General features: G+C 40.4%; 24 protein-coding genes and 2 pseudogenes across 38 annotated transcripts in view; 13 read left to right on the forward strand and 13 right to left on the reverse strand.

The window, feature by feature from the left end:
* The window catches only part of nhsl3 (NHS like 3), a 42,207-nt gene extending 23,165 nt beyond the window's left edge, over positions 1–19,042 (reverse strand). For 2 of the 3 annotated variants that reach the window (XM_020643194.3, XM_020643193.3), the window contains exons 1-2: positions 18,906–19,042; positions 17,857–18,254 (exon numbers count right to left, since the gene is read on the reverse strand). In XM_020643194.3, coding sequence (XP_020498850.2) covers positions 17,857–18,088 — 232 coding nt within the window. In that variant the 5' untranslated portion in view covers positions 18,089–18,254; positions 18,906–19,042. Of the gene's footprint in view, positions 1–7,718; positions 8,238–17,856; positions 18,255–18,905 lie in introns of those variants that run through there. The other variant, XM_020643195.3, reaches the window with a different exon arrangement.
* Positions 19,043–32,870: 13,828 nt separating this feature from the next.
* On the forward strand, positions 32,871–36,828 carry sync (syncoilin, intermediate filament protein). Its single transcript, XM_020643160.3, has 6 exons — positions 32,871–33,017; positions 34,040–35,671; positions 35,748–35,962; positions 36,084–36,291; positions 36,413–36,537; positions 36,620–36,828. The coding sequence occupies exons 2-6, from the start codon at positions 34,106–34,108 to the stop codon at positions 36,666–36,668; spliced, it is 2,163 nt and encodes a 720-aa protein (XP_020498816.2). The 5' UTR covers positions 32,871–33,017; positions 34,040–34,105; the 3' UTR covers positions 36,669–36,828.
* Positions 36,829–37,152: 324 nt separating this feature from the next.
* rbbp4 (retinoblastoma binding protein 4) lies at positions 37,153–42,523 on the reverse strand. 2 transcript variants are annotated; one of them, XM_020643161.3, is made up of 12 exons: positions 42,363–42,523; positions 41,604–41,754; positions 41,354–41,499; positions 40,642–40,815; positions 40,362–40,477; positions 40,105–40,265; positions 39,863–39,989; positions 39,607–39,684; positions 39,267–39,343; positions 38,865–38,922; positions 38,663–38,773; positions 37,153–38,015 (listed from the first exon to the last, which is right to left on the reverse strand). In XM_020643161.3, the coding sequence occupies exons 1-12, from the start codon at positions 42,376–42,378 to the stop codon at positions 37,953–37,955; spliced, it is 1,278 nt and encodes a 425-aa protein (XP_020498817.1). In that variant the 5' UTR covers positions 42,379–42,523; the 3' UTR covers positions 37,153–37,952. The 2 variants fall into 2 exon arrangements, with proteins under 2 accessions (XP_020498817.1, XP_020498818.1); XM_020643162.3 differs by having other exon boundaries at positions 41,604–41,751; positions 42,363–42,517.
* Positions 42,524–43,868: 1,345 nt separating this feature from the next.
* tert (telomerase reverse transcriptase) lies at positions 43,869–53,365 on the forward strand. Of its 3 annotated transcripts, none has more exons than XM_020643148.3 (15): positions 43,869–44,152; positions 44,561–45,875; positions 45,954–46,143; positions 46,233–46,386; positions 46,898–47,065; positions 47,258–47,419; positions 47,507–47,608; positions 47,696–47,781; positions 47,900–48,016; positions 48,153–48,224; positions 49,936–50,124; positions 50,405–50,531; positions 51,988–52,049; positions 52,231–52,355; positions 52,457–53,365. In XM_020643148.3, the coding sequence occupies exons 1-15, from the start codon at positions 43,937–43,939 to the stop codon at positions 52,600–52,602; spliced, it is 3,231 nt and encodes a 1,076-aa protein (XP_020498804.2). In that variant the 5' UTR covers positions 43,869–43,936; the 3' UTR covers positions 52,603–53,365. The 3 variants fall into 3 exon arrangements, with proteins under 3 accessions (XP_020498804.2, XP_020498805.2, XP_065804298.1); XM_020643149.3 differs by having other exon boundaries at positions 52,231–52,363; positions 52,457–52,591; XM_065948226.1 differs by lacking the exon at positions 48,153–48,224.
* slc6a18 (solute carrier family 6 member 18) lies at positions 52,651–60,184 on the reverse strand. Its single transcript, XM_020643151.3, has 12 exons — positions 59,807–60,184; positions 58,559–58,699; positions 58,336–58,473; positions 57,658–57,839; positions 57,443–57,553; positions 57,249–57,361; positions 57,024–57,152; positions 56,777–56,933; positions 56,380–56,584; positions 56,125–56,284; positions 55,860–56,022; positions 52,651–54,317 (listed from the first exon to the last, which is right to left on the reverse strand). Exons 1-12 carry the CDS (start codon positions 59,946–59,948, stop codon positions 54,123–54,125), a joined length of 1,836 nt encoding a protein of 611 aa, XP_020498807.1. The 5' UTR covers positions 59,949–60,184; the 3' UTR covers positions 52,651–54,122.
* A 5,446-nt stretch (positions 60,185–65,630) lies between these two features.
* On the reverse strand, positions 65,631–73,897 carry LOC110006259 (sodium-dependent neutral amino acid transporter B(0)AT1-like). Of its 3 annotated transcripts, XM_020661434.3 has the most exons (12): positions 73,613–73,881; positions 72,382–72,522; positions 72,050–72,187; positions 71,786–71,967; positions 71,587–71,697; positions 71,393–71,505; positions 71,135–71,263; positions 69,842–69,998; positions 69,056–69,260; positions 68,786–68,945; positions 67,344–67,506; positions 65,631–67,221 (listed from the first exon to the last, which is right to left on the reverse strand). In XM_020661434.3, exons 1-12 carry the CDS (start codon positions 73,809–73,811, stop codon positions 67,066–67,068), a joined length of 1,854 nt encoding a protein of 617 aa, XP_020517090.1. In that variant the 5' UTR covers positions 73,812–73,881; the 3' UTR covers positions 65,631–67,065. The 3 variants fall into 3 exon arrangements, with proteins under 3 accessions (XP_020517090.1, XP_065804293.1, XP_065804294.1); XM_065948221.1 differs by having other exon boundaries at positions 71,393–71,697; positions 73,613–73,888; XM_065948222.1 differs by lacking the exon at positions 67,344–67,506 and having other exon boundaries at positions 71,393–71,697; positions 73,613–73,897.
* Positions 73,898–77,336: 3,439 nt separating this feature from the next.
* On the reverse strand, positions 77,337–84,090 carry LOC109990875 (sodium-dependent neutral amino acid transporter B(0)AT1-like). The gene is made up of 12 exons (XM_020643134.3): positions 83,839–84,090; positions 82,651–82,791; positions 82,399–82,536; positions 82,127–82,308; positions 81,931–82,041; positions 81,729–81,841; positions 81,455–81,583; positions 81,032–81,188; positions 80,109–80,313; positions 79,851–80,010; positions 78,217–78,379; positions 77,337–78,050 (listed from the first exon to the last, which is right to left on the reverse strand). Exons 1-12 carry the CDS (start codon positions 84,032–84,034, stop codon positions 77,904–77,906), a joined length of 1,842 nt encoding a protein of 613 aa, XP_020498790.2. The 5' UTR covers positions 84,035–84,090; the 3' UTR covers positions 77,337–77,903.
* Positions 84,091–87,127: 3,037 nt separating this feature from the next.
* LOC109990900 (sodium-dependent neutral amino acid transporter B(0)AT1-like) lies at positions 87,128–92,852 on the reverse strand. 2 transcript variants are annotated; one of them, XM_020643171.3, is made up of 12 exons: positions 92,623–92,852; positions 91,430–91,570; positions 91,170–91,307; positions 90,906–91,087; positions 89,847–89,957; positions 89,642–89,754; positions 89,409–89,537; positions 88,434–88,590; positions 88,149–88,353; positions 87,863–88,022; positions 87,542–87,704; positions 87,128–87,382 (listed from the first exon to the last, which is right to left on the reverse strand). In XM_020643171.3, the coding sequence occupies exons 1-12, from the start codon at positions 92,828–92,830 to the stop codon at positions 87,242–87,244; spliced, it is 1,848 nt and encodes a 615-aa protein (XP_020498827.3). In that variant the 5' UTR covers positions 92,831–92,852; the 3' UTR covers positions 87,128–87,241. The 2 variants fall into 2 exon arrangements, with proteins under 2 accessions (XP_020498827.3, XP_065804571.1); XM_065948499.1 differs by lacking the exon at positions 92,623–92,852 and adding an exon at positions 91,832–92,597.
* Positions 92,853–95,725: 2,873 nt separating this feature from the next.
* LOC109990883 (sodium-dependent neutral amino acid transporter B(0)AT1) lies at positions 95,726–101,787 on the reverse strand. Its single transcript, XM_020643146.3, has 12 exons — positions 101,392–101,787; positions 100,514–100,654; positions 99,756–99,893; positions 99,441–99,622; positions 99,216–99,326; positions 98,298–98,410; positions 98,088–98,216; positions 97,842–97,998; positions 97,465–97,669; positions 97,219–97,378; positions 96,539–96,701; positions 95,726–96,369 (listed from the first exon to the last, which is right to left on the reverse strand). Exons 1-12 carry the CDS (start codon positions 101,588–101,590, stop codon positions 96,163–96,165), a joined length of 1,905 nt encoding a protein of 634 aa, XP_020498802.1. The 5' UTR covers positions 101,591–101,787; the 3' UTR covers positions 95,726–96,162.
* Positions 101,788–103,832: 2,045 nt separating this feature from the next.
* LOC109990885 (sodium-dependent neutral amino acid transporter B(0)AT1) lies at positions 103,833–112,172 on the reverse strand. Its single transcript, XM_020643147.3, has 13 exons — positions 112,140–112,172; positions 111,426–111,715; positions 108,366–108,506; positions 108,009–108,146; positions 107,711–107,892; positions 106,583–106,693; positions 106,364–106,476; positions 105,997–106,125; positions 105,758–105,920; positions 105,474–105,678; positions 105,210–105,369; positions 104,923–105,085; positions 103,833–104,832 (listed from the first exon to the last, which is right to left on the reverse strand). The coding sequence occupies exons 2-13, from the start codon at positions 111,622–111,624 to the stop codon at positions 104,674–104,676; spliced, it is 1,863 nt and encodes a 620-aa protein (XP_020498803.1). The 5' UTR covers positions 111,625–111,715; positions 112,140–112,172; the 3' UTR covers positions 103,833–104,673.
* A 2,228-nt stretch (positions 112,173–114,400) lies between these two features.
* On the forward strand, positions 114,401–169,855 carry fhod3a (formin homology 2 domain containing 3a). Of its 4 annotated transcripts, XM_065948010.1 has the most exons (28): positions 114,401–114,960; positions 120,206–120,315; positions 124,465–124,532; positions 144,864–144,931; positions 145,742–145,847; positions 147,604–147,698; positions 148,258–148,369; positions 148,494–148,588; positions 148,784–148,927; positions 149,122–149,357; positions 151,705–152,109; positions 153,652–153,711; positions 154,221–154,355; positions 155,177–155,227; positions 157,726–157,937; positions 159,011–159,373; positions 160,261–160,973; positions 161,409–161,549; positions 163,074–163,232; positions 163,577–163,759; positions 164,610–164,729; positions 164,996–165,157; positions 166,441–166,631; positions 166,890–167,094; positions 167,232–167,255; positions 167,522–167,732; positions 167,838–168,002; positions 168,588–169,855. In XM_065948010.1, exons 1-28 carry the CDS (start codon positions 114,796–114,798, stop codon positions 168,662–168,664), a joined length of 4,776 nt encoding a protein of 1,591 aa, XP_065804082.1. In that variant the 5' UTR covers positions 114,401–114,795; the 3' UTR covers positions 168,665–169,855. The 4 variants fall into 4 exon arrangements, with proteins under 4 accessions (XP_065804082.1, XP_065804083.1, XP_065804084.1 ...); XM_065948011.1 differs by lacking the exon at positions 167,232–167,255; XM_065948012.1 differs by lacking the exon at positions 151,705–152,109 and having other exon boundaries at positions 114,402–114,960.
* A 549-nt stretch (positions 169,856–170,404) lies between these two features.
* LOC136177148 (glutathione S-transferase A-like) lies at positions 170,405–171,292 on the forward strand (annotated as a pseudogene).
* A 266-nt stretch (positions 171,293–171,558) lies between these two features.
* LOC109990914 (glutathione S-transferase A) lies at positions 171,559–176,204 on the forward strand. The gene is made up of 6 exons (XM_020643186.3): positions 171,559–171,820; positions 173,752–173,817; positions 173,954–174,059; positions 174,281–174,399; positions 175,478–175,566; positions 175,639–176,204. The coding sequence occupies exons 1-6, from the start codon at positions 171,653–171,655 to the stop codon at positions 175,769–175,771; spliced, it is 681 nt and encodes a 226-aa protein (XP_020498842.1). The 5' UTR covers positions 171,559–171,652; the 3' UTR covers positions 175,772–176,204.
* A 2,571-nt stretch (positions 176,205–178,775) lies between these two features.
* LOC109990895 (glutathione S-transferase A) lies at positions 178,776–182,191 on the forward strand. The gene is made up of 6 exons (XM_020643164.2): positions 178,776–179,035; positions 179,192–179,257; positions 179,448–179,553; positions 180,125–180,243; positions 181,492–181,595; positions 181,681–182,191. Exons 1-6 carry the CDS (start codon positions 178,868–178,870, stop codon positions 181,808–181,810), a joined length of 693 nt encoding a protein of 230 aa, XP_020498820.1. The 5' UTR covers positions 178,776–178,867; the 3' UTR covers positions 181,811–182,191.
* Positions 182,192–182,332: 141 nt separating this feature from the next.
* On the forward strand, positions 182,333–192,114 carry LOC109990894 (coagulation factor XI-like; annotated as a pseudogene).
* Positions 192,115–194,259: 2,145 nt separating this feature from the next.
* On the forward strand, positions 194,260–199,458 carry LOC109990881 (coagulation factor XI). Its single transcript, XM_029279190.2, has 9 exons — positions 194,260–194,419; positions 194,563–194,719; positions 195,074–195,183; positions 195,282–195,444; positions 196,204–196,322; positions 196,411–196,543; positions 196,729–196,835; positions 197,884–198,043; positions 199,300–199,458. The coding sequence occupies exons 1-9, from the start codon at positions 194,359–194,361 to the stop codon at positions 199,427–199,429; spliced, it is 1,140 nt and encodes a 379-aa protein (XP_029135023.1). The 5' UTR covers positions 194,260–194,358; the 3' UTR covers positions 199,430–199,458.
* A 4,785-nt stretch (positions 199,459–204,243) lies between these two features.
* LOC109990904 (coagulation factor XI) lies at positions 204,244–209,192 on the forward strand. The gene is made up of 9 exons (XM_020643176.3): positions 204,244–204,441; positions 204,585–204,741; positions 205,098–205,207; positions 205,306–205,468; positions 206,100–206,218; positions 206,307–206,439; positions 206,620–206,726; positions 208,042–208,201; positions 209,036–209,192. The coding sequence occupies exons 1-9, from the start codon at positions 204,378–204,380 to the stop codon at positions 209,184–209,186; spliced, it is 1,164 nt and encodes a 387-aa protein (XP_020498832.2). The 5' UTR covers positions 204,244–204,377; the 3' UTR covers positions 209,187–209,192.
* Positions 209,193–216,366: 7,174 nt separating this feature from the next.
* Positions 216,367–221,251, reverse strand: heyl (hes related family bHLH transcription factor with YRPW motif like). The gene is made up of 5 exons (XM_020643182.3): positions 220,733–221,251; positions 218,800–218,866; positions 218,620–218,703; positions 218,048–218,129; positions 216,367–217,537 (listed from the first exon to the last, which is right to left on the reverse strand). The coding sequence occupies exons 1-5, from the start codon at positions 220,810–220,812 to the stop codon at positions 216,858–216,860; spliced, it is 993 nt and encodes a 330-aa protein (XP_020498838.1). The 5' UTR covers positions 220,813–221,251; the 3' UTR covers positions 216,367–216,857.
* Positions 221,252–234,810: 13,559 nt separating this feature from the next.
* Positions 234,811–239,262, forward strand: zbtb8b (zinc finger and BTB domain containing 8B). Its single transcript, XM_020643143.3, has 5 exons — positions 234,811–234,916; positions 235,458–235,650; positions 236,310–237,198; positions 237,309–237,487; positions 238,489–239,262. The coding sequence occupies exons 2-5, from the start codon at positions 235,477–235,479 to the stop codon at positions 238,801–238,803; spliced, it is 1,557 nt and encodes a 518-aa protein (XP_020498799.2). The 5' UTR covers positions 234,811–234,916; positions 235,458–235,476; the 3' UTR covers positions 238,804–239,262.
* A 222-nt stretch (positions 239,263–239,484) lies between these two features.
* Positions 239,485–243,638, forward strand: LOC109990915 (tissue alpha-L-fucosidase-like). Its single transcript, XM_065948343.1, has 7 exons — positions 239,485–240,050; positions 240,347–240,481; positions 240,648–240,891; positions 241,355–241,555; positions 241,648–241,835; positions 241,991–242,090; positions 242,184–243,638. The coding sequence occupies exons 1-7, from the start codon at positions 239,677–239,679 to the stop codon at positions 242,319–242,321; spliced, it is 1,380 nt and encodes a 459-aa protein (XP_065804415.1). The 5' UTR covers positions 239,485–239,676; the 3' UTR covers positions 242,322–243,638.
* A 918-nt stretch (positions 243,639–244,556) lies between these two features.
* Positions 244,557–251,022, forward strand: LOC109990922 (tissue alpha-L-fucosidase-like). Its single transcript, XM_020643196.3, has 8 exons — positions 244,557–245,095; positions 245,191–245,325; positions 246,872–247,009; positions 247,135–247,240; positions 248,588–248,788; positions 249,051–249,241; positions 250,225–250,324; positions 250,543–251,022. The coding sequence occupies exons 1-8, from the start codon at positions 244,755–244,757 to the stop codon at positions 250,675–250,677; spliced, it is 1,347 nt and encodes a 448-aa protein (XP_020498852.2). The 5' UTR covers positions 244,557–244,754; the 3' UTR covers positions 250,678–251,022.
* A 3,598-nt stretch (positions 251,023–254,620) lies between these two features.
* dlgap3 (discs, large (Drosophila) homolog-associated protein 3) lies at positions 254,621–387,559 on the reverse strand. 2 transcript variants are annotated; one of them, XM_065948539.1, is made up of 13 exons: positions 387,394–387,559; positions 324,952–325,026; positions 277,171–278,321; positions 271,517–271,728; positions 268,464–268,566; positions 268,160–268,376; positions 266,049–266,587; positions 264,162–264,256; positions 263,052–263,271; positions 260,523–260,817; positions 260,343–260,434; positions 259,990–260,136; positions 254,621–259,305 (listed from the first exon to the last, which is right to left on the reverse strand). In XM_065948539.1, exons 3-13 carry the CDS (start codon positions 278,245–278,247, stop codon positions 259,000–259,002), a joined length of 3,303 nt encoding a protein of 1,100 aa, XP_065804611.1. In that variant the 5' UTR covers positions 278,248–278,321; positions 324,952–325,026; positions 387,394–387,559; the 3' UTR covers positions 254,621–258,999. The 2 variants fall into 2 exon arrangements, with proteins under 2 accessions (XP_065804611.1, XP_065804610.1); XM_065948538.1 differs by having other exon boundaries at positions 324,952–325,029.
* A 9,861-nt stretch (positions 387,560–397,420) lies between these two features.
* Positions 397,421–401,697, forward strand: gja4 (gap junction protein alpha 4). Its single transcript, XM_020647213.3, has 2 exons — positions 397,421–397,731; positions 400,039–401,697. The coding sequence occupies exon 2, from the start codon at positions 400,048–400,050 to the stop codon at positions 401,152–401,154; it is 1,107 nt and encodes a 368-aa protein (XP_020502869.1). The 5' UTR covers positions 397,421–397,731; positions 400,039–400,047; the 3' UTR covers positions 401,155–401,697.
* Positions 401,698–412,614: 10,917 nt separating this feature from the next.
* On the reverse strand, positions 412,615–414,970 carry smim12 (small integral membrane protein 12). Of its 3 annotated transcripts, none has more exons than XM_020647210.3 (2): positions 414,842–414,970; positions 412,615–413,733 (listed from the first exon to the last, which is right to left on the reverse strand). In XM_020647210.3, the coding sequence occupies exon 2, from the start codon at positions 413,701–413,703 to the stop codon at positions 413,431–413,433; it is 273 nt and encodes a 90-aa protein (XP_020502866.1). In that variant the 5' UTR covers positions 413,704–413,733; positions 414,842–414,970; the 3' UTR covers positions 412,615–413,430. The 3 variants fall into 3 exon arrangements, with proteins under 3 accessions (XP_020502866.1, XP_065804612.1, XP_020502868.1); XM_065948540.1 differs by having other exon boundaries at positions 414,848–414,870; XM_020647212.3 differs by lacking the exon at positions 414,842–414,970 and adding an exon at positions 414,385–414,742.
* A 2,937-nt stretch (positions 414,971–417,907) lies between these two features.
* Positions 417,908–422,879, reverse strand: pef1 (penta-EF-hand domain containing 1). Its single transcript, XM_020647215.2, has 5 exons — positions 422,732–422,879; positions 421,645–421,870; positions 420,015–420,170; positions 419,241–419,384; positions 417,908–419,114 (listed from the first exon to the last, which is right to left on the reverse strand). Exons 1-5 carry the CDS (start codon positions 422,750–422,752, stop codon positions 418,885–418,887), a joined length of 777 nt encoding a protein of 258 aa, XP_020502871.1. The 5' UTR covers positions 422,753–422,879; the 3' UTR covers positions 417,908–418,884.
* Positions 422,880–423,231: 352 nt separating this feature from the next.
* On the reverse strand, positions 423,232–432,536 carry gjb9b (gap junction protein beta 9b). Its single transcript, XM_020647214.3, has 3 exons — positions 432,422–432,536; positions 425,985–426,466; positions 423,232–424,393 (listed from the first exon to the last, which is right to left on the reverse strand). The coding sequence occupies exons 2-3, from the start codon at positions 426,372–426,374 to the stop codon at positions 423,965–423,967; spliced, it is 819 nt and encodes a 272-aa protein (XP_020502870.1). The 5' UTR covers positions 426,375–426,466; positions 432,422–432,536; the 3' UTR covers positions 423,232–423,964.
* Positions 432,537–576,716: the final 144,180 nt, after the last annotated feature.

A 576,716-nucleotide genomic window follows, 5' to 3' on the forward strand; every position in this document is an offset into this window, starting at 1 on the left:
TCATTATACTGTTAACTTAAGTGTTGAGCATTTTATTTGGATATTCTACAGTATTGTAAAAACTACAAGTCTAACTGAAAAGCTGCTGGTAACGGGGAAAGTTCCTCAAATTTTTAGATTAGCGTGAGTAATCGGAGATAGAACATGCTTTACATACTTATTAGAGGTTAGCAAACCAGATGAATCTTTCAAGGGAAAACTCAGTGAACACTTTTGGATGACTAGTACAAGACCTTTAAATAGATGCCTAACGTGAAGTTTTTATCTTTGTTTGATGTTTCTCTCTGTTATGTCAGCAAAGCGTGACACGCTGAGTTAAGACTGTCACACAAGTTTCCTGATTACAGATTGGACACAGTGGTGTTGGAAAATGAAGCCTAACATCAGCAGTAAAAGATGACTTTATTCCTCTTTTGATAGGATAAACATAAAATCCACACCGTGACCAGAGTTGAAATAATGACCTTTGAGTGGCAAGGTCACAACACAGGTCTGTGTGTTTGTGTGTGCGCTTTTTAATGGTAATTCAATTTTGAATCACATGCAGGAAGCTACTGGACAGATTCCCATTACGGAGCAAACCACACATCAAGGCTTCTGATACTGGAGACTGTGAGGTCGCTCTAACTTACACACTGAAGCTACAAAGTTTTGGGTAGATACTTTACATGGTCATACGCAGTGTTATTCAACTTACAATAAATGCTGTCTTGACACCTATGACACAAATATCACACTTGCAGAAAACTACTGAAAACTCTGGATATTTCCAGGAGAAGCTGTATGTGTGAACGCCAACAGCCACATTTTTCACCAGGAGTTTCTCCTGCCAGACCTCTAGTATTTTTTCCCCCAGCAAGTCAGAGTGAGCTGATGTGAGAACACAGCAGGATATTCTCCGGAGAATTCACCTCGAGCCATTTGGAAGGGGGGGTTACGTTTCTATACTGAAACTGCTGCATGGTACATAGAGGCAAATATTCTCATTACAGCGTCTCTGTTCTTACCTCAGGAGACCTCGAGTAGGCAGTACTCATGGGCAGTATGAAGAGAGTTTGACTTTGGGACAAAAGCAAGAGCTGAAAGAAGCTAAAAGTCTCCATATAGTGGATATAATCTGCACTGAGATGAAGAGTCTCTGTATGTTTGCTGCTTAGACAAACCCCTTTCACATTACACAAGTCATTTGATCTGCTGTTCATGATAAACTGTAGACTAGTGAAGCCATAGTTAAGAAAAGAATGAATGTGGAACGTAGTAGGTGTTTTAATGCATTACTGCCTTCAGGTACCAATTAAAGTTTTGTTTTGAAATAAGTAATAAGCCGCACACTGCTCCTAACCACGACTGAAATAACAGGATTTCTTTTCCAGTGGCAGCTGAAGTTAAATTTGGGTCAAGTCATCACATAGAAAACATAAAACTACACTCAACATTTCTTTTGGCATGAGGGGGACTTTCAAACTGGTTGAGAATAATTTAGAAGCAATTATCCTTAATTTAAAAGTGCTATGAGGATGCCGTCCAAGAGCATAAGAATTCCTACGCTTAACTTAGGACTCTGGTATGTAAACTAACCACAATTGCATGCTCTAAAAATGTTCAAGCTGCAAACGCTCCTTCTGCTACAGGGCATCAGAGGGCAGAGGTATCGGCAGTGCATTCATTTCCAAAGAAATCGTCAGTGACATTTTACTGCAGCACGTTAAAGCGTTACATTACAGGTGAAAACAGGTGAAGCCATTTAAAACAGGCAGGATGCCTTAAAGGTTCTGTGAGCCTAATGTCACAGGAAAGAGGGAGACGGTTGATGAGTGACAGGTGCTTTCCCCTCACTCTAAACAGATTATAGGCTTCTTATTTTCCAAGCAGACAGAAATGATGAAGTTAGGGACGGAGATGAAAGGTAAACAGGGTTATATAAACAGACAGAGGTTGGTTTCAGAATAAATCTACAAGTTTTCTGTCTTATTGTTGGAAATATAGACGCAAAATGAGATTTTCCTGTGAGCATGTTTTTTTCTTACCTGCATAAAAAGTGGAGGACAGCAGCAAGATGCAAAGAGAGAAAACAGCTACAGGACGTACAAGATCAGGGCTGGATGAGGAGATGGGGCGAGGCGTAGGAGGGCGAGATAGCGGAGACAAAAAGTCATCTTCTCTTTATCCAGCTGTACGTTGCCTAAGCTCTCTGCAGGGAGTCAGCGGCACACAGTAAATGGGATCTTCAAAGGAGGACCAAGAAGAGAGCGTCTTAGCCCCGGTTACAGAAATCAAAAGGCTTAGCCGAGCTTTAGCCAGCAGGATAATGGAATATGGAATATCAGAGCCGGCACACGACAGCTGTATTGAAAAAAGGCAGGGAAATCAGCTTGCAGCCTTGTTCTCAAATTATAAACAGAATGTCCTTCTTGCTTTCTCCACCCTTTATATTCGCTATAGAGTCACCTTCTGACGTTCTCCCTCCTCAATTCTGTCCTCACTTAACGTCATCTACCGAGACTACATTGACCTTAACGTTACTAACCATAAAACATGAGCAGTTCACCTTACCATGCGCACATATTCTCCCCTTAGGAATGTCAGAAGATAGATCACCTGGAGATAATCCAAGGTCAAGGAGATAAAAGTATAAAGGAGAGGAAGCAAGGGGGAGTGTGAAGGAATGAGGTGAAGATAAAAAGGTAGAAAAGTTTTTTTTTTTAACAATAGTGTGCCCTGACATTCAAGGTTCAGATTTAAATACTTCTTCTCTAGATGGATCATACTGACAGTGCTTCCTGTGTGCAGAGACAAATTGAGTCAGACTATCCTGTGAAAGCCAGCCAGAGGTTCTCCCTACAGAGAGGACAGATATGAGACTGTGATATCTAACATCTGGAGACCAATCAGCTGCTTCACATGAGTTTCATAAAACTCCAAAAAGGGCAAAAGAAAGAAAGGATGACAGCGCGGTGTTGATCACCTGTTGATGCAGTGAAGGGAGTCAATATGTTATCTGTTGCAGCCCACTTTTCTCCTGGTCATATCACCAAATACAGAGGCATCTTTGAAATGTTGGAGCTCCTGCACATCATTTTGTGTCTTAAAGAGTTTGTGTGCACATAAAAACATCCACCAATTTTTTAACACAAGTCGTGAAGAAGCTCCCCAAGTTGGCACTTTGCTGTCCCATGTGTGTTATTTTAAGACAGCATGCCAGCCTTCTGGAACAAAAAAAGAGGCTTGACATGTAAACAGCAATGCCCTCGTCACACACACACACACACACACACACACACACACACACAGAAACACAGAAGCAGCACTGTCCCATCCTGTCACTCTCCCATTTACACAGACTTCAAAACAACTCTGTTTCTAATTTCTCTTAACGGCGTAACGACATCATAACCCCATTCCGTCTCAGCATCTTTTTTCACAAAACAGCGCGGTGGACTGACGTTGTGACTGTCCTGTCTAAAACACCACCGTGTAAACAGGGAAACTTAATCCAAACACTTGAAGTGAAGAGTTGATTATGTGACTGAACTGGGTGAGGAAAAGTTTGAAAACTTGTAGGTTCAACTAGGTTATCCCCAGAAAGACAACACTCTTATATACTCTCTAAAGTTCTTTGAAAAGGAAATCTAATGTTCTTCTCCTGGAGATGGGAATGCTTTGCAACCAGCAGAAATATCTATTTTCTAAACGTAATGCATATGCGGCTGAAAGCAGTCAGATAATACATAATGAAAAAACAGGCTGCAACAGCTGCAACAAAGTTTGTAACAATAACATGTGTGCTACAACTCCCACATAAGTGAGGAGGGCAAAACATCAACCTTATTAACTTTGATGAAGTTGATCTTCATACTACAAGTGTTGCAGGAGCTTTTAGACCTCTTTAGAAGTCTTTCACTCTTCATGCACCTTGGCAGTTGGTGAAGTTGTGCCAAAGAATCCTGCTCTGCTTCGCAAGTGAAAAGTCGACATCAGGCATAAAGCGTCATCGCACAGCTGAAAAGTCGACTAATCGACAAGTCTGTGTAACCCCTCCTACAGCTGACACAACACGTTGATGAATTGACAAGTAGTAAACTGCAACTAATTGGATATCAGTTAATTGCTTCAGTTTTGTCAAACATCCTCTGGTTCTCGCCTTCCAAATGTGACAAATTTCTCCAATTATGATGATAGTAGAAAGAAATCTTTGGGTTAAGTCTGATAGCTAGCTAGGATATCTCCATGCACTTTAGAAAACTGTAATAGCCGTTTTTACACTTTGTATAAATCTTGTGGAACCCCAATTTGTAACTCTTCTTCATTGCTTCTCGAGGTGTCTCTTAGACGATTAATGTGCAACATTTTACACATAAACACTGCAGCAATCCAGTCTACACATTGTCTCAGTGTTTGAGACTAAATGTACAGAACACATGTTAACTTATTGGTCATTTCTAGGGCTGCCAGCATTAACCAGTTCATCACAATTAATTAAGGTCTGAAATCAATGCGTTCATCTTTTTTTAGCGCGATTAATCACATGCTATTTTGTCCCCTTGGGTGACCGTTGATAAGCAGGGTCTCCCTGTAGTCACAGTGATGGAAAAGAACAACACTGCTGCATCTTTAAATGTCTCATTTCACTTTACAAAAAGACCGCTCAGCTGACGAGTTACCGTTCCTTTGAGCTGTTTTCATTTAGTTTTTTATCCGTATGTTCCTGTTTCCGTGGTCAAGGTAATGTTGTAACCTTCCATCTACCAGAAATGTATTACTGTATTTCAAAATAAAAGCGTGCTTGAATTTAAACAGCAAGCAAAGTACAGCTTAAGACAGTACAGAAATTCAAAATGAGAGCCTAACAATTTTTATTTTTAACTGCAAAATTCAAACATGAGATTAACTTTTGAAATATGTTATTTTACATTCCATTCAAAACCAGCTTGTCCATGACAGAGCAAAAGCTAATGGGAATCCTGACGTGAAGAAAGAAATACCTCCTTGGATGACCTTCACTAAAAATACCGCAAACCCAGGGATTCAATGTGTGACATCCAGTAGCTTCTCAGTCTGTTACATGCTATACGGACAAACATTAACAACCTCTCAGGTGTTGAGAAGGACACAGGCGGGGTTTCTGCTTTGAAAACTTGCCAAATGCACAGACATGACACATATTCCAGGAGCACAGAGTGAGGATCTAGTCCCCGAGTTCATCTTCTGCATGTTTCATCAGCCTGCTGTACAGAGGAGAGGAGCTGCTGTACTGCAGCACAGAGACACCATGTAATGTGTGCATGCTGCTCTTACTGAGGCTTTAATCTATTAGCTTTGGTTTACAGGTATATAAAAACGTTACATACATACATCTATACGACAGCAATGACAACTGATAATGTATTACAATGCAGTCTTTCCATGCTTCTGTTGCTGGCTTCATTTCGGGGTTTTGTGTAGTCAACAGCCTCTCTTGAACAAGATTGAGTTGATGTGTTTGGGTGCTGGATGGGTGCTCATGCATAAGGTAATCGGCCGGAATGTAGGAATGCATTCACACCCCAAGTTTCTGAATAAACTCCCCATCAATGAGGCGGCGTATGCAGGACAGCAGAGGACAACGCATCACACACACACACCCACATCTACGCGGACCACCCTGACGGAAAATGAAATCAAGATGTGTTTATATGAACACACGTTTATTATCTAGAACGACCAGAGCGCCTCTCATTTGCAGACTCGCACACACGCACAAAAGCCAACATCATGTTTTGATGAAGTAGGTTGCTCAACTGCCCAGTCTTGTTGAACAGACAGCTAATGCATATCTCCATACCATGAACTCACAAGGTTCAGGGAGGTCAGCTGTCACCATGGAAGGCAGGAGCTTCAGGGACCTATTCCGAGCCATATTGGTGGAAAACAAGATAATACTAAAGGCTGGATTGAACAAACAACAAACAATGTCAACAAAAGAAAGGCTTCAATACGAAACCTGAACGTTTGATTGCAATACAAAATGCACCCACATGGAAAAATGTTCTGTCAGCTGTCCTTCATTTTTTCATGCTGTCTAAGGACGCAAGCAGGTGGATGCATTTGGTAATATTCAAATCAGCACCATTTATAACTTATAGCCAAACAACAACATAGCTAAAGAAAAAGTCAACACTGATCTCCAGTAGGTTGGCTGTGGACACATGAATCCTTAAGCCAACAGTAGGTTCACAAACATCTAAATATGAGTTTTTGGAAAACATTAAAACATTTTTCTTTGCAGAATGGGACATATTTTCGCAGAACTTTGTCATGCTAACTCAGTCAAGTGTATTAAGTATGCTAATGTTTTCCTAAAGTACTCAGATTCAAAATATTAGATTGATTAAAGATAATAGTCTATGCCATAGTAACACAGAACAAGGCAACATGAAAAACTGAAAGAGAAAGAAACACTAAAACTGTCTTCAAAGTTATTTTCTCTTTGACTTTCTGTCAGGACAAAATCTGACAAAGTCAGTACTTTAAAAAAAAGGAAATACAAACATCATGGGGCCAATCATCCTTGACAAGAGACACAGAAATGAGAAATAGTCTGAATTTCAGAAAAGGCTGTCACCGTAATATCGAGAAAGTATGAACTTAATTTTGACATATCTGGCTTTATCAGCAAAATGCTTCACTTGTTCATCAATAGGCAATTCAAGTTAGTCTGCAAGTACAAATAGCAGTTTGTTCAGGGCTTGTTTTGCCTGAAACATCTGCATACTGCAACTGGATATAAGATTGCAAGTCCAAAAATAAAAAATGAAAAATACATTTATCGTGCTCAAGTTTAGCAAGGCTGAATCAAAACAGAATTCCCCGTGTGGATATGGATGTTTGCAGCTTTAACACCAAGAGTTGATATACAAGTTTTCAGGAATTTAAAGTTCAACACTTCAAAGGTAGATGAATGACGGTCTGGAATTTCATGATAAACACTAGTAGTATAAAAATAGTCCACAATGTGAACAGAAAACATGGAACACAAAAGGCAACGTGTGAGAAAAAGAAAATGTCAACAGCAACAAATCTCAGAGGCAGAGCATTATCTGACAATCAGTCTGAGTCAGTGTGAGCTTGAGTTAAACCTGTATGTCTGGTGCTTTTAGTTGCTTCGGGGGCTGTTAACTGAGACAATGATCATTGTGCAACGCTCTGTTTTCCACTGCAGGTATAGTGGTCCCTTTCAAAAACACCTTAAAGCAACATAAAACAATTACCACCCTTTCTGCAAGATCCCACACAGACATACACACGTTAAATCAGAGCCCTCTGTCATCCTACTGACCTGTCAGCAGGAGAAACAAATCACCAGAACAAAAACACGCTTGCCCACACACAGCCCTCTTCTGCACACTTGTGCAATAAGCAGGAAGCCTTGAAGCTGACTACGCTAAAGTCAGCATGGGAATGTTGTCACCCTGCATCTGAAAAAGCTTACTGAAGGAACTCATTTACACAGATGACCACCCGACCAAAGGCAAACGCAGCAAACTTCAGAAGCTTGCTCCAAACTCAATGCTTTTAAAAATGTGCTTTGTGCACATCTACAGTAAAACAGGATGTTGAAAATGCAAAAAAAAAAAACAACATGCTGCATTTTCAACAGTCAGTCCTTTAAGAACACAACAAACACAAAACAATTACAACTCCTGATACCTACGCATCAACGCATCCTGTGAACTTCTTACCTGATTTCAGTTTGTCTTTTAGTCCAAACAGCCTCAAGCCTTTAGGTTTTTCCCGTTTAGGGCTCGGGTACGGGGACGCTGAGAAGTTTTTCTCTGTCTGGACCTTCTTCTTCTTCTGGACGTTGTTCCCCATTTTGGGGCAGTCCTGAATCCCCTTCTCACATCTCGTTGTTCTGTGACATTACATTTGTGTTTCTTCTAAGACCTTCCCACAGTCTCTTGCTCGCCTGCATGAAAATACACACTCCAGTCAAAGTCAATAACCTGTAATCCCTGTGGTCAAGTTATTTCCTGCTGATTCAGTGCTGCCAACACACACCAGCCACCGTGCAGTGTTTGTGTGCTGAAGACCCACTGACACAATTCCTTTCAAACAAGCTTGCTCTGACGTATACACACCGATCCAGGGTGAAAAAAAATCAAACGCAAACACTCAAATCAGTCCAATTGTCCAAGCTGACACGCTTCCAGTCCTTTACATCCAGCTGCTGAAGCAAGGGTTAGCATCCGACACTGGCAAGCTGTGTGTAACTGTGTGAATGCAAGTGCCCCTCCCACTTTCTCTCTCTGAGAGCGCAGAGCTCGAGAGCTGAGCATTCACACAGTTGAGCATTTTCAGTGTCAGAGAGAAGTAAAACAAAAAAAAAGCACAAACAGACACACACCATTATTCTTTCTCTATAAATCATGAAAATGGATTCACACACTTTTCCTACATGTCAAATGGCACTCTTTAAATGCACCATTATTTCCTTTTGAAGCAAGCAGAGTTCCTTACATTGCAAAACCATTATAATCACAGCTGACAGACATTGTCAAAACAACGTAGTGATGGAGAAAAAGACACGCTCACACAGAGAGAAAGCAGCTGACGGGAAAGCGAGCAGTGTCTCGACAGCCTTTCCGCCTGTAGAAATAAGCCACAGAAAGTGGGACGATAAAACAAAAAAAGAGGGATGCTCAATTATTCAAGTGATCTTCAAAGGTGCAGCTCTCATGATAAGCACCCACACACCCACACACATGTGAACACACACATGCACTGTGACAGAGATAAACAGCAGAGCGAGCAGGATATGTGCAAGTCAACTGGTCGGACAGATCAAACATTTTTTTTTTTCAAATGAGAATGTTCCAGCTATGCTTGGAGGAAATTACAGATGCTGAACCAGATGGGTGAGTCACAGTAACAGTGGTGATATGGGATTCGGAAGAAGCTTATATTCAACAGAGCTGTTAGTGTAATGTGAAATAATAATTACATTATCAATTATCAAACATAGGAAGGTACTGAAAGAAGAGGGCAATGCTGATCAATAGAACATTTGCCATTTCCCTGACTTTGACTGTCACGCCTCTTATCTGCTTTTTTCTTGGTTTCCCTCTGACTCCTCTTCCTACTTCAGATGAACATCATCTGAATATCATGATGTCTTGACAGGGCATATCCAACAACGACGATAGCATGACATTTGCAGAGAGGATGATAAAACTCCAATGATGGGAACACAACTGACACACTTGCAGATCGATAACAGTCATTCTGCTAAACGAGGTCAGATGGAGGAATTATCGCGTAGCATGCTGCGCATACCATGTCAAACTGAGATTCTAAGCGGGAACAAAATGGAGGAAGAGGCAGGGAGTGTGATGATGAGGGCACAAGAAAGTGAAACCACATACTTCTCATTGTGGTCACCATGATCACGTAACCCCCACCCCCCACCCCCCCGGCACACCCCAATCCCTCTGATGTGTAGCGGCCTGCTAGAAGATAAAAAAAAAATACCTCCTACAAAAAGTAGATTTACTGGGGGAGTGAGGATAACTAACATTTACAATCTCCTGTTTCTTCCTAGAACAGGAATTGATTTTTAGCTGCTGGACTTCCTGAGAAATTCCAGAAAGGACTATGAATGCATACAGTGTACAGTACACAGTGCAAATATGCGTGTCCATTAGAGGAAGAGGACTGAAGGATGATATCACTCAAGCCTCCGATCGAGGAGTGTAAAACGATCCGCAATAAAATGCTCCAAGAGAGATGCTGCCTCTTAATGCGGCACTACCAGAACCACACCCAGTCCATTTGCACTGGTAAGAGTTCTCTGAGCTCACTATCTCATTTGTCATAGAGCTATGAAAGTGCACTTTAGTGTGTCTGCGCGTTGGATGTACCCTGCCTTCACCTTTGAGCTGCATTGCAATATGCCAAACATGCCCCAGATACATTCAAATATGAGTGTGATCAAAGATGTGTGACATTGTCAGGAGGAACGTTTGGATGTGACAGCTCTAGGAATCTCAAAGGAGAGTGTGCACGAACGAGTGTGCAGAGCATGCAAACACTACAAGGACACTTGTGTGGAGGAATGCTGCTGTCAGGGTGTTGTCATCAGGGAAGGTGGTTGTCAGGGTGACTACGACCAGGGCCTCAAGGCAGCATTAAGGGAATCTACCTTCTTGGTCTGTGTGTTTTTTTATTGGTGTATAGCCGGCGGTTCTGAGCATGGAGTCTTGTTTGGAAACATTGCAGAAATAGAAAACTGGCATCCCTTACAGATTGACCTACATTCCATTGACAGCATCTATTCTTCTGAGTACACTTACAATATCTTCAGTTTATTTTTAATATCAAGTGAACCTGCAAACATCTGCCCACCACTCCCATCTTGTGGCAAGCCATGGCTATGACAATGTATGCACGGAGACTATATAGTACATGAAAGTCAAAGCACTGCCAAAGAGTACCATGAACAGGAATACACAGTGATGAGCAGGTGAACTGCTGTTTCTTCTGAGTGTTTGCATACATATATGGTCGTGCACCGGTCTTAGGGTGAAAAAGTCACCACCTGACTCAGCCACCCGACCCTGCTTGCCCCAGGGGAAATTTCCTGAGTGTATCTTGCTGCGCAACATCAGCTCAGCCTGATTTCAGACTGATAATGTACTGGGGGGGGGGGGGGGGGGGGGGGCAGCTCACCCTGAAACTGCAGGAAGTTTTCAAGAGTTTTGTGAAAGTGTGAAAGCACTTTAAATGTTACTCAGGGCCTCTGTCCTCCTGATTATACAAACAGCAATGAGTTAGGGTATTTTGCTCAAATATAGCAGCCCTATAACTTCATATGACATCTTGGTTTCCATCCCTCCTTCATTATCCAAATATTTTTTTTAACCCAGACCTTAGGTCATGTGGCCAAACAAATAACATTAAAGTCCTGTTTAGAAAAGAAGTCCAGTTGTGGAGAAATCCAAGTTACAATAGAATGTGTGCATCGGGAGCCACTGTTACTTTGTTTATGTTTCAGTGGTGTTAAAAAATTAATTGAAAAAATTCAATAACATTTCTAAACAGATATTTAGGGAGGAACTGCATCATGCTGAAGTAGATATGTAAGTTTGAGCTTGTGCGTGCAGAAAAAGCCTTTCAGATGATAAGTCAGTGTGGCACTACAGCCAAAATCAGACAGGGGACACTTTAAGATAATGTGACACTGGTCAATGCTCCAAGATGTTTCATCCAGCCTGAGCAGTCAGAACATATACAGCTCCAGATGTCTCTACATTCAAGACTGACTGAATTCCTTATTGTCCGGCCTATTCTCAGAGACAGAGGACACACAGCTGGATCAGGTACAAACTGTTCAGCAGGTGTATCTATTACAAGTTATGTAACAGGAGCCACACACAACACACACACTGTCCTGAGGGTAAATCAGTTCTGTATATCCTTGTGTATACAGACTCCCTCTCTGTCAGCACCACGCTGATGTCTTCCAGCTGCCTCCCCGCAACATCAAACACACTGAACGTCTTGTAAAACAAACCATTAGCTCTTATTCCATAAACAATACCTCTTTGAATGTTGATTTCAAGTGACTTATGAAATGGCTAGTGCTTTTATGTAATCTGATGATGACATTTATTTTTAAATATCCTGAAAATATCCTGTAATATAACACTCTGTCAGCTACAGCAGTGAAGATAAGTTCATTATCATAAAGGGCAAACTAATCTAGTCAAATTGCAGAAAAATATGTGTGTGTGTTTGGGATGAGTATTATTCTGATGAGGAAAACACTACATCTGATTCTCCCTCTCACTCCCCACACCTCTGCATACTTCTCTTCTGTGCATTGCCCTCACATTGAACTTGACTTCCAGGACGATCAATGTTTCACTCAAACATTATTTTGCCAGAGACCCTATGGTTGCCCCCACAGTACTGCAGCCACAGTGCCACCCCTCTCAGTGCCGTTGCCTGGGAGACGTTTACCTCACCTGCATGGCGGTGACCGGTGAGGGTTGGAGGTGTCTGCTTACCCAGGTAAAATGACACCACTCATCAAAGTGTGTGTGAGCAGCGAAAGACGTTTAAGCAGGGAGATTGTGTAGCTGCATTCAAACTTTCACACTCCCCCCTTTCCTGCCTGCCTGCCTCATGTCCTTTTCTTTTCCCTCCTCTTGCTGCCTTCATCCTGTCAAACTGTATTAAAGTAGCCATGAGTTGTGGCCTGTAATAAAGCTAAGGCTGTATACAATGTTCTCGATGTAATGAGATGTTTGCTCTTCAATTACCCTGCTGGCTCTGTAATCTGCGTTATATAGTACGAATCTACACACCCTGACTGTTTTTGTGATGTGGCAACAGCACACACACATGCGAAATGGAAAGCAGACAGAGAAACTTAAGGGATCTCTAACAAACAGTTCTTACACAATGAAGAGTATTCTCTTACCGACACAAGCACACACACACGACTACACACTTATCAAAAACAATGACTTCACACACTGACGCACTTGTGGAATCCCAGGGATTGTTCAAAATGAGATCACCGCTCATCAAGCCAGCAGCCAAAGATGCGCTGTGCTGAACAAAGCAGGTAGTTGCGGGAAGCTCTATACGCCCTTGTGTGTGTGTGTGTGTGTGTGTGTGTGTGTGTGTGTGTGTGTGTGTGTGTGTGTGTAGGTGATGTAATGAATGAGTGCTGGCGCTGGGGTTGGCGCCGCCGCTGCCCTGTAAGCCCAGCAATATGCTGCTGACACACAAACACAGAGACACACTCTGATACAGGGCAGCACTCGGCCACACATCCTCATCCGCACGGCTCTGCAGGTGTTCAGTCCACACACAACTTTAAACGCACACTGATTACACAATAATAAGCAACACACCCACAGCAGTCCAGGATCGAAGGTATTGAAGCAATCTGAAAAGCAAATCAAGAACAGAAATAGTCAGTAATGAGAGAGAGAGATAAAACCTGAAACTAACAGACACAGGTGTGTGTTTGTGTGTGTGTATGGGTGTGTGTGCCGAGTGGTTGCTCTAATTAAAAAAGCATTGAGAGAGTTTTCCCTAAGAGGCGTCTCAAGGCTGAATGGGGCTTTGTGATTTGTTGTAATCTCTCCCCTCCATCACATAACTCAAGGCCCAATTTGGCATCCAGGCTGCCGGGCACGCACACATGCACGCTGCAGACCTTGACACACACACACACACACACACACACACACACACACACACACACACACACACACACACACACACACACACACACACACACACACACTCACCACGGTAAGACACGACTCCCAGGAATTCAGCACATCAAAGAGTGTTTTATTATTTTTTATAGGAGAGGAATGTCTGTAAAATACAGCCGGTAGTAGTCAGAGCCGGACCGCATGAAGACTTCTGGATAACCGATGAGCAGATCTGAGCCAGAGGGATGACACAGACTACGTAAAGCCATCAACAAAGACATATTATTGAAGGAGCTACATGTCACTGCTACAGGATCAAGAAGTGCTGAGAGGAAGAAAGGAGGAGGCTCGAGGAGTAGGACAGAGTCTGATTGTTGTGTTTCGTTGTAAAGGGTGTGGATCTGTGTAGGGGGCTTGAAACGTTGCTATGAGATTTCTTTAAACTACACTAAATATGTATTCCATAAGCCAATAAAAAGAAAGACTGCTGTGCAGGAAATAATTTCCTCAATATGCATTCACTTTTTCCAATCACAACACCTTATTGGGTGAAGCAGAAAGCAATGCAATGTTGATTTAAAAGTGAAGAAATTAGGGGCGCAGATGGCCTTGCAGTTAGGTCGCACCCCATGCTATAACCTTCAAGCGGGCAGCCCACGTTCGATTCTGGCCTGTGGCTCCTTTCCCGCATGTCATTCCCCACTCTCTCTCCTGGTTTCCTACTCTAACCACTGTCCTATCCAATGAAGGCAAAATAAATAAAGTGAATAAATTAGTTTGCATCAACTGCAACTGCAACAAATGAGAAAAGGCAAAGCAGAGTTTTTTCTGTCATGAGAGAATCTTTAAGGGCTTTGGTTAGAAGTCAACATGCAGAATTTAGGCAGTACACAAGTTGAAGAAGCAGAGTTAAGTACACTAAATGACAATAAGAGAGGGATTTGGTTGAGACTGCTCTTTTACCACCTTTTTCTTACCACAGGTGCTTTTTCTAAAAGATGTTGTTGCAAGAGTTACAGGCAACTGATAAAGCAGGATAATGACACTGACATCAAGATAGAACAGCACACTACAGGTCAGGGCAAAGTCAAACTTCTGCTTTTGATTCTGAGGAAGATGCAGTGTGTCGAAACATTAGTCCTTTGCACCATAAATTTGATTTGTGTGCTCCATTATTTTCTTTGGTTCCTGTCTTAAAGGAGGTATCCACTGATTTATATTTTTGGTACGTCTCAAGTCCTTCTCTGAGAGCACCAACCTCCATCTGTGGAGTGGCTGAAGCGCAAGACTTTCCTTCTCACTTGTGTAGTTTGACCAGTCTTTTCTGGAAAATGTGGACATGTCAAATACCCCCACTAAAAACCAGGGAAAGGGAGGATATGAGTACATGCAGAGTATGAGAGCGAGTGTGTATGTGTTTCTGGTAGCGTCTGTGTGGTGAAAACGTGACAAATATCTCTGTACAGACTTCTAAAAGTACTAAAGTCACTCGGCAGGTTCAGGAACAATGACCCAAAGTCAGAGTATAACAATAATTATTTACTGGTGAGAAAACAGGCTTAACGTACTCTCTCTGTGGGAGACATCGTGCCAAAGAAAACAAGACAATCCAAACCTAAGAATGTGTTCACACACGGAGGGGAGACAAAAATAACCTCCTGTCAATAATGGTGAAGTCACAAACAAATCACTCTGTTCAATGGCGTTATGGTTTCATTTTGCATTGTTCACTGTGGAACCTGTCAGTTTTACATTTCACAGATTTCCTCTCCAAAGTAAAACTAAGAACCAATAGTACATGATTTGGAATGAACATTGGGACCTACCACTGGTCAATCACATTTATCACATTAACCCTAACTAACCCTTACCCAACTCAAACTCAACATTTAGCTCAATTGGAGCCTAAAGAAAGGTAGAGATATTAATATAACTATAAACTTTAATCCTGTAATGAATACATTGTATAGATGGCTGGAAAACAAAATTGGAAAACAGTGAAACAGCAAAAACTCCAGTCATAAATCTCAATGACACTTCTGATGTATTGGCCCCCAACGTCACGTTTCTTTGCCAAAACTGTAACCTAAACAGCGATTCCATAAGATGAAGCTGCCGTCAACAAAAAGAACGGCAAAGAAGAACTGATTTAGTGTAAATTTTCACCAACATAAACTCAAGTGTGACGCTATTGGAAAGTGTAATCAAAGCTGGTAAAATGCCAGCAATCAGTGTTTTCTAATCACACATTTTCAGGCTCTAATTTTTCAAGTTATCAAAACAGTTCAGACACAAATGTAACAGTTTGTTACTATATCATCTTAAATATCAGTGTGTTTTTTTATGTGTATGTTTTGTGTCATTTGGAGTGGTAAACACTACTTGCCTTTACTCCAGTCGCGGATATGAAATTGGTATGGGATAGAAGAAAATGGTATTGTAGCTTTTTTGGGTATGTGTTTGTGATTATTTGGATGTCTCCAAAACAAACTTCACAGTGATCCTCTATGGTCTTAAAATCTGAAAAACACTGAGACAAAATGCCAAGAAATATAGTTCCCACACATTCTTAATAGCAGCCTTTGGTCACATCCTCTGCTGGGAAAATATTAGCCCTACTACGAGAGAAACTTGGTTTCAAATGGAGTCACTGACTGTTACCCATCCAGTATTCATAGTTCTTCATAGATCTCCAAAACCACAATGCTAGGAATAATGAGGCATCATGGAAGTCCCTTTTAGGCGGAACAAGCACAAAAACCACAAAAGACCAAAAAAAAGTTTGTTGGATTGTTACTGCAGTAACACATGCAAACTTGTTCACACACAGATACACAATGACAGGAGAGAAAAGGATGGCTTTAGAGATGGAACAAAAACAGGAAGGACTGAGGGTAATCTCTGTCCTGCCGACCGAGCAAACGCATCAGTAAACAAAAAGAGGGATTAGACTCTCTTTTCAGTCTGTGTGTGTTTGTGTTTCACTTTTACCAAGTTATAAATGTGCAGACTGATGTCCTTATGATAAAAACAAAATCAGTGTAATCAAAAAGTCATCATGTTTCTACAGAGGTTGTGATCATGACAGACAAAAAAAGGCAGACAGCAGAGTTGCCAAACAAGCAAACCTTGTCTCCTCAACAACACTGTGACTAAATAAGGAATATCCATCCAGAACTTCTATGCTCCTCAGACAGCATGAGAAACATCTCTAATGTACCCATTCATTCATGTACCCATTTATTCAAAGTAAAACATAACAATAGTTAATGTACTGTACTCATGTGTCACTTCCTATTTAGGGATAGCTTGCAGTATCATGAAATATAATTTTTTCAGCTTTTTGATTTCCTTTTCTTTTAATACTGCATTAATTAACTACTTGGCTAAATATGTAACACATGCAAGAAGTAAACATAAAACTGATGTACATGTCAGTAATTTGTTATGAAAAACTCATTATACAGAACACATATCTAAAACCTGCAGACAAAGATCATGATATCTTGGGAGTGGTGAGCAGTTGGCATATTGGAGCTCATTTAGAAAACTCATGTTGGAAATATCTTGATTTAAAAATTCTCAATGTTAACAAGCTGTTGGTAACTTTGTCTGTTGTTTGACGCTGGGCATCTTGCTTGAGTTTTGTTTGGCTGGATACAGTTGTCTGCACATAAGAAGCTGATGGGGCTGAACCAGTTATGGTAACGTCTGGTTAATATTAATTAATATTAATACAAACTCTGTTCTGATTGGTTGATGTAAACATATGTATCAGTGCAGCATTGGTATGACAGATTAAATGAGATCTATTATACTCACTTTCACCATCTATTAAGTCAGTCTGGGACATCGATTAAGTAGCATTGCGAGATGTGTATTTCAAAAACCTCCTTCTTTTTCTTATACTGGCTTCATTAAATCCCTTATTTCAGCCTCTGCCTGAAACTGTTCATTTCAGCTGCTGTGTCTTTAAGGCCTCCCCCCCAGGTGGGCGTGTCCTTGAAAGAGTTGCCTGGATGGGCATGTCTTAAAACTTTCAATCAATCAATCAAATTTATTTATAAAGCACATTTAAAAACAGCAACAGCTGACCAAAGTGCTGTACATGAAACAAACATCGGCAGAACATAACGTCAGGTTTTGGCCAAGTTTTGCAAAGTTCTACTGACAGAGCAGCAGGAAACCCGACGGGGGGATTACGCCAACAACTGTATCTTTGCCGAGGTTTAGTAAGGACCTCCAACATCCTAACATTACATGTAAGTATTTAAATATGTATCAGCATAATAGATCTCCTTTAAAGAAACTGTAGTTTGGGGCGCTGGTGGCGCATTAGTTATCGCGCGTGCCTCATGTATGGAGGATTAAGTCCTCCAAGCGGTTGGCCCAGGTTTGAATCCGACCTGTGGCTCCTTTCCCGAATGTCATTCCCCACTCTCTCAATCCCTGATTTCTTATCTCAAAGACACAAAAGCCTAAAAGTAAACCTTCAGAAAAATAAACTGTAGTTTTTGTTTGATGGTCAATAAATACAGAAAATGTGCAAAAGCCTTCAACATTTGGAGTTTCATTTTGGTCATCCTTGTAGAAGATTTCGATGGAACTCAATACTTCCAGTTTGTTTGTTTCTTGAATCACTCACCTTTTGCAGGTTCATGGTTCTGTAGCCCCAGTTTGGCATCCGTCGACCCAATGACAGCACGGTTTATTCCATTACCAACACTCTTCTTCTTCTTGCTCCCTCTAAACCAGCTGAAGGCGTGTCCCAAGGAGCTTCCCGACTTCTTCTGCCCACGCTGAACCCTCGCCTCCCGGGCTAAGATCTCAGTGATCTCCTTAGGCACCAGGTCCCCTGTAGACCTCCTCCGGGACATCCTGGAGGTTGGTCCTGGGAGCTAAGGCCTGCTACCTGCACCTGGATCAGCGTGGCTTCTTTCAGGGACACGGGATTTGAAACCTCCCTGTCCTCCTGGGTTTAATGTACCCCTTTGTTCCTATTTGGCCTCGTTCAGTGTCTCTGTTTTTCCTGTCTGTCACCACCTGAGACAACAATGAGATCAGCTTGATGAGAGAGATAGAGGGCGAGATGGAAAGTCAGAAACATTGGCTCAAAATGAAAGCCAGTGAGAGGAAAAAGTGGCATGAAAAAGCCAGTAGTACAAGGAGGAATAGAAGTGATTTATTGTACTCGAGCTATTAACTGGAATTTGTCAAATTACATGGGACACTCTAAAGGATTAAAGAACCATAAATCAGAAAAGTCTAAGCAGAGATGAGTCTTACATCAACATCTTTTCAACAATCAAGAGCATTCTCAAACTGTCCAACCTTAGTTTTCCAGCCACTCATCCACTCCTGCTTTCTCTATTTCTAATGTTGTACTTTTCTGTATAGAGGAGAAGACTTGGGGAGGAGAGCTCGACTTCTGCAACATCTGTGTGTGTTTGTGTGTGTGCGTGTACATGCATGTGTGACATGTGGTTCACATCATCAGAAAAGACTGTATGGGTGAGTTAGAGAACACAACGCTCAATTCAATAAAAACATTTAGTGACAGAAAAGCATGCTTTCTATTTCGTAAGACACAGTTAAAGAGTGCAGATGAACACGTGAGCGTCTATACGTGCTGTCAAATAAGCAAATAAGGCGAAAGATTTGCTGTGAGCGAGAACATAACTACACAGAACTTACTCAGCGAGCGTGCTGTCCTCTCGTCTGCTCCCCTTTTTTCTCTCAGCCTGAGAACAGCTTTGCAGAGCATGTGTGTGCGTATGTGTGTTCAGCAGAGTGAATGAAGCTCCATGGTCTCAGAGTCCCACCCTCTGTCTGAGAGCCAACCTCTCCTCCCACCTCTCACAGTGTTGTTGGGAGTCAGCCTCACCATTCCAGCTGGAGTTTCTTCTACTTATGTTCCAGAAGGCTCACAGTAAGCATTTTTGGTTCCAGTGTTAAATCTTTAACTTGAGCTGCATCGGTCCTTCAGAGTGTCTTGTCCTGCTGCTGGCTTTGCTTTTGTCTTAGCCTCCTTTCCGGGGATCAGGTGCAGTCATCCCACTCTCCCTCAGGAGTGGAACCCCTGGGCCAGGAGACATCATTACAGTTGAAAAGAGAGAAATTCACACATTGGACCAAAGTACAAATTGAGGTGGTACAGAATGTGTGCAGCTGTAACGAAAAGAACAGTTCAATTAAACCAAATATGATAAAGGAAATATGATTAGAAGGTCTCAAAAACTACTGAGCAGTCAAGTGCTGAAAAGGTCGTCTGGCAAATGTGAAGAGGTTCAGCTGTTTTCTTTTTTTTTTTTGTTAATTTGCAAGGGGAGGGGCTTTAACCTGTCACTGTGCAGCCAGGTGGAAACCTGAAACCCCTTGTTAACAAGGCAAACACACACAATCAGACAAACAGGTAGTCACAAGGGGGTCAGTTACATTAAAGTCTCGTCCACTTGCACTCATCCTTAATGTACCAGCCGTGAAGCTTGTTTCAAGTAGAAGAGGAGGGGCGAAGACAAGGTGACATCATTGTGTGTGAGTGGGTGGGTGGGAGGTTTTTTCGGGGAGATGATGTGGGTGGAGTGAAAATGTTTCTTGTGGGACTTGCTCATCTGGTTTCATTTTGAGGAGGACCCACATGGGTAAAGAGAGGGAGGCAGGAGGACAGGAGGTGGAGGAGGGGCAGCAGCCTTGGGGGGGAACAGACAGAGACACACCTGTGACAAAAGAGTCTAAAATACAGTTTATGTATAAGCATCAAGGAGCTTCAATGAACTTAATATGCTATTCTATTCTATGCTGGGGTATTTGTATCAAATCTCCAACCAATATCTCTCACATAACATGTTTTAAATAGTAGCTTGTGCAATAAAATATAGTCGTCGATGAGGTAAGCTAAGAGATGTTCGCTATCCAAAAGCCATGTTACTTTTTTTTTAATTTTTACACTCACGCCTGGGTCTGAGCCTTTAAAGCTCAAATAAAAAGCAAAAAGAAATCCTTGCAAAGCACCTGGACGAAATAATTTGCATCCAGTTGATATTTTTAAGAAAACAGATGTAATCTTTTTCAATTTGAATGTGAAAAAGTCCTATTAACTGATCTGTTACATATCCTGTCAGTAAGCTGCAGGTCACTGTCTTCTTTTAGCTTCTGAGATGAGGCAGCTAGATTACCTGTCTGTTGGGATTCCTGGGCTAATTCCGGTGCATGTCCTCAGGATATCACTGTCAATATGGAACTCATATGCTTCACATTAAAGGGCTAAATCCATCAAGTAGATGATATAGCCTCAGTGCAAGCCAGCAGCCTCTTACAATATCTTGAGAAAAACCTAACGGAAATTTGTAAGGCTCGTCTTCAGCCAGGAGTGGATTCACATTTGTTTCTATTTCAAATCGAAGTTAGTTTCAAAAAGCCTGACCTGTTAAAAAGTTTTTTTAGTGAGTGACTATTCAGGATTTCTCGAGTGCGTCTGGCGTATTTTGAGCCCATGTGGTTGGGGAATCCATAATGAAGCATGTACTGGTGTGTTGGGAGGGGTTAAAATGAGTCATAGTTTAGTTCACTCATGCCTAACAGATTGAAATGTTTAACTGGTTTCCATGGTAATACAAAACAGCAACTCTGTATGTCTGCAAGGGAGCTGTACAGTCTGTGTGTGTGTGTGTGTGTTCAGTAAAAGGTACAAAACATTAATGACCAGAACACTCTGAGCATACTGGTGAATGTATCGCCTTTACTCTGTTTCCACTGTGTTTCTCCCTCTCTTCTTCTCGAGCTCATCTGTTGTTGCAACATTTGCATGCTAATATTTTAATGTTTCTTAAGGTGTTCAGTTTATAATTCAGAGGACTGGAACATGTAAAGTCTTTACCTTAAGATGATTCTCTATGCTAAGTAACTCAACAATGACCAAAACAACCGTAAATAAAGGGATGGAAACATTACAAAAGCCTTATTCCTAGCTGGGAGATAAAAGGCCGAAAATGCTCCATGCAATATTTGACAATTTTAAGGATGTTTACTTAATTACATTATGATATCTACACCAAAAATGCACAATGTAAATATAGAAATATAAATAGATAAAACAACATCTTAAGATCGATTCATACAAAAATAAGGGTGACAGCACCAGTTAGTACCACACAATCAAATCTTAACAGCAGCAGCACAAACTTTCAGTCAATGACCCGTGTGTATGCGTGTGTGTTGGATGTAACTGAAGGGTGGCTGCAGACAGGAAATCCATTCCACCGGCTGGGATAAGCCCAGCTCCCTCGGACCAGCATTATCATTCCCAACCTGCTTTTGTCCTGCTGCACCAGACACATTCTTTCTGCACCAACTGCTTCACTCTGTCCATTTCTCTAACAAAAGCATACAGCACTAAAACTACGCCGAAAAAAACATCAAAACAGGTCTCAGCTGTACTCCTTTCTAGTTCTGTTCAACCCTCAATACAACATGTATTTGTTTCAACGTTAATAAATGCATTTCGAAGAACCACCGAGTATCTAAAGCACTGAAAAGAACAAAACTCTCCAAACTTACATTCCACCGTCCACTATTTATAACACCAAACAACTGAGGGCATGAGAGGGGTGGCAAGGGAGGGGAGAGAAAGAGAAATGAGGACAGAGAGATTGTTTCATTTAATAAAAGTTTTATCGAGAATAAGGAGAGTTTCCAGGTTGATTCTCAGCAGTGAAACACAGAGGGGATTCCTCTGTGCAACAGAGACAGCTTTGTCTGTCAAGACTTCCACTAGAGTCAGTGTTGGCAGCGAGTTCTAGTTGAAAAAAGAGGTTACCCAAGAAGAATGAACTGCGACTGTGCAAAAAATTGACACTGCAAAGTATCAAAATATTTTTTTGTCACGATACTATGTTGATTTTCCAGACCCCGACATCGATGCATTAATGAAATGGATCAAAAATGTCCACTTATTTCCACCAAATTGCAGTAGTCATAACAGCCTGTGTGCCTCATAGATGTTGGGTAGGCCTGCTAGTGGATACTACATGCTAAAGCTGCCAAGAGCAAGAGCGATAGCAGCAGTAGTCAAATGATATAAGGATGTAGTGAAGCGAGGGAGCAGGGCTGATGCAAAAACAGTTATTAAAGAAGGAAATATGACATTATTCTATGATTGTTTCAAAGGAGTTACACTCTGAAGAGTTAATAAACTTGCCCCTTCATACCCGCTGCTAGCTTTGCAGCCACAGCTTTGGGCCCTTAGAGGACAATGTATTAAAAACAGACACAATTCTGATGTGGCCAACTCTATGCATGGGAGAAAGTACGCTTCAAGAAGCCATTGTCTTTAAGCAGAATTCATCGCTGCATTCACAGATGCAAGCTGAAAACCTACCATTCAAAGAGGAAACCGTATATAAACTAGGTCCAGAAACATTGCAGCCCTCTCTCGGTCCGGGTTCATTTAAAATGGAAATGCCGGACGTCGATCCTCTGTGCTTAAAAGTAGAGGGATCATCCGGGTTGTAATCAGTTCTCAGAATCTGAGATGGTATGGGGGTGCATTAGTGCACCTCGGGTGGCTGGGGCTCAGTGGTAGAGAGGTGATGCTACAGAGTGGTAAACATGACCCTGTCCCATTTTTTTTAACATGTTGCTTGCTTCAAATGTTTTTCTGTACATTTTACAACATCCTGACTTTATTACATTTGGGGGTGTATAACATTGGGGATGTAACAGAATGGTACAACAATTCAAATCACTCATAGTGTTGTTCTTTGATGTGGAAATAATTTTCTTCTCTGAACAATATGCTGTTGTGTAAGACTGACAATAAATGGTTAATTCCATTTTGTGATTATCTGTCTTAACAAGCTTAAAGATATAAAAACAATAATGCAATTCTAGCAATAGGAAACCCCTGAATTTGAAGAGAAGTTGTCTTCATATTACTAATGAGTGTAGTTATAGTTTCTTACATTAAATTACTCAGAACCTGCAAATCAATCACAAATCATAGAAACTAGTTGTAATACCTCATCAAGATAACATGTGACAACTCGGCTGGAAACTGAAAAGGTATGCCTAGTAGAAATATCTTGTCAAACAAAAATAAAATCATTTATTGTCTTAATTTAAGATACTTAATCTGTCTTTGTTTCAGATTGTTTTGCAGTGAGCAAAACATAAAAAGTAAAGACCCCACTCCATTCCAGTTACTCCTGTCCAGGCACGTTATTGACCCTGGTGGACAGTGATTGGCCGTCCCGTCCACATTCCTCTGACCCTCCTCTAAAGGAGACGCAAAAGACTATGCTGTAAGGGCATGAGGGAGATGTCCATTTCATTTTAAGCTCATGAGAAAAGGAAGAATGTAGAGGATACACTGTTGAGTCATGTCACTGGTAATTGTGTTAAGTGTAATGAAGCAGACAGGAAAGAGAAAAAATGGGTTGAACCTGCTGTAAATGAAGCTGTGAGAGTTGTCTGTTTTCTGCTTTATGGCGCCTCTGGGGAAGAGCCAGACGACAGAGACAATAAGGTTATGGGAGGGTCATGTTCTCACTAGCTGTTTGCTGTAGCCTAAAATAAAGACGTAATCTTGAAAAGGTGTTTGGATGTCTTAAAAACTGCTTCACTCTGCCAATACAAATATGAGGTGAGTTGCACATTTCATTAGAAATAAACAACACAACAAACGCATAATTCTAAAATAATGCAGTATACATTTTATTGTTTTCTGCTGCCTTTTTAAACAACAGCTACTTATTTGAAGCTAACTCTAGGCACATCAGCTGCTGTGTTTGAAATACAAAAACTGGAAAAACTGGAGGAAAAAATTAAGGTAATTGTTCACCGTAGGTTAGTGTTTCTGTCTATCTAATACTATCTAGAGATGAGGGAGGGATCACCATGTGTGTGTAACCCTGTCATAGAAAAGCTTGGTGACCCTCAGGCCGTCCATCAAAGTTTATTAGCCATTGGGTGTTTGCTTCTGCCTGGACAAGTTGAAGCTTGCCCGTTGAGGTTCTTGCTTTAAGTTGACATGGCCCTTTTTGGACAAACATACACAGACATACATTAAACAAAGGGTACAGTAAACATTATTCATGGTCCATGACTATGTACAGCGCAGCTTGTTTTTTTTCTCTCTAAGAGATTAAATAATCAAACAGTCAGAGCAAACACAAAGCCCTGAATGTCCAATATCTAGAGTGAGAGTGTCTCCACAGTGGATGGTAATAGAAGTATTACCCAGAATCCAGACGGTTCAGAGCCAAAACACACTGGCTGTGTACAGAGCCATCTGGCCGGGAATTCATACATGAATATGCACAGAGATTCATGAACACAGTTCACTCAAATAAAACCATGCAGAAATATTAAGGACCAGATACACGTAACTTCTGATGAGGAAAAAACTTGGTTTTGCTTTTTCTTGGACAGCAGAATTCGATTTTTTTTCCTCAACAAGCTGTTTTTTCCCTTTGACCTTTGATATAATTTCAATTTTTTTTTGCTATCCTAACTCTTAAAAAAGGTCCATATTTGGTAGTACGGTCAGTTAATTGGGAAGTCACATTTCTACAAATTTAGTAATATTTGAATTTAATTTAAATTTTCTTTAAAGCATTGGGTACTGGTGGCTATACTTTTAAATACAGTAAGTGTACATTATTACTAATATGACAACTTTGGAAAAACATTTTCTGACAAGTAAATGGATTTGAGCTTATATTGCTTTTCTAGTCTTCTGACTACTCAAAGGGCTTTACACAGCATCTCAGAACTACACATTCACACTCTTAAGCCAGAATTTGCTTTGTGTGTCTATCCCATTCATACGGATTCACACGCTGCCGCAGACGAAGCAGCAACTTGGATTTAGTGTCTTGCCCAGGGTAATATAATCATGTATGTGCACTAGCTTAGGATCAAACCCCTGACCTTTCCGTTGAGGGATGGCAGACTCTACCACTGAGCCACAAATTCTCTAGTGTTAAGCATTTGCTGAAACCAATAACCATGATGTGAAAAATGTCACAAACACAGGGCAGCTGAAGCTACATGTTAAAAGTATATTTTGTTAATTTATCCTGAAAGGTGCTTAGCATTTTCGGATCAAGACATATGGGATATGCCAACATTATTCAGGATATTTGCTAAAATGGCTTAACAGAATATTTATTGAATGTTAACTATAGTCTCACAAGGAAGGAAAAATATTGACACATTGTTGACTTCAGGGAAAGCTTTGGGATTTTACAGTTTTGCTTAACTTGTTTTTGTCATATCTATTTCGTCTCTGACCCAAACTGTGGTCATAATGTATCCAAAAGTTCAACTGCAAGCTTCCCCCAGGAGAAGCTCTGTCAGCTTAAAAGTATGCTTTTTTTTTAGATGTGTCAAAAAAATGTACTGCCAGAATTGTCGATCATGCTTTTGTGTTTTCTGTACAAAAATCTATGCTATTTTCAATCGATTTTTCTTTAACAATCCTATCACCCCTGTATACAATGTGAGACTCAATGCATCATTCATAACATTAATCACTTTGCTATTTTGCATATTCTTTATTTTAATTGATTTACTTCATAGTCATCCTTTTCATTTTTTTCAGCCCGTTATTTAGCCTACTTTTAAGATAACTATTGAACACTGTACACTTTTATTCACATATCCAAAGTTTTCTTTTCAAGAGTAAAACTTGTACATACAATATGAGGTTACAATAAGTTTCAAACACATCATTTTATGGAACATGGGGTATTTAAAAGTAAAACTGAGTGTAGTAAGTAAAGTAAAAACCAGTAGAAAACTGGTTATTGCAATGGATAACTGCTGCTATAAAAACATGAAAAGAAATATTTTTGTTGCAGGAATTCCTGAGAGGGTGTGGTTGTTTGGAACAGGACAAAAACAGGCCACAAGTTTCCATCTATCCATCCAGCCATCTCTCTTTCTTTTGCTAATTCTTTGTCTCTCCCTCTCTTTCCATTCGCAAAGGCACTATCTGCCTGTTTTAACTCTCTCCGGGGGTCTTTTAAATGAGGCACTGACGCCACAGACAGGTGACCTCTGTTGAATTTCTATTAAAAACACAGGACTGGCACTCACACAACATCTAATTAAGGGAGCTGTGAACACAGTGGTAATTTTTCGGGTGAAGCAATCTCTGAAAACAACTGGTATTACAAACAAAGTCGTCCTGTCAAAGTCCAAGGCTTTAGAGACTGTGCAATATTTTTTTTGTTAACTCATATAATCTGTTATTGTAAGAATTTGTCGTAATATTTACTGTCTCACCTCAAACTAACATTTAAACCACAACATTAACATAATACAAACAATTGCAGATCATTAAAAAAAATACGATAAAGTTCATGCGAAAGAAACATCTAAACGGACTGTATGCACACACTATCCAATGATTCAGCATAAAAAACATTTACCCCCTTGATCGATGTGTTTAGGTTTCGAGCAAGATTCAGATGGATTAAGTATCTTCATGGAGTCATTATGATACTTTTCTATATGAAGAGTAGCTCTAGGAAAAGCTTGGTGAGCCTCTACTGGATGAAGATAAATAGGATAAAGGGAATTCTACAATATATAGACGATTTTGGTTGATAAAACAGTGTTTGTGTGCTTCCCAATGATTTGACCTGACAACTACTTTAAACCATGCTCGGAGCTTTGTGAGGCTATGGGCATATTGATATTTTGAGCCAAATACTAAATGTACACAGCATGGTAATTTGTTCAAGTAAGATAGCAGTACGTTCTCCATATCCTACATTATTTGAACTGTCTGATGCCCTGCTGACTGTTATACATTTACTTTTTTGGGGCTATTTTGCCTTTATAGATAGGACAGCTGAAGAGAGGCAGGAAATGTTGGGAGGAGAGAGTGGAGGGTGACATGGAGCAAAAGGTCGGTTTGAACCTGCAACTACTAGTTGGACTATAGACTCTCTACATGGGGCGTGTGACATAACCGCTAGGCTATCCAACGCCCCTTTGTCCATATTTATCTATAGTCTATGTTTCATCTTCTGGGCACCATGGATTTTGAGGCCAAATTTTATAGTTATTCAATAGTTTAACTTGATTAAATAGAGAAAGACAAGGTCATGTTGGCGCTACAGGAATAGTGAGGGGATCACTAAGGTCACATGTATCACAGTCAAAGACAAGTATTCAACTCAGTCCAAAATTCAAAGATGTTCGGTCAAAGATTTCATTTCAACATGTAATTTCTCCTGATGTTTTCACTGTTGACACTGTTCTCTTTGTAGCTCAATTCATTCGTCACCTGCTATGACAGCATCTACACTGTAATCCTCATGGACTCTGTGTGTGATCTCGTCTTGGTTTGTCTCATCTCTCCATATCAGCTCTTTCCATCTGCCAGATCCTTTCATGGGAACTGGTCATGGTTGCTCAATAGTACACAGGTAAAAACAGTGAACAATATTGTATTTCTAAAAGGTTGATTCAACACAAGAAACTGGCGTCCGTACAACAGTTTTAAATCATGGGCTCTTTTAAAAACATTGCAAAAACTGTTTCAAAGTAAAACTACGAGAGACTAAATATACATTTTAAAGAGAAGTAGCTTATTTTAAAGACTTTCCCATGAGTCATTAAACTATAATAAAAGAGCTGTGGGAACAACCCAAAGCTAGCTGTGGCTTTTTAAAGGGTAAGCATGTCCATAATTCTAAGAAGAGGAAACATGCCTAATCCAGAACAGGAGGAAAAACACACTGAAAAAGGACATAGGGCCCCCTGCTCCATTATATTAAGTGATCCTTTAAGAACATAAATGCCAACCAGTGCAAACACTAGGTGGCTGATGACAAAAAGAAGACAGTGTCTGACAACTATGAAGCCAAGGCACACTCTTTAAAACAAACACCTGATAGGTCACCATCATTAAAAAAAGCCTTAACTATACACAATACACTTACCGGGACAATGCTCTATTATGTAAGACATGACTGATGGCAGGGAACAACAAAGTGAGAGAACATCATTTAAAGTTTTGAAAAGTTTGCGTTTGTTATCAGCCCAATCAGCTGTTTTCTTAAAGGTGCACTAGGTAGTACAATTTGAAAGTTGGAGAAGCGAAACAATTGTCTACTATATTTTCTGAACTAAATACACAAACTTTATTCAAAGGAACAAATGGGTCCCTGGAACACTGTTTGGAGCTAAAAAGCTACCAGGAGGGTTACGCTTTCACTGTTGAGGGCCCCCCAACATAACTTCTCGCGTAGCATTTTATCGTCAAACAATGTTCCTAGGACCAAATTTTCCTCTGAGGACCGTCTGTGTATACAATTATGAACATGTACAGTAAAGTCTGTAAATTTCTCTACCAAAACTCCATAGTGTTCCTTTAAATGACAACACATTCATAGACGTGAAATTTTTTCATGGTAAGTGATATTGATAAAAAAAAAAAGTTGCCCATTTTGATTAGGTTACATTTAAGAAACATGTCTGACCTTTTTTTTCCAATTAAAATATAAGTGAAGTTGTTACAGTGACTATGTTGGCTTGATAGGGTGTAAAATATTCACTTTTATTTACGGATCTACAAGGTATTGTTGCTACTATTCACCAGCTATGTCTAAACCTAAAGTTCTTTAAAGGTATAAAATGCGACTTTGAGAGTAGATGTCCAGTAGATGTCGCACTTTAGCACCGGTCTCTCAAACCAAAGCTGTCCCTTCAGCACACCACCTCCTCTCCTGCCCCACTACTCACTCGTGTTGGGACCAAGTGCAGCCATCTCTACGACTGATCTTGACGGATTCAAATATGCAGCCCCAAGTTGATTTGGTTCTTATTTGTTTTAAGTATTTTATACCAAAAAATGTCTTATCTTCGGTTTGGAAAGTCTGTTGGTTCTCCTTGAATTGTACTCTTGCAATGAAACTTCACCATAATACCTCTACGTACTCTCATCCCTCATGAGGTGACTGGGCTAACGGTGGGACAGAGAGGGGTGTACATGAATGGAGCCACATAAAAGGGTGCTTTCAGATTAAACATTATAGTGTGAAAGTCTGAAGACACACTCTTGCAACTTTCCACAAATTGCACAGTTGTCAGTAAATGCATAATAGGATGATCACAACATAGTTTTGAATAATACCTGAGCACCTTTAAGTGAAAAAATAAAATAAAGTGTAATTTTTGGGCATTTCAGTCTATTCGATAGGGCAGCTTTAGAGACAGGATATGTGGAGAGAGAGAGGGAGATGACAAGAATCAAACTGCATCAACATCAACACTCATACCTGCGACAAGTGGGATGAGGACAGTGGCCTCTGTTCATGGGGTGCCCACTATACCAACTGAGCACCCCATATGGCAGGTGATACTAGAAAATGTGTACACTATGAAATCACAAACCCTGTATAATTCACATTTCTTCTGTAAAGTCAAATAGTGACACGTACAAAAAAAACACACATTGATAAAGACACACTGACGAGACATTTTTTTTGTGAGTTTGGACAGTACTGCAAATTGGAGCAGACAGTAACAGACTAGTCCAAATGAATGTACAGCATATGGCCTATCTCTGTGGGACATTCAGCCCTTAACCACAACTCCCACAATAATATTTGGTTTCCCCCTAGACCTTCTATACACACACCCACACACCCACAAATTCAGATGACCTCACCATTCTCTATGAAGGAAAATAAAGAAAAATACAAGGAAAAGCTGAAAAGATTATATTTTTGGCAAGCTAGTGAAGAAGACTCTCAAAGTATATCTCTATTTTCAAGAGGGTGTGCAACAGTGGTGACACAGATCATCCTTGGACACAGCTCCATGTAAATTACTGTTTCCCTCCCTCAAAGCCTAAACCTGACAAAACACAGAGTCACAGCGGTCAAGATGGCTGAATAAGATAAACATTACATCTTCCCTTCAGCACAAGGGACTCATCATGGAAACACTGATTCAGAATGTCAAAGGCATGACAGTCACTATTTTACAGGGTGCTTGCTGCAAATAAGTGTACTCAGTAAAAAGGGTCGTGTAAATATTCTGAAGTGGGACTTGCAGTAAAATAACCTTTCATAGTTCTATTTTATAGCACAACAGAATCAACAGGCAATGAACATGTTCTTTTTACCTCTGTATCTAAATGTTATTAGAACAAATAAGCCTGCAGAAAAAATTTTATCTGTCTGATGTTGACACTGTACTGTAATAACAGTTTAAAAAGTTGATACAGTGGAAAAAATTATGATTTGATCCCCTACTGATTTTGTAAGTTTGACCAATTACAAAGAAGTGAGTGGTCTATAAGTTTTATGGTACCTTTACTATAACAAACAGAGACAGAATATCAAAAAAAAAGTCCAGAAAAAAAACCTTGTATAAAGTTATAAATTCATTTGCATTTGATTGAAGGAAGTAAGTATTTGATCCCCTAAAAACCAACATGAATTCTGGCTCCCACAGACCGGTTATGTGCCCGGGAGGCACTCAGATTAGTCCTGTCAATTTAAGAAAGTACTCCCAATCACTGCTCGTTATGGGTAAAAAAGACACATGTCAACAGAATCAATCTCTTCCTTTCCAACCACTCCACCACCATGGGTAAGACCAAAGAACTTTCAATGGACATCAGGGACAAAATTGTAGACCTGCACAAGGCTGGACTGGGCTACAAGACCATCAGCAAGAAGCTCAGTGAGAAGGAGACAACTGTTGGTGCAATTATAAGAAAATGGAAGAAATATAAATGACCATCAATCGCCCTCTGTCTGGAGCTCCATGCAAGATCTCGGTGAGTGATCAGCCCAGAACTACACAGGAGGAGCTTTTGAATGATCTCAAGGCAGCTAGGACCACAGTCACAAAGAAAACCATTGGTAACACACCACCATCCCCGCCGTCAAGCATGGAGGAGGAAACATTATGCTTTGGGGCTGTTTCTCTTACAAGCGTACAGGACGACTTCACCGCATTGAGGGGACGATGGATGGGGCCATGTACCGTAAGATCTTGGACAAGAACTTCCTTTCCTCAGCCAAAGCACTGAGGATGGGTCGTGGATGGGTCTACCAGCATGACAATAACCCAAAACATACGGCCAAGGCAGCAAAGGAGTGGCTGAAGAAGAAGCACATTAAGGTCATGGAGTGGCCTAGCCAGTCTCCAGACCTTAATCCTATAAAAAAAATTGTGGGGGGAGCTGAAAGTTCAAGTTGCAAAGCGACAGCCTCGAAACCTTCAGGATTTGAAGAGGATCTGTAAAGAGGAGTGGACCAAAATCCCTCCTGAGATGTGTACAAACCTGGTGACCAACTACAACAATCGTCTGACTTCTGTGCTTGCCAACAAGGGTCACTCCACCAAGTACAAAGTCATGTTTTGCATGGGGATCAAATACTTATTTCCTTCGATCAAATGCAAATGAATTTATAACTTTATGTAATGTTTTTTTCTGGACTTTTTTTTAAATATATTCTGTCTCTGTTTGTTATAATAAAAGTACCATAAGAATTATAGACCTCTCACTTATTTGAAATCGGGCAAACTTACAAAATCAGCAGGGGATCAAATAATTATTTCCTCCACTGTAGCTGAGAGTGACCCACAAACTGACTGGGTTGATAGTATGAAACTGTCTCGAAACTGGTTGTTCAATGGTAGAAAATAAACATTGTCTTTATGTCATCATAAAGACAAGAGGAGTCAAAATCAAACTCTGATGCCACCTAGTGGTGTCTGACTGTTTTACCTTTTCTTATGTATCAAGAAAAGGTCAAAAATGGGAGGTAAAAAATCAGTCAATCAAAAAATCTAAATGTGAGCCATACAATGATTCCAAATACATGTACAACTGTCACTTGGTCAAATAAATGAAGTCAATTTTAAAGGTAGTTTTTGAATAAAGAAAATACTAGACCCTGGTCACCTCGTCACTGGTCTGGTTTTTCTGATTTGTTTATCTGAACATTTCAGGAACTCCATTGTCCTCTTCCTTTATCCCAGGGACATGTTCCCTTTCTTCTAAGCCTTTCACATATATCCATGCCTTATACAATCCTGTCTCACGCCCTCTGTCCGCTCCTCAGGCTACACAAGACCACCTGTGGTCCATTGTCGAGGTCAAAAGTTTAGGTGAAAACCAATCCTCCCACGGGAAGCTGTCAGAAAATTGCATGGAGCTATTTGGAGACTACTCGATAATGAGGAGGCATGGCTGGAATTCTGGAGCCATGTTGTCTTTCATCATGAGCACACTCACCATAAACTCTCCACATACACACACGTCTCAACAGCCATACTAGGTGCATACAGCTGTAACTCCACCAGATAATAGTTGTTAGAATCAAGTGGTGTTTGTGTGCTATTGGACAATATGGATTTTTTTTTTAATATATAAAAGTATATTGATGTTGAAAAAGCAGATTGCTCTTAATATGTTTAGTTAATGTTACTTAATTCATGAAAATGCACTCATTCTGACAACAAAAAGTATTTCAATCACGTTATGTAAATGTTGCTAAACAACATATGGCACCAAGGCATTCAGTGTTCTTAGATGACCATTTTGGCCCAGTGTTTATAAATAAACCTAAACAGATTTCAGGTAGTCATGGTCACACATAGCACACTGACTGCGGGAGAGGCTGGGTCAACCGTCTTAAACCCTCCCTCCTCTCTCAGTTGGGCTGCAAACACTGCTCCCGCTCACACTTTGCCGCTTACTCTGTTTTATCTTTGAATGGCAACTCAATTCAAACGGATTCATCCAGAGAATGGAGGTTAAAGGGCACAGAAGTAAGTACAATTATATTTTATCAGGATTATACTTTTCTCTGGGCTCATTATCTTTCAAATAATTGATTATGCAGATAACACAACACCTATCACTCTAAACTTTAAAGAGTGGATTTTCATGTTTTTCATTTAAGATGAAAATGCTCATAATGAAAAGCAAATATATGCCAGTACTACCTTTGTGTGTTGGAAGTCTAAAGGAATGTGAATTGTGTCCACTCCTGCCCTGCAGTAAGACAGCTGCCATGTCTTCCCCAGAGCTTTTGTCAGCCTTGCATAGGATAGCAGAACAAAATAAAATATAACAGAGCCATAAACTACGGCGATGTTGATGCTGTTGTTTTAATTGCACTTTATTTGAATCAACTGACCTACTTTTAGAGGGAAGGTTTTGGCAAAGAAATAGCAGTTACCAATATAATGTTACACTTACATTCGTGCCCTTTCTACACTACTATTCTTTGGCAATGACAGTATTGGGTCAACTTGATAAATTTACTCTCTGGGACTCTATGCCCAGTCCATCTCAACGAGGGGAATTACAGCTAAGATACTAACCAGGGAATAGTCACAATGCTCATTTATCTGCATGATGACATGTTATGATAATTTGTTGGCTAATGTTAACAGTTAAATGCCACTTGTTGGATCTAAGGGGTAGAACTGTTTGCATGTGTTTATATTAGTAGTGCTGTGGTGTTCATGTACATACATGAGTAGGCTTGTTTTAAGTGTGTGTGTCTGAGCATTGCCAAGCACTCAGTTGGTCACTGTGGCATCTAGCCCAGCAGGACAGCTGCTGGTAGCATACCCTCTGCTAAACTGTCCCCATGCCCAGCTCTGCATTCTTGCATGTCTGGCATTAAGTAGGAATTCCAAACCTCTGCGGACATGTTATCAATGCAGGCCAAGCCCTTCATTTGTTTAGCGTACCTACAACAACAATACTGCTAACAACTTCAACTATCATGCTTACAATGCATCAGCTACTCAGTAGAACACTTTCATCTTCTTGTTCAAAGGATGACATAGCTGAAAAGAAGACTTCTAAATCTTGAGTGACCACAGTTATCACACCAGTAAAACCAATGGAGGACCTCAACGATAACATTTCGTTGACTGGGTTCGACCCTCTCTTTATTGAAGAGGAGGATGCGGATCCAGACAAAACCCTCACGGAACAAAGAGAGTGCAACAGTGAACAAGCTGGCTTCACCTTATCAGGAACACAACTGAATCAATCATCTTTGATCAAGCCGTACCTACAAGAGATGGATGACCTACTGAAAAGTTGTGAAGAGCTCACTGGTTTCTCCTTTGGCTCTCACTTCTCAGAGACAAACCCAACTGAAATAGTTCAATGCCACAGAAAAGACAAAGTCCCAATGGAGAGCAACCAAGAAACAGGTATTTCTCCCCAAGCATATCTTTCCACAAGCTACATGGACACAAACATGGATGGGGCTGGGACAGAAGACCAGCCAGCACAAGACCATGCGCAAGGCTTGGAGCAGATCATCAAAAAGAGTGTAGTGGCCACCGATGTTTCTCAACAGAGAAAAATGCCTCTCACTTCAGCAGGTAACAAACTCAGCAACTCCATGATTGAGTATGAGGGCCATCTGTTGGGGATGCTTGCAATGCTGGAAGGCTGTATGGAAGAGACAGGGATGGATTTTGAGCCCCAAGACTGGGCTACAGATGCAACTCAAGAGTATGTACACATCAGTACGAATTCTAACCTCCGTAGGGGTACAACACTTCCCATTCAGCAAGAGGGGTTAATGAAATTGGAGGCCAGCCCGCTAGAATTAGAATTATGTGCTTATTCACATGCAGGGGGGAATATACTTTCGGACATGAACAGAAATGAGCTGGCAGTAGGTTCAGCAACAGTTGAAAGCCGGACATATCCTGTGCTTAGCCTTGATAACACAAGTGGCTTCTCAATGGAAAGACTCGGGGGGCAAGGGAAAGCAAACACAGACCAGAGTGTTCTTGAAGCTCATTTAAGGTTTGCAAGGCCATCGATGACATCAGATAATACACAAAATGGTCCAACGTACTGTGAGGCAACAAGCACAGGATGTATGTCTTCTAATGAAGCCACATTAACAGAGGGAGAAATTAAAGGGATTGAAGTAGACAACAGTCATTTTCCAGCTGAAGGCACAACAGCGCTGGGGATGGACTCAATTTATCAAGGCCCTAGCATGAATGAATTAAGCGCACTAGGGTCTCAGATGGAGGAGTGGATAGAGGAAGTGCAGCAGGTACAGAAGAGGAGAAAGGAACTGCTGTTGGAGGTGCTTGAGTTGAGAGGAAATAAAGACAGAGAGGAGGTAGAGGACACAAATAAAGAGGAAGCGGAGACAGAAGAGCTAATTGATAGCAAAGTGGCGGTGTTGATGAGTGCACTGCGGAAAGAAGAAGAGGGAAGAAGAGAGGAGAGGAAGAAAGAGATCCAGTGCCTGTGGGAGGAGAGAGCGGAGGAGGAGAGAAGGGTATGGAAAGTAAACTTGGAGAGACAAGGGATTCATGAGGAGCTCAAAAAGCTGAAGAGGAGGCTGTTTGCCATTGCAAGAGACTGCGCTCACAATCAGTTTGCCCTGAACACCCAACATCGAGAGGTGGACGCGCTGAAGAGGGAAGAGGTAAGGAACTCCTTATAAAAAAATTGTACTTCAAAATAAAAAATAAAATCGCCTCATGGTGTCTTCTGTCTTCAAGGAAAAAATGAAGTCACTGGTGCTTGAGCTGACAGAAGAGAGTGCCAAGCTAAGAGCAGCCCATCAACAACAGCTCTTACACCTAAAAGCAGAGCATCATGCCCAGCGCTCCAGTCAGACTTCCAATACCCAGGATCAGCTGACCCAGTGCAAGAGGCACTCCTGTGGGGATATTCAGCAGTATCTGCAGAGTGGGCTTAAAGCACTCGAGGATAGGTACGGTCACTTCTATCCAGGCATACGTTTCAAAACGTTTTTTTATTTATACATGAAACTTATCCTCATGCCGTTTTACATAATAAAAAGATGTGTGTTTGTCAATGGTTGTCTTGGCCAGATATGAACCCATTATGCTCGCATTGCTCAAGAGGAGGGAGGTAACAGCCGAATCCCTGGTGAAATCCAAAGAGCAGAACCAGGAGCTCAGAACCAAGCTGAGACCCTTGAAGGAGGAAATCCAAAAACTGATTCTCCAGCGAACTTGTTTAGAGGAGAAACTCAAACTTACTCACATGCAGAGGAGAGAGGATGTGGTGCATTACAAGGTAAGCAGAATTTCTAATTTCAGGTTATGTGTGTAAAACAGACAAGACATTTGGTATGACAAATGAATGAAAGGTGGGGTCACCTGATACTAAAAGCACTCATAACTTGCCATGTAAACAGGAGAGAGTTTACACATTGGAGGAGAGCAGCAGAGAGCTGAAGACTGAGTTAAATCTTCAGAAGAGGAAAACCAAAGAAATAGAAGAATTGAGAGACAGTCTAACCAAACGTTTACTCCTTTACAGGTAAGATTTGTTGCTTTATTTTGTATCCTTATTTGTAATATCTATGGGAAGTCACTGGTATAAAGAAACACTTTCCTTGCAGAGCTGCCATTAAGGACCATAACTGTGATGACGAGCAGAAAAACGACTGACTGTTTTTTTGATTACTTCAAAGATATGTGATTTAATAACGCTATTTTATCACAACTATGAATGCACTTTATACAAATAAGACATGCTTTTGAAACAAATATTTTTTAGTCACCTTGTAGACCAGTTTTGCTATGAATAAAGACTTTTTGTTTGCTGTAATCTCAGTGTGACTGATGAGTTAATGTCCCTGCATGAAGTGTGGAGAGGGTTCATGTACTTATAAGGGCAAGACAATATCCAAACAATGAGAACAAGAGTAATAATAAAGTCAGAACAGGATCTCAGGGTGGGAAAGCACCAAGAACAGACACAAAATAAAGAGCAGTGAGTGTGCTGAGGTAAAACATACACCCTCACTTCAAGCATTTAGTGTTGTTTAAAAATGTTTGTAGGCTTACTAAGACTCCGTTGTAATTGTACAAATATGTAAGTAGAAAATTTATATTAAGAAATGTTGACAATAAATCAAGTGGACCCACAGACTAATGAAACACATTTTTATTAAGAATGCACTCACTGTACAAACATTGAACATATAAAAAGTTCAACCACTAATCTATAGCACGAAAAACAGTTAAATGATTATTTAATGATTCAGGTTTGGGAAGGTGGGACCACCAATGGACAATTCAAACAGATTCACTCCAAAATTCTTATTTATTTTAAAAACAGCTGGTGAGAAAATCAGTATCAAGACCTATTTAGGTTCTGACCACAATGAAGCGCAAAATATGAGACACATTTCAGATAGTCTTCTAGCCTGTGAATAAAACCATCTTCACAGTTTAAGTAACTGCCACTGCCCTTTGAATCATGTCAAAAGCTGGGCTGCAAGTTAACTTGTAACATTTTTTTTCCTGCTGTGTACACTTTGAACAGCGGGCTTTTGCCAAATTACCTTAATGTCTGTTTGTGTGTTTGATACTGTATAAACATGTTTATTTATTGTTGAAAAAGCCTCGGTTAATAGCGGACAGTGTGGAACAGAGAGCCAGTTTGGTTGCGGAAAACAATTGTTTATGCACTGTGGGAAACCTGAGATTCATCAGGCGATAAATTACTCAGTTAAAGGACAGTTCTTCAAATTGAGCATTCCAAAAGGGCCAGGGCTACACATGATTTTTAAATTTCTTGTATTTACAGTGCTTTAACCGAATAGTGTCCCACCAATAAAGTAAAGAAGGATGGGAGGAAGAAGTAGAAGTAGCTGCACGGAACTACTGAGGGGGCAGTTTGGCAGTTTATGATGAGGTTGTAGGTTAAACGCACAACAGGAAAAGATGCTATGCTGTGGCTTCAGGGTCTGTCGAACCCTCAGGGTCTTCATCGTTGTAGATGTTCTCAGCCTAAAGGCAGAAACAGAGAGTAAGGGATTTAGTCACATGCTGTCAGGGGGTTGAGACATTTACAAGTCAGTGGCATTTTTTCTTTTAGGACATTCAGTAAAAAATTAAGTCTTGGGCTTTCAAAGAACCAAACTACTACAGTCTGAACAGCCAGCTTGTTTTAACATTGTATTACTGTACATTGTAACAGGACAAGTAAGTATTAAAAAGCAATGCAAAGTTTAGGAAATAAAGACAGCTGGTTCAGAACACTTACCATGTTTACCTTTCCTTCTTCTGTCTTATTCTTTTGCCCTGACTCAATCTCACAAAAAAATGTATTTCTTTACATCAAAAGTCGATCTTCACTGAGTTTCTCTTTGCGGTCGCTAGTTCAAATGTCAGGCTCCTTCCAAGACACAACTTTCCCTGCAAATTATTCCCTGCCCTGTTTGACCCACACATCATAGTTTTGGTAAGGCACAAGGGATCTTCATGGAAGAGTTGCCTTCTGTCTGTGACCTTAACGTACTGCTTCAAATCAACTTTTCTCCAATTAAATTGCGGGAAAGTAATTCCCTTTATGACACTATAATGTAAGAATGGATATTTTTCTCTACCCTGTCCACAGCTAAATATACTGTTTAAATATACTCGCAGAGTCTTACCATTTGCCAGACTTGCATAATGTTGTCTTCAGACACGGAGCAGATGACCCAAGGCTCGTTAGGGTTCCAGGAAAAGTCTGAGATCTTGGCTGTGTGGCCTCCGTGGATAAACTAGTGAACAGGGGAAAAAGGCAAATTTTAACTTTTTCTGAAACAAGATAGCATACAACCTCCAATGTTCAGCAGGCTTTAAAATACACACCAGTAGCTCAGGTGGGCCATCCTCTGCATCTTCTGGTGACTGCTCCTCTCCGATTTTGCTACAGAAATCAGACAAAGATTTGTAAATCAGACAAACTCTGTACCAATCACTGCATACTGTGACCACTCCTGTGTTTGTGTAAAGTCTGCTTCAGGGGGCAATCATCATTGGACCTTGGTGTTTTATCTTTAATGATACTACTACAACAACTACTTCATGATAACTTATAATCTCTATTAATGAAACATGTTTGTAAACATAACACACATTGTAGTAGTCCACTCTCAAGAAGAAAAGAGATCAACAGACTGGCTAGAATGTCAGTAACTGAATCGGTCACCAGCAGGGGAATCTGAAAACATGATAGCTGCTTCCAGCGGACATTGGGTTGCAGTGTTTTACCTGAGATCCCAGACATTCAGGCGACGGTCTGTTCCACTGGATGCCAGTATGGTCTCATTATGAGGAGACCACTGAACCTGTAAAAAACAGTCAAATAAATCAAATTAGATCATCCGAAGTAAAAACACAAGAGTTAAAATCATATAAATCTCATCACAAGGAGGTTGTGTGGGGGACCAATCTACAGGGTTTCTAGGTAGGTAGTTAGGTAGTAGGTAGGTTTCTAGGTTGCATTGCTGGGATTTAATTCATTCAGTTTTCTTAAGACTTAAGACACAGTTTCAATGCTACATATATATATATATATATATATATATATATATAATTATAAAGATCTTACCTGGAAAATCTCATCCTTGTGCGACTCAAAGGAATGCAGCTTCAGTTTCAGGTTTCTCAAGTCCCAAAGAGCCACAGTCTGCGAGCACAAGAAAGAAATTAGACACAGCTGCAGATTTTTTTTAAACCCTGCAAACAACAAAGTAAAACAGCACAAATACTTTTCTCACAGAGTTTTAAAACGCAAATATCCCAGAGTTTCAACAAATTGTGGAAACTGATCTACAAAGTCAAAATGTGGTGGTTCATTACATTACCTTGTCGGCTGAGCCGGAGGCGAGGATGAACTCGCTGTAAGGGTTAAATGACAAACAGTTGACTTCTGCTGTGTGGGCGTCCACTGCATGGCTGGGTTTGGAGGTGTTGTTTGAACGTGTGTCCCAGCTGAGGTAAAAAATAAAGAAGACCAAAATTATTCCATAAACTCTACAAGACCACAATTTTGCAGGTGAACTGATGGATCCACTGGTAAGATTTGACTCATCATCAAATGTCTTACATCATGAGTTTCTGGTCATCTGCTACGGATCCAAAGAGTGACTCGTGAAGCAAGTGCCAGGACACATCCTCCACCACAGCAGTGTGACCAGTGAAGATAGTCTTTGCGTCAACTATCTTGCCCTCTTTTGGTACAGCACTTATATCCCACAGACAGACAGTCTACAGAGCAGGAAAGATGAGCAAAGAAAAAATAAATAAATAAATGTCAGATCCCATATTTGAATACTGCTTAATAAAACTTGATTTTGATCTTACATGGTCATCTGAAGCACTAAGTAAAGAGCCAGAGAGATTTGGATTCCAGGACAGACCATAGCCTTCTTTCTGGTGGCCTCTGAGACGCAGATCAGGACGACACTCTCCAGAAGCATCTATTGACAATGCAAAAAGTAAAATTTGAGTATTAACGAAGATGTGTTAAACATGATGCACTTCAGTCGTTCAAAAGGTACAACTGAGTCTGCTTTACTTTCGAAACATGTTCAACCAACAAGCAACCTCGAGCAGTGTCTTGTACTTCCTGTGATCTTCCTACCTGGCTTGGAGGGATGTTTAGTGTAGTCAAACACCAACACATCTGAAGTGGGGGTCTTGGTGGCAATTATGCAGGGGTTTTGGGGCATGTAGCGGGCTCGGTTCACCTCTCCTTCATGGCTTATCTTGATTTCAATCTCGATTTTGCCACTTACAGATCCGAAGCCTCCAAACTCTGCAGTGAAATACAAGAGGTTATTTTACAGTAGTGAAATAAATGGAGACAGCGCATGTTTTTCTGTCTTCATGCAACTGATCAGGGGCAGCAGGCAATAACACAAGGGTTTGAACTCACAATTTCAGCTAAAGGCAACAATGCTACTTGCAACTATTGAATTGTAAGGCTTACTGAGGGCTTGTAAACTTTGCTTAACAACGTTTTACCAGATAAAGTGTACAATCCACAGAATGTTCACATTTGTAAGGAATGTGACTACACAGGTGTCGAACTGTTTAATCAGACTCTTTAACAGCATCACCACCTCATGCGACACACTGTGTGTGTTTTTAATAACAATAACTCTTTTCAGTGTAGTTACTGTGTAATTTTCCATTATTGTATTTTTTTTATTTAACTGATGTAAATATGTTGATTTGCCTTTTAACTTCTATTTTTATTTTTAATAATTATATTCCTGTCCCTTGTTTTCTTGAGCTGCTGTAATGCACAAATTTCCCCCACGGGGGATCAATAACGTTTATCTTTATCTAACCTCCTTTTTCGCTGTCATAATGTGAGGCATCAAACTGGGCATCATCATTCGGCAGCTGGACACTGGCAATCACCAGGTGATTCTGCTCATCCGACGTGTGAGTGCCCAACACCAGCCGGTGCACGCTGTAATCTTTCCCTTCTGGCCTGGTAAAGACAAAATAAATAGAAAATTACAATGTGCAAGTTGTTACTTTTACATACAACTGTCCAAATGTGTAAAAAAATAGATGTGGAAAAAAAATGTGTACCTGGAGACATCAGGCAACCACTGGGCAGTAAGACTGGGCCACTCCAGAGCGTGGGTCATAACCAGATCATACAGAAAAGGAGTGTTTTTCTTCCAGATCTTGTACTCCTCATTTATGACCCTCTCCTCCACAGCATCATCAAATGCACCTGCTGAGTGGGGACAGAGATTAACGAAAAAAGGGGTTATTCACATAAATGCCAGTTTGTATTAACATGAAAACTTCAGGAAGTGTGTTTAACTCGATTGGACGGTAGGTGTCACTTTAATAATAAGGACTATACAACACATCTCTGACATTAACAGATTATTGACAACCTCCTCATAAAAAGCTGTTAAAGGCTGCCTTTGCTGAGGCAAAATGTCACATTAATGAACCGCAACCTTGCAAGCACTGCGTATTAAATCATATGAAAGCTTATTTCCTCACACATTGAACCTTTAGCTTGACATCACCTGGCTATCATAAAGCCCCTGCTAACGTTAGCATATTTATAATGACGTTTGATGGCTAAAGCTTCACATTTGACCATGTTGACTGGTGGAAAACAATGCGGAAACGATAACTGCAATCTGAAACCAAAATTGTTTCGGTTAAAAAGAAAATCCAGCTGCCCGGCTTTTGTTGTATCTGCTACAGGCCTGCTAAGGAGCTACAGCAGCTAGCCGCTACCGAAGCTAGTATTTAGCTCGCAAATATAAGACGCGTCAGATATCCGCGGTGTTTGTTCCTGGCAGTAGTACAAGCTTGCCCATTTACCTTCCTTGTCGGCCATTGCAGGTAAATGACGAAGACACCTTATCTCAGGTTTTTCCTCTGTTTTTGCTCCGTTTAAAACACAGCGCAAAGCTAACAGCGAGCAGAGCAGAAAGCCTGTGAAACACGTAGCGGTGCCTTCGCGCGCTCAGTCCAAGTGAGGGGGGCGTCTATCTACCAATCAGAGCCGAGCTCGTGGTGACCAGCAGAGGGCAGCAGCACCCACAGTGCAGAGTGTGCTGCCTTACAAAAGGCAATGAGTTTTTGTTATTTTTGGAACATTACAGATGTGCTTTATCATGTGGACAGATATCTTGAGTCTTGTGTTGTTTTTAGGAAATAGTAGGTTGTATTGGTCTTAACTTCCAAAAGCCCTCGAGAAACCAAGGCCGAGTGCTGTAACTTCACTCATAAGGGTCTTCTGCCTTTGTTTTGCTGCGGATCAAAGTGAAGTTACTGTTTCACTGCAGTGGAGTTAAGGTGTTATGCCTTTGTTTTAGTATCTGTCATCAAGCACTTCTGACACACACACAGTAGCTTGACTAAAGTGTAGCAAAGAAATAGTGTTGGTTGTGTTATTTTAACCATGCAACCAAGTGAAATACATTTTAGATTTAGATTTTACTTCTTGAAATTACAGTTTTTACACTCTGTAATCATACAACACACACATGATCCTATGATCAGGATCCTATGGACATGCACTAATGGAGAGAAGGGCTCCTGAGCTAATGGTGGGGGGTTTGGTGCCTTGCTCAAGGGCACCTTGGCAGTGCTCAGGCACTTCTCCAGCCACCAGACCAACTTCCATATTTGGTCCACACCAGGACTTGAACCAGTGACCCTCTGGTTCCCAACCCAAGTCTCTACAGACTGAGCTACTTAAGTACCTTAACTTCCAAACACAGGTCAAAGGTCAAGTTTTTTTTAAAAAGATTTTTATGAACATTAATAACCTCATTAAGAAAACAAAGAATTGCCACATTTTCAATATTCTGCCTGCAACTCATTAGGCTGGACAACAAAAAGAGTTTAAAGTCATTTTTCTGGATCTTATTACAGGCAACTGAAGAAAAGTCTAATTTTACTTTTTTTTTAATCTAACTTTTAACTCTTTTTATATTTTTACTTTATTTATTTTTTGAATTAATTTCATTTGAATTATTTTATGTTCAGATTTAATAATTAATTTTTTTAATGTTCTATTTTAATGTTTATTTTCTTTCCTCTGTCATGATGCTTTTGATGTCTTGTGTGAAGCGCTTTGAATTGCCTTGTTGTTGAAATGTGCTATATAAATAAACTTGCCTTACACATCCTTTTTTTATTTCTCTCAAGAGCCTGAATCTGTACATTTTCTCACCTACTAGTTAAAGGACAACATTACCTTTCTTCTTGTCTATTGGTCCACCGCCGGAGTAAGATGGTAACTGATTGGACACTAATAACAAACTGATCGCTCATTGGCTGAGGAGGACGCGGGACCTCAAACGCCAAATACAGCTCAACCAGCACACTGCCTAAAATATCCTTCGTGACGTGGACTGAACTGTAGCACAGCAGGTCATGCGGTCAATATGTCCACAAGCGATATGTCCCGTACGCTGGACATCCTCCGGTTGCTGTATCAGCACACACAGACACTTGAAGAGTTTGTGAAAGGCATTGTGTTCAGAGAGGGACAGAGAATAGTGCTTATTGAACAGTCCGACCAAAACCGCTTTAAGTCTTTCGTGCAGGGTATTTTTGTATGCTTTGACAAGGAACTACAGCAAGTACCAAGCTGCAACCAGGTAACTTAACCCCCCCCCCCCCCCCCCATTTAAACATCTATTCGTCCTTTGGTTCGTCAGTGTCGACCTGACATGTGGGTTACTTCTTGTGTAGCCATGGAGCAGTAGTAAGGCTGTCATGCTGGTTGTTATTCTGTCCGTGATGTTGTTAAAATAGGGGAATTCAACAGCACGCCCACAAACAAACCAATTATCCAAGGTTTCTGTAAACGCCTTTATACATTAAATGTTAAAAGTAAATTCATTGGTAATCTCTACAAAGCCATCAGAGTTAAAGGGAACTGGATGTGATGTTTCCTTCCATGCATATTGGAAAGGAACATGATGGGTCTTTTAATATATATTACTCAAATGAGAGAGATTAATGGATTTTTTTTTTTTTTTTTTTTTTTTTTACATTTCTCACAGATTTGTACTCTGCCTGAACTTCTGGCCTTCCTGCTTAACACCCTCAAAAGAAAAAGAAAGAGGAACGTCTTGGCCCATGGCTACAATCTGCTGTCCCTGGCTCAGGAGGAGCGGGATGCAGACCACTTCAAATTCCAAGGAGATATCACACAAAGCGCTGCTTACATCCATGGAAGTGACCTGTGGAGAAAAGTCTGCACGCGTCTCGGCACAGACATCACACGCTACCTGTTGGAGAGCTGTTCTGTGTTTGTGGCTGTCCCTCCGTCATGTCTTTTCCAGGTATGCGGTGGTCCTGTCTATGACAGAGTATCGATGACTACTGCGTCCACCGGGTTTAACCTTCAACCTCGGTCCAGAAGACACCACAGAGCTCATTTGAGAAGGAATGCAGGTGCAGGGATTTTGAAAAGGAGCCAGGAAATTCAGAATCCTAGTCGCGGAAAGAAAAGGAGCGATAGGGATATGAGGATAAAGAACAGGAAAAGAAAGAGAGAAATTGAGGAGCGTGATGAGGAGGGAGTTATGCCTCCTTCAGCAAAGAAGAGACAGATAGAACAGCAAGGACCCACGAATGAAAGCCAACAGGTTTGCTTTAAAACATTAGAGAAACAGCAGCCAGAGTCAGTGGAACCAACACTGTTAACGAAGCCTTCAGAAAATAGTTTGACAGGTTCCAAACAGCATGCTGAAACGCAGCCAACCACACTGCCCTTGGAAGGAGGACCCAGCTGGAGATCGGGGATTCCCCCCCCTCCTTCTCCTTCACAGTGTTTGATCCGCACTCTTGGATTCCTGTATGGGGGAAAGGGGATACGCGGCTTCCTTCTCAATAGGAAGAAGAAGAGTGCTAATGGAGGCAAAAGGCTTCAGGGGCAAGATTTGGTAAGAATAGTCTTTTTTGAAGGACTGGCTTATCTGAACGGCCTGGAAAGAAAGCCAAAGAAACTCCCCAGACGCTTTTTTAACATGGTCCCCCTGTTCAGCCAGGTGTTGCGTCAACACAGGAAATGTCCCTACAGCAGAATACTGCAGCGGATGTGCCCGGCGGTTGAGGTGACTGATGCAGGACAAGGGAAGCTAAGCTCCTTCTTGACTCAGCACTGCGCGCCTCACAGGGTCTACATGTTTGTGAGAGAATGCCTCTCCGCTGTGATCCCTCAGGAGCTGTGGGGCTCTGACCACAACCGACTTCATTTCTATAGCAGAGTCAGGAGCTTCCTGCGCAGTGGCAAGTTTGAGAGGCTCTCATTGGCTGAGCTGATGTGGAAGATGAAGGTGAATGACTGTGATTGGTTGAAGATCAGTAAAACGGGTAAGGTTTTGTTTATTTTTCTAATGCAACATGTTGGAGAATTTTTTGATGACCTAACCAAATCCCTCTTATCTGCAGGCAGGATCCCGCCCAGTGAGCTCTCATACCGCACACAGATCCTGGGCCAGTTCCTGGCATGGCTTCTGGACGGTTATGTAGTCGGCCTGGTTCGAGCCTGTTTCTATGCCACTGAGAGTGTGGGTCAGAAAAATTCCATCCGGTTTTACAGACAGGAAGCCTGGGCAAAACTGCAAGACTTGGCCTTCAGGTACACATACAGACACACAACTTGTAAATCACGTATTCTCTTACAGTCATGCTCACGCAAGCTCATAAAACCATCTTTTTGTGCTTTAGGGGTCACCTTTCCAAGGGTCAGATGGAGGAGTTGACTCCAGCTCAGGTGGCAGCCCTCCCCAAATCCACCGTCATCTCCCGCCTCCGCTTCATCCCCAAGACAGACGGCATGAGGCCTATCACACGAGTCATGGGAGCAGACGCCAAAACCAGGGTACGTTTTTATAACGATGTGAAAACTCCCCGCTACATGTTCACGAGGTTTGTGTTATTACATGTGTTGTTGTTTTTTTGCCAAGTGGAATAACAACAAAAGCTCGACTGTGGCAGTATCATAGACCAGCAGAGTCTTGATGACTTTTTTTTAAGGATATTTTCCCCAAAATAAAAAAAAAACTTTAACAGATGAATAAGTCAAAGAGTTTGTGTGTGTGTGTGTGTGTGTACAGGGTTTATAAATATGGCATGTATGCTGAAGAAAAAGATAAACAAGTGAAAAAGATAATTTATTAATATTTATAAAAGTAAATTGTTGCAATTATATAAAAATCATGAATTTATTTTGATAAATGATGTAATAAAAATGCATTGCTGTTGCAACACATATAGTATTGAAGTAATGGTATATTTTAAATGACATAACATCAGTAAGACATAATAACAACATTATTACATTTTGTGAGCATGTGCACATTTTGAGGTGATTTCTCCCCCCCCCCCCACAGCTCTACCAGGTGCGTGTTAGAGACTTGTTAGACATGCTGCATGCCTGTGTGCGCTCCACTCCTTCCCTCCTGGGCTCCACAGTGTGGGGGGTGACAGATATTCACAAGGTGATGCGCTCTGTAGCTCCGGCCCAGAAGGAGAAGCCACAACCACTTTACTTTGTTAAGGTTGGTGTTGAGCCTCATACATTGTTTGCAATGTATTTTATGCAGAATTACATCTAATTCAATTGTTGCATGTTACACTTAATCTTAATTGATCAAACATTGGGCTGACACATGTCCAGTCAAAAAAATGTTTTTAATGATTTTTTTATCCTTTTTTTCCCCCCTTTATTCCGTCATGTTTCTGCACTCAAGGTAGATGTGAGTGGAGCCTTTGAGAGTCTGCCTCATGAAAAACTCATTGAGGTGATCGGCCAGGCTCTTTCCCCCGTCCAAGATGAACTCTTCACCATCCGCCGCTATGCCAGGATCTGGGCCGATTCCCATGAGGGCTTGAAAAAGTCCTTTTCTAGACAGGTACCGTTACACACACATGCTGCACACACTATGCCTGTGTATGTATATTCAAACACAGTATCCATTTCCTTGTGTGTTTAAAAAAAGGCAGATTTTCTGGATGACAACATGGGATCTACCAACATGAAAGGCTTTGTGATGTCACTGCAGAAAAGCGGCAGAGTTCACCACGCCATACTGGTAGAGCAGGTATGAGTGACTTTCTCAGATTTGTCTTTGGATTAGGATGTTCAACATTAGTACCTTTTGAATCGTATTTCTTTTTCTTCCTTTAAGCATTTCAACTCAGATCTTCATGGCAGAGAAGCCGTGCAGTTCTTCACCCAAATGCTAACTGGCAGTGTTGTTCAGTTTGGGAAGAAGTAAGCGTCATAGACGATAAATCAACTTTCAAGTATTCAATAAGTCAAAGCTGGTTTGGAAATGTAATGACAATCAAATAGCTTTATACATGATTGGGTTTGGTCTGCTGTGTTTCAGAACATACCGACAGTGCAGAGGGATTCCTCAGGGCTCTGTCGTGTCCAGTCTGCTCTGCTGCATGTGCTATGGCCACATGGAGAACAGTCTGTTCAGAGACATCACTGGAAAGAAAGGGTACAGTAGATGTCTCCGTATTCAAGGCAATATTCATAGATGTAGTGACACATCTGTAGCAGCAGGAGGCACTCTTTCGATATGTTAGTGCTTCTATATTTCCTGGATCTGTTATTAACCTCTCTGTTTCCAGTAGATGTTTAATAAGGATGGTAGATGACTTCCTTCTGATAACACCAGACTTACATGAAGCTCAAGCCTTTCTCAGGTATGACACAGCAAGTTTTTATGACCCCATGATATCATGGCACAAGAGCTCTCAACCAACATTTCAACTTAATATTTTAATTCTTTTGAATCTACTTGATTTTCTTTTATCAGACAGAGGACAAAAACTGTTTCAAAGCTTGACTGCAGTAATGCAAGATTTGACTGGGACTTATTACCCTATATTATTTTAATTTGTTGTATGTGTGTGAGTGTGGGCATAACCTTTTCAGTGGCAGCAAAATTATTACCAGAAACCATACGCATTATTTTGTAGAAAAATAATAAAATCCAATTTATGTTATCAGTCTTCCCTTTGATGACGACATCAGGTATAATTAATTGATTTAAACACTGTAAGACTACATAAAATGTATGAGGAAATACTGATCTTAATGCATGGAAACTTTTGAAATTCAAAGGAATATTGTTCTTGACATAAAAAAAAAAAAGCAAATTAAGCTGAACGACCAGAAATTCTAAAATAGAGTCAGTAAATGATAAATATCTGTAATTGAACACATTAGACATACATGAAATAAACATAACCAATTTCAAGCTTTAAAATTAAAATGAAAAGCTTATGTAACATCAGGATTATTGCTTTATCTCCGAGGGGAATCCGAGAAAGTTTAATAACATGCAGTGAGTCAGCATTAAAGGCAGAAACTGAATTGTTCTGAATACATCTATCAGTTGTGCTGTGCTTTTCAATTCATGACAAAAGGCTAGAAATGGAAGTTTTTGTGATTGTATGTGGTTGAGAGACTTAACATGTATATAACCTGATGCTGAATTTGCATTTTATCTGTCAATACTGGCACTTGTTGTGTTTTAGGATATAGTAGGCAGGGAAACCACAGCATACACTTAGCAGTATATTTCTGGTAAACTTGCTGCAAAGTTGGCTGTAGCTGTCTCCCGCTGCCAGCTTTAACAAACTCCGTGAGCTCTGCGGCGTGCTGGTTCTTAAGATGTTTAATCAAATTACTCGTATTGAAGGAGCTAATTTTCACCCCTCCACTTGACAATTTTGCAGTGCAAAGTTTGCAGTCTGCTCTTCTTTTGTCGTAATCGTTTACGCTGAAATATCTCCACACCGCTGACATCTCGCTTCTCTCCGCCTACCCGCTCAGCTGAATAGAGGCGCACGCCCGCCGTAAAGTGGTATCGGTACCGTTGTATCCGTGTAGTTTTACGAGTACGAGTATGAGTACTCAGACCGATGCCAAATACTCATATCGGTATCGGGTCATCCCTAGTTCACACATATCCAAGTGTTCTGTTTTACCAATGGATTATTCAAAGGTTTCACATTCCAATGCTCAAATGAGTAGTGTTTCTTATCAATAAACAGGAAAGGAGTTTTTTTTTTTCCTGTGAATTTGAGTTAACTCCAGGTCAATATGTTAAAGTGTTATATGATGTGCTTGGACTCATTCTCAAGATTAGTATCGATATTCCTCTGAAATTACCATCCTCGAAACTAAATCAGATCTCATTGCTTTATCTCTTCAAGGGAAAATAATCACAGAAACATCACAGTGATAGTTAGAAAAAATAGTCACTGCCTCTCACTTTTAATTTCCATTTAGTGGTGGTGATAGTATCTATATCATGTAGAACTACACAATGTTGTTTTTTTATGGAAAAATGTTGAGAGACAGATTTGATAAACATCATGCTGTTTTTTTTTGTTTTTTTTTTCATAGGGTCTTGCTGGCCGGGGTACCACAGTATGGTCTGGTGGTCAACCCCCAGAAGGTTGCAGTCAACTTCCAGGTGTCAGGGACTGTGGACTCTTGTCCCGACATCCGTGTGCTCCCCCCTCGCTGCCTCTTCCCCTGGTGTGGACTGCTACTTGACACCCACTCACTGGATGTCTACAAAGATTATTCAAGGTGAAGCATCCTGTCACCTGTAATTACACGGTAGAATAATTGCTTTGAGTGTGCTTGTTACATGATGTGTTCTTGAGCTTTTGGCATTCTTTATCATTTCCTGTAACTTCAGTGAACTTTGCACCTACTCATAAACAGTCTTAGAGACGACTGCCTGTCTCACATGTGTGATTCATACTCTTGCAAAGGACACAGTAAAGATAACTTCTTTGCCAAACATTTTTTTTCCAAAGCAAATTCAACTTTTATGAATGATTTTCTTACTTTCTCTCTGTCTCAGCTATGCAGGTCTGTCTTTGCGCTACAGTCTTACCCTGGGCTCTGTCCACTCAGCTGGACAGCAAATGAGGAGGAAGCTGATGTCTATCCTCAGACTCAAGTTCCATGCTTTGTTCTTGGACCTGAAGGTCAGGAACATAGTGATCTAAAAGGCTTTCATGTGCCTGTAAATAACTCCCATGAACAATTCTGATACTGATGTTGTCACTGTAAAAAAACATTTTATTCTACAGGAACATTGTAGCTTTTCTCCATCTATGCTGAAGGCAGGTTTCTAACTATCATATGACACTAGTTTTAGCTTACCTTATGCCATTAGATTTGTAATGACAATCATTTTCTCCAGACTATGAATTCTATGACTTCGGTGCTGATCCTTCTACTTAAAGGAGTGCCCCACATCAGGTCTTAGTATTAATTGGTGGGAATGCTGATTCATTTGTTTTTCGTGACAACATAATTTCATCCGAGGCCCTGTGGCTTGAGTTGAACTTGTGCTTAGTGCCAAACAGCAAACGAGAACTTCATAACACACTAAACTAAGATGATTCTCATGGTAAACATAAGATAACCTGTTAAACTTGAGCATATTATTTTTGGCGGCTGTGGCTCAGTTGGTAGTATCGGTCGATGGTTCGATCCTCAGCTCCTGCTGCTAGATTTTCCAATTTGTCCTTGGGCAAGTCACGTCACCCCAAGTTGCACACGCGCCTTTGTCAGTGGTGTATGAGTGTGTATTGATGGGATAAGTTACCTCTGATGGTCACTTTACATAGAAACCTCTGCCATCAGTGTGTCAGAAGACCAGAAAGCGCTATACAAGCTCGAGTCCATTTATCATTTACCATCTATTTTTGTAATTGTAAGCATGTGAAAATGCTGACTTAAGCATTAAACTAAAGCTTTGTCCGAGCATCACCTGAGATAGTCATTAGCATGTTTGTAGACTTTTAGCCCTAATGTAGCATGCAAAGTTACTTTGAAGCAATTTACAGACAATGTAAATGAGGAAAGGGTATATGTGAGTTGGTTGTCTGAATTTTATTCTGAACTATTCCGCTTGATCCCTTTTTAAAAGATATATATAATACAACTGTTATCATGAATTTAATGATTGTTGGTTGTCTTTTGATCCATGTCAATTTAACCAACTTAAAAAAATGTCTTTATTAAAAAAGCCTTTTAATTTATGAGGTAAAGATCCTCTACAAAGGCCATGTACACGTTCAATCCGCTGGATGACAAACATAAATTAACTGTGTCCCAATTTAAGGGCGTCTTCCCCCAAAAGACGGTTGGAAACCTGACCCGGCCCTTTCTGTCCGAAAATAATGCGATCAGATGGAATTAATGAACAAGTAGAGTAAAAAAAATATCCAAGGTGACCAGCTGGAATTTACCCTCAAACAGCAACTAGTCGATTAGTAACAGTTGTAAACTTGTCCAAGTTTCACAATAACTGCTTTAATGAGTCGTGACGTTTCAAGTAATTGGGATACAATGTAGCGACATGCTTTATTGATTAAATGCTTCAGTTTTTTTTTTTTTATTATTATTTATTGATGGGTTTATTTTCCTTCTCAGACCAATTCTCTCCAGGCGGTCTACAAGAACATCTACGAGCTGGTGCTGCTTCAGGCCTGCAGGTGAAGACATGAGCCTTACTTTTTACCCTTTTTTAAAAAATGTTTTAAACCAGTTGTCACCAATTATGTTTGCACCACTTTCATTGACGCTTTTATTCCTTATTCAAATGTTTATAAATCATACGGTTCCTAAAAATAATGTGTCTTGTTTACCCACCACCCACGAACAACTCCTTTATAGGTTCCATGTGTGCGCTCTGAGTTTGCCCTTTGGTCAGACCGTTGCCAAGAACCCCATGTACTTCCTGCAGATGATATGGGACATGGCCGAGTATGCAAATCGTCTCATCAGGAGCAGCAACAAAGGCAAAATTGTACCTATGTATTGAATTTTTTTTTTTTTTTTTAAAGCACTATAAATGTTGTACCGTATTTATCATCATTTCTTTATCTCTTCCTGGATGTAGGACTAAGTTTGGGCAGTAAGGCCCAGACCGGCATTTTGCAGTATGAAGCAGTGGAGCTGCTGTTCTGTCTTTCCTTCTCCTTGGTGCTGACACCTCACCGTCCTCTATATAGGAGTCTCATCTCACACCTGCACAAACGTATGTAACCCTCATGTGTAACAACATTACACAAGAACTATCCTATGGAAGCACAATTGTAATGAAATCTTCATTTTATTAATAATAAAGTTTATATAGCATATTTTATATGAAAGAAATGCAATAGGCTGTAGAATAGAAATTGCATCATTTAAAAACACAGCAGAATATATTCTTACATGTGTATAAATACTTAAAAAAGGTCAAAGAATGTATCCAAGAAAAGGCTGCAGAAATTAGATGTATTAATCATCAGCTTTTAAACTTGCCAGGAACGCCACTGATCTTTAAAAAAGGACTTTGTGAGAGATAGTGACAACCAAACAGGTTTAGGGACGCCATGATCTTCCAGGAACACAAACACAGTTATTGCAATCACTTAATTTGAGTTTACTGGTATCAAAAACATTCAAGTGAAGAAATGTTAAAGGACAATAAATAGGAACATCTTTGAATCGGTCATCCTCTTGGCAGGGAAGCGCAGTCTGGAGCGGCGTTTGGGGGACCTGAGGCTAGCCAGGGTCCGACAGGCGACCCATCCCAGGATCCCGGAGGATTTCTTTGCCATCCTGGTGTAGATCAACAGCTTGATCCAAAAAAAAACATCTCGCAACAACACAACTGCAAAAACTCTCTTCAGCCCTGAGTTATTGGTAAGCAGTTCAGCTTTGTGCCCAGAATGTGTATGTTGTGAGATTTAATCTGTTTTTTTTCTCTCTCTCTCTCCCCAAAAAAAAAAAAAAACCTGTTTTTTTAAAATCACCTTGTTTTGACTTTTCTTCCGGTTTCGAGGGAGGGGGAAGAACAGGGTGTTAAAATCAGTCATGTGGATTTTCTGACCTGTAAGTGTGCCAATTTTTCTTTTAATTATTCTTCTGTGCCAAGAAGTCAGGCCTTAGCCAACTGATAAAAAAAAAAAAATCCTTCGTGATAAACCTGAGTCATAAACAGGCCCTATTCAACAACCGGATCAGTAAAAATGGATAACTGACAATCATCCTGCTACTGTAATACTTCCCACAGCCGTTTGACTAGCTGGACTTTGATACTGTTGTTTTCCACACAAATCCATGTGACATCACTTGGAAATTCCTTCCTGTATAAAGTTATATAATATATATATATATATATAACACTATAAACAGGCACACAACGCCCTTTACACATGTGTTGTATGAACACCTAAGTGAGTGTGTGGTTCAGATAAACGTTTCTGTGAATGTGGAATCAAAGATGGCTGTTGTGTTTTCAGCATCAATTATGTTGATTTGTATTATATCTTGTTCACTTAATAAGAGTTTCCCTGTTGAATAAATCCAGATGTGTTATTGAAAGAGCAAATTTGAGTTGTCATCTGTCAAATCAATGCCTGATAAAAATGATTGTAAATATAACAGTACACAACAATTATGAGTCAGTGCTCCAGAATTCCACAGATTCTGGCGTCCCATTAAGATCTCCTTTTTCTTTTCAGAAAACATGTTAACATGGTTGCCTGTGTTTCCTAAGTGTTCTTATTGCAAGCTTCCTATGTTTCAATCTGAAAGCCGTCGTTGGAGTAGGGGTTTAGGTCAGTGCGAGCAGAGGACTTCTTGGTGCAGCGTAAGATCAGTCTGTAGAGCGCGACCAGAGGGATGGGAAGCACAGGAACGACACAGAGAAGGATGATGATGGCAAACACCCACTCTGGGTAGTTCAGTGTATCAGTGCCAGGAAAGGGTTCCTTAAAAATAGAGCCAAAGAAACATACATTATAATGTGTAGAGAATCACAACATGTTTAGATTTAAAATGATTTCAAAGGCATTGACTCAGTTTTAACAAAGTCATTACGCTTAGCTAAACTATTCAAAGTACTGCTTTAAGTAACTCCCTGGTAAATGCTAACACATTTGATTTTTCATTTATGATATATAATATTCAACAAATTAGTAACGATTTATGAATTGGTCAAATTAAGAGGGGCATGTAGGATATATTTTTTGTCAGACCCCGGTTAGCTGTTGTTTTTGATTTCTGCTGTGTTGTGAACAAAGTGTATCAATCACCTAATCTACCTCCAAGGAGGAAGAGGATTTAATATTTCCATTACTGTGTAACCACTCCTGTACACCATCAAATTTATCGGATGAAGTCTAAAACAACATCCTCATGAAGTTGGCAAGAAAAAGGGTTACTATTGCATTTGAACACGTTGAGAACATGAAGCAATATCATCACTCATTTAGAGCGATATGAAAAAAGCTGTAAAATGTCAATCTGATATTCACTTGATTTTATTCTACAACGGCCCCTGAGGGATCATTACGATGGATATGGTCATACGGATATCTTTATTCTTTTCACTCAGCAATACTGTTGTGTTGTGTATGTAGTGAACACTGTTAAGAAATCTTTCAGTAGTATCAAAGTAGTGTCAGTATTATCAGTAGTAGGGCCAATATTCTGATGTCTTAGCTGTTAACTGCTATGTGGTCAGCTGGTGTCTCACCATTTGGTGATGGGCTAATTTAAGAGTGATGGGAATTAATCAAAAAGTAAAGGGGGAGAGCATGAAAACAAAAAATAAATGGAAATCAGTCTTTAGGGTTATGGAAAACTGCAAAGTCGGGTTGTTGTTTTTCCTCTATCAGCGTTAGTCTTTTTTCACATGTATTCTGATTTCATCAATTCTTTATAGTGCTGGGTGATATGACCTAAAAATGAAATCTCCGATTTTTTTCTCCCCAAGCTTGATTTACAATTAGTATGGGGGGGGGGGGGGGTCCTCTAAAAGACATAAATAAATGACAAAGAATTGAGGATTAATAAAGTGACCTGAATTATTCTTTTGGGGTTACAATGTAAACTGTAAACTTGTCTACTATGGAAATCTGAACTATGCAGGTTAAGGAAACAGCAAAAGTACAAATGAGGCAGAGCAGCTTCAGCAGATACTTGTTGCTGGGTGGCACATACCTGGAGCTACTCAGCCACTCTGTAGGAAGTAAACGTGGGGGGAGGATGTAAACTAGAGTAAGGAGTAAGTTAAAGAGTAAATCTTGATTTCAATGTTTGAAAATGTTGATTTATTGATAAAATGTATATATCGAGCAGCCCTAATTCTTTAAATGAAAAAGACTGGCAGCCTAAAATACTGTCCTTTGAAAATGGCCCTTTACTTCTTTATGATCCATGCACACCAGCCCCTATCATCAACTGAGTATCTTGCTGTTTAATGGATTAAAAACGGGATTAAGTCATTTATGTTATGTTATATTGCTTACCCTATCTGCATTCCATGCAGGATAGACAGGATATTCCTGTGCCTGGACAATCACGTAGGCAACCAACACAATCAGGAGTAACAGAGGACTGATCCACAGCCAGCATTGTCTCCAGAAAATGCTGGGTCTCGACCCGGTCATGAAATAAATATCTTCACTGAAACTGTCAATGGACAAGGGGACCAGAAAAACAATGTCAGGATATATACAGTATATATATTTTACAGAGATTTAATTGGACTACAGAGTTATACCAAACGCTTACTTTTTCATTCCATGGACATAAATGACTCCAATGAACTCAAAGAATGCAATGATGAGCAGAGGCACAGAGCCAACGTAGTTGTTGAACACCTCCACCCAGTAGTTTCCCGAACCGAGTGTGAAGATGAGAGCCGTTAGGAAGGATATCAAGCAGATTATCGCTGAGGAAGTGAGAAAAAAGCTCTTCAGATTCAAAGGGAAAAAAAACAAACAAATCATTTTGACTTCAGAACAACTTGAGCTGATTCGCAGGTACCTGTTACGACTTCATTAGGGATCCACTTTGGCAGTAGTTTGAGGTCATTGATGGGTGTGAGTACTCCCTCTATGTTTCCGAACATGGAGGAAAGGCCCAGGCTTAAGAGCATAATGAAGAATAACACAGCCCATACCTGTGAGCCTGGCATCTCTATGACGGCTTCAGTGAATAGAATAAAAGCTAGACCGGTACCTGATGCGGACTGGGGGAGGAAGATTCAAAAGAGGCAAGAGAGTAATGAGTAACGTTGCATGAACTGACAGTACATGTTTGACCTGCACACGATGTACTGAAATGAGAAAGTGGAGGCAAAAGCACGGAATGACCGCAAGATAAAGGGAGAGGGGAAAAAATGCGATCTACACGCTTTGATGTGTTTTTAAAATGACAATACCTGGCCAAGATATGTTTGCAGGTCACAGTGCCACAGGGGCAAGTTGGCAATCTCTTTTGGATATGTGCTATTTAAATGCTCGAACCACTGGTCGTAGGTCTCTAATGTTATGTTCTTGTCTGGAATCTCAAAGTGGTTGGTCAGAGTCAAGATGTTGCTGCAGAGGGAATACAAAAGATCAGCATTTTTGATATCAGCAAGAAAAAACAAAGTTTGAGATTTACGTAAAAAGGTTGTGCACACTTACTCCTGTTGACATGAGTTGAAGGCAGTAGTTGCTTTGAATCCAAGGATGGCAAAGATGGAAATGGAGGCATAGAGAGAGGTGGCACTATTTATTATTCCAACCAAAAGAGCATCCCTCTCACAGTTGTTTCTAACCAATAGATAAGAGGAAAAAAAAATAACTTTAAAAGTCATCACACAAATCATGTAAGTATTCCAGAGGGAGTATAGGCATCTTAGCCCCTACCTCTCTTCGTTATAGCTGGAGAAAGCGATGAGACCCCCAAAGGCTACAGAGAGAGAGAAGAAGATCTGGGTTGCAGCGTCCAGCCACACGCGGGGATTTTTGAGTATATCCCACTACAAGAAGCACAAAAATCTGGATTTGGTACAAGATGCTGTCTTATATCACCCTTAGTCCCAATAATTGACTGAACTCACATTAGGAGTGAAGAGGTACACTAGTCCATCAATAGCTCCCGGCAGAGTGAGGCCACGGATTAGGAAAATAGTAAGCACCAGGTATGGGAAAGTGGCTGTAACGTACACAGCCTGAAACATACCAACATGGCGATTTATAAAAAAAAAAAACACATTTTATTATTTTAAAATGAAGTCTACATCTTTCTTTAGCGATTTCAGAAGGTTGAACACACCTTTCCCATGGACTTTATCCCTTTGATAAGACAGATGTAGACCACGCACCAAGCACTGGCCAGACAGATGACCAGCCACCACTGAAGGGAACCACTGGTCTCGATGTTTGGTGTGATGTTCAAGGTCTCACGATACCAGAAGTAATTCACTGGACTGCTCCGCTGACATTCCACATTGTAGTCTTTATGGATGAAAACATGAGCAACACATTGTGACAACATGAGTGTAGTTCTATAAATTCTACAAAGATTCATTTGAATGCTGACTGTTAATTATTTCCATGAATTAGTTTGAAAACAAGGGGATTTTATTTGTGCTTGTCACAGATTGTGTGAGTGAATGTGTGCTTCAACACAACTTAAATGAAAGGCATGCTTATGTTAATACATTGTGTGCTGCAGTATCTCTCTCATTGAGCAATCCTGTAATTTTCCCATCAGAAATTCACCTGAGATGCCACATAGAGCTTGGTTGTAAACCACTCCTCTTTGTGACAGTTTTGCAACTTTATAGTTGTTAATTGAACACAAACTTCTCATACTTAAATTACTATACAGCACAATGGAGTTGTACATGTTGTAAACCTTGGCTCCTACCCTTGTTTTACTGCTGGTGGTTGAAATCACAGTGAGCGACAGTAAATGTATCAAGAGCGGCTGGTGTGTTTTTCTTGTTACCTGTTTGGTTATCATTGAGTGGACACTGGCTCCATGGCAAAGGGTTTTGGAAAGAATGGAAAAAGTACCAAAGCACCCACGCCAGGATGGTGTTGTAGAAAATACCCACCAGAAATGACACCAACATGGAGGCAATTCCTGCACCGAGAGGGGAAACATAGTCAAAAGAAATCTGGCGAATAAACATTTCAATAGAAATTCATTCAAATTCATGACCACACACCGACTCCACCCAGAAGTGGTGAGATGGAGTTCCAGACACCAATGCTGCCCTTGCGGAGTCGCTGTCCTATGGCCAACTCCAGGTAGAGCAATGGGAGGCCCTCAAACACCAGCGCTATCAGGTAGGGGATGAGGAATGCACCTGAAGACACAAATTAAACATTGACTGTACCTCCCAGTGAGACATAGACCAGATTAGACGGTGTTTACTCAAGTTGCAATAAGCACAAGTTCTTCCACCCATCCATCCATCTTAAAAATTAGTTAAAACAACCACTTAAAGAGTAACTAAACCCTAAAACCACTTTTTTTTAACTATAAACCTCTGTATTTGAGTATTAAGTAGTGTTATGGCTCAATCCAAGTCCCAATCTCGACATTTGAGTACAAAGTATTGAAATTTGAAATATTGTGTTAGAAATGTGCATAGTGTCTGCCCTTCAGTTTGAAACACTCTAACGGCTGTGTAGCGTACAGTATGACGTAGGAGTGCAGCCCCACGTCACCAAACCTATAAAAGCCTCGTCACCCGACTCGGCGAACTGTGGTGTGGGGAGTCAAGTGTGTGTGCGCTGATAACGGCGCGAAAGGAGTGAGTGGGGGAGTCCCCCCCCCCCCCTTTCTCCAAGTTGGTACATTGACATTCTAAATGCATTTTTTTAAATTCCAGGGTAGAGCACTACAACTGAAAATATGGGGTTTAGTTACCCTCAATTAACTCAGATAACAAAGATCCAGGACTGTAGGGAACTAAGCCGAGGTCAAACAGAGGCTATGCTGAGGGTAACAACCTGTCGGAATCAGGAATCTAGGACTTAATATGTCATGTTGACACACCGTTTGCACATTTAGAGCTTTAGCTGTTGACTTAACCCTGATCCAGGTTAGGTGTCTGTGTTTTTGTGACTTTTGGATATCTTACTGGAAACTATGAGGAAGTAAATACAAGAAGTGTGGCTGTTGAACAAAAAACGTCCATCATTGATTTCCACTGTAATCCATGAAATACAGATAAGGCTCACCATTTCCAGCACAGTGACTATGACTGGCTTAGTTCATTTGTTAATGCTTAAACTTTGACAAGTGGTTTTGCAACTACATTTCGGATAAGATTGAAGTATCTCATGACTCCATATAGAAGACAGAAAAAATAAGACTTACAGTGAAAACTACTAAACCGATCAACTTCAATTAAACTACGGGAAACATAACGCGGCTCATATAAAAGCATAATAAAATAGCATCTCACCTCCTCCATAGATTTGGCACAGGTAAGGAAAACGCCAGACATTTCCAAGTCCCACTGCAAAGCCAATACACGTCAACATGTACTGAACCTTGTTGTCCCACTTGGGTCTCTCCTCCACCTTAGAGTCTTTAGTTTTTGCCATTCCAACCAAATAAAAGGTCTTGGTTCTTTTACAAGGATGCAGCTAATGATCCTGATAAGTAGTATTATTTCAGTCTAGTCCTGAGTTCCCTAACTACCTAAGCTGAGTTTATAAATAAGAGCTGCCTTAAACGGTTTAGTCTTTGTGATGTCCAGTTCTCCTCTTTCATCCTCTTTTCCCCTTTTTTTGTGGGCTGTCCTTTAACATCCAATGGGATGCAGCTTCTAGTCAGAGATACTGATTTTATGTGTGTGTCCCCACACCCCCACCACACAAAAAAAAGAAACCAGGCCACCAAGAAGGGAGTGAAAACTTCACCCACGATAATTTAGTGATAAAACCTCCCTGCTCATTTAAAATGGGAGTGTCATATGACTTACATAATGGATAACAGTGTGATGTTTCAGTGTTACAAAGACCTAAAGAACTTTTCAGATGTTGATAGAACTACAACCATACAAGTTTATAGTTTGTTCTTTGCAATTTAACATAGAGTGTATTTGAGATAGTGAGAAGAACACACTTCAAAGAAACAGTAAATGCAGGCAGGAAAGTTTTTCTTTACATTGATTCCAGAAAGTCTAATCAGATTTTTTTTAATCTTTGTGTAAATTCAAATTACAGTAAAATGTGTGGTTGTTATTGTCAATGATTATAGAAAAATATTATGAATTAAATTGAAATCTGTTGCTGTATTTTTGTTGCTTTTGTGATAGGTGGAATTTATCACCAAAATAAAAATGATCAGTAGTAAAAAAAAATCAATAAATAAGAAAAAAGACAAAAAAAATAGTTGCAGAAACAAAAAAGCAAAGTCTTTATAAAATGTGTCATTGAAACAATTGTTAAAATGTATGAAAGGTTAAACATGTTTAAAGGGATACTTCACCCATTTGCATTAAGCTTTGTATCATTAGAAACCTGGTAGTATCTTTGAATGGTCGTGCATCCCGTCCTCATTTTCCCCTGAGATGGGAAATCTTTGTATTTCTAAGTCTGAAAAGGAGCTTCCAGTGATGCAAAATGACGATTTTGCGTCGCTGGAAGCTGTTGCGGATAGCAGGGTGAAACTACAACGTTAGTTCCTCATATTTTCGACCACTGAAGCTACAGACCAATCACAGATCAGTGGGTGGGAACTCCCAGAATCGAAACGCCATATTGCTTGGAAGCTATGCTAACAGGCTCTATGGAGAAAGCTGATAATGGCGAAAAAATATAAATATAGCGGCGAGATGGCTGCTTGCTGGGAGCCCCGCCGCAAGCCCGGCCCCCGGAAGCTCAGCCGCCGCGAGCCCGGCCGCAGGGAGCCCCGCCTCCGCAAGCCCGGAGGCCGGGCTCCGCGACACAAGACAGGCCTGTTGGCAGCAACCGTCTCGCGGCTATATTGCTATATTGCCGCCACTGGCCGCTGCTAGATCATCAGCAGAGACACAAGGCCTGCCTGTCGGTGGCGGTGAGGACGAGAAGCCGGGGCCGGCTCGAGCTGGGGCGGACTGGTAGTGTCTGTGCGCTCACTGTTTGCCTATGGACACAGACATAGAGTCTGTTTTCTGCCAGGAATTTCCAAGATCAATTCTGGAAGAAATTTTGGAATCAGTTGAGGAAACAGCCTCATGTGTTGAAGTAAATATGTCTGTAAATGTTTTTAGGACTATATTTCTACTGCTATATTGTGTATTTTGGAGAAACTGTATCAATCGAATTTCCCTCTGGGATTAATAAAGTATTTCTGATTCTGAACTAGAGGACCTTAGTGGGAGTGGCCTGTGATGCTGTGCATTCTGGGATTTGGTGTCTTTCATCAACATAAGCCAAAAAGACACTTTCTGCCTTTTCTCGGCCAAGAAGTAGGCACCAACTTCAAAATTTATTTCACATTTCTACTACATATATGACCCAATGTCAATACAGATTCATGTTTTAACAGGTGAAGTATCCCTTTAATAAATGTTCTGTTGAAGAAGTCAAAACACTTTTTCAGGTTAATCACTCTGTACATGTAAGTTTACCTTCCTGGTACAGTTGTACAGTATGATTTACAGTTGCCTACCAGGAAAGTCTTATCAGAGATGATGCTGGTAAATGACTATCATTGCTGTTGAGGCCAGAAGGGAGCGTTCTCTTGGTATTTCCTTCTTGATGAAGCTGTCTGATAGGAAGGATTGTCTGTCTTTGTTGATATTCCCCTTATTCAGGTGAAAAAAAAAGAGAATATTGAATGCATTTTTTTGTAAGTATTCTAAGATGTTCTGTTATGTTTTGTAAATATGCTGACCAAATTTGAAATGGCTTTGAAGATTTTTTGATTTTGTTAGTGCAAATTGATGCTAGTTTAGCTCCATTTGGTCTGCTACCTACATGGTAGCCTACCACGAGGTCAGTGTAAGCGCAAGTCATAGGTTGTGTCCAAAACTTCAAACTAATGTACTGCTTACTACATACTCAACTGTATAAATTGCATATTGCATGCTGCATAGCAACCTGACAGTTAGTATGACATGCATACAACATACTAAATCACATCCTGTCCTCTCAATGTCACAAGTCTCTGTCAATCAGGTAATTCGGGTCTGACCTTTGTTAAATTAGCTAGCACTAAGCTAGCTTCACCATTGTGCTGCATAATATAATTTAACAACAATAAAAACATGTTCAGTAGGTTAGACAGCTCCTTAGTTATCTGAAGATGTTTCTTTACCACAGCGGTTATTTTATTGTTAGCGGCATGTTGGCTGGCTGGCTGAAAAACTGCAATGCATTGTGGGGTGGTTTAGTATGACCAGTATGCTCCCATATGATATTTAAAAATTGAGCATTATCATAATCTTTCAAGGTTCAAGTGTTTAAGGTTGTCTTTATTATTCCTGCGAGAGGGCGATTTGTTTTGCAGTCAGCAGTAAAATACATACATAGGCCTACATACAGCCCACGATCACCATACAACATAGAATGGACAATAAATAAATACAATAGATAAGAAACTTTATCATCGATTGTAATGCCTATTTCCCAACTTCAAATGAGCTGATGAATTTGCTAGGATCCCTTAAGTATTAAAAGAGGATACATAGACTTCTGAACCCGATGAGTGCAAGAACACCAGGGTCTGCCAACACTGTGCAGTAAACATTGTGTTTTTGACTAGCAAACATAAATTGAAAATCAACCGTTCAATATTTGTACATTTCTTCAAGAATCCAGCTAATTAAATAATCAATTTCCTTGTGCAAACATTAATAAGAATAAAATGTAATTGCCTTTCATATCATATCTGGGACTCTCAAACAAAACTGTTCATAAGGAAGCAGCTGAATGTCAACATTAGCTGTGTTGTGATGGTAACTAATGATCGCGCGAAGCCGCGTTTCCACGGACTTTGAATTTTTGCACATAGATGTGCCTAAACATGCACAGGACACTTGGAAAAAACATTAAAGAGCATATAAAACCAGAAAAAGCATAATATGACCCCTTTAAGGGTTATTGAATATTTATCTTAACTTATACAATATGGCCTCTCCGTATTTTCAATATACGTACATTGTTTCTGTAGTTTCTTATCGCTCGGGAAGCTACATAAGGAAATATTTACTCAGATTTGTAACATTTACAACCTGGAATTTAACAGATGTTATAACAACATTTTAGTTTGAGCATGACGTCACTACAACATAGCTGCCTTGGGAATATGGTCTAATCCAGGGGTGGGCAACTGCCGGCCTGGGGGCCACATGAGGCCCCCATCAACCCTCAATGTGGCCCTCAGGTCAATTTTTACATATCAATTAATTGGAAACATGAAGAAAACATGACAAAATCTGCCATGAAATCATGAAAACCAGATATATGTCCATAATAATATTTGATCACTGGTACATGTTGAGTTGAATTTAAGACATATTTGACTGTTATTGTTTTTGTATCCTACAATTTGACCAAAGTTGCCCATCCCTGGTCTAATCAGTAAGTCGCACATAAATGATGAGACTGCATTCATGTATTTGTTTTTATGTTTATTATTAACCTGTAAAAGAAAAGAAAAGTAAATGAAAACTATGTTATACATTTGACCTTTGACAGAAGGTTGGCGGTTCGATCCCTAGCTTCTACAGCCACTTGTTGATGTGTTCTTGGGCAAGAAACTAAACTCCGAGTTGCTCCCGCGCTTTCGTCAGCGGCGTATGAATGTGTATGAATGGATTAGTTACTTCTGATGGACACTTTACATAGAAACCTCTACCATCAGTGTGTGAACGGATAGGTGTGAGATGCTGTTGAAAGGCGCTTCGAGTAGTCAGAAGACTAGAAAAACGCTTTATAAGCTCAAGTCCATATAAGGAAATGCACATCGATGCAAAATATTCTAACCTGAAAGACATTTTGTAAGTATGAAAACAATTGAAAGAAGAAAAATAAATTCACGATGAAGCTGTCAGGGAGGTAGCATCGTGAGCATTTTTATTGATATTCCCCTTTTTCAGAATGAACACTTTTATTTATTTCTCAATTGATCAACAAACTCTTCAGTAATGTTTTATATTGATGTTACTACAAGAAAGCCTTACAGGAATTATTTGACCCTAAAATTATGCATGGTCTAGTGGGATAAGTAAAGTGTAGCAGGATATGTTTTGTCAGGTTCTATCTGTTTGGGCCTCCTGCTACTGATTAACAATCCCACTTTGAGGCGTTTGAGAGAGAAATGATGTAGATATTTGAAAAATTAAAACATTGTAAGCGTTATGCTTATACTGAACAATGAAATTCATGCCTTTACGTTTCAGTCAGAATCATTCTTTTTAATGTTATGAATCGGATGCAATCACAGGGATGGTCGGTGGGTTTTTCCTATTGTTTCATGCCTCTGGTGTTCCCTCAGATGCTCCACTCCAAAGCCATGCAGGTAAGATGAGTGTCTAATTTTTTTTCTATACATGTAAGTGATACCTTCCAACATTTGTTGGGCCTCTGATCTATGAAATTCTATTTATTAAATGCCTGAAAAATAAACTCATTCAGTTATATCAACATTATCATTGATTCGTCTTTACTCTCAGATACTATTTCAAAACGTTGTCTGTTTCTGCCACCTACTGGTGTTGTATTGACTTGGAGTTCTCCTTTTTGAGAGAGGAGCGTTGATGAGGGTTCAGTGTTGGTGCAGGTCTAAATCTAGGATTTCTTCATCTTAAAGGTTTTATAAAATACATGATACTTCACATGCCTTGTACAGTAGGGTTTACAATTATAAGGACACTTAGGACAGCAAAGCTAAAACAGTTGCTCCAGTACTAAACGGAATCACCTTAAGACTTTTTTTTGTGGTTTTAGAAAATCTTTATTGAACAGTATCCAGATCTGATGAAGCTGCATTGGATTTTTGTTGTCTCGTTTTTTTTTTTTTATAAGCAATGTCTGCATATATTGAAAGTCACACTGATATTTCTCAAGAAATGACTAGCTGCAGTGTAAATATCTGAGTGTGTAAGCAACATTTCTGGCCTGGTAAAACCACACAGCCTCGTCTGGAGCTATAGGGTTTATTTTCAATGTAACCTCTAGTAGAGAGATGATCAACAAAAGTGAAGCTTGAGCCAGTAAGGCAGTTAGTGTGGCACAAACACTAGAAGAAGAGGAGAGAGCTGGATACGAGCAACACTTCTACACATAAGAAATCAACACGTTGCATGTTTTTTTTAATCAATACAAATTCCCATATCACTTGCATGAAATTTTTTCCACCCAATATGTTGTGCTGAAAAAACTACAAATCCCACTGTTGCATCCATCAAAGTGCTCTGTGGATGGAAAGTATAGCAGCAACTTAAGTTACGAGAACATTAAATCGACTGAAGAGACAGCACACAATGTGTACAAGTCTGTATAGCAGTCTGAGTTTCCGCTGGTTCTGGGTCAGAAAACAGTCCTAAAGCAACATTTTTTTTAAACAGACATACATATTTCCTTATCACTTGCATGAAATATTTCCCACCCAATATGTTGTGCTCTGTTAGAATTGATCTCCTGGCTTTAATGACTTTGTGCATGGTTACATACGCTCAATGAAAACAACCGAGAATCAATTTAAACAAAAACATTTAATATTAACAACCAAGCTACATTGATATAAAATATGACTTGTCAATAACTCCAGTATAGACTAAAACTAGAAAACAGTCTTGAAATACACAAAACAAATTCATCAGAGTTTAACAATGAAATTACACACAGTATCGATAAAAGGAACGTGTGCATCAATTCAATTAAACATTCCCTGAGAAGTAGTATGGACTTCAGAATAAAAAACACTCTTTTGTAGTAATTGAGGGCCCATTCAGGTTCATTTTTAAATACGCAAAAATTAATCATTCATAAAAACACATGAAAAATAAACTTTTAAAGGGGAAAATGGAGAAATAATGTCGGAATGACTGGTGAAAGATCAATGCACATCCAAGTGGGTGTGGAGAAGATTCGTCCATGCATTTTTAAAAACCTCTCAGACTATGAGTTGCATGAGGATGTATCAGAAAGAATTGGACTGTTGGTATGTATTGAGTAGCTTTGTTTCTGCTCTTTGGTAGCTTGTCACAAAGGCACAGTGGCTGACTACTATCTCATACACATACATAAGAAAATACTACCGCATACTACTCTTGATAAGTATCACCAATTTTTTTAAAAATCACAACGTTTCAGTCTCTCTGAACCGTTGTCAAGTGTGTTCAGAGGGACTGAAAAGTTGTGATTTATCTTTTCAAGTAATACATTTCATACTTTAAAAAATGTGAAAGTCAATGTCTGTCTTATATGCAAATGCAGGCAAGTAACCAGGAGCCTCCAGTATGGAGGAGAGCAGACCAGCAGAGAGCAGGGAGACGGGCTTGCATCATAAAAGTAATAGTTTGTCACTCTCCGCACCTACTTTATGAAATAGTTGGATATGCGAAAACCTTCTTGAAAAGTATAAAATGTAGCCTGCCCAGATGGACAAACAAAGCTTAAGAAGAATGGGATATATAAAAAAAACATATTTTTAAAAAGTGGAGATTTATATATCCTAGAATTTGAGTTCTTCATTAAAGATTTTTTATAATTGATTTAAGGAATTTGTCTAATTGTTCCCCTGGATTCTGTTTTTGCAGCTCACATAGACCAGCCTACAAAGTGCATACCCAGGCATTACCAGACTGGGGACTCCTGCCAAAAGAAAGATAGCAGCATTGATCCACGAAGGGTAAGGTACTGATGCCAGAGCTGGAAACTTCTCCTGTTAAACAAAAAGACCATGTTATTTATCTCCACTGTATGCTTTAATATCAACAATTACTAAAAAAAAAAAAAAAAATTTTTATATGAACACAGATTCATTCAGTGGGCTTGTGAACTCACAGATTCTGGATCCCAGACTAAGTAAGTGAACTCTTCTTGGCCTAGAGTAACCAGGTAGAAAGCTAAAATAACCACAACGATCAGAGGGCTCGTGAACCTCAGTGAAGCCTGCCAGAAGAAGGAGGGTTTATAACCAATCATGAACTCTACGTCTTCATTAAACCTGCCACACAAGAAGGTTTGATTTAGGTTAGAGTACACTCTTTGACTTTTTAGAAAAGTACCTGTCATCTATTTTACAGAGACAACTTGACACACATAGGGGACAGAAATATAGTTAATAATAAAAATACAATAAGCTTATTAAATGATACACCTTCACCTTCCTTCACAAGACAATATCAAATCCTAGGCTACAATTAAGAGATGATTCATTCAAATCTATATTGCTTCATAAAAAAACTAGGCCCCCTGTACAAACATTTGAACGTTGTGTATATAAAAGTGAAACGTTATCTTATAGGTAGATCTCACTTTATGTGCTTTGAAAGCTACTGTTTACAATTAAGACCAAAGATTTGATTCCCCAAGGAAGCGCCGATTAAAGCCATTTTAACTAACTGTACGGTGTTCTAAGTCCTTGTCTCAAGCTGCATTGTTGTGTTAGCAGCACTGATGGTAGCGTTCTTTAGTTTGCTTGTAGCTGCACATTGTATGTAAATTTACATGGAATGACCATATGTGTAAAATGTTGCAAATTTCTGCCTTTAATATTCGGTCTGCTTGTGCTGCTTATTGATAATGCTTGAGCAGCTCAGCAAAAGTTTTGCCACACCACATCACCAGCTGAGATTTGTTTGATGCTTTTGTACTTAATCTCTTTTCTACAAAGTGTACAGAAGGGCAGACTTTTAGAAAGTTGTCTTCCCCTCATTTTAGGTCCACATGACAACTGTTAATCGCCTCCCATAAGGCACTTGTTGTTTTCTGCTTGTAAGTCATCTACTACTAACTGCCAAGCGAAATGGCTAACATGGTTCTTGAGAGAAGTAAAAGGTCAATGTAAGAGTCTTGCTAGACTGAGGACTGAGCATAGTATGAATGTTACGCACACTGAATTATGACAATGTGGGGGGCACCAATGTAATAATATAACTGATAACCAATAATCACAGGCATAGTCTTAGCTATTAAAATACCCAGGGTGCCACATTAACAACAAAGCAAAACCTAAGTGGGGCACCGGTTCAACTCAGTGAATAGAGTTGAAGCAGAAGCTGTAGTCCATTCTGACCCATGACCGGTTTGTATAACATTATTACCCACCAGCTCTCTGCGGACCGTTCCAGTTAGATCTTTACATTTTTAAGAATCTAAGAATCTTTACACCAATAACATTTAATATTTATATCAATAACAGTTGACCTTGAACAAAAGTATTTAGGCAAAAAAAACACACACAAAACAACACCACATTAGACAAAAACAGTATCCTTACTCACCTGTCCATGCCGTAGATGTAAGCAACAGCTATCATCTCAAACAATCCAATAGTCAGAAGTGGAACAGATCCAGCAAAGTTGTCAAAGAGAGTTACCCAATATAGCCCTGAATGCTGAGCAAACAGGAGGGAGATGATGAAGGCGATAAAACATGTTAATCCTGAAACACAGATGAACACGAACTAGTTAAAGTACAAATTCAGAAATCTGGTAACTACTTAAGGTTGCAGAGTCACTGTGGAAAGTATTTTAACTACAATAACTTAATACCAGTTAGTGCTTCTTGTGGCCATTTTTGGGGTAACAATTTCAGGTCTTTCAGTGGGACAACAACCCCCTCAATGTTGCCGAAAAGGCTTGAGACTCCCAAGCAGAAAAGCATGATGAAGAAGAGGACAGACCAAACCGGAGAACCAGGCATCTTGGTGATGGCTTCTGTAAACACAATGAAGGCCAGACCTGTTCCCTCTACTCCCTGGAAAAGCATTTGATGAACAAAATACAGATTATCAATAAATCGATCGATCAATCAATCAACCAACCAATCAATCAATCAATCAATCAATCAATCAATCAATCAATCAATCAATCAATCAATCAATCAATCAATCAACCAATCAATCAATCAATCAATCAATCAATCAATCAATCAACCAAACAACCAATCAATCAATCAATCAATCAATCAATCAATCAATCAATCAATCAATCAAATGTTTTCTCAAGACACTTTACAAAAAGTAGGTAAAAGTTGTTATATTATAAGACCCAACATGAATCCATCATGAGCACTAAGCAACATTTAGCAAAGTTACAGTGGCAAGGAAGAACTTCCTTTTAAGAGGCAGAAACCTTGAACAGAACCAGACTCATGCAAAAACAGCAACGAATAAGATACGAATAATTACAGAGGTCGAAGTTGAGCAGCTCTATTAGATTCACTTTAATATTGAGATTAATGATAATAGATGTATATATATCAATAGTTGTAGCTCTTAGAATAAAGATTAGATGTAATAGCTTTGGAATGTGATAGATATTCATCAATTCGGTCACCTCACTGAGAAGTTTCTGCATGTCACAGGGTTTGATGTCCAATCCAAGAACAGTATCCGGATTGGAGCTGTTGTAATAAGTAAAGGCTGCCTCATAGTTGCTGGTAGTGATGCTGTCTTCAGGAAGGTCAAATGCATTTAATAATGTCAGGATGTTACTGGGGAAAAAAGTATGTCAGGATTCAGAAACATTGCTTTCATCACTCACATGACTGTACCCATTGAACATTCTATGTTCTGTTAAAAGAAAAAGTACAAGAAAGATAGTCAATCTTGGTCCTAGTGTAAGTATAGAAACCTGCCTCCACTCCCTTTTTGGTAAAGCTGGTGCATTTCTCTCTTTTATAATTGTCTCTTTCAAATTTAAGAGACTTTATTCATCCAAAAAAGTCCCTTTAAGCATTTAGTATATAGAAATAATACGGATTAGATTCAGTGAAAGTGTAATTTATAATGAACTTTATGGCGGTATTTTGATGTCAACTTTTTGAACCCCTTAAAGGCAGTGTTGGTAATTTTCTAAAGATACACTTTATAAGATTTTGGTTGAAATTGTATTTAGGTCCTGACAGGCATTAATAATTCATGAGCTCTGAAAAAGGAGGGAAGAAAATCAGTCATCTGTAGCAGTTGTAAGCCTGTAAAAACAAGGTACCGATTTGATGAACCAATCACACCTCCCTGTCTCCCTGCTCGTTCTCTACCCCATGCATGCTCAAAGCATGAGCTGAGGTGGACCAATGGCACTTGTGCATGTAAGTGAGGGGCCAAAAGTGAGGCTTTGGAGGGAGCACAGAGGGGAGGGGGTGGGTGCAGACGGAGAAATTCAGTATGCATATAACCGCTAGGTGCAGTGCAGAGTTGTATGGTGATGAGACCAGAAATGACAACTTTGGAGACACCAGAGAGCCGCTACAACAGTTGCGGAAAGTTTTAAAAGAAGTCCTCAACTACCCCGCGCTATGATGTGTCATTGCTGTTGCATAGCATCCAAAAATGCATGCTAAAATAGCTGGCAACAGATCATCTCTACTTCGTTGTTTTACGCCGTCTGAATTGTGTCGTGCTCTCTCCAGAGGAATCCCCCAGTAACACGTGTTTTACAAAGGCAAGCATATGAACATTTACGTTTATGACGCAGCAAGTTGTCTACGGTTCAAAAGCAAGTATATTTGAGCCCTTACTGTTCAAGAGGACCTGTTTTTATGAAGCATGAGGGGTAAGAAGAAAAATAAGGGGAAAAAAAAGGTTGATCAGTATTGTTGCAAAAATATAGAAACCTGCATATACTTACTTGCTGATACAGTTGTCATATCTCTCGGTGGCTCTGAAGCCAACAATGGTGTAGGTGACTGTGGCAGCATAGACTGAAGTGAAGCCAGTTACACCTGTCAGGATCATTGCGTCTTTCATACAGTTGTTGCTATGACAAGAACAAATGTAAAAGTTCAGGACACAGCATAGCTAAGAATAGTTTATATATTTCATTCAATTCAAGTGATCTAAATAAGAATTTAGCTGCTTAGTATTTTTTTTGATAAGTGTCTCTTACTGAATAGGGTTGTAACTTGAGAACGAGATGAGGCCTCCCCATGCTAAGCTGAAGGCGTAAAACACTTGGGCACCTGCGTTCAGCCAAGTTGTTGGATTTGCCAATTCATTAACCTGCATGGGGAGGTACACATTGTAATGTCTCTGTGTATAAATAGCAGATAAAACATTGTCTTTATTTTTATCATAGCATACATCAGGTGTAAAGAGGTGCTTTATTCCAGTAAAGGCGCCTTTAAGAGTCAGTCCTCGGATCAGGAAGATGGCCAGCACTATGTAAGGCAGGATGGCTGTGACGTACACCGCCTGAGGTCATGAAAGGAAAGAAGATCGCTTAATGATTTTACAGCTGTGATTCAATAATGCAAGTTGTTTGATTGACAGTTTGACAAACCTTGCCTGAGGTGCTGATCCCCCGTATGTAACAGATACAAATGACTGTCCAGGCAGCTAGCAGGCAGACTACGATGGGCCAGTGAATCCCACCAGATTCAACGATAGAGGTCGAACTATTTAGAGTTACTCTGTAAAAGTAGTAATCCGTAGTTGAGCTACGTTGACACTCTGGTACAAAGCCTGTAGGGGCAAATGTTTTCATCATGAATGAAGTTTGGATAGTATGCTGTGCGTAAGTATCCCTGTGATTAATTTCAAATACCTGTCCCATTGTCATTGAGGGGGCACTGGGACCAAGGCAGCGGGCTTTGAAAGGAATTGAAGAGATACCACATGATCCAGGCTATTAAGGTGTTGTAGTACAGTCCAATCAATAACGACACCAGCATGGAGGCTATACCTGTGTATGACAGAATAATTAACAGTTTCACAGTCAGGAGGAGGCAATTATTTATGTTAAGCTTTATGAGGTCTTAATGCTGATAACATTTGAATCTTTGGATCTTTTTTAGTCTCTTTTTACAGATTGATTTTGCTGTCAATGTTGTTTCGTCTTTGCCTTGTGTAAAATGTTCTAGATCCTATTTTGCTTACCTATACCAGTCAAATAGGGATTGATGGCCCTCCAAACTCCCACACTGCCTTTTCTGAGTCGCTGGCCAATGGCAAACTCGAGCAGGAGGAGAGGCATTCCTTCCAGCACCAGAAGGATCAAGTATGGAATCAAAAAAGCACCTGGAAAATGTATGGTTAATAGCCTAATCATACATATACATCGACTCATTATGCCATTAACCAGCCTCGTCTATTATTAAAATGCTTTGCAAGCACTCTAATCTTTAATCTAGGCAGTAAATCTGTCCCACAGGTCAACTCTACCTAATACTAATAAAACCTTGTAATGACCACTTCTTCTGTGCCTGCCTGCCCCTGCTGAATTTGCACTGTGCGCATTTTTCCTAGTAGACCATGCGTTGCAAGATGAAAATGTGTACTCACAGCATGGACATTTGTTCATGTAATATAGCAGTAAGTTCTCCACATCCTAGTTTATTTTAATTGTCTGACCCACAGCTGACCCATTACCCCTTTTAAGTTATTTATTTAAGGCCATTTTTGCCTTTATTGGACAGGACAGCAGAAGAGATACAGGAAATGTTTGGATGAGAGAGTAGGGGATAACATGCAGCAAATGGACTAGGTTGGATTGGAACCCATAGTCCAAAGAGGACTATAGGCTCTGTACATGGAGCGCACAACATAACCACTAGGCTATCGGACACCCCAGTGACTGTGAACCTTGATCTCGAAATTGAAAACAAATGCTCTTTTGGAAGCATGCTATACTTTGCTTCATCCAACACTGGCCCAGTGTCAGCTGTAAGAGGCATTAACATCCCTGTATGATCAATGCATGGTTTCATTTTCTTTTGTAGCTCATGTAGAAGGGTTTGCTTTAATTTTCAGTCTTTTTTATGTAGTAAAAACAGTTTTAAGTTAGTATAAGGTGATTGTGGCAAAAGGGCTTGAACAGTGAGTTGACAATTGTCCAGATTCAGTAGTTCGCCCTAGAACACTATCTCTCTCTGGGTGATTCAGTTTACAGTATGTTAAATGCTTATGACTCACTTGAAACAAAATTCAGGTAATTTCTTGCACAATGGGACAGGTTAGTGAGTAGGTCACTGTTTAGTTATCTAATAACAGTCATGGTCTTTTTTCTACTAATTCTGCAAGGTTCATACAAGTCCCTCCTGGTAGGGCAGTTCAATACCAAAACTACATTATCATTTCTAAAAGGCCATTCAAGAATGAACAGACTTACCTCCTCCATGACTTTGACACAGGTAAGGAAATCGCCAGACATTGCCAATTCCAACGCAAAAGCCCACACAGGTTAGGATGTACTGGGCTTTGTTGTCCCACTTGGGCCTGTCTCCTCCTTCCTCCTTGTCCATTCTCTTCAGATCTTCAAAGGAAGGGATCCTATCATCCAGACCGGGGTTAGGAAGTACAAGTCTCATTGTGCCCCAACAGAATCAGAGATCTTACTCTATTGTTCTTGGAAGTCAAAGTGAGGGCTTATGTGCAGCCGGCAACGTCTTAACAGGTTTATGGTCCTTTTCTTTATCTTGTTCCTTGAGAAGATTAGCCATCGCATACTCCATTCAGTCATTCAGTCATACAATTTATTAAACTTTCAGCATAATAAACAGTGGCTTGATAAAAAGCAACCTCCCCTGAGTGAAGACACAGGGTTTGAATCTTCTGGTCTCGGAGTAATTGACCTTTTGCCCAATTTGAAACCAACTCTTCCATGCAGTTGCCATATTATTGTTTGACCCTGAGTCTGATAATGGGGTAGATAACCACTGCAGTGTACATTGAGGTGCTGTTATTTATGGCTCCTGCTCACATTAGTTGTTAAATAAAATTATGAACAACAGTGATCACATGAAGAGAACTGCTGAATAGAAATCACAGCTGTGGTTGCTATTTGAGTAGACATGTATCTCGAGAACCAGATGAAACCTCCAAAAAGGCCATGGATTAAAAAAAACATCTGTGAACAGTCCAGGTACATCACTCTACTTGCTGTTGACACTTTGAAATTGGTTTTAAGCCTGCTGTGCTTTCTTTCTTTCCGATTTAAATGCCTGACTCTACAAGTAAAAACATTTAAAAAAATTCAAAAGTACATCTCCTTCACTTATGAAAGTCAGTCTGTCATTCAAGCAGCCTGTACAATTCTAGCTATTACTGTGCCATGCAAAGGGTTGGTAATATACTCCGTAACTTTGCCATCATCATCCTGGATCCCACCACCTCCACAGATACAAGGGGGCAACCCAAAATAATAGAATAGAGGAAAAAACAGCAATGAGCAAGCTGATATAACAAGCCACCACTAGTGAATTTTATCTTTTTGCAATATCACGCTGGCCAATAACAAACTCCATCAGCAAGAGAGGCATTCCTTCCAGGACTAGCAGGATCAAGTAGAGAATCATAAATGCACCTGAAAGTTAATTAACAGTAGCATGACATTGTGTCCAAATATGAAAATAAGGGTAAATAAAACATGGATGTTGAACACTGGTTTGAGAAACCATGGTAGTGGATCATGACACAAAGTGTTTTGGTCTATATTGAGAAGAGAAGAGGACCGACCCTTTGGGCACCTTGTGTACCTGGACACATCTCCCCGACAACATACTCTAAAGGATCTCCCTGAGAGGAAGGACATAAACTAGTAGATGGCAGGTCCTGAGATACCAAGCTCAGAGAATGTAGATAGGAGGATTTGGTGGTTCAGTGTTTCAAAGGCAGATGACAAATCTAGCAGCAATAAAGATGAGCTCTTGCCAAACTCAGTTATTCAATCACTGACATGAGTACAGTCTAAGTACTGTCCTTTATATATATATTATCATTTATAGTCCCATTTTCTGAGAATATATTTTTGTAAGACTTAAATGTCTGTAGAGTTCCGATGTTTGAATGATGAGACACTTTGAATAATTTATGTTTCCTTAAAGACCTGTCATGATTTGACTATAGTGGTATGAAAGTCATTATTCATTAATCAAGATACAGATACATCATATACCTGTCAAATGGACGGGTGTACCATGTGTTTGCTTATCAATGTTTTTGTTAATCATTAAATAATAAGTCTGGCAGTTGATCAAGTGCACCAAAGTGGCAAAGTTAAATATGGCCAGAATAAGCTTCACCTAACCTTTATGTTTTTTAAAATAGTTTAAAAATACCTTTTGGTATGACAGCACGTACTGGGCGAACCTAAGGAAGCTACAGGTGATACTCGTTATTCGCTCACAATACAATACAGTAAAGATACTTTCGGTGTGCCACAGAGTTTTGATCAATTTTTCATGGTATGTTCCTGCAACCATGCACACCTGAGAACGTATAGGCTGTACCCTGTTGGCCATTTAGATCTACCTTTTGGTATGTTATGTAGCTATCAAGTCTTAAACATTTGAGCACCTGTTCCATCAGCAAGCTATTGTGTCTGGTTATGACCTTAGTTCCATTCTGTGGTTGTTCAGTCAGTGTGAGCTCTCCCCCTCTTGGCCAATGTGCTACTTAACAGCTTCACCATGTTTAAACAAAGTGTATAGCTAGGTCACACACACACACACACACACACACACACACACACACACACACACACACTCACAAACCATTAATACGTAAAAGAGCTTGTGCAGTTAAATCAGGCCCGCCCAAAGCAAAAGTTGGGCCCCTGAAACTAAGGCCCAGTGAAAGGGCTCTTCCAGATCTGATTTGATTTATTAATGTATGCAAATTAGCACCAGCCCCCAGGCCTCTGCCTCTGCATTGGTGTGTCTGTTTAGCTTTGAAATACTCTGCCTACAAACAGTAGTTGGCATTATACGTGCTACTCATATAGCCAGATGTATGATGCTGTGTATGAGTCCCAGGCTCGGCTGCTTCAGCTCTGCAGAGTCGGACTGCCTCCGTTTTTTTTTTGCCCTTCAGTGATGAGGTCGCTATAGAATCTCACATGTTGGTTCTTGTAGAGGTTGTCTCTGGCAGGACATCATCACAATAATTTTATGTTTATATTTCAGGAATTTCATTATTAAGGTTCTCAATGAGGCTCTGTCATCTTTCCTTGGCCTGACGTGGTGAGCTCTTTCCACCACTATTGGACACAGCAGAGGATCCAGCTCTAGTACCTCCAGTATCCAATTCTCCAAAAACAATTAGGGGTCCAGCCCCTCAGCTCCCTGTGGGAGGTTCACCAACCTCAAGTTGAATCTCGTCTTCATGTAAGTTAGTTTCTCTTCAAGTGCCTTACTTCTCCTGTATGAATTTATTCTATGTAAAGTGTCCATCAGTATATTAACTAATCCCATTCATACACATTCATACGCCACAGAAGAAGCAGCGGGAGCAATTTGGGGTTAAGTTTCTTGCTCAGGGATTTATCCGACATGCAGGAGCTGGAGATCAAACCCTCGACTTTCTGGTTGAGAGGCGACCAACTCTACAACTGTACCACAACCTTATCGTCTCGTAAACTCGGACCTCAGATTATTTATTGCCCTCAGTACTATTCTTTAACCTTTGTGAGCTCCTCTCCATTTTGCACTGCTGCCTCCATGCTAGCCTTCTGCTTCTTGACGTTCAACATGCTGTGTCCCTAAATCTTTTAACTTCGATTGCTTCGTTGTTTTCCCTCTTTCTTTGCCTGTCTTGTCTTCCCAGTAGTTGGCATCTCTGCAACAAACATCATGAAAAACTTTTATTTTTTCCAAATAGGGTCTGCCAAAGTTTTCAGGATTTTTGTCAGGATTCCAATGGAGTAGGCTGAACGTGATTTTCACCTTGCGGACCGTTAGGATTACATTTTAACATTATTTTTAAAAGCAAATGAATCATATTACACAAGTATTCAAAGTATACTTTTGAGAAGTCAAAATACAGAAACATGCATGTCTAATGCACTTCAAGGAAGGATTACAAATTTTCAAAAATAATACTTTGTGCATTTAAGGTACATTTGAATCAGGATAGTTTTTTATTGCCAAGTACATTTACACATACAAGGAATTTCACTTTTTGTTTTGGTGCAAAACATTTAGCAAAGAAATGCAATTAAATGCAATTTAGTGAACTTTTGTACCTGGGAAGAACCCCTGGCATCAGAACATATTAATTTCTCTATTCGTGGTGAGTTACAAAAAGCTTTGCTCTTAATGTCATAGTGGTTTTTTGTTTTTTAGCTAAAATGCTTCAATCCTTTCTAAACGATTTAAATACAACATTAAATTGTGGCTCTGTAGCGCAGAATTATAATTGTGTGAATAACGTGAAAGTTGCCAAAAGGTTATATCTTTGATTGGTTAAGAGAATTAAATGCTTGAATAACACAATAAATATCTGATCTGAAACATGGAAATACAAACCCAATGTCATTAAGTATTTGAAAGAATTTCTAATTCTGACTGAATATAATGTCAATTTGTCAAGATGTTTGCTAGTATGTGATGCACTTAATTAAAGGCTACTATAGGTTTACAGTGAGTTTGAAAAGTTAAGAAAAGTTGGTAAACCTTTTGTATTTAATTATTAGTCTTTTTGAAGTAAACAAAGACCAATCTACATAAGGCGTATGCAGGCACTGTAAGACTTGGGATTCCTGCCAAAATGAAGATGATCAAATTTATCCATGAAGGGTACGGTACTGATGCCAGGGATGGAAACTGGTCCTGTAAAGCACAAAACATGTTAAGTGTGTTCATATGCACTCACTGTCCAACATTTGCAGAGGTAGAAAAAGAAGAACAACATATACATATGAATGTCTAGCATTCCATATTATTAGATCGGAATTCAAAATGATATGATAGCTGATCATGGAGCTTGTGTACTTACAGATTTTGGATCCCAGACTAAGTAGGTGAGCTCTTCTTGACTTTGGGTAACCAAATAGAAAACTAAAATAACCAGAACGACTAGAGGACTAGTGAATCTCCATGAAACCTGCCAGAAGATGGAGGGCTTGTATCCTATCATGAACTTCATGTCCTCATTGAACCTGCCACACAAGAGTGTTTTCATTAGAGTACATTTCATGTCTTGAGTAAAGTTTGAGTTTACCAAGATAATGTATCAGTGAATCTTTGTAGCAAATTGCCTTAGAAATTATTATCCAAGCTAAGATATCTATTTATGAAATTGGGTTATTTACTCATTAGAGAAGGTAAAAGAATGCTCTGTATTGCAAAAGACTCAGTTTATAGTTTGTGGCATGTTGATGGCATCAATGTGCAAAATATATTAGTATCACTGAGAACTCGTTCTATTACTCTGCGGTTAAAAAACATGTATTACAGTTTTTAAGAAAATCCAGTTTGAAAGGGTGATCCATAAACAGCAGAGATGTGGACTAAAGAACCAAAACAATATGTGTAAAGGCACTAAGAAGGTCCATGAAGCCTAGTGAAAAGTAGGATGATAACTGATGATCACGGCCATCCAATACTGGTTTACTACCTTGTCCCTTGTGTACATCGACTGATTGTGTACAGAGATTTCTTCAGATTTCTCTTTTTTTATTTTTTATACTTTATTTTTCGTTTTTGTTTTACAAGAAACACAGAACAAGTGAGGACTAGGGCAAGACAGTATGAATAAGATCAAATACAAGAATGTAAAAGGCACAGTACATTATGGATGTAACATTCTAATGAAAAAAGATATATTTACGAGTCTTCATCTTTGTATAAATCCCATTTTCTCCAATATTCTTCTCCCTTCTCCTTTTGAAGTCGCAGGACAAAAGTCATTTTTTCCATAAAGCTAATGGAATTCACAATGTTCCTCTAGAGTCTCATGGTAGGAGGGTTCCTCTGAAGCCAACAATTAGTCATCACTTTTTTACTTGCCACCATAAGAATCTATAAAAGTTATATGTCCTTTTTGTCCTTCAGGAAATTCTCTGAATCTTTGATGATATTTTTAATTGTAGACAATGAAATCCACTGATTCCTTCCAATTTTACATTGAGAAACACTTTTCTTCAATCGTCGCACTATTTTCCCAATTCTGTCACTAAGTGGTGTATCATTCCCATTCTTACTTAGACTCTGGGTTGTTCGTTCTATACGCAATCATGTTACTAACCAGTTAACCTAATTAATCTTGAGCTAGGTGTTTTCTTTAAGCACTTCAAAACTTTTCCAGTCTTTTGTTGCCACTTTCCAAACTTTTTTAAAAGGTGTTGCTGGCATAAATGGGCAGATGTTTTTTCCCAAGACATATCTAATATCTCAGTTTTAACATTTGATATGTTGTCTTTGTGTTTTTTTTTCTTTCAAATAAATATGAAATATATGTTTAAATGTTTAGAAAGTCACCACATTATGTTCACTATTACACAAAAACAACAACTGTTTTGGAAATGGGGTGTTTGTACAAATGATTATTTGCATCTGCTAAGATCAATCTTGAAATAGTCTGTTATATCATTCCATACAATGTTAAGAAAATACATGAGCTTTACGCACCTGTCAATGCCATAGATGTAAACAACAGCTATCATCTCAAAAAACCCAATGGTGAGAAGTGGAACAGATCCAGCAAAGTTGTCAAAGAGAGTTACCCAATAAATCCCAGAATGCTGCGCAAACAGGAGGGAGATGATGAAGGCTATAAAACATGTAACTCCTGAAACACACATGCACAAATACATGACCATTTATTTTGAAAATTGATTTACCCGGGGTTTTTATTTTCAATGTGTTGCTTGCTTTTAAAGAAAATACCTGTTATTGCTTCTTGGGGCCATTTTTTGGGCAACATTTTCAGATCTTTCAGTGGGACAACCACTCCCTCTATGTTGCCAAAAAGGGTTGAGATTCCCAAGCAAAAAAGCATGACGAAGAAGAGGACAGACCAGGCTGGGGAACCTGGCATCTCCATTATTGCTTCTGTGAACACAATGAAGGCCAGACCTGTTCCCTCCACTCCCTAAAAAACACAAACACTAGTTACAGTTAAGAGTACAGGGCTGTTTTCACATTATGCCCTCCTGACAATATCAAGACAAATTCAGGAGGACTGAAATTCTCCTGACCTGACTGTCCACATAATGCACCTCACAGCAGGAGACAATCCCTGTCAGACGGGGGCGCGTGGCGTCTCCAGAGGAAAAACGTGATGTTATAAAAAATGACGCGTAAGTGGCAAACGAAGCAACTGCTATACCACACTATAGTTAGAATATGTGCCTTCATATCAATGCTATGTGTAGTTCAACGGAATCACAATGTCAACATAAGTGCGGAGAAGAACACACTGTACTGGCAAACAGAAAACATAATGCAGCTGTTTAATTACCTGCACAGGGATTGTAGCTGTCTCGTGCATACAGTCTGCACTGTGCACCTGTCACAGGATATAAACATCACCACCCTCTCCTATTCGCTCGAAGTGAATTCCCCGGATAATATCCTGCTGCGTTCTCACATCTGCTCACTCGGACATTCGGAAAAAATACATAGGGGGCCGCTGTCAGGAGAAACTCCGGGGTTAAGTCAGAGGGAATAAATCAGCTGTTTGCGGTCACACGTACAGCTCCGAGAGTTTTTAACATGACTTTTTCTGCAAGTGTGAAAGGCTTTAAAACAGACACAATGCAGATAAGCAGTGATCATTTGGGAATTAGAAAAGATATCAACATAGCCACCTCACTGAGAAGTTTCTGCATGTCACAGGGTTTGATGCCCAATCCAAAAACAATATCAGGATTGGAGCTGTTGAGATGGTGAAAAGCTGCCTCATAGTTGCTGGTGGTGATGCTGTCTTCAGGAAGGTCAAATGCATTTAGTAATGTCAGGATGTTACTGGGGAGATAACATGTCAGTAACACGTTTTAGGAAACACACATACCTCTGAAGAATTTGAAGTTACATTAGAAAATAAAGTAAACACTTTCATTTTAAATAATATTCTTATGAGGAGCATTATCATTTTTTTGCTGTTGGACCTAACATTTTATTTATTCTTCGGTTGCAGACCTTTCATCTGAAATCCCTTCAAAATGCAAAATACTGTTGAATATGACATGTTTTTTTTTTTGCTAAATATATCAAAACAGACATCCACTTACTCACTGATACAGCTGTCATAGTTCTCTGTGGCTCTGAAGCCAATGACTGTGTAGGTGACGACCGCAGAAAAGATTGACGTGAAGCCAGTTATGGCCGTCAGGATCATAGCATCCTGCATGCAGTTGTTACTTGGGAAAAGAGATGAAAAACAGAATTTAGACAAAGCCCAGTGCTGAGAATAGCATCATAGTTTTGGCATAGAGGTGTGCTGAACAACACTTTAAGTGCTACATGGTTATTAAACACAACAGGGTTTTTAAAATGATCTCTTACTGAATAGGGTTGTAACTTGAGAACGAGATGAGGCCTCCCCATGCTAAGCTGAAGGCGTAAAACACTTGGGCACCTGCATCCAGCCAAGTTGTTGGTTTCGTCAACTCATTGATCTGAAAAGAGTGAAGCAGACATTGTGATGTGTCTTTGCATATGAGATGAATTCATGGAATGGTTTATCCCGAAGAGTTTAAAACCACACATCTGGGGTGAAAAGGTATATTATTCCACTCAGGGCTCCTTTAAGAGTCAGTCCTCGGATCAGGAAGATGGTCAGCACTATGTAAGGCAGGATGGCTGTGACGTACACCGCCTGAGGTCGTGACAAGAAAAGGAAATCATTAAAATATAATGATGGTGATTCAATAATGCAAGTTTTGATTGACAGTTTGACAAACCTTGCCTGAGGTGCTGATCCCCCGTATGTAACAGATACAAATGACTGTCCAGGCAGCTAGCAGGCAGACTACGATGGGCCAGTGAATCCCACCAGATTCAGCTATAGAGGTCGAACTATTTAGAGTTACTCTGTAAAAGTAGTAATCCATGGTTGAGCTCCTCTGACATTCTGGTACAAAGCCTGTAGGGGCAATAAAACATTTTTCTGCAAATGTTTTCATCATGAATGAAGTTTGTGTTCACACGTTTCAGTGTGATCAATTTGAAATACCTGTCCCATTGTCATTGAGGGGGCACTGGGACCAGGGCAGCGGGTTTTGAAAGGAATTGAAGAGATACCACATGATCCAGGCTATTAAGGTGTTGTAGTACAGTCCAATCAATAACGACACCAGCATAGAACCTATTCCTGAGTAAAGCAGAATCATTAACTGATTTCCCACTCAAACGTATTAAAATATATTCTTCCATTTTCATATATTCATTACTTATAAAAAAACATGTTCTAGCCTTGTATACTTACCTATACCAGTTAAATAAGGGTTGATAGACCTCCAAACTCCCACGCTTCCTTTCCTGAGACGCTGGCCGATTGCAAACTCCAGCAACAGGAGAGGCATTCCCTCCAACACCAACAGGATCAAGTATAGAATAATAAATGCGCCTGAAAAATGTACAATTGGTGGAATTAATCAGCATCCCCCAACAAAAATAGAGCATGGATTATGAATATTATGTGTGTAGTTTGGGCTGTAATGTACTCCCTGCCTGTAAACAATGCCGTTTTTATTAACCCTGTGATGACAACCCCTACTGCTCGGCCTGCGCCTGCTGTGATTCCCTCCAGCTGATAGTCTATGTGCCTAAAGGGGTGCTTCGTTTGTTCTGAAATGTATGATCCTCTTTGTTTAAAGACTACATTTCTGCTAAACTTGAATCTTTCTGCTATCCATGCATCCCATTACCTTAAACAAAATGAAAAAATAATTGTAATAGTTTTAGTCTTCTTCCTACTCAAAGCACTTTTGCACCGCATTTTCCAAAAAATCACTGATTTGAACAAATTCAACTGTTGTTTAACACCAGTCTGAACTATGGGGTGTTAAATGCACAGTATTTTATTTTATTTTTATTTTTATTTTTATTTTTATTTTTATTTTTATTTTTATTTTTATTTTTATTTTTATTTTTATTTTTATTTTTATTTTTATTTTTTTTTTTTTTTATTTAACCCGGAAAAGTCTCATCCAGTCTCACTCTTTAACAAGAGTGTCCTGGCCAAGACAGGCAGCAGCAAAATATACAGGGTTTCAGAAGGGCTTTCAAAAAGGGCAATACATCTACAGTCAGATATGCCTGCCTCCAGATCTTTAAGAATACTTTTAAAAACCTCCAAGAAAACCAGCCTCTGAGCAGCGCCATGGCCCAGCCCCGACATAAAAGTCTTTTTTGGCATTAAATTAAAAGCAAGACTTGTTTCTAAAATAACTTTTAACTTTTTTTTTCCAATTGCTGAATGTGAGGCTTAAAAAAGAGAGAATCGCCAATCTAAAATCCCAGCTATCTGTATCGAGATACAGACTCATCATATTTAACATTTTTGAAAACAAAATATAAAGGGTAGTCCTGGGTACAAAAACTTTTTTTTAACCAACATACAAGGAACACAGTTTGATCATAAGTTGTCTCTACTGTTTTCACTTGAGCTTACCTCCTCCATGACTTTGACACAAGTAAGGGAATCTCCAAACATTGCCGATCCCGATGCAGAAGCCCACACAAGTTAGGATGTACTGGGCTTTGTTGTCCCACTTGGGCCGGTCACCAGCCTCCTCCTCTGTTCTCTCTAGATCCTTATAGGAAGGGATCCTATTATCGAGTCCTGGGTTGGCAAGAACAAAACGCATGGTGCACCAAATATCTCACAGCTGTTACTTCATGAACTGAAGGGAGGGAAGTGTTGTACATGACTAGGTTAAATCAAATTTATGATCTTTTCCATTTCCTGGGGAATTCAGATTAAACATTAAACACAGTGACAGTAGGATGGTAGTTAAAACTGTCCAGTGATTACACTTTACTGTCCCCTGTATTTTTCCATCATTGAATTTAGTTAAATTAATTAAAATTATGTTAAAAAAATAGTGATCCTACAAATACATTTAACGACCCTAAAAAGTTTAGTTAAAAACTATGAAAGTAATAGCGAATAAATTGTCAAAACCACCACACATGTTAAGCTTGTTCGTGTATGTCTTTCTTGAAGACATGAACTTATCATGTGTTGGCTGCTTTTATAGCTTTTTTTTGGTGTTTTATTGACGTGTAAAAGTCTGGAAGCTCATAAAGTTCACAATATGGCCAAGAGGCAGAGTTCAGTTTGGTTAAAACATCATTTTTTGGTAGTTATTTGCATTTTTTGAACTTAATTTTAGGTCCACATGCAACCTAATTTTATCATGCATCATGTATTGAAACTACAGCCTCCTGATCATCCATCCCCAATTTCATTTGTTTATCCTCATAATGGCAAAATAGTTCAACCGAAAAATCTATTCTTCAGTAAATGGCAAACTACCACAGTATATCAATTGAACAATCATTCTTTGTTTGTATAACAATATGGCACAAGTACTTTGTTTTTATTTCAAATGTTATCTCAAGACACTTGACAAAAAGAGCAGGTCTACACTTTACTCTTTAATATATTATTTATAAAGGCCCTGCATAAATCCACAATGAGCACAGCATTTTGCAACATTTAGCAAAGTAACAGTGACAAGGAAAAACTTCATTTAAACATGCAGAAACCTCAAGAAATACCAGACTCATGTAGAACAGTCATTTAATAACGATAATAATTGCTTGACTTTATATACCGCCTTACAAGGACCCAACTATGTTTTACATTAGAAAACAAACAAAGACACCACAATTAACCAAGTCCATAACCTGAGTTGAACAGGTGGGTTTTAAAGAGTTTTTTGAAAATGTCATAGGATGTAGCATTGTGGGTATGTATCTTACTTCAAAATAAAATAAAGAAAAGGAAATACAGGCATGTTGCCTAACTCGCTAACAGAAAAACAGGAGAAAAGATTAATCAAAAGAAATGGCTCCTCTCCCCTACAACAGAATCAGGACAGAACAACATAAACAAAATCTCAACACACAAAGTTTCTCTCTTTCAAAAACCAAACAAGACTATTTTTGGAGGTGAGAAGGGCAGGGTTCAGCTTCTGCAGCCCCCTCAGTCAACGCTTTACAATCACCTGCAGCACAGCACAGATATAGATGCACAACTGAAAAAAGAGCACAATGCCCCACAAAGGCTAACTGAATAATAAAACACACTTTATGTAGCCTACATAAACAGCATTCACTGTTATAAGTGTTTCTGAACATGGTGGTGCGTTTTGTGCGCTTACTAGGCAGGGAAACAGGAACAGTAAAGTGGATGGTGTGATGGTCAGACACAGCTAGGTCCAGGCACTGCAGATTGGGAGTGGGTTGTTTCTGCGGAGGACACCAAATCCAGTGTGTGACCTTTGATGTGGCTGTGACCTTGAACATGCTGTGTAATGTTCAAACAGTCCAGTGGTAAAAGGAATTCAGTTGAAAAATTGCTACTCTTGGAGTCCATGTAAATATTGAATTCACCTAGCAGGAGTGTAGGGAGGTGGAGCAACAAAGGTGAGTAGCACAGATAGTTCTGACATTAGGGAAGCAGAGGCTTTTGGGAAACGGTTGGGACCACTTGGAGGTGTGTTGACCCAGCAAGTTTGTTTGCAACCTACTCATTATGAAGTGAAACTTGGAAGTTCTTTAACCAGGATGTCTGCTTGATGAATCATGGTCAGCCCAACACCAAGACCCTTGAAGCAATGTTGTAATAGTTGACATTTGTGTTTACCTTTTCTATGGTTGCATTGATATAAGGTTTTCATTTATGTTCTTTTTGGTACAATATTTATACATTATTGTTCATAATTTTATTTAGTACAATTTATGATGCTTTTATTTTGAAGTTGCTTTCGAACCAACGTTAGCCTGCCTTGCAAGAATTAGATTCACAACAGCAAGTGTGGACAACAGTAAGCATGGGCTCTAATGTTCCGATTAAAGTTCATGATGCATGCTGTCTTGAAGCATGCAGAACTTTATGTTTGTGTGCCACTGTTTCTCACATGTCCAGTTCCTCTCGAGTCCGACTCGAGTCCAAGTCATATGACTCGAGTCCACAAATGCATCAAAGATTCCCGGGGCAGTCCCGGTTGCAGATACATATTTATACTTTCACAGGGTGTAGGTATTTTGCATATACATGAGTGATACATCGTCATTGGTTTCAGCTTGCCCTAGTGACTACGCCTTCTGCTAGTTTGCCTGGTGATTTATCTATGCACCAACAGAAACTCCTTTGTCAGGAGGGCACTGATTAAGGGTCATGCTGTACCCAGATCCTGAGGAGTGTTCCTGTTGGAGATACAGACCAAGGCCATGCAGAGAAACAGTTTCCAATTGCTAAATGACGCACGATCATCCTAATCTTTTAAGGTCAAACGAAGGCAACAGACAGATAGTATTTTTCCACTACTCGTCCAGACTTTCTTTCAACTCCAAAGCCATTTTTTTTGTATTTGGATAGAAAGCAACCGCAACACAAGGAAAGGTAGTTGCTGTTTGGGAAGTCCCACTTGACGGAATGGATTTCACTACTAATAGCGGGATTTGTTGTTGTATCATTTGAAACCAAGACATTTTCTGTACATTTTTTTAACATGATGTGTAGAAATAGGAAAAATAATGATTCAGAGAGAAAAAAGACTTCAACAGTAAATAAAAAAATAAAAAAGGGGATTGCTGTAAACATTATTTTATCTTGTCTTTTAAACTAGAAAGGTTTCAAACAAATAAAACAATTCATATTATCAGGCTGGAGTGTTTTGAGAAATAAGTATCTAAATACAGCAGCATAAAAAAGCACAATACCAAAAATATTAAAACATAAGTACTGCATCAATCATGAAACAATTGAAACAGTATTGTGCTTTAATTTTTATTTGAATAAAAAAAATCCAAACAAGCCTGCTTTAACAGTTCAGTAGATGTGACTACTTTTTTCTCTGTAGATTATAAACCAGTCTACATAAAGCATATACAGGAACTACCAGACATGGTATTCCTGCAAGAAGAAAGATGATCGCATAGATCCATGCAGGGTATGACACCGATGCCAGTGATGGGAATTCATCCTGTGAATTAGAAAGCAATAGGATTAGTGCATTAAACTTATGTCAAAACTCTGCTGAAATGTGGCTAGTTTTAATATTAAGTTTCTTTCCCCACGTGGGAACATTTCCCACAGAGAGAAAATACATCAACATAGCTGATCACAGAGCTTGTGTACTTACAGAGTTGGGATCCCAGACTAAATAGGTGAGCTCCTTTTGGCCTTGTGTAACCAAGTAGAAAACTAAAATAACCAGAACAACAAGAGGACTGCTGATTCTCCATGAAAACTGCCAGAAGATGGAGGGCTTATAGCCAATCATGAACTCGATGTCATCGTTGAACCTGCCACACAATCAGTCATTTTTTATTAATTTTGGAATATGTCATGAAGTCATCATTCTAGTAGGGGACTTAAACATGTCTTATATTCATAATGGCGTGCTCAGTAGCAAACAAAACAGGTACAATATGTTTCTATAGTAGTTTGAATAAGCGCTAACCTGTCAATGCCGTAGACATAAACAACAGCTATCATCTCAAAGAGTCCAATAGTCAAAAGTGGAACAGATCCAGCAAAGTTGTCAAACAGAGTTACCCAATATATTCCTGAATGCTGTGCAAACAGGAGGGAGATGATGAAGGAGACAACACATGTTACCCCTGAAACAAACATGAACAACAAACAGAGTTTAAGTTTATTTTTTTAAAGACACCAAAGACAAATACTGAAGATATTTGATTGCAGACCAAATGAGTTCATTTAGTTGAGCTATAAAACCAAGTTACCTGTTAGTACTTCATGGGGCCACTTTTTAGGGAAAACGTTCAGATCTTTGAGTGGGACCACCACTCCTTCAATGTTGCCAAACAGTGTTGAGAGTCCCAAGCAGAAAAGCATTGAGAAAAAGAGGACAGACCAGATGGGAGAACCAGGCATCTTGGTGATGGCTTCTGTAAACACAATGAAGGCCAGGCCAGTTCCCTCTACTCCCTGTAGAAACACACAGAAGTCAGAATGCAGATAAGCAATAATAATTTGAAAATTAGATTTATATTCTTTAATGAAGTCACCTCACTAAGAAGTTTCTGTATGTCACAGGGTTTGATGTCCAATCCAAAAACAATATCAGGATTGGAGCTGTTAAGATGATGAAAAGCTGCCTCATAGTTGCTGGTAGTGATGCTGTCTTCAGGAAGCTCAAATGCATTTAGTAACATCATGATGTTACTAAGGAGAAAGTATGTTACTTATTAGTAAAACTGGATAACTGGAATTTACTCCAGAGTATAGGTTGGTATTTTTCAAGTAATTCTAACACATTGCTCACATCCTATCAATATTTGCAGGGAACCAATAATGAATAATTTAGCAGGGCCTGTGAAGAACCAAAGTATTCTGTAGATTAACCAAAAATATTTTTAAACTCTTGTTTTAAGTTCTCATTCAAACACTATTCAGAGTTTTTGCCCACTAAAGGCTACTTGTTCCTCAGCATGTGACCATTTTTTGTCAAACAAGCTGATGCATTAGTTTCAAATCACCTCAATTTTTTTTTACCATCATGTCCAAGTTCCTAAGCTTTCTGAGTAGCATATAAGACCTATCTCTGCACCTACTGGTGTGTTGGTCCTTCAGTGAGATGGGGTCAGGCACATTGGTCGAGAATTGATATCTTGAGGCAGCAGAAAGCAATTGCGCTAATGACGAACAAAAACCTCATCCAAAGTCACTGGTGCAGTGTTTTCCCCATGTATGGAGGCAATAGTCCTCCAAGCGGGCGGCCCATGTTCGAATCCAACCTGTGGCTCCTTTCCTGCATGTCAATCCCCACCCTTTCTCTCCCTGATTTTAATCTCTATCCACTGTCTTATCTCTCCAAAAATGGCATAAAAAGTAAAAAGTCTTAAAAGGTTCATTGTTTAGATTTTAAGACCAGTTGACAAAATACTTTCTCTCTGCCTGTCAGGCACCTATGCCAAGTAGCTTTTCCTCATTGAAATATCGTTGCATCTTCTGGACAACAGTCAAATAGAATTCACACTTACTCATTGATACAGCTGTCATATTTCTCTGTGGCCCTGAAGCCAATGATGGTGTAAGTGACTGTGGCAGCATAGATTGAAGTGAGGCCAGTTACAACCGTAAGGATTACAGCATCTCGCAAACAGTTGTTGCTTGGAAAAAAAGAAGAAAGACATAAGTTGAGCTTGAGTCTGGAAACTACTGTTTCTATTTAATGCTGAGAAGATTCAGACTTAGACTACAAATTATCTCTTACTGTACAGGGTTGTAGCTTGAAAAAGAGATAAGGCCTCCCCAGGCAAGACCAAAGGAATAAAAGACCTGGGCACCCGCATCCATCCAAGTTGTTGGTTTAATCAACTCTTGCACCTGCAAAGGTGCAAAATACATTGTGAGGTTACATTTGTAAAGAGAAAGAGAACCATTATTTTAAGAGCATATTTGAATGATTTGAAAAATACATCAGGTATGAAGAGGAACTTTAGTCCACTCAAGGCTCCTTTGAGTGTCAGTCCTCGGATCAGGAAGATGGCCAGCACGATGTAAGGCAGGATGGCTGTGACGTACACTGCCTGATGCCATGACAAGAAAAAGAAAGATAATTCATAATTATCAGATTAAAGGTTTCAGTAGTGTAGTTCTTTGCATGTTAAAGCAGAGTGCATGAGTACATTCACTTATTTCTGGAAGCTGATTTTGGGGTGTCAGGGAACACTGGTGACTCTGGCTTGCTCTATTTGACTTTGCTTGGTCAACACTTGAGATCTATGACCAAAACTTGTCAGTATGTTACTTTTATAAAGAACACTAGTATTTATCCTGAAACATACTCTACAGCTTCAACCCATTTCTTTTTAATTAAGAAGGAATCAAAAATTTGAAAATTTAGAAAAACACATCTTTGGAACCTGTGTGTTGCCTGTTAATGGGTGTAGACTATGAAGCCAAACAGGCTTATGAAAGGACAAAATAATCATGTGGTCTTTGTATAACTTGTCCTTTTCCTTTTTTTTTATAAAACTATGGCTTACTAAATCTATGAGAACATTTTGTTTTCTGATATCCATTAAAAAACTAGTTGAAAAACTTTGATCACAATGTACAGTACAAATCTGTGAGAAGAAGATCTACCGCAAAATGGTGGATTTTAATCCGTATGCATAAATTTGTAAACCATGGGAATACATTTCTAAACTGCTTTTTATTTTTTCTTACCTGCAGTTTTTGGGGACTCTGTTCTAAATAGCACATTAAGTGCATATTTAAAGTGTTGTCACAAGGTTCTTGTTTCAACCAGAAGGTTGGGGGTTTGATCCCTAGCTTCTACAGTCACATGTCCAAGTGTCCTTGGGCAAGACACTGAACCCCAAATTGTTCCTGCTGACAAATTTCAAGTAGTCTAGTGAATCTGCCCCTGTTATCAAAGCTTCTGTTCTTTGTGAGAACAGAGGGGTAGGGAGTAGACGCAGTAACAATGGAAGGCACTTCTTAGCAAATGGTCATTGACTGAAGGGACAAACCTTGCCTGAAGTGCCGATGCCCCTTATGCAACAGACAGCGATGACTGACCAGGCAGCTAGCAAGCAGACTACTATGGGCCAGTGGATTCCTCCAGAATCAGCTATAGAGACTGAGCTATTCAGAGTCACCCTATAAAAGTAGTAATCCACTGTGGAACTCTGATGACATTCTTGTACGAAACCTGCAGAGGCAAGAAATATACACAAATTAAAATGCAATATGGGTGCTATGGTATATTTATGTACCAGTGTCTAAAACAATACCTGTCCCATTGTCATTGAGGGGGCACTGGGTCCAAGGCAACGGGCTTTGAAAGGAATTAAAGAGATACCACATGATCCAGGCTATTAAGGTGTTGTAGTACAGTCCAATCAAAAATGACACCAACATGGAGCCTACACCTGTGAGACATCACATTCACAAATGCTTAGATAATCCGTATATACTATACGTGTTGCTGAGGTTCATGTAGCTTCATTCTTTTTTCTTTTTCATTTTTTACCCCAGAGGTAAGTTTGCTTACCGATGCCAGTCAAATAGGGGCTAATAGCCCTCCAAACTCCAACGCTGCCTTTCCTGAGACGCTGGCCGATGGCAAACTCCAGCAGCAGGAGAGGCATTCCTTCAAGCACCAGCAGGATCAAGTAGGGAACCAAAAATGCACCTAGAAAAAGGTATATGATAAGACATGAAATTACAAAAATGTTACCACTTTACACTAAGAATTCTGGGGGAAAGTAAGATATTATATATGACATTTTTACGCATGCTTTGATATTTTGGGTTTTATTCATGCTGTTATTATGACTTGGTTTAACTATTTTCCATGTTTAGATTTTTGCTATGATTTATTATTACTTTTGGTTTCATTGCATGCTTTCAGAATTTACTTCCTGTCTTGACGTGACTGATGGTGATAGATTACCTGCACATGTGTAGCCCTGCTCCTGATGGACAGTCTTTACGCTCATTCTGGGGCAAGTACGTCGCCATTGTCTAATCAGCTCTCCCCTTAGCCATCCAATTGGCGGCTAAGGGTCGTAAGGTCTTTTACCTGCTCTTTTGTCACACAATATATTAAAGAGTAAGGTCTTTTACCTGTTCTTTTGTATAGTGTATAGAAACAACATTTTTTATGAATTGGCACTGTACAAATAAAGATTGATTGGTTGATGATTGATGATGTTATTTTGTAAACCACTGTTTTTGCATTGGGGCTGATACGACACAGTGTAAACTGTATTGGTTGGAACCCTTAGTTATTCAGTCACATAAACAGCTGATCCAAGGACATCACCTTTATGTAAAGACAAAGGTCAGCTTTTACTTGAGAGGACCCCTTACTCTCAACATCTAGTGTTATTAATCATTCTCTAGAGTCTAGGGAATGATTTATGACACTTGATGTTGATTTGACAAAACTGTCTTGTGAATGAGTGGTACATTACAGTGTAAGCCTAAGGCAAAAAGTATCAGTCATTTTGTTAAAAATGAAATTGTCAGCTAAACAGTTGAATTATTTGGCAGTATTTGGTCGTAATTCTGTACCGTAAAACCTTCAGAGAAAAGAATAGAAAGCATAAAATTCCATTTGTATGCATTAAATTACGATTAAATTAACAACTGTGTACCTCAACCACACAAAAATCTATGAAATATACAACCACTTAACCACAGATGTCTGTTACCCTATTTATTTTGTTTCATAAATCTTACCCCCTCCATGACTCTGACACAAATAGGGGAACCGCCAAACGTTCCCAAGTCCGATGCAGAAGCCCACACAGGTTAGGATGTACTGGGCTTTGTTGTCCCACTTGGGCCTGTCGCCGGACTCCTCCTTCTCCATCCTCTCCAGATCTTCATAGTTTGGGATCCGGAGATCCGGTCCTGGGTTTGGAAGTACTGCTCTCATGGCAACCATATGTGCACTGAGGCAGTGAAATGGTGTTTACTACAGTTAAAGCAAAGGGGAAGTTTATGGATGTACACATGTGAGCACTCAGCAATATTAAAGCATGTTTATGATGTTTAACCTGCAGTCTACAGATTAGCCATAGCACCCTATGTACCTTTGTATCTAAATGCTCAATTATATGACACCAGCCATGACTGGCCTGCAGAATTGGTTTAAAAAGTGTTTCATTTTATAGGGGCTAGCTCAGTATAAATATATGTCAGTGTTCAGATCTGACAACAGGCAAGTGTTGTCTAGCAAAATTATTAAAATTGCAGAAACCTAATTTGTCATTGGTTATTGGTCATTAGCATAATATAATTTTCCTAATATTAACCATTTCGTTCTGCTCAAAAATCTGACTTGTGAGATAATTATTAACAGGGCATAAGTGCAGTGCAGGTACATTATTGTAATGTACAAAAGAACTTCAGACAGATTTGGTTGCTTTGGAAGATATATATTCTTTTAATTTCATGATAATTGAATGCCTTTATATACAGTAATGAATACCATTCAAAAAATCCTGTTACTACAGCAGTAATTTACATGTTTACAGCTTGATTCAAAAAACGAAATTGGTCTGATTAGCTTATGTCTTGATCGGCGAAAATGTAACATTTCTTGATAATTAATCTGTTTTGATTTGATTATGGATAGGCATTATTCACAATAAGGAAAATAGCTGATCTGATTGATGGGCATGCTCTTGCTTTTGTCAGGAGGCTTAAGGGGCAGCTGTGGCTCAGTTGGTAGAGTTGGTCGTCTTTTTGTCGATCCCCATCCACATATCTGATTAGTCCTTGGGCAAGACACTTAACTATGGAAGCGATTAGTGAACAAAATTCAAATGATAAAGCTAATTTGAAAATTCAAATGCATTTACAGAAATGCTTTTTAATTTTCAGAATATGAGTGTGTTATTTGACTTTAAAATAAAATGATGATTCATTTATCTAATTTGAATTTTAGTTTTCAACTTCAAAAATGCACATTCTTTGACTAAATTAAAATGAAGAAAATTACATTTGCTTTATCATTTTCAAAAAATGCCCCGTTAAATTTGTATCATAATTCAAATGAAAAAGCTAATTTTAAAATGAAAATACAGTAACAGAAACACTTTTTAATTTTCAGAACATAGAAGCATTATTTGACCTATATTTAAAATTAATATTCAGTCATCCAGTTTGCATTATACTTTAACTCTTTATGTATGCATATTGTATGACATCATTCAAAAGGTCTTTGGCTTTTCGTTTTCAAACTTTCCGTGCTAAAAAGTGATCATAATTCAAACCAACTCGAAAATGAAATGGCAAAGTGGACAGCGCAGGAACGTGACGTCAGACTCCAGCTCCCAGGCAGGCGAGCGTAATATTTACAGTCTATGAGGCGAGCGGGTAGAACGCGCACTACGATGGGTGGCGGGGTGAATCTTTAACACTATAGGGCAGACTTTAGTTCACACTGTGATGCAGGTGGCGATCAGAGTGGTTTTTTCAGTGCACACTGAACTTTCAGCAAGCATGACGCAGCACCTTTATAACCCGAGCTGCCAAGTCTCACACGTGACACCATGCCCACTATCTCTGACCCTGAGAGTCACTCAGCATCTGCACGCCGTGAAATTCACACAGACGTGTCCTAAAACCGGTTTATTGATAGATTATAGATCACTCTCTTCTCTGCTTAACTTAGTTACATTAAATCGATTATCGATTGAATTTTCTGTTTCAAATAATCTCTCCAGCTCTGTACACAAAGTGTCTCTCATCCTCTGTGCGTAATGGCACACACTCTCCCTCTCGACCGACTGTATGAGCTCTCTCTCCCTTTCAGAGATTGTTTTGTTGTTATTAAAAGAATAATCAAATACAACGCCAAAATTGAATCAAAATCAGGGCAACAACTAGTTTGGAGCTTGTACCAGCGTTAAAGATTCACCCCGCCACCCATTGTACTGCGCGTTCTGCCCGCTCGCCTCATAGACTGTAAATATTACGCTCGCCTGCCTGGGAGCTGGAGTCTGACGTCACTTTCCTGCGGCGTCCACTCTGCCATTTCGTTTTCGAGTTGGTTTGAATTATGATCACTTTTTAGCACGGCAAGTTTGAAAACGAAAAGCCAAAGACCTTTTAGTTTTCATTTGAATTATGTCCTACAATATGCATACATAAAGAGTTAAAGTATAACGCAAACTGGATGACTGAATATTAATTTTAAATATAGGTCAAATAATGCTTCTATATTCTGAAAATTAAAAAGTGTTTCTGTTACTGTATTTTCATTTTAAAATTAGCTTTTTCATTTGAATTATGATACAGATTTAGCGGGGCATTTTTTGAAAATGACAAAGCGAATGTCATTTTCTTCCTCATTTTAATTTAGTCAAAGAATGTGCATTTTTGAAGTTGAAAACTAAAATTCAAATTAGATAAATGAATCATCATTTTATTTTAGAGTCAAATAACACACTCATATTCTGAAAATTAAAAAGGATTTCTGTTAATGCATTTGAATTTTCAAATTAGCTTTATCATTTGAATTTTGATTTTTTTTATTTTGAAGTTGCTGCAGCTGCTTCATTGGCAGCGTATGAATATGTGTATATGGGATTATTTACTTCTGATGGTAACTTTACATAGACCTCTGCCGTCAGTGTGTGAATGGGTGTGAATGGATGGGTGTGACCTGCAGTGTAAAAGCACTTTGAATTTTCAGAAGACAAGAAAAACACTATACCAGCTCAAGTCCTTTTATCAAGTTCATCTAAGACCCGCCTTAACTCTAGCACTAAGCCTGGAGACCCCCATTGACAGGCTTCCAAAGCCCCCTTTAGTAACAGATGGGTGACATCACTCAGGTTTAATAATAATTTAATTATATTTACAATCTTTGGTTTTCAGTCTCTGTGCTAAGTTAAGCTGTTGTTGGCTCTAGCCTGAAACAAGTGCCAATCTTCTATTCAGGGCAAAAAAGAAAAAATAACTGTTCTTTAAGATACAACATACACTTATATAAGAAATATGACACAGCAGTATCTGAATATTACAATAATAAAGAAAAGAAAAAGAAAAATACTGTCTTCTCCAAAACATTAATTAAAAAAATTAAATTACAGTAAATAATAGAAAATGTATTTCTACATACAAGAACATTATTCCAAATTTAGTCAATTCAAAGTCAATAGTCTCTATAATGGGTATTAGGGGGAAAAAAGCCATAATGTGGCAATTATGGATTTACAACATACCGAAAAATTCATTTTGTTATTAAATATTCATTGGAAAAGGACTCTAAAACTTAATTTTGTCACTCATTTGTATTTTGGCAGAGATGGTTTCCAATTTGTCATCATAGTCGTTCTTCTTGCAGCATTTTTGCTGGATGAATTTGTAGGCGGCAAACACTGGGATGGCTAAACTTGGAATTCCAGCCAGGATGAAAATTATGACGTTGATCCAGGAGGGAAATGGTCGTGCTTCGAGAGTGGGGAAGTCCACCTATTATCAAAATTAAGAAAAATTGTACTATTTACTGTATTGTACTACTGTAACAATGGGTTTTATTGTATATTGTCACTAATACTGTAGCACCACCACGAGTAATGCAAGTATTATTAGAGTTTCTAAATAGTTCTTTAGACAATACTATTGTGATGAACACACTTACCGCCTCCTGGTCCCAAACCAAATAGGTAATGTTCTTGCTGACTTGGGTTACAAAGTAGAAAATCAAGATGACGACCATAATGAGAGGACTGACAACCCTCCATGTCACCTGCCAGAAGATATTGGGCTTATGACCAATCATAAACTCAATGTCCTCATTAAACCTGTGTGGAAGCAATAAAAGGAAGAAATGATATCAGCTGAGTGTGCCTGAGAGCTTCCACGAAAGATGCCCTTGCACTTTTATTAGATACAGTTAATAATGAAGCCTGTTTGGCATTTTTGTTTGATCAACATGTTGATGATGCACTGGACTTCAAGGAAATAAAACACCTCTCTGTTACTTAAGTCTAATACCTTATATTAAAAACATGCACCTTGATAACATAACAGCTGTCAGAATGCAATATTTCTCATATTTTATAGCTAATAAGTAACAGTTCTTTCATCATCAAAATTACACATTTTCCACATCAATATAATCTTGCTGCATCAACATGCCAACATGCTGATTGGCTCTCACTTACAACCAATGCATGAATGTTAAACTTGAGGAATTCTATTGTTCTACCATGTAGTTTAGCATGCTAGCATATTAACAGTTGTTTATTAGCATAAAATACAAGTTGTTAACAGGGCTAATAGCCTTAACTCTTAGACACTGTACTAATAATGACTTACCTATCCACCCCATAGATGTAGATAACAGAAATCATTTCACAAAGTCCAATGACCAGAAGGGGAATTGAGCCAGCAAAGCTGTCAAAAAGAGCTAGCCAATAGTTTCCAGAGCGCAGGGAAAATATGAGACCAAAAGCACACGATATTAAGCAAGTTAGACCTGAAAAAAAGAAGAGAAAAAGTAGTGACACTAATTTCTCTACGTCTAAGAGACAATATTTTATGTCAAACGGGAAAGTCAATTACCGCAGAAAACTTCTTTAGGCCAAGATCGGGGCAGCAATCTGAGGTCCTGCAAAGGAACCACAACTCCCTCGATGTTGCCAAACATAGTGGAGAGACCGAGACAGAAAAGCATGACAAAGAAGAGGACAGCCCAGAGCGGAGATACTGGCATCTTGATGATGGCTTCTGTAAACACGATGAAAGCCAGACCTGTTCCCTCAACTCCCTGGATGGATTACAAATCAATTATTTTAACCATGAACTCCATTGTCAAGCCATTGTCCATTGTCATTGTGATTGCCAAAGTTGTCTGTAACAATAATACTAGTGATTTTTTTTTACCAAAGATGTCTAAGGATTAACATAAATGATAAAACGACTAAATGCTTTTTACTGACCTGACTGAGGAAAGTGTCCATGTTACATTCCTTTATTGGCAATCCAGCGATGATGCCTGGACTTGTCGTGTTGAGGTGGTTAAAAACCTCGTTGTAGTTGCTCTCTGTAATGCTGTTTTCAGGATAGTTGAAGGCATTCAACAGCTCCAAGATGTTGCTACAACAACGGCAGATAATGACGGTATTAGTCAGCAATAATATGATGCGAATGCTTTTTACGATTTATTTGTTCACTTTGAAACTCACTTGCCCACGCAATCATCATATTTTTCTGTGGCCCTGAAGCCAATGATGGAGTAGATAACTGTTGCAGAGTACACTGAGGTGCAGCCGTTGATGATGGAAATGAGAACAGCATCCTGCTCACAGTTGTTGCTATAAGTAAAACAATCAATGACCATGTGAGAACAACTGAAGAGTTCATTGTATAAATGGGAATTTCAGGTAGTTACTCACTGAATTGAGTTGTAACTGGAAAAAGAAATGAGTCCACCAAAAGCCAAGGAAAAGGAGTAGAAAACTTGAGCACCTGCATCCAACCAAGTTGCTGGATTCATTAACTCATTTACCTGAAACAGATTTGGATTTGTCAACAGAAGAGTCCATTTGAGCTATGAAAATTACATTTGATGTTGTGGTAGTAATCATTGTCTTGTTGCTTCACAGCCTTTTTGAATTATTTACAATTGCTTGGACAGCAGGCCTGCACTGTAAACCGGGATTTTAAGGTTTCTTTATTATTCTTTCCTTTTTACTTGGGGAACAATGAAACCACGAGGAGTTACATTTATATTGTGACAGAATCATAGACTGTCACAAATTGATATATTAGTCACACAAACTAAGTGGAGCTAAAACTGTTTTTTTCATGTCTTATCTCTATTGGAAATGTGGGGACACTATGTCTTTTGCCATCAGATTGTATTAATCATGCAATAAGAATGTACAGAGGATATCTAAAAAAAAGAACAAACAAAAAAAACAGTATGATCAACTCTGCCAAATACAATGAGTTACTGTCCTACAGGGATTTATGTATGGGACTTTATTTTGCCATGGAGTAGCAACTTTTTGAAGTCAAATTCATTGACAATTTGAGACTTCAGGAAGTTATTGCCTCTGGACAAGAAAAAGGCCCCAATATGAACCCTTATAGGACAACAACTGGTTGCTGTTTTATCTTCCAATCCATATGGTAAACCTAGCTTACTGCCTGCTTTCTGCTGCCTGTTTGGACAGAATTGTCAGTGATTCAGATCTACCGATCTAAGACTAATTATAAGGAGGTATTTAATAAATTGTGGAACACTTTCTTTAAAAAATGGACCATATGTTTTTAACTACATATTGGGTGATTTGATCATCAGTGCTTACATCTGGCGTGAAGAGGTACTTAATCCCCGCTATAGATCCTTTGAGGGTCAGCCCTCTGATGAGGAAGATGGTGAGGACCAGATAAGGCAGAGTGGAGGTGATGTAGACAGCCTGAGGAAATAGAGTTTTGTTTAGATTAGCCAAAGATACAATAAATATTTTTTTACCTCTAAGGCTTGCATTACTCCCACCACATCAGTTTAGATGTAATTAGGTTTTTCAGACCTTTCCTGTGGTCTCAATTCCACGGATGCAGCAAACATAGAGCAGCGTCCAGGCAGCAACAAGGGACAGCACCATCCACCACTGTAGACCTCCAGCATCGTCAATAGCTGTCGAAGTGTTCAGGGTCTCTCTGTACCAGAAGTAGTCAACAGTGGTGCTACGAGCACACTCCTCCACAAGACCTGCAAAGGACAGATACAATCAACTAAGGATCTTATCGTTAACAACAAGATATCAGAAACCCTGGAAGGAAATGCTAAGGCAGACTGTCTTGCAATGTGCATTTTTTAGAAACTTTGATGTATGAAGGCATACCTGTCTTGTTAGCATTGAGGGGACATTGGCTCCAAGGCAGAGGGTTCTGGAAAGAGTTGAAGAGGTACCACATAATCCAGGCCATGATGGTGTTGTAGTACATGCCAACCAAAAATGAGACAAGCAAGGAGGCAATACCTGTATCAAAATGAAACAATATGGATAATGCTTTTTTTTTTTTTTTTTTCTTTTTATGAACCTGAGATCACAGTCAGGCTAGTGGATCTACTGAGCTTAATGAAGTACTTCAAGCTAAATACTTAATGCAGCATGATTTCTTTGCCAAATTGGCATTGCTTACATGCTTTTGATGAGGTTAAGATGTTATGATTTTAACTATGTTCACTATCTTAGATTAGCATGTTCATATTTGCTTATTAGCTGTTTACATGGAGCTGAGAAGGGGATGTCTCTGGATATTCATAGCATTTAATCATAGACAAGAGCCCTAGGTGACAATTTGAGGTTATTATTAAAATGATTAAAATCATTACATCATGCGGTAACAAGAATGTCTGCATCAAATTTATGGCAATTCATTAAAACGTTTTTGAGAGATTTTATGTAAAATCACAAAAGACAGGGCATCACTGTTAATCCTTTGAACAACTTGAGAGTCTTTCATTCTGAAAGTGTTGGGGCCACCAACATGCATAAAAAAGCAACAATAACGGATGGATATTATGGATATGTTTGTGTGTGTGTGTGTAGGTGTATGTGTGTGCACGTGTTTGTGTGTGTGTGTTTATTTTACACACCGACTCCTGTCAGGCATGGATTGATCGATCTCCATACTCCCACACTTCCTTTCCTCAGACGCTGACCGATGGCAAACTCAAGGTGCAGAAGTGGGATTCCCTCCAAGACCAGCAGGATAAGGAATGGGATCATAAATGCTCCTAGACATATTAAATTCACATTATTTAGAATGAGTTACAATTTAGTGACTGCTTTACTTCCATCAGCACCTTAACTAAAGTGAGCAGTAGACTTTAAATTCAAAACTATACGAAATTATTCAACAAACTTTTAAAAGCATTTTACATAAGTAAGTACTGAGTCGAGAAAAAAAAAAATCAAAATTAACCACATCAGCATGATAAGATATGGCAGGATATGATTCAGGCATAGCCAAAGAAGGTATGATAAGAAATTACAAGAGACAATACACTTTAATATTCCCTATAGGGAAATACACAGAGACAATACAGTGAAATATAGTGGTCTAGAGAGCCTTTTCTATTATTATCTCAATTTTGTGTATAAGCCGAAATATCTTAAAAGAAAACCAGTGCTGAGAAATGTTGACTGTGAATTTTGCTTCTTAGCCGTTTTAATTCAACTGAGTCAATTTTGCAATGTTCACGTCAATCATACTCTAGAGACAGATGCTTTTCTAAATTAATTCAGTCTTGATGAAATAATCCATTCATATAGCCTACATTCATGTGTAACAGTAGATTTCATTGTAATTATGGATGAAAAGTACAAGGTTTTAAATTGTTAAAAATTACTTTGTTTCTTAAAACAGGTTTTACTTAAACCCTTTTAAAATCCTCTGTCTCTGATAGCTGTTATATTTTGTGTTCCTCTTCAAGAATTCGAACAGATAACACTCAGTCTCATCCTAGCTTACCTCCTCCATGGCTCTGACACAGGTAAGGGAATCTCCAGACGTTACCAAGTCCTACACAGAAGCCCACACATGTGAGCAGATACTGGGTTTTGTTGTCCCACTTGGGCCTGTCCCCTGCTTCCTCAGTTTCCATCCTCTCGAGGTCCTTATGAGAAGGGATCCGGTCATCCAGTCCTGGGTTTGGCAACTTTAGCTTCATTGTGGCCCTTTTTGTTACTTCACTGGACTCAGAAATAGATGAAAAAGTAGCAGTTGAGACTCTCTTCAGTAACCAGTGTTATCGCGTTCCTGCAAGTCTTCTGGTGCCTGTGTTCTTTCTCAGGCAATCTCCTCTGTTGTCTGTGTGTCTCTGACTCAATTGCCTCACTGCTTGTCATTGGAATGGGCACTGAGGTATTTTACTTTGACCTATGGCACCCAAGCTTAAGTTATCTGTAGCTCATTACATTCTGTTTTGTATTTTGTAATGTCAGCATATTCAAGAGGAAAAAGACGCAGCCTTCTTGATAATGATTGATGTGTCATAATGTGCGAGTGTCATCCTGAAGACAAGTTTAATATTCATGAGTTTGTGATCGAATAGTGAAAACATGACGAGGTGTAAACAAATAAATACTTCACTTACACTTCATCAAAACACATATTTAGTATAGTTGAGAGGAGGGATGTGTTGATTGTATTGACAAGTCACAGATTGGCAACAAGTAAAGTAGAAGCGTTCACATATAAAAAGCCTTTTTTGTGTCACATTGTTTGGTTGACAGAGAAGGAAACAGTCTATTAAGGATGACAACACATTTTCCAATCTTAGCTTATCTTAACTATAAAACCATGTCCTTGAGAAATTTAGTTTTATTACAAAGGAGTGTTCACATGTTCACCCTGTTAAAGTGCATTTGTTCCATGTTTGAACAACAATTGAAAATCAATGTTGAACTATCTTATGGTTGATGTTTATGTTTAAAATTGCTGATATTGTGATTAAATGACATGTGTTTCTGCTGTCTAATAGATAAGTGTTCATCGACACCTTATCAGTATTCCTCAATACAATTATTAACTGAAGGAGATAAGTGTCGGCATTTACAAATGGGTTTACAATGCTTTGAAAATCAATAAAAGCCATATCCAAGGTTACATTGAAAATGTGGTGTAAACTTTATTGTGGTACGCACAGTAAGTGCGTCACTTCTACAATACAATACAACAGAGTACTACAACCTGTTAAGAGAAGTAAGTTCAAGCATTTGAAAACACTGGTTCAATGCTTTTTGGTGACAGAATAATAAAAGAGCTAAAAGCTTATAAAAAGACTGACAAAAATGACAAAGGGTGTTCTATATATTATTATGTTAAGATGTTCTTTCTAAAAGACAACATGTCTCTTTGTACCAGTGCCACTTCCAAAAGATCTCATTCTTCCCTGGTATTTCTCTTATGTGTTTTCTAGTTTAGTCTTTAGTGTTTCATGTGCTATTTTGTAACTTTGTATCCTAGTGTTTCTTTATGTTCTCGTATGTATTGTAACTTTCTTAAGTTATTTATGTCATTAGTGTTCCCTGATATATGTGGTAGTTGTCCTCAGTGTTTCTTGTCCTGCCTCTGTGTGTTTCCCTCCAGTCTTGATTGCCCTGATTGTCTTCACATGTGATCGTTAGTCTCACCTGTGTTTGATTACCCCATGTCTATTTAGTCTCAGTGTTCCTTCCCTTGAGTTGTCAGTTCATTGTTGTGTCGGTGTTGTAAGCTGTCAGCGCTGTTTGTCGTATGTTGGAGTGTCAGTGTTTCTCATTGCTTATCAGTTTTCGGATGTCCTCAGTTTGGACATTTTGATAGAAAGTTTTAGTTGTTGCCTTTTTGTTTACATAAATAGTTTTTCATTCTGCACTTGGGTCCAGTTCCTGATTTTCCACACCCGTGACATAAAGACTAAAAACAGATCTATAGACGTGAAAGTTCTGGATTATCATTCATCACACAGCCACAACATTTGCCATATCAAGTTAAAGGTGCAGGAGTTCAGAAGATAAATCAAGTTTTACTTTGCTGGTTGTAACTTTTAAGTATTTTTATTGGTTCAACATAGTAAGAAAATAAAATTAAAATCTTTCATGCAAAAACCTATGGGCATACATAATGTCATTCTACAACAGTTCCTCATTTCATCAAAGCATGTTTTTTAATATTCAAATAAATAAGGTAGGGGTGCCAGTAGGCTAGTGATTGGTGTGCACACCCAATGTATGGAGGCTATGGTCCTCCAGGCGGTTGGCCAGGGTTTGAATCTGAGGTGTGGCTCCTTTCCCTCATGTCATTCACCCCCCACCCTCCCTGTCTTCTGGCTCTCTGTCCTATCTCTAAATAAAGGCATGAAACGCCCAACAATAAACCTTTAAAACAATAAGGTGACCATGTAAACAGAGAAAAATAAAACACAAACAACAACTTTAGCCAATTTTATTTAACTAGGTGTAAGATTCTATACAATGCCTATGAAAACACAAGTTGCCTTACATTGTCTTTTCAAAGGGTGGTTACAGTAGATGCCACATTCTAAAATATAAAATAATCAGATTTTAGTCAGCATGTAGGGTAAACAAGAAGAGGTGTCATACACTGTAGCAGCAACAGTTTATGTAGCTTTTCATCAGAGATAAAAGAATGTTATCATGGAAAATTCATAATGATTCAACATACCTTATACAAACACAGTAGTATAATATAAAGATGCACACTCACATTTCAAAATAAAGGCACTTAGACTAAACATTATTTTGACAAAGCAATCAGAAAAATCATTCATATTTGAACTGCTTTTGTGTTTTTTAGAGACAATATATGCAACACATGCCTTATTCTCAACAATCACCTGACAACACCTCCTTTAGCTGCAAACAATTAGCTGTCTATTTTAGCTGCAAGTTTTAGGGTCTCTTCCTCTGCTCTTTCATCGCCAGCTCTGACCTGCACCAGTACTGCACTCTCAGCCCCACCACCACCCCAGCATCCACCTGTAGGCTCCGACGGGGGGGTTTAAGATATCATCCCATCACTCCTAAAATTTCTGCATGTAAATTAAAACTGTGAGGAGTGAATAGGTTGGAGCCTAGACACCAAACACAAACTATTTTCGGCTCAAATAAATATTTTAAAGAAATACAAGTTTTTTGACTGAAATGGTTTTAGGTTTTATAGATGTTTTTTTTTTTTAAATAGAAAATTGTGATTCAAAACCCATCATGCAGCATCCTCCGGCGAAATGCAGATTCCATTTTAGTACTTTTATTCCATGTTCAAAGATGTTTTTTTGCAGCAGTATCTTTGGAATAATTTATACAAAGCAATCCCCGGGATCAAAAGACTGGGAAGTCCCGCCAGGATGAAGATAATAACGTAGACCCAGCTGGGATAGGGCAAAATCTCCAACACTGGAAAGTTCACCTGTTGACACAACAAGGAATACATTTTAGATAAAAAGAAGTATTCATAGTTATTTGAAGCATATTGACTGACCACAGGTGTGTATCATACCGAGCTTGGATTCCAAGTGATGTATGTCAGTTCGGCGTTGACTTGGGTGACCAAGTAAAACACAAAGATGACCAAGACAATCAAAGGGCTGATCACTCTCCACGTGGCCTGCCAGAAGATGTTGGGTTTGTGTCCAATCATGAACTCAATATCTTTGTTAAACCTGATAAAGAAAAACAGATCTGAATCTTGAATCTGCATTAAGGTTTAAAAAAACTCATCGTCTAAACCTTGATTTTGCACACGGCTTTATCATGACAGAAGGTAGAGTTGGCTTAATGGTTTACCTGTCTATTCCATACAGGTAGACCACACCCGTCATCTCACAGAAGGCAATAATAAGCAAAGGGATGGAGCCTGCGTAGCTGTCAAAGAGTGCTAACCAGTAGTTACCAGACTGCAGAGCGAATATGAGGGCGATCAAGAAGGATACAAAGCATACAATTCCTGAAATAATATAGAACACAAAATTACATGTTTATAACCTCTTCACTTCATGTATGTTTTTACTGTCAGCACATTGGGTTCAATGGGTCTTACGCATCATTCACCTGTCAACGCTTCTTTAGGAAACTTCTTAGGAAAGATCTCCAGGTCCTGCAAAGGAACCACGACTCCCTCTATAGATCCAAACATGGTGGAGAGCCCGAGGCAGAAGAGCATGATGAAAAAGAGAACGGACCAGAGAGGAGAGAAAGGCATCTTTGTGATGGCCTCTGTGAACACAATAAAGGCCAGACCTGTTCCCTCTACCCCCTGGAAAACGAGTGAGCAATTAGCTGCAGAAGAATTTTAACCGAGAAAGGAATCATTATTACTGATGACATTAACATACTTCACTGAGAAAAGTCCTCAGCTCACAGTTACTTAGGGACAGCCTTTCAATGATCGCTGACCCTGAGACTGTGCTGTTGAGGTTTTGTAGCATTTCATCATAGTTGGTATCTGTGATGGTCCCTTCGGCTAGATCAAATCCATTCAGCAGCATCATGATGTTTCTGGAAGAGAACATTTAGGAAGATAATGAGTGAAATATATGCACAACTATGCACTAACAATATGTCATGCACATACCCGTTGATGCAGGCATCAAACTGCTCTGTTGCACGGAAGCCAATGATGGAGTATATAACAGTGGCAGCATAGATAGAAGTAAAGCCATTGATCAGGGCTATGATGACAGCATCTTGCTCACAATTGTTACTAAAAGAAAAGGGGAAATTGTACACTTTCAAAACAGTTTTAAAAACAATAATTGCACAGTGACTTATTTCATTTAGATTTTCAATAGTGATTCTTCATTCTTGATTCCTCTTACCGCTTGTATGCAGTTTACACACGATAAATCAAAGCGGACAAGTATTATGTGTTTATGCCCACTCATAGGATTACAATAGGTGTCATGTAGACTCAACATGGTGATCTCCAGTAGTGTGCTTACTGAATAGGGTTATAGCTGGAGAAAGAGATGAGACCTCCGAAGGCCAGCGAGAACGAGTAGAATACTTGAGCTCCTGCGTCTAACCATGTTGATGGGTTCACCAACTCATCCAGCTAGAACATGTAGGCAAGTGGCAGGAGAAAGAAATCAAACGACGGCTTCCTTTCATGATATTTTTCAACCGATACTTGTTGGTTGGTGTGTTACATTATTGCTTACATCTGGTGTGAAGAGGAACTTGATTCCATCTACAGATCCTTTTAGAGTCAGTCCTCTGATGAGGAAGATTGTAAGGACCACGTAAGGCAGAGTGGAGGTGATGTACACAGCCTGCAAGACAGGTAAGACCAATATGAACGCAGGAATTGTTACCGTTTTTAAATATCGGAAAATCATTTGAGTAACTGTTCCTTTTTCTGTATGGAAAAAATGTTTCTCGTTAAATGCAAATTTTTGTAGCCTACAAGTTTTAAAAAATAAAAAACGAAACTTCATGTCTACTAGCTTTACACACATTTTAATTTTTGGGGCGGGTAAGAGGAAGACATTCATTTTCTGTGTGATCTAAGAACAGAACAGCTGGAGTCAGGAAATCTTTAACAGCTAGACTTTGGACTCACTTAGCATAAAGAGCAGGGAAACCGTGGTGCTTTACACCGAAGTGAAAAACAACAGCTTCTCTTTTAGGAGGCAGGGGAAACACACGTCCAATAAACCAATAATTATGGCTGCACTCTATTTATTTCCAGCACTTCAACAACATTGATATTTTGCATGCTGCTTTAAAGCAGTGAGTCTCAAACTTTTCAGCTTTCAATGCCCAAAATAAGAGAGCTAAAGAGTGGGGACAGCGACTGTCCTTTAGAGTGGTTGTGGCATATGATGTAGCACGCATAGCCATGCAAACGCACATGTTCGGACCTGGGCCACCCACTTGGAGGACCATAGCCTCCTTATTGGGGCATGACTTAACAGCTAGGCCATGGGCAACCCACCTGGTGGGACCCAACACCCACTTTGGGAACCACTGCTTTTAGGGACCATTTTAGGTAACGCAGCCATCATTTATACTATTAGTTGCATCCATTCTTTTCTGTTAGAAGGGTAAGAATTGATTATTACTTGTTAAGCAAATGAAAAGTTATAGGTGTGTGTGAAAGGTGTACAGGTGTACAGTATGTGTACTATATTAAGTACAGTCAAGATGCAGGTGTCCTGTGGATGTAAATGGCCTTTAAAATGCAGCTTAACACTTTATAATGTTACATCTTGCCTGTTTTACTGCTGATACAAAGCATTAGGATCCTTGTTGCCACATTACACATATTATTGCAAACAATGTCCCACCTTTCCTGTGGTCTCAATCCCTCTGATGCAGCAGATGTAGAGCACACTCCAAGCAGTAACCAAACTGATCACAATCCACCACTGCAGACCTCCGCTCTCATCTATAGCCTCTGAGGTGTTCAGTGTCTTTCTGTACCAGAAGTAGTCCACTGAAGTGCTGCGTTCACATTCTGACACGAGACCTACAGAAATGGAGGACATTCAAACTGTTTGTATGGATTTGTAAGGGTTTGACCAAAAAGGGGGGGAGAAATTTGAAAAAAAAAACACAAATAAAAATAAAAAAACAGGGACATGCCTGTGAGATTTTCATTGAGAGGACACTGGCTCCATGGCAGGGGGTCCTGGAAAGAGTTGAAGAAGTACCACATCACCCATGCGATGATGGTGTTGTAGTACATCCCGACCAAGAATGACACTGACATGGATGCAATACCTGTGACAGAGGGTGACAGTGTTTGTGTGGGGTGGGTAACAGACCTTTCTTAAGATTCATTTTTCATGACTAACACAGGGAAATTATCTAGTCGTGTATTGGCTACATGGCGGATTCTAGTCATAAATGATAATATGGATGAAAGCTGTCTAAAGTTTATCAAACATCCTGATTCAGTAACAGAAACACAAGTTTAAATGGCATATACTGTACACCTACCAACTCCAGTCAAGTAAGGGTGAATTGCAGCCCAGGCCCCCACACTGCCCTTTCTAAGGCGTTGGCCGATGGCAAACTCCAAGTGCAACAGTGGAACACCCTCCAGGACGACCAGGATGATAAATGGGATGATAAAGGCGCCTGTGGACACACCAATGAAAGCTTAAATAACTGGATTTAAGATTCTATTCTTATCATAGAAACACCTTATTTAATAAAGCCATGTTTGCTCATTGAAACTATAGATCCTAAACACATTGAAACCACATATTTCTGCCACAAAGCACAACAATACTTTCCTTTCATCAAACTGCTTGTACAAATGTTTCATGTGATCTGAAGTTTTTTAATGTCTTCATTATCACGCATGATGATCCAGCTGAACATGCACTCCTTTATCAAGACATTTATAGACACCAGAGATTTAAATCAGCTGACATGAAAAAGCTGAATCACACATGCATGAATGATCCTTTTACAATAATCATTTTAATGTCATGAGATAGTGTTGTGAAATCCGGCTTTGTTGTTGTTGAAGCAATTAAATTCAATCGGAGATGATGTCACTGAAGCTCTTGCTACATGGGAAAACTGCCTAAGATAAATAAACACTAAAAGCTTATGCTTCACCTCCACTCCAGTGTCACAGAGATTGTTATTTCAACCTCTGTGATGCTTTCAGTTTATCTCAATAACGCCTGAGGGTTCAAAATAAGTTGAAGATTAAAACGAGTCTCTTCCCACAACTCTCCCTGAAGCCATTTGGTTAGACAATGGAACCTGTTGGGTGTCTATTGACTTTAGAAAAGCCAAAATGTTGCTTTCTTTTTTAGTCTGTTTGCAGCTTTACAGTGAAGCCAAAGGGAAGTGCAAAATCGTGCATTTGCAAAATCGTGCATTTCATCGAGCGTCCACTTGAGGCTGGCTCCAAGAGCACCAGAAGTCACATACACACCACAGCCAAAATAGCCGTCTTTACAGCAAAAAATGAACATGTTTATAGCCTGGAACTCAAAAATAAACAAAATAGGTCTGATTAGTTATCGTCCTCATGGGCACACACTGTTCGGGGGTGTATCTGTTTTTATATCCAATCTGTTTAGTTTTTGCAACAAAATATTTAATCTTTGCTTCAACTTAAAAGTAGAACCAAAAGAAGGCCATGATCTGAAATGTCACACTCATCTCAGCAACCCGGTGTTAAATGTATGTATTCCAAATAAAGTGTAGTAGGCTGAGCTTTTCATATCCAACACAAGGAGATTATACTGTTAAGAACAATAGGTGGAAAGTTTTTTTTAGCAATGCTAAGCTAACTGTATAATGACTTTGAATGAAAACAATGTTGTTGTCATCAGTTTTCTTAATTCCAGTCAGGGCCCGGCCCGGGGCATAGGCAGTATACTGTAGGCAAATGCTGGGGAGCTGGCCGTCCATATAGGACCGTCCTGGCACCCGAAATGAGTGAGGAAGAAAAGTTGAATAAGAAGAAACTTAACTTTCATTTAATGTTATTTTATCTAATGTAAATGTCATGCTATTATTCTGTAATAAAACAAAAGAAGCCAAGAAAACATAACTACATCACCTGTTTAAAAAGTCTCTATTTACTTGCGCCCTGCTCGTTACCTTCTCTTTGTTGGGGAGGAGGGCAGACGAGTGAGTGACACTGACCGTACTGATAAATATAAGGTTTAAAGTCAAACATAAAGCTATATATGCCAGTTTTCTTTAAGTGGATGAACATTGTGATTGGTGGTAGAATTGGTTGCAATACAAGGGGCACCAGCTAAAATCTTGACTAGGGCACCAAGTGAGTTAGGGCCAGCTCTGATTCCAGTTCCATAAAGAGTAAAGTATTTGATAATCACTTGGTTTTCTTATAGCATCATCATTAGGCTGATATCAGTTTGTAAAGGTTAATAAAGTAGATATTTCACCATAAAAACATCAACATATGAGCTTTGATAATGTAGGTATGCTCAGAGTAGACTGCTGTGCTCACTGAGTACACAACAGCTTTTACAGAATGAAACTTAACCAAATGGTTTTTTTTTTTCTCTTTGAAGCAGCTCGTAAAAAACAAAACTGAAAGTCTACTAACATGCTGAGAACTCTAAGAACACAATGTTATTTATTTGTGTTCTGAACTTGTTTCTGCTTGTGCTGCTCTGGCTGATACATTTTGGATTGTTGTGTTTGTTTCATGTCTGCTTATCTGGAGATGTGCTTGTCTGATAAGAGGCAGTGCTATCTGTGCACCTAAAAGGCAACACTTCAGCACATGGCAATGTTGGTGTTTTAAGGCTGGCTGATGACGCATGTGACCGTTAACAGAATCTGAAAAAAAAAAAAAAGAGTACGTGTACAAAACAAAACTTTATTTTCCATGAGTAATAATGTCCTCTTAAATTGGTCTTTTAGATCATCCTATCATCAAATGCTGGGAATTTAACCACAACTCTGTTGTTAAATGGAAAAACCCCAACAAAACTTTATAATCCCGGTGTGGTTGAACGCATCAGTAGTTCTTTGCTTTAAAATGGCCATTTAAGCATTAAACAGTAATGCCTGTTTAACTACAGAGGTTAATATTTAACCATAATCACCTTAAGTGTAGATGATAGGCTCAAAATGATGCTTCATGGTTTTATTGTGTGACTAATGAGTTTATTTTCTCTTAACAAATTGAAAGACAATTTTATATTTTAGATTGCACCTTTATCCTGTCGCTTATAAAATCATTCACCCAACCAATCAACTTGGAACACTTTTATTTCCATTTTTAGTCATGTAAAATATAATTGACACTCTGACATACAAACCATTAAAAATGGTTTCATCACTAAGCAAAAGCATCTTTTACCAGCATTATTCTGAGTAATTCCTTTTTATTGTTGAACTTTCAATTAAATGCATCTTAATATTTCATCAGGTCCAATATTCATTGAACTCACTGCTAAGTTTAACAGCATTTCCAAAACATTTGTTTTCAGATTTCTGCAAGAGCTGGTTGAATGTATTAGTTTCATATTTTAGCCACAGATAAGATCAGCTTACCTCCTCCATGGCTCTGACACAGGTAAGGGAACCTCCAGACGTTACCAAGTCCAACACAGAAGCCCACACAGGTGAGCAGATACTGGGTTTTGTTGTCCCACTTGGGCCTGTCTACAGCCGTCTCTTTCTCCATCCTCTCGAGGTCCTCATAAGAGGGGATCCTCTCTTCAAGGTCCCGGTTGGGAAGAACCAGCCTCATGGTGATTGTTTTTGTAAATTGAGTCTACAGACCCTGAACGTATGGCAGGCTTCCTCAGTAGTTGAGAACTTGGAGGTTTCAGTGCTGCTTGCTATTAGACAGAAAGATCACTGTGTGTGTGACTGTGTTTTATACATGCTCTTTATCTCTCCACCTCATCTGACATCTGGACGAGAGAGACAAAGGACAGAGGTGGTGTCACCACCATGTAGATCATTCCTTATGTGACAAAGTTTGTGTATGCTGGAAAATTCGACATCACACTGTTATTTTGTATCACTTCATGCAAATATGTTGGCCTCATATCATTTCTTAACCACATAACAGAGAGGAACTAAGAATGCATTGTTTGAACACAACTGTCAAATATATGAAAGTTCAATACATCAAAAATGAAAAGGTAACCACAATGCTCTTGCATTATAAGTTTACAGTTTCACTTTCAGCTGTAATCATATACAAATAACTGGGACATCACAAAGGTAAATAACCAAACCCCCAGGTGGGTGACATACCCACAGCTCTGTGTTTGTTCTGCCCTCCGAGTCTGCCTTCTCACTGTTAACAATTTGGCATGGTACAAAAAACCCAAGCCACCCAAACCCGTACAGAGCGGCGTGGTCGAACACAGTTCACTTTCATTTAAAACTATAGATGCAGAAGCAGCCTGTACTGAGCAGAGATAAAATACAGGGGTTTATAGGCATGATCAAATGCAGGATCAGAGTGGATTCAAAACAAGACCGCTGAGACTTATTTAAACTTGTTGAAAAGGAGTATATTTTTGTGACCTTTAAAGTAACATGATCATGTTTCAATGTTTTTTGGGGTAATTAATTATCTTGACATTTTTTTAATGTCTTACCAAGTGAAAACAGATTACAGCACAAGCATCCAAATCTGGTTGTACCGTGCCATTTGGTGCAAGTTGTCAGTTTGTCTGTTTCTGTTTATGAGTAATGCAATACAGTACGTCCTTCTTACCTCTGTGGCACAGCTGAATAAGTAGACTCATAAAAATGAAGAAAACGGGCACACCTTGCCCTTTCACTTAATTCTCAGGCTGACATTGGGAGTTCCACTTTGAATGAAATAGCGCATGGAAATATCTGAAGTTTCCTGTTTTGGTTCTGTGCAGAAGTGGTCATGCTGTCTGTGTTTTTGAAGATTTTTGATAACCGACAGCTATAATTTACAGTTATTGGATTTATCATATTTGTTTTACCGCTTGTTGACAACCAACAGGATCTCTTGTATAAAGTGATGGGTGGAAGGTATTAAATATCATAACTCTTCCTTATATCACTCAGCTTGTCGCTTATTTGAATCACATCAACTCATTCAGGCAGATTTATGGTTGAGGATTACCGGTCTATGTTTAGAAATAATTCCTAACCAGCAACACCACAGAAGATAAGGGAACATATAATGAGTTGTTGTCAGAATATGTGAAGATATCTTTGTACTTTAGCCCTTATTTTACAACTCTGCATTTGCTTTAGATGCGCAGTGCTATCATCACCTGCACCAGTACACGTGTCGGTGAATCTTTTTTTTACTCTTAGGGAACCAGTGTTAAAACAAGCCTCCTTTGCCCTCAAGTGGCAACAAAGAGGTGTTATCCCGTGTTTTTCCCTTAAGAGTTGGTCACATAATACGTAACAGATTTATGGATCTTGCTCACAAAGCTAGATAATGTTTACAACTGCATGGGCAAAGGGCATAATGTAAAAAATGGGCTGTGTGAAAACACAAAAATTTGCCTTTCCCCCCCCCCCCCCCCCACACGCACCATTTGCAGAAAGCTTTCAAGGGGAAGGCACGGGCCTGACCATCAGTTGGGGTTTGAAGGTGTTCCCAAAAGTACTTTCTGGGGATTAAATTAAGACCTCTTAATAAAGGGAAATGTCGAATCTCTTACTATTCCTATGTTTACCTGCACTATAACTAGGCCTACACCAAAGGGTTTTTGAACAATAAGACGTTACTAATAAGTGCAGAAAATGATATACCTTAGGCCTATATCATGATGTAGGCTGCTTTAATAATCATTTGTGGTGTAGTCGTGTGTGCCTTCCGCCTACACAAACAGAAAAATAGCAAAAATAAAAATCTGAAATAATTTGGCTGTGATAAAACAAGTTCAATTATTCTTACATGAACTGATCATGAGCCTACAGTTGGCAAAATATAATATAATTAGTAGATTTAATTTTGTCGAAGCGGTGAAACGGGTGGAACTGATATACTTTTCTAACCTGCAGTTAAACCAAATTTCCACAAGAGGGCGGCATTGGTCAAAAATCGACATTAGCTTGCTTCATAACTGAGCAGCAGACATTTCTCCCTGTAGGGCTGTATGTAAATCTGCACTTGTTGCAATCTGCAGCGAGTAAACATGAAACTTTTATATCATCTTTGTTTTAGTGACCCGAATACATCCAATAAACAATTTCAGAAAATGCCTGAGATTATAAGACCGAATAGGCTACTTTATGATCATTTTATGCAATGTTAAGTTTTGCAATGTTAAGTTTTGGATTAATTTATTTCTCCTATGTTAAAAAAATGTCATCTTTGCTTTTTTTTTTACACTTGTCCTCTGTCGGCTACTTTTTAAAGGATCAGTGAGGTACTTTTCATTTAGGAAGCCACTGCTAAGCCGGGGACACTGACGGGGGGAGGTGAGGCAGAGAGGAAAATAGATTTGGGAAGGGAGGGAGGGAGGGAGGGAGGATTTACTGGGACTCAGACAGACAGCAGACCGGCTGTCCCAAGCTGCACTGATCCTTCACTCTCAGGCTCAGAGAGCTGTGGTCCGCCTGTCGCCTCCCCTTTATCACCGGCCCACCTGCCCCCAGCGACACTAACTATCCAACAGCTCAGGGCGAGTTCATGAAAAGCAAGGAGGCGAGAGGAGAAACTAACCGGCTTTTTGTGGCATCTTTCCGGCTTCTGACAAACTCCCCCCCCCCACTCCCACCACCCCCCACCCCTCACACCTCTCCCCCTCTGTGCTGCGGGAGGACACAGTGAGCACAGGGCGCGCTTGGCGACCCGGGTTTGTTGTCGTTACCAGGAGAGGAGCCCACAACGACCACAGCCTCAGCTGGTCCGGCTCTCATTAAACCGGGCTGTCCTCTCAGAGGAGCCACTTTGCATGGATGCACCATGGCCACGTTTGTCTGCAGGGTTCAGTTTTTAGATGACACCGATCCATTCAACAGCACCAACTTCCCAGAACCGACCAGACCACCACTGTACACCTTCAGGGAGGATATCCCCTTCATCAACCAGCTAGCAGGCGTCCACCGGCTGCTCAAAGCTCCACACAAGGTAGGATTACCAGCTTGAATAACCTAGTTTTAACCCATGTTATTCAATGCTTTATGGGAAATATAAATAATATAGCCTGTTGTTGTTATATTTCACCATTATGCAATAAACATTGCTGCAAAACACAGGGACAGCTCCAGATCTGAAAAGAAACGCGTGTTTTATATAGTTGTTTTTTTTTTACATTTGCATGTATTCAAATGTTGAAATAAGGGCCACATGAGGTTGTTTTGCAACCTTAAGGACTGCTGTTCTCTACTTTAGGCATTCTGCAAATAAACTTCCATACCCACGATTCAGAGTCTATTTTGAGAACACATGCAAGCACAACTGATTGGCTCTCCAGACCCAGGACTGAAACAAGGTTGCAAATGTTGCTTTAGAGCCCACAGCAACAATAAACATGGGCTTCATGTGTTTTGGACTAAATATTCTGATTTAATCCCATGTTGGCACACTTTTGCTCCACTGAAGTACCACCGAGAAAATATTCCGGCTCTCAACCTCTGACCCCTCAGTTCAGGGGTCTAGAAATAAGAATACCGTCTCAAAGTGAATAATCCTTTCTTATTGCTAAATATATTTTGCACTTTGCGTAGCATGATACGACGACAGGTGTACAGGGGCAGTAGTGCAACTGGATATATCCTGGGTCGTCTCATTCATCTGTAAGTGACAGTCAACCGCTCTGGTGTCCACAGGGAGCCTGGATCATGGTTGATCAGATTTAGAGTGTCAGATTACAATGGGTGTGTGATAGAAAAAAAAGTGTTTGTGTACCATTCTTAATGAATTCAAGTTACCAAGATGAAAACAGCAACACATTCCTTACTGACAAGGCTGAGTCACACACACACACACACACACACACACACACACACACACACACACACAGAGGCTAAACAAGTGAAGCAGACACTATGAGACCGTGATTTCATTCTTTATTGGCAGAATTTTAATAATTCCAGGTGATTCAAAAAAAAAAAAAAGGTTGAATCAGAGTTAAACTAAAAGTGAGACACAGTGAGAAGGACAGAGTCACATTGCTGGCACACAGCCCCGACAGCAGACCAGCGTTCAACAGCAGAGTGGTTTTCCAGACCAAGTAGATCTTAAACTGCCCCATCTTTAAAAGCCACAAAACAAATGAAAAATGGCCCACAGCACAGAAATGCTTATGATTACAACCTATGCACCGACAGATGGCATGTCCCGCATTCGTGTTTGCAATTTTGTTCACATCAGTAGGACGGCTGTGTGCCATGACAACTGGATATTGAGTTTAGATTATGGGGATGAAACAAAACTGAAGCGAATTTTGCTCTTTAGAGGGGTCGGATGTAAAAGTCAGTGTTTTAAAGGCTTCAGTCCTATTATATAATTTGATAATGTCATAGTTAGCAAGAGTATAACAATTGCATGAACTTTATCTCAGTCTTTCTTTTTTAGAGCAATCTCTTTTTCTTTTTCTTTTTTTTTAAACCTTCAGTCTGTCCTCTGAGAAAAGACAACCATATTATTATGTTGTGATGCTCAGGCTCTGTGTATGGCTGGCTGGGATCGCATTTAAAGTATAGGTCACTTGTCCCAGAATTCCTGCGGCCAGGCCCTGGATCCCTGCGACACTTTGTTCTCCTCACTTTGGCTGCTGTGGTTTTCCTGACCTCTTCCTCCATCTCCTCTTCCACCTCTGTGACCATGCACGAGTTCATACTTTTTAACACAAACACACGTAAACTCACATATAAGGTTGGGCGAGCCTGCCAGGGCTAAATCGGTGCATCGCTGGGTTGTGTGCATGTGGATGTGTCACTTTATCCAAACGGCGAAGAGAAAAAAAAAAAAAAAAAAGATTCCTTTAAATTTCCCACTTTTTATCTCCTAGGTTAAGAGAAATAAAACGATAAAGGTGACAGAAACAAGTTAATAGAAGTAGAACGTTTGATTTCATATTAGGTATGAAGGTGAGGAAATACCCCTTAAATGTTAGATGTTAAGCTCAATACATGAGCTTCCCAATCAGTCATGCACCTACAAAAAAAAAAAACCCATACCCCTCGAAAAACCAAAAAGCTCCGACTTCACAGCTCAACTTGTATTTCATTACCAAAAGGGTTCCCATTAAAGCAACACTGGGAGGTTTAATAGCCGTGTAGAACACACCCTCCTCCCTGCTCTTCAAAGAGCACGATCCTTTGTGGCTCAGATTTTGACACACAAAAAAAGTTCTTTAAAAACTCATCGTCTGAGTTACGTAAGGCCATTGTTAACTGTCAACGCAGCGTGATCGCCAGCAGGCTTTGTGTTGTTTTAACGTGGAAGTAATTACTCCCAAACCCCCACTTGTTTTTTTTTTTGTTTTTTTTTTCTCTGCTTCACTCTTTTTGAAAGAATTTGATGAAATGAGTGTAAAGTATACCAAGCCACTAAGTGTTTCGCTGGCCCTTCTCGGAGCCTTGAGTGTGAGGAGCTTTGCGGTTCGCTCTGGAGCCACCTCTCTGCCGGCTCCGTCCAGAATGATGTCTGTTAATTATAATGTTATTACTGCTTGTGCCCAAACAAAGTGTTTAAGGAAAGAGACTCCATTTGGAGGGCGAGCTGTTAACAAATTTGATTACAGAGTGGTCCAGTGCTCCCTAATCACTACACAAGTAGTATCTGTATGATTAAGTAATGAGTGTAGAAAAAGCTGAGCGGGTGAGAAAAGCAGGCAGTTAAAGTTGTGGTGCAACTCAGTGTTGGGACATTTCTTTGACAGTATGGGGAATGTTTTTGGTGATAATTAAAAGTTGCTTAAAAGGTCTGAATGATGCTACCTGATTGGACACAAGAAAATGATGGATTGAACTTTACTGTCAGACAAAGACTAAAATTAGTCTTGCTTCACAGCGGCTCCATTTGGAACAATAACAATGAAAGACTAGATTCAAAGAACATTTGACAACATTCAAACAAATATTCAGAGGCCTTCAACGTGCTTCAGCCTAGTTTTCAACTTCATATTCGATTTAAGGATTGTCTGGTATAAGAGTACTTCAGTCTCACTAATGAAAACATGGGACCTGTTTTTTTCTTTGTCTTACTTCAACATGAAAACTGGGGCACTGGGACCCCCCCCCACCCCCCCCCCCCCCCACACACACACACACACACACACACACGTCTTTGTCTTCACCCCCCATGTGTTATAAAAACATCCATCTGTGATTTACCAAATCTCACATGTTATATTTGCATGAAAAAGGTCAATCATAATGACACTGAGATAATTCAATAGCAGGAGACACTGGGGTTAAATAACAAAAATGGTCCCCTTAACTATGCTAGCATCTTGGCAGGCATGCACACATTTTTGTTTGACATTCATGATCCATGATGAGATTAGCACTCCTCTAATTTTTTCTCTGGTCTCATTATGGGCTTGACACTTTGTCCATTAACTTCTAAGAATGGACACCTCATTGGACAAATTCCTTGAATACCAAACAATACAAAACTGATGATAAGCCAATCAGCATTATATGCACTTTTTCTTTGCTGCCAAAGTAGGACTTTTGCATTGTTGTTTTTCTCCCTGTTGTTTGCATTGTTGTTTTCGCGCTGCATGTGTGCATGTTAGAGTAAGAATTAACTTAGCATTGGTAAATGTCCACATAATGTCTGTTTACTATCTTTTTTTCTTAGTTTTCAACCAAATGTTTTCATCTTGGGTCTTCTTCTTTGGAAACTACACTGTAATGAATTTTTTTTATTTTTTTTATTGTTATTTCAATTAAGACTGGGTCAAATAAATGGGTGCTTAGAGCCCAGGCGGATTGAGGTCATTGTAGGGGGGGTACGGGGAAATTGGAGCAGAACCAATATTCATTCAAAGTTTAAGATTTGGATAGCTAACAGAATGGATAACATGTTTGTACATTTATCCGTCTTCAATGCACCTTAAGGGCTTCTCTTAAGAAAAGCTTTGGCCTTGGAATTGCCCCACTTTAACTCCAAGCCCATGCGGACACACCCACCCTTGAGCTCCTGTGCGCATGCTGCCTCAGAACAGAGTAAATATAGCAAGGTTATATTTATGTTGTGAGTCCATCCGACAGTCCGTCTCTGTGTTTCCAAGTGAGCTGGAGGGACAAGGCAGAGTGCAGCAGCAGGTCTTGTGAACTGCGGTCTCTGCTGGTCAGAGGGTGTCGTCATGCAACTTGACACAGACGGCCAGGGGGCGTTTGGCAGCACACCAGAGGCCAGGCTACGTTAGGTCTACCAGTGTCATTGTGGTGCTAAATGCTACCTCAACTCGTGACTCTGATCTCATTGAACTATTCATGCACAAGCAGTTTAAACAAAAAGATGTGTAGCACATCGCTGATGTATTCAATGATGTATGTAACTTTTTATGAGCTGTAGCTGTTCACACCTGCTATCAACTTGTGACTGTACTCATAAACATCAATGCCAGAGCTGTGGAGATATATTTCTGGTGCACCTGGTCTCAAACTCAGCAGGGTTTCTCATTACAAAGTGGGTTCACTCTGTCACAGGCATCTCTGCAGTTATGCACAATTTGTCATGTAGAAATGAACAGATATGTAAAATATGTGTGCTGGAGAAAGGATAATTGCTCCTTCCATAAATAAGCAGTCTCAAGTGTTCACGAGCGTCACATTTACAAAATTAAGATATCATTTGAAGTGTTATTTTTCCTGCAGCTTGCATTCAAATATATCTCTCCCTCCTTGTTTCCCTCTGGTTTTGGTTTCATGTTCTGCTGTCTTTATAGCTACGTCTCGACTAGTTAATTCCCCTAACAGATTTGTAATGTTGAAAGCGGAGACATGCCTCATATGGCTCTCCCACTTTACACAAATCCCTGTACACACACGTGTTTAAATGTTTGCCTGGTTAACTGGCTTCATTTTGCGGACTCAAATTGTTTTCCAAAGAGTGTGAAACACATGCAGGGATTTAGTGAGGGAGTATTAAAACATTTTGGACCCAGAGACCCATGTCATTCCTGCGGGTGATTCTTTTATGCATATCACAGCCAGGGCAGGGACATTTTATATCATACACATCATATTTTCCATCCTTTTTTAGGTATAAATGTCAATTTAAGCTGGTAGCAGCTTTTGATTTAGTAGTTAGCCCTTAGTTTTCTTTACTGAAGCTGAATTAAATTGTAGTTCAGGTCCATTTCATTTATTGGTACTTTTGTGTTAAAGAGTCTATTTTTCTTTCTTTTCCGTAGCTTGATGACTGCACGCTGCAGCTCTCCCACAATGGCACCTATCTGGATCTGGAGTCCTCTCTGGCTGAGCAAAGGGACGAGCTGGAGGGCTTTCAGCAGGACGACACAGGGTGAGACTGAATTACACCTAAATCCTTTATTGCCTTTGCACTTTCCGTCTTTCTCAAACACAGCACACTTTGAGTTTTTACATTCTTATAAAACAGAGGAATCACAAACTCTTTAATATGAATACCTTGGAAACACAAGTTCACGGAAAGTATGAAGTGCTTTGGAAAGCGGGACAGCATGCCCTCCCTCCCTCCCTCCCACAGCTTGTTTCACTCTTGTGCTTTTACAATAATTTAACTTTTTGTTGAAGAAAAAAATAGCGTTTACTAACCTTTCAACTCTTGAAGAAACGGAATAATAATGTTGTAACCGTTGTCATACACTGTTTTCAATTTCCCAAATGTCCCAGCAGCAGTGTTCCCTTTGTGACAGCAATAGAAATGGAAAATGTAAACCTGCTACAGGACTTCCCTCACAAAACGGTAGAACAGAGGTAAGCCATGCAGGGCCTAGATCAGTGGTTCACAACCTTTTTTGGCTTGTGACCCCTCTTTGAATTCGCAAAACTCTGGCAACCCCAGACATCCAAAACTCATATAGCTTTTTGCTGAATTTTGTTTTGTTTTTATAATGTTATGGTCTTTCTTCTGTGTTGCAGTAAACATTCATTCAAGACCACATTTAGGCTTTTTTCGTGTAAACGATTTTTGGACAGAGGAAGACCCATTTGAATTTCATGCACCCCACATGGGGTCGGCACCCCACAAGGTTGGGAAAGCCTGGCCTAGATCCTGACACACCTTTCCCAATTCCGCCTATAGGCCTACTGTAGATTGTGGCCGCAAAAGCCATGAAGCCTATTTTTAAGTGGGATTCAGTGTTGCCAGTAGCACACCAATTTCTGAATTTGTATGATCATTTAACTCTTTTTACAGTTTCAAGAACAACTGTAGGCCTAAATGTTCAATTATTAACATGACGAGGCATTTTCTACATACCGTGAGCAAAACTGACCCTGGATCTGCGATAATAATAATAATAGGCCATTAAAAACTCAATAAAACTGGATTTTGAACACCTGGAAGCATTGTACAGGTACCACGGCTACATGTGACTACTCACACAGTGAGAAAATCTGAAGCTAGCATAAGCTAACTGATTCAACAAAGGAACTGTCTGAATAGAAAATACAAGTCTGGAGGAGTTTTTTAGTAAGTTACTGAATAAAATACCAAGATTTGTTTCCAAATGTTTTGGTTCTTTGACAGCATCAGTGATTTTGTCCTTAGTGCCATGCCTAGCTTGGCAGCCATTTGTTTGTGTTATGTTGGTAATATTTACCAGCAAGCTGGCCAGTTTAGTTAGCCAACAATAAAAGAAGTGAGCAAAAGAGTCTGCTAACAATAGCTAACCTTACTAACTATATGTTGGCTAGCTAACTTTTGTGAACGATGAGTTGCTGATCTTGGCAAACGAGGTATTTTTACTTTAGCTTGTTAGCAGTTAAAAACATTAGCTGCTTCCAAAATGCTTCCAATGCTGCTGTTAATACGGCACAACATTAAAAAAGCTCTTTGTGTTTTTTGCTGTTGCCTCCAACATTAACGATGAAGCGCTGTCATTTGGGGTTTTGAGAAAAACACAGAGTAGCTTGCTGTTAACTTACCGCATGCAAGTGTGTGACAGTGTGCGTTTGTGGGTAGTTGTGGTATGTGGATGTGTTTGAGACGGGCTGCAGTATGATAAGTGATGGCAGACCCACAGAGCTGTGTTTTTCTTAGCCTGTTTCTGTTTGCTTGTTTCCATGTATATCTTTCTATTTGTCTTTGTGTGTGTGTGTGTGTGTCTGTCTGTCTTTTAAGCCTTTTGGAACATGATGGAAAGCTGTGTGTTTCAAAAGAAGTTGACATGTCAGGGAACTGGTTAGATTGGACGGGCCTGTGTTGCATCCTTTTAAACTTGGCTGTTCTTGTCGAGGTCAAACTACAAGTGAAGGAAATGAGTCACACACTGAGTTGAGTTTTCCCCTTTCTTGACCAAACATCACAAGGGTTAAGGAAGCTTAAAACTCAGTTCATCAGAAAACTATTTATTAAAAGTGTGTCAGAAATGAAAAATCTAATCACATTTAATATCCGAGCCCTGTACCTAATAATTTTATTGTGCTGAAAAGTCGGGAAGGCAAAGAATTTAAGGAAGACTAGTTGTGTATCTACATCACTTGTGAATGTATTGAGCTGTATTTTTAGTACTTACTCCCAAACCTCCGGTTACTATTTCATAATACATGAATTTTACCTCATCTGTACGTGTCCATTTAAATCTGTGATGGCCTTATGGACACTTTTCACATGTGGAAAGCATATTTTCTAATTTATAAATCCTGGGTTTAACAATGCTTCTTTTTTTTTTTTTGTATTGAAAAATGTTAAGAGGGTTGTGAAATGTAGATTGGTGTAATGTGATTCCAATCCATAATTGATGTTCCCACACATGTTAAATGTGTTTTGCTCCCAGCTGGGGCAGGACACTGCTGACCACAGTTGACAGTAAACAAGGTCCTCTGGTGACGCGGACAGCTCTAGTGCTTTCACTAAAAGTAAGAAGAGAGACAACATTTCAAAGAAATGCTGTAGATTATCACGCAAACGGTTTTTGCATAATTCAAAAATATATTTGGAATATTGATTCTAACATTGTAAATCTAAAAAGATAAGGATTACTGCATAAATGATCTTTTCTACTCCCACATTTATTGGTTGCGTAATGAGTCTGTTTTCCCTTTGACGTACACTGAATAGCTTCTTTCTCCCCGAGTCTCTGAGTTTACTTTTTCCTCTCATAATACATCATCAGACGAAGGGAAATAAAATTGCCAGAAAAACTAATTTCTATCAGCATCTCCACAGATCGTGTTAACATTTTGCTCTATTTCCGAGCAAAGCTGATAACACAGCTTAAGAGCAGGATAAGAGGCCAGCTGGTCTCTTGTTTGGGTGTGTGCTATTGCAGCGGTGTGTTTTATCAGAGCAGTGCTTTCCCTGCTTGGGTTGCATGCTATCAGCGTGTTTGTGATGGAGGTTCGGTGATTAGCTCCCACAGATGAGACGATAAAAACTAAGGTTAGCCGAGAGAGTTTGAATTGCTCTCAAAATACCATCATATTTTACCTGTATTTTTGTGTGTGCTCATTTTTGTTTTCCCACTGGAAATATGCTGCGTATGAATGTGTGATCACGATGGTATGTGGCGGTGCGCGCACGCGCGTGTGTGTGTGCTCCTGCATTTCTGCTGTCTGTCCTCAAGGCTCAGATGTGTATCAGTATGAGGGCACAAATCCAATGCAGGCCACTGTTTGTCTGCACCATTCCCATCATAACAACTACATCAGCATGAGAATTGTTCCAATGTTGATTCCATTTTCAAAAGAGAAGTATCTGATACCACCTTAAATCACATGCTGATCTTATTATAAAATGTAATAACTCTCCTTCTGTGAAAGAGCGGCGAAGTAGAACTGAGGTAAATTGTTATGTGATGGCATTGCTATCAAACATAAACGTATAATAAACTCCTGCACACAACTTGCCAATTAATGTGTGTTTGCAAGCTAGACAGTGGCTGTGTGGGAGTTTACCTTCAGCTTTTTGATGAGCGCATCTGCCGTATGAAATAGATGTAGGATGGTTTTTTCTTTATTGCTTGCAAACAGGATAGTCACTTCTGAAGATTCCTTCACCGAGGCCAAACATACAACATCCATGCAAGGATTTTATACAGCTGTTAACAATGATACATATCGGTAATATGTTTCATTTTTGGCATCAGAGGAGTGATATGTATCAGCTAACACTCATGTTCAGGTCCCAGAGTTCCTATTGGGAAGAACAAAGTGGGACCATATCATCTCTACTGTAAAAACTATCAAGATTTATTGAGACTACTCAAAGCGCTTTTACACGGCAGGTCACACCTACCCATTCACACACTGATGGCAGAGTTTTCTATGTAAAGTGACCATCAGAAGTCACTAATCCTGGGAGCGCCGGTAGCCTAGTGGTTAGTGTGTGTGCCCCATGTAATGGAGGCTGTAGTCCTTTAGGCAGGCGGCCCAGATTTGAGAAAGTGTGCAAAACTAAGGCTCGGTTGCTTTCATAAAGATATCTCTGAATAAATATTAATAAATCTGCTGCTCTCGTCTTCGACAGGTCCAGGGGGAAGAAGCACAGTGTTATTCTACGGACCCAGCTGACCGTCCGTGTACACGCCTGCATCGGTGAGTGCCGTGTGACATGTTTATGTATGTGTTAAACAGGAGTTTCCCCCCTGTACAACCACACATGTCCATTTAAACACACACACACACACACACACACAGTATATGCCTAAGGACACAATGTACAACACATTCAGATGACCATCCAGGGGGTTTACATGAGGTGCATGCTAGGGTCACTTCTGAGACCTCCCACTCTGAGGCAGTTTGACTGGTATGCTAAATTTCTGTTTTCAACATATTATTGAAATTATGTCAGTAATGGAATTAAACATGTTTGTTGGGAGATTTAACCTGGTGTAGTGACGGACAATATACAGTGTGTTTCTTTTGTGGCTCTTAGTTTACAGTGAAGTTGCTCCGCCTTTTCCCTTCTCAGTCTGGCAAAGTGTTTACAGTTTGATGTTTGTTCCTCTTAGTTTTTAAAGATGAAAAGGTGAAGGGAGGGATGTTTTATCATTCAATATCAGATGTGGTACTGAAAAATTATAAAATCAGGAAAGGGAAACAGTTTTGGGATAAGAGGAAGGAGAAGACAATCATTTGAGAGAAAGGTGGAGAAAGGTGATGGTAAGAGATGGTGGGTGACACATTGACAAGCAGCACAAAGCCTTTAATAAACAGTTGAACTGTTTCATGAATAAGACAAAATCATTCTTGCAGATCAGGCCCTGACATGCCAAAAGTCAAGATTTTTTTATGGATTAAAGATACATATTTAGTAGTAGCACATTTTTTTCAGTCAATCCATCAATCATTATTTGTATAGCGCAAGTGTTATCTGGAGACGCTTTACAAAAGAGCATATGGGATAATATGCAGGCAGGATTTCTCGTTCGTATTCCTCCCGTTCCTGTTGTCCACACTTCCTTGCCGCAGAGGTTGAGGTCGGAGCAGGACGTGCATGAATGAGGACGGCGGTGGTTGTCTGGACGACACAGTCCGCTGGTGGGGGCAGAGCGTTGGCTGGTGTAGTAAATATAAAGACGAAACATAAGCCGAACGGTCTTTAACGCACAATTTTACACATGCACGCGTCTGTCAGACGCCTCATTTTCTGTAGTCATTTCACGACAACACAACTCGGCTTTCTGTTTCTTATTCTGGCTGTCTGTCCATGCTCCTTTCTGCTGTCCTCCATGTCTGTCCACATGGTCCACATTCTCCATGCCAGTGATAGCAGTGCTAATTCTGGATCCTTGAATCAGTGCCTCGGGTTGGTTGAGAATGTGTTGAGGTCAGAGGTCACCACAATGGTGTTAAGGAGAAAGACATGCACAGTTGCACAAAATAAATCCCATAGGTGATAAATTCACGTTTTCAAAAATGCAGACATAACAAAAATAAAAACGGGTTAAGAAACAGTTGATTTAAAACTATTAAGATGACACTTTCTGTCATGCCAACAGAGATGTCTTTCACACACCCAGAAACAAACTCTTCCAAAAAAAGGCGTTTCTATTCCTCATCTGGCTTCGGAAAAAAACCTCTTAAAACTCTCCCAGCATAATTTGAAAAACAACTTATACCATGTTCCACACTTGTTAAAAATAAGAGGCTGCATCATAACCATAGGAGATGCATTTCCTTTTGATGGGCAGGAGTAAAACTTCAACTTTACCCAATGCCAAGGCTTGATGATAGAGTTCGCTCAAATACTGACTGCAATCCAGATTTGATTCAACATGGCACAGATGCTGATCAGCAACCAGATCCCGACTGGAGTTTAATGCCCTGGAGCTGCACTCTGTAATTCTGCTGCATTAAACAGATGTGTAATCAGATAACACCATGCGAGTCGGAGTGATCCATTCACTTTAGAGATCTACTGACCATTTTCCAACCCCCTCTCCTGAGATGCCTCTGTGATTCTGTTCAGCTCTCCATCCATCTACCCGTTTAACACTCTCTAATCTCCTGGGGACTTGACCTTCAAATCGCCTGAGTATAGTGGACACCACACTATCCACTGGATGAAACGTCTGTCACAATCAGGGAAACAAATTGCTTACAAAATCAAGTATCTGTAGCTCTCAATTAGTCTGCTGATATATTAAGATTGCATGTCTTGGGTTTGAAATAAATGCACTGATTGATAACTGTGTGGCATGGCAGTTAATTTGATTGTTGTGACTGAAATACAGGAAATAATCAATTTCTTAGAGATTCCCTTAATCTTGCCGTGTTCACCAGCTTTCAGTTTTGATTGAAAAGATGAGGATTTGATTGTATCCAGGTCAATCGTTTGGGAGATCTTAGGGTTTGTGACCTTCTTCAGTTTAATGAAGAACGCTTTGGAGGAGACGCTTTGGATAAAAAGCGTCTGCTAAGTGAATTGTAGAGTTGTAATGATCTTCTCAACATCACTGTGAGAAACACAGACCTCCTTTTCATTTCTTTGCACGGACGCTGACGGAAAGATCAAATTACAAATCAGGCTGGCCAGTTTGGGATTAAGGATGCTCTGTGGCTCGTGTGTGCGAGCGAGGGTGTGATAATGTGGACGAGTTAATGAGTTTCTCCGTGTACGAAAAAGAGAACACACGGGCGTGATTAAACAAAGCATTGGGTTTTTTTCTGCCGGTGTAAGCACACCTCTGCAGGCCATGTGTGTGCACTGGAGAGGCCTTCATGCCACTTTAATGATCCTGCTCTTCTCAGCACTCACTGCGTGGCTCCTCAAGGGCGATTAAGGTTAATCTAACAAGAAGTCATTTTTTTTTCATGTATGCGTGGAGGTTGTCCTGAGTGTCCTTATCTTTTAGGTTTTGCTCTGAATCATATTTTCAGATATTTTTTTGAAGCTCTCTCTTTAATTCTGTTGTTCCTTTTTTTTTTTTCTTTCATTATCTGCTCACGTGCCCTCTGTCCTTAACCTCCTCCCTGACTCTCAGTTTATCCTGCGGCCTGCCGTCCCATCAGAGTGCCAATGAGAACCCCTAGTTTAAGGGTTAATTTTAGCCATCTCAGAGTTGTTGTAGACTGTTGCTGGCGGGTGGAGAGAGGTGGCTCTGGGATGGGGGTGAAGCGGAGGTGTTATCTTTAGAAAGTGTTGACAGCACAGAAACATGTGAGAAAGGCAGCATCATGCTGAGCCTGATATATATATATATATATATATATATATACACACACACACACACACACACACACACACACACACACACACACACCTCGTTTAGCTCAGCTTTGGCCTTCACAAACAAAACAAACAAACAAACACACATACATATACGTATATAGTGTATCTGGCTATTCAGCAGCTAAACACTTTTCAGGGTTTGTTTTGTGTTAAAAAATCTTCTACCTGCATACAAAGGGGGACGTCTATGAGGCAAAAGTATCAGGACAGAAAGCCAAAACAATCACCCACCACTTGATATGAAGATCTGTAGAGCTGAGAGGAACTATAGGTCAGGTAGTTATGTTTTACTGTGCAGTCATATAAACCGTTGTTGACATATTTTATAGCTATTTGAAGCTAAGTTGGCAACAGTAGAGGAACTTGTAAAGCTATGGTACAATGAGAAAATGATCAAATATGGTCCCCATAAAAACATGAGCTGCCTCACTTGTGACACAGAACAAGTCATTGACAGAGTAACTCAAAAACATTACCTGCCTCCCAGAAATAAATACTTGACATGGCTTTTCTTTTCATGTTATGCATTTCATTAGCTGATTGCTTTCTTGCTGTAAAGACAATTACAACAAATGTACACTGCTATAAAATACAATGACCCACTCTTGAGTTCAAGGCTACATTGTTTTTATTGTTTGAGTAGGTTTAGTTATCATTGCGCTTACACTGGTTTAACTACTTTACACATAACAAAACATCATAGACAATGAACCGGTTTAATAGCCAAAGTTTGAAAGAGCTAACGCTAAATCCACAAATGAAGCTGCACGCTTTTGCTGAACACAAACTGATATTTATATTTCATTCAACTGGACATTTTGTACCAGAATGTTCTTAGAAATCTCAAATCTTCAGTTGCCCATGCGGCCTCTTTTCCAGCCTCTCCTGAAGTGAAAGTCTCTGCAGTAATTAAATACAGTTGAAGTGATCAAATATAGAGAAGGTATGCTGTATGACAGGTAAAAGCCCCCCCCCCCCCCTGTAGTGAGTGCAACAGCAGGTGAAACAAAAGAGTCGGAGTGCAGAACAAAAGACCTTGCATGTGTTTTTGGAGCCAGCTCAATCCCTTTTGGCACTTAGCTCTGGAATTTAGCCCCTTTCCTTAAAAAAATTTGGCTTCAATACTGTTGGATTTTTGCACCCCAATTATCCATCTCTAATTACCCCCCACAGTATTGTAAAGGAGAGTCGGGGGGCTGGAGGTTTTAGATGGAGTAAAGGTTGACTTGCTTTGATTTTTCTCTGGTTGTGCTGTTACATAACAAATTCACAGGCTGTCGAACACGCAGTGGAAGATTATGTTGTCTCTCTTTGCCCATTTAACCCAAATGTTTGCTTTCAGTGAAGGACTCACATTTACCAAAACACCTGAAGTCTTGTGTAATGTCCTGTGTTTGTTTGTTGTCATTATCCTACTTTCAGTGAAGTAATAGACATGGGTACAAAAACAAGGGTTTGTGGTATCTGTATTTATACACCATTGAGAGATATGTTGAGGTTTTGAAGGCATCAGAAAGAGTTAGATAAATCAAAATCTCTGTGCCGACACGGTGGTCTCTCATGATAAAGCAGTTGTCACTGTTCAGTGTTGCCTTGCCGATGGGGGTGCAGTGGTAGTGACAGCAGTTTGGCCTTGAGAGATGCTGCAGAAAGAGAGGACTACAGCTGGTCCTAACAGCAATTTACTGTGTCGGTGTCCCCCCGCTGTGGGAGATAAGGCCTGGTAATGGCATGGTGTGACAGGGAGATAATACTTGGTAATGGGTAAGCTGAAAGGGGGGAGGCGTATAGGACATCTGTGGCTGTGCAGTAGTGAAACTCCAGACACATCATATTACATTTTAACTACTTTTCAATCTGGCAGCATGTCCCCTTTATCCTTTTTTTTAAGTCTGCTTTGCTCTACTTTCGTCCACATTTCTCCCGACTTGTTTTAATAAACACTGTCCAAATCCTGGGTTTTTTAACCCCTGCATTTTTTTTTCTTTTTTTCGGCCTGCCTGCTCTGCCCTATAAATCTATTTTTACTCTGCTCGGCTTCATGACTCTTTGTTCCCGTAGACACCTGTGGCTTTAGCGGTACAAACTGTGCCTCATGATCTCTATGTGTGCACACATGTAAGTTAACAGACATGCTGGCATTGCTTAGAATCCACGCCATGATATCCTCTATGCAAATCTATTGAGGTGTATGTTTCTGCATTTTACCGACAAACTTATCATTACCACAAGTCTACAGCTCTACTACAAGAATACAAGTTACCCTTCTTTTCTCTGCATGTGTGGTTAACAGAAAGAAGGGCAGAGAAATTCTCTCAAATAGTTTCCTCTCTACCATCACCAGCAGCTGAGAGCATGATGAGCCGACTGAGAACATTGCGCCCACATGAGTCATGCCTAAGTTACTGCTGTGGGAGATGGAGAGATGGCCTGATGAGGCTTCAGGGAATGAGGTGTAGAGCAGTGGAAGTGGTGAAATAACTTTACAGCAGAAGCTGCTGCAGAAAAGCCTGAAACTTGTATCCATCCTGCAGCTGTTCTCTGTTCCTGTACTGCATGAAGACTCTTTAGATTGTCCCTGATTGTAAAAAAAAAAAAAAAAAAAAAAAACTTGCTGACTTGCTCTTTTTTTATGTCTTGTTGAAATGAAATGGCTTTTAACCCCTTTGGATCATGTCCCCCAGTGCTATTGTGCACACACTTAGCATTAAATACCCAAACAAATATTTGAGCTTCACTATCAAAATACATTTCATTTATAGATATTTGAGGCACAAAGTCTAGAAACAGATCTTTAGAGTCTGGGTTTCTGATTCACTATCTGGTATTTTGTGACGTTTGAGTGAGATCAATGGTTAGGGAAAGATCCTGGCTTAGATAAAAAGCATTATGCCTCCTTGTCGCCTTTTTGTATCATTAAAACAGAATAAAATGTGAATAATGCCACAGTCCCTTTGAGTGCATGGTGTAATGTAAGAATATTTTGGTGGAGTATAAATGAACTACATCATCAGTAAACATTTCACTTGTTCAAAATCAACTTATTATGCAACATGGCTCATAATATCATTCTAATCATCTTGTCATTGCGTTCATAAAAATCCTGATTATGCTGGCATCGGAAACACATTTCTGTCAAAATGTACGCGCACTACAGCAAAGTTTATGACCGTCATTTCAAAACATGGTGCAGGGCTGCAGTAAGCCGTAAGCAGATACAAATGACAACGGAGGATATTGCGCCGCCGGATCAAATAAAACGGCCACAACTACAATGAGATTATTTATGGATTTTCATCCAGTTGCAGAGTTGCCTCCCTCAGTTTGCTGTGGTATATTTGATCACGTCTGTATGTTACAGTGTTGTGCTTTCTGTGGATGTGGCAGGATTTTTCCCTGGACTCTAGTTTATGCTGACAGCACAACTGTTACTCTTTGGCACAACAAGCTGCTGTGTGGGGTTTGCTGTCCCAACCCTCTGTGTGCTTATTGTAAGAAAGTAAGAAATATATCACTGTGTGTGTGTGTGTGTGTGTGTGTGTGTGTGTGTGTGTGTGTGAGTGTGTATGCGTGTGTGTGTGTGTGTGTGTGTTGGCTTTGTGTGCATCTGAGTGTTACATGTGTGCCTGTTCACATACACAGCTGTATGTGCCTTCGCAAACCTCTGCCTGGTCTGTTTTAATCATTCTGAAGCTATTACATAATGCAATAAAACATTACAATTACCGCAAGCTCAACATCCAGAACACACACTGGAGAATCTGCGGACTTGGCATCTCATCCAGCCGTGGGGTTTTGGAGAGATGATGGGTTTAGGGGATGTGTGTGGAGAGAGACACAGGGAAAGGGATGGTTTCCAGGGAGATGGTAAATCACTTAGGGAAGGAAACACAGGGGAAAAACAAAGCAAGGAGGAAATGCACCTGCCAGACAGAGCAGCAGCCGTTTGGCCAGCCACTCCACGAGTTATGTCACTCTGGTCTGCCGACTCACAGGTGAGGAGGAGAGCGAAGGAAAGAAAGAAAGAAAGAAGAGAACGATTTCAAAGAAGTTTCAAGATGCTACCATTGTCTACTGATTTTTGTTGTTCCTGCTGTATTTGATATAGTTACACTTTTAAATTATTTAATTAAGAGGACATAGGAGACATGAGTTAGGCTGCATTTAGCCAATAACTTATTAAGACTTACAGAAGGTCAAACTTTACATGTATTTTTTGTGCCATTAAAAATGCAAATCATGATCCCTTATAAGTTCAACATATAGAGATGTTTTGGGTCTTGTTTGTATTTTTGTTGATTTATTCTCAATTGATCCAGTTGGAGAGAAATATTTGCATCCCTATCTACTAATCTTCATGCACCTCTCTCTTACACACGTACTGAGTTAATGAGCACTGTTACATCATTTATACAACTTTTCCTGTAAGCCAAGACCAACAGACAAAAAAAAGAAAAGTCTCAGAAAAGCTGATCCAGCGAAGTCTGGTCTCTCTCTGTAAATATACTTAACTGTGCTTTAACTCCCTCACGGTAGCTTTTGTCATGTGCCACCATGCCTGCCGCATTAGACCCACAAGCAGGAATAAGCACACACACACACACACACACACACACACACACACACACACACACACACATGCACACACAAGTAAGGAGGAAGTATAATAACAGGCAAGTGTGGTATGATTCAGGGAAGACTTCTCTCTGATAATCCTCTCAGCAAGCATGCATATATCCTCAAATATCCTCTCTGTTTACTCACTCAGGCTGCTGCTAGTCCAGTCCAGTTTCTACTCTGTTTGCCTTTCTCACTCTTTCCATGTCTGCGTTTCTCTCTCTCTCATTTATCAGACTCCCTTTCTCGATGCTCAATCCGTTATTTAGATGACAGTTTATCAAAAACACTGCCAAAGAATATTCTCAAAGCCCATAAAGAGCAGTTAAGACATTAAAACTGTCTTTAAAAGACAATTTGGCTTGTCTGGATTATTACATAGTGTTACATAATGATGACGAAAACTTCCAAAACAGAGTGAATACAGGCCGCACAAGCTTGGTTTCGTTTATTCTCTCTGATCTTTAATCATTGCATTCACCCAATGAATCCAGTCAATTAACAAAACGACATGACACAGCAGGCATGAGAAGTGAAGAGAGAGGGATAGAGAGAGAGAGAGAGAGAATGACAAAGGGTGAGGGGAGAGCGAGGGAAAACACTGGGCGCTTGTTTCACACGTGCACTCTTGTATGTTGGGATTGAACCCCACAACATTTCCCACAATCAGCTTTTCTGTCTGGCAGCACGTTGCAGAAAATCAGGTCACACTTTTAATTCAATGCGCTGTCACATATAAAACGCAATTACCGACTACCTCTGTGGCATAATACCAGCTGCACGCAACAGTAGGAGAGACATTTAATGAAATGGATCCAAAAATGTTCAACAGCCATTTTTGAAACTGAGATTGAATTGTTTTTGTTTTTTTCCTGCATTCAAAGAAAAGTTTGAGATTCTTAAAGGACAGTGGAGATGAGATTATGGAAACTTCGCTCATTTCTCTACATGAGATTAGTAAGAATCGAGCTGGTGCCTTAGAGCCACACACGCACCGGTGCAACTGTCAACAGACTTTTATTTAACTGGCTGTAGGAATGAAGATTTTTATAGAGCCAATTCATAACAAATGACATGTCAAGACACAAGACCCAACGTTAATCCATCATGAGAACAGCATGGCAAGAAAAAAACAGCTTCAGAGGCAGAAACCTCAAGCACAAAACCAGACTCGTGTTGAAGATAGAGGCGGGGTAAAAAATCGATACAGTAGAGTATCGCAATATTTTGTGTATCGATATTATATTGTCTCATGGCGGCCAAGTATCGATGTTTTTAATATGATATTTTAGATATGCTTTTTGAATTTTTAACTGCTGAAGGGGTTGCACTATTCATTTTGAACAAGTTGCATTGTTCAAGAATTCATGTTCAAGTTCAATTAGACTGAAATACAAATAAAAAGAATGAAGTGAGATGAACAGACTGAGAATTTGATCACATTTTACAAAACAGTTCTTGATTTAGTTTAGCGTAGTGGACATAATATGCAGTCAAAAAGCTTCATCGCAATATATTGTACTGCAATTCTCAGCGTATCGCAAAATGTTACAAAATCGCAATAGCATCGTGTCGTGTCTCGAGTATCGTGATAATATCGTATCGTGGGGACTCTGGTGATTCCCATCCCTGTTGAACAGCCATCTCCTGCAACTGTGTTGGACTTGAAAAGTGGGATGGAGGGAGATGCAGAACGAAAGAGACAGACAGAGCAACAACAACAATGAACAAGATAGATTCACAATGTCTGTAATAATGGTAAAAATATGGGTAGTATGAGCTAAGAATGATAATAGAGTGGTCAGTCTAATATTTTTATAGCCTTATAACTGCAAATACACAGCCCTGTTGTGAGTATGAAGTTGCCAGCTAACAGCGGTGCAGTGTTATCTGGATTTTATACTTAGTTGGCTTTTGAAGATCATATTAATGTGACCATATAACTATGTTGACATTGAAGCTGTCACCGTCCTTGTGTATTCTGTGTGTGTGTGTGTGTGTGTGTGCGTGCGTGCGTGCGTGCGTGCGTGCGTGCGTGCGTGCGTGCGTGCGTGCGTGCGTGCGTGTGTGTGTATATGTGTGTGTGTGTGTGCACGAGCATGTGTTTTTTCTTTATTTGTTTGCATTTGTTTATATGGCAGTAAGTTTCCTTCCTGAAGACATCTGTTTCTGAGCTTTCACAGCTGATGGCCTTCATGAATGTTCAAGGTTACAGTGGGGAGGCATTTGCTGTGTGTGTGTGCGTGCGTGCGTGCGTGCGTGCGTGCGTGCGTGCGTGCGTGCGTGCGTGCGTGCGTGCGTGCGTGTGTGTGTGTATTACAGTATCTATATATGTAGGTGTGCTATGGGTATTTGTGTGTTAACTATAAATCATAGCAGCACTTTGTGTCCACAGGATTGGATTTATGACATTAATATAGAAGTTTGTTTTCATTTACTCCCAAGTGTTTCCATTCTCAGTATGTTTGCATATGGGCCTCTGCTGTTGTACTTTATGCTTGAATGTAATGTATGTGTACATGCTTGTGTGAGTGCATGTCTGTCACCGCTGAGCCAAGTTTAATATCACTCTTGGTCTGTCACCATTAAATCTCATGGAACTGAGCAAAACCTTGGAGGTCTCACTTCTCCTTTCTACCTCTCTCTCTCTCTCTCTCTCACTCCTTCACAAACACACACAAGCACGCTGATGCTGAGCTCATTGGGCCTCCATCGTCATCTGTAACATCAGCAGCCACCAGAACTCATACTGTAGGCCAAGACCAACAGACAAAATATAGACAGTCAAAAAATAACCAAGTTGTCCTCTGCAGTCTGGCCTTTCATGCCTGCCAACGATTCCTTTTCATTTCACTTGACATGGGACTGAGACCATGCTTCATTGCCTTAACTGTATTCCATTATGACAGATTGATGGAGTTCATTCTTTTGACTTACAGATTGATGGACATACAGCTCCACACAAGGCAGAAATAACAGCCAATTGTATTGGTCCACATTGGCACAAATCTGAAATGCAAAAAGACCCATATAAGACATATTTTAATTTGGAATTAAATAGTCTTTTTAAAATATATATATATATATATCTTATTAATGTGGAAGAATTGACTTTAATGATCTTTTCCTCTAAAGAAAATTCCTGACACGTGAGTCTGCTTTAAAAATAAGATGAGTTTTCTCTACATTTGATTGAAGTTTTCTTGTTTAAAGCACTGCAGGCAGGGCAGTGCACGTACAGTGCACTTCATGACCTGATCAACTATTGAACCCAGTATCTAGGCTTGTTCCAGCGCCTGACACCCAACCCGCCTATATTTAGCATGGTACCAGCATAGAGGGGGAAAGACTTCCTAGGATTATATCCAGCTCCGCAGCATGCCATCACACCTCACGCCCCTCTCTATTCTTTATTTTAGATCCAAGCGAAGACCTACTTTGAAAGCCAACAGACTGATTGGCCCAGACAGCCGTGTGGAAGCTTTTTTAGGGGGATGCAAAGAAATCCTTCAGAAACACGAGTCAGCAGTTTAAACCAGGCTTAAATGCTGGACCACCAGCTGCGTCTTCCCTCTCCCTTGCCTGACCCATAGACAGCCGTACCATCCTGAAAAATATTACCAGTGTTTGACCTCACGTATAGCCCTCTGTGAAAATATCTTGTGACCCCATATCAATATGTCACACTGTAAACATTCCCTCTGATCAAATCACATACAGTATGTAGAACAGGCTCGAGTATACTGTGTGCAAACAGAGTGTTAATTGTTGGGGATTTGCCCCTTTTAATAAGTCAATTTAAATGCTTTGTGTTATTCTTTCATGGTAGCTCAACACTTAATGCTTTCATTTATTCTGAACATTTAGGCTTTGGCTTGAAAAGGGATAAGAAAGTTTTGGCAAGGATTTAGGGTTTACCATAAGGGCTTTGTCTTTGTGGTTCATTGTTCTGCATTAGGAACAACCCTTTACAATTGCAGGGTCACTAGGGAGGGGCCACAGGAGTTTTTTCACAAGTTCATTTTTTGGACTTGGCAAAAGCCTATGATCATGTCACCAGGGGGTTGATGATGTGGGGGGTATTGTTGGGAATATGGGTTATCAGAGCCTTTGTTTGTCCCCGTTTAGGGACCTCAGAATTGCATGACTGCTTTTTGCAGATGATGTGGTTGTGTAGCCATTATCATATTGTGACCTACAGCAGGCACTGGGGCTGGATTGAGTGCTTTGGATGAAAGTCAGCACCTTCACGTCTGAGACCTTTGATCACTGCAAGAAAATGGTGGACAGTTCAGTCTTGGTGAGGAATGAGCTTCTGTCTCAAGCAAAGAAGTTCAAGTCTCAGGCTCATAGTCAATGATAAAATGGTTTGTGATGTTGATGGATACTGTGATATTTGCCTTGCACAGGACTGCTGTGATGAAGAGGGAGCTGAACTGAAAGGCAAACTTAGCAGTCTACTTAGCAGTAGATCTACATTTCCAACCCTCACCTATTGTCATGACTTGGGTAGCGCCTAAAATAATGTTGTGGATAAAAGCAGCTTTGTGATGGTGTGAGAAGCTCAGACGCCTAAAGGGATCTTGGTGTAGAGTCTCTACTCCTTTGCTTCGAGATAAGGTGGTTTTGGCATGCCTCCTGGATGCCTCCAGTTGAAGGTCTGGGTAGGCCTAACTGCGAGAAAACCCTGGGGTAGACCCAGAGCTTGTTTTAGGGATTATGTTGACTCACTCAAACTGCTTTAAAAATGAATGATATTAGCCTTACATCTATCAGCAATATTCTAAATATTAAGGTGCATCTAAGAGCTACAACTATTAATATGAGTCTTACATCTATTATCATTAATATAAATATGAAAGTGAATCTTTGTTATGTTGAGCTGCTCGACTTCAGTCTCTGTAAATAACATAATCAGTCGTCCATGTTTCATCATCATTCCAGTTGCTTATTTTAATATTAGACTATCTTTTATCCTACTTAGCTGTTACTGCTAATACCACACACACTTTTGCTGTTATTACAGACATTCAAGCCATAAATCTATCATATTGATTGTTGTTGTTGCTCTATCTGTCTCTTTCGTCCTGAACTTCCCTCTATACAGCTTTTGAAGCCCAACACAGTTTTGGCAGGTGGCTGTTCAACATCAGTCTGGTGCTCGAGGTTTCTACCTCTTCAAGGAAGTTTTTCCTAACTTTGTAACTTTGCTAAATGTTGCTTAGTGCTGTGCTCATGATGGATTAATGTTGGGTCTTTGTAGATAATATAACAAAGAATAAAGTCTGTTACCCGCTCTTTTTTAAAGTGTCTTCAGATAGCATTTGTTATGAATTGGTGCTGTGCGTTGGATGGATGGATGAATGGATCGATGGATGGATGGACAGATGGATGGCAGTGTTGTTTAGCCATAGATTCCATTGTTTGGCAATTGGGTTAAGCCAAGGTGGAGATGAGATAGCATGCAGCATTTTCTATGTCACAACTCTTAATGTTCTTAAGAGTGAATCTTCTCTTCTGGAGGAACTGAATTAAACTGCTGAGAAATTCCCTGGTGGAAATACTGAGTTTGAATTTGTTTGTCCCCTTTTGTATTTGGCACTTACAAGAGAAACCGTTGTTTATTTTTCAATGGTTTCATCGTTTTACTTTATTCATTCAAAAGATATTATTAAAATGTATTGTATGTGTTACTTGCAACTTCACTTAAACCTGAAAACAATTATGTTTGTACACTTGGGAGCAGTTCAAACTGGCTTTAAGACAAAAGGGGACAAATCTTCTTTGGAAATGATCAAGATTTTAGCCAAGAGTTACAGTTGCACCTTGGCAGGTTCAGAGCAATATAAACATTTATTTTAAGTCATATCAGTGGTTGCCCGATGAATGTCAGGACAATTTTCTATCTCTTTTAGCTCCATTTGGGCTCCTTGAAGAATTTACAGTATCTGGCTCTGTAGCTGTTAACTGCTCTAAAGTGCTCCACTATGACCACTAACTAGTTTCTAACTTTGTCCCTACATTGTTCAGTGCTGGGCAGGTAGCTGCAGTGGGTTTCTTATGGTCTTTTCTAAAAAGGAAAGCTGCTGCTGTGGCTGACAACATCACAATGAGAGTGCTGTGAGTTAACCAATATTATTCAAGTTTGGGACCAGAAAACTACGACACTGAGTAAAGAGACAGAAGAGTCACCAATAGAAATTGATAATGATTATAAATTACTTCATGCCCCTTTAAGGTTTTCATATTCTAAATGCGGGAGAGATTCACATCACTTTATTGGTTTGTCTTCACAATTTTTTTATCTTGTCAGCCTTTGAAATGTTACCTCCTAATCTCTCTTTCTTTAGCTCTCCCTTAGGAAACATCTGCTGAGCTCTATGACTATTGTTAATTCTGGGGATTAAACAAAGTACAAGTAGATTGTTTGTGGGTGCCCTTTGCTTTGACCAACTGAGCAGAATTAGACTTCAGACAATTTGCGGACTCTTGGAGTTTGCGTTTGATGTGTTTCAGCAGTACAACAGAAAATAGCGTGCGGTTTGGACTATAATTGCTGTGGATTAGGCCTAGCGTCGCCCGAGCTGGCCTGTGTGTTATACTGTTTGGAGACGTTTCGATGGTGCCGTAAATGTTGAGGGATTAGTCAAAGCTGAAGGGTCACAGCACTAATCTCATTATGGCAGGAGGAGAGGGAGGGATCTGACCACTCGTGAACAGCTAAGCAGACAGCCTCAGCACTGGGGGAATCCCTGTTTCACTGCAGAGGACACTCCTACACACACACATGCTGCTTCACATATGATGCTTTCACTGTTTGCATTACTTACTATAGAACTCCCCCTATTGAGACTAGAAACATTTCTTCTGGAGGTATAATACATTTTTTCAAAGGATAAGGAAGAAGAATAGCATGATCAACCAATAGATACTAACATATTTTAGCATTCGGTCCTAACTTGTTGCATTTAGGATGTGAAAAATCCATATTTCAGAATAAAACAAACTCCAACTGAGACTAAAATCTACTGTCCAAGTCACTACTTTGATGAATCTATAAGGATTGAGGTAGGAGGGAGGTTCTGGCAGATACTCTCAAGCTTTGTAGTTTTGAATTAGAATGTATTTGTTTAATAGGCACAATGCAATTTAACATAGTTTCAATACAGAGCATCAAACTGATGTGCTGCATAGAGAGTTTATAGCTATTGCGTATTTCTAACCCTCCCAAGTTGGGCCTTTGGGTGTGTAAAAAAGTATATATCAGTATAGAAAGTAACCCATTTTTGAGATGTTTAACATCAGAAAATACTTATGGAACAAATATGTATAATATATATATATATATATATATATTGAATCTTAAAACAGAAATTAAAACATGAGTCACTGCATCACAACAAGGTTTCAATAGCTCATCCTGCTTTCACTTTTTCCCTCCTTGTCTAAGAAAATTAAGATGGAATATGGCTATGTTTCAGGCTGACACATTGCAGTGAACGTGAGGTAATGGTGAAACAGTGTCGACAAAAACTACAAAGTTCTCCAAAACAAAACAGTAAAACTCTGAAGGATCATATAAATGAAATGTTCTTTTTCTGTCTTTCCCTCCATCAGTCTGTCTGCAGTAAGCAGACAGAGACACTGGCTTACACATTGAGGCGTGCACACAATGACACGTGTGCATCACACACACACACACACACACACACACACACACACACACACACACACACACACACACACACAGAAGCCACAATGACATATCCCAGCGAGTGTTTCAGCTTTTCTTGTGACAACAATAAACTAGGGCCAGGAAAAAAAAGAGAATGGCAAGAAAAGACACACAAACATTTCATTCCTGCTCTGACTATGAGGTCAGTAAAGGCCAAATATTCAACTGTGTTATCTTCCTAATTTGTGTTTTGCTGTTATTTCTGTCTCCCCATAGAGGGATGTATCGACTAAAACAGTGGCAGAACTTTTTGTCTCAGTGGTTGAAGGGGAGAGTGATTTGTTTGACTTCATGCTTGGAAGCACCATCACTCTAAACTTGCAGTGTTAAGACAGCTGGCGCGCTCTGTGCCAATGGGAAAATGGCCTTTTGATTATTTACATGTGAAAAAGTGTTTACGTTAAAGTAAAAGGGTATGTCTTTTTTAGCAACTATAAAATAGTGTATTGTCATTACAAGTTCAACTTCACTGTGAGCTTGTTGGTGAACTGCAAATGAATAATATAATTTTTTTTGACAAATTTACATCAGAAGGTTTAAAGTTTCACATTTTTATGTCTTCCATAAAATGTGATTCACGAGCATAAAAATCTTTTATAAAGTCTTTAATATTTTAATAGTAGTTGTACTTTACAGTTTTTCATTTGCTTAGAAACTAAAATGTTGAATCATTGTTGCACTGTTAAGATTTTGCATACTGAGCTTTCAGTTGTTTTTGATGAATGTCCTCATAAGATGCTCGAGAAGCAGAGTGGGATTTTCATGCACAACTTCACCAACTAGCAAGGTGCATGAAGAGTGGAAGGCTTGAATAGGTCAAGTCTTTCTTTCCTTGCTGGAGCTTTTTGACCTCATAAGTTGCTCGGTCTAACACTTTAAATGTCCTGAAAATCTAAAATCAGATCACTCCCGGCTTCATCATAAATGATATTCAACATGTAACTGTCTAGAATAACCCGATTCTTGTAAGCTCTCTTAAAAATGTGACAAATTCCCTGTGTTTTCATATAAAGAATATGAAAACATCTGATTCAAGACTCTGAGAGAGAAGGTAGTCTTTTGAAATAAACCCATTTACATGTACCTAGCCTAACTTTGACTTAAGCATAAATACACACAATCCATATTCTTGAACATGTAGGTGTATAGTAAACAGTCTGCTTATATACGGTGTATATATATTTTTAAAGATTTATTTTTGTGCCTTTAATGGAGAGATATGACAGTGGACAGTGCCGGATATCAGAGAGAGAGAGAGAGAGAGAGCGAGAGTAGGGAATGACATGGCCACAGGTGGGACCCGAAACCGAGCCGCCCGTTTGGAGGACCACAGCCTCCACACATGGGGCGTGCACACCAACCACCGCATCACCAGCGCCCCTCTGCTTATATTTCTGAATAGCCCTGATGTTACCTCTGTTCTGTTGTAGATTTCAATGTGTCCTAACATTTATTACACAGTGTATGTCATGTATTCTCAATCCAACAAAAGTAATGGAAATAACAGGTCCTTAATGAGTCCTCTGCATCAGTGATACCTTCGACATCAGAAACATATGGGTCACTGTTAAATCTGGCAAAACTCTGTGGTTGGCTTGATTTTTGACAGAGAGGTACAAACCCAGACTCAAATTATTTTAACAAGGATAAGTGACTTATTATACTAGAGCACTACATTCCCTGAGTCCATTTAATAAAAAACAAACCAACTGCTACACAGATGGTTTCATTTCAAAGTGATGCTACACTCCAGCTAATTATAACACATTGCTCCCACCTTTCCACACCTGACTGCACCGCTAACAATACACCAGAGTGAACCAGGCAAGTTTGAGGCTTATCGCCGTTGCTGACATGTTCCTGATGGACAGCAGACATTTTTTTTTGTAAAGGTTACCCTGACAGCCCGACTCATGTCCTGATAGAGAACATAATGAAACATTGCACGTGCCGTTGAGTGCTCTCCCCCCCCCCCCCCCCCCCCCCCCGCCCCCCCGCAGCATTAAGAGACTTCCAGGGAACCCTAACGAACACAGAGGACGTAATCAGATCAAACTCGCTTGAAAAGTGGAGCGGAGCCATAGTTTAGAGTCTGTTGTGCTTTGTTTTGATGAGGTGAAGGTCATTGCACCTGCCACAGATGTGTGTGTTCACCTTCATTTTGGAAGAGTAGGGTTTAAGCATATGAAGGTCGTGTTATTCCCGTACTGATCTCAAAGGTTGTGTGTAGGTTGAACAAACTGTGTTCTCCCTTCTCTGTACAATAATTGATTGTAACCTGAAAGTAAAAACTAAATCAGCTGAGTTTGACAAAAGAATCAAAGACTCTTACTCCATACTACAACACTTTCTGCCCTGAATATCTCAGAAAATAGTTTGTTTTGGAAAGTCCCATATTTTTTTTGGATGTCTCCTCTGCCAATTTGTGGCATTTTCTCTTAAAACCATGATATTACCTCAGTGGTCGCTCTTTTTTTCCTTTCTTCCTGTTTCTTGTCCTGTCCTATCCTTGCCTTTTATCTCGGCCCTCGTGTTTTTTTTTTCTTGTCCCTTTGATTTGATTTCCTTCTTTTCCCTCTACTCAGTAAATCTCTGGCATGTGTATTCATGTTTCTCTTACCATATTCTTTGCCTTTTTTGGTGAGTCTCGGAGTCCCTTTCCCCTGAACGTCTGTGGTGCCAGTTGCCTCCTGGCACTTATGATTTGGATTATTTGATTATCTTTGCTGAAGACTATCACAGATGTTTTCATGAATGCTTCTCCTGATCTCACAGAGAGGGTCCAGCAGATGGATAGACGGGGCGTAAATCCTCGTCTGAGTGGGGAACGATAATGATTTTGACCCTGGCCTTGGCTTGGGTTAGCCTCGTCTAGCTTAGCAACAGGCACCGCAGAGGTCCAGACAGCAGGACGTTACTTTTGTGTACACTTTTAACCGACAACCCCTCCTGATGGACCTAAGGATTTGTCAACAACACGCAAACTAAGGATTTACTCCCCCAGGTCCCCAAACCCCCTGCTGACTCACAGTTGCACAACTGTTCATGAACACAAATGGACAGTGTGGACACTCATCTCAACAGACCTTAAGCTCTCTGTTGTGTATTAATACTCGTGCTCATATGTTTTATACATCTACTAATTCTGTAAAGTATGAAAATAAAACAAGTGGTCAGAAGTGGAGGGCTGATGGGATGTATTATAACATTATTAGTGATATGTATGTTGTCAAACCCTGGATTACTTTATTGAAATGTTATTATGCTATATAATAAAGATATGACATTTTTATTGGATATTTAAGATGATATATATATATATATATATATATATATATAAATATAAATATTTAACAAAGGATTGACTTAATATTGCATGAAACACATCACTGAATGTTAAATAAAGAAAAAAAGGAAACACAGATTTGAAGACGCTGCTATTCCAGATGTAGCCTATAGGGTCAAATAATCATGATAGGTAGCTTCATAAAAGTATTAAGACATTTTTTTTTTTTTCAAATGTTTATTATGAAAATCAGAAATGAATCCCGTAAACAAATCATAGAAGAAGTAAATGTCGTAAATAGCTAACTTGCATGCCTCTGGTGCTGGTCGTCAGCTGTGGTAGAAACTTTTTTTTGTTTAGTTCCAACTATTGCTGATTGTTATTCAGTGGCACAATGCCAAAAGGATTTAAGTTCTGTAATAATATGGGACTAGTTAAAGCTACAGAGCCTTATTTAGGGTAACATAGCTTTCATCATGAATCAATCATTTAATATCTTTCCAATCAGTTACTAATGGAAATGAATGACTTTCAGGTGGCCTTTATGTACTCACACTCAAACAGCTCAAACATAATTAGCTCCACAATGCTGATTATCATACGAACAGTTTATGTGTGTGGAGCCAAGGGATGTCAATCAATATCTGATAGGCCACACCCACACAGTCTTGAGAGCAAAATTTGTCTAATCAGCAAAAAATAGCTATTAATTGCATTTTTTTTTAACAACATTATAAATAGTTGCTTTTATTTGTATTCTATGGCTTAATGCAACTCTGGACTTTAATAACACATTTTCACTTTTACTTATTCAAGAGAAACTTTTAAAGGCTTTAAAAGGGAACAGATAGGAGATCGAACATACCAGATAGGCTCACGATCAACATTTAAAGGCCCGGCATTGTCATTGACTACTGTTGTTGTGTCCGTGTCGAGTGAGAGATATCTTAAGGCGACATATCTGTGTGGTGGTATAAGAGCTCATATCCGAATATTCCGAGTGCTTTCCATGTTGTGACCTGAATACCTCACCGTTGAATCTCAGCCAGCAGCTCGTTAACATTCCAATACAGCTCTAATCGCCACAGCAACTTGTGTGTGTGTGTGTGTGTGTGTGTGTGTGTGTGTGTGTGTGTCTGTGTGTGTGTGTAAGTGTAAATGGGTTTTTTTGTGTTCCAAAAAGATCATGCACGTGTGGCAAGTGATGACGCATTGAAAGTGTTTGAAGGAGTGACAACCACAGGTGATTGGAGGCGAGCGGCGTGATTGGATCCATATCCACTCCTGCTTCCTCCTGAACAGCAAACTGTTGTGCAACTTTTTCACAGCTGAGACCCATTTTACAAACTATTTTTATTGATCCCGTCATGAAACACGTGAAGAGAGGGAGAAAAGTTGTAAAAGGGAATAAACAACTTCTATCTGATTGTGTGGAAATTCTTTCATCAATACAGGTGGAAACATCATTCCCTTATGAGCACTTTAGGGTCTATAGTGACACTTATAACTCCATCTTCTTACCTCTCTCTCTCTCTCTCTGTGTCTCTCCAGAAAGACTGTATAACTCCAATGGACGGGACCTGAGGCGGGCGCTGTTCTCTCTAAAGCAAATCTTTCAGGTAACACACACACACACACACACACACACATATTTCACAAGCAATTACTGTCAGTGTGTGTTGTTGCAGAGCACAGTTGGTTATTGTGGCCACTGTGTGCTTCCATGATGACAGGGATCTCCATTTACGTGGCATTTTCTCTCCCTGTGTGTATCCGTGTGGGTGTGCGTAGGTTTCAGTGTGTGTGTGTTGGGGTTGTGTGTGTGGGTGTTTGCATTTGTGTTTGTGAGTTTATTTTAGAATGAGAGGAGTTAGCCATCTAAAATAACAAGGGCACTTTCTAAAGCGTCTGTACAAGAATACTCCTGCTGTATAATGACCATAAGCAATGACATCTGCGATGCAAATTCAATTTCTTGAGCATCATTCTTAATGTTTATGATTACATTTCAAACCGGTTTTGACCTGATGGCAGAGGCACTGAGACAATACTTTTCTTGAGAACTTTCTCCTCAATTTGACCGTGCACTTGAATGTAGCATTTGTTGTAGAAGTGATCTTCGGGAAGGACCAAACGTTTTCCTGCGAATTTCTCTTGTGATGTTGTTTTCAGAGATGATGTGTCAAAAGCAAGACATTGCTCAACACGTGGTTGCAGACATGTGGAGCATATTTGTTAGCTGGTTTGAACTTGTGGGTTGAAAGTTTATGTCATGTAAACTTGAGTCACAATCCTGACCATTACTGCCACCGTGTGGTGAAAAAAGAGAATTCTATTTAGTCGTCAGGTTTTTTTTTTTTTTTGTTGTTGTGGTTTTGAATGTAGACTGCTGGTGTATTCTGTGATCAATTTCTTTTTTTCTCTTTCAGGATGACAAAGACCTGGTGCATGAGTTTGTGATGGCTGAAGGTCTGACGTGTCTCATCAAGGTGGGAGCAGAGGCTGACCAGAACTACCAGAACTACATATTAAGAGGTATCTTACTCTCTAATGAGGACAATCAGAAAAAAAGGCTGTTTTTTTTTTGTTTCTCAGCCACAAGCACACGTAGTCATTCCTCTACAATCTTTTACAAAATGTTCACAAACATCTGTCGGGGATAATCATTTCATGACTTAAATAACTATGAAGTGTTTTTCATTCTGTTAATTGCCTAATGACCTAATGACTCACTATTTAAAGCCACATGATAATAAGGCAGCTATAAGAAGCCCTCACACTATCCATGAACAGAGCTTCCATTGTGAACTCCCCCAACAGTCCCAAACAGCCCAAAAACTTAAGAAAATACTGTATCAAAGGGCAATTACTGCTCATATTAAAGTCAGAAATATTAACATTTCTCAACGATTTCCAAGCATGTACATCATATGTGACAAAATTAGATTTTGCAAGTCTTAGCATATCTCTCTCTCTCTCAGCCCAATGTATATCTGGTGTTGAGTAGATTCCTCTTCCATACATGGAGTGCTCACCTGCACAATAGTGATTCCTGATGATGCTTTTGGCTCCCTTTAAGCTCGTTCCATGGTAGGAAACAAGCCATTCTTCAGGCACACAGAGCCTTCTCCATCCTTTGGTGCCCAGCCTCGTGTCTCCATCTGGATATTTCCCTTTGACCATTAGAGCTATGTGGCACCAGCCTTTAGGGCACTCATAAAGTTCATCACCTCTCGTACACCAAGACGAATGAGTCAGATTAGTGACGTCATAATTGTACTTTGGATCCAAAAGAATGTTCCTCATTAATGAAGAACAAAGTTAGCTTGTTTTTGGTTCAAAGTGATGCTGAAAAAAAGTCCTCAGTAGACAACTTGTCCTTTGGTTTTCCATGTCGTTGGTTAGAAAGTTGTAGGACTTGTCCAAAAAGGGAAGATAAAATAAATGTATTAAAATGGTTTAATGAAAGGCTGCTGTGAACAGGTGAGTCTTCAACCTCCATTTAAGAGTTTCAGCAGAACTCCAGTTTTCGGGAAGTTGGTTCCAGATACATGAAGCGTAAAAACTGATCGCTGCTCCTTCATGTCTGACTCTGACAGAAAGCAGATCTGTCCTTTAAGAAATCAAGAAAGAATAATAACAGTGTATTTAGGTATCCGTTCAGTCATGTATGTCCAAAAGTAGTTTTTTATTGATTAGAATATTTCTGTTTCTTATAAAGCCTGATTGTGTCTCATTCACAAATAAAGGGTCAGTTATCTTGCTAAATGTCTGTACCAGATATTACCTAAAAATACAACACTAAAATATGAGTCTAAGACTATGAATGTGATATCAGTACTTAGTATGTAACCTTGTATGTAAAATAAGCTGAGTACTAATTGATACCTAAGTCCTCAGTCATATTTACTGAAGGTGAAATATGAGCTGTACTGGGTTTTGACATACAGCGACAGATGACTGTTGCAGAGGGGGACTGCTGTGATGCTTTAAATATAACTCAATAAGAGGAACTTCTAACTTAAAGCTGAGTGGGAGATGTTTTATTCTGTCATCAAAAACTTCATGAATCTGTCATAAAGACAAAATGTAAAACAAAGAAGAACCCCTAATCACAGTAGGCCTCCCTCATCGCTATTGTTCTGCACACTTTTCTTTTTTTACAGAGTTCAATCAGCTTTCTATATGTGTTCTACCTCTCTGACTTTCTGTTTCTCTCTCTCTCTCTCTCTCTCTCTCTCTCTCTCTCTCTCTCTCTCTCTCTCTCTCTCTCTCTCTCTCTCTCTCTCAGCTTTGGGCCAGATCATGCTTTATGTAGACGGGATGAACGGCGTCATCGGGCACGTCGAGACAATCCAGTGGCTCTACACTCTTGTTGGCTCAAAGGTATAGCCCACATACCCAAAAAGACAAAAAAAAACAAAAAACAACCTCAACACACACATACACATTAAAACTGTGAGAATGCTGTCATCAGCTCTGAGCTGGCCTTTCTTTCTACGATGAGATTTATTTTTATCTGTGGCAGGCGTAAAGACAGACAAAAGCATCTGCTACACTTTGTATTCAGTGTCCTGTCCCCTAAGGGTTGGGCCTCTTGACAATTTTTTTGAATTATACTTTTACTTTGCTTGCAGATGTCCAAAATCTCAATTCAAGTCATAAAAGCAAATCACAGCAGTGAACCTATTTCTTTATGTTATATGTGAATTTGAGTCATTGCATAATTATGTACAATAAATACAGCACACTCTATCTCTACCTGTCAATCACTTCATCAAGGGCATTGTCAAGTCATTTGAACAAAAGCACACATGACACAGACTACAACATACAGGGAAAAATAGTTACAATAGATGTCTAAAGTATAATAAAATATTTACTGTTTCCAGTGTTTCTTGTCTTTGTGTGAGTCTGTAACTTTGTTCCTCTCCTTCTACTGTAGTTTCGACTGGTGGTGAAAACGGCTCTAAAGCTGCTGCTGGTGTTCGTGGAGTACTCTGAGTCCAATGCTCCTCTACTGATAGAGGCCATCGCCTCTGTGGACACCAAGACAGGTATGAGTAACCACAAGCTGCTGACAAACTCATTGACATTCACTGACTTCTACACATTGATGGGCAGTTAGGTACAGAGCAGCAACTTAATTCATGATCTTATTTGCTATGTCCTGATTCCCAGGCTGTAAGGCGTGGTCTAACACCATGGAGATCCTGCATGAAAAGGACGGAGTGGACACAGAGCTGCTGGTCTATGCCATGACCCTCATCAATAAGGTGTGATAGTATCTATAGTATCTCTGTATGATAAAGTTTGCTTTTTTTAAATTCATATTCAATTATTTTCTGTCCCAACCCAAGTTAAATTAATTTCCATTCAATGTTAAATGTAAACACAGATATTTGTTTGACAGCAAAATATTCCAAACAGGATTTTAAACACCTTGATGACTCTAACCCCGTTTATTGCAGACCCTTGCAGCGCTGCCGGACCAGGATTCATTCTATGATATGGTGGACGGTCTGGAGGAGCAGGGCATGGAGACAGTGACACAAAGACACCTGGGGAGGAAAGGCACTGATCTGGACTTGGTTGAGCAGCTCAACATTTACGAGGTTTGAGACATTCAAAGTCCGGAAATTCCAAGGAAATGCAGCAAGCAGATAATTAAAGATCAGATTTCACCAATGAAGTGCTGCACACGTGTTATGATCGTGACTCCATACAGTATTTATAGTGTGTTTGCTTGATGCTCAAATTCTACTACATCACCATTCTGATTTCACACCCAACCAACCTTTACCCTCAGATGACCCTTCGGCATGAAGACGGTGACGGCGACAGCCAGCCTCCTCCAATGGGACGCAGGGATCGCCGTCGAGTAAGCCTGGGGGCCGGGGACAAAAAACGAGGCCTGGAGAGGAGGCGGAGCCGCAGGGCCTCTCTCGGGCGATCCGGTCACGCCTCCCCCTGCAGCCCTGCATCTCCTCAGAGAGGGAACTTCCAGCCTTTCAATGGACAGAGAGCCGAGGACATGAGCGAGAGGTGAGAGAGAGGAAGGAGGAGGAAGGAGTGTGAGGAGTCAAATTTTGATTCAGAAAGTGTCACAACAGAGCTGAGAGGAGAAGTGGTTTTTATTGAACCTTTAGCTTACCAGGTTTAGGCAGGTGTAAAATGTGATTTTAGTGCCACATATTTGATCCATATGTCCTCATGTTCATATATTAAAAGATCTGACTGTCTTGTACCAACACTTTCTGCTCCAGAGCACTGTCAGGTGCCCTACCATCCATGTAAGTTCCTGAAAAGAAGGTCAGCTGACCTCTTTAGTCCCCATGCTGATGTTTCCCAGTCACTGTTACTCACTTTCTTGCTGTCGCCAGTGTGTCCTAAGTCACATAAAGCACTTTAAAGCCCTTTTTCACAAATACACTTGCAGTCCTAAAATGTTTTCCAGCTTTGTCTGGGTGATCTGCACGGGCACATTCAAACGGCCCGGCTTTATCCGGAATATTTTACTGCCAGACACCTGATAAGAATAAGAAATTATTATGAGCCAATGTGTGAACGCAGGAATATATCCTTGTGAGTAAATTGGAAACACATTCTGAGAATACCATATTCTTTTTTCTGCCTGTATGTTGTGGCAAATCTGATGTAAATTAATTGAAGAATAATTTTCTTATCTTTACTGTCCAAGACATGGAGAGCTTAGCCCTGCTAGCACATTTATATCAACCCTCCCTGCCTCTTGAAAACCCCCCACTCCCCCAATGCCTGACAGCGAAAATCTCCAGCTGTGAGAAGCATGTAAAAAAAGTAAAGTCTAATTTTCAAGAAATATTCAGGAGTGCATGTGTGAAAGAGGCATCCTCATTATTTATAACAGACCACTGGTGCAGAAATAAGCTCAAGCCTTCAGGGTGTGCTTGTAATTCTAACACAAGCGTACACATCATTAAACCAAACAGGCTTGTTCGAGTGCTGTGTGTGTGTGTGTGTGCGCGCACAAAAAATGGGGTTGGAGCCGGCTGTATCTGTTATCCTCAGGTAAATCCATCCTGTCTTTCAATTACAGCTCTTCACTCACTTAATGTGCAGTCTTCCATCATATCTTCCAATCCAATCATTGTGAAACATGATCAAACCAGAATAAGCCAACCCATCTGCCAGTGTTGTTCAAATGTTGCACACTAGCACATTGTGTATCTTGGAACAGAAGTTGAAATGTACATAGTCTTTACAAAAAAAATCCATTTAAGTATGCTTTATTGAGTTAAATGATGGGTTAATGTTGTTTAGGTCAAAGACATTCTGTTTCATATTATATACACACACACACACACACACACACACACACACACACACACACACACACACACACACACACACACACACACAGGAAAAACAAAGACAACTTTTATTTGCCTGCTCATTGGTCAGACACACATGGCTCTGGTCTTGTGGAACAACACCTGCCAGCGGACGCCGACTCCACTGCAACAAGCCTCATCTGGTTTCACTCCACAAAACAGTTTGTGACACTGATCTCCAGTCAGTTGTTCAGCCCCGGCATATTCCCCTCTTTGCTTTCCTACCCCTCTTCCCTGTCATCATTCTTTTGTCTACTTTAGTGCATGTTAAACTCTTTACCCGGAGGCATGAAGTGTTTCATGAAAAACACACTCCCTTCTCTTACTTCATTCCTGTGTTTTTGTTGGCTTGATCCTTTGGTCTTTCCCACACCTCATCTCTATCTGATAAATCTGTTGTTTTTCACACATCAATCTCTTCTAATCTCATCAATCTCTGTCTCTCCTTGCCCCGTCTCCCAAATCTTTTTTTTGTATGTTGCGTCTGTAATCTTCATGTTTGTTGTGTTCATCTTCATTTGCATGTTTTTCATACCTATCGCATTATCTTTCCCTCAATCCTTTGAAATTTCCCCTCCATCCATCCTCGCCCCCTGCCCTCAAAGAGAGGAGGAATATGAGGAGGAAGAGGAGGATGAAAAGGAGGTGGAGCTAGAGGAGGAGGAGGAGGAGCAGAATCCAGTGACTGAGTCTGATTCGGATGAGCAGCAGGGGGCTGAAACAGTGTCTAAAGAGACCACCCCCAGGTATTTTTAGGACATGGTGGTTCAATGGAAATTGCATAATAAGGTTTTATATATCTCAAGGGTCTCTATTTTGCTGTATTTTGTTGTTGGTTTCATCTCATTGTGGTCTACAGTATGTACCATGTACCTGGTATTAATCAGTATGAATGCAGCACTCCGATGCCATTAAAACAGTTTAAGGCTGCAGTGGGGTAGTGCAACACTTTTTTCGTTTGTACAGTACAGTTATGTCTTCATCCATTTATTCCTCTCAATCCATTCCTCTGTTTGTAGCCCGGCTCGACGTCTTCCGTCCATAATTCACAGAACAACTGTCCAGTCAATCACTATCACGTCCAGAAAGGAGAGTATAATCGAGGAGGAGCAGAAGAATCGAACTGATCCCGTCTCAGCACCCACCCTCCACTCACCCCCTACCCCAGCCTCCTCCCCTCTCAGCCCCCCATCCCAACCGTCACTGCTGACCTCCCTGCTGGCCAGGAAGAAGTCCATCGTCACTGTCCCGGCTACTAAAGAAGTCAGCCCGCCATCACGTGGAAGCAACCGCCCCTCTCCTGACCGCCTGCCTTACCTGCCACACTCACCCTTCCACCTCTTCTCCTACGACCTCAATGAGGAGCCATCACCCCCGGCTCCAGTCAAACCCAGTGAGGAGTCACCCAAACCGACGTCTCCCAGGTCAGATGAAAGCAGAACTCAAACTCTCTGAGTACAAGGAGCACAGGAAGCATATCCTGGACTTTTTTTTTACTTGCTTTTTCACTTTCCACTTCTGTTTCTGGCTTTAATCCCGGCATCACCTTGGATCTCTTTGCATCGCTTTTATTCTTCTTCCCCCCATTTCTACCAGTTTCCTATCACTTCTTTGACTTCTTCACAACTTTTAGTTCGTCAACTATCTTATCACCTTTTGTTTCTTCACTTGTTTTCTTTTTAGTTATGTCTTGATAGTCTACAAACGCGATCCCTACTTTGTTTCCAAGCACCACGGCTTCTCTTCTTCTTTTCAAAAACATCCCTGATGTTTTCACTGATGCCTTTTTCAACTCTTCACCTGTAGTGCCACTTCCTGCTTGTTAGCTTGATCACTGTCACTATCTCACCTTTACTTCTTTTACGTCACTGATTACTTGATATTGCAGGTTTAGTTTCAATGTGTGTTTTAAAACTGCTCTTTCTTGTGTTAAAGGGGACATATTATGAAAAGTCCACTTTTACAGTCTTTTTGAACATTTATTTGGGTAACCTGAGTGTCTACTGACCCACAAAATGTGAAATAAACCCATCCAGTCCTTTGTTTGTGGTCTGCATAAGTGTTACAACATAGAGAAAAATGCTCTGTTTTAAATCTTCTCTCCTTGTGATGTCACAGTGGGATTCTTGTAAAAAAAAACAAAAAAAAACAACCTCCCCTCCGCTGGTATTTCCACCCATAGACTCCACCTCCAGCCTAGAGCAAAAAAAAGCAAAGGTCCGCCATTTTTATTCTCGCTACAGAGGAGTGATGTCTACCGGGAAAACTCAGGGGGGGGCTCATTGCATTTAAAGAGACACACACCAAAACAGAGCGTTCTGAGAGAGCTGGTTTATACAGGGTCACAAACCTCCTCTGCTGCTTGATTCATGTTATATTTTGACCAAAGCACAGCACAAGATGTTTCCACATCCACACAGGAGACTGTGAAAAAGGGGCATAATATGTCCTCTTTAATGTATAGCTATTACATAACATCTTTGCTTGACTCATGTAACACATTGGCGGTATGATAAAAGTTCAAATCAGGTGCTATGATTTTCTGCCCTTATTTTTTTACATATACTTGTGCATATTGCAGCAGAAAGCAACCATGTGTTGAACCTCTAGTTAACAGGTATCAGATGACTCTATGCTTAAACTACGACAGCACACTTGTCCTTTGAAAACAACATTGTTCCATGCTAACACTGGCACGTCAAGGTAAGTACTTGTAAGCCCAGGGTCTTTTCAGATTCACACTGAGCTGTAAATGAGGAGAGACACCTTGTCTGGATGAACTCTACAGGAGTTACTAATAGGGGTCATCTGAGTGTTGCACCAACAGCATTGCTGTTAGGTAACAAGGTGTCACTTTCATTTCTCGCTACCAGTTTTGAACTGAGGAGTCAGTCAGTAGAGTGTCGTGAGAGGTCACTCACTTTCACCCATTTTCTCTCCCCCCCCCCCCCCCCTCTCTCACGCAGGAATGGAGGTGTCATGTCCTTCTCTTCTCTCAGCAGTTCAAGCACACCCACCAGCCCCAGGTGAAGCGAGTCAGCACTGACATGCACATCCTAAAAAACATGCACACACACATATAGTTAACATGTTCACATGCATGTTTTTATTCATGTGCAAACACTCACATGTATAACAAGTGTTGCCTGTGTGCAGCCACATTGTGCTGACATGCTGGAGTGATCTCAGCTCTTTGGGTCCTTGGTAACTGAGCGGCTCCTATTTCCTCCCTGGAGAACACGGTCATTAATACTCAATTTATGGCCTGTTACACACATACACATAACAAATTGTGTTGACGCAAGGATAACCTGTCATGTTCAGGTCCAGTTTCAGCTGTTTGAAGTATTATATTGTATCAAAATGGTGCAGTAGAAACTAGCGGATGAAAAAACAGTAATGCATCAATCGCAGAATATAATCACAAAATAATCAATTAAAAATATTGGAAGCAAGATCTCATCTGTAAAAATAATCTCTCTGACTGTGCGCTTGGTATCAAACTTTCCCTTTCTTATCTCTCTCATTCCTTAAGACCGGCTCTGGGTGGACTTCTGTCATCCTCTTACCGACAACACCAAGAATCTTTGGCGGCCGAGCGAGAGCGCCGCCGCTTGGAGAGAGAGGAGAGACTTCAGAGGATAGAGAGAGAGGAGAGGAACAAGCACAGGTGAGGCATCACTGACCCCGAAACAATTTAAGACAGTGATAAGATTACATAACAAATAGATTAACTGACGGTGGTACTACAGATAAGTGTACATGAAATCAAGGGATGCACAAGAGGTCACAAGATATTCAACAGTTTAACAAAAAATCATGTCCCTTGTAAATTTCTGTCTTCAAAGATGAAAGAACTAGTTCCATATTGCAAAACTAAAGTGTGTGTCATGGGACCCACTGCCTTCTAAAGGGATACACCTAAATATGAACTTCACAAGTTGTTTTGGGGTCCCCTAGAGTAGGCTGCTAAATGCTTACTGAGCCCCTCTTCAGAAGAGAGAAGAGAATGTTGTTCTTCTTCTTATCTACCTCTCTGCAGGAAGAGTACTGTCTCTTTAAAGGTTTTGGGTGATGGAGCCAGCAAATGCAAAGTAACAAAACAATGATGAATACAATATAAATGTAAATGAACATAGATAACAACATAGTTTGTTGAAATTATATTTAATAACATGATTACATACAACTCTTAACAACATTTGAATACAGTCAGGTAAAGGAGAATAAAATCTGCATTCATTTTTATAAACAAAAATGACATTCAATATGGGAGTAAACTAAGTGAACAAGTTTAAATTGAAAATGTCTTATGTACATGTAGTGAAATAATGATAATAACTGTATTAATAAAGGACACTTCATAAACGAATTTTTTTTTGCCTGTTTGAATGAAGTCTTATTCACACTGGCCGGTTTGAAGACATCATCGTTGTTTCTGGTATTTCTCTGTTTTTGTTTAAAATTCTCTGTTTGTGTTTTCTCCCACAGCCGCGACTTTGTGGATAAAATGGAGGAGGCGAGGCATGCTCGCGAGGAGAGGTAAGTGTGTGCACTAAATTAAAACAACACACTCAGAGAACAGTGGAACCTGCAGGGGAATACGTTTCAGACTGTGGTTTGGGAAGCTCGGTAATAGCGTAATTGTTTTCAGGTTAAAAAGTTGCCCTTTGCTGCCAAAGGCTGCAGGGAGACTGAAACCATATTCTTTGCTCCCTCCCCCTCTCTCCCTCTCTCTCTCTCTCTCTCTCTTTCTGCCTGTTTTCTCCTTCCATAAGGAGCAGTTCTTAAGATGCTGCACTCTGCCAAGGGTTTGATTGTTAGGCGGCATGCTGTGAGAAAATCAGTCCAAAGATTCTTCAAGCTTTTCTCTGTGAATGCATGTGCACATCTTGAACATTAAGATTACTTTAAACGTGAGCACATGTACTTAAAGGAGACGAATACATGTGTCTTAGTATGCAAAAGGAAATCCCAGGAAACCCCAAAACTACTTGGGAGGGTATGAGGTCACAATCAGATTTAGGACAGATTAGTTGCATTATATTGGCTCCATTAGTATCTTTATTCAGATTATTCTGAATGTAGCTCAACATATAGAGATGTATACTAATGAGGAAACTGAATTTTTAAAACACAGTTTCTGACATATGAGGATCTCAAGCTCTTTGTTCTGTGTCTTGGATCCGTCTCTGTCCCCTTCCCCCTCTTCATGTTTTCCTCCATTGTCACTTCATATGCTGTGCCAAGTCCTGTTGTTTTTCTATAGGATCCAAACTCTTTCACCCTCCATTTAAAACACTGTTGATATAATGAGAAGAGGCGTCCATGAAATAGAGAGAAAGGAAATAGAGAGAGACAGACTAAGGACAAAGATGCGTCTTTTTACTGAGACTAAGAGCGGTTCAACAAAGCCCCTATGAAGCAGCAAAAACAGAAACACACGCTTTGGAGGTTTTTTGGGCTCACCCAACTGGGAGGAGACCCGGAGTTCGCTGGGAACGCCTTGGAATCCCCCAGGAGGAGATCGTTGCTGGGGAGAGGGAAGCCTTGGTTGATTACTTAGCATGCTGCCACCGCGACCGGTCCTTAGATAAGCGGAAGAGAATGGATGGATGGACTGAGACTTCGGACATTTTGAGTCAATAACAGAAGGAGGAAAAAAAGCAGAGTACAGACATAGGTGGACAAAAAGCCAAAGAGAGAGATGAGCTGCTGAGTGAACAAGGTGGGAGATGTATCCACTCACCTCCCTAAGAGACAAATCTGTCTGTAAAGAGACACTCCTTATTACACAAACATTATTACCATAGTGACAGACAACTGAGTCCAAAATAGATTTTTAATGGGGTGACTACAAATGTTGGAGAACATGATTTTCCCAAAGCATGTCGAAAATATTTAAGATTGTCAAAGCCTGGTAACCTTCCCACCTGTAACTTTGGTTTTTGAGCAAATGACCTCAGAACTAATGACAATCAAGTCATTTGTGTTGCTAGTTGCCGATGTTACCATGCTAACATCTCAGTTTTACTAGGTAAATTCATTTCATACAAAAATATTTTCATATTTGTCTAATTTCTGGTTCAGAAATAATAAATAAATAATATAATTTCACAACCATCCATGGTATTTATCATATCACTCCACACTTAGTGTTAACAGATAACTCATGAATTGTTTTTATTATGTTAATATTTGATCATGCAGAGATGTATTGAGTACAGCATTAAAGACAGTAAACAGCCTGGTTATGCTTCACTGACATGAACAGTGCTCAGAGAAATAGTTATATTAACTCATAATATAATAGATAGTCGGGAATATGTAAATGTTTTGCAAACCATCACTCAATTCATTTCATTTCAAAGTGTGAAAGGACATAAAGGACATTCAAGGTTTTGGACCTACTTAAAAAAAAAAAAAACAATTATACACAGTCAGCTCATCTGCTCCATTTTACTCCTTAACTCATGCAAATACACACAAACACACACACGTACACATAAACACTGGTATCCAGTTTCTTGAGTTTCTTCTGAAGTGGTCTGATGCTAATGAAGTCTGAACAGAAGCTCCACACATTCATGGCACGGTGGGAAAGAGGAGGGGTCAAAGAAAGAGAGCGAGAGAAAGAGAGAGAGAGAGAGAGAGAGAGAGAGGGTTGAAACAGTGCCCTAAATCTCTTTTCCCGGCCCGACAGGTTGAGCGGTAAAGTTTATTCCTTCTCTTCTTCTTCTAACTCCCTCTGGTCTCATTTTTGGACTGCTGCTAAGGACTAAGCGTTGGGAGACAGGAGAGGAGGGCAGGATGGAAATGAAGGATGAATGCTTTGCGGGCGTTTGATATGCTGGTTTAGAGGAGTGAGGAGGGCTTGTGGTGTGAAAAAGTCTGATAGCAGCTGCGGAGGAGAAAAAACTAAAGAGAGATTTTTAGGTACATCTGAAGATCTATCATGTTGAAGTTTGTGATCGCTCATGTTTAATTTTGAGACTGATGGAAGCATTGCATAACCCCCAGTTTCTGCCTCTCTCCTTCAGGTATAAGAACGTCGAGCGTCTCGCAGCTGAAGAGTGCGAGCGCACACGGGCGTCAAGGACTCGCCCTGACCTCAACCTGAACTTTGAACCCTCGGAATCCTGGCCTTCGTCATCCCGCAGCAGCAGCCCGTCCTCTTTCGTCTCCCAGGAGGACACAGAAGCTGACCTTGATCAAGAGACCCCCGCCACAGCCTCCCCGCCCTCTGAGACTGGTAGGACCCCTGAGAATACTGAATGATCAAGTAGCTGTCACAATCCAACACGAGAAACACCAATTACGTACCGTCTCTCGTGGTCTGTGAGTTACTAACAGCATTTTTGGACGACAAGATTTAGACCGAAACGCAGTGAACTAAACATAATCGTTAAATATTAAGATCACTCCTCCAGTTGTTTCGATAATTTAATTACTGGTTAAGGTTGCATTTGAAAGAACTTTGAATTTTGTGGAAAGTATAATTAAGACCATGAGGTAACTTGGTTAAACTGCCACCGCACTCCAAAGCCATCAATATTAACCCTGAATTGTTTGCAGCCTGCAGTTTGAATTAGCATGCAGGCTGGAGTGAAAGCAGAGGTTGAGGCAAATTGTGGAAAATACTGAAGAGAGGAGGGGGCCGCCACCAGTCGAGGGGACAGAAACAAACACACACACACACACACACACACACACACACACACACACAGAGGATATGGGTTGAAAGGTCAAATGGATTTTTGAAAGACCTTTTTGAGAGACTTATTCCAAAACATCTTGCGTAAGAAAACAAGCTTGTTTTGGTGCTGAATGCATGTGCAGCCGTGAGCTGAGGTGCAGGCGTGTGTGAGGCGTCACAGTGTCGTGTTATTGTAACCCCGCCTGCATCACTGCACCGACTGTACTGGTGACCTACGTGTTAGAAGCGTGGACATTAGTATGTTTTGATGTAAACAGGAACTTAATTCTTCATTTCCTGTTCATATCCTGATTCCACAACAGCCGGCCTTTCTGTACCTGCCATATTTCTTTATTTAAGTACACATGTGTGTGTATTTGTTTTTCTTGTAAGAGTGTGTGTGTGAGTGTGTGTTGATACAGGGGTGTCCCACGTGAAGCCTAAACAGAGGGGCCTTTAAAATCAAAGACAGCCATGTTGTGTGTTTTAAACAGTATTTCTTTAGAGACAAATCCTAAACCTACGTAGTGTTTCTGTGTGAATGATTTCAGCAGTTTGAAGCGCTAAGAGCTATTCATTGTAAACCATTATTTTAAAAAAGTTAAAGAACACTCTTTACTTTGTTACAGGAGAGGTCGATGACTCTTGTGCCAGCGCAGAAATAGAGGAAAAAGAAGCCTCAGAGGCTGCAGAGGAAGAAGAACAGAAAGAGAAAGAAGAGCAGGAGGAGGAGGAGGCGGTGGCGGAAGTACGGGAGGAAGAGGAGGAGGAGGTTCAGCAAGAAGCAGTGGCAGAAAAGGAGGAGGAAAGTGAGGTGTGTGAGCAGGAAAAGGAGAAGGAGACAGAGGAGGCGGAGGAGGAGGACAGTGGCATCCTCAGCGACAAGGAGCGACAGAATGAGGAGGTGAATGAGAAAGACAACTGCTCGGCCTCCAGCATCTCCTCCGCCAGCAGCACTTTGGAGAGAGAGGAGAGGGGCAGCAACGACAATGGTGGGTGGTTTAGCACGGAATTTAAACTTTTCACGTTCATGGGTGTGTTTATTCAGCTGCCCGTGAACGTCTGAAGACACAGACGCAACACAATGCATTTCGTTGATTCATCGGCAGATGTCGAAACGCTAACTTTAGGTCAAAATCAACATCAGGTTTATGTGTGTCTCCAAATGTTGACGGTGGGTTTGAGAGAGCAAATTAGCCAAGGTCAAAAACTTGTGGCATCAACTTCAAATTAAGTTCGAGATCTCCAAGTTTTCGGCTTATAAATAACAATTAAGAAAAAGTGACAAAAATGTTGAATAAAGGAACCTTAACATAAGGGCAAAACTAGAATTTGTAGCTTATAGTAGATACAGTACACATATTTTCAGATCTACTCAGAGAGGGCTGTGATTGGTTAAAGTTGGTCTCTGTGGCTCACAGAGAAACTGACTTGCTAACCACACTGTCTTACCTGGGTATCAGGCAAGTTGATCGGTAAAATAACTTTTTATTTTATTAGGTGTGATATAGCACAGAGTAGCACATGAAGGAACAAATGAAAAAACCCTGGAGTATATTTGCATGTATGCAGCCAGGAGAAGGATCATTAAAGCTACAGTCTTGGAGGACAAGAAACGCCAATAACAGATCCTAAAGCAACAACTAAACAGCCTCTATTAGAAGACCTGCACACCAAAAAGCCCACTTCTTTTCATCTCTACATGTCCTGTTAGTGAGTTCCCCCTGTCTGATTATTCCCATTAATGATTGGTGCTTTAAATTGGCTCAGTTTTTCACAATTCACTGTATAGTAAATGTGTTTGAGCTGATACAGTGGGGTTCTTTCATTTGCATACATGAGTGTACTGTCACTTAAAATCCTCTCTGTTCCTTTTCAGGCCTTAAGGAGGCAGACGTGAATGAGCACAGTAGCAAACTCCTCAACAGCAAGCTCTTCATGCTGGACATGCTCTACTCTCAGAACAAGAAGCCCAGCGATGAGGAGGATGAGGAAGAGGATGCAGAGAAGGAGAAGGAGAAAGAGAAAGGAGAGGGGGAGGACAAAGACACCCTGGAGGATGCTGAAGGACAGCCAGGTGCTGTGCAGGAGGGCAACAACGGCGCCGACACAGCGGAGCAACGCGGGACCATCCGACACTTCGCTGAGCGGTTTGGAGACCTGATCAAGGACCTGAATTCCCCGCACTCCCCTCACTTGGATGTCCCGGCCAACGAGCCGCCGCCGCCGCCACCCCCACCCAAAAAGGAATCAGACACGATCTGGGACCAGCTCCTGGCCAGCCCTCGAGAGTTACGCATCGGGGACATCAACTTCACCGACCTGACGGAGGACGATGACAAGGACATTCTGGATGCTGTTTTGATGGGCGGATGTGGTGACCTCCCGCCCCCGCCGCCTCCTCCACCCTGCCTCCCGCGCTTCCCTCCACCCCCGCCCATGTTGGGGTGCTGCCCCCCGCCTCCCCCCATGATAGGAATTATGAGACCGCCTCCTCCGCCCTCACTTAATTCCCAAATTCCGGTGCCTCCACCCCCTGAGCCACCCCTGTTTAACAAGAAGAAGAAGACAATCAGGCTTTTCTGGAGCGAGGTGAGTGAGGATACAGCGACCATTTACATACAGTCAGGTACAACTCAGGCTTTATAGACTAAAGAAACAATCATAATTGTTTCAAATCAGTGTCACACGTCTTCTTTGAATTCTCGATCTTCATTATCAAATGACTAAATGTACTTTATAAAGCATAAGATCTTGGCTGGCAAAGCAAACAGGCTTTCACCTTTTTCTCTGTGGAGAGGAATTAAGTCACACTATTGCTTTTTTGTTTCTCAGAAATAAAGTTTAAAGAGACGGCACATTTCCAGTGGCCAGTTAACATTAAGGAGTCATGATGAGAAGCACAACTCCTAACTTGAAATGTTCTTGTAGCTGTTATTATTATTATTATTTTTTTTACATTTTGAAATGTGTTACACTGCCTCTACCAAATACAGTACATTCATGTCTCGTTCTGTGTGTTTTCAGGTGCGTCCAACAGACTCTCAGTATAGGGACTACAAGCGGAGTGGGGACTCACTTTGGTCCAAACTGGAACCAGTAAAGGTGGACACGGCGAAACTGGAACACCTGTTTGAGTCAAAATCAAAGGAAATGCCAGTCACAAAGGTAAACAGTCCAGAGGTTTCAGAGAGGTTTATGTATGAAATTCCTCATCCACCACTTAATGTTTGTAACATGTTTAAAGCAGTATGAGCTCTTTGTGTAAACTGCACAAGCTCGGCCGGAGTTGTGTACTTTCTGTTTAGTCTTTGTGACATTTGATGTACCTGATTGGCTCTTACAAAAACACAAACTACTTTAATTTTCAAGACACACAGCCCAGGGTTCAGTTATCCCTATATGCATCACTCTTAAGTTGATGTATAAGGGGTTAAGTGAGGTCACACGTGTTCTGATCCTGATCAAACATGAAAGTTACTGAAATCCCTCGCAAAGCCTCTAAATAAGAAAAGTCTGGTCAAGTAAGAAAGGGAGCTGAAACCAGGCTCCTCACGCTTTGAACTCCTGAGCCCCGGCATTCAACCACATCTTCCATTACAGACGGAAACCAGTAAGTAACTCAGCGAGGGAGGGCTTCATGGTCTGCACGTTATGTGTCAGTGTGACGGTGGTCTTCAGATAAAGCATCGCAAAAGCTCAAGCAAAGCTGTCAGGTAATGAGATAATCGGAGGTGTCGAGGACCACCTGAACACTGAAGCCAGAATGAGATTGCTTTGTTATTGCATTGGCTGACCCTTCTTTGGTCCCTCCTTTAAGTGTTAGGGAAAAATCCATCAGAATGCTAAATATGTTAAGGTGTTATAAAATAGTTTCAAAGCAATTTCACTGAAGCTTTCACCCACATGGTTGGAGCAATTTGGTATGTTGGTATCATTTCAACTCATGTTATGCAACCATTAGTCTTAACTAGTTTTTAAGGTTTTATCCGGTCAGAATCATGTATTTACCTACATTGTTCACTTCTAGACTTTAGTAAATAGAGACACAATCTTCAAGTTTGTATACATATTTAACAGAGTGGCTGTGGAAAGACTTAAATAACTACAAAACATGATTAAAAGAACACTAAAACGTTATTCTTACACATGGAACATGTTAGAGTTTATGCTGTGACATGCTCCATGGTGCTGCAAATACAAAGTGTTGCAATGTTGTGTTTGTCTTAAGCTCCATGTTGTGAGTGTCCAGTAACCAGATCTTAGCACCTATCCTCTTTCACTTTTATTTGATGACATCAGACAACCTCCTTCCTTTAATAGCCTATGCTGGCCTCAAGCGCTGATGAGGTCATTTGATCACATATAGATATAAACACATTTGGCCTGATCGTACACCCGACACCAAGCATCTTGACACACACGCTGTTGTCTTTCCCATTTTCCGCCTGACACAGTTGTAATTTTCACCCCCCCAAATCACTTTGCCAAGCGCTTAACGCCGTCCAAATAGGGCCCATAGTCTGTATAGACACTGTGATTCTTCTAACCATCTAGTTCTCACAGCTGCAGTCCATGAAACCTGAGTGATGATTCCTCTAATCCTTACAAGCACATAAAGCAGACCACACAAGAGAGAAAAGACACACAAGATGAAGCGCTGACACGTTTTGTACTTTCTTTGTCTCGCAGAAAACAGCAGCAGACGGCAAGCGCCAGGAGATCATTGTGTTGGATTCCAAGAGGAGCAACGCCATAAACATCGGCCTGACGGTGCTGCCTCCTCCTCGCACCATAAAGACGGCGATCCTTAACTTTGACGAGTATGCGCTCAACAAGGAGGGCATCGAGGTGAGGGATACAGATGACCCAGACCCATTCATTTATGTTGTATATGACAGGCTACCTGTCACTCATGTTCAGATATAATTTACCAGATCTAGAACTGAACATTGGTCCAAATGAATGTGATATCATTGCTATGATTGCTATTATTGTTGCATTGTCTGGCTCTGTCCACTTAAGAAATCCAACACAGAAACAAGATGAGCGAACTTGAGAACAGTAACTCGCTTTTCAGCCAAGAATCCCCGATGCTGTGTTTTTCCACAGTACTGAAGGCATTTTCAAGACGGGCATCATTGGCAAAACAACTCTTCGTCATCCCACCTCTTTTTTTTTAAACCCACCCTCAGAAAATCCTGACGATGATCCCCACAGAGGAGGAGAAGCAAAGGATCCAGGAGGCCCAGCTGGCAAACCCTGATCTCCCACTGGGCTCAGCAGAGCAGTTTCTCCTCACCCTGTCCTCCATCAGCGAGCTCTCTGCCAGACTTCAACTCTGGGCCTTCAAGATGGACTACGAGGCAACCGAGAAGGTGTGTAAAAATAATATGGGGCAATTCGAACAAAACAAAAAAAGAAGAGGAAGTTTCATTTTACAAGAACCATCAATCACCATTATCAAAAGCACATTTAAATCCATGCTGTGCAAGTGAACTTCATCTTATCAAAGGAGAAACAGACACAAACATATGAAGCCAAATGAACTCTGAAGGTTTGAGTAAATGTGCACAGCATATGTGGTGTGCATTTAAGTCTGAGTGTGTTATGCAGAGTATCAACATCCCTTTTAGTACAAACAACATCCGCAAAACATCAACATAGTTACATCATAACATAACCAAATATGCACCCTTATTAGCAGCACCTCGTCTCCTTTTGGCACACCGTGTTTTACTCGAGCGAAAGAATCTGCAGGAGGACAAGAACAAAGTAAAAAAAAAATGCAGAGAATTGAAAACATTCCAGCCCCTCTCTTTCTGTCCTGGGAATTTTTTACGGCTTGCCGCAGGATGTTGTTGTCTCTAATTTCTCCATGAAAGGCACAACTCCCGAACACAGGTTTGACAGAGTACTGTTCCCGGCTTGACTCTGCGGGATGGTTTGCTAGTGGGAAATGTAATACCAACATACCATGCCGGCGCATAAGAGAACCTCCAGCAAAAATAGACGCGCTCAATTTAATCAGAAGTATGTTTGAGGGAGAATGCCGACTGAGGCGAGAACATTTAAACAACCTGAGGACCTCAAACAATCGCAGATGATTTGTGGCGTGACACACCTGTGCTCCATAGACGCATCAAACACGTGTTTAGGAGTCATAGTTTACTCCACTAATGCTGTGTGTGTGTGTGTGTGTGTGTGTGTGTGTGTGTGTATACTCAGGAAGTTGCGGAGCCGCTGCAGGATCTGAAGGAAGGTATGGAGCAGCTGGAGAAGAACAAAACTCTGCGCTTCATCCTCTCCACGCTGCTCTCTATCGGGAACTTCCTCAACGGCACCAATGTGAGTCATGACCGTAACAGGGTGGCATCATTATACTGGGACTTAATGACAAGCTTCTTTTGTTTGCAGCAGTAGTTTGTCAAGATTGTAAAGACAGTAAATTATATAGAGTTTGGATTTTCTAAGCCTGTAATTTGTAGATTAAAAATGACATCACATACTGACTACTGTGATTTGGTGATGATAGATTCACCTTATGTTAGTGTATATATAGGAAAGCTTTTTCTTTCTTTTTTTTTTTATATTCTGTGTGTCCTTATGTCCAGGCAAAAGGCTTTGAGATGACATATTTGGAGAAGGTTCCAGAGGTAAAGGACACGGTCCATAAGCAGTCTCTGCTGCATCACGTCTGCTCTGTGGTGGTGGAGAACTTCCCTCAGAGCACCGACCTCTACTCCGAGATCGGAGCCATCACCCGATCGGCAAAAGTAGGCACCACACTCACCAATGGAAAACTCATTTTGTCAACACACTAGAAAACATTTCCAAGAGGGGTCAAATTAAAAGCACAATTTTTTTAAGGATAGATTCCCAAGGAACTTAGGTCACAGGTTTCCTTGCTTGTCAGGAGCTATTGGCTGCACCTGTGATGTTCCCCCTCAGCTGATGGCTGATGACGGTCAGCCGGGCTGGGAGGTTATATAGGGAGGTGGAAGGGTCCCCGCTCACTTGGTTTTGTGTCTCCAGCGAGTCAACGCCATCAGTTGGCTTTCTGTGGGGGTTTCTTTGAGTGAAAATGAAAGAATGCGGCTTGTTCGAATAACACGCCTTGTGAAGTTTGGTATTATTTACTGAGCCATCGTGCATATCACATCTGAGTTGGAGTGTCAATAACATATGGGCCTATTATGCGCGCCAACTGAACAGTAGGTCTTAAGAGTATACAGCATGGATAGAAGAGACTGTCTACTGTCAGGATTGTGTAGGCACTTTGCAATTCGGAAGCATCTTTTCTTGTTTTTTTAAACATTTGTCACTCCTTCCATTACCCCTCTTTTCATTGACTCCCACTTCTCTTTGTTTTGGCTCCAATTAATGTTCATCTGTCATGATAGAATCAGCGGTCTTCTGTCACCTTTAAGAAACCCGAGGCCCACTCATTTGGTACCCTCTTGTAACAAGTGCAGTGTTTCGTTAGTTCACCAACTCGTGATCCCTGTCAATCAGATTTGCTTTCTGGGGGGAATGTAACAAGAGATGCAGCTGAAATTTAGAAACTAAAATTGATGCCAACTTTCATTTCATTATCTTTATTATCAGAGAAAAATGAAACTTGACAAAACTTTTCATGTGTTATAAAAAGGCAACAAGTCATCATGTGCTTCTTTAACTATAAAAACATAAGGGTGTCAATTTGGCTCCCAAACAATGGATGCAGGGAAGACTTTTAATGAGCTCATCAAGCTTCTTTAGAAAAATCAGAAGTTATCTTCAAGTCTTTTTTTTTTTTTTTTTTCAAAAGAACTTTAACTGTAAGACCTTATATTGTCAAACAATGAAAGCTTTTTTTGGTTGTTGATTTAGCTTGATATTAAAATCTTTAAGTGTCTGATTTCACTGTGTTCCTGTGTACGTTGTTGTATATGTTGTATCCCCATCAGAGAGATTAAATATATTTACTTACACTACTTTCAGCATTTTTTTTTTGGATGCACTTTTTGTGTAGTACCCTCCGCTGGACCTCAATATGTTTCTATATCTCTACTCTTAGGTGGATTTCGACCAGCTTCAGGAGAATCTGTGTCAAATGGAGCGAAGGTGCAAAGCGTCATGGGACCACCTAAAGGTGATTGCAAAGCATGAGATGAAGCCCCAGCTAAAGCAGAAGATGTCTGACTTCCTCAAAGACTGTGCAGAGAGGATCATCATCCTCAAGATAGTTCACCGCAGGATCATCAACAGGTAGCATGATTAAAGTTATAATCATGCTTAAGTTTATATGTATTATGTAATACTGTATGTCATGGGAAATCATTTAAAAGATCTACTCCTTGAACTGTAAAATTCCCCCATCCCGTGAGGAATGAAGTAATTACTCACTAAAACCACAAGTGTTTATTGTCTAGTCTGTAATCTTACAATAACCCATTTGATTACATATTGTCCCTGAAGGACTTTTAGGGACACTCAGTTTTGTCATTTCTCTTTTTCCTCCCCCAGGTTCCACTCATTCCTGCTCTACATTGGTCACCCGGCATACAGCGTGAGAGAGATCAGCGTCCACAGGTTCAGTAAAATCCTCAGCGAGTTTGCGCTGGAGTACCGAACGACCCGAGACCGCGTGCTGCAGCAGAAACAGAAGCGAGCCGACCACCGCGAGCGCAACAAGACCCGAGGAAAGATGATCATGGACGTCAATGCACCTGTGAGGGCCAAGCATCAGAAACACAAACACTTTTCTTTCTTTTCTTTTTTTTGTCCACATCTAGAGCTTTTTTACTCCTTTTTCCTTTCATCTTCTCTGAACTATCTTTTAAATTTGACTCTTTCTTCCCCCTGTAGTCTGATGATGAAGAAGAGAGTGAGGTATCAACCTGTGTGCTGGTTGCCTGCATATGTGTGTGTGCGTGTGCATGAAAATACTATCCCTGACTGCATCTCTTTACCTCAAGTTTTCTTTTCACTCATTATAACCTCTAAATGGATGAGTCAATGAGGTAGAGGAGGGATTGTAATCTAAACATGTTGGTTGTTCTACTTGTGAGTTGGCATGTTCGTGTCACAAAGCATGACAAAAACACACAAGCTGAAAAACTCTTATCCTCTTTTCCTTTCTTCTTCTCTCCCTTCAGTGTGGTCCATCCTATGGCTCTAGCAGCAGCAACAGGGCCCCTAGTGGCAGCCAGGAGAGTGAGCAGCCACAGGGTCTGGGCCAGTCTGAGGATGCTGCGGAGCACGAGAACATGAAAGCAGTGCTGAGAACGAGCCTCAGTGGAGGGGACAAGGAGGCGAGCGGAGTCCCAGGACTTAGAACACGAACAAGATCCCGGCCTGGACGAGGAGGTGAGGGTGACGGAAAGTTCTTGACTAGAGTCGCGCAGACGAAGTGAATGAACATCAAAACAGTTTTGTGTAAAACCGGGTTCCATTCTGCTCTATGCGTTCAAGGTCGCACTGCGCAGGCATGGACACCGGCGGCGGAGGACCCTCAGATCTGCGGAGACGACGCTGCCGACGAAATAATGGAGCGCATAGTGAGGTCGGCCACTCAGGGCCCAGGAACTAGAGCCCAGCCCCGAGAGAGGAGGCGCTCCAGGGCAAACCGCAAGTCATGTAAGTTATGCTTCACCTGAACGCTCACTTCTGTCCCCAATCAAAAGAGCAAACTAGTTCTATGGAGGTTTCCTTCATTTTGTGTGTTGATGTACAACAAAGCCACAAAAATGCTTCTCACATAAATGCTAGAATATTTAACTGGTCCAGTTCCCCCCCGAACCTTGAGAAGTCCTCCTCATTGATGTCTGTGAAGGAGTTGTATAAATACAGCAGAGTAGGCCTCACAACCCCCTCCATCCAGTTGCATTATGGGAAATGTCAAATCCAAAGTGCTAGAGCTCTGATAAAACAAGCAAAGTCTCACACATTTTATAGATGTGCAATATTTAGACTCCCGAGTTAACCCTTAGATGATTTAAAACGCTGGACGTAGAATTAGACATTAATAGAAAGTTAGTCTTGAAAGAAGCTGCGTCAGAGTGCTCACAGATATGTTTTCCAAAAGCCAAATTGGGATTAGCATTTTAAGGTCACAGTGTTTTAATTCATGTATTTTATTATTAGTTAAATCTGTCAGTCTGGAAGTTCATAAAGCATTGGAAGTAAGCATGTCCTAACTTCTCCTTTTCTTTCTTCCTGCAGTGAGGCGGACACTTAAGAATGGTCTGACCCCAGAGGAAGCTCTTGCTTTAGGACTTACTGATTCTCCTGATTCATGAATGTGATCAGCCGACCTCCTGACTGTCCTTGTTGTCTTGGAAACATAGCCACAATCATCAAAGGGACATCTCTGACAGCCTTCTGCTTTCGCCACGGGTTGTAGAGGGGTTTTTCCACCAGTCACAACCCCCCAGTTAGAATTTTGCCAGCTGCTTATTTTGCCTGTCATGTCTGGCTGATGAAGCTGCAGCCTTGAGTGTTCTTCTTTTTTTCTTTTTTTTTTAATGCAAATCCAAGCAGACGTCAAAGAAAGAGAATCTGTGTTGAATGGGACAGAAATGAAATAAGGTGAAACATTTTCATTCATCTTAACATTTATTGGACAAAAATGTTGCATTAGTCCAAAAAACAGATTTTTCTTGTGATTTCCGGCATCTGTGACTTCACCATTTTCATTTGTTTAAAGCTGTGAATTTCAGTTATATCAACAGGCTGAAATGGAAGTTACATTTTTTGCTGACGTCCTGCTCTGATGTATCCAAGAGGTCACCTCAAACAAAGAGGCTTACTAAGAAGGATCCTTTTTGTAAAAAAGGCAAATGTTTGCTTCTGCAGCAGCATGTTTGACAAGTGACGAGTGTCGATGTTTAGTAGGAATGTGAAAGGTTTACATTCTGATGTGTGCCTTTCATTTAAAAAGGGACAACGCTGTACCTGTATCCCACCTCTCCCTCTTGCTTTATGCACCTCCTACTTCTCAGATCACTCACAAATGTCACATTTACAGCCGTCATGTATGGATATGATCGTTGAATACCATTGACTTTGTTATTTTGGCAAAATTGTTGTCAGTATTTATTTGCAAAGCTCCGACATCTTGCACCTTACTCGACATTAATCGTTTCTCAAGCTGAAACTGATTCGAATCACACACAGAAAAAAAAAAGATGTTTTAATCTCAGAGGAACTTTTTGTAAAGTGTAAAAAGACAAAGAGATGGAAACACTTTTTTTATTATTATCTATTTTGAAGGACATGCAGAGAATTCTGCATAAAATGTGTACATGCCCTTTTCAGCTGCCAGGTACTAAATACTGTAGAAGTACAGTGTGCATGTTTGGTGAGGTTCATGTGTTGTACTATTTTTGTATTTTCTGTAGAAACTTGTATTATAGTCTAAGAGAGAAGGGGTTAAAAAAAAAAGATGCTGTTCTGTGAATTGTAATAAATAATAAAAACAATTAAAAAGAGCTTAAATATGTGTTTCTCTGTGTTGAGAGAGGTGAGCGTTATCTGCATATTTTGTTTGAACTCTGTTACCATGTTGTACTTTGTATGAACTTGACAGGTTGTGGATCATTTAAAGTCCCATATGAATCATGTGCTCCCCTCTTAGGTCAACACAAACTGGTTAATATCACTGCGTAAATATTACGTGGTGAGCTGAACATGACACCGAGGTGGAGTACATTTTCACTTGAAATGCTGTGTATACACATTCTGCAATAATAAAACAAACATCGAGTGAAACCGAAGGGTGTGTGTGTGTGTGTGTGTGTGGTTGTTCTTTACTTCTTTCACTGAGCCTTTAAGTTCACAAAGGAACACAAACATGGGTGTGTGTCTATACTGACCAACCTTTAGATGAAACAGGAGCCACACTTTACCTGTGCTGTTCAGTGTTAAGTGTCTTAGTTTGATTAACAAAGCGTCTGTCCGCACCTACGTGGATGAGTCTGCTGTTGGTGTTTGATCCTCTCCAAGCTGGCATGTGATGATCACTCTGGGGGGGAAAAAAAAAACATCTTTCTTTTGTCAAATGGGAGCACAAATCCAACGAAGTCTTGGGAGTCAACCCGAGATGACAGGTTAGTATAAGATGTGCATTATGACCACAAAAAGTTACCACAAATAATAAAAAAAAACTCATTAGTGCAACCAAACTTTGAACTTCCAACTCCCTAACTTCAAACATGGAGACAACAGTACTGAGTAAGTCATGTTCTGCATGTTTATAACTAGAGGTATAAAACTGTATTTGGGATATGTTGACTATTATACAGTCTATCGTAACAAATCATAGATTATTTTCTGAAAGAATCAGTTCAAGTCGCAGAGTAACAAGCTGATCCAATGACAGCCCGGGGGAGCAAGCACTGATGTATCAACCCATGATGGAGGGTCTCCATCTCACTGAAAAACTCTGTAACACACAGCAAGCAAATGTAAAGACGCATACAACACAATCGCACCATATTAATCATTTGTCTTAGATATAGTCGTGTACTATCAATGATTTTACCCTGAAGAGGAGAGACATGATTCTGCTGTGGAGAAAAACAGACAATCTGGTCACTGAACTCAAACCCTGGGAAGACTACCATTCTCCATGGAGAAGGTACATATGAACAGTATGCTCACACTCAAATAAAGACACACAAATCCACTATTCTGAAAGCAATGAGTCGTCCATTTGATTCTAAATCAATGTGGCTGCAGGCTCAAACCTGGGCACGGGTCTTTTCTTTGGCTGATGTGGTCTTCTTTCCAAACAATGTTTATGCTTTCCGTTTTGGGTAGATCACTGCAGAGTGTATGATGGTAGAATTATCGCCCACAGTGTGCATTATTTTTTTTTGTGTGGCTAATTGACCTTGTTTTCTCAGTTTTACAGCCCCAATGGTTAAGAATCCCCTGAAGAATCCCTAAAGACGCTCCAACATTAACGGGATTGTGTAGTGGGAGGGGGGGGGGGTTGATTTGAATATAAAATTTATTGGAAAGATATTACATTTAAAAAAAAAAAATGTTTATTTAATATTTAAGGGTTCAATCGTCTATGCTTGGTTAGATGTTAAGGCATTACTTGATAAAGCTGTAATAGATACTCCCGACCAATAGATGGCAATATGCGCTTTTGATGTACTTTGATATCTCCATGAAGTTTTGCAACGAGCGACATCAAATCCATTTTATTCAGGTCGAGTCAGTCTATCTGGTGGCAGTGTCCGTGACGGTGACGTTTCAGGCTCCAAAATCCCAAAACCATGGCCCAGGACATGACTCTGCTGTGGGGCTCCGGCTCTCCTCCCTGCTGGAGGGTGATGATCGCTCTGGAGGAGAAGGACCTGCAGGGATACAACCAGAAACTGCTCTCCTTTGAGAAAAATGAGCATAAGTCCCAAGAAGTGTTAGATTTAAATCCAAGGGGACAGGTAGGAAGTAGCCCTCTTTAACCTGCTGAATATGAAACTTTAGACTAACAAACAGCCTTGACGTGAACAGCATTGTGGTAAAGTGTCGTAAATCAACCTCAACCTGCTGCAGCCCCACAGTTGAAACATTACACCCTGATCTGTGTGCTGTGGTTGTAAGAATATTCCAGAGTCGATTTTAAAAGTCAGACATTTAAAAGTGTTGCAGCTTCCTGCAAAATGTTTTGCTTCTCAGCTGTCTCTGAAGGCTGAAGACGAATCAGAGGGATGTGTCTTTTCATTCGGCTTTCATCGGGTTCACCAAGCAGCTCTTTTTTAAAGGAGACTTCACATTTCTTTTAATCCGTGATTTCCAAAAAAAAAAAAAAGTGGGGTGGGACCATAGACTGTGGGGACCCCCCCCCCTAGGGGTTGTCTGGAGTTCTGACAGGGGGAGGGGCCCGCTGACAATAAACAATGCACACTGTCTTTTTTTTTTTTTTATTGCTAGTAAAGCATGGCACATTTTGTGAGAGGACTTTTAAGATAAACAAGGCTGAAAATGAACCCGCACCAAACGTCACAAATGCAAAAGTTTCATGTTGCAGCATCACTTTTAATAGCTTATTCTTTAATATGATCTAATCACAAGTATTTATTGACAGTGTACAAAGTGCTGCGTCTGAAACAGGGTGCAAGACAATCAACAAACAAGTTAAAACAATTTTTTTTTTTTAAAACAGTTAAACACACAGCAGACACAATTCATAAAATCTGAAATGAATAGTATAAAAGTAGGCTATATCAAAAGTATAGCACATAAAATAGTGGATTGCACTTTAAAGAATAGTTAGATTAATTCAGGAATGCAAATGTATCAGCCACATGTAAACACAGTTTTTCTATCTGTTTGCGCGTGACTTTAAAAACCTGTATCTCCTACAGGCAGGAGAGAGAACAGTTTGTGACCAGGGTGGGAACAGGCTTTAATGATTGTCTTGGCTCTGCTGAGGCCACGGGAGCTCGAGATGCCCTTTTAGAGAAGGCAGAGGACAAGCCAAACATTTATCCTGCCCTGTCTATCGCTCTCTATCAGCCTTTCATTTGATTTGATTTGATTTGAAAATCTTGATTGTCCCCGAGGGGCAATTTGGTTTGCAACAGAGGTAGTCAGTACATCCATAGAAACAGCACAATGACATAAATACATACGTAAAACATAAGTACCATGGATATCACCATGATGGGCAGCAGCTGAGCAGCCAGTATACCGTGACGAAAGGGGCTTGTTAGTTGTTTTTTTGTCTTTAAAGTTTGACGTCACACACTGAATCTGCTATTCTGTACCTTTTGCAGCCAATGTTCAAGATAAATTTTGGAAAAAAAATGTTTGGGAACCAATGCCTCGAGTCATTTTAAAGCCTTTTTCATTCAAGCGCCCAGCAGAGGGCGACAATGACCAAACAACAACGACAACTTAAAGTTTATGAACTACTGGTTGACTGTCAGCATACGGAAGAAATCATAAGACTTCAAGTGCCTCCAGTTCTGTGCTCGACTGCGTAACAGGATCAAATCTAATCGACTGGATTTTTGAAAGAGTGCATGTCCATTTCTCTACAGAGTTATACAATCTGTGTTGTGGTAGCTCAAGCAAAGCATGCTAGAAATTAACTAAATTTGCAATATTGTCATTTCGTGACTGGTTTTGAAATTCTGAATACTCTGTCATTTTAACAAAGGTACCTCACGGCCTTGTTCTGTATATTAGACAGAACATGTAGTGGGCAATGTTTCCCCAAGAGTCCCTGTGTGATGCGGCTCAGCAGCTTTTCTTAATTAGCTCCCAGTAGCATTTACATTAAGACAAGTCATGATGAGAACAATAACACTAATAGCAGTTAACCCTTGAACAGCTCTCGTTGCTCATAAAACTTTTTTTTTTTTTCCAGCTTCCCACCTTCAAACATGGTGACATCATTGTGAATGAATCCTATGCAGCCTGCTTTTACCTGGAGGTGAGTGAGCCTGCGTACAATTGAGAACTATCAATTCTGCAAACATTTTACAGACAATTCTTCAATGTTTGTGTTTTTGTTTCTCTCTCTCTCTCTCTCTCTCTCTCTCTCTCTCTCTCTCTCGTGTCTCTGGCAGAGTCAGTTTAAGTCCCAGGGCAACAAGCTGATCCCAGACAGCCAGACAGAGCAAGCACTGATGTACCAACGCATGTTTGAGGGTTCCACCTTCTACGACAAACTCAGTAAGACAAAAGAAAAAGGAACATTTAATAAAGGATAAAACCATCTCTGATATAAATGTGTATAAATGTTCCCCCAACAACAGTGTTTTTTTTTTTTTTATTCCTGTTTGAATCATTGTAATTGTAAAGTAAAAAAATACTACACTGTAATGATATCATACATCCAGTGCTTCTGCTAGCCTTATCTTATCTGAATATCTCAATGTGTTTTTTTTTTATAGATACAGTCATTTACTATGAGTGGTACGTCCCTGAGGGAGAGAGACATGACTCTGCCCTGACGAGAAACAAGGAGGCTCTAACCACTGAGCTGAAGCTCTGGGAGGGTTACCTGCAGAAGGTACCGAGTGTGCAGGCGAACAAAGTCAAAACCAAAGACAGTAGAAATAATCGATGAAGTCATTGTGATGTCACTGAGAATATGAAGCCTCTAATGGGACATTCGGCTGCTGCCATGTTGGTTTTCTTGAACCAGAAGTGACCGTATTTGAACTAAAGGTGCTGGAGAGGAGTGAGGGTTTGGGAAACACCAGTGGCTAATTTATTTACTTGTGGATGAGCCCATTTTGGTGGTTTGTAACCACCAAAAAAACACATACTGGGGCATGATCAACAACAACAGTTACTCCATATTACTAAAATTCCCTCAATCAAAAAAGCTTGTGCATAGATTTCTTGGACACTCAGTAAAAGCATTAAGCCGCGAAGAAAATTTAATTTCTTTTATTTTTTAATTAAAAAAAACTCCAATAAAAGCACAGATGATATAAACAAGGCCGAGCTGACACCGAGCAGACAGCCAGATGTAACTTCACCTCAATGTGACCACCCACATGATACAGAACTTCAGGCTTAATATAATTCTAATAGGAGAGTTGTATAAAAAATAACCCCCCATACCGTTGACATGATGAGAGGATTGAGCGATAATGCTGCATTCATGTGGTACGTAGGAAAAACGCACATGAACACCTGAACAAGTCGGAGCAACAACTCGGAAAAGAACAAGGTGCCCGACTTCCCTACTTGACGTCAGAATCGTCATCACATGAGGGCCAAAATATGCTTTGTTAATGTCAACACACTTTTTATTAATTCAAGTATTGCAAATCAACGTTTTGCTAAAATGTAACTCATAACGGTTACATTTTAACATTCAGACTTTTAGAGCTGAAATCACGCGCACACTCTGGAATTGGAAGAACGACTTCTCCAACTCGGAAACTTGGACCACCCGAGCAGCACACGAATGCAGCATAAGATCCAGAACAGCTTTTGCAGCAGGCTGTAAACGTGTTAGCCTAATGAGGATTCTTTAGCTGTGGAACCAGCCTAAGTGGACACTTCAGGCTAAGGGTTACAGCTTCTCAAAACTTATTGATGTTCAAATAAACGTTGTATTTTTCACCTCTCTCTAGCTGGGCTCCAACACTTGCCTGGCTGGACCGACCTTCTCTCTGGCAGATGTGATCGTGTTTCCGACTGTGGCCACCCTTTTCAGATTTGGGTAAGCGGGAACACTTTAGCATGTTCTTTTAAGACGTAACATGTTTGTGACTTTGCAGTTTCTGCTCTGTAGGATGTCTGCGGAGCGTTACCCCAACTTGGGAGCGTATTATGCTCTGCTGAAGGAGCGGCCCAGCATCAAAGCCAGCTGGCCTCCACACTGGCTGGAGAACCCCAAGGGCCAAGACACACTCAAAGACATCTGAGGCCCCCGGAAACAGTTCGCTGTCACGTCCGCCTGTAGCGTTTTTGGTTTATGTAGCTTAACTTCACAGTTTGTAGAATGTAGAACACTAACCCTTTACTTGTCCGGCTTTAAAAAGGGAAGAAAGTGTCAAGAACGGAAATGTGTTCTCAAAGTATTACAGTTGTAAAAGAATAATTAATTTTTTGTCAGGCTAACTTTAAATCCTTTTTTTTTCTCTTTCACAGCTGCGTGTTTCTGTCCAATCTTTACATCAGAAATCAGTCGATTTACAAATTAAAATGTGCAGAGTGTAGTGTTTGCAGGGTAACAAGCATAGGCTGCAGGAAAATGTCACATTATAATACTGTAAACATTGCACCTTTTTGTTGAACAGATAAATGGCATGTGTAACGAACAAATCCCTGTTGACTAATAAATGCATTAAAACAGCAGCTTTTAGTGCGTGTGAAGTGTTCATATGAAGTCAGTTATTAAAGTCACTTTGTTTTGAAACCACTAAATTGTCCATTTCAGCAAACATGAGACAAACGATCAGCAGACACTGTATTGTTATCAGAGGCTTGTACGACACAGAAGGTCAACATACCCGGATGTTTTTTTTTAATCCGTGTTTATCTCTTATCTCAAGTGTAACCTGCTCTAGAACTGGTTAGACGAGCACCGTGGCGATTTATCCTGATATGAAGGCCACCTTCATTGTCCTTAAAACCATTGAGAGTAACCCTGAAGATAAATCTCTAACCGCAAATCCTGCTCTGTGGTTGTAGATTTAATAGCTCAATATGAAAAACTAAAGATTTTACTGCTGAAGGTAGGGACATCTGAGGTGTTCATTCTTGTGGTTAGAAGGTCCAGTAAAAAGTTAAACATGATTATATAAACACCAATTTTGAGATCAATCTAGCGAAGCGATGTCATATAAAAGAGGTGCGGGAGTCTTTCAGGACATGACCCATTTGTTTTATGGTTTGAATGATTGTGCCAGTCCGTGTTTGCTCTACACAAAGGTAATTCAAATCCTGTGTTGTCATGACTTTGCATAAATGAGACGCCTCTATAATGTCTCCCCTGCATGGTTTTGTTGAAAAGCCTTTAAAAAACAATGGAGTTACACAGCTGCTATATAGAGGAATATGACATGCTGTTGAACACGGGTTCATAAGCCTCACACACAAACAGAAGTTATACATATTTGATTAGAGCGTCAATAAAAATGTTAAGCAAAGTGGGATCCCGTGTGCTCTTTTTTATCCGATTTCTTTTTTTGGAGATAGAATAACCATCATGGAGATACCAAATCACACCAGCTGTTTGTACCACAGCAATGCAAGCACTTTAAAAAACTACAATGGAAAGGAATTCTGTCAAATAAAAATGTGTATTTGGCCAAAAGTGCTTTCTTTAAGATCCATCTCTGGCAACTAATCCTCTACTGTCCTGATATCCAATAATTAAGACATCAGACTTAAAAAAGAAAGAAAAAACTCTGCAGTTCAAGGTTAATGATACGATGATGAGATTATGTTTTCAAACCTCCCTGGGACAAGCATGAATAGCAGAAACAGGTTTTTAATCATCGCTCCTGCAGGAATACCAGTTTGACTGTAAATATTTCTTTTTGTTCTTGCTTCGGAAACTAAATGCTTAAGTCATGCTTGTCGAGCAAAAGGCTGACAAACAAACTCAAGCACACTCACAAGAACTTCTCCTCGCCAAGACAGACTGTGTTCTTTTGAACTGACATAAAAAGAAGATGTGAGCTGTTGCACTCACTTCAAAACACACTACACTTAATATGGATGAAGCTCTCTGCATAGAAAATTGGACTGAAAATCCCAGACCTTTAACTGCAATCAAGCAGCAGTAAAATGTATCCCTGGAAGGAAAATTCTTCAGCAAACCACATGCTAGTCGTGTGATTTCTGCAGAAAGCTGTTTTTCTGTATGCAAACTAAGGACCAAACCAGCACAGATAATGATATAAAATGATTAAATATATGACCGGATTGTGTTGTATTTACACTCAGTGAGTTCACTTTATTGCAGTGTCGGCGGTAAATACTCGGGTGCACATCTGGAGTTCAAACCCAAACTCGGAGAAAGAGGCACAAAGAAGAAAATAAAGTGTGAAAAGTGGTAGCTACCTTTTTACAGCTCAATCTTAAATGCAGGGCTACATGTCACAGGTGGTGAATTCTGCATGACTTTATGATTTGATTGTGAATTTGAATAGCTGTGCCAGAACTGTTTTTTCTTCTCTGTGTGTGTGTGCAGGGGTGAGCCAAAAGTGCTGAGTCACTGTGAGTTTTCAACAGTCAGATATCAGTATGACATGAGCATAAATTAGTTAACCAGTTAATGACTTTGGCAGAATGGAAACCTACTGACAGGTCTCTACTGATACAAATTATAAGAGGGTTAAAGTTCGCTGGAATGACATAGCACTAATACGGCAAATGATAGTTGCACAATCACAACAGTGACATACTGACAAGTGTAATGACAACCGATGCACACAAAGAAACTGCAGAAATTGACTCATTAACTTGACATTTTGATGTAAAGTTCTGACTTCAGGGAACAAGTAGGTTAGAAGTAAAAAAAAAAAAGCATGTTATAGGTGGTTTAATTATGTCAGTGTGACATTCCCATTTGCCATGACCCACATTTGCTTTTTACAAATAGATCAAAGAGTATTAATACAAAGCAAGAGAAGTCAATGAACCTCACATCAGACTTTGCTTATGCTAATTCAAATGCAAGCAAGTAACAAGAGAGACACTTTACAAATTTTTCAATGCAGCAACTGAAACATGCAACCTTTCATTTTGAACCCCCGCTGGTACTGAGTTTCTGAAGTTTGAGTTCATGTGCTTGGATAGTTTGTGAACTATCGGAGCTTCTTGAAGTCACAGTGCTTTGCTGCCAACAAAGAAATGGGATGGGGCTTAACTCCACCAATCCTGACACAGAGCTTGTTATAAAACCAGACACACACACACACACACACACCCACATTCCTGCTTCACCCTTCCCTTCTTCCACCATTCACAACTTCAGCTGCTGTAAGGATTAGCAGTTCACACTGACAACTATGGCCAAGGACATGACTCTGCTGTGGGGCTCCGGCTCTCCTCCCTGCTGGAGGGTGATGATCGCTCTGGAGGAGAAGAACCTGCAGGGATACAACCAGAAACTGCTCTCCTTTGAGAAAGGGGAGCACAAGTCGCAGGAAGTCATGTGCATGAATCCCAGGGGACAGGTAAGTTTACTTTCAACCCTCCATTACCTTTAAAAAAAGATTAATGTGTCAGCATTTTTTTTTTCCACAAACATGCAAAAATGTAATCTACTTTTGTTGATGTCTTTAAGTAATAAAGGAACTTTAAGTTTTGATTCCACACCTTCTTTCTTAAAGCTTCCAGCCTTCAAACATGGAGATAATGTCCTGAATGAGTCCTACGCAGCCTGCATGTACCTGGAGGTAAGAACTTGGCCCTTTTTTATTAAAGTTGTATCCGTCTGTCTGCCAACAAGGAGTTAATAATTAGGTGGGCTGCTTGTGTTCTCTGTTAAACAATGCCTCCTCTGACATCCTACACCACAGAGGAACAGCAGCCAGAGCTTCATGCAGCTACTCATTATAGTATCTCCGTTCATGTCTCAAACAACAGAGCCAGTTCAAGTCCCAGGGAACCAAGCTGATCCCTGACTGTCCTAAGGGGCAGGCCATGATGTACCAGCGCATGTTTGAGGCTTTCGCACTTACCGACAAGATGGGTATGTACACTGATGTTGCCATGCTGACGAGATACAGGCTGCTGTTCACCCTGCATGCTAATGTCGCTAAAACAGGCCTTACTCAGCTTTTTTTTTAGGCATGTGGTATTAAAGCCAATCCAGGCTGGTGAACAACTTTCACTTAAGTTGTGTTACCACTATGAGGTCATTCTTTTGGGATTATGTTGCTCTTGGCAACATCAAACAGCACACTGCCACCTTTGAACCACTGAGACTTCATGTCATCAGTCAATCTCCCTAGAAGAAACTCCACATGATCTTGCCCTCTCCTCTCCAAGACACCTGAGTTGTTTAAAACACATGCCATGCGCTATTGAGCTGTGCATTTACAAAATGGTTAACACTCTACTTGAGCCATTTGTACTGCCTTCAGTTCAAAAACTTAAGTTGCATAAGACTGACCCTCCCTCAGCTGCAAAGGAAATGAGAGCAGTTATACTGTAGTAGCAGATGTTTAAAAAAAAATAAATCTTGAAAACCTCAAGAGAGACGCTGTCCCCACTGAATGCCTGTCTGTCTACTTTTTTTTTTTTTTTTTTTTTTTTTTCAGCCAGTGTTATCTACTACAACTATAAGGTCCCAGAAGGAGAGAGACACGACAGTGCTGTGAAGAGAAACCGAGAGACTCTCAAAGCTGAGGCCCAGCTGTGGGAGGGATACCTGCAGAAGGTACACCTACATATGATTAAAATACATTACAAACATATAAGACTATAGATTTAGGGCTGCATAGGATCTGCAAGACTTAACCTTCATCACAATCTCCCTCTGTTATGATGCTCTGATTAGTTTGTATTTTCCTTGTTGTTGTTTATTTCATTTTGTCATTCACATTTTTTGACTTCCTGTGTATTTTTCTGATGATATTCTCGAGTTTAGTTTTCAGTGTTTCCTGCTTTGTTTTGTAGTTTATCTCCCTGTGTAGCATGTCTATTGTTTCCTCCAGCCTCTATGCGTTTACCTCCAGTTTTGATTGAACTGATTGTCTTCATCTGTGTCTAGTTAGTCCCAGTGTTCCTTCACTTCTGTGTCAGCTCATTCTGTCAAGTTGCGTAATTAAAGGGTGGGACCAACATGCAGAAAAGAGAACTCCAGACACAGTTGAAGGCAATCAGAACTGGAGGGAAACGCATAGAGACAGGAAGTAACAATAGACCTGCTATGCAGGGAAATAAACTGCAAACTAAAATAGGAACTACTGAAAACTAAGATCAGGATCCTCAACAGAAAACATGGCAACGAGTGCATATAAATGAAACTAAGCAACAAGAACAAAGAATAACTGATGAGAATATTGATAGGCCTAACACTCAGAACTTAGTATGGTCAAATGACGCTGCTAGCCTAGCTTAGCATAGCACAAACACTAGTAACATCCTGTAAGCAGTTAGCTTATAGCGACTGTCTGTGGGTGAAACACTTGCCTCTCAGACTGTAATTCTGTCTTATAATCACATAACATTTCCTTTAGAAATGTATAAAATCTAAAAGTTGGGGACACAAAAAAATATTGCGGCAAATGATTACAAATATTATTGACACAATAGTTATACGCCAGTTAAACAAAAACAATACAATGGCATATGAAGGCAACTCGAGCTGAGGTTTTTTGCGCCTTAGGCTACTTTAGGGCAGAGCCATGCTAGTTGCTCTAGGCTGTTTAGGTTAAGCTAGCCTTATCTTTTTTTTTTTTTTTCTAAAGCTTCACGTGTTTTGGTTAAATGATGTCACTATTCTCATTTAAATCGCTGCAAGACATTGAAAAAGTTCCCTCCAAAATGCTCAGCTATATGTTAAATTGACACAAGCACCTACTTTATAATTTATCTATCTGTACAACTAACATGTTGATATATTATTTTTGGAATAATAATTGCAGCTATTTTCATCAGCTGATACAATTATCTTGGTTTTCAGATTTGTGCATCAGGACAGGAGTCATGCTGTTTCCTGGCAGGAAAGTGCTTCTCCCTGGCTGATGTGGCTGTTTTCCCAAGCATCGCTTATCTCTTCCGCTATGGGTAAGTTATCATCATTTCCTGCATGTTACCAAGCAGCCGTATATTTGTAATGTGAACCTTCCATTCACTTTTCCTCGCGTTTTAGGTTATCCGAAGAGCGTTATCCTAAACTGGCAGCTTACTATAACTGTCTGAAGGAGCGGCCCAGCATCAAAGCCAGCTGGCCTCCTACCTGGCTCGAGACCCCTGGACAGGACCTACTGAAGGACCTCTAAGACTCCAGCACTATCTGACACACTGGACCTGCTCCTGATGTGTGATCACTCCTTGCTTTGCACTACTTTAGCTGTGTGCATTATTTGGAAAAAAATAATGTACATTTACTGTTACTGCCATTATTCTGGTAACATAATTAGTTTTCGATTTCCACTACAAGTAAGACTTTATATGCTGTAACCAAATACAATAAAAACGAAGTTTCTGCTGGTGCTTTATTAAAAACCTTGTTGTTATCATCAAAGTCTTCTTCCATTCCAGCTTTTACTGAAACATGCTCAACACAGGCTTTAAACAAAGGGAGTAATGTAATTAAAGGTTTCTATACCAACATATTTTACCAAACGGATAAATAAAGGTCTCCGAAAGTAAAGCTGAAATTCACCTTGTCCTGTTTTTTTTTTTTTCTGTCATTTTATTTAAATGTCTTCGTTCTGCTCTTTCAGACATTTGGGTATCAGGTATATATACACCTACAAAAAAGACATCAGCCCTTTGATACACATGTTGAGATCGGTTCTTTTGGGCCACACATTATCAGGCCATCATTTGGCTTTTAAGTCATTCACCCTGTGATCCAAACGTGACTAAATGGTGATTACTGACATCAAAGATGTAAGAAATGTGTTGTTTTTTTTTTTTTCTTTCTTAAATAAGCATTAAGTTAAACTTCAGGGACACATTGCCATCTGGTCGTAATACAGAAAATTAAAATGCATTTTAATTAGAGGTTAAACATAGCTCATGCTAACAAGTCCAAAGTCTTGTTGATTTAAATCTGGACTCTGAATCAACTAGTAAACAAAGGGGGGTCAAAGTTTTTATTTGACTAAGATTTAGCTTTTTGAAGTAAACACTAGAAAATCAAGTATATTTTTGATATTCTTAAAACATGTTGCCATGCTGTCTATGTCCTCACAACTGTGTTTATTGTAGGCTAGTAACTGTTACGGCCTTGGCCGCAACCTCTACTTTCCCTGTGTTTTCTTGTGTTGCATCTCTGTGCTGCCTTTATTTTGAAGTCAGTAATTTGAATTAAGTTAAAAATGTTAGTCAATAAAAGATGTCATAAAAAGTTAGATTTAAAAGATTAAAAACATTTCATTTTTACATTAGTTCATGGTTTATACTGCCATCTATGGGTCATTGTGGGTAGTTAGTTCATTAAGTCACATGCTGCAATGAAGCAGTCAGAAGGACAGAGACAGACAGAGGATGCATGTTGCTGCCATAGACTTGCTGCTGAATGGTTGTCTACTACGCTTCTGCCTTGGAGACCATTTGTCTGTACGTTTTATGTTCAGTTCATTGTAAAAATGTTGAGATATTAACACAAAATTCAAGTCAGAAACTTGTAGTTGTTTTTGTCTTTCATGTGCTCTTAGTTAATGCTAAATGTAGTAGCTAACTGTTTTCCTCATGTTCATGATAACATGTAGCTTTGTGTTGACTTTTGTTTGAGTGTTATCTGGCTGTCAAATCCTGTACTTTGGAATGTGCAGAAAGGGCAGTAAAATCCCCACTCTGACATCTTTCCATCAATGATTATCCATAGGTCCTGATTTGCATGTGCATGTATGTCGGGTCACATTTTGGACTGAAGCCAACCCAGGCATGGGGAAAAGATGAGGAAAGCCCTTTTAAAGGTTCAAGGGTTCAATTTGGGCAACTGATTATATAAATCTGTTGTGAGGAGCCAATCAGTTTGCGTGTCAACAATAGCTGTGCAAGTAGATCAGACATACAAATTCAGAGGTTGATTTTGGCCAGTCTGAAGCTCCAGAGCATCTCATCGAAAAGCTTTGTCGTCTGTGACTGTCATCAAAGCTGCGATGATGAGAACCTATCTGATTTTGTTGGGTCTGCTCTCCCTGTGCGGCCTCTGCTTCAGTTCAGGTAATGCACACACAATGTAAATATTACACTAAAAGTTGTGTGTCTTAGTGTCAATTATACCCCTTTCTGTATGTGTACTAGCATTTATTACATGTGTGTGTGTAGTTATTTTTGAGCGTTTTGTAAATGTGTGTTTTTTCTTTAGAGTGTAATGCAGAGTTTCAGGAGAATGAGGATTTCCCAGGAACAGATATACAACATCTCTACTCTCCTGATGCTGAGCACTGTCAGCACCTTTGCACCCAGCACCCCTCCTGCCAGTTTTTCACTTTTATTCGGTCAGACTGGACCAGAGATAACAGGTAGGAAATAACAAAATAAGTATTAAAAGTATGAGTATTGTGTTTTTAATAATGTAATGTAATGAGCAGAAAACATTTCAAGACCCTTCAAATACATTTTGAAGTCTTGAATTCTCAAAGTTGCAGTATCAAAGACGTCATGACAAAAAGTTAAAACTGTCGACATAAAGAAGTTACTTTTAAGTTTGAAGTTGATGCCGTCCTGCTGTTACAATAAATGTGGGAATTATGCAATCCCTCTCTGCAAACATGTAGTTCAATAACTCTGTCAGAGCTGTACATTATCTTGAGTCTTTAAGTCTTGTTGCATTTGTAGTAATATAATGTTGCTATATCAAGCGGGCAGTGTGCTGCCTTTATTTTGAAGTCAGTAATTTGAATTAAGTTAAAAATGTTAGTCAATAAAAGTTGTCATTAAAAGTTAGATTTAAAAGATTAAAAACATTTCATTTTTACATTAGTTCATGGTTTATACTGCCATCTATGGGTCATTGTGGGTAATTAGTTCATTAAGTCACATGCTGCAATGAAGCAGTCAGAAGGACAGAGACAGACAGAGGATGCATGTTGCTGCCATAGACTTGCTGCTGAATGGTTTTCTACTACGCTTCTGCCTTGGAGACCATTTGTCTGTACGTTTTATGTTCAGTTCATTGTGAAAATGTCGAGATATTAATACAAAATTCAAGTCAGAAACTTTTAGTTGTTTTTGTCTTTCATGTGCTCTTAGCTAATGCTAAATGTAGGAGCTAACTGTTTTCCTTATGTTTATGATAGCATGTAGCTTTGTGTTGACTTTTGGAATTATGCAATCCCTCTCTGCAAACATGTAGTTCAATAACTCTGTCAGAGCTGTACATTTTCTTGACACACACACACACACACACACACACACACACACACACACACACACACACACACACACACACACACACACACACACACACACACACACACACACACACACACACACACACACAAACACACAAAAGGAAAACAATTCTGCCCCTCTCTCCACAGGCACTTCTACTGTTACTTGAAGTCCACTTCCTCTGGAGTGCCAAATAAGAGGGCTCCACTGCTGGGCGTTACTTCAGGCTTCTCTCTGAAACCCTGCAACACAGTCCCATGTAAGTTCACTACAGTTTAAAATAATGACCGGACATATTGTGAATGGTGCTGCATGATCACATTCCCCTCTCCTGTTATCTCTCTGTGTGTCTGCTAGAGCCCTGTCTGTCTAAGGTTTACCAGAATGTCGACTTCTTTGGTGCAGACTACCAGACATTATTCACAGCTGACTATGAGAGCTGTCAGAGAGCCTGCACACAGGACCCATCCTGTCAGTTCTTCACTTTTGTGAATTATGTCTTCACACCAGAAACTATCAGGTACACTGGATTCACATAGTGTTACATTACAACAAACATTAAACACAATATATTGCATCATACAATGTTATGTGGGGTGGAAGTAGCTGAGTCCGTAGGGACTCAGTTTGGAAAAAGGAGGGTCAGCGGATCAAGTTCCATTGCGGACCAAGTCTGGAAATTTGTCTAGTAAAGATGTGCCAGTTCACTTCCTGAGCACTGCAGAAGTGCCCTTGAGCAAGGCACTATCCAACCCCCCTCCTGCACATGCACTAAAATAAGTGCATGTGCAGCTAAGAAAACTGAGGCAGTAATTACTTTGCTTTTGTATATGCTTGTTAACAAGGTTTTAAGGCTAGAAGTGCCACAATGATAATGTGGATATGACATACTAAATTTCCTAAATTTAATAAATGACACAAAAAACTTGAATGCCATATTTTTACAGTTTCTGCTATTAGACAGGTTCTATTTTAATCATGCTTTCTTGTTGCTCCCTCTTTGTCTAGAATGGTTTAATGGAAAAACAAAAACTATGTTCATGAACCAATACCTGATATTTATATTTTGCACAAAAGGGCTCAAAACAAACAACAGTTAGCACTTTATTTTAGTAATGTTATAGACATTTGGATAGGCATGAAATTTTAAATTTGAATGTGTTCAAGCTGATTGAGAAAATCAATGTGAATGTATTTTGCAGTTTACGGTAGTAATCGCAAGTTCTAAAATTCAATTCAACAACAGTTAACTTATTATGTTATGTCTGGTCTGTTTAAGGTACAAGTGTCACCTCAAGTTCAGCTGGACAATCCCCAGGCCACCTCTTGTTGAAGGGAAGGCCGGTGTAGTGTCTGGATTCTCCCACAAAACACAAATGGGCCTAAACTTTGACACAGGTACAGAAAAATTCACTAAAACGTATAACTAAATTATAAGATAATTGTATTCTCATTTTGTCTTATATTTTGCCCGTCTTTTGTTCAGCCTGTCAGGGCAAGCTTTTTCAAAACACTGCCATCCCAGGAAACAGCCTACAGGCTCTGCCCGCCTCCTCTGCTGAACACTGTCAGATGCTGTGCTCCGCACATCCATCCTGCACCTTTTTCGTTTTTACACGGTAGGGTTTGTTTGACAGACGTCTTTCAAGGAGGGAAATATTTTTGTAACTGTTTTTCTGTCACAGAAAAATGAGAAGTTTCGTACATGACAAAGAAGAAATAGCGTTAGTTATTTTTCGTTAAATGTGATCTGTACTTTTCTTAAAATATATTTTTTTCCAATATATCCATTTTGTTTATGTAGTGAAAGCTTCACGTGTAACCTGAAGAGTAACGTAAATGAAATGGTGACCGTGGCTAACACAGGAGTCACCTCTGGATTACCAGAACGCTTCTGTCAGCTGAATAACAGTAAGTACCACTGATCAACATTAACCCGAGGTGTTTTCAGACCAATCAGTTGTAGGTACATTTTTATGCTTCAGTGATATATAACTTCAGTCCACCAGCAGTAAGTGAAGTTCAATGAGTCCCAACCAGAAATCGGTCTATGTAAGAATAAATCCTGATATCTACTGTGTAGATAGCAACGCTCCAGCATGCAGGTGCACCTGGCTCTTAAAGGCAATGAGTGCTGACAATCCGATTGTTGATTAACATGTTGTGCCCAAAACACACCTATGTACGTTAAGTCATACCACTTACACCAAACACTTTGCACCATGCACCTCGCTTAAAGGAAGAATGTGTAACTTTTTGATCCAGTTGATGTCGCCCTTGAGTACCAGCATGAGACCATGCACCATTCTCCGCTCTCCTCCAGCGACACACCTGCAACCCCCCTTCACTCGAATTCTCACAGAGTTGTTTAGCCCAAGTGGCGGACAAAACTGGCTTTGGCTTGAGATGCAATTGCCTGTGGCCTGCATTGTTGTGTTAGCAGGCTAATGAAAGCACTCCTAGCTTGTAGCTTCACTTTAAATATAAAGTGACAGAATAACCGCGATTTAAAAACGCTCATGTGACATTCAAATAAGCAGTCAGTAGTCTATGTTATTATTCTTTTCTCTAGTCCTTGACTCGCGCTTCTCACTCATTGTCGACAGTCAGGACTCAGAGACATAACTTGATTTCTGTTATATGTAAAATGTCGCACATTCTTCCTTTAACACCAATATTGTACATTGCGTTAATAGCAAAACAGTCAGAGATGCAACACATCACTTTGCACCCACACACTTTTGACAGTGCGCTTCACGCCGTCAACTTTTTAAATATTTTCATATAAAACATGTCATTGTCAGCTATTACGATCACAAAAGATTTCTTCCTCTCTTCCACTTTCTTGGGTCAGCAAGACCCAATGAGTGTGATTCCACTCAAGGATTCTGTCTTTTTAAAGGGAGCTTTACTTTGCCATTGTACAGAGTCCTTGTTCATTGGTGGATTAAGTTAAGTCTCTGTAAATGATGGCATAAGAAGTGTGGTCTGAACCTACCGTATATGTAAACTGTGATATCTTAAGTAACTTTATAAAAATGAAAGATGATTAATTTACAGCACTCTGCCAGACCTCTAAGCCTATAAACACAAATTAACCAAAGCAGGGTTTGTCAAGTTTAATCTTTGTATTATGAACAGACAACTTTCAACTTTAAATAAAAACCAGACAATACATTTAATGATTCAATAAATCAATGATTGGTATAAGTTCTTAAGATGCTTCACTTCTCCTCTGAAGTGCACCTTCAGTTTCAGACTTTCAGAGGTAAGGTTATAAATCTCCAAGAACTTCAACCAGGACCATGGTGACTGAGAACCTTCACATACAAATCAAACCTGAACAATTTTGCATTTTTTAGGACACGAGTGTTAATTGAGATAACCTTTGAGTTTATTTTTTGATGTTGAATCCCTGTATATTCATTAGCAGGAGAAGGTTAACTCTGTTCCTCTCTCTACAAACAGGCTGGATAAAGGAAGCTCTAGAAGATGTTGATTTCCGAGGTTCTGACATTGGCTTTGAGCTGATGGATGATGCAGAAACATGTCAGAGGAAATGTTCTGAGGATGCCAACTGCCAGTTCTACACATACGTCAATGAACTCTTTCATAACCCTAACTACTGGTACAGTATTTTTTTATGCATGATGAATGAAAATGTGATTTAAAAAAACAAATCAAGTAAAATATCAACATCACATTGTATCAGGAATTTTGGCCATTAGCCCTTCTGCATCTCTTTCCTGCTTCGGTCAGTGTATGACACCCTTCCAACTCTGAGAAACCTGCACAGGTGGGAAATGAAGGAGAGGAAAAGCCACCAGATACTTTGACCTGGTCCAGCAATGCAGGGAAAAGGGTGGCAGGCCTGGCTATTCCCAGTGGAAGTTAGCTGCAGGGGTTTCTCTGTGCAGTCTGTATGGGACACACTTACAGCCCTAGGAATAGTAGGAAGGCAGCATGCTCGCAGGTTGGAGGAGGCAGCAGAGAGAGCCTCTTGCTGGCTTTGGTTCAGGCGGGAGGAGAGGAGCTGGAAACCAGGAGAAGATGGGCCGTGACTGGCCATCACTGCAGACCCACCAACTGGAGGATGTTGTGGTTCAGGGTCGAAACATCCGATGAAAGTTGGTGACCACCTGACGACATCTTCTCCTGGTTGAAAGTTGCAGTCCTAAGTGACTTATGGTGCCGGCATTTCTATGTATCATATAATGGTCAAGAGAGGCAAGTGTGCAAGAGAGTGCAAGATCTGATCTAACTTGATGTTTTCCCTGATTTAATTACTGTATCACCATTCTTTCTAAGTTTGGGAGGTGTGAAAAATGACAGGTAAAAAAAATAAAAGAGGCTCTTGAGTCTAATTTATGACATGAGGTGGTGCAGTTCAACCTCGTACAAAAGCAATTCAAAGGGATTTTTGTCTGCAAATTTCTTTTTGAACCTGACAAATACAATTGTCAGGTTTTATTCCAATAATGCTCACACACAAATTTGAAAACATCTACATTTATTGTTAATATGAATGTTGCTGTGTTTTTTCTTTTTGTTCTAGGCGCCGCTGCTATTTCAAGCGTGTCATCACAATGCCTGCTCCTCCTAAAGTTGCTCAGCTGGCAAATGTTGTGTCCGGCTTCACCCTGAAGAACTGTCGGAGTGCTTTACACACACTTACAGCTGTCTAAATCAAATAAAAATAACTGTTTGAAAGTGATATATACAAAGCCCTACTGTGTTTAAGAATGTTTTATCATTAATACTATGGTTTGATATGGGTCAGTTTATGTCATCTGAAGTATTTCAAGTGCACATACATACTGCTGAAATAATGTTGTACCTATTGTTAGTAAATTTATGATTTTTTTTTTTTCTTCAAAATTGACACTATAAACCAAGCTCAAATCTAAAACATATCCATATTTAAGGTATCACACTAACAACTGTTTATAATAAACATATCCAAATAATCCATGTTGAATAACATATGAAGGATGTTGTTGTTAATTATCTGCCGTTCAAGTGGGAGTGATGACAGCAGCAAAGCTCTTCCTTCACAGTTTGTCTTTATTCCTGCACTTGTATACTTTTGACAGCAGAGGTCAGTATCCATTATGTTGTGATAATTCTCCTTTGCCCTGGGCTAGGTTATGTGTGTGTGTGTAGCCTGTTTATAATAAGATTTGCCTGAAATGGTACATGGACTTCAGCTAATAATACATTTATCCTTTATTTATGGGTTAGGGGTTTTTGCACCACATGTCACACCTACCATTCACACACTGAAGGCGGTGGTTGCTATGTCACGTGACCATCAGAAGTAACCAATCCCATTCAGAGGGAGCAAGTCGGTGTTAAGTGTCTTGCCGAAGGACACATCGGACATGTTGCTGCAGGAGCTGGGGATCGAACCCTCGAGCTTCCAGTTGAGAAACGACTCTACCAATTGAGCCACAGCCACCCCAATGCATCTTTAAACATCCTATGTCACTGAAACAAACTTTCACAGCTCATTCTTAAATGTGTGCCTCCCCGCCTTGCTGTGGCCAGTGTGCTCATCATGGCTTTAATCAAAGTCAATTCAGCCTTCTTAAAACCTCTGCAGTCTTCTATACAGGCAACACACCAAACAGATACCATGATACATTGTCAACATGTGTGGTTACAAAATCTAGCCATAGGGTTCAGGTGCTTAAAGCAGGAATGGTCTGACAAAAACATTTAGCCACCTGATTACAAGGGACATTTTCAGGTCTATGTTTACATGATTTAGTAGAGTTAATACAAATTAAACCATAATTAAAGTTATGCCAAACCTAATAAGTATGACCTTGTTATCAGCTATAAAGAGACTATTAGAGGTTAGTTGTGTGTGGATACCTTTGATTACACTTCAAAAGTCATCGTGTGCTCCTAGAGTAACAATGCTGTCTCTTCTCATTCACAAGACTAAAAATCGTGTTTAGGTCTAACACTCAGAACTTAGTATGGTCAAATGAAGCTAATAGCAGCTAGCCTAGCTCAACATAGCACAAACATTAGTAACGTCCTAGAAGCAGCTAGCCTAGCGATTGTGGGTGAAAATCTAAAAGTTGACAGCGGGGAAACCAAGAAATATTGCAGAAAATGATTATAATAAAATGATTACAAATATTATTGACACAATAGTTTTACGCCAGTTAAACAAAAACAATACAATGGCATTTGAAGGCAACTCGAGCTGAGTTTTTTTGCGCCTTAGTTAGGCTACTTTAGGACAGAGCCATGCTAGCTGCTCTAGGCTGTTTCGGTTAAGCTAGCCTTATCTTTTTTTTCTAAAGCTTCACGTGTTTTGGTTAAATTGATGTCACTATTCTCATTTAAATCGCTGCAAGACATTGAAAAAGTTCCCTCCAAAATGCTCAGCTATATGTTAAATTGACACAAGCACCTACTTTATAATTTATCTATCTGTACAACTAACATGTTGATATATTATTTTTGGAATAATAGTTGCAGCTATTTTCATCAGCTGATACAATTATCTTGGTTTTCAGATTTGTGCATCAGGACAGGAGTCATGCTGTTTCCTGGCAGGAAAGTGCTTCACCCTGGCTGATGTGGCTGTTTTCCCAAGCATCGCTTATCTCTTCCGCTTTGGGTAAGTTATCATAATTTCCTGCATGTTACCAAGCAGCCGTATATTTGTAATGTGAACCTTCCATTCACTTTTCCTCGCGTTTTAGGTTATCCGAAGAGCGTTATCCTAAACTGGCAGCTTACTATAACTGTCTGAAGGAGTGGCCCAGCATCAAAGCCAGCTGGCCTCCTACCTGGCTCGAGACCCCTGGACAGGACCTACTGAAGGACCTCTAAGACTCCAGCACTATCTGACACACTGGACCTGCTCCTGATGTGTGATCACTCCTTGCTTTGCACTACTTTAGCTGTGTGCATTATTTGAAAAAAAAATAATGTGCATTTACTGTTACTGCCATTATTCTGGTAACATAATTAGTTTTCGATTTCCACTACAAGTAAGACTTTATATGCTGTAACCAAATACAATAAAAACGAAGTTTCTGCTGGTGCTTTATTGAAAACCTTGTTGTTATCATCAAAGTCTTCTTCCATTCCAGCTTTTACTGAAACATGCTCAACACAGGCTTTAAACAAAGGGAGCAATGTAATTAAAGGTTTCTATACCAACATATTTTACCAAACAGATAAATAAAGGTCTCTGAAAGTAAAGCTGAAATTCACCTTGTCATTTTATTTAAATGTCTTTACTGTCTTTGTTCTGCTCTTTCAGACATTTGGCCATCAGGTATATAAACACATATATATATATATATATATATATATACACCAAAAAAGAAGACATCAGCCCTTTTGATACACATGTTGGGATAGGTTCCTTTGGGCCACACGTTATCAGGACATCATTTGGCTTTTAAGTCATTCACCCTGTGATCCAAACCTGACTAAATGGTGATTACTGACATCATGTAAGAAATGTTTTTTTTTTTAAATAAGCATAAAGTTAAAATTCAGGGACACATTGCCATCTGGTTGTAATAACGAATGTATACAGAAAATTAAACTCATTTTAATTTGAGGTTAAACATAGCTCATGCTAATAAGTCCAAGGTCTTGGTGCTTGATTGTTGATTTAAATCTGGACTCTGAATCAACCAGTAAACACAGGGGGGGGTCATAGTTTTTATTTGACTAAGATTTTGATTTTGAAGTAAATACTAGAAAATCAAGTATATTTTGAAATTCTTAGAACATGGTGCCATGCTGTCTATGTCCTAACAACTGTGTTTATTGTAGGCTAGTAACTGTTACGGCCATGGTCGCAATCTCAACTTTCCCTGTGTTTTCTTGTGTTTCCCCACCCTCCTTGCGTCGGTCTGTTCCTACCTCTCTGTCTGTGTTTGTCTGTGTGGCAGGCATGGCTCATCACTATCCAGTCCAGTCTTCTGTTTACCTGGGGTGGATTGGGATTGTCCCGCCGATCTCCTTTCACTATCTTCTTTACCTTAACCCAGGGGAAAACGTCATGAGGTTAAGGAAAGATGTTAGGAGAATTCATAAAGGACTAAGGGAAAGGTGACACCATTGCTCTGAGAATCCGACCGCATTTCCACTAGGCTACGTACTTATGCGACGGCGGAGGTTAATGACGTGGGTCTGCCTTGGTAAAACTACAATGTTCCGAAAATGGACTACGAAAAGATTTCCCCTTTGCCTTCTTACCGGTTAAATAATCCTAATAACCACCAGGGTTTGAATTGAAATAAAAGGGAAATATGCTACCAGCTGGCTACGAGTAAGAGAAGTGAAACCAAATGGTTGTCACATCGAGAATGGTTGCTCACGCTCACCTTCCTGTCCTCAACATTAATCCCAATTAAGTATGATTGTGTGAAGAAAATTATTACATTTATGCAAGATATATAACTGCAAAAAGCATTCTTAAGTGAATGAACTATGTTGAATAAAACATAATCTCGCTAAAAAAATTCTTATCATGGCCGCCACTTAGATGCTTGCAGGCCATTTCAATCAGTTAGGAACCTTCCTTAGCAAAAAAAGACAATTCGAATGCACCCCTGGTCAAGCGTCTCCACCTCCTTCTGCACGCCTGTTTCCCATCCACAATCAAGGCTGCAGTGAATATAAAGCCGGTCTTTCATCCAATCAGACACAGGTCGTCTACTTACTGATAGTGGTAGTTTGAGTCAGCCCTTTTGGCTGAAGAAGTTTGTTTGGATTTTCTTGAGTTTTTTTTATTTTCATAGTTTCATACATTATCAATATCGTTTTTTGTCTAAGTGTTTTTGCCTGCCTGTCACAACCTCTTCTTTCTTTTTTGGACAACAAACCACCTTCATGTGTTTGTTGTGTTGCACCTCAGTCCATCCTTTGGTGAAATCATAACAGTAACAGAATTTCGCTCTCCAGCAGGGACAGGATAATTCTCAGCTGCCCACAAGCGTCTACCTTGGTCGACTGGGTAAAAAAGATTTTGGAGTGAAACTTGATCTCGATTGTTCAAAGGCAGGAGTGCAGATTATGCTCCAGATGCTGGTCTGTCAGACCCAAGTTGAATTAACAAAAGTGCACCCTCAGTAGTAATGTGGAGCACTCTGACATCTTTCCATTAATGCATGTCCATAGGTCTTGATTTGCATGTGCATGTATGTTGGGTCACATTTTGGACTGAAGCCAACCCAGGCATGGGGAAAAGAGGAGGAAAGCCCTTTTTAAAGGTTCGAGGGTTCAATTTGGGCAACTGATTATATAACTGATTATATAAATCTGTTGTGGGGAGCCAATCAGTTTGCGTGTCAATAGCTGTGCAAATAGATCAGACATTAAATTCAGGGGTTGATCCCAGTCCTTTGGCCAGTCTGAAGCTCCAGAGCATCTCATCGATGTGTTTGTGACTCGAAAAGCTTTGTTGTGTGTGACTGTCATCAAAGCTGCGACGATCATGAGAACCTATCTGATTTTGTTGGGTCTGCTCTCCCTGTGCGGCCTCTGCTTCAGTTCAGGTAATACACACACAATGTAAATATTACACTAAAAGTTGTGTGTCTTAGTGTCAATTATACCCCTTTCTGTATATGTACTAGCATTTATTACATGTGTGTGTAGTTATTTTTGAGCATTTTGTAAATGTGTGTTTTTTCTTTAGAGTGTAATGAAGAGTTTCAGGAGAATGAGGATTTCCCAGGAACAGATATACAACATCTCTACTCTCCTGATGCTGAGCACTGTCAGCACCTTTGCACCCAGCACCCCTCCTGCCAGTTTTTCACTTTTATTCGGTCAGACTGGACCAGAGATAACGGGTAGGAAATAACAAAATAAGTATTAAAAGGATGAGTATTGTGTTTTTAATCATGTAATGTAATGAGCAGAAAACATTTCAAGACCCTTCAAATATATTTTGAAGTCTTGAATTCTCAAAGTTGCAGTATCAAAGAGGTCATGACAAAAAGTTAAAACTGTCGACATACAGAAGTTACTTTTAAGTTTGAAGTTGATGCCGTCCTGCTGTTACAATAAATGTGGGAATTATACAATCCCTCTCTGCAAACATGTAGTTCAATAACTCTGTCAGAGCTGTACATTATCTTGACACACACACACACACACACACACACACACACAAAAGGAAAACAATTCTGCCCCTCTCTCCACAGGCACTTCTACTGTTACTTGAAGTCCACTCCCTCTGGAGTGCCAAATAAGAGGGCTCCACTGCTGGGCGTTACTTCAGGCTTCTCTCTGAAACCCTGCAACCCAGTCCCACGTAAGTTCACTACAGTTTAAAATAATGACCGGACATATTGTGAATGGTGCTGCATGATCACATTCCCCTCTCCTGTTATCTCTCTGTGTGTCTGCTAGAGCCCTGTCTGTCTAAGGTTTACCAGAATGTCGACTTCTTTGGTGCAGACTACCAGACATTATTCACAGCTGACTATGAGAGCTGTCAGAGAGCCTGCACACAGGACCCATCCTGTCAGTTCTTCACTTTTGTGAATGATGTCTTCACATCAGACTATATGAGGTACACTGGATTCACATAGTGTTACATTACAACAAACATTAATCACAATATATTGCATCATACAATGTTATGTGGGGTGGAAGTAGCTGAGTCTGTAGGGACTCGGGTTGGAAAAAGGAGGGTCAGCGGATCAAGTTCTGGTGCGGACCAAGTCTGGAAATTTGTCTAGTAAAGATGTGCCAGTTCACTTCCTGAGCACTGCAGAAGTGCCCTTGAGCAAGGCACTATCCAACCCCCCTCCTGCACATGCACTAAAATAAGTGCATGTGCAGCTAAGAAAACTGAGGCAGTAATTACTTTGCTTTTGTATATGCTTGTTAACAAGGTTTTAAGGCTAGAAGTGCCACAATGATAATATGGATATGACATACTAAATTTCCTAAATTTAATAAATGACACAAAAAACTTGAATGCCATATTTTTACAGTTTCTGCTATTAGACAGGTTCTATTTTAATCATGCTTTCTTGTTGCTCCCTCTTTGTCTAGAATGGTTTAATGGAAAAGCAAAAACTATGTTCATGAACCAATACCTGATATTTATATTTTGCACAAAAGGGCTCAAAACAAACAACAGTTAGCACTTTATTTTAGTAATGTTATAGACATTTGGATAGGCATGAAATTTTAAATTTGAATGTGTTCAAGCTGATTGAGAAAATCAATGTGAATGTATTTTGCAGTTTACGGTAGTAATCGCAAGTTCTAAAGTTCAATTCAACAACAGTTACCTTATTATGTTATGTCTGGTCTGTTTAAGGTACAAGTGTCACCTCAAGTTCAGCTGGACAATCCCCAGGCCACCTCTTGTTGAAGGGAAGGCCAGTGTAGTGTCTGGATTCTCCCACAAAACACAAATGGGCCTAAACTTTGACACAGGTACAGAAAAATTCACTAAAACGTATAACTAAATTATAAGATAATTGTATTCTCATTTTGTCTTATATTTTGCCCGTCTTTTGTTCAGCCTGTCAGGGCAAGCTTTTTCACAACACTGCCATCCCAGGAAACAGCCTACAGGCTCTGCCCGCCTCCTCTGCTGAACACTGTCAGATGCTGTGCTCCGCACATCCATCCTGCACCTTTTTCGTTTTTATACGGTAGGGTTTGTTTGACAGAAGTTTTTCAAGGAGGGAAATATTTTTGTAACTGTTTTTCTGTCACAGAAAAATGAGAAGTTTCGTACATGACAAAGAAGAAATAGCGTTAGTTATTTTTCGTTAAATGTGATCTGTACTTTTCTTAAAATATATTTTTTTCCAATATATCCATTTTGTTTATGTAGTGAAAGCTTCACGTGTAACCTGAAGAGTAACGTAAATGAAATGGTGACCGTGGCTAAAGCAGGAGTCACCTCTGGATTACCAGAACGCTTCTGTCAGCTGAATAACAGTAAGTACCAGTGATCAACATTAACCCGAGGTGTTTTCAGACCAATCAGTTGTAGGTACATTTTTATGCTTCAGTGATATATAACTTCAGTCCACCAGCAGTAAGTGAAGTTCAATGAGTCCCAACCAGAAATCGGTCTATGTAAGAATAAATCCTGATATCTACTGTGTAGATCGCAACGCTCCAGCATGCAGGTGCACCTGGCTCTTAAAGGCAATGAGTGCTGACAATCCGATTGTTGATTAACATGTTGTGCCCAAAACACACCTATGTACGTTAAGTCATACCACTTACACCAAACACTTTGCACCATGCGCCTCGCTTAAAGGAAGAATGTGTAACTTTTTGATCCAGTTGATTTTGCCCTTGAGTACCAGCATGAGACCATGCACCGTTCTCCGCTCTCCTCCAGCGACACACCTGCAACCCCCCTTCACTCGAATTCTCACAGAGTTGTTTAGCCCAAGTGGCGGACAAAACTGGCTTTGGCTTGAAATTCAATTGCCTGTGGCCTGCATTGTTGTGTTAGCAGGATTAAGTTAAGTCTCTGTAAATGATGGCATAAGAAGTGTGGTCTGAACCCACCGTATATGTAAACTGTGATATCTTAAGTAACTTTATAAAAATGAAAGATGATTGATTTACAGCACTCTGCCAGACCTCTAAGCATATAAACACAAATTAACCAAAGCAGGGTTTGTCAAGTTTAATCTTTGTATTATGAACAGACAACTTTAAATCAAAACCAGACAATACATTTAATGATTCAATAAATCAATGATTGGTATAAGTTCTTAAGATGCTTCACTTCTCCTCTGAAGTGCACCTTCAGTTTCAGACTTTCAGAGGTAAGGTTATAAATCTCCAAGAACTTCAACCAGGACCATGGTGACTGAGAACCTTCACATACAAATCAAACCTGAACAATTTTGCATTTTTTAGGACACGAGTGTTAATTGAGATAACCTTTGAGTTTATTTTTTGATGTTGAATCCCTGTATATTCATTAGCAGGAGAAGGTTAACTCTGTTCCTCTCTCTACAAACAGGCTGGATAAAGGAAGCTCTAGAAGATGTTGATTTCCGAGGTTCTGACATTGGCTTTGAGCTGATGGATGATGCAGAAACATGTCAGAGGAAATGTTCTGAGGATGCCAACTGCCAGTTCTACACATACGTCAATGAACTCTTTCATAACCCTAACAAATGGTACAGTATTTTTTTATGCATGATGAATGAAAATGTGATTTAAAAAAACAAATCAAGTAAAATATCAACATCACATTGTATCAGGAATTGGCAATTGGCCCTTCCGCATCTCTTTCCTGCTTCAGTCAGTGTATGACACCCTTCCAACTCTGAGAAACCTGCACAGGTGGGAAATGAAGGAGGACCCACTGTGCAGGTTATGTGGAGGTTGAGGGACACTAGCATACATACTGTCATAGTATATAGCCAGGGGAGATACAGGTGGAGCCTCGACAATTGGTCCTCAGGGTACTCACCGAGGTCTTAGAGCTGTAGAGACAAAGGAAACAACAAACCCATGAGAGACCAATAACATCTATAAAGTTTGTTGGGGAGGGGGAGAAGCCAGCCTCCTCCAAGAAGACCAAGAAGGAGCCTCCTGCAGACGGTCTATGAATGGCAGAGGGTGAACCTGGGAAAGAAGCTCAACATCCCTGAAGTCGTCCAAACACCCCTGAAGCCTGATGTGGTCCTATGGTCCAAGGAGGGAAAGAAGATCATCCTGATTTAACTGACGGCCCCATGGGACTATGGCTGGGAGGAGGCATCCGAGAGGAAAGCCACCAGATACTTTGACCTGGTCCAGCAGTGCAGGGAAAAAGGATGGCAGGCCTGGCTATTCCCAGTGGAAGTTAGCTGCAGGGGTTTCTCTGTGCAGTCTGTATGGGACACACTTACAGCCCTAGGAATAGTAGGAAGGGAGAGGAAGGCAGCATGCTCGCAGGTTGGAGGAGGCAGCAAAGAGAGCCTCTTGCTGGCTTTGGTTGAGGCAGGAGGAGAGGAGTTGGAAACCAGGAGAAGATGGGCTGTGACTGGCCATCACTGCAGACTGGAGGACTGGGTTGAAACATCCGGTGAAAGTTGGTGACCACCTGATGACATCTTCTCCTGGTTGAAAGTTGCAGTCATAAGTGACTTATGGTGCTTTGATGTTTTCCCTGAGTTAATTACTGTACCACCATTTTTTTTATAAGTTTGGGAGGTGTGAAAAATGACAGGTAAGATTAAAGAGGCTCTTGACTCTAATTTATGACTTGAGGTGGTGCAGTTCAACCTCTTACAAAAGCAATTCAAAGGGATTTTTGTCTGCAAATTTCTTTTTGAACCTGACAAATACAATTGTCAGGTTTTATTCCAATAATGCTCACACACAAATTTGAAAACATCTACATTTATTGTTAATACAAATGTTGCTGTGTTTTTTCTTTTTGTTCTAGGCGCCGCTGCTATTTCAAGCGTGTCATCACAATGCCTGCTCCTCCTAAAGTTGCTAAGTTGGCAAATGTTGTGTCCGGCTTCACCCTGAAGAACTGTCAGAGTGCTTTACACACACTTACAGCTGTCTAAATCAAATAAAAACAACTGTTTGAAAGTGATATATACAAAGCCCTACTGTGTTTAAGAATGTTTTATCATTAATACTATGGTTTGATATGGGTCAGTTTATGTCATCTGAAGTATTTCAAGTGCACATACATACTGCTGAAATAATGTTGTACCTATAGTTCGTAAACTTTACAGATTATTATTATTTTTTTCAAAATTGACACTATAAACCAAGCCCAAATCTAAAACATATCCATATTTAAGGTATCACACCGACACTAACAACTGTTTATAATAAACATATCCAAATAATCCATGTTGAATAACATATGAAGGATGTTGTTGTGTTGAAATATCTGCCATTCAAGAGGGAGTGATGACAGCAGCAAAGCTCTTCCTTCACAGTTTGTCTTTATTCCTGCACTTGTATACTTTTGACAGCAGAGGTCAGTATCCATTATGTTGTGATAATTCTCCTTCGCCCTGGGCTAGGTTATGTGTGTGTGTGTAGCCTGTTTATAATAAGATTTGCCTGAAATGGTAAATGGACTTGAGCTGATAATACATGTATCCTTTATTTATGGGTTAGGGGTTTTTACACCACATGTCACACCTACCATTCACACACTGAAGGCGGTGGTTGCTATGTCACGTGACCATCAGAAGTAACTAATCCCATTCAGAGGGAGCAAGTCGGGGTTAAGTGTCTTGCCGAAGGACACATCGGACATGTTGCTGCAGGAGCTGGGGATCGAACCCTCGACCTTGCAGTCGAGAAACGACTCTACCAATTGAGCCACAGCCACCCCAATGCATCTTTAAACATCCTACGTCACTGAAACAAACTTTCACAGCTCATTCCTAAATGTGTGCCTCCCCGCCTTGCTGTGGCCAGTGTGCTCATCATGGCTTTAATCAAAGTCAATTCAGCCTTCTTAAAACCTCTGCAGTCTTCTATACAGGCAACACACCAAACAGATACCATGATACATTGTCAACATGTGTGGTTACAAAATCTAGCCATAGGGTTCAGGTGCTTAAAGCAGGAATGGTCTGACAAAAACATTTAGCCCCCTGATTACAAGGGACATTTTCAGGTCTATGTTTACATGATTTAGTAGAGTTAATACAAATTAAACCATAATTAAAGTTATGCCAAACCTAATAAGTATGACCTTGTTATCAGCTATAAAGAGACTATTAGAGGTCAGTTGTGTGTGGATACCTTTGATTACACTTCAAAAGTCATCGTGTGCTCCTAGAGTAACAATGCTGTCTCTTCTCATTCACAAGACTAAAAAGCGTGTTCAGGCCTAACACTCAGAACTTAGTATGGTCAAATGAAGCTAATAGCAGCTAGCCTAGCTCAACATAGCACAAACATTAGTAACATCCTAGAAGCAGCTAGCCTAATCTGGACTCTGAATCAACCAGTAAACACAGGGGGGTCATAGTTTTTATTTGACTAAGATTTTGATTTTTTAAGTAAACGCTAGAAAATCAAGTATATTTTGATATTCTTAGAACATGTTGCCATGCTGTCTATGTCCTAGCAACTGTATTTATTGTAGGCTAGTAACTGTTACGGCCTTGGTAAAACTACAATGTTCCGAAAATGGACGACTAAAAGCGCATCTAAAAAATCTTTCCCCTTTGCCTTCTTACCGGTTAAATAATCCTAATAACCACCAGGGTTTGAATTGAAATAAAAGGGATATATGCTACCAGCTGGCTACGAGTAAGAAAAGTGAAACCAAATGGTTGTCACATCGAGAATGGTTGCTCACGCTCACCTTCCTGTCCTCAACATTAATCCCAATTAAGTATGATTGTGTGAAGAAAATTATTACATTTATGCAAGATATATAACTGCAAAAAGCATTCTTAAGTGAATGAACTATGTTGAATAAAACATAATCTCGCTAAAATTATGTTTTAGCAAGCCCCTCCCCTGCTCCTCACACCTGGTGTCACTATTTTTCTCCTTCTTCTCTGTCCTCCAATAACTGTCATACACTCTCTACTGTCACAGACCACAGCACTGAATTCACTATCCCTATACACGTCACCTGCAGACTGTCTCTCGTTGCTGTTATTCATAGAAAAGATTTTAAATGCTCTCCAATTTTCCACACTCATTTTACATCATTTGAGCATCTTGGTTTTATTGTTAACTTATAAGATCCTGTGTTAATTTTAATCATCTACAGACCACCCAGACCTAACAATGTTTTTATTGCAGAGTTTTCAGAGTTTTTATCACATTTTATTTCTAAGTATGATAAAATCCTTGTTTTAGGTGATTTTAACATACATGACTGTTGCCCCTCTCAGTCCCTCGCGGGTGATTTTATGGATATTATAGACTCTTTTAACCTTACTCAAGCAATACAGGAACCCACTCACTCTAAGGGCCACACACTAGAGCTTGTTTTATACAGTGGTCTCAGCCCTAACAACTTTGAGACAAAGGATATCTGTGTGTCAGACCACAAACTGGTTTTATTCAGAATGGTTTTATCTCAGCCACCTTTTATTAGCAAGGCACCTGTCCGCAGCAGGGTTTTGAACTCTACGTCTGCTAGCAAGTTTAAGGAGCTTTTTATTTTTGTCTCTTCAACTGCCTTTTACCAAAATTTTAACACAGAGGAGCTGGTCTCCTCTTTTAATCTCACCTGTCAAACTGTGCTGGACTCTGTTACTCCCTATAAAGACAAAATAACTAACAGAGCTCCACAGCCATGGCTAAACGAACTGACTCAGGATCTAAAAAGAGACTGCAGAAGGAAAGAACGAAAATGGAAAAAAACAGGCTTGCATGTATTTTATGAAATATGGAGAGATTCAATGAAACAATACCAAAAGGCAGTTAAAGGCGCAAGAGCAGCATTTTATTCTAATCTGATTTTAGTCAATCATTCTAACCCCAGAATTTTATTTAAGGTTTTAGAATCAATTACCCCCCCCCCCCCCCTTATTTTACTAATCCTTCTCAGGATCTGTGTGAGAAGTTTTCAACTTATTTTACTGATAAAGTCAAGGACATTAGGCAACAAATCATCCCCCCAGACCGTATTTTAGACACCAGCAGGGAACTTAACAGTTATTTTAGCAGTTTTGAGCCGGTGTCCTTGACCTTTTTATCTGAAATTTTAACCCACATGAAATCAGCTACGTGCAGCCTTGATTTTATTCCCACAACATTTCTCAAAGAGGTTTTTAACACAGTTGGACCCAGTATTTTATCCATTATTAATAGTTCCTTGGCGAAGGTGTAATTCCCTCTGCTTTTAAACATGCTGTGGTCCAACCACTTTTAAAGAAACCCAACCTTGATCCCACTGATTTTACCAATTTTAGACCAATCTCAAAACTTCCATTTTTATCAAAAGTTTTAGAAAAGGTGGTTTCAACACAACTTTTATCTTTTATGACTGAAAATAACCTCTTTGAGAAATTCCAATCCGGTTTTAGAGCTTGTCACAGCACAGAGACTGCCCTCCTCAAGGTAACCAATGACCTTCTTTTAGCAACAGATAGAGGGGAGGGCACAATTTTAATTGAAAAGATCATCCATGCTCTCATTTTCTCCCGACTTGACTACTGTAACTCCCTCTTTTCCGGAATCACAAATAAGTCACTGTCTCGCCTCCAGCCAGTCCAAAATGCAGCAGCTAGGCTTCTTACTGGTTGTAACAGACGACATCACATCACTCCAATTTTAGCTTCATTACATTGGCTTCCTGTACGTTTTAGGATCGATTTTAATATTTTACTCATTACTTTATTACTTTAAAGCTATATAACAGAGCTACTGACACCATATGAGCCAGCCCGCAGTCTTAGATCCTCAGGTGGGGCCCTCCTGGTTGTTCCGAAGTCGAGACTTAAAAGTAAAGGTGACCGGGCCTTTTCAGTCAGGGCCCCTCGACTTTGGAACGACCTCCCTGAGGAGATAAGACTCGCAGATTCCCTCAATTCTTTTAAATCCCTTCTTGAAACATACTTTTACAGACTTGCTTTTATGTGATGTCGTCTTCTTAATGTCTTTTCTTACTGGTTTTACTATTTTTATCTTCTTTTACTTCTTGCTATCCTTTTATTTATGGTTTTATCTCGTATTTATGCTCATATCTTAATCTCCTCTTGTGTTTTAACTTGGTAATTTCTTATCTTACTTACTTTGTCTATTTATGTTTTATATTTATATTTACTTTGTATTTTTATTAATATTATAGTTTTGGGTTTTTTGATCCTTTAACCACTTGTTTCTATTTCTTTTACTGCTCTTACCTTCTTATTGCTGTTATCTTTTTATTTATTTTTTTTCAGCTCTTTTAGTTTCTTACATCTTTTTAAATCTTTGGTCCTCTTGGTCTCAGCTCGTGTTGTTGGGTTCTTGTGTTTCCTGGGTTCTTATAATGGTTCTTGTGATGGTCGGGTTATATATGTCTCTTGGCTATTGTGCACTTTGGTTTCTTTTCTGTTGAATTGTATTTAATTATTCTTAGTATTTTACATTTGTTTATTCTTGCTGTTGTTTATGTTCTTCTGTGTTTGCTTTAGTTTGTTCTTGTTTTTGCTGTTTGTCAAAGCACTTTGTAAACCTGTGTTTTTAAAAGGTGCTATATAAATAAAGTTATTATTATTATATTAAAAAAATTCTTACCCGCCACTTAGATGCTTGTAGGCCATTTCAATCAGTCAGGAACCTTCCTTAGCAAAAAAAGACAATTTGAATGCACCCCTGGTCAAGCGGCTCCACCTCCTTCTGCACACCTGTTTTCCATCCACAATCAAGGCTGCAGTGGATATAAAGCCTGGGTTCAGTTTGGGCAACTAACTGATCAGACATATAAATTCAGAGGTTGAGGCCCAGTCCTTTGGCCAGTCTGAAGCTCCAGAGCATCTCATCGCTGTGTTTGTGACTGGAAAAGCTTTGTTGTCTGTGAGTGTCATCAAAACTGCGATGATGAGAACCTATCTGATTTTGTTGGGTCTGCTCTCCCTGTGCGGCCTCTGCTTCAGTTCAGGTAATACACACACAATGTAAATATTACACTAAAAGTTGTGTGTCTTAGTGTCAATTATACCCCTTTCTGTATGTGTGCTAGTGTTTATTACATGTGTGTGTAGTTATTTTTGAGCATTTTGTAAATGTGTTTTTTTTCTTTAGAGTGTAATGCAGAGTTTCAGCAGAATGTGGATTTCCCAGGAACAGATATACAACATCTCTACTCTCCTGATGCTGAGCATTGTCAGCACCTTTGCACCCAGCACCCCTCCTGCCAGTTTTTCACTTTTATTCGGTCAGACTGGACCAGAGATAACAGGTAGGAAATAACAAAATAAGTATTAAAAGTATGAGTATTGTGTTTTTAATCATGTAATGTAATGAGCAGAAAACATTTCAAGACCCTTCAAATACATTTTGAAGTCTTGAATTCTCAAAGTTGCAGTATCAAAGACGTCATGACAAAAAGTTAAAACTGTCGACATAAAGAAGTTACTTTTAAGTTTGAAGTTGATGCCGTCCTGCTGTTACAATAAATGTGGGAATTATGCAATCCCTCTCTGCAAACATGTAGTTCAATAACCCTGTCAGAGCTGTGCCACACACACACACACACACACACACACACACACACACACACACAAAAGGAAAACAATTCTGCCCCTCTCTCCACAGGCACTTCTACTGTTACCTGAAGTCCACTCCCTCTGGAGTGCCAAATAAGAGGGCTCCACTGCTGGGCGTTACTTCAGGCTTCTCTCTGAAACCCTGCAACCCAGTCCCACGTAAGTTGACTACAGTTTAAAATAATGACCGGACATATTGTGAATGGTGCTGCATGATCACATTCCCCTCTCCTGTTATCTCTCTGTGTGTCTGCTAGAGCCCTGTCTGTCTAAGGTTTACCAGAATGTCGACTTCTTTGGTGCAGACTACCAGACATTATTCACAGCTGACTATGAGAGCTGTCAGAGAGCCTGCACACAGGACCCATCCTGTCAGTTCTTCACTTTTATGAATAATGTCTTCACATCAGAAACTATCAGGTACACTGGATTCACATAGTGTTACATTACAACAAACATTAAACACAATATATTGCATCATACAATGTTATGTGGGGTGGAAGTAGCTGAGTCCGTAGGGACTCAGTTTGGAAAAAGGAGGGTCAGCGGATCAAGTTCCATTGCGGACCAAGTCTGGAAATTTGTCTAGTAAAGATGTGCCAGTTCACTTCCTGAGCACTGCAGAAGTGCCCTTGAGCAAGGCACTATCCAACCCCCCTCTTCACCACCAGCCCAGAATTGCTCGCTGTGAGCAAACCCCTTCCTCTGACATCTCTCTGTTAATGCATGTCATCCTGTTTGTGCATGTGTATAGCATGTCTCAATAATAGTGTAAAACTGAAATTCCCTTCGCGAATAAATCTTCTTCTTCATGTATGGGTAAAATAAGTGCATGTGCAGCTAAGAAAACTGAGGCAGTATATTACTTTACTTTTGTATGTGCTTGTAAACAAGGTTTTAAGGTTAGAAGTGCCACAATGATAATATGGATATGTGTTCAAGCTGATTTAAAAACGTGAGTGTATGTTGCAGTTTACGGTAGTAATCGCAAGTTCTAGGTTCTAAAATTCAATTCAACAACAGTTACCTTGTTATGTCTGGTCTGTTTAAGGTACAAGTGTCACCTCAAGTTCAGCTGGACAATCCCCAGGCCACCTCTTGTTTTAGGGCAGACTGGTGTAGTGTCTGGATTCTCCCACAAAACACAAATGGGCCTAAACTTTGACACAGGTACAGAAAAAGTCACTAAAACGTATAACTAAATTAAAAGATAATTGTATTCTCATTTTGTCTTATATTTTGCCCGTCTTTTGTTCAGCCTGTCAGGGCAAGCTTTTTCACAACACTGCCATCCCAGGAAACAGCCTACAGGCTCTGCCCGCCTCCTCTGCTGAACACTGTCAGATGCTGTGCTCCGCACATCCATCCTGCACCTTCTTTGCTTTTACACGGTAGGGTTTGTTTGACAGAAGTCTTTCAAGGAGGGAAATATTTTTGTAACTGTTTTTCTGTCACAGAAAAAGAAGTTTCGTATATGACTGAAAAATAGCCTTAGTAATTTTTCGTAAAATGTGATCTGTACTTTTTCTTAAAATATATATTTTTCCAATATATCCATTTTGTTTATGTAGTGAAAGCTTCACGTGTAACCTGAAGAGTAACGTAAATGAAATGGTGACCGTGGCTAAAGCAGGAGTCACCTCTGGATTACCAGAACGCTTCTGTCAGCTCGATAACAGTAAGTACCACTGATCAACATTAACCCGAGGTGTTTTCAGACCAATCAGTTGTAGGTACATTTTTATGCTTCAGTGATCTATAACTTCAGTTGGCTTGAAATTCAATTGCCTGTGGCCTGCATTGTTGTTAGCAGGCTAATGAAAGCACACTTGGCTTGTAGCTTCACTTTGCCTATAAAGTGACAGAATAACCGTGATTTAAAAACACTTGTGACATTCAAATAAGCAGTCAGTAGGCTATGTTATTCTTTTCTCTAGTCCTTGAACGAAACAGTTTTTATATTCAGGAAGAGTCGGGTGTCCTGTCCATGTAAACAAGGCTCCAACAACAACACAGCCGGGGGGACTCACGCTTCTCACTCATTGTCGACAGTCAGGACTCAGAGACATAACTTGATTTCTGTTGTATGTAAAATGTCGCACATTCTTCCTTTAACACCAATATTGTACATTGCGTTAATAGCAAAACAGTCAGAGATGCAACACATCACTTTGCACCCACACACTTTTGACAGTGTGCTTCACGCCGTCAACTTTTTAAATATTTTCATATAAAACATGTCAGCTATTACGATCACATAAGATTTCTTCCTCTCTCCCACTTTCTTGGGTCAGCAAGACCCAATGAGTGTGATTCCACTCAAGGATTCTGTCTTTTTAAAGGGAGCTTTACTTTGCCATTGTACAGAGTCCTTGTTCATTGGTGGATTAAGTTAAGTCTCTGTAAATGAAGGCATAAGAAGTGTGGTCTGAACCCACCATATATGTAAACTGTGATATCTTAAGTAACTTCATAAAAATGAAAGATGATTGATTTACAGCACTCTGCCAGACCTCTAAGCCTATAAACACAAATTAACCAAAGCAGGGTTTGTCATGTTTAATCTTTGTATTATGAACAGACAACTTTAAATAAAAACCAGACAATACATTTAATAATTCAATAAATCAATGATTGGTATAAGTTCTTAAGATGCTTCACTTCTCCTCTGAAGTGCACCTTCAGTTTCAGACTTTCAGAGGTAAGGTTATAAATCTCCAAGAACTTCAACCAGGACCATGGTGACTGAGAACCTTCACATACAAATCAAACCTGAACCATTTTCATCTAGTTGGCCTATTGCATGCCCAAATAAGCAAACTCTTTCATATTAAATTCTGTTGTGATGTGAACTTCCACTGCAAAGAAACAATTTTTTTTTTTTTAGGACACGAGTGTTAATTGAGATAACCTTTGAGTTTATTTTTTGATGTTGAATCCCTGTATATTCATTAGCAGGAGAAGGTTAACTCTGTTCCTCTCTCTACAAACAGGCTGGATAAAGGAAGCTCTAGAAGATGTTGATTTTCAAGGTTCTGACATTGGCTTTGAGTATATGGATGATGCAAAAACATGTCAGAGGAAATGTTCTGAGGATGCCAACTGCCAGTTCTACGCATACGCCAGTGAACGCGTTTCTAACCCTGACTACTGGTACAGTATTTTTTTTTGTTTTTTTTTATGAACGAGAATGTGATTTTCAAAAAAAAACTGAAGTAAAATATCAACGTCACATTGTATCAGGAATTTTGGCCATTAGCCCTTCTGCATCTCTTTCCTGCTTCGGTCAGTGTATGACACCCTTCCAACTCTTAGAAACCTGCACAGGTGGGAAATGAAGGAGAGGAAAAGCCACCAGATACTTTGACCTGGTCCAGCAGTGCAGGGAAAAAGGGTGGCAGGCCTGGCTATTCCCAGTGGAAGTTAGCTGCAGGGGTTTCTCTGTGCAGTCTGTATGTAATACACTTGCACCCCTAGGAATAGTAGGAAGGCAGCATGCTCGCAGGTTGGAGGAGGCAGCACCTGGAGGATGTTATGGTTCAGGGTCGAAACATCCAGTGAAAGTTGGTGACCACCTGATGACATCTTCTGGTTGAAAGTTGCAGTCATAAGTGATTTATGGTGCCGGCATTTCTATGTATCATATCGTGGTCAAGAGAGGCAAGTGTTGTTTTCAATTTTCTAGATCTGATCTAACTTGATGTTTTCCCTGAGTTAATTACTTTATCACTTTTTTTTTTTTTTTTTTTTTTTAATATAAGTTTGGGAGGTATGAAAAATGACAGGTAAAAGAGGCTCTTGACTCTAATTTATGACTTGAGGTGGTGCAGTTCAACCTCTTACAAAAGCAATTCAAAGGGATTTTTGTCTGCAAATTTCTTTTTGAACCTGACGAATACAATTGTCAGGTTTTATTACAATAATGCTCACACACAAATTTGAAAACATTTATTGTTAATGTTGCTGTGTTTATTCTATTTGTTCTAGGCGCCGCTGCTATTTCAAGCGTGTCATCACAATGCCTGCTCCTCCTAAAGTTGTTAAACTGGCAAATGTTGTGTCCGGCTTCACCCTGAAGAACTGTCGGCGTGCTTTACACACTTACAGCTGTCTAAATCAAATAAAAATAACTGTTTGAAAGTGATATATACAAAGCCCTACTGTGTTTAAGAATGTTTCATCATTAATACTATGGTTTGATATGGGTCAGTTTATGTTATCTGAAGTATTTCAAGTGCACATACATACTGCTGAAATAATGTTGTACCTATAGTTTGTAAACTTTACAGATTTTTTTTTTTTTCTCAAAATTGACACTATAAACCAAGCCCAAATCTAAAACATATCCATATTTAAGGTATCACACTAACAACTGTTTATAATAAACATATCCAAATAATCCATGTTGAATAACATATGAAGGATGTTGTTGTTAATTATCTGCCATTCAAGTGGGAGTGATGTCAGCAGCAAAGCTCTTAACAGTTTGTCTTTATTCCTGCACTTGTATACTTTTGACAGCAGAGGTCAGTATCCATTATGTTGTGATATTTCTCCTTTGCCCTGGGCTAGGTTATATGTGTGTGTGTAGCCTGTTTATAATAAGATTTGCCTGAAATGGTACATGGACTTCAGCTAATAATACATTTATCCTTTATTTATGGGTTAGGGGTTTTTGCACCACATGTCACACCTACCATTCACACACTGAAGGCGGTGGTTGCTATGTCACGTGACCATCAGAAGTAACCAATCCCATTCAGAGGGAGCAAGTCGGGGTTAAGTGTCTTGCCGAAGGACACGTCGGACATGTTGCTGCAGGAGCTGGGGATCGAACCCTCGAGCTTCCAGTTGAGAAACGACTCTACCAATTGAGCCACAGCCACCCCAATGCATCTTTAAACATCCTACGTCACTGAAACAAACTTTCACAGCTCATTCTTAAATGTGTGCCTCCCCTCCTTGCTGTGGCCAGTGTGCTCATCATGGCTTTAATCAAAGTCAATTCAGCCTTCTTAAAACCCTGCAGTCTTCTATACAGGCAACACACCAAACAGATACCATGATACATTGTCAACATGTGTGGTTACAAAGTCTAGCCATAGGGTTCAGGTGCTTAAAGCAGGAATGGTCTGACAAAAGCATTTAGCCCCCTGATTACAAGGGACATTTTCAGGTCTATGTTTACATGATTTAGTAGAGTTAATACAAATTAAACCATAATTAAAGTTATGCCAAACCTAATAAGTATGACCTTGTTATCAGCTATAAAGAGACTATTAGAGGTCAGTTGTGTGTGGATACCTTTGATTACACTTCAAAAGTCATCGTGTGCTCCTAGAGTAACAATGCTGTCTCTTCTCATTCACAAGACTAAATAGCGTGTTTAGAACTATTTCTTTTGATAAAAAAAACATTTTGATAATTCTCTAAACATTACATATTTACGACACACAGGCCGGTAACTGCTTTAAACAAAACTGGCCCCTAGTAGCCTGAAGCCTTCAGGGCTTCTCCTGGAGAGATTGTTCTCTTACACATAGGAAGTCGCATGGGAAAAATTGTAAATAGAATGAATCAGTTTCCCTAAGGCTGTTGTATAGAAAGGACAAAGTATCGTTTTAGTTCCGGTTAAGCCATACAGACGTGAAAGGAACTGCTGTGTGTTGACAGCAGGGAGTTCACAGTAGCAGCTCATAAAGCTTTTCATAGATGTGCAACGTCAACATCTTGCACCTTCCTCTAACTATTATAGTCTAATAAATTCCCTTAGCATAATTATGCCTCTCCCTTTTAAAATATAAGTTCTTCTTTGTCTCCTTTGTAAGGTGTCTTATTAAATATTTTCAACATAAGGTCATTTCTGTTCAGGACTTGATGCCAACCAGTTGCTAAATGAGTAAACAATCAGTCACCAAAACAGATCCGAAGTACATATGTGCCAACTGATAAAATAAACCTTTGGTCAGCTCTCAATACTTTCACTGACGATGTGCATTAGTCATTGAGACCCATTCAATATGTTGTTTTACATTCTGATTGTGAAATCTGATTATATTAAAACTTGACACTTGATAAAATGTATCCAAATGTGTGTATGTTCATCTGCTTTCCCGTTTATTTCCTCCCTTTGTCTTGTTTCCCTCCAGTTTTGATTGCCCTCCTTGTCCTCACCTGTGTCTTGTTAGTCTCACCTGTAGTTAATTACCTGGTCTATTTAGTCCCTGGGTGCTTCTGAATCGTGAAGTGCCTACACAGTCTGACAGTGAACAGTCCCGTCTATCCATGTTGTTTACTGTTAGGACCTACTGTTTAGTAGGTGTGCACAGTAGGCCGATATTTGTTCCTACTTCTGCTGATTCATTCAGTGTGGAAGTGGCGTCATTAGCCCACCTCATGTTATCGACACTCCAACTCAGATGTGATATGCACGATGGCTCAGTAAATAATACAAAACTTCACATTGCATGTAAACAATTTCTCAACATAACATTTGAAACACGCGTTGCCCGAGCCGGCCGCAACCATCCTGGTTTACTTTTTTTCCCCGTGATATGACGTTTTACATTAAAGTTCGCACAGCATTGTGGTTGTTAAGATATAACTTATTTCCTGAAAGGATGAATCCAAACCATACTGCACAAAATCTGGAAGTTAGCATCCATGCTGAAATGTTCAGTCTGCTGAGATGAACCCAAAAAATGCCTTCTGAATGACCACAAGGGTTCTTTCTACTGAAAAGTCCGCACTCATACTGAACTGTGGCTTTTCAGAAAGGGCCTCCGTGTTTCTTCCCTTCTGTGTCAGTTCCTCAGTCTACCTTCCTGAGTTCTTGTCGCCCATAGGATCAGAACTCAGATTAAACTAATGTGCATCACCTATGTTTTCTCTCAAAGCTTGCAACCCAATGTCTGGTAGGTATAAAACTATATCAAAGGTACTGCAACAAAGTTAGTGGTTATGACACACACCAATGTGTTTCATAGGGCTTTGTCTGTCTCAGATGTAAAGATGGTTTGGACTTAAGTGGGTCAGTTTACATCAGACTGTGAGGGGTGTCAGAGAGTCATTGAAACAACAAAATACATGTACAGTAAAGGGGGATTAAGAAAGGGATAGAAAAGAGCTGCCCAGTATCTGGTTTAATGACAATGTGGAAGCCAGAACAGTCCAATATGTTGCAGCACGAGTATTCCATTAAAACCTCAAAGGGCATATTCCCATCTTATTTTATGTTCATTTGCACACGCAAAAAAGAACATTAGACCACTCATCAATTGGGCGTTTCCTTTGGGTTTTTCAATAGATGAAAACTACTAAATGTAATTTAATTTCCGTGTCGACAGAGTGACTACAATTCTTGGCAGCAGGCTGTAAATCTTTGATGTATTTTGAACCTACAATCAATTAAAAGAACATTTGAAAAATGGAATTTACTCTTCACTCTTCTCCCACAAAGTGAAAAAGGTCTGAAATAAAAGAGCTGTCCGGGGCTTTGTGCCAGCAGAGTATTCAGTTAAAAACTGGTTTTGACAAGATACTGTCGAGGATCTTGAGGCTATCTCAGCTCCTTTCACAGCTGATTTATTTCCGTCATTTCCTGCGGTAGCCATGTTTTTATTTAATTATTTTCCCAGCAGTTAGCTTCTGCTAACAGTTCATTTCAGCGGTATAGCAGTTAGTTAGCAGTGTCCCTAAATGGATTCCCTAAGTCAGATTCCTCAAACATATTTCAGGCGATTTTCATGATGCATCCTAAAGAAACTGCAGCAACAATGAATTAGTTGAAGTAGGAAATATTCTGTAACAGGGATGAACAACTGGCGGCCAGTTGGCCTGCAGATCCCTTCTCCTGAACAATTTTTCAAATGTTTTTGCAAACATGAAAAAACAGCTGATAATGACAAGACAAGAATCAAACCAAAAAGAGTGTCAGCTCTGATTCCCTTTAAAAGCCAAGGCTGGTGCATTGACATGTACGTACGTGGCAGATTTCCGTCTTAATCTTTTTTTTTTTAGATAGACAGAACTTCAGCCGGCTCATTTTTATTATTAGATAAACTCTTCAAAAAAAGTTTGGAAACGTTATTTCGGTCACTTATTTTGCCCCTTTAATAATACTAATTGGTGTTGAATTTTATATGGTTGGAAAGCCTGATTAGTCACCAGTACAACATGTATAACTTGTAAGGATCGTGCATTCGTGGAATGAGCAACAGAGCTAAACGTGTGGGTAGCGACCAAAAAAAACGTGCCAAAATCCCCTGCCATGTTCTTCTGTTGGTATTCACTCCTGTTTTGAGCTTCAAGTGCTGCCAGGTGTGTGCCAGTTACAGATATATGACTGGCACCTGATTGACAGCACTTGAACAACACAACCACGCTGGTTGACCTTCAACAACTCCTGGTTGAGGAATGGGATGCCATCCCACAGCAAAATGTGATCAGCATGAGGAGGTGCCAAGTTGTTGTGGCTGCATATGGATCTTCCACACGCTACTGAAGTCCCTGACAGTGTAAAATTAATAAAGTGTAAAAACGGCCAGTATTGTGTTGTTTTTGGCTTATTACTGTGGGAGACTGCAATCATCAATTCCACCAAGCAACTCAAAACAAGAGTGAATACCAACAGAAGAATATTGCAGGGGACTTTGGCACTTTTTTGGGGGGTGCTACCCACATGTTTAAATTATACCTCATTATAAATGTTACTAATCAGGCTGTCCAACGATAGAAAATACAACACCAGCTAGAATTGTTAAAGGGGCAAAATAATTGACCTAAATAACGTCTCCAAACTTTTCTTGAGGAGTTTATGATGATGGTGGATTGAAGTTATATTCCACTGAAGCATTCCCACAACATCAGAAACCATAAGCGCCGTTCCAATTTAAGAGAGACATTTCCGCAGTAGGTCAACAAAAGCATATCCTTGTCAATTATTAAAATCTCCAGACACGCCGACTGGATCAGGCAGGATCTATGTTAACTACTGTTCTGTTTACTGGTAGGCTGTAAATATTGATTTACTTATTTTTTCTGCAGGAAACCAATGGCTTTATTATCCGATATGTGCCTAATGGACAGTCTGTACTGATATCTGTGGGCTGGATTGTAGGTGGCACACAGTTACGTGTAACAGCTAACTCTCTGTTGCATGAGAGTGTGTGTGTGTGTCATGTGTGATTCTGCGTGTGTTTCTTTTTGTAGACAGAAACCGCTCTGGAGTGAGCGTGGAGAGCTTGGAGTCTGTCTCAGCTGGAATTCTCCAGTGGTGTGCGGCTTGAGCAGGATTCTTACAGAGGTGTCACAGGCGAGGAAGCGTTGAGCGTTTTCCTAATATTCTGACATCAACAGATTGGCCTCATGTCAAAAGGAATGATAAGATGAGAGAAGACAAGGAAAACAACACCCGTCAGCCCTTTTTCCCATTATAAACTCAATTTGAAAGAATCAGCAAATGCAAAAATATTATTTCATTGAGTAGATGGAGTGCTACTGTGTGTCCCTGTGTGTCTGATGGGCAGAGTGGAAGTCCATAATGAACGTACTTATATTTGCATATCTTTTTATTGTGTCCTCTAAATAGCAGATGCATACTGCATCACTGACTTTGGGCCAGGTTTTCAGTGTCTAAGGCGCAGTCTTTTTCTGCATCCTCGAGATCGGAACTTTTTAAACAACATGGCCACTGGGTGTGAAAATGACATCTGTGTTAGCTGAAGGAAAGACACTGCACATAACAAATCTCTTACTTCCTGTTTTTTTGATAATTCCTCCTCCCTGTCTGTTTGGCCCTCCTCTTCCTCATTCAGCTTGAACCGCTATGTCTGCCTATTCCACACACCCGGCTTGCCCAACATAAACATACACACAAACAAACACACACTTCCACTCCTTCTTTCTCCATCGCTCCTTTCCCTCCTTCCTCTCTCCTCCCTCCAGCCTCCCCTCCCCGTGGGAAATGCAGTGCAGTGTGACTGTGGTTGTTCTTCCTGGAAGCTGTGGTGGTGACTCTGGCTCCTCGGCTCAGAAGCTAGAATAGTGCCAGCCAGTGTGTGTCTGTGTGTCTGTGTGTTTGTGTGTGTGCGTGTGTCTGTGTATGTGTGTGTGCGCAGTGTGCACACGCACCCTTCACAAACATTCCACCACCGTACCGTCCGTCCGACCGCCGTCCGGACCTTGCACGAGAGCCATGCCGCCACCGCGGTTCAGTCCTGACGCCAGCGCAGAAGACTCATATTATATGCACACACTCACACAGGACATAAACAAAACACTCACACACACACACACACACACACACACACACACAAACACACTGGGCAGCAAGCACATGAGGCTAGCCTAAGCAACACACAAGCACACTCACTCGAATAAACAATATGCACTTTGTGGAACACACACATTTTTGGACCACAGACCACAGACATTGCATCCTGAAGTAGATCAAAGTGTCCCTCGGCTGTAAACACACACAAGCTCTTCTCTGCCCTCTCATCCCCGCGTAGCTGTTTTGGTGAAACACAGCACAATTATGCTGGTCTTCTTAAGGAAAAAAAAAAAAAAACTTGTTGCAACTGTCATTCATCATTGTTCAGGAGTTTTCTTCTACGTCCTCAACGTGCTGGCCCACTCTCTGACATTCACACTCATTCTCCTGTCCTTTTAAACCTTGACAATCCCTCTCATCTCCCCTTAACCCCGTCTCCTCCCTCCCTCCCAGCCTGTTATTGAACGTCTACGCCGAATCAGTCACCCAACCACAGCCCTTCAGATCTTTTTCTCTTTGTTTTCCCCTCGCTCAGTCTCTCCATCCCTCCCTTTTGCCCTCGTCTTTAACTGGCTGTCCATTGTTGAGGAGACAGCGGCGCAGACAAACAGGGAGAGAAGATATCCGCTGGTGTACCACAAGATTGAAAAGAGAAATGGCAGAGAGACAACAGAGGAGAGGAAGATACATGGCCTGATATGAGGGTAAAGTTAATTACAGGGGACTGCCAATTAGAGGGCAAAGTGATGGGTCTGTTTGCCTCGCCGCGGCATCCCAAAAACATCACCAGCTCCCACCATGTTTATCCTCTGCAGCCACAAGACCACAGCTCCCATCAGCCATCACTGGAGACAGCTTTCATACCGCGGGGGTTATGGCTGGGGAACATGTGAGCAGTGTTTGCAGACATGACTAAAACGGATAATAAATGTAGCCTTCAAACATTCCTTTGCCATCTGAGTTGATGGAACATAGTGTGAGTGGAAGAACATTTCTCCATTTGTTTGAACAGTAAGAAACACACAGAGAAAAGATGAGAATAAAGTCAAGGCACTTCTTTGTCTTTATAGAGATACTTGTCAAACATTCTTCAAAAATTTTAAACGTAATCAAATGTATAAATGTTCTAAAATCAAAAAAACAAATATCACAGTTAAAGATCAGTAAAAACTCAACGTCTATGGGTTGATATATATATATATATATATATATATATATATATATATATATATATATGGCTCTGTTGATGTTGTTTATTTAACAAAAAAAGATCATGAATGACTTTTAGTTTCCTTTTTTCCCCCTCACATTCCATAATTCCATAAACATGATTGTTTGTGACTATCTGAGATTCCTCCCACAGTCTGATATGGCTTTTAGAGTCCCTCGAAAGCAGAGACAATCAGCAAAGTTTAAAACTTTTATCTCCAAAGGTATCTTATTCACAACATGCTGCACATGGGAGCTCCATGTCCGCTGTACAAATGTTCATTTGTAACAAACAACAACAAAAACACACAAAGAGAGAGTCGATTCTCAGAAGGCTCCGATTTCAGTCCCCCATCCCTGGGCTGACTTGGCTGATCCACTCAAGCCCCTGCGTTGGGCTGTAGGAGACCCCAGAGGTGCAAATGGTCTGAAGGACACTTGGAGAGGGGCAGAAGATGATGACGTATTAGAGGAGGACGTAGAAGAAGAGGAAGAAGAAGGAGTGGGGAGAGGAAGAGGCGAGGCCCTGGTGGCACTGTGAGGGGAGGGCTGGGTGGGTCTGGAGGGGGCCAGGGCTGTAGAAGCTGCGAGGGAGGGCATCCTGTGGACAGTGGCCAAAGCTGTATGTGCAAGAAGCGGTGGTGCGCCCTGCTGGCAGCCTGCCAGGGGAGCGAGGCGGAGAGAGGCTGGTGAGGGGTAGCTCCCCAGCAGGGCTAGATCCCTACGCCCGTGGAAAGCAGGTGAGGTGGAGGCCGGCGAGGCGGGGGAGATCTGATGGAAAGACGGCCACGGCCAAGGAGGGAAGGGCAGGGCAGAGGTCGGGGGTGACTGCAGGAGGAGAGGGTCAAGCTCACTTGCACAGTGGGAAAGGTGGGAGACCAGGCGGGCTCCTACAGGGTCTGGGGAGTCCCCGTCAAGGGAGCTGAGGTACCGCACCACCTCTCCAACACACTCCCTGAAGCCCAGTGTCCTGTAGTCGACTGCCAAGGCCCGCGCATCAAAATAACCTGAGAGAGAAAAAGAGTTGAGTCATGTACTGAAGAACAGCAGTGACATGCAGTCAGTCTGCAAAAATGATGTTCCAAATTTGAGCAGATAAAGCTAAAAAAAAGAGCAGATAAAATATTTTTGATAAATAGAAATATTACTTTCAGAAGTACAAACAAAAACCTGATTGATAAGGTCTTTAGTAAGGAAGACAGAAATGCATAGGAAGAAAAACATGACATTACTGAAAAAGGTGAAAAGCCTTGATTCAGTTTAATATTATAGTGAGATTTCTAAAAGAATGAATAATTTGTATAAGAAAAATTAAGTTGATAATTTATCAGCCAAACAGGCCTCCTTTCCCAAATGCAGATTGCTAGCTCCCTTTGAATAGAAGTATTCGTCTGTTATGGAGGGTTCAAGATCTTTTTTAAGAAGTACTTCATCATTCAACAGAAATAGAGGGCTAGAAAACAAACTTCTTTTTTTTTTGCAAAAAAAATAAAAAAATAAAAAATGAGGCATCTCACCTTTCCCTCCCATGGCATGCAGAAGTTTGAGGTGGTCCACAGTCATCTGCAGGATTTCTGCTTTCTCCAGTTTAGATGAGCCCTGCAGGGAAACATGAGCAAACATGTCACTTAAATTCACTGAGAGGAAACTTTCATTATTGGCAATTTTGGTGTCCCAAAATGATGCATCCTTTCTCCTTTTCTATCCTGTGAGCATAGAAATTTCTATAATCCTGTCTTACTTCCTCCAAATGGTCTAACTTGGCACTAGAGAAATATGAACAAAGGCTCTTTCAGCCTAAAAGCAGGTAATTACTTGTTTTGAAGTCTCCCTAGAAGCAGTGATGCCAGGAATTAAAAATAACAGAAAAGAAAAAAAAAGTTAGAAGTTTGCTTTTGTGGGATAATTTACTACATCACTTATTAATTCTGTCATAATTAATTCTGTCTTTCATAACTGAAACAGACAGAAAAACTGAAAAAAAAACCCTTCTTCACAGTATGTTGAAGTGCAGCAGATGAATGCTTGTTTGACACTTCTGTTAGTGAAATTGAATCTTTTGAATGTATCTTGATTTGTGAGCTGTTACCTGTTTCTCAAAAGCGCTGGGCACCAATCTCCTGAGCTCTGACAAGCTGTGGTTGATACGGTCTCTGCGCCTCTTCTCTATGACCTACACAACGAGAGGAGCACAGGGACAGTCAGGGCCAACAAAAAAAAACAACCACAGGACTAAAAAGATTAGGATCAAAGCCTATGATCCACTCACCCCTCTTCTCTTCTTTCGGGCAAGAATCTGTGAGGCGCTGCCAGGAGACATGGACCCGGTGACTGGGCTGCACCATGGAGACACAGGGACAGAGAGAGAGAGAGAGAGAGAGAGAGAGAGAGAAATAGAGAGATGAAACATTGGCACAGAGAGAAACATGGTAACTTTGATTCTCCTGCATATTGTTATTATTACCCTCCCTAATATGACACAGAGGCAGGATGGCACATCAGCTCCTTTCAATCTAATTTGTTTTTTGGGCACAGAACAGCAAAGAAGTGCTTTGGAGAGGAGGGGAAGATGAGATTGTTTTTGGTTTAATGCATTTCTGGACATTAGTCTCAGTAAAATGACATGCTGTTCTTCTTTCCATCTGAGTGAAAGCACTCTTAGAAAGATGATTATATAGCCTCGGGGCGATGCTTTCGCTCGCATGGGGCTCCAACATGCAGCCTGGGATCGGAGCTCCTCGGAGTACAGTCACTCAATATGGATTGTGTTTGTTTGTGAGCGCTCATCTTACAGTCTTGAAAGAGCCTGACAGCTCAGAGTTCCCTTCAAACTGCCCCACCAGAGACTTATTGACTTTCTATTAGATTTGAACATGAAGGCTGCCAGTTTAGCTGTGTGTTTTTGTTTAGGTTTATGTTTGATGAGGATGGCTTGAAAAGACGGCACTGTCTGCTGTTTGCGTGTCACACAGCAATTTGATTTATCCAAACCGTCTTTAGTGTTACTGGCTTGTTCAGTGCCTGTGATGTAACCAGTACAGCTTTGAATGTGTTTTTTTGTATACTCGGATCCACTGTTACAAATACTTTCTTATTGTTATTCCCTTTAATTCAACATTTTCCCTAATCCCGATCAGGAATGTGACTGATAAAATTGACAAGAAAAGAGTTTATGCTGTGTTCGGTATCATTTCAGTGTTTTTAAAACATTTTTTCAAACGGTGTTTCTTGCTAAGTATTTTGCCTTTTTGACACTTTACAAACTAAAGGTAATCCAACTTAAATACAATACGTTACTTTTAAAGTTAGTTTTTAAAACACTTTTTTTTATAAATAAAGCCAAATAACCAATGTTAACTTCTTTATAAGAAAGCATATTTTTACTGTTTTCTCTCACATGGTTTCTATTAAGGTTTAAAAAAAACGAAATATTTGAGCATAACTGATGTGTGATTATTCCTCTCTGACTCTGAAGTTTTCACAGTTAGTTTGACAGTTCATTTTTGTGTTTCATGCAACATCAAAGGGTTCTGAACAAGATCATTTGTAATTATACATTTCCACCCAATCTTTTTATATATATAAATGAACAGGTTCTTGACGGAAACTAATAGTTTGTTTTTCAGATTTTTTTTTTCAGAATTAAATATATCTTACAAATGATACACTGACTCCATGCATTACACACGATGATGTCATCTTTTTTTTTTTTTGTATTATAAACCGTTCTATGCACATCATGTCTGAAATTACAATTGTCAACCTCTTCATAAATTCACATTGGAAAGAATAAAAAGTGAACAATACAAAATAGAATTTAAAAAATGGATTAGAAAGGAAATGCAATGAAAGACGTTTACTATGGGAGATTTACTAATGGAGGCCTGAAGTTAAACTTCATTAAGAAAGTTCAGATTTGCTGAAAGGTGTGTCAAAACATTAAGGTTAAACTTCCTTTCTCATAAAAAATAAAAACAATATAATGTTGGAGCTCAGACACTCATTTTTCATGCAATCTTTCAAAGTGCTTGCAACTTAATGTATTGCAGCAGTTAAGTGTCAAAACGCTTGAAAGTTTACAGACAAATATGTTTGAACCATTTTAGTCTTAAGCTACATAAACCTACTTGAATACAAATGTCTACAAAAGTGGGATTGGAGTGCATGTATTACACGCTCAGGTGTGGTTAGTGGATGCTCACCAGTAGCCGTCTTCTTGCCCCACGTCAATATACTCGTCTGTGTCCGAGTCAGGGGAGCTGTAGTCGTGAGGTCTCTTCATGTCTCTGTGCCTTCCTCACCGGCTGGACTGATGGTTTGATGATGGCCTGGTGGAACACACTGAAGACCGTCTGGAGGAAGCTCTGTCCCTGCGTGCCCCTTACTCTGATTTCTCTCGCGCTGTTACTTATAAAAAGCCTTGTTGTCCTTAGTTACTTCTTGTCACTTGTTGTTTTTTTGTTGTTTCTTCATGTGCCTTCAGTTTTTTTCCTCTGTGAGTCAGCAGCGCCACTTGATTGACCCCCAAGGGTCCATGGCAACTAAGAAAATTCACAAGCTGCTTTAGTCTTTTACTCTATCACTGGCATCCAATGGTAGTCACTCACTCTCTCTCTCTCTCTCTCTCCCTCTCTCTCTCTCTCTCTCTCTCTCTCTCCCTCTCTCTCTCTCTCTCTCTCTCTGTTATTTCTCTCTTGGCTGCCTCTCTCTGTCACAGCCACCCAATGACAAAATAGGACTTTGGCAGTTAGGGCAGTGTTGCCAGTTTGGGCTCCCCCGCCTCTTCTCCCTGTCCCTCCTCCCTCCCTTTAATCTGGCCTTCCCCAGCCTGTCACCCTCCCCCCCCCCCCAGAGCCCCATCTTTCCTCCCCCCTTTGCTCAGTCATCCTCAGTCAATTAGACTCCAATCTCATCCCGCTCTCCTTCCTTCCTTCTTTCTATCCCTCTTTCATTGTCTTTCTGCTCCTTTAATTACACTGCGCTGTAGAACAATGGCAGCGGGAGGGAGCGGAGGAGAGAGGTGAGGAGTGTGGGAATGATGGAGTGTGAAAAGTGAGTGTGTGACAGTGCATAAAGCTCGACTCCCACAACATCATACAGCTGACTTAGGAGAATGGAGTTATTGAGCTAGTTTTTTTTTTTTATAAATGATTGTGAGAGACAAAAAACAGAAGGAGCGAACAAAAAAGGTGGACCTTAACGCTCCCTTTACCCAGCTGTCATTGATCAGCAATCATGACTGTTTGCATTTTCAACTGTTTACATTGCTTTAAGCTAGTAGGCTAACTGTTTATTCACTGGTGTGGCTAACAATTTTCTAACAATAGTTTTATTTATGGCTTATGCCGCCTTCACATGCTCCTCGATTTATTGTACTTCCCAGTTTTGCAGTCGTAATGACAAGCATTTTAGTGCTCTGGCTGGAAAAGAGAAAAATAATAATAAAAATAAAAAGCTGTAGTTCAAGTTTAAATTCGTTCAATAGATTGAGGGCTATAGAGTAGTTGCTTAGCTAGCTAGCCTTATTGCTAAAACTATGCTTGATAGCATACTGACAGTGTTTCCCCATTCCTGTTCCAGTTGTCGACACTGTTTCCGAGCTTTCAACATGTTTGCTGCCCTGAAATGTCACACAAACGTCACAACCATACAGTAGCTACATGAAGGCAGCATTACTACAACTTTTCCAGTAGCCTAATAAGAAGGCTACTTTTAGCAACATCAAGTAGCATTAATGAACAACTTGGCATTAACAATTATTTTGCGTATAATAGGCTACATTTCAGGCTACATTTAAGGTGAATATGTTGACAACCATCGCGATATTAGCTCACTTTGACTCTTTATGGGATGAATCCTTTTTGCTAGTTCAATAATTGAAATCGCTTAAAGCTAAAAATTTCAACTGGTTATTAACTGGTTGTAGTTCTCTGACTGATTTGGCTAACTACAACTTTAACTCTAACTTGTTGATAACTTAGATACTACCATATTCTGTTTTAAGCTGCTTTGCTGAGCAGTTATCAACTTGACTTTTTGGTTAATATTTTATGTGTTTATCTACTTTAAATGCGTATCAGTGCTCTATAAGGGAACAAGATAAACAAACTATTTGATAAGGTTTTGAATTATTTATTTTAAAAGTGACTTTTTAAAAATAAAGAACTAACCCTTAATTAAGAAAACAAAGTTGGAGCTTGGACATAAAACTCTTCCAAACTTTCTAACCTATACTCTTGCTGTGCGTCATTTTGTACAGAGATGAGGTCAGGTACTGAGGGGTCAAGAGAGGAATCAGTCCAGTGAGTGTCCGAACATCTGGGCCCTTCACTGGACAAGATAGCACACTTGTAGGCGCACACGCACACACACACACACACACACACACACACACACACACACACACACACACACACACACACACACACACACACACACACACACACACACACACACACACACACACACACACACACACACACTCAGGCACACACACGGCTCCTTGCTTAGCGCTCAGTTCCGCTGCCACCGTGGGAAGATTGCTGGTACAGATTGCCATGGAAACGCGAAGCTCAGGCGCCCGTTGTTAGGAGCGATGCCTGACTGCGAGCAGTGTGTGCATATGTTTGTGTGAAAGAAGGAGAGAGGCCAAGTGGCATGCCCCCTTCCACACAATGCCCAGCTGAGTGTGTCTCTTCCTGCCTGGCAGACTGGAAGGGCGTGTTAGTTTAAACACACTACAATGCATGAGTGCCTGATGTTTTTTGAAGTAAAGTGTCTTTTTTGCCATATTTTGGTCATGTTGTGTAGCAACAAGGTTTTTGTAAATTAAATTAAGTGCATTCTGATTCATTTCTCTTATTCCAGATGTTTCTTTTTCTTTGTATCTTTTAAGATGATAAGTTCCAACAGCCTTTGTTTTATGTTCATCTCACTTATGTTAGATGTAACCAAACCCTGCCTTCTTGCATGTTATCATATCATACGTGTAAAGTAATAGTCTAACTTAAAACATGTGCATGTGCGTGTCTTTGCAGCAACATCCAAGTGTCAGTAATCAGTGTGACCATCACCAGGGGGGATTATAGTGTGGTGGTGAGTATGAGTCAGGACGAACAGAAAACAAACCCCCCATCTACACATCCTTTCATTACCCGTCATTCCTTAATTCAGATCTGGATCTTATTTGAGCATCAGAAAGCAGAATGAGTAGAGACATTTAAGAAGACAGACTTCTTCTCTGTTGTTATTTTTATCAGCCACCCACCCTCCTCTTCAAAGGACAACTTTCTTCTCTGTATCAACATTTTTCAGAAATGAAATCACTCTGCTGTCAGTCATCGTTTCTGACACATATCCCAGTTGTTCCAGCATGAGGCAAGTCGCATGCACAAAGTGGAAAGTAATTAAGAAAATGACTGAATAAATAAATAGATTAATTATGAAAATGCTTTCATGGTGGAGATGATGGAGAGAAGCAGAAGAGTAAGAAACATAGGAAAGAGAGAAAGCTGGCACTGGTTGGTGGAATGGAATTCTGGGAGATTTCTGGCGATCTTGGTCGGCCACTTCAAGTCCTCTCCCTCCCATCCCTCCAAAACCACAACAAGGCAGCGTCCCTTATTGAAATTAACAAGCTCATGCTTTTACAATTTGCACACACACGCACACATGCGCAGCTTCAATACGAACGTGTGAACACTCAGGGACAGACGCACACACGGGACCCGAAGGGATTCATACGAGCACACACGCGATCCCTTCACATGAATGTGGACAGTGTATACCCACAATTTATAAGGAACAAACACTCAGCTGCAATTATTGTATCTGATGCATGACTATTGCTATTGTTTGAAAGTCTGTGAGATGGAACCAGCTCAGTGGGACATTTTGTTTGTGACTCTCTCTGTATTCGTGTCAAACTGAATAACTGATCAGATATGTCTCACTGTATGGTCGCCTTTGATCATTTCTACTCTGTTTTTTAGCAACAGAAAATAAAACCATGTTTCAGGAACTTTTTTTTTTTCAAGAATGAAAACACTGCAGCAAACAAAGAATCGTGTTAGATATATTTAGAGATTCATGTCCTGAATTCACATGTTGTAATTGTGAAATTAAGTTTCACATTTACACAACCATCCCCTTTTGTCACTCGTCCAGTCACAGACTAGGTGTCATATTACACAGGATTATGCTGCACAACAGTTGCTGTAGGGTTGAGATATATATATATATTTATTTATTTATTTATTTTTTACATACTTTATTAATCCCTGAGGGAAATTGAGAGTGAGGCTTCTCACACAGGCCTGCAATATGCACATGCACAAACAGGACCTGTGGACATGCATTAATGGAGAGATGTCAGAGTGGGACTGCTACTCTGCTACACCAGAGCGAATGGGTGTCCGGTGTCTTGCTCAAGGGCACTTCAGCAATACTCAGGAAGTGACCTGGCACCTCTCCAGCTACCAGACCAACTTCCATACATTGGTACGCAAAAGGACTTGAACCATCGACCCTCCGGTTCCCAACCCAAGTCCTTACGGACTTAGCTGCTTCCGCCCCAGAGCTACTGTAATTCAGTATTAAGTATAATATAGTTTGTAGCATCATTCTTTCCATATTCCCACTTAAAGCTTATTAAGACTCCAAATCAGAAGAATATCCTCCCAGCTGGGGAAATGGGACCATTAATAAATGCATATAAATGCATAAATATAAATGCAACGTTATTCTGCCAGACATGTGAAAACCTCAATCTAATTTAAACATTTTTTTTTTTTCAGTGCACAGTGTACAGTATTAATATAATATAAGATAAAAATGTATTGATCCCAGGGGGGAAATTTGTGCGTTGCAGCAGCAAGACAGAGAAGTAGATAATACAAAATTCACAGAATAGGTAATATGAATACAAATACAAATAACAATAGGAGGTATATATAGAAGAATATAAATAGTGAGGTGAACTATACAGGACTACTAAGAATTATGTGCAGTGAATGGCAAGTCAAGAACAAATAAGGAAAAAGTGAGTCGGAGCTGCTGCAACTCTCTCAGCGCCCAGAAGTAGGAATTGAGATTACACATTGGCACAAATCAGGCATAAAAACGTTTGAAAGGAGGACATGGCATTATACATAATTAAGAAAGGATAAAAAAAAAAGGAGAAGAAGTTTAAATAAAGCTTATCTAATTGAAACTGATAAATACCTTTGAACTGATCTATCACTCAAAAATGTTGAATTTTCATTAGGAATTTAAATAACAATTGTAAAAAGTTAATTTAAAAATCTGAAGGGATTACGATATGTCAAGAGGAAATACAAAAAATGCTGCTTCACACTAATGCCACATTCACCCTTTCACGCTCACATTCATCTACAGATAGAAGAGGATTCTAGTTTTGAGAACTAGTGTTACTGAGTCAATTCTTGCTTGACTTCAATTTAAATATGAATCTTGTTTCTTTTCTTGTACTTTTCTATGTTTACTGTACTGCTTTTCGTAATCCTTCTGACCAAAAATAACTCATCAGAAGTCAACAAACAGCACAAGTCAAAATCCAATGTTTGTTCACTGTCCATTACCCCTGCAGAGAGTATATAAAAGGCTGACTGTGGTCAAATGAGCCCTGCATGTTGCCAGGCTGTATGCAAGTTCTTTTGACATCCTCCCAACAAAACAAAAAAAATCAGTTGATTTCTGACTGGTATGAGTCTTTTCTGGTCATCAGCCTGTGGTTGTGGACTCAGTGGCTCGGGTCAGAATTGGATTGGCATGGGAACTGGCACTTGAGTAGCTTGGCACTGTCCAGGCTGGACCCATGAGGGAATTATCTGCCCTTCAGACGCATAAGGAATGCCTGGGACTTGTGGCACTGCCTGTCTGACCGTCTCCTCTATTTACTCGGGATAACCTGGATACACGAGGCATTCCTAAGAACGCTATGTTTGTTCCTATAGGCTGTTTCCAAAGAGCTGCTTTGTGTTTTTAATGATCTGATTGAGCTGATATGAGGTGTGAATAAACCCCAGGAGAAACAGGGTTAGACACAGTCAGTATATATGTTTGAGATATTTGCTGCTGTGATTTGAGGTGTCTGGAGGGCAGGAGGGCTGCAGTGATGGGTCATGCTCCCTGTCAGAGGGTGAGAGACATACAGAGAGAGAGAGAGAGAGAGAGAGAGAGAGGGAGCGAGGCGAGAGAGAGCGCAAGCCTCCCTCCTCATCCGGCTCCCCTACACATAGATAAATAAAGAGGCTAAAAGCCGAAGAGAAGAAGCAGAAAGGAACTTTTGTGGCTTCCGAGTGGGGTCCCTTTCATGGCCGTTCCCACAGTACTAGGCCCATGATGACATTCACCATGTTTCACACACACACATACACACGCTGATGGGCCCTGTGACTGCGGTGACTTTCGCTGGTGCCGAGCCCCAGACGGGACGGCGAGGGCCCCGAGAGCCACAAGCAGCCATTGTGCTGTCGCCGCGGAAACCAGCCTCTTTATGTCAGACATGTTTTTCTGTTTGTTTTCTTTTTTATGTCTTTAATGTGGGCAAAGGGGAATGTTTCCCCCCCTCTCATCTGCTCCCCCTCCCTCCTCACTGCTCTTCGTTATTTCCCCCCAATACCCTTCCTTCTCCTCCTCCTGCTGCCACCAATACATCCACAGTTATTCCTCCGCTTCTCCTCCCTCCTCCTCTTCCACTCCCCCTTATTCCTCCCTTATTTCGTCCCCCCCCCCCCCTTTTTCCCCCTGGAGATCGTCATTTGTAAAGCTCTTGCTTAGACAGCCCATATCTTTGTCGTGGTGTTGTGGCCTCCCTCTCACTCAGCCCCTTTTTATCTGTACTTCATGAGGTTTTGGCACAAACTGGCACTTTTTCTCTCTCTGCGCTACGAAAAAAAAAAACAATACGCACAACACTAAAACAACACAACCCATCCCCAAAAGAATTCTGCCTTTCCCACGCTGAGCCAATTTTTTTTTTTCTCCACAAACTCCTAATAAGAAAATGAAAGAAAAGAGGAGGGTGGTGATGAAGAGAGAAACAAAAAATCTGGTTATGATTGGAGTTCCAAAAAAGCCAGCAGAGGATGCCCCAAAGTCCTCCAATGAGAAAAACAAACCTGAAAAAAGCCAACTGTAACTATTTTAAGTGTGCAGGAATGTCATTCGGTGCCATGACTCAAAGGCATGCCGGCCCTCGTCCCTAATCAGTTCATTCTGACTGCACTCCACAGCCACATCACACTCGGGACGCAATCTTTTACGAGGCGCAGAGAGAGAGAGAGAGAGACTGAGAGACCAGGGAAAGTTAAAAAATGAAAGAGTTCAGGGTTAATCCGCGGTGTCCTCTCAGCCATGCATGCAACTGCGCCTGATTTGATGACCGGGGTTTTAAGACTCGGCTAATATTAGCAGCCGTAAAACTGGTTTTGCCATATAGCGTTTTGACTTGGAAGCTGACTATCACTCAACTTTATGGAGGAGACTAATTTTTATGCATCCAGTCATTTGATGCTGAATTCCTCTTTCAGCTTTCTATTTGTGTCAGACAAGTTGGTCAGTGAGGAAACTTGCAATTCTGGAAAGCAAAGGAAAGCAAACACAAAGATGTCGTATTCAAAACTGAAACCATCTGCATCGGTCATCGCTTCCGATCTGGAATGAGATCGGGATTAATTGGATGTCAGGCCGGTTCAAAAGAGCCCTCACAGTCATAAACCCATAAGATGTTGCTCCATCCTGGTTTTACACACCACAGAACCCCCCGGCTGCTGCTCTCTGACAGCCTCTCGATTTCTTAAATCCCTCTTATAACTTTACACCTCTGATTACGACCTTATCAGGGAGGCATCCGGCTGACACCTCGTCACAACAGCAGCTTGTAAGAGCCGACATAAGCCTCTAAAAACCAGCATAAAAACTTGCCGCCACCACACTGCTGGGTAATTTTTAGAGTTCTCAGAAGAGGATTACAGTGAGTGTGCATGAAAAGAAAGGGAGACTTTGATGGAGGAAGGATGAGGGTCATAATGAAAATCATTTTCATCTCCTGAGGGAGTTGCTACCTTGTTTGTTGGTCTCAACTGTGGCTTTCGTTATTCAAATGTTTTACTACAAATGGAAAAAAAAATGAATGGACTACTCTGTGGATTCATTCTGCATTCTTTCCTTTACTGGCGCCAAACTTAAGTCAACTAATTTACTGGATCAGTTCTTTTTTTTTTATACTGAATAAAAAAAAAAAAAAAAGTTATCACCATGTCAGATTATTATCTTATCGTCCAACCAAAGGGGGCAACTTATTGACAAACACAACTCTATTGGTCTTACTCAGGGTCTCTTCTCCGGAATTTTTCTTTCTTGGAAAAATTATCCCACTGAACGGTCAGAAGTGACATCTACTACAATTGGATCAAAGATCATGATGTAAACTAACAGAGATCCAAACCAGGCCTGTTATAGTTTAGCTTCAACCTCTACAGCTTGTCAAATTAAATCACTTTCTTCCTGCTGATGCGTTGGGGGTTGCATAAAAAATAAAAAGGCTTTTGTGCCTTTATTAAACAGAGAGGACAAAATACAAAACAAAATAAGACCAAATCCTGACAGTATAGAGTCATTTTGTGCCTTTATTGGAGAGACAGGACAGTGTATATGGTCGGAAATTAGGGAGAGAGAGAGAGAGAGAGTGGGCAACGACATGCGGGGTCGGATCTGAACCCAGGCCAATCGAATCGAGGACTGCAGCCTCTGTACGTGGGGTGAGAAAACTAACCACTCGGTCACCAAGGCCCTTCTACGTATATAGAATTCCAGCAAACAAACAGAACATGGCAAGCTGCCATTTCTTTGTTAGTATCTCCCTCCAAGACATGTTTGAATGTGAGCTCTCCTAAAAAAAGTTAACGTTTTTAAACTTAGCATGACTTTCTATGTAACTTTACCTTTTGCAACAACGTAAAGGACTTCAGGAAGAACATGTGGAGTTCTCAGCTGCTCTAACAGTCGGGACAAATTTTAAGTTTGAGAAAAAACGGGGAGAACACAAACTGCATGGGAGCGAAAATGTTCATACATTCACTGGCGGTGCAGAAGATTTTCTTCAGAGGTGGATTGAGACAAGAATATGATAATTATAAGTCATTTCTGCCCTCTCTTAGTCATCAATGGTATTTAGTTGTCCATCACCAGGATATTAATGAAATGATCTCGTGTAACATTCCTCTATAAGTGAGCACAAACAGGTAAGAGCTGCATGTAATTATTACAGACCAGTGGCATTTTTGCTGCCACTGCGATATGGCAGCGCCCACAAATCGGTGGTAGGAATTCGTATATACTTTTTTCTTCTTTTAAAAGTTCAACTTTACTGCTCTTATGCAAATGACAAATTGATTCTGGGTACTTTACCTCCGTCCTTTTCTGTGTTCCCTCCCCTCAACAGCTGAGGGACATTTTTCTGACCTTTAGTAGTCGACACAAGGGACTCTTGAGTTTGTTCAATGTAAGAGGCACAATGGCACAAAACAAAGTCAATGAAAAGCCATGAGATTTTTTTCCCTTCCAAATTTGGCAGGACTTAATTGCGCTCTGTATCCATTAGACCCTACCACTTAGGTTGGCAGAAGATCAACATTTTCCATAAATGTAATTTATCGTTTTATGGTTTAGTTCTTCTAACAATTACCCATAGTATGGGGAGTGAAAACAAAGGGATACCGACATTACTCAGCAAATCATATCAAAACACTACAATAAATAAAATACAAAACTAAGGAAGAACAGATCATGATACCTATCTATTTAATTCATTTAGCATACAAATGCAATTGTTTATTGATTACTTTTGACCAAATGTAACTTTAAGCTGAGATAAATCAACTTTTAAACCATTAGCAAACCATTAGCTAGCTTTAAACAGCTTAAATTATACTTTTAACTTACATTTCATTTCATTAACTAATTCCCAATTGTATGATTCTTTTCAGTTATCTTCACTGCTTATTCATCACAACTAACTTGATTATTTTCCTTTTATAGTACATTCAGCTCATTATTTAATGTTCACAGCTAATTTTGCAACTAGTCTACTAGTTCACTAGCTACTAGCTTGCTAACAAGCTAGCTGGTATTCAAACACTATGTAATTAGGTGGCACTGACCTTAGGAAGCACACTGTCCTGCTGGGGGAAAAATAGACAAGGATGTCTTTTTCCAACAGTAGACTGTTCACAGCATGACCAGCATGGCTACATGGAAAAAATGTTGTTTTATATAATGATTTTAGACAACTTTTTGATTCATTCATTTTGATTACATGAGCACAAGACAAACGTAAGACATTGCCATGACAAAGCTTGAGATACAGACTTGAGATAGACACAACATTTCTCACACATGTTAAAAAAAAGTCTACACAACAAATGTTTTTGTAAAACTGGCTTGCTTAGGGGCAAACTTGTGTAATGAACTTATTCTGTTGAATCTGCATGTGGCCCATGCATGCTGTCTTTCTCAGACATGAAAACTTGCCTGAGGTCAGTGCTTGAGGACAACTAGTTAACTGTAGCACAGGATGCTTTGAACTTTGGATTTGGCTTTGGCAGAGACAGCAGCAGCGCTGAGGCCCTGCGCTACCGGAAGCTTGTGGTCTGGGACGGCTCCATTTACTACTCTGTTCTGGTGCTAAATATACAATAATAAAAAGACTCACAGATTTATTTCAGACTGTGATACATTTCCTCTCCAGCGACAGAAGAAAGGGAAGCAACAGACAGACGTCTCCAGATCACCAAAAAACATTAAGTGATAATTACAGGGAGAGATAGACAAAAAGAGAGAGACGAGGTTCCCCCGCTCGCTTGTCTTCCTCTTCCTCTGCCACCAAAAAGGAGAGTGGCGTCTCCAAACTAAAGAGGGGCGCCCGCTGTATTAGACTCCCAATGATTGGCTATGATTGCATTATCTGATCCCATGAGGGATAAAAGGACAGCAACACACTCAAACACACACCACATGCCATTTTCATTGCTCAATGATCACTGCCTCCTCAGAAGTCCAACATGGCTTTTTTAAAGCCATCTTTAGACATGTAAAGGAAAGGAAAATGTGATTCAAATTCAAACATTGTCTTTATCTGTTTAAAGTCTTTCTGACACACACAAGCGCGCATGCACACTCACACACATTCATACCCTATGTACTCGACTTCACCACCAGTCCACCGCACTCCTCTCAAAGCTCTTTGATCTCTGGTCGAGGGTCCTCTCCGCGGTGCCTCTGTCTGAATTCCAGAGATTCTGGGATAATTCAAACGTTTCACGGCACATACTTGCTCCCCCCAGGAGACAGCGGCAGAGATGGAAAATGCCACCATGGTCTCTCTCCCTCCATTGTCCCTACTCTTTAATCAGGCCCTCTCTGTGGCTCGCGCTGCCACCGTGGTGTGTTGTCTCACCCTGGGAAAATGCCGGCCTAAGTGGCTGTTATGTGCGGAGGCGAAGACCACAGGGACCCAGAGGGGTGCTGCTGGAGCCCTCTGTGCCAGCCGTGGGTCTCTCAGTGGCTAACACACACAATGAGTGAGGTCCCAAATCTGAATGCAGCCTTACATAACAGTCATCACTCCATCTATTTACTTTTTAGCTTCCATCAGTAAATCATATGCCATCATAATCATAGGCATACGACAAAACCCGACCATAAATTATGAATAATATTCGTTGCGCAGGGTTTTCTGGGCGTAAACCAGCATTAAACTGCAACACAGATAGAGCAGTATGGTAGAAACGCTTGTGTGATTGCTTGGCTATGAAAGGTCTGTGGAGAGGGAGTTTCCGGCCCCTTTTGTCAACAAATGACCAAAACAAAGGCCTTGTGTTGCCCCTGAGTCAGAGCAAGAAGAAGGTCAGCTACCGCAGAGTTCACCAGCTTTGCTCTGGGGTTGACTCTTGTTGGGGCTGGGCTTCTGGGTCAAGCGACAGTTTGCCAGCCTTCAGCCGGACACAACGCTTCATCAGGTCAAGTTTGAAAGGCCTCAGCGAAACCCTGCTGTTTTATACTAGTTTATATTTAGTTCTTATAAGCATGAAAAGAGCTTTTATGAGGTGCCATAAATTTCATTTTCAAAAGAGAGTGAGCATGGAGGCTCATGTACGCCTACCCTGTGGTTTCCCCAGGCCACCACGTAGCCTTTGTGTTCGCTCTGTTTGCCATGGGAAAATATCTGAAACAAATAAGACGCTCGGCCGGCACCCATCAGTGTAAAAACACTTCTAAGAGCTGTGGATTGTGCTTAGAGGGTGTGCCGCAGTATTGGAGGAACTACTTATACTCCTGCTATGTCCGAAAATAAAAAAAAGGAATTACTTCTTTTCTAAACGGAAAGCATATAAACAAGTATCTTTAGCAGACAACAAGAGCAGGCACAAAGCCGCCTGCAGTCGTGCAGTGACATGCCGGACTGGTTTTGAGCAGGACCCTGACATTTTCAGGTTGTTTTAATAACTATCATCATTGTCCTCATCACCATCAATGAGTTTCTGCAAAGGAGAAAATTAAAAACAGTTCAACTTTGATTTAAAAAAAGTAGGCCTACTGTCAAAAACAAATAATAACCACCAAGGTGGGTTAAGAAATTAGCATATTGCAGTAACTAAGATGTCTTTTGGCACCAGAAGTGATCATTTTAGGACAAGATGGTGGAGCTGAGAGGAACGAGGTGTTAGCAAACACAAATTATGCACAATGCTAATTTGTTAGCATGCTTATGAGGTAGTATCATAGACTGTAAATATTAACGGACGAAGCCTGAGTGACATCAGCCATCAATCCATCATTTTACAGTTGTAACGGGACGTCTCTTGTCGAGGCGGCTGTCACGATGAGCCGCTATCGTTACAGTGGAAACACCTGATGTTACGTCAAAGACCGCTAAGGAAGCGGGAATTGCTAATGAAAGCTGCCAGACAGTTGCTGTAAGTATTGCTGTGATAAAAATGTCATTTAAATTATGATTAGATACATCGTCTGTAAACATATTATTGTCCTCAGGTCTGTTTTGCCTGTTCCTCTGTTTTTAAAGGTTGCAGCATGAAAAGTACAATACAGCGGTCCTCACAGAAGAATTATTATTTTTTGTATTGTTACCTGAGTGTTGTTATTTAGGCTAATTATTAGCCTTATTAGACATTTTTCATTTGCAAAATTGCAAAATTACCTGCACACTCGGTTTGGATAATCAGCTGAGGGTAAAAGTCAGGGTTATTAACATAAATAGTTTTCTCACCACTAATACCATGGTAAATGTAGACATGGATACCTGCTATAGTGCTAAGACATATTCCTAACAGAGTTTTCATTCACTGAAAAAGATAGAGGACAATATTCTAGTGTAGTCTGTTGGTATATTTAAATGGTCAGCAAGCCATAGATCCAATTCTTGCATGAAATATTTTACAAAAGCTGCTGAGACCATTAACACGGCTAAGTTCAGTTGAGCGGCTGTTTGACACCTGTAGCTTGCAGGCGGCTGTTTGCGTTACTCAAATAAACTTATTACACAAAACTTTAAACATTAAAATGATTGAAACAAGTGAGTCTGAGTCATGTTCAAATTTGACCCCTGGACAGTTTTCATATATGGGGAAGAGAGCAAGCTTTAGCCTAAACCAGGCTGTTAAACTGTGCACTCCAAAATATTGGCTTTAGCTCTGTAGTGAAACAGTGGTGAGGGGGACTAATGAATGCTTAATTTATCTAATTATTTTTAAAATATTTTGAGGGGCATTGCAAATTAAGGTAGGCTATAGCTACAATGCTCAACCTTTTATTGACCCTTTTTAATTGTATTCTTTTTTTTTGTGTAGCCTGCTCACACTTTCACCAACTCTTTTGGACAGAGCAGAAAAAAAACTAAATGTGAAATCTCAAAATTACAAAGGCAGGCTACCTAATTTTAATTAGACTACAGTGACATCTGCATTTCTCTTTTTGTGTCTTTTTTATTTCACAGAGGCAATCACAAATCTTTAATCATTCTTATTTTGGTAGCCGATGTTCCCTGTCTTAAAATACAAGCTCAAATATGTTTGAGAACACTTTGCGATGAAACATCTCACTTAAAAAATGTATTTTTTTTTTTAAATACTTCTGAAAAGTCATTTAACAGCTTTGTAAACAGTCGCCATAGTCCATGAAAAAGTCGACTCCTCCGTCGGCTAACTATTTGACAATGACAATACGTCACTGTATGACGAAAGCGGAAGTCGTTGGCTGATGTGGACCATAGACGATGTGGACATAGGAGAATGAACTGTTGTCATCTTTGTTATGAAAAGGAGTCTGTTAGTCGCCTAATTACACAGGTGAGCTCGTATTAAATGTACTCTTACCACTCTTTCTGTTTACATTCCTCTGAAGATCGGTTTAAAAAAAAGAAAGAAAAAAAAAGTGTTTCTCCAAAGAGCTTAAAGGCGTTAGCAATACAAGTTAGCTTGTAGGACAAATCACAAAACGAAGCTTCTTCCTGTTTCGATCAAACGCATGTTTATTTGATCTTTTGCAGTATTACATTTCTCCATGCCTTCGTGATTGTGCTGTTTTTACATATGATCAGCGCATCAAGCTCAATCATCCGTCTCACTAAAGCAGCTTTCTTTCCCACAAACCTGACTGGATATATGCATTTTATAATCACACATTTCAATTCAAACACTGGGAAATGTATCTTTGTCCCACAAGATACATTTATAGCTAGTTTATTCTCACCTGTGACCTGACATAGGGAACCAAAAAGCACACTATACACCTTCTGTCGTTTTCCTTTTTAAATGGAATAAGATTTAACTTATCTCTCTCTCTCTCTCTCTCTCTCTCTCTCTCTCTCTCTCTCTGTTTCCCTGGCAGGGCTCACTGGAGTGCAGACATGGAAGTGCCTTGCTACACGTCCAAACTGCTTTTTGAGCTCAATGAGCTGCGGAAAAGGGACTACTTCTGTGACTGCAGCATCCTGGTGGAGGGCCGTGTTTTCAAGGCCCATCGTAACGTGTTGTTCGCTGGGAGTGGCTATTTTCGGGCTCTTCTGGTTCACTATCTGCAGGTGAGCATAACCCATCATTCGTGGGGCGGCAGTAGCTCGGTCTGTAGGGACTTGGGTTGGACTTTGGGTAGCTGGAGAGGGAGAGGTGCCCTTGAGCAAGGCACCAAACCCCCCCCAAACAGCTCAGGTGCGCTCCCTGTGTTGCAGTGTGTAGCAACCCCACTCTGACATCTCTCCACTTATGCATGTCCACAGGTCCTGTTTGTGCATATGTGTGATTCGGGCCTATCTCTAAAAATAACCCAGGGTTTCCCTCAGGGATTTATAAAATATTTCAAAATCCAAAAAAAAAAAATCATTGCCTCCTCTAAACACATACACTTGTTTGGAGGTCTGATTTTGGTTTGTTTATAGCTGATTCCTCGTTGCTCTCACAATCTTAAATTGTTGACCTCGTCTGAGGAGTTCATTCAGTATACGTACATTTAGGACTTTTTGCTGGACATCTTCATCAATCTTGGAGATTTCATTTATCATTGAAGATATTTCTCCTTCTATATATCGATTCCTTGTAATTAACGTATTATAGCCAAATATATCAAAAAAAAAGAAAACTTGATTTGGCTCATAATCTCATTCTATAATCAGCAGAATTCGTATCTTCAGCTAAGTTGCAGCGTAATTGTTTTTAACGTCTTATTGCATCTCTTTCATTTTAGGATAGTGGACAGCGCTACAGTACAGCGTCATTGGACATTGTCACAGCTGATGCCTTCTCGATTATCCTGGACTTCCTTTACTCTGGCCGCTTGGCCCTGAACAGAAGCAATGTCATTGAGGTTATGTCGGCAGCCAGCTACTTGCAGATGACTGATCTGGTAAACTTTTGCAAAGGCTACATACGCTCATCTTTGGAAATATGCAACAAGGAGAAGGAGAGGAACACAGAGAAGGAGGACCAGGCTCAGGATGGAGGGAGTGGACCTGCAGACAGTGGCACTCCTGCCGCAACAATCTCCGGCGGTGCCGCAGCGGAGGAGCCGCATTCACAGGCCGCAGAGGCCGATAGAGGGTCGGGGTTAGGAACAGAATCTGTGACCTCTGTCCGCACTACAACTCCCAGCACCAGCAGAGACATGGATAACAACTACAACTCTAGAGTGGGATTTTCATCTGTGAGGGAAGGACAAAAGGTACACATGGATCAGACTAACCTCTCATCCTCTTCATCGTCTGCATTGACCCCAGAGTTAGTGCACCCCAAAATAGAATATGACCCCGATGAGGATCTCATGGAGTCCCCTGACACCAAAGAACTGGTCCCTTATCCTGGGTCCTCTCTGCATAACCCTCATCACAGCAGGCTACATCCGCCCTCTCCGTCCAATGAGCGCTCTCCCATGGGATATGGCTCCTCCTATAATGCCAGGCAGATGATGGAGATGCTGGCTAGAGGGGAAGGCTCCAGTCCTCTGGGAGACAGAGTAGGGCAGCGCTTTAACCAGGGACTAGGTAGCAGCACAGGAGGAAGTAGAATGGACGAGGGTTTAGGGTTTGTGGGGTCTTCCATCATGGAGATCCAGTCTGATTGGCTCGGAGAGGACACAGGTAATCAGCCAGGTCAATCACAGCTTGTGTAGACGTTCACTGGTGACAGATATTGCAGTGTGGCCCTGTTAAAGTTGATCTTAACAACAGGCCTGTTACTCCCCCTGCAGGTGATGGCTTGGTAGTGCCAGTGAAACTCCACAAGTGCCCGTTCTGCCCGTACACTGCCAAGCAGAAAGGGATCATGAAGAGACACATCCGTTGCCACACAGGAGAGAGGCCCTTCCCTTGTCCCATGTGTGGCAAGAGGTTCACAAGACAGGAACACCTCCGCAGCCATGCGCTCAGTGTAAGAACTCTGTGACTGCAGGATTATCAGATTAGATTTGTATTCAGTTGAGTCGTGTAACCTGTTTCTGATATGAAGGCCTTTAGGTCTAAGGTACAATAGGCGCAAAATAACATTGAAGAAAGAATTCTCCATGTTGCCTGTCCACCCACACGAACACTTTTTTGAAGTACAGTATGTGTGCTGGCGAATGACATCCTAAACATATCTTCAGTTGTTTGAAAATGTGAAGTCACATTGTTCTTACTTTTGATAAAACACTTTTTTTTTTATTCATTTCCGTTGTGTTGTGAGATTGCACATGTTGTTTACAGACTAATTATTTTTCCCACATTGCTGTGAATCGTATAATCAATGACACATGGTTGAATTATTATTAACAAAAGCAGTTAGAGCCTGTTATTTCTGGCAGTTTGTCGCAAGCAGTGATTATTTGAGGGCTGTTTAGTTCACCTGCTTTCACTGTCACTTGTGTTTTGTGAGCAGTATTAAGAGAGCAGTACATTTTTAGGCTCAGACATAGTCTATGTTATTTTTTTGGACCCGAATTATATGGTATGTTTGGGGTCGTTAGCGATATTGACGTTAAGAAAAGAAAAAAATCCGAAATCTTTGCCGATATCTTTCTCAGATCTATCTTCCATCTGTAGAGATTGATAGATATAGATATACACATATATTGCGTTGATCTGAAATGCAGTTATCAAACACTACAGGACTGTTGGAGTGATAATGATTGTTGTTATGCTTTTAGCACACTTTGCTGGTGACAGCCAGAAAGAGAAATGCTGCTGTAATACATTGATACTCAAATGAAATGCTATATGACTGGTGCATATCTGCGATAATATAAACCAATACTGATAATAACTTGATATGCTAATATCGGCTGATATTATCGGCTGGCAGATGTATCGCTCTACTTATCTTGTATTGATTTAAAGGTCGTGGGGGCTGTGCCAAATGATTCACGCTCTGCCTTCTATGTTGAACACCAACAGGTCCACAGGCACTACTGGCCCGTATCATGTAAGAGCTGCAGGCGATCCTTCACTGGATCCAGCGTTTCACCGGGACTGAGACGCTTCGGCATCTGCGATAGCTGCAACTGCGTGACCACCACTCATGAGGATACTGTCCCCATTCACCCTGCCAGCCAACCGGAGTCTATGGAGCGTCCAGACGGGGCTACGGATTGGTCCAGTTTTATGGACGACGTAGACGAGGTGGAGGTTGGCAGAGTGGAGGACTTGGTTGAGAAACAGATGCTTGAAAGGCAACTGACTGCCTGCACTGACGTTGGTCACACACTGTGAATCTTTAGCACAAAGGAAAATCAGTCCTTAAACTTTTATAATGTCCAGATTAACAGCCACACTTTTATTTATGACGATAAAATGGCTATATCTGTTTACTAATTTGTTACCAGAGAATGTTTCTTTCTCGCTGTTGGGAGATATCTGTCGTCAATGAATTGCCTTGAAGTAAATAGATTGTGTCTTTCCTTTTTATTTAATTAACCTTAAATATGGTATGACGACTATTTAATTTATGTCTTTGGACTGTCACATTAACATGTCTCCCTGTCTGCTGTACATGAAGAGAATGTGTGTGTGTCAAAGTTGCTTGTTTTATGTTTTGTTGTGTTTTGTCCAAAAAAGACCACGTTCCACAGATATGATGTGATGTGGGGTTTGAAAAAAAACAGGGCCATTTGTGGGTGTTGTTGCAATAAATGTGTTGTGTTATTCATTTGTAAACACACTCAAACCGTATGTGACTATTTATTTTCTTGATGTAGATTATAACACCTTCGAGTCTCGTGATGATTTCCCCCCTGCCTCATGGTTTTGCATCAGTTGATGATTCTGCACGGGATCATTTAAAAGCTCTTTTGAGCCCTCTAGTGGATGAGTTCATGAATAAGGAACACTACACTACATTTAACTTTCTACCACAGGAAGTATTTAAAAAAAAAAAAAAAAAAAGACATTACAAAGGGCTCAGATTAAACTTTTAACCGTATCACAAGCCATCCGTGGCACGAGCATATAATAATCTAATAGTCAAACGAGTGGGCGACTACATTTGTTTGCCCTTCCCCCCCCTCAGAATTCAGGTTTTATTTTGCAGGACGATTGTCACAGACAGGTAGATGTGCAGAAACCTGTCAGCAGAGCAGCAGGATCATGGGGCTTCATGTGCGATTTTCCTGCATTTTCCCTTTGATTTGTTTGATTCCCCTTCTCACTTCGGGACCGGGATGCTCAGCGCGCTACACAGAGGACTGGACCAGTTTGGACGCCAGGCCACTGCCACAGTGGTACGACGACGCGAAGATCGGGATTTTCGTCCACTGGGGGGTCTTCTCGGTCCCTGCCTATGGGAAGTTTAGTGAGTGGCTGTGGTCCTGGTGGAAGACAGCGAAGCGCCTGGACGTAGTTGAGTTCATGCGGAAGAACTACCCGCCGGGTTTCGAGTACGCGGACTTTGCGACTCAGTTTCACGCAGAATTCTTCAATCCGGATGACTGGGCGGACATATTCAAAGCCTCCGGAGCCGGGTAAATTCATTATTACTCCCCGTAGAGAGACAGATACTAGGAGCCACACAAACCTGTTGTATTTCTATCAGAGTTTTGTTGACATTGCAGCTTTTGTTTCCAGTGTTTGCTCAGCCACAGCCACTCCTGCAGGTGCTTTACCACATTGAGGGCATTTAAATATGAATACAGTAGCCTGCTCAATTATTAACGTTTCTCAAAAGTGATATAAGAATGCTTTCAACAGAATCCCTTGTTCACTCCCCTGAAACAGAAATGTTTTGAAGCATATTGTGTGCAATTATATTCTTTTTAAGGTATGTAGTGTTCACATCCAAGCACCATGAAGGATTCACAAACTGGCCCTCTCCTGGCTCTTGGAACTGGAACTCAGTGGATGTGGGTCCTCATCGGGACCTGGTGGGAGAGCTGGCTGCAGCTGTCAAAAAGAGGTGAGGAAAGTGTTGAAGGATGATGCATCTTGAACCTGTCTTACAATATGTTGTGAAAGTGAAATGGGTCATAAGAAATAGAGTAGAAATTGTTGATTTGCGTAGTAAGATGGATAAGAAAGAGCAAGACTGAAGTGTGCATTCAGTCATATTTGTCTTCCATCAGGTCACTACATTGGGGTCTCTACCACTCTCTGTATGAATGGTACCATCCCCTTTTCTTGGCGGACCAAGCCTCTGGATTTAAGACTCAGGATTTTGTTGCCCAAAAGACTCTTCCTGAGCTAGTGCACCTCGTGATGGAGTACCAACCAGATCTTATCTGGTCTGATGGGGACTGGGAAGCACCTGACACCTACTGGAACTCCACCCAGTTTCTGGCCTGGCTGTACAACGACAGCCCAGTGAAGGTGAAAGAGAATTCTCGACAGGTTTTTTTAAGAACCTGTTTATTTCATCACATTTGTCAAGCATGATGTAGGACTAGTCCTTCTGGTAATCAATCAGTCTCAATCAATCAATCCTTATTTGTATAGCCTCGACTCATAACAAGTTTTATCTCGAGACACTTTACAAAAAGCAGGTAAAAGAACTTACTTATTGCTATATTGCAAAGACCTGGATTAATCCATCATGAGCACTTATAAGCAAAGCAGCAAAAGTTACAGTGGTAAGAAAAAACTTTAAGAGGGAGGAAGGGATAGGGGGAGATGGGATAAGATGCAGGAAGAGGGATGGGGAACAAGGGGGGGAGGTGTTGTTCAGGCAGGCTCTAATACCCTCAAACTCTACTGTAAGTTCAATGATTAGTAATGCTTTTATCAAATACTGCATTTTAAAAATAGCATTTCTGGTGATAATCTTTTTCTTCAGGATGTGGTGGTCACAAATGACAGGTGGGGTAAGGGCTGCTACTGCAAACATGGCGGATACTACAACTGTGCAGACAGATACACGCCTGGTAAACTTCCAGATCACAAATGGGAGAAATGTCAGTCCGTTGACAAACGCTCCTGGGGTTACCGAAGGAACATGAAGCTGAGTGAAGTCATGGACCTGCCGTCCATCATAAAGGTGAAAGGACATGGTAGAACATTGCTGACTAAGGTTCTTTTGAACATTTTGGAGTTAGGTTCTTTGTATAAATCTAACACATTTTCCCTCAGGACATGGTGTATGTGGTGGCACTGGGAGGTAACTACCTGCTGAACATCGGGCCGATGTCAGATGGAATGATAGCCCCGGTGTTCGAGGAGAGGCTGAGGGGACTTGGGGCTTGGTTGGGGGTCAATGGGGAGGCCATCTATGCTACCAAACCCTGGAGAGTCCAAACAGAGAATGACACCAATGTCTGGTGAGTTATTTTTCAATTTTCTTCCATTGATCTATTTTCACATTACGGTGACAGCAGGCAAAGCAGAATGGTCCAGCTGCCCATTTTGTGATTTGGGGAAAATGATGTAATGCCTGTGTTAGTTTGACCTTAGCCGCTGTTTGCTGTTATTACAGGTACACTGCCAAAAACAACACAGTTTATGCTACAATCATCGGCTGGCCTACCAAACAACCACTTCAGCTCTTGACACCAAAGACGTCGGATGCCACCAAAGTAAGCTGCAAACCTTAATGTTTTTAAAGTTGAATTCTAGTTTACTTCGTTTGTCATTCATATAAACTCCAAAAACTACTTTGACGCTCACAGGTTACACTGTTGGACTACCCAGATGTACCACTGAAGTGGGCACCAGTGACAAAACAAGCTGGACTCGTGATTGTTTTGCCTGCAATGCCGTTTTCTCCAGGAAATGCTTGGGCTCTGAAACTAGAGGGAGTGGTCTAATGCTGCAGAGCACATAGCACAAACTAGTGCAAGAAGTATTTAGGTAAAAGGGTAGGTCTGTTATACTTTATTTTTTAGGGCTTTCACACTTGCAGAAAACTCCTGAAAAACTTTCCAGGAGGAGCTGTATGTGTGAATGCAAACAGCCACATTTTTCGCTTGGACTTCATCCGGAGTTTCTCCTGCCTGACCCCTAGTATTTTGTCCGCAGCAAGTCAGAGTGAGCTGATGTGAGAATGCCGCAGGATATTCTCCGGAGAATTCACCTCGAGCCAATAGGTGGGAGACGTTTATAAACTGTGTTCTCTGCTATTTTGTTGATAGTGTCATTCCGTTGGACTACACGTAGCATTGATATAAAGGCAAATATTCTCAGTATAGCGTCTAGGGATGTAAAGATTAATCGTAAAATCGTGTTAAATCGATTCAAAGGTGTCAAGATTCACATCGGTATTTTGAAAAAAACTGAATGGCAATAATATGGTGAGCGTCAGCAGCTGTAGAGTAGAGGCGGTTGGCAGCTGCAGAGCAAGATTTTGAAATTGAGGACGCACCACCGTCTTTTAAATCGGAGGTGTGGAAGCGTTTTGACTCCCCCAAGACTGAAAATGAAAGAGGCGAGAAGATAACAGACAAGACAAAAAATGTGTGCAAATACTGTAAGAAGACAGAGAACTACACAAATAGCACAACCAACATGATGCAGCATTTAATCGACACCACAATGAGAAGCTCCAATCCCCTCCCCTTGTAGAGAGAAAAAAAAAACATTAAAAGGCCAAACCACACTGAAAAGTGGGTTTGCAGCCCCTAAAGGAATCTTTTTCAGTAATAATTTGTCTACATTGTCATTTTGTAAAATAAATCGTGAGAGAATCGTACCGTGAGTTGAGTGAATCATTTCATCCCTAATAGCGTCGTATGTCGGACTGTTGCGTCGTCAACTACTATCGCATGTTTTTTTTTTTTTTACGTCACGTCTTACCTCAGGAGACCCCTTGCCCCCCCTCCCCTCTGACAGGGATAGTCTCCTGCTGAGAGGAGCATATGTGAGTCCACTGATGAGGTTTAATTGACAGGGTCATACATGATAATGCAGTGACATAAAAATGCTGAGACTTAGAAAGAAAAAAAAAAGCACTTTATGTAATCACTGTTTAAGTTGTCGAGGAAAATATAATTTGTGTGTCCTTGAATTTAATAAAAATATTTTACTAAGCGTTGGGGGGAGGGTGTTTGGCTTTTACAGCTATGGGAAAGCTTTTAAAGAGGAGCAATTTTGTTAACAGGGTTTCCTAAATAAAGATCAATCCTCTGAGTTATATTTCTCGTGTGATGGTGTTTTCATTTAAAATGGCGCTGGTATCTCTAACACAGCTAACACACAATGGCTGTGTCGGGAAAGAGCTGCTTTTCACTAAGGTTTTTCAATTGTTGTTTTTGATCCTAATGCACCAAAACCTATTTTACCCCCAGAAGTGCGAATGACCCTCCAAAGAAAGAAATCTTAAGAGGTCAAAACTGAAACATGGATAAGAATACATCTGGGGATTTTCCCCCCCGCAGAAGAGAAGAAACCAACACATCAACATTAAAGTTCCTGTTCTACCGGATTTATTGTCTCCCCTATTATTTAAGGATTTGATTGATCCTGTGTTTCCTTGTGTCCCCCTTTACATTGTACAATATATTTACTTGTCGATTGTTATTTTATTTAAACTTTGTTTAATCTCCTAAAGTGAGGTTTTGAGATAAGCCCTTAGGGTTTCTACCTCACCAGCTCATGTGAATTATTTTTATTTGCTCTATTCCTTTTTGACTGTTCTTTCAACAATGTGCAAATAAACTTAACTGTATATCAAGGATGGGCAACTTTGGTCACCAGCAAGGGCCACATTCATTTGATTCTCACTGCCAGAGGGCCAAATTGTAGGATACTTAAACGATTACAGTCAATTATGTCTCAAATTTAACTCAACATGTACCAGTGATCAAATATTATCATGGACATATTTCTGGTTTTCATGATTTCATGGCTGATTTTGTCATGTTTTCTTCATGTTTCCAATTAATTGACCCGAGGGCCACGTTGAGAGTTAATGGGGGGGGGGGGGGCTCATGTGGGCCCACCCCTGCTGTATATGAATCACGGTGCTGCATACTCTCTGTACACCAGATGGCGACGTGCATCAAACAGCAAACCCAAAGAGGAAGAAGCAGAAGAAGAAAACAGTAAATCACGTGACCATTCATATGACACAATTCACATGATAAATCTTTAAGGGGTGATATCAAAACGTCACGTTTCCCTCTATTTAGAGGAATACTTCTCCAGTTTTTGGTGGGCTGATGGCTTCACCAGTCTCTGAAGATTAACCTAACTTCATCCTGACTTCTGACAGAGACGTAAACAAAGAGTCTTTTGTTGTTATCATGTCAGCAGTATTTGTCTTTGTGGTTGCTTTGGCTTCTCAAACAGCAGCTCGGTACACAGCAGACTGGAAGAGTTTGGACGCCAGACCGCTGCCTGCGTGGTACGACGAGGCTAAGGTGGGCATTTTCGTCCACTGGGGTGTATTTTCTGTGCCCGGGTTTGGGAGCGAGTGGTTTTGGTGGCACTGGCAGGGCGAACAGCCCCCTGACTCCAAATGCGTCAAGTTCATGTCAAAGAACTACCCTCCGGGCTTCAGCTACCCGGAGTTTGCTCCGAACTTCAACGCCGAGTTCTTCAACCCGGGGGACTGGGCGGACATTTTCAAGGCTTCTGGTGCTAAGTAAGTGTTTCTTCACCCGAATTTTGTTACACATAACTTACACCTGACAGCATCGCTTCCCCCAGTCAGTGTGTGACATTGTAACTTCAACGCAGGTATGTCGTCCTCACCGCCAAACACCACGAAGGATTTACGACCTGGGGCTCTCCAAACTCCTGGAACTGGAATTCGGTTGACACAGGTCCTCACCGCGACCTGGTGGGAGACCTCGGGGAGGCGGTGCGCAACAGGTGAGCCATGAATGTGATGGATGAAGATAGAGGAATGGGGAAAAAAAAAAAAAAAGTGTTCACAGTTTGCTGACGTGAATTCACTCAAAAGGGCTTTCACAGTTTCAGGGAAAAAAAAAAATCCTGAAAATCTGGACAGGAGGAGCTGTAGCCCTAAGCCTTGAACACAAGTAGCTTTACCCAGGGGGGTTTCTCCAGAGTTCAGTGGATTAAAGGGAGTCGTGCAACTAGTTCTGTTCTTGTGACATTTAAATGATTGCCTAAGATACTGCTTTATACATTTTTTGAATCCAATTTAACGTCTCGCATGTATGCCAAATGGAGAAGGACAAAAACAACATCTGGTTACATTTGACATTGTGCAAGCTTTCATTCCTTTTTTGGGAGACACCATCACTGAACGACTGAGAAAGCACCGACTGATGTGTCACTTTTATCCCCTGGCTCAATCTTATGACTGCAACAAATGTATGAGCAGTGAGGGTCAGAGTTCACGGTACACTGCTGGGATCAAATAGAAAGTGTACACCTGCTGCACGCAGTGTATGCACACTATGGAAGGGGGAAAAAAAAAAAAAAAGCTTGAAGTTGATTGTTTAAGACAACTAATTGTCAACTCAAATCTCAGATGACAGTTGTTTGGTTCTGTTTTATTGGATTAGGGATTTAGCAAACCAGTATCAGCGTGAACACAGCAGCACGGGGCTGATACATTTAATTTCAAATTCAATTATGACTTTGGCTTCCCACAGTCATGAAAACAAGATAATCAGGATTAAACGATTACCGTGCTGCATGCTGTGCTGCACTCGTTTTGTACTCAGGTTTTGTCAGGCCCCGTGTCCACCTAGCGGTTTTTTTTTTTTTCCCCCCCGGTGTGAAAACAGCTGGCTGTGCATGAAGTGTTTGTGTGCTGAGAAGAAAAGTGCTGCACGTCCCTCCTGTCTCTATGACAACAGTCTGTTGACGACGGCCGCCGTATGACCGACACTGCTTCGTTACTGTTTACTGTATGTTTCATATTTGAGATTATTTATTTCCTGATCAGACAAAGAGCGAGGAGGATGTGGGTACAAGGCACAATCTGTAGGCGTCAAAACTACAGGGAATCTCATACATTTGAGAAGGAAAAGAGTGCCAAAAAGTTTAAAGACTTTCAACTTGAGTGCTCGGAGCGGCCGCACACAAAAAAGGCGGGCCTTACGTGTGTTAAATATTTCAAAGTGTTTGTTGAAGTATTTAAGTCACAAGACAACATCACCACTACTTCAAAAACATCCTTCATTTATTTGTATACATTTTTTTCAGATACAACTTATTTTTTGCTCGTTTTTCAAAGTGTTAAGTGTGTGGAGTGCATATGATCCAGATGTGGTAAAATCAATGAGTAATCCTGTTTATTAATCACGGTCTCAATATCAATCAAATGAATCGTGATTAGGATTTTGGCGATAATCGAGCAGCCCGAGAACACAGACATCATGAGGTAATGTATTTGATGATTCTAGTGTTGCATTCTTAAAAACACTTTGCTTTCCTTGTTTAGGTCACTTCACTATGGACTTTACAACTCCTTGTATGAGTGGTTCCACCCTCTGTACCTGCTTGACAAGAAGAATAGATTCAGAACCCAGGAGTTTGTGATGCACAAACTTCTCCCTGAGCTTTACAACATGGTTGTAAGGTCTGTAGTACTAAACTTACTCCATCAGTTGATTGCACCTAAAGTATTTATGTGAATTACACCTGCATATAATACATTTTATTACACACAAATATGTGTTACCGTTTTCTTTCGTTGCTTTGCAGATACAAACCTGAAGTCATCTGGTCAGATGGGGACTGGGAAGCCCCTGACACCTACTGGAACTCGACCCAGTTTCTTGCATGGCTGTACAACGACAGCCCAGTCAAGGTGAGTTTTTTTTTTTTTTTTTTTACATTACAAGGCAGTAACAGAAGTTATTGTTACAGTCAGCTCCTCTGGCCTTTTAATATCTCTAAAGGAAGAATAGAATCTCCATGTGAGACAAACTTCTCTTACTATGGTTAACTCTGCTCAAACGCAGGGGGGGGGGGCAGAGTGTTGATATATTAAAAGACTACTCAAAACTAGGTCCTGACCGATATGGGATTTTTGGGATCGATATCGACATTGAGGAGAAAAGAAATCTGATACTGATATATCAGCCAATATCTTTGTAATATCTCTGTCCGATCTGTAGAGATATATGTAATATAGATAAACACTTTTCTAACTTTGATCCCTCAATTGCAGTTATCAAACACTTGTGGAAAAGATATACTGTATAACAAGTACATATATAACCGTATATGTACTTGAGGAGGTCACTCAAGTGGAAAGTAACTGCACATGTATATACTTGCATCACTGCTGGACACTCTGGAAAGTGATAATGCTTGTTGTAATCCATATTAGAGCCTGACTGATCAATCGGCGTATCCAGTGACTATCGGTATCGGCTACATTAATGCAGATAAGTGCCGATATTAAGTAGACCTATATGTCTGTCAAATAGCATTTCATTTGACTTATCAGTGTATTACCGTAGCAGTTTCTCTGTCACCAGCAGAGGGCGCTATATGGATTACAACAAGCGTAATCACTCTCCATAGTGTCAAGCGGTGATGCACGTACATGCACAGTTACTTCCCAGTTGAGTGACCATCTCGTCTATGGCATATATCTTTGCACGAGTGTTTGATAACTGTATTTGAGGGATCAAGGCAATAAACGTTTGAATCTATAACTACAGACCAGAGACATGTCTAATAAAGATATCAGCCTTTATAACGGTAGCAGATTATCGGTCTATCACAATGACGAGATACTAGATACTAGATACTCACTTGCTATGCTAGCATGCCGATGAATCGGTCGGGCTCTACTCTAAGTTCTACTCTAAGTTTTTTTTCTTGTGGCTATTATTGAACTCGATTTTAAACCCACAAGTTAAAAACATTTTAACTTTCACTTTGTCTTTAAAGGTATTTATTTATTAATGTGACAATATATGTATTCAAGTCTGTGTATGTTCAGAATACCAAATTAGAGTGTTAGATTATTTCCCACCTTGTCTCTTGTGTTTTACTTAATGTGCATTCATGAAGTCTGTAAAAGCATTTCCTCAGTTCCTGTTCTATTTTTCTTTCCATCTATTAATACAACAGGTCTTCGTAGAGAAAGAAATGAAGTGATCATCTAGGTTTGCATGAACTTACCTGTTCCTCCCTGTTTCAGGATAGAGTTGTGACCAATGACAGATGGGGAGCTGGCTGTGCCTGTAAACATGGTGGCTACTTTAACTGTGAAGACAAATTCACTCCTGGCAAGCTGCCCAAGCACAAATGGGAGAAATGCACATCTGTGGACAAGTTTTCCTGGGGTTACCGTCGGAACATGAAGTTGCGCGAATTGATGGATTTACCCACTATCATCGAGGTTATTATTCATGCAGTATTTCTTCACTAATATGTAATGCTTGACATGCTGTGACTGCTCGTGTACGTGGCTTTCACAAAAGTATTCTGTATTCTTGTTAACATCTGTGTGTTACTTTTGGCTGTTTGTCTTGCCAACGTGCAGATCGTTCACAGAAGCCGACATTTGCACAAGGTTTAATGTGTGATTAATGTGCTGCATTTCTAATCAGCAAATATGCTGATCAATAATTCCCCTCTGTGTCCTCCTGTGTATGTTTCAGGATCTAGTACGCACTGTGGCACTGGGTGGAAACTACCTCCTGAATGTGGGTCCAACACCTGATGGGATGATCCCTGCAGTGTTTGAGGAGAGGCTCCGAGGGGTTGGAGCTTGGCTCAAGATCAACGGCGAGGCCATCTACGCCTCCAAACCCTGGAGGATCCAGATTGAGAACAGCACGGTCCCAGTGTGGTAAGAAGTGTGGACTGAAACACACAAATCAGTCTAGATATTCCTGTATTTTACAAGTCATAGCATAATTCCAAGACATCTGTGTAGAAGCTGTTTAACGTGAATCTTATGACACACTTGCTGTGTATGTGAATTTTTCACTCTGACTTCATCCAGAGTTTCTGCCAGCCCCCCAGTGTTTTTCCCGCTTAAAATCCGGATGAGCTGATGGACAGCACAGTGAGGTTCCTGAAGTTCCCTTCATTTTCTCAATAGCGGATTTGATTATTAGCCATATTGTCATAACCTTCCAAGGTAGACTTACCATGAGCTACCCGAGTGTAAAACGATGGTTTATGTAGGAGACACAAGCTCAGATGATATCAACCTCTTTATTAGAAAAACAAGTTTTTCCCCGTGATATTAAGGAAAAAAGAACTACACTACCCTTGACCAAAGAGTGTCACAGCGACATCTCTTGATCTCTTGATTGGTGGAGCTCGCTGTAACTATGGCAATGTCTCCTGCCCCTTGCGAACAGCCAGTTTTGATAGCAGGCTAGCTAGTTTGTTAGCTAACATGAACTGTACCAATAACCCTGTGATGTCGCAGTGAATGTAGTTTATATATTCAACAACACAAACTAGTACAACACTTGTATTGACAGTATAAACTATGTAAACAAAAGTTACATTTAAGAAGAAGCGATATCATTCGCAATGGATTGTGGGATAGGTAGTTCCTTGACTTCGGGGGAGAAAATGATGTACACGGTCTTGTACCTTTGCTGTTTTTGCGCCGTATCCAATGCCCGATAGTCACGAGTATCGGGTTAGCTGGTTTGTTTGGTTCCAGGCTTCGATCTCTTCATATCAGGATTTTGTGAAATGTAAACGGAGGATTTGAATAGGGAAATAAACTTCTCGAACCAAAGGTGGCAGAAAAAATGAGTGGTCACTGTTGAGCTCTATTAAACTGCTCAATTACTATCTCCATTTTTCCAGGTATACATTTCAAGGAAGCTCTGTTTTTGCCATCATGACAACTAAACCACCGAAGCCCACTGTGCAACTTATGGAACCCAAAACATCACCCACCACTACGGTAAATAAGACAATGTTGTTTTTACAAATGATAAAAACTCAACAGTAAAGCCTTGAAACAAACATAAGCAGTAGGCATGTGTAGGCTTCTTCCTGTCCACATGGTGAAGGTCTACCACCAGCCTGGAGACTTTTCATGAACAGAGGGGGGTGAAGTTTTGACTTCTCATACATGAAATGTAATGAACTTAATTTTTAGATGTTTTATCTTTTGTCCAGGTGACCTTGTTGGGGAGTCAAAAGCCATTACCCTGGTCTCCAGTCAACCCAAATGCTGGTCTGACCATCCTGCTGCCTGAACTGCCATATACCCCTGGTCAGGCGTGGATTCTTAAACTGGACGGCGTCCATTAAACATTCAACCCTGCTCAGCTTGATTATTATGAAGGAGATAAACTCAGGATTGTATCATGGCTGTAGGATAAGGTGGAGCTTATGCACTTTGATTGAAAGGCCAGCACTTTTGTAATGGATTACCATTTTTACCCAAATGAAGGAATGAATCATTCTTCTTTGATGATTCCTGTGTCGATCTGAGGCCTAAAGGTTTTAACAATGACTTTTATGTTTTAATTGCTGTTTCTAATTACAATTCCTTGTGTTTTGTTTGAAATGAACAATTAACATGCAAAACATTTTCTATTTTTTTTTACCGAATGTTCTTAATGTGAATGATTAAAGATGATCCCATTTGTCTGATCATGTGTTTTTTTTTTGTTTTTTTTTACAGTGTATAAATTATTTTACAAGATAATTTCATTCTGAAGACCCTCTTGGGGGGGGGGGGGAAGAAAAAGTTTGAAGAAAAGTGATATTTGACTTCCAGTAAACCTTAGCTCAAGGAAAGAAAAAGCTAAAGACCCAACTCTTTGATGAAGACATTCACACTTTATGATATTGATCATGATATTTAGCACAGTTTTCATGTAGATTAGAACTCTAGAACAGCTGTTGATGATGATGATATATTAATTTTAATCATAAATGAAAACTGCAAGAGGTGATTAAGGCCCCTCGCACCCCTCTGCATGTCGGGGTGTGTCGAGAAGTGCGGGGAACGCAGCCCACTACACCCATATGAAAAGTTTGACTTTCCCACTGGGATGATGTGAATAAAGTTTTCTGTGTTTACGACCACGTTAAGCCCCTCAAATAACTACTTCCTGTTTGATGGTGCTCGATGTGTCTGTATGGCAACAGCTTGGACGTGGGCCTTTGAGCTGGGAAAGGTAGTATGGTAAAGGTCTTAGGATGGTCAGAAGCAATTTTGAGGGAGATATTGCCAACTGTGTAGGAATGGCTACTTGCAATTCAGTAGCAGTAACTTCCTGTTGTCAACAGGTGGTGCTGTGACTGTAAAGGAAATTACCAGTATGAATGTGTATCTGTATCTTGCATGAGAAATTTGGTTATGATAGAACACTGCAAATCAGAGTTATAACAACTCAACAATCAAACGACATCAAACTTTGACAACGGACTTAAAACTGTTCGATTGCACTGACTGACCTTGTTTCCTCTTTGCTTGTGTTGCACTTACTCTCTGATTTAATCACTTTGGATAAAAGTGTCTGCTAAATGAATTGTAGAAGGAAACAGACATGTCTTACTGTGTGTTTATAAGTTTAAAGGTTCCTTCAGGGCTCACCACTTCTGCTGAGTTGTGTGTAGACACAATTTCCCCTTAATGTATCAAATCCTATCCAATTTTCTGTCATCTTATGTAAAAATTTGTACAAACCTCGAGGGTGCTTTTCACACCAGAGTCTTGAGTGAATAGTGAGTTGGAACAAGATGACAGAAGAGCGTCTGGATGACATGTTTTCATGTTCTGTGCAGAACTTGTTAGCACTTTTATTTTTGGCAAACCCCTATAGTGCTTCAGGATCTGATTGCTAATTCAACTCCTACCCTTTTAGATTTTACTATCTGGATGAACTTTGGCTGCAACCTGCCTCTCTTATAGCCGGAGGCTGCTGCTGCTTCATGTTTTCTCAGATCTCAGCAGGACACTTTATTTTCAGCAGCAGCAGCAGGCTACAAATGTGAACACAGTTCTGCTACCTTGTGAATACATAAAAATAACCCTTCCATGTGTCGGCTGGAGTTTAGGCCTGGCTGTGAAGCCGATAGCCCTGGGGATTCTGTATTTGACTCAGACTGACACTGCTAAATTGTTCTCTGTCCTCTCTTTTAACCTGCCTCAGATTTGCATTGCAAATTCCTCTAGGCAGAGAGAAACGGGGACGGAAATGGAAACAACAAATGTTGTTGTTCATTCCATCGAGTCAGAAAATCAACACCAAAGAAAGACACATGAGACACAGCAGCCCTTGTTTAACTCGCTAAAATAGCTTTATAATAATCATATTAATAGTAATAATATTAGCCATTAGAAAATGTTTGACAACGTTGACAGCGTTACATTCTGTGTTGGGGTAAACCACGTCACAGTGTGCCATTTCTCCAGGGCTTCAGCTCTATCAGACGTGCTCCTTTTCGACACATCTAGATCCATAAAATATACGAGATCAATAAATAAATTTGTATGTACAGAATGAGAACCACAACACAACAAACGTAAACATGATTTACACTTCACTGTGGAACACCCTCTTCTGCAGCACAGCTCCAATCTGTACCGCCGCTCCCCATCACTGCGGTGTTGTCATGCATCTTTGTGTATCCACTGGTGGCAATATGAAACAAAGTTTGTATCTAATGGCATCACTATTGCTATTTGCTCCAGTCAGTTCATCTTAAAGGAGAAAAAACAAACGCATTTCATGTTTGTATGTACAGTATACGCTGTCTTGGCACTGAATCAAATGTACAAAACAAGGGAACGAAAGAATAAAGCTGAGCTGAAAGACAGAAAAGCTCGCTGTATCAAACCCGTCTCATTCAAAAATCATGGTGTTCAGTGAGAAGTATAAGAAAGAGATGAAGGAGGAGGAGAAGTGGAAAGACAGAAGGGACCGGGGACTACATCAGTTTGCTACATTATAGAGTAGTATTAGGAGAGAGTAGAGACTGTATCCGTTTGATGTCCATGTAGATGTCCTCCTCCGACAGAACTGAGAGTTCAGAGTGTAATAAATACGTTGGAATCTTCCATTCAGTCCTTTAGTTTAATGTCTACTTTCTTCCCACTCCTCAACGTGAGTGTCCATCGTTATTCCCAGAGAAATGCGTCTTCCCAGAGTTATTGTCTGTTTCCTTTTCTTCTACTCCATCTCCTTAGTAGCAGCTATTAAAGACCTGTCGTCATTGATTCAACTATTTTTTGTTTTGTACACATGACTCGCCCTCCGATACAGAACAATGTTTACCCATAGCTATACTGACAACACTGTCTTTAACAATGAGAGTGATGGAAATAATCGATCCTTTTCATCACAATTAATCATACTAATATAATCATATTGTAGTAACAATATATGTAATATTGAGAAGAGCAATGTCCATTGGCAACGGGTATTTACACTTTTGTAAACTCCAGAATGGCAGGGTATTATTTTGCTAATTACACAGTAATTGCTCAGTTGTCTCTCACCCACATGGTTACCTGTGTGTGTACTGTAAAGCAACATTACAGTGTAAGTACACAAGCACTCAGACACAAACACACACAGACACACACATACAACACATACAAAGGCAAATATAAGAATTCCAGTGACTCATCGCTGAGGTTTGAGCTGCTCTGGAGGCAGAGGGAAGTACAACTTAAGAATTAAAAGGCATAATATTGAAGTTTCAGATTCCCTTTTTTGGGATACTTTTTATGTTTTTTCAGGAACAGCCGATCCATGTGATAGAACTCATTTTCTATACGAATGTTGTTTAAAGTGTTGGTGGTGACTCTGCTGTGGACCTGCCAGACTCCCACTGCTACCAATATTAATATCAGTACTTTTTAAACTATCATTATTATAGTTGTTACTGCTATTACTAGTTATATCTCTGCTATAATTATTACGGCCCGACCGATATGTGATTTTTGGCGCCGATAGCAAAATCGATATTAGGGAGGGAAAAAAATAGATACCGATATATCTGCCGATATCTTTCTTTGAGCTGTGTTACCTGTAGAGATAAGTAGATATAGATAGACACATTTATTGGTTGATTGCTGGAATGTGAATCAAACACTTGTGGAAAAGATTTATAATGAAGATAAGATGGTCACTCAACTAGAAAGTAACTGGGCATGTACGTGTATCACCGCTTCACACTCTGGAGAGTTATAATGCTTGTTGTAATCCATATAGCGCCCTCTGCTGGTGACATAGAACCGCTAGTGAAATACAATGAGACACGAATTAAATGACTTCTGACCGATGAATAGATCTAGTAATAACGGTGCATATCTGCAATAAAATGGCCGATAGTCACTGGATAAGCTAATATTGGCCAATATTATCGGCTGGCAGATTAATCGGTTGGGCTCTGATAATTATTGGCATTGCAAATGTAGGTCAACGTTATATGTCATTTTTGGTTATTATGTTATATCCCACCTTCTCAACCTATAACCTCTGGTGGTAGATCACTGTTTGATATAAATCTGTTTCTGTCATAGGAAGCTTTCCTTGCCAATGTTGCAAAGCGCTTGCTCGTATTGCATTGTTAAGTCTCTGCAGAAACAGACTACAAAGAGGACAGTCTAATTACTTTTGTTGTGAGATGGTGCTACGTATACAACATTTTGATTGATAACAGCAACAGGTTTCAATGAACTAACAGTGCACAGAACCTTCCCAGGAAATAATGATTCATTATTTTTTCTTTTTGCTAAAATCAGTTTCTTCGAATGATGTATCAGAGTTGTATTAAGCTTACGTTAATGTTTCTGAATACACTGGTTAACTTACAATGTTCATTGTGGAAAAGTTAGTCTATAACACAGGGTTGTTCTCTGTGTTTTTGGACTGCTCAAATGTGTCTTCATTTGCTGGGAGAAATGGAAGAAGAAGAAGAAGAAGAAGCAGCCACAGTTAATAGCTCTAGTTACTTAACCAGAGATATCAGCAGCTCCTTTACTCCTACAACTGAGTTTAAGTACCGCCAGTACGTTCCACCAGAGCAGCTCTGCCTCTCTAAAATGTTTCTATAACTCAAACTCAGATGTGCTGCTACAGCATCCCTCTGTTGCAGATACAGTATACAGCACACACACACACACACACACACATTGGCTCTTTGAGCTCCTCCACCACCGCTTCTTTCACTGCTAATCTCCAGTTTCTCAGAAAATGGCTACAAGAGAATGACGGCAAAAATTATTTCTAGTTTCATTCAGAGAGAATACAGACAACATTCCTGCTGGACTGATCCCGTCCTGTATCTCCAGGGTCTGTCGCTTGTGTAGAGTTATGAGAATCCCCTGAGGACAGAGGCCCGGTTCAGGGTTGGAGTCACTGCTTCTAGAAACTGAGGTACTCGAGAGTTGACTTGTCCGTCTGGCTGTCCATGAGGGGTTTTTGCACTTCTAGAAAGAGGTGGAAGGGTTCATAAAGTAGTTTGTCTAGTGTGGCGGTGAGTGCTCTGAATATGTTCGTACAACTGTACTGCCAGGTGCAATTATAAGCTGAAGCTCCAGTAATTAGACTATGAAAAAAATACAGATGGTTGGGTCAAATACGGACCTAATAGCATGGAACTTGTTCCACCTAAGTGTGTTTGTAATACACCTGTTTCAAGGCAAGGTGGCTGGCTAATACCTCAACTTGTGATTAAAAGTATAGAGGAGAAAGTCAGAAGAATTGGAGAAGAAGAACAAGTTGCTACGTTGGATAAAGGTCCAAGCCTCTTTGATCCGTGGAGTCCCTCAAGGCCTGGAGTTGTTAATGGAAAGAGCCTGCCATCCCTCTGCGTGTAGGTTTGAGGATTGTGAGGGTGGAGTTGAGAGGCCTTCACAGTGGAGTAACAGTATAAAAGCAGGTCTTTGTGCTTTGTTAGATGAAGGTTGTGTTACAAACCGTCAAGATGCTGTCAAGTTTGAGGGTGACACAAGAGAAGGATGAGGGGATAAAAGAGGCTGCTCTGCAGCCCACACTGCTACAAATGAATAAAACATGACGCCTGATTCTCAGCCCTTTTTTTTATCATCTTAAGGGCAGCTTGTTTCACACAGAAATGGTTAAAGTGATCAGTTGAGTTTCAAATCTAAACATTGATTGCTGTTTCAAAGTTGCCAGTATCATTGTCCTCAAAGGATAGAATCTTTGTACAAAGAAGTGACTTGTTGAAATAACTGCACTGTAAAATTTTCAATTTTTTTTTTCTCGATCACAAAAAAGTTTTGTAAGCTACAAAATGTATTTTCCTTTTTCTCAGTCAAAAACGAGATTTTGCTTAAATTTTTCAAAGGAGTTTGACATAAAACATGCAGTATTAACACCAACAAATTCCTCCAGTCATGTTTGTATTGCGAGTGTGAGTGAGCGAGTGAGACAAAGGATGGCATGTCAGTACAATTAAAACAATATTCTCTGCAGATTTTGTACTTGTCTATTTACATATCTTTCTATATGCCATAATGTGTTCGAAGAAACCCTCCACATATAGCTGGTTAGGCACATGGAGTAGGTTCTAAAGAGGAACTACAGGGAGGGGGTTACAGCAGTATATGTCAGAACCACACACAGATATACAGTAGGCCTAAGGAGGATCACACTCAGCAATCATCACTCTTGCCAGTTATTTACCCTGTGAACCTGACCCAGCACTCACTAACTGAAAATGATCATTTTTTCCACATGTATTGAGTCTGGATATGCCACACAGCTGTAGTATCACACAATGCTATAATCTATCATAATAATACTTTAGTATTTCACATTTGATATATACTTTTTTTGTACACATACTGTACTCAGTAGTCTCTACTAATCTAGAAATGTAGATTATATTATAAAATATACATCTCCCTTTAAAATAAGTGTTAGAAAAAAAACAGGTCATGCTTAAAGATTATTATATTCTTGTCTTTAAAACAGCTGATTTGGACTCTTTTTGTATTCATTGGCCTTCACTATTCGTACTTTGTGACACAAAGAATATATGCACCATCCATACAAAGACTTTGATTGGAACTATGTGCTCTGACATAAATGTGTCAATGAGACCCCTTCAAAGCTTTTAAAACATGCTACTCTCCAGTGGAGGATGATATCAAAAAATAAAGGTGTGAAAGGAAAATATGGTGCAGCAAACAAAACTGTGTCATTCCATTCACAACAAGTGTAACTCCATCTCAGTCGAATTAACAAACTCTATGAAGTTGCTTCTTTTCCATCATTTCACACCTGATGGTTTCCTCTCTTTGATGACTCTTTGGAAGGGGGGTTAGCGGGAAACTACATTGATGACTCCTTTTTTTGTTTTTCTTTCTCAGCGGTGTGTGAAATTGAGAGGATTTACTTCAAGTTAGGCAGAAGAGTTTGGCAGCTGTCCTTCCTTTGCCTTCGTGATCCACTTCTTCAAGCTTTTCAAGGCGGAAAAGTCCAATCCGAATCGAGGATTGCAAAACATTTCTATAAAATAAAGATCTTCTTTCGGGGCTGTTTCATCAGGGCATGCTGACAAAACTCTTACAAACCACTTATGTTGGTTTGGGTCTTTATCTGACCACTAGGTGCTGCTATAGTCTCACAGTGAAATAGGGGCCTTCTCAGCAAAGCCACTGAAATATATTCCTCTAATACTCCCAGAAACCCCACCCTGAACACTTGAAACTTCAGAGAGACTACATAAAAAGAAACCTCTGTGTTTTTTTGTGTGTGACTAGGATGCTCTCCTGCTGTCAAGGCTGTGATGCTTCACCAACAAAAAGCTCCTTTAAGCAAACATGAGTGTGCATACTGTACATATAGCACTTGCACATTCAAACAGCCTTGCTGCTGAATGCTGAGGGTACTCGCAGGACATGAAGAATGAAGTAAAGAGGCAGAAAGCTTGTTTGTTATTTCTTCAACTGGGTGGACAGATGGCACCTGGGTTAAAGAAGCTAGCTGTAGTCAGTGACCGTGCTCAGGGAATGTTCTTTGGGGAGTGTCGGCCATCCGACTTTAAGGGCATTTAACTTTATGGTGACCAATGACTCCATGTTTAATCATCCCTACTGCTAGCATTTTCAAAGGGTGTGAGTATATCTTGATTCGCATTCAGAAGATGGCAACAGGAGATCGAGAGGGAGATTCTGTTATCTCCTCACACAGAGGTTTTGTTCCTGTTAAGCCCTTTATTTTCAGTGATGGAGAAGTGCTAGGTGAACACGCACAGGCATGCTACTACTGCGTGAACATCCGCTGACAACTGGTATAAAAGTGGACTGTAGTTTGTTGTCAGCCCAAAAGAAACGCAGAGAATTAGTTTTAAAAAAAAAAGTCTATAGCTTGTATCTGCTAGCTACCATTTCAGGGTCTAGGCCTCAGTGTCTGTAAAATATCCAAATTTCAAGACACTAAAATGGCTGTCATTGCTTTTTGAATGAGCATGAGGAGTAAATTTGTAGTTATGTGACGAAATAGTGAGGATGGGTAGCAGATAAAACAGCAATGACCTGCAAAAATTCCAAAAGTGGGCTAAGAGAAAGACTGCGATTGTTGCCCAGGTGAGCTTCGAGGGGATGAGGATAAATGAGGAGGTGAGTGAGAGGCGTCTCAGAGTTCAAAGTCGAGTCTGGGCTTCAGGGATGTAGATCTCAATGCTGTCTGCGCTCTCTGTGGCCGAGTTCTGCCTGAAAGAAGCAGTGCGCTTTGTCTGCAGCAGCCTCCTCCTCGCTTCTGTTCTGTGACGGTCCCCGAGGTCCAGTGACTTCTCCCTGATGGGGAGGGTGTGTCCACCGATGCGAGGCACCACCAGCCCGCCTGACCCACCTCCGGCGCCCCCATCCATGCTGCTATCAGCCCTGAGGCTGCCACTCACCCCGCCTGCTGGCTTCTTTGGTAAGGGAGGAGGAAGCTTCTTATCCTCCTGGCCCAGCAAGGTGAAACATTGATAAGATGGAAACGGACGGTGGATTTATCGTGTTGGGTGGTGGAAATTAATGTTTTTTATGGTTGCACAAAAGGAATCCCATGCAAAAAAAAAAAAAAAAAAAAAAAGAGGTATAGGGAGAAACAAACAAATGGCAACCAAAAAAAATGGAAAATTCACGTAAGGAAGAAAAATGGAATCAGACATAATGACAGAAATCAACAAAAAAAAATTGGCAAAAATGTTCTCATGCGTGGGCATCGGAAGACATAAAAGGAAATGAAATGGCAAAGACAAGATAAACAAAGGTAATGCGAAAAGGAAAAGAAGAAAAGAGAAACAAATGTTAGGTTGTTATTAAGAAAAATGTAGTTGATCAGTTAGAAGCCTAATTGTTATACACAATTATTTAAGAGAAGTGTTTTCTTCTGTTTGACCAGCTGCATTTTTTTTTTTTTTTTTTTTAGCAAAGATGCTGATATGCTCTTAGATTTCTAGCAGTTTAAGACTCCACCATCTTGTTTTCCGCTCAGTTCAGTTCCTCTTGCAGCTGTGTATTTTCACAGCCTGCATAGGCTCGGAGGGCACGACCATCTGCGCTACTCTTCTGCACACTGCCAGCTTAGCTCTGGGGGAGTGCTTTGGGGAAACCAGGGTTGTGTGGACCCTGAGGCATCTCACCTTCTTTTCAGGTGGCAGCCTCCAATTAGAGTCCTTGACCCTCTGGAGGTCCTGAAACTTGACCCTGACATCCTCTATGTTGAGCTGCAGCAGATCCCAGAAGCCTGCCAGGTCCTGAGAGGTGGGCTGGGGGTACGCTGATGGGTCCTGGGCAGGCAGGGAAATATGTCATACACAGTGATCATTGAGAAAGTACTATCCAGGCATGCGTTAACAAGAAAACCATAACTCAATCTGCAGCTGTGTTTTTGCAGACAAGCTAATTTTGCCTTAAGCGATACTGAATCTCGGTTAAATCATGCACCGTATGTAATGATTTATGTCATGATTTTTCATCCATTGCACAAACTCACCACACTTTGTTGGCAGAGGCGGAAGAACTGCTGGACTTTCTGAGACATGAGCATCTGTGCACTGCCAACTGCGTTTCGAATCAACTCAAGAACTAGAGAGAAACAGCACATAAGTACTTTTAGAGATCCGAGAATTACTCTAAATCACTAAACTTTATCTGCAATCCTTCGCGAGCTCACCCTCCTCTGGCAGTTCGTTTTCCTCTGCCTCCCTCTCCATGTTCTGGCACCATCCTTCCATCCTCTCCACCTCGGTCTGCAGGAGACGTAGGAAGAACTCGCCGTCTCTCATGCAGGGCGAGGCTCGGCCTGAGTCCGGTAGGCTCCGGGGGCCCTCGAGGGACGGCGTCCCTGCCCAAGCTCGCTCAGAGGTGATGGGTAGGGGGGAGTGGGAACGTGGAGGCAAGTGTGGGTGCTGGTGGGGCCGTGGGTCTGCTGTGCAGGTGTCCGTGGTGTATCCACTCTGGATAAAGTCCTGCAGCAAACACAAAATATTGCTTGAAACACAGTAATGGTCTGTTGCCTCTCAACTGGAAGGTCAGGGGTCCAATGTGTCCTTGGAGAAGACGCTTAACTCCCAGTTGCCTCGCTACTTTGTCAATGGCATATGAATGTGTATGAATTGTATATGTTCATTCTGATGACCACTTTACACAGCAACCTCTGCCACCAGAATGTGAATGGGTGTGAATGGGTCGGCGTTACCTGGGGCGTAAAAGCACTTTGAGTAGTCAAACTGTCAAACAGACTAGAAAAACACTTTACCAGCTCAATTCAGGTCCATTAGCCATTAAATATGGCTCTAATCTTGGCTGCCCTGTGCTTACATGGGGACATTTATGGAATTATGGTTTGGTTGATGGAGAGATTCCAGGTCACTTCCAGAGTAGTGCAGATGTCCCCTTTAGGAAAGGCACCAAATCCCCAACAGCTCAGGCGCACTCCCTGTGTTAAATCCCCACTCTGATTTATCTCCATTAAAGCGGGGTACACACTACAACATAATCTGGCTGATTTTGGGCCCGATTCTCCACTTTCGACCAAAGTCAGCAAAGGCCCGACTATCTGATGGAACCAAAGCTCTTGCCTGATCTTGCCAGATTCTCCTTTGGTGTGAGGTGTGTTAAGAATGATTTTTAAACTCCCCTATCTGCTCGGAAAGGCAGTCAGGGCCGCCCAGATTTGAAATCGTAAATATTAAAATCGTAATATTCAAAATTTACGATCAGAAATCCTGTTGTCTGGGAAGAACACCAAGTACGGCTGAGCACGGACTCTCTGAATTGTCACGTGGAACAGAACAATAGCCAACAGGGAAGCAAGCTGACTGAAGCAGGAGCACAACAAATATTACCATGGCAACAACAGCAAACACAAAGCATAAAGTTAGATGGCTGTCATATATTCAGGACTGATTGATTTGTGGCACAACACAAGTGTTTTTACAACGTGTCCTGTAAGACAAATCACAATCCAACTGACAAGGAAAGGAGTTGGACCTAAATGTTTTGGATCTACCCGATTACACATTTAGTCGAGACTCTGGTTGTTGGTGAATGAATCGGTTAGTGTGTGGTGTGCTGAGTTGGTCGTCTCGTTGCACACCCCACACTGAACTGTTAAAATCTGTCGTCATGTGTGGGGTCTCTCACATTTTCAAAATCGTTTAAGATTTTAAAAATCTTCTAGTTTGTGCCAGGCCTAATGCAAGTCCAAAGATCCTGTTTGTGCATGTGTGTAATTCTCACCTACGAGGGTGAGAAGCATGTCTCTCAATAACTGAGTGTAAGCCAGAATTGAATAAAGTATGTAAAATGAGATGGTATTGTTCTTCTCATGCCAAAAAGTTGTTCATGAAAATGTCATAAAAATGTCAAACCAAAGAAACCCAAAGAGTTGTTGACCAATTATGGCTCAATGGAGCAGTTTATTCAGCCAGCTGTCTGCTCTCTTTGTATCATATGATGTGTTTTGTCACACACATTATTTTTCCAGGGTTCACGCTCATGCATTGTTTCTTAGTTTGATCAGAAACATGGTAAGACGTGTATGTGAGGGCACTCACTCTTTCTGCTCAGTGAGATTGGTGAGCGAATCAAATCACTGGAGTCAGGTGTGCGTGTGTGACTGATTGGTTTTGATTAAGCTCAGGTGTGGGGAGTTTATATAAACTCTGAGTCTCCATTGCTCTGTGCTGATTCATTATCTCACCTTCAGAGGTAGCGAGAGGGTCTCTCTCTGTTCTCTCTAGTTGTCTGTGTGTGTGTGTGTGTGTGTATATTAAAACACCAACAAATAACTTTCTGTGTATTAGTTTTCCATTGCCAGTCTCTCAGAGTATAACTGCTTGGCAGCAGTGGTTTAGTTAATTATTTTTGGTGCATTATTTTGCTCAGAAAGCATGTTTTGGCTCTCCACAATTTCTTAGTTTTTCTCCCCTCTCCAATATATCGCTTGCCATTTTTGTGTTTGTCCTTCCAGGATAACTTTGAGACACCCCTGGGCCCGCACCAGTGTCCCACTCCCACCAGAGAAAGCAAGGGCTACGAAGTTTAGAGAAAATTCACCACCAGACTGGAAAACTCATAGGGGAGAACAAAATGTACTTTACACCTTTGACTGATATTGATCACAATGCAGTTTGGTTGTCACACTGAATTTAGCTCCCAAGAATACTACCTGTAGTATACCACATCAGTGCAGACCTACCTCCCTGTAGGCCCACTGTCCTTGTGTGTGGACAGTGCGCTGACACTCTGCGTACTGGCTAGCTGACTCCGGCTCTGAAGAGTGCCTTTGGAAGGAACAGCCAAACTGCAGACTCTTGTCTTGTGTTGGCACTGCGATGCTGAGCCCTGGGAAGCCCTCTGGGTCCAGGTCGGCCTGCACGCTCGCTGTCACACTGTTGGAGCGCTTGAAACGAGCCCGTCTGCAACACAGGGTGTCACAGCAGGCCTTTAGCCATCCAGTCGCACAGAGTATCACATTTTCTTCCTTATATTTAGTACACAATCCTATTGGAGCAGGGATATTCATGCTGTCACTGCAGTCACTACTACTCACGCGGCTGTGATAAGCCCCGCTAAATCCTCTGGCATATGACGCACCAGTGTGTGCAAATGTCATGTCGATGGACACAGCGATGAGTGTTTACTCTATAACAAGTTAGTCCCCCACCTCCCCCATCTGTCTGAGCTGTCTGATGAGGTGTGAGGTGTGAGTCATTTATTTTTTTCTGTCCTCGCCCTACTGTTTTCTCCGCAGACGTTGATGATTGCAGAAGATCGGGGGGGGGGGGGACATTCTTAACAGGTGCATGTTCACACACTGCTGGTGGTTCGGTAGAATACGATTTGTGTGAATCTGACCAGTAAGCAAAGCCGGATGTAATTAGGAGAAGGGCTTTGCAGTAGCCATGGTTACAGTCGAAAAACACATTCTTGGAAAAAAAACAACAACTGTTACTGAGTTCAAGCTGTGATGTCTGATGAAATGTTAAATGAAATAATAGGATCTCGCCTAGAAATCAACTCTAGGTGGCTGCACTGTTGGATGCCCAGGAGATGAAGGCTTTTCAAAATTATATATTAATATTATTCACATAATTTTCTGTGCAAAGCCCAAAAGGTCTTGATGAAGCCACATGTTTTTGGGGCAACGATAAAGTGGCAAACAAACACGCATCTTATTTTGCAATTTTATCTCCCTAATTAAGCCGAGTTAAATGTCAGGCAAAATAACAGTTAAAGTTGGGACGACATTTCAAAGATAAATACTTTTACTTCTTCATCTTCTTCCATGACTTGTTTTTTTGTTTACCTTTTGTCATCCTCCACTTGGACTCCTATAGAGTGGACCTCTGTGAGTGCTTTGCCCTCTGCGTCTGAATCTGACAGAGTCTCTGAGCTGTCCACCTAAATAGAAGAAATCACAAAGAACCACCGTAAGAGCACAGAGGTATTCTGATACACATCCTATACACACTATACATAGCTAGAATTAAAGAAGAAGTTAGACATTTCCCCCCAAATAAATCATTTTTTGAGGGCTTAGATTTGAAGAGAGTGGAACTGCCATGAAGGTGCAAACAACAAAAGGAGCGTGGTTTACCTTTGCATAGACAGCGCCATGTCCAGTGCTCACTTATCAACATGATTAACCTTGATTATTAAACGTTATAAGTGTTGTCAGGCAGATTATTCAACTTTAAGGAGGGGCAGGTAAGCTCAACTCAACTTTATTTGTCCCTGAAGGGCGATTGGTTTTGCGGCAAGGCAGAACAAGACGGCAAAAAGACAAAAAAAAAAAAACACAAAAGTACATCCAACAAGCCAACACGGTAAAAATGCAAGATGCACTGAATAGATCAGCCTTCAAGAAATAACCGAGATCATTCGAGAATCATTTACCGATTTCCCTCTGGGATTGATAGAGTATTTCTGATTCTGATTATGAAACAACAGCGATCATTTGATTGAGGCTCTTAGCAGCTTACATTAACATAAAGTGTAAAATGGAATATTAGCAGCTCACTGTTAAATATACATCACTGGTAATAAGATCTAAAAAAAAAAAAGCACAATTCCAACACAGTCAGATACATACTGTGCAATACAAAACCACAATAAGATCAGCCTGTATACATAAGAGAGTAACTGCAGACAATGTTTCCAACAGAAACTGACCAAAGAGAGACAGCCGAGGTCAGACACAAACTGAAACACAGTAACAGCATCAGCATCACTGAGTAGCACAACTATCTCCCCCCCTGACTTGAATTAAGGAGGGAAATGGCTCTTGGGACAAAAGAGTACCCGTATCTGTTGGATTAAGAGGTGAAATCTAAAACGAGAACCAGAAGGGAGTACCTGAAACTCGGAGTGAAGGGGGTGAGCACTGATTGACAGGATGTTAATTGTAGAGGTCAGTGAGCCTGCTTTGTTGGGCACCTATGATTTTGCCACTGACCTTCACACTTTTTGAAAGTGATGTTTTGGCCTTTACACTGAGGTTTCCATACCAGCAGATCACACAAAAAACTGATTCCATATAGGATCTATGAAACATAGTCATAAGAGATCTGTCAACATTAAATTTAGCCATTTTACGGCGGCAGAAGGGATTAAAGCTCAGTTTATCATCAATCAAACTTCCCAGATACTCATGATTTGACCACTTCCATCACCGTTCTGTTAATGGTAGTGGTCTGAGGAGCAGGGGGCTTGCACCTGAAGTCCATGATCAGGTCCTTAGTCTTAGACACGTTCAATTGCAGGTACTATAAACCGTGGGAGAAGCTGTCTCTGTCAAATACTACCACCACCACTGTAAAGCTCATTTATTAACCCCTTATCGGGCTTTGGGCTTTTTTGGGCCTTTAATGGAGAGATAGGAGAGTCAGAAATTAGGGAGAGAGAGTAGGGAATGACATGCGGGAAAGGAGCCACAGATCGGATTCGAACCCGGACCACCCGCTTGAAGGACTACAGCCTCCATACATGGGGTGCACGCACCAACCACTGCGCCACCAGCGCCCCACAACTACGTAGTCATTTTAATGTTATTTGGCAACATGTAAAATGTATTTCAGAACGGAACTTTTATTTTAAGAGTCGGCTAGCTTGGCTGTGATGTCACTTTGAGTGTGAATAGAACGAAGCATGCGGTTTCAGACACAGCCCATAAAAGAGAGAAATCTTCCTGCACCTGCACGGCTATGGACGGCCTCCACTTTCTCCCACCACGCCCGTCGTCCTGCCCCCCAGCTTTACTCAGCACCATGCTGTTCTGAGGCAGAGACGTGGACTTCCCCAGGCTGCCGCCAGCCCTGCCGTCCCTCTCCCTGGCCGGCCTTGGTGGTCCCTCCAATAGACTGTCAGCCGAGCTGCTGTGCTTGGCCCTCACTCCGATCCCCTGACCCCCGGCGTAGGGTACCAGCTCCCGGGAACCCCTGACCCCGTCAAGGCTCTCTGCGGAGTTACTGTGCTGTCTTGAACGCCCAGGGCCGGTGGAGGTGTAGTATCCTCCCCTGGATGAGCGACCTGAGGGGCCGTCGGAGCTGCCCAGGTCCACTGAGTTGCTGTGCTGCTTAGGGCGCCCGGGGCCTGAACTTGAGACCAACGGCCCGCTGCTCTGGAAGTAGGCATCCTGGGTGGACTCGGTGCTACTCTGGGCTCGTACCGAGAGTGAAGACTTGGACATGCGAGGAGGGAGTGGGGGAGGAGCACCTTTACGATAAGGAAAGACTGAAGTGTCAGAAGAGCAGGAGAAAGGAAGACAGAGGCATAGTGGACTGTTAAAAGCGAAATGGTCACCACAAGAGCAGGGATCAGGGGAAGGGGATACTTACAAAAGGGACAGACTGTTAGTAGAAAGTGAAAGCAAAACAGTAAAAGAGGGAAATTTGTTGAGAGAGAAAGACAGAAAACATAAAAATCATTAAAAAATAATGCAAATGAAATATGTAACAGAAATATTCATAAACAAGACTCAATAGCACTTCTAATTTTCACAAAAAAAAATCAGCTTTTACTTTAAATTTCACTGCAACCCAGGGAGTAAAATGATGGAGTGAAGACAGACACGACAGAAGTGAAAAAAAAAAAAAAAAACTCTTCCCCTGAGCGAACTAAACTCTGCGTCTTAAGAAGATAAAGCAATTTCCTGAGAGAAATATTAAAATGAGGAGCGCAGATCCTGTCTCTTCCTTATCCCTCTGAGCTTCTTTCATCTGTACGTATATATACTCACATACACACAGTTTATTTTAGGAGAAAAAAAAAAGGATCAACTCTTAATGCATTTCTTTCCAAGCAACATCACCAGAAAGTAGCTGTCTGTCACAATGTATAACGATCCTGGTCTAGAAGTTATTAGCTCCAGTTTGGGAGAATGGATGTATGAAGGCTGATGATGTATGTTTGAGTTGTGTGTCGTTGATGCATGTGGACGCTTTACAGGATTTAGAACCATCATGGGAATATGCTGTTTTAAGCTAGGACACTGGAGTGGCTCTGCAGTGCACAGTAGTACTGCAGGTGTTTAAAAGGCTTGAGTAGTAGAGTGCAAAGACAAAGCAAACAAAAAAAGGAACAGTAAATGCAAGAACACCCCCCCCCCCCACACACACACACACAAGATTTAGGTAAAGAGGAGATTAGAGGACACAAGAGTGAGACTTAACGAGAAAATAACAAACTGTTGTCAGAGTGACAGAGGCAGCTGGAGACACTGAGCCATCGTCATAATCACGAGCACTCTGCGCCTAATACGGAGTCTCAGAAACCAGCGAGCACACAAGGGATGATGGTGGGAGAGATGAGATACAGAGGAAAGCTAGAGAACAAAGAGCATTCAAAATAACATGACGCACCAACAGCAACGGTGTAAGCTCATAGCGTACACACACACACACACACACACACACACACATATATATATACAAACACAAAGACAGAGCTGCAGAGGAGCAGAGGGCTTTGGTGGAAACAGTCAGATCACAGAGATTGAAGGGAAATGGAAGGAAAAAAAAAAGAAGAAGTTTAGAAATGAAAAATGGATGCTCTCAGTGCAATGCAGCTCTGACACTGACAAGTCGACAGGATGTGTGTGTGTGTAAGTTCATAAACATGCTTTGTCGAGGTACGCAAACAAAAGCTGTCATGAAATTCCTTTCCCCCTGCCGTCCTGCTGTGTCTCCCACCACCATGACACTGCAAATGAGAAAACCACACATTGTTTTGTCTCTCTCTCTCTCTCTCTCACGCTCACACACACACACACACACACACACACACACATAAACCGCAGACACTCACCGGCCCCGCTCTTAATGCTTCCCTGGGGGCCCGACATGGAGAAGACAGAGAGGCAGTCGTCGTCCTGGGAGCAGCCGGCCTGGATGGCGCGGACGTAGCTGTGGCTGCGAGTGCGGAACACGCCTGGAAGATCCAGAGCCTCCACGGCTTGAGACTCCACCTCCCCGAACATGGTCTCGCAGACCGCCTCAAACTGACGGTTCAGCGTGTCGCCCAACTAGAAGATCAGAGAGAAGGTGAGAGGAACACAATACCGTAGAAAGACCTAATTAATGCAACTGAACACCTTTTTTGTTTTTGTTACCTGTGAGCTGGTCAGAGAGCGGGTGTAGCTACGGGAACGGGTGTGGGTTTTTGGTGTAGTCCGGCTGTTTGGGTAGGAGTCTGTACACTGCTTACATGAGTACCTGAAGTAAGCAAATAATACATTATTGTGGTGGTTAAAACTTTTTTTTTGCCTGCTATATCAAAAGGATTATAATGTATGCTGTGGGTGTAAAATAATGGTTAATTTTTTTATTTTCTAGATTTTTTTGGGGGGGGGCTTTTTGTGCCTTTATTCGAGAGATGGGACAGTGGATAGAGTCGAAAATCAGGGAGAGAGAGCGGGGAACACTAACCACTGCGCCACTGCGCCACCAAGGCCCCAAAAAAATAATGGTTATTAATCATAAACTATGTTGTGTTACACATGACAGGTTCAACTATATACTCTGTTTTCCAATGTATGTTAAGGAAAAACTATGGATACAAAAAACCTTTTCTCTGGATATATTACAGTAGATGAGGGGGTTATATATGTTCCAGCATGGAAGGAGGAGCCAAAAAAGTGTTTGAGGCTAGAAAGAAATGGCTAAAACTGGATGAAACCAAATCTGTTATAGTTAAGTTTGCTTTTTGAGTACCAACTCACAGGACTCAATTGGAGCTTCTGCAATGTGTAGACACAACTGTCAGATGATACCGTCCAGAGATATGTGACATATCCATCCAATCACAAAACAGTTACAGTGGTTATGTTTTAAAATAAAAAGTGATGTAACAACAGTGTTTTTTGGAGGACACTAGATGTTTTTGCATAGAAGGAAACCCCTTTTTAAAAAAAAAAAAATTTCAAACCTCCCCAGAAATGTCTTTGAGTCAATACTGTCAATCAATAAAATATTGTCAATATTTATTTCTTTTCAGGTCCTTTGTTCTCGTATCAGCAGTCCAGATTCATCTTTTGGTCTGTCACAACTTAACTGCATGATCACATGGATACTTTGTCCCTCCGAATGGATCACAATCTTCAGTCGTGCTATTTTGGTCCTGTTCATAACATTCAGCAACACCCAGAACACCAACAACTATCACACGACATGTCACTGAGTCATTTTCCCTGCCAGCTGGAGTCCATTTGAATGTTGCATCCCCACTTTGAATTTTTTAAAATCCTATTTGAAATCATTATGAACATTGAAGTGAATGTGTTTTCCATGATTTCGACAAAGAATCGTAGTTAATGTGAAAACCCGGAGTCCAATAACAAACCACCAGTTCCAGTATATTCCCTGAATGTATGCACTGCTGTCTCCTTTTCTGTAATTGATATATGACTGTGCTGTGTTGGTAAATAAGTCAATATTATCTCTGGTATGATCATTTGAATGTTATTGAGGGGCACTCTAATGATGTTACATCATTTTGTTCAGCCTTTAAACACCTATATAATATCCTCCTGATGATGTCATCAGGGTTTCTCAGCATTTCTCTAATGTATGTCTGCTAATGTCAAGTGATCTAGTTATGTTGTGAGAAATAGGGATATTTTTCCCAAGATTTGTATCCATAGGGGAAAAGGGAAGAGTGAAGGAGTTTTTGCTCTTGGCGTTTCACATTTTAGCTGCCTGGAGTGCCTCGGGTTATTGCAGGTGTTTTCTGAACACGTTGAGGGGAATACAACTTTAACTCAGATGAGCACCAAACATCATTAGCACTTCTTTCCCAATTCCAAATCGGATGAATTGAGGCTTGCCTTCTGTGATGAAATTATGATTTAGAGTTGTTTGGAAATAACAATAATTGAGGAAATGCTGGTGACTATTGCTAGATTTACCCAACAATGATTTGAGTTATCATGATTTGAACAGAAAACAGGCAAATGTGCTACTTCAGATTTCAGTAAAATTGGTTAAGGCAAGGTGATTCTGTTTATGCATTACATAAGCATACATAAGTCTAACCCCAGAACCTGTATGTAGATACTGAGAACAGCAATGGCTTATTAGCCACTTCAATTAAACCTCTATATACTGTCAAATTAATGTGAGGGGACTCTCATGATAATAGCATTAGTAACCATGGGTTACACAAGCAAGTTGCCTTTTTTTACATTGTACATTGAGCAGTGCACTAAAGTATCTAATACAGATTCACATAAATGTATTGAAATGCAATGCTTAATTACAGTGTTGTCTTCAGGTACAAATAAATTGTAAATTAGTTTTTTGGGGATACATAGGCCTATAGGATTTTTTCCTAGTTATATAAAAAACATACGCAAATCGGTTAACATGTCTTTGTGTTATATTATCATATGACACTTTTTGGAATAAGTCATCAGTTTAAAGGAATAATGTGTGACTTTTTGATCCAGTAGATGTCGCCCTTGAGCACCAGCATGAAACCAAAACAAACTGCTGTTTGGCAACACCGCCGATATTCTGAAGCCTCCGCTCTCCTTCCCGTCTCCACTTGTCTATGCACGAAGGATTTATGAATTAGACCGCACCATATTTAAGTATCATTAAGTGCAAGCTGCAGAAACAGTTTCCTTTTGCTCAAGCTTAAATGGCCTGTGGCCTGCAAATGTTGTGTTAGCAGGCTAATGTTAGCACACTTTGGTTAACTCAGAGCTAATATTGCACATGAATTGACATGGAATGGCACGTGACATCCAAATAAGCAGCGAGTAGGTGAAGTTATTTTTCTTTTCTCTAGTCCTCGACAACATCTTTATAGGTGCGTGTAAACATGACGTAAACACCGCTCTGACAACAGTACAGCTGGAGGGACTCACGCTTCTCACTCATTGTAGACAGTCATGACTCAGAGAGACATTTACAGAGAATATACTTGCGTTCTGTGTAAAATGTCACACATTCTTCCTTTTAAGGCAGATATGAATAAACAGATTTGTAACTTACAGACAAAAGACTGCTTTTGAATGAAACGTGCATTTTTTTGTGTGTATATATGTATGTGTATATGAGTAATCTTGATAAAGCTATCTTTCACGGTCCAGTATTGCCCACTTGTATTTTTTTGGTCAAGTCTACCAGCATTTATATTAACACAAAATGTGTGACATTAGACCTTTGATCCATGCTGATAGACCGTCTGAAAGCGTCCCTCTGTGCTATCAGGGTTGATTTAGGAGAGGCTTTTGGACTGGTGTCTGAGTCAGCGCTGTCATCATCGCCCATGGCCTTGATGTAGCTGCCGCTCCTCATGCGACGACACGGAATCTCCCCTCCGCTACCGTCGTTACCACCGCCATATCCACCGCCCCAGTCTTCTGAGGGGACCTGAGACACAATCACAACAACATTCACAGAGTCCTGATTAGTATAGGCAGCACCACAAGTCTAACTGTGCAACTGCATCATTCAGTACAGTGAGTATTAGTGCACAACCATGTAGTACATGGTTAACTTTATTGTAGTAAGAATTGAATGGGTTAGAATGTGTTAAAAGTAAGTTTGCATTCTTCCTCTACATCTACCGTTAAGGAAAAAGAAATAACTTCCAATGTGAATGAATTAGTGTTCAGATATTGAGATGTTTCTCTCAATATCCAGGACTTCTCAAAATAGAAATATGTTCCATCTACGAAAAATATTTCAGACCACCAACAGAAGGAGAGAGGGATGAATCAGACTCACAGTCATGGCACACGTGCACCCCAAAACAAACATACCAGCGTTGATAGCTCAAGCATGCTCATGTACACTTTGAAAGCAATCACACAAACGTGCGCGCACACACACACACACACACACACACACACACACACACACACACACACACACCCGCTCACACACACACATGCACATGTTTGCATACAAGAAAGATAATGTAAAAGAAAAAGAGAAAGGGACAAAGGGACTTACAGAAAGAGAGAAACTCTGACAGCTGGAGAAACACTGACACAGAGAAGGAAAAACAGCGTAAGCTAAAAGCCAACAGACGGAGAGCAAATAAAACAACACGCACACAGGAGGCCAGGTAGAAAAGCATGGTGGATGGACTCACAAAAATGTAGGCAGACAGATGCACAGGTTGTCAAAAAAAAAAACAGTCAGACAGAAAGCAGTGAGACAGCAGAGCAGGCAAATGAGAGTCTGATGAGAAAACAATATGACATAGGAACAGAGTCGAGATAAGGGGCTAAGGAGGTGGACAGCGTGTCGATGGTTGACAAGGAGCAGCGAAATGAAAAAAAAAAAAAGATGGACACGTTCCCACTTAGGCTGTCATGTAAAATGTATGAATTTCATGATAAGGGCAGAAGGCTTTCAAAGCTTTCATATATCTAATAAAAATGCTGTTGTCAACTTGTTCAAAAAAAATGTTCCATGATTTCTCAGATTTGATCACTCTGGCTTTCCCTGCCTGAAAAAACTCTTAATTGCATTGGTTTTTTAAAAATAAATCCATAATTTGTGGGGAGCCTGACCACTGAAATAACAGCAAGCCAGATAACAGTCAACCTACTGACACAAAATGGCCTCAAAAACATTTATATTATTACTACCAAAAAGTTATAGCTGTGGTGAACATGGGAATTAGCATTTAGCATGTAGCTTATGCCACACACGGCGAGCGACATTATCGGCATGTTTTATTTCTAGCCACCTGATAAATGTTTGCCCAACTCCAACGAGTCCAACAATTTGATTTATCTAGTTCCTTATGGTGTTAAATTGTGCTTGGCAGGTAGTGCAGTGTTGGATTCTGTAATGTTTTTTTTTTGTGTGTGCTGAAAATAAGGCGATGCCTGCGAGCTTAGTCACCAGTACTGCACTCTTGCTCAGCCCCACCACCAACCCCAGCATCCACTGGTAGGCTCAGACTGGGGGGTTTAAGATATCATCCCATCACTCCTCAGATGTCTGCATGTAAATTAAAACTACGAAGATGCTTTACATTCCTGTGTAGTTAACAGAAACTGTAGTTAGTTGATTTTCATACAGACCTATAAGTTGACGCTTCTCCTTATGCATAGTCACTGAATCTGACGTACACATGAAAAATATATGAACAGCTGCAGATTAGATTTATTTGCAGGAAACGATACCAATACTTGTACAAAGAGCCGGCCATATTGTGGAGGAGCACTCTGTATAATGAGTAAATATTTGTGTTCGTGAGTGTACATCCCACCTCTTTTCCAGTGAAGATGAAAGCTTCACAGCATTTTTGCAAATCCTGTGAGGTGTGTAGTCCCACACTAGAGCGAAATCAAATGAAAACACCTACACACACACACACACCGACATACACACACATAGCCAAGGCCCCAGGGTTTAGCATCCAGTTGAGTGTGTGTTTTTAAGGTCATCACTTAAAAGATCATTCAGCCTAATCTCCCGATCCCCATTGGCCTTCCACTATCTCGCTCATTTTCTCCTACTGCTCTTTTTTCTCCCCGTCTTGCTTTGCCCCTTGGCTACCATCACCTCTTTATCTCCTTTCTATCCCTTAGCCAGCTTTGCTATCTCTGCATCCCTCTACCTTGCTCTTTAACCCCCTCGATCTTTGTCTAGGGCTCCCTCGCTTTTTCTGTCTTCATTTCACTCTCGCTATATTTCCTTTTTTTTTATCATTCCTTATCTTACAAACTCAGGCCAAGAGGGAAAGGGTAAGGGAATAGAAAGTGCTAGGTTCTGATGCAGCACATTGTGATTGCCGTTGACGCAAGGGGAGGAAACCTAGCATGTCTCTTTGCCTCTGACCATGATAGTTCAGACTTGTAAAGCTTCACCTTCACCTTGGCTAATGTTTTGGTTTTATCTTTGAGCTGCTTCCCTTTTTTTTGTGCTATATTGTTGCAAACTAATGTGACGCCACAAAGTAGACTTGCTAGTTAGCTTAGCCATACTGTTCATGTTTAATGATACAAAATGCTAATTAGTAGCTTTAAGGAAAATGCACTCTATTTCAATGGCTTCTCTTTTGTTCTTCAACAGAATCACAATGTTTACATGTGCAAAAAATACAAGATCATGACCTTGTTACTTTAAAAAAAATATCTGTGACTTTTAGGGTGGACAAAACTTTCAGAACTTTGCTCATGTCCTTGACTGAACTTAAAAAAAAACTGGCTTTCACTTGTAAGCTGTTCATGAAGATAATACTTAAGTCAGACAAGGAAAAAAAGAATGGCCTCCATCTTTCATCAGCTTGTCTTGTAGCTTACTATGAATACTATATTTGTCTTTGTTAGGTTATGTTTGTGTGAACTCTGTTGCTCTATTTGTCCTTCTCCTTCTTCCTTCTTCCTGCTTCCCCCTCAATCCCACTTTCCAAGCCAAACAGTTTTGGCACATGGCTTTTCAACATCAGTCTGGTTTTGCTCGGGGGTTTAAAAGGGGGTGTTCCGGAGACCCTTCGGTATCAGCCGCCGTGCTGGAAATTATGTCTTCTAATTACTCTCAGTCAACGTAGCGACAGCCTGAGAGCGGGAGAGTTTGGTTTTAAGCCTTACGACACACTCTTACGTCGCGTCCATGCACCTTTCAATCATGTCAGCTATGCACCGAACTATTATTGTTCCTAACACATATTGTTCCTAAAATCATGACGGGATGTTTAAAATAAATTCAGCCCCTGTACTGCGTGTGCCAGTGATGACAATAACTAATCAGAGTTATTTTGTTTTTTGGGCTGTAAACATGTTATTTTATGCAGTAAAAATAGCTTTTTTTGGCTGCGGTGTGTATGCTCTTGGGCTCCTGAAGATAGCCTCAAGCGGACACTGACTTTGTAGCTTATTTTGAGTCATTTTAGTAAGATACAGACATAACACGTGGGATTTCTTCATAATAAAGGCTGTCAACATTGTGTACCCGCGTGCTCGTGCTCGTGCTCATGCATGAACTGTACCGTGCTGAAGCACACCTCTCCGAAGCGTGCCATGGCCAAGGAAGTGTACCGTGCTTGATCACGGATTGGAGCACTCACATTATAAACGAATTGGACTTTAGGGGTGAAGCGTGCTTGGGCACGGTATGGATTGCCTAGTGTGAGTGGGCCCTTAGAGAATGTGGAGTTTGGTAATCCTCCTCTGAGGGTTCATCACCTACACCCCCTACAGACTCTGTGTTAAATAAAGTCGACATGTTAGTAAATCAAATATTTCTATCTGTTTTAAAGTCAGCTGTAGAACGTTTGATTTATTTCATGCTCTGGCTTCACTTTTTTGTCATAGAGCTTGGAGCTGTTGCTTTAATATGGCGCCTGTGCTATTGTATGCCCAAAGGTCTAGTAAAGTAGAAGAGACCTGAACAGCTCTGTATCTGCAAGCTACAGGAAGCTCCTGCTCTGAACCAAGGATCAATCTGGCCGACTGCAGCAGATCTAACCTCAGCACAAAATTCACTCGACATGCTATCTCCTCCATTCTCACAAAACTGCAAGTGACACTGGAGAACATATAACAGCTGCAATGGGCAAGGTGTCCTAAAGGTGTGAATGTGGTGGAAGCCTCAGGCACAGAGGCAATTTTTGCTGGGATTGTACTTTGAAAACACTAACACACACACACACACACACACACACACACACACACACACACACACACACACACACACACACATGCACACACAATTGTGCTCTCTCAGTCTCTTCTATCAGCAGACCTCAGCTGTGTCTAAAGGATGAGAGTTGGAAAAACACCAGGGACTCCTGTGGCTACCTGCTGTTTCCGTAGAAACATAGCCTGCGTGACAGCTCCACCTCGGCACAGCTGGAGATCTGTGCAGGTGTGTTTATGTGTGTGCGCACTTTCAGCTGATTTTCTTTTCAGTACACTGTAACAGCCTCTAGCTTTTCATTTTACGCAATTCATGTGTCCAAATGAGAGCAGGCCAAACAGAAAAATTGCAGGTGTTGCTTTTGGAGGAATACCATGGGGACAGGAACTGAGAGACGGACTGCTGAGAAAGTCATTAAATATCTCTGTGTGGTTGACCATAATCGTTTTCAATTTCAATTCAACTTAAATTCAAAGGCTTTATTTGTGTGAAAGTTACAGAAACACTATTGCAAAAACATCAAAGCAGAGAAAATGTTTTCTTGTTCAGTTAATGGGGTCCCTCAGGTGATCATTTAAATTGTTGAAGCCTGTGGTGATTTTTTTTGCTCCACGTCTTTTATTTTTTTGGCCTTTCTTAAAAAGATTTCTTAGTATCTCAAATACAGTGCGTTTGCTTTAGGGTTTCATTTTTCAAGAATGCTAAAAAAAAAGCTTTTTGTTCTTTAAATATATCTGAACCCTGAGTTTTCACTACATTAGCTGCTTGGGCTTAATGCATGCACAGTAATCATGTGATCAAATGAATATAATCCAAAACATGAAAAAATGTGGAAAATTGATGACTAATGACGGTAACCTTAAATTATAAGAAGTGTTTTAGCATGACTTCAGATCGTATTCATGGAGATGAACCCTTGCACATACCGAAAACCTGTTATCACTGGAATTGAGTCTTGACTCCTAGAAGAAATGTTTTGATAAAGAACAAGGTGAGTGAAGGGATCATCAGAATGCTCATGCACAATGTCCAGTGCAATGTAGTATTGCTCCGTTTTGCTAGAGGTCAACACTGTTCAGCAAACAAAGTCATCCACAAACTCTCCAGAAAAAAATACCTTCCCCAAAACACGCACACGCACACGCACACGCACACACACACACACACACACACACACACACACACACTGGTTTAAACAGCAGGTGTACTCACCTGGAGGTAATGGAAGGTCCTCTCCTTAAGCTTACTCTCAACGGGCACGAGGGCTTTCTCGTAGCTTGCCCCCCTGGAAGAAGGGTACACCTCTCTGGCCTGACTCACTGTCATGGCTGACCAGGTGCTCCTTTTCATAGAGTGGCCATGATGGCTATGGTGTCCCCCTCCTTCACCTCCGGCCAGAGCCATGGTGGTACAAGCCATGCACTCCCCAGGCATGGGACCACCCCCGCGGTCTTTGGGCCTCTTCATGGTGAGCTCCTGGATTGCTGCATCAAGGCTCTCGTGTCCACTGGGGTACCCGCGTCTTCCTCCACTGACCAAGTAGCTGCTGTCGCTGTCAAGGTTGTCATCAGAGCTCCACCAGCCAGCCGTCCTGCTGCGGTGGCGTCTACCTGATTCATGCCGCGAGTCTCCGCTCTTGCTACGTTCTCGAGATTTGTTCCTCCTGGTAGAGCGAGACTGGTGTCCCGAGTAGTGGCCTCCTCCGTCCTCCCCTCCACTCCTGTGGCCTCCCCCTCTCTCGCCTCGGTAGTCCCCGCCCCCTCTTGTGCCATTGTACTCGCGTTTGGATGGAGCCTCCAAGGAATGGGACTTGGCGAATAGGCGCTGCACTGAGTTGACCAGGTGGCGGATCCTTGAGGGGCTTTCGCTACGTTGCTCGGCACCCCCACTAGTGGTGCGCTGGTACTGCAGGGTGTGGAAGCCATCGGGATGAAAGGGCACCTGCTTCTCAAACTGGTCCATTATGGTGGGGGGAATGCGATGCCCCTTCCCTCCATGGCCTGAGGACAGACACTCCTCACAGGAGTCAAATGACTGTAGAGGTGGGTGCTGACTGGGGTAGGAACGGGGGAAAGTTCCCCCTCCAGAATGGCTGTGGGAGTGGGAATGGTGCCTTTCCAGCGCCAGGGCCTCAGCCGGACCTCCTGGAGGGTAAAAGTGGCCATCATGACCTTGGTAGTAGTCCCTTCCTGGGCCATCACATTCCTCAGGTGGGCAGTGGCAGGGCCCTCCTCCACCACCACCGGAGGAGTGCTGAGACATGCTACGGCTGACATGGTACCCTTTCATAGGCGCCGGGGCATGGTGGGCCGTCCGGGCCGAAAGGGGGCGCTGTGGGCGTGACAGGGCTGCACCGGTCTCACCTGGGAGGCACAAAAATAAACAGCATTCAGGTCATGTATCTTGACACCTGGTATGAATGCATTGTGTTCAAATGAATTCAAATATGAATGTTATCAAATCAATCGTCTCATTAAACAGATAACTGAGAGTTGATGAGTAAATGCTGCCGATCTCCGACAATAACTCCTCTATTTTCTTAAAGCAGCAGAGATGTCAAACTTTTTAAACAGGCAAATGTGAAAAAATGTGGGAAAGAAACTTGAATTGTACTAAGGACATTCAAAAAATAGATATAAACCTTAAAACAATATTCTGGGCATGGTACAATTGTAATGAACTGACATGATGTTTTTGCACTGTGTTCTTTCGATGTGTGAGACCAGCAGGGGATAATGGACTTGAAGGTTTAGTTGAGAAACATGAATGGGTACGACACATCAAAAAGAACAATAACTTCTAGACTGATGTCCAGATTGCTTTCTCACTTCTCACCAAGTCTTCAGCTAAAATGAAAGTGAAAGTAATATTTTTGTCTTAGTCTGATTAACATTATTTTGATTCCGTACTGCAGTTGTTACTAAACCACATACAAACAAAGCAATAATAAGCATTCATCCTGCAGGCTGCAATAAGGAGACACGCGGCTTCCTTCTCATTCATCTGAATGGCTGCTGTGCTGATATATCAGCAATATTAGCCTTTCATTCTTTCCCTCTCTCTGCGTCTCTTCAGTTTCTGCTCTGCTCTCCAGTTTAGCACCTCATACTCTTCTCTCCCTTCTATCGTTATATTCATCAGCCCAGCACTGCTTGCTGTCTTTCTCTCTTTCCTCCATCCATGCCCACAGGGAGCCTCTGAGCATTCACATGATTTACAGCAGAGGAAAACAATGTTTTTATTGATCACCTGCATCTTAATGCGGGGAAGAAAAAGCGGCGGCAAGCATCCAAGCATAATCACAAATGTCTCTGCTATCAATTACAGACACAATCCCCTGTTTTCAGTACCAGCTGTATGAAAAAAATGATTCGTAATATCCAGGTGACCAGGCAGAAACCAAAGGATAAAAGTGCAGGAGAGGATTGGATCTTCTGAACAAAACAAATGCAGGAAATGAAATCAACACACCTTTCCAAGCTGCAGCAAGAATGTAAAACAATGGAAACCTTATCTCTGTTTGTGGTAGGTAAAAGTAAACAGAATGGAAACAGGATTAAGCCTTTCTTTGTATTGCCTTTCTTTCTTTTTTAGCACTGGATAACAACCAAGATTACATTTCAAATGTGGTAATCATCTATTTTATTGGACTGGCATTAATTGCTGCTGCTGTAATCACATCCTTTAATAACTGCGCTCTACATTCACATCGCTAACTATGTAATGAATGTAACGCACAAAGCCGGTTTATATGCACTCAAGTATTTCCCTTCATTTCTAGATTTGATTATATTGAGATGAAATTACGAGATGAGAGTCGGCTTTGCTGGATATGACTCGCTGTTCCTGGGAGTGTTTTTGCACTCTTGTTCACCAGCTTTCACACAGAGATGAGAGATAGGGGGACAGATGCTGGGATAATCATTAAATAGAGCGTGGCCTGTTTGGCTTGATTGGCTGAATGAGAGCTGCCACCCAGGACGCTCACCCACAGCTAGCCGTGTCATTGGTGTAGCCGTGGCGACGGGCCTTTCCAAGTCAACGTCCCACTGTGGACAGATTTCAGACAGCCGTGGCACCTGGGTGGATGGGGGCCAAGCGTCTCATTTGCACGCTTTACGGGACTGGGATGCAGTGTGTCTCCTAGCAACAGGGGCTCTCAAATGTCAGTCAACCGCTGTCATGGGAAAAGTCAACCCGAGGCCAGAAGGTGAGAGACCATTTCTGTGAATACGCCCACAACTTCTTATTTTATTCTCTTCTGAAATATAGAAAAATGCTCAATTAAGTTTGTAGCTCTTTGCAAAGTTAAGTGAGATAATTCAAATTTCAGATCAAATAGAGCTCTAACTGAATAGATATGACATGATTAAGGAAGATATCTTAAGCAGTGTGTGGTACTTGCATGTGTGTGTCCATGTTTATGAAGATAAAGCAAAGTGAGCAGAGCTGCTCTGCCTGGAGGAGTAAATTAAAACATGTCCTGTTTATTATGAACTCTTTGGCTCTGGAGCAGGCTGCGGGCTAGGAGCTGTCAATCACACAAGCTCCTGAGCAGATGGATGTGTGCGCACACATCGAAAAGCCACCCATGTGCAGACAGACAGCAGAGAAGATAATAGAGATCCCTCCATCCATCGCTCCTGGTCTCCCACTCAGTCTCTCCTCCTGACCTACTTCTATCCATCATGCAGTCATGTCCCTCCCTCGTTACGCTCTCCTCCTTTCATTGTTTCATTTTTTTTTTTTAAAGCTGTCAGTCTACTTGTTGTGTCTGTTTTGAGTTCATTAAAATATTGTTTCCGTTCTTTATTTTTTTGCCATCCACTGATCCATCCGTCATCTCACTTTTTAGAGAGTACAATTTACAGTAATATTGTAATTAACACATTTAACACTTTAAATAACGCCATTAGAGCTCCTTGGTTTTACTCTCTACTCCACATTCTTATTTTTCTCCACTTTATATTTTCACTCCTCTTTAGAAAAAACTTCCCCGCGTCCCTTTTGTAGGAAAAAAATTCCGAAGCTGCTCAGTTGGGAGTTTGAGCGGTACAACATGCTGTCATTGCTTAACACTGCTCGGCATCAACTTGACGTTACAGAGGCTTCAGTCTGGAGCTCTTTCATTTTAAATATTCATGTGATCATGCCAGCTGCTCTGACCCACTTTGCTAACAGCTGAGTCTGCCCGCTCTCTGCCGTTTCGGTGAGCCATGGGTCAAAGTCTGTTTCACGGCAGTGGAATACTGGCAATTCAGCAGCTCGAATACAAGAAACGATATGTATGTTTTCAGCCTGCCTGGAGATAGATTTGCTTAAGAAAATATCTGAAAGAAGTTCAGCAGGAAGAGAAATACCTTGAAACCCAGGAGCATTCCCTCTGATAATATAATAAGAATCATGAATATTCATGAAAGCATTATAGGCCCAGGAGTAATGGTTTATGATTTTGTGAAATATAAGAGCATTAAAACCAATTTCATGTCTATAAAGTAAACATGAAACTTCAGCTAGCAGCCAACTAGCATAACTTTGTCTAAAAACAGTCTGCAATAACTAGCATGTCTTTATAGCCTGAAGAAAGAAAACTATAATAAAGTAAAAAAAAGAACAAAGTGTAAGAAAAGATGTTTTCGTTGCATGTATCTATCTTCTACAGTATCTCATAAAACTAAACCGCCATTTTTACTTCACCTTTAGCATTTAGCAGACTAGAGAGTGGCATCAAGTTTCGCATCAAACCCTCTAGAAAACGAGTATATACCACACACCATCCGACTATTTCTCTGAAAAGGAGAAAATGTCATGAATGATAACTGTGACAGGGGTTTTATTTAAGGAGAAAATACTGAACTATGTTTTGGGAAAGGCGGCTACAGTCCTGGCTGTTACTGAAACAGGGTAACGCTGCAAGGCAGATGGTTGTGTGACTGAACCCTGGCTTTGTTTGACAGTAGATACAATGAACGAAGCTACAGCTTGGTCAGGGTGCGATATGTTTTAAGAAAACCAGAAGGTGAACTGCATAAAGCCTTTTTAGAACTGTATAGTCAAACAATGAGAACTTTTCATTAGCCTGGGATCAGTCCATATGTGCCAGTACAGTAGACTTCAAAGATGCCATTAACTTCTGGAGCTGCACACCAATAATGGGGAACGGGACAGACAATAGTACAATATAGAAATATGAGCAAGGAAATAATAGAGGATTGGCTCAGCTGTGTGTTGGCGGGTGCTTCCTTCTTTGTAAGCCAGAAAGACGTGCATGCTGGGAAACTGGCAGAAGGACTGATTTGCTCTTCTCAGCTTTTAGCCATGAATGATCTATTTTCATTTTTCCACTGCCTTCTCTCTCACACTCACACACACACACACACACACACACACACACACACACACACACACACACACACACACACACACACACACACACACACACACACACACACACACACCATACACACTTCTCTAGCAGCCTGGTTAGCCATAGCTAAGTTGCTAGCTAGTTGTCCAGAAATATTGAGTGATGACAAAGATGGGACATTTAAACAGAACTGCACACCGAATGAGCCTACTGCTAAAGAAATGTAAAGGAATACGAATAAAAAAACAAAAGATCGTGGCATACTTTTTAAAATATATTTCAGGTGCATTTGGGCCTTGGTTTCAAATTTTTTGCAAAGACATGCATTTGCACTCCCATGCAACCTCTGGAAATAAGATAAGGTGTTTGTGAAGGAGGCTGACAAGTGCCTAAGAGGAGGAGGGAAGAGCAACAGAGGAGGACAATGTAGCAGAAATGCAGCAAGAAAGTGGTGAAGTGAGGGGCAGAGGGAGTATGAGAATGAATGTGGGAGAGAGAGTGATGATGGCTACAGCACAGGGGAAATATGCTCCCATCATAAGGGCAAAAATTGAAGAGTGCCTGGGGGGTAATTTCTCTATCTTGCTCTGTGACTTTCCTCCTCCTCTTGCCCTGTTTTCCCATCTCTCATCCTTCCCATTTTCTTCTGCACAAACTGCTACATCCACCTATCCTTCTTCTCCTCCCCCCTACCTCCATTCTTTTTTATTTCCATGGCTCTTCTTACAAAGAGTGATTACTAGATTTTCAGATGGACTTTACCTCAAGTTCAACGCATGGACTAGATGCTTTCATAATCAATTTTTTAATTGTAAATGGAATTAAGCTTTTCTAGTCTTCTGACTACTCAAAGCTATTTTTGCACGGCAGGTCACACCTAGCCATTCACACACTGATGGCAGATGCTGCTATGTAAAGTGACCATCAGAAGTAACTAATCTCATACACATTCATAACCCGCGGGCGAGAGAGATATAGAGAGATCAAAATATAAAAAAGACAATATGTTCATGGATTACAATCAAATATTTGCTCTGAATGTTTCAATGACAAACCAAAACTTCTTTGAACCTTTTAAAACTCAAATTTAAAACACATTTGTGTTTTAATTTTGCAAAACTGTTTCAAGGAAAGCTCTCTGGCCAAACAATAATATTGATTTTTTTTCAAAGATTTGCAAAAATAGTTTTATAGATTTACTGCCATCCTGACTCTCAACCTCTTTGTCAGTCGGCTGGAAAACCCCTTTTGAGCTTCTGGTAACATCCTGGTTAACATGGTTTTGAACTCCAAACCCTAACAGTGTGGACATCTAATACAGCAATCCCACTTTAAGTTTCTATAAACATTGATATAATATCTCCTGATAGCCCACAAATGGCAAAGAAACTACTTCCTGCACTACATTAAAGACTGCGAGTGTAAGACTTACAAAGGTCTTCTTTTGAGGAAGCAATGTTCGATTATTAGACTGAGAGCAGAAGTCCTAATTTTACAATCAACCACTTCATCCTGCATAAGAGGAAGAAGGTGTTGGTCTTTGCCTCTGAGACAGACTGAAACAAAATTACAGGTAATTTCACAGTAAGTGTGTCATTTGAAAATGTAGGTTTTCAGCACTTGTGCAGGTCAAACGTGCATCTCAATGTCTACTAGATGCTCAAGACAGTTTAATTTCCACTGCCGATACTATAGTGACACTTTATTTCAAAAGCAAACATTATCACAGAGGAAGCAAATCCTGTTTGACCAAAGCTGTCACAAAGAAGGATACTAAATGATGTTTTGAGAGATTTTTCCTCCTCTAAAGTAATATGATGACTTCTCTTCTTCTATCCTCCTCTCACTTGCCTTGCAGCTTTTAAGAAAATCAATATTGTTTGGTTTAACTTAAAAGAGCTTATCTGAAATCCAGCTCAGCTGAAATCCATCGCTTTGATCCGTGTGAAACATGATGAAGAAAGACATTTAGCATAAAGCTGTATGTTTATCCCACTGTGAGCAGCCTGAGAGGGCCTCTGACTGTGACTTAATGAGAAGGAAAATACCAACACCACCGCCGCTCGTTTGTAATTGGCCTAAATTTTTTCATTCTCCCTACCTCGGCTAGCCTAATAGGACATCATCGGGGGCATTAGCCGGGGGTGAACAGCGATCAGAGTAAATGAAGTAAAAGAATAGCAGGTTCATTTAAGTCATCAGATTTAAGTACTGTACTCATGCTTGGATTTCTGTCTGTAACACACAGCATGTTAAATGTCCGTCACTCCTTCTTCCTTTTGGCCTTACAGCACTTTCATTTCTTGCTTTCCTCTTTCCCTAACTTCTACACATTCTTTAAGCAGACAAGATGTGTTCCTCAATGAAAAGGTGTTTTTGAAAGGTTATTTCAGATCCTTTTAGATTTGTTAACAGTGCCAAAAGCATGGAAGTTCTCAACAATTAGACCTGTACCAAAAAAATCCAAGTGCGAGTCCTAATGATGCTTCTCTCTGTGTAAAATTATGGAGCAGTTTTCTTGTTGTCACCTGACCACCTCTCTGGCCACCCCCACATTCAACCCACATATAGAAGCAAAAGAGGCGCAGACAAGGATGTTCAAGACTTTGCCTAATACAGTCACAAAACATCCAATGAACCCTAAAGGGGTTGTTGGGCCCTTGTTGGGCTGTTATGGAAACTTGACCCTTAGATGAAGATGCGTATTTGTCCCACACAAAGGCCCTGGAGACATGGTGTCACTCAAGCCAGCTAAAAAAAAATGAATGTAGCCAAGACAAAATGATTAATTATCTGCCCTAAACTGGATCTCAAAACAGAGCTTGTTTGACTCGATGGCCCATCTTGTTGAAACTGTGGAAAACCTAAAATACGTTGTCACGGTTTTGGACGGCCAGCTTAGCTTCATAACATATTTTCCAAGAAATGCTCACAGCAATTTTATCTCCTTAGAAAACTGTGGCCTTGGTGTCAGTCAGCAAATTTCAGAACTAGAGTACAACTATTGTTGAGTCTATCTTAACTTTTTCATCTTCCTGCCTGGTACAGTCACAACAGCGGGCAAAATAGCGGGCAAACCATGAAAACCCTGTGAACAGTATGTCTCAGCTACTGATAGGACAAAGAAGAATGTGAGGAGAATCCTAGCAGATAGGGAGGCACTATAGATTCCCTATGGCAACTAAAAAACGTATTTAAGAAGTCATTTGACCCTTGTGCGATAAACATTCTTAACCTAACAAAATGACTGATGAGATCTGAACCATGACATGAGTTTTACTGTTTTTAATGTGGAAACTTAGCTGCTCTGTTTGTCTGTGTTATTGACTACCTAAATGTTTTAATGTTGCTATTTGTATCTAGAAAGCCAAAAGCAAATTTACACCTGATGGACAACGAAGATTTATATTATTCGATTCTTTTCTAACCTACTCCTCTTTTTTTTTTGGTGCATACCTTTACACTTCCCTCCTTGTTTTCTCTCTCTGTCTGCTCCTCGTTTCCCTCACTGCCACTCCCTCTAAGCTCCCCTTCTCCTCCTCTCTCCCTCTGTCTCTCGAGTCTAGCTTGTGTTGAGTTGTATTACAAACTTGCCTGACAGAAAATCAAAGGAAGATGCAAAAACTGCAACTCAAGACACACTCACAGACACACACACCACATGACAGACACACACACACACACACACACACACACACACACCAAACACGGCTCAAAGTGTCTTCCATACTGTCATAATGTTTGGTCCCCTGAAAGTGCCACCGCCTGGATTTTTACCTGACCATGCTTATTTTCTTGGGTTGACAAGTAGTACGATTCTTTACACCCACTTTACACATACAGGTGTAGATGCCAAAATGAGGAGAAACAAGTTATTTTAAAGATAATATAGCGTGAACTCCAGGGAGTAGGCTACATTTAACTTGCCTGATTTAGCAGCTACCTTGTTACCTCATTAGCTGGCTAGAGACAGAAAGAGGGGAAGGTAGATAGATGTAATATTGTTAAGTTAAATGATATAGAAATATTAATTTAGGGAGGCACATTTTCTTTTAAGTTTCTGGCTAGTTATTCAGCAGATGTCTAGTTTGCTAATAATGTAGCTTGAAATGCATAGCCATACACTGCAGTTCACATCAAATGTGTCAACATGAAATCATTACTGCTCCTTTTATTAGCTTTTAAATCTTTGTGATCTTCCTTTATCGTCTCACAACAAACTATACTTTTTTTAGTTCTTTATTCGAATATCACAGTCTTACAGGAAACACTTTTCTTTAGACTATTTGGACGAAGCTCTGCATTCTGCAGCATTTGAATGCAGTCAGGAAATGTAGCCTACATGAAGCAACACAAACAAAGATAGAGGTTTGAGAATGTGACACAGAATGGGGTTATTCAAAACTGGAGAAGGACTCTGACCAGCCAGGAGAAAACATGTTTAAGTACCTTAAAGGGGGACTCTGTCACACGAGGTTTTGGGTATGAAAAGTCGGACACACACTTACCAGATAACATAGCAGAATCATGTAGTTTTCCCCTCAATCACCACAACAGACTCTTACTTAATATGGCTAAGAATTATGAAGATCAAAGGATGATAGAGTTGCTTTGGTAACTTTCATCAAAAAAATATATATGGTCAAGCAAAATTATGTGAAATGTGAATATCAGAATTTTCTTTTGCCATACGGCACATTGTGAGCCGTGGGATTTTTAGTTATAGATGTCCTTCTGTACTGCTTTAATGGTTGATTAGAACACAGCGGCTTGTTATTGATTTCAGCCGCTACTTAAATTTCCTACAGCTGTGTTAACAGCTAACCCAACATTACACATTACAGCAAAAGCATTCAGCAGGCAAAACATGGGCTGGCTGTTTTATTTCTAGTGAGAAGAAATGCAGTGTGTTTTTCTCCAAAGTTAGCACTGACCGTGACCATTCATCAAAAGTCATGATCAATTCCTAAACGAGACACTGGCCATTTCATTTTATTTTCATCAAACACAAGAGAGCAACAACAGTGCGTGAGAGTTGCAGGCAACTGACTATCAAGTGTTTAAAAAATGATGATACAACCTTAATAAATATAGCCTATAGTGTATATTTTCATCAAGATATGACTTCCCTCGCAAAAAGTGTGTTTAAATGTAAAATTAGCAGCAATGAAGATCATGATTGGACAGCAGATTGTGCAATGGATCGCTGTTGATCTGTTGGGGCATCAGTAGATTGTTGTGTGGTACAACAACCAATACAGTAACATTGATTTCCCACCGCCTGCTGTAGTCTATAGCTGTAAACTTAGCAAAACAAACTCTGTTATGCAGCGATGTGTTTGATCCAAAACATAAAACATAATCAACAAATGCATGCTCCTTGTATGTTGTTTGTCTAGTCGCCTTACACGTGCTGAAGGAGCATCCAATGACACATGCACAGTATTCACTAAATGAACGGTGTGTGTATGTTCTGTGTTCAACATAGCCAAAGCCCACAGGAGACAAGATTGTGTGTGAAATCTTGACTTTGATTTGGCTTTTTTTTTACATTACAGACTGTGACTGAATTGTGATTCCTTTGGCTGTTCAAATGCAGAGTTCCAGCCCGATCCATGACACAAATCTGTGTTTCAATCTTCAATGATTCAAACTTGAGGTTTGTGATAGGTTGCACCACTACAAGTCTTTAAAGTCAAGAACACCAGTCTAGACTTTTCCAATATGCTTCCAAACTTGGACGGATTAGCTCTTGTAAGTTTTATGCCATGAAGGACCAATTTCAAGACAAACAGACATGCACTCACACACAATACACAATCTTTCCTTTCTGCCTAGGAAGAAATATTTTCCGCAACTTTGCCAACATGGACATGAAGTCCTTAACATGTTCATCCCAAAAAAACTGTGCTATAGTATTCCTGCTGATGACAAAATCACACATGACAAAATCAAAAATTTGACTTTTTAGATTGTTGAAACAGCTACTGTTTCCAATTTAATGATTATACTTTAAATGAAGAAGACAACCTACAGAACCTTCAGTGTTTTCTGCTGACTGGGATCACACGAAAGGAATATGAAAGCAAAGACAGAATCAGAAATAGAAATACAAACGACTCACTTCATCATCATACCATGTTGTAAATCATAACTTTACCAGATTTTTGGTGGCAGATTCTCAGCACGCAGTTCAATTCAGACTCGTCCAAACGCTACACGCACATGGACTCTAGCTGCAGCTGGGTCCACAGATGCAAATCACAAATAAGACAGACAGGGGGATGGACACACACTTACACCACTCACACAGACACACAGACACAGACACAGACACACACATGCACACACACGCTCACACATGCACTCTTCTAACCAGCTGACTCGAGTGTTGCTAGGTTACTTGGTGAACTAGGTTACTACATGTAGAACATCTTTGCATAAATCTCAATTGGGTGTTCCTACACCATGAGAGAGAGAGAGAGAGAGAGAGAGAGAGATGTCTTCTGGGATCTTTAATTGTAATCAGCCTCAGATCATCCTCGATGGGTGTAACCATGTCAGCAGTACAACAAGATTAGGACTTATCGGTGTGTGTTTTGTTGAATATGTTTAAAAAACAAATGTAAGCATGTTTGAGATGCAAATGAAGTATACATGCAAAATGTACACACTCATTTGCATGTGTGTGGTCTCCCATGGTGCTTTGATGTAGGATTGCCATGTACAGTCGCTTTGAGGACAAAGCCAACACAGAGGTTGGCCAACTCCTTTGCTCTTATTTCCTGTCATCCCTTTCCCTTTCCGCACTTACTTATCATATCATATCCTTTCTTCAGCTTTCTTCCTACTTTTACTTCCCTTTACTTTTTCCTTTCCTTCCTTCTTCTCCTTCCCTTTCTTTTACTCCTTTCTCTTTCCATCTCTGCCCTTCTCTCCCTTCCTTTCCCCCTTCAATTTCTTTCTACCCATCCATTGTCATTTCCTTTTCTCCCAATGGCTTTTTGTTTTATTTTTCTTTCCTATCCGTACCATTTCTTACTTGTTCCTTCTTACCTTCTCTCCCTTTTTCTTGCCTTTTCTCTCTCCCCTTTACACACTATTTTCTCAATGTACCATTTTCTTTACATTTCTATCCATATCAATTTAATGTATTTAAATTCTATTTTATTCAATGATATTCTATTCTATTCCCATTCCGTACATTTTGTTGAATTGTGTTCTTTCTCTTGGGGAGGTCCTCATACAAGCCCTCTGGGTTTCATACTTTTCTTGCACATATCTACACTACTTTATTGTTTTTGCAATTTTGTTTTGCAATAAATATGTAGCCTACTGTGTGTGTGCAAATTAAAAATAAATGAAAGTATTGTTTTTCCTTCTCTGTCCATTCAGTTCCTTTAATTTTCTTCATTTCTCTCCATCCCTAACATTCACTAATCCTATTTTTCAACATCTTACCTTTCCTCCCTTTTTCCTTCCTTCTCTCTTTCCTTCTCTCTCCCATTCCCTTTTCATGTCCCTTTCTCCCTGTCTATTCCATTCCCTTTGCCCCCCTTTGATTTTATTTCATTGCCTTGCCTTTACTTTCTAATCCCTTCCTCCTTCTTTTCCTTTCGTTTCACTCATTATATTTTATTCTTTTTATTATGCTCCTCACACTCTTCCCTTCCTCCAGACTCTCTTTCTGCTCCTCCATAAAACTTCATATTAGATCCAGCTAATATCAATGCTCGTAGTGCAGCATGTAGTGTAGAGAACTCTAATATTGAACAGATGGTAGAGGCCTAATAAATCTTAATTTCATTAAAGTGTAAAATAAATAGTTCTGCAGTCATCTCAAGTAAACAGGGAGTGTTAACATAGTTAAAAGGCTGGCTCAATGTCTGTGGGACAACATGCTGCATGAATCCATACCTTGAAGGATTTTTATATGCACACATACAGGTACAAACGCACACAGAGACCTCCAGGTACACACAGAAAGATTAAATCTGTGCTGCGAAGAGAGGTGTCCTGTCACAGCTGGCAAAAAGGGACACAGCTGTGCAATAGGTGAGAAGTGACAGGCATTGAAAATACTTTAGAGAATGTGTTTGGATGTGTGCTGCCTTCTCCTGACGGCTGTGCTTCTACCGGTACCAACACACATCAAACACAGTCATGCACAGGCACACTTAGACACAGAGACGCTTAGGAGAGAGCATAGATCTCTACAGGGACTATACCGGTGCTTCCTCAGGATTTTTTGTTTGTTTGTTCAATGTGATCCAAAGAAAGTTTCATGTTTTCATATTTTTCTTCTAGGATACTCACAGAAAGTCTCAAATCAGCTCTCAGGCTCATGTTGTTGCTGTGAGTCACACCTAGTATCCAGAGCTGGACTCTAGAATCTGAGTCCTGATTGCTGTGGATTGACTAACCTTTAGGACTCAAATAGAGTGGAAACCTGATAGTAGTACTCTAAGACAGCTTGTGTTGTGACCTAACTACAGTGACCATAACAAGACAAATGCTCAGATAAGACATATTGATCTTTGTCCAGCAGTTTGGGTGAAGCTTATTCAGAAATTTCACTCTTATAGAACCGCCCACCTGGCGGGCAAGAAAGGCTCTCTACCACTGTACGCTACTGTACCCTTACGTGTTTTATTAAAGCTGGTCAATTGACTGAAAGCTGTGAATAGGCCCTGGTTGTCGAACTTTCCAGGATACCCTAATGCCCAAGGTTTTTGCAGGAGCACTCTGAATGCCTTGAGAAGAAAATAAAAAACAATTTTTCAAGTGACATGTACACAAGGCAGACTTATAGGCTTTTAGATCAAAAAGATGTGCAAATGTGCAGAGAAAAAGCAAACACAACCTACCCCAAGCAAATGTTCTGCAGCTGTACTAATAGTGCACTGTAGGTTAGGTTTAGTCAGCGGCCATTTTTTCTATGCCTGTCGACTGACAGCAGACTCTCAAACTGTGCTCAACTTCTCCTACATCGATCCTTGAAATGAGCATCATCCAGTCAAAGTCTCTGATCCTGGAGGTTCTTCATTTCTCCTCTTCCTGAGATTCCCATGTACCCAAGGAGTTCAAGAAGTTGTGTGTCAAGTGTACAATTCAATAAAAATCACACACTCTCTCTCTCTCTCTCTCAGATCCAGAGCTGTAATAATTTATTCAACCAAAATATCTCCCTATTATCCTTTAATACAGGATGTCTAGTTCTGGTAACAGTTTTACAAAATTAAAGCTTCTCAGATTCCAAATACATGTTGCAATATAGTCTGCAATACTTATGGAAAGAAATGCACCGATCTAGAATCACAACAGCAAAGATAAACTCAAACTACCTCTGTTTGACTAAAGGCCAGAAAAATTCAGTGTTTTTCTCTTTTTCCCCCCTGAATAAACAAGATAATTATCTTGGAATTACAAGTTAAGTTTTTATATAAATATAATATAAATATATATAAAATATAAATATTAACTCATAAATCAAAGATTATCCAGATAATTACTGATTCAATGAAATATTTTAGAGAGATTATTCAGAGTAATAGAGCAGTTTCTATTTTTACTCCAAAACTCGTAATTCCAAGATCATTATCTTTCTTTTTAGAGCACAACTTGTACTTTTGAGATAATTATCATTTTATTCAGAAAAACAAAGCAGAACTTCCCTAGGTAAATGCAATATTCTTCCATGACTTTTTTTTTTTTTTTTGGACAATGTTAAAGTGGACCGGCATATAAATCAACAACTATGCTTGCAGCTATAGAAGGCCTAATTTGGGAACAGCATTACTTTAAACTAAATGCTATTAGCATCTTTATTATGTGCACTGTCTTAGATTAGTTGGTATAGAAGCTAGCATTTGAACATAACAGGTTCAGTTTGGGCTAAAGGAGTTCTATTAGTGTAGCAGGTATTTGGTCACATGTTCTTCTTACACATCTTCCTACATTGAAACATGATTGTAGTTTCAGGGTATCTGTTGAGGAATGCTATAATTCACAAATGTGTCGTTATGGTGGTGCGAGAGAAAAATCAGGAGATAACCAAAACCAGAAGGATCAGAGATTTCTGCCATTCAAATGTGGATCGGGGCAGCTGAGCCACATTTGAATGCTCTTTCTCGAGTTATCGAGCAAAAGGCTGATGTATTTTTTTTTTTGCATGGTGTTGTACTCCACAGGAACAATAACACTCTGAGAATATTGTTCAAGTCTGTAGTTGAAAAATCTCTGCTTCTCATTTACAAGTCTGAAAAACATTCAAGCATTACTTTGTTTTTTTTCCCCGCTCCTTTCCTTCAGATGAGCGATGTATGCTGTTTCATTATCGTGTCGCTTATTCGCTGCGCTGCTCAAAGAAAGTAATCTGTTTCACTTAGTGCTGGGTTTTTCCTGCACGGCACTGTGGTGGGCTCTTGTTACTACTGAACTCTTTTATGTCCAAGTGTGTGTCACAGAAAAAGAAAAAAAAGAAAGAGAGGGCACAGGTAGAAAAATAAAACCTTGAAGTCCGAACCTTTTCATTTCCAAAGGTTGAGACTGTGAATGTATAACTATCCGTTGGCTCAATTCGTATTCAGCACGGCACACTGCACACTCCTATTAGCCTAATAGTATTCAAATCAAATTAACTGAGGGTTATTTCATTTCTGTAATAGATACAATCTAATAGGATGAGCACACTGCTTGAATTACAACCGTCGTTCCTCAAAAAGACAGACACTCAACACTGGCTTAGCCATGTCAGTTAAATTCACCTACACACATTTGAATTGCTATAAATTAGTGTTTTGATTTAATAGACGCCCACAGACTAAACACAGTGAAAAAGCCAACAATGTTACAATTAGAAAAGGTCTCCTCATTTATTCCCGTCACCATTCAGGGTTAGGAATCAATGAACATTGCTGGCAAGAAGTGAGGAAGAGGGAGATGGAAAAAAAAAGAAAAAGAGAGAGAGTGACATTCAGGAGTCATTTATCGAGGCTGCAGACAAAAGAACAAGTGTCGCTAAGGAGGAGAAGTGAAAATGTGCTCTGCCATTGTTCCCGGTCTCAATATGAAGCATAAAATTGGCGCAATCTAACAGGCAAAACAATGAGAGCACACAAGAGTGAGAATGAAAAGCAGAAGGAAAACAGAAGATAATGAAGACTTCATTAATCAGCGCTGATACCAGCCCTCATTTATCATGCCATTGTTGGGGGAAAAAAAAACAAAAAAAAAAACTCCACCGCTGAGATGTCCTTAAAAATGCCTGATTGCGGAAAACTTTCTTGCTTGCTGTCACACTAACACAAACCGAGAAATTGCAAGTTGAAATGTGAAAACCTCTACACTCTCACACAGCGGCCTCCGGTGAGACTTACAGGTGCTAATGTCAGTTAGGTTTTCTAATCAATTCAATGGGGTAGAACAGGGAGATTTGGAGGCAGGAGTGAAGGGAACAACATGGTCTCCCCGCTGCTAGGGGCTTGCTGTGCCTTTGATTTTAATAGCGGGGAAAACTACCGGTTCAATAAAAAATGTTATTGAGATTAAATTGTCAGACACAATGGAAATGAGTCTGCAGATCTAATAAAATTGTCAAAGAAAAGATCAAGGAAAGCGAAAGGTTTTTTACTTCGGATGAATACTGCAAAAAAAACAACTCATTTTGCTTTTTGGATGGGGTGACTAAGAACGACGAGGGGAGTCTATTGCAGTAAAACAGTGATGGGCTCAAAATTAGAAATATCATCACAAACAAATAAAACTTTGAAGAGCATCTAACCATGCTCTATGCATCTTCTCCTGCTGCATTTTATACCGGCTGGGATATTAACAGTTATTTTGCACATGTATCAAACTGACATAAAGGTGCTTCAATGCAGCTTTGGTCGTGAAAAAAACAAACAAAAACAAACTGAAAAATGAACGAAAGAAAAGGGCATGTTACTTTAAGAAAGGGAAGGGCCTGCATTGATTCAACTACTTGACACCCTCTGTGCATGTGGCTTGTATCATGTCTTCACAGTGGCAGTGACATCGACAGGTTTGTGTTATCTTCAGGATGTCTGCCAGTATCCTCCAGAGTAAAGTGCTTAGAGGTAGAAACAAAAAGCTGCTGTAATCTATAGTTTCTTTAAACTACAAGCACTTAATACAAATCAACACTTTGGTGCTTTTCTTATAAACTGAGAGAGGATGGAGGATTTTATTTTATTCTATTAAATAGATATGCTATTACTTAATTATTTTTGGGATGACATGCAGCAAAGGGTCGAGGTCGGATTTGAACCCACGGCCGCTGTGATAGCCTCTGTACATGGGGCGCTGTAGGCTATCGAGGCCCCATTGCTTAATTTTCTAAATGTGTTAAATATGTTTGCTATACTTTGATCTTACATTTTCATGTTTTGGAATCTGAACTATTTATATCACAATTTAAAAATATCATTTGCAACAGTAGGACTCCAGGGTCAGGGACACCAGTGAAAAGAATTCAGTGAATTCTAAAAACTGAGGTTTATTATAACTGAATAGTTTGGGTTAAAGAGAAAGGAGACATTTACTGTTTCATTGTTCTGATCGCACAGAAAGGTTTGAAAGGAAAAACTACTGAGATGAAATAACGGAATCAAATCAGGGTTTACTATCGATACAGAGAAGTCCACAGGAACTAACAAATAAGGAGACTGGAACTCAAGGGTCTAACATCCCGTCCTAACAGCATGTGATGCGAGTGAGCGTCAGCGACAAAATCCTCTTGAATCAATCGTTTGCTTTTGGAGTGTCCTAACTGCCCCCGAGTGAGTCGTTTTTTACCCCGACGTTTCACAGGTTTTCTGCTGACTCAACAGCTTGGCCTGATACATCTGCAAGGTCAAGAGGTCAAATATTTGAATGCGGGGCGCGCTGGTGGCTCAATGGTTAGGGCGCGCGTCCCATGTATCGAGACGGTAGGCCCGGGTTCGCTTCCACCCGTGGCCCCTCTCCGCATGTCATTCCCTGCTCTCTCTCCCTGGTTTCCGACTCTATCCACTGTCCTGTCTCTGCATTAAAGGCACGAAAAGCCCAAAATAAATCTTTAAAAAAAAAAAAATATATATATATATATATATATATTTGAATGCATTGCATACTTGAGAATGATATAATGAAATCATTTGTATTATTGCTGTAAAATAGGCTTTGTTTTAGAATTAGACTTTGCTGTATGCTCACTTGATAAATTAGGTGTGTTGCTGTTTAAAAGTCCCAGTTCTTGACAAGAAAACTTAAAATCCACATACAGGGTACATCTCAGTGTCCTCCACTTGCCTCCTCCACTTGCGTCTCAGTCCCTCCCACCAGAGATGCATGGAGAGATGCGAGGAAACGAAGCAGAGGAGAGAGGAAATGAGGAAATGTGTTTTAAGAGACATGAGACGTCCTTTCCTCTGTAGCGGCACGTGAAGCGACCTCCATTTGTGATGATGTCATCAGCTGATCACGTTCAGCTGTCAGTGGGATTTAACAGCTGTTTATGTCTGCACAAATACACCCTGTATTATTTCTTACAAAATACACACAGTAACAGCTGTTTAGTCTCTCTCACGTTACCTGTTAACAAACACCTGCACATGAACAAAAACCTGCAGTCTTCTTCAAACCAAAAGGACAGTTTCTATAAGACAAAAAGATCGATATTGGATGAAGTAAAATTCTGTCAGATAAGATATTCTGTCAGTAAAAAGACTTCCATAAAGTCAGCTCTTGGGTATCCTCGGTTATCACTCCTCAGATATCCCTCCTCTCTCCTCGACCCTCTCTCCTCCTTTCTGCTATAAGAGCTTTGGGACGATCCTTAACATGGCGGGTCTAGAACTCTACTTCCTGTTCAGCCGAGGAGCGAGGAGAGAGGAGACAGCATTTAAGAGAACTGAGATGCAGGGATAATCAGGATCATGGAAGTAGTGGAGTGGAGAGGAAACGCTAATGAGAGCTAACGAGGAGAGAAGTCATGGAAACAGCAACTTGATTACCTGTCTGACACTCAGTCGTGGAAGATAATGTTCCCATGATTAGTGTGGTTCCAACAGTAAAATTGTGGTGTGTTTGTGTTTTGCATACTCTTGTGCTTTCTCCGTCTTTAGCTCTGTCTGTGTAAGCTGTTTTGTGTGCTAGGGGACTCATTTTCCAATGGCACATAGCTTCATAGGCCTGCAAATGTGTGTTTGTGTGTGTGTGTTTGCATGTGTCATTGAGCTAGCAAGTAAAGCCTGTCCATCATTCATCAATGGAGACAATAAATGACAGCATGAGCCCTCAGAGGAATATCCATAATCAGGGAGAAACACACAGTTTGGATGACTCAGAGGGACGCGCCAACCGAAAGTTTCTAAGGATTTTTGGATCTCTGGTGAGTTGGAGACTGAATGACTGACAAGCCATCTGTGGGAAACAGATGAGCTTGACTGCAGCTTTAGCTGAGAAAGCTTTCCTACACACACAGAGAGAGGAGCTATATTCAGCAAACAGAGAGCGTAACTCCAACTCAACTCAAATGTTCAAGTTTGTAGAGGAAACAGCCCATCTGCTGCAGATACCTTTATGATAAGAGTTCAGCTTATTTTCTCCTTCAGGGCAGCCTTGGTATTTTTTTTTTTTTTAAATGAAAGGATGATCTTTACTGGGGACAAAAACATTCTTGCCAATTTGCGCATTGATTGTTGAGCATTGGAATCTAAAGGTAAGACCAGGTGGCAACCGCCGGTGTTAAAAAACGAAGCCATTGTGGATTTCCAAAAAATCACAGTTCCTCGATTGTCCATTTGACGCTGGCTCCAAAAACCAAAGAATCTCCATGACAGCAACATTAAAATGCCATGTTTATAGCCTGGTACAGAGAAGGTTGTGGTCTCTCTCAGTTTATATTTGGTTAAAATTGTGCAGGGAGTGAATCCTTTTTTTTTTTCTGTTGATATTCCTTAGTTTAGTTTTCAGTGTTTACTGTTGTATTTAGTAGTTTTTCCACTGTATTCCTTTGTCTGGTTTCCCTCCATGTTGATTGCCCTGATTGTCTTCCCCTGTGTCAGACTCGTTAGTCTCACCCATGTCTATTTAGTCTCTGTGTTTCTTCCCCTCTATGTCAGTTCCTACGTCTTCCCCCTAACTGCGGTATGGTTCATTTAGGTTTATCTGCAGAACTGTGATAAGTTTGTGAGATGGCCAGGCTTCACTTAAGCAAAGTCATATTACTGACCTCAAACTGCTGTATAAACAGTTCATAAAAAGTATGGTCCACCCACAAAACAATGAATTCTGATTATTTGTAGCTGCGCCCCATCCTTGGCCAGGCACCTGACATCTCTAGAATCAGGGCATTTTCTAAGAATTTTCCCTCAAAGTTGAGACTACATCCTTGTAAAGATCAAAGTTATTCACAAAGCGTCTTAGCCCTTAAGAGAGCTCCTAAGGTGTAAAACTGTTAGGAGTAGTGAGGAAGACTTTTAAGAGGCTAAAGAGTTTCTCAAGCTGAGGAGAAACAGAGAAATGTTCTCCTAACACTACATGAATAATATTATTTTTCAGACTAAAAGATTTGTGCAGACATTTCAATCCATCTGTTGCTTTTTTCAGTACAAAGGGAGACATGCGTGTTGAGTTTCTCTACATGTGCTCACCTCCACAGATGCATTCAGTCACTGATTAAGACTCTTTACCTGCTGATACAACGATTAGCAATGAAGAGGCTGTTGCACAATTATCCGTGTTATTTCAAACACTTTGTAGGTTATATGCTTTTAAAGTAAATCTTACCAATTATCATTCAGATGCTAATTTCATAGTGTTCAGAATTACACAATTTCTGACTAGATTCTAAGATTTATTTTGTATCAACCAAATTGATTAATCCATCACAGCTTGTGAAAAAATGTGTCATATATATATATATATATATATATATATATATATATATATATATATATATTAGTAGCAATGGGTCAACCACGCCTCTTCTCCCCTCTTCCTTGCTCAGAGTTGCTCTGAGAATGTTCTTAATCACTTCTAATACTCCTTGCTAGGAATTTTTAAACTACGTTAGGAGCTCTCTGAGAGGATTCTCAGAATGTTTGTGAATACAGGCCCTGAAGTTATTGGGACAACTTATTGGGAAACACCTGACTTCATCAATATATGTACGACCACTAAACGAGCAAATAGCTCTTTATTTGTGCTCATTTGCCGTCTTCAAATGTATGTTTCCGTCAATATTCTATCCACTTGTAATTCATCTAATCCCACCGTTGAACCCCAGAGCCACAAAGCAATTTCATTTTAATATGGTGGTTCATGGAACAAGCGTTCAAACCGTGATGATTCATTTAGAGGTCCAGGTGGTCCAACTTTTATTTTTTAATAGAACTGCAAAGCACCATTTAGACTATAGGGTCACATTGTAGGGTATTGCTAAGAGATGTCAGAGCTTTTTGAACATGGAGGTAATATTTTTTTTCCTCTCTTCAACCACTTGTGTTGCTACCAACCGTCTCTCTTAACCGATAAAGCACTCTGACTGTCCTCCGCAGTGATTTTAGAGAGCTAAGAGGTGCTGCTTGGCACAAAGTGGAGTGTTGAACTGTAAAAGCACTGCCTCGTGTGGGGTTTATTAAGTATTGGAAATGACAGAATCTGTTTCATAAAAGCAAATTAGTATTCCATTCCTTTAAAGCTGCGCGACCTCTACTTTTTAAATACACATTAGCATATCATGTGTGTTTGTGCTTACAGTAACAAACCTCATGAAATTAGAACCCAACTTAATGGTTCCTCCTCAAGTCTTTGGGACATTTTTGCTTCTTTCAGCTTAGGCAGACAAATTTCCCATGAATACATAATCATAATAATTATTAGACAAGCTTTTTTCACTTGACAAATTTCAGAAAAACTCAAAAATACTGGTACTTCTTCCCTAGCGACCTAAAACAGAACATTCAATTAACCATTATCAAGATAACAGAAGTGCACCTTGTCATCTGAATAGAAAAATATTTATCTCAAAAGTTGGTGGAGAGCATAGACTGTAAATATCAATGGGCAAAGCCTGAGTGACGTCATCCATCTGTTACGGCAGGGGGCTCTGGAGGCTCATCAGCAGCAGTCGTCATGCTGGAAATGCTACCTCAGCCTAACTTTCAGTGAACCTAACTACAGGCTGAGAGCTGGAGATGAGGCAGGTTTTAAGTCTCTTGACAAACTGTTACATCGCACCCACCTGTCAATTAGACTCATGTCAGCTACTCGCCTAACTATGGATAACACCTTTCGCTGTTAAAATCAAAACGGATGCATTATTAAACAATTCACAGTGTGTGCCAATGAGAACAATAACTAATCAGACCTATTTAGTTTTTTGTACCAGGCTGTAAACACAGCTATTTTAGCTGTGGTTTATATGTGGCTTCCAGGGCTCCTGGAGCCAGCCTCAAGCAGACCCTCAATGAACTGCATGATTTTGCACTTCATTTTTCTTATCTGGAGATTGCTGCTTGATGGAGACCAAAACAAGCTACTAAAGGTCTTACAATTGGTGCGTTACATAATGTAACTTTAAGAAACGCTTAAGCTGTTCTTACATACATGATAAGAGCCAATTGTACTCTAGTATAGTTTCAGACTGTAATGCTAATGCCAGTTTACAGATCCAGGGTTAAAGTCACCAAACCAGTTCTGAAGCAGGTATGGTTGTGGCCAGAGGGGGCCTCTGCTGCACTACAAGACTGCTTTGACACCACAGACTGGGAGATGTTTAAGCAGGCAGCCACCTACAACAACCACACAGACATTGAGGAGTATTCTGACACTGTTACCTCCTACATTAGCAAATGCATGCAATGCTAACCAGAAGCCATGGCTGACAGGAGAGGTACGCGGGCTACTGAGGGCCAGGAACACCGCCTGCCTGAGAACAGCGAGGGCCAGCCTGTCCTGTGGCATCAGGGAAGCCAAACGCAGCTACACACTAAAAATAACCGGACACTTCAAGGACAGCAGAGACTGTGGCGTGGTATCCAGACCATCACGGACTACAAACCCAAGCCACAGACCTGTGACAGCAACACCTCTCTGCTGAACGACCTCAACAGCTTCTTTGCCAGGTTTGAAGAACACAACAGCACGCCCCCACAGAAGACCACCCCCCCTCCCCACGACCAGACCCTGTGCCTGACTGAAGCCAGCGTGAAGAGAACCTTCTCCAAGATCAACACCCGCAAGGCTGCAGGTCCAGACAACAATTCCTGGCCGTGTGCTGAAGGACTGTGCAGAGGAGCTCAAAGATGTCTTCACAGACATTTTCAACGCTTCTCTGAGTCAGGCTGTTGTTCCGTCGTGCTTCAAAGCCACCACCATCATACCCGTTCCAAAGAAGCCCTCACCATCCACTTTCAGTGACTATCGACCCGTTGCACTGACCCCCATCGCCATGAAGTGCTTTGAAAGGTTAGTCATGGCCCACATCAAATCCACCCTCCCCGCCACCCTGGACCCCTACCAGTTTGCATACCGAGGTAACAGATCCACTGAGGATGCCACCTGTTCTGCTCCTCACCCAGCCCTCACCCACCTTGACACCAAAAACTCATACGTCAGAATGCTGTTCATAGACTTCAGTTCAGCATTCAACACCATCATCCCTCAGCAGCTGATCGGCAAACTGGACCAGCTGGGGCTCAGCACTTCCCTGTGCAACTGGCTGCTGGACTTCCTCAGGGAGAGGCCTCAGACAGTGCAGGTCGGCGGCAGCACATCAAAAACCACCGTCATGAGCACGGGGGCCCCCCAAGGTTGTGTGCTCAGCCCCCTGCTCTTCACGCTGCTGACCCACGACTGCGCTCCATCCTTAAGCAGCAACCACATTGTGAAGTTTGCGGACGACACAACAGTGGTTGGTCTCATCTCCAACAATGATGAGACGCACTACAGGGTGGAGGTCAGCCAATTGGCCACGTGGTGCAGAGACAACAACCTCTTCCTGAACGTCGACAAGACCAAGGAGGTTGTTGTCGACTTCCGGAGAGTCCCCACTCCTAAACCCCCACTGACCATCGACGGTGCTGCTGTGGAGAGAGTGAGCAGCACCAAGTTCCTGGGGGTTCACATCAGTGAGGATCTCTCCTGGACAACCAACACCACATCACTGGCCAAGAAGTCCCAGCAGCGCCTCTACTTCCTCCGCAAGCTGAAGAGAGCACGAGCCCCCCCATCCATCATGTGCTCCTTCTACAGAGGCACCATCGAGAGCATCCTGACCAGCTGCATCACTGTGTGGCTTGGGAGCTGCACTGCTGCCAACCGCAAGACCCTGCAGCGCACAGTGAAGGCTGCTGAACGGATTATCGGTGTCCCACTCCCCTCTCTTCTGGACCTCTACGGTACCCGCCTCACCCGCAAAGCAACCAGCATTGTGCGTGACCTCACCCACCCCTCACACAGCCTCTTCAGCCTCCTGCCATCGGGGAGACGGTACTGCAGCCTGCAGGCCGGCTCCACCAGACTGGGAAACAGCTTCTTCCACCAAGCTGTCAGGAGGCTTAACTCTCTCCCCTCTCTTCCTTCCCTCCCCTCTGCCCCCACGAACACTGGACGTTGAAAGCCCCTCCCGTTTGCCACCAAGAACTCTGGACTAATAGCTCTGAAGCTAACTATTCAAAAGTACACTCAGTTTACTGCACATTGCACATATTGCACAAGTTTACTTTTTCTTTAAATTTTATTTTATTTAATTTATTTAATTTACCATTTTGTACCTTTTGCACAATTTAGAATTTATTACTGTAAATATTATTTATCTTATTTTTACCTCATTTTATTTTATCTATTTTACCTTATCTTATTTTACCTTATTTTGGTTGTATTGCACCGCGGGACGGAGACAAACGCAATTTCGATTCCACTGTATGTCTGGCATATTTTGAAATTGACAATAAAGTTGACTTTGACTTTGACTTTAGCTGGATAAACACTTAAGGTTTAAAGGCATACATCATTAGCCGATATGACTTAGAGTAAGTGGAATGGGAGCAACAAGCGGGAAACAACGGACATGTTTGTGATAAAACTAACACAGTTTTGTTTTCTGTGACTTGCTGAAACTTAGTGGCAGACAAAGTGAAGAAAGCCTTAGTGGCTTGAGAATTCAGCTGAGTCTCTTTCTTATTAACTTAACATATCATTTGTATGTAAGATGGTGTTGTTTCTTTTTTTAAGTACAGGGCAAGATGGGAGTCGTCGACTAATGAAGCTGGGAGGTTGTGACAGGAAACTAAAGCAGAACCCGGAGAGTGCAGACGCGGCGCAGATGAGTTATGAAAGCTCGGTGTGGAGGTTCATGAGCCTTGTTAGTTCTGCCTCTCACAGGAAGCTGATCTCTCTAATCAGAATAAGCAGCTTGTCAGCGCACACTTCTCATCATCTAATTAATCACAATCACACAAGAATCTACAACACATTAGCACAACCTAGACGTCTCAAAAATTCAAATACACACACTGGCTTCAGTTTGACAAGCCACATCATTTCCCCCCTTTAATATACACCTACACCTACATTGTGACCTCACAGAGCTTCAAGGGCGCCAAGAAACAAAATGATTTGTGCTCATCACATCGATACTAACCCTGAATGGCCTCAACTTCTCAGCCAGCTGTGACAAGAGGGGGGAAAAAGCAGCCAATCACACCTAAAATCACAAACGCTGCGAATGAGAGGGCGAGAGTGGTACGTGAAAGACGGGAGAATCACTCGGGTGGGGAGACGGAGCCATTTAAGGAACACTGTCAACCTCTCGTTGCCATTCTTGACTCCTTGAGGATCAGAGGAAAGCTCGGTGTCATTCGCCTGTCTGCTCTTTGATGTGCGCTGTGTGAGAGATGAGGCTTTCAGCATTTCATGTCGTGCTTTGTATTCAAGAGCTCCAAACCCTGGTGAGAATTACAGTAAGATAGTCATTTAGTTTAAGTTCATCACACAGACGATTTGCTTCTTCAGAGTATTCGACTGCGCTAACGTTAAGGCCAGGACATCAAGCTGTATTTCCCTATAGAGGTGGTAGAAGGTACCAGCGATAAGAAATTAGTTTATTCATTCCCATGCTTCTATGCCTGAACGCCACACTTAACCAGTACACATTCTAGGTTTTAAGTTGCCAATGTTTTATATGGTTGTATTCAGCATCCATTTCTGTCTTCCTGTCTCGTCCCCTTTCCGACTTTCTCGTCCTATCCAGTTCAAGCGGATGGCAACTATAGCAACCACTGAGTCTGGTTCTGCTTCAGTTTTGCGGCTTGTTAAAATACATTTTTTCTTAGCAGCTGCATCATAGTGCTTAAACACTGCTAGATTTAAGTTGGGACCATTTAGTTAATATTTCAAAGAGTACAGTCTAGACCTGTTTAAATGTCACAAGATAACTTCTATTAAAACTTGCCGTTTTATTAATTAAAATTGATCAAGTCAATTTGTTACTTTCTCTGTCTCAAGAGCACTCTTGATTTTTATTTAAAAGACTGTAGTCAAAACTCTGACTTATTGGGATATCACTAAATTGCACCTTGATAAAATCAACAGCAAAACAGCAGCAATCTAATTTGGTAAACATACCATACAATGAGAGCTGTAGATAGTGTACTTTTAAATTAAGGGAAGTTTAAGAGGACAGAACATGAAGGGACACAAAGTTGTTCCTATTTACACTTTTAATTTCTCTGTTAACAGATTCGACATATAAATGCAGAAATTGTTTACGAGGGTCTTAGTAAAGACCAAAATGGGTGGAACATGTCAGCCTTAATGCAATTCCAAAACACATCAGCTATAATTTTATGACCACTTAGCTTTAAGTAATCTCTGAAACAGAAATATTCATGTAAGAGTAACAAACAATCCTTTATCCTCAAGTTTCTAGTCATACTGTGAACCATTAGCAGCTCAATGAAATGAAGCCTTCATGATGTTTGTCAGACAATAGCCATTGGGTTCCCAATCTGCTTGTGACACTACTGGTTCAGTCTTGGTCTTGACTTGGCACTGCACTGCATCAGTCTTGGTCCTGACTCTATCCCAACCACTCAAAGCCCTGATTCTGTCAGTCTCATTACACTCTATTATTCAGGAATTGGTCTTAGTTTAGATGGACTGAACAAAACCACCAAATGAATGTTTTTTCTTACCCTACAACCCACAATGTCACATCCACTAATAATTTAACAATTTATAAAGCAAAGAACATTTCAAAGGTCAGTGCTGTGTTAAAATCCCAGTCCTCCTCTGATGGTCAAGATGTCTAGTATATAACACTTGTATGGTATTAGTGAGCTGTTTTTAGCTCAGAGAGAAAAGGTTGTTTCTGGTTGGCCTGTCCAAGTCTGTAGGAGGAACATTTCAGAGAAAACTGATATTTTTTCAATATTTTCACCTTAAAATCCTCTACAGGACGTGTCATCACTGTATTTGAGCATATTTTCCTTTTACTTAAAGTGTTTCATCATACACCATATTTTTCATTTGAAGCCTTAGGAAAAAGATAAAAATAATTTTGGGCTAATATTTTTGCCAGATCTACTATTGATTTTTTTGTGATAGGGGCTGACCCTCAGGAATACAGACAGATCCTTGGCTTACAGATGTGGAAAATACCCTGGTCAGCCAAAACATAATAACCAAGGTGAAGTGAATAATATTCATCATCTTGTTGTATCCCATCCATCTGTCAGAGGATGGGGTATTTAAGGTAGCAAGTGAACATTTTCATATTTTTAATAAGTTGATGTGTTGGAGGCAGGAACAATGTTTAAAGCTGAGGATGTTAGCAACTTTGACAAGGGTCAAATTCTGATGGCTAGTTAACTTGGTCAGCATCTCCAAAACTGCAGCTTTTGCGGGATGTTTCTGGTCAGCAGCCGCCAGTACCTACCAAAGGTGGTCCAATGAAGGAAAGCCTTGAACCAGTGACATGGTCATGGGCCCATGGCTCACTGATGTATGTGGGGATGAAAGGCTGGCCTGTGTGGTTTGATCCAGTAGAAGAATTAGTGGAGCTCAAATAGCTGAAAAAGGTCATGCAGGTACTAATAGAAAGGTGCCAGAACACAAAGACTGGTCAGGGTGACCATGATGACCCCTGTTCACCTCAGTGCCTACATTGCTATGTGAGCAGCAGAACTGGACCACAGAGCAAGGGAAGAAGGTTGCCTGGAGGAACACAGCAACGTGGTTAAGGTTCTAGACAACCAAGCCGGGTCCATGGAGGCCAAACCTCCCAACTTACATGACTCAAAGATTCCAGATACCACAGAAAAGCTTGAGGAATTTAGTCTATTTCATGTCCAGGTGAGAACCAAAACAGCTCTGACCTGGAAGAGTGCACCTACACGTTATTAGGCAGGTGTGTGTCAGAATGTTATGACTAATCGGTGTATATATTAGACCTCAATGATTAAAGGGTTTGTTGTGTACCGTGTATTTTGAAAAACAAAATGCATCACTCCTGCCAGAGAAACTTTACAATCCTAAATGTCTCTGTTTACTTGTTGTTCACATTGACTTATCCTCCTTCACTTATCAAACAGGTTAGGTGAAACAAAGGATAGACATGCTCTGACTTCTCAAAAGGCCTGTAGGGGAAATAGGTATGTAGTTTGATTGAACGAGGGTACAACTAAAACCAGAAGTACAGCTCTTATCTACTGGACAGTGGAAATACTAACATATTAATATCTGAGGGTGATATCTTCCTTGAAGATGCCAACTTGTGCACAGTAGCTTCTAAAAGAAAACACCCAGACAAAAAAACACCTAGAAGAACAACACACGTGTTGTTTTTCTGCTGATTCAGCTTATGTACTTAACTAATGAAACATTTTTTATATGAAAGAGCTCAAGTACAGGAAAGATTTTGATGGCAACAACACATGCAGCATCATCTTTCCTTTTTTGTGTTGTCAAGCTAGTCAACAATTCACAGTCAACACAGAGATGTTGAGAATGACTTTTTGGAGTCTATGAATTGTAAAGAATGAAAAAATTGTAAGAAATAAGACAACTTCAATTCTATGTAGATTGCATGTTTGAGCTTGTTAGACAATATACCTAATACTGTACAGAATAAAAAATAATGGTTTGACATTTTTGTAAAGCATGGATTCCAATGAGAAATACCAATATCATTTTTATTGAACATAAATATATTTACTGTTTTTAAGCTCTGTTCACATGACCTATTTATGTTGTGTATTTAGTGTCAGTAACATCCTATATTGAAGCAGAAATGTTTGACCTTTGATTTGGCAAACAAAATAAAGACAGAAAAAGTCTTGGTGTGTACCTGACCTGCACTTTGTAATCCAGTGGAAAGGTTAGTGGGTGGCAGACTGACTCATACTGAAAACGCACGGAAATACAAACACCCACATGCTGGCACACTAACACACCGGGCACCACAGAATGGGTGCAAAACACTGGGTGTATCTGAAAAGGTCAAGGGTTGTGGATCAATTCTGACAGGGCCACTGGGATATGGACACAGATGGTGCATAATCTCCCATCCCCGCTGAATTATGCAGCGTCTCTTTCTCCTCACCGACCAAAATGGAATTCAAAATATTTCTTTAGACCTAGTTCGAAAAAAACTTGGGGCCACATTATATATTAGCTAAACATATATTTTAGATCAGGGAAAATGTGCTATCATCTTTAATTATGTACTTGTGATTTTTCTTTTTACACTATTAAAAGTGGAACAAACATGATTAGTTACAATCTTAAAATATTAACTGGATGTGTGCTATTCACAATGAATTTGAGGTTCTTCTCTCATATTAACAGCCTTGTTAAATCCAAATGTTCAAATCCAGCAGTTGACAATGTCTTCCTAAATACTGGGTATAAAAATTTATCGATTTAATTATTTCAGTTCAAAGTAAAAAGAACAGCATGTTCCAAAACTTAATTAAAGATTGAAAGGTTACTGAGATGACAAAGGAGCTTACCATTCATACGTCTGATCCTTTCATGTGGCCAAAATGATTATTTTTTGCTGTCATACAGGTAATTCAATTATTGATTAAAGAAAAGCACTTTGACTCAAATCAAAAATGAGATCAAAACACATTTTTTGGATGGATCTGGGACAGCTTTCTGTGGTACACAAAAGCAGAGACAAATGGAAGGGGGAGCACCATGTCAGATGTTTTTATATTTTCAATGTTAAATTGTATTTTACCAATTTCATTTAAAAAAAAAAAAAAAAAACTGCACAAAGCAGTAAAAATCTGAATTACCACAGCTATGGCTGGGAAACATTATAAAGGGCAAACATATATGCAATCAAAAACACAAGAGAGATGTTCACAAAATAAATAAAAGCAGAAGAAAAGGACACAAGATGAGCTCCACTGCTTTTCAATTACTATCCCCTCTTTCCTTATGCTCCTCTAGCTTTCAGCTGAGACGGAGCTGTGAAATTGAATTGCTGAGCACATCTCGACAAACAAAGCGACTCTCCTCCATGCTGCCAACAGAGGGAAGGACCAGCGCTGTGACTGCGACAACACACCCATGCCAGCTCCTGATAACTTCAGTAACTGTTGGAAAGCGAACTGGCGGCTTAAATCGCCAGAGCAGTGGAGCAGCCGAGTGGACCAATGAGGTGGGAGGTATAATGCACTGTATGATTGGTGCTGGCTCTGTGCTCTAAGGCACTTCCCAAAATCTAGTCCAAGCAAATGGTGCTTGTTGAAAAAGGGTAAATCTGTTCACATTGTTTGATGAAGTGTTTGATTGTAGACCATCACCAACTGCCTTCTTCCTCTTCTAAAGGCAACACTTAAGACATTTTTGGGGGAAATATTGCTGCTTAAAGTTTTAATTAAAAGTTAGATTAAAAAACAAAAACAATTCAAATCTAATTTCCTGTCTGCTCAATAGGCTACTGCTTTATAGACAGCAATGATTAGCTTAGCATGAACTGGAAACAGCAAGAAACATAACTCGACTACCAGAACCTTAAAAGCTAACTTAGTTTGTTAAAGCAGTAAGGAAATTATAAAGTGAATTTAGGACAGCATTTCCCTGTTGGAGTAGGCTAAGCTAACGAGCTGCTGGAAGTATCTTCATATGTAACATACAGAAATGAAAATGCCATCCATCCATCCATCCATCCAGTCCATTTTATAGGACTTGATATAGCTATTGCAATATTGAACAATGTAATTGATCATTTCATATTTTTCAGGCCTTTTGGATTTCTGTCCTCCACTTAGATGCTAGTCCAATTTTCCATTTCTTTTGGCTCTTTTTTTTGTCTTTATCAACTTCAGAAATGTAGTGATACAGGTATATCTTGTTCTTCAGGCTCCACTATTCCCATCAGCCAACGTTCATGGTTCTGCGCATGCAGCTTATTCCCTGTGTAGTCAGTGCTAAAAAACATCTTTCCCATAAACATAGTCTGATGATCTTTTGTAAATGTATAATAATATATAAGTACATTTGAAAAATGTGAGAAATCCAAATCTCTGTCCAATATTTACTGAAATAGATGAGTCCTTATTGAAGCTGTAATGTGTATGTTTGCAAACAAACAACTCGCACAAACAAGACAACAAACTCTAAATCCATTCACATTCTAAAAGAGTAATAATTGGTTAAGTGGCAGTTTTTCTTTCCCCACTGTGTGTGCGTGTTGCCCTGAGGTGAGATATGGCACGCTGGACAGTCTGCCTGGTTCTGCTAAGCCCTCAACCCTCAACCCCCCCTCGAACAGCCCCATCCCCCAACCCTGAGGCCGTAGGGCACCCTTGGGCCTAACCAAGCTTCCTCAGGCCCACAGTTGGTGATCTAGTTTTACAAGCTGACACATATGGGATCCCTCTATTATTCATACTCCAGGGAGGTGGAGTATTTGAGTCTTGCACCGTGGTGCAACAGTGGGTGGGTGGTGGGGGGGGGGGGTGTTGTTTCAGCGTTTCCGCATCATAGCAGTGTGCGCTCATTATTTCTGGATGGAAGGGGCGTTTAGTTTTGACATAAGGGTTACGTAACATGTCATATGATCCCTACATGGGGTCAGATTGTGTAGCATAAAGCGGCACACATTAACACACACACACACGTACACACAGAAAGTGTGGTCGAGTAGCTCTGTAAGCATTTTGGACATGAATTATGTGAACATTTATGAGCATAAATGCAGCTGGGAAGAGGCAAGGAGCACACAGAGTAACAGGCAGTGTGGCTGAAAGAAATCTTCATGACCCTTTCTTAGTACACACACACACACACACACACACACACACACACACACACACACACACACACACACACACACACACACACACACACAGTGATTACTTCTCTCTGCTTGTACATGAGTGGGCCTCCTGACCAGAGGAGAAGAGCTGGGAGTGAATTATAAACCATTATCCCCTGCGTTAAAGCAGTTACAGCTGAAACCTGAGAGCCCTCACCCGAGGGATGAGCTGGAGAGAGTGTCGATGAGGGGAGAGGGAGGGGGGAGAGAGCGAGAGAGTGACTTTAGGACAAACAGTAGCGAGGAGAAAGCAGGGAGAGAAGGTGACAGAGGGATAGAATGACAGGTAAAAAACACAGTGATGGAGAGCGGTAAGAAGGAGTGGAACCACCACTTTTGACATTTCGCTGCCAGCCTGCATGAGGGGAATTTGGGTGATGGTGTACCTTTCGGGTGTTTATTATGTCACTCCTCACCCATCCTGCTCTTATCTAACCCCACCTTCTCCTGTTTTTGCCCCATCTCTGTTCCATTTTCCTTCATCACTTTTGTGACAGGTTCATGCTTTTTTTGGAAAGATGACACAGCATTAGTCACAGTGTTTAATCAAATGTCATTATCATTTCACAGAACTTGGTTTTTGCACGTGTGTGTGTGTGTGTGTGTGTGTGTGTGTGTGTGTGTGTGTGTGTGTGTGTGTGTGTGTGAGACTGTGTCACTAATGTCACTTCCACTTTTGGAAGCAACAGAAGATTTATCCCTATGGGGACTCATCTCACAGCTCGCTGTGAAAATATGAATAAATAGGAGGTGAGAAGGAGTTAGAGAAAGCCAAAGAGTGTGTTAGTGTGTATTGAAACGTTCAAAAGAGTGACAAATAAAGTTTGAAAAGAGGTTAAGGAGGAGAGCTGAGGGGAAAGAAGAGGAGGCCAACAAGCAATGAAAGAAAGGGCAAGAAAAATATTACAGGAGTTTGTGTCTGCGGGGGGGGGGGCAGGATGTGGAGGGGTATATCCTTCCAAAGCAGGTATGTAGTATTGGTGGTAGGCGTGAGCTGGGGGTAATCCTTGTATCCTGTTGATTCCTTTTTCTCAAACCAATTGTTGTCATCTGCAGCCCCATGAAAGAGAGTTAATGAGGGGGAGCAGAGCTTTGGAGTGTCAGGGCACAGTCAGGCGAACAACGATAAAAAAGAAAGAGGAGCGAGAAAATGAGGGGAAATGGGAAGAGGAACGGAGAAATGTGGTGTTGATGCAAAGATATAGACTGTAAAATAAGTGAGAGAAAAGAGCAAAAGTCAAGTGTCAGTGTAGCAGGCGGCTCAGTGATGCATTTTGTATGCCCAACACTTCTTCTGCTTGGTCACGTCCTGCCAGGAAAAAAACCCCAAAAAAAAACCTTACACCTCTTTTTTTGTCTCTTTTGTTTTTTACTTTTTTGTCCTCCCAAGAAGAAAGTGAAAAATGGTTTAAATCAATATCTTTATTTGGTCAACTAAAACAAATACACATGTCTACATATTAGATCAAATTAGGAGGAAAGACTAAGGGCGTTTGTATGTTTAAGAAAAGATACATGTATCTGTTGGGGGAAACAATGATACAGCCGCAGTTCAAGTACACTTTTTCTGTATACTCATTCTCCGGGGCTGTCAGTGGGTAATCAGCTGTATCGCCAGCTGGCCTCATCTAACCAATGCCAATTGCATGGCATCCCTCCCTCATTGCCAGCCTATCATCATTCTGCTCCTCTTTGAAATATAATTCTTTCTCTAGTTCCTTCATGCTGATGTTTCATGCGACACTCCACCTCCCCATCACCGCCTGTCTTTTCAGAAGCATCGTCCATCAATTCTTCACCCATCTGGTCTCAACAAGTCATCAGCCTTCACCACCACCAGTGTCAGGACTCCATGGGTTGTTTTTTTTTTTTTTTTTCTGTCTTCACTCAGAACTGACATTCTCCAAGCACAACAACAGCCGTATATAAAAGCGTCAAAGAGCTTCTGTCAAGACACATTTCCGCGTTATCTATTGTAATAAATAATTCTCTTTATTCACTTGTCTCTCCTGATTGAATTTTACACTGCAACATTTCATTTAGTTTTGAATCACTCGCTTCAATGTTAAGTGATGTTTTCTGACAAGCTTGTATGGGCACTAGCTACATTCAGTTTAAGTAATGTGCTGCTTTAACTTAGTTATTTCATTTTCTTTTTTAAATTGTGAAGTACTTGGGGTCAACCTGTTCTTGAATACTGCGGTAAAAATAGAGCCGCATACTCACTTGTCTACTTCACTATGAGCTGACCTCTAAGCTTCCCTTTGCACAGTTTCAATTACCTCATGTATCACTTAGTTATTCCTGAAGAGTAGCATTGGTTTTGGCAGTATTTGTCGTCTGGGCAACTTCTTTTTTTCTCACAAACCCAGCAGCTTTCTTGTAAAAAAAAAAATATATATATTCACAAAACATGAATAAAAAAATGTAAATGAAGGGCATGCAGGGCTCACACTGCAATAGGTCAGCACCAGTAACACACCAGCGTCTGCACCCTGTTTGACATTTCTCCTAGCCTGCAGATGGGTCAGATCCATTGCAGATTTTAGGTGGAAAGTCACATTTACTCACAATGACCACATAAAATGAAAAGGCAAAGACAACTTTGAGCCACCATTGTTGATTGTTAAGCCACTGTGGAAGTTACTAAACAATCATTTTCTATAAAAACAGTTATTATGTGTCTTTCACAAACAAGACGTTTCCAGATTCAGTTTTAATAGTTGAAGAGGCTTGAATGAGATTCTTAGAAAGAGCGATAGTGCTTTAAATGCTCATTTGAAACGTGTATTTCAGGTGTTTTTCCAGTTATACATGTTAAACAAACACCCCATGTGCTGAAGGACACGATCCCAAATCAATAAATTGATCAATATTTACGTTTGTTCAGCAATCATGCCTCTATCCGTCTCCATTATCGTGTCTTTGTGGATATGTCATGTTCAAAGCATGCAGTCTGTCTTTGCCCAGTATTTCCATCTTCATTATGCTCAAGGCTCTTCTCTGCGTTCACTCAACAGGTCACCTGATATTGGAAGCTTTCACCATGGCAACCATACCTGCAATATGCCATTTGTAACCTCAATCTATTCACTCACAGTGTCTCTGCATTGCTCACTCTGTATGTCACTCCTCATGTTGTCAGTAACGTCTCGCTTTAATTTATGTATTCATGTCCGATGCAAATATATCACTGACACAAGAGTTATTGGGTCAAAATACTGCATGTTGAAGACTATTTTTCTGTAAGTGTTAAAAAGAATAACAACATTGGGTCACATATAGAGTACAGTGGTTGTTTCTTATTTGCACCTTCCATTATATATTAGATTATGCTCATATTCAGATCAGTTAATATCAGGTAGAAACCAAAAATAGTCATCCTTCAATGTTTTGTAGACTAACATACTGATTCAGCGACAGCTTAAGAAATAAAAATAAAAGATCTCTAGACTTTTTTTTGGTCAGCTGTCAGCTGTGAGTGACTCACAAATTTTCCAATAAAAGCAGATTTATTTATTAGCTAAGTAAACTGTTTGTCTCCACATGCTACTGCACTTTTATCAAAGTATTCATGAGAGACTGAGGTGGGGATACTGTGTAACTGTACAAACACTTTTTGAGATCAGCACTCACTCACATTTGTAACAACAGCCACTGATTGCTCAATAGACTTAACACAAAGCATCAGGCTAACAGTTCTCAACATCGACAAATTGGGGGCAGCTGTGAATCAGTGGGAGAGTCATTCCCTCAATCAGAAGGTGGGGGGTTCGATCCCCAGCTCCTGCATGTCAAAGTGTCCTTGGGCAAGACACTGAACCCCAGATTGCAAATGAAGGTATAGCCAACAGTCAGAGAAGTCATATGTGGCATTTTCAATACTGATGGGCACTTTAGGTGGCATCCTCTGCCATAAGTAATAAGTGAACGTGAGTGCATGAATGTTTATTTAAATGGGTGAATGTGACATCTACTGAAAAAGGGCTTTGAGAGGTCAGAGGACTAAAAAAAAAAAAGTACTCAAAAAGTACATAACATTAACCACAAAACTCACAAGAAGACATTGAGTATTGTTTTTTGTAAGGATTTACCATATAGAGCCTCCATAAGAACAATATGATTTTAGGTTGAATTCGGTAGCTCATGGAAGAGAAACAATCACAGCAGAGCCTCATTACACAGAAAAAAAGTGAAACGTTCCAAAAGTATTAAAGCCACAGTTCACCATACTCTATGACAATTATACAACAACCTATTTAAGATGAATGTGGCTTGATGCCTGTGGTACATAGGGTGATTGGTCAAATTGATGCAAAAGTTGAAGAGAATGGCCGTGATTACAAGTTTGAGAAAAAAAGGTGCTATAGGATTGGTTGGATTTGCTGAATCACAACATCAAAACTTCTTGAAGTGACTGTTAAATATTAAGTCTATATAAAGTGTATTACCAGTTGATTAAAATGTGTTTTTTATGTAAAAGTTCTATTTTATTTTGGGGTAAAAGTGAGTATACTTGACATGTCAGTTATGATCCCTCTTTGTGAACGCAGACTGGAGGGGAGATATGACAGGCAGTGAGGGGGAGACAGATGGGGGATGATGTGTAGTATAGGTCAAAGTACAGGTTGGGTAACCGTTTAATTGTTCCTTTTTTATCTCTCCAAAATAAACGTTAGCCATTGGGACTGTTTTTTTTTTTTGTGTGTGATGTGGCTGTAGTGGATGGATATGAAGTGTGCTTCCAGAGAGAGAAACAGTGACAGCAGCTACATTAATGTCAATGCATATTTCAGAGAGATTGAGCACATTCTTGTATCAATGAATAAACAGCCTTAGTGGAGTCACTTATTGCTCAAATTAGTCAGCGTGCACACTCTGCACGTGTCCTGTGTGTGCGTGATTTATGTGTTTGTGTGTGTTCTCCTCTATAAGCACATGTTGTTTCAGCTGTGACAGGCAAGGCAGGTCACTGTGAGAGCATAAATGCTGCGAGTGACTAGAATTTGTAACTGTCTCCCCGTAGACACAGCACACACACAGTCACTCATGTGTGAAAAACACACAAACACACGCACACACGCACACACTGTTTTGCAAGGCTTGAATCTGTTGATTTTTTACACTTTCAGAACAGAACCTACCTCACTTTACCAGCTGCTTTTCTGTGATAAATCGGATCTATTTTCGGCTCAAACCCTCTTATTACCAGCACCAATAACTCAGTCACACAACTGAAAATGAAATGCAGCGAGAAAGATTGCAAGCTCAAGAACAGATAAGGTGATAATGACAAATGAGGATGTGATTTTTTTTATTTATTTTTTTGTGCAGGCTTTTGGGCGTGCAATTGTGTTTGTAAGAGTGTGCAAAATGGAGAGGAGGTGGGAGAGATGTCGCAGCAGTTATAAAGAAGAAAGACAGCAGTAAAAATGTGGGAAGTTTTCACCTTCCCTGGAAAATCTCAACACTGCACTCTTGTCACCTGCTTGCATGATCAATGAGAGAATGTGTGTGCAAGGGAGAGAGGACAAGATGACTTACTGCTCTTAGTAATGAGAGAGAGAGAGAGACTGTAGGCACAGTCAAAGATCATTCTTGTGTGCACTCATATGCAGTCATTAAAACATGCACACATTTATTAATCTATATTGTTTAAAAATCCTCTGAGCCCTTAGATCCACTGTACTCCCCCTCATCAAATCGATGCAAACACTAACGCACCATTAAAACAGGATCACTCCAAGCGTACGAGATGCATTGTCGCTCGAATACGCGCTTTCACAATTCAAAAAAAGACATCATGGATGGATTAGTGTTAATCTGTAATTGCAATACAAATCATCCTCTTATGTGCACGTCATTGTCAGAATAGTTTTTCAATGTCTGTTTAATATTAAGCATTCACTCAGGGGGATCAAATTGAATGTGGGGGTGGTGGGTGGTGGAACTCCTTTAGTATGGTTTGTTTAAATAAACACACTTCAGGATATATGTAGAGCATCTATGTAATTCTTACATCTCAAAGCAATCTACTAAAACAGAGTAACATGTTTTCAACCTCATTAAGGAGCTGAATCAGTAATGAAGTACATGGCCAAGAAATTAAATCACATCCAGCTTCTGACAGTCGTGCACATGAGAGTTTCAGCAACACTTAAATGAGTTTACATTTTTGTTTTATCTTATCCACATTTAAGCGCTAACCAGATTAAAGTCAAATTCTATGACATTATCAGGTAAACATCATAGACTGCATAGAACATGGACTTAGTCTCAATTACTTCACCCATTGGTTTATGAAGCCCAACGATGGCAGGCACCATTTTGGAAATGTAATCCCCACCTAACTTTCTATCAATCTAGAATCAGGTAAAGAGATGGAGTTGTTTGCTATAGCCTCAGTTTTACATCGCAACAAGCAGAAAGTTGCTCTCAAAAAACAAAAAAAGTTTTAAGTGGATTTCTCATTGTGCTTTGATTTCTCTCCCTCTTGTTCTATTCTTGCCTTTCACACAATAAAATACTTCAATGGATTTTAGGTTGTTGTATTCTTCTATAGGTCTGTGTGTTCGTCACTGTGCATTATGTTATATACCATAACCACCTCCAGGAACAGTGGGGGGTCCCCAGTCTCTGGCACCCTTATTCTTCAGGGTTGCTAGCTGAAATGATTGGGAACTAACTGGTCTATTTCAGTACTCCAGACTGTGTGCAGATTTAGTCTTCACTGACATCTTTTTGTGAATACCAAATCCTCAATGGCCAAACACACAATCAGCATAATATAGGCCCGTAAGCAGTATGACTCAGCATCAGTGAAGGATGCAGAAGAAAAAAATACATCATCGTTAGTCTCCATTGAAACAAAATCCCACAGCCAAAAACAGACAATAGTGCTTAACATCCACTAACCATGGCCCCCAATAATCACACATGAAAGACACTTATGCTGGGTGTAAATAGCCAAACATCTACCAGGGGACTATTAAGATTGTTAGCAGAATTAATTGCGCTATTGTAAAAAAAAAAAAAAAAAAAAATCCAAAGCAAATTAAAAAAAAATAGTCACTCCAACAAAATATTTCATGATAGCATTTTGAAACAAATGTCTAATGTTTTTGAGATACAATCTATTAGGTACATAAGGACCTAGATGTTTATCGGATTTGGGTTTCGAGCAGCTTTAGACGACTTGCTAACATCAGTTCTGCTAGACTAAATTAAGTCAGTTAACAACTAACTTAATCTTAGTTATTCAATCAACCTCATGTGGACAAAAGTCAAAATACATCCTCTAGGTACCATGAAGGGTTTTACCAAATTTTGTGTCAGTCCATGAGTTAGAAGTTGAGATATTTACCTGGATAAGTCAAAATAACTCTCATCGTGTTGAATGGATATTCTTAATAAATGGTAAATGGACTTGAGCCCCTTACCTTCCGGTTGAAAGACAACCAACCCTGCCAACTGAGCCACAGCCGTCCAAAATCATGGCCATCCTAAAGCTTACAAAGTATTTCTCGCTTGATCACAGTGGTAGATCAACCGCCTGAACACCCCACAGTTGCCATTGCCAGCCTTGTGAAAAGAAACTGCCATGCTCTAACTCACTTTAGACACTTAAATGACTTCTTGTTGACATTTTCTACAGCGAGGCCCTCTGCTCTGCTCATTAGCTGCCTTTGCACAGACCTCTCTCCAACTGCCAGCACTAATTCTACACATTTAATTGTCCATCAAACTCTGGAAACCCCACTAAGGGAGACCAGCTCAGGCCGAATGGCTTCCATTGCTCCTGACTGTATCGCCGACTGATAACAGCTCCGTTTTGCACAACATGTTCAAAACGTCACTGTGATGGTCCTAATAGTGCACTCACATACAGATACTGCTGAACCTAAATGTATGTTTCCTATGTCTGGCATATCTGTGAAGAAATAGAGGTGCTGGTGAATGTGTGTGTGGATGTGGTTGTGTGTGGGTTTGCGTGTGAATATATGTGTGTGGTGTGCGGGTGTGTTCTAGGCTATGAGTGCTGGTCATGAGATCCATGCTGCTGTCTAATTATCCCGATTTGATGGATTGTTTTGATTAAATCATATGAAGGCTGTCACAGTCAGTGCCTCCCTCTTCACACACACACACACACACACACACACACACACACACACACACACACACACACCCCTCTTCCTTTGTCACACCCACACACACACACACGTTGTTGGAACCCCTATACTTCAAACTCTCCTTTTTTCCTTCACTGTATGATTTGGGACTTCAGTAGTTCAGAACAGATGAGTCCTGCTTTCAACATTGATAAAGGATATTCATAAATCATGTTGAAGTGAGAGGGAGACAGAGAGATTGGGTGGAGAGAGAGAGTGAGTGACACCAAGAGAATGGGGGACAAAGGAAAGATGGGCATACAGAGAGATAGGATGCAGAGAGAAAGACATTCAGACCCTTTTCACACAAGCACTGCACTACTTAAAAATGTTGCTCCAACATTGTCTTGATTGGTTGCATTAGGAATGCAAATATCCAAAATCTGATTTCCCTACATTCTTTGCATACTTTTTCCAGCTAAGCACCCTTTTAAAATGTCTGTTAGATATCTAGGTGAGCAGAGGTGTGAACACGGCTGGTAATAGCCTGAACATTTACAGCGAAAGAATGGGCAAGGTGAAAACATTGTTCATGTTGAGCAGCATTTTGCTGCTTTAGACGCTTCACTGCGCCGCTCAGTTACCTGTATATCGTTTTTAAACTTCTGCATTTTTACTGCAGTGATGTCCGTATTCATGTTGTAGCGCTGTTCACCCCAAAGACAGTCTCCATTAGAAAAGAATCCTCCACCTGTGCTCCAACCTGGCACTACCCACCCCTCCCCCCTCCCCCTGAAGGAAACGGGCTTCAGGGAGAATAGAAAATCACAGTTGATTATAATTGAATGATATTTATTTAGGTTCTACGTATGAAGCAAACATTAACTTATTAACAGAATAACTGATTTGGTCTCGATAAATATCAGGTTCACAATGAATTTTCAGGAAGATTCTGTTTATAATTTGAGTCATTATATGATTAGTAAGTCTTTATTTCCTGACCGTAAATTTAGCAGATGACTGAGTGCAAGCTGTTTCACTTTATCTATGAACTTGACAACAACAGTATACGACTTTAAAGGACCCACAGAACCCGGTGGCACACATTCTTGGAGACTTTTTTTTTTTTTTACATGCTTTTTGGTTATCTCTTTGCTATTGTGTCTATTTTTCCTGTCAATAACACAACACAGGAGCTGCAGCCTCTGACAGTGACAGATGGCCCTCTTTATGTGCATCTTGGAGAAGAAGCAGGAGAGTAAATACAGTAAATAAAAAATCTGGGAACATTACACAGTCTTGTAGAAAAAAAAAATCTCAAAAAGTGAAGCTCATTTGGTACTGGTGACAGCAGTATAAAATGTTATCAATTGATATTATACTAAGTTGTTGAGAGAGGGGTCAGCATGCACAAAGTACTCCAGAGGAAATGATTCTCAGCCTCATTCTCTTATCTGCTGCTGATAAGCTGCACTGCAGATAATCAAGGAAAACAACTGATAACTTGTTTTTCCTGCAGGCTCGGTTCTGCCTGCAATCCTCACAGCTACACAAAGCAAACTACACAAACCCTAATGTGCTTTCTAATGAGATGCCGTCCTTCAGCGCTACAAAAAGCTTCTGTTTGAAGTTTTTTCTCCTCTCCCAGAAAGTGTTTGCTGACAGCAAGCAGGCTGGGCACAGAGCCATTATGCCATATGCACATGCAAATATGTAAGCACAGATACACACATGCATTGAATAATGTATGCGCACACCCACATGTTCAGAGGTGGAACTTGAGTGAAGAGGGGGGGAAACAGAGGTAAGTGACTCATCGGTACAAAATGCACCTCACATGGCACCACTTTAAAGCCTTTTATGGAGATCACTGTACTGTTAAATGACGCTACATCAAGCATACGGAGCTGTAACATATCTCAGCTACAAATAATAGCATTTGTATAACACTGCAGACTCTGATTTTCTCTCTCTTTATAAAAAGCTTAATCACATTATTTTTTTTTAATCAAAAGTTGGTTTGTCTGTGCTGCTGTGCAGATACACTACTTTAATTCTCTTTCTGGCTTCAGAAATGGTGACTGAAACTGAGTCGATGATGTTGGAGATGGGAAATGTAAAACGGACACTTTAACTGCAATGACTGCAACATAAAAATAGGAACACAATATGGATATAGACATTGAGAACAGCAATCAGCAATCAGGTTTAAGCTTCATATGGAAGCCGACAGCTAGCTGTGCAAAGTACTTGTGTAAAACACAGTGCCCTCCCAAGTATTGGTCAAAAGCTACAGAGTGAACCAATCACAGCAGTCACTGTTCTGCTGACAGGTGCACGTCAGGCTGAAGAGCAGGCTCCATGAGTAACAGGTTAGTAACAATGCTAAGCTGTAAAGTCAATTACAAATGATAATAATAAGGCTAAAGACAGCATTCTGCAACAATGTTTTCTTCTTCAAAAATGGTTTACATCACTACAGTAAAGCACATTCACACACATTGCACTATGATGACTTTGCAATTCTACTAAGACACTTAATTTCAGTTAAAAACTATAATTCACCCCTTGTCAGTTTAATGTGTACTTTATTCTTTGCTGAGTGTTTGGGTTTTGCTTCAGTAAGACCATATACCTCCTGTAACAAATCAAGTATTTGAAAGAAGATTCTTTATCATGTCCATAGGATTTGCTCTTTTCTGTGGCTTGTAAATGACGACTAATGGCTCTGAACATTTGTCCCTAAGTTTCTTCTCTCTCTTTTTTTTTCTAATTAGAGAGAAAGCCTTCAAGCTCGACATTAGCTGATGATTCAACACTGGACAAAAAAAAGAGCTTCTAAACATGGTTAAATGGGTTAGAAGAGCAGATAAATAAATAAAAATGGCAAATTGATGAGAAATGGATGGATATGAAACAGATAATTTGTTTAAGCCAATTACTGGCTACACATTTATTGCTTCCTCAACCTCTGCTTCAGTTGAAGTGGCCTGAAGCTACGCTGAGATTTGCATGAGATCAGCTGAGAATCTGTATCCTAGGCATGTTCACTTGGACGGCACAGATTTGTACCTATAGGCCAATATGAAATGTGTTTAGGATGTTTCATCACAGAGTTTATTTTTTTATTACCAGGCAATAAAAACACTACAGCATGACTCTCTACACTGTTTACAGTTTGTCATAGCGTTGCCAAAAATAGTCATTTTCACTACAGGCCGTTTGACTCATCGTAGCAGCAAAACACAGGCGTTAAAATAACATTGATGATGGCTGTGTTCAATTCAAAGAAGTCTGTGCAGTGCGTCATTCAGGAGCCTCAAACTAAAACACCTAAATATCATTATCCGTCCATCATTAATTTTATAACCTGTTCCTCCTGCTTCTGTGTCAAAATGCCTACAAGGAAAACGTCCCATTGATTTGTAACCTGTAATAAAAACAAAGGTATCTTATCCTTTTTCTGGGATGGAGTACCTGTTATTCTTATTTGATTAAACTTCTTTGACTTAACGTCATAAAAACAGATTAATGGACACTCTCAGGTGTATTTAACCTTAAAGGAAACTGGGAGATGTCAATCAAACACAGTACAGGCTAGCACTCACTGCAGGTCTAATCAGCATGATAAGTGAAAACACCCGTGAGGGGGGAAAAGTGGAAATGGAAAAACCAAAAACTGTCCTGATTATAACTCTGAGGAACATTTTCAGTATAAATTGTTATTACTTTAAAAATGTTACCGGTTCATTTACATTTTCTACTACTTTATACTTGTACTCAACTATACGTCAGAAGCATTATTTTTTAATTTAAATCCATTTTCAGGTCAAAATGGTGCATGCAATGAAATACTGCATTTGAAGTGAATTCCAGTGGCTTTCATTTTTTTTTTGTTGAAGCTTACTATGTCTTAAAAGTGTGGATAATGTGTAGTGAGCGGGTTGTCATGGCAGAATGGAACCCGGAAAGGATGAGCACGGCCCGGATGTGATGCGGAGGAGTCTTGTGTCACCCTGAAGACGTTCCTCTGCTTAGCAACCCTCACTATACATCAAACTGCTTATTACACAGCGACTTACTTCAGAAATCAATAATCCACCAAAGATATTGATTTTTGAATGATTATATACATGATATATGACTTCCACTAAACAAATAGTTGGAATCTACGGTTAGAGCTTGGCCATCTTCTGTTTTGTAGATGTGTCTGTCATAGTGTTCACTTTCACAAGTCTTTAAAGCTCTTTCCACAAAGTACACACACCAACATTGCCCAGGTCTACGGAGTGCAAAAGCATGCATTGCACCCTCATTTTAAATTTCTGGACCCAAAATTAAATGGATGCAAAAAACAAGTAATCAAAGATTTAAAATGTCAACAGTGACTCAGATTGTGTTTATTACATCCATGATCTGATGGTCACGACAGGTGCATGTGACCTATCTGTTCCCCCCGGGGACCACATGAAACATAAGACCAGCTATTTTTCATTGTTCTGGCGATCGCTGTACCTGCGCCCCCTTTAATCTCAAATTCACCCCAAGTAATCTTGCTCTAAAACTGGGCCTGATCCTTCTGCGGATTGATATGAATACATCTAGTCCTCAAGAGCCTGCGATTAGAGCCGCTTCTCTGGGAATTTCCTGCTCTTCATTGTAATGGTTTGCTCTTCTAAATGTGGTGTGCTATCAAGGGATAGCAGACTGTTGCTATGCTGAACTGGCTAATCAGAATCAAGTAGCTTATTTAAAAGCTGTGTGATAACATTTTTTAACACTTTTTTTTTTACCCAAAACAAAAGCACATTGTTCATGAACCCTCTTGATTTGTTTTTATGGTAATGCACATAGTAACCATAGCAACACTACTCCCATAATGAAACCATGAGTTTTACTGAAACCAATTCATGCTAAGTTGTTGTGGCTGAACACCCTTGTCAAACAGTAAATGGCCCTACACCAGGGGTGCCCAAACAGTCGATCGCTATCGACAGGTAGATCGCTGACTGATTCTCAGTCGATCGAGATGTTTAGTCAATATAAAATACAATTGTAAAATAAAAAAGTGATTTCAATTTCATCTCATTGCAGTTTTTCCCACACACGATACCTGTGTTGTGAGCCCAAGTATACTTCCGACCTGTTTGTATTTAATTTTTCATTTATTCATGAAAATGCTGCATGCATGAGAGAGCGAGCGGCGGAGATAGAGAGAGAGAGAGAGAGAGAGAGCGCGCGCAAGAGAGAGTGCAGGCATGCGCAATGACGTGCAGGTAAAACCAGGGGGGGTAAATGTTTTACCAAAAAGTCATATATAGAAACTATGCTACGAGTATTAAGCGCATTTGATGAAGCTGCAGCTACTTTTCTCTGCTCCTCTCTGCTGTCATGACTGTGAGCATGGCGGGGGACGAGACACACCAACAAACAGCGCAAACGCGCACACACACACATGCACACGCACACGCACACACACACACACACACACAGACACACACACACACACACACACTCACGCACACGCACACGCACACACTTGCACTGGAGCGCCAGCCACCATGCGAACCTTTTTACTTTTTACTTTTAGTGCTACAGCACACAGTTGATCCGTGATCCGTACGGACCGAGGTGGGAACACACGTGACCCGGTCAAACAGTCGGTTGGACTTTACTCCGTTCACTCTCACCGTGTCTGCAGCTAATTTAACAAAATCAAAATCATCTCACAGCAGCCTGCTGTAGTCTGTGAACATCTCCACACAGATTAAAGTTGTTTGTTGTAAACAAAATTAAGGGGAAAACATATGTGATATAAATACAAACTTAATACTAAAATGTAGCCTACCCTAAAATAAGAGTTAGGTAATGAGATATTGCATTATTTTTTACAGAACTCTCATTTATTATTTTCTGTTTGTTGTGTGAGTATTAAATGCGTTTGTAGGCTGTTGGTAAAGGCTATGGCTCACTATGTGGACTGGTAGATCTCGGCAGACTGGTAACTTTAAAAGTAGATCTTGGTTCAAAAAAGGTTGGGCACCCCTGCCCTACACTTACCATAAATGCAATCACAGGTTTAGCACATCACCAAAACAACAGCACAGAGCCATGGAAGGCTTCTATACAAAAGGGTTTCCTGTTCTTATGACATTTTGATGCATATGTGTGATCCCACTTGTACATCATCATCTGCAACTGTGCACTATAATCAAATCAGACAAAAAGGCCGGATACAAATGTTCAAATTCAGGGCATTTTGTCTCTAATTAGCCCTCTCTGTAGCTACAAATAAGGGGTAGTCTCAGAGCTTCATATTGTCTGCTCATCCATCTCTGGGCAAAAACAGAAGGCTTAAATATTGTTTCATCTGATGCAGTGATGGATAAATAGGTGAAGAGGGAGGATAAATAAATAAAATGCCAAATGGATGGAATGTAGTTGGATAGAAGACAGTTAAGTGGTTTTAGCCAATTAGAGAGGAGGAGTGGATAGATTCAGAGTGCTTCCAGACACCAGATGGACTGTGGAGTGCTGATGTCACAGCGGTAACGAAAGACTCAGGAGAAAGGAGGGAGAGAAAAGGGAGAGGAGAGAAAGCAAGGAAAGGAGGAGACTGAGGCTAAGAATAGTAATACAACCTCGGGCCAGCACAATCAGTCAGCCCAGCCTGCTATTTTTTACTTTACTACTGTGCCAGCCAGCACTTGTCTCACATCCTTCTTTTTGTATATCTTTCTCGACGTCAGACATCTCCCTGAAAAAAAATCTTTGGCCATCATTGTCCTGGCCACACCAGTGTTCCTCCAAAGCAGTGAGTGCATTCTTATACAAAAAGGGCATTCCTATCCCATGCATGTTTAGTCTTAATTCATGAACATGAACTGCAGCTTCAAAAGCCAAACATCTACAGAGAGCAACTCAATCAATGCTGCTTCTTCAGGTAAGATCAAACACTGTGGAGAACAGAGTGAGTGACATGCTTCTGATCCCTACTTCCTTAGAGCTGCTTCATTGACGTGGGTTAATCCTTGAAAGGTTCCACTGGGAACTCTTACGCTCTCCTCCAGGGGATGGATTTCAAGGACGCACATGACAGACACCGGATTTTCAAAGTAAGGGTACAGGTGACAAGTAGCTGCAGGAATTACAAGTGTGTGTGCATGCATACTTACCACAGTCTCATCAGGAAGTGGTGCTCCATGTCTTTAGGTAGAAATGGCCAGCTGAATGAGACGCTCTCGATCACTCTGCTGAGTAAAAAGAAATGAGTAGAACATCAGGGTAGCTCAAACTGCAAAAGGCTCACATGGACTGAGCACAAAATACCTGGCTGGAAGTATTTAGCTCAGTCTCACTTTGATTTTTCCACAGTACATCCCCCCCCCCTTCTGTCTTGGGAAAAACCTCCTCAGAAGCTTGGACCTGTAAAATAATCCCTAGCAGGGACCTGAGATTCACTGTGGTGTTAAAATGTGGTCGCTGTGCCTGTCGGTCCTGAAGCGAGAAGCTTCTCCAACTGCAAGGCTAACGCTACAGCTCCCCTGAAGCGCTATAGGCCCTGGATTCACAAATGGTTTGACAGCAGGGGGATATGAGGAGAGCCATGTTACAGTGGTGAGAACAGAATAAGCATTTGGGAATAAAACGCTAAGGGCAAGGGACTGCAAGAAAAAGAAAGGAGAGAATAAGAGGAGGGGATGACTAAAAGGCTAACAGCTTAATTGAGTGTGCGCTGCGTCCAATTACCTCCCGAAGGTAATCCTTAGACTTCAGAAAAGAAAAAAAAAACACACACAGTGGCTTACAAAGAAAAATAACAGTGTGTCACCTGATGTGAGAAAATATGCTTGTATAGCCTACTTGTGGTCATAGAAATGGAGATAATCAGACTAACACAGCATTGTGTTTGTCCTTGGCTGTGCCAGAAGTTGCCAAATAACAACATCTACTAAGCTAACTGTGGTTGCTTTGAATTATGCCACAGGCTACGCACACTTTATTACCCTTTCATTAGTATCAGCTTGAGTGTCTGCTGTTAGCTTTAAGCATTAGCTACCTGGGCTCTTCCTGTCAATTTGTGCGTCATTATAGCTAGCTTACACTCTCTGTATGTGTTACTTTGAGGCTCCATGGCAACAGCAGCCAATTTAAATTTGCAGTCACTGAAACCATGTGAGAACTCATCTTCAGTGTGACTGGATGTATTCCTACATTTCCCAAAGAGCCCAGCATGATTCAATTTTAGCAATGTATCACCTGGTTATTGTATTTTGCCAAGCTAATAGAGTTCAGTAAGGCACAGATGTATTCAGAAACTGAAGGGCGTAATCCAAAATCGGTTTAAATATGCATTGTGTGACATGAAGAGCTGCATCCTTGCAAATCCTACAGCTGAGAATCTGCCTCTGTTGCTCATCAAGTGAAGCATTGCAGATGCTACGGTCTCCCATTGATTTTTTCCCGAAAAGTGTGCATGTGTGTGTACATGCGTGAGTGTGTGTGAGTGCACGCTGGTGTGATGTGTCGCTAGCTAGCTGCAGAGATAATTAGAACACAACTCTTTTGCTGTCCCTGCAGGCCACTGATCCAGCTGCTTTCATCTAATATAGGTCAGCTGTGACAAAGCCCTCAGCATGGACACTGATGATCAGCTCTGCTAGCTCTCTCATACACTAAATATGCAGTTCAACTCATACACTCAACTCAACGCACACACATGGAGAGGCATGCCCCCTCACATGTGTCTCTATAAGGAGACATCTGCAGGTACCCAGACTTAAGGCCTCTACATTAATGATGTCTGCCACAACGGGTGGTCGAGTTCAGAAAAACGCAACCCTGCTTCCAACATCATCTGCCCACCATCTTCAAGCAACTTCTGACAAACCCATTTCACAAACGCACTAGTTAATTCTCTCAGCAAAACAAAATACTGCCAGGCGTAGTCAATGCAAATTTATCTGGATGTTCCCAAATTAATACCAGACTGCAAATAATCTTTAGTATCTGTGACGGTAAGTGTGCTTGTTTAATATTCTGTGGTGAAAGAATTACAATAAATTGAGTTTAATTTTGCAGCTGGAATGCAATGGATACATCTACCACAAATTGAAATTTGATGTAACATGGGATGTAGTTATTAAGTCCGTATAAGCTTGGTGTACTAACTTTTCAAAACAAAAGAAATTCACAAGAAGGCCTGCAGTAAAGTGAAACATTCTTCTCCCCATAATAGAGACAGCTGTTGAACTATTTTCCCAAAGATTTTTCAATCTAGTATGTGCATTTCTTACAAATATTGAAATCGCAATCATGCTGCCCTGTTGTGGATTTGAATAACTGAAATGTCTGAAAGTCAGAAAGAGCTCCTCTACATAAAGCCACCTCAAAAACCATAGAACACCAAAACACGTGTTTTTTTTAAATAGAGGGTAATTCCTCCTCAAACAGCATCATATAACACAGCTACTTAAATCGTAATAGGGAGATGAAACGACCAGCTGTTAAGATTCCAACCTGGTTTAAAATAAAAATGATGGATTTGTATAACTTTCCAGACTATTTTTTTTTTTTTTTTTCACCAGTAAATGCTTAAAAATCTCCTTCTTTTGCTGTGCTTTTCTCTTACATTTGCAGTTTATTCTCTCTCCTTTTTTCTCTCTCTCAGCATGGCTGGAAGAGCAAACTCATTTGGGCACTCCGTTCTTTGGCAACAACTGTGGAACTCAAAGTTCACATCCGCATAACCTCTAAAAATGCAGTGAGCGCTCCAGCTTAGTTAACAATAATCCTAAATACACTCATAGACACTTTCTAAAATGCAGGCGTGCAATGTTTTTGCACATCATTTGCACTCTCACATCAACTTCTTCTGTTTCAGATAGTCAACTCACCACTTGTACAAGCAGGAGGATCACTGGTCATCAGAGGTCTCCCTACTGATGGACCAGGTCTAAAACTGCAGAGTATGGAGGAAAAAGCAATTACTCTCTTTTTTTCTGTATTTACTAAACTATGTTGCCCCTCTCTTTCCATCTCTCTCAAGTGACACTGCTATGCAGAGAGCGATTTCAAGTTGACTTCTTCAACTCCACCTTCAAACCCAGTGGATTGAGGACCATCTGAACAGATATAGCATCATTATCTTGTGCCTGCTTCACTACAGTGGGCTTGTAAATGGGACAATAATTGGTGACCAAGTAGTGTCGTAGCCTTTGGGATTGCTTGATTGAGAGACCCACGCTATGTCGCATTGCGGGCCATTCATGCATTCTCTTGACTTTAATCACCACTTTTCGCCCTCATTCAGCCTCTCTTGATTTTTTTTCCGCTCCCTACGTATGCCCCAAGAATGCAAAACTAGCAAGTGGGATCATGCAGGGCTTTTAACAACTGCGGCTATTTATGCAAATACAATCAATATTTGATAGTCCCTTTCTCCACTACTTCTCTCTCTCTCTCTTCCTCTCCCCCTCGTTCACTTCCTCTCTCCATCTCCCTCTCTAACAAGAGGACTGCAGTAGGGGCATTAATTAGGGCCAGACATGCGCCAAGGATTCCCCACAGGGCTGAGCAGCACGGCCAGTTCATACCAGGCCAGGAGAGGACAGGTTTGGTCTGACCAGTGCAATCGAGTAACAATGAGAGAGCGCGGAGGGAGCATTGCAGCAAAGCAATCTACAGCAGGCCTGTTAATGGCTCTACTAAGCGTGCTACTGATGATGAAAGCACAGCGCTAATTATGCTAAACATAAAGTAAACATGTTAAAGGCTTTGTTAGTTGTTGAATTGTTGAGGGAATTGACAGTTTGCTAAGCCTTAGTAACTGTTGCTATGCCTAAACATTTTTGTTCTGGCAGGACACATAAGCAGCACAGCGATTAAAGTTGCTAATTAAACCATCTGAGGGTCTGGTTCACTAAGAATGGTATGCGACCTTAATCGCTCCCAAATATTGAGCATAATGCCCCCCCCCCCGCATTCTGTTCTGTCTCAATTTCTATTTCACAAAGTATATAACTAATAATATTTAGGTACAGAGACTCACATGAAGTTCTCCTGCTCCATGCAGTTTGCTCTTGTTTTGCATTTTAATCTAGAGGGGAGCTATCTGTACCTTAACTCTGAGGGCAGATGCACTCGCATCCTGTTGGAGCACTATTTTGTCCACCTAATGTTGATGACCTAAGAGGGGAGAGGAGAGGAGAGGAAACTTTTTTTGAGTGTATTGTGAGGCCAGAATCTAAACAGGCGGTTATTTTTTTTTTCTCTAACTGTGCATGACTATTAGTGTCGGTGTTTAGGAATTACTCATTTGTCAAACAACCTAACAGATGACACTCTGTGTTCCTCATAGGTATCAGAGCTTAAGGCCAGGTGTTGTTCATTAAGGCAATGACACATATCACAGCTGTATTTGACCATGGACTGAAGCCAGTAGTGTAGTGTGGCCTGAAGAAGTGGGTATACTTTTAATTTTCCCCCAAAAGAATTGTTTCTTCAAGAGTCCCATCCGGCAGAGGATAGACTGCCTCTGTTATGAACAGTTCAAGAATCCTCTTGCATATTTAGTGCATACTAGCCAATTAGAGTTAATGTAGGGAGGGTCATCCGTTCACCATCCAAAAAATTGGCTTGCAGCATACTACTGAATATTGTCAGCCAATGATTGGGGTGAATCAGAGGAGATTTAGAAGTGAGTTCTGTATATGGAGACTCAATAATAAGTAGGTATACCCTGCACTACACCACTGACTGAAGCTGCAGGAGTGCCCGTGTAGCCTACCGTACCTCAGCAAAGTATTTATAAAACATTTTCATTGAAAGAGACTTTGTAAAGAGCATTGTATCCCTGTATTCTCAACTTTAAGGCGTATGTTAGACCCAAAGAGTCCGGAGGCTTAGTTCCATTTGCAAACCACTGTCCTACATTTAGGACATAGCCCATAGATTCTTATTAACTTCTCAGGGATTTCCACAGGATTAAGTTCAGACAACCCGAGCAACTTCCTTAACACCAGCCATTTCCAATTATATCCTATTAACAGAACACTGACTTCAGCTCTGCAAACAGCCTATAGGGGATTTCTGTCAGCTTAAAAGACGGCGGGGGAAAGTTTGATAACAGTTGCATGTATTTCTTCCATACAGCTGTGTATACTGCTCTAATTGTATTCAGGCCAGCATACCATGGAGCTCTGTGATAACCCCTGAATCACACCGACACGCATCTTTGAGTGAGACGTACAGTTAATGCCATGCCCATCATATGCACACACTGCAGGGATCATGCTCATACCATCTCCAGTAGTAGATAATGTTTTCTGTAAAGGCCCCAGATGCACCCGGCCTGCTAAAAGGAGCTCCTATAAGCAGCAAATTAGATACCTCATAGACTGCAGAGGTGATGCGTCCTCAGAAAGGAGAATTAAAGGAGATAGGGAGAGAAGGAACAGATGAATGTTTTTTTTCCCCTCTTGTGATCGATGAGCGCAGGGCCAGATGTAACCGATGGATGAAGAAAAGCAATAAAAGAAATATGCCAAAGAAAAGGTTAGCAGAATGAAGCAGAGATTATAAAAAGAAATGTATTTTTTCTGACGCCTTTCTTTCGTGAGTTCAGTCGAAGTGCTTCAATCGATGCATCTGTCGAGTTATTGTAAAATGTGTATTTGCTACAGCGTAAAAGCTGATGGGGGGAAAAGTAGATTTGCGAATCTACTAGATGTGAATCGAGATTTGACTTAGCTGAAGTTTGAGACACATATTTCTGCTCTTAGTCTGAGTTGCAAACAATCTTGACAGTGCTGACCTTTTGAGAGAACTGCAGAAGTCCAGAATGGAAGAAGTTATCGTATTCTCTGTGTGGAACCATGCAACTTTATAAAGGCCTATAGCTGCTCTGCTAAGTATGAATTGCTCCACAAAAGAGATGCGGAATAGTTTGCGGAAAAAAGAATAGAAATACAGAAATGTCCTCCTTCATCACTTCATAACAAAATATGAGGATGCAATTTTATATTTATGTACTTAGAGAATTACTGTTGTAAAGTTGCTCTAGAGACCAAAAATGTTGTTTTTTTTTTGTACCAGGCTGTAACATTTTTATTTCCGCTGTCAAATGGACATTTTAGCATGGGACCTAATGGGGTTTCCCTCGCTTTTGCAACCAGCCTCAAGTGGACACTTGAGGAACTGCAGTTATTGGCTTCATCATTCAATCCAGGAAGCTGCTGTCTGTTCTGGCACATTTTTTTTCCCAACAAATATTAAATAAAATCATTTGTGCTCATTTTTCATGCAACTCTTACGCATAGAATAACTAGGCACTAAATGATTATGATTCCAAAAGTAATGCTTTATTTTTGGCACATGCTGTTCAGAATAGTTGTATCACACTTTTAAAATGATATTAAATTCTTAGTTCCTGAGGTACCATTAACTATGACATCAACACCAGAGAAAAAAAAATAAACACTGTTGGCCTCTTCACAACCTTTTTCTGCAACTGGGACTGTCACCTTGCCAAAGCCTCTCCACATGAGCAGCTGGACAAAGACCTTGTCAGTTGACACTTTCTCTCACACACACACACACAGAGACACAGGCCAGAAAAGGGTTAAAAAAAAAAAAAAAAACACCATCATCTCCTCTGTTAATGCTTTTTTGGAATGTACGCAAATCAAATTATTTTACCAGCTCCTAGACACACTGCACACCAGAGTGAGATGGCACTATAGGTGCTCTTAAGCTGGCACAGAACAGCATGCATAAATCAGAGGGAGCACTGCTGAGTTGAATGGATGTAAACTGCGAGGAAGGGCACAGAGTGGTTGAAGGAAGGTGAAAAGTAATAGAAGGACACAAGGGGAAATGAGATGAATCAGGGAAATGAAAAGAGGCAAAGACAGAAACAGAGGTAAAAAGTCTTCTTTATGCTCCACTGATGTTTGAAATAAGTAAATCATGTGTTCAATCAGTGCATGCGTGTACTAATGTGAGCATGTGCATATAAGATTGTGTGTGTCTATGCACACATGCAGCTGTGCATTGCTTCACGGTCATGTATTTTTGTCGTCACACACAATTTTTTTTCCCTCTGTGGTCGGAGCAAAACACTTAACCCAGCTCTTCCTCCACCTGACAGCTCGCCATTTTTCATAGCAGTTCCTCCACGCTCTCTTTCTCCCCAACTCTTACATATCCCTCGGTTCTCATTAGGTGATTCCTTGGCAGCAGCTGGGTACAGACGGACTCGGAGAGTGTTTCGTCTTTGCTCACTCTCTTTCAATCAACCTCTCGCCCTCTCCTGCTTACTCCTTTTACCCCCCCTCGCTGCCTTCAACTGGTCCACCTCAAACCCCTCTTTGCCTCCTTCCTCTTTTCTAGCAAGACATCGTTGCCGAACCTTTTCAGTAACTTCTACTCCCCTCTAGCCTTTCCTCGCTTCCCCAAATTGCTCTGCTCTTACAAAGCCACAAGGAAAAGATGACGAGGAACGGCGCCCAAAAAAAAAAATCACAAAGCTCGACAGTGCCTCCTGTAATTCTTGGAGAACGGCTACAGTTATGATTAATTCAAATGTGACTGGTGAATATCGCAGTAGCAATGATGCCCAGGAGCATGCAAATAATCAAGACTCCTTCTCATTATTCTTAGTCAGACCTGAGAAAGATTCCATGTATGTGTGGGTGTTAGAACATCACAAATGTGTGCACTTGCATGTGTGAATCTCTAAATGTGAACTTGTGTCCGTGTTCCTTCACCCGAAACTCTATCCCGTGCTTGCTATTGAGCATTATGGAACATTAGACAAATATACTGATTACAGAAATGTGTGTGTGTGTGTGTGTGTGTGTGTGTGTGTGTGTGTGTGTGTGTGTGTGTGTGTGTGTGTGTGTGCAGTTGCAATTGTGTGCATTGAGTTGCACACAGAGAGGTCATTTAACAGAGATGGTCTCAAGGCAATGAATATGATGTCCATTGGTGGGGGACTATGGGTAATATGACACAAGGGTTACAGCTGGGGTTTCTAGCACTCGGGGCACGTCATCAAGTTCCACACAAGGTCACCTGCAGTTAAACACAGAGGTCATCATTTGCACATTATTGGGAGCAATATGTTTTATAATTTCAGCAACATTCAGCTTCATCTCAATGAGATGACCGATTTTTTTTTTTTGTTGTCCTCGCAACTGGCATCTAACATTACTTGAATTAGAAAATCAACAGTCACTCCACAAGCGTGTGGCTGCCCTTGCTTGTTTTCAGAGTGCACTCTAACTTCATTCAATCACCTTCAATGAGAGTTCAACAGCCTTCATCTTTTTTTAGTTTCAACTGAGCGTTGACTTTCCATACTTCCCACTGTTTGAGAACAGATTAGTCCACTACCTTGAGCGCTCTCTCTCTCTCTCTCTCTCTCAGACTCTAAGTTATTACATTGAAAAGATTCAGGATTTGCACTTCAACAACAAAAGATGCTTCAACAATGCTTTTCACTGTTTCAACTTCAATCTACGGGGTGACTTTGGAGTGCTTCAGTTGTTTTTACCGACCTCCCTTTCACTGTCTCAGAGACAGACAGTAAAGGCAATGTGAGATGTTTTAACCTGTGGGATTTTCAGCAACAGCAGCATGCCTACATTTTGTTCAGAAACCTTAGTTTGTTCTTGTTATGTGTCCTTGAAGTGTTTTGTTTGGTTGGAATTTCTATGGAAAAATCATCAATTAAGTTTTTCTGCAGTGTTTATTTTTTTCTGTGAGATTAATTTTAGTATATTTTATTATTTTATTTACATCTGAGCACAAATAAGCAGGTATCCATGTTTCTGTCTACAGGCATGGCTTGTTAGCTTAGCTTCTTCATTATATCTAATAGGCTTGCCAATAATTTCACTTCAAAATTTTGATAGATTACCCCTCACTATTCTTTAAGCCCTTCCCTATCAGCTAAATATAATCATCTCTAGCCAGGGGCGCACTGGGATAATAATTCAGGCCGGGAGTTTGACACCATCCCAAGCCACCCTGTCCACACAAATCACTAATTGTGTACGCTAACTGTCCTTCATCGTTACTTGCAACATAATATAAACTGCAACATGACTAAGTGCAATATCGAGATGGAGGAATCAGCAATTGAATGATGATGGTAAAAGTGTCATAATACGGCATAATATCGACATATTGTGCTGCAGAGATGCTCAGGCGGACAAATGATGTTCTCCAGGTGTTACAAAATGTCACAAGTCAACATCATGATTGCACCTGTTTCAGCAGGTAGGCAGTTGCTAAGTGCGTCACGAGGCACGCTGTGACGCCAATTTTTTTGCCCAGCGCCGCTTGGACCAGTGGTGATTCTGGAGTCTGTTGGGGCCGTAGGCAAGAATTCACAGAGGGGCCCTTCAACCTTCATTCATTAACGTTGTGTCATAAAGATAAAAAAATTGCAAAATGTAAGCAGAAGTGAGAGGTTTACAACTGTCGATGAAATTATTTTGGCCCATGGCTGTGGTTTAAAGTTTGTCAGTCCTCGGGGGCCCCTTACTGACCAGGGGGCCCCAAGCAGTTGTCTGCCTTGCCTGTTGTCAAAGCAGCGCCTCTGGCCTGGACACTATGGCAACTCTCTTAGCACAATTAAAAAAACAAGAGAGACACACTTGCATAATTATGATAATGCGTGCCTTCAGAAATATCTATTCACTCATTCTTGTTGCTCACACTGACAGCAGGCCAAAATATAACCTCAGGCCATCGGGAAATGTCCCGGTGCTCCAGACCTATAATCTGCTCCTGTTTCTGACTACAATAAACAGAGTAGGTGACAGTCACCCATCAGCAGGGTTCAAAGTGGCTACCTCCAACGGTTGGTGTCATGGTGCCTTCATCACATTATTAAGAAACATCCAATCATTTAAAAGAGTGGATTTGAGGAAGACATTTTTAACATTTATTTCAATCAGTTGTTTTGTTTTTTTTACCAAATACCATCTGCTGTATCAGATTTCCTCTCGATGGTCCCACATCCAGCTAAATACGATTCCTTTGCTTGTCTCTATCTACCAAACATCTCTGATCTTATCTCTAAATTCCAATTGGCATTGAACCGACATCGCAGTTCAGAATCTCAGAAATGGCATATCTGTTACTTTTAATCACTCCATCAAGTTTTCGAAGTCATGGAGTTCAGCCAATCAGAAGTGCAGATTTCCAAGGGAAGATGAGGGAACTGAATGAATGAGATCAAAGTTGTAAGGGTCCTGTCAAGGTCACATATGATGTCACAGTGGAACGCGTCTCTTCAAGTGAAGTCATCAAAGCCTCATTAATCCTTTCACTCAGGCCCGCTACGGCAAATTAGTTTCACCACTCAGGTGATTGTGTGTGTGTGTGTGTGTGTGTGTGTGTGTGTGTGTGTGTGTGTGTGTGTGTGTGTGTGTGTGTGTATTTTAAGGTCTAATTTGTGCCACTGTCCAGTGTAAGTGCAAACTGAGCTGTTTATGTGTGTAGTTGTGTGCACAGATGCTAATTGAGTTTAAAATTCAGCTCTTCAAAGAAACACACAACACTGCTGGTCAGATGCTGGTCATAGAAAAGTGCATCATCAAACAGCCACATTACAATGACAAGTATGAAGGAGGAGGCATAAAGAGGAAGACGGGAGCAAGGAAAGCATCAAAAACAAAGAAGGATATATCTGATAACCTCTTTTACCTGCTTTTTTTTTTTTTTACTTTTGCTGCATTGCTTTCATTTAAGCGAGAGACAGAGAGGGAAGAAAAGTGCTGATAAACAAAACTGGAGAGGAGTTTATTTATCTTTAAATTGTCATCAACCTGTCGCAGTGCTCGCAGTGGAACCACTGGGCGTAACATTCGTCACGGACTGGCTGCCTCCGCGGCGATTTGCATATTCCTGTTTGCATAATGCACATAGGTTTGTGTGTCTAATTACAGAATAATGAGCATCAAAATGGATTGCCTGCGTATCTCTTCAGTTTGGGGAGTCAGGCTTCATCTGAACAGTCATTTACAGTCTTGAGTGTGTGTGTCTGTGTGTGTGTGTGTGTGTGTGTGTTAAATGCAGGTTCTGGAAAAAAACAACCGACCCTGTGACCTTTAAGTGAGAAAGGTTGGAGGAAAGTCAGGGGTACACTCAAACACACACACACACACACACACACACACACACACACACACACACACACACACACACACACACACACACTGAAGAAGCCAACACTGAATGTCATGTTGGGTTAATACATTGCTTTTGCAGATTGAAGATTCACCTTATCAGGGGAGCATGTACGACACTCCATCACATGGAGCTTTGCTAAAGGCCAGCTCTGTCACAGCTGCTTTGTGAGTCTCTAAGGTAACTGCTGCACATATTTGCCACATACATATACACACACACATAACCGGTATGGACACCTAACACAGAGGCAGCAAGGGCATGTCCAGGGGGATTTTGGGCAGCATGCCGCCCTCTGATATGTAAATGGTCACCCCGTGTAGCCATAGTGTTGTGCTGTCGTCGAACTAGTCGAGTAGTGTGAGCCAGCTCTTCGACTATGAGCTGTGAAGATGTGAGTGAGTGAGTGAGTGAGTGAGTGCACACGTACATCATGCCCCTTTTATAAGTCAGCGTGTGGGAGAGTACAGCCATTCATGTCAATGGAGTCTGGACAAGTCAAAGGGAGGAATACCTTGATTTTACATATACATACATTTAAAAAATAAAAGCAAAGTAAATGCAACAAACTGCCCTTATACCTGCATATGTTTGCTCATGTGGCGTACAACACACCGTGTGACAAAGCCCTTTTTTTGAGGCCAAATGTTATTACCCAGGAAGACTCGTCCTATTTCAATTAACAAGCAAAAAGCTGCAGGACAAGAATCACACTGTTGATGTCAACCATGCAATTCCAGCTGAGAGAGAAATGGAAAACGGAGGAAATGGGGAACAGCTAGACACTAATGAGCGAATGGGAGCAAAACAGTGAAAAGAGTTTTGACAATGAAGGATGTCGTAATTTGGAAGTCTATCCTTACAACCTCCTCTTCCTTTCTGCCCCTCTCATTTAATTGTCCGTCTCGCTTCTGAGCATCTTGATGTTATTCTAGCATGTGGGTGCGTGTGTGCGCTGATTGTCAACATCAGGCCGCGTGGGCTACAGTTTCCCCCGGCGATGAGTGGCCACATCATTAGAGAGAGGTGATTATCTTACTGTATTCTATGTGACGACACTGGACCACACACACACACACACACACACACACACACACACACACACACACACACACACACACACACACACACACACACAGACACACACAAGCGGTCTTTTTCACGCTCTTTAACAGTTTCTTTCCCTCCGTTTCATCAGTCTGTCAACATTTTTCATACCCATCACTCTCTTTTATACCCAGCGTGAAGACACACACATCGATTGGAAAGCGGCCACCCAAGTGATAAGAAAGTGAAATAATGCCAATGTCTGTGTGTTAGCTTGGTTTCCCCTATGTCTTCATTGGTCTGTTTCTGGGATTGCAAAAGTTTAGAATACAGAAAGTAACTTTAAACAGAGTCAAAAAGTAATGAAGAGAAATCAAAACGCAACGGTTTATATTTAAATATAAAATATTTAAATGAGATAACTCATTTCCTCTCCTACATAGATTCATCAAAAGGCTTGGGAAATGTGCAATGGCATCTTTACTGCTTTGGCTTGTAGCCCTAAAGCAGTAGAGGGATTAGCGTAAAATTTGTTCTGTAAGGCTCTGGCTGTACGATGTGACGGGGATCTAAATGAATCCATCTCAGTGCAATGAGACCAAAGGGGAAAGCTCTTTTAAGAATGAGGAAAAACAAACTGAAGAGGTTTAAAAAAAGAAAGAAAAAAACTGTTGCTACAGGATTCGGCCTATTAAGCCATTCTGTAAGATCTCTTTCAGCTTGTGCAGAATGTCAAAGAATCAATGGCTGAAAAAAAGGGGTTGCTGTTAGGTACATGTTGCCATGGCAACTTGGGACAGCGGCACGGTTTGTTTGAGCCATAACATTATGTTGAGTAACTTGCTGTATAATCATTTTCTGCTTATGTCCTGAGGCTGACCGGGGCTATATTGTATTTTGTGTAGCCTACAGCCCTGCTTGAAACCAGATCTGACACCAACCTTGTTTTATTAGTAACATGAACATTTTTCTGTTTGTTCCACTGAATGTGTTCATTAAGTAATTTTCTACCTATTTCCTGTGTGCAATTTTTTTGTTGTTCAAACCATTGATTACATGATGATTCGGGAATGAAACATGACACTTAAGGTAATATGAAAGATAAAAGCACTTTACTATTTTGATGCACTCTTCTTGAACAACACTCTGCACATTACACACAGAGCGTTAAGTGTCCGACCATCATTTTACCACATATTGTGCGGTATGGCCCTTCTGTTAACACCAGAAGACAAAAGCACTCTCACTACAACCTCCTCAAGTGCTCTCTTCTCCTCAGAAAGCATCAGTACACCTTGAAGGGAATGGGATATTCTACTGGGATAAGTTTAGTTTATGTTTTGTCTAAAACAAAAAAAAAACCTCAGTTTAATAAAAAGACTAAACACTTTTGTTTGTTTGTCTTCTAAGCAGCAAAAGGACTAAAATGATCATGAGTCCTAAATTACAGATAATAAAATAGTGCACTTACTGTCTACTCTATATCTGGCTGAGTTATGCAATAATTAACATGAGCAGTTCTTAAAGGTCAGATATATAAGATATTTACTGAATTAAATCATAATCAGACATTAAAGAAACATGCCAAGTTGAAGTGCTGGCTTCTCTGTCAACAATGCAGCAACAAAAATGTCTTCCTCCTGAGTTTAGATTCTGGTCCGGAATCGTCTGTATTTGTTGTGACCTAAAAAGCCTCTGCATTTTTCTAATGGCACAACCAGAATAGGGGTACTAGGATAATACTGTACTATGCTTTTAAAAAAAAATGAGAGAGGATAGAACACAGACTGATTTGAAGACCTACAGTATGCAGAGCTGATAAAATACTGAAGCCTCAGTGCAACCTGGGTGTCCATCGACTCGAGGAGGGGGCAGGGGGAGAAAATACTTCTTCAATTCCAAACTGGTAAAAATGTTTTTTCTAAAATATAAATATACCCCTTTGTACTTGATTTCAAATCTGGAAAAAACATGTGTAATATAAACTTTTGTTATAAAATGACCAGACAGGTGGTGGGGGTGAATATACATCAAGTGAATGAACAAGTTGTTTACTTTCAGCAGGCATGTGTCCAACTTCTTTGACCCTTACTCTAAACAAGATTTCCTTGGAAAGCTGAGTTGTTTGCTCCGCTCACTTCGCATACAATCCAGTGTTATTTTAAAAGGAGGTTAATGTATCTGTTGGAAGTTAAGTTTGCATCTGTTCTTTAAAGCTTCCAGCACTGCTACAGGTTACACTCAGATTGAATGTGTTAGTCTGCAGCAGATGGTAGAGAAATTGAAGGATGCTTATAATAGCAAAAAAGTATTTTTATTTTTACATTTGCTTTCTGACCATGAGAAGGTTACAGAAACACAAGTGAGTCTGACGTGCAGCAGAACAAGCAGGATGCCGAAATTTTTTTTCAACAACTGTGTTTGGCAGTCTTATTCTCTTCCTGTGATGCTGTTTCTCATTATTCTCTTAATCCTGAGATCAACTCATTAAACAGAGCAAGAACATCCACACACTGTCAGCATCTCCACAGGAACAAAGTGCCAACACACGGGAAGCAATTCACACATACACACAGACCTCACACCATAAATCTCTCTCCCCTCTCTATACGTCTCATGGAGTCATTTATGCTTCAATCACACGCTGACTCTCCTTAGATTTCCAGCATGATGACATGTGGCATTTCACTAATCAATTTTTCATATATGACAGGCTCAATGCATACACTGAAGGCTGGGATTTTCATGGCTTTTCCTGCTTGCCTCTCAAAGGCCTCAACATTTGTGTGTATGGAGCTGAATGTGAAAGTTCATGTTCTGTTTTTGTGTGGGTTGGAAGCTGTTTGGGATATGAATTATCCTTTCCCCCACAAAAAAAAACCCCAATACAATATGTATGTTTGGCAAAAGAAAACTGTCAGAGTTGATCTCTGTCCGGGCCTGCTGTGTGCATCTGTGCGTGTTGCTGCTTATTTTGCATTCATGCATTCCCTCATTTGCTATCTCCCTCAGAACAGTCCACTACAAAAATGACGTTGTATAAGTGTATACTGTAAAATCCTTTCACACGAGATACTGCCTTGCATAACATTTCTACCGTTCTGTTTCGCTGCCTATCTCCCCCCCCTACCCCCCCCCCACACACACACACACACACACACACACACACACACACACACACACACACACACACAAACAAACAAACACACTATCCTCTAGGAGCACTCAGTGACATTCATATTACATGAGTATTCCTCAGTTCTGTAGCCACACAAACATACAGAAGAGCATGCATATTTTCTCACAAAAACACATGCAGAACCATGCTTATATAGAATGTGCGCGCGCACACACACACACACACACACACACACACACACACACACACACACATATTCTGACAACTCAATGGTATATATATATATATATATATATATATATATTGTTTTTTTTACAATACATTCATCACAACATTCTTCATAGCAGCTTGTTGGCTAGGAGTAGGTAATTATTTATAAAATATATCAATATGAAACAGATTGTATCAACAATTAAAACATCTGCTTTCTATAATATATATTAAAATATAAAGCTATAAAATTGCAAGTTTTTCTTATCATTTTGATTATTTTCTCTTCACACACCTCTAGGGTGCCTTGGTGGCTTTGTGGGTGATAGTAGAGTGAATTCAAAATAACCCAAGTTTTATAAGACAGAAGTCTTTAGCTAAACATGACATACTGTACTCTGATGATTGTGGTCCTTACTTTTAAAATCACAGACTTTTAAACACATAACCTTTTTTTCCTTTTTTGATTTTCACATTTTGTGTTTAAGTGTGTATATCTCAAAGAATGTCAATGGTATTGTTGAAATAAAAGTTGCTTAATTGTGATTAATAACTGTCTGTGAACATCCAGTCCAAATTTGGTGACATTCTGATCTTGATTTCCAGTGATACATGAGATAAGGCTAGAGCTGTTCCTTTTTGGAAAAGCGTTAAATTTCACTACTTCTGGTTTTTGGTAAGAGCCAAAAAAACTACCCAAAAAGTAATTTTGCTGTAAACTGTTTTTACCGCTATCAATTTCACAAACCTGACAAGTTATTATTTCAAAAAGAAAAACATGGTTGTGCTTTGTTCTATCTTGACCAACTGCCTCCTCTGATTACAGTTCATGAGTTCAGGCTGTACATGCAGGTATTAGATGAGTTGCTTTAGATCAAATGGAGAAGGAGATAAATGCTTCAGAAAGTCATGGAGGGAAAATACAACTCTTCTGATATTTATCAGCTACAGAAAAGATCGAGGTTTAAAGACGGAATTGAAAATCATTGCAAGCTGCAGGACAGGAAAAAACAAGACAAACAAGCATGAAAATACAACACAATTTCTCAGAGGTTTTAAATACTAACTTTTCTGATTCTCTGCCTGCCATACTTTGAGTTAACCTTCTTTCGCTTCTTGCTTCTCTGCTGATTTTCTCTCCTCTCCTGCCTTGAGGTTATGGGCAGTGTGCCAGCAGAGAGAAAGAGTGTGTGTTTGTGGGTGCCCGTAGAGAGTGTGTAAACTCGACCTCTTACCCACCCTCAAGAGATACAGACCATCAAATATGCATATGGCAGCCAGAGCAGCTATATGTGCTTTTGTACAGTACGCTCTCAGTCAGAAATATTTCTGCTTTAAAATGCATTTATAGAAATCATTTGCATCATCCCTTCAATTACTGCCCTCCTTTCATATTTACAATCTCATTTCTCCCACTTGTTGTAGACAGGCCAGATTGTGACCCCTCCTCTGCTCTTGCACGCCTGCCCTTTTATCTTGCCTTTTCTTTTTTAAGCTTAGCATCAGCAATTGCTGCTTTTCCACCAGGGAAACTTTCAAGATGAGGCAAGGTTGCTCCTGATGAGACGGGTTCAGAGGAGAAGTTCAGAGAGGCTCTCACAAAGAACACAAGCATGCAGAAAGTGGAATCTGCTGTGCATTTTTTGTGACATGCTGAAGTTACAGTCTGTTCACCTGGAAAAGTATGAGACACAGGGAGAGAGTCTGAAACCTAAAATGCCATCCAAAGTCCACACTCGGGGTGCGGCTTCACACTGATTCAAAAAAAGGAATTGTTCTCGTTCAGCCAGGGTCTCTTTTTGGCAGCTGTGAATGCTGTCAGAAACTATGAACTGTAATCCAATGAGAAAGATTTCATTTTAAAGTGGCCTGGCTGCCACTTGAAGCTATTTCGATATAAGCCTGGACACAATCCCATAATAATGGGCCAAACCGGGTCCTCTCTTAAAGAGAAATCCTCCCAAACGGTGATAGACTTTTCCCTGCAGGGCTTTCTGTGATGTTGAGTGTTGTTCGGCACAAACTCTATCCCTCCAAAGAGTTTCCAGAGTATAAAAGCTGTGACACCAAAAGACAAAAGAATGTGGATGCCACCTCAATATAAAAGCACTCAATGTTGTGGCCACATGATATTCTATGTTTTGTTTTGGGTTTTTTTTTACAGTCGAGAGAGTCTCACTCTGATTTTTTTCTTCACTGTTCTCCCATCAATCCATGAAACTAAGGTTGAAAAAGACAAGAAACAAGTAAATAAGAACACTCTGAATGGGCTAAATATAAGTTAGCGTAAGAGTGTGCTTGGCAAGGTTGCTTTCTGCTTTAAAGTGCAGTGCATTAGTGCTTTCATCTGCACACCCTTGACTTAAACTGGTAATGGATACAGGGCTCCTGATATACACAGTGTGACTTTCAAGTGATGAATATGTAAATCAGAGAAGCCCACCTTCACACCAATATCAGCCTCTACATATAACAACATACTAAATACAAATACAAAAAAATCCTGACCAGTTAGCTGTGCCCAGGATAGTAATGCAGAATCTGTCGGTCAACCCACTCCTTTATTCTAAACTGGAACTTTTGTATCGCCCTGACATTTTGTACTTGCATGTCTCCCAAAGGATGAATCCCACTGACTCTGCTGATCCTATGACTTTTCTTGTACCCGTACCATGAGGATGACATTTTGGATTTCACTGTAAACTCTGGAAACTATGTGATGGATTTTCTGGAAATGTGTTTCACACATCCATGCAAGCAAGAAGATGAACTCTAGCGATGGTTATACGCTGATGTTTCTGTGTTCCAGAAACCACGTTGAACATCTCAATCACTATTGGGTGGATGACCAGAAAATATGGAATAAACAACCTCACTGTGAGGATTTTTTTATTAAATCTTTAGCAATTCTTTAATTTTAATTGTTGGTCAAACATCAGACCAACAGTTTTATTATTTCATTTACTGTTGGTTAAATAGCAAAATACTTTGATTTGATGCCTTCTAGCATATGTTAGCATGCTAAGATGCTAACCAAGCTGGCCGTCGTTAACATCATATTTGCTAAGCATCTGCATATCAACATTGCCATTCTGAGCATGTAAGCATGCCAAAATTAACATATGCAGCACAACCGAATAGAGCTGTTAGCAAGGCTATAAGTCTTGATAATTTGCAAAAAAAAAAAAAAAAAAAAAGATCACAGCCAATTTCTCATTTATACAGTATTTTATTCACACAAAAAAACAAGGATTTTATATTATCTTATTGGTCACTGTGGAGTCTTAAAAAGGACTACAGTAAATTGGCATTCCAGTCATGTACAGAGACAAAGTGGGAGAGCATACAGGACGAGGTATTCTTGATAAATATTTAAATAAAAATCCCCCTGCAAGATGAATAAGTGACATTTCCAGGCCACGTGTATCCACCCAGAGATGTGGCCGCATAACATTGAAGCTCAACCCCCAAAAGTCCTATTGAAATGATAAGTGGAAACAAGCAATCATCTGTGTTTGAATGTAAGAGGCTGGTACAACCATGCATGGATGGTCACAGTGACACACATACACACACACACGCACGCACGCACGCACGCACGCACGCACGCACGCACGCACGCACGCACACACACACACACACCCAAACCCACACGAACAAACACACATATACACACTTAAGTCCAGTGACATACTCATAGTCTCTAATTAGCACCAATACTTTGTCGTAAAGGGCAAAGCTGTCTGCTGGCTTTCGGGCATGACACTCCTAAGATAACCTTCCAGTCATCAGGAGGAGGAAGTGAGAAAAAGAGAGAAATAAATGACATCACACATAGGTTACATACAATAAAACAGCAAACAAAATACTCACCATAGAACTGTTTTGTGCTGTATGTGACTTTCAAACCAGCTTTTGTCAGTGTTTTTGATGAGGTTAGACAAAACATCCATGTGGTAATACTGTATATTGTCTTTCTTAGTGATTTGAGTGATCCCCCTTAAGGGACATGGGTGGAAAACATTTTCAGGTTAATCCTGAGAAACTCCTGTCTGCTGGAGACTGATTCCAGGAACCCCGGAAGTCAAATACACACCATAGCCAAAAAAATCAAATTTTTACAGCATAAATTAAAATTTTTACAGCCTGGTACAAAAACGAAATAGGTCTGATTAGTTATTGTCATCACAGGCACACACAATACAGTCTCCGTTTTGATTTTATAAACGATATGTGTTATCCATAGATAAGCATGTAGCTGACATGATTGACTGGTGGGCCCGATGTAACAATTCGTAAAGAGGCTTAAAACCCGCCTAACCTCCAGCTCTCAGCCTGTCTTTAGGTTGACTGAAAGTTGGGCTACAACAGGATTTCCAGCATGGCGGCTGCTGATGAGCCCCCAGAGCCCCCTGCCGTAACAGATGGCTGACGTCACTCAGGCTTCATCCATTTACAGTCTATGGTTGTAGCTAACTGTTTACCTTACTATGATTGAAAAAAAGGTGGTAGTTTGTAAAAGCAATAGCAACAGTGCTTACTGAGCAGAGAAGGCTGCAAAACCCACTTCCCAAAAATGATCCTCCATGTCCCTTAAACAGCTCAGTAGATTTCCCTACAATATGACTCACTGACTCATCAACACTTCTTCAAACCTCACCTTGGCGCTTATGACATCCATGAGGGTAATGTGAACTGAAGTAATTGGCCAAAGAAGTTGACAGGGGGATAAAAGGAAATAAAGGAAACTGAATAATGATGGACAGCAGTAAAAAAAAGATAAGAGATGAACTGTGATGTGATATGAAACTGTGGTAGTGAATGAATACATTAATCCCGCACTTTATCTTTTAAGGGGCCTTTATTTTTTTCAGTTAATTAGATTTTGTGATGTAACTATTATTGTCTTGCAATATATAAATTTATGGTATGGTACTGTATGGGATGGTATGGTATGCTACTGTATGAGATGGTATGGTATGGTAATGGTTGGGATGGTACTGTATGAGATGGTATGGTACTGTATGTTATGGTATGGTATTGTACTGTATGAGATGGTATGGTACTGTATGGTATGGTACTGTATGAGATGGTATGGTACTGTATGGTATGGTATGGTATTGTACTGTATGAGATGGTATGGTACTGTATGGTATGGTACTGTATGAGATGGTATGGTACTGTATGGTATGGTATGGTACTGTATGAGATGGTATGGTATGGTATGATACTGTATGAGATGGCATGGTACTGAATGTTATGGTATGGTACTGTTTGGGATGGTAGGGTACTGTATGAGATGGTATGGTATGAGATGGTATGGTACTGTATGAGATGGTATGGTATGATACTGTATGAGATGGCATGGTACTGAATGTTATGGTATGGTACTGTTTGGGATGGTATGGTACTGTATGGTATGGTATGGTATGGTACTGTATGAGATGGTATGGTATGGTATGGTATGGTATGGTATGGTACTGTATGAGATGGTATGGTATGGTATGGTATGGTATGATATGATACTGTATGAGATGGCATGGTACTGAATGTTATGGTATGGTACTGTTTGGGATGGTAGGGTACAGTATGGTATGGTGTGGTATTGATGGGATGATATGGTATGGTATTGTGAGTCACCCTGCAATTCCCACCAATAATGTTTATTGTATTGGATAGTTTGCTAATAGGGAGGCCTCTCACGCTTTATAATGCGAGTCATTTCTGCTGGAAATTCAAACAGATTAACTCTTCAATGCTCTTCTCATCATTCTTTTCTCTCCATACCAATCGCTCTAATTCACCAATTCTCTATCTCAGGTTGTGTATTAGAATCTTGACCACAAATCCATTCCTCTAACCTGAGCTGAACCTCGCAGAAAGAGACAAATACGGAAAAATGAAGAAATCGATGGCAGTTGTGTTTTGAGTGGCCATCGTGCTGTAAACAAAGAATGGCAGAGCAGGTAATAGAGACGGAGCGAGGCAGTCAGGGGGCATATGTGCTGGAGAATGTTCAGACAGGCGAATCAGAGAAAATTGACTGTGTGGCAGTACGACGCTGAAGGACTTTCAATGAGGAAAAGAAACACTAAATTGATTTTAGATGAACTTCTGAGTCGGAAACCACTATGCTGTCAGATATTACCATACTTGAAAAGATGATCATTCCTGCTTAAGTAGTGTGAGTGGTATAGGTCGAGAGGTCCTCTTTCTTATAAAGTAGAGACTTTTTCAAACACCTAAATCCATCTAGGTGTCAGTGGAGTGTATACGCTAGGTGAGCTGAACACAGTGAAGCTCAATCAACCGCGAGGCCTCCACTCTCTCTGTCTCATGTCAGAACAGATGGCAACACTGCCGAACCCCACGCTCATCCATCACCCGCCATTTATTCAGCAGGGCAGTACGTAGTTGTCTGTGTAGGCTTGTGTGTGTGTGTGTGTTTTGTAGTCTAAAATGTACCTTCAGGTGAAGTGACACTGAGGAGATTGGCTGTTGAGTGGTCCGGCAGGCTAAACTCAGCTGCAGGATTTAAGGTCAGCGCCCCTATGGACGCTGAAATACATTTTCTAAAAATCAAGTGTGCCTCAAAGCCGCATGACAGGAAAAGGAGAATATCCAATCCAAGCTCAGAGAAAAGTTCAAAAGAAAGCGTATTGGTCAGACATATGATGACTTGATGGATGCCATGTGTCAGCTGTGATTGCTCTGAACACTGAGGCTACTGAACGTGGTGCAGTGTTACTGATGCCTGTCAAATCTCCCTCAGTGTCCTCTCTCTCTCTCTCTCTCACTATCCCCCCTTCTAAGGCACTGGAGGAGAGGAAGTGCAGATGTGTAGTTAGCGTTTCAACTCATCATCACTCTCCATCTCTCTCCCTCCCTCTCAGTCCTTGTAGTGATTTCTGTGAGTATGGAGTGCCTCAGGCAAAAACGCTGAAACCATCTGTTCTGCTAAGCCTGCCCCTCCATCCCACTTTGACTTCAAGTTTCTCCAGCTTTTTCTTTCCTCCTCACTCCCTTTTTTTTCTCCTTCCCCCCCTTCAGAAAGCTGTGTGATTTTCAGCCCTGATTGTTATTTGTGCTTTGTTGAGCTTGTCCAGAGTAAATTAACCTTGAATTTTGACCGAACCCTAATTTTTTACGCTTATGTTGTCTCAACAACCTTGAAAGACAGTGTTTAAGCCCCATATGAAAAATGATCTCATGTAACAAATGCCTTGTATCTTTGAAGCAAAACTGCTCTGTTTGATCAAGGAGATGTAAAGACTTTTCAGACATTCACAATGTCTGAAAATTTTAATTTCAGACATTTTCAGCTATCTATGCTTTTCAACCATCTGCACACTAGCTTAAAATAACATCTGGCTTATACAAGAGGCTAACTCTCTTTAGTTAGCTTAAATGTTAGCGTGTAAATGACACTAAATGTTACAGATTTTTTGTCTCAGATACCCTTTGTTAACCTCAAAACAGCTAAGTTAGTGGTAACAGGTCTGAACAACAGGAGTATTCACACCTGCCTCACCTTTTAACCAATGCGACTTCAGTGTCTGACAACTTCCTGAGGAAGGTGTTGTAGATCGAAACGTTGCCCTATTTACATAAATTGCCCATTGGAAGTGGAACAGTGTGCTGACTTTTTAACTATTTTCTGACAACTCCTGCCAAACCAAATCACAACACACCCTCTTCTGTCTGTTTTACAGCTCATGACAGCCATAACCATGTGTAATGGCTATTGATGTTCTGAGCATTATAGTAGTTGATACAGATTAAGGTGAGAGGTGATAAATACAATAGCCCCAAAGGTAAAGAGTTGTTTTTTTTTTATCAGCAGACAAGCATTAAGCGATCAGCTGTTGCAAACTGATTTTATACGTTGTAGCTGGCGAGCAAATAAAGCTATTGTAAAATGTGCCTTGAAATTCATATCCAGACATACGATGATGAAAAAATCATGCTATTCTTGACCGTTTTGATTTGACTCAGATGGATAATCTTCTATGAGAAGAAACCATGCTTTGAGTCTGGGAACTCCTCGAGGCGAGATGTTAAATGTCTGAAAACTTCACTGTTGTGCTCTTTGTCTTACATCTTTTTAAATTTAGCATTTTATCCGTCAATCAACCATATTTACTTTGTATCGCTTGAGAAATTAAAAGCAGCAGCGTGCACCGTTTGATTCATTGCATCAGGGGAACTGTTGCCGCTTTCTCAATGTGATCTTCTTCAACTACCCTGCGTCTATCCCATTCAACCAGTCTACTCATTAACTGATTAAAATAAATGGCCACTTAACAAAATCAATTCTAAGACGACTGCCGCACCGACAAGAGTCCAGCTCTCTGCTAAAGGATTGAGGCCTTGTGAGGCTGAACGGCTAACAAATAGCTGATTGTACTCATAGAGACAAAGCTGTTTTTGGGAGGAAACAGTTGGATCTTCTAATTTTAAATCCTTGATCTTTATAGAGATTGGTGCTTGTAAATAATCAGAGCTCTAAAGTTTGAATGGCCATGTGCAGGTTGGATGCACTCACACACATATTGCATGCTGGACAGTGAACGGTATCACAGGCTTCTGTCAACAATCCGACAACAAGCAGCTCTTTGACAATGCTTCAGCAGATGAATGATTCTCTCTAAATTAGACTTTAATTATGCCGTTGGAAGGTAGACATCCAGGGATGTAGGTGTGTGTGTTAAATCACAATTGGTTCCATGCATTAAAAAATTAAGTTGATGTCCATGACATTTTATATATTCTTTTAGCATCAACAATGACATGTGCACATTTACACTTGTCAAAATGCAAAACATATGATGTCAAGTGAGATTAAATAAACTGAAAAAAATCCTCTAAAATGAACAGTCTGGTATCACCTGTAAACCTCTGTGAATGACATCGGAACTGTCAAAGGGTGATTAAGGCATTTGCTTAGTTAGACAAGGAATCTTCAATATGAGTCTTTTTAGGGTGCATTCACACCTTAGCTGTTTGGTCCGCTTGAAACAAACCGGTACGCTTTGTTGAATCGTTGGTTTGGTTTGGGGTGGTGTTAATGCTAAAAACGAACTCTGGTGCGGACCAAAGAACTGAACTCTGGTCTGCTTAAGGTGGGGGGGGGGGACTTCAGTTCACCGTAGGCTTGACAAAGTGCAGTGTGAAACCAAACCAAACCAAATGAAACATCCAACAAAGGTACAACTTCACCTCATTGAGTCCACCGGACATCAGATGTGAGAGTCGACTTATTTATCCTGCCCTGTTCAGTATAGTTTCATACGATTCTGGAGCAATTGAATCACATATTCAGTGTAGAGTTGTAAAGGAAAACCAGGGAGAGAGATTGAATAATGATATGTGGAAAAGGAGCCTCTGGCCAAAACCGAGTCAGGTCCGCCTGCTTGGAGGACTATGGCCTCCGTACATGGGGCACGACCTACCCACTAGGCCCCAAGTGTTAAGTGTTTAAAGAAGTCATAACGCGATACAGGCCTGGACTTTGATAAAAAAAATCTCAGCACAATGCAAACGAACATAACTTGAAATATCTAGATTTAACTGTATATAGATTAATACGTTCTCACACATTTTCCATCTGAAAGATTTTCAGAAAGCTTGAGTTTTCCTGCTATTGACTTTCTGCATGAAGACACAATATGTGGACATGCTTTTAAAAAGCAAAGCAACACCAGATTCTTCATTGCATCCTGTAAGTTGAGTGTCCATCTTTTCAACCTCTAGGGATTGATGAACTCCACTGTGACATCAGTCTGTCTGACACCCTCTCTGTCCAGTCACATTAACACTGTACAATTGGTGGTCTCCTTCTGTCTCTAACTGTCCCTCTCCATCAGTCACACCTTTTTTGTTTCTTCATCTTAGCAGTCTTTTTTTTTTTTTTCTCTCTCTCTCTCTCTCTCACAACCACAGACAAAAAAGCAAAATGTCATAGTCAGACGAGAGGGAAACTTCAAGTCTGGTGAATCTACAACAGATGGATCATGATGACTGAGGGACTTTACTGTACCACCAAGGTTTAGAGACGGATCTCGAGGGGATTCTGTGTGATCGGTGGTAGGATGAGCAGAGCTATTATAAATGAGAACTCCTTCTACAAGCTGATCTCAGCCGTATTACGACAAACAACAACTGTGTTAGTGGAGGGAGTTTTATTGACAGAGCTTCCTTTCTTTTCATTCCTGGGAATATATATGGATAATTCATGTTAATCATTACCTAAAATATACATAATGTGACATTGGGTGGTCTTAAATCAAATGTAATGATTTCAGAGATGTAAAGGACATGCAGGTAGCGACAGACATGATTAGAATTTCATCATGGGTTTTTTGCAAGGTAGGCTCTATGAATACTATATTAAAGCTAACAATGTCAAAGGCTGATACATTTGATTCAGACCAGTTTGGTTCTCTCTCACTGCACGACTCTGTCCTGATAGAGTGCAATCTGTTTTCCCAACTGAGCAAACAGACCAATCCATTGCACACAACTGCAGATGCATTCTAATACAACACCTCAGTGTGCACAAATGTGCACCAACCTTACACACAGATAAATAAGAGAGGCATAAACACATATATGCATGCATAAGCACATCAAGCACGTATTAGATAAACAAGGCTGAGCGCATTCAAACTCCTCTCACATGCTTCCAAACATTAGCAAGGGAGCTGTACGAGGCAGAGATTGGTAATAAAACTTTCCCTTAGTCAATGGAGTTGGAGAGTGAGTGTGTGTGTGTGTGTGTGTGTGTGTGTGTGTGTGTGTGTGTGTGTGTGTGTGTGTGTGTGTGTGTGCTGTGTACTATTTGCTGCTCTCAGCGGTGTGGGAGGTCTGATTTGTAGCAGTAATATCGACAGGAAGGGCCTCGGAATGAGGTCTTTCCTTCAGGGAGTCCTCTTACCTTTTCGTGCCTGCACAGAAATATTCGCACAAAGAAGCCCATGCACACAAACACAAGATAGGTAGAGTTAGTACACACGGTTCTACTGACCCCCCCATTTTGGACCTAATATAATGGGTTGAAATTGGACAAGTTTTTAGTGGGGGTCCCACAATCTAATGAGTAACATTTGACAAAACCAGGTTAGTCAACTCTATGCCCTGAATACTGACATGCTGATCAAAGTCAGTTGGCAGAACTACAGCTGATGACAGACACATCTGGCAAAGCAGGATCAGTGTGGATGTCTGAATGGTTTAAGCTTTTTCCTTGCTAACAACATTATTTAAATCAGATAAGAATGGAGTTGCTTTATAAACTGAAATGATACAACATCCATGTTCCTGTTATTGCTGAAAAAGAGCTTAGCCTGTGTTGGTTAAACGGCCATTTTTCTTTCCAGAACACAAAAGTAAAAAGTAATTTAAGTCCAAAGACAAATAGGGCCCTATTTTGAAGGCATTAAAAAACATGCTTCTTAAAAGAAGTGCTCATCGCGATGGGGAGATGCGAGTGTGTGTTTCTGTGTGTATTAGACAGACTACGCATTATGGTTGTGCATCCTGTGTGTGTGTGGATTAAGCTCAGTGGACGTGCATTGTGAACTCGTATGTCCATCTTTCTAAAGCGGTTTCTTAATATCAAGAACAAACTGCGCCACACTGCGACTCTAGACAAGGTTTTAGGTGGTCGAAGGTGCAGTCGTTTTTTGCGTCCTCAAAGGAACAAGCCTGCTTTTCTCCTGACCACACCCAATTTTTTAAAACAAACACACCCCTTGGCGTTAATGGGAGGGCAAGTTAATTTGCTATTCAAACAACGTGAACGCTGGGCGTTAAATGACAACTGCATCAGGAGGAAAATAGGAAAGTCACCTGCAATGCCCGGAGGCGCTTTGTACAATAGGGCCCATAGGGTTCTTATACCAATGAGCTGTGCCTAACACAAGGAAACATTGATGTACAGATACACACCTGTCTCACTTGCAACATGAACAGCAGTGACATAAGGGAAACAATAAGACAGGAACACACCTTTTTTTTCTAAATCAGAAATCGTAATACCTCTATACTCACCCAGTGGCTTATTAAACTTCTAAACCCTGAAACACAGGCTTCCTGCACTTTGGAGTATCTGGGGTAACTATTGGTGTGTGTAAGTGTGGACAGTTCTGTCAGGCAATGGATGGATTTCTGTTCAGCTGTGAAACTGCAGAACTTTTTAAAAGGTATGAGACTGCAGAAAACCACCACACTGCCCTTCCCCTCCCTCTCTATCACTGTGCAGTACGACATTAACAGAGACCTAAAAGAGGGCTTTTCATATCCTCTGTCTTTGCCTTCAATTCTTTCTGGAGTCACTTTCAAACATATTAAGCTGCGTGTGTTCTCCTAAAACCAACTCTTATCCTTGAAGCTTAGCCAAACCTCGGAACAAAAATTAAACATTTCTTGTGATGCCAAATGGCTCGTCCTAAACCACAATTACTCTGGGTGTGGCAAGAAAAAGTCACCTTCAGATAAAAAGGGAGAACAAGCCCAAGACACTTTAGTGAGGCTGATATTTAAATTCACTTGAGAGAAGATTTTTGGGACACTTTGTGGGACTACATGTTTTGTCCTTCAACATTTTTGAAAATTGGAGCTTGACCGATATAACTGGCAACAATTTTATGGGGTCAATTAAATGGGACTGTCACAGACGTCCATATCAGTGTATGTTTTTGTAATGTTGCAGATATTACTTTTTAACACAAAAAATCTGTAAATTATTCACAAGCAAGAACGCCCTTGTCCCCAAAAGTCACCATTCTCTAAGCCCTACCTGAAACACATATCGCACAGCACCACAGCTGATGAGAAGGTGGATCACACTAGCATGGGTGGACAAGTCATGTTAAATACTTTGGATGGCACCCGTAGCCTTGAGGCCCATGAACAGAGGCTATAGTGCTCCAAGGGTTAGGGTTAAATCAGGTTCAAATCCAACCAGGGGCTCCTTTCCCTCATGCCATCCCCCACTCTTGGCATATGACCATGCATGCAGGTGAAAATGTTTCATCAGTAGATGTTGATGATGTCACTCCTCCTCTCCTTCTTCAAAGTCTAAAAGCCATCAATGCTCGGGTCCAAGTCTAAGACTTAATTGCTGCAGTCCAAAGCAATCAAGAGTCCTGAAAATCAGGACTGGGTTCAAATTACAGTCCCAGTCCTGGCCTCAACAGTCCAGTATTTATGTAATGTTTTCTATCCTAACTTGTTCTTTAAAAAAACATATTGATCTGTCTGTACTGAAGTTTAACTTCAAAATCATGTTTCTTTGTGATTTTTATAAAAGCGCTTTGCACATGGGCCACAGGCTCAATCAAGACTTCAATCACTCATTCCACACCACAAAGTGACAGCATAGAAAGTAGTTCAGACATAATCATATGATTTCCAGGTGGCTAAGGCTGAGTGACAAGCCTATTCATTTTCTTTTCAGATGAGAAGAAGCTGTAAGAGATGAAAAGGCCAGAAGATCTCTGAGTATTTCAAAAGCGTGGAGACCATCAAAGATTCCGTTCACATGCGGTAAATCCCGCTCAGTGCAGAGCCATTAAGATCGCAATAAAGACGGTAAATGATTGTCACACACTTGCAGCGGCTTCTGCAGGGTTATCAGAAGCACGGTGAACACCTGCAGCAAGGTATACGCCCCTTTTATATGAGTGTCTGCTCCTGTACAGAAATGAATTATATAAGTGCTCGTCAGTGTATGTGTGTGTGGAAGTGACCGCCTGAGTGCATACATCCATGCAGGATTATGGAAACACTGGATTATTTCCTCCGCGCCTCCAAGAAGCTCCTTTAAATCCTTAAATGAGCAGTGAAGGACAGGACAGCAGCTTGGATATGAAAGAGTTTCTTCTGAGTCATTCAAAGTGTCACAACTAAAAATGACCTCGACTCTTCAGACAAGAGAGATGTGAAATAAGTCAGCCGTTGAAAATTCACAAATCTGAAGTGTGTGTCAATATTTGTTTTGGGTGACATGCGCTTTTTCGGTTGAATGAAATGTCAGTTTTCCCTTATTTCTTTGAGAATGTCTCTGCTTGCAAATTGAAGCATGAAAGAAATATGTGTGTGTGTGTGTGTGTGTGTGTGTGTGTGTGTGTGTGTGTGTGTGTGTGTGTGTGTGTGTGTGTGTGTGTGTGTGTGTGTGTGTGTGTGTGTGTGTGTGTTGGGGGGGGGGGACCAAATAGTAAACAGTGTCAGAAGGAGCAGAATGACTGAGCATGGCAGCCTGTCAGACTGTTGATAAAGGAGAGACCTTCCTTTTAACACACAAGAGCAACAAAACATAACACTTCTTCTCCTCTCTTTTTCTTAATACCTCCTTCTGTCCTTCTTCCTCCACACCTTCTGCCCAGCATCTGTCACTTATTGGAAGAAAAAAAAAACAATAATAAAAATATATAAGCAAAAAACATGACGGAGGAGATGGAGCCAGAAGAGGGGTATCAGGGTGAGGAAAAGGAGGAAGCAGGGGCTACATGTTGCTTTCAGAGTTCAGCCAAGAACAAAGAGTTCTTGAGAAAAATAGATGGAGCTGCCAGAAAGCAGATCTACATAAAGACAGGCAAAATGAAAGGAGGTGGAATTATTGGTAGAAATGCATGTGTGAGTGTGCCTGAAAGTGAGAGTGTGTGATCTGGCAAGCATTACTTTTTGGCCTCCGTTGGGGAGCTGATAAATCCACGGCTGTTTGACTCCTGCCAGACGCCGCTCCACGCACAAACACACACACACATACACACACATTTCGTGCTCACTACATCTCCATCTGTTTGACTTGTGCCAGTTGCCCCCTTTCAATTACCCAGCATGCATTGCTCCTTCAGAGAAAACTAGCCTTTTCAGTGAGGGCTGTGAAAGAGAGACAGATGGACAAACATAAAACACAGTGAAAGAGTTTGAGAATAGATGACAGAGGCTAAAATTATACTCTTAGTCACCTGAGTTTCATACTCGGTCTAACTAGCATGTAACTGCTGTTGGGCTCCAACCTGATATGTGGAGGTAACCGCATCAGGAGCCTTTTTATTACAGGAAGAACGCTTAGGTTGTGCAAGCCAGTAATGAGAATAACTGAAAATATGAAACGTTATATAGGCTGTTTCCTGAATGTGTTTCCAAATTATCCAGCACATTCAAAGCAAAATATTTATTTTTGATGGTGGAGTAATTTTTTTTATATTGGCTATCGAATGGGAGACTGGGAATATTTTTGTATTTGCCTGGGTCGAGAGTCAAATTGTAGATTGCTTCCAACTCCTGCACTAAAATTTGGGAGCTGGCATGCTAACCCCCTGCCCTGCAAAGTTATGCAACAGTACAGAAGCACAGAATCAATTCATTTATCATCATGACTAAAGGGCAGAGTATTGAATTTTGGTTCCAATGTAAAAACAATGCTCTCTTCAATCAGGCATTTTATTGCGACGCATTAAGCCAAAGTTCCCCCGTCGTCTAAATACCAAGAGACCAAAAAAAGCTGAATAAAAAAAAAAAGGAAAGGTTAATTAACACCAGAGATTGACGCAGCAAAGTTCATACTAGCTTAATAAATGATGACACAATCTCAGTGAAGCCATGGTCACAGTCAGGGTAGCTAAAGGCTAACAGAAACATGGCATTGCTTGGCAGTTATGATAGCGCTCTACTGGCTCTGTTATCGGTCTTAGCACAGTAACAAAATGTCCATGTGGGGGTTAACCTACTTTGCATTCCAAGAGACTAATTAGCATGAATTTACTCTAATAAGCAACAAAGAAAAGGATGCATTTCGTGTACCCCAAGTAGTCCTGAGCCTCAATGAACCAAAGTCTGTGGTTCAGAGAGCTGCTTTAAGCAGTGGACTACCATGGAACCAAAGCCTGTTACAGCTCGAGGCTTCAAATGTTCGCATGTTTGTCCATCACAATGACATGTCCTCATTAGGTTTAATCCTGCATGCCAACATGTTCAATTTGTGTGAGAGCTTTGTATAGGCTGAACCAATTTGTCACCTGAGGCTCAAGGCATTTCTCCTTCTCTTTAATATGTTAACTACTAGCATGCATTACATTGAATCCGCAGCTCGATTACGCATATGCTATTAGAAGACATAATGAAATGGATTCGTGAGGTCACCTCCTCGGTATAGCAGGCATTGGATTGACAAGGCTGCCTTGTCAATCCAATGGGAAAGCTGTCACTCCTGTAGATCTGGATGGGAACTCAAAATAAGAAAAGCAGGTGGGGGGTGATGAAGAGATCTAAACAGTTAGTGTCTGATTTACATGCTACTGACTTGCCTGCCTTAGGCAAACCTTCAATTCTTTCCACATCAAACATCAATTCATACCCACCTAACAAGCATGCGGAGGAGAGTTAAACACTGTTTGCTCGCTTCCTGTAATAGTTATCTCAGCCCTCAGGTGAGTCATGGACACTACATTGCATGAGGCCGGCTGCTGAGCAAAGCATAAATGTAAAGACTCAATGGCCAGTGTAGCCTGCAATTTAACCTCCATAAATCCTTTTTGGTCATTAAGTTATTCCTTGGAGTAAAACAGGCTAAAGCGACACAGCTCCTTAGTTGTTGTTGTGTGAAGTTGGGGAGCTTTGATTAACGTGCACTGGTTTCCATTCTGCTGACTCATTCAGGGACGCGCTCCTCTCCCCACCTTATTTAAATAGCAGGGCAGATAAAGGGCTCCACTTGGTCAAACAGTGGTGAAGAGCGTGAGATGGGCTAATGAGAGCTGCGTGGCCCAGTCCTCCAGAGTGGTGTGTGTGGGAAAGAAAGAAAGTATAGATTTTTGGCTAAGTTTACGACTAAGCCTGTAAAATTAATAGGGGCAAAAGCAGCAAGGAACCCCTAGTTTGAAAACACATCACACACACACACACACACACACACACACACACACACACACACAAACAGATGTTAAAAAAAACAGAGCAACAAAGCTGCGCTGCATGTTGGCTTAACATGAAGCTAAACAAGTAACAGGCACACACCCATACCCAGGAACAAATGGACGTGATGTAATGCACAAAAGAAGGAGAAACACATCATGCTTTGCTCGCTTCCAAAATCTAATATCATGCTCCCACCCTCCCATTTCTGTCTCTGCTCAGCTGCTGTAAGTAGGGCACATCAATTTTTCACACTGCCTCTGTCTTTCACTCAGTCTGCGGCTGTGATCATAGCACCTGTCTGGGCCACATATGTCATACCCCTCTCTATACGTCCCATCATGCACCACCCCGCCCGCCCCCTTCGAAGAATTCCTCACATCTTCACTCCCCCCTGCGCCGCCGAGGTCCCTTCAGTGTGCTTCTCCATCCATCTACCTCTCTTTTTATTCAAAGCCTGTTCCATCAGCTGTGAATCACCCGCAGCAACACGGTATCCAGACTTTAATGAATGCAATATGTAATAATCAAAAAACCCGGGGAAAAACCCACTCACACAAACACTCACAGGTGCAGACGCACACCTGCCAGGCAGGGATGGCTCGATAATGACATGGAGATTAAATGGTCGAGAGAAAGCAGAGACGTACTGATGCTGCACTTTAGAGGAATTTGTTTCTTTACACACACGAATACAAGCACACACACACACACACGCGCGCGCGCGCACACACTTGCATCTCACCTCTTTTTAGACCCCAGCATTAAAATTCCACATAGGACATCAACTTTTTTTTAAACTTTTTTTTCAATGACAATACACGTATAGCGTCTTCAGCTAAATGGGAGAACACATTTGATTCTTTTCCCTTTTCATCCTTCAGAGCTTTTTGCAGTCGCTGATAATGAGCACATTTCCCCATTCATGAACACTATGACCTTAGTAACCAACGACCAAGAACTATTGGAATTATCATTGGTGGGTACTACTTACATTTCTTATGTGTTGACAGTGTGTAAGTAGGTATTAACCTAGCTGCTAATATGAATTGGGTGGTGGGTTGGTGTCAAATGTAAATATAATTGCTAGAGAAAGCTAATGCAATATCAGTCTTTAAATTAGTAAACAGGGGTCAAATATTTCTTTACGTGCAAGGGGAATGTGTTGAGTGACTCAAAGTAGGTATTTGATTTGAAAAAGTGCCAAGTTAGCTGGAGAGGCATTTACCATACACACACTAAACTTCTTCATTGAATTGGAAAGCTCAATTCATTTTAAATGCATTGTTTTTAGTTTATGGAATTGATAAAAAACGAATTTGTCCGACAGAATGCTGACAAATTACTTTGGGAAATCAAATGACATTATGCCTAAAACAAATTTTTTAAAACTTGTTTTTAAGAACATAGACCACTCCTCAAACACAACCCATTTCTGTTTTATACCTATTTAAGCATGCCTTAATCGCTTCAATTCTTCTGACGCTAATTTCATCCCAAATCCCAAATCCCTTGTCCCCTACCCTAATACTTCTATACCTCTACCCTTACCCCCATCCAACATCCCTCAACCCTCGTCCCTCCATCTCTCATCTCGACCCTTACCTTCATCCCCTTCATCCATCAACCCTCAATCTTCCATTATCCAACCTCACTCATCATTTCCTTCCCCGCCATGCATATAACAAATAAACTATTCTCAATCGATATCTTTCTTGGCATGGTCTGTTAGTGAACCTTTAATAATGATCATGTCAATGAAGTAAAACCTCTTACGAATGTTGTCAATATGGCCAGAGACATGAATATTGTTTCTGCATGTCATTAATCTTTAAATAAAGTCAAACATCCTCTTCTGCCATTTACACTGTGTTATTCAGGCTATAACCTGGCTTTGTTAAATATCTGATGCTAATTGGCCAATTGCGCAAAGTGATGGTTTCCTGTATCTCAATAGCACACCATTGTTAAGATAAACAAACTGTTCCTATAGCAGGGGGTCGCTGGGGATAGGGCTCTAATGACAGACTCTGGAGGACAAATTGTTACCATATCAGTCAGCAGAAAGAAGTCCGGTTAATTTGATAATGGTGTGTTTACCGTGGGGAATAGAGAAAAGAGAAAACTGCATTGAAAAGAGGTTAAAAGACACAAAAGGTGAATGCTTGAGCAGAGGAAACTGCAAAACTGTAGATGGAGCATCCATGTAATGGAACGTGATATGGGATACAACGTCAGCGTTTATATAGATGGGTAAATAGAAAAGAGAAAGTCAACAGACTCAGGCAGTGACGACATAACGAAATCATTGTGGTGCTGGGCTGATTCATGCAAACCTGTTCATCTTGTCTTACTTAACCATCAGTGGAAATGTGCAGATTAATGTGGGCAGCAAGGTTTACCCATTTAGAGAAAGATACAGCTGTTAATGTTGATATGGACCAAGTTCTACCCATGGATTTCATTTTTTTGTTTTAGAAATATATCATTTTTTGGATACAGAAGAATTATTATTTTTTGGCCTACAAATGTTGCTTTTTCATTTAGATCATTAAATGTGTTCAATTACAAAACCCTACTGTTAATGTGACAAAAGAAATGAATAAAAGATCATTAGAAGGACAAAGGTCAGATCTCTAATATCATTACCTCTTAGACTTGTCTTTAATGTACTTTCCAATGCCGTTTGAGAAATGTCAGGTCAATTGGTGCCAGGGTTAAAGTGCACAGACTCACAGTCGATGCAACTTTTTTCCCCCGACAGTAATATTCCCCGAGTGTGATGGGCCTGAGCCTTTGCGTGAGATTTCCTCTGTGAAAATGCTAAATAATTCACACGAAAGGGCAATTTTGAAAAGCCCTAACCACCTGAACTGACCTATCCAATATTACAAAGGAGGCGAGTCACAGATCACATTGAATAATATGCTGCTTCAGAGCTAATATATCTCTAATACCACAGCCCCCCTCCCCATTGGAATCTCCTGCATATTAATACACAATAATATGGCCTCAGTGAAGACCTGAGCGAGAGATTGAGATTGCAGTCACTCCAATCATTTCAATGATGACTGAGCAAAGCATCAAACACATTTGTTTTCTTTAAACCGTTTGAAAGGGACCATTAGGACGAGCTCATGTACTAATTTGTCATTTGACTTTCTTCTCTTTTAAGGCTGAATTTAAAAAAAAATAGATGACTTTCTTGTTTCAATTTTGAACTCAGCTTGACCTAACAGGAAGATCAACCGTTAGTCACAGTTAAAATGTAGTGAATGATGAGAAGAAGAAAAAAAACTTGACAAGACTGAACATTTCAGCAAAACCGTTGCATAAGTGTGTTTGTCAGGTGGTGATGCCTTGCCAGTAGGAATCTGCAAACATCACAGCTTTAAAATAGCTGTAGCTGGATACATAAAGAGGTCTGGAGATGGTTTTATATGGTGTCTTAGGAGAGTTAATCCATTTGTCAACCAATCTGTTGGCTGAGACAGACGGAGAAGAGGAGGAAGGGATAACACTCAGTGACAGAGGCACAAACAGAGGGGAGGGGTAGGCAATACGAAAAAGAGGAAGAGAGATAAAGACAAACACAGAAAAGGAGACGATCAAGTGATAAGACAGATGGAGGTGGTAAACACAGGCGAGAGGGAACAAGGAAGGAAGTGGAAAAGAAGAAGGAGTGACAGTGGAGAAAGGATGTAAGTGCGTAGGAACCAAGGAGGAGAGAAGACTAGCTGGGGGCTTGGAGATACTGTATAAAGCAATAAAACAAGCAAGCATGACAAGAGAGCCAGAGGGAGTGAGGAGGGCAAAAGAGCGAACCAAATGAAGGACGGAGAAAGATGAAGACGGTGCAGAATTGTAAAGACACTGGTGTGCAAGTACAAAGAGTCGAAGAAGCAGAAGGGAAGACAAGATGAGGAAAAAAAAGAGGATGAGAGAACGAGAGAGAAATGGAATACAACTGGTGTAGATAGAGACGTGAAAGGGCAGCAGAGCAGCAGAAATCAATTCCCTTTGGGGGTCGCAGGATCAGGGCACTGGAGTGCAAATGCTACATCATAAACACTCAGTGGGCTATGGCCGCAAAACACAGGCCGTCAATTTGCCCTGAATGTGTAATGAAAAGTACCCTGATTGCTCTCCTTCTGAGCGTTTTCCCATACAAGTAGAGAACATGTTGACTCACTGCATGTACAGGAAGCAGAGCCAACATCTCATAAGGTTGACATGCAGAGTATTTTACACCAACCTTTATTGCAACGAAGGCATGACCTGTGCGTTACCGTGTTTCATGTTGTGTGTTAATTTCAAGTCCTGTCTCCTAGTATTATGCGCTAAAATACAAGTTTTTCTAATTTATTGGCCAATATAGTCAATCTTGCTAGACACTATCCATGTGAAACAGCACGTTAATGGTTATACAGAAACCGTGCAGTGACTTAAAACATTACATTCTGTATTAATATCTAAACACTCACGCTGTAGCACTCTATCTCTCTTTAGAATCAAGAATATGACGTCAGTTTTTGTTCAGAGAAAAAAAAAACAATATTCTTGGACATGTGTCAGGCAGCAATTAAGTTGTCCCTATGAAGTTATTTATAGAAGATGTGGATGACACTTTGTGGGGGATGGTGGATTTGTGAATGGCAAGATTCATGTCATTGGTTGAGCCATTGAAGAGTTAAGGTTTTGGTGTGGTTTAGATGAAGTAACTCTTACAACATGATATCAGGCAAAACAAGAAATACATAATGGGATATATCAAACACATTTGGACAATTAAGGCTCTGACACACCAAGCAGACGGCAAAGAACTAGTGGCGACGAAGGCTGCCTGTGTTGTCGGCGCACAACGCCTTTTGTCTTGGCCAAAAAGTTGCACTAGAACACACCGCAAAGACTACAGCCGACCACAACATACATTCTGCATGCGTGAGGGGCAATAACTCTCCATGCAAGCAGGTGGCGGTAGTCTGTAATCGTCATTATAAAAAGGGGAAACCGGAAAAGGACGAGGAAGAACGTGGATAAATAAACCGTTGTTGTGATACAAGGAGACTATTTCCTCACCGCTGTCGCTCAACACTTGTAATATAGGTGCTTCTTATAGAAAATAATGTCTGATAAAAAGCTGAAAATGGCGTTGTCAGCCCTTGGTCTTTTATTTGTGGAACAAGAATAGAAGAGGCGCTTCCATATTTCTTCCTGTGCACTGACTCTCCTGTTTCGCTTAGCTGAACAGCCAATCAGAGAGCTTCCTATCCCCAACAGCGACAGCTCACGGCGATTCAACGTGTGGAATCAGCCAAAAAAAGGCTAACTGGGGCCAACAGGTAGCGACGGAGCTGGACGCACTGCAGTAACTAGGGCGACAACCGCTCACAGATGGACCGACTGTCTCCTTGGTGTGTCAGGGCCTTTATACATTGTGTTACATGTGAAAAGTGTCAGATGTATTTGTATGAAGTAGTTAGTTTGATGCATACTGACACCTTAAAGTCATTGGTGTAACTTTTAGAATTCTGTATTAAAAATGATCTGACAGAGTTTACAATTGCATTCTTTGCTTATTGAGATGCAATTTAATGTATTGTTATTATCACATAATTATAGTTACAACAATCTCCTTTGGACATAATGCAAACCAACTTTGCTACCGATTGCTCTCCATATTTCATGCTCCACATAGCATAATGCCATCAGTGAACACACAGCATAATGGCATTGAACGCCCTGGATATATAAATTGTATTTTAAATCTTAATAGGAGTACAGTAGATGGTACTTAAACATCACAAGCGTGTAATGATAAAGATGATGACGTAGGAATTCCCAGTCTTTGTGCTTAATAACAGTTGATCCACAGCGTGAAGCTCAACCAATCGATCTAATTCTCAGGGGATGCACGGCCAGGGTCCTATTGACACAAATCTGAATATTTAGCTTAGTGCTTTTAGGATATACAGAAGATGTTCGATTAAGCAGATACGCTGGTTTGAGCAATTAAACCAGATGTTATATCCACTTGAGGAAATGGTTCTCATTGAATCTGGATATGTTGTGCTCCTTTGTGCTTAATGGGCTTAGACAGGACTGGTGAGGATTGCAAGCAATAATACTACCAGGTTCTGAGGTTTAATTTCATTGATATTATCACCTTGGCGGCCTGAGCTTAAGCCTTTATCCTGCGGTGCTGCTATGTATCAAAGCTCAGCCTCCTCTCTCTCTGTTCCCTTTGGCTTGTCTTGTTGAAGTATTGCTAACGTGTGTAAGTTTGCTTTTGCCTTCAGAGTCTGCAGCCAAAGGTATCAATAAATCTCCTGCAGGTTTTCTTTTTTTCTTTTTACACTGTCTACTTTGCTCCTCTCTCACACAAACAGTTAAACTTACAGTAACCTGTGCATACATAAGCTTGCAGTGCAAAACCAATGAAGTTGCCTTGCCAGAGGCATTATTAAAATCCCCACAACCGGTGTAGAAGAATGGTCGCCTCCTCACAATTACCCCAAACAATTACTGACATACTCGGCAGCATAATAGCTTTCATTCATTCAGCTCTGCTGGGTCGTTTCCTTTAAGTCTGCCTGTTCTTTCTTGCCATTATTTTTCATACTCTCTGCCCTGAGACCGACTGCCTCAAAGCTACTCTAATTGCATTGGGGATCGGCCTTTAAAGGGTTGCCATGGTGACCGGTAGAACCTCCACAGTGGCACATGCCTTGCTCGCTTTCCTTACTTTAGCTAAATCTCAATCGCTCGCTCGCTTTCTCTCTGTTTCTCTTTCATGTGTCTCGGTACTTACTACCTCATCTCTACTTTCCCACTTGTCTCCTTTCACTATTTAATTATTTCCACTTTTGCATGCATGCGCTCAATGAAAGCAAGGGGATGCCTGCAGATGTGGGAGGAACATGCCTCGCCAATAACCAGTTTACATGTATGCAGGCACAGGCATGCACACACACACACTCACATCCCCCGATCAAATGGCCAAACAAGACCTGGAAAGCCACACTGATGTGTTTTCCAAGGATGAAGCAGCAGCAGGAATTGAACGACAGCTCAGATAAAGTGTGTGAGTGTGACACCCAGTAGTAAATACATGCTGGCCGACAAGGTCCACAAGAAAAAGGCAACATTGTCAGCCAATGGGAAATACCCTGTCGGAAAGTTTCATACCCTTCAACTTTTATAGATGAGGCAAAGGTGGATACACAGAACTGAAAATAAAATAAAAATATAATGAATGATGAATAATAAAAAGGTAGATAAACAAAGACTTCATGCTGATGATGTTTGCACAAGATCTATTGTCAGCTTTTTTGTTGTGTTTTAGTGCCTGTCAGTCAAAACAACTTAATCTAAGATTCATTAAACCCTATTGATATATTTAAAACAATTAATGTAAAATTCACTTTGGGCAAGATATGGTTTGGGTTTGGGGAAGATTGAAATGTTGGTTCAATCTTGTAGGGAGGGTAAAGATAAGGAAAGATTTTTAAAACAAATTTTGATATGCAGAACTTTGAAGTTAAAGTAACAAACTAGTTTGCTAATATTCAAATCAGAGGATACTCATTGTTGGTATCGTAACAACCAGCACGGCAGGTAAAAAGCTGTCAGTCATTTGGGAAAATAAAGTCAGAATTAAATAGTACAACTATTGTCAACATCACATAGCAGGTTGGGATAAGAAGACTGCTTTATTGCACAATACAACACCCAACCGTGATGCCAACCTAAACTTTATAAAACATGGACACAATCTCAGTGATGTCACCTTTTGTTTTATGAGAAGGTTAAACAATGGCGGTGCAATGCTCCTACCTAAATCGCACACCAAATGATGCCTAATTATGCATAACTCTTAGCCTTAATATAACTGAAACAGACAAGTTATTTGACAATTCACTCCCTGTACAGTTTTAACCTAACAACCATTAAATAAATTAACAATGGTGACCAAATTGCTTTTTGTTCAATGCTGCTGTTTATTCCTGCTGTAAAAATGGGCACTTTATAATTCAAAGAATATTACTGCCGATATTAAAAGAAAATGATATCAGTGCTACTCTGCAAACAAATGACGATAATTACAGCTGGGGTAAGTAAGTTGCTGTAAGTCATTAAAACAAACTTAAAATAAGGCATGTTTATGGAGATGACAGACAAGTAGACCCAAACAAATTATGAAGTAAATTATGAAGAAATAGAAGGACGAAAGGAAGAAGACATACTTTAGTAATCCCGTGATGGAAAATTCAATTTTACACTCATCGAGACATGCATCACTCACATATGAACAAACAGGATCCTATGGACATGCACTAACGGAGAGAGTGTGTGGGATCGGTGCCTTGCTCAAGGGCACCTCGGCAGTGCGAAGCAAGTGAACTGGCACCTCTCCAGCTACCAGAGCATGGTCCGCACCAGGACTTTATCTGGCGACCCCTCTGGTTCCCAACCCAAGTCCCTACGGACTGAGCTACTGCCGCCCAGAAAGGAAGGAAGGAAGGAAAACTAAAAAATAGATGAAAATAAACTCTTTGGGTATCACATTCAGTTGTCCAAATGGCTGCGGATTAAGTGGCTGTTATCTGTGCCACCTGCTGTCTAAACTGTAAACAAGTCCAAATGTGTGTGTGTGTGTGTGTGTGTGTGTTGGAGATGACATTGATCGGGCGCCATGTTCAGCTGGGTGCTGATACAAAGCCAGCACCAGGAGAAGTAAAAAACCCTTCAATTGTGTCATTTTACAGCACGCATACACATATACTGGTACAACCCTGTCTACACGCACACACGCAAACACACGCACAAAAAAAGTTTACCGCAAAAAAGCGTGACAGTCTCTGCAGCTCCATTGAGCAATGTAACTTGAGTATGAAGATGACATCATACAGCACTGTGTGTGTTTTTTCCCTACATATACTTCAGTCCTGGGGGACATGGACTTCATGTGTGTGTGTGTGTGTGTGTCATGTATTTCTACAACTAGTGAAACCGGGTGTATGTAAAAGCCCCCTGCTGATGTTGCTATTTCCTCTTTACATCAGCAGGCATACAAGCCACAAGCAAAACAACACAATCTACTTACATCTACCTCCCTTTCCCCCCCCCCTGTATCTTCCTCCCTCTGCCCTTTTCCTTCCCTTTCCTTCCTCCTTCCTTCTCCCTCTCTCCCCCTCCATTTCTCTCGAAACTCTTCCTTCTCTATCCTTCATGCACAAGTTCCCTGTTTGCTCTCCATCGCTCTTATGCCTTCAATAATTCAGGCAGCTTTTCTCTCAGTGTACAGTAGTATATGAGGTAGGGTCCCTTCGGAGACACAGACAGCCAGCTTGAGAGCTTAAGAATCAGTGATGGAAGAGTGTGTGCGTGTGTTTGCCAATATGTTTCCTGCATGCTTAAAAAAAAGGAAGAAATGGATGTGCAGTGCCTAAGGTGCATGTGTTGAACGAAATGTGTGGTCAGTGTGTGTGTCGAGAGGTAGCAGTAAGGTTAGGGAGTTTGTGGGAATGAGGTGAGTGTGTTCAATATAGACATCTACTGAGGTTCCGCTAAAATTGTATCTTCATTTTCCTTGGGACCATGTATTATAGGTCGATTTGAAAGGAACACACTTAAATTGTTTGTGTTTTTTCTTGTGAGTAAAAGTTTGAAAGGTTGCTTGCTAGCTACTTAGCAACTAGATAATTAGCTCATCAGCTAGTGAGATAGATAGATAGATAGATATGGTTGCCTGCTACCTAGTTTGCACTCAGCTAGTTAGGTAATTTGCTGGCTACAGACAGCTAGGAATTAAAATACAAATTTGTTAATTTGTTTCTCTGGGACACAGGCCGAAATTAAGTTTTTATTGATTCATTTAAAGAAATATGCTTTAAGATAAGATTGTGAACGATGACATAAGGTTGCTTGCTAGCTACTTAGCAACTAGTTAGAGAGCTCGTTAGCTCATTAACTAGCTGAAGATAGACAGCACGCAGAAAAAGTAGGCAGGTTAAGTCTGGCTACGTATTAATAAAACAAGTAAATCCCTCAAATCTTCCAAAGTCTCGAGGCTTCAGTGCAAGAGAAAGAGGGGGCATTCAAAAGGGAATGATGCAAAAAGATGAAGCCGAAGAACAAGGAAGTCAAGCATAATTTTCTTTTCATTTTAGAGAGGGAATTTTAGGTCAAGTAGGAAAGCAGCTACAGAGTGTGTCTGTACCAGCCTCCACATAATTCAAATGGGAAACCATACGCCTTGACAAGGACATTAAAATCCAATATTTTCACATTACGAGGCCGAGTGTTTCTAGGGGTTATTTTGGACAGCTCTTCTCCATGCAGCACGCTCTCTCTGACACACACACACACACACACACACACACACACACGATCACACATCACACTCAAGACAGCTCTTGAGTGTCATCAGTAATATTATTCAGGATTTGTCACTTTGGGCACTTCACTGCGATCTCAGTGGCAGTTTAAGCCCGATCACTCTTCATGACTGCTCGGGACATGCCAATGTTTATAAACGCAGACTGACCTGAGTGCTGGGAATGAATGGATGACACACACACACAAACACAATTTAGTGTAGGTGTGGAATAGTGCATCATGCACGCTCTGACACAAACACAATCATTACAATGAAGTGGTCAATGACCATTGTTTACTGCTGGCTTAGGGAGCCTTATGCCTGTAATGAATGGCATTAAGGTGCATGTTGGAGTCTCCATAATAATGGGTGGGTGAGTCTGACATTTCCCAAGTCTGAGTATTACTCCTTCAATTACCTCTTGACATTTCTGCATCAGACTCATATTTAGGCCTCTTTCCCTGTGTATGTCTCCCTGTGTGTGGCCAAAGTGGACGATTAATCCTCTTATTCACCGCCACTGCGAACATTTACAGCAGTCATTTCCATCCCTATCTTTGACAAAGAGTGGGCCGCCAGTGTATCTGCACGGACCCAGGCTCCAAATCCCCACCAAGGCCACAAACACAACTCAGACAGACCTTAATCGAGTTATCAACTTGCTTTTATTTAAATGAGGGATGAGAATTGTTTTTTTTTTAGGGGTGTTTTTCTGTGCTGAAGGCAAGAGAATGTTAAAGTGTAGTGAGGGATCACATAACGGCAGTCTGAGCAGCATTGATATTCCCTCACTTTACTAGGCTATAAGGAAAGGGGCTGCTGTGCGTGTGCGTGTGTGTACGTGTGTAGCTGCTGCTTCTTTTACATTGCCCAACTTCAAAAGCAGCGTCTCCACTTTAATCTTCTCTTCTCCTGCACTGCGGACCCAAGCAAAGACAGAAGAGAGAAACCCGGGCTCTTTCTGCCACTCCCAGCCCTCCTTCGCTTCCTAAAGATTCCTCCTTTTTTTCTTTCTGCTTTACCCCTAAATTCTTCTCTATGACACTCTGATGCACTCAGCACCTCACCTCACCCGCATACATGTACACACCTCCTCACTGTTGAAAACACACAGATCTCACAGGCCGGACTCTCCGGGACTTAAAGTAATAGCCTCATATTTCTCTCTCTGGCTCACACAAACACACACAGTCACACTGCATTGCAAAAGTGTTGGCGCAGTGAGGTGAATGTATCAGGCATATTAAGTCATACTAGGCGGACACTCAGCGGCGGGGTGCGGTTGGGAGAAAAGCTGGCACTGGCTCCTTGTGATTTCCACCACTGCAGCGTCAAAAATTGAAAAGCCAATTCCAATTGCACCCCAGTAATTAGAAGTGACCTGAATGGCTGCACTGAATAGGGAATGAGATAGAGAGAGAGAGAGAGAGAGAGAGAGAGAGAGAGAGAGGGGAAAGAGAGAGAGAAGGAGAGAGAGAAGGGCATAGTGGAAACAAGGACAGAGGACCTACTCCCTGAAAAGTATTGTTGCAATGGCTGCTTTGAATGAAACCTCATGGAGGCTAACTGCTGTTATAATGATAACACATGATTATGTTTGACAGTCATATTGCTTACAAGACTAACGCCAGTCTTTAAGGGCTACGGCAACATTTAGAAGAAAAATGCTTTATTTCAAAGAGTGAGAGAGACAATTGAAATATAAATCAAACTGTGTGTTGACAAATGCTATGCTAAGTATTTGGCCTCCTTTGCACAACACAACAGGAAACACCTAACCTGGCTCTGTGGTGAGTGAATGTCTCTCTCAACATTTGGTGTCTCCTTTTGAATTTGTAATTGCCAAGTAAAAAAAATAAAAAATAACATAATGACAGGATGAATATGCTTTCCCAATTTTATTTTATTTTTCTATAAAACAAATAAATTTTTATTTTTTTCTGTAAATGAGACATTCTGGTAATCTCATTCCTGTAAGTATTATTCCCATTATAGCTGCTTGACAGATAATGATATATAAGGGCACACTCACACTAGGCCCAGTTGCCCTGTACCATGCTTAAGCACTCTCCATTCCCCCGCTGGCCTGCACTCACACTCCAGGACCAACTGACCTGAGCACGGTTACCTCTTGTACATGATGTTGTAAAATAAAAAAAAGTGCCGACGATCAAGTCTGTGTCCACACATGGGAGAACAAAACAAGTGAACATGACAGCAACTTAACTGAGTTTGTCGCTTGTTTTGAGTCATTTTAGTCAAATGCAGCCATGACACTTAACACTTTTATCGATAATGGAGGCTGGGATCGATTATACTACATATTTTGTACCCATGCTTGTGCATGAGCAACTGTACCGTTCTGAAGCACACCTTTTTCCAACCATGCCAGGGCCACGGAAGTGTGCCGTGCTTGAACACAAAGCCCCCCCCCCCGTGCTTGGTCAAATGAACTGGACTTTGAGGGTGAAGTGTGCTCAGGCACGGTGTGGATTTCCTAGTGTAAGCGTGCCCTAAAAGCAACACAGTGCATAAGTGTTTGCGCCATAGACTGAAAGATGGACAACATGACAGCTCATCTAAAGTGAAATCTAATCATTTGGAGCTCGCGCTTCCGCGGAATGGGTGATAATACTCCGCCTCCTCCATTTGAATAGGTATGACATGAGGTAAACTATGAAACCAAAATACACATTTTCCTCGGTTCATTCTTTAAAGTTTCATCTTCTATTGATGATTTATGTCTAAGTGTTAATTTTTCTCCCTCTTTTATAATTTCAGCCTTTAAACATATCCCTTCTTCCCTCTTTTCTTTTTCATTCTCCTCTATCCATGATTCATTCCTTTTCCACCACATGACTTCGTCCTTCATCTCCCGGGTTCTCCATCACCGCTGACCCCTCACATCTTCTTTCGTTCTCCCTCTCATAAACTCCTCGATGACTTTACCTTGACCCTCACCTTGTTCATATAGCACCAAACCCTCAAAGACTGATGAACTGAAGCAGTGACCCTGAAAACAGAAGCTGGAAATTGTAAGAGAGAGAGAGAGAGAGAGAGAGAGAGAGAGAGAGAGAGAGAGAGAGAGAGAGAGGAATCAGAAGAAAGCTACTGTAAGAGGTATAGAAAATGTCAACTGTGAGTGACAAGAGAAATCATATGGGTTGGAAGGGCATTTATAAAGAGATGTGAGTCGTGGAATTTATTTTTGAAGTGCACACGTTCACACACCTATAGATTCACATAGACACACACAATTCCATCTGTCACAGGAAGTGGTTACACTTTGTTGACCAGAGCAAAGTTCAGAGGACGCACACGTATACTATACACACAAACACAATAAATAATATTGTGGGTTTTTTTAAGTTTCTAACAACTACACTGATATCTAAATCCAACAAAACAATAAACACAATTTAACTTTTGCTCATCTAACAATTCTGAGATTTTCATACACATTGCCTCTTTGACTGAGATCTGTGTGATTAAACAGGAGTTTGTGGCTCAAAACCTTCCAATGTAATCTGTGCATAAGCCACATCTGTCAACCGATATGAAGTCGTGACAGAGAGCACACTCAGAGTAATCCAACCAATTTGTTTTAATTGGCTCAAGTAGATTGCTGCTTTATACAAATGATTCTACAGCAAAATATTATTAGAATTACATCAGAAGATGTTTATTTCAATGATTGACAAAGTGTCATCTTCGAACAGCCTGTTTCATCCAACCAACAGTCTAAGTCTGCCTGTGTTCACTTACTGTGTTCACTAACAATCTAAAAGCTAAAGGTAATTAATGTATTTTTATTACTAGCCACAGCTGTGGATCGGTGGTAGAGTCGGTCATCTCTCAGTTGGAAGGTCGGGTGATTGATGCCCACCTCCTGCAGTCACATGTTGAAATGTCCTTGGGCAAGACACTGAAACCCAAAATTGCTCTCGGTACTGCATGTATGAATTTGATTTGTTAAAGGTCACATATTGTTCAAAATCCAAATACACTTTGGCCTATCTCCAAACACTCACATTTTAATGAAAGTCCATCCTCTCTGTCTTTTTTCCTACTCCCCTCCTGCAACCACATGTTTGTTCTGCCTTCTGAGGCTGCCTTGCCACCGTAAACAATAGGGCATGGTTCAAGAAAGTCCGAAGCCACATCCCACAGACACAGCTCACCTGCATTCAAACTATAGACGGAGAAACCGCCTGTTCAGAAAGAGCTAAAAAAAAAGGGGGGGGGGGCTTTAAAGGCGTGATCAAAATACAGGATCTGAGTTGATTTTTAGCAAGAAACTTGAAGAAATTTAAACTGGTTGAAAACTAGTACAATATGTGACCTTTAACACTTTACATAACAGCCATTGCAATCAGTGTGTGAATGTGGTGTGAATGGATAGGTTTGACCTGCAGAGAAAAAGGTGCTTTGAATTGTAAGAAGACTAGAAAAGCCCTATACAAGCTCAAGTTTTACCAAATGCCATTTACTATCTTGTGCCATGCATATTGGCAGAGCCAGACTCTTTGACTGGGGTGGCCCACCTGGGGTACTAACTTATGGATGATGACTTATGTGTGAGCAAACGCAGGAATTAATAGCATTTATTTACACTTTCACTAATCATATCTACCTCCTCTACTAGCTTTTTATATCTGAAACATGTTATATACACAACAGAGTGGCAACGTGAGTGAGTTTAATTCACACAAAGATGTGTCCAAAGTCACAGTTTAAAGTCAAATTAAAACAGTTATGTACCACAAATGCAAAGAAAGCTACAGCCTGTTGCAACACAGCCACAAAAGTTGATTTAAACACAGGTGCCACCTCTGATCAGGTAAATAGCCAATCAAAATTTGGAGTTGCCACTCTGATGGCCAACTGAGCCCAATGCTCACAGTCACTATAAAAGCTGCCTCCATAGTCTGCTCAGAGAGACTTTCTGCATGAATCCCTGTGTGGTCATGTCATCTCTCTTTTCACTCCAACACAGAAAAATAACTTCTTTACTCTTTTAACAAAAATCTGCCAACAGTTACATCCCTCAAACTCCAGTCAAGTGTTTAATACTCATCCTGTCAGAAGAATTAAAAAACAGACATGTTACGGGAAAAAAGTGAAGCTATCAAGTCAACATGCAATATGCAACCAATTTATCCTCAATCTCGACAAATTAAATAAGTTTACAAGTTTGTTTCCCCATGCAGGGAGATGAGTAATCCTGCTTGATTTTTCAAGCAATTTGTGGAGTAACTGTGCCAACAGATTTCTTTGATTTTTGATTGAAAATATTTTGACCATAATTTCTTCTTCTAAGTTTTTTGTCCATCAGAAAATTTGTCCCAATTTCAGTTTGTACCAAGTATCAACAGACCATATTCCAGAAACAAATTGTGTTGCACATTATAACCACTACTCAGTACACAGTTTAAAGTTGAAAACAAAATCAATCATTCAAAATAACGATTTAATCTCTCCAATTTTGGGACTTCCTTACAGGTTGTTTCAATGTGATAAATGTTTCTAATGAGTTACCAGCTGTTCTGGCATAGTTATAATCCGTTCCAAAGTCAAATCATCTCCCATTTATGTCCTCCACAAATCCACTGATGGCAAAAAAAAAAAAAAAAAAAATTGGAAACTCTGAAAACTATTAATTGCTCTGCAATGGTCTGTGTTACAATTCAGATGTTCAAATGTGAGTAGAAAAACACAGCTTTACAAAGTTGTGTATGAAGGCGTCATCTCAGATTCCAAAAAGCAGCAAAGCCCCTCATTGGAGAAGCTTTAAAAAGCCAATTTTGGCAATTTGTTCATGATAAATCACTTTAATGATCCATCTCTTATCAAAATCAATTAGTGGTCTGGCCAATGGTTTTTGGCACCAATCCTCTACTCAAAATGCCTACAGGCAATCATCTCCACCACTATACGCACATTCCTGCAGTGATCATTTACAGTGTGTGCATAATTTCCCAGTACAGTGAATGGATGAGGAGTGCAGCCAACATGGAGGATGAACTGGAAAGCAGAAGCATGATAGGAAGGAGGGAATACATGCATTCATCCATTAACAGGCAGGGGTTTATCATTTACCGCACACACATACACTGAATGTGTTTCTATGTGGTGTCTTCACATTAATGACGACACACACTCACAGAGGTGCTGATGTATTCCATTAGCTGGTGCTGTATCGGGACCTGAACTCTGGCTGTGCTTGCTCTCTAATGGTCTTGGTCCTGCAGCCCCTCAGGTGATCCAACCAGTGCAACCAAGTGTCACACAGAGGCAGGAGGGTGTGGGTGTGTGTGTGTGTGTGTGTATAATAATATATGTGTAACAATGTACCCACCCTCCCCCTACCCACTGTGATGCTTGTCTCTGGCCTGTTTTTTCACATGCTGGTGTCACTGCATTTGCAACTAATTTGAAACACTTAAAGGTCAGATAGTGCCATAACCTGACAACCACATATATTATACACATTTTTGTAACACAGTCAAATAATACCACTCTTACTGCAGAAGAAATCAGGTAATCACTGCATTCAATTCTGTTCCCCTTCTCATTGAATCATTATTCATATTTGAGTGTTTCCTCATTAGCTTTAGACGTCACATGGCAGACAGAGGTCAGGGTCCTGCAGTATCATGTTGGGCTGCTGGACCTCTGCTCCCCTGTGTGCAGGCAGGTCAGAGCTGTGTGACAGCTGTGGGCCCCTCCTGCCCCCCTTCTGGCAGCAGCAGCCACCTCTGGCCCTCCTCCAGATGAGCGACGTTTATTCCTAACTGGCCCATACTGGAAATAAGCATCTCTGTTATAATGGCAAATTTACAATTTCATCGATGCTATGCAACTTTTTTTTAATCACCTGGTCAAATTATTGTTTAAAGTAAATGAATCTCATCAGCTAGGACATACATAAGCAGGCTTAAGAAAGGGTATGTGTCCACTAACACAGTTATTCATTTTTGTTGCACTGCACCAACCATTCTCAATTCAAAACTAATGCAGTTAAATGTTTTTTAAGCCAATAAAATGAAAATAGTTCAACTTTTCATATACCGCCGTGCTCATCAATGGCACTTCTCCCTCAACCAATCAAAATCGGGATTTCTAATTTCAACCTTGTCAATGAACAATGATACAGTTTTCAGCATGAGTGCAGTGAACCGACTTTCGTAACCTAGCAACAGTAAGCGCCAGTGAAGCAACGCGCTCCGAACCAGATTGTGAAACTGCCAACGCAGAAAAGCCGTTATGGAGTGAGCCCTAACGGCACTGTGGGCTTACTATATTATGATGGATTAGCTAATGAAAAGGTATCCTGGTATGAGGTCGCTTGTGATATTTTGTGCTCCTTTACTGTGAAAAATTCTTTTTTAAATTAACTCGGCTACATTATAGAGAAAGTAATGCTCAAATTTTTGGTCCAACCCCTAAAAGTTCACAAGTCAAGAAGACCCCAAGTAGCTTACATTGTTATACTCAGATGAGTGAAGAACCTATACTGTCATGATCTGGTTTAGTAATTTGTTTCTTTCAAAGTTTAGGTTTCCTTGTTATTTATCCTAGTGTTGCTTGTTTCCCTTGTGTGTTTCCTTGTTTAATCCTAGTGTTTCCTGTTTTATTTTGTAATGTTATCCTTGTGTTTCTTTATGTTCTAGTGTGTCTTGATGTTACATTCTTCAGTCTCAGTGTCTTCAGTGTTTCATGATTTATTTTGCAGTTGTCCTCAGTGTTTCTTGTCTTGTGTTTTCTCCCTGCCGCTGTGTGTTTCCCTCCAGTCTTGATTGCCCTCATTGTCTTGTTGGTCTTACCCCATGTCTATTTAGTCTCTGTGTTTCTATCCTTCTGTGTCAGATCATTGTTGCATGTTGCTGTTAGTTGTCGAATTTCAGTCTATGTCGTTTGTCAGTTCTCCCTGTGATCTTTTTTTCTGTTGGACATTTTGAAAGTAAGCCTAGTTTCCTTAATTAAATCATTTTTTAGTTCTGCACCTGGGTCCTCCTCTTTGTTGTACTCGTTCCGTGACATATACAGCTTTTAGGATATCAAAATGACATTATGGATGGCATTTTAGTTACTTGAAATATAAAAAAGCGGTAAAGATAATGGATGGATTTAAAGTATGACCAGTAACATTTGAGACTTTGTCCTGGGAGAATTCTAAATATCCATCGCAGATATTATTCACTACACTAACAAATTGTGGCTAGTAAGCATATTATAGTGAACATCTTTTGCATTGCAAGTCTTACTAGTGAGTACACAGTTTTGACTAGGAGAAATGCTATTAATGCTACCTGTATATGTGACACAGTAATGGATCCTACTTCAACACTTAAACAACATCGTCCAAGAGGACCTGCGGCATTGTTAAAGGTGTAAACAACAGCTTTCAGGGGCCCGTATTTGTCAGCTCAAGAGAGAACACTGCTGTCACCCAATGCTCTTACACACACTGTAACACACCTCAGATGGATGGCAAAATATGACAGGATTTTTGCTTCATCTAACGCACAGATTACTCTTAGACTAAGAGACAGACCCCCATAGAGTCAGGGAGGAGTAAAAGACATGCAGGATTGTGCATATGTTTCTGCACGTGTTTTTTCTTTTTTCCTGTCAAAGACATCTTGAAGGAGGAAGATAAGGAGGAAAACTCTCATTTAGTCTGTCTCTTTGTCGTCCTCTCTCCGTTCCCTCTCCTCTTTGACAAAGCACCAATCTCTCCATCACATCCCTCAGCACCCTGCTGATCAAACAGCGTCTTGTCCTTCCTCTCCTCCATCTCATCTACCTCTCTTCTCTTTTCCGTTTCTCTCTGAAAAGACAGTGGGAGGATGCCACACGCAAACAGCTCCCTAAAATGACCCCCTGAGGGACCAGCCCTGTATTCTTGAAAAGTAATAAGTACCCTCCAGGAGAGGGCTGAAAAAGAAAAAAAAAAGTAGTGAATAACCAGCGAGAGAGAAAATAACAAGATAAGATCACAGTAAGAACTCTTTCTTTTCTTTTTTTTCTCTCTTGTTCTTTCTCAAGCACCAGTGCACAGCTGGCAGCAAGAATACCACAAGACAATGAGCCATATTCCACTTATTTCTCCTTTTATGATATTTTCCTGAAACTTTGTCCACAACACTGTCCCTAAAATGTTTTACAGACAGAAGAGCACCAAAAGTCACATTAAAGCTTATACATCTACATTCAAAAATGGTTTAATATTTCCTTGATTTACTTTTCTTACTGGAGGTGTTACAAACCTCAACTGGCTATTCTGACCAATCTCAAATGAGCTATACAATCCAGAAAAAATAACATTGGTGGTTAATAGTGCAGTGGATTGACAGAAAACAAAACCATCACTCCCCCGATTGTATCTCACAGGAGCATGACGTGAGAGTGGATCAGGTGACATATCAGAAGACAAAGAAGGTTGTGTTGGTTAGTTTATCTCCATGATCAGTTTTAAGGACTAAATATGGAAAATCTTAAAGCCACTTAGAAGATCATCAATTTGCTCCCGACCTAATCTGGGAAAATGCTCACATTTAAAACGGCAGTTTAAGTACCTTAGAAGCTAAGTGATACCTCACTAACTTTAAATCTTCACTATAAGTACTGTTCATAATCTGTTTAAAAGTGCAGTCTAATTTTTAATCAAGCAAAGCTCTACAGTAACACAGCCTATATTTCTCTCTTAGTAATAGTTTCAAGGTTTATTAAATGGTAAATGGAAAATAGACTAGAGCTTGTAAATAGCTTTTCTATAGTCTTCTGACTACTCAAAGCACTTTTGACGCCGGGGGGTTACCCATTAACACAATGACTACAGAGGCTGCTATATAAAGCATCCATCAGAATTACCTAATCTATCATACACATTAACGGACTGAGTAACTTTTAACTCGGTATGAATTGGGTGTTTATTCCATTTGCTGTGGGATGGAGTGATTGATGTCAGATTTGACTTAGATTTATGGCACGCTTCGCCATTTTTATCCATTTCTGTTGCCAGGAGGGTAGGAGGATAGGTTTATATTACAATGGGTTTAACACCATGTGTGTCCCATGCAGAAGCTAAAGGTACATGTGTATTTATTTATTAAAGAATAAACTTCTCCGCTTAACAGTCAACTTTGACTCTAAAGAACAAAGCTGACGTATATGGAGGGGGAGGGGAGGGGGGGAATAAAAATAACTACCACGAAGTCCCTTCCTTTCTTGATATCAATATTGCAGGCTGGGGAGCTGGCATATGCATGTCACCATCAGTGAGGCCTGGCAACAATGCCTCCAGGATCTCTTGCATTATTCAGAAAGCCCAACAAGCGCTCAGGCTCTGCCATTATCTATTTAAATCTGAGCGCAGGCATGTCCCACTGAAAGCATGTACTTGCACCGCCACCTGCCCCGCTTACACGAGACCGAGAGAGGGTTGAAGATAGGCAAGTTTGATGTAGAAGAGGAGAGAGTACAGTGCCGAGGGAGAGAGGCGAGGAGGCCGAAATGTTATTGTTTGGAGGAGGGGTTGACATCGCGGTATTGAGATAGAGGTCGCGCGGAGATGAGGAAAGAGGAGGGCGGAGAAATTACGCATGACAGCTATTAGAGTAAGGCAGAGAGGTTAGACAAACGTAGCGGAATAAAGATCGGAGGCATGGCTGAGAAAATGGAGGAAGGGTAAGCAAGCCATGGAGGCAGATATTAAGAAGGCATTAGGGAAAAGACAGAAGATGAGATGGGGGAGGAGATGAGAGATTGAGGTGATGAATGGAGGGGTAAGAGGGGAAAAGGAAGGAAGGAAGAAGGAAGCATGAAAGAGGAGGAAGGCAAAGTGAGAAATAAAAGCTTAACGATAGGGATGGCAGGACGGGAGCCAGGAAAGAAAGAAAGAGGAGAGGAAGTAAATGTTCAAAAAAAGAAGAAAAGGCAGCAAGAAATGAAAAAAATGATGCACCTTGAGGAGAGAAAGGGGGTAAATGAAATGAATTGCTACCACATGATGTAGCATTTAAAGACTAGTCCTCTCTATCATATCACATCTATCTCCCTCCCAGCTCGCTCCCCTCCGTCATCCATTCATCAAATGAGTGCCATCCCTTCATCCTGAGTCATCCACGCAATTGCTCATACACTCCATTAGGCCATCATCCGGCCCTCCTTTATTCCCGCTCCCCCTCTTCTTCCTCTCCATCCTCTGATCATCTTCAGGTAGAAAACGTCTCTCTTATGAGGGGACATCCATGCCTTGATCATAAAATCATTGCCTTTAACAAGTCATTTAATCTAGTATTAACTCTTCTGATGTCATTCTCATTTATTGCCTCTAGGGAGAGATCATTTCATATCCAATCAATCTTCTTGTTTCAATGATTTTCCATAAATCAGGCTACAAGCTCATGAGTGAGTAGTATATCTTATTCAGCCATGTTTAACTGTAGACAGTTAGTTTCTTTGTTATTACGGCTAGAAAAACAGGAACCTTAAAGGTCCAACGTTAGCCGCAAATAATAGCATTTATGGCTAACTAGGTAAACAGTTGTGGACTAGAGGTACTACTAAAGCTTAGGGGCATTACACTACTGCTAAATATATCACGTTTTGGAAACTATGAGAAACCCACCCTTTTAGGATTGGAACACTCACTTTGTGTAAGCGAGGCCTGGTTAACATTAACGTTATCGTTTTTCTTTTATAGGACTGCTCTGCCCTTAAAGGCCCTGAACAATGCTGCACCTTTTTGCCTTGATTTTAGGGGTGACCAAACATCCTCCTGATTTGACCTGGACGGTCCCGTTTTCAAGCTCTTTGTTCCAAGTCCCCATAAATGTTCATAAAACTGTTTAACCAACCCCAACAATACACCGTTCTTGCTAAACTGATTTGTCTGCAAATATGTCAATCAATGTCGTTGCCAAGGCTGTTGCTTTTTGCACATTTTGTTGAGCACATAACACAGAAGGAAGCATGTAAGCTGTATAAGCTATTATGGTTTTCTCTACACAGACACACACACACACACACACACACAGAAACACACGTAGACACACGAGAAAGGAGACATATTTTTAATCTTATATGACTATTTGAACTTTAATTTATGGAATGGCTACAACTCAAGGTCATCAATCAAGAAATGTGTTGTATCATTAACCAAAGCAAAATTGAAAACACACACACACACACACACACAAACACACACACACACACACACACACACACACACACACACACACACACACACAAACACACTCTCCTCTATCAATATATGAATGAACATATGCTAATGCGATTCATTTCCAGTAGCACTTGAGTTGCACTCCTCAAATCAGCTTCTCATACTGTTTTGTCTCTCTCTCTCTGCTTTTAGTGTGAAATGCTCTGTGATCTTCTACCTCGGCTCTCCATGCAGCCCATAATCATTGCAGCGTTGCTTGCTTATTCTGTCAGTCAGAGAGAAATGGAGAGGGCCAGCTGACACCCAATACCCATCCTCCACTCTCCCTGCAAAACACACTAACACACGCACATGAAAACAAAAACACATTCAAATAAACACTCGCACATTGCAAAGTGAACAGACAGCCCTAGTGTACAAAGACACACACATGCGGAAAAGGGCAACTCGTCCGGCTGGGGATAGGCAATGGACTTGGGCTTGGGGGCTTGCTAGGGTGGAAAGGGGAACAATTTCATGCCTAAGTGCATCGGAGTACTGAGTACACGAGTACACTGGGAACACGAGCAAACATTTTTCCACCCAGATAGGTTACAGCAATTACCCTCGCCTGTTTAACCCCACCGCTCGCCTGTAAGCTCTGTTTCAGGTCCCATTCTCAAGAAGATTGCAAATACAATATTTCCTATATGAGGGGGGGGGGGGGGGGTTGATGGGTGCCTTTCTCTCTGTTGCATCATTTTCAGCATGACAAGTGGTCCTTAGATGTGTTAGGAGCGTGTGTACAGTACGGATAGTGAGTTTGGGTTGACCCTGCAGAAACAGCTGTGATTAAATACTCGTCATTTGAGAGGAAGGTGTCAAAACAAGGTGCCAGGAAGAATAACTTGATTACAGCAACAATGGGGGCTTGCATGAATATGAGGGGAGAGTGCTAATTATGATTTAAAAAAAAACAGAAGTGTGAAAAATATTAAAAAGCAGCCTTATGAGTGTGTGCATGTGTGTGATGCCCTGATTCAAACAAACGTGGATTAACAATATGGGCCGGGCTTTTTTTTAAATGTTTGTCTTGTCACCAATACTCTGAGCCTGCCAACAGAGATGAGGGAATAGAAAACCCATTTTGAGAGAAGGAAATATTGGCATTGCCTTCTGACAAACACCCTTATAGATGTCAGGGTGGTCTCTGTGAACAATTTGAACAGGATTAACCTTTTTTAAAGGCCGATAGAGATTATATACTAACCATAGTGACATACATATTTTTTTCTTAAGAACGATGTATGTACTTGCATTGGATCTTCCAACAGCGTGCATAATCTACTCTAAGTGTTTTTATCATATGAAGACCTGAGAAATGTTTGACTCACTTGCAATTTGCCATAATTGGGATGATTCATTCCACTTCTGTTCCTGAGATATCAGTAAAGCACCTGCTTCAGATTACCTCCGCATGTGCATTGTTGTCATGACAAAACGTTTCTCTCCGCCAAGCTCGAGAAAAGCGGATTTTTCATTCTCTGTCCTTCAGACAGAACTGAGTCCAATCTGTATCCAACACGTGTGAATGTACCTGGTTATTTAGCTTCCGAAATGTCTGCAGCAACAAATCATCTCATCGTGACAACAGTAATCTCTCTTGTTCTCCGCTTGGCTCTGCGAGGAGGATGCAGCTGCAGGACAGACGACATTTGAAATGACGATGTTGTTACATCTAGTGATTGACTCAAAGGTATGCATTCTAATGTTAATCACTACAAGGACATTAGCTAAATAAGTCAAATTAGGCCATGAAGAAACTAAGCTGAATATGACACTCTGCACTCTAGTCATGCTAATAAAAAATCAAGCCCATGCAGCCACATGTCCATATTTGTTCTGCAAAAATGAATTCCAACTGCTAATTGCAATATTTAACCTGAGATCCGTCCTTGAAATTGTTCTTTAATATGTTTCCAATCTAGTAGCCCATTAATGGGTTTAATGACATTCTGCTCTTGTATTCATAAAAAGTTGACTGGTTGAAGTCTTAATCAAGCAGACGACATGTTTAAACCTCACCACCACAAAGCACACTTATGACAAACCATGGCGTGCTTATATTGTGCATGAATGCCCGTCAATCTACTGGTTGTCGGCACAAGCCCAATAAAACCACCAGCTCAAGCGCTGAATGCTTTTTATTGATATGCAATATGCAAAATGGCCTCTTTACGGCATAACACACAGTATGGTTTAGAGTCGGGGTAGAGAGATGTAGAGTGATGGGAAGCAGGGAGGAAAATATTTTTTTTTTTGCACATTTGCAGAGCCCCTACTACACAACAACTGTTCTGCATGCAGCACCCGCTCATCTAGATTTCATATCATTTAAAGACATAAGCAAGTCTTTTCTTTCAAATAGCACCATCTCCTCTACCCTGCATTTTCATGCAGCATGTTGGCTTGATGTTGACTTACAAAAAAACCCCATAAGCCCTTCACCTTGTCATCCACACAACTACTTCTTTCCTACTGTAGTATTTCAACTCAGGGCTTTGATTTACTGTACAGATGAAGACAAAGTGCTCTGTTGCAAAGGGATAGCCGATCAGTGCCAGCTTGTATTCACAGGAATGATGTAATGGGGAATCTGACAAATGATCATGGCAGGGAAATCTGATTTTTAATATTATAAAATGGTCCACAAGCCATTATTTATCTTAATAATGCTCAGAATATTACATTAAGCAAGAGCTACATCTTGAATCAAGTCCAATTTAAGTTTTCCTTTAAAGTCTGGAATTATTGAAAATTATAGGAGTCATGAAAAACTATCTTGGCACTCTATTTTCTTGGCATCACTTGGCTTTTCAATGGCTTATCTTTGTTTATGTGTCAATTTTAAGTCATGCTAGTAGCATGGCTAAAACAATAAGACCAGAGTAAGCGAGTGCTGTGAATATTTGCGGGACATTCATTGCCCCCTGAGGATGAGTCACACTGACTTTGGTTAATCCCTGATTTATCCAGTAACTTTGATTCGCATGAAAAATATATCAACATTTAGGTTAGCACTGTGTAGCACATAACTTGGTACACACACGCATTGTTCTCAGATGAGGAATCCTGCTGATTTAAAGGAAGAAAATGCAATTTTTCCACTTAAATATAGCAGAAATCAAATATATCCTCTGAAAAAAACTCTGTGAGTCATGACTGTCTACAATGAGTGTAACACTCGAATCCCGCCATCTGTGATGCTTTCCAAGCCATATCTACACTTTGTTTTGCCGGAGCAGCCGGCCGGCTCATCCCCTCACATTTAAAAGTTGTTTAATTGAGGGACTAGAGAAAAGAAGAATAACAAACTGTACTCATTGCTTATTTGAATGTCACGTAATCGTTTCTAGATCACGGTCATTTCAGGTAAATTTACATGCAGTGTGAAGATACAAGGAAACTAAAGATCGCTAGCATCAGCATGCTAACACAACAATGCAGCGCAAGTTGTTTTGGTTTCATGCTGGTGCTCAAGGGCGACATCTGCTGGATCAAAAAATCACATATTCTTCCTTTAACATCTAGCACCAAAGTGGGGTTCATTCTTGTGGTTCTGAGTGAATTGATGGACACCTTCTTGATGGATTTCTGTGACAAATACCACCATTTTATATTGGACAATTAATCTAGACCCATCATCATGCTCCTTCAGGACAAATTTAGATACATACAAGCATACTAAATTAAGATAGGGATTTAAAAAAAAAATATATATATATATATAAGCCTATATTTAGCCCGAAGTTGCTTAACATCAACATCATCATTGTGAGCATGTTGTTATATTTGCATGAGCATTTAGAATGGATACAAAGTCAAATTGGCATGTCCCCAAAATATCAATATTAGATAAATATTTCTGCCAATAACACTGACCAATAAGATGAGGCTTTACTTATGGCCATGTGATACGATCAATCGGCTTCTTAAATGTATTAATGCCAATAAATCGACACTTATAGTGCAGAAGATTCCTGCTCAAATGTACATCTTCCATTTCACCTTTAGCATCCAATTGCAATTGTTTGTGTGAAGCAATATATACCGTCGTTGGAGTTCACAACCTGCAAAAATGAGTTGAAAAATATTGGCATGTCAGGAAAAATTCCAATATTCTGCCTCTTTACAATCAGCTTTATATCAGCCTCAGGGTGCCACAAGCAGGGCTGTAGACTCGTGTTATCAGGAACATAATATGAGCCATAATCAAATAATTATGGAACACAATCAGTCAATGTTTGAAGGCGTTTGACACTTACAAAATCTAATTATTCTGTCAGATAGAGCGGTGGTTCTCAAGCTTTTTTCTTTGGAGCCTACCTACTTTATTTTTAGTATTTAGTATTTATCTTTAGTATTTAGGAAAAGCTTGGACTTCTAAGGACCCAATCGGAAAAAAAAAAGATATGTCGTGGTGGACAAAAATCCACATCAATTTTAATAGTTGATCATTGATAAAATACCATAGAGAAGAGGTCTACACACACTTGCTCTTACCAAAAGACTTTTGTATAAACTATCCAGTAATATGGCTTTTTGCTTCAGCAGCTGTATGTGTGAACGTCTTCACCCGGAGTTTCTCCTGCTAGACCCCTAGTATTTTTACCGCAGCAAGTCCAAGTGAGCTGATGTGAGAACGCAGCAGGATATTCTCCGGAGAATTCACCTCGAGCAAGTGGGAGGGGGGATGACGTTTATATACTGTGCTGCACAATCCCTAGAGTTGTATACATGCGAGCACTACGATCACCGTGCACTACGTTTTCTTATTGCCAGTATTTTGTTCTCCGCTCTTTTGTTGACAGTGTCAGTCCGTTGGACTATGTGTAGTATTGATATAAAGGCAAATATTCTCACTACAGGGTCATATAGCGGACTCTGTTGCTTCGTCAGCTACTTCTGCGTCGTTTTTCTTACGTCACGTCCTACCTCAGGAGACCCCCGTCACCGTCCCCCCTCTCATCTGACAGGGATAGTCTCCCGCTGTGAGGAGCATATGTGAACAGCCAGGTCGGGAGAATCTCCGGAGCAGTCTTCCTGAAATGATCTGGATAATTTTAGGAGTGTATATGTGAAAATGGCTTGAGTGTTTTATCAGGATTTTAGTTAACATGTGCAAATCTCATTTTGACAACCTCCGATCATACAAACCCTCACAACCCCCTGAGATCTTGAGCCCTCCCTGGGGAAGGCCAGGATTACAGGTTTGGGAATCAGTGAGATAGAGGACATTGTGTTGCTTTTTTGCAAAATCATTTTTGAGTCTTATTTCATTATAGAGAATACTGAACTGAAACAGAGTGCTTGTCATCTTATGTACTTGTCAGAGATCTACAAGGTGTTACTTTTCCCACTCCCCACTTCTTCTTTTTCCTCTAAGGGGCAGAGCTGGACAGAAACCAACAACATAATCATTATACACCAATATAATGGTGGAAAGACAAAACTGGATTCATGGTGCAGAAAAACTAGCTCAGGCAACTTTAACCCTATACACTGCAATACATGCCCATCCCATTTACAATTGCTTCTGTTCAGGGAGGGTAAATCAATGTCAAATATGAAACTTGATAAGTATCAGTGAACCTGCACATTGATGTGATCCTTTTTTTTTTGTATTTTCCATCAAGTGAAGAGGAGACATTATGATTAGCCAGAGAAGAAATGGGATTTGTGTTTTAAGACCTTTGCAGTTTTTAGAGATTTGTTCATGCATTAAGAGTTTTAATTTACATCCAGAGCACATGGGCGGCAAAATTAAAATGGAAATATGATATTAAAAAACTGTTTGTTTTTTTTCTCTAGCGATAATGGCATATCATGTATCACTTTTTTTTTTTCATGTAATTGACACAATGGAAACATTTCTGCTTCATACTGCTGTATTATCTGCAGTATTGTATTTCGACCGATTCCAACAGAAACCTGGAACTGATAGATGGTGCCTCCATCGATATCATAGGGAAAGCCTCAAGAGGATGAAGAATGGACTAAGCTGGATAACACACATTTACACAGTGTATAATAAATATGTATATATATGTCTTGTGGTTTTGAAGGTTTAGTTGAACATGGGTCTGTCTGAGTATTCGGGGCCTGTATGCTCTACTTACAAGGATGAAATCAACACTTCACTTTCTTTCCAATCTTATTTAATTAAGTTTTAAATGTATTGGATGTAAGGATATTTGATAAATGTACATCACACACAACATCAGAACTCCACAGGCATCACCACGCCTACAGTACACACGTATGCACTGGATTCCCAGTAATCAGGCAAATCAGGCTCATAATGAACTTAATATGCATTAGGTAACCTCAACTGAAGTGTATACAATCTGTGGTTAACACGTAATTTCACCCAATCATCCTTTTTAATCTAATTTCCATATCACACAGAATAGAAAAGAAGCATCAAACCACACCTGACTGGTGTGGATGAGCCATGTTCTGTGTCTGATCCCTGTTATCTTTCACACATTATCCAAATAATCCCACCAAAGCAGGAGATATAGTGAGGCGGTGCCAAAAGAGGCACAGGATAACAGCAGCATGGATGTATCATGCGGGGAAGGGGCGGTGACTAACTGAGGTAATTCATACGAGACCAGATGTTAGGAGAACGGTCAGCATCTTTCAAAGCAGCGCCAAATGCAGTAAAAGCTCGCCGCCCTTAAAGACCCCTGGTTGAGTAATAAATGTGCAGCATCCTAAACGACCCCTACCGCGCCATCAGCAGCACCCCCCACCCCCCGCCCCCAGGAGGTTTCTTGCATTGGACCGGGGTGGTCCTGTTTGAAGAATCATCTCCCTCCTGTCCCGAGCGCCATGCTCGCTGTACGCGACTCTTGTGTGATTAATCAGGCTGCTGTGTGCACCTCTGCTGCACAGTGTGAACGCGATACTTCTGCATTCAGTGCGAATTCCTCTCCGGGACATACATACTTGCACATATAACACACACACACACACACACACACACACACACACACAAAACACGCAGGAGAGCGCTTTCACGGTCAGCGAACATTTACGCACGGATGAAACGCGGCGATCGCGAACATCTTCGCGTCATATGTGTGTTTACGATTTGTCAGCCAAAGACAAATGAGCTCTTGTGTGTTTGCTGCCTGTGTGAGTGTGTGTGTGTGTGTGTGTGTGTGTGTGTGTGTGTGTGTGTGTGTGTATGAGGGGGGTCGTCCTGCAATCGCAAATGGCGCAACTTCTCGTGTTTTTCCTGTCAAGTTGACACAGCTGGGAGCCCCGCTGACAGCAAAGCGACTAGCCTGGTGTCTAATTCCACAATGCACCAGGACAAACCCATACCAAGTCGTTCTCGTTGCCTCATAGGACAAAAAGACACATGACAGCATGCCCGGGCAGCATGCACAGATAGTCAGCGTTCAAAGAAAGCGATTTGACTGTACCACCTGCATTTTTTCTAAGCTTATTAACCACATCCGCTTCATTAATATTCTTACCTTAAAGTTGAGGTTTATCTGTGTTGTCTTTCCTGGACGGAAATCTTGTTTGGAGTAACAGAAACAGACACGCACGCCTATTCCGCGGCTCCGCGATCGCTGTGTGCAGGAGAACGGAGGCTGGAGAAACAGCAGCGAAACCCAGCGGTGCTTCATCCGCTCTCTGTCTCTCTCTCTCGCTCTCTCTCTCTCGATTTCTCTCTCCCTCTCTCTCTATCTGGTTTACAGGCAGTGCTCCCCACTGAAATATTAGCGGCAACCGATTGGTCCACGCGATGTTCGGCGGGCGCTCTCCGCTGTGAGGACGGGCCAATTAAAACCAGGGGGGTCCGAGGTGACCATCAGCGCAATTGAGTCAATGTAACAAGCCCAGTCAGCTGTAAACGATTTTTTTCCCCTTTCAAATAAAAACGTAATGATAACGAATGACATGCGTTTCCAATACGGGTTTCTAGACATCAGTGCAATGCGAAGCAAAAAAAAAAAAAAAAACATCTTGATATCACTTATTCGTTGGTTGACAGTCAAACTCATAAACTAGTTGTAAAAACTTTATTTTATCGTTGCAGTTGTCAAAACATGTGACGTGACCTAACAAATTCAATACGGTTTTTTTTTTTTTTTTCAGCTTTGAGCTCAAAGGTGATCTCAAATAAAAATCAAATGTATTCAAAACGTGAATGACTTCCTCGCATTGACAAACATCACTGACTACAGCAGGCTAAGTGTGAGGTAGCCTTAAGATTGTATCAGGCGTGGACGCTTATTGTGAATATGGCATCACGTCAACCACAGTTTAGATCCCAAGTGTTAATGCTGTGCGTCGTGCATGCCTGCCATCACATCATGGGGGGGGGGGGGGGGGCAGTGTACATACTGTATGCACACGTGGAAAGAAAGGCACTGGAGCTTTAGTGTGTTTTTGTCAGTCTCTGTCGGGATCCGAGGTTTTTCACACGCGCTGCGCTGCACCTTTGGTGTTAATTTCTCATGAATAAATTAAACGCTGCTGCTTCAGAACTACACGCTGTTCAGTGGTCTGAGCAGCTGGAAAAAAAACCTTCTGAGATCCCAAATATCGAATACATTGACGGTTTTTCAACCATTATGTACACGTTTTAACAGGTAGTACAGTTGAACACATTACAGTGCAGTAATCTCTATGTCAGTCTCTCAACCCTCTTAATCCAAATAACTGTATAGTGAGGGTTGTGCACGTAGTAACACTGATAGTTGGTTCGCCCGCCTTCTCCTTTTATGGGCAAATAGTCATATGTGCGACCTTGAATAGCCTAACATCTAGGCCTACTTAACGAGTTATCTTATTCTGAAAAGTCATTGTTTGTTCAACTGTACAGGCCTGTAGATTCATCTCATTCTGATTTTCACTCCTGGCTGTCAGTGGTCTTACATGATCCACACTTTATTTGACTGCTGCAGCATTTCTGATGGAGATTTGCCACCTTCAGCTAAGTAAAGAAGAAAAGAGAAAAAAAACCCATCATTTTTATTTACAAAGTCATCTTAAAGTTATGATGTTATTCAGGAGGCAGGGTGCTCTGCTCTTGGCTTTAGCTTCAGCACCATGGTCAGTGACACTACAAGCCAATGTGGGTGCAGTGTGTGGTTGTGTATGTGCTTACCAATGTGTTGACTCTTGAGATGGAATATTTGATGCTTTTTTATGTGCACGTGTGCAGGGTATATTTTTCATTAATCTACCAACTACATGTGCATTACTGTATTGCTGCTACTAGACTACTGTTTGATCATGTGTGCACCATGTGCTATTTTTGTCTTATCCTTTGTCATTTCCTTGCTCTTTGCTGCAGCTTAACACTGAACATTTTATATCGATCTAAAGATCAGAGTTTAGAGATAGAGGAATATCTTCTTGCTTTGAGTCAGCATTTGATTATCTAGTGACATGACACTATCTGCGAAAACGATTGAATCAATTAATCCCTAAATCAAACATTTCATATTTATCTACAAAGTACCACATCTTAACAAACGTTATCTCAGGAACAATTACAAAGAGAACCAGCCTAAATGTTACTCTTCCTTTTTAGAGACACTCAACATTAATCCAACATGAGCAAACAATTGACAACAGTGGCAGGAAAGTGTTTCTTTTTTACAGGCAAACACTGCGAGCAGAACCAGTCTCATTGGTGAACCTTCTGCAGCATGTTGAAGTTGGTTCCATTACGTCTGCCTTTGAGTTCCGCATATTTTTCAGATAATGACAACTGCTGGGAACTGCCTACATGGGAAAATGTGGATCTGTGTGTAAGAAGTGCTTAAAGATATGTATAAAATGCATATTAAATGTCCCAATACTGACACTGACATTTAGAACATCAACATGTAACTCAGGGGTCTAAGCTTTGCCACAGGCAGCAAATTCTAATCACTCAGCATGCATTTAAACTCAAGCAAACTATAGTAGAGAAAGTCCTGCTTAAGTTTATTAGCCTCATTATGTTTGTGCTGTCTTTTTATTTCCCAGTCATGTACAGAGTTCAGCCATGGCACAGCATTTTCCTACATAACAAGGCCACTGAGATGTAACTGTGCACTCTCTCTGCCTCGGAGGAAAGCAGCCTAATGAATATTTATGGGTTCACTGGGTCAAGGTGTAATATCCGCATTTTCACCTGACAGAAAACGAGCCCTCACCCCTCATGTATGTGGCAGGGCATTCATCAACCGGCCACATTCGTTTACAGCTTGGCCTTGCAACACCTGCTTCACAGCCTGCCAGCAGATCTGTTTGTATCTTCATTAGCCCAGGTCCAAGCTACTCTAACACCAAATGTCAGAAGGCCCTGACCTGTCTATCTTTGAATAAAGTCAACACCTTTGTTGTCATAATTCCATTGTTGATTTTTTTTCTCTCTGTTTTGATTCACTATAGTCGGAGATCAATTGGAGCTTTTTTTATGCTCTGGAAGTCTTGACTGGATTGTTATTTTGAAACCTCAAAACTGTTTTTAGTGTGTAGTCCGAGTGTTAGCAAAGCAAACATTTCCCATTAGAGGAACCTCCTGCAAACACAAGTCAATGGACTTGACAAGTACTAATATGCAACAAAAAAAAAAGCATTCCAATGTAAAAAAAAAACCAACAAAAAAAAAAAGAAATTCATCTGCTTTATTTTTATTTTTTTATTTAACCTGTATTTAACTAGGAAAAAGTCTCTTTGAGATTAAAAATCTCTTTTACAAGAGCGTCCTGGCCAAGACAGGCAGCAGCATAATTACAGGGTTTCAGAGATAAAACACTTAACAACAATTTACATAGGCTAGATAAAGGAATCACAAAATAAAATAAAAAAAATCTGTGTTATGTGTGGTGATTCCATTTATTTCCTGTCAAGTGGATGTTTTCTGCCATCACCTGCACCAAGTTACAAGGACTGACAGTGCTGCGCACAGCGCATATTCTTTTATTTTGTTAAAAAAAAACACGTTCTTAATAGAGAAGAAGGGGAAACCTTAACATTAAGAAACTGTGTCTGAGAATAAAAATGAAGAGTAAATTCAGAACAATCTGTCGGGATGGATTTTTTGGAACAGTTTGAAAGTCCAACTCCAAGCTGAAACTTACTTCAGTTCAAGAGATTGTGCAAAAAAAGTACTTTTAATAGGTATAGGGGAGGGGAGTGATTGGGATAGCGGGAACATGAGGAGGATATTTGTGTTAAAGCTGTTGAACAGTAGAAGATTGGAATAGTCATCAAACCCCCCCTTTCTCGAACGTGTAGCTTACTGTTTTCTTCGTGTTGGAAAAGCTCGCAGAAGTTTTTGTTTCGGTTTTCTTTTTTTTTGTTCCCCTATAATTGATTTATTTACAGTATATACTTTGTTTCATGTATCAATCAATAACAACAAAGAAAAAGCAGGCAACTAGTGTTTTAATTTATGTTCAAATGCATGAGAGGATTTGACATATTTGACAGAAACCAGGAACAGCTGATGCTTAAATAATGTTATATTGTATTTCTTTTATTCACATTTAAAGGCAACGTTAATTGATAATTTTTCAAAAATAAGTTCCAAGACACATTTTAATGATTCCTACCAATTACAGAACAACATGACTGTCCAATGGAGGGGTTTCCTTCAGTGATGGCTCATGGCTATACCTCGTGACTGGAGAACATAATCTCCTCCAATTGATCACCTTGGAATCACTCGCCGCTCAATTGATCCTCAAACAAATGTGATGAGCTCTATCCATTGGTTCATCCCCTTTGGGCCTTTTGATGTAGGGGAAACTTGCTGATCCATTATGTCCTCCTTTTTCTAATAAAGCTGTCATCAGCTGCCAATGTGCACTTTCATGGCATCGCTCCAAGTTGGCTGAGATCAATAGTGGCTGTCAGGGGGGCACTCCCTTGGCGTAATAATGCTGGGAGACACATGGTAAGTAGACCACAGGGGGGATCAAGGCAACGCTGTGACTGGATAGGGGCACTGATTTCAACAGGAAGCCATGACACTCCGTTTACACATGGGATGGAAGGAAAAGAAGCTAATTGGAATTGTACAACAGATTAAGAGCATGTGGGGACACTGAATTGCCCACTAATGCAGAGAAACCTGCTGAAGAATGTATGAGATGAACAGACAGCTTTATTTAGTGTAACATGTAACTCAGGGGTCTAAGCTGATGTCACAAACCTTGTTACCGTAGTGCGATATCACACTTCCTACACCAGCCAGCTAGGCTTCAACACATACTCTCTCTCTCTCTCTCTCTCTCTCTCTCTCTCTCTCTCTCTCTCTCTCTCTCTCTCTCTCTCTATATATATATATATATATATATATATATATATATATATATATATATATATGTATCAAGCACTTCAGAAGATGTACAGCTCTGCCACTGTCATGCATATTTCATCAAACAACATGCAAGGCTGTGGAGCCCATAGCTCATGCTGCTTTGACATCTTTGCTAACCAGGCAGCACTGATAGACACACCGCAGTCTGTGCTGGACATTTACAGCAAATGTGACGGACTGACACAAAGAGCCATTCTTCTGCTGTCCCTTGCAAAAACACACACAAAACACAGCAACAGTAGATAGCACGCAGTATGATATCACATGATGCATCCCCAGAATAACTTGGGATATTTATTCTTAGTCTTGCAGATTAATTTTGCATGATATAACATGTCACAAGAACTCTAGTGTTCCTCAAGGTCCTCTTTGTGTGCACAGTGTGCAACATAGCGGTGTTCAGAGATACACAGCCGAAGCTATGCTTTGAGTCAAAATAAGGACAAAATTACCTTAAATGAGAAAGAACAGCATTGCAGTACCGAGCTCTTTCTTTTTCATTGCTAAATTCTTCATGTATAAGAGAAAGGCTGCTGATTATCTAGGGAGATTATAAAGTGAAGATAAACAAGACTAAGAGCCAAGGTTAGCATCTCTGTGGTGTTAGGCTTTTGCACAGTGTTGCCTTGAGCAAAAATGTTCTCATTAGCATGTTAATGTGATTACATTGTCAATAAGATGCTGATGTTTAGCAGATATAAAGTTTACCAGGTGAATCATCTTTAGTTTGTCTACTAGCATACTTACATTTGCTACATAACCAACAGTCTTTTGAATGTCATTAGTTTGGCAGATATTTGGTCACAAACCAAAGTACTACACAACTGGGGCGGTTGCAGCTCATTTGGTCTTTCAACCTGATGGTCAGGAGGTGCTGGGGGTCAGGGTTCAATCCCCAGCACCTCCCGCAGCTACAAGTCCGACGCGTCCTTGTACAAGACATTTAACCCCAAGTTGCTCCCCCTGCTATGTTGCCGTGTGAAATTGCATGAATGGGATAATTAATACTGATAGACACTTTACATAGCAGCCATAAGTGTGTGAATGTGTAGGTGTATCCTGTGGTGTAAAAGCACTTTGAGTAGTCAGAAGACTACTAATAAAAGCGCTATAAAAACTCCAGTTCATTTACCATTTACAATTCACAAATGACTTGATGATGACATTAGTGGAAATGGCTTCAGGGCATCAACAAAAAAAGGCTAACAGTTCATCCTCCATGAAGGATTTTACTAAATCTAATGGCAACCTATCCAGAACCTTAACACATGTTTAGATCATTTCATCAAACCACAAATGTGTGCCGTATATTTTAAAGTCAGTTGGACTCATTATCTAAAAACAGGAAACAGTTGTTGGGATTATTCTGTTGATAAATGAACATTTTGAGCGGTCTGAAGCATTTGGCAGGAGAGTCAGGGGATCACCGAAGTCATCAGGATTCATCCTCTTGGAAATATGAATGTCACAGGATAAACTCCATGGTTATCCATCCAATAACTTGACATGTTTAAAAAAAGAAAACTCACAAATGTCAGTCTCAAGATGTTGCTGAATGAAAGTCATTTGATGTTTAAAGTCATAAAGTCACAAGGATGAATCCTATGGGAACAATGAATGACTGAGAAAAAAAAAAATCATGGCAATCCATCCAGTGGGTGTCAACTCTTCACAAAACAACTTCAAGCTATCCAGGAAGCCACTCTTCAAAGCTCAAAATAGCAATGGATTTGGCAAAGTATGTTCTAAAATGAACTTCCTGTGTAAGTAAATAAAAGGCTGCTTTGTACAAGAACTTCTTCTTTTTTTTTTTTTTTTTTTTTACAGGTGATGGTTGCGGTTAATCATTTAGCAAAGCTGAGAAAGGTTGATTTAAAATTCCCCCCATTACTTATTCATGTAAAAAAAAAGAAGAAAAAAACAATCACAAACATGGGCATGATTTGTAGGCTGTCAGTATTTTTTTTTTCCAAAGGGGCCCCATGCTGTCAAGTTAATAAATTGAGTATCTGGTTACGTTTAAACCCGCAATTATAAACTGGCCTGTATGTTCATGAAATGAGGGTGTTAACAGATAAAAACTGACATCAATCCAAATATTTTTCATTCTTAACCTCAGAGTCTGGTGTCCCGACCCATCTCTGAATAAATGTTCTCATTCAACATTCATATCTGCAATATTGAGATCACTGATGTGCACCGACGACTGAATCAGTCCCATAATACAATGGTGCATGTTCCAATGTGTCCACCAGTGAGGGATTGATTGAAGTTGAAACTGGCAATTAGTTACATTGATAACAGTACGGGCTGGCAGGAACACATCGAGCACAGGAAGACGTACCACATCTCCTGAATGGAAACAGTCCCATTACTCTCTGTCTGCTGTCCCCACATCCCTCCTCACCTTTCATCTGCTGATATAATGACCGAAGAAAGAGCATGACGCTGATCTGTCAGGATTATTCACCGTCAATTTAGCAGCCTTTTTTTTTTTCTTTTTTTTTTTACAAAGGTCCACTCTGTACAGCAGCTGGGCGGATGAACCCAGCCTCCTAACTTCTCTCATAATCTACATATTAACACATGGGATGGTGCAGCGCTGATCGGGAACGACTTAGAGGAAATGACTTCTGGGAAAAGACTTTAATTTGACAGAGTGTCAATGGGATAGGAATGGGATCTCAGACTGTGTTATGTTGTTAAACAGAATTATGACAAAGGCGGATTTGTGTACATCCAGATATCATGCAGCAAATGTATTTGAATAAAACTATTGTTTAGTTTAGTTAAGTCACTGTTTCATGAAAAAAACTGGCAAACTCAATGGCAAAATGTGTTTGCATCTTACAAAGGAGAAGGCTTCGTTTGAAAAGATGCATTTCTGCTAACATGTACAGAGGCACAGCTTGTCAATAGGCAAGGCAGGCAACAGCTTGGGTCCCCAGACCAGTAGGGGGCCCCAGAGGGCTGACAAACTTTAAAACACAGCAGCGGCCCAAAATGTGCAAATTTAGCAATGACAGTAGGAAACCTCTCGAAGGGTGCCCCATCTGACAGCAGTCACTCTTGTAGCTCAGTGAAAACCAAAGTTTTTCAGTGAAAGCCAACCAAGAAAAATAAAGAGGAATTCTCGGTCTATCGGAGAGAAATCAGAAACAGGAAATAAAGAGGAAGAGGAGTAAGCAGTGGGACGGTGGCAGACATGATGGTGATAAATGCAGGCCCCAAATTATTTCTTGCCTGGTGCCCCAGTAGACTCTAGAATCGTCACTGGACATGTGGTTGAAAGTTTGAAATGATCTCAAAATGGATTTCTACAGAGCAGTGTGTAAGCTCATGTGAGTTATAGCAGCATCAGGGTGTGGCTGGCCTGTACACAGAATGACATCAAGGCAATTAGTTAAAAAAATAAAAAAAAATAAAAAAAAGACAGACTGTGACGAACCATAAGAGAGACCTTCCTTCATTTGAAAGTGAACTATATGGAAGAGGGAAAGCTAAATACCAAAAACAAATAGTTTTTAGATTTTAATATATAAAACTTAAACTATAAAAAGCCTATCTGTGCTGCAAGTATTAGTCTTAAATAACTTTAAATCTTTTGTGAGTCTTCAGCCTACAGAAAGACAAACACAGGGCTTTAATATTTATTCTCCCCTCTCTTAATTCTCACTTAACTCTTTTATAATTATGATTATAATATGCAGTGCATTAATGGGAGGTAGATTTAACTCTCAACAATACTTTGGTTTTTATCAAGCAGCTACTAATTTCCACTCATTTTTCTGTCGTAACTATGATTTACTAATATTAATGAATACAAAGCCATTAATTACAATCAACAATTAACTGAAGTGGGGCGCTGGTGGCCTGTTGGTTGGTGTGTGCGGCCCGTTTGCGGAGGCTGGGGTCCTCTGAGTTGGCGGCCAGGGCTTCAAATCCCACCTGTGGCTCCTTTCTTGCATGTTGTTCCCCACTCTCCAATCTCTAGATAAGACCCAAAATAACCCTTTTAAAAAAAAGGTAAAAACAATAACAAAATAAACCTTCAGTTCCCAAACTAATATTGCATTTCTGGTATTTGCATCAATCCATATGCGCCCGATGGGGCAGGAGTATATCAGCACCCTTTTCAGTGACCAATGGGGTCCGACAAGGTCACCACTTCTTTTCAATATGTATATGGCACGATCTCTCTGAACAGCTTAAAGCTTGTAAGACTGGATGTATGGTGGGAGATAGAATTGTTAACAATTTGATGTATGCTGATGACTTAGTAATCTTGTCACCTTATAGTGCTGACCTACAGCAACTTTTAAGAATCTGCTCGAGTTATGGAGTGCAGCGTGACATAAAGTATAATAGTAAGAAGACCGTTGTCATGATAGTAAACGCAAAGGACGATCGAAAACATAATTTCCTTCGTTCTTTATTTCTGATCAAGCCCTGAGTGTGGTAGATAAAGTCAAATATCTGGGACATATTATCAGGAATGACTTGAGTGATGATGATGATGATGATGATGAGCAGCATCAGTGCTGCAAACTGTATGCTCAAGCTAATAAAAACACAACTCCATCACAGATCAGTCACTGCACAGTGTGTGTAACAGTCTGGTTCTCTATGGTTGTTACAAAGTCAACCACAAACTTTAGTGGTTTTAGAGGAAGCAGTCATCCGACCGTCATGTGCTTCCTGGAAATAAGGTGACTAGCGCCATTGCGTGGCGTAATGGAAAATTACAGGAGTCTGCATCATGGTATCAGGCTACATTAGTCCGCCATCTGATGTGTGTTGTCCAAAAAAAGTTATTATATATAAAAAAAGGAAAAATCTTACAAGAAATTAAACAGGATTAAAACGTAATTCTTTAAATGATGACACGAAGCTGATCATTTCTTTAAAGAAAATAGCCTCCTTCTTAAAGTTGTTGCAAAGTGAGTGAGTGTCTTTTAAAATGACTTGTGTATTTTAATGATCTGCGCCGACAGTAAATGAAGGTAGTCTAGATGTGGGTTTTTTTTCCCCCCACACTTTTAAACATGACACCTAAGACCTCTCTCCAAAGCCTATTGTCCAATCTTTCCCCCATTTCTTAAGCCTCTCCACCTCTAACCTTTAAATAACTGAAGTCATGCGATATTCCCGTGTGATTGATGCAAATTGGTGTTCTTTTGGGTAAAGTAAAACCCGGGCCAGAGCGCATTAAACCAGAGGTAGAGACTTTGAGTTCATCCATCCCATTTCCTGGACACCCGTTCCTGAGGGAGGGACACTACACTACAAGAAGCCATGGGAAAGTTCTCCCCACTTTTTCCGATTACATCGATTCTTTTTAAAGAAGGCAGACACAAACCGAGTGGAGCGGCAGAGTTTAGCGCTATAGTACGAGGAGCGCAGGGTGACACTTTAAAAGTACACGGACTGCTGAGGCCGGTAAACCAATAAGGAGAAGAAGAACGCTTCACGAGAGAGAAAGGTAAGAACCAACTCAAATTAAGAAGAAAAAAACTGCGTTTTTCTCATGAGGAGAAAAACAACCAACAAACAAAATGATGGATGTGAGTCACTGCGTGTAGGATAAGGTAATGACACTTTTTCATTGACTTGTGGCACTTGTACTTTGTTTTATTTATTTAATTGACCTCCTTTATAAGTGACTAACGAGGTGTCTGATCTTTTTAAAGTCACATTATTAAATGTCTTTCCATCCCAATTAATTAATCGTCCTTTATGGTAAATCGATTTTTATGATTAAGCTATTTCTTTATTGACCTATACTTTTATTTTATTTATATGGTTTTATTTAGACAGAACAAATACTTAAAATTAGAATAATTATAAATTAAAAAGGTGACTTGTGAATAGTTCTGGCAAAAGCCCACTCAACTTGTAATGTGGTTTGTTAGTTATAAAATTGTATTTTTCTGTTCTCTCATATAGCATACTTAGTATGGAATATTTTACACATATACTTAGTAATCTGTGGGTATGCCATTTGGTGGATATCATTTTGTTCCTCAGAACAATAGTCCCAGAAATGGATCAGTCCAGTTGTCTTGAAAGCCAATTCAGGTCTCAGAATCCAGCTGACAGTCCATTGTTCTGTCTCATCCTGTCAGATACGAGTTTGTACTTTCACAATCACAGTTTATTTTATTCACAGAGGGGAAGAAATAACAGAAAAACATATAAACAGTCTAAACAAAAAGACAAGTGTCACAGCAGTGTCTCAACTCCCCCACACAGGATGTTTATTCAGATGTATGTGTTTGTGTGTGTGTGTGTGCGTGTGTGTGTGTGTGCATGCCTGTGTGCGTGCACAAGCTCATGTGTATGTATGTGAATTTCCCGATAAGCCTCTGACTGTCATTTCTTATCAACTTCCATCAACTCCCCTTCAACTTTTTCATTCAGTCAGTCCCAGTGGGATTTGACTCAGCTTTTGTTGATTCATAAATCCAGTTGTAAAAATAAGTGTAAAGATGATAATGCTTTATAATAAAGGATATGTCACAGCTGCAGGAAGGTGCTTTTTATGTATATGAGGAATTGTTACATGTTTTCTTTGATCCCTATTTATGTATTTTTAATTCTCTTGTTAGTACAGGACAGAGTCCGAGAAAAAATTCCCTTTGGGGACGATAAATAATATCTATCTCATCTCATAAAGATCGAGAGGCCTCTTTAGGACTTCATTACTCCAGTTTCACAGGGAAAGCGAACACATTTTCCATTCATGTTAAATATCAACTTTAGTAGCATGTGGTTTTGCTTTAGTTGGTTTTAGTGTATGGGGGCCTTGTTTTTCACATTTTGATGTTGAGGAGTTGGTCCAACCTTACAACACTTTGAGCTCATGGAAGAACTAATAAGGGGGCTCCAGTTAGACACAGGTTCCCCCGGTATGAAAAGACACCATTGTTCTGTAAAGGTTGGAAAAACTTAGCTCATTTGTTTGCGAATAGAAATCATTAAACACATGTGCATTAGCTGTGCGTTCGTAGAAAAACCCTTGAGAATGCTGAAGTGGACATAAAACATAGCAGTGAGGTGTTAAGTGGTACATTCAAGCCAATATGTTCAGCAATGTAGCAGTAAATGGAAAGTTAACTGTATGACCTGCGTTACAATTACATTTAGACATGCATGCAGCGTGTGATAAAAAGTAAGGAGGGTGTTTACCAGCCTGTTTACCTTATACAGGTCAGTTTTTATGTGTGCATTTCCATGTTAAAAACACTCATTTTGGTATGTCCCACAGGAGCTCTAAGCAGACATGCATCCATACGTTTCACTTCAGTTTTCCCACTAAAACAAAGTGACGTTTTCTCGAGATCTTGGCATATTCATTTCTTATCCCCAGAGTTGGGTTAGGGTTAGGGTTCCAAAAGCTCAAAAATAAACAAAGAAATGGGTTTAATTGCCTCATTAGTGTTGGCAGTGGCAGCCTGGTGTGTCCCGGCCTAACACAGCGACCAGCCTATTGTTGTCCTTTCCAGATCGCCAGAAAATGATCAAGGCATCACAAGAAAACAGCATTGAAATCTGTGCCTTATAATGGGAAAACCAATGTTGTTATCCCAAGATAACAAGAAAAACAAGGTCGAGATCTTGAGAAAACAATCAATAGTAACCCACTATGACAGGAAAATAGAGAAAATAAACTACAGAATATGGATGCATGCTTGCTGACGGCTTCTGTTAAATGTGTTGTTTTTCAAAAGATCTATGAAACAAAAGGTGTATTCTTCATAAAATCTCTGACTGCCACCTGTCTTTGTAGGAGCAGAGGATGTCCAGAGCTGACTGGTCCTTCCTGGAGCACCTGCTGGAGGAGGGCCAGGAGTATTCGACAGGCATTGGGCGCATCTGGCTTACCATTCTCTTCCTGTTTCGCATGCTCACGTTGGGAGTCGCCGCTGAGTCCGCCTGGGATGACGAGCAAGCGAAATTTGTGTGCAACACAGATCAACCTGGCTGCACTGCTGTGTGCTACGACAGAGCCTTTCCCATCTCCCACTTCCGCTACTTCGTCCTCCAAGTCATCTTCGTCTCCACGCCAACAATATTCTACTTTGGATATGTGGCTATAAGGGTGGGGAATAAGCAGAGAAAAGAGGAGGAGAAGCAGGCAGGAGAAGGTAACAGAGGAGGTATTGTGATAGAACGGGAGAATGACAATGAGGATGCAGGGGAGAAGGAGAAGAAAGAGGAGGGTCGAGGAGGCAGAAAATCTCAAAAGACTCCTTTTGAGGTTCCTAAACTGAAAGGAAGGCTACTGTGCGTGTATGCATTCAGCATCTTTTTAAAAGTCCTCCTAGAAATCGGCTTCATGGTCGGATTGTGGATTCTCTATAATGGCTTCTTCATCGCAGCAAGGTTTGAGTGCAAAGGGTTTCCTTGCCCACATACGGTGGACTGCTTCGTCTCTCGTCCTACAGAGAAGACCATCTTCACTATCTACACTCAGGTGATCGCCGCCATCTCCCTGCTGCTCAACCTCGTCGAGCTCCTCCACCTTCTCCAGCTCGCCATCACGCAACGCTTGGAGAAACGCTGCCGTGCCCAGCAGCACTGTTACTTTCCAATGTCAGAGCGGGTGATCACACGAGAGGTGACTCCTGAACTTCCATCGGAGGCGCCACAGACTTACAGAGCTGGGAGCCACGTTGACCTGCCGAGTCATAACCCCTGTGAGAGCTACGGGGATCAGGGGATCGAGGCGAACTGGGGAGCTGCGCCAGCGGAGAGCGACCTGCTGCCCAGTTATGTGAACTGCATGGGGGCTATGAGGAAGACGCAGTCGCCTAGAGTACATTATAAAAAACCGACACAACACACGCCAAAAAACACTAAGGGTGCCCATAAGGGACGCTCAAATCAGAAGCATTATGTATGACGGAGTCAAAGAGAGTGGCCTGTTGTTTGTGACTATGAAAGCTCTATTTAATGTTTTTTTAATGTTTTTTTTTATAAAAACTGTCCTGCACACGACACTTGACTATCAGGAGTGTCTGAGGAAGAAAAAAAAACAAGTGATGCACTGTGATCAATGTCTCAGCGCGAGGCGGAAATTTAAGCGGAGATCACCAGATAAATGAAGCTTTTGAAAAATATGAAAATCTTTAAGAACAGTCCCCATGGCAACACAATTTAGGCGCCACAGTGATTACAGTCATAAGACGTCTCCATGTAACGTTTATGGCTGTCGGTGCTGAAAGTAAGAGTGGAAAAAAACACTGACACTTGGGGCGCTGGTGGGGCAGTGGTTAGTGCGCGCGCCACACGTATGGAGGCTGTAGTCTTCCAAGCGGGTTTCCGTATGTCATCCCCCACTCTCTCTCTCTCTCTCTCTCCCTGATTTCCGACTCTATCCACTGTGCTATCTCTACATTAAAGGCACAAAAAGCCCAAAAATAAATCTAAAAAAAAAAAAAAAAAACACTGACATTTAAAGCTTACAAGGCTGACTGCGGATGTGGGTGCTCTTAAGCATATTCCTCTGAGGTTTGCACTGTAACCCCTGGAGCTCTTTGAAGCCCCCCCTCCCTCTCTCTCTCCATGGCTGTGGTCATTTGTGTTCACACAGTGGAATGTTCGGGTCTCTGGATCTCTGCTCTGCTCCCATGAGGATAATGGCTGCGTGGTTGCTTGCATGCATGCACACACACAAAGTATTTTTCCTCTCACGCACACCATGGTTTGGTCACTTTGAGTTGGGTTGTGGACTGAGATGAAGAAGTGGAAGCCAAACCAATTTGAATTCTGGGATTGTACATGGCTTCTCATTGCCCATGACCATAGTATTTTAGCTATGGATGAAGAGGGAGGGAGAGGACTGACAGCTGAATAATGGAGCAAAGAAAAGAGTCCAGTTAGCACATTGAATGGACTGAAAGTGGTACAGAAATGTGATAACTTAATGAAAGGAAATTATTACGTGAAAACAGTATTTAATGTTGAAAATATGTGAAGAAATACCAGTATTTATATGTATTATTTTGTTGGAAATAAAGTCTAAATACCATAAATTAGTCATTATTGTCAATTTGTGACATCATCATCATAGGATAAGTAAGCAAAAAAAAAAGTTTTTCATTAATTAACTTCCCTATGTTCATGTTATACACAATATACTGTAAATGCTGTACAGAAACTACCACCCATACAAGTTTGTCTCCTGTGGGTGCACTTTGTTTTATTCTCTTCCTTTTGGATATAAGGGAGGAGATTTCTGTGGGTAAAATGTCTCCGAAGTGTGTATTCCCTCTGTCTCCAACCGTACCCTTTCTGCCATCCAAATACTGTCACAATACAGAGGCACTGAATCACTCAAGAGAAAGCACTCTGGGAATAACAGAACGACGAAGGTGTGGGAAGTGGATGAGTCTTCTGGGGTACCGTGAGCCGAGCGTAACCTCCAGGGGGGGAAGAAAAATGGAGAGAATAACTTTGATTTAATGGCTGTTTTTTTTCTTTTTTTTTAAATCCATAGCTTTGGCTGTACAGGGAAATAAATGCATCAATTATTTGCCAGTAAGAGTTCATACAAGGGGGAGCAAGCACTTTAAGCTGGCTCTATTTAATATCCCCCGGGGAGCACTGATGGTTAACACTGTTTTCTTAGAAAGTAATTGATAAAATCCAGAACTCAGCACCTTCCACAAAGGTGCTCGCCCAGGCTCTCGATGGATGTAGCAATATGTCTTTTCAGGATGGCAGCTGCGGCGCTCGGCTATACGGATACTCATTTCCAGCGATTTACTGAGCTGTCTTCATGATGATCAGCAGTTATCTAGAGAAGGGAAAGGGGGTTTATGAGAATTTGAAGAGGAGAGAGAGGAACGTTGTCATAAAAACAAACAGTTTGAACTGCACGAGGGTGAACAAGAAGGCTGCGACAAGACGTTCAAAGACAGCAGCAGAAAAACAATAATGACTCTTTTGCTGCAGTTTTATGTTGTTGTTTTTTTATGATTGAATAATGAAAAGTAATTATTTCTCATTCTCTAGAGTGGAATGTTTTCTCATTGTGGGCAGCTCCTCCCTCTGCCCGGGATAAATTGGCACATGCTGTACAGAAAACAAACTAAATAGAGACCGCTGAAGCTGCCCAGTTCAATGTCTGTTCACAAGAACTTGGCTGGCATTCCAGTGCACGCTTGTTATCTCAGTCCAAGTAGGTGGGTGCATGTGTGTGATTTTGCTCGGTAGTGTCAATGTGATTGTTCACGTGTGGTTTTTTTTCTCTAAAAAAGCCAGAGGGTCAGGGAACAGATTGCACGGGGCAACTCATATCTGCCCACTGCTGCTATCCAAAAGCCAGCAGTGGAACAACAGAGCTTCCATCTTTCTCATATCCGATGAAGCCGGAGAGGCCTGACGCTCTGCTCCATTCTTTCCGCAGAGTGAACTCTCACCTCCTGTTCAGTGGAGCAAATACAAACCTTGAGGAGGAAATCTACTGTGCAGGTTATCAGCTTCTCCAACACATTTTTTTCTAGAGCAAATATCTTTCTGCTTGGAAAAAAAAAAACCTTTCTTTCAAGCAGCGTAGATAAGTAATTTTTTTTCGACTTCACATTCCTCTGTCTCGGCAGAAGTGCCTCAGGAAAATGTTCCCCCATTCATGTGGGTGATTAACTATTATTCACTTCCAGACTATTTCCAAAAGACAAGGCAATTGCAATAGACGCACACTGCTTTCAGAGGCTGCAACAATTAAAGCTTAACAATAGACGTTTGTTTGTTTAAAGCTGTGCAAATATAATCAGTGGGAGTCACATGCTGGGGAGACCCAATCTGTGTGATGGGTCATTCTTAACGGTCATACATGCAGGCCTGTGGGATCAGCTGCCATTCAGAACGCACTTCCTGACATTGTTGGAACCACTGCTGATGCATTTCCTCACGCTGTTTGTGAAGCTGCATGCGGCTGGTCAACACACAAAGACAGATACATTCGGTGAATGGAGCTTACAAGCACAACAGTACACCCAAGCTTTCCAACTGAAGAGGAAAATCAAAGTGTGGTCAAGTAGCCTTTGGGCGCCTGTAAGGTGTCATGAAAAAGCAAACAGTCATGCCCACAGGCAACTCTCCTTTAACTTAGTCCGACAGCTGAGCCCTGCACTGTGCTGGAGGGTCCACTTTTTATGCCAGCTTTTGTGCCAGATCTGTCCAGAATAGGTTTCTCTGTTGTCATACTTCCTGCCAGCTGTGCATCAGAAAAAAAGAAAAAAAAACAGCATCATTTGGAAGCATTTTGAACAGGCAAAGGAGGCAATCTCACACAAACACACTCAAGAAGTGAAAATCATGACCTCGCATTATTAAAATCAGACTTTCACAACCACATAATTATAAACATACAGGATCAACAAGGCTTAAAATAGAAAGTATATGGGTGAATGTGGTTATCAAAGTCATGTAACATGTATTTATTTGGACATAATTACTCTTATTAGCCTCTGGGAGCAACAACCGCTTTCAGGGTTGAGTGTTTATGTTAGAAAGTGTGTACATGTGAGAGGCATACAAGCTTGTGTTTGCTGGCTTCCTTTGTTTTCTCTCCATGTACATATCCACAATGCCGACACACGACTTTCTCTGTATCCATAACAATGTCACGTCTATGCACCCACTCCTTAATTTGGCCGTTTGTGTTACTGAACAAAAAAAAAAAAGGTTTAAGCAGTTGCTAAATTTAAACCCTGGTCAGGAAGTGGGTCGGTGTCTGTTTCCTGGTCCAGTATTGTTTCTCCCCAGAGATTGGGATTGTTCACCCTGACAATGGGGCTGCAGTGGGCATTGTTGCATTGTCTGGTTTCAGTCCCCTGTGATAGTTGACCTTATGTCATGGCCGCTCCATCAAAGCCCAGTGAAGGATGGGGGAAATGGGCAGAGTGCCGACTGTGTGGCTGGAGTCAATAAGGAGGGCTGGTACCACTTATAGCTTCAGGAGTTTGTGTTTGTGTGTGCGTGTGTTTTGAACAATATGAAAGTGGTTTCGATCTTCTGATTTCCTGAAGAATTTCCCAAAAATGTTAAACTATTTCTTTAATGTGCTCTGGATAAAGTTTACGACAACAACAGATTAGTGTTTGTGTTTCAGATCGTTATCCTGAAAATGTGTTCAAACAGCTAACTTATGGTGTTCTTAGGTGAGGTGAATAATGAGGAGAGCAGTCATTTCATTGCAAGACTTTCACTTTTTACTACCAGGCAGGTGGATGTTTCGTCACTTCTCCAACCTTTGTGGAAAAAAAAGGAGGGAAGAGTACAAAGGAGGACAAACAATAATTTGGATCATGAGGAAAGAAAATAAACCCTTCCCCCCTCAGACACAGCCCATAGTGGCTGCCTCTTGTTAAGCACAATTCCGTCTGACCCCCAAGCAGCAGCCATGCTATCTGCTGCTCCTGCTGAATAAGAGCCTCATGGAAGATCTGGAGCTTAACTCTGAGTGTGATGCTATAAATGCCGTGGCCTTTCTCATCAATCATGTAGCCTAGTGGAACGAAAACAAGCTAACCCTATTAGTCGCGCGCGCTTGTGTGCATTTTTATTTGGCTATTTGTGGTCAAGATGAATTAAAGGGGATTGTATGAGTTGTTGAACCACTTTGTGATCAAATCGACTTGGTTTATGGTTGTGTTTGGTTTAAATGTGTCCTCATTATTAGCTTTCTCAGAACATTACTTCAAATGAACACTTGAAGTAACACAGTAGAGTAGCAAAATAAACATTTTCTCAGCTTGATTCTTCTAGGGCTCGAAGATATCAATTGAAGGCACTAACAGAAGGAAAAGTGCTTTATTGAAATGCAAAGAAAGACACTAGCAGCCTCCAACCTTTTTTTTTTTTTTTTTTAAACTTTAAGTCCTGCCTCTGACAACCTGGCCACCCCCTGCACCTTCCCTGCTCTCGTTATTTCCTAACATGTTCAGGTGAAATGCTTTGCAAATCATGTTGCATGCTCTCTGACAAGAGAGGACATATTATACCCCTATTCCAACTTTTAAAATAGTCTCCTGTGGTCTAAATAAAACATCTGTGCTGTGCTTTGGTCAAAATATAACATGAATCAAGCACCAGAGGAGGTTTGTGACCCTGTATAAACCAGCTCTCTCAGAACGCTCAGTTTTGGTGTGTGTGTCTCTTTAAATGGAATGAGCCCCCCCTGAGTTTTCCCAGTAGACATCACTCCTCTGTAGTGAGAATAAAAATGGTGGACCTGTGCAAAAGTTTTGCTCTAGGCTGGGAGTGGAGTCCATGGGTGGAGATACGAGCGGAGGGGAGGGTATTTTTTTTTTTTTTTACCAGAATCCCACTGTGATGTCACAAGGAAAGCAAATTTGAATCAGAATTTTTTTTTCTCTGTGTTGTAAGACTTATTCAGACCACAAACAAAGGACTGGATGGGCTTATTTCACATTTTGTGGGTCAGTAGACACTCAGGTTACCCAAATAAATGTTAAAAAATGATGCAAAAGTGGATTTCTTTAAATTCATCATGCATCCACAAATAACCTCAATATTAATAAGAATGCTGCCTAGTGTCTTCTGGGTGGATAAATAGGTAAATGTTTGTAGCTGCTTCCAAGGGGCTGAAGAAACTAATCTAGGCAGCATTACATTTTAATAGATGATGAATGCAGTGCTGTGTATAAAAGAGGGACAATGACTTGAATTGACTTCGAAATGTTGCTCTTAGAGGAAAAAAGTTTGGATCCAGGAAACAAAAATCTACTTAAATTGGTTAGTGAGTTTTTCTTCAGTCAATGAACACCTTTCAGGTTTGATGGTGGATCATTTTTATATTTGAACTACCCACCTTAAATGACAGAATATTAGAATACCATTATTCTCTTGAGTAGCTTCTGATGTTAGGATGTCCAGCAACAAACCACACAGCAGCCATTTTCCAGTGACATCACCATCAGAGCAGGAAGTGTAAACAGTGTCTCGGGAAGTCTGTGTGAAAATGGCTAAATTGATGAGAAACTTTACTTTCGTAGCGACACTCTTCTTTAAACAATTGAAATAAATCAACAAATAATTTGATGAATACGTCAGTATCTCAAAACAATTGAAAGCATACAGAAACTTGACTGAGGATTTTATCCATGATGATGAATGTTAGACCACTGACGTTTGCATTGCACTCTACAGGAAACATGACTTTGTTGGATAGATAACAATAGTAAAAAGTCAAAATTAACCTAAACGTCAGTGATACTTAAGACGTAAACTAAATCGATTTGCTTGGGCAAAAATGATGAAGAATCTCAAGCTATAGTTTCACTTGTGTCTGCATCAATGATACGATAACATTAAAATAAGCATGGAGCTTGAAAAGAGAGATAGTGTTCCATTGCAGGCTAAAAATATGTACATCCAGCAAGTTTCACCTCAGGTTAATCTAAATGTGTTCATCCATCCATCCATTATCTGTACCGCTTTTCCCACTCGGGGTCACTGATCCCAGCTGTCATTGTGCGATAGGTGGGGTACACCCTTATGCCAATTGTTCGCTGTTTGTCAATCACAGGGCTGAAATATCTTTATATACAGACACGCAGCCACACTCATATTCACACCTACGGGCAATTTAGAGTCACCTATTGACCTATCGATGAGTCTTTGGACTGTGGGAGGAAGCCGTAGTAACCGGAGGGAACCTACACATGCACAGGCAGATAAATGTGTTCATGATGAGCATTCATATTGAGAATATTATTTCTTGTCGATGATGGTCTTTACTTTTCTGGCTCATATAGAATTACCAGCATTACATTCAGCCCATTTCATAACCAGCTGAAAAAAACACAAAACCTTATCGAAACTTTCTTTGTTCCTGAATTAAATTTGACTTCCCCTACACATCTGAAGCTCTTTCTAAATGTATGTTTTGGCTCTTTGTCCTATTGGTTTGATCAACAGCAGTACCGGTTTTCCTGGATTGTGTGTATGTGTGTGTGTGACTGTGTGTGTGTTTTTGAGTGGGTGGTGGTTTAACAGGGGATGTGGTGCCCTTCCAGCAGGCAGACGGCTCTATTGTTCCTGCAACAGAGAGAACATCGTCTCCAGCCTGTCCACTCAGGATGTCGGATTGAACCTCCTTTAAAAAAAAAAAAGGAAAAAGAAGGAACTGCCAGCATCACCGCCACCCATTATCCCTATCATCCAGCGAGAACAATGGAGCACCTCTAAACATCCCTTCCCAGGAACCTCGGCGCTTGGTTCCCACAGTACTGTCCAGTTCTTGCAAAGCTGAACCATTGTTAGACGTCCGACCTGTCCTCTGATTGTTCCCAGGAGGTCGCATTCACTTTTCACACACCTTTCCCACACTGCACTTCTTGTTACCTCTCTCTCGCTCTCTCTTACAGTTTAATTTAGCTGCAGTATCACATCCACCTCTCCATCCTCTCTGGGTTCAGATGGAAACGTCCAAGCAGCTTGAACCAATTGAAACTCTGAACATGCACAACATGGAAGGGCCATTCCATAGATACCAAACTAAAGAGAAGACTTCAAGCTGATGACTGCCGATACAGGCTACACTCCATTGCCAATGTAAATCTGGGCCTCATAATACGACCCCATTTCCCGAGCAGGCCGACTAATTTAGCGGAACTCATCCTGGCACACTCGTAAGGTTATCATCCATTAAGTAAGAAAGCTCCCGGGGCATTGGGTGAGGTGAGACCTTTCGGTTTCATTATTTGACACAGCCAGGAACAGCTGCAGGACTGGAGTGAAAGAACGGAGATATTACTGAAAAGTGCTGGTGACTGCTTCAAAGAGCTTCATAAAGTTTTCTCATTTTGGAGCCTTTTATGACACCAATAACTTCTCCGTCTTTAATCAATGACGGATTCTTATTGAAGTGTTTGTTCCCTGACCACATCACTGCTGGCGTTTTTTTTTTTTTACAATGAGGGTAATAAAGATTTTACTGATTGAATATGTGGAAACTTTTCCGTCTTTATGCCTTCAAATGACATGTTGGGTAATTCAACATCTTCCAACATCAGTTAAACACTGTTAATACCAAATTATAATAGCACCATTTTAAGGCAAGACAAGCTTACAGTATTGAAAGAGCAACATTCATGTTAGGAACACTCCTGCTTAGACCTACAGTCTTTCTCTCTCAAGGGTCGCTTTCTAACACTAACAATAAGTCAAATCATGAGTCGGGCTTATTTGAACTTGTACAGTGTATACAGAAAGTATTCACAGCGCTTCACTTTTTCCACATTTTGATATGTTACAGCAAAAATAGATTAAATTATTTTTTCACTCAAAATTCTACACACAATACCCCATAATGACAAAGTGAAAAAAAATTGTTTGAAATATTTGCAACTTTACTAAAAATAAAGAAGGAAAATATAACATGTACATGAGTATTCACAACCTTTGCCATGACACTCAAAATTGAGTTTGCCAAAAGGCACCTGAAGGACTCTCAGACCATGGGAAACAAAATTCACTGGTCTGATGAAACAAAGTTTGAACTCTTTGGCCTCAATGCCAAGTGTCATGTCTGGAGGAAACCGGGTATCGCTCATCACCTGGCCAATACCATCGCTACGGTGAAGCATGGTGGTGGCAGCATCATGCTGTGGGGATGTTTTTCAGTGGCAGGAAGGGTTGAGCAAATTCTGTGAATACTTATGTACATGTTTATATTTTTGTAGTATTTTTAATAAAGTTGCAAAAAAATTTAAAAAAATGTCTTTCACTTTGTCATATTACGGTATTGTGTGTAGAATTTTTAGGGAAAAAATGAATGTAATCCATTTTGGAATAAGGCTGTAACATAACAAAATGAGGAAAAGGTGAATTGTGTGAATACTTTCCAGATGAGTCAGATGCACCGTAGGTCTTCAAACCCTTTAGGTTGTCATCAGGTGTGATGCAGACTGCTGGAATCCTTGGATCCAGAAAGATCCTGAAGAACTGTTTTTTTTACCAAGAAGCTACCATGTGTGCGACCTCTCTGCATCTTACATAAGCAGTTAAACAAAACTAATGTTTGTGTGATGCAGCATACCTATCCTCTGAAAGTGTCCCTGTATTTACCATGAAGCTTGCTGAGGGCAAAGAAAAGCACTGAAAAAAATTGTAAATATAGAAGACATGGATTTTTGTGGATTTTTATTTATTTCAGTTTTCTTAGAATTAGCTAAATTATGTGGTACTAATGGCCCAGTCTGCAGATGATGATTAAGCATGTACCTTGAAATAGAGTGTAAAGCCAGAATTTCCCCCTTTGGGATTAATAACGTATGTAAAGTAAAAATATGTATAGCCTATGTATGACTTCAACTCGGTCAGTTTCTCAACAAAGGAACCACGCTGACCAGCATCTCCTGTAACTAATACACTTGTTATGTCATGTAACCCAAGTTCTAAAAATACAAACTATCCCTTTAAATCAGTATGAATATTTCCGAGGTTTAACTATAAAAAAAAAAAGAAATAGGACTTATTTTTCGATACACTACATCCTTTATCGAATCTTAGATAAAGAGTGGAGGGGAAAGCTGCCCTTAAAAGGACACGGTTCATTTTAGCTCTGTGTTGTTCTTCTGATGCGTGTTTCAGAAGGAATGTTGTTTTCTCAAAGCTAGTATGTTGTTGTATGTGCAACTCTTTTCCGATGAAATGCATTTCAAAGTTAACAGTATGACTAAATGTAATCTGTTTCCAAATCCATAAATAAATGTAGGCTCTATACACATTCTGCATCAACCACCACAGCGATCCTAGCGAGCACTTCACTGTGCACACCCAATGAAGGCTGAATCCAAACGGAGCACAGGTGTAGATTTCATTTAAACAGGACTTCAACATAATTTAGCTAATCCAGGTTTTAATACTGCAGTAAAGATAAGATTGTCTTTAATCAGCCATGTGGGTAGTTACAGGGTTGACTTTTTTTTTTTTAAATCTCAGATCAGGGTGATCTTATTTTGAAAGCCAACATCAGCAGGAAATCAGGAGTGCTTCTGGTGTCATTGCAATTGTGAATATTGGCCTATATGAGTTATTTTAAGTGAGTGCTTTTATACAGTGGTGGAATTTAGTACAGTATTATGTTTTAAAATGACCCTCATGAACCAATTATACTGGTCAGACAACTCACGTTTGTATCGTTTAAAAGAGTGGTTCTCAACCGGTGGGTCGGGACCCACAAGTGGGTCACAGGGCTGTTTTCAGTGGGTCGTGAATAAAGTCCATGAAGTGCCTTTTAAACATGTTTTCTTGATCTGTACATTTGTTTTGTCACATTTTTTGAAACGGCTGAGGTCGAGACGGCACCATCTTTCATTAAATGAATGTGACTGGTTGAAAAATGTGTAGGTTGTGATTTTTCATGGAGGAGTTGGTGGTGGGTCCTGAGGGTAAACCACTGGTTTAAAAATATTTATTGCAGCAGAACATCATTTGTGTTTACCGTCTAGGCTCCAACTTTAGCACTCTTCACAGTTTTAATTTACATGCAGAAATCTGAGGAGTGATAGGATGATATCTGAAGACCCAGCAGTCGGAGCCTACAGGTGGATGCTGGGGTGGTGGTGGGGCTGAGAGTACAGTACTGCTGGACAGTGAAAGAGCAGAGGAAGAGACCCTAAATCTTGCAGCTTAAATCGGCGGCTAACTGTAAGGTGTTGTCAGGTGATTGTTGAGAATGAGGCATGTCAAGGGTGAAATCAGTGCAGAGCGAGTTGACTGCCTGAACAAGCTCGCAGGCGGCGCCTCATTTAAGAAAATCAGGTGTCATGTATTGTGGTCCATTCTGCATTTTAAAGTCAAAGTTGTTGTTTCTTTTTAGGTTTGGTTCAATTTCTGTGCGAGCTCTATACCTTCCCCAGCTAGGACGGTTTTTATTACCAAATGTAAATTATATTTATTGTCCTGACAGACTGTGACGTTTCTAAGACCACAAAACACCAAGGAATCTTTTGTGTGTGAAGCTCACCCTGAATACACCCTGGATTTATAGCTCAGAGGTCAGATACATATATACATTTGAAAACAGCTTCGAGGTTCCAGCTTTCTCTACAGGTCACATTCCAAAAAGGTGAATGAGTTCACAGTTTCCTTTATTCATCATCGCTTTGTCTATACCTGTTGTCTGGAAAACAGTTTCCTTCTTGAAGAGAACAAGCGGAGTCATTACTTCCTTCCTCTGACTTTGATGTTCCTCTGTCCTTGGCAGCAGTGTTGTTTCATAATCAAGTGGGACCTTAATGTGAAAGGAATCAGCTGAAACACAAGTGAAACAAATCTGAAACTTAACTATGATGGGAAAAAAAAAAATCAGCTGGAAGAACTGGTGTCATGTCTATTTCTTTATTATTCTTGAAAAATGCCCACATTAACTGATGAGTTTACAGCGAGAGGCGTGAAAACACGTTCCTTTATTTATCACACTTTTCAAAACACAACCACACAAACTGTGGACCCTTTAAAATACAAATGTGTGGATGTTTCAGGCTATAGGACTAAGCAGCTTAAACTTCCTGAGAGACCTCCCACACTACTGTTGGCTTATTGTCACATACCATCGCAGGATAGCCGAGATAAAAAGAACTAACACAACACACACACACACACACACGCCTTGCTTTCTTTGCTTTCATGTTGACAATCTGACGTCCTTCCTCGACGTTCACAGAACATTAAAAAGGAGAAACACAATGTGACAAAGGGAAAGTGACAAAACAAGTAGCCTAACATTTGTGAGATTTACCTGCAAAGACACAACATGTTTGTGCCATAGTAGCAACAATACGCCAGGAAATGACTTAATCATCCAGAGGTTCCACGTTTTAAAGTTTGTTGTTGCAGTGTCTTGCTTTTGTTTTACATCCATGCACAAACAGGCAAGAGCAACGTGAGAGGGATGGTTAAAAAAAAACACATTAACAGACTGAGAATGCCTTCTTTATTCTTATCAGCTGTCTAACTTAAAAGTGTCTGATATTTACACACGTATGCTAATGCCTCTTGGTGGCAGGAGTGACATTGTGTTGGTAAAGTAAATGGCAAGAGCGAGTGTTTTGTCACTCTGGTTCAACCCCTTTTCTCCCCCCCCTACACCACCGCTCTCCATTGGTACTAAACAAACCAGTCTCCATACCGCCCACTCGGGTTAGCTCTTTTCAGGGCGGTTTCTGTTCAGAGCCGCTTTGGGTGCAAACTCCAGTCTGTCCTTTAGGCTGAGCACCTGGGTGCTGTCCATGCCCATTTGTTCCTGCAGCTTCCTCTCCTCCCTCAGCTCCAGGATGCTCCTGTCCTCTCGAGGTTTCGGGGTCCCCCTGACAAACCACTCCAGGTGGTAGCCCACGGCTCCCACAACAAAGGCCACGGGGAAAGTGACGTAAGGAGCGTAGGTGCGCATCGCCGTCCAGACCAAAGGCCACATGACTGCACGCTGATTTGTCTCCTAGAGATGCTGAAACAGGAAACCCAATCGCTGTTTATTAGATTGTATGGCTTAAAAGTGTCATTTTAATTTAAGAGTAGGACAGAGAGGTGAACAGGCATACAATGTCATCCCGTATACACATATCACCACACCTCACTGATTTCAAATGTTTCCACTTATCTGGTTCCCCCTTGTGGTTTAAGGCTGTATCAAATGTGTTAACACATTTGTGACTACTACAATGAATGACTTGCATGTTTCTTTTCCTCAGCCTTCAAACCACAGGCATGCATAATATACCTAATCATTAAAACAAAACTATTTCATTCGACTTCACGACAGGAATACATCCGGCTATTTCTTTTACTGTGGTGATAAAACATTATAGAAAATAACTTTTTCTAACAGCTTAATTTGTTGCATGTAATGCCAAACAGAAGATGCATGAAGTAACATTTTGACTGTCCTTCTCATGACCTTTAACCCCCTCCTAAAACTGCGTATAATAACAACACGATTTCAAATGTTATGGCAGAATCAATAAGTCCAAAAATAAAGGGAGAAAAAAAAAAAAACAAGTTCACATAACAATAACGTTCTTCCGATGAAATACAAGATTTTCGCTTCACATTTAAGTCTAATTGTAGTGCTCATTTGTGTGTGATCGTTTTTACTTACCAAGCCGAATTGAAGAGTGGTTTCCCACAATACGGAAACCACCTTTGAGTGCACCCGACAGCGTTTTGTTTACTTTTTACACAAGCAAGAAACAACAAATGGTCCATTTTGCTATGGAGTTTGGCGTTAAGATGACACATCGCTAACTCAACCAGACGGTCGCGATGAGCACTGTTCGAGCAATTAAATACAACTTCTATAAACACTGAATATAACTTATTTCTTCGTGATTTTCGTCTGGTTTTGAATTATATAAGCAGGCTAATCCAAACGTCTAGAAGTCATGTATTGAAACTCTTTGGCAACTTCTACCTCTGTGCGATGTAATAATGCAGGCGGTGCCGTGCTAATACAACAAATGCACGCGTACCGTTTTCTAGCATTTAAAGGCCTTTTGGCTTTTATTGATCAAGTCGTTTGATATTTATATACGTTTATTTCATAAGTCTTCACTCACCTTTACCGTTAGCACGTTGGTACAGCAGTGACTTTACGTAATTTCCGTGTGACTCTGTGTTTCCTTCCTGCTAAAAGCTTATTGGCTGAGGCTTCACCTACCTTCATTCTCGGGGATTTAGCGCCACCCAGTGGTAAGAATGTTGCATTGCTTTTAAATTGGGTTGGTAAAAATTTGAAATTAAATTTCGACAATTGTTGAGGAAAATACAAGGAAAAAAATGTCTTTGGTACTGAATGGGGTTGGTAAAAGATGTATTGTGTCACAGGCAGTAATAATAAAACAAAACAAAACATTGATTTTAGGATCATTTTCAAAAGTTGCAGGTTTTTTTCCAACAACAAAATGCATTTTTCATTGTTTTTGTGTATGCTCTGCAGCTTGAACAACAGTTTCCCCAAGGCATACATTCAGTTTTAATCAAAAGTATCTTAGGTTGTAGAATCCAGTGCTCCGTGGTGGTTGACACCCTTGCTAGGTCTGTAACATTTTTTCCAGAAGCTGTGATTGGTTGATCAAAAAAAAAAAAAAAACTGAGGAAAAAAAAGTGCTCTCTTAGTGATAATGGGCATAGATGGACAGTGAAATATATTGGGCCCCATCATAGAATCCAGTTAGATATTATGTAATTATGCAATATATCCATGTGATAAATTGTAAGGTGCACTTTAAAAGTATTTTCAAGATGTTTGAAGTCACATGCTCACTTGTGTAGCAGGTGCTGCTTAATCAGTGATTGGATGCACCTGTGGAGGTGACCACATGTAGAGAAACTCAATGTGCATGTCTCACTTTGATCTGAAAAAAAAGTCACAGATGGATTGAAATGTCTGCATAAATAATTTGTGTCTGTTCGGCCCGACTATGAGTCAATAAGAATATACTTAGTGAAGGGTTTGAAGAACACTCCTTTTTCTCATCAGCTTGAGAAACTCTTAAGCCTGTTAGAAGTCCTCCTTCACAGTTTTACACCTGAGGAGCTCTCTGAAGGGGTAAGAAGCTTCATGAATCATTTTCAGTTTCACAAGGATCTAGTCTTAACTTTGAGGGGAAACGCTAAGAAAATGTCATGATTCGAAGAATTTTCTCAGAATTTTGTCACTAGGAGCGACTCTTAGTATTTAGGAGGCTTCATGAATTCGGCCCAAGGTGCTTTGTGACGAAGGGAAGTGTTTGTATAACAAACAAAACTCAGATGGTTGTCCATTCAGTGACTTTCATGACACACTCCGTCTGAGTTCACACCACTTGAAATGTTGCGCAAATCTCGCCTTTTGTTTTTCACACTGACAAGGCATCAGCCAACAGTGTTCAGAGACCTAAAGTGGTGGATCATTTCTCCTTTTTTAAAAGAATACTTTGGTACAGAAATACAGGGACACTTTCAGAGGACAGGTATGCTGCATCACACAAACATGTGCATTATGTAAGATGCAGAGAGGTCGCACACATTTCAAAACACCCAGCAGGAAACCAAAGATTGTGGGTTTGACTACAGGGGGGAGGATCTATAACTCCATGCTGCTGTAGTCTCTTGGTAGTGGATCAGTAAGAGGTGTTTGCAGACAAAGTTTTCCATATACTACACCAATCACAGAGACTGAATCAAAGCCTTTTCATGGAAAGATGACCAGTTTTGACTCAGTTGCTATTTGCAAAGCAGCAGACAGTTAAAAAAAACGGAAACAGATCTAAAGTCCCATATTTAATTGTATCATTACTTCAAACGACTGCTTAAAGTAATCGTGATTAAAAGGATTCTGTGTGGGCGATGATGATGCCTCATGCTTCAAAACTATTCGTCTAAGCAGCCCCCCCCCCCTCCTCTCTGCTGTCCATCCTGTATAGTTGCCAGAACACGGCATTTAATCAGTCCTGTCAGATAAAGTGAAATGTGCTCATCCCCCCCCCCCGCAGGAAAACAACATTACTAGTGCCCATTCTGCTTAACCCGCTACCCCTAGCAGTGCCAGGATTATTTCATCAGCTCCGTTTTTATTTGTAAATGAGATCTGAAGCTGCATATGCCAAGAGTTGTGCTTAAAAATAAAGCCATTTAATCAATCCGAATCACAAACTGTGGCTGACAAAGAGTGCAGCGTCACATCCTCACCAACTGAAACCCCAACGAGCGGCTCTATTTGCCCAATTTAAATACACGTCAGGCATGGTCAGTGGTGGGAAATGTCCTCGTGACACAGGAAATGACTGTCATCTCTTTGGTTAGATCACTAGCAGAAAACATAAACCAGGAAATGACTATTGCCATATGACCTCATTTTAAGGCCCCATAATTCATGTTTTGAAACCAGGTAACTGTTCAGGTGATTTGTCAACAGAACACAACGTGTGCGCACAAATGCTAAGACAGCTAAGTTGAGCCGTGCATCAGGACCGAGGGAGAAGGATGAGAAGGAGATGCAGCTGTGATATGAGCACTCTAAAGATCCAGAAGATAATGAATGGCTTTCCTCTGATTTTGAAAGTGATTGAGAGAAGCAGGAGGACTCTTGACACAGACTGTGATCAGGCAGAGTTACAGATGGTGAAGGACATGAGTGGCAGATCTGGAAGGGGAAGACAAGCTTCTTTTTTTTTGTTGTTGCTCTTTTTGTTCAGTGAGTTTGTTTACAAAGAGGAAAAAAAATGAGCAACTGTTTGTCAGCATTTAGAGGTCAGATTAAATTAGTTGAAGTTGGCCATGACTGTCGCAGTAAGCATTTGTGCGAAGACACTTAAACTAAAAGTCAAGAGGTGTTTATGTAACGTTTGTCTTTTTGACACAGACTACTCAATCAAATAACAAACAACTAACAAAACTAACTATTTGAAAAGTCTTCAAAGCAGGGAACTCGGACATATAGTATGTGGACTGAGACAGTGTGGATTATTTACCACATGGAAGGAATAACATACACTCTGAGTGAGACTACAAAAAGAAAAAAAATTGTTCAAAGATGGAGCCCTGCCTTTAAGCTAATGCAACCACACAAAAACATACACACGTTTTTTGCACATTTCTTATTTGTATTTTCTTGCTTTATCCCCAAGTACTTTGAGATAGAGTGAAGAGATATCAGTCTTCTTTATTATAGTTATCCTTGTATACAACTTTGAATACTTTTGTATAAGTTGAAAAATATTGAAAAAAAAAAATTAAGTAAAAAACAAAAAAAAGAAGCAGAGAACTGTATTTGTTGGCATTGAAAAGTCAAACAAGATTATTTATACATTATAACATGAGATAAAAAAAAAAAGAAAAATTTGGCATCAGGAACCGTTTTGGCAAGCTTATCGAATTCAGACCATAAACATTGTTGGAGAGTTTTACTGTTAATGTTCCGGGCTTCACTGTCTCTAAGGATTTCACCGAGATGAAAGTGACAAACATAACAGGGAGGCTGGAAGTGCGTCTGTGTCCCCGGTCTTTTGGCCACACACTACTATATTTTAATATTTTACTGGCTTACAAAAAGTGAAATTTAGCAAACCCTATGATACATTTCTTTTTTTTTTTCTATACATATTTGACACTTTATAACCATTTCAATAGGTAAAGCAATGTTTAATATAATGGCCAACCATTGCCTGGAGATATCCTGTGGAGACACACATCTTCAGTCCTGCAGTTGATTGTAGAGAAAACATCTCTACTTGGTATCTAATATGGCTTCCAAAGTTACCACCAAAATCTTTGAACGTATTCAGTTGGGAAAGATAATAAATCACTTTGGTTGTCAGGGCAACGTGTGTTAAAATGTTCTCTTGTATCAGAGTTTAGCTCTTTATAATCTTACTCAAGTACTGGTTAACTCTCCCTAAGGCATCTATAAGAAGTTTAGAAGGACCTGCAGTATGATGATGATGACTGAACCCACAGTCACAGGTGTGTGTGGTGACGCTTTATCTACTCACAGCAACAAGCCGTGGAATGATGTGTGCTGGCTCCTATACTGTTGACATAAATCAACACGCTGAGACAGCATTAGAAAGCCGAGCCTAAGAGGACCTGATCATGGAATGACACTGTGAACCCCCGAAGCTCACATGAGCCGGGTGACGGTCCCAGAGAGAAAGTCCTCATAGCTGAGGCGTACGTTGCCCGTCATGCTGGTGTCTCTCTCCCTGAAGACCTGGGTCATGGTCTGGAGCTGGGTGCACACCTGAATGAAGCGGTCCAGCTGGATGCCGGGGCGTACGCCTCGCACGGCGAAGCGCTGCACCAGTGTCTCCGAAAACTGGGGGCTGAGGTTGTAGCCCATCTGAGCGAGGGCTGAGGAGAAGAGAGAGGGAGAGAGGAGACAACCATCCTGCCTTTTATCTCAGTCGTTATTTCGTTCTAATGCCTGATTGTCTTGTGTCTTTTAAGAGCTGTAGCAGCCTTTAACAAACATGTTACCTTGGTGCAGCTCCATGCTGCTGATACAGCCTGAGCGGTCTCTGTCATACTGCTGGAAGAGAGCTCTCCACCGCTGCATGAAGTCCCACAGTGCAGAGAAGCCAAACATGTCTATTCGCCCAGACCGCGTCTTGTCAAACATGTCTGACAGGAAATACAGGAAATTACAAGTTTAACCAAAAGTCACTCAGACAGGGTTTTATGGTAAACGTTCCATGTTCTTGTAACACACACACACACACACACACACACACACACACACACACACACACACACACACACACACACACACACACACACACACACACACACACACACACACACACACACACACACACACACACACACACACACACACACACACACACACACACACACACACGAAATGCATTTCAACTTGTTTCCAGTCAGCCGACTCCCATCATCTTGAATGATCTCCTTGTGTTATCTAAAGGTAGCTCACAGGAGTCACACATCTCTCATTACGGTAAATGGAAGACATTAGTCACCGCCTGGCAAACACTGCTGCTAAAAAAAAAAATTAGGCCACTTATAAAACCATCCCACTCGTTTTATCCCACACCCCTTAATTAATTTATTGTTCCTAAAAAAAACTTCCTCCTCCCCTTTGCTGTACCCATTTATGTCTCTGAATACTTCTGGGTCTTTTTTTTTTTTTTGCTGCAGCATACACTCTGAAAACATTTTTAACAAATTCCTGAACACAGAGGTCCCTCAGTCTCAGTATAGATATTATGCAGCTAGATGACGTACTGATCATCATGAGGCACGTCTCGTCATTAAATGCAGACCAGTTGGAGTTGACAAGTGCCTGCTTCAGCTCCTTGAGGTTGATGAAGCCGCTGCGGTCTGTGTCGACTGTCTGGAACCACTGGTGCGCCTCTGGGTTAACACCATGAGGGATGTTACCTACAGAGAGGAGAAATAGAGTCATAATGGGATATTGAAGAAGGGCTGAGATAGACTCACTTTGGAGAAGCCCATCACTGCAGGATTGTTTTCTCAAGTCACTGTTTTCCTCTTCTTCTTCTTCTACTTCTATCTGTCGGAGACGGCTTGTTCGATTCATGCTCTTTCCATCCTTATATTATTAATCAATCATTGTTTCAGTAAGGCTCATAGACTTTGAGGTGAAACTTGATATGTGTCGAGGGAAAAAGAAAGCAAAAGAGAAAAGAACAGGACAGTGAAGATTCCTGAAAATGAAGCAGCAGCCCCGTTCGGATGCAAAATAATGACTTATTTATTTGGGAGAAAAAAGAAAGACAATTGTACCGTCTGGTAGTTGAAACTGTGCTGACTCTTTCTAGCAGAAACTTCATAAATAAAACATTGGTGCCTTTCTTGGCTTTGGTGTTTAGAAGAATCTGATTTGAAAAAAGAAAAAAAAAAGAAAGTTTCAATCAAGCAGTCAGCCAATCTTTATTTGTGTGGTACCAATTCATGACACGTTATCTCGAGACCCTTTACAAAAAGAGCAGGTCTAGACCGTACACTGTGTCTTATAGTTAAGGATGACTTTATCCTTCAACTAATCACATCTATATGGCTTCAACTCGGTACATACAATGTTGACCTGTTACTTTCTGGAAGAATGTGGGAATGAGAATAAAAATCATTACAGTTAAGATAGCAGGTAAAGGGGCATTTCAGTGTTACGTGTTTCTTATTTTGTACCAGTGTGCATTTTGTTAAAGAATACCTCCCTAACCTGAGTTATACATGCCTTGTGTTACCTAAGGCACAGATTGTGTAAAAACAACTGAGTGCAGGGTCGAAGGTTGAGGAAAAGTCCTCTCAGCTAGAGGGAGATTGTGTCAGGACAAGAGGCCATAACCTGGATACACCGAGGAAGAGGCACTGAGTGTTGGAAACTATGGTGGAGGAAGAGGAGAGGAGTGGAGGGAGGGCTGGTTGTCAGAGAAATGAATGGTTAGAGAAGGACAGGTGACACTTCAGGCTCTGATGGATTCTGTCCCAGTGGGGGCGTAATAGCTACATACACTATATGGTTCTAAGCAAAGCTGCTATACAGGAAACAGTGTGATCACACATATACATGTATATACACAAGAACACACACACACTCTTTACCTATCCGCCTCTCAGTCTGTTTAGCTCTCACTCTGTATTACAAGAGTCATCACTCCAACCGTGTAATCCTGCTGAGGGGCGCAAACTGAACCCTGTCTCTACATGACTGTCTGGGAACACAAGTCATTTTCTATCCATCATCTCTCCAGAGAGAGAGAGAGAGAGGCAGGCAGGGAGAAAAGAGGTAAAGGCAATGGAGAAGGGGAATGAGAGCCTACATCTGCAGCCTGAATAAGGAATATTTCCAGTTCACAAGCAAACATACAGCAGGAGCTCAGCTTAAAGTTACCTGCAGGGGCATGATGTCCATAATGCCCTCCATGGGGTTGTGCACCATAACCCCCATATGGTGCACCAGGGGCGACCCCTTGTCCATGCCCATACTGCCCTCCATGGCCCTGGGCTCCATAAGCCCCTGGCGCACCTCCATATGGCGCAGAGGGTTGATGGCCATAGTGAGCACCTCCTCCCCTGTATGGAGCACCGGGTGGTTGGTTACCTCCTCCTGGATATCCCTACGGTTAAACAAGAGTTGGCTGTATCTGAACAGAAGGCTTCTGTAATAACATCTCATATAAAATTAAAAAATAAGCGCAGTAGTGGGACAACGACAATTTCATTACAGCACATATACAAACGTGTAGACCAGTAAAGAGAATAAGTGCTGAAGTACTCCCTACTAGGAAGTAAACACTTGATTGAGTACACTTTCTGAAATAGGCTACAGTACTAATTTGACTTTTAAGTTAAGCCTACTTTTACCACAAGAAACGAGCAAGTTGCTGTGCTTGTTATCATTTTATTAAAGTTCATTATGAAGCTTCATAAGACTGTAATAACACACTTGTTTCAATGCAGTGTAGGCCTACAATTATCACATGTAATAAACAAAATGTAACACAAAAAGGCTGCTTTAGAAGAGAGCCACATTTACCTTTTTAAAACTTGCTGAGAAAACTGGTAAAACTAATCTTACAAGGGAAATCTTTCAACATCACTAGAGTACGACTAGCCTTCTCTACAACGAGCTTCAGTGATGATGACAAATAAGCGTCACTAGTTGCTTTATAATGCAGACTTTAACAAAGATTTCCGCAGAGACGAGGGGGAATTAAAGCAAGCTATGGTTAAATAACAGACGAGTATACAACACTACAGCTGAATATGTAGGTAAACATTTAGCTACACAGGCTTCACGGTATTATTGTAACAACCATGTTTCCGCTAACGTTATCATGTTGCTACACATTAAAGGCTAACATGACACAACTATTGGTTACGTTATGTGGAGGCAATAACACCGACAGTATGCTTACTCAACATTATAAATAGGCTACTTCAACATAGATAAAACGTAAAATGCAGTATTTCAATACCTGGCCGTAGTGGAAACTCATGTTTGACAGACTTTACTTCCTCCAGCAAGGACGACGTGAAGGCGGCCGTCCCAGGACAACTATTGGTTTATTTCCGGGTCTGTCAAAACCGCACCCGCGTCTCTCGCTCCTGATTGGACAGATGAGTGGAAAAGTCATGACGACAAAACCAAACGGAGTGAATCACTTTTGCCCGTCACTCCCATGAATATAACCGAATATTTTCAGAGTTAGTCACTCTCTGTGTAATCCTTTGAGAAAGCAGGGATTACTGAGAGTCTGAGTTTTGAACTTATTGTTTAGAGGTCCGTATTTCCACGATGCATTGCTGTGTTACACGATCTTTGCTCATTCTTATCTAGGCCTATTTTTTTTATTTTTTTTTATTTATTTTACACATTTTTTTCCATAATGGGTCAGGCATGACCGCTTAACAGAGCTATTGACAATGAACAATATGAGAGTTTGTTTAAAGAACAAATGAGACACACACTCAAATAAATTGTCAAAAACCTTTATACATCACAACAATAAATACAAAATGTAGAACAAAATATATCATCTGGATTTTACTTCATATTATTTAAAATCTTTTAAAAGTAGACTATTTTTTTTTTTAGTGCTATGGGTTTCTTTAAGTGTAACTTCATGAAGATATTTTGATGTAGGCTATTACATTACAATGCAAAATGTCAACAGACGCCAAAGTAATTCCTTAATAAAAGAGAGCATTTTCTTCATATTATATATCTGATGACCACTTAGGTACTTTATGATGATGGCTTTGTACGAAGCGCTCTCTGTGCTTTGTCTTGTTTTATTCATTAGGGTGCAGCGTTTACGCAGGGAGATAGTTTACTCTTGCTCCACTGTCTTTACTTCAGCTTAGATCTTTCAACTAACAGTTATATTTATGAAAGCTTAAACATACTCCTGGCGAACAATGTACACAAACACAAACACAGGCACAAACATTTCCACTAACTCACAAAACAGACCAATAAAAAAATATGCTTTACCCTTAAACTCCCTCTGCGTGATCTCTCTATTTGAGGGGTTCATTTTCATGCATAAGGTGTGCGTTCCTGCAGAAAATCATTATTTACAAAAAGCTGATCCCTGGATTGATGAAAAACTTTGCCGTTCAGCAGCAGATCTGTGGCAGATAAATGCATTTGGTTTGCAGTGGTGCCTTGAGTACTTTTTTCACCACGGCTACTGCTGTTTCGCCTGTTATTTCTTCCTTGACTTTTTCTCCTCAGACTTCTTGTTACTGAGGTTTTGGACGGACGCTGTGGGATCCACTCTGATTGATGTTTTGGACATGAACTCTGACCTGGGTGCTGCCAGCGGTGCCAGCTCATGACTCTCGGTAAACATCCTCCTGTCTGCCTCGGCCTTCCTCTTAATGAGTTTCTGGATGCGTTTGCAGATGAGGTAAATCATTTCACAGAGACACATTAAAATGCAGAAGGCGGAGGAGACCACCATGAAGATGGTGAAGATCTTCTTTTCTGTTGGACGGGATATGTAGCAGTCCACCGTGTTGGGGCAGGGGTCCAGGGAGCACTTGGACAGGCGGGGCATGTCATAGCCTTCATAGACGTGATACAGGATGTAAAGGAAGCCAGCGTCAAAGCCCGCCTTGAAGATCAGACTCACCTGCAATGAAAATAAATGAAGGTTAATCTTTGCAATACAGATAGTGTATAATATACAATCTGTTCAATTGATCTCCAGATATTTCCCAGTTTGGAATAACTAAAACTTGATTTTGATTGGATCAAAAGGTGCAAAAGATGCTTTAAAAATTGTTTTCAAGTGTATCAGTGAAAAAAAAGAATGTTTACAATTTCATACAGGCTTCTCCATTCTTTGGTACATTGCCACTCATACATTTATACAATTATGTTTGACTTTTGGACAAACTTGAAATGAGATTCACTGCTTTGTCTGCCATGTGTATTTGACCATGGACTGTAAAAGAAGGAGCCTTTGTGACATGGCAAATTTATTGTTGAACCTCCCCCTTGAGGCCTCACATGTGGCCTTTTGGCCATCACCACCGTGCTTTTTTAAACCACAAGTGACCATTTTGAACGATGGGATGGAGACGCATTGCTCCACCTCAATCTAGGTTGACAGTAAACAACATCCCAATCCTTCTTTGTTGTCTAGTTTCCTCTAAACATGCCGTAATCTATGAAATGACCATCAAGCTGAGTTGAAATATACTTTCATATATATATAATATAGCCTAGTCATTTTCACACATGCACTCCTTTACATTATAGATAGCCTGCACCTGAAATCTTCTTGAGTTGCTCTTTCTTTTTTTCAACTTTTTTTCACCAATACGTGCATGCATACATAAAAAGAAGAGGCAAGCGCATACAAACAAACAAAAAGCAAAACACACACACACACACACACACACACACACACACACACACACACACAAAAGTAAGAGCAAACAGGACAAAGAAAAACATGAGAGCAGTGTAGCAACAAAATAATGTGAAATAAAACTGGTTGGTTAAGTTGTACGCATGGTGGCGATTTTTGGTGTTATTTGTTTGTTTTGTTTTTTCCTTTGTGTGGGTGCAAACATGATGATTACCAAGTACATATTATTTGTTAATTATATGAAAATTGTTGTTATGTCACAGAGGTAGATTTTACTTGTCGGAAAGGGTGAGTAATTGGAATTATACACACTAGACAGGAAAGAGTGGAAAATAACAGAAAAGTGTATGAAGCAGCTTCATTATGGTATTCAAACCAGTTGTGCAGTGATCATGAGATAAACGTCACCCCACATGCCCACTTGCTGAAAGTTAATTTTCGGAAATATGACATGCTGCGTTCATACATCAAACCGACTTGTTGCGTACATTTTACTTGGGCCTTGCTGAAAAAAGTCAGGATAAAGTATAGTTAAAAGCTTTTACTGTGTGGTTTCCATGCAGTTCACCCTTAAATTTATAGGAAACTTTCAGGAGTTTTAAGCATGTGTGAAAATACTTTCTCTTATTAAGACCATAAACCTAATAAGGAGATGTTTATTTTGTTAATACATCAAGTGTTAAGATGGTTATTATCCCATCTGATTTCATACGATTGGACATTTTCAACAAGTTGAGTTGCCCCTGCTGGTCACAGAAAAGATGAAGGTCCACTTCTTATAAAACATATCTTTGTATGACATGTATATTAAGGGCTAAAGTAAACATTCCTTCCCCTCTTTGCTTACCAGATATGTCCACCACAGCCCTCCACGTTTCTTCCCAGGGTGGGCATACAGATGGGCGCCCATGTGCGACTGCGTGTACTGCAGGTCCTTCTTCTCCCTATACTTGACGTGTCCCACCACCAACAGCGACGGACAGGTGACGAAGATGAGCTGCAGGGACCACAGGCGGATGTGGGAGATTGGGAAGATGTGGTCGTAGCACACGTTGACGCACCCAGGCTGGGCCGTGTTACAGACAAAGTCCTTGCTCTCATCGCCCCACACTCGCTGCGCTGCCACCACAAACACCATCACCCGGAAGACAAAGACCATGGAGAGCCAGACCCGGCCGAACACAGTGGAGTACTTGTTGACCCCACTGATGAGCGACTGCAGAGCAGACCAGTTCATGACTGCTGCCGAAGAGGTGGAGGAGGGGACAGAGGAGGATGAAGATGAGAGAACTCCTGACCAGATAGGATGAAGTTCTTGATGATCTCACCCTGAGCAATAAAAGAATGACAGAGAATATTAGAAAAAATAAGAGTAGTTATTGCATTTAAAGGCAGAATATGCAATATTTCACACTTAAATATAGCAGAAATCAAGTATATTCTCTGAAAATAACTCTGTGAGTCATGACTGTCTACAATGAGTGTGACACCCGAGTCCCACTGTCTGTGATGCTTTCCGAGACGTGGCTACACTTTGTTTACATCGCCCGGCCAGCCGGCTGGCTCATCTCCTTGCATATAAAATTTGTTTAATTGAGGGATTAGAGAAAAGAAGAACAACGTACTGCACTCACTGCTTAATTGAATGTCACGTAAGCGTTTCTAGATCACGGTCTTTTCGTGTAAATTTAAATGCAGTGTGAAGATACGAGCATAATAAAGATTGCTAGCATTAGCATGCTAACACAACAATGCAGCGCGAGTTGTTTTGGTTTCATGCTGGTGCTCAAGTGCGACATCTGCTGGATCAAAAAATTACATAATCTTCCTTTAAATGTGACTTTGTTAGATATGATAAAAGTGTGGTGACCTGTGATTGGCAAGTTGCTACTGCATGCTGCCTGACACTAAGGGTAGAGATGTGTACCTACTGAAAGGGGACGGACATGTTTGAAAAAAATCACCCTAATTATGTACGAGTTAATGGTTTTTTACTCTTCTATCGCCACCCTTCCCACCAACCCACCCTGCTCATTGCCTTGACCATCAGAAAGTCATTCAAAATACCCTCTTGACACACGCTCAAGCATCATACCAACATATTACATAATACACTGACACTGATTTGTTTCAAAATTATTTCATTTTGAAACCAACTGTACTTAGGTCCACGCAGACTGCAGCGGCCTTATCAACCTCAGCTGACCTGTACTCATAACTGTCTTACAAGTGTTGTTTTGTCATTTGTTTGGTATGTGGTCTCGTGAAACCTAGTGTCTTAAAGGTGCTTGTTTGTTGTCTTAAAAATTCATGTGTCTTATAGGTGCATTATTCTTTTGTCTCGCAATTTAAAAACAAGAAAATGTGCCCCATTCATTGTGTAATGCAACTGTACGATTTTTCTGCTCAAAGCATACTGTGATACTTAACCATGCAATCTGGGGTTGGTCGTAAATGTTTGAACAGCAGTTCTCCCTTATTATGTCTGAAATCATCCATACAAAGAATATGTTATTGTTGAGAAAATAAACCTAATGGGGGTCTGGCTCGTTTGGGAAAAGACAACAATCAATCCATTCACTCATAACATCACCAGGCTTGATTCTCAGACTCAACAACAGCTTCCGAATTGAATAATTGAAATTTATTGTCATTGTATAACAGGATACAAGGAGATTAAGAGCACCACTTCTGGTTGGTGTATAGAAGAACACACCTTCTTACAGTGTTAAAAACATTTGCACTATCAGATGTGGATCACCAGGAGATATTGTCAACTGTTTTCATAGACTATCTTTGCTCAAATCGGTACACAAGGTAAAGGAGAAGCTCTTTATTGGTTTGCATTTCCTGCTTCCACATTTTAAACATTTTTACTAACACATACTGTAGGTGTTACCATTTGGAGGTAGTGGTGCTGAGGGTGCTGTAGCCATCTAAAATCAGGCACAGTTAAAACCCCCATTCACATTTTTGTTTACTTCTTTTTTTAGGGGATACGTAGTTTTAAAATCAGAGATGTGTGTGATCGTTTTCTGTCCATTTACTTTAAAGGAAAATTGATCATCTATAGTTTGATATATAGATAGAATGATACAGCTTGCAGCAGATTGGGCTTCTTCATCAAAGACATCTAATTTTGGCGTCTTTTGATTATTTGATTTGATTATTCTTTTGACAACATTTTTCATTCAAACTAATTCTATATGAAAAAAAGCCATGATGCTAGTACACCCTGGTGTTTTTCCAAAGCCCCACAAAGAATACAAACTGTGACAAACAAAAAGCAATTTTGAAGCAATCATCTGCTGTGAGGAAACGTAACAACCAAACCTTTTCACAATCATAGCCTCTGTCGTTGCTGATCTGTGTTTACACACAGGGCCACCTTTTCAATACAGACTCATTATGCATCAATGAGGGGAGTCATCAATGGAGCCTCCCTGTTGCTGAAAGGACAAACCAATACTGTGCACTCTATTAGTCAGCTATTTGAACAGTGTGGGCGCTCGCTGTAATCCCAAATGTCTAATGCAGTCTTTTATCTTCAAAGGACTGTTAAGGGATTCTGTTGTGAATGTTAAGCATGCCATGATCGCTCCATGGCACCCCCGTGCCATGGAGCCATCAGAGAGAAAGGGAGTTCTAGCTGAAATATTACCTTGTGGATTTAATGGCCTAATCGTGTGCAGACTTTAAAAATGGAGCTCTTGTGGATCACCAGCACAGTTGGTTGGCTCTGTTTTGTGTGTGTGTGTGTGTGTGTGTGTGTGTGTGTGTGTGTAGAGGTCAATGCAGATCTCTTTGGCTGCTTGTGTATCCTTTTATTCAATTTTTTTCTATCGATGTGGAGTATTTTGATGCTTAACAGAAGTGCATGTAAAATGTGTTTAATGAATGAATTGCAGTCCAATCTAGGACATACCGTATTTTCCGCACTATAAGGCGCACTTAAAAGCCTTTAATTTTCTCAAAAAACGACAGTGCGCCTTATAATCCGGAGCGCCTTATATATGGATCAATTGGTTAATTGGTTGATCCATACTGGTTGTACACGGCGCTCAGCGACACTGACTCGGATAATGACGAGAGGGAGCCGGGCATGTTGGATGCCGTACTCGCCCAACTGTTCAATTCGGACACTGAAGAAGAAGAATTCGAGGGATTCGTGGACGGGGAATGAACTGAAAAAGTGAGCTTTACGTGTTATACGTAACTGAACAATGTTGAGTTATGCACTAACGTTTGAATTAGCGGTATCAGACTGTGTTTCTTTTACGTGTTTACAACTGAACTAGGCTGGGAGATATTGTGAATATGCACATTAACGTTTGAACAACGTTGAGTTATTGTGAATGCACTACGTTTTATACGTATTTATATTGATATATTCACAATATCTCCCAGCCTTGTTCAGTTGTAAACACGTTCTATTCTATGCGCCTTATAATCCGGTGCGACCTATATATGAAAACAGTTCTAAAATAGGCCATTCATTGAAGGTGCGCCTTATAGTGCGGAAAATACGGTAGTTAGGGCTGGGATGTCTGGTTTGACGGGTGTGACTGATCTGTAAGGGAAGGAGGCACTATTGAAATATTTCTCTGATTGTTATGTCAGTTCAAACATAAGGAGAGTCTCCTGTGCTGCTTAAGGACAAAGATCTCTTCAGGATTTCTTCCCAGCAGCAGGATGAAAAAAAGAAAAACCCTGTCCTCTTATGCATTTACATCTCATTCTTGTGAACACTCAGCCTGACACAGAGCGCGCTGGATAACAGCCGCGCTGTTCACTGTTCCATTTCAGCTCTGTCTCGCCTAATCCGCAGCATTTTGAATTCAGAAACACTTTCCATCAGCATTTCGGCATCACTGTAGACAAATTGAGCTGTCAAATCAGTTGCTATTTTTCTCTCTCATCCAGCTTTTCTGAGTATTAAATTACATGGCATAAAACAGACTTGACTCAATGAATGGCTTTGAAATCCAAATATAGAGAATTGAGAGCCTGACAGGTTCAATCACTGCTGCTGTTACCTGCGTTTTACCTTGTTTTTCTAAGCGGATGATAAAAGTGGCTTTTATTAATCTTTAAGTGCTTTACGTTCTTTTTGGACAATAACTTTCCTTAGCTGTATTTGCATGTTCAGACAAAGCATGTGCACTACTAGCCGACAAAAAGTTCAAAAGCTTTGTCACCCTTACTAGTTTACATCATTATTACTAGCCAGTTAAACAACTTGTTAACATTTTCATATGTTTGTCATCAACACTGGTCAACTATTGTGTCTCGGCTGTAAAGCAGCCACCTCTCAACACTGTAGCCGTAAACTGGCTGTTGTCTTGGTGATTGGGCCTTCTCTCTTCACTCTACTACTCTGATGTAAACCAGCACAGTGAACGGGTAGCATCTTGCAGAAAAAGCACAGTTTGGCAGTATTTGGATCTACAAAAATGTAGATTAAGTTGATTATAGCCTGTGTCAAGTTATGGTGCGTTCCATTTATCCAAAGATAAATGGAACGGATCTTGGAGCCAGTAATAACCCACCTGAGTTTGCTGTGTTCCAGTTTTACAGGTGGAAAAAAGTTGAACAAGCAATCCCGGAGTACCTTTGTTTTTTTCCGCTTATACCAGGTGATAACAACACATAAAGTGATAGTTTGTGCGCAAAAATAAAATGATAGCATGTCCACAGATAGAACCTGCACAATACTATCGCTGTGATTGATTTAATTACACACAAAGAGGACTACGTTGCTAATAAACACAAAAGTTTCAGCTTAAACATTACTGTTGATGCACTCAGCAGCCATGTTGGATTTTAACTCGTGCTACTGAAGGTTCTCTGAGTGTCCAAGTTGGAATTCCAACTTCCTGGTGACGTATGAGACCGGCAAATTGATAAAATTGATGATAAAATGGAACGCACCTTTAAACTAGCACAATCACTCAACCTGAGCAACGAGATACCATCGTTAGCGCAGGCAAGTGGGCATAAAGCGGGACGACCAAAGGCTGGCGGTGCTAGCACTGCTTATGTCACAGTCAGCATACCAATTTGACATCATTCATCTGCAGAGGCTGTGATTGGCTTATTTAAATTGTGCTGAATTGTAGCTGTTTTCTAAGATTGTTTTGTTTCCTAGGAACATCCCTAGTTTAGACCCCAAACACAAAAGAGAGAATGCTGTTTATCAAAGTGATCTCTCTCTCTCTCAATTTCATACAAAATGTACGTTCACACAGACTTTGAGGTGACATTGAGCATCGCATAGGGAAAAAAACTTAAATCAGAGACAAGAGTATATCTTGTCTCTGGGAGATGGCAGAGCTGGACCACAATTTGTTTTCCTATTTGCTCTAGATTGCAATGTTGCCTTCCCAGCCGACAGCAGCCGGCGTCGGCTATCTCTTTACAGCGTGTTTGTCTCTCTTGTTTGTGATGTGAAAGATGGAAAATATTGTGTTTTCTTTAATGAGAAACCCCGGTTATGTGATGATCTGATTCAGATATCTGTATTTTCCTGCGTCTTATTAGCTGTTGGATAAAATGTCCAAGGGTTTGATTTGGATTCGATTGGAATCAATGTCAATAAACTTTTTTTCAGCATCAAGAAAACAGGTGGAGTCTTAGGAAGGGATTACCAAATGTGCCGGCATAATTTCCAGTTAAAAAAAGCCCCTTTTATTTGTTTAAATTCTGCCAATCCTCAGTACAGATCTTCATTCTGTGTGCACCTTGTGTACTAAACCACCACAACTTGTTAGAGTGATAACTCCTAGACTCTGACTTGCTCTACAGGTTGAGCTGGTTGCAAAAATGTGCAATACTTAATACTCGTTCCGTGGCTTCTTTCCCTTCTTCTTTTTACCAGCTCATTCTTTTTCTGTCGTTTGCACATCTCCCCGCCTTACCTTCAACCTGACTTTATTTCATTTTTCAAGAGAACATGAATCAGCCGGAGGAGTAGAGTACAGGCAATCCTTGTATAGTTTTGTTCGCAAGCGCTTCAAGTTATCTGTCTTTACAAATCTCATTTTTTGTTCGCTCCGAGGTTGAGCTCTTTCCTTGACACGCAAGAACTTCCCTCACTGTATGATAAAAAAAAAGGAACAGATGACTAATATTCTTGCCCTTTTACCATGCCATTTTCCTACTCTGTCTTCTGTCTTCTTGAATCACTTCCACTACCCATCTAAAAATCAGACTGAAACTCCAAAATCTGTCTACATTAAAACTATTTTCTTGAACATAATTTTAAATACAGTTAAAACACCTTACCTTAGAAAGAGGCACAGTATAACTGAGGTGTTTGCTGACTCGAGAGGGAGTGTGTCCCAGCTGTCCTTTTGTCTATGCAAACTGGCTTTAGTCTCACCTGGATACTTTGATGGGGGCTGGCTCTGAGGTGTGGACAAACTGGAAGAGTTCAGGAAAGGGTGGAGCATCACATGCAGATACTCATACACTAGCAATTCCAATCTGTGCTTGTTTTGCATGAGCAGACCTGCCATGGGGTATTTTGAAGAAGGACAAGTGAGAGATATCAAGAGAGAGAGAAAAAGGAAACAGTATAACAGTAGAGGGAATGGGGAAGTATTTGATAGTAGGATCAGAAAGCAAGGTAAGCAACAGGTCTGATATGAAACCGATGCAAATTAGAATGCAAACTCTGAAGGATGGCTTGGATCTGCACTGCTTTCAGGGGTTTACCTTCTGAACCTCGTCTGTCTTATGAAGGTGCATTTACTGCCTTATTACTTTGCACAGACAAAAAAAAATAAATTAAATATAGCTTGGGATGTTATGCTTTCTGATATTGCTCAAAATGATAATAAATAATGGCACACTCAGAATAAAAAGTGAAAGAAAACACTTGGGAAATCTGGAACTGCTGATGTCATCAGACAAACAATCAACTGAAAACAAACCCAAAAATCCCCTATGGTGTTCAATTCAAATCCAGGTTTCACTTCTATATCCCATTCAAGGAAACTGCAAAACCATCACATGACGGCTGAAAACATTGTAATAGAAGTGTCATCAGAATCCCATACATTCCACAGGAGGGCTGGGTTACCTCCATTACTCCAAGACCTGTTTTTCTTTTTTTAATCATTGTTTGTTTAACTTCTTTTTCACTTTCTTTTCAGTCTCCAAGTGACATGCTGACACAGCCTTGTGTTGCCTTAGGTTACCAAGAATGCTAAGAATTCAGTATATCGTCTCACATTGACAAATCTGCACTTAAGAGGAGATATGATTGTTACCTAGATTGTATTTTTTTTATGTTACATAAAGAGAGAGTCAAAGGCCAAGATTGCCAGACCTCAGGATAATTACTACGTTCAGTTAGGGAGTGGTGAAGTAATGGCAGCCAACCTAATTTGTGACTTCCGTATAAGCCAAAAAGCAGGTTCTATTATTTGGATCCTGTTTTGACAATAAACCAGTCAGCTTACAAAAAATAAATAAATGACATTGTTCCCTCCTCAAATTCTGGATTCTGGGATGATTATCATGCTGTCTGCATTGGAAGGACTCAGACAAGAGAAGGATCAGACAGAGGGAGATTTGAATGCCTTTTTTTTTTGTACAAAGAATATGTTATGCCCTGAACTGGCCTCTAGAGAATGCTGATGCTCCATCGTTTCATTACAGCCCTTTTTTTCCCCAGCCTGAGTTAGGGAGGAAAAATGTTAAATAGACAGAGAGAGACAGAGGATCTCATCTCTCCTATTAAAACTAACCAGCCGCATCATCTGTGATAAAGAAAGAGGCAGCAGCCATTGCACTGCTTCACAGTTGGTTGTCAAAAGTGTTGTGAAAGTCTAAAAAGCAAAAGGTAGGTAGCAAACATCATCTCCCACACACGGTCAGCACTGGGGTCAGGCAACTTTCTTGGAGGCCTTATTTATTCTACAGTGTATCTGTCTGCAAACAGATGTGCATGTACAACTTTTTCTGAATGAAGTGAAAAAAAATAAAAGTTACGGAGATGTGCAGATCTTCCCTGACAGCTCAATGATTCACAGCCTTTTTTTGGGCGCTGAATCATAGAGCTCTCACAGGTCACTCATTCTTGTGCGTCTGCAGGGCAGAGTGAGTGTGAACTATTTATGAGATGCCTGTCACAAAAGGTACGTTTTAGTGTTCTAGAGTGTTCTTGTTGTCCCCTGATTATCTGTGCATTTCCTCCCTGTGTGTCCCCCCTCAAGTTCTGTGTTTTCCCCTTAGCGTAACCTCGTCCCAGCACTTTTCCCCAGTGAGTTCTTTGTGTATGACTTCTGCCTGCCTTTTTGACCCTCTCTTTTGCCTGCTCTTTAGATGTGTTTGCACGTGATATTTTGACTACCTGTGTTAAGAACTGGACTGAATAAAACCTGCCTTGCTTTTTAATCCTTTTGAGTGTGCCATTGCGTAATTATGAAGCTCAAGCTACTCGGCTCAGTGTGCAAGTGAATATGATTGTAATGCATCTTAAAGAATGGCAAATATGGACATCGATGTGGTGGAAAAACAGACATTATACTGTAAACATAAAGTTGTATGCATATAACATGATAATGAATCAAGTAAGACTTGTACTTCTTTTTAGACTGATTAAGATTTAGAAAAGCAAGTCACAAAAAGTAATGTTTGAGGATGGGGTTCGACGAAGGGGACATACCTTATTGCATTTTTCGCTGAGGATTCTAGCATTGTTGATGATTCAGGCAGTCATCCCCGTGAGGTCCCACGGAGTGTTTTAACAAAACCTTTTTGAGGAACATCAGCGGAGACTGCCCCCGACCCATTCCCTGTGGGACTGTTGGAGATCAACACCAAAAGAACAAGGGCCCCGGACAGCGAAAGAAATCATAGATTCCTTCAACCTACAACACCTAAACTATATTGAATTAAACTAAACTGATTGAGGCACACATTCTGGATTCTTTTAGGCTATTCTGAGTGTTGCTCATTTATTCAATCAATAGTCCTCGCCGCAGCGGCCCTGGCTTCAAATCCAGCCTCGGTCCTTTGCTGCATGTCATCCCCCACTCTCTCCATGTCATCCCCCTCTTTCTCCTGCCGACAAAACAGAAACAGAAATAATTTTCAAATGTCGTGAACAGGTGTTATGCATGCTAGCGTGTGCGTTGGCGCGTCCGTGTGCATGTACTGTAGGTGTGTATACAGTCTGTTGTATCAATGTAACTTTAGAAATATGTAAAACAGAAATCATCTGCAAGTGGAATAAAAGAAAATGCCTTTTTTTTATTAGAAAATATTGGCAAGAAGGTTCCATCCAGGAAATACAGAGATGAAGAGAAAGGTAGAGGTCAAAAAAGGTTATTATGAAATAACTTTTTGAACAAGTTCATGCGCAGTAAAGAAATCCATAGAAGCTGAAAGTTGTCTTGCTTATGTTTGGACAAAGCTATCATGATTCATTTGACTATGATGCACTGATGTTTTCAAAATGCTACACACAGCTTTTCACTTGTCAGGTCTCAACTGTTTAACTCTAATATCCAAACTGCTGCTTCCATCCGTGCTGACACAGTCATCCTGTCTGGTCTTATGCCTTGTCTCTCTGATCATCCTCAACAAACCTCCCCCTGACAATTCACCCCTTCACCTTCTCCCTCCCCTTTTCCTGCCCCTCCCCCCCCCCCCATCCCCCTCCAGAGACCTGTCCCATTACTGTCACAGTCATTGCTCCAGCTTAGGTCATTCCCCAGCGTGTCAGAGCTGGTGACACTGAGCCAGCCCCCCTTCGCCTTGTGTTGTGACAGCACCGTGTCTGCACAGCCACTGTGGATGATGTCCGGATGCCCCCTCTAGCAGGTCACCATCTTCTTTCTATTTCCCTCTGTATTGTCTGTACATTACCCTGACTCCACGGGATGCTCATCAGTGCGAGGAAATGTTTCTCAAAATGTCTGGATTTTTCTAAAAAGAAAACTGTCTGTGAGCTGATTTATGCTGGGAGCCACTGATTACATTCAATCAAATCACTGTTAATCATACTTAATGTGCTCAGGATTAAACGCACAAAACAATGTGGCTTGACTCCATATGCTCCTGACTTACCACTGGGATAATAATCACTTGTGCTTTTGACAAAGATTAACTTCTATTTTTCTCTGTTTGAGCCAAGAAAAATTAGAAAAAGACCATCCATTTACCTTCTTACATTTCTTTTTAACAATTACTATTTTCAACAAACACAGATTTTAGAGGGGTAGCAGGGGTACTAGATTGTAAATGAATATTGATCGTAAGCCACACATTGGCCACAGCCCCCGAGATGCCACTGTCACGAGAGAGGGGTTTGCAAAACACCAATCTATCAAACCTCAGTCTTTGCCAGTGGTTTTTATTCATTAGCTGGCTAATGAACTAGCTAACTATCAACTTAAAGAGCCCATATTATGCCCTTTTTGGGGTTCGTATATTTAATCTACGTACCTACTTTTGTACATTCACAATAGCTAAAGTTCGAAAAAAGTGTCTGTTTTCATGTACTGCTCCTCCTTGCTCCCTCTCCGCTCTGAGTCCGTCAGCTGCACTCTGTTGAGCCCCCACTGTTAGACCCCACGTGGGCCAAGTCTGCTCTGATTGGTCTGCCAATCTGCTCTGTCGTTATTAGTCAGTTGCTCAGCACGCGTCTCGGAAGTTTCAACATGAGCTGCTGGGCTTGCCACAACGAGCCAATGGACTTAGATCAGAGTTATGGGGCGGCTGGGGAACACTGGCAGAGTGGGTCATCTCTCAAATGGAATGCTGGGGGTTCGATCCCCAGCTCCTGCAGCCACATGTCCGATGTGTGTTCGATCAAGACACTTAACCCCAAGTTGCTCCTGCTGCTTAATAAGTGGTGTGTGCATGTGTGTTAATGGTGTTAGTTAATACTAATGGATACTTTACATAGCAGCCATCAGTGTGTCAATGGGTAGGTGTGACCTGCAGTGGGAAGTGCTTTGAGTAGTCAGAAGATTAGAAAAGCGCTATACAAGCTCAAGTCCAATTTACCAATTACTTCAATGCATGAGCCACCACAAATACATTTATGCGAGACAAAAACAAATGGATCTTACTCACATCTGGTCAACCTACCTACTTATACATGCCAACATAACAACACTAGAATTGAACTTGAATTATACACAGACTCCTCTGGTGCATTTTTAGTACAACTAACTTCACATAAAACAGATCAAGTTCAAACTAGCTTGGCAGTCAAATCAACCATGCATTTAAAAATGCAGAACTTGAGCCTTTCATTTCAACAGCTGAGTTATGAAGACTTGACCCCATCCAGTTATCATGAATAGAGAAACGACCTGACCCAATATAGCAACCAAAGACTTTTTTTTTTTTTTTTAACCAAGCTGCGCACATGTTTAATTCTGCAGGAAGGTTGGAGTTTTTAATGTGTTGCCAAATAGAGATTTACTTGCTTTTAGAGCCAGCCTCAGGCACCATTTGAAGAAGTTCCATTTTTGGCACTTCCACGCTAACAGTACTTAATATCTCAGAGGTTGCTGCTAGATTTTAGTACCATTTAGACGTAGTTCAAGAAAAAAATAATGCATCTGCCAACCTGACCTTGAAATTATCATTGGCTGGCTTTGACAGTTGATGTAACAGCTCACACACCAATGTTTGTACCAATATAAAAAAAAAGATTGGCACAGATTATGGAACGAATGTGTTGAGACATGCTCTCTTCTCTGGAGCGTCAATACCTTTGCACATTAAAAAAAAAAGAATAGTTTCCTCCCTAAAGTTTGCTCAACCTGATCTTGGAAATCATAAATGATATGTATAATTTAAATCGACAGGTCTGTGAACCTCATACTGCAACAGCAACAGTCCAGTTACAGCTTAGCAACTGTTACTAGGCACGACAAGCCCGTTGAGCTTTAATTTCTTTGTGTGGGAGTTTGCCTGGGGCTCATGAGTGATACTGTGTCTCAAGAGTTTTTGCAGTTGGTGTCTTTTTTTTAAATTTTATTTTTAAATTTTTATAATTTAAAATTCCAAAAACTCAAGGGCACAAGTGTGAAGGGAGGATTAAAGTTTAGATGTATCTTTTCAACAGCTTCTTACTTTAACTTGTTTAAAACTTGAAGTGAATAATGTAAGGCATGTAAAATGTTGATACTTTAGAAATAAGGTTGTGGGCAGGTTTAAATATTCAGTCATGATAGTTAAGCAGCATGTACAGAATACAGCCTTACATTTTATTTTTGACTGTATGCAGTATTAACTATGAATATAGATGTTGTCTTTTGGTCTCACATGGTGGAACCTAATTGACCTGAATTCACAATATCCTCTGTGGTGTCTCAGTTACTTATACACAACATATGAAACCACCCCATGATGCAGCTCGCGGTCCTGACGCTGTTAGGTGTATGTTAACCCTCGCTCTCTCTCTCCTCACGTTTCCTGTTCTGTCTAAAAAAGGCATAAAAGTCACAAAGTAAAATAATCTCATCGGTCACATATTATTCAAAATGCACTTATCAAGGTTTTCTAACACCAATAAGTGTCCCTAGTCTATCGTCAAACCCCTCAATTATGAAATAAGTCCATCACCTCTGTCTTCTGCCTGCTCCCCTTTTCAGAAAATGTGTGCTCAAACAGGCCGTTTGGATGTTTCTCCTTCATGACATCACAAAGGGCAGTAACCCCTCCCCCAGGTTGGTGACACTGCCATACCTAGGTGTTTGTTCTGCCCTCTGAGTCTGCCTTCTCACCGTAAACAATAGGGTAAGGAGCGAGAGGCCCAAGGCACATCCCCTACGTGGTCAAACACAGCTCATTTACATTTAATGCTACAGACACAGAAACAGCCTTTTGGGGTTTATAGGCATGATCAATTAAAGGATCAAAATGATTTTAAGCAAGAAACTTCAAATACATCTTTTGGGGAAGCTCTGGGACTTATTCAGACATATGACTTTAACTTGAGACCTTTAACTCTAAAAAGTTGAGTCAAACTTGACTTTTGATAGCTTGGTCCAATGAATGGAACACTGACTCTGAATGAGCTTTTTTTTTCTCTTTTGTGAGGAAAATCAGAACATACTCTGATTGGTGAATCACCCAGAAGAATGACCCTGAGAGTGCACTGACCATTTAGTATTCAGTGTTTGTGGGAGACATTGTCTGTACAACAACAATAACAAACTGGACAGGCTTTTTAAACTAGGTAGCAAGACGAGTGGGAAACTAAAGTGCCATATTTTTACGACAGACCAGTACACATTGAATTTGTCACACACGATCTTAACAGACCATCTGCACCCTTTTCAGTTGAATATATACTTTAAACTTCTTCATGCAGGTACAGGATGCTCACTATGGAATATATACTTTAAACTTCATCATGCAGGTACAGGATGCTCACTATGGAATATATACTTTTAACTTCCCTACGCAGGTACGGGAAGCTCAGGATGTTTGCTAGAAAAGGCATTACATTCTTTAATAGAGCAGCAATCAGCTGCTCAACAAGTTCTGATAATGCAGTCTGAACTTGTCACTCTGCACTTATTGAAGTAAGCACTTAACATCCCTCAGATGTAACCATGCAATGCTTCAATGATGTATCTTTTAGGGATATTATTTCATTTGAATTATGTGCTGTCTTGTATAGTTTGAAACCTTTAGCAAGGCAAATACCCCAGTGGCAATTAAGGTTTCATTCATTTATTTGTAATCTAGTTTGAATTATTGCTGCTGAATGATCCCTTCTTAAAGTCACACTTAAATACATGTGATAGACCTTCAGGAAAGTTCTGTGCTGCTGTTTAAGAACGTGTTATTTATTGTCTTCTCTGCCACTTTGAGTAGGTCAGGATTTGCTATTCCAGAGAGCGAATGTTCCTGTTTGTATGTGGGTCCGGCGCTGATGGTGGTGTTTGAGCGAGCAGTGAGCTGCATGTCAAACAACGTTGTTTTGTTGTCTGCTAGAGCAGGAAATTTGGCTTTTTGTGATTAAGTAGTGAATGAATTGATGCCTTTTGTCTGTGAATAATTGGAGGACTATCATCTGGAGGTTTACAACTTAATTGCTGATCCTGTTAATTAAGTTTGTTCAAACTTTAATTGTTTTTGTGATGAATGATCTTTGAAAACTCACGGACATTTTTTTTTCTTTACAAAACAAGAATTACTTAATCTATCATTAATTAATAATACACAATTGATTTAATGAATAATCAAATATCTGGGGATTGGTGGTGAACCGTAACCATTAGGGCTGGGCCTTCACCACAGCCAAAACATAGCCAAAAGCCCTCCCAACACACACACACACACACACACACACACACACACACACACACACACTTCCCCTGGATAGTGATGCCTTAAGCCTCTGCATGCTTAACAATACAGTGTAGGATGGTGCTAATGGGGGATCTGGTGCAGATAGCTGTGTCTCCTTCTAATTTGTGAACCAATTCACCAGAAAGGAAGTTTTCATTACCGACCCAGAAACATCAGTATTTGACTACAACTTATAAGAGGCTAAAACCCTTTAGTTTTGACCAGGCAAGAAAACAAATGCAAAATAACTAAGTGCATTCAGTGTTTTTTATTCAGATACAATTGTGGCAGTAGCTGGTGAAGGTGTTTTGGGCACCAGAGACTGAGCACCTCCCTCGCATGCAGAGTCTCCAGTGTTCACAGCCAGACAACGATGTTAAATCAGCCAGACCCCTGGAGTGTCTCAAGTGCAAACAGCTTGACCATGAGGTTCGATCAACCAGGCAGTCTCCAGGAGCATCCCCAGGGAAGCATGTGAAAGTGTCAACAGGGTGTTACTGTATCCCTGTCTAAAAAACATTGTATGACCTGTTTGTTTTTTCTGCAAGGATGCATTAAAATACACACCTTTTTCCAGAATTTACCTGTTTATGTATTCTTTTAAAAAAACAATTTTTCACATACTTGTGCCGCCCAGGTATATTAACAGCCGTTCAAGTATATTTCTGCCCATACGATAGGCATTTAAAACTATTGAATTAGTAGGTGATCAAAGATTATAAATCCCGGCACAGCTTGTATAAATGGGCTTGCAGGGCTAAGCTCTCCCTCATATAGTTACATGAAAACAAAACATATCTCTAAGTGGGCATTTCTTTTTTTTGTTCGTTTTTACAGCCCAAGCATTTTGGCATAGTCTTTCATTCCTTTCTGTAATGTAAATGAGTGACATGTGTAATACCCCCATCCAGCCCTGCTAAATTAAATTAATTGAGCCGAAAGGCCACGACTTTTGACTAATGACATAATTGTATTGTTACTGTTCAGAAACTTACAGAGTTTTTCTTATCTATTGTCTATTTTACATTGTTAAGGAAAATAGATTGTTTCTTAATTTGAAATTAAAACGATTGCGGTGCTAATTTCGTTAGCCCACTAAAGGACAATTTCTATTATATTGTGACATCACGCTTAATAACTAAGATGTACTTCCCATATGTGAGAGATTTTGCCGCCCACCTGGAAAATAATACACCAGCTGCCACAGGTGGTCACAATTTCATAAACGGTGAGGATTTGATTGGAAACTGAGAGTACAGTTTACAAACCTGTGCAAATCAGCTTTCTCTCTTTCTTTTCTCTCGCACCATGATCAAATAAAACTGGTCTGAAGTTATCAGGATTCCCACTCCCACCCGCTCCCGCTGACTTTTTTTTCCTGTCCTGTTCCAATCCCTGTGATTAGCAGTTAAATCCATTCGTGTCCCGGGAAATGTCAGATGTAGTACAGACAGAACTCAAGTCTTGTCCAAACAATACCAAGTTGGTTGCCATTCCTTTAAGTGGTAACAGAAGTTTTGGACATGTATACATAGGACTAGGTTATCCCTGAACTTAAAAAGCTTATAGATTCATTCAGCCAACTTAGAAAGATTCTGAGCAGGATGGACTGATGTACGAACGTGGCTTTGGTTATATCTGATCAGAATGCTTTCCAAAATAAGAAGAAAGGGAATTCATAAAAAAAGCCAACTGGGAAGAGCTTATTAAAACTGAAATTAACATTTCAACTGCACATATTTTACAGGGTTAGCAAATAGATTCAAATGTTGGCGTTTGCATCTTTACAGCATAAAATACATCCACTCATTCCCTAAAGTCAGAATTCTAACTGTGATGAAAATAAGGACAAAAGGAAGAAACTTACAAGGACAAGCATCTCTGACTGCAGAAAAAGCTTGATGATTCACTCTAAAATTCAAGGACTGAACTACCAGGAGGACCACTGCATTCACAGAAAATCATTCAGTATAATTAGAAAATTTACATACATTTTCCAACCGCAATTCTGCTTTCCCGCCATGATTCAAACTAAGTGTCTATACCTGATCTGAACAGCTCCTCGTTAATGCAGAGAGTAAAGCCGGACATTGTGCATTTTAAAATGGGATTTACAGGGTTCTCTTCAGGAGAACATTAATTACAAATTGGTGAGTAAAAAAGTGAAAAGAGAGGGAAGGGAGTGCATTTACTGAAAATCCAACACTTAAAACAACACAGTCAAACTCGTGGTATTCAAAATACAAAGGTCTGTGCATCATGAAGGATTCATCCCCTGGAGACAATATGAATATCTTTGCAAAGTTTCACATCAATCCGCGCAACAGATATTTAAATATTTTAGTTTGTACCAAAAAACAGCCAGCTTTTTGACTGTTCTCACTTTTACTTTTGCCTTTGAATAAAAAAAGGATTACATAATCTCTATTCTGCTGGCTTGTGTACAACACATACTGTCACATTGCAGTTTGTCCTCCAAAAAAACTAAAACAGAGGGTGATGCAGGCAAATAAAATCCTTTAAATGGCTGTAATTTGAAATTAAATGAGAGCTTTTATGAGTAATATTATAAATATTCCTTTGTGCATTTAACTTCTGAGGGATTCTATTTATATGAATTCATCTTTTTGCTTTTTGGATCGTGTACTAATCAGCCACTGAGGCTTAAGCCAAGTTTGTATCTCAGTAGATTCCTGTGTAGGATCTAATGCAGCCAAAAGTATTGTTTTCATAGCCAACGTGTGAGGTAGCATCACTTACTCACTCAACAATCAGGGGAAGAATCCTTTATTTAACATATTCGGTTGTTGTTTGTGTAATAAGTTCTTATCAGCTTATGTGGTTGGTGGTGAATACATGTGCTTCACTAATCAATTAAGTAGTTGTTTTCTTGTTTCTTATTGCTTTCATCGTTAATCATTATTCTCTCTGAGGTCAACTTTGAAGATGGTTCTCTAATGAACATGCTCACTTGAATGCACCATGCTTCACCAGGTGTTTTCAATCCTGAACGTACCAAGTTGGACTTTGGGATGGGGGAAGTTGTAATGGTTTTTGTGCTTTGTTTTAAACTAGCCCAAAGTAGATTAACTTAAGCATGATGCATGTGTAATGTACAATTATGTACATTTAAAAAGACCAAATGGAAGAGTGATGTTTGTAATCTTTTGAATAACTTAATAGACTTAGTGATTTCACCCCTGCTAGTAGCAATGTGGGTTTCACCAAGAAGCAGTCCCCATGAAAGGACCTTTGAGAGTATTGCTGTAGTGATGGGAAAAGCTGTTCTTTTCAGTGTACTGAATCAGTAGAATCAGTTCAGTAAAGTGATTCGTTCAAAAGATTCGTTCACCGAATCGTTCAGTACTTCTCTGCAGCTCTGTCTGTGAATCAGAATTTAATAAGTTGAAACGCGGCCGAACGTTTAGTTCTGCGAGAACAGCCGGTGGTGAATAGCTGCTAAAACAATCACATTTATTTTCCCCGACCGTTCTGTTCAGTACGTTCAGTACACAAATCACTGACTGACTGACTGACTGAGAGGAAGAGAGTGACTCGGGGGCGGAGCTCTCGTTCAGTAAGTTCAGTGAACGAATCACTCACTGAGCATCAGTCAGGGCGCGGTCTCACTGGTCATCTGCACCGTGCTGTACCCAAGCACAATTTAAGCCATTTTAATCAGACACAGCCATAAATAAATAAAAAAAATAGTCAATGACTGTACAGTGAATGACGTACTAGTACAATGAACAAGAGCCCTGGGTCTCAATTCTCTCGAAGTTGAGGAAGCATGGCACTAAATATTTTAATAACAATTAGGCTGGGTGTCGCGAAAAAGTAGCTTTCAGTTTGCAAACATTATCATGAATGACAATTAATTTAACTTAATATAGGCTACATGTCAGCAGAAAATATGCATGGCAACGAATATATTCTATGCCAGAACAGTTATATTTTAAATTATATACGCAGGGCAAAAAAAATGATTTCAAAAATAATAATATTTAAAAAAAAAAAAAATGGGTTTAGGCTACTTTATGAGTCTCTCTTCCTCTCAGTCAGTCATTCATTCACTGAACGTACTGATTGAAGCTCCGACACGTATCACTCACTGAACGTACTGAGAGGGAGAGAAAGTCTCGGAGCTCTCGTTCAGTACGTTCAGTGATTTGTTCACTGAAAGTACTGAACGAGAGCTCCGCCTCCGAGTCACTCTCTTCCTCTCGGTCAGTCAGTCAGTCAGTCAGTGATTTGTTCACTGAACGAACTAAACGAGAACTCCGAGACGCTCTCTCCCTCTCAGTACGTTCAGTGAGTGATTCGTGTCGGCGCTTCAGTCAGTTCGTTCAGTGAACGAAACACTGACTGAACGTGAACGAGCGAGACTGCGAGTCACCAGCCTCAGTCACACACACACTGTACTGACTGAAACACGATCGTTAGTGGATGTTAAAACAGTCAGCTGAGTGAAATTAAGTTGGATATAAAAGCCGGGCTTTAGTGACACAGAGCTCTCGACCGACTCCGTCCTGTTGGTTCAGTCAATACCAGTAGCGGAGCGAGTGTGGGGGCAGAAGGTGCGGGCCCACTGTTATTTCAAGGGGCCCACTTTGAGCCAAATTTAACATGCATTTTGTTATTTAGTTTAATTATCGAAGTTAGTTTGACTAGGTCTGAGTCTCTCTTTTCTTTTGCCGCAATCAAGACACACAATGTATTTTGTAGAGCAGAGAGGGGCCCCCCCTCCACTGCCAAGGGGGTTCTCAACTTCGGCAGCAAACAGCACCAGCAGGGTGCTGTGGCCTGTTTCTAATGTCATTGATTCCATCTCTTAGCACCCCCTTTGCTGGGCCCCCGCTGCTGTCTGGAGTTTTAAAAACCTAGTCGTCTGTCTGCTTTATTTCTGTTTACCTCGCAGTTTTTCGTAACATTAAAAGTGTAAAAAAACTAAAGAAAAAATGTTTTCTCATTGACAACTCAACCCTCAACTACTCAACCTGGCAAGTCTCCTCCCGTTGCTAGCTCCACTAACGTAAACGCTACTTGCCAAGCAAATAAACATGTTAGCGAGGAGCACCCAGCTAGCTCCGTGCAGGAAAGCAACAGTGCTGATGAAAACTTAATTGGTAAGTTGTTTGATCATTATTTGTGATTACGCTTAGATGCTGGTCTTTCATTTGTGGGTGCATGTGTTGTAGACCGCCGTGTCTGCTTGGTTATCGTACTGTATGAACGTCAGGCCATTGCTTGCACACTGTTTACAAAGTTTGTTGTCGTGCGTGGGTTGATAATAGGATAGGATAGGATAGGATAGTGCTTTATTGATCCCCAGAGGGGAAATTCGGGCATTACAGCAGCACAGACAAGAAAGCTCAAATACACATTAAACAGAATAGATAAGATAAATAAAAATAAAAATAAAAACAGGGGGTATATACAAGAACAAAATGAATGATGAAGTTAACTGGGGGGAATTGAGAATTGAAACAGTATTTGAAGAGAATGACAAGTTAAAGTGACAAGTGATGATTAAAGTGACTTATGATAAATAAATAGCAGCAAGTAATGTAAAACAGCAGAGAAGAGAGGCAGTGTTGTACCACAGTAATGCAGGGTGCAGTTATATAATATAATGTAGTATAATATAATATAATATAATATAATGTAGTATAATATAATGTAGTATAATACAATATAATATAATATAATGTAGTATAATATGATATAATGTAGTATAATATAATATAATATAGTGGTTATATTATACATTACACATATTATTATTACTTATTACACATGGTGGTTTTATTGTATTGTCTGTGTGGCTGGATGAGCGTCCAACTTCACTGAATGTCAAACTGTAGTTGCCTTCTGTCTTTGGTTTCCCGTCCGGCTAATTAAGTTTGCTTTACTTGTTTAATCGGTGGAATATGCGCACAGACATATCAACACTTGTTCTGCTTAAACATCAGCAGGTCACTCACTGATAAGTCCCTGTCACTGTAATAGCACCCTTTGTAATCTGCAGCGGCATTTCTTTTCGTCCCACCCCGTCTTGTATCTCCATACAGCCGATACTATACCATAAATGCTATACTATATTACTATATAGGCTACAGCATATGCTATATAGACTATAGACAGTTTAAGGGCCCACTATTTGTCCCCGCCCCCTCTGCAATGAGCCATAGGCCCCGCGCCTGGTCAATACGTATCACTGACATGAAAGGGAGAGGGAGGGCGGGCTTTGAGTGACTCTTACGGTTTAGAGAGAGAGACATGAGACGGGAGAGAGAAGTGAACGACTCTTTTCAGTAAGTGATTCAGTTCAGTTCGTTCACCCAGATGATTCGTTCGTTCATGACCGACACATCACTATATTGCTGCATTCGTGTGCTCCTCAGATGGTTCCAGATTCTAAATTGGGAAATCGTTCCGTGTGTTCTCATACTTTCAGTTCGTATAGTTGGAGTGTTGTAACAAAATGGACAACATGCATGCTATGACGATGTGTGGCAAGTCACTGTTTCAAGTTAAATTTGAGGTAAAACTTGATGTGCAATATGTGAATTAATATAAAGTATCTAAACTTTAACAAAACATCTTTTACCGCCCTACCTTGATGACAAATATGACTTCAAGTCGGGCGCCTCATTTTGTGTCGTGGTGTATTTCCTACTGAATCTCTGAACCAATTCCAAGATAGAAGGCTGGACATTAAATTGGGCTAAATTTGACTGGAGGCTCATCGGCATCGGCCGCCGCCATGCTGGAAATCCTGTTTCACCCTAACTTTCAGTCAACTAACAACAGGCTGAGGCTGGTTTTAAGGCTTCTTACAAACCATTATTTGGCGACCACCTGTCAATCATGTCAGCTACAGATATCTATGGACAACACGTACTGTTCATAAAATCAAAGCGAATTGGTCAAAAAATAAATCACCCCTCTGTACAGTGTGTGTCAGTGATGACAATAACTAATCAGGCCTATTTTGTTATTTGCTCCAGGCTGTAAACATGTTGATTTATGCTGTAAAAACACACTTTTTTGAATGTGGTGTGTATGTGACTTTGGGGAGTTCCAGGAGCCAGCCTGAAGCGGACACTCGACGATCTGCAGGATTTTCTACTTCCGCATTGGCTTCATTGCCAAGCTTTGTCAAAGCTTTTGAATTTGTGGAAAATGAGTAAACACCCCTGAGTGCAGAATGAATCATCAGACATTAGAAATGTTTTACAGGAAGAGACAATACAGTTATTGTGATGTATATTCAGATAATGCTTCATTAAAAAAATATTTGTCAGAAATTGGCACATAAATGAACATTTTAAGACAGTAACACCGGATTAAAACCAGGAACATGTATTTTTCATAGCATAAGAACTTTAAAGCTGCCGTTTAGTCCTCACAATCTCATTGACAGTTGGCTGGGGATTTTCTTTTGTTGTGTAGATCTGCCATTTTTGCATGTGTTTACTTTGATGACAAAAAGTAATGCTCTCTAAGATAACTTCCTGGACTGTTTTTTTGTTGTTCTCCTAATCTCCCAGAGCTGCTGATTACAAAATATTGTTGAAATCTATACCCTAACACAATGCCTCTTAAAAAAACTGAACTGCCTTGAATAAATGGTTATACTATAATTGACACTGAAAGAGCATCGCTATATTAATCTTTAATTTAGCTTCAGTTCTCAGCGGCACAAATACATGCACACAAGCACATGTGATGTAAGTCAGGTCCTGCAGAACTGTGCCTTCTAATAAGCATGACATTTAGAAAGACATGTTCCATCCAATGGGATGTTTATGCGCCTGATGATAAGTATTGATAAGTATTCTTGAGTTAGTGAGAACCTGGTGAAAAAACACCGATGTGTAAAGGTTGAGAAGTTTTGGTGAAGCAGTGGAGATACATAAACTTTAGACAACAGAATGACTTAGTTCACATAGTGATTTTTTTTTCCAGCACTGGGAAATTAAAGTTGATCTGTGATCCACACAGGTTGAATTTGGGGTAAAAAAAAAACTGTATGAGTCATGGAAGCTTATTCACAGGACTATTAAACATGTCATAGGTTGAGTAATGAAATTGACCTTTACACTGATGGATAATGGCCTAGCAAAAAATAAGAGAAATGTCCATTAAAGGACATCTTTCTAGATCCTTGCTTGTCTTGTACTTACTCTCTGATGTACTTTGCTTTGGACAAAAGCGTCTGCCAAGTAAATTGCATGGCTTTATATCCAATTTTCTAGGCAGATTTTCAGATCAAAACAATGCTCTCTTTCATCCCTCAGCTCCCCCCTCCTCTCCTGTCTCCACACTTCCCCTGCATCTCCCATTCTGTTTCACCGTCAGGGTTCTGTAAGGCAGAGACAGCAGCAGACTAGTGCTAATAGATATCTTAAAACAAGATTCTGTGATCAATTTCAAGTCATGATGTGCATCTCAGAGTTGATTCAGTTGATATAGTTGTCTTTTAGGCCACACAGAGTCTTTTCTTTGGTTTGGAAAGTCTGTTGGTTCTCGTTCAGGTGTCTTCTCACAATACTCTGTTTTTAGACTCATCTTCCCTGAGTGGGCAGAGCCGTCTCTCTTCCCCGACATAGGGTATCTTTGTTATTTGCTCTCGACCAGTTGGTGCAACCAGCCTCTGAAGGTCGCATACATGTATTACGCCGTTAATCAAGCAGTGATGTTTAAAAGTACATTTTGCTTCTTGTGTGGAAGTGGATGCTTTCTGGACAGTAAATATTCTACAGATCTTGGACAGCGATGTACTTCTGAACATTTTGGCTCCACACAATGCTTCTATAACCACAGATGTGAGCGGGCATAATGAAAAATCTTTAAGCTTTAATTTGAGTGAATTGTGGCCACATAGGAGTCTGAATAAATTAAGAATGGACGACATTTAACTTTTTTTGTGCTAAAACTTTGCAATGACTTTTAAAACTTTGCTTCTAATAAACACTGCCACTCTCTTCATATCTCCTATCAGTTTCTCTTTTTTTTTCCCCATTCTTTTTTAATGACTTTTCAGCTGTGATTCAGCTCCAAATGACTCAGCACGATGCCGTACATGCAAAGAAGAAACAATGAGGGAACTTTCAACTCACCTTGACAGCAACAAGCTACATAACTCAATGATGGATGAGTACTGTGGAACTCTTTCCAGTAAAAAGAAAAAGCAAGAACAAAACATGGTTACACATGCCAAAAGGGCCTCTATGTTTGGCAATGTTAACTCCCAGTTCCCAGTCCTCTAACCTTACCAAAGCATCAACTTGGAAATGATTTACACTTACAAAATGTGTTTTACAACATTACCTATGCTAAGTTTAAGAAACCCTAAATACTTAATTTAATCTGCTGCATGTTTTAATCACTAAATATATGGACAAGGCTGCTCATTGGTGTCTGGTATCCATAGCTAAGAGAGTTTTTATCCCAATTTGGGACTCCACATATAACCACCTCATAGTTGGAAACAAGCAAGGCTGAACTCTGAAGACAATGTTGAACGCTTTAGTTTTACTGTTTAACCTTGATAGAAGACGGCTATGGACTAAAAACAAAGAAATGTCAGGGGACTGATGTCCTCCATCTGTTTAAGAATGAACCCTATTAAACGCTAAGTTTGGCTTTTGCAATCTTTTCCTTTTATTTAGAACCAAAGGGGACTTATTTGGGATCACAAGGTGGATACATATAACTGCATTTCTATCCTTTCTGACGGACTGCCTGCCATGCTAGTAAGGCAATGTAATTTCCTGGTGGGGTTGCAGTCGATCAAATTACCTTTGACACCCAGGACAATGCAGGTTTAAGGAATAACTGCATTGGCTTTAGGCATACTTGTAAAGTAAGTGGCCATGCCCACTTCTTATTGTTTGCCTTTGCAATGTTTCTTTAATTCTTTTTCATTGATTCATTTCGAAATGACAAACTTTCAGGTTTAAGTTTTGTTTGTTATATTCTTCACTCTTCACTCTTAATTCTTCATTCTTCGTTATATTCTATATTATTGATCTTCTTGTCTTTCACAAAAGGAGCAAACTCTTCTGTCTTTTTAGACCAGCTTACTTTACTACCTATGTAGCAAATATTATACATTATGTGGGGAATAGATGCAATTATTTTTTTTCTACATGTTCTCTTTTAAATTAAATATATTATATGGGGCAGTTTTTTTTTTTTTTACCACCAGATTTTTGCTATATTTTAGTAATGGTGACTACCATTTTCTCATCCCAACTGATCCCATACCCATTATCCAACTTTAGATGATTAGGCTTCAGTAACCAACATAAATTGCCCCTACTGGAAACCCTAAATTCTCAGATGTTCTTCCAACCCAGGTATTATATTTAAAGATTTTAAAATAAGCAGTCGGCTGGAAGGAAATCTGGGAATTGGGTTGTGTTGGTTTGCACTACTGTATAAAAAAGTCAAATTGAAGTCAAATTGAGCTCCTTGAGGACAAAAAACCACTTAAAATCTTATCCCGAAGTGAAGATGAACTGTTGAAAGCTGTAATATGATACACAAAGTAACTCAAGGATTTAGTCAAAGGGTGTGTTTCAGACTGGTTTTCCCTCAACAGGTCAAATAAAAGAATGCATCAATCAAACAAGATGCCAAAAATGCAAAAACACATGCACCAATGACCGACACAAGCAGTTTTCTCAACCTTGATGACAAGTGTCTTGGCACACTCATTTTATCCCAGAGAGTGCTCCATAAGGACTGCGCTGCCCTGCCTTGTTTCAGGAATGAACTCAATGAGGTAAACAAGGTTACCTTGTCTAATGGATAACATGTACCAAGAGTTTTTATTTTCTGCCATGTGTGCTCATGTCTAAGCATACATTAGAATTTATTATTTCTTATCTAACCTAAGATGAACTTAAGTGCTAAGAATACTGACTCATACATTAAGCGGTTTGAAGAATGTCCTCAGGTCATACTTGACCTCTTCATGTTTCTGTAGTACAACATGGGGATACGATTTATGAACTAGAAAAGTACCTTTGAAAATTGAGCACATTTATAAAAATGTTATCAATCAACCTCCTGCCGATCCGGACTATTTATTTTGTGTTTAATCACTGAGGACCAGCAGCACACAACAGTTACCTGAACCTGTATGACTTTTGAAACAGTGCCTTGCAAATTAGAATGACACATGAAAGACATACAGTTGATCTTCTCACTACTGATTGACTCTGAAGTTTATGTATCGTTTAAATGGTGTACTCCCTAGTTTTATATTCTCTATATCCTGGTCGTCTTTGCCTATTCTGACAGAATCAGGCTGTCAGAGTCTCCATCACGCCTGCTGGCTTTCTGAGACATGGCACCGATAATTGCTACTATTTTGTCATCTATGGATGAAGTGGTACTCTGCCCCCCTTCTGTGGCGATGACATCTCTTTTATTTTCTGCAATCCTGACTTTTGCAATTGTCTATATAATTGTTTTTCCTATATAATGCTACACCCGAAATCGAAGCATTAGACACCCAGATACCCTTACATTCAGTCTCATGTGTAGGTAGAGCTAACAGTCACTAACATGTTTCTCAGTGTAACCCTCATAACATCTGCGGGTGAAGCTGCAGTCCACTTACAACAGCTCCTAAACCCAAAACTCCCAGTGGCATGTCCAGACTTTTACAACTGGGGCATTGACTTGTGCAGGGGTGGCCTGAAGTGTGATGTGTGCACACACACACAAACCCACTCACCAATATATATAATTTATTTACCCTGTCTAACTTCACCAATTATACGTTCTTTAAAACACAGGATAACAAACATTCATATATTCATAAAATATTTCAAAAATTGCATGCAAAGTTTCACTGCCATTTTTTCAAATGTTGCCAGTTCATGTATTTTTGCAAGTTAGACGGTGTGTTTTACTTTCCTATGCACCTATCTTATGAAATAAATGTGCATGATTGATATATCGGTCGGGCCCTACTAATTACACATACCTGTATAACAAGACCTTTGGACATGCAAGGGTAAGGGCACCTCAGGAGTGCCAAGGAAGCGAACTGGCATCTCTCCATCAACCAGTCCTAATTCCATAATAAATCCATAGCGGCAACACTCTTGTGAAGTCTGTACAGATTGAATTACCCTAGTGTTTAAGAACAATGGGAACATGGTTATGGACACTTGTGCATTCAAAGAGTGTTCTGTGTTTTACGTGATATTGTATCCCCTTCTTAATTGCCTGCACTTCATTAGTGCTTTGTGTGCATGTACAGATGGAAGCTTCTTCATCCAAAGGTGCAAACACACAATCCATCCATCCTAAAAGTGATTACAGAGGGTGGAAGAGGTGGAGGAAATAAGTGTCTCCTGTCTCTCTTCCAACTTCTTTCCTGGCAAACAATCAATGATGACCCGGCAACAATTGAGTTACAATCATTTAGTCTTTTCCGGCTCTGCTTTGATTCCGTCTCCTTCCAGACAAAGCTTGACGGGACAGGGGGTGGGGGAGAATTAAATTAAGTGAAGTCACAGGGGGAGAATGGCACCTGAGAGCTTTGGTTATTCAATAAACCACCTTTCATTCACTTGCTCTCTCCCCTTGCTTTTCTTCTTTTTGTGTTTTAACTCGCTTTCCCATGCGTGCATTAAATGCCTGGCTTCTTGGAGACAAGGTGAGGCGAGGAACACACAAGCAACGCATTAACAAAGTCTCTAATCCACGGTGTGTTCAGCAGCTGTTTGGACTTGTTAACTTTTGTTGACTGTATATTGTCCTGGACTGTTAGTGTTTAAAAATCTTTAAAGGATTACACGGGTATTTCAAGCAATTTCCCTGGCTTAAAACAGCTTTTCCTTTCTGTTTTGTTATTGCCATTGTGAAGGGCGTTCAGTTCAATAATTGAATTGAATAAAATGATTATACTACTCCCTCAAATAGACTAAACCTCCAGCTTAATTGAAAGTTGGAGCCTGAAATTAAGGCCTGGAATGTGTTTTCATCCAATTGTGTTATAGCTGTTTGTGGAAATAATAAAGCACAAAGGATGCTCACTTGGGATGTTCTGTAAATGGAAACAGATACACATATTATTTGGACATGAACAAATAATGCTCCAAAAATATCTTTGTTTTAAGGCCCGAGACTCCCAAGAGATATTTCTGCAAACTAGAAACCCTGTTGTCCCACATAAAAAAATAGCTTTTTGTAAAAAATAACATTGCTTAATTAACTGTGTCTAAAACTATGATCACTTTACTTTTCCCAGAAAAAAATAGCAGATGTGTCGGGTTCAGTAATTTGTGATTTATTGAATTAGTTCCACTGAATAATTCCATGTTGCTTGCAAATATTGCTTTTTACTTTATTGTTTTCATATTAACCTGCAGGTTTGAATATGTTTCATTATTTATTCATTCTGTTCAATACTGTCAAACACTGCAGTTTGGGTTGGGGACATTTTTCTATGAATCGGGTTGCCCCGCTGGAGCACTGAGATGGAGCTCAGCGTAAGTTCAAGCAAGAAGACTGAAGTTATATTCTCTCACACAGTCATTCAATTTTCTTCACTCAACTTAGCCACTCCCTCTCTACCAGTTCCACCATCTCCCTGCTCTGGTGATCATATGATTTTGTTTACTCTTTGAGTAATAAACCAACCAGATTCTGCCACAACCTCTCTCAACCAATCATCCTTCTGCTGTTAAAATTGGTTCTCTCCCTTCCGCATTCAGTTTGTCATTTCAGTGCGATCGCTGCGACCCTCCTCCGCCTCAGTCACCTCCATTCCAGCTCAGCAGAGTTCAGATACAGCCTCAGAAACCCACTCCTCATCACATCCTGCATTGATCTATCATCACCACCACCAGTGTCTAGAATGCATAGGGGGGGGTATCCTATCTTGTTGTCGGCATCACTACCCCTCTGAGTGCATGAAGTCATCATGATGGAGTCTTCATCTCTAGAGACATTGGATATTTATCTTATCTTATCTTTTTCTAAACTGTTAAATAAATAATTCTAAACTCTTAAGTATTTTCTGATTCAATTATACAGGGGTGACATGAAGTTTGTGTGCACACACTGTAAAATGTTATTTATTTACCCATTCTTACTCCACTTATACTATCTAAAGTATAGATGTTCTAATGTTCTGATTTATTAATGATTTTTTAAAAAATGTCCAAATTCCTGATAAAAAGTATTGTCTCTATTCCAAACCACATTATTGTCTATATATTTTGGAATCCAAACATTTGTTAGTTAATTTTAAGTTAGACAGTTTGCTTGAATCTTTATAGACTTATTCCTTTCCTACACACCTGTCTCATATGGTAGATGTGCAAAGTATTCATTTGCAATTTAAAGTACCCAAAAAAGAATATGTGCCTCATTGACATGTAAAGAAAACTACAAGAAGCTTGTTGCAACAAAGCCTGAATAGTTGATTTTTTTTTGAGAAGGCAAATAGCCAATCATGGTTTAAGATTTTGGGGTGGTACCTGGGGGTGGCCATCAGATTTCAATGGGGGGTGGGGTCCCATGCCTCCACTCGACACCCCTCCTGACACGCCCCTGCCAACATGTAAAGGATTGTTCCAAAGTTCTTACTGCTTCTCAGAGAGAGGAGAGGAAAGAGGGGAATCTAAGGAGTGATGAACAAGTATGTAAGAGAGCCGACTTTACAAAAGCCATTTCGTTGTTGGTAACCACTCATTGATTGCTGCAGCAAATCCAACTTCACAACATCAGCAGGGTTAGGGTTATATTGAGCACAACTTTCATCAAATCTGTAATAGAGTTGTAATAGAGTTAGTGGCTCCTGAGTTATTTATCTTTTTGGTTTTGTGAGTCTGATACATTTAGGTCTTAAAATCAAAAAGGATCTCAAACTATTCTTCATTTTTATATTAGAAATATATTCTTCATATTGTCAGTTGTTTCCCTTTTTGTTTTTATGATGAAGAGAAATAGTCTTAGAGATTGGTAGTCTGTCATTCCGAAAAAAAATCTTCATAACTTTTTCCCAGTAATATACATACCAATACATTTCCATAAAAAGTGGATCATTAATGAGCATCAGGTTTGATTGTTGTTCATTGATTTCTATTTTTCCTAAAACTTAGAACCAAAATAAATAATTAGCAGTGTATATGAGGCATCATGGAAGGGTTTGTGTTCACAAAATACAGAGTTCATAAGCAGATATCAGTCAATACAAATTCATACATCCAATAAATGGTTTATAAAACATGGTGCTGGTTGAAATGGTCCATATGGAGTACACAGGACACAGAATAAAGTGACTGCACGTTGTTATTTTCAGAATGTGCCACTGGCTTCCTCTAAACATTAATTGTCATTTACAGGAGTCCTTGTACAAAGCAAACCTTGCTTCCCCACTTCATCATCAATTGATGAAATAAAGTATATAGTAGAGATTAACACTATTTGTGGTTCTCTGGGAAATAAATACTGTGTACTTCATATTTAGCTTTTGTCCACAAACTTAAGTAATGAAAGGTTTCATTAAAGGTTCAATATGTGAGACATCATCAGACAGCAAGTAAAAATATGCTATGTTGAAGTGCTGGCTTCTCTGTCACCAACACAGTAGCCAGAATGTGCTTCTCCTAAGTTTAGATTCCAGTCTGGAATGGGATGCTGTTTTGAGGCATCCCCACGGCTGTTGGACGCCCCTTGGTTTACCAAGCAAACGGCAAACCAACAGGTGTTGCAGCGATGGAAGTGGGCAAGCGAATTGGTACAGAGATAGATTATTCTACCTGACCTCAAGAGCCTCTGCATTTTTCTTAAGCTTGACGACGTAGGAACATGGTAAAAACTAGGATGTTACTGGAGAGGCTTTTGATAGCTGGTTTATGATGAAGCTAAAGTGTCTGCGACATTAGCAACCTGCATGCACATCGACTCTAGGGAGGGCTTCAATGTTTTGAATTTGGACTGCAGTACCCATTTTAAGCGGTAGATGTGCTAAAGTTACATATTACTCCTGTAAGACACATTGTCAGAAAACCTCTGCTGCACTCATTCTGGGCGTTGCATTCTTGACATTGAAAACAGGAAAGTAAAGTTATTCCCCCACAGCAAACTGGACATAGTGAACTCAGGGTCAAGGTCACTCTGATTTATAACTGGAAAGCACTAGAGTAAAGATCAGGGAGCTACAGCTTTCCCAACAAAGATGTCCTTACCTGCTCCATGTATCAGCGAACAGGCTAAGCAATATGTCTGTTGTGTGAAAAACAAATCACACCCTGATTTCTTTTCTGAAAAGTACTTGCATGTCATTTCCAGAGATAAAACTCACCATCAATGCCAGAGTTTGTTCTGTCCATTTCTCTGTCCTCTGTTGGCCATACAAACCTGCTTGTTGTTTGTTAAGAGGTGAAACACAGCTGTTCTGGACCCTTTTTTTTTTTTACCCTCGTCACATGACCTTTGAGACAAGGTTGAGTTTGCTTAATCTCTATGAAAAAGGAAATGCTCAAACTTTTCATGATTCTGATCACGGCTACAACGTCTCACTCACGTAGACCCAGGAGTGCTTGACATTTATTCAGAAGCTGATCCAGGGGATGGTCTCAAGTGATGAAGACAACTCTTATTCAGAGTTCAGAGTCATTAGCTGTATGATTATTTATATATCACCATTAAGATGGTTATGTGAGATGAACTTGAAACTTCATACTGCTCTCTCTCTGTGAAATGATTAATAAGGACATGTGATGTTTGAGGTTAGCATTTCATAAATGTGTGTTCTTAACTTTATGTGTAAAAATACAGCTTTAGATTGCATACTCACCATTTTTGGTTAATGTCTTGTGTTGTGTTGTTAAATGGCATTCATGTAAAATGTCCATTATATTTTAAGGGCACGTAAGGACGAGTGCTTTTGCTTTTGCCTCAGTTCACTTCAGGTCCCTGCAAAGTCAGAAGGATTACTCTGACTGTTTGTGAACGCATACCGTCTGTATGTGCACGTGTATGTGTGTGTGTGCACCTTTTGTTGGAGTGTGTAGAGAATGTGTTTATGTGTTTGTGCCGCTGCGTTCAGCTTCTTCTAGCTGGAGCTCCAGTCTGTGGTGGTAATGAAGATCAATGAGAGGAACGTTGGAGGCCGGCTCAGATCCAGGTACTGTCTCCCTGTTTCAGGCCAAAGCTCTATCGATCCCTCTGTGCTCCACTCTGCCAGCATCTGATAAAGGGCTTCTGCACATACACACACACGCACACACTAACACAAAATAGACACACGCACAAAAACTCACTCGTGCGCTACCAAAGACACACACTAAGTTGCTGGGCTAAGTCCCTAATGCTGGGGAAGGAGTTAAGCCTCCATCACCCCTTTACAGTTTTTCTGCACTGTCTCAAACACCTGAAGGAAAATGTAGAGCTCACATTTCATCATTGTCAAATAATGCCGGCTGAGTAGAGCTATTTTTCACACTGCAAATTGCCTTGTGGTGGTGCTGCTTTCAAGTACACTTTTCTTTGCTCCTACTTCAGAATTTGAGACGATGAAAATGCGAGAATATCATGCATTCAAGGGCTGTTTTTGTGTCTGCAATAATGAGAGAGTGACTCATGCAATATCAGGAGTCCCTTTTTTAATGGCTGTTATATGACTGCAGAGATCAGTAGCGCCTGCAGCATTATGTGTTTGTAGAGGTTTGCAAAAGGATGATAGCACAAACATTTTGAGTTCTGAACTGATGAACATGTATATACAGAATACAGGTAAAATACACATATTTAGATACTCTTTTTGTATATAATTTTAGGGAAAGGTTGCATTTTGGTGGTACTGAAACTCTAAAGACAGATTCTGGAAAGCCCACCTTTTTTATTTTGGTATCCAAATGTTTTGGTCATCTTTGTCGTACAAAGAGTAATGTCCACTATTTACTTCAATCCCAGAACCAAATGGTAGTAATATTACAACGATTTAGCTTGAATATATATCGGCATGAGAGTGCAGCTATCAAATGTCAAACCAACTCCATTCTTGCTTTTCAAGCTGCTGGACGGACTGTGAACAATGGCAACTCATGGGAACAGACGTCTTGGCCAGAAGTTCCCACAAATCTCAGAAAAGTCGGCTGTTGCTTCCAGAGACATACTGTATATTGTCATTAGAAGACAACTGGTGGATGTAAGATTGGGATCTATCTAAGCTTAAAAATAGGAATGTTTTAGGAGTGCTGATTTAACGCGAATCAAAATACAGACTAACCAATTAGATTACAGGTAAGAAAACATTCGAAACTGCACAAAATTTATTTAAGAAGACTAAACATGAGATTCTACAATTCACTTAGCAGACAATTTTATCCAATGCGATGTACATCAGAGAGTAAGAACAACACAAGCAAGGATCTGGAAAAGAGGACACAATGTCAGTAAGTGCAAATGTCCGATTGGACACACAAGTGCTGACAGTCATTGCGCAGAGGTAAAGCACAACATTGACGGCAGTTCTTGAGAGCTCTAATCAGTATAGAAACTATCTTAAAAATTGTCAATATCAAACAAGACCATCATCATAATCACCATCAATAATATCACACCCATTGTTTCATCAAATGTGCTAGCACCACAGGCCTTCGGTCCTCCTTAGAGGTTAACGTTCACATGCGTGTGCTAGATGTGGTTATACATTGCTTTGTTAGAAATGCCAGTTTAACCTGACACAGCCTTCATGCAGTGTTATCTCAATTCTTCAGATCAAAATACTGCCAAACTATTTTAATTTATTCACTGTGCCTGTGAACATTGGGGCAGAAGAGTGAGTAGATGAGTCCCAATAACTAAGGCCTGTCTATGGCTAATTGTCCCAGCTAGTGGCAGGTGGCTGCATTACAACCTGGACACAAAATGTCCCATCGATTTGGGGCCAACATAAAAAATTGTTAATAATTTGTTTAACTGGCTCGTAATCCTCGTGTTGACTAGTGAAAGTGCAACGTTTGAACATTTCGTCATCTTGTTGCCGTCTTAGTTTTTTGAAACATGAACTGACCATATTGTTACATCGTTATCTTTCAACGGCTCAACGGCTGCCTCGGTAAAGACTTGTCAAACGCAGAAGCATAGTCTGCTTATTGGTCAGTTTTAATCTTAATACTACCATTTCCACAAAACAACAATCATGCTGTTTATAAGAAGATTAAAAAAGAACCATGAAGTCATTAAAGTAATGTTTACTAAAGTTAAATATCATTCATTCTTTCAATCCAACTTCTGAGCAGCTGTGGTCATTTGTTCCACTTTCATAAAATGTACAATTTTGTTGAGTTACATTTCAACATATAGGGGGCGAAATACTGTGTACTTCCATCAGCTCTGAAAGAAGTGTAGCCCTCATATCACATGATGAAGAATTAGAGATGGTTGAGAAACCTTTTAAAAGTTCAATTCAAAGGCCGACATCTACAGATTATTGCGGCCGTGATATATATAGCTCTTGCAGCTCATATGGGAGCTTCTTATCACTTACTGTATATGTAAGTGTATATGGTGTATAGTATGTTTAGCCATGTGCATGTTCAATGCTTTGAATATTTGAATATTTGAGCTTCAAGCGCTACCACAAGGCCTCTAAAAAAGATATATAATGACATTCAGACAAGAGTGAAAGCTGCAGTGCCTAAATGAAAGGATGCCCTCATTGTAATCTCCTCCTTCAGATGTTGGGAAGTTTTTCACTATCTTTAACAGCTGTGCCAAGTTCCGACTGAAAATCCTCAAATGATCACATCATCCCCAAACGGCTTTCTGAAATTTGCCCAAGATCCATCTGAAAATGTTCTAAAAGGTGCTAATTGTCTCAGCTTCCCCAGAGCTCCATTTCCAAGCGAAATAGTTCAAGAGAGATTAGATAAGTGCACTTTCCAGACAAATAGCTCTTTTTCCTGCTTTATAGTGTTTCAGGCAATTAAAAGAGTGTGTGAATGCCGGAGCCATGGCTCACTACGGCTATTTCATTTTAAATGAATGAGCTTAAAGAAACCTTTTCCTCAAATAGCTCTTGGCTGGTCCGGGTTAAGTTCTGCATGTTTTCCCTGTGATGAGAAAGGTAAAGCCGTGCATGTAACAAAGCTCATCCGGAAAATTGGTGTGTGAGCAGAAATGCGCTACAGACTCATAGTTAGCATGTTAGCGTTGTTGTTTATGCTCCGTGAACTGCACCAACTGCTGCATGATGCCAAACATGGATTAAATTAATTGAGCTAATTAGCTTAGCTAAGAGGAAAAATAGGGCAGGCTTTTTTTTTTTTTTTTTTCATGGTGGTCTGATACTTCTTATTCACAATGCTTTTAGGTGATGTGTTTCTGTGTGGATTAGGGACGGACAAAAGGAGAAAGAGAGATTCGTTATATGCAAAGAGTTCAATCAAGAAGGCATTAGCTTTGGGCACATGTTAGCCTTAGCGACCCTGTGTTTGCATCTCCCTTTGTGGAGCTGTCACAGCAGACTTTTCCCTTTTCTTTTCTGCCACGTCTTTGTGAGTGAATGAGACATTAAACTAGACGACTTGTGGGCATTTCTTGGCATGAAGCTGAGGCATCTTGTCTTTTTTCCCCCTTTTTTCTGCTTCTTTTTTTTGCCCTCTCAGGTCAATGTCATCATCTTATCATCTCCACTTCCACGTCTCCGTGGGCTAAGCTAAGCTGAATGTATGAGGGGTGTTGGGTGGACAGACAGGATACCCTTGTCCCCCATTACGATATGGAAGAACCACGTTATGTGATTTTCATGGCATTTTGTTTCCCGAGGGATCCTGATATGCCCATCACACAGCTCGATCCACTTACAAATGATGAGGTATACCTGTCACATGGCAACCAGGGGTGCTTTGAGTGTTCTGATGCATGCACACACCCACACACCCACTCACCTCTTATCTGCTGCTCTTCAAGGTTATGAACAATGCATTTTCAATTAACCCTTCATGTGTAAATGCAAAGCCAAATTGCAGCAGGAAGCACGACATTCCTGAAGTGCAGTCTTTTTACATGCCCCAATTGACTTTATCTGCTCAGCTGCATATTGAAGTTTAACACGCTTCTGTTGCATTTTGATAAAGCACACACACACAGCGAGCCTGGCCCCGCTGTCATACACTGCCTCTCAGCAGGGTGATGGTGTTATGCATTTTTATGTTGGGCCGAGGCCCTTCTCTAAATAGGGGTGTCACGGGTGCGAGGTTCGGTAACCTTGTGCTTTATTGTCCCGGGGCTGGAAAATGGGTTTTATTCCAGGCTGAAGATGAGATAAGGCTCTGTCAGGAATCTTGGCCTCTCTGCCTCTCAGCCTCACCGCTGGAGGCTTATTGCAGCAGAGAGGACTAACATTCCATCTCTCCCTCTCTCTGTCTTGTATAGATTTCCCCCCTACTGCCATTTTCATTACATCTGGGGCTTTCTTTTCTACTTTGACTTTCATGTTCTTTTACTCTTCCCCCCGCACCCTCGATTTCACCCGTCTTCATTATGCTGTCATTAAACCAGTTCTGATTTCGCTGCAATCCTTTATCATTCCCTTGCATGGATTCATTACGGAGATGTTTTAATGCTGTCTCTTCTCCACTTTTACTCTTTCTCAGCTTGACCCTGCAGTGAGATGGCCCCGGTGCATTGAGATTGTATTGCACTGTGAGTGTGTGTCTGTCTCTGCTTGTGTGGGTGGTGAGGAAGCCAGGAAAGACTGAGACATTCTCACAATCCATATATGTGTCCTCTTCTCCTTTTAAGCAGAGTGATACTGTGACCACTACTTTCTCTGTTACCCCGTGTCCTCCCTTTACTGTCTTCCCCAGCTGAGGCCATGTCCCTTGGGGTCACATCTTGTGACAGGCACCATCCCTATAAATTGCAGCGACTAGGTAAATATGTGTGCAGCTGCTAGCTAGTGCTGACACTTTACCTCTAAGTGCCCCCTCTTGTTCAGGGTTGCTGGTCATAAATTTCCCAGGCTGAGAGGAGGGAGGCTGCAGCGAGTGTGTGATGCTTCCTGAAGGTAAAAAAGACCCTCTTCTCGATTATACACAGTCGCGAAAGAAGCTCTTGATTTCTTTTTTAACATCAGAAAAAATATACAGTACAAATTCATTATTTTGATTCTATTTTAAGGTCATACATACCCATGTTATACAAAAAGCTTGATGCCACACATGCACAGCTTTGCCCAACGTTAAAGAACTTAAAACACACTTTTGTGGTGTCATAGCACTCATGCAGAACAGTGAACTTCATTAAGTAGCTTTGCATTACAACAACAGGTCGTAATATGCTTTGACATGAAGCATTCTATTTGTGGTGATATACTGTATATGACGGCTGGGCCTTTAAAACTTTATGTTCCACTCAGCTTTAGTTTTTCTGAATACCGCTAATAAAAGTTATGACAAACTGCCTTTGTCAAGATCAACTAATCACTCAGGCCATCTCAGACAACTGTCAAAACATTTATTACGAATGGAAGCATTCATAAACTAGCTGCATGGTGCGTGAGAAACGTAGATATACTGGTACACAAAGTATCAAGTGCGCAGACAAATGATTGTGTTCAAGAGTCAAAAGTGTAGTTTCTGAGAAGTTACAAACTAGATGTGTTGGCGGGGTAAATTAATAATGTAAATATTTCTGTATATCACTTAAAGAGGACATATTATCCCCTTTTCCACCTTTCCAAACAGTCTCCTGTGGTCTAAATGAAACATCTGTGCTGTGCTTTGATCAAAATATAACATGAATCAAGCACCAGAGGAGGTTTGTGACCCTGTATAAACCAGCTCTCTCAGAACGCTCAGTTTTGGTGTGTGTGTCTCTTTAAATGCAATGAGCCACCCCTAAGTTTGCCCGGTAGACATCACTCCTCTGTTGCGAGAATAAAAAGGGCAGACCTGCACTAAAGTTTTGTCTAGGTGAGGGGAGAATCCCACTTGTGATGTCACAAAGAGAGCAAATTTGAAACGGAGCACTTTGCTTTGTGTTGTAAGACTTATGCAGACCACAAACAAAGGACCATGTTTTATGTTGAACTGTTGAATCAAATCTATTTAAAACATGTACTGATAGGACTATGGACCTTTTTTGTGTAACAATGTTTAACTTTTAGATGCTGTAAACTCAGACAGAGCCCTTGTGTTTGTCTGTTTCTTTTGGGTTTTTGTACATTTATGTAAATTGTCTTTATCATTTTTTAGTTATTGTAGATATGATATACGTTGTGGAATGTTTGTGTAGTGTGAAAAGAATATATATAATATGAATGTGTAAAATGTATTGTCACATTGTAAACCCAGGAATAATAGCTTCTCACTATGCTGAAGCTAAAGGGGATCCAAAGAAACAAAGAAACAACTTGTAGGGCTGTAAAGAATATTTGTGATTGTGATTAGCTGTGATTGTCAAACATAGCCTGATGCCTGGTGCTCTTGTGACTTAATGCTACTCATCACTCCTACAGGTATTACTCAGTAGTATTGTTTTTCAAGGGTTCTTATCATGTATTTTAGTATCTTTGTGGTTTTATGTGCAAGGGGTAGTATTTGAAGCATTTCAACTTTTTCATTTTTTTGAGGTGTTAGTCATTTTAGAGGCTACAGTTAGTTGTGCTGTTAAACTATATTGCATTAACTGATTTATTTTAAACTGTTCACTCCTTTCATCTCAAAGAAGGCAGGCTAGATATCAGTTTTTGGCTTACTGAAAAGTCATAAACACAATATCATGTTTTGTGATTGATTTAGCCAAACGTTGCCTTGTTAGCATGATACTAGATTAAAAGTGCTTGATGCTAGCCAGTTGGCATTAGGTTGGCTAGTTTTTAGCATTGAATATGCCTAACTCATGTTTATTCAATTAACCTTTACATTATCCTTCACTGCCTCTTTAAACGCATTTTTTTTGTTGCTACTACACCAGAGATGTCCTGTGACCTAGCAACACCTCCCCCAAGTCCTACTCTCTAGGTTTTTGAACATTCAGAATATAATGTTCCCTGTGCAGGGATGTTAAGACTGTAAACAAGTGTCCCTGGGACTCTGTTTAGACCCACACCTACACATACTGGAGAGGCAATGAGATCTTCCAAAGTCTACTCTCCCTGAGGAGAGTATATGGTAGAAACATAGCTTGAGATAAACTGAGGAATCTGAGCTTTTGAAAATCAGACTACTGAGGGGTGCCCTTGGGTACTTTGGCTTCATCACCTCAGATTTGGTGTCTAACCTTCAAACTATTTAGAATTCGCTATCACCGACTGAAAGAAAGAATACCAATAAAAAGAGGTTTAAACAAAGCCAGTAGTTCAGCTTTAGAGGCTAATTAATGACAACACTAGCAAAATAAAGTAATGCCAAACAAAAAAAGAATGAGCCATATAGCAGTATAAAAATCATAAGCAGAGAAAACTGATGTTAATAGCTGCATACTAAAATTATACTTGTATTTCTTGGCTCTAATTACCACCACTAGTGTGGGGCCATAAAAACAATCAGCACCACTAAAAAAGGTGGTCCCTATAACAATAAAATCCAGCACAGTATGCTCGACAAATTATTAGAAAGATTGAAAAAAAAACATAGAGTAAAAAAGTGTGAATGTGCCTGCTGAGTGATAATTTTAATGACATACTGTACCTGTTACACCAACCACTATCAGCTCCTACAAGGACCAAAATGAGAGAATAAAAAGCGAGCACAGGCCATCAGGTGCTAGCTTGAAGCTTCATCCATAAACACATTTCACTAATTCTAAGAAGTAAATGGGCTGTTTCCTGTCATTCCAGTTGGTGGCAGTAATGGATCTCTCAGCTGGTTTGATTTTCCAAAAGCCATTTAACAGGAAGGAGAAGAAGAATATTCACCTGGACCCTTTCCGAATTGTCACAGTTCAGTATGCAGTACGTACTATTCAGTATGGAGTTTCAGTATGCTGAACTTTCGTGGTCATTCAGTATGAATTTTTTTGGCCCGCGCAGTATACTGAACATTTCAGTATGGATACTAACTTCCAGGTTTTATGCAGTATGGATCGGAATGCGTGCTTTCAGGAAATGAATTGTGTTTTACCACCCACGATGCTGTGCGAAATTAAACGTAAATCGTCACGTCACGTCCGCCTCCAAATCAAAACAAACGAGCGTGGATTAATTTAATAAATTTTTTATCTTAATTTAAAGTCCCGACTGAAATCACTACTTTTAATTAACAACAGAAAATATAACAAATATCTGCATTATTATAAAACCTTTCCCCCTCTATTTAAATAATGAATTCACTATTTAAATGCGTCTTTATTGGTTTATTTTACTTTATATTCTGTATATTACTGTCTTTCATTTTTTACTTTTCTTTATGTACTGTATGTTATTTAGTTATTTAATATTTTACTTGATTTACATTGTGATATTGTTTTTTGTTTACCTGACTGTATATGCGCATTACTCTTCTTGAATAAAGCTAAACAAAAAACAAAAAACAAAAAAACTGGTGGATGCGGCCGGTTCGAGAAACGTAAATGACGTCACTTCCATACTGAATGAATCAGAAGAAGTAGGCACAAATATCTGCCTACTGTGTGTGCATACTGAATAGTAGGTACTGACAGTATACAGCACGGATAGTACGTACTGCATACTGCCTAATGCATACTGAAAGATTGAGTATGTACTTGGCAATTCGGATACGGCCCCGCACCAGGGGAGTAATTCCCACCACAGTCAGGTTATGGCCACAAGAACATGGTTAGTTTCAGCCACATAAATGTACTCGGTGAAATAAGTCACAAAAATGACTGGTGTTGTGTCAGAAAAGACAAATAATTGGGCCAAAACAAGTGCTAGCTGGCTTGCAGGTACTAACTACTATCTACTCCTGTTTGTTCTCCTGTAGCAATTTTACTAGCATGGTAGCCTGTTCACAGTGCACTGCCATTGCTTCTTACGGGCAGTAGGAGGTAAAATCATGTTTTTTTGCTCACCAAAGACTTTAGGAGAAAGCTTTGTCTGAAATTCTTCATAATAGCTGGACTTGACCAAGCATTTTAACTTGAAAATGGGGTTTTCCTGTCTTGTTTAGCTCTCTTCACCTCAGGACCCTGATGGCTGTTTTTACAGGGATATCTTTCTGCTCTGGAGTGCCTGTTTACTTCACCAAGGTAAGTGTTTGCTGTTGTCTGTGTAAATGTTTTGGCTCTTTTCAGTTAGTGTATGTGTGTTTAGTGATATGCTACAAGGTTGCTGAAGTTTTTGGTGGTTTGTTTGCTCTCCCAGGTCTTTTCCTTGGCCATGTAATGGTGTCTCATAGCTACTAACTTTTGCTGTGATGTTACCGGCTGCTATCTGCTTTTGTGACTCCTGCTCTGGCTCTGCTTATTTAACTGTGCTTGTACTTGTTTGGCTTGTACTTTCAAGTTGTTAATTTATTGTGCTTTATAAATATTCATTTTGGAGTATTAACGAGCACATATTTCCAAATTGAGTTGTGACTTTAAGGGTTCGGCTATCTGTAATATTAATGCATACTCCAGCTTTAGGGTTGTAGCATTACAACTTTAATCTTGTGCAGAGCTCAGCCACAGTTCCATTTTTCATTAGTTGTATCGAACCTTAGTATTTTGTGGCACATAGGGCAGTCACACCTCTATTTCTAATGGAATGGGCGTCAAAAAGCGTGCTTAAGTATTTGTCATATCATAATTACATCTAAACTGCTGAGCTCCTTTTCAACGCTTTTTGTTGCCACTACACTCAGCTGCACTCCTTGCGAACCTTAAGCTTATAACCATGTACTGATGCTTATCGCTGCAGCAGAAGGTTCCATAAGGAGAGGCTGTCTGCTTGCCTCAAGCAATAAAATGCTGTTTAATATGCTTAAGTTAATTATTGCATGCTGCATAACTGATGTACCTTTGCCTGCTGCTGCATACCAGGTGGACTGCTTGGTTTATTTATCTTAATTTACTAAAAATGAAGGCCTTTTTACATTCCTTACAGTAGTTGAAGGATGTTTATTTTTCAAATGGCTCTGTGGTGTCAGATACTGTGCCAACACATAGTATATAATAGTAATAGTGAACTAATACTGTTGTTGAAATCTGTATGGTGTTTTGGGGACTCTCAAGTCTAGTCTTTGCTGTTTTCATACTGGTTTACGTCCCAATATCAGACAAACATCGAGACTGCCTAAATTGGTAATGGCGAGTATTCCAGAACAGATATGATACTGTGATGACTTGTCATGCCAACCCCGGTACAAAATGATGAAGTTGGTGATTTTCATAATTATAGGTTTATCTTTATTACTCTTGAAGAATTATATCTGATCCTCATCAAATACAGCAGCACACATTTGATAATGAAGAAATTTGGTCAGAGCATAAAGAGGACCATACAAAAAATGTTTTGTTGAGTTCACTTTTTTTTTTGTTTTGTTCCATACAGCCACACACTCTTTGTATTCCTCTGGAGATCTAATTTGGGTTGTTGCCTCTTTTGCTTGAAATAAATTAGTTCCACTAATACTACACCCAAACTATTCATTACTTGGATTTGCTTAGGTATTTTATCTCCCACAGGAGTTGGGTATTTAGGGACCACAATAGGGAGAAGATTGCCTTCGCTGGTAAACAGTTCACTTGGTCTTTTATCAAAGCAGGTAGTTGGGAGAGTATTGCAGTGTTATTTGCTATTGACTTTTCAGATAAAAGCTCCTTTGTGTTGAAGTGTCACACAGTCTTGAATGTTTTTTAAAGCAGCGATAAATGGAATTCATTTGACCGGTGCTTTTTACCATCTCCTGTTTCCTCATTTTATTGGAGTATTTTTGAGAGTGAAAAGACTCTCTGCATTGCCAACCATATGGCTAAGGAAAACATCTGTCTGTATTAATGGTTTTCATGAAGGTTGTCAAGCAAACAGTTTAATCCTAGTTTCAATGATAGTATTAAGGATATTGCGGTAACTAACTGAAGGGTAATTAATTCAGCCAGTTTAAATCACAGCTTTCCAATAAATGACCTTGAAGTATTTGCAGTCTTGAAGGTGAAACCACATATTTTTGCTAACAAGGGAACTTGTCAGTTCTTAATCATTACCTTTAATTGAAGTGTTTACAATTCATTGCATCATTGCAAAAATTCGATTGCTATGACTGATCAAATGGCCCTTCCCTGGAAGACATCAGCTGGTAACAGTCTCCGGCTAGAAATCAATTTTTATACATTACCTTCTGTAAATCCACATTGTGTCATAAACACTTATGTGACTGAACTGTTACGATACTGATTACAATGTAATAGTTTGAGGCAGGTATTGCAACATTGTTTCCCAGAGCCAGGATAGCATTTTCCCTCTATTTCCAAGTGTTTATGCTCAACTAAACTGTGCAAATTGCGGGAGGCAAATGGGGGCGGCAGTAGCTCAGTCTGTGGGGACTATGGTTGGGTCGCCTGTTCAAGTCCCTCTGCGGATAAAATCTGGAAATTGGTCTGTTCGCTGGAGAGGTGCCAGTTCACTTCCTGAACACGGCCGAGGTGCCCTTGAGCAAGTCACTGAGCCCACACCAGCTCAGGAATGCTCTCCGTTGGCAGCCCCCACACTCTGACATCTCTCCCTTAGTGCATGTCCATAGAATCCTGTTTGTGCATGTGTGTGTACTATGTGTGTGCAGCATGTTCAACAACACAGTGTAAAATTGAATTTCCCCTCGTCAAAATTATCTTCTTCTTCTTCTTAAATCAGCCTACGACTGTGAATACAAATTTACAGTTAAGATATGAGAATTGAATGCACTGTGTTTAATTTAAGTCTGTGATAGCTAATACACATATTTTCCAAAAAGTGAAGTTTTGTGAACTTGTTTCTTGTATCTACTTTTTAATGTGCCTTTGCTTTATAATTTGCTTTACTATAAGGACCAGTCATGTGAAGTTATTTTAAGATGAGTCCCACCATCTGATATTGACAGAGTTTCTGAAAGATTTGTCTCTGTTTATGTTTGAAGAACTCAGATGTAATCTTTGTTTTCTTGAAAATGATCAACTGCCATACAATGGGAAAGATAATGTAGATGGTGACCACGCGTAATTAATTTTGCATGGATATTAAGTGTGACAAATGTCTGGTCTTCGATCAGCTAAATAAAACAAAACCAGTTCAGAGCTGCTGGTTGAAGGTTACCTCTTGACCTTTTCATCAGCTCTGTTTTATGAATATAATGCAAAACTGTCTGGAGCCAAAGGAAGACAATGACCCTGCATTTCATTAGTGTCACCACCTTTCACAAAAAGCATAAATCATATTCAGCTGTTTTTATTAAACGGCCAACTTCATTAAAATAAAAGTGAACGTTTCCTGTTGGGGAGCTGTGTAAGTTAGGGTTTTAATTACAGTGATGCACATTGCAGCAGAGCACACAAACAAAGCATTGTGTGCAAAGAGTGAGAGATGTTATCTATGAGACATGTCAAAGGCTATTATCTCTTAGTTTCTAACTCAGTGTTTGGGCCATTCTTTGTGCTTGGGGATATCACTGGCAGCTTGGCTGAAGGGAGCATAAGAAAGCAGGGTGGTGCAATACATCAACAAACTTGCCACAAACCAAACATAACCAGAACGCCAACTTTCATCCCATGGCGGGAATAGAGGATGTTAATTGGTTGGACAGAGCTGCAGTTTAGCCTGACTGTTTGATTTTCAGAAGAACAAAAGTTTTTAGATGCCCCGGGGGAGCCAAGAAGTTAAAACTAGGATAGTTTTTGCATCTTACATCAGCTAAAAAAAAAAAGAAGAAGATATATTCATGTGGTGGTTCCTCTCTTGCACATAAACTCTGACATATTCTCAACAGCAGTTGAAGGCAATAAGTCTGTCTGAAGGAGGCTGTCCACTCATTTAGTGGTACCTTACAAAGCCACAATGACTCTTCTTTTCATATAAGGTACCAGCACGTGAGTCTCTTGACATTCTCACGAGTGCATGAGTCAGTCAGAATCTGTTGCACGCTGTTGGCTCCGACTCCTTAGTCTGATTTGATGCTCTTTGAGATAGAAAATCCACCTGAGCCCCCGCGTGACACATTATTCCCTGTCTGAATAGAAAGTCAGGGGTCATTATCAGGCGGTGATGTGCTGCATGCAGGATGCTTAGAGGACTAAGCACTTATCTTTGTTATGCACAGTTGGAGGCCCGTAATTAAAGAAAGTTAATTTGACTCTTCATGTGGAGTAAAGGATCTTTTCACTGCTAAGACAATATGCTTGCTTCCTGCCTGATTGATGTAGTAGTATAATGTGTGCTGAAGTGTATTTTGTGAGGGTGTGTGACTAATCTATTGTGCAGTTTGAATGGCCGTCCTATATGGCACCCCTCTCCTCCATCTGCCTCAGTTGCCATGACACATCACAGATGTGCTCCCTTGTTGCCTCACCTCCCTTATCTCTTGACTGTATTTTTCAGCAAGGTACAGGCTCAATTATGATTCTGAAAATACCAACTGCAGTCTGGTAGAGGGTTATGAAAATGTTAAGCATCTTCAGCCGGTACCCTTTGTCAGCCACAGCCGCATAAGTAAGGGTTTCTTATTGAATTATGACGCTACATGGACAGCCTATTTAAACCAGGTGTAAGGGGAAGATACGATTTCTAAATGCTGATCAAATGTACTGAATATTATAGTAGCTTGAATCAGAATGAGTTGAAAGATATGCATAATCATGCTTGAGTTGCTGCTGAGTTTTTTTTGTTGATGCAGCATACACAAGAAGTCTTCAAAATATTCAAACATTGCTTCTCCAAGAGGGGTTGAGTTGACTTTTGATTGGTGCATATCCTCATCCCGGAGCAGCGGCGTTCCACAGCACCACTTTGGTTAGCGGGGGGTTGACGGTGCCACTGACAGAGTGAGACTGCCGCCTCACTCAGTGAAGCAGAGCGCTAGCGCTTGGATTCCCCCTCGTTCTGTCACCGAGCGGAGTCTCAGCTCTCTGTCTCGGTGCTTTTCTAGGTCAGCACTATCACAGCACTGCAGCAGCAGCACACACACACACACACACACACACACACACACACACACACACACACACACACACACACACACAAGTGTATGCACACGGACCAACACAGACTGTTTACAGTACAGTATGATCACATGAAGTGTTGATGTTTATATCATGCACAGTCACATGTATTAATAAATGAGAAAAAGTTTTAAATGCTTTTTGTGTATGATGTTGAAGCTTTGTCAACTTCTGTATGGCTTTTTTTTACAGAGACAGTACAGCTCTTTTGTAATGCTTCAAACAGGTTTTTTATTAAGGCATTTTGATTCATCATTTCACTCTATTACTCATACAATACCCCTGAAACACTTTCAGGTCAGGTGAATATGCAGCCTTGCAAAAGGGCCACATGAAAATGGGCGTAATGATGTGAAGATGAAAAAACCTGATTACAACCTAATACAGCACCATTCATTAGATGTCGATATTTACATTCAGCATGCAACTGCATAGTTGTCCAGAGCCCCAACATCGACATCAAATTTGCTGATGACACGACTGTCTTGGTCCTATCATCACACCATTTGTGCTGCCACATCCTCCATTATGACTGTCTACACTTGCATTCCTCCGGGATCCATGCTCAGCATTCTCAATACTGCAGGTGCAACATTGTTTGGCCATCAACAGGCCCCTGGCTGTCCGCGGGGTTCGCTGAAGGTGTCCCCTTGAAATCTGATTGGCTATCCCTGGTGCCACCCCAAAATCCTTAACTCTGATTGTTTTTGTTGCCTTGTCAGAGGTCGCACTTATATGGAAATTCATTATTTGAGATGTATTGCAACAGGCTGCTAGTAGCTGTCGATGCATTTTAATTTAGCATATACTGTACTGTACAGTACAGTACTTATGTCAGTACTTATACACAGGAATAGAACATCTGTATGATACTTAAACAGGATAAAAAACACTTCTATCTATTCATGTGTACAAACCGTCCCCTGTTGACCACCCTGGTCAAAACAGTCTGGACGAGCCCCTGTCCACACGTTCAACAACATCAAGTTTGCTGATGAAATACCAATCATTGGAATGATTACCTGAGACAATGAGATGATATACAGGGACTCAGTCAGAAGACTCAGAACCCTAACACTTTGATGCCAGATCAAAAACCTCAATGTCAGTGACAGTGAAACAAAGGATCTGCTTATGGACTATAGGTAACGGGGAGAATGACCTTATCGTAATCCATGGAACTATATTGGTGATAGTTTGCACCCTCGGGTTCCCCTGGGTTTACATTGGTAAGGACCTGAACTGGATTTACCACATAAACCCCATCACAAGAATAGTGAAATCACAGTCCTGCATCTGCAGGCTGGGGAGGCCTAACATGGTATTAAGGACACTCTTGTACAGATTGTTTTCTGGCTGCTTTACCACCAGTTGTAGCAATTTCACTGCTCTCAACTGTAGGCCATGAAACAAGCTAGTGAAGAGTGCACATTCCATGACCGAAGTCATACTTCCATCAGTGCAGTAGTTATTAACCATGTGTTGTAAAAAATCAATTTTGTCTGTTTGTTGTGACCACAAAAATAAAGAAGCAATCGATACTAACATCAAGCAACTATTCAACTGTTTCAAGGTTTCAACTGAAAGTAGTTTAGCAACATTGACATCAAGTGGCCTCCTTGTTGTATGTTGGATAATCCTGTTTGACGCAGGCATGAAGAATTTTCTGCGGTTGTAGCAAACCGTGAAACTGGAGATGTGCAGGAGTAGGACAGAAGTGAAAATAGCACGGAAAGGTTTGTTTTTTAGGTGGGTAAGGATAATAGCAGCAGGAAAAGTTTGTGTGCAATGCAGACCAATAGTTAGTATATACAGTATTATCATCTATAAACAGTGGAGATAGTTAGTGACCTCGTGCTCCCACTGTGTGTGTGTGTGTGTGTGTGTGTGTGTGTGTGTGTGTTTGTGTGTGTGTGTGTGTGTGGGGGGGGGGGGGGTTGACCACAGATTCCATGACTTTGAGGGATTCTATAGACAACAAATATCTTATAAAGTTATATCTATAATATAATATCTAATAAATACAACATATTTATTTATCAATTGTCATGTTCACCCACATCACTGTTGATATCAGTAAATATAAGACACAGACATTCCTCTTTTTGTCAGAACAGTAACATGACCTGCATGCATTGTAATATTGATTTCTCCTGGATGTCTCATATTGATTTACAGTCTATGGTCTAACAGTAGTTTTATCAACAACAACGAAAAGAGAAAAGACGCCAAAGCTCTCGTCTTTCTTAGATACGTCTTTTAAAACAGACTTCTTATCCATAAACATGTAATTACACCCAAGTGATGATTTGTAACACAATGTGAGAACATTTTATGATAATACTTTGCTAATGTATTGCTCTGCTAACCCGGACAAAGTCTAACTGCTCTGACAAATAACTCATAACCATAATTGTATATTTAAAAAAGTGTAGTTTTAAGACTTACATATTTGGGTTGAATATAATTTGTTTTAACTGTGTTGTAGAAAAGTTAAATGTTAACTTACTGTTTGTAGAGTTTTCTCAGGACGAGCAGGAAAGCCGTAGGGGATGCTAGCAGCCGTAGCCGTTAGCTATGCTGTCAAGTGGACTGCTGACGTCGAACTGAATGGGCGGAGTTAAGTCCCGCCTTACTGCTGTTGCTAGGTTGATCCGAAGTTAGGTTGAGACTGCAAATCCAATATGGATGCGGCCGTAGATTGGACTCATTTGCTGCTTATGTAACAGACGGGTCAGGGTTTGTCCAGTAATATTTACAGTCTATGGCTGAAATTGATATCAATGTGGGTAACTTGAGTGCACAAGTCCAAACAGACATTGCACCAGTTTTAAAATTACCAGATACAAGTGAGGCCACAAAAAGCAAAACCTTCAGGGCACTAAAACAAAACAAAACACCACATGGACCCCATAACTGAATTAAAAAATATACCTGCAAAATAAAGTGAGCCATCTAAACATACTCTATTGCCTCTTAAGCTTCTAAAAACCATAAGACAAAGCATTTTTTGGAGCACTTTGTATTGGACTTTAAAATGCCTGAGACTTGATGTCGTTCAACAAGCTCTCAGGCAGTTGAGGCAAATGAAAAACTACATGGCATCAACAATGTCCCAGTCTTGAATGTGCAGCCTTCATCGTATCTCTTTTGAAAGCCAATTAGCACAAAAGGACTTTAATGATTTAATCAATGCTTTTTGCTACTAAGAAGACCCCTCTGTGGGCTTTGAGTGAAGAATAAACTCAAAACATTAAGTTTGTCTGCCTCAGTATACATTATCGTCATCATGTGCACTTCACTGGACATTAAAATACAAAAGCCACCATCAAAGTACATTTTCAAGGCCCAGTCATCATACCGCCACATAAACTTTTATCCCTTTTACCTGTATCTTTTTAAACTTCATTAATGTAAAGCACCTTGAGTTTCCTCTGTGTATAAAATGAGCCGTATAAATTAACTTGACTTGTCTGCCATGACAGCACAGCCCAGAGACGTTGTATAAGGGATGGACGGACACAGCAAGATTGAGAAACACAAGAGCACCTCTTTTTTTGAAGAGGCAAGGAGGTTTGTTTAGAGAACGAACATGCTGTCATTATCCCAGATTAGAGAGCAAAGTAGTCAAAGAGCTCCACCTGATTAATAAAAATTGGCTCGTCAGCCTAATAGACAGTGCCAGGCACAAATTAACCATCAGTTCTTGAGACGCTAATTATACATTCCCTGTGAACAATTACATTATAAGGATCACTTTTCTATTGATGCCTGTTTCTTTCCAACCACTCTCCAAAATGCCTTTACTTCACTTGCCATTGAGACACCCTCACAAGAGGTAGCTTCAGTCAAAGCAGTCTGGTAAATCGAAGAAGGGACGGATCCACAGTGGTTTGAACTGTCACTGATAAGTTGCCATGTCAGTCTTGGCTGTGAAACGAACATTTTGAACCAGCTCGAAGGGTATGCATATCAAATGAAATGGAGTCTGAGAGACGAGGAGCTCTCAAATGGAAAAAAAAAAACAACGACACAGTTTGCCATTGAGAGATACACAGGAAAAAAATGATGAAAAAGAGATAAACAAACAAACCAAAAATGCACAATAATGAGCATTCCCCTGGCTGATTTGATTGCATAACTCATTGGCTTTCACTACCACACTGTCTTTTTAGCATCCTCCCAGGAGTTCCTGCTGTGCAAAGTTTGCAAGTAGAAGTTGGTTGTTCTGTGGGCTGTTTTCTCAATACTGGATTTTTTGAGGAAACAAAAATAGAGCTTGCAGGTCTTTCATGTCTGAATGTGTCTCGACAAGAGTGACACAGAGGGGTTTACTAAGCGGCAAAGTTATAGAGCCACATTTAATCAAAGCTGTGGGTGAAGGGTCACTTTAAGACACAGTTGCCGACACAATTCTACCAAACAAATGTTTTCCAGCAGACAGTTTTTATAGCAGTTTGATCATGTGTTGACTTTGCAGGAAATGTGGAATGCATTGATTTAGAAATGTTCAATCATTTTCTTTTGTTCAGAAATCCCTTGACAAATGATTATGTAAAAACTTATGCTGGCGACACCCACTTATATGTCCCATTACATTCCACTTATTAAAGCAGTCCCGAGCAAATACCACTTCCTTTTTTTGGATAAGAAACTTGTAGACTTTTAAAACTTCTTCAAACTTAGCAAATTCAAAACAGAAACTATCTTTTGTGCCACAACCATTTATTTCAGAAAGTCCACAATCGTGGACCCCTATCATGTACAGCCAACTGTAATAATCTTATATCTGACTCCTGCTTTTATTGTGATGAGAGTTATCCATTAATGTGTCCTCCATAAAATGTTATATTTTTTATTCACCAGTATTCTCTGAATTTCAAAAGATAAATTGCATTATATCACAGTTTTAAGCACAAGCTTGAATTTCTATAATTTTGCATTTTGTACTGTCTTAAGCTAAGGGTACTATCTGTTTTGATAAAAAACTTTTATTTTTGAAAGAAAATAAGAAACTTCCCATAGATCGAGTGTTACAACATGAACCTAACCATGGAATCAGGAAAGTTGCTACGGATCCAAAAGTGACCTTAAATAGCATAAGGTAATGGTAAAAAATATTTCAGGTTTCATGTCACAAGATGGTTATTATTTTTGACTTGTCAACTGATTGGGTGTTTGAGATCAAGTGAAAAGAGCCATTTAAAGGTACAGTGGGTTGTTTTTTCCACCACTGTAAGAACAGAAAGCGCAGAAACAGACAAGTGGCAGGCAATTAATGTGATTCAAAAAATGTATACATTATATTGGACCACGCTGAAAGCCCTAAATATAATAATATCAAGAATAGCAGTCAATCAATGTTCTTCCTGGTGCCATTTTCTATTCGTCTACCTGCAACAGAAAAGGTTTATGAGGTTGTCAAGATCCGTGTTTCTGGTCTTGTCCCACCCCAGAAAGCCGCAGAGACCTACCACTAATGTGGCAATGTTGCTCAACATGGCGTGAAATGACTTTATTGCATTTTTACATTAAAAGCACTGATAGAATACATTTCAAGTAAAAGGGCCACAGTGCCCCAGGGAGCAGGCATGGGGTCTGCCAGTCATGCAAGGTGTCGCACGAGTGTGTATTTTTGTGTGTGTGTATGAAAGAAGGTAAGTGAGTTTGGAAAAAGAACACAGCAACGATGTAATGGAAATGGAGCAGAGACCAAAAGAAACATGTCAAATTTGGACCGTGGCATTCGCACACATACACACATTCTTTATGTCTCACAGTAAGAACCATACTCAGTCTGTCTTTAAATGATTTGTTATATTTCTAACATAACTGAATTTTAGCTGACTGATATATCCAAGTATCCTAGGAAAGATAACATATATGATCAAAAGGCCCAGGGAACATGGCTTCATGAGAATCCTTGATTGATTTTTTAAATAATGTTGACAACATTAAAGGCAGGTCTTACTGCAGGCTCAAAACTGCAGTTCAAAACACTACATCAGCAATCATAGGAAGGAAGGTCAAGCTAACTTTTTGGGGTTTTAATGGCCAGTGATTAATTGATGAACAGTAACACCAAGTACAGTTGCTGAAGAGCCAAGACTACTTTGGTTGTTTTTTGATAGCTTGTTCCAGTTTGTATTTGGTTCCAAGTCAAATCAATAAGTATGTTACGCTTACATCATTACAAATCTTAAATCAAAGATTTTGTTATTGGAAATCCAAAGATATTGTGTCTATAAAACAATTTTTTTTCACTCAAATGTTTTGCAAAGGGTGGCAAACTTTTTTTTAATTTAATTTTCCTAAACTTACACTGGGCATATCCCAATATTGCACCCTGTAGCTATAGGTTTGTTTGTCTTAAGATTCATGGCACTCAAGAGCCGTAGCAAAAACCATTGTTTATCTTTTTGGCTCCCCAGCCAACAGATTCAATCCTAAACTCATCAGTTCTTTCAAAAATCAAATGTTCAATCTTTTTTTTAATATTATTTGGTACATGACTCAAGCTGCCATTGCAGGATGTTTTTGCTGTATTTTTCCTCTCAATAACACTAAAAAGGAGCCTCCGGATTCATTGCTGGACCATCACTTCTGCCAGCTGTCTAATGTTTGTGATCAACACATGAAGGCTCCTGGCTCATATGACTGCAGCAATCATCCAAACAATTAAAAAAGCCAGGATGTATCTTACAACAAAAGCCAAAAAAATCCAAAAAGCAGAGATATAAAGATACAGAAGACATTTGTTTTGTCGGACACTGTTGGCTACTTGATTTAAGCAATACACAATAATATATAAGGGAAAATATATAATAATACAATGATAACAAACCCACCACACATGATAAAACCTTTGCACAAAATCAATGCAGCACGGAGCACAGTCATTGTTTAATCTTGATTATCTCCTTTTCATGACCGTGGAAAGACAACATTATTGAAATTGAAACTCGATTAATGGCCCAGCCCTACGTGAGGGGTCTTGTTCGAAAACTCTCCGAGACATTTTGGTCCTCTACCCTGTTGTTCGTATAATAGCAAAAGAAAGAAGCGAAAGGTTGGGGAGGTAGCACAAACCCCATTTTGCCTCGGTCCTGCAGCAAGCTCCCATTCTTTCCCATCCCCTCGCCTGACGTCTGATGTGATAATGCTGCCAGCCCTTGCCAGAAAGCCCAATGTCAGACAAGCGCTTAATTGCCTGGCAACATGTGTAAATAGCCCATCCTCTGTCCGGGAACAAGACTAATTCGAGCTGAACCCTGTGGCCGGAGGGACTCTTTACACATAACGCGAAAAACAACAGCATCACAGAATGGCCTTACCTTCCTAATGTGTGAGAGTGTGTGATGGAGAGTGAGACAGAAATGGAGGGAGAAAGGAAAAGGGAAACAGATTTTGGTTATTATCATTATAAGGCTAATCACTAACATCTGCAGTGCACTATCACATGGGAGAATGGGTTGAGGACCATTTGGTTAATGCACGTTTGTGTGTGTGTGTGTGTGTGTGTGTGTGTGTGTGTGTGTGTGTGTGTGTGTGTGTGTGTGTGTGTGTGTGTGTGTGTGTGTGTGTGGGTGGATGGTTGCACGTCAATGCTATAACTGTTATTTTGTAAAGACTATTCAGGGCCAAGGGGAGGGAAGAAGTTGTTGGCGTTATCTGGGAAATTGCCAAACAGCCAAACATCCAACAAGTGTCTATCACTCAAACAATTTCAACAGACTTCTTGGGCTGCTACAAATGGAACCAAAAATAGAATTTATTCTGTGTGTTTTCTAATTAACCATCTCTAAAAGTATTTATTGGTTTTTACAGATCAATACCAATAGAGACATGCCCGAAGAAACACTTAAAAAATAGTGGAGATGAAGAACCATTTTGTAACTTGAAGTGATTGTGCAACAGAAATGGTCTGAAAAGTTACGTACTAGTTTCTCTTGTATATTCTAGAGCTTCATAGATTGAACTGCACTTTGTTAATACATAACATTTCAAAGTCAACTTCTTCAGAACTGCTTGTAGGATGGCGATTTAGCTTTGCAAAATATGTCAATTACTCCGTTCCCATGTGAGCAGGCCCTTAAAAACTCTAAACCCAAACTGTTTAAGTTTAAAGGCTTTGACACACCAAGGAGATTGTCAGCGATTGTCGCCCTAGTTTTTGCGGTGTGTTCGGCTCCGTTGGCCCCTGTCGGCCCCCATCTGCCTTTTTTCGAATGGTTGGTGAGAGGAATCACTCTGATTGGCTGTTCGGGGGTTTCATGTAACTCCAGCCTTAGACACTGGTAAAAGACCAAGGGCTGACAACACCAGTGCCATTTTGAGCTGTTTATCAAACATTGTTCTCGATTAGAAGTAGCCTACTTACATTACAAGTGGTGACCGACAGCGGTGTGAAAATGGTCTTCTCGTACTATAACAATGGACTACCGCCACTTGCTGGCATGGGGAGTTATTTCCGCTCACATGCTCAGAAAGTATGTGGTGGTAGGCCATCGGCTGTAGTCTGCGTGTGTTCAAGTGCAACTTTTTGGCCAAAAAAAGAGGCTATGTGAGGCGATGCCACAGTTGGTCTTTGTCGCCACTAGTTCTTTGCCTACTGCTTGGTGTGTCAGGGCCTTTAGAGTCTAACACCTTGAATGCCTTTTGAATGAAAGATGTGTCCTGTTACCACCAATCAAATCAGGTTCAAACTCTTGATCCCCTGGCAACACCAAAAAACACCTCATTTAATGAACTCATTTATTTCTTTTTGTAGGCCTCTTGTTTTTTTATAGGTATTCTTTGGGGGCCTTTTGCCTTTTATTAGGAAAACTGAAAAGATTCAGGAAATGTTGTAAGGAGAGAGTGGGGGTTGACATGTAGCAAAGAGCTTAGGTTGGATTTGAACCTGCGGCCACTGCTTTGAGGAGGATAGCTTCTGTACAAGGGGTGCGCAATATAACCACTAGGCTATCCGCACCCCCAATTTTTGTAGTTCTTGTATACAAAGTCCATTCTGTTGAATTGTAACTGAAGCACTTGATTTCACAAAAAGCACACCAGACTTGGTAATGAAAGTAAAAGAACATAACATGCAACAACAGCAGAATGCTATCTTAAATGTATTTTATCCTTTGTGTGTCTGATTTATTATTGTTCTAATTAGTTTGGTTGATTGCGTAATGGCAAACGCAGGCATGAGACAGAGTTATCAATTATCCATTAGCTACAAAAACACTCATACTGAAAAGATGTGGAAAGAAAATTCACAAGAACGGCATTTGAAGGGAAACTTTTCAGAACTTTTTAGGTATAAGTTGTTTTTCTTTTTAATAACTTTTTAGATAAATGGTTTAATAAAAGCCTCTACTGTAAAATAGACTCATCAATTTTGGAATTTTGTCTTAATGGACATCACTACATCACTTCAAAGATGTTGGAAACTCTATTCCACAAGTGGAAAGGAGAGGACCCAAGAAGAGGTGATGATTGAATCCCTGATGGACTGAATGGATGGCGGTTGAAGGCTCTGTCACAGGTGCTTTCTTCTCCCTCCCTTTACCATGTTTTTGCTAGACGTAGGATCTCAAAACAAGGCCTCTCTGCCAGCTGTGCTTCCAGCAGCCGTTCAACTGTTATCAGGTCAGAGAGTGTGAAATTATCTCTCACAGTGCTGATTGTCCACTCGCTCTGTCCCATGCTCCACTGCAGCATCTAATTAGCACCTTACTGATGATCTATGCAACCACACACACAAACAAACACAGGCCAAGAAAGACTGACAGAGAGCAGACTCAATCTTTAGAAGCCTCTTCTGCACACAAGCTCACATTTACCAATACTTTTTAACATAACCATCAAAAACAACAAAGACATGCTTTAAAGCTTTTATCATCAGTCTACTGAATAAAACACAGCTGCTCTTCATTTTTGGGTGAATTTCTGCCATAAACGCAGGTTTTATATTTAAAACAAAAACGAAAACTTGAGTGTGTGAGTCATGCACCTTTAACCTTGCGCTGCTGTGGAAGTAAACATGAAGCAACAAAGTCAGCACACAAGACAAAGAATCTGTTGAACCACTTTTGGACATCACCAGATGTTCTTGCTTCTTTAAAGCAACTATAATTTCACTCTGAAATTAAAGTTAAAACAAGTGTGAAGCTATTCTTGATTAACGATTTAAGTGGGTTGGAGTTGCAAACAAAGATCAAGCGGTTCACAAAAAAAAAGAAAAACACAACAAAAAAGAATCCTTCACTTTTAATTAAAGGCAGCTGCATGTGATGATGTTATGCAGCGTACATGAGATGATCTCGCTTGAAGCACTTGCACAGACTTTCTGCCAAGCTGGTCTTTAACTCTGTCGTTTTACTGTATAATTAATTAGCATATTTTTGTAACAGAGATGTGCCCTCTGACATTTTGAAAAATTAATCAAGCTGTTATTTGTGATTCAGCGGGTAAACACATGGCCAGAATAGTAAATCACCAAACAACTGCGGCTGTAAATATGTAAGGACATTTCAGCTACATAACCTTAAAACACCTTCAGTTTGGAACTATGAATAAACATGATTCTTTAAGTTTATTACAACAGGTGTTCTGTTGAGTAATACATTGATTAATAGTTTCAAACTGTCTCCCTTGTTGCCGATGTACTAAGCATCATTATATCTACCTCAGCTGCTTTCTAGTGCTGCAACAACGAATCGATAAAAATTGATTTAAAAAAAGGGTTGGCAACGAATTTCATTATCGATTCATTGCGTCGCGCGATTAATGCGTCACTGCCTTTATCGCAGACTGTGGTGACGTACACGCCGAACTGTTTACATGCCGACAGCACAGCGTGACACAGCGGAGCCGGTATTTCGGATATTAAACATAGCAGAGCGGCGAGAACAGTTCAACCGAAATCTTCTAAAGTGCGGGAGCACTTAATGCATATAAACATGAGTTAGTTGCAAGCTTTGCAATAGGGATATGGTGTGGCACGGGAGCACCACAGTGATGATGCAGCACCTGAAAAGTAAACATGTCGGAGTCATCGCTGACTAGAAAGGGAGCTTGACAGCAGGGTAAGTTACTGCACAATCCCATGTTTGTTCTGTTTTCAAGTAAGAAAATGTAACTTTAGTCTCTCCGGTTGCTCGGCTGGTACTTGTTTACTTTTATCCAGCTTGACAAGCATGAAAAGTTCATTAAAGTAACGTTAGCGTTAGCTGGTTAATGACGGCGGTAGAGCAACTTTCTACTTTGCCAATGCCAAACAAGCTTAGACTAAAGAAAACTTTTTATTATTTTGCCTTTTAGGCCCACTTTCAATACGTTGTCAGATATATTCTTTGCTTTTTCTCATATTATTGTCTGTTGACGTTGGAATATATTTGTGTAGGTGTGTTTTACATTTTATTTTAGTTTAATGTTTTTTTAAAGCACTTGGTCAGCTTGCTGTAAATAAATAAACAATTAAAAATGAATGTCCTTACTAGAATTATTTAATAATTTAATGATTAAGCTTCCAATGTTAATTTTCTGTAATAAGGTGAGAGTTAATACACTGCACTGTATGCAAGTGCATTTAGACACTTAACTAAATTTGTGTAAATAAGTCGTTTTTAGGGTACCTGTATGAGTGTAAATAAATATATATTATAAAAACGTGTGTTGTCTCTGCAATTGCTCTTCGGGTTACTTACTTGACAAGGCATATTGATTAGATGTAAATTGTGCTGTTTTACATACTAATAATATCTTTGTCATTGCAGAAAACAATCATGTACACCACAGCAAGCATCCATTTTGACAGATAGCATCCTCAACATGCTCATCGCTGACATGAGGCCTCTGACGATGGTTGAAAATAAAGATGCAACTTCACTACAATGATCCCCACCTTAAACCCTGGCTACACTCTTCCCTCAAGGACCCATTTCACAAAGCTCATGGAGACGTCCAAGCGGTAACCTGCTGTTTTTGCACTTTTGTTTGCCCTGTCAATGAACTAATGTTCTGTTTTTGAATAAACGTGTGGAAATTCTAAATGTTTTTTTTTTTTATCCGATTCATCGATTAATTGGAAAAATAATGAACAGATTAATAAAATAATTGTTAGTTGCAGCCCTACTGCTTTCACATATTATTATTTTCAAGATTTATTTTTGGGCTTTTCATACCTTTTTTGTTCAGATAGGACAGTGGATAGAGTTGGAAATCAGGGAAAGAGTGTGGGAAAGGAACCACAGGTCGGATTCGAACCTGGACTGCTCACTTGGAGGACTATAGCCTCCATACATGGAGCACGCGCACTAGCCACTGCGCCAATGCACCAACAGTGCTGCTGCTTTTATTTAACACACATACATGTACTGTAAGCAGTGTTGCCAGATGTACGATAACTATTTGTACCATAATTCTACCCTCAGTATGATGTATGATCAATAATTGCATAAAAGGCCAAATGTACAATAATTCTACATTTTGAATGTCTTCTCAACCAAATATTATTTGTGACTTAACAGCAACAAATCACATCAGCATGACTGAGATAGCCATCACATCAGCGCCTGACCAACACGCCCTCCTCTCTGCTTACAGGCTCAATTAGACTCCTGATCTGTTGAACAATAATAACCATCGGCACTGCCTGTCAACAGGCAAGTCACATTTAACAATGTAAATGACGGCAGAAGAAATTTAAGTTAACGTCTTCAGATAGAACATTCGAAAAATAAATTGTAATGTGATCTTTTGAAATAAAATGTCCACTTTTTCCTAATTGTGTTGTTGGTGTCACTTATTTAAGACACAATGGTGATTAATGCTGGTAGGGTGGGCCCCCTGGGGAATTTTTGCCTATAGCGCCCAAGCAGAAGCTACAGCAGAATTGCTACTGATAGTGACGCTTAAACATCTCAGTCATGGGTGCTGTGATCCTGCACTCATAATATGCAGTCATTTACAACCAGATTTTGCAGAGTGGTGGCATGGTTGAAAAGCGATATTGACTTCCTTAGCTTTTATGAAGCCCAATTTCTTAAATCTGAAGGTATTTAAAACTACAACTAAAGGCGATTTAAAAAGGAAAATTAAAGATAACCATCACAATTCTGATAAAAACCAAGATCTTTTGGACTTTTGGTCTGTGGCTATTCTTTAGCTATATAAACACATGTATTCAATATCAGACATAAACACATGTATTCAATATAAGAAACACATTCGATTTTTTTCTCTTGAAAGAGTCAATTTACATTGACAGATTGTTTGTCATGTTTTCATCCTCTTCAAGACAAACAAACAAAGGGCCTCAACCACATTGACATCAGAAGCCTACAATCCTTACAGATATGAAATAATTAGGAAAAGATTCTGCCTATTGCAATGTCATCATTTACTATTTAGTCATTCTTTAACAGAACCCTAAAGCTACATCAGTGAGGACAGATTAATTCAGTCAGGATTCATCACTGTCAGGAAATAAGAGCCAGGGACTGCAGTTGGACTAACTTTGGACTCCACGTTGCGTCCTGTGGTTTTGCCTGGTCTAACATGTTTTTGGGGAACCTCGTCTGCTTCCTACATCAGTGCCTTGAAGGAAGTGATGTGCAAGATGTCATGTTGATTCAGAGTGGCTGAAATATTCTCGGAAACAAGAGTGTGAAGCTCATCACAAATATCTGCAAGAACTTGCAGGATATCCAACGGCAGAAAAAAACCCATCTCTTACCGTCCCCCAGCAAAGCCAGCCAGTGGAGTTTAGTGAACTAATGTGCCCAGGAGATTCAGCCAAAAGTTTTGTATAGTGCCGGTTTTTGTGTTTACTTAAATACTTTTTATTTAAGTGATATTTTACCTTTTGATTTACCAGAGCACTGCACAGAAAGTATGTGGCAGATAGCAGGAGAGTTTTTAGGTCAAGTAAAAAATGCTGATCACTTTTAATTTAAATTTGTTTTTTAATTGTGTCAAAGAAAATATACATCACACAACAAAATACTGGCATTTCTCAGATACACTGTGGGAAGTTTAGAGTAGAGTTATCTGAGGTTAGGCCTGGGCGATAAAATGATAACAATAATTATCGCAATATATTTTTTGTCAATATAAATATAAAAAATGTTCGATAAAAGGTTGATAGATTTAAACCTGTAATTACACCATCCAACCACAGGGGAACAGGGGGGCGCTAATGCGCCTTGGATGCTAATTGCCACCCGACATTAAAGAGAAGAAGAAAAAGGTCGGTAGGATGTTTGGTGCCTTGCTCAAGGGCACCTCGGCAGTCCTCAGGAAGCAGTCTAGCACCTCTCCAACTTCCATATTGGGTCCGCACCGGGACTTGAACCGGCAACCCTCCAGTTCTCAACCCAGGTCCCTACAGACTGAGCTACTGCCGGCCATATACTACCACATACTGCCATTATGAGATATGGCCAGAGATATCTTTTTGGAATTCGTCTCCGCAAAAACATTGAAAAACCTCACCTGCAGTACCTGTAGAATCACTAAGATGAAATTTGAATTTAAGTTCAACCAAAGAAGAATGCAGATTTGTAACTTAATCTCTAAAGTAAAGCATAATTGGAAACTTCCAGGTATGTATCAATCGCTTTCCACCACAAAGCTAACATTATACTGGTTGTGTTTTTAACATAATTGATTAGCTTAGAAAACATAAAGATGACTCATACTGGTTAATAAAGTTTACAGCATTACTACTTAACTTGTTGGTTTAAGACAGACATTCACATTGATAGAAAGTTAGTATAATTGTAGCTTTATTTCAGTTTCCCATTAGCATTCCTACTCTTTGAAATTTCCTAATATAACTTTTCAGATATGCAGCTGTAAATCATGACATACTGTAAGACCCTCAATTTTTGTTTGTAAAATTTCTACTTGGAATGAGAGAAACAATATTTGGAAGAATATATTAGGCATGTATTTTGATTTTAGAACATTTTTGAAATGCCATCTAAAGCTAACTTTTGATCAATCTAGTAACAGACAAAGAGCATGGGCTGACATGAGCTTCTAGCCACCTTGGGCGGTTGTGGCTCAGTTGGTAGAGTCATCGTTTCTGGACCAGAATGTCAAGGGGTCAATCCCCAGCTCATCATCAATATCATTAGGTGTGTAGCAGTTTAAAAGAGTGCTGGGTCTTTTGCTTTTTCTTAAATGTGCTAAGGGGCTCTGCTGATCGAATGGAGTTTGGTAGTTCGTTCCACCACTGGTGCAACAGATGAGAAGGGTCTAGCGAGAGACCTGTTGTGAATGTTGGACCGTACGCCTTTCATTGGCAGAGCATAGAGGGCGGGAGGGAGTTGGAGGGACGTGAGAAGTAATTGGGAGCAGGTGGAGGGATATGTTCTGCAGAGTGACATGCTGTTTTTAGAAGGTTGAAGACCAGTCACGCTGCAGACAGGAAAGGTCTGATCTTCCTGATGTTGTAAATGGCAATTCGACATGCCCGGGCAATCAAGGCCAATTGAACCTTCAATCATCAATAATAATATTTAGGTTCTGGGTGGACATGGGCATGAGTTTGGTTGTACCTAGCTGGATATTGATCTGTGGTTGCATAGAAGGACTTACTGGGATGACAAGGAGCTCAGTCTTTCAGAGGTTGGGTTAAAGGTGATGTTCAAGTATCCATTTAGAGATATCAGCAAGGCTAGAAAGATTCTTGCCGACAATGTTATGTCATTCGGCAGAAATGACATGAAGAGCTAGGTATCGTCAGCATAGCAGTGGATTGCGAAACCATGACAGTGGATGATTGCACCAAATGAGGTGATGTATGTGGAGAAAAGAAAGGGACCGGGCGCTGACCCTTGAGGCACCCCTGTGGATAAATTGTATGCTTGGGAAACTTCTCCCATCCAAGACACTCTAAAAGATCTACCTGAGAGGTAGGACACGAACCAGTAGAGGGCAGATCCTGAGATGCCAAGCTCAGAGAGGCCTAAGGCTAAGACAATTTGATGGTTAACTTTGTCAAAGGCAGTTGACAGGTCTAGCACCAATAGATCTGAGGACTGACCAGCTGCTCTAGCCAAACATAGATAGATAAATAACATACACATATAGTACAATAATTATACCATTGAAGTACACGGACTAAATTAACTCCAAAATTGAATTGAGGAGAAATACCTGCTGAGCTTAAAGAAAAACACAATTTTCTGTTGTATTCACATCTGGTTTTTGCTGATGTAATATCAGCCTGTGTGTTAAAATAGAGACAGCATATAAAAGGCCATGAGAGATTTAGTGAAGGTTTGCACTGTGTGTCAATAAGGCCATAGTGTAGGCCCTGGGTCCTTCATTTCCTCTAGCATTGTGTCTTCTCATATCCTCTTCAAAATGTGTTCCAACAGGCCTGGCAAGTGGTAGTGATTCATTAACACTGAATTTTGCTGCCTCCGAGTCCATCATCCACATGCAGGACAGACTGATAGAGACACAGAGAAGCCTGAGGGATTTTAAAAAAAAGGAATGAATTCAGCCTCCCTGGGGAGACAGTGAAATATGCTTTATTGCCATTGGGATCTAAGTTTACTCTATATCTTAGTCTTCACCCATTAACTTAGTTTGAAAAGGGAGTAAAATGCATTACTACACTTGACAATAGCAAGTGAAGGTTGAGCAGTGACACTAAATGCCATGTCCCTTTTGACCTGCCAGCCACAGCTACTTATTCCTCCTTCCCATTTAATACAAGAGTCTTTGCCTGTGTTGCCAATAGCAACGTCCCATTAACCACTGACTATAACGGGGTTGGTCAGGGTCAGGGTGACCACACTTCTGCTCACCATTTAGCCTACTTGAAGTAAAGAGTACAATGTGCAGAAAGGTAGAGGAATAACCAAGCAGTATTTCAAAACAAACATTAGTCACTGAAGAATTTGGTTAATTAAAGGGCAGCCTTGCAATATTCTGCAAAGCCCACAGGCATCTGTGGATCCTGGCCCCAGACAGTTGACTGTAGATATTTCTTTCTCTTTTGAATAAGTGTCAGGGTGGTTGTTGTGCATAGTAAGCTTGCTCGCTTCAAACAGAATAGCGTGATGCTGTTAATATAATTTCATGATGTGTAGCTCTGTTGTTACCGTCTCAGAGGCCTGCACTTTATTGGTTTTCTAGTTTGTGTCTTTCACTGTGGGGAGCAAAAGTAGAGGATACGATAGAAAGGAGTGAGAGGCATAACTAGATTTTTGGATAGATGCTTTGCAATTATTTTGAGTTATGCAAACATGTGTTTGCTGGGTGACTCAGAACCAGTGTGGGTGGTATTTTTTTTCCTTAGCGCTGCAAATGCACCCCGAAACAAAGTGCTCTGTCATTTGGTACAATGAAACCCCATAAGATGGTACAAAACCTTGTACAGAGGACAAACAAAATAATACAAGGAAATAATCACAACTAGAGGAGGAGATTCAATATGGATGATTTATTCATCCATTTGTTTGTCATTTGTTACTACTCGACTTTCTGGCTAGCAAATGTAGCATTTTTGGAGTTTTAATTAACCTCTGAAAATCAAAAAGCTTGTGCCCTGTCTTTATCTGAGCTTTCTGTATGAATACACACAACACACTGTTGAAGGGCATGTTCCCTTCTAACATGATTGATGTAAACAGGGGGAGGTATAAAACTAGCAATATAAAACATGCTTATGTGAACTTGTCATGCTCTGTGATTGGCTCTGCATGGGCTCTTGGCACGGTAGAAGGCAAACGCTCATGTCCATACTTTACAGCATGATTCCAACGATGGCATGTATCCGGCAACCTTAATCCAAACGGTGAACTGCTCTTTGATTTATATGAGAGTCAGACACAGGGCTCTTGGCACCGCCGTGCATGAACAAAGGTGGAAATTATGTGGGGTGTAATTCATGGGGACAGAATGGACAGCCATAAAGGGATGCTGGTGATGACTGCTCAATGTGCTTCGGTCGGCCTTAGGGAGAGTAAGTAAAGGGACATGAGGTAACACGTACCCTACTATTGCACTCCATCTCAGAGACATAGGGAACACCAAGCTTTTCATATTTTCTGCACATAGAATTGGACGCTGTGAGTATCTAGTGGGCTAAACAGTGTAATGTCCCTAACTGTGCTCTTGTTGAGCAGCAAACTTTACAGTTTTGCATCTGTTTTGCAGATGTATTTCAACGAGCTAATAATGCTCACATAAGGGTATAGATCAGAAAGGAGAAAAGCACTCAGAGCATCAGCAACTTTGTCCCGCAAGGAATTTATTTTGTTATTTTGAGTCGTTTGAGTTCTCCATGTGAGCATTATTTTCTTTTATTGTACCCCCTGGGCTTTGTCTCAGTCTTCTACACTAACATAAATATAGACACAGACAAACACAATGTACTGTATGTGTGCCATAGTGTCTCAGCTCTGCAGCTGTGACTCCTCCGATGTGCTTCTTGACTCGGATGTGGCCAACTGGCAGCATGTTGGCACCAGTGTGTGGCATGGTATTCATTCTGACACCCTAAAACACAGGCCAGTGCTTGTGTGGGTTTTTTCTTTATTCAACTTATCCAGATAAGTAAGCCTGTATATGTTTAAATTTAAATATATTTATTGCCAACATCTGCAACAACATAGCAAAAGCTTTTTTATGTTTTCATGATTCATATCCCTTTCAAATGGATTTGAAGTAAAGCAGTTTTCAGCTTTAATCTTGTGATTGCATGCCCATGTTTTCTCACGTGTCTAGCCTGTGTAAAGCCTGACATTTGCATCATAATTCTTACAAATATGGAGAAAGCTATAGGAGAAACTACCAATATTTACCCAGTCTCACTCATCGTAAAAACACACAGATGGAGAACAAAAAAGAGAGGCGATGCTTATTAAAAGGAACAAGAAACATTAGAACTCCCATATAATTCAAGATAAGCATTGACCAAGGGGAAAATTGGAAATGATGTTTGATTACCATTCCTCCCCCTGCACAGAAAGTGGCTGCTGGTGATGGATGAGCTCATACATCAAACACACCACAGTGCTGACAGCTGTCACTGTTGCAGCTCAACTCCGACCCCTTAACTTCATGCATGTTGGCACATATTTCAGGCAGAATTCTGCCTCTGCTGACATGGAATCCACACACACACACACACGTGCACACGCACGCACGCACGCACGCACGCACGCACGCACGCACGCACGCACATTGTCTCACATTATGCAACATGCTTAAGACTGATAAAGCCTCACATATATTGGGCTCTGCTTGTTCATGGTTATTCTGTACACACATGAATCTGCCTTAACAGACGCACACAAATATTCATCTAGGCGTATCCCCCACATTCCCTATTTTCCCAGCCCAGTGGCCCTGTGAGTGGGTTAATAGTGTGTGCGGGGGCTTGGAGGCATTGGCTAATGGTGGGTACTGCAAATTTAGCTTGAAAATACTACATTGACCCCACTCCAGTACCCCCATTACTCATAGCACCTTTGCACAGGTTTTCCCAGAATCCCCATTTGGGTTTTTCTTGGGTTGTTTTCTGTCCCTGGGTAATGATGTAACATACCTTGTCTCCTCTATGATGGTCATATATCAACTGGTGGAAATGACAGGATGATGGGAGATTGGGTTGCACATATATGGGTAGTATTTTGTGGCTGAAACCAAATCCAGCTAGTATTAGATACATTTCATATACAGTCTGTCCTATAAGGAACACATGGGGTCTCATTAGACTCCCATTTTAAGTGGTGTACTTCTGGACTTTGGTTAGTTTTATTGCCACTTGATAACCTTGGTAATGTCCTGGCCCTGGCTGCCCATTTATTTTCACAGTTGGGTTGTGCATGGTGCCATTAGAGGCATGTGGTAGGATAGGTAATAATATAATTGTTGTCAATACCTGGATTATTGCATAAATAAAGCCTGGTTATGTTGAAGGTGGCAATGCTGTTTGGGTTGTGTGTTTCCTATTATTTGCCAAATGGTAGAATAGGTAGTAACAGCATTGTCACTACCTAGTTTGCATGAACAAAGCTTAGGTCTGTTGAAGATGGCAATACTGTTTTGGTTATGGTGGCCACTAAGAGCCATGTAGTATACTGCTATGGAACTCATCACTGGGGCAAGAAGGCGTAATTGTAGGGCATAAGAAGATAATGGTAATGAGAAATTGACTCACTTCCTCACTTATCATTTTCATGAGGAAACAGGTATCTTGTGTGATTTAAAAATTCACCAAACAAGCTAGGGTTCTTGAGATGGCAACATCTGTTATCCATGTGGGTGGTCAGGCCACCATTTTTGTCCAGACTTATACATCTCAACAAGTTCTGGTTGAATTGCCCTGAGTTTTGTGCAGACATTCATTGTCCCCAGAAGACCAATAACTTTGCTCCCTTTACTTTTTCTTTTCAAGAGCGGATCAAGGGTTTTACTAATCCAGAGAAATATCAGTACATATGTGTAAACCACAGACAATGAAGCCCATTCCCTCACGTAATTTTCCCCCATATTCAGCATGCCCACTGTCAAATTTTTGGTTCAAGTGAATTCTGGTAAATGTTTCTGATGGTTTGTCATATATTGGTGCCAGAAGTGTGGTGATTGGACTTTTCTGTGTATTTTTCCTTGTTTGGTGCTTGTGTTTTTTTTCTTTAAGCAGCTGGGTGTGGCTTATTGGCTGCTGGAGCTCTCTGCAATCACTCACCTGTTCGTCATCTGTAATCACCGGCTGCAGCATTTATACCCTGGTTCAACTCTCCCAAGCTGCCAGATTATTTCCGCCTACACCGTGGTAGATTGGCTTTTCAGTATCAGTAGACTTTTTTTGTGCTTTGGATACCTGTCACCAATTATTCCCTTGTCTTCTTTTTCCCCCAGTGCCTCCAACCTACGAGCTCCAGTGCCTCACCACCCAGCCTCTCATTCAAGCCTCACCAGCCTTCACCGGCCTCACTCCAATAAATACCCCTTTACCCACCACCCTGTTTTCCGGTCTTGCTTTTGGGTCAACTTAAAAACCTTTAAGAACATAACCAGAAGAATGCATCCTAATAACCTTTGCCCTTGTAACTTTTGTCCTGAATGTTCTTTTTGTTCCAACAGCAGAGACACTGATGGAGTACAGTGTGTCCTGAGAACTATTGAATGGATTATCACTGTATTTGCAGAAACTAATAATAATAATAATACATTTTATTTATAAGCACCTTTCAAGACACACAAGGACACTGTACAACAATCAACATTTTAAAAACAGCAATGGATTAAAAAAAAAAAAACAGCATACAATAAAGAAATGGAATGTAGGACAGTGGAATTGCAGTTTAAAGTGTCCAAGTGAGTAGGCGATCTTGAACAGATGGGTTTTGAGTCTGGATTTGAAGACGGGGAGAGAGTCAATATTGCGAATGTCAGGTGGCAGAGAGTTCCAGAGGTGGGGAGCAGAGCAGCTGAAAGCTCTGCCCCACATGGCGGGCAAAGGGCACGGTGCGGTGGATGGAGGAGGAGGATCTGAGGGAGCGGGCTGAAGTGGTGATGTGAAGGAGGTCAGACAGATATGTGGAGGTTGTGGATGGCCTTGAAGGTGTACAGGAGGAGTTTGAAGATGATTCTTTGCTTCACCGGGAGCCAGTGGAGTTACTGTAGGATGGGGGTGATGTGATGGTATGAGGGGGTTTTGGTGACAATACGGGCAGCAGAGTTTTGAACCAGTTGGAGCTTATGGAGGGACTTATGAGGAAGGCCGAAGAGGAGAGAATTACAATAATCAATACGGGAGGTGACGAGGCTGTGGACAAGGATGGAGGCAGTATGGGGGGTGAGGGAGGGGCGGAGACGGTTGATGTTTTGTAAGTGGAAGTATGCAGACCGGGTAATGTTATTGATATAGGATTTGAATGATAGTGTGCTGTCGAGGATGACACCCAGACTCTTAACCTGAGGGGAAGGGGAAACTGAGGAGCTGTCAATAGCGAGGGAGAAACTGCCAACTTTGGATAATATGGATTTAGTGCCGACGAGAAGGATCTCGGTTTTATCACTGTTTCATTTAAGGAAGTTTGAGGAGAACCAGGATTTTTTTTCAGATAAACAAGAAGTGAGGGAGGAGGGTGGAAGTGTGGAGTTTGGTTTACTGGAGAGGTAGAGCTGGGTGTCATCCGCAAAGCAGTGGAAAAGTATATTGAATTTACGGAAAATATTGCCAGGTAGGTGATGAAGAGAAGGGTCCCCAGGACAGAGCCCTGGGGCACACCTGTAGTGACTGGGGAAGGCTTGGATTTGAAGGATTTGAGCTGTATGAACTGAGTGCGGCCTGAGAGATAAGAGTGGAACCAGGTAAGGGAGGTGTGAGTGATGCCAATGGAGGAGAGTCTACTGAGGAGGATGGGGTGTGAGATAGTGTCAAAGGCTGCACTCAGGTCAAGAAGGATGAGGATGGAAAGTAAGCCGGAGTCGGAAGCAATGAGGAGATCGTTGGTGATTTTTAGTAGAGCAGTTTCTGTACTGTGACGGGGGCGGAAACCGGACTGGAAGGGCTCATAGAGGCTATTTTGATTTAAGTGAGACTGTAGCTGGGTGGTGACTATTTTTTCCAGAATTTTGGAGATGAAAGGTAAGTTAGAAATGGGGCGAAGGTTGTTGAAGTTGTTAGGATCTGAACCAGGTTTTTTCAATATAGGAGTGACAGCTGCAGTTTTGAATAATGAAGGAACAATTCCAGTGGTGAGGGAGGCGTGAATGATGGCAGATATGAGGGGAAGCAGAGAGGAGAGGCAAGATCTGACCAAGGTTGTGGGCAGGGGATCAAGCTGACAAGTGGAGGGCTTGGATTTTTGGATGAGGTCAGAGATTTCAGAGGGATCAGGGAATTGAAAACAGGAAAGTGACTGATAGTGCGGGAGAGATTCAGGAGGGGAGAAAAGCAGTGGGTTTGGACATAAGTGCTGGTGAATATTGTGAATTTTCTCATTAAAAAACAGCATTAGTGATTCACAGGTGTCAGTAGAGTACAGGTGGGGGGGTAGGGAGTTAGGTGGCTGGAGAATTTTATTTATCAGTGAGAACAGTGTTTTGTTGTTTCCTTCATTGGAGATGATTATGCCAGAGTAATAGTTGGATTTGGTTTGAGTAACTGAGTCCTTGTAGTGTAGTATATGGGTTTTGTGCATTTCCTTATGTATAGAGAGACCTGTTTTTTTTGTAGAGTCGCTCAAGTTGTCGACCTTTAGTTTTCATTGTCCGGAGCTCAGGGGTATACCAGGGGGGCAGTTGAGGAGAAGGAGACAGACCGTGTTTTCACTGGGGCAAGAGAGTTGAGAATGTTGTTTAATCCATTATTATAAAGTGCTACTAGTTCATCAGGGTTGGAAAGATAGTCCGGGATCAGAATATTGTCAATATTGGAGCGGAGAGTATCTGTGTTGATGTCCTTTATATTCCGAAATGAGATGAGACGTGGAGACTTGATTGCAGAGAGGCAAAGTGCAGCATTGGATAAAAGGAGGAAATGGTCAGTTACATGGTGGAGTTCATCAGCTGTGCAGCTGGAGGGGGTGAGACCAGAACAACAGATTAAGTCCAGAGTATGACCTTTTGTGTGTGTCGGAAAATCTATGTATTGATGGAATCCAAAACTCTCCAGGCATGATGAAAAGTCTCTGGTAAGAGGCAGATTGCTATTGTCCATGTGTATATTGAAGTCCCCCAGCAATATTACATTTGGTGAAAGAGTAGATAAATGGGTGAGTAGAGTGGCAAAGTCATTTAAGAAGTCACTGTGATGCTTAGGGGGGCGGTAGAGTGTAGCAACAAAAAAACTCATGGTGATTCCCTTATATTTAATCTGGTTTCTTAAAAAACTTTGTAAACATTATACGTCTATAGATTTTATCCTTGTGGAATACGTTTTCTTTACAAAAAAGCTGTACTGCCCAACGAGCTATTGGCTTGACTGTAGGTCAATCGTATGTCATATTTGACTGCTGTATTGCAGGACTTGATGTAATCTGAAGTGTTAAGAGCTTCATATCAGTTCCCCATGACAAAGACATTCAATACTCACTTCTAAATAGCTACCATTTGCTTGATTGAGTTTGCAAACATGTAAAGAAATAGTGAATATCAATTCCCATGGTGGCTGTTATTGAACCTATTACTGTTTGTGACAGGTACACCCATCCCCCATCCCTCAAAGTCTTTCCAATTTTTACAGGAGGAACTAAACTATTGTCATGTTATCTTAATTAATGCATTTGTGGAAGTTGGAACACTAATTCTGTAGTAATAAAAACAATACATAGTTACAAGATCCAGCAATACTGACCATGAGACTATGCCCAAACCCCCTCATACCTTTGCACTGTTTCCGTGGTGAAGATAGGGAATGACACATCTATCTTCAGCACTCTGCCCTAAAGGCAGTGCTGCATGCTTTATTGTGCTTTATTGAGATGTGACTGAGCTCATACAAATATTCAACTGAATTTTACCAATTAAATAGTCCATTTTGTGCCAAATAAATTAAAGAAAAATCATAATATGTCCCTGCTTGACTAATCATCATAATACAAAATTAATCCTAACAACATTTCAACCCAATCAGTGATTTTTTTACACGATCGTACAATAAAATACAATAATTTCCTAACGTTAGGGGAGGTAGTCTTTATATCAGGAGATGAACCTTGCATGTCCTTTATAAGATCCATGGATGTTGAAAATAAAAAAATGATTTTTCCATTTAAATGTTATTGATGAGCAAATAATCCACCAAAGGGGGGAGCTAGCTAATTAGTGAAAACAGTCGGAGTAGTGTGAAAAGGTGGGTGAAACACTGGCTTTGGGGTTGAGGCCCTCTGGATTACTCAACTTGAATTTAACTCTGTTTTAATTTACAAATCAAACCATAAATTACAAGTATTAGTCTCTTGTTATTGCATCCTTCTTCACAGAGTTGGTAGAGCATTTCCATCTCATCCATCCATTTTGTAATTCTTTTCAGTTATAGTGTAAATCCTGTCCAATCACAGTCAACTCTCTGGATTCTACTCCACATACGATGCAGGCCTCCCAGAGCCTTATCATTATTATTATTACTATTTTATTCCCTCATTTATTTTTAATGCCACAGACCCTAATACATGCAGTCTGTTTTTGTCTCGTGCTGTGACTCTGCACAGAAACAAAGTGCCTTTTCAAAGCATGATTCACCATGTGTACGCTCAGAAATAGTGCAATAACAACAACAATGTGGCAGAGTGGTTAAAAAAAACACCAGTTGCTTACTGGCTTGCCTGTGTAAATAAAAGCAAAAAAATGCAAACAAATAGAAATGGATGATATTTTATAAGGCTAGTGAGGGATTTTGAGCCACAGTTCAAGCTAGAGGCAAATATAATCTGCTAGGAATCCAAATGAAGAAAACAAATTATATAAACAGATCAAAGTGTGTTTTATGCTCCTCCAGCCATCCCATATAATATTTCCTCTTTATTCTCTATGCTCTATACTGTAGTTATCAGTGTTCCCTGTCCACCAGTTGCTGCTCTCTTTTTCCAAGACATGGTCCACACTTCACACAGCAGTCTTTTTTATTTTCACACTTTGTCTCTTCATCCCTTTACAGATCATTTTTCTATAAAGACTAACCAACCAAACCAAAGCCAGGGTACTTTAGAGGACATATTCTGACACCACATCTTACATGTTGGTCTGTAGTGTGTGATAGCCAGCTTCTAAATAAAATAATTGTGTAATGATTTTCATCTACTTGGGGAAAAAGGAGGGAAATAGACCCTCGGAAAAGAAATTGTTTCCCTTTTTTTGTGAAACTGTGGGTCCAACACATTTGCACAAGTTCACATCTGAAGGAAATAAGCATGTTAGCTGTGGAAGCATTCTGGCAAATAATTTAAAGTAAGTTATCCTTGTCTTATACTGAGAGGCGGGAAAAAATCATGTTGGTTAGGCATACATAATGTCCAAAAAGACATGGAGAGTGAAAACGCATGTCTCGTTTTCATCATGGGTACGTTGGACAATTCAAATGTCAGCTGCTAGGTGGCCTGTGAAGACAGCAAAATTGGTAAAAACAGGAAAATAGCTGCTTTGACAGCATTTTTAAGGGTGTACACAAAAGCCTAGATGTAATGACACAATATACTGTTCAAATTAATATTGTACAATGCTAGATTTATTTCATATTTAATTTGGTGGTCCCTCAATAAACACCGTAAGGCTGTAGGTCAAAGCTAATGGTGTTATTGATTGAGTTTAATTTTAGAAAACATATTTTTTAAGTGTCCTCTGCACCCTAATGTACTCCTGATTGTTTGCCATGACCCTTATTTTAGCTAACTGCCATTGGTGTGTGAGTTTATGTGATTTGGTTGACATTTACCTTGTTAAGCAGTCTATTAATGGCTAATGGCCTTTACCCATAATGCTTCACATTTTCATGTTAACTTGGTATTATGAGCATATTAGCAATAAGACATCCTCATTTTGCTTAAAGCTTCCATGAAGAACTTTTGATTTGTGTCAGTTTTGGCGACCCCTGTGGACACAATGGATACATCTTATCTCTTAGCTGTTTTTTGTCCTGTAGATGCGGTAGTCAATGTTTAAAAACCAAAACTCGCCCTGCTTTCTTTTAAAAAATGTTTCAGTCTATGTAAAATGTAAACAAAGGCTGTTTGCATCATAGATACAATCACTCAGTCTGACATGTAACCTGCAGCAGCCTTTTGAGGTATAAGTGATTAAAATAAAGACATAATGTTGTCGCTGATGCTCTACTTTGCTTTTGCACATCATAAAGAGGCAGTTTGTTCCAAAACTAGTCAAAAACTCCTCGTTGGAGCTTTAAAACACTTTTTTGCCCAAGTCCAGCTACACAACACAACTACTCTTAAATCAAAATATAAGGAATGTGTTTTCACTCGGTTTATGTAGATGTAGATATTCACCTAACACATTGCCTTTACATGTAATTGTGGGTGGATATCAACATTTGAAATGTGTGTTTGTGTAATGATAATGAAAGAAATGTGGAAAAAAAAGTGCCATGATGTGAGCGCTGCTGAATGTGAGCAGCCGTCTCTCGTTGTTAGTGTTGGATTTGAGAACAACTTGTCAGCTACAATAAGTGACAGGGGAACAAGCAAAAGCTGTTATTGTTGTGTCTGTCAGATAGAAATTCAGGACGGCAAACCCATCCCTCTCTCAGACATTTATCTATTCTCACAGCTGCTTGACTTAAACCCAAACAAACGCTGCAACGTTGTTTTGCTCTAGATTTAACATATTTTTCATGAAGAATTAATTAGAAGACTACTGGTGACTACAATTACGTTGCTGAAAATTCACTGCAACCTATCTACCACCATAGCCTTTACACACGATAAAGAAAATGAATACGTTTATCCAGTATCTCGGTTAATCGGGTGTTTCAAAAGTACTTGAGAGATGAGTCATCAGGGGTCTCAATGGACCTTATTTTTCTGACCATTCATGTCTTGTGTCTGTGAGAGATGTCGATGTGAAATTTTTGTAAGACCTGTTCTGTGTCACTGCACCAAATGTCCACAGCACTGCAGAGCTGTGATAAGGTTATTGATCGAAGTCAATGACCATGTTCACACTGAGGGTACGACAAGTCTGACTAATATGGTGCCCTTCAGAGGAATACCGCCACCTTAATCCTTTGGAGCTCACACAGTTTGGGTGAGAAAGACAGTGATAACCGAATAAGACATGTGTCCAAACAAGAAAAATGCAAAAGCTACTCTTATCCATACACACTTGTCTTCTTTGAGGTATATTTGATATGTTGTAAGTGTGAACACAATGATTGAAATGTGACATCGGAACATTCACAGTTTGGATGTGACCCAAAGCTGAACTCTTAACTGGTAAGTGGTTCACTTAAAAGGAATACAAATCTCAGGAGTGTGTGAAGTTTTTGTCAAAGTTAATTAATCACAAGCGAAACATCCCTGCTGTGCAATGGATTGAAAAAGCTCTCAGGCGTATACAATGGCAAGTAAGAATTCATGCCAATGATAACAGTTTTAAAGTGTTGTGAATTCAAGGTTTCAAAAGCTCACCTTTTGGCCCATGGCGATTAACTTTCATTGCAAACACAAACCAAATCTTTTTAACCTTCTTTTTTTTTTTTTGGTTGATGGTTCTCTGACTTGCTGAGAGTTAGATATAAGGGGATAAATATCAATCTCATAGCTGTTCATTTACGGCTAGGTTATCTTCACCCAAAGGTAAAAATAAGCTCCTATTAAGCTTGCTAAATAATTTATTGTCTGTCTATTAATCTGTACAAAAATCAGGGTCAAACTGAATAGTTGCAGTTGGGTTTTATATGCCAAACTCTTTGCTTGGAGCAGGAGCAACTTTCAGGAGTCTGGTATTCATCGTCAGGTTAGCAGGCATTGGATTCATCATGAAGTAAGATTTAATGTTTCAGTTAACAAGCTGAATGTTTATTGTTTGAAGGATTTTGTCAACAGGGCGGCTGTGGCTCAGTTGGTAAGAGTCGGTTTACTCTCAACCAGAAAGTCAGGGTTCAATCCCCAGCTCCTGCAGCCACCTGTCCGATGTGCCCTTGGACAAGTCACCTAACCCCAGATTGCTCGTCAGCGGCAAGTGTATGAATATGTGTATGAGTGGGATTAGTTTCTTCAGATGGTCACTTTACATAGCAACCTCAGCCATCAGTGATTGAATGAGTAGGTGTGAAAGTGCTTTGAGTTGAACACTACAAAGTGCTGCAGTATATAAGCTCAAGTGCATTTACCATTCAACCTTGTAAGAAAGCCCCATGTAATTTCCCTATGTGTCTTCATATTAAAGGCACAGTCTGTAGATTCTGCTGCCAGGGGCCTCTCAATCAATACAATAACAAAAGATGACCTTGAGGATGACCTGGAATCATGAGAGTTCCCTCTGCCACTCCCCCCCGATGAAGTGCGTTAACCATAGTGAATGTAGCTTATGTAGCTGTCTGTGATGTAACAGCCGGTGTTTCCACAGCAATGATAAATATGGCGTATCTCTCGTGGTGGCTCTGTCATGGCGGCCACCACGACAAGGCACATCCTGTTACAACTGAAAAATGACGGCCTTCTCTGGCTTTGATAACTGTTGGAAATATTTGAGCAGCATTTTCAGCTCGAAGCGGGAACCTCCGGCCAGTGCAAAATCCTGCAGTTCCTCGAGTGACCACTTGAGGCTGGCTCCAGGAACACTGGAAGTCACATACCCATGACTGGTAAAAAAAAACAAAAAACATTTTTTACAGTAGAAATTAACATGTTTACAACCAAACAAAAAAAACGAAAATACTGGCACACACTGTACTGGGGGTGAAACGGCTCCGTTTGGATTTTGACAACGATACGTGTTATCCATAGTTAGGCACGTAGCTGACGTGATTGAGAGGTGGGCGCATTGTAATGGTTCGTAGGCTTAAAACCCGCCTCAGCTTCGGCTCTTAACCTGTCGTTAGGTTTCCTGAAAGTTAGGCTGAGACAGCATTTCCAGGATGCCGGCGGCTGCTGATGAGTGACCATTTCCTGTGACTGTTCACTGTCCTTTCAGTGATGACGATGGCGAAATAATCTTAACAAAAAACCACAAGCTTTTATAGTTTATAAACTTCATAAAAAAACCCTCTATCATTAAGAAATACCACATACACTCTTCTACAACATGTCTTTTACGAGATCAGTGGGCCTTAAGCGCCATAAAGCTATACTTGTATTGATGAGTGTAAACCTTATGACATATTTTTCAACCATCTTAATGCATCGAAAGTATGTTTAAATGTGGTTAAGTTCCCAAGAATAATTTACATTGCTTTAGATAATCTGAAAGTCTCTCTAAGTGTGAAATATGTCAAAAGTTTTTCAAAGAGAGCTGCCTTCACACTTTTCAGAATTAATGTGCTTCTCACACCCTGATGATCTGCCATTCAAACAGAAATAAATCAATAGGTGAAGAGGTCACTCTTTCTGCCACCCGACTGAATTTCATTTTCTTCCTCATATACATAAAACGTCTTCATTTTTTCAGAGTCAGACTACAACTGATTTCAAGCCACAAACATTAAAGTCCCATTAAATTGGCGAAACGGTGCCGCCACTGGCATAAAGTAAAGCATTAATGCTCCAGCTTTTAAATACCGCCTATCAGCAAGTCGGTGGCACCACTGAGATGGAACTTGGACTCTGATCACACAGCTCTATTTGAAAGTTTCAAAAGTGAAAGCTAGTTTGCTGTCATCAGCGAGACAACTGTATCGACATGAGCTTCTTTCAAAACACAGTGAATTAAGATCTTCATGGACTTGTAGCTTTAAGTGTAAAGAGAACAAAGGATGGTGCGGGGGCAAGGCTTGAATAACAACTACCTCTCTGACCTAGCGTTTTGAATTTATATTCACATCTACTTTTTTATTCTGAAGGCTGGCTGTCTCCAACTTACATATTGACATATCGTGTCCTTCGCCCAACAAAAACCGTAAAGCTTACATTTTCAAATCAACAGTTTCCAATGATTTTATAGAAAGATGCATAGGAGGAACTTCTATGTTATTATTTATTGCATGGTTTTTGTCGGGTTCAACAGCTCCTTTTACCCATTGTGTTGTAGTTGTTGGGGATTAAACTGACAGGTTGATTTAACAATGATCAGATGGGGCTGACGGATACTGTGCAGAATTGTCCAGTAAAGAGAGAAATCTATCTTAACACCCTCCTTCATATTACTCATGAACTTTGTAAAATTTGACAGAAAGCGTGACACTTGGAGTCTACTCCTACTGTATTTTTATACTGATGGCGCTTTCATTTTTGGCAGAACTTTGTGAACTTGGCTGGAGAAGAAAAAAAAAAGATAGGGCTCCAGGGTGCAGATATTTGACATGTGTACCCATGTAATGAGGGGTAAAATGACCTGAACCACTCTCTCTGCCTGACCAGGCTACATAAGTGGCCCCCAGTGAGTACCCGGCATCCCTGAGGCGAGACCCTTTCCCTTCGGTTTCAGTCTGCACAACTGGCCTTGTCAGAGACAGTAATGGCTGACCCCTTAATATAAAAATTGGACACACATTCTTCACTCAAGAGTCTGCTCTAGATTAATCTTCTGATAGAAAAACAGACGGCAATTAAATCAAATGACTGATCTCAAGTGCTATGAGTGGCAGTTTTTTCAGGCGTTTTAATAGTTTCAAATATTACTTGACTTTAGGCGTTCTCTAAATTGGCTGCGAACAAGATCCAGTTAGGAGAAGCTATATCGTTTAGGCGGAGTAATGGTGGAAAATAAATTGGTTAATTGGCAATAAAAGTGGCATTCTATTGAAATATATTGATATTGTGTTTACGGATGGCGATAAATAAGCTATATTTTTGACGGATAGATTTCAAAATGGCTTCGTAAAGCTGTGGAATTATATTCCTATAGAGACTGCATACATATACGCAATATTAAGATGCATGCTGTTAACTCATCCGGCTTGCATTATCTTATCTTTTCACTCTGTGTCTCTCGTATTTTGAGAGTTTTCTTTTGTTTTAAACCTGCAGACTCTCCACAGGGTTTACAGAAACACACACACACATACACACACACACACACATGCACTCCTCTGTCCCGGTAACATCCTGTATCTGTATTTCTGATTAATACTTGCCCCTGGTCATCCATCAACATATGGCTGTCATTACCCCAATCGAATCCTCACTCTGAAATGCATTTAGGGGGAAAAAAAGACAAAATTCTGACGTTTTTTGCTTGTCGTCCCATCTGGTGGCATGGATAATTAATCACCTAAGCGATGTGCCTCCGTTCTTCATTATTTAGCCCCGGAGAAGAGGCTGACGCTCGTGCATGTGTGTGTGTGTGCGTGCAGTGTGTGTAATGTGTAGTTTGCAGACACATAGAGCCGCAGCGTCGTCTGGCTCACTGCTTCAGCTTGTTTATGGCAGCTTGTTTGCTCAGCTCCAAACACAAACATGATCAGATTAACAAACAGTGTTGCTCAGGCAATCAGCCCCCCATGTGATACAAATACAACAGTTCATCTAATGAGGGACATGAGGTACAAAGTTAATCTTTTTTTCATTTGGTACCTGAATGGGTGTCATCTATATGTGTTTTTAAAACAGGGAATAAACTGTACGGAACGGGAAACACTTTGTAATCAGAAGGGTACAAAATCCTCATGGAGTGTGCAAGATTTAAACACAAGGAGATTATCTTTAAGCATGAATGATTTACTTATGCTGGAGCTTTGCCAGTCCAGACCTTACAGAAAGTGCAGCAGGACTTTTTTGGGGATCCTTCCAGTTTAGTCACAAATCCAGTCATTTTCAGCACTCCATGAGAAGGGAAAGTTGGACGTCTGCGCTTTTGTTTTCCGTTCATTATTTACTCACTACTATCATTAATTTGTCTTCTGGTTAAAACACTTAGGCATGTATAAGAACCATTTAAGTACTCACTGTCACCTTGTAAGTTGTGCTAAGGTAACCATAGTTTATGTGTTATGAATGAAGCAAAACAAAAAAAGGCTAAGAAGCAGTGGCACGCCGATAATCTTTATTCACAGATATAGCATATGAGATGATTTTGTGTATCAGAAGCGTTCTGGTTTCTGTTTGTTGTCTGCCAGCATTTCAGTTGTGTTTGATTGTGCATATCGGCTGTAATGCAATCCTGCCATCAGCTGTCATTTTTCATTAATTGGAGCGGCAGTAGCTCAGTCTGTAGGGACTTGGGTTGTGAACAGGAGAATCTCCGGTTCAAGTCCAGGTGCAGACCACACTATGGAAGTTGGTTTAGTAGCTGGAGCATTGCTACTTCCACTTCCTGAGTAATGCCAAATAATGACCAAGGCACAGAACCCCCAGAGGCTCTGACGCGCTGCCTGCACAGTATTGTGTAGCAGCCCCTCTCTGATCTCCACAGGTACTGTTTGTGCATGTGTGTATTTCAGGCCTGAATGTCTCTCAATAACAGAGTGTAAAAAAAACAAATTTCCCTCAGGGATTCATAAAGAATATATACATATATAAGAGAAATGAACTTTATATTTCAAGTCTATTTTGCTTAAATCTAATGTAAACAGGCACGTGTAATCCTTTAGGCTGGAACACTACTTAGGAACCTGTGAATCTCTGCCCCATAATGTCACTTACTATCAGAAGCAACTCTGGAGTCGAAAAGGAACTTCATCTGCTCCCTTCTTACAGAGTTGTGAGGGTAGCTGTTCTCCCGGGTTGAATGATTAAAAGAAACATCCAGGCAATGAAAAAGAGGGTATAAATCGATATGCCATAACATTATGGCGACCTTCTCTAATATTGTTTAGGCGCCCCTCTCATCAGGTCAGGATCAAACCCTGCGCTGCAGTTTTGAGATGCTCTGACTCAGTTGTCTTCCCATCACAATTGAACCCTTGTCAAAGTCACTCATATCGTTACGCTTCCAACATATCAACTTTAAGAACAAAACAATACTTGCTGCCCAACATATCCCATCCACTGACAGTTGCCATTATAACATGATGATCAATGTTATTCACTATGTTATAACTTATAGGTGAATAGGGTGATGGTTAGTGGGTTGTTTAAAGGCCAACCATCAGCTCTCATCTTTATGTAAATGCAGCTAGAAATCAGCTCCGGGAAATCTACTCTTAACTGCAACTCCAATCAGCTTTGGAAGTTGACAAACAATACCAACACATGTAAAAAGGATGTCATGGCAGTATGTTCTTTATCGCTAGCCCTGAAAAGGTGTCCATCAATACCAGAGGCAATAACTGATGTGTTGTGTGAGTTGCACGCTGAAAATGTGTAACTCCTATCTAATGTGTTTAAAACTGTATGGACAAAGGAAAGTTTGTCATGACATAGCGGTTACCGAGCCAACACACTGTAAAATATGAGCTTTAACTCACTGAACCAATGTGCTGTTTGACCCTGATTCACACTAGTATCTCCTGAGTTTGTTAAAGGATGGCGTGCTGCACAGCCATCCATCTACACCGCTGCATCTAGGTGTGAATCAATTATTCCCTGCTTACAAGTGGAAAATTTGATTCAAAGTTCCCCACTTTTCAAATAAAGCACGAGCAGTGCCTTACAGCGATGAGGGCTTCATGCTTTATTATGTGTCTTACTTGCTGAGAAAGGTGAGCCCAGTTAGGTGATTTCTTTTTTTTTTTTTTTTTAGTGTGGAACTTGGGAGAAAAGACAAACAAGGGGAACACATTCCTCCTTGTAGCTGTCTTGCCGGCAGACAAACACATTATAAATACATTATGTTTGAGCCTCCCTTCACTGGAGAATACAGAAACCTTATTAGCCTCTCCATGAGGTAAAGTTGTCAACAATATTATAAACCAACAAAATAAATGTTGAATTGAAAGCCATATATTAATCTTACTAATGGAAAACTGCTGTACATGTAGCACTAAACAAAAAGATAAGTGACACCAGAGAAAAGGAAATGACGAATCAAAACTCTGCAATACTTCATATATTTTTGTTAAAGGTTGCATTATGCAAAATACACTTCACCATGTTTTTCTAACACTAATATGTGTCCCTACTCTGTCTACAAACCCACAAATTAAGAGAAAAGTACATCCTCTCCGTCTCTTGCGTGCTCCACTTTTCAGAGAATGTGTGCGCAAACAGGCTGTTTTGAGATTTTCCCTTTATGACATCACAAAGGGCAGTAACCCCTCCCCCAGGTGGATGACTCTCCCAAATCTAGGTGTTTGTTCTGCCCTCTGAGTCTGCCTTCTCACCGTCAACAATAGGGCATGGTGCAAGAAAGCCCGAGACACCCAAGCCCTCCCAGAGAGGGGCGTGGTCAGACACAGCTCATTTGCATTTAAAGCTACAAGACACAGAAACAGCCTGTTCTGAGCAGGGCTGAAATAGAGGGGTTTATAGGCATTCTAAAATACAGGATCAGAGTGGATTTTGAGTAAGAAACTTCAGACATGTTTTGGGGAGCTCTGAGACTTATGTAAACTGGTTGAGTATATGTGTTCTTTAACATAATGCTGCTGATGGTTCTAATATCTATTAATCACACAATCTGACGAGTCAAGAGTTGCAGTCTTTGGAAAAGTTTTCACACCTTAATGAGAAGAAGAGAGAAAAACAACCTCAGTATTCTAAACCTCTTAATAACAGCAGCATTAGATAAGAGAAAGGAGTTTATCAAAGCGTATCCATCCACCTCCTTATAGATCACATAGTTATGATACTGTATGCAGGGTTAAATGTGATCAATCTTATCTCAGTTTTATAATGTTCCTCATTGAAATGTAACTGAGTCACACATTCTGAAGACTTTTCAGGAATGCAAAGCAAAGTGAGGTCACATATTGCGTGCAAGGATCTAAAAACTATTCAAGGATTGTTGCTTTGTGGCTTTAACAATTTCTCTTATAATTTGGAGACACTGAAAGAAGTATGCACTGCCTTTGGTACAGTTAAGATTGCTCAAAGTTTTATCAAGGACAGACACAATGAGAACCAAGACATTTCTGCTGGTGTACATAAGTGTTTATGCTTCCAGTGCTTTTCACGTTATCTATGAGCCTTGAAGCTGCAATCTTCACTCCAATGACCCTGTGAGGAAATTCTGCTCTCCGTAACAGAATGGTTAAGTAAGCCGGGGGTGAGTAAATCTGTGATACCATCCCTGAATCCTCATTCATTAAAATGAGTCTTATATTTTCTTCAGAAAGAAAAGAGAAACCAAAACTCCTTACTTAAACATGCTGACCCTTTGGGTTACTGTAACACTACAACTGTTCTTACAAACATATACTATAGGGTAAGAAAAGTGTGTTCGTAAAGGATAACCTATACGGGGGAGTGGACTGATATAGCTGAATGGAACCTGAACAGTGTCAGAAAGTCTGTCTCGCCCTGAAGGGCTTCTGTTGCTTCAACAATTTTTTTTTCAAAAGGACTATATTAGACTCTAGCGGTCTGTGCTAACAGCATGCGACTTGAGCAGCAGCAATAAAAATCAGCTTGATTCTATTGTTAACAATTGGAGTGTCCTAACTGCACCCAAGTGACGCAGCACAAAGTGGCTTGGTGCACCGTTTTTACCCTGACGCACCGTTTCTATTTTCCTCTCTGTCGCTTGCATATACGGACGAGAAACAAGGAAGGAGGGGACTCTCCAAGGCACTGGTACTAGCTTTTCTCACACAAAAGAGATTGTTAGCTTGATGTGTGGAGATAACAGTGTATTAATAATAATAATAATAATATGCACATCCATGAATGAAATGCTGAGCTTTGCCTTGTGTTAGTAGCCAAGAAATAATGTTTTTTATGCTCATCGCAAGGTTTTAATTTACGAGCCTCTGAGTGTTGTCATTTGAGTCTACAGCTTGTCAATACAAAGCCCCACACATCCGTTTGCCAACCTTTAATACAAAAGCCCTAGATGTTATACTTTTTTCTAAGGGAAACTAAAATTCACAGAACAAAGAATGAAATATTGAACAGATGCAGCGTAGACAGCTAGCGTGCAAACATGTGCGATTGGACGTGATATCTAACGCTGGCGTGCTGTTAGGACTCGGTGTAAGGTTGGAACTGCTTTGGTGGCAGTCTTTTGCCATTTGTTTTCTATTCACTAACTTTCCATCGCTGTGGTAAATCGTACTGTGTTTCTTGAAGTGCTAATGCCAAATGCACCAGCCTTCTTTCTGCCAGTTGACATGATAAGAGTTTGTCCTCCAACTTCTGTGATCAGAGCTCAATCTCTGGCAATGGTCTGTTATTCAAAATAGAGGTTTGCATTAGGGGAAGAGCAGACCTTTGAATCTTTATTAACCAATCAGAATCTAGAATTTAACACAACCAGAAAATACATTTATTTAATCATTGCATAATGCTATAGGCTACTGCACATGTGACTGTTAATTTAAAATTATGAAAATTATGCCATTGGTCTTGAACTTTCGATCTCTCCTTCGCATTAAATGGGCCTACCAATTCTTCTTTATACGTCTTTTTTTGTTTGATCACATGTATTTGTCTTGTTAACATGCAAAGTGTTTTTTTATTTGGTGAATTTATTGTTTCTGTCAAATTTAAACATCCATTTGTACATCAACAAGCTTCAAATATGCAACTGTGGGCTTATTTCAGAGGACATGTCTAACTTGGCTTCCTTCAAGCCTGGCCAGGGTTAAAATGCAGTGCTAATTGAATTGGCCTTCTTAAATATCACTTGGCTTCCACTGCCTCTTAGCCCCAACAGAATCAGCCAGTAGATCCTTTCCATTCTTGCTAATAGCAGTCTGGATGGAAGCATTATTGACACATTTATGCCATTTTGCACACTGTCCAGTTTTCCCCACATGGAACATTGACTACCATTTATAGAAGAAAGATCAAACAAAACTGAAGCATACATTTCTTGGAACTGTGGAAACATGAACTCAATTCCAGATAGGGGGTGGGAATAATTGGGTTACAGGAAAAGGCATTTGAAAAAAAAAAAACTCCATCTTCCCCTTGGTGCATGGATTTCCCTGTAATGAAATCATAACATGCTCCCTAATCAGAACTTTATTACACTATGTCAGAGTGGAAGGAGTGGGTGTGGGAGAAGAGGCGGCAGCGGCAGGGGTTTGGCATCACAATATAGCTTACATTTTTATGTATTAATCACACAGCAGAATGAGAACATGTTGTACTGTACAGTTTAACATGACCATTGTGGCCTTGGGTAGCGCAGTTATGAGGCTTTGAGAGACGTATGGGAATCATTGTTAAATCTACTGAATACTGGATTGGAAAAAGAAACGAATACAATGAGGTTTAGGTGGGAATTTTTAGCTTTAAGTTTTTGGTCAATACATATATATTCTTCAATCTTTAACTCCATCTATATCAACAACCAGTTTTGGGTAGGACCATTGCTGCAAGAAGCTTTGTTACAAGTTTAACTACATTTCTCAGCAGAGAAGTAGTAGGGGTAAATATAGTGTTGTAGTCAAGACCACACTAACAGAGACCAGTGCTCCAAGACTTATGGAAGACCAAGACCAAGACATGAAGGGATCAAGATCGAGTCAAGACCAAGACCATAAATATCCATGAAAATCATCATCTTGTGTGCAGGGGGCTACACTTACTTAGACCATAACAGCAGGAATGTAGCGGCTGTTTTTTTTTTTGTTTGTTTGTTTTGCTTCTAATCACAATAATGACATGTAGAAATCAGAGGTGGTTTTGACCGATCTTGAGTTAGCCCACCCATTCGGAGACTGAAGACTAGGTAAAATTGCTTTAGATTCCGAGGAAAGACTGTGACCTTTCAAAAGTGGTCCTGAGACCCATACTGCAACACTAGGTCAGTATTTACAAAATCACACAGCTTTTCATTTGTAGTTTTTTAAAAGTAGTAGTAGTAGTAGTGGTGGTTCAATAATTGATCCAGTAGTTCTGTTGAGTCTACACAAGTTATATTTTGCCAAGCATTTCTGAAGCTCAAGGTTTGTAGACCTTTCTACTTTGATTAGTAAGTGTCTCCCCAACACACACAACATTATTTGTAGATGAAGGCACTCTAGTGGGACCATAGCTTAACAAACCAATCCTTAGGTTGATGCCTGTAACTATCAGATCCAGGGGAATACACAGACACACAGATTTAACATTAACTTTTGGGTTGAGATGGAAAGGAACTTATCTTAAATTGTGTGGTTGTACCTCAACAAAATATGAATTGATATGATTCCAAGGAAAATGTTTTTTAAGAAAATGTGAAATATAATTGTAGACATTTGCATAAAGATATATGAAATGGCAACAATATCTACATCTGTAATCTGATTGAATGTATGGGAGTCAGCACTTAACTTAATACTCGTAATTTCAATTAAATCCAGATTGTTTGGCTTCAATCCCCCTGACTCTCTGATTGCAATGCTTGTGTGATTGAAATGCAAGCAAAATTAGATGGCATGGGTTATTCCAATCATGTATCAATAAAGAGAACAGCTTTTTCGTATCTTGGATGGATTTTCTCGACCCTTCACTTTCGATCAGTGTAAGAGAAAACCTTTCCCTTAATCTAAAAAAATTAAACAGGATATTTCTCAGAAAGATTTGAACTAAGAACAGACATATATACTCCTCTTTTTTTTTCTGCCTGATCATGAATACATATAAATGAATTATTTGTTAAGCATTCAGTTTTCCTTGGTATTTGTCATACTATCCTATCATTTCCATGTACCTTTAAAAATGATTTGATTTAGGTGACTTTTCATGGGGTGTCAGAAAAGCAATTTTAAGAATATGGCCAATCACCTAATCTGTAATATGATTCCATAGCCAATACCAATACACATAGACACAATATGGTCCTGACATCCAGACGGTCGGAAAGCATATAAATGTGCTAAAAGGAAAAAAATAAGTGACTTGGCTGGTTGATTCAGCGATGTTGGCAATACATATTTAATCTTCCCAATTAGCCTTAAATAATGGGATATGTAATGTATTTTGTTTTTTGTCACTTTCACACTAATTTTATGCGCACTATACCTTTCTGTGTGATTCCATGGTTACCATGTTTAAGATGGAAGTGACATTCTGTTTGAGCTTTTTGGCACAGTCTAAAGTATTTATCAAATGGAAACCTGAGCTTCAAAACATGTCAGCCTAGGTACCATTGTGCAGTTGGTTTGGCACCTCTAGTCAGCAATTACATATTGGTGTCCAGTTAGACAAACATAATTGCTTTGAAATCAAGCAGCCATATTAGTGACGACAACAAATTAAAAATTCTTAAATAAGGCTTGCAGACAAACATTTAATATTTTATACATTTGGTATATGCAACAATCATTATTATGTGGTTATTTTTACCGAAAATACTCAGTTTGGTTTGGTTTAGAAGCCATAAAAACTTTACTTTTAAGAAAAAAAATTGTTTGGAGTTAAGGTGCAAGGTTTAGTTCAAGCTCTAAGGAACCTGCAATAGTTTTTAAAGTTTTTAAACAACATACATTGCCTAATATACATATTTCAGTATATTTTATAAGCAAGGTGTATAATGTTGATCTAAAATAAGTTTCTAAGTAATACATTTTAAAATAAATTCAAGTCAACACTAACTCTCTTTGAGTTTGTTTTACCTATCAATACCACCCCCAAGCAGACTTTTACTCTTAATAAAACTAGCCTAGAATATAAGGCTGAATCAAAGCAAACAGTTAGGACCAATAAATGATGTCAAAAGTAATGTGTGGCCACTGACCAAGTTGCCCTTTTTGACAACTGTTGGGGAATATGGTAAATAAACTTGTCAAACTAGTTGTGAACTTCGGTGTCAAAAGTACTTTGAGTAGTCAGAAGACGCTATACAAGCCCCTTTGCCAAATAAACAAACAAATTAATGGGATTCCCATCAACCTCAGCTATGCTTTTTAAATTGCAATCATTAGCATGCTAACACACTCTACAAAGGTGACTTACATGGTAAACTTTAAATCTGCTAAACAGGCATTCTATCATTATTGTCGCTAGCATGCCAGAATGCTGATGTTAACATAACAAGTACAGCCACACATAGCTGCTAGCATGAATTTGGACTCTTTATCATAAATGGGAATTATTGCTTTACAGCACATATTTCAATATTACATTAAGGGGATCTAGGTGACATTGCTTCATCTTAAATATGACTAAACTCACATCACACCTGGCTGTGTAAGTTAATTTTAAGTGGTAACCTGTTTATCATTGTGCCTGCAGTACTAATTTCACAAACCTTACATTCCTAATGAGATGATTAAAGCTCTGGAAGCCTATTTCTATGACCTTCATAGCACAGCGGTATCTATCAAGTTTGACTTTAATTTCCTCTCTCATTACTGGAATGATACAATTGTAAGTGATGAAAACATTATATACAGATTTGTTTCTGCAAATAAACAGCAAACTGAGGCAACTAATCTTCAAATTCCAATCTAACCTGATTAGGGTTCATTAATGTATAACTCTGCAATGAGAAATTACACAAATCTTCATATAGCTCCCTGCAATACAGATTGCTCAAGCCTGACACATTACAGCATGTGTGTGTGCTTTTAAATAACTAATGTACAGTTTATGATACATTTTAGCTTTACTATCCTGCTGAATGCTTCCAGGATTTTAAATGCAAGCTTCAGACAATAAAGCAGCCACTAGCTCCTTTACCATGCATGCAGCTCTGTCTCTCTATTTCTTTTTTCCCATTTCTGCCAGCCTCTCTCATTCTTCCTCTCTCTCTGCTCTCCCTCTCTTCTTTCCCCATTGGGTTACGCTGCCAAGGACGTGCTTCCACCAGCATGAAGGGTATCTCAAATACTGGTCCTATAGGCAACATTCACCAAAATAACGACTGTGCAGTAAAAGCTGTCTACATGTGCTTGCACATGCACAAAAATTACTGTTCAGATCATCACCAGAAAGCATTCTGTCATTTGTCTTCCACGCTCGGGCTGTCATCGCTGTTTGTAAAGCTGTCACAGTAATGATTCTTTATCTCTGCTGATAATGACATCTGTTCCTTTTGACGAGTTCTGAGCAGAATGCCCGGAATAAGATGCACACTGTGACAGAATGTGTATGTGTTTAGAGACGAGTGCTTGAGAAGGATGAGTCGGGGGAAGTGCTGAGACGAGAGGGGAGAAAGGTGAGTAATGTAGTGATGACTGTGATATGTAAAAGACATTTGTTGAAGACAATGGTATGTTTCTAGTCGGTAGTTTTGGTCGGAGAGTCATGCAACACATGATACCTTATAAGGCTAGTGAAGAGAATAATGCAAAAAAAGGGCAAACTCAGTGTAACAATGGAGTGTACTTGGTGTTCAGGACATTTTTTTACCTTTATTTTAGAGCTGTAGGACAGTGAATAGAGTCAGAGACTGGGGAGGGAGAGAATGGGAAGCGACATGCAGGAAAGCAGCCACAGATCGGATTTGAACCAGGGCCACCCATTCTAGAGGACTAAAGCCTCCGTACTGTACATGCCGTGCGCACTAACCGCTAGACAACTGGCGCCCCAGGACATCATTTTTTTTGCGTGTATTTCTTTATCACAATGGTATGACAAAAAAAAGCATTTTTTATACCAAGGACAGCTGTTTCTTTTTTAAAAAAAAAGAAAAAAAAAAAAAGGTTCCCTTAAATTGCTCATGACTCGGTTATTATGTGTTGCTATATTGCCAGAATTCAGATGATGTTTGGGATCTTATTTTGGTCTGGTTTTGGTATGGGTTCCTTTACTGTTGGGGTTTTGTTGTTGTGTTGGTCTCTTCCATGGCTTGCTTTGTTGTCGTGGTGTTTTGTTGTTATGAATGTTTTTGCATCTGTCAAAGCAGTTTTGTAAACCCTTGTGCTATATAAATAACGTTATTTCATACGTTTGCTGTAATGCCTGGAATTAAGTTTACTCAAGCATCAAATCAGATTCTACTGAAATGAGTCAGTTGTGTCTGAGAAAAATAAAGAAGTGAACGAGGCACTGCAAAGTCACCCATTCATTTGAAAACATTTTAAGGCCTAGAGTATTTTGGAAACAGGTTGAATACCAATTATTATATCTCTATCCTGGTTGATAGGCCTCCCTGATAGTGACTTGTCAAAGATAGCAGGCCCGAGTGGACAGTCATTCACAAAATGAACAACATGCTGTCTTACGGAAGAATTGAAACTAATGACTGAGGCTTTAAACTAACTGAGGCGAATTCAACTGAGAATTTAGGCCGTTTCTCAACCGGTTTCTTACAACCTGTCTTCTTTTTGCACATTAGAAAGAATGCTGTTTAAAAGCACTTTTACAAATGGATTCACTTGAACTGTATAGGAGGATTGGAAAAGTCCAATCCTTGTATACAGTTTAAGGTATATGACAATCTTCCTAGACCTTTCAAACCTCTTTAATGCTCAACTATTACAACATCATTATTACAAAGTCATTTAGTTTCCCAATTACAACACATCCTGATAACCAAGTGTATATGTATTGAGCATATTTCAAAGCCTAGCTTAAGGTCAATGTTTTCTGTGTTGAATAAAAATTGCACTGTATTTCATGGCAGTGCAGCTTTCATAAGTGTGCTCATGGCTTTTATATTTAAGTTAACTTATGAAATGAGCTGCAGTTGAGAAAGTAAAGTCCTTTCATTCTCTTTCTATCCACTCGCATCATATTTCTCTCTGCAGAACAGGGACACAAGCTGTGGCAGAAATAAATAAAAAACCATGTCACCATGCAAGATAAAACATATCAACAGGCAACCTTGGCAAAGGCTCTCAGACCAATTTTTGCAACCCAACTGTACATTTCTACACCCCCCTGCCACCCCCCTTAAAAAATAGAAAAAAAAAAATCCATCCTTTTCTGAAATTGCATCACGGCCTCGAGGACAATGCATCCATATTTATAAGACCTTCTCCATGACAAGAGTCACTCGCAAAGGTAGACCAGGGCCAAAGAAACAAGGAGAGCCTTGGACAAAAGGTCAACGTGGTGTAAATCCCTGATAACAAAAAAAAACCTCACTACAGTGCTGACACCCAAGATTATCCCGCCAGAACAACATGCCTCTTATCAAAACTCTCATCAAGTCTTATTTATCTTCAAGAACAATAGCCAATCCCATAGGATGCTACAATATGATTAATAGCCTGACGTTTGGTAAAGAATGCCCAAATTACCATCTAAATGACACTGTAGTGGTAATTATAATGATAACAATAGAAGCTGTGATCAATGAGATAATGCTTCCAATTATAAACATGACATCTCATGGAGAAATAATGGGGATCATGTACTGCAGTTAGCTGTTATGATGTCCTTTGTGGATCGGATAATTGGAAAAAGCATTGGGTCAATGACAATGCAGCCGAGGACAAATCTGTTTATCAGACAAAACAAAACAGGCAAACAATAGAATAAGCTGCATCTTTTGTTGTCCCGTTGAGGCGTAGATGATGTTTAATGACAACATTAGAAAGCAGCTGATTGCAAAAGGAAATTCCTACAAGCTTTTTCTTTTTTGTCTCCTGTCTCTTAAAAGCGCTCCTCTTTCACTCTCCAAAGTCCTTGGATCACATTGTAGCCGTGGCGCATCATCACAGAGCCTTGCCCGAGGTTGCTGTCTAACAGAGGGGAAGTGTGATGGACTAAAGCCCATCAGCAAACGCTGTAACCTGAGCCTGCTCACCTCTGCAGAAGGGGAGTATTCAGCAGCGCGCCAGATAACACAGGCGAGCCACTCAATAGCTTTGTCTGGCTGGCTAGTATTCAGGCCTGTGAACCCTGTCCAACTCAATCTGCCGCTATTGTTACGCTGAGAATGCTACAGCAGCTTTGTGACAGGCTGCACTGTTACATGGACATTCTCTCCCTCTCAGTCCTACTCTTCCTTTTTACCATTTTCTTTTTCTAATGTGGAGACCCAGTCTGTTCTCTGCCTCAGCCGTCCTTCATTTCCTAATTTCCTGTTCCTCTCCTTAGAGCTGTACCCTATCACTCTCTGTCCTCCACTCCTGTTGGGTTTTTTTTTTATGTCGCTTTCTTGCAGCCACCTGCTCTCCACTCTCTAACTCGCGTCATTCTGTTTGCAGCCTTGTCAGTTGGCTGTTTATTTTGTGTGCCAAATCATTTTGCTCTTCTTATGTTTCAGGGAGCGGTGAAATTGACAAGAGACAAGGAAGTTCACTTAACCAGACAAGAGCAGCCTGCAGGCACAAACAGAAACCATCAGCCTCACAATACGCCCGTGTCCCCCGGGTGGGGTTTAAAACCACAGCGAAGAGGGATTATCTTTTTCTATAAACACTGCTACATGGTTCACTAGTGCGGGCTGTTTAGAGTCAGGGCTCGTCAGTTTGTAGTCAGTCATCTTTAAAGATTTAAGCAGTACATGGTTGGATTTTTATGTAAAAATAAACTTTTTTGGACAGCCTAAATCACAAAGTAGGACAGCAAAAAACTATTACAACCCCCAAGACTGAGATCATGAACATTTACTAAGTTGTAAAAAGAAAAGCAGGAAACAAACTAGAAGATAATTTGGATGTTATAAAAGAAAATACAGTTTTAATTAAACAGTTGCTCTTAGCCCTATAGTAGGACAGTTTTTACTTAAGAATCTACCATTTAAATAATTGGAGTTATTACCCAGAGGTGCAGTATCACTGGGAAACAGCATTTTTAAAGAAGTTATACCTTGGGGCGCAGATGGCTAAGCAGTTATGTCAAGCTCCATGTACAGTTGTAGTCCTCCAAGTGGACAGACCAGGTTAAAGTCCAACCTGTCCTGCATTTCATTCCCAACTCTCTCTGCCCTGAGTTTACTAACTCTTATCAACTGTCTTGACAAAATGTGATTTTTAAAAGCTGTGTAATTTTTCCAGCTTCTTTCTGTCACATTAACTGTAATTGATCAAAACAAAATGATTTTCCAGCTTCATAAAGCTGTGGTAAGCAAAACTGTTGCCAGTTAGCTCGCAGTTTTATTGTTAATACTGAATGCCAGTAGTTGTGTTCCATCTTAGAAAACTTGGTCCTGACTCAAGATGCTTTCACACCTGTAGCTGGTTTGCTTTGTTGCACTTTTGTTTGTGGCATTTTCCCCTTGGGTCGCTGGCCAAAGCACACATCAACGCAGAGCTGTCCTCATCCCATGACATCACAGCCTCTTTTTCACACTGCATATAGGTAAACTAATGCAATGCATTGTGGTTCCTTATTGCATTGTGGGACAGTTCCAAGACGCCAACTACCGTAACACAAGCTAGTTACCGTACCAACAAAATGAGTAAACGATGGATGGTCAACAAGGAGGTCAAATGCCTCATCAACATTATGCCAGATAAACAAAATTGTCAAATGTTGGGCACCACTCACAAACTACTGCACATCAGAATGTGATCACTGTGTTCACGAGTCAAAACACCCCCGGTTCTAAACTTTTTTCCAAACACTCAAGGTGTGAAAAGCAACCTTTAGACTTCCTAAATCTGGGTCCTGGTCATCCTCAAGTGGATGGAAGCATAATGGGATCATATCAGCTTTTTGGTTAAACGTATATATGTTCTTGTTCTGTTCTTCAGACTTTTTGGACCAGTCCAAGATCTACAAAAAACATACATACAAAAAAATATGAATATAATAAATAATAGCTAATAATTCATTATAATAATAACAATAATAAATGTGCTTCTTTTTTTGTCATGATACGTTTACTTTAATGTTATTTTAATATTCATTAAAATCGTCTATAACTGTTCTCCAGGGACAAAGTGGCATCTTCCACTTGCTTGGTTTGATTGGCAAACCTTAAAAAAGACTCTGAGGTCACACCCTTGAGTACTCTTTTAAGAAGCTGGACTCAGCCAATGGCTTTTTTCTATCATAAATGACTCCAACATATTCTTAATTAGCAGACTACACCGACATGCAGATACAGTAATAATGTACTGAGCTGGTACTCATTTGTGAAACTGACCATAGGAAACTTCATAAACCAGTATCTATTTCTTTTCCCAGTCATTGTGGTAACGCAGAAGATGTTAGATGTTAGATATATCAGAAGAACACAGTCAAAGATGAAACGTTGAGACTCATGAAGCTTTGAAATGTGACATGGAGCTGAACAGGACCTAAAAGTGGACATTTAGTTCAAGAACGTCGGAGAGCCCCGATGAAAAATGTATTCTGTGCACCACCTCAGGCTGGTACTCAGTCAAGCAGGTCAGAGAAACACAGACAGCCAGACGGACTGATGCAAGCCGAGCAAGTGGAAGTAAAAAAAAAAAAAAAAAAAGGAGAACACAATGCAGAACAGAGGATTTGGTATGCATTGGATACACATTGTCCGAGTATTTCTTCTCAACCTGTCCTCCTCTTCAGGGGCCGGCATTATCATTCAGTCTCCCTACAGTCGATAATGCCAAGACGACATCACTCAGGCTGAAATCATCTGCTTGATATGCGCTGGGAGGCTTTCGTGCCTCATCACATTTTCTGTCTGATGTCCAGTGCTGCTCTCCGGGAGAATTCATCACGTCCCCATCCTGTCCTGCACTCTCATTTCGCCGGCGCACCCTGAAATTCAACAGCAACACTCTTATCCCCCCCGTTTTTTCCCCCCACCTGCATCCCTCAATTTCACACCTTCAAGTCCTCTTTGGCTTTCAACATTTGTAATCATAACTCTGTTGGCTTTCATTGATAATGTAGTGTTGCTGTGACTAACTGAGTGACTAATTGATGCCCATGTGAACCCTAAGCGACCACTGTTTTAGTCGTAACTAAGCATGTCTTTGTTATGTAGTATTAAGCTTTCTGCTTTTGACTGTGCTGTCCAAACTCCATTTTTCTCATTTTCCTTCCGGCATCTACTCTTATTTTAAACCTTATTTTCGCCATTCACCTCCGTGTCTCCTTTTTCTTGTTACACCATTTACCCACACCACCTTTGAAATGTAATTGCGTCATTGCTTTGGAAAGCCTGGCAATGTATCCAAGTAGAAAGCACAGGGAGTAAGTGAGAGGAGCCGTGCGACCCGGAGGTGGCCTCCACTGGCATCGACTAACTACCTCCTGTGCTATCCAAAATCCCTGACACAACTTAGGTGATTAAATTAGCAAGTTCTACAGCGTGTACTTTTGATCCACGGCTGAGTTATGCTCTTAAGGTATTTCACCACCACCACAACTTTTATTCAGCGCACTAAATCACATTTATTCCCCCTGGTACGTTATCTCAGCTGGGTTGAGAGTTTCAAAAAATTGCTGCATTGCATCTTTTTCAGTGCTCATTTGCATTCAGTGATTGAAGAGAGAGTACAATAAGCACATTTCATTTCATGTTATTTAAGGTTTTAATAAGTTACCAAGCTATTGAATACTTACATTTCATTTATGATTCTATTCACAGATCAAAACGGAAGGTTCTTCTTATCAGATTTGGATTTTTTAACATTTTTAAGTTGCTGTTGCCAAACCCAAGTGATGGAGTGGATTCCTTAACAAGCTGTTATCTAACAACAGCATTTACATTTCCGTGTCTAGGTCAGAGTGATCAATTGATCCAAGTACACTACTCGAGCAACACTTAGCACTTCTCATCGATATCGAGGAATAGACCGAGGGAGGGGCAGAGAGTACAAGATGTACAGGAGGAACTGACAGAAGAAAAAAAGGACACGTTCAGAAGCGGAGACAAAGATATTCAGATGTGGAACTTTATTGCCTTTGGCCCATTGTCTAAACTCACCATACCCTTGGCTGTCCCCAAAATTAAAGATCATTTTTAATCACTTTGATAATGGAAGCTCCTTTTTTGTTGGGAGGAGGCTCTGATAGATATAAGAGTTTATGGGAGTTGACAAGGGACATTGCACTGAGGGCATTAGAACTGGCAGCTTGTCAAACAGCCCAGTGGAAGAAAAAAAAAAAGGAGCAGCGAGTTAAGGGAGGAATACAAAGAAAGGGAGAGAGAGAAGGAGGGATAGAGCTAGAGAGAGGGAGAGGGGGGCGTCTAAGGGTGTCCAGCAGGTCACCAGACTGTTTCCACTTTGCCTTCTTCCTGCTCTTCCTCCTCCACCTCCTCATCCTTCCATTATCCATTAATTACAGTACAGGACACGAGAGGGGTGCAGAGCGCTCTCATTAAGGTACAACAAATAGCCAGGGCATGAGGAACTTAATTACCTGAGGACCTGAGATTGTTCCACTGTAATGCGGAGGAGCTTCTCCACCTCTAAACAAAATTTTTTGCCCTTGCGGTGAAACCCCTAGAATGGCTTTTAATCTGAGAGGTACAGAAATGTATGATGCTCTTTGTGCCACGTCTATTGATGGGTTTCACCTCATTTTCAGGGATGACCTCTTAAAACATTCATTGCTTCAAACCCTTTTTTTGCCTTATACGCGCATAAAATAAAGGATTCTCCTCATTATTTCCATTTGCTCTCGCTTCAGTTTGGCCTGTGCATATATTTTTGGATTTTTAATATCTGACGTCCCTGCTGGTGGCTGTCTCATTCAATTAATGACATTCATTTCCCGCATGAGATCTGGGCTGACGATGCTCCGTAATATGTCAGCAATTGATCCACCCCCCCTTAAATTCTGGCCCCGCTCTTTTCTATCCCTACCCTCTCTTTTATGTCATGTATTTATCATTGTAATCACAAGGTTTGCATGTAATCATAATGAACGATCACATGGGGGTTTGCATAGAACGGGCCTTGATCTGCATGCCACTGTAGGGACATGCAGGGTGCCACGCTGATGATTATCTTAATTAAAGTCTGTGTCATTGGGAAATGTGCACAAACAAGCAACAACAACACAACACCCCCCCCCCCCCCCTCCCTCCCCATCCAAAAGCAGCGCGGCATATATCCCCAACTCTGCTCATATGAGCCTCGGCTGCAGCAATCAGATATACAAGTCAATAACGTGGCCTCATAAGACGCGAGAAAGGAGCAAATAGGAGAATAAAATGGTAGATGCAATATTCCAGGTGGAGCGGTGCCCACGCCTTTGGGTTTTGTCAATAATTGTCAATGTTTTCTAATCTCTCGCAAAGACTCTGAAGGCGCATATCGGAAAGCGTTTTTGGTATGCAAATCAGGGCGCTATTGTCATCCAAGATGGATGGGCTCAGGAGATGGGCTCAGGGATGTCAGAGAGAAATGGGGTGCAGTGAAATTTTTGTCTCACCCTGGCTCACCCACCTCCCCTCAAAACACACACTCGCACACATTTCTCCTCATTCCTTGGCTTATGGTTATCACCTTCCCCCTGCCTGTGCCAATGTCACCTGTTGTTTAAAATGTCTTCCAATAAAATGTCACTTTAGGCTGTGACCTCTTTATCGTCTTTCCCCTCCATCAGACTCTAGAAAAATACATTTTTTAATTTGCATTCTGTTCTTTTCTTCAATTATCAGGAAGGGGAATTATTTAGCTGTTGCTGCTCAAAGCTTCCTTTTTCTCAAAGTTTCCGTTTCTTTATTACAAGCCTGTCTTAAAGCCTGTTTTAATTTCCAACATCACACTAATTCACACGCTAATTCAATGAACCCCAAATTAACCGGGCTGGATACTATTTCCCCATTAGCTCGTTTTTGCTTCCCTCTCCATTGTCTCGATAATTAAGAAACATCAATGTCCACGAGCTGATTCAAACATTGTCAGCAGAGGAGCCGGTGTCATCCGGTGTCTGGGTTCAGCGGAGCACAGCAGCTGCATATTAAGGACGTGGGATGATGGGTGAATTACAGACGATTAAGATCTGGTAATCACATCCCCTGCCTGTAATATTGTCACACTGTGGTGCTGGGCTCATCTTCCTCAGGCAAGGGGATAGGTTGTGGGCGCAGGGAGGTGGAGGATATAACCTGGCACCATCGTACCACGGAGAGCTTCACCTTACTTCTTAATTTACCCACAGCATGTTATTGTATGTCCCTTCATTCCCTGCTACATCAGCTTGAGCTAAAGGTGTAGCTGTATTGTTCTTATGTCGCTTAGCTGCCCAAGCCTGTGGAATAATTATAATACATTACATAATTAGTCATGCAATCACAGGTGGTCATTGAGAGCTCTGTATAACCAAGACCAATAGAGCTAGAACAGGGGCATGTCCAGAGTTTTTAGACTGGGGGGGTCTCAAGTTGGAAAAGTGAGACATTCCCACCTATCTTTTAAAATGTTTTATTTAAAAAAATAACACAACAGAGTAGCAACTTTTCTTCTATGCCTTATTCTTTAAGGACATGTGTCCAAAAGATTGTAACAAAATACATTGTGTCTAACCCTAACCCTAACCCTAACCCCCCTAACCCTGCAACAAAAGCTTCTGACAGGTTGCAGAACAGCCAGTTTAGTTGGTTGGAATGATTTGATCCCACCCCTGATTGGGTAGATAGCTTATCACACTTCATTGGGGGTCAACTGGGATAACCATTTAGATTTCAGGTGGGTCCCATGCATTGGAAACACCACTGTCACTGAGTACTGTCTGTGGCACGGCTCAGGCGTCCATGTGACTCACAGCCACGCTCATGTCAGTGCTTTGATCCAAACACTGCCATAATTGATCTTCTCTGAGAACTTGTCAAGTGGCTCTTATTTTAAAAAAGCAAATTGTTCCACTTGCTGCCTCCCTGTGATAGTGGGCATTACTCATATCACTGCTGCCAACTTGACTTGGACATTAGACTTGTGAGTAAAAAGCCAGTTTGGTTGAATTAGGCACACAGCCGCACGCTCATCCACTAACACAATATAACACACATACACACACAGAGTGAATGACACACTAGTTTTATCAGCTTGTCAGTAATCCTTAGCAATAGTTGTCTCCACAGAGCACTTTATGTGAAACCAAGGCCTCAAGTCTCTCTTTGAGTGCACTGACACTGTGAAGCTCTTAGTCCTCTGGGTGTGTAAGAGAGAAATATGGACAGTACTTCACAGTGTAAGTGCTGTAGCCTTTAAACCTGGATATGATGGTTTCTTCTCAATTCAAAATGACATAATGCTCATTAATCATTAAGCTTTGCTTATGCTAAATGCAACCAGTTTGAAGTAGTTAAAGTCTGTAGAAGACAACATCCATTGATGTGATATCTCTTGAGATATGCATCTTATCTAAAAGTCACATGTGAAGCTTTTTTGGATATGTGCCTCATGCAAGATTCATGACAAATACAGAGATGTCATGCAATGAAGCTCATCATGGTGATAATCATCTATTTTTCTGACACTGTCTAAATCTTGCGGTGATGACTTTTTATTTTTTTTCTCTTGCTGGTACTGTCACAGCTTGGCAAACAAAAACTGAATTACTTATTGGAAATGGGGATAGCCTCATCTCTTCATTTTTCTTTTCCCAGCACATTATCTTCAGTTAAACTGGGAATCCCATCACTCTTTAAGTGGGGGTATGATTTCTTAATGGGTTTCAATTCGACGGGGTCCGTTTCAATTATGGAAGAATTATCTTAAGTAGCCCCAAAGGACAGAATCCAAATGGACGCCCTAAATTGGGCTAGAGGGAGAGCAGGGTTAAATGGTTCTTGACCCCTCACTACGCATTACTGACACAAATATTCATCCTTGACCCTGCTTCACACTCTCATTACTCTCTCCTCTCATCCCTCTTGTACCCGTCAGCACTCTGTCACTAAGAATAACATCAGTTGCCTTTAACTGGTCTGTTTTGTTTTCCGCTAATCCCAGAGCAAACTGTCTTTGAAAGGGTGTTTTTCATTGCTGGAATAATGTATCGGTTACTTCCAGCTGTTTGTCTTGCAGTCGGGTTTATTGATGAGAACAGCTCTCCCAAAAGGGATGTCTGATACTTGAAGTAATCAATCAGGGGTCGGCGGTCAAGAAGCAGTTATCGGTAGCATATTAGATTAGCAGAGTGACCCTTAAGGATTAACTCTGGTGGGTTGTGAAGGGGAACGTCTAGGTCAGCAGAGCAATTAGATTACCAGGACACACAAGTTGTCACATTGGGGTGTTTTGCTTTGGTGCAGCTGTGTTGCTAAGCTGCTAACGGGTAATTGTTGCTATTTTCAATTACCTAAGAGTGCTTTTCTTCACTGTCTGGTCATTGAGTGATGAATGATCTAAGAATGAGGGAAATACTATTGATGTGTACATACACTCTTTGCTTTTAAAGCAGGTAGTCAGGTGTAAGATCCTTGAAGCACCTCACATTTACATTTCACTAGATGGCACTGTTCCCACTTTACCTCAGCAGACAATCTGGAAAGTGAAGTCTTAAAGTCTTAAAAGGCTTCCTTATCTTGTACTGCATTTCCCATCCAAGCAAATCTCATGTGAAAACCAAGAAAGGGTTAGCTCTAATGTGTGAGTAGGTGTGCTTGCAAATGTTTGATTCAGTTTTATCTGATCGAGGTGAAGGGCCTGCAGGATTATAGGATTTAACATAATAGTGCTTGGATTTCCATAAAAATAAAGCCAACAACGACATTTAAAGGACACAAATCTTTGACTTTTTTTTATAAAGCAGGGAAAGGAATAGTATTATGTCTTTGAGTGGCAAATGCCCTTTCATTTACCGCAGAGCTACTAATGCTAATATATTTTGGTTAAAAGTAAAAATAAAGAAAAGCCTCTTAGATAGGCAGACGGTGAAAAAGGGAGTTAGGAACCATTGGGTTTAAAGACAGATGGAGGATGGCATGTTAGTGATGGTGTGGACCAGTGCCTATGTCACAACCTTTTGCTTTTGCCTGCTATCATGGAGTCTCACTATCTGCATGGCTGGAAGGCATGCAAAGGGAGACAGAACTAAACCATGTTAGTTCTTCACGCGTGCTTTCTCCTGTTTGAACAATACCATGCACCTGCGTCACTCTTACGGGGGCACGAGAGAGAAAAGGAAGGTAAGAAGATACATGCACAAGGATATATCGTATTGCACAGATGCCCTCTGACTCTGTTTTTACCCACAGAGAGTGTCTGTAGGCCATATTCTTGAGGGGCTTTGAGAGATGTATAAGCTGGTCATGTTCAGTTGAATTCATAAGCAGTGCAGAAATCCAATTTCCCTCCCTGGATCCATCCCACTCCTGCACTGCAGAGCGAGGGGCTTATAAACTTAAAATATTATTTCCTCAAAAGTTGGGGAAAGTGTTTCTAGATTAGGCTGATGTTTCGAGTTTTTTTCTCGCCACCCTACGGGTTCAGAGAGGCACAACACCCACACAAATCACATTGTGTTTTGGCTTAGTGCATTTTCTACCTGTGCAACCTCATCACCCTATTTACAGACTTTCTCATAGTGCTTACATACAACTTTCTGCCAGATTCAAGCATGCAAATCAGGAAATGCATGCCAACACACATACGCAAACACGCCAGGCAAATTATACTGAGGCTTTGACCTGCATGTCTCACATGCAGATATAATTCCCCCCCCAACATTCTGCATGTCCATATTTTCACATAATCGCATAAACCCGTCTGTGGCACACACACACACACACACCTTTTTCCTCATCCACACATACTCACACCTCTGCCCTCCTTTGGGATTATCATGCTTGACGCCTCTCAGACTGAATGGCTGGTTTAACACTGACAGACCGGTGATCTCTGTCTCAGTCTGCTTCTGAGAGGCGATGCAGCCTTCCTCCACCCAGCGCTCACACTCCAATCTCTTTCCTCTATTGTGTGTATGTAAATCTCTGCCTGAGGAATAGAGAGAGAGAGAGAGAGAGGCAGACAGACTGAGGCACTGAGAGCGAGAGAAGGAAAATGAGTATTGCTTATGTAAAAGGAGCCAAATCCAGGTCAGACCGTAGATTCATTAGGCACTGCTTCCTTTTTTTCTCTTTTGAGCGTAAATCAAAATGGGTCTAATTGAAAATTTCACATACCAAAGACGACTCCTCTAAATATGACACTTAACTTTGATCAGTAAAATCCATCTTTAATATAAGTGAAATGATTGTCTTATCTGACAATAAACAAGAAGTTATTCAACAGTTTTTTTTTGTTTTTTTTTAACTGAATAACCAATGCTCATTTGTAAAGCCAATACACCACACAGTCCCTGCTCTATCATTTAAATATGGGGCTTTTTTGTTGTTGCTTTTTCAGTTCAAAATGCTGTAACCAGCTGCTGCTTGGATCGCCATACAGTTAGAAGCTCGCCCCTTACTTGCTCTGTTTTCTTGTAAACTCAGCTGGGAGACTTTGTGTTGGAGCTGCTGGCTATAAATAACCTGCAAATTTAAGTCTGAGTTCAGTTTCAGGAATGTCTTTGTGCTGCGGCTGGAATTGTCCAGTTTGTCCAGTTTGACACAATGTGGAGACATCGGTCCAAATGATAGAGGAATCACTGGACTTGTTGAGAGAAGAGATAGAACCAAAGGTCTGGTCTTTGGTTGAATTGAGCCGATGATGTCATGTGCTTATATTTCTAAATGTTAGCTGAAAATGTAGTCTATTTGACAGATGAATGATCCTATACTGAGTTCAATGAGTCCCCTTTGTCTACAGAATAAACAGCATATTGCTATCTGAACCCTAAGTAGCTGGCTCCTTCTCTTACGAGAGATGTTCCTAGCAACTATTTTCTATTCACTTTAAAGGAAATCTAAATTTAGACTAACAGGCCGCACTCAGGAAACAGTCAAAAAACAACACAATTTATTAAAAATGGTCTGCTGGTTAACTATAGAATTACGTTAATTCTGCAGAGTGTGTCTTATGTTAGCAGTGCTAGCACCACCAGCCTTTGGTACTCCTTACAGGTTAACGTCCACATGCTTGTGCTAAATATGGTTCTGCATTGATCTGGTTGGTATGCTGGTTCGACCTGATGCAGCCGTCATACGGTTTATTTAAATGATCTTAGATTAAAATACTGACAGATCGCACTGTACACTGTGCTTGTTTACATCAATGCAGTAGAGCCAGAAGAGAAGGCCAATTAGCCGGGGCTACAGCCAGTCTATGGTTGAAGACCTGTCTAATGGTTATTGGTTGCATTACAGTTTGAGCACAAGATTTGTCAGGCATCGAAGGCTGACATGTAAACATACAAATTACTAATTTAACTAGTGGTTCTGGTGCCGACTAGCGAGCGTTACAACACTTTACTGTTTAGACGGCTGTAGTCGCACACATCCTATTCTCTTACTGAGGTGTTACTTCCTAACAACCAACCAAAAATATTTGTTCACTTCACTGATGTGTATGTATCCGATGTGCCATCAGGGGTCACCAGCTCAAAGAATGTATCAGATTGCTTATTTCCTCTATTAATTATTCCATGGGCCACATGTATTAAAACTCACCATATTTTTTAAAATATTTTACAATCAAAAATGACACTGTTGCTGATCTTACCCAAAGCACTGTGTGTGTACCTGCCCATGCCTTTCGTGCGATTCTGAAAGTGTTTTGTTGTGTTCAGCAGTTTCCCTTTGAAACAGCTACTCTTTCAAATTCAGATTGGCTCTTTATACTTCAGAGTGGTGTCTTCCCGAGGCTAACACACTGCCCTTCACTTTACCTCTCAGTCCTTCACTCAACACACTCTCACTTCTGCTCTTCACCTTGTTATTACAACGACCTGGTCTTTAATTAGAAAAGCTTGCTACTCTGAACTAAGTGAACCAGACAACCACGGATTCTCCATAAAGGCACTACATGTGCATTAGGTATGAGAATCTCAGGTATATCAAAAGCTCCTTAAAGGGAAAAGTGCAGGACTATTGTATTAATTCCATGCTCTTTGGTGTGAGCCTTACCTCTTATTTCATGCTTTCCCTTCTTTTCACCGTTGTCGGAAATTATCCAACTTGTAACTTTTTCTTTGACCAATCAATTCAATTTCCCCTCACCCTTAATCACCACCGAAGCACCACAGTTAGTCAATAATGACACCGTAACTCAAACTAGCTGTAAAATCTCTTAATAGTGTCCTGTTCTTTTCATCAAAATATTATTTAGCACCAGAGATTTGATAATTGTACAACTCAGGTTGGGACAATGATGTATTGCTATATTAATGTTTTGTCTCACCCCTTTTATCCATAACGGTTGCATTTGTTGACCTTCTGTCATAAGGCCGTAAAATCAGATTATATACCAAATAACAAGCACTGTGAAAAAATAAAAATCGCAGTTTATTGCATGAAACATGAAGGCACATGTTAAATGACAATGGAACTATTTTGCAAATCATTTCATTCCCTTACACTGAAATCAGCACAGTACCATTAAGAACTTTACTCATGGGAATGCCATCTCCATCCTTTGAGAGCAGAGCAGTCGTGACTGGAGCTTCCCTCTTGGTAACGCTCCAGCATGTATTTATGTTGCTGAGATGGGGTATAACTGTGTTTATGATGCTATAAAGTCTTTTTGGCCAAAGCCCCCGTTGCCCACGCTGTGTCTTTAGGTCCATCGTAAAGCTGGAATGGGCTCTGCCCTTGGAAAGATACCACGTGTGTGTGTGTGTGTGTGTGTGTGTGTGCGTGTGAATTAGGTGTGTGCGTGTGAATTAGGTGTGTGCACCCTCTTGTATTATGTTAACTTGATTATTACTAGAGCTCCGGTTCAAGCTGCTATCTTTATGGCTACAAACACAGAATCATTTGCTTGCATATCCAAACCAGTGTCTTTAAAGTGAATATTTATTATCATATTTCATATTTTACAGATGCTTCCTCCTATATCAACACATTGTTACTGTTAATTACTTTTTTAACCCAGCATGAACAGGGTACAGAGAATGCCAAGGTCTGTCATTGAGACACGGGAAACTACTCATCCTATAAGCTTGAAATGTGGCTGTTTAGAGTTTTTCCTTCTCTTTTAGATGAAGAACATGAGCTTTGGTCTATTTGCTGTCGCCTAACCTCCCATATTTTTTTCACCAAAATATGATGGAGTTCACTTTGAAATCCTGGTTGTGGAGATCAAATGGAAATCAATTGTTTCTGTGGATATTTTGATATTTATTTCCAACTGTGAAAGGCTATTGGAGCTGACTCTAACCATCATTGCTGCTATTGCTCACAATAAAAAGCATGTTCTTGTTTCTCTTCAATGCTCAAATGCAGAGTTTAGTAAAATATCGTTATTTAACTTAACTAAAATTATTTTGCACCCTTATATTAAATTGTCATCAACACCTTGTCACATAATATGCGGTTTCAAATAGAATGCATCAGTGTTAATACACTGTGCAGGTTTTTCCTCATGATATGGAGATATGGTTTCCATTACACAGCAGAACAAAAGCAAAAAGGTTTCGCTGCTGTCAGAGCGTGCGTGCGTGTTTCTAATGAGTTAATGACTGCTCATAGCTCACTAGCTCCAGAGTGCACGCAGAAGTCAGAGTGTCAGAGAGCATATCAGTGTATTAAAGCGAGCAAATGCTTGGACACACACACACACAAACAAACACACACACACAGTTGTGAGCAGAGAGACAACAAAGTGGCATCCAGGTAATGTCAAAGAGAAAAATAGGTTACTGTCAAAAGGATCGATTACATTGTCCCCCATGTTTGCAAAGCATGATTTTCTAATGAACGTCGGTGTCTGTGCGTATGTACAGGCATGAAAAGGTGGAAACACAACAGATCGCATCAATCTGTGTGTGTCTGTGGGTGTGTGTCAGTGTTCCCATGTAATATACGTCTGGCTCGCCGCGAGCAGTTGGTTTCAGGTTTGTCTCATTACCGAGGTAATTCCTCTCGAGCAACAGCCTCGTAATGGAAGGAGTTGGTAATGATCCTTTAATAGCCCTCTTCATTGCCCACTGGCCACATCCTAAAACACGATTTGCCTACTGTGCTCTCACTGAGCCAGGGAGATGAATAGAAAAGTAACCGTCATTATATCTGCCATAGAAATCAAATCAAAGCAGCCGTAATCTACTTCTTACTGTAGCTCCCTCCTTTTTTGTCTCATTTTCATACCGTCCGTTTTGTCGCTCTTTACCTCTTTTCCCCCCCCAAACTTCCTCTTTCTTTCTCTCCGCTCTTGGACTTTCTAGTGCCTCATCCCTCACATCACATCACATTCTCCTGCTTGTCTTTTGTCTCTTTGTATGAAGGCTCAGTTTTTCATTTCTATACTTCAAAAGGCATCAGTAGATTGGATTCCTTTATTGGCGTTTAGCTGTAATTAGGGATGACAGAGTCTGAGTTGCAAAAAGCAGGGCAACCATGCCGTGCTAACCATGGTAATACAATGCGTGGGGAGGCTGGCTAAATGTGAACCTAACCTAAGTCAAACTGTGCCTGTTGGTTTATTATGTGTGTGCTTTTTATTGTGGAATTGGAATCTGGGTTAAAAACTCAAAAAGCCCAGTGCAATGTAAAGGATAACTAAAGCTTTATTATCACCTTTCAAAGTTTCAAGAACACAATGCTGAATGTAGAAATTGAGTGTGTTTGTGCGAATGTGACGACATGTGCATGTCCGACACCGCTCTTATCCCAAGTGAGAAAATCGAGACGACTCCACACTAATCTCCTCCACATATGGTTGGGTTTCTCACATATCCTTGATAAGATTTATAGGGATTAGTTTGTCGCCCCAAAATAGTCAGAGTGTTGAAAAAATGGCTGTCTGGAGGGTCCTTTAATCTCCCAGCCATCGGCTTTGCTGACACCACAGGCCGATACTGAGGAAGTGAGACCGTTACTCTGTTTGACTCAGAAACATCAGCGTCAACGCGGCTCAACTGCCTGCTATAAGACGCTTATATGGATAATGAATGAGTTTACATGAGAAAATCACCACACATACGTTAATGTACATGGGTCAGTTCAGTGGTAGTTGTCCGCTGGGTGCCTGAGCACCTCTCTCTCTCTCTCTCTCTCTCTCTCTCTCTCTCTCTCTCTCTCTCTGTCTCTCTCTCTCTCTCTCTCTGTCTCTCTGTCTCTCTCTCTGTCTCTCTCTGTCTGGCCCTCACTCTCTCTCCTTTTCTGTGTTCATGTAAATAATTCAGCTCAAATCCAGGCCAGTCTTTAATCAGATGTCAGTACTTCTCCTCACTGACGGGTTCTCCGCTCATTATCATAATCATCTGTATCTCTCAGTCATGCCAGCTGCTAACGACACTCATGTAAAAACTAAACGAATGTTTTACATGTTGTCTGATATGCTGTACATTTTCTGTTGTGTTAACCCTATAAAACTATTTTGAATATTAATGAAGCTATTTGGTCCTTTTCACACCAGACATTAAACTCACTTTTACATCGTCTAAGTTAATAAAAGTGTCTATTTATGGAACATTTGTGTGATGTTATGTGAGTTCAATGGGTATGAATGTGTTTTAAGTTATTTGGGCCTCTAACCAAAAGTAACATTCTGTCACTTTGTGATAGAAAATCAGGTTTTTTGAATCTTGAATAATAAGAAAATGAATGATTTTAAAGTGCATTCGACCAAAGTGCTTTACAGGATTCAAAATATTAAAGAACAAATAAATTAATGAAAAAAAAAAACATTTTTAAAAACTCAAACTCAAAAGTATTCATGTTAGTCTTTGATTTGCTTTAAAAAAAACCTCAACCAAACATCGCCATCTGTCTAGAAGTAGACCGTTTCATAATGTCGCTGCAGGGAAATGAAAATGCAAACTCACCGACTGTCTTCTATTTGACCTTGGTTACACTCAGAACACCTGTCCAATGGGAGCGCAGTGCCAATGCAGGCACGAATGGGTTCACAAGGTCAGTCAAATAAGAAGGTGTACTGTCATTTAGTATATATATTTTTTTTGAGCTAACAGCAGTCCCTTAAAGGCTCCTCTAGGAGGAAAGGAGGACAGCACTGTAGGAGTGTTGGCGTGGTACGAAACACGAGCTGCTGCATTCTGAACCATCTGCATACATCAAAAACTCTTCTTTGGAAAACATGACAGAAGGTCATTTAATAATACTAGCTAGATGATATAAAGGCATGGATAAGAACCTCAGCAGCCTTAAATGACAACATTGATCTAATATTAGAAATGTTTCTGATGTGAAAAACGGCTACTCTTGACATCTCCTTCATGTCAATCAGACAAAACAGCTATGATAATCTTATAGAATTTACTCCACAGTGTCCAAACTTGTCCCTGAATAACAATAAAAGCTTTTTTTGGTTTGTTAAATAGTGGCTAATCATGAGCTCGCCTTTCAGTATTCAAAATTATGGGATTATATATTTCATAGTTGATGTCTGCAGTTTGTTAATATTAATTATTCTGAAGAAGTTAAGAGAGTTACAGTTGGGAGGGCGAGCGACTGATAAACAAAGAGACTGGGTTACTAAATAAAGCTCATACAGGTAAACACAATACTCTCTCCCATGCACCAACTCCAGCAAGTGATCACTGACAAGCAAACAAGACAGGTAGGGTGAGCACAGACGCAGATACCAGTTAACTACTGCTGACATAAAAAATAACAACACCAGGTTTTCACTCACTGGAAAACCTCAACCCAGACAGCCTGAGTGACATAAAAAACAGCAGTGATGTTGAGTTCAATGACTAAATAAGCTGTTGTGATGTTTAGCCTCTTTTTTTTTTTTTGTACTGTCCTGTAAACCGATACAATGCTGCTGCAAACCTTGCCATGTTAACACGTGCTTCCAAGGAGATTAACTCACTGCTGGAACCAGCCTCAAGTGGATGAACGACAGTTTTCAGCACTTCAGCGTTGGCTTCATTACTCAGCACCTGTGGTTTCTGCTTGGTAACAGATCTCACCTCAGTGTTCATTTGACAGCTGATTTTTTTTTTTTTTTTGTTCTTTTTCAACAAATATAGATTTTAAAGAGGTCATTTAAGTGTTCGTGCGGAAAAAATAGGGAACACAAAAAATGTCTGAGCAAGGTTCATGATCAAACTCTGAAGCTTTATTGACATTGAGTAAGATTTTTGAAAAAAAACTGTCATCCAAGACAAGAAAACTTGGGCGCCATTCCCTTGTCCTTTTCATATAGCCAATCCAATGCGCGACATCTGCAATGCCTCGTCTTCAGTGTGATATATGATGTGTTTTAGCTGCTGTACTGTTTAATGTAGATCTCCAGCTTTTACAGTACATGTTGCAGATTCAGCCAACTTGCTAACAAGATAAAATGTCCCAGAATTCACCATGTCTACGCTGCCTGAGGCAAGGAGGAAGCAGGGTTGAAATTCAAATCTTATCAGTCTTCTCTATAGGGGATACAGTGCATATAGGGTATGCAGACAGGTCGAGTTAAGTGATTTGTCAGGGCCAACACATCTTCTAGAAACAGATTTGGTGGAGAGTGTCAATGTGTAATCTGTTGCACATGTCTATTTGTGTGTGTGCGTGTGTGTGCGTGTGTGTGTGTGTGTGTTTGGAGAGCTCAGCGGTTTACAGTTTCAACCACATTTGCTTGGCAGCTTCACTCCTCTTTTAATTAGAGAAAAAGCTTCTGCAACAAGGGGTCACAACAGAAGGAGTGAGAAAGAGAGAGCAAAAAAAGAGAGGGAAAGAGGTGTTTACAGTGGAAACCAAAACCCAGCCCACTCAGCCAGAGTGAACACAAGAATCACTCAAGGGTTAGTTTTCAACCAATTTGGAGTTGACTTAATGCTTTTATAATAAAAGAAAATAATGAAATCATGTAACACATTACTTTTCTGTGTTCTCGTTTCTCTCTTTCATCCTCCGGGCCAAGAGTCTGTTCTAGTTCACAACTCCTTCGTAGCTTTTAAAACAAGTTTTTTTTCTGACTATATATAAAGCAACGCGCATCGGATAGAAAACTTCCAGCTCTCTGAAAAATTGATGGAATGGCCATATGCGGGGACGTATAGGTAAAGGTTAAGGTTAAACATTAATGGGGAAAAACTAGGCTACCATTAGTTATAGTGCACTGTTTACTTTAGCACAAAGTCAAATGCTGGTATCGTATTTATGAGCATGTTGTTGTGCTTAACATTAAGTGAACTGTGGAAAACTGCAAATTCCAGCACTGATGTTATCCATCGCTTGTGTACACCTGTGAAGGATGCATTGTGTAAACTTTTATTATTATTTATGTCAAGACTGAAAACGTTATACAAGCTCAAGTCCATTTACCATCTATAACTGTGGTTATATTTGATAAAAACCCAGAATAAGTCAGTTTTACTTAAATAAAAAAAAAACAGTTTCTCTGAAACCCTTCTGTTAACACAGGATGCTTGGAGGGGAGTCCACATAATTAATTGATAATCGTAGATGCTTCTTTTGGGTCAGTCACGCCTCTTGACAAACTTAAAAATCTAAGACGACAGGAGGTCTACCCACATTTAGTTTTAGTATAGAGTATTCATTGCTTGCTGAAGTGTAAATGGATTTCCAAGCCGTTTGTTTTGTCACAAACTTCAAACATTGATTAATGATCCACGATACTTGGTTATATTATAAAATGCAGGTTACGCATAATCCATTCTAAAAATATTTTGTTGAATTTACATAATTGTCTCTGAAGTGGTTACCGGCGCACTTTTTCAGGAAAGGCTAAGGTGGAAAGAAAAAGAAGAAAGAAAGATAGTGGAAATCGCCGACACGATTCAGCCTATTGGCCTTTGTCATTGCCCTACTACAGCGCACCTTGTATTACCTGACACACAGTGAGCATGCCAGCTTACATTCATAGTTTTTCATTCATGTGTATTACATTAACTTAAAAAACACAAATCTGAGTTTTTCTGAATTAACAAAGCAATGTTTTGATGATAGAGTTGGCTTTACATCTAAACAACTGCAAAGTCTGGCGGTGACTGCACAACGTCAACAAACTAATGACATAACACCATCTGTGTTACCTAAAGACAATCTCTCCTAAATATCTCAAACCTTAACTCAAGTAAAACTAAATCAAACTAAACATTAGGGGCATGTGCTTCCTCTGGTGGAATAAATTAGCGCTTCTGTTTGGATTTTGAGGTTACCCCTTTGATTCAGAATAACGGAGCGTATTTCTTCTTTTTAGTGAATGAGCTAGACGTCGAGATATTTTGAATAATCTTTATGATGTTATGGGGATTGTCTTTATAGAGAATCACAGATTTCTTACAGAAACATTATGGTATGAAAACCGGTATTTAATAAGACAATGTTTGATACTGTAAAAAAAAAAAATTCTTGACAACCAATGCAAATTACAGCTAGTTTAAGAATATTTAAATTGGGGATGGACCTTCTACCGTCATAAACTTACATTCATAAGGAGGCGCGATTGGCCCTCTCCAAGATGGCGGCCGTATTGACGTTTTGCAACTATGAAAAGCAGTGTCCAAGGCGGCATCTGCATGTAAACAGTATGTATGTGATGAGAGTCAGCTCTTCAAGCTGCCGCTAACCTAAGCTAGCTATACAACCACAATCCATATGCTGACGGTATGATCCTTTAATTAAGGACTTATGATGTTAGCTAACCTGAAAGAACGAAGATATGTTTTATTCCCTGCGGACAGCGTGTGCTCATGAAACATTCTGACAGAGTCGGCTCTTAAAGCATGCGACGAGTTACGGCTAATATAGGAGTTAAGTGTCAGGCTGGATTGATCTTAAACAAGAAGGTATAGTCTGAGTCTGTTACAGCCTTACATGGTCATGCTTTATGCTCTTCGAGATGAGCCATTCATGTGATGTACTTCCACTCCTTTGTTTTCCTCTGTGGATTATCTACAGCATCAGCACGCCGCCTCCCATTTGCTCTCTGATGTCCTAAATTAAACACAATGCAGCTCTTCAGATAGGGTTAGCATCATTAGGAGCATATAATTACCATGCACAATGGGCCGCACTGCTCTTTAAGCGGCACTGCAACCACTAGTTTGCTGTTCTTTTTCCGTTCACCCTGCTCATCTGTGACGTAGTTTCCACCTCCAGTGTTTTTTAAAAGTGCGTTTTTTTTTTTTCCTCTCTAGTTCGTGCTATTTTCCATACATCTCTCTGCCTCAAATCCCAAATAGTCTCCAGTTTCTTCGGGCTCCTGCAATTTCTGTCTGTATGTCAACCAGTCTGACGCATTAAGCCTCTCTCTCTCTCCCTCTCTCTGATAGCTTCCCTCTCTTTCTTCTCCATTTCTGTCTCTCTTTCTCGTCTCCCTGCTGTCCACTTTCATTGTCTGACTGCTGCTCTATAGCTCTTTCTCGTGTTTCAGGTGTAAAAATTGGATGACATGTGGTGAGTTGTGGATTAAAGTGAATGTCAATCACCTTCTTTTTTTTTTTTATCCTCTCTTCTTCAGGCAATGCTCCCCGGTGGCTTTGCGTACCTGCAGGGATTTTCCATGTCTCACTCTCTATCGCTCTCCTTTGTCTCGTTTCTCCTCCGCAACCCCTTGTTCACATGCACCACCCCACATGCTAATTGCATTCCACAAGTAGCTGTAGCCCACACAACGAGTCAATTCCTGACCCATACTCTAGAAACTGTCTCCCCCACCACCCTTACCACTTCATTCCATCTGCCTTTTTTTTTTTCCCCTCAGAATCCACGTCTCATTTGCCTCGGCCTCTTTTCCTGTCACTCCCTGTCTGTCTCTAGCCCTCCGTATGTCCCTCCTTCACTTCCTTTCTCGTTACACCTTAGACCTGTGAAAAGTAGAAGATGAAAATCTCTCCTATTTCTCTCCTTTTTTTTTTTACCTGATAAAATCGCACAGAGCTGTGGCTGCAGCCAAAGCCACTAAGCTTGTGGAGGAAAAAGAGCTTTGAGGAAGAGAGATTGGCAGAATGAGTCGATGGAAAGTGCAAAAAAAAAAAAGAAAAAAAAAAAGGTCCTTCTTTTATTTATCTGTTTGCACCTGAGGAAGTAGACTACAGAAAGTGGCCACAAAATGGCTCCCAATTTCATTAGCTCCTAAGAGAAAGCTGCTGTGATTCAATGGCTGGAAGGAGTGATCTTATTAAACTGGGTTTGGCTCCTTTTTCTGTGTGAGGCAAGGTGCAGACTCAGGCAGATTTTGGGTTATAAAGTGTCCCGATGCGTCACAGGGGCTCCTCAACTTAGAAGATTTTCACTTAAGTGTCTGCATCTAAGTGTGTGTGTGTGGGAAGGCCTGGCATCAATAAGGGCCAACGGAAATCAGCTCACCTCCTTTTAAAATAAGAGCAATCACCGACACAATTTGCTGAAACATTCATAGCGGAGAGTGGAATCTCAAGCAGTGGCTCAAATATTCATGCCGAGACTGCTTTGGTATCGCTGTGTGCCTGCTGCTTGTAAAAGTAGGTCTTGTTATAATTTTGATGTCCCCCCCCCCCACCCCTAAAAATGTCACACCCCCTCACACGTCTCCCCACTTTAAAATGTTTACAGCCATCTGCTCTGCAACAGCATACTTTTAGGAAAATCTGTTCACTTCAAACCATGACTGAGGCTTTTTTTTTTTTTTTTTTCTGCAGGAAGTAGAGGATGATAGGAAGCAGACTGTCCTGACAGAGTTCTGCTAACGGGCTACACTCCTGATGATTTGCTCTTCATAGACATTGAATGCAGAAGTCAACAGTAAGGCTGTCACGGTAACTGCAAAAATGAATCACATGTTGCCACCTTAACCAGGGGATAAAAATCTAATTATGAATGAATTGAAGTTATTGGTTGTTTTAGGAAGACGCTGTTTCCTTCTTATCAAAGTGATGCATGGAAAAATAGCATATCAGTGGTGGTCTTGATTTAAAATCTGGATTCCACGAAGTCTGAGTCAGAGACAAGACTGAGTAAAAATGCTTTCAATTCTGAGATGAGACTGAGACCTTCAAAAAGTGGTCTTGAGACCAAGACCGATTTTGAGTACTACAACACTACATGACAGCAAAGATTATTCCTGTACGTCATATCCACCTGCTCAAACATGGAAAAAAAAAAGCTCTTTTCATATATTTAATAGCTACATGTTGTTATGTTAAGGAATTAAAAGGTCGAAGTGAACTGAAGGGGTTGAAGTGAACTTTTAAAAAGATGGAGAAAGGAAGCATACTTTTAGGAAAATCTGTTCACTTCAAACCATGACTGAGGCTTTTTTTTTTTTTTTTTCCTGCAGGAAGTAGAGGATGATAGGAAGTAGACTGTCCTGACAGAGTTCTGCTAACGGGCTACACTCCTGATGATTTGCTCTTCATAGACATTGAATGCAGAAGTCAACAGTAAGGCTGTCACGGTAACTGCAAAAATGAATCACTGAGGTATAAACAGGCCAACCGAGGAGAACGGAGGCAACCACACGTGAAGTCCACTCAGCCCACCTCATGTTCAGACTGAAGCAAAGGTGACTGTGCTGGTGCCTAAGCTCAATGTAACGTCTCCCCTTTGGGAACATTTCGGCTTTCAGTCAAATGAAAAAGACGAACAAGCTAATTTAGGTGATGCAATTTGTAAAATAAGTGCAAAAAAAACACGCCTGTAAAACGAGGAAACAGCTCTCACCTAGAAAAACTTATCTGGTCCGCGACATTATTTTGACTGTGACTTTTATTCATTTTCTTAACAACGCATGGGACAATCAGTGACAGACACAAGCCACGGAAAAGTGTGAAAGCAGCGGTGCGGACAGCGCCTGGTGCTGAAACAAAGCACTGTCACAGCAGCAACAGTTATCACCACAGTGACAGTGTGTGAAAAACAAACAAACATGTACAGTAGGCAACGATTTGACTACAGAGTACATAATGACAGGCACTTACTAAATGTTAAAAACTGGCTCAACTGGCCCAGAACTCAGTGAGGTCTGGGGATTGTCAATGTGCAGCGTATCCTCTCTCTCTCTCTCTCTCTCTCTCTCTCTATCGCTCTCTCTCTCTCTCACACACACACCTGACTCTCGTCAGGTCTTGTACGTATTTTGTAGCCAAATTGTACTGTACAGGTTTTCAAAAACAAACTTGTACTTCTTTTGTATGCAAAATAAGTTGAGGTGATTCTGTTGGTAACTGTTACAGCTGTGACCCTGCTCTGTTTCAGCACCAGGCGCTGTCCACTGTCTGCAGCTCTGCACTGTTCTGTGGCGGGAGTGTTTGTTTCTGTGCCTGATTGTCACATTCAATCTTCAATCAACCCAAACCCTGTGACCAACTTTTTTCAAAGCCATTGGAAAAAACTTCTGTTTGTCTGTCTTTTTTCCATCTTACTGATTGATCCCTGTGATCAAGCAGCAACCTCTTATATCTTTACTGATCTTGTGCTGTACAAAGGATTTATTTTCTGATGCAAAACCTTATCCTGCTTTATTTTAACATTCAGATGTACAACTCACTGTGAAACACTGTGAAATGGTTAAAGCATAAAAGCTTTCTTGGCAGTGGTCTGTTAATCTCCTCGTCTGACACTAACCACTTCGACAGCGATAACAGGCAGTAAAAATTGTTATATAGCAATATTCAGTCTTGAGGCTGATGGTCTCTTTTGAGGACGTATAGAGGCATTAGTTCAAAAACTCAATTTGTTATGTTACCAGCTAAAACCTGCACACATTAGCTTTGAACAAAGCTTACCTTCTCATCCTACCTGTTCACTTGCACAAAACGCACTGCAGGGGTCAGTATAACTCCCAATTTCTACATACTCCATGAACGCCTTGGTCTGTCACATTAGTCAATGCACCAACACCAACAAGCGAGCGTTTAGGTCAGTCCCTGGAGCACATGTCCGGCTGGACAGAACAGAACGACTTGGACAGGAAGTCAGACAAAGAAATGCACAGAGTTACAAATTAAAACACAATATTCTGACTCACGATCGTATCTTCTGTCACTTGATCAACATTTATTCAAAACAGGCACCAGACGAACAACAAAGCAACCTCAGAAAGACAAAGCAACATTGTCTTCCCCTTTTTTTTTTTTTTTTTTTAACTCTTAAGTCCCGCGTGATCTTGTAGTTCTCCTGTGATGTGAGTACAGCAAAACCGGGGTGCTGATGGACCAGGTTGCGAATGGGGTATGTGGAAATAAGGAGTTAATATTAATACTAACAACCACTATGATGAGATTCTGTTGACAGCTTGAATACATAGGTTAAAGGCAATGAAAGTCTGCCTCAATCATCCAGCCGACATTATCTGTCACAGCACCATTGGCTGCATTTATCACATATTTCAATTATTTAGCTAAACATTATGAAACTTGTAATGCACATGCACACATTTTTTTTCTTCTTTTTTTGCACAAAGTAGTACCTTTGCCTCTACATATATCTTTCAGCCTTTTCACCCATATTGGGTCATTTCTGATTTAGCCACCTGGACTCATGGGTTCTGTTGAACTATTAGTAGGGCCTTTGTGTTTCTGAAAAGTTGTGCCTACATAGTGACAACATGATTGGACAATAAACTTTGCCAGTGCGCAGAGCGACACTTCTCTGGCCATTCACCAGCTCCAGGAGCGGCTGCTTATCATAGTCCTGTTTTTTTTTTTCTTCCCTTCAGAAAAGGTTCAGGTCAAACAGTCATTACCAATACCTTAAAGCGATTCACTTCACGTTTTAGCCTACGTAGCACTTTGATCTGAACTTAATAACATTAGGCAACCATTATGGCAGTAAGTGTATGGACCAGAGTGTATCAAAACCTTCCTGCAGACACATCAGTCTGGCTTGCAGTTTTTTTTTTTTTTATAGTTTCCATTTTTTTTCCTCTACTCCAGTTTGATCCAAAATCAGTTTGATAGGTGACATCAATAGATCTCGCACTGGGGTAGGATATGAGCAGCTGAACCTTGTGAAACATATCAAATCAGTTTGAAGGATGGCTGAACAAAAGAGGAGCCAGCTTTGGACACGCACAGCCTTGGTGGATGCTCTGCTTGCTTTCCCACTGGATTTGAAGGTTCGGGGAAAACATGATGTAGAAATATCAAACTTTCAGAAACCAGTAAGCAGTAGAGGCGGATATACTTTATTGTCTCGGTATTCGAGGGTGACTCAGCCTTAATATCAAGCAGCTACTAATAAATAAAAAGTACATTTGAATCAAATGCAGGCATTGCTTTTTGAAGCGATTTGAAAATAAGGCGATTACATCTGATTCTTTAGAGCAAATATGAAATGTCCTCTGGTACTTTTTGGATAAGCGAGCCACTGGCAGGCTCAACATCTTGAATGAGATCAGGGGATATTGGTCGGAACAGATTAATGAGAGTGCAACAAAAAAGGTTTCGAAACTTTCGGCTAACTCGGGCATCTTTACAGGTTTGTATTGCTGGGCACTATCTCTTTTTTTTTTGTCTCCAGGGGGTAACTTTTTAATAGTTTTTTATTTTATATCGTTTCATACATACATTTATATTCGCAACCCACAAGGACTTACATGGCGCCATGACTTTAAACGTTCCAGGATTAGAGTGCATAGTAGGTTTCTTCATTGTCATGGAACAGAAAAAGAAAGCAAAGCTAGATTAACCCTAACTAAACCGACTATCTAGTCATCTTTTCCAAGCTTCTGAGACAAAATTAGACAGCTTTAACATCAAACTTGAACAGCCATTCCAGTTTTTGCACAGCTGTCCACTCCAATATTTCAGGTTTTTGATGAGCTACTTCCCGAAACAATAACTCTCTTATTGTCATCACATTTTTAAAATGCAAAAGAAAATGGGACTCACTTTCTACTTCATCCAAATGAAACATCTCACTTAGTCTGTTTTCTTCTAGAATATTTTTGAATCCTCCAACCAAGAGGAAGAATACCAGATCTTAACTGTGCGATCAAGGATCATTGGCTTCTAGATAAACGGCATGTTACATATTAATCCAGGCATACAATTCTGTTTGATCTGTACATATGTCCTTAGTTTTGGCTTGGACAGAATTTAACACAATTTTTCTCCACACATGATCAAGAGCTTATATGAGAGTTTACATAACAGTAGTGTTGTAGTCAAGACCAAACTAACCGATACAAGAGTGCTCCGAGACCAAGACAAGACCATTTAGGTCATTTAGGCAACTAGACAGAGTCGAGACAAGACCAAGACCGTAAATATTAATGAAAAAAATCTTCCTATTGTGTGCAGCAGGCGTGTCACTCACTTAGACTGTAACACAGTGAATGTTGCCACCTTAACCAGGGGATAAAAATCTAATTATGAATGAATTGAAGTTATTGGTTGTTTTAGGAAGACGCTGTTTCCTTCTTATCAAAGTGATGCATGGAAAAATAGCATATCAGTGGTGGTCTTGATTTAAAATCTGGACCTGCTCAAACATGGAAAAAAAGCTCTTTTCATATATTTAATAGCTACATGTTGTTATGTTAAGGAATTAAAAGGTCGAAGTGAACTGAAGGGGTTGAAGTGAACTTTTAAAAAGATGGAGAAAGGAAGAGGGGGGGTGTACATGGGTGGAAGATGGAGAAGCAGAGTAATGTATCATACTGGCAGAGGTCAAGCAAGAGCAGACAATGTAATTAACCATAGAGGAGATCGGTAATCATGCAACTAATACAGTGTTTCAGCAGATAATTAGTCACACTACTGTACCAGGATGTGTCATACACAGACACAAATATGCTGTCTTTATATTTATTTATTTATACATCCAAATCGACGCAGCCTCGTATAGGCTACATGTGCGCTGATACATGTGAGTCTTTATTCACATTAACTTTACATACACATCAACAAAGCTTAACTAACCCGACGCCCCCGCCCTCCCTTTTTTGTTTTTACTTTCATCACACGCCTTCTTCTTCCCGTCTGCGCTGCGTCTCCCTCCATCCGGCTGCCTCGAAATGGTGCGTTCACAACAGGCCCCCCAGAGAGGGGGCTAATGAGGGCTAACGACAGGGACGCATGCCGCCGTTTCCTTTTCATTAACGGGTCCGCACTCACGCAACAGCTTTTCATCATCAGCAGACTGCCATCAGCGCCGGGCTCTTCCTTTTCCCTTCATCTATCACCTCCTCGCTCCGTCTCTCAGGCTTCACCTCTTTCATCACTCAAATAGAGTGGCTTTCTCCGTTTTTCCACGATCTATACTTATCCTCCTCGTCTGCCTCTGTTCTTTTGTTTACCCCCCTACCTCCCCCACCTCTGTAAATACTACTAAATGGTGCTATTTCAGTGGGCAGATGGAGGACACGTTGGGAAACTTTCTAGCCGCCACTGTTATGAATGGCCTTTGGGAGCAGGTTCAGCAAAACCTTTAGTGCATCTCAATTTAAACTTAACGTAAATTTTTTTGCTTAATCTGACTTTTAATTGCATACCTGTGCAAAGGGGTAGAGTAAAGTTTGTTTATAAGGCAGGGATGTCTAGTTTTCTTTCAGTGTTTGTTTTTCAGAGCATCCAGGCTACAGATGGTCTAAGAAAACAGCAGGATGGCATCAAAGCTGAAAGGGATAGGTTTCTTTAAGTGTTTCTTAATTCAGTGCACCTGCCCATATGGTCTTTATTAGTTTTTTAGTTTAAATCACAAACAATGTGTCTTTGCCTCACCGCAATAAGGAGAAAGTGAAAACATGAAAGAAAATCCCCACTTAAAATTTTGTAACGTGCAACAAAGAGCCTGGAAAGGATTTAAAGGAGCATCCGTGCGAATCTTCACTATCCTTTGAAAAAAAGATAAGATCATTCAGTTGATCTTAAATCATTCTGACAGATGCTCGAGTGTCAGATTGCTCCAGAATTACTTTTTAAAAAGGTAACTGAAATAAAGCAGTGCCAAACAGAATAACATAACAATGAAAACGTGTAACAGTCGTAATCTGAGCATTAAAGAAATGATGACAATGACATGAATGCTGGTTTCTAGTGATTGTGAGAGGTGAAGAATCAATTCTAGTGCTAGATAATGAATAAAAAGAGGGCTCATCATATTCAATTTAATTGCCTGATAATAATGACAATTATCATTGCACATGCTAATATGCATCTGTGAATGTCTTCAGAACACATTTACCAGTACACATTTAAAATACACTTTGCTTGCTTCAACACCATAATTGAGAACACATGTTACTGCAGGACTCTCTTCCATGCTGCTGCTGGAAGCAAATGAGATTATAACATTAGAAAACATCTATATTATGTATATAGTATGTATCATATATGTATATGAGATCATTGGTTGACAGCCTGCCAGAAAAGTGCTCATGATGGATAGGCCGGGTCTTTGTAATATAGCAATAAGTAAGGTCTTTAACCTGCTTTTTGTAACATAACAATGGGTATGCTCTTTTTACCTGCTCTTTTGTAATGTTAAAAGACAAAGAGTAAGGTCTTTTACCTGCTTTTTGTGAAGTGTCTCGAGATAACACTTGTTATGAGTTGACGCTATACAAATAAAAATTGATTGATTGATTGATATTCATATGACTAAAGCAGTGTCTCATTATGAGGGTAGCATCCTACAAAGGACCAATCCTATAAAAGGTCCAGCCTGTTTAGACTGCTCTGACCAAACTGAACTGATATACCGAGTGTTTACCTGTTGGCATCATCAGGTGTCCCTGACCCCTATCTTCATATCTTTTTGAAGGAGCCTTCCAAAAGGGAACGTGCCGCTGTGACATAATCACAAAATGCACCCTCTGAAGGATGAAGTCCCCCAGAATAAATGACTGAATAAAATGAAAGACGACATACAGTAACTGCCCCCTAAAAGTTAAGTCAAAAGCCTTTTCATTCCTCCTGCTGACTGGCCGCAGTATAGCTCATGAACATGTCACCTACATGTTAGCAGATGGGGCCGGCTTTAGAATTAAACTAAAACATTTTTTTCTCAAACTTGGTTTTCCGTCATTAGAGTCATTATCTTGCCGATTTCTGTTCAATTCCCCTTTTTTTTCCTGACAAATGTATTTTTAATGAATTATTTGATGCTACAAAAAGGGGTAAATCTACATGATTGACAGCTCTGTTTAAAAATGTGCCTCTTGCTTATTAGCAGAGTATAGGAGCAACAGTGAGAAAAAACTTAAACACTCATATGAGAGTCATTCACTCAACTTTTCTGTGAGTCTCTTCTTCAAACCGACACAATAATCTGTTTTTCTGTTAGCTATAGTGACCTGAAGGATCTTTGCTGTTTCATCACTTAGTTAAATATATGTTTTCATTAGCAGTAGAGTGGGATGTCAAAACCGCCTCGAAGTCTCTCCAAAAGTTGTCATTTCAGCACCCGTTGCAGGATTTTTTTGGCCACACTGTGGCTCAGTTGGTGGAGTGAGTCGCCCCTCAACCAGAAGGTTGCTACTAGGTAGGTGTGACATGAGGTGTAAAAGTGCTTTGAGTTGTCAGAAGACTAGAAAAGCACTATACACGCTCAAGTCAATTTACCATTTACAACGGAATGAGGGCGAGTCACATTGACCATTTTATTATACATAAATTATGGGCATAGTCTAGCCCAGTGGTTCTTAAACTATGGTACGCATACCACCGGTGGTACGAGGGCTCCCTGTGGTGGTACACAAAGAAATCTTCACATTTAAAAAAAAAAAAAAAAAAAAAAAAGTTCAAAAACACAATATTTTTGTCATACTCTTATCTTATCTCGCTTGTATCTATTGAGTTGTATTTATATCAAATGTGTTTTCCCCTCTAAACTGATCTAGTTCGCAACAAACAAATTTAATCTATTTAATTTATGCTCGCACACACACAGACATAAACACAAGGAGTACGCCTCACGTTTTGAAAAGTTCCACTCGATATTCCGTTATTTATAGGAGATCAGTACAGAATCGGTGGCAAGCAGCTGTACGTCAACATTTTTAAAACGGAGCCAGGAGAAGCTTCCGTTGTGATGCATTTATAAGAGTGTACGGACAGTCGCTCACCCTCTTTCTCTCTCTTGCTCTGAAGCTGATGTGATTCTGCTCTCTTTTGCTGTCTTAACTATGTGCAGTAGTCGAGAAGGATTTTTTTAAAGGGAGTTTTGCTATGTTGAACGCAGAGGCTTATAATACAGAGGCTCTGGCTGCAGCGCACACAGCAATTTTATGAATAAATGAAAAATTAAATAAGAGCAGACCGTATACTTGGTCCCAGGTATCAGGTATCTCACTGGAGACTAAATATTCTCAAACAGGTTGTTGGGATAAAGTTGTAATTTTTATTGTGCTGCACTTTTTTTGATTTGGGCAAATGTCAGTGTTGTGTGGAGTTAAATTGCCAGTTCTAGTGCTAGCCCTTAGTAGTCCTATAGTGTGGCTGTCAGCAGTCAATAATAAATAATATTATTTTTATGAATATATTAGCCTCCTGTGTAAAATGTGTGTAGAAATAAGCCTACAGTGTATTTTAACATCTACCATAATGGTGGTACTTAATATTTTGGGAGGTGGTACGCCGTCCAAACTGTTTGAGAACCATTGGTCTAGCCAACATATCTTGGGTAATATATTGTCCTTTTAATAATTGCTGATCATTCTGTAGTTGATTCAAAAAAACAAGTTGAAATGTTTAGGTTTGTGGTAACTGTGATGCAACATGGCCTTTGTGGCATTGTATTCATTCTTTCATTTTTCACACTTCCTGTGTCCCATGAAAAATGAAATGTACTCATTTTGAACCAAGGACACTTAATTCAAGAGTGAATGCTTCAATTGCTTGTCTCATACAAACGGAGTGAGTGATAATTAAACAGTTAATACAGATATTGCAGTAACAGTGCTTCATAATGGTCATGACATATCCATGGAAAATGTGTGTTGCAGTCTTTTCTGTCTTTGCCTATGGCTTCCCTGTGATAGCGTAAGCTTTTAAAAAGGACGGTAGCATTTTGAAACAGCTCTCGAAAACAGGTCTGGGGGAAGTGGATGGAATCAACCACGCTGTTAAAAGAAACCCACCTATAGCGCCTGTCAGGCTCCACCTTTCCATTCCATGTGTTTCAGCACCATCAGACACAGGCTGCATGTTCCGTAGCTCTAAAAGACACATTTACAAGCTACCAAGAAAATGAATAAAACATCAAAGCTGTCAGGCAGTCCGCTCACTGTGGCTTCTTGGTGAAGCTCAGGGAAGAGACGCCACTTCATGTTTGATACATGTTTGGCACACGGGAATAGATTCTATTAACCTAAACAGAACATGTTGGGGATTTTTCTGAAGCGGAAGTCTCCTCAGTCCAGTATTGTGTATTTTGAATAACGTTAGATGGGCTGCACCGCTGCTAGTTTCACTTGGTTTTTTGTTGTTGTTGATGTGAGAAACACATAGTTACTGATGTGTTTATGGCACATTCCACAGCATCTATGGAGAAAATGAGTGACTTTTTTTATTTTGTTCTGTGGACTTCCAGACAGCTGAGAAACTTGCTGTGATATAATGGATTAGCTGTGGTTTTGTTTTGTTTCTGCTCTCGCTCTGTCTGAGGGACTGGGAGTGCTTCCAGTATTAGTTTTTTCCCCCCCCCCCCCTCACAAGATTGGTGTCTCGCAGATGTGTAGATAAGACCCCTGATCACCGCCGGGCTGCCATAGCCTCACCGGCATCCGACCTCTCTGACGGTCATTGATGATTTCAATTTTGCTGCGTGATGCCTTTTCACTGAGTGCAGTGCTGGGAATAGATTTCTCGCCTGTTGCACTTGCTGTTGTTTTTGGCTCCAATCGATTTGGTAAGCGGGATATAATTAGATAGCATCTCGCTTCGTTATCATTTCCCATGAGGAGCGGCTCCTGAACATGACAGCCATTTCTCCCTCCGACTACTTCTATCTGTTCTTCGACACCACTGTCTTCCGCGTGGCTTCTTTTTTTTTTTCCCCTACCTCCCCATCCACTCCTCCTCTTCCTCTGAATTTTCACTTTCATTGTTTCATTACTGCTCTTTCTCAAACAAATGCAGCAATTAAAATATCCTCATTTAAATGTCCCCGCCATTGCTTCCATTTCTATTGCAAAGTGCCACATTTTTCCTCATCTGTTTTTGTCTCTCTCCCCTCGGGGTTTAAGAAGTATGGGTGGTTCCCTGTTGCCATGGCAGCATCTCACTGACCTGTTTAGTCTGTGGAGCCGCAGGGTCAGGTGGATGGGGCAAGACAGTAAGACTTACTTGCACCATTAGACTCCGGTGAATGGTGTTCAGTGTTAGAGGCGTTTAACTCTTCATGCCTGCGCTAGGTTGACCAGACCGCCAACAAGCCAAATGTGGGACAAAGAGTATGGCCATGTGGGACAATGTGGGACATGTAACCACGATGCCAAGAGATAGTTTAGAGTTCGACATATTGTCCTAATGTCCATCTGACCCTGAAAAATAAAACATTCTATTGAAACTATTTGCTTACCAGTGCTTTACTTCAAGCTCACTATGGCGGTTGTAAATGGTAAATGGACTTGAGCTGGTAGAGGTTGCCATGTAAAGTGAAGTAATCAGAAGTAACTAATCCCATTCATACACCAGTGAACAAGCAGCGGGAGCAGTTTGGCGTCTTGCCCAAGGACACATCGGACATGTTGCTGCAGGAGCTGGGGATTGGACCCCCTTGAAAACGAGATGGTTCATCTGCATTGGGCCTTCATTTTGCATAGAAAGGACTTAACTAATTTATCATGTTTGAACGCATTTTCTCCATCTACTACGCAAAACAAATGCAGTCGTCAAAGGAAGCTAACGTTTCACAGTTCTGATAGGATAGTTTGCTTGAATGACACTTCAGTATTCAACAACTTTATGAAGTAAAGCTCTGGTTCTCATCAACTCTCAAACTGTGTGTAACTAAACTGTGAACAGTAATACAACAAAGCTAAGAGGCACAGCTGACCCGAGATCTTTATGTACACTACGTGCTTTAAAAAGCTACATGTGGTACCTGAATACACTTGGATCAAGGGACTGTGTACTTCTTCAGATATATGATCAGTCAATGCTTCTCCTTTCTCATTTTAAAAACGAACCTGTGTATATTTGTTTCAATTTTTCTATCACCATAACTGACAGCAGGTAGGCCCACATGCTATGCATGTCTAGCACTATGGACAGCAACTGGCTGAAATACAAACATAGTACCATAATATTAAAATCTAGCACCACACTGGAGGGACAGGATATTCATACACTGGTATAAATTATAAATAAAGTTTCCTTAGATGTTCTTTTTGGCTTTATACTTTTTATTTTAACAAGCTGCCTCCAGTAAGGCCATCTCCTTCAGGGCATAGGTATAGAATTTCTTACAACTGTATCCAAAGTTGTATTCGACTTGAATTTCACGCTTGATAAAGGTCCACAGAGAAATGGTTTCGTTGGTCAGTCCATGCTGCTGACATGAGGGAAAACATTCTTTCCACAGAGGCATTAGTCACTGGGATGCTGAAGAGAATGCTACATCAGTTATATTTGTTGTCTTTTTGCCTTAAAGCAAGGTTTACCACTTCTCCACAACAGGTGCTCTTTTCTACACATACCATTGGTTAATGTAACTGAGTGCTGCCTTGTGTAATTGTGAAAGATCTCTCTTGATTGCTGCTGCTTTTTGGTCTGGGAACTGTGGGAGGTTTGTGTTGGTTCCCAATCCAAAGCAGGAATCCATCTGTCGTTGTTGGAGCTTTGTTTTGAGAGTAAGCATTTCTTTTAATTTAGCTGACAGAAGGTCCTCTTCCTCTAACTACAGCACAACGTTATGTAAGATCTTCACATAATAATGAGGTAAAAACAGGTAAATCTGTAGGTCAAGGGGTTTCCCAACATCATCCTGGCCCTTTTTGAACTGCTGCCACAGTGACTTTTGGAAGGAATCTTTTCCTAGTGAGAGGGAACAGCTCTTGATAGCTGTCCAGTTGTCGTGTAGCCTTTTGACAGCAGGCCATGGACTTGTAACCATCTAGTAAGTACATGTCTCAGAACAGCCTGATTATCTTCTTTCACACATTACCTTATCCATAGATCAACGTTTCTCTCAACGAGCCTGGCGTTTCATGAGAGTCTCACAAGTAGTATGTAGCTACACGACGTATTCTCCTCATGCATGGTTGAAAATAAACTCTGGCACATGTAATGAAGAATTTTCTGTGAATCGCCCTCCACTGGCTTCTCCCAAAAGTTCTGCGTTGTATTTTTACGTCACATCTTACCTTCTGACATTCGAAGAACTGCAGAATTTTGCACTTTCACATTGGCTTCATTTTTCATGTTCCCGTTTGCATCTGACACAGGCCATGGTGATGGCAAAAAATAAAAATAGAGCCGATCAAATGCAGGACATCTCAACGTACAGGACACGGGAAAAGTGATGACAAAGGCTGTGCAGTCCCTCACAAAGTGTGACACCTGGTCACTCTAGCCTATACTGTTTTAACACTAGAAGCTCCACTGAAAATGACTTTATCCAGTACATTTATTCTGCTTCTCAAAATAAACTATTAATAAACACTGTCAAGTTCTGTGGGTTTTTGTGACCGCAACTCTGCCCAAACTTAAAAAACTGCTTGATCAACTGCTGAAGGATGCAAAGGACAACTCAATTCTTCTTATTCTTTGATTTTTATTTTCTTGAAGATGGTTTTGAGTTTGATGGTTTCAATGGACGTAAACAGAATGATGGAATATGAGGGAATGGAATAGGTTGATAACTTTCAAGATAAACAGAAAAGACATGCATTAGTCTGAAATAAATTCCAATAAACATTTTCCCTCAAAGTTTTCCTAAAGAATAAATGTTACCGTTACTTGATTCTCAAACAAACAAAGTCATTCAAATTAATCTAGGATCTCAAACCAATCTAATGATTAAAGTAACAATATACATACTTAATCATTAACTTCACATAAAGTTTCAACAAAATAAATAAGCTTAAATTAGCATAACCAAAATTGACCAACTTAAACTGCATTTTACTTACTAATTCAACCAAACAGTCATGGAGAAGCATGACCTCAACACATCAGCCACATTCAAAGTTGTTTTTTCCTACCAGTTGCATCTTCTGATTGATCAGGATCTGTGGTCATGCCCTGTTTCCAGAGGCAGGTGAGTGGGCTAACTGAGCTACCTCCAAACATGTCATGCCATGCTTTTCCAGTGGGTGCGCAGGTGAATGTGATCCCTCTAGGAGCCCTTTTCCAAGATTTTGGGTTCCACCAACTTATTTTGCATGTGGTCGCCCTCTGCAGGTTTGGAGTGCATCAGAGTGTGAATGTGCTCTTGTGAATGAATTGCTCTTGACACAACACCTCCCACTTGACCTCCTGGTTCTCCAACCCAAGGAGGTCACACCAGTTGCCAGTTGTAAATAGACTATTCAACAACAATCCACAGTAAGTTCAAAAAAGACAACTGAAATCATCTCACAAAAAATGCTTAACATTTGCTGGTTTTAATTTGCAGATTAGAGGGTTAAGTACTTTTCTTTTTGTCCTAAGATTGTGAAATGGTATTGGACAGGTGGCTTTTCCAGAGGGTGGCATGGGCTGGCATTATGGCCTCCTTCCTGACATCCCATTGGCCACCCTGGGTGTAAGTCAACAAAAACTATGACTGGCTTTCTGTCCAGTCTAGGGTAAAATTGTCTTTTGCAAGCATAAAATATTTTTATGTTGCCTCTCCATTGTGTCATAAAAAGACTGTAAACTGTATTCATATTCATATACAAGGTAAACAAATGCCATGCCATTTGTGCACACATTGTTTATGACCCTGGCGTAATTATCTGCACTTAGGTCCCACCTTGTAAAAAAAAGTCTATGGACTGCTTTTGGACTGAGGAGATCTAAGAAATAGTTTGAACTGCTAAGGAAATGTGATATTAGTTTACATATATATTTAGAAAATAACTGATGGTTAAAACCTCCAACTTCTTGTTTTTATAACGCCTAAAGCTCAATACTCCACAAAACACTTTCATAGTCTTAACAAACCTCAAAATATGATGTCGTAAACAGCCTTACTCTTCAGCTTTGAAGAATGACCTTGCATATTAATAGGAATCTTCAACAAACTTGTTTAAAAGTCTCAATCCTTTGAAATGGTCATTTTTGGAACCAGTAATGCGACGTATCAAATAAATAAACAACCATTGTGTTAATTTCTAGCATAACTTTCAACCAACCCCCTCTGATTATACAATAAGTGCTGTTCTGTTCTGTACTAACGTGCCTTTAGTTTGCAAACTGACTTGCATGTAGAAAGGACTGAAAAATTTAAACCCACAATCCCATGTGGCTTGATCTTGCTGTGTCTATCTGCTGTGCTGAATTATTAACAACATTATTGATGTGTCGACGCCAACGTTTCCTGTGAAATGTCATGCTGTGAGGAAAAACGAGGGGAAAACACCCAACAAACCCTTTAAACCACATGTCAGAGGATGTTGTGTGATGGTTACTATACTACATTGTTTTGTGGGGTTTTTTTCAAAATCATACAACAGTGTCTGGACCTTTCACAAGCTAGTGAAATATTTGCCTGTTGTATAATTCGATGATGTAAACATCACAAAAAAAGTAAGGAAATTTGTGTTTGGTAGATCATTTCTTTGTTGTAACAATGCTTCTTGGCAATAAATCTTATGCCGTTGGAAAGTCTGTTTATTTCACTTTTATATGGTGCCACATTTGTAAGGAACATGCATTTGTGGGATGAGCAGCAGGGCTGAGTATGTGGGTTGAAAAACTTGCCATATCTTCAAATGTATAGTTTCCCGATAGGAAAATGTAGTTACTTATTCAAAAAGTTAACACAAATACATTTAGATTTTGTCTTGTGTTATATAAAGGACAAAGGGTTGGATTTGACCTCATATTGCTTTTTTACCCAACCAAATATTTTGTCTTGTGTCTCTTGAACTCCACATTTCAGAAGAGACATGGATCTCATTACTGATCAAAACAAAGAAATCAGAATGGCTGAGAGAGGATAGCTTTGACCGAAGGAAAAGGCTGAAATGAACCTAAAGTAAAGACAATCACAGTGAACTAAACTTGTTTGCATAGTCAAGAAGTCAAGAGAAGGATTAGATGCACTCTTGTACAAAAAGAAATGGAGGTTATGGATACTCTGTAAGCTAGACACCTCCAACAGTGTGACTTTCTCCACTCTGGAGCTGTCCTTTATGTAATGTAAGCTTCTTAAGTTTGCTGTTCATGCAGGGTTCATAAAGGTCAAAAAATGCTCTCAAGCGTGCAGCTGTGCTTTTTCAGATCCAAGTCCCTGTCGCAGCAAAGGCAGGTCCTTCATCATTGGTCAGGTTTCGTAATATAGAGATGGACTTGTAAAAAGCTGCAATGCATTTTCAAACATTTGAATCTAAGCTGTTATGATTAATTATTTGGCATTTCATGTTTTGCTTGGGAGATGGTGGAGACTAAAACAGAGCTAAAACATGTTTGAGTATCAGACTTTTTTTTAGAATATAGCGAGAAAGAAACACAACACAACATAAAAAGAAAAGGTAAATGTGTCTTTTTGCTATCTAGTCTCATACAGATGCTACCTTGTCACCCCAGAACCTTTTTTTTAGGTAATTTACAGCAACAGCTGAGTGTTATTTTGTCTGTTAAATATGAAAGTGTTTAATACTGCTGAAGATGGGTTTACATTTGATTTAGTTTAAAGCCTGTTCCATCCTCTGCAGTTGCTAAAGGGCCGTGAATTTAGCTGGTTACACTGCGTAACACAATGTTTTCTCTCAGACGATTTTTTTCTATATGAATACAGACCTCATGTGGAGTCATCACATCTCTTTCGGGATTAGCTCTTGCTGTGTGTTGTTGCCTTGCCGTGAGTTTGAGCTGGCGATGGCCTCATCATTTCATGTTCTGGCCTGCTCCTTTGAATTCTGGGAAGATTTGAAGCCTTTGCAGTGCCTTGAAAACAGACACAGAAAATTCACTTTGATAAACATATATCTTTAGGCGAGATTAAAACAGAAAGCAAAAAAAAAAAAAAACCTAGCACATGGGATGTCAGAGCACAGCTCGTTTGAACATCGTCCAGTGGGACTCATAATAAGCCTCCACTCCCACTCCCCCAACTTTCTGCATTTGGGTTTTTATTCCCAGTGTTTACACAGAAAGTTGGACACAGCACAACTTGTTATGTCGCCATTTTCCTGCCAGATTGTGGCATCTTTGTACATAACCCTGATGAAGGATTTAGAATTGCTTAAACACATTTTGCACACCAGCTCAACGTAGTGATGAGATGCAATAAATGACGAGACAGTATGAAAGAGAAAACAGAAAATGAGATTTTTTTGAGCATGAATGTTTCTTGGGATTTGGCACATTCTGGGAAACAAATGAAGGGAAATCGACGACAGGCAGGCGGTGATGAGTTGTTCTCAAGCTCTTTCTCTCTCTCTGCTGCTTATGCACGTGTAGGCACCTCAGACTTCTGAGATGCTCAGTTTTATTGTCATAATGTGCATGAATGAACACAATGTCTGAATGTGTCGAGCACGCTGTGAGTAGGCACGGGTTTATGGGTGAATATGGAGCAGGCTTTCGTTTTGAGTCATCCTTTTGTGTCCTGTGTGAAGCTTCATCAAATATGACCAGCAGTCGAGCTGCATTCCTCCCCTTATCCCATGCCCCTTGCTCCTTTCTGATGCATTCTTCACTTCCACTTCCTGGTCCTCCATTGTGTGCACCACATGCTGTGTGATGAAAGGCCAATCAAGTGGAGATAAAGGATCCTGACATTGAAATAAAGTGCTGCACATCTCCACTTATCTTCCCGCTCTCAAGGCATGTGAAGTAAAACTTGTATCCTACTCATGTGAAGACAAATGGTGTGTGTAAGAGGCTGTGTTTGGAAATACTGCAAATGAAGATAGCCTGAGCGTAACAGAACACAATACAACTGTATATCATCATTTACTCGCTTGCATGTAACCTGTAATTGATAATCCTAGACAAGCGTTCGTTATCAGGAATTCACAGATGATGTTGAGGCCAAAAGAGTCTGATGATTAGTTCTGCAAAGCCCATAATTGCCTGATATTGGATACCTGTCCTTGCTAAGGACAAAAACAAACACATTTTGTTTTACACCTCATGCTGTCAAATTCTACAGTCTTTTAACAAGCCAGAACTCTGTCATCCCATTAAAGCCTATAGGGCAGGGGTCTTCCAATAAAATTGAACAAGGTCAAGGTCAAGAAAATGTCCTCAAGCACAGGTCCGGAACATAATAACGTCAAATCAAATAGTGATTTGTGTTTCACCTTTGTTCATTTGTAGTTACTCATTTTCAAAACCCACTTCATAATTACAGATCTCAACATACTGTATATCGAATATTGAACTGTTTTAACGCCTTCTTCTCTCTTTCTTTCCTTAATACAGTATATCCCACTCTCACACTTTCTCATGTCCAGAGTGAGAAATGAGCTTAAGCTTGACCTCTTTAAGATTTTAAACCTGAGCTTGTGTCAGACAACCCCTGAGTCAGAAAACAGATTTATAAGTTAACTTTGCCGCACTTAAAGATCTTGACGGTTTCATGCTGGTTGTAAACTGCCCATGTGTCAAGTATTTCTTCTCTAATGTTAGAGCAAACCATGTCTACTTTCCCCTGACGCACTTAGTATCTCCTGCAGTATTTCTTAGATTTTCCCGTATGTCTGTATTCTCACGCTCAACATGTTCAGTTGCATTGCCTGGTCTGATTGGACAATTTGATTGGCTTAGTGGCATCATGCGTGTCAATTTAGAACAAATTCATAAGTCCGTGACTTTCCTTGCCACTGCAATCGCTACTGTAAAGGTGAAAAAAGCTGCCAGGTTTAAAATGGAATACTGTAAAAGCATCACATGCTACGCTGTTTAAAATAGAGACGCTCATCAAAAGAAATCTAAGTGTGGACAGGGTAGTCCCTGAGTCTGCATTTGGACCAGAATTTGCTGTTTTATGAAGCTAGGGATTTGACTGAAACAAAATATCAAACATTACATAGGGTTCAGTTTATACACCAGGATATGGCTATGACTTGGCAATGGTCTGCACAGCTAACAGAGCACTTTGGCTCAGCTATGAGCCAGAAAGCCAAAAGTATGCCAACAAGGTCCAAAGTCCATAACATAGCATTTGGTTGACATAAAACATATAAAATCAATGTATGTTTAACATGACTAGCTATAAGTCATAGCCAACATCAACAAACTAATGGAAGGTCATGCTCATTGCGGACCACGGCCTGAAGCCCTTTGCCGAAATCTAAATGGGTTGGAAGATTTTTCTAATAAAATCCGTAGTATTACTTAGTTCAGAAGAGCAGTTTATGTCTCACATGAATCATCCAGTGCAGTAAAGGGCTGCACTCTGTGTGATAAATAAGAAAAGTTTTGTTTCTTTTCTTTTTGGTTTGTCATTATTTAGCTTCACCATTTTTACAAAAGTTTCCACATTCACCAAAAAAGCTAAAAGAGATGTCAAAGTTCTTAGTTGTTAAATGATGTGAGCTTGTTAACAAGTTGCATACATTGAAAATGGGGGCTTTATTAAGTCCCTGTTATTATGCTATTTTAAATTTATACTTTCTATGAGCATATTCAAGATTTCTGCTAATTCAAAGGCAGCTGATAACAAAAGGATAATGGTAAACAAACAGTTTCACCAGGGCTACTTATACTGTGTCTATTATGAAGAATAACTGACATCCTTCAACCAATCAGAATCAAATATTGACATTCTGTATTCACTCAAAAAACAGCGTGTGTTCTTAAATACTTGAGCTATGATGTGTAGTGTGCAAAAACGACAATTGTGTGAGCTGACATCAGGTCTGCTTTGATAAAATGTGTGCCTGTGCAAGAAAGAGTGTGTGCATTGTATGTGTGTGTGACACAATGGATGAGTAGGTAAAGATGAATAAGGACCATTAAAGCAGCCAAGGATGTCTCCAAGGCTTCCTGCTGCGAGAGGCAATGAGACCTCCCTCAAGACAGTTTTTAAATGTCAACCCCTCACGGCCCATCTCTGAGTTCATGGTTCTCTCCTATATTGTGTAATATTACAGCTGTAATTCCCATCATGACTCAATTTGAGCCCCCGGACCCTTGTAATAATCCACAGCACCCTCGAGTCATTTGAGGATATACTGTCTTGACGCTCCTGGCTCAGATCCTCGGTCAGGTATCGGACAAGTCTGACATTTTCCCTCAGTCTATACTTTCCATCAAATCAGAAAATCATTTAAAGAAATCAAATGGAAATATTGCCTATGTTACATTCAGGTCATATAAAACAACTTAGTAGTTATCCATGGACCAGTATCAGCGAAGTATGCACTTTCACTGACTGGATGGCATTTTGCCATGACATTCAGAAAGCCAATATTTGATATGGAATGAAAAACAGATAAATGTTGAACTTCTGCTGTTAATAGGGAGTCAATTCAAAATAGAGCACATGATATATCTATAAACGGGATGTAATTTTCATTACAGAAAGCGTTCAATAAACACTCTCTTATTCAATGTTGCCCGCAGGTGTTGTGTGTTTGCATTGATGGTAAGTGTGCACACAAATCTATCTTGTTACATTCATGAGTAACTTTATTCTTCCCTCTCATGACATGAAGAAATACTGCACTCTGGTCAGTTGTTGGTGATGTGCTCTGACACACCAAACACCAATAAGTCAATCAACCCTGTTCTCGTAAATTTTCCCCCATTTTCCTTATTCCTTTTTCCTCAACCCAAGTAAAAATGTCATCCACCATGAATGATGCCAGTTTCTTAATTCATAGACTTTTTTATGAGCGTCGTCATTAGACCATTAAGAATGTCAATTCTTAATGGCATCCACATTCAGCAGGGTGTCTGTCTTTGAGTTCTTGGTTGTATCCGATTGCTAAAACTTTTTAAACATTCCATTAAAATGATTTATATTGGAACCGTAATGTAGGGTCACAACAGTGTCCCTTTAAAAAGTTGTACACTGGCCTCAAAAGGCTCCATAAAAAAAGTAACATACCTATGGTTATAAAACGAACCCGTGTATTGCTCCACTAACTCAGAGCAGCCATGCATCACCAGGCAAAGACCTGAGAGAGCTATTACTCACTCCATCCAGTCCAAAACTTGGTCAGGTAAGGTTTCCACTCCTTGCAATTCTAGTTAATATTCAATTTGAAAAAACAAAATACTACGACACTTTGACTTCTACTCAATGGGTCATATGATCAACTACCCATATTTATTGTTCGGGATTCAAGATACCTGATTGTCAAAAACCTCAGAGAGGAGTTTGTCTTCTTCAGTTTTCTAAATTTCTGAGAAATGGTTTAGCCCATTTTTTTACTCTTCTCAAGGTTTTGTCTTCTTTAAAAATGGCAATCTTTGCTGTCTTATTGTGGTCACTTGGCCTTCTCTGACACTTCTAAGATACACTTTTTAGTGCAGGCACTGAAACGCCATTTAGCTGAGTCACATCCAAAAGAAAAGTTTTGTTGACATGAAGATGATCTACACTGGAGAGTTATTTTATTTTAATTTAGACCAGTTGTTATAGTCACTGCCTATAGCCATAAGCCATAAACCCATAAAGGGGGGTACTTGAAGATTTGTACGTCAGAGCCTCAGTTGACTGCCAGTCTCACAGTTGAGCACAAGGATAATTCCATTCCAGCTACGTCGGGCTGTTTAATGTCTAATTTTACACATATTTGCCTCTTTTCTCCAAATATTTCATGGCACATAGTCTATCTTGGCATAAATATAACTTTATTAATACTTTGAATGCAATTCTGAAAACCACTCATGGGGGAGCACCTCCTTTCAACAAAGGCTCTCATTGGCTGTTAGAGGCTGTTATGAAGTGTCATCAAAAGGTCAGCCTTTGGTGGATTATTATGAACAGGAGAGTTCAGTAAATCTTCCATTGTTAAGTTTAAAGAAGCTGTTAGTTTGTCCGTGGTCTGATCCACACACACTGAGCTGTCAGTGTGTGCAATAACAACAACAACATTTTCCAATATCAGTCAACAATGCGGGAAAATCGGACAAATCAGGTTTCAACTATCAAAATCCTTAGAGCAATTTAGTGGGATTTGGCACAAATACAGTTTAAGTTCTCACTCTGACAAGTTGTCATGTGCCACCACTTTGTCACAGCCACAAAATATTGTGTTTAAAAACATACAGTAGTTTCAAACACAATACTTTGAAAATCTTGTAAACTATAAAGGGAAAGTAAAAATGACATACATTATTTGTGAATACGTCAAGGACTGCCATGAGACTGGGTTGGCCCTACAAGGCGTAAAGGGGTGTGACAGATTTATATTTGATGAACTGACATTCCAGATGTGTTTGTTCACCACCTTATTTGCCTCTATCAAGGTTTATTCTCTGGTGGGCCCACTGCCCAACAGACCTGTAGTATTGCTTAATATGTTAATAGCATGATAGTCTATTTGTGCTCATTATAGTAACCTTTTTTTTGCCCCATATTACTTTGTATTTTCCACTTTCCCGTCTCTCCATTCTCCTTCTTCTTAACTCCTTTGTTGCCCTGTGGGCAGGAATTTGCAGGCTGGTTTAACAGCCCTTTTATTTCACTATGAATCTGTCCATCAATGCTGGATATTAGCTTTTAAAGCCCATATGAGTATTTTTCCCGTTTTCCACATACAGTTGATGTTGTGAAAGGTAGGGGAAGGTGTGTTTTTATTACACTCTTCATTCACAAATGACTGTTTCCCCATTTAATAATTCAATGCCATTCTATTTGTGGTGCAGATATATCTTCCATCAGCTTCCGGAGACTGCATCTCCACTACATCCCAAGTGTTTGTGATGGGTTCACTGTACTGAAGTCATTTCGTGTTCTCAGGAACATACTCCAACCAGCCATGGCTCAAAGGCAGCCTCTCGGAACATAAAACCATGGCTGCTATAGGGTGCATTTAGTACGATCCACATTCAAGATTCATGAGCTTCTAAAGTGTGTGAAAAGATTTTTCTTGGTATTTGTTCAGGAACAAGGATCAATATGAACCAGCACAACAAACTGTAGTCATTTGTTATCCCATTGTCAATGAGGAGTCAATGTTTAACAAATATCAATAATTACAACCTTTAGAAATATTCAGACATTGCCCAGACAATTATCGGAGGCAGTATGAGAGGTAAGTTCAATACTACTATTTTCTGTATAGAACCTTTATTTTCTTCCACTACTAGACTGTTGATTGTATTGGGTTCCATTGTTTGTACATTTTCTGTTGAGAATTCAAATATGATAAATTACAACTAATTAAAGGCTATATTACTAAAGGAGTGGAAGCACTGCAGGGTGTTTTTAGGACTCACATACAGGTACTCCTCTGGTACTGCTATTCTTGATGTATCTTGTGAAGCTGTTACATGGGGAAAAATGAACAAAGTAAAAAAAGAAAAACTGCAATCGTCCTACAAAAACAATTCAAGGCACACTGTAGGATTTGTATGAAATTAAACTGCCTTTATTAAAAGTAAGCCGACATGGGGTGCAGATGGCCTAGCGGTTTGGTCGTCCCCATTTATGGAGGCTTTCAACCTCCAAGCTGGCGTCCGGGTTCAAGTCTGACCTGTGGCTCCTTTTTCACACTTGTCATTCTCCACTCTCTCTCTCTCCCCGCTTTCCTACTCGATCCAATGGCCTATCAAAAAAAGACAAACAGCCTAAAAAAAATATATATATATTTAAGAAAAGCAAAAGTAGCTGATGTGACAAACTCAGGTCTTCATCAGGGTATTTTTTAACAATTTTTTAAAAACTTCAAAATAATTAATGTAGTGTAATTTAAAGTTTAAAAAAAACAAATGTTGTCTGCTTTATTTCAACTTTTTAAAACATTAAAGGGATACTTCACCCGTTGAAACATGAATCTGTATTGACATTGGGTCATATATGTAGTAGAAATGTGAAATACATTTTGAAGTTGGTGCCTTCTTGGCTGAGAAAAGGCAGAAACTGTCTTTTTGGCTCGTGGATGAAAGACACCAACTCCCAGAATACACAGCACCGCAGGCCACTCCCACTAAGGTCCTCAATTTACAGACATATTTACTACAACACATAAGGCCGTTTCCTCAACTGATTCCTAGATTTCTTCCAGAAGGAATTAGCATCTTTGAAATTCCTAGCAGAAAACAGAGTCTATGTCTGTGTCCATAGGCAAACAGTGAGAGCACCGACACAGAAATGACGATTTTTGCGTCATCGGAGGCTCATTTTCAGACTTAGAAATACAAAGATTTTCCGTCTCAGGGGAAAATTAGGGCAGGATGCACGACCATTCAAAAATGCTACCAGCGCTGTATCCGAATTGCTCAATCTGTCAGTAGGCAGTAGGCAGTACCTACTATCCGTGCTGTATACTGTTTAGTACCTACTATTCAGTCTGCGCATACAGTAGGCAGATATTTGTTCCTACTTCGTCTGATTCATTCAGTATGGAAGTGGCGTCATTTACATTTCCCGAACCGGCCACATCCACCTGTTTTTTTTTTGACGATTTACGTTTAATTTCGCACAGCATTGTGGGTGGTAAAACACAATTCATTTCCTGAAAGCACGCATCCGATCCATACTGCATGAAACCCGGAAGTTAGTATCCATACTGAAATGTTCAGTATACTGAGGTGGACCCAAAAAATGCATACTGAATGACCACGAAAGTTCAGTATACTGAAACTCCCTACTGAAAAGTATGTACTGCTTACTGAACTGTGGCTATTCGGAAAGGGCCCCGGTTTCTAATGATACAAAGCTTAATACAAATGGGTGAAGTATCCCTTTAAGCAGAAAAGTTTTTTTTTGTTTTTTTTGAAGTTCGATAAATCTACTTTTTTGTTGGCACACATAGGTTTTTAGTTTCTGCTTTAAATCTGAAGTCTTTGTCCGCCATCCCTTTACAAAGAGTAATAGCAGAGGCTTTTGTTAAGTGGAATTACCAATAACTCTAAGATGCCTTATACAGACAAAAGGGTTGTAAGGAATCATCTCTAAGTCTCTAAAAGGCACACCCACATGCACACAGTAGATTTCTCTCTTCTATTATCTGTCTTCTGCTTATCTACATAATTCATGTTAGTGCTTCGGTACAGTGGGGAGGAAGTGAAGGCTCGGGAAAAGAGGGCAGGTTCCCATGACAGCTTTTTCAATATCTTACCTCATTTTTCCCTGAGATGGGAAATCTTTGTATTTCTAAGTCTGAAGAGGACGTTCCGATCGTCATTTTGCGTCATCGGAAGCTGTTGTGGTTAGCAGGGTGAAACTACAACGCTAGTTCCTCATATTTTCGACCACTGAAGCTACAGACCAATCACAGATCAGGCTCTATGGAGAAAGCTGATAATGGCGGAAAAATATAAATATAGCGGCGAGACAACTGCTGCCGACAGGCTGGTCTTGTGTTTTGGCTGCTGCAGCCCCTGGCCGCCTGGGCCGTCGGGGACCTGGCCGCCACCAATATCGTTGGCTGTAGGTCCTAGTTGGGCCGTCACTCTAGTTTTTGCGATGTGTCCGGCTCTGTCGCTACCCATCGACCCCCGTCGGCCTTTTCTTTTGGCCGATTCGACATGTTGGATAGGTGTCGGTGATCAGTGAGAGGAATCTCTCTGATTGGCTGTTCGGATGTCTCATTTATCTCCAGCTCTCCACACAGGTTCAAGAAAGCCCCTCGAGCATGCCGCCGCTGTGGTATCCATGCTTTCACCCATTAGTGCGGTTTCTCCTTCTTTGTGGCCTCTGACTATTCTTTTCTTTTTCCAGTGAAAGACCAAGGGCTGAGAGCCATTTTCAACTTTTTGTCAAACATTATTCTCGATTAGTAGCATACCTATAATACAAGTGGTGCGCAACAGCTGCGTGAAAATGGTCTTCTCTTATCATAACGATGGACTACGGTCAGGGCCGTAAGACCCGCCTCAGCCCCAGCTTTTTGCCTGTTGGTATGGGTTGACCCAAACATAGGCTGAGAAAGCATTTCCAATATGAAGACTAACTTCAATGGGCTTTAGAACTGGGCTTCAGAAACAAATGGGTCACTGAGATCATGTTTTATAAAGTCTTTGATTAGATCTCCACTGCACTTGAAGGCCACATCTAACTTTAAACCTTTCTGGAATTAATCTTTTATTAATTATATCAACTATAGGAAGACCTTAAAAACAATCCCAGCAATATAAGACTATTCATTTCTATATATATGTTTCAAATGCATCTTACTGTTACCACTAGGTTGACTTTGTAAGCAATGCACCATGCAAACCAGAAGAGCCTTGGTTTATATTTTCCACAAAGAACTCACAGAATACTACGTTAGGCAAGTAAAATCAAACCGCAAAAGATGCAGGGAATACAACATAGTTTTTCAAGCAGGTGCTTAAAGAAATGGATCCGCACACATGTTCCACTGCTAGTTGAACGTTCTTTGTATGTCAGACTTCAGTATGTGCACGGAAAATGAAACGAGAAAACGCTGACGAAAGTTACTGAGTGTGACAAAATTAAATGTGAAAAATGTTACATAAATCCAAATAAAAGAATAGAGTTTAAAGTTAGTCATGGTCGGGGCACAGAAACAGAGCACCTCAGCGCGTTGCATCGTCAGGCAGAGTCATCTGAATTTCTGATGATGGCTTTGGCACTCGGGGGCAGCTGCAGCAGCACAGCTCATCGTCATCTGCAGAAAACTGCAGCAGGGAGACGTGGGAGGTGGCACGAGAGAGCACTGAGTTTTTTTTTTGGGGGGGGGGGGGAGGTTTACAAAAAAGACGGGGACGGAGAAAGAAGGCAGGAAAGGTGAAGTTAGTGTTTTCGTTGGTACGTGTGTATGAGTGTGGGTGCTCTCTGCCCTCTCTCAGTCTCAGAGTGGGTGATTAGCCTGAGCAGGTGCAGGGGATGGTGACCCCTCTTTAGCAGTAGTTTGCCCTTATTTACAGGCTTTCCTACTGGTAATGTTTTGTGTTTTTAAGTTTACGGAGACTTTCAGGACTCTTGAGCAGTTAGCTTTACATTTCCTGAATCAGCTTCATGCTCTTCATTTTCTTGTTAAAGTAGCGCACTATTTCTCACTGTCGTTGGACTATGTGATTGACCTCAGTGCTAAGGAAATTAGTCAAATTAATCTGAAGAAAAACTGTGTGATCCTGTGCAGCTGGAAAGGTTGAGATTCGAGACCTTTTCAAATTAGTCAAATAAATACCATTGTGTGTCTGCGCTTTCATTTCAATCTGCATGACTACTGGTGGTATTAGTAGGTTTGTATACTGAACTTGAGCAACAAAAGGATGCTTATTTTTTTCTATAGTGCACAAACACAACATATGTGACCATGTAAAGGTTTAGAAAGTTGTAACAATACAATTAAAAGCCCACTTAAGGGGTTTTACACCAAAATACACACAGAGATATCTTTACTGATCAGAGAAAAATCTGACATTTAAAATGATTTGTTTCTTAGTGAAACTCTGATGGTTTTACGGCAGCAGGCTTCTCACTTTTATCTTAAAGGTCATATTATCCTACTTTTCAACAAGTTTAAAAAATTCTCAGAGATCCCCAAACCATGTCTGTGAAGTTTCTTGTTAATAATCCACTCTGATTCTACATTTTATCATGCCTATAAACCTCTCTATTTCAGCCCTGCTCAGAACAGGCTGTTTCTGTGTCTGTAGCTTTAAATGCAAATTAGTTGTCTGACCACGCCCCTCTCTGTAAGGGGATGTGGCTCAGACTTTCAGACTCCATGCCCAATTACAAACGGTTAGAAGGCAGACTCAGAGGGCAAAACAAACATCTAGCTGCGGGAGTGTCACCTGCCTAGGGTAGGGGTTACTGCCCTTTGTGATGTCCTGAAGGTAAATCTCCAAACGGCCTATTTGAGCACACATTCTCTGAAAAGTGGAGCAGGCAAGAGACAGAGAGGAAGGATTTTTTTCATAATTGCGGGATTTGTAGAGAGAGTAGGGACACATATTAGTGTTAGAGAAAGAAGGTTTTGCATAAAATGTGACCTTTAAAATGTACAATAAACAGCTAATGTTGCAATCAGCAGGTGTAGCATTTGTATATCAAAGTGGTTAATTTACCATTTAGGATTTACAATGAAGCAATCAAATGGATGGAAGGATTATGAACATGGCCTATGTAGGATATGGATTCTGGATATGTCTGACGCTTTTATTGTATCCTGTTTTTGACATTGAAGTGCAACACTGGATTGCTGGACTGCTCATCATTCTGGTTCATTAGGTACCTTTTTTTACATGCACAATTAAAACAAACCTTTTATTTTACTCAATAAAAAACTGGTGTTACTCCCATAGTTTTAAATAATCTGGAACAGAAACACAGGTGTGGTAAACCTTAAAACAATGTGCAGCTTTATAATGCTGTACTGGTTCCTTACTGGGCAAAAACAGCAGCAGCTTTAGGAGAGAAAGTTACTGAGGGGAGGCTTTGCCCTGTCAGTTCAAACACAAATGGCATTCAAGTGCAAATCAGGCCAAATCTCTGACAAGAAAAAAGAGGACGATTCAGTAAAGATGTATTTTATGACTCAAGGCTCAAGAACTTCTTACATGCATTAGACTTGTTTTATCCTCATACATAAACAAAGAGGGGCCTTTTATCCCTCCCTATATTACCTTGATATTTTTTTTATGATAATTGCATGCAATGGTAATTTCAGACGAGTATGTTACTTAATGACTCTCTGTACAATCAGGCCTGGAGATACAAACACCCACTCAGCATTAAGATTATCCAAAGATGCTTTGACCTTGATGTTTAGTGACCTTCTTTAAGATCAGTGTTTTGCCTTACAAGAACTGTTTACTATGTATAGATTTAAATGGAAATGAAACAAAATGTTTCTTCCGGCCCTGTGCTTGAACGAAAAATATCCGACCTGAATTGAACCATATATCATGCATTGCTCTAAGGCTTGCTAAAGATTAATAAGTAGCATTTTTTTCTGTAAGTAGCACAGAGTTTGTGCTCCTTCCTGTGTATTTCTTGATAGAAAACAAAGCACAACAAATAGCCCTCGAAACATTACAAGGTAAATCAATGTTTTACAATCAACAAGGTAAAAATGCAGCCAATGTGAACAGTTCAAGAGCATATTAATGTGGCACAGTGCCTCATGTTTAACATTGCGTTTTGTAGGATCACTGATTCTCTCTTTTTGAAATACAGTTTTTTTTTTTAAATCCATGAAACAAAAACATGTTTAACAAGCGTGAGGAGAAAACCACGGTTCATCCGAGGACTGCCATCCTCAGGGTGAGTAATTAGGCGGATTGGGTAAAACAGATTGTGGGAATACATTTTGGAATGTCTGGGACAAATAGGAAAGGAAATGAGAGCAGGTATTGTTAAAGGGGGACAAAAGAGACATTTACATGGGCTGCAAATGAATCGAAAAGCACGCGCTAATCCCAACCCAGACTTGGGAAAGATTTAGTCAAACCGGCAGAGTGACAATCGAAATCATGAAATGAGGCAAAATTATACAGTAGAGACCTTTTTAAGAATCTGTTTTGACAGTTCCATCAGAAAGACACAGAAAGGAAAAAATCCTTCCAACCTTATTTGTGTGTAGCAGTAAAAGTGCTGCTGCTCGTATACGGGAGTTTTGTAATAGCAGTGAAGTTTCTCCATTGGAGATGTTCATACATGTTGACAAAGTATCTGGTTACATTAATCCCAGTAAAGATAGAGTTGATGTCCTGCGCTCCGTTATAAGAGAACGAGCACAGGGATGTGGCTATGTGAATGAGCCGAGATGATCTATGTGCGCTAACACGACGTGGCTGTAAGTAGGACGACGAGATGGGGAGAGCTGACTTTAAAGAGATCATTCTGATAAATAGACTTGATGAGGCTGGATGGTTGAGTGTTCTCTCCGAGGGCGGAAAGCGAGCTGAGCCGTCATGGTGGTGGTTCTGCGGCTCTGATGAAGTGGAAGCGATTATGACATTAAGTTGGGGAAGCGTCTTGGATTTTGAGAGAGGTTTTGGAGCTGCAGCGTTAAGCCTGTGTGCTCCTTCTGATTCACAGTAGGGGCAGAACAATATTTACTGCTCTCTTGGTGACCTCTAATATTACACTAATGGTCAGTCAGCGTCCATAGTGCAGTGGTAGAGACTCATCTTCGACCATGGCTGCACATTTAAAAGTCCTGTTGGCTGCCTCAACAGGCTGAATGACCAGATTTAGTGGAAATGAGTGTTTTGCTGTTGTTTGAATCTCATGAGATCACATTTAACAATTTGACACCTTGATGTCCTTGGGGATATCTAATGAAAAAAGGAAATGTCTAATAAAAGTGTAAGCCAACAGAAAACCTTGAATGTAAGTTGAACAAAGGGTCAGGAGTTGATCAAAAAACACACATAACGCGGTGGCCTGTGAGTGCCTCTATCATCAAGATGACATCGTTTTTTGTAATACCATTTCGAAATTAATTTAATTACATCAATTGCCTCAATTATTCACTGGCCTGTCATGCAGCTGTAGCTCTGTGGTAATGTAGCATTGGCACATAATTAACATACTTGGCTTGAACTGTTCTTTTCCGTTCCCGTAGAACGCTGTCAAAAGGAATTTTCAGCTTTTCTTGCAGAATATGTTTGAAACTCAATATGGTGAGGAAAAAAACACAAAGGTATTCTTCAAGAAAAAAAAAGTAAAAAGCCTTTTCATAATTGGATATTTCCTAATGAAAACGCTAAAAACAGGTCATGTTAAAATACAACCACCCACACATAGCAGCACAAACAGCCTTCCTAATGGGTTAGCTCTCAGCACACAGTCTGACACTTACATAAGTACATGTTAGGTATTGTAAGCACCTGAGCAGGAGGCGATGGAGCTCACAGGTGCTAATACAAGAGCTTGGCTGTGCACAGTGGTGTAGTGCAGGGTATAGCAGGTATACACACTTATTGTTCAGTCTCCACAGGGTACACCCACTTCTTAATCTCCTCTGATTCACAACATCGATTGATTGACATAAACAATGAATGCAGTTTTACAATCTGTTGACACAGATTTGCATTGCAAATCCTTGCTTACAGTTTATAAAACTGTGCCCAAAAATGGAAGTGGTTTTGTAAACTTCGTTGTCAGTTTTGCCATCTGTTGGCACGGACTTGCATGCGCACAGGTTAGAAATATTTTGCACACAGATTTGGAAAGCTTGGGACCGGATTTGCAAACATCTTTTTATTTTCTCTTACCTGAGCCTTCAGGGGTAACATTCAGAGCATGAGAGTAAAGAAATAAATTATTCCTTCTGTTTCTGCATGCATATATTTAAAAGAAGAAACATTGCTCCTGGATTAAGTTTTGAGTTCTTCCCATGAAAGGATGGTTGCATGAAGCAAACCACACTGTCACCACACTGAAATGCCAGATTCAAACCTGATCCCAGCGTCTCACTGATTTGTTTTCCTGCCTTAATTATTTGGTGATGAGTATCATTTGTGTTTACACTTTGATTCCTTGTTGTGACAATGATCAGATTCATACATTAGCACCAAATATCAGCAAGTCCAGTCAGCCAAGAAATGTGTTGTTCTGCCCGACTCCCCACATATTGTAATCACACAATTACTGCTGTAACAATTACTTCATCAATTAATTAGGTAATGAGAAGAAAATTAATCAGCCACTAATATAAATCAGTGATTATGTTAGTCATTAAATCAAGTCCTCTAAATGCTGCATGTTGGTCGTTTTTAGATCTTCAAGTGTGTAGCTCTGCTGATTTACTTCTTTAAAGGTTCTAATATATTTCAGTTTTGGATAAGCAAACATTTCTCAGAAAGTTTAAACAATAACTCAAAAAGATGATGTAAAAAATTAAGGGTCAGTTTTGAATAAGAACATATAGGACCAAACGATGACAATCCAGTCTAGCAATGTCCCCAAGTAGAGTAACTAAGATTCAGCTTTTATAGAAGCGTCACAATGTTAGTCTGCACCTTTTTATGTATGGTGCTGTTGTGCAAAGAAACTCATGCCTGCCCAGAATTGTATCCACCTCACAGTGCAGTTTTAAAAAATAAAGTTCTTATTTGTAGGGGCAGATCAGTGATGACAAAGTAGGCCATCTTAAGTTTATACTCATGTGAAGTGTCCTTATTGTTCTATAGACGCATTTTCATAACCTACGTTAGTATGAGCTGCTAACAGTATTTGACTCTGAAGTGTCTAAAGAAGAACTTTAAGGTTGGAAGTAAAATACAGCAGCATAGAACTGGTGTCTGCCATTATTTAACATTTTCCAGAGTGTGCAAGTTAAAGTAGACACACCGTTTCTCGTCATTCTTTCAGGGTTTTATAAAAAAAAGTAATTGGTAGTGATTATTGATAATAACTTTCATTGCTGTACCTGCCCTCCCCCCTCCTCCCACATAACCCAGACTCTCATCAGCCCCACAGTCAGAAAAACATGAAAGTAATGCAAATGCTGAAACTGTTATTTATGCGTTACATTAACACATTAAACGCTTTAAATTTATTTTCTTCATGCACTCTGTGAGTAGGTTACATATACTGTAAGATTTTTTTTTTTCTTTCTCATAGTCCACTACACGGCTCCTACATTGCACCTTTTATACATTTTGTGTTTTTTATATTTTATATTTTACATTTTGTTATTCTATTTTATATATTGTAATAGCTTCTTATACTGTATTATTTAAGTTGTTGCTAGTTCTGCGTTAATTCTTCGTTAATTGTTCAGCACCAATACACCAAGTCAAATTCCTTATATGTGTAAATGTACTTGGCAATAAAACCATTCTTCTGATGGTCTCACTACATTGCAACCTCTGTCATCAGTGTGTGAATGGGTAGGTGTGGCCTGCGCTTAGAGTAGTCAGAAGACTAAAAAAGTGCATTGCAAGCTCAAGTCCATTTACCATTTATAATTCCTTCATCAGAACATTAATAATACTTTCACATTGGTATAATGAGGTCTGTTTTTGTTCAGGTATTTAGCTTGAATATAAGATCAAATCAATGAATATATGAATAAAATATTTACTCTGATTGCACTGAAGACTTCATTATGAAAGTCTTTGGGAATAAAAAAATGTTGCCGTTTGATAAGTATTTTGCAATGTAAATGACTTATTGCACAGTTAACGCTCAGTTTGTGTGCTCTGCTTGAATAGTACAAGTAAGTCAAAGTCAGCCTTCGTAACCAAATGTGCCAAGCAGCTGTTTTTCAGTGGGGAGTTTAATCACTCAGATGTAATGACTCAAATGTCAGCGGGGCAGGCGGGACACATATTAGCAAACGCTATCAAGACAATACAAACAGATGGAAAACAGGCTGCGTTTTCATTTGATACTTCACTTGAAACTCAACTGCTTCATCTTGATGTTAATTTAATGGTTCTTAAGAGTAGATTAAAGAGTCTTCAAGCCAGATGTAAACATGCCGTCAATAAACTATTTGGATGAATGACATATCTGAAGACTGAATCTCAAATGAAAATGAAAGCCAGTTTCAAACAGCAGAGAGCAAAGCATGATAGAACTAAATCCCAAACTCAGCAGGTGTTCAGTCTGGTTAAATGAAGATGTGAAGTACAGAAGAGACACCCGGCAGTTCAATCACCGTACACCCAGGCCTATCTCTAGCTCCGCCGCTCACATATAACATCTCAGCGAGAGAGGCTGACGATGTGAGTTTGCTTCTCTGTGAGTGTGATTGTATGTAGGCAGTAAAGGATAAGAGGACTGAAGCAGCTATTCTCTCGGCGGACGCCATGTCTCCTTTCAACGACTTGACACTCAAAGAGGTCTCTCCTCTCGCTTCCCCCCCTGACACTCTCCGTCTCCCGAACAACACGAACGACATGTGCAAATCCCAAAACACAGTTCCATTAAAACCTTTTGGCTGCTGACAAGGCCCCAGAAGATGGCTGACATGTGCCGCCTTTGGGGAGCACAGCGGGGTTTAGTCATGTCACCCTTTCTCTCTCTCTCTCTCTCACCAAAGTGAGAAAACAACAGTGAGAAACTGGCTGGCTGATGCTTTGTGAGACTCACTCTCATGTTCATAGTAAGGAAACCACCAAGTGCCACCATCGATTCAGAACAATTGTGAAACGATGTGTGACATCTATAGCGTGTTTATGAATATGCAATGATTCATCTGACAACCTCAATGTTTGCATTCACATACTGTTAGTAAAAAAATAACATGAGTTTGTGAGCCACACATCTGTAGGAATCTGAAGATCAGCCTTAATTTTACACAAATGGAAAACACATCTGGTTCAGCAACATGGGGGGGAAAAAAAGGCACTTTTAAAATGCTATTTGGGAAGCATGCTTGCAACGAGAATGGAGTCATGCTGCGTGATAAACAATCTAATCATTCCCTGAGTATAAAGCAGTCAATCAAGTTTTGTTTTTTTAAGGTTCCATGAGGCTGACAGCACAAACATGAGCCAGATTAAAATATCTTCTGCCTTTAAGATAACGTATTAACTTGGTTTTCCTTGTTTGGGTTAAACATGAACCCCAAATAGCTTACTTAAAATGACTCCTGTGTATCATGCCTTAATGCTTTGTCCCCTAATAGCCATTGTACCCATCTGCAGAAATATCATCCATAAAGGGGAAAGCATAATGTGAAGATATTCATCATGACACAATTGAAGCAGTAGACCAGTAGAAGCAGCTACAACATCAACAAAAACCATCATGTTGAATATGATATTGTGGTTGTTAGCTACCCTGTAGCAGACAGGGTTAGTCATCAGTAAGTGTTCCTCTTTTTCTGTCAGTGTATTAATAAAATTGAAGGTTTGATTAAGAGGTCCCAAGTGGACCTGACAGGAATAGAACTGGTTGCAATGAGCTAGACAGAACTCGCTACACTTCACACGCACCATGACTGGGGGCAGAATTATGTAACACTAAGATGAGACGCACAGTATGAAAATTTCATTGCCAGGGTGCTCTCAATCAAATCAATAACAATAGATGACGTTGAGGCTGGCGGGGAATCATGGGAGTGATTCTGTTTGTAAACCCCCCCTAAACCCGATGAAAACGAACTCCACGTTGACCGAAGTCAAGACGAACGGGCGAAACAGATGTTTACCGACGATGTATCCCAGTCTAATTTACATGATGTTTTTTATCACAGCAGCACATACAGCAACAGTACAACCACTTTCAGCTTTCTTATGCAGTGGTCTTTGATGTAACATCCGGTGTTTCCTTGGCAACGATAAACATGGCGGCCCTGTCATGGTGGCTCTGTCACGTCAAGACGCGTACCGTTACAACTATAAAATGAAGGATTTCTCTAGCTTTGATAACTGTTGGAAATATTTGAATGAATGTAAATACTCAACAAAAACAATATAACATAGTCTTTTTTATTTAATTTAGATTCACATATTATACCTTTTAAAGTGTTTGATTTCTGGGTAACCAATTTCACAATTTACACAAGTAGGAATGTTCGATAGTCTACAGGTTATCTCTAAACTTCCAGTTTTCTTTTTCCACTGCATTTCTCCTTCAGCTCCAAAACAACAAACAGCTGAACTGACTCTGATGTTTAAGTCTTGCTTAGATTAGGACAAAACAGTGAGTTCACTCTCATATCATTGCACCCATACTCACTGTTTAAGAACCATGTAGGTAACTTTTACTTTTCAAAGTAAAACAAGAGCATATATTATATTATAGAAAGTATAAATGATATAAATGAAAAACAGGACAATAAGAAACAGTAAGAGAAAGTAAAAAGAGAGTATCCATGCTTAAGGAATCCAACAACGTATGCATCAACCCTTTTGGCCACAAACACAACCTTATGCTTCAACCAATCCATCGCCCATTCAACATTTCAAACACTTTCTTTATAGCCTGCAGAAGCCTTTAGTCAAGTCATTTTTCACTTCAAACAAAAAGCATTACGTTTCTGTACTGTACATTTGGCTACCTCTCCAGAGTAGAGATTTGCCTTGCAAATGTACATGGGTTATTTCTTACTGCTGATGTGCTGCCTCTAAGATTTATTTTTACAACAAATCACTTGAGATCTTTGAGAATTTTTTGCTGGGGTTAACTATTTTCAAAGTTCGGTTTTACCTCCCACTTGTTCTCTCAATCTGTTACATCTGTGAAAGAGACATATTACACCATACATTATTCCTACTTTTAGTCGGTTATTTGATTACTCAACAGAAAAACCCATGAGGGCCTGTGAGTTTTGTTTATTTTGTTTTATTTTTGTAAATCTTTACTTTGCAAAATGCAAATACAGCACATGAATCAGTATGAGACCATTCACATTTGCTGGCAACTAGCTTTTTTTTAAAATGAGTTACAACTGTATGAGTCGACACTGTGGTTTGTGAGTTAAAGTTCATGGGTACCCAATGAATAGAACTTACTCTTTACCACATTACTCACTCTAGTCCACAATAGAATCACTTCCTCTAAAGAAAATAGCCCATCCATTACCACGTTTGAGAAAAGTCACACTTTTTAAAGAAAGAGGAGCTGTGTTGAACTAGGAACGCTGACAATGCTCCCAATTTGCATTTGGCAAATGGGGTCTGTGTCATGCAGCCAAAAAAAAAAAAAGCATAAATTACCGCCAATCGAACCAAAACATCAGCTGGAAAGGACAAACACAAATGTGCACAAACATCCACAACGTAAATTATCTTTCTTCTGTCTGATTTGATGGCTATGGTAAATTAGTCTTTAACACACAGTTGGGGGGGATTACTAGAAGTGAATATATCGGCGGAGTGTGATCTAGCGATATTCTATTCTACACAGGCTTCACTCTTTAATGAGGATGTTTGGCCTCCAGGCAATGGTGTCTGCCAACCAAAAATTTTCAGCCAATCAGGATGTGCCAATCAATCCTCTGAGGGATGCTCCTTAGAGTGAAGACACATTCAGAATCAAACTTTGTCTCACAAGGCTTTACAATATGTCCATCCTCTGTCTTTATGCCTTCAATTAAGTTGAACCCTTATCCTCTCCAAAAACAGATCGACATCGAAGAGATGTCTTGTGACAGAAGAGCAAAACACGGGGCCACCGGTGGTTGCCAAGTCTCCATCCAGGAGTCAAGGACAAAGGTTGTAACTGCTTACAAATAAAAAGAAAAAGAGAGAAAATGCAGAAAGAGCAGCTTGGAGATCAACTAGAGCTTGTGGCAACAACAAAAAAAAAAACGGGAAGATGGAAAAATGTATTATTAAGCGTTATATACTTTTATTCTCATCAGCAAGACAAACATAGGCAATACAAGGTTTGGAGATTTTTGCAGGTTTGACTTACTGAACCCTAAAGATTGACAAAACTGCTAAAGGACCTATAATTAATGAAAGAGTCAGCACAAACAGAAACTGAAAGTGAATAAATAAGTCTTAACTTTGGATATAAAGGCTTCTACAGAGTCATATAATCAGTCAGGCCGGTTATACAAGACGGAAGGGAGAACGACCGGTAAAGGGCCTCTTTAAACTCTGGGGACAGGCAGGAGCGTTGTATTCTAAGAGCAAAGAGACAGGTTTGAAGGAGCGGGTCCATTTACAATTTTGTAAATCATCAAATGTCTGATCTGAATAAGATGTGCAAAATAGTATAATAATGCAGCGTTGATGAAACAAAGGCACAGTCAGCGATGACAAGTCAAGTGATTGAACTATTCAATTGGGATGTCTAATTAGTTTGGCTCACTTTGATCTTAAATTGCTTAATTTGTTTTTCAGAAAAGGTGAAGATTATCCATTTCCTTTCACTTTTTTTTAGTTAGTGTGAATTTCTTAGCTGAAAGACAACTTACAAAAGGAATTTGAAAAAAAAAACAACTAATAGATTTGAGGATATGTGATGGAATCCCCTTGGCGAAAATCAACATACCTCTATAGTATTTCACATTGACAAGGCTCTGTAGAAATAAACATTCCCCCACTCTCTTACACTGATGCCTGATTAAAATGGGCCGCAGTCCCTCTCTCACACATCTTGGTAGGAGGAAGGAAAAACAGCAACAAAATCTCCTCTCTCCAATTCGCCCCGCAAAATAAAAAAGGCAAATAAAAATCCACCTGATGGATTAATGAGCAATGAATTTGCCGGGAGCATCTGTGAGGGGGACATCGGTGATTTGCCAGCTGACGACACATGCGACGCATTAAGACTGCAGCACTTGGGCAATAAAACGCAATCAGCGAGCCACAGTCAGATTGCACCTCATTCGCCACAAGTATGGTTGGAGTCAATTGACTTTTACACCCACTGATTTCTCATCTCAATCCTAGAAACGGACAGCAAAGGAAGTACGAGGTAGAGGCCCGAGACACATCAGCCTCTCCTTACTTGCCGTTCCATTCACCATACTTAGAGTGAGGGGCTAATTATAATTCTTATCTTCCCTCTGCCACTTCAAGGTTTCCCTATTGACTACTGCCCATTGATATACAAATTGAAAAAAGGGCAGCTGATATTTTCACTTCCTTTTATAAAAAGAAACAACAATATGCTGATGATATTATCCTTTTTTTTCCTCAATCGTGCACATCCAGATTAAAAAGGGAGGCAATGCAATAGCTGTCAGCTCCGACGTTTGATGGCAGGTTTTCTTTTTACCCATCAAAACACTGAAAACATCTCCAGTAATGAGCTGTTCCTCTCTCCCAAGCATAAAGACCCCAGCTGTCAGAGTGAGCGGCGCGTCCCACACTTGTGCCTGCTTACTGTATAGTGGGGCTGATGTGTGGATGATAATGCCATCACGAGGATTAGTGTCTCTGCAGAGAGCATTCTGATTGCTTCTGTTGTCTCACACCCATCACTTCTACTCTATCTGAAGTTCAAACAAAGTCTCCCTGTGAAACTGATGACTCAGATCGAGTTTTCTTTGATATAAGACTTGACTCAGTGACACTGACAGAACCAGGTCTTGCTGTGCTCGCAGGTTTTGTTTGAAGGTATACATTTGTGGATACTGTAAGCAGTTTTGTCATTTGCAATAAAAGAACAACTCTTACATGTATGCACTTTAAGCTCTTTTCTGTGTTGACGCAAGGAGAGGAGCACAGGCTTTCCTTTTGTTCCTGCCCGGATGCTGTGATTTTCCAAGAGATTATTTTCAGCATTCTTTTCTTGGATTTTACTTCTTAGCGTTATTTTACCCCTAGAGGGATACACCATTATCAGATGGCTGTCTTTTCAGAGTAGGTGGAGGGAATTAAGTTAGACGTTTCAAAGAAAACAATGCCTGGCTAACAGAAAATTCTCTTTGAGATCATAATGCAGACACGCTCTAAATTAGAAATGGTATTTTTGTGAAGCTTAGCTAGATCAGCACTTGTATAACCAATAGAGACCTTTTTTTATGGTCTATTCATACCACTTCTCTCCATCTCTCCTCCGCTTTCCTCTGATGAATGATTAGTCTTTTTATCTGGTCCTGTTTGTTGGCTGGTATAGCCTGAGTGGATGGCACTATCTGCCCGTTCCTCGAATCCCCAGACTGCTGCCCTGCTTGTTCCTCCGACTTGTCATGCCTTATTTATGTCTCTGAGACACAGCTTCTTGTGTACAG

Source organism: Labrus bergylta, chromosome 19 (assembly GCF_963930695.1).
Source record: "Labrus bergylta chromosome 19, fLabBer1.1, whole genome shotgun sequence".
Classification (NCBI taxonomy): domain Eukaryota; kingdom Metazoa; phylum Chordata; class Actinopteri; order Labriformes; family Labridae; genus Labrus; species Labrus bergylta.

Coding starts and splice junctions, on each gene's coding strand:
- sync (XM_020643160.3), top strand. CDS start 34,106: ATGGAGGACCTCAACGATAACATTTCGTTGACTGGGTTCGACCCTCTC. Junction 35,963..36,083: donor CTTAAAGCACTCGAGGATAG/GTACGGTCACTT, acceptor TGTCTTGGCCAG/ATATGAACCCATTATGCTCG. Junction 36,292..36,412: donor AGGATGTGGTGCATTACAAG/GTAAGCAGAATT, acceptor CCATGTAAACAG/GAGAGAGTTTACACATTGGA.
- rbbp4 (XM_020643161.3), bottom strand. Junction 40,478..40,641: donor TAAACATCCCTCCAAGCCAG/GTAGGAAGATCA, acceptor CATTGTCAATAG/ATGCTTCTGGAGAGTGTCGT. Junction 40,266..40,361: donor TTAGTGCTTCAGATGACCAT/GTAAGATCAAAA, acceptor CCTGCTCTGTAG/ACTGTCTGTCTGTGGGATAT.
- tert (XM_020643148.3), top strand. CDS start 43,937: ATGTCCACAAGCGATATGTCCCGTACGCTGGACATCCTCCGGTTGCTG. Junction 44,153..44,560: donor AAGTACCAAGCTGCAACCAG/GTAACTTAACCC, acceptor CATTTCTCACAG/ATTTGTACTCTGCCTGAACT. Junction 47,609..47,695: donor ACGCCATACTGGTAGAGCAG/GTATGAGTGACT, acceptor TCTTCCTTTAAG/CATTTCAACTCAGATCTTCA.
- slc6a18 (XM_020643151.3), bottom strand. CDS start 59,948: ATGGCAAAAACTAAAGACTCTAAGGTGGAGGAGAGACCCAAGTGGGAC. Junction 58,474..58,558: donor ACCACTTCTGGGTGGAGTCG/GTGTGTGGTCAT, acceptor CTCTCGGTGCAG/GAATTGCCTCCATGTTGGTG. Junction 56,585..56,776: donor TGCAAACATATCTTGGCCAG/GTATTGTCATTT, acceptor TTCCTCCCCCAG/TCCGCATCAGGTACCGGTCT.
- LOC110006259 (XM_065948221.1), bottom strand. CDS start 73,811: ATGAGACTTGTACTTCCTAACCCCGGTCTGGATGATAGGATCCCTTCC. Junction 71,264..71,392: donor TCAAGTTACAACCCTATTCA/GTAAGAGACACT, acceptor TTCTTGTCATAG/CAACAACTGTATGAAAGACG. Junction 68,946..69,055: donor GCCACAAGAAGCACTAACTG/GTATTAAGTTAT, acceptor TCTGTGTTTCAG/GATTAACATGTTTTATCGCC.
- LOC109990875 (XM_020643134.3), bottom strand. CDS start 84,034: ATGCGTTTTGTTCTTGCCAACCCAGGACTCGATAATAGGATCCCTTCC. Junction 82,309..82,398: donor CCTCAATGACAATGGGACAG/GTATTTCAAATT, acceptor TTGCCCCTACAG/GCTTTGTACCAGAATGTCAG. Junction 82,042..82,126: donor GGATCAGCACCTCAGGCAAG/GTTTGTCAAACT, acceptor TCACGACCTCAG/GCGGTGTACGTCACAGCCAT.
- LOC109990900 (XM_020643171.3), bottom strand. CDS start 92,830: ATGGTTGCCATGAGAGCAGTACTTCCAAACCCAGGACCGGATCTCCGG. Junction 91,571..92,622: donor GTGTCAGAGTCATGGAGGGG/GTAAGATTTATG, acceptor ACCTTTTTCTAG/GTGCATTTTTGGTTCCCTAC. Junction 88,591..89,408: donor TATGACAGCTGTATCAATGA/GTAAGTGTGAAT, acceptor CTTTCTCCTTAG/TAACATCATGATGTTACTAA.
- LOC109990883 (XM_020643146.3), bottom strand. CDS start 101,590: ATGAAGCTAAAGTTGCCAAACCCAGGACTGGATGACCGGATCCCTTCT. Junction 97,379..97,464: donor GCCTAAAGAAGTTTTCTGCG/GTAATTGACTTT, acceptor TCTTTTTTTCAG/GTCTAACTTGCTTAATATCG. Junction 96,702..97,218: donor TACATCTATGGGGTGGATAG/GTAAGTCATTAT, acceptor GCTTCCACACAG/GTTTAATGAGGACATTGAGT.
- LOC109990885 (XM_020643147.3), bottom strand. CDS start 111,624: ATGAGGCTGGTTCTTCCCAACCGGGACCTTGAAGAGAGGATCCCCTCT. Junction 108,507..111,425: donor GTGTCAGAGCCATGGAGGAG/GTAAGCTGATCT, acceptor GTGTGTCCACAG/GCGCCTTTATCATCCCATTT. Junction 107,893..108,008: donor TCTCAATGAAAATCTCACAG/GCATGTCCCTGT, acceptor CCATTTCTGTAG/GTCTCGTGTCAGAATGTGAA.
- fhod3a (XM_065948010.1), top strand. CDS start 114,796: ATGGCCACGTTTGTCTGCAGGGTTCAGTTTTTAGATGACACCGATCCA. Junction 159,374..160,260: donor GAGGGGCAGCAACGACAATG/GTGGGTGGTTTA, acceptor GTTCCTTTTCAG/GCCTTAAGGAGGCAGACGTG. Junction 163,760..164,609: donor ACTACGAGGCAACCGAGAAG/GTGTGTAAAAAT, acceptor GTGTATACTCAG/GAAGTTGCGGAGCCGCTGCA.
- LOC109990914 (XM_020643186.3), top strand. CDS start 171,653: ATGGCCCAGGACATGACTCTGCTGTGGGGCTCCGGCTCTCCTCCCTGC. Junction 173,818..173,953: donor CAGCCTGCTTTTACCTGGAG/GTGAGTGAGCCT, acceptor TGTCTCTGGCAG/AGTCAGTTTAAGTCCCAGGG. Junction 174,400..175,477: donor GGGAGGGTTACCTGCAGAAG/GTACCGAGTGTG, acceptor ACCTCTCTCTAG/CTGGGCTCCAACACTTGCCT.
- LOC109990895 (XM_020643164.2), top strand. CDS start 178,868: ATGGCCAAGGACATGACTCTGCTGTGGGGCTCCGGCTCTCCTCCCTGC. Junction 180,244..181,491: donor GGGAGGGATACCTGCAGAAG/GTACACCTACAT, acceptor CTTGGTTTTCAG/ATTTGTGCATCAGGACAGGA. Junction 181,596..181,680: donor GCTTATCTCTTCCGCTATGG/GTAAGTTATCAT, acceptor CTCGCGTTTTAG/GTTATCCGAAGAGCGTTATC.
- LOC109990881 (XM_029279190.2), top strand. CDS start 194,359: ATGAGAACCTATCTGATTTTGTTGGGTCTGCTCTCCCTGTGCGGCCTC. Junction 195,184..195,281: donor ACCCTGCAACCCAGTCCCAC/GTAAGTTCACTA, acceptor TGTGTCTGCTAG/AGCCCTGTCTGTCTAAGGTT. Junction 196,323..196,410: donor GGGCCTAAACTTTGACACAG/GTACAGAAAAAT, acceptor TCTTTTGTTCAG/CCTGTCAGGGCAAGCTTTTT.
- LOC109990904 (XM_020643176.3), top strand. CDS start 204,378: ATGATGAGAACCTATCTGATTTTGTTGGGTCTGCTCTCCCTGTGCGGC. Junction 204,442..204,584: donor CGGCCTCTGCTTCAGTTCAG/GTAATACACACA, acceptor TTTTTTCTTTAG/AGTGTAATGCAGAGTTTCAG. Junction 206,440..206,619: donor ACCTTCTTTGCTTTTACACG/GTAGGGTTTGTT, acceptor TTGTTTATGTAG/TGAAAGCTTCACGTGTAACC.
- heyl (XM_020643182.3), bottom strand. CDS start 220,812: ATGAAGAGACCTCACGACTACAGCTCCCCTGACTCGGACACAGACGAG. Junction 218,867..220,732: donor GGGCAAGAAGACGGCTACTG/GTGAGCATCCAC, acceptor TCCATGGTGCAG/CCCAGTCACCGGGTCCATGT. Junction 218,704..218,799: donor CCCGAAAGAAGAGAAGAGGG/GTGAGTGGATCA, acceptor CTCGTTGTGTAG/GTCATAGAGAAGAGGCGCAG.
- zbtb8b (XM_020643143.3), top strand. CDS start 235,477: ATGGAAGTGCCTTGCTACACGTCCAAACTGCTTTTTGAGCTCAATGAG. Junction 235,651..236,309: donor TTCTGGTTCACTATCTGCAG/GTGAGCATAACC, acceptor CTTTCATTTTAG/GATAGTGGACAGCGCTACAG. Junction 237,488..238,488: donor TCCGCAGCCATGCGCTCAGT/GTAAGAACTCTG, acceptor GAACACCAACAG/GTCCACAGGCACTACTGGCC.
- LOC109990915 (XM_065948343.1), top strand. CDS start 239,677: ATGGGGCTTCATGTGCGATTTTCCTGCATTTTCCCTTTGATTTGTTTG. Junction 240,892..241,354: donor ACAACGACAGCCCAGTGAAG/GTGAAAGAGAAT, acceptor CTTTTTCTTCAG/GATGTGGTGGTCACAAATGA. Junction 242,091..242,183: donor AGACGTCGGATGCCACCAAA/GTAAGCTGCAAA, acceptor TGACGCTCACAG/GTTACACTGTTGGACTACCC.
- LOC109990922 (XM_020643196.3), top strand. CDS start 244,755: ATGTCAGCAGTATTTGTCTTTGTGGTTGCTTTGGCTTCTCAAACAGCA. Junction 245,326..246,871: donor GGGGAGGCGGTGCGCAACAG/GTGAGCCATGAA, acceptor TTCCTTGTTTAG/GTCACTTCACTATGGACTTT. Junction 247,241..248,587: donor ACAACGACAGCCCAGTCAAG/GTGAGTTTTTTT, acceptor TCCCTGTTTCAG/GATAGAGTTGTGACCAATGA.
- dlgap3 (XM_065948539.1), bottom strand. CDS start 278,247: ATGAAAGGGTACCATGTCAGCCGTAGCATGTCTCAGCACTCCTCCGGT. Junction 266,588..268,159: donor AAGCATTAAGAGCGGGGCCG/GTGAGTGTCTGC, acceptor CTGACACTTCAG/TCTTTCCTTATCGTAAAGGT. Junction 260,137..260,342: donor GCCTCTGCCAACAAAGTGTG/GTGAGTTTGTGC, acceptor CTGCCTGCCCAG/GACCCATCAGCGTACCCCCA.
- gja4 (XM_020647213.3), top strand. CDS start 400,048: ATGTCCAGAGCTGACTGGTCCTTCCTGGAGCACCTGCTGGAGGAGGGC.
- smim12 (XM_020647210.3), bottom strand. CDS start 413,703: ATGTGGCCTTTGGTCTGGACGGCGATGCGCACCTACGCTCCTTACGTC.
- pef1 (XM_020647215.2), bottom strand. CDS start 422,752: ATGAGTTTCCACTACGGCCAG. Junction 420,171..421,644: donor TGGACATCATGCCCCTGCAG/GTAACTTTAAGC, acceptor TCCTCTCTGTAG/GTAACATCCCTCATGGTGTT. Junction 419,115..419,240: donor CAGCATGGAGCTGCACCAAG/GTAACATGTTTG, acceptor TCTTCTCCTCAG/CCCTCGCTCAGATGGGCTAC.
- gjb9b (XM_020647214.3), bottom strand. CDS start 426,374: ATGAACTGGTCTGCTCTGCAGTCGCTCATCAGTGGGGTCAACAAGTAC. Junction 424,394..425,984: donor GGCTGTGGTGGACATATCTG/GTAAGCAAAGAG, acceptor TTTTCATTGCAG/GTGAGTCTGATCTTCAAGGC.